Here is a 555,185-nt window from a genome sequence, read left to right as displayed (position 1 = left end):
CCAAACATTATAATTTACTTTTTGGACCAACAAGAGTATAATGTAATGAAAAATATGTTAAAAACATTTTTCTTTTAAATGTAACTTTTACATTTTTATTTCAAAAATATATATAGAAATTTCACCTTACTGTTGCATTTTTATCCGAGTAATTAGTCTGAAATTATAGTACAATTTTTCAATTTGTTGGATTAGTTAATACTCTTGACAAACTTATAGTTTATATCTCATCATTTGACATTTTACAATGTTTGAATGACTTTCGATACTTAGTTCCAAAAAGTTCCACGAGGTAATTAGCTAAACTTTTTGTTGTTGTCTTCTTTAATGTTTCTTCTTTCGAAAAAACCTAAACCATTTTGCCCGTATTACAAAGGTGGACTAAATATACCAAAAGGCAAAAATTATGTTTTTTTTCTCATATTTTCGCGTTATTTTGTAATATTACTTCGGAAATATAATTTGCTTTTCATTTTTAATATAAAATTACGAAAATTTTTATATTTTCATTGCTATATTTAATTATTTAAACGAACTATATTATTATTTTTATTTTTGCTCGCCATATTTTAGCCGCCATTTATTTTTTCTGGGTAATTTTAGTGTATTTCAACTATGAATTCAATTTACCTGCACATAAGAACCCCCAAATTTTGAAACAAATTTTTTCGAAATACTAATTTTGGCCACGAAACCTTGGATGCTGGTCCACTGCGCAGTGCATTGTAGCAGATATTGGTCATCGCTCCCTTCATCCATTCGATAAAAATCATTCCCTTATTGTCATCGACATTGTACCTGCAGACATTTTGGTTCGGAACCGGAATTTTCCAATATAAAGATTCCGAGGCCTCGCTCCAGAAGGCATCCGGATCTTCCAAGGATTTCTTGTGCATTTTCCAGAACTCATCCAGGCTGCTCATCTGGGCATTTCGCTTCTGCTCCTCCGTAGCCTCGTATGCGTAGTTCGTGTCCTGGTAGTTATCGTGCAGTACAAGTCCATTCAACGATCTCTAGGTCCACCATGGAGTAGTAGTCTTGCAAGACGAAACTCAAATTGGTGTCTTTCAAAATCGATTCAGTCAACTGACTCGAGACACCTTCAGAAAATATATCCGACGAAATCATGATTTTTTTCCTTAAACAATGCAGGAAACTACGAAAGTATATCATTTGGGGCGTTGCACACTTTAAGCGTTAATGAGGTAAAATGCAAAGAAACGTAATTCATAAACAACTCGGTGGATACATTTTCCTAAATATGAAGTACGGTTCTGAGATTTTTACTAAAATCAGATTCATTAATTGGAGTTTTATAACGAAATATATTTGACCTTCGGAAGTTGCATCGGTAATTGTCTGCCAAAATTCTATCTTTATGTCATAAATTAAAACGTAGTAAATTTAGCTATTTATTAGCTAACTTTATTCACTTTAAAATATTGAAAAAGAATTCAAGAAAATAATATAAACTAACATAAATAAGTAAATAAAAATTATCCGAAATATCCGTTTATTAGCTATTATTCGCTATTTCCTAAAGAAAAAAAAGTTATTTTCATATATAGAACACTTTATTCACGTTAAAATTTTGAAAAACATATTAAAAAAATTTGAAAGTCGACCCTCGCAGGGTTTCGCACCCGGGCCTCCAGGACTACAAATCTAACTTGCCAACAGCGCTACCGACTGAGCCACGCTTCACACGCCAGCATCGCGAATATTTAGCTTAAAGTACCTTCTCTGGTTAGTCAACAAAACATATTTTGGCTCATTGTTGGCCCACTAATTGGTCTATAAAAATTTCCTTTGGTTCAATAGTTTGTTACATTAAACTCTAATATCGGGCCGAGTTTGAAATTTATTGGTTAATATTATAGGGAGTAACAGAGTGTGATGTGTGCGTGCCTCCTGATACGACTTTTGTCCCTTTTTCAGCCATTATTCGCTCTTTAACAAAGAAAAATAATTCTTTTCATATATAGAACACTTATTCACTTAAAAATATTGAAAAAGAAGTTTAAAAAATACCATAAAATAAATAAATAAAATTAATCCAAAATTTATCAGTTTATTAGCTATTAAAAGCTATTTCATAAAGGAAAAATAGTTATTTCAATATACAGAACACTTGATTCACGTTAAATAGCTGAAAAGTATATTAAAAAACATAATATAAAATAAATAAAAAAATTTAAAGTCGACCCTAGCAGGGTTTCGAACCAAGGACTTTCGGGACTACATATCAACCTTGTTCACAGCGCTAATAACTGCGTCACGCTTCTCATACCAGCCCCGCGAATATTTAGCTTCAATCACCTCCTCCCGGTTAGTCAACAAAATTTATTTTGGCCCATTGTGGGCCCGCTAATTGGTCCATAAAAAATTCCTTTCGTTTAACAAAAAAAGATGCACGATTTTACTCATAGAACACCTTACGCATGACAAACTTTCAAATAGTAAAAATAATTTAAAACAATGGGAAAAACTCAATTTTCCAGGATTTTTCCAGTTTTTACCCATTATTTGAAATTTTCCCATTTTAAAAAAATTATTTCCTACATGTAGAACCCCCTAAAATACAGAAAAACACAATAAATAAAATATAATATAAAAAAGGCGAAAGATAAAAAAAGAAAATTTTTGGAAAAGTTGCCGCAGCAGGGATTTGAATCTGTGACCTCTCAACCCGGCCGTGTGTTACTTGTCCGGTGTCATGACCACCACACCACCCAAACATGTGAAACTTGCCACAATTTGGCTTCAAAAGCCCTCTCATGTTCAGCCATGCAATTGACCTTTGGGGACCCCCCCCCCCTGCTCCACCTAATTCACCTATAAGAATTTCCTCCTTCAGTATTGTTTGGATCATGGACCCCAACTTAGGGTCCGAGTTTCAAAATTATAACTTAACATTACGTTAGTTACGTGAGTTAGACGGCTTCGAAATTCGAACCCAACCACACATTTTTATTTTATTTTTTTATTATCATTCCATTATGTGTTGTTTAACAAAGAAAGATGCACGATTTTGCTCATAGAACACCTTACGCAAGAGAAATTTTCAAATATATTGTAAAAATAATTTGAATAAATGGGAAAAGCCCAATTTTATTGGATTTTTGCAGTTTTCACAAATTATTTGAATCTTTCCCTATTTAAAAAAATATTTCTTACGTGTAGGACCCCCTAAAATACAGAAAAACACAATAAAAAAATAATATAATGCAAAATGAGCGAAAGAAAAAAAAAAAGAAATTTTTCTAAAAAGCTGCCACAGCGGGGATTTGAACCTGCGACCACTCACCCCAACCGTGAGTTACTAATCCAGTGCCTTGACCACCGGACCACTTGAACACGGGAAGCCTGCCACAATTTCACTTCAAAAGCCCTCTGACGGTCAGCCATGCAATTGACCTTTGGGGACCCCCCCCCTTCTCCCCCTAATTCACCTTTAAATATTTCCTCGTACAGTATTGTTTGGACCATGGACCCCTACTTAGGGTCCATGTTTGAAAATTATATCTTAATATTGAAAGGAGTTAGACGCCATCGAAATTCGAACCGCATCCCACTTATTTTTTTTTTTTTTATTATTATTCCATTATGTGTTGTTTAACACAGAAAGATGCACGATTTTACTCATAGAACACCTTACACATGACAAACTGTCAAATATATTGTAAAAATTAATAAAAACAATGGGGAAAAAAACCAATTTTCCTGGATTTTTCCAGTTATCTCCCATTATTTGAAATTTTCCCAATTTAAAAAAATTATTTCCTTCATGTAGAACCCCCTAAAATACAGAAAAACACAATAAAAAATAATATAATGCAAAATAAGCGAAAGAAAAAAAAAGAAGAAAATTTTTGAAAAGTTGCCGCAGCAGTGATGTGAACCTGCGACCTCTCACCCTGCCGTGAGATACTAATCTAGTGTCTTGACCACCAGACCACATGAACACGGGAAGAATGCCACAATTTCACTTCAATAGCCCTCTGACGGCCAGCCATGCAATAGACCTTTGGGGACCCCCCTGCTCCCCCTAATTAACCTATAAAGATTTCCTCGTACAGTAATGTTTGGACCATGGACCCCTACTAAGGGTCCGAGTTTGAAAATTATAACTTAATATGAAAAGGAGTTAGACGCCATCGAAATTCGAACCGCTTCCCACTTTTTATTTTATTTTTTTATTATGATTCCATTATGTGTTGTTTTGCAAAGGAAGATGTACGATTTTACTCATAGAACACGTTACACATGACAAACTTTCAAATATATTGTAAAAATAATTACAAACAATGGAAAAAAAACCAATTTTCCTGGATTTTTCCAGTTTTCACTAATTATTTGAAATTTTCCCAATTTAAAAAAATTAGTTCCTTCATGTAGGACACCCTAAAATACAGAAAAACACAATAAAAAAATAATGTAATGCAAAATAAGCGAAAGAAAAAAAAAGAAAACTTTTGAAAAGTTGCCGCAGCACCGATTCGAACCTGCGACCTCTCACTCTGCCGTGAGATACTAATCCAGTGTCTTGACCACCAGACCACTTGAACACGGGAATCCTGCCACAATTTCATTTCAAAAGACCTCTGACGGTCAAAAATGCAATTGACCTTAGGGGACCCCCCCCCAGCTCTCCCTAATTAACCTATAAATATTTCCTCGTACAGTATTGTTTGGACCATGGACCCCAACTTAGGGTCCGAGTTTGAAAATTATAACATAATATTAAAATGAGTCAGACGCCATCGAAATTCGAACCACATCCCACTTTTAATTTTGTTATTTAATTTTTTTATTATTACTCCTTTATGTGTTGTTTAACAAAGAAAGATGCACGATTTTACTCATAGAACACGGCACACGTGACAAACTTTCAAATATATTGTAAAAATAATTACAAACAAAGGGAAAAAAAACAATTTTCCTGGATTTTTCCAGTTTTCACCCATTATTTGAAATTTTCCCAATTTAAAAAAATAATTTCCTTCATGTAGGACACCCTAAAATACTGAAAAACACAATAAAAAAATAATATAATGCAAAATAAGCGAAAGAAAAAAAAAGAAGAAAATGTTTGAAAAGTTGTCGCAGCAGGGATTTGAACCTGCGCCCTCTCACCCTGCCTTGAGCTACTAATTCAGTGTCTTGACCGACAGACCACTTAAACACGGGAAGCCTGCTACAATTTCACTTCAAAAGCCCTCTGACGGTCAGAAATGCAATTGACCTTTGGGCACTCCCCCAGCTCCCCCTAATTAACCTATAAATATTTCCTCGTACAGTATTGTTTGGACCATGGAACCCTACTTAGGGTCCGAGTTTGAAAGTTATAACTTAATATTAAAAGGAGTTAGACGCCATCGAAATTCGAACCACATCCCACTTTTAATTTTGTTATTTAATTTTTTTATTATTACTCCATTATGTGCTGTTTAACAAAGAAAGATGCACGATTTTACTCATAGAACACGGTACACATCACAAACTTTCAAATATATTGTAAAAATAATTACAAACAAAGGGAAAAAAAACAATTTTCCTGGATTTTTCCAGTTTTCACCCATTATTTGAAATTTTCCCAATTTAAAAAAATAATTTCCTTCATGTAGGACACCCTAAAATACTGAAAAACACAATAAAAAACTAATATAATACAGAATAAGCGAAAGAAAAAAAAAGAAGAAAATTTTAGAAAAGTTGCCGCAGCAGGGCTTTGAACCTGCGTCCTCTCACCCTGCCGTGAGAGACTAATCCAGTGTCCTGACCACCAGACCACTTCAACACGGGAAGCCTGCCACAATTTCACTTCAAAAGCCCTCTAACGGTCAGAAATGCAATTGACCTTAGGGGACCCCCCCCAGCTCCCCCTAATTAACCTATAAATATTTCCTTGTACAGTATTGTTTGGACCATGGACCCCAACTTAGGGTCCGAGTTTGAAAATTATAACATAATATTAAAATGAGTCAGACGCCATCGAAATTCGAACCACATCCCACTTTTAATTTTGTTATTTAATTTTTTTATTATTACTCCATTATGTGTTGTTTAACAAAGAAAGATGCACGATTTTACTCATCGAACAGGTTACACATGACAAACTTTCAAATATATTGTAAAAATAATTACAAACAAAGGGAAAAAAAAACACTTTTCCTGGATTTTTCCAGTTTGCACCCATTATTTGAAATTTTCCCAATTAAAAAAAATAATTTCCTTCATGTAGGACACCCTGAAATACTGAAAAACACAATAAAAAAATAATATAATGCAAAATAAGCGAATGAAAAAAAAAGAAGAAAATTTTTGAAAAGTTGCCGCAGCAGGGATTTGAACCTGCGATCTCTCACCCTGCCGTGAGATACTAATCCAGTGTCTTGACCACCAAACCACTTGAACACGGGAAGCCTGCCACAATTTCACTTCAAAAGCCCTCTGACGGTCAGAAATGCAATTGACCTTTGGGGACTCCCCCAGCTCCCCCTAATTAACCTATAAATATTTCCTCGTACAGTATTGTTTGGACCATGGACCCCTACTAAGGGTCCGAGTTTGAAATTTATAACTTAATATTAAAAGGAGTTAGACGCCTTCGAAAATCGAACCACTTCCCACTTTTTATTTTATTTTTTATTTTTTTATTATTATTCCTTTATGTGTTGTTTAACAAACAAAGATGCACGATTTTACTCATAGAACACGTTACACATGACAAACATTCAAATATATTGTAAAAATAATTACAAACAAAGGGAAAAAAACAATTTTCCTGGACTTTTCCAGTTTTCACCCATTATTTGAAATTTTCCCAATTTAAAAAAATAATTTCCTTCATGTAGGATACCCTAAAATACTGAAAAACACAATAAAAAACTAATATAATGCAGAATAAGCGAAAGAAAAAAAAGAAGAAAATTTTAGATAAGTTGCCGCAGCAGGGATTTGAACCTGCGTCCTCCCACCCTGCCGTGAGACACTAATCCAGTGTCTTGACCACCAGACCACTTGAACACGGGAAGCCTGCCACAATTTCACTTCAAAAGCCCTCTGACGGTCAGAAATGCAATTGACCTTTGGGGACCCCCCAGCTCCCCCTAATTAACCTATAAATATTTCCTCGTACAGTATTGTTTGGACCATGGACCCCAACTTAGGGTCCGAGTTTGAAAATTATAACATAATATTAAAATGAGTCAGACGCCATCGAAATTCGAACCACATCCCACTTTTAATTTTGTTATTTAATTTTTTTATTATTACTCCATTATGTGTTGTTTAACAAAGAAAGATGCACGATTTTACTCATAGAACACGGTACACATGACAAACTTTCAAATATATTGTAAAAATAATTACAAACAAAGGGAAAAAAAACAATTTTCCTGGATTTTTCCAGTTTTCACCCATTATTTGAAATTTTCCCAATTTAAAAAAATAATTTCCTTCATGTAGGACACCCTAAAATACTGAAAAACACAATAAAAAACTAATATAATGCAGAATAAACGAAAGAAAAAAAAAGAAGAAAATTTTAGAAAAGTTGCCGCAGCAGGGCTTTGAACCTGCGTCCTCTCATCCTGCCGTGAGATACTAATCCAGTGTCTTGACCACCAGACCACTTCAACACGGGAAGCCTGCCACAATTTCACTTCAAAAGCCCTCTGACGGTCAGAAATGCAATTGACCTTTGGGGACTCCCCCAGCTCCTTTTAATTAACCTATAAATATTTCCTCGTACAGTATTGTTTGGACCATGGACCCCTATTTAGGGTCCGAGTTTGAAAATTATAACTTAATATTAAAAGGAGTTAGACGCCATCGAAATTCGATCCGCTTCCCACTTTTTATTTTATTTTTTATTTTTTTATTATTATTCCATTATGTGTTGTTTAACAAAGAAAGATGCGCGATTTTACTCATAGAAGAGGTTACACATGACAAAAATTCAAATATATACCGAAAAGTAATTACAAACAAAGGGAAAAAAACAATTTTCCTGGATTTTTCCAGATTTCACCCATTATTTGAAATTTTCCAAATTTAAAAAAATAATTTCCTTCATGTAGGACACCCTAAAATACTGAAAAACACAATAAAAAAATAATATAATGCAAAATAAGCGAAAGAAAAAAAAGAAGAAAATTTTTGAAAAGTTGCCGCAGCAGGGATTTGAACCTGCGACCTCTCACCCTGCCTTGAGCTACTAATTCAGTGTCTTGACCGACAGACCACTTGAACACGGGAAGCCTGCTACAATTTCACTTCAAAAGCCCTCTGACGGTCAGAAATGCAATTGACCTTTGGGCACTCCCCCAGCTCCCCCTAATTAACCTATAAATATTTCCTCGTACAGTATTGTTTGGACCATGGACCCCTATTTAGGGTCCGAGTGTGAAAATTATAACTTAATATTAAAAGGAGTTAGACTCCATCGAAATTCGAACCGCTTCCCACTTTTTATTTTTTTATTATTATTCCATTAGGTGTTGTTTAACAAAGAAAGATGCACGATTTTACTCATAGAACACGTTACACATGACAAACATTCAAATATATTGTAAAAATAATTACAAACAAAGGGAAAAAAACAATTTTCCTGGATTTTTCCAGTTTTCACCCAATATTTGAAATTTTCCCAATTTAAAAAAATAATTTCCTTCATGTAGGACACCCTAAAATACTGAAAAACACAATAAAAAATAATATAATGCAAAATAAGCGAAAGAAAAAAAAGAAGAAAATTTTTGAAAAGTTCCCGCAGCAGGGATTTGAACCTGCGACCTCTCACCCTGCCGTGAGATACTAATCCAGTGTCTTGACCACCAGACCACTTGAACACGGGATGTCTGCCACAATTTCGCTTCAAAAGCCCTCTGACGGTCAGAAATGCAATTGAACTTTGGGGACTCCCCCAGCTCCCCCTAATTAACCTATAAATATTTCCTCGTACAGTATTGTTTGGACCATGGACCCCTACTTAGGGTCCGAGTTTGAAAATTATAACTTAATATTAAAAGGAGTTAGACGCCATCGAAATTCGAACCGCTTCCCACTTTTTATTTTTTTATTATTATTCCATTATGTGTTGTTTAACAAAGAAAGATGCACGATTTTACTCATAGAACACGTTACACATGACAAACATTCAAATATATTGTAAAAATAATTACAAACAAAGGGAAAAAAACAATTTTCCTGGATTTTTCCAGTTTTCCCCCAATATTTGAAATTTTCCCAATTTAAAAAAATAATTTCCTTCATGTAGGACACCCTAAAATACTGAAAAACACAATAAAAAAATAATATAATGCAAAATAAGCGAAAGAAAAAAAAGAAGAAAATTTTTGAAAAGTTCCCGCAGCAGGGATTTGAACCTGCGACCTCTCACGCTGCCGTGAGATACTAATCCAGTGTCTTGACCACCAGACCACTTGAACACGGGATGTCTGCCACAATTTCGCTTCAAAAGCCCTCTGACAGTCAGAAATGCAATTGAACTTTGGGGACTCCCCCAGCTCCCCCTAATTAACCTATAAATATTTCCTCGTACAGTATTGTTTGGATCATGGACCCCTACTTAGGGTCCGAGTTTGAAAATTATAACTTAATATTAAAAGGAGTTAGACGCCATCGAAATTCGAACCACATCCCACTTTTAATTTTGTTATTTTATTTTTTTATTATTATTCCATTATGTGTTGTTTAACAAAGAAAGATGCACGATTTTACTCATAGAATACGGTACACATGACAAACTTTCAAATATATTGTAAAAATAACTACAAACAAAGGGAAAAAAAACAATTTTCCTGAATTTTTAAAGTTTTCATCCATTATTTGAAATTTTCAAAATTTAAAAAAATTATTTCCTTCATGTAGGACACCCTAAAATACAGAAAAACACAATAAAAAAATAATATAATGCAAAATAAGCGAAAGTAAAAAAAAGAAGAAATTTTTTGAAGAGTTGCCGCATCGGGGATTTGAACCTGCGACCTCTCACCCTGCCGTGAGATACTAATACAGTGTCTTGACCGCCAGACAAATTGAACACGGGAAGCCTGCCACAATTCCACTTCAAAAGCCCTCTGACGGTCAGAAATGCAATTGACCTTTGTGGACCCCCCAGCACCCCCTAATTAACCTATAAATATTTCCTCCTACAGTATTGTTTGGACCATGGACCCCTACTTAGGGTCCGAGTTTGCAAATTATAACTTAATATTAAAAGGAGTTAGACGCCATCGAAATTCGAACCGCTTCCTACTTTTTATTTTATTTTTTATTTTTTTATTATTATTACATTATGTGTTGTTTAACAACGAAAGATGCACGATTTTACTCATAGATCACGTTACACATGACAAACATTCAAATATATTATAAAAATAATTACAAACAAAGGGAAGAAAACAATTTTCCTGGATTTTTCCAGTTTTCATCCAATATTTGAAATTTTCCCAATTTAAAAAAATAATTTCCTTCATGTAGGACATCCCAAAATACTGAAAAACACAATAAAAAAATAATATAATGCAAAATAAGCGAAAGAAAAAAAGAGAAGAAAATTTTCGAGAAGTTGCCGCAGCAGGGATTTGAACCTGCGACTTCTCACCCTGCCGTGAGATACTAATCCAGTGTCTTGACCACCAGACCACTTGAACACGGGCAGCCTGCCACAATTTCACTTCAAAAGCCCTCTGACGGTCAGAAATGCAATTAACCTTTGGGGACCCCCCCATCTCCCCCTAATTAACCTATAAATATTTCCTCGTACAGTATTGTTTGGACCATGGACCCCAACTTAGGGTCCGAGTTTGAAAATTATAACATTATATTTAAAGGAGTCAGACGCCATCGAAATTCGAACCACATCCCACTTTTAATTTTGTTATTTAATTTTTTTATTATTATTCCATTATGTATTGTTTAACAAAGAAAGATGCACGATTTTACTCATAGAACACGGTACACATGACAAACTTTCAAATATATTGTAAAAATAATTACAAACAAAGGGAAGAAACCAATTTTCCTGGATTTTTCCAGTTTTCATCCAATATTTGAAATTTTCCCAATTTAAAAAAATAATTTCCTTCATGTAGGACATCCCAAAATACTGAAAAACACAATAAAAAAAATAATATAATGCAAAATAAGCGAAAGAAAAAAAGAGAAGAAAATTTTCGAGAAGTTGCCGCAGCAGGGATTTGAACCTGCGACTTCTCACCCTGCCGTGAGATACTAATCCAGTGTCTTGACCACCAGACCACTTGAACACGGGCAGCCTGCCACAATTTCACTTCAAAAGCCCTCTGACGGTCAGAAATGCAATTAACCTTTGGGGACCCCCCCGATCTCCCCCTAATTAACCTATAAATATTTCCTCGTACAGTATTGTTTGGACCATGGACCCCAACTTAGGGTTCGAGTTTGAAAATTATAACATTATATTTAAAGGAGTCAGACGCCATCGAAATTCGAACCACATCCCACTTTTAATTTTGTTATTTAATTTTTTTATTATTATTCCATTATGTATTGTTTAACAAAGAAAGATGCACGATTTTACTCATAGAACACGGTACACATGACAAACTTTCAAATATATTGTAAAAATAATTACAAACAAAGGGAAGAAAACAATTTTCCTGGATTTTTCCAGTTTTCATCCAATATTTGAAATTTTCCCAATTTAAAAAAATAATTTGCTTCATGTAGGACAACCCAAAATACTGAAAAACACAATAAAAAAATAATATAATGCAAAATAAGCGAAAGAAAAAAAAGAAGAAAATTTTTGAAAAGTTGTCGCAGCAGGGATTTAACCTGCGACCTCTCACCCTGCCTTGAGATACTAATCCAGTGTCTTGCCCGACAGACCACTTGAACACGGGAAGCCTGCCACAATTTCACTTCAAAAGCCCTCTGACGGTCAGAAATGCAATTGACCTTTGGGGACTCCCCCAGCTCCCCCTAATTAACCTATAAATATTTCCTCGTACAGTATTGTTTGGACCATGGACCCCTATTTAGGGTCCGAGTTTGAAAATTATAACTTAATAATAAAAGGAGTTAGACGCCATCGAAATTCGAACTGCTTCCCACTTTTTATATTATTTTTTATTTTTTTATTATTATTCCATTATGTGTTGTTTAACAAAGAAAGATGCACGATTTTACTCATAGAAGAGGTTACACATGACAAACATTCAAATATATACCGAAAAATAATTACAAACAAAGGGAAAAAAACAATTTTCCTGGATTTTTCCAGTTTTCACCCATTATTTGAAATTTTCCCAATTTAAAAAAATAATTTCCTTCATGTAGGACACCCTAAAATACTGAAAAACACAATAAAAAAATAATATAATGCAAAATAAGCGAAAGAAAAGAAAAAGAAGAAAATTTTTGAAAAGTTGCCGCAGCAGGGATTTGAACCTGCGACCTCTCACCCTGCCGTGAGATACTAATACAGTGTCTTGACCACCAGACCACTTGAACACTGGAAGCCTGCCACAATTTCACTTCAAAAGCTCTCTGACGGTCAGAAATGCAATTGACCTTTGGGGACCACCCCCCCAGCTCCCCCTAATTAACCTATAAATATTTCCTCGTACAGTATTGTTTGGACCATGGACCCCTATTTAGGGTCCGAGTTTGAAAATTATAACTTAATATTAAAAGGAGTTAGACGCCATCGAAATTCGAACCGCTTCCCACTTTTTATTTTATTTTTTATTTTTATTATTATTCCATTATGTGTTGTTTAACAAAGAAAGATGCACGATTTTACTCATAGAACACGTTACACATGACAAACATTCAAATATATTGTAAAAATAATTACAAACAAAGGGAAAAAAACAGTTTTTCTGGATTTTTCCAGTTTTCACCCAATATTTAAAATTTTCCCTATTTAAAAAAATAATTTCCTTCATGTAGGACAACCTAAAATACTGAAAAACACAATAAAAAAATAATATAATGCAAAATAAGCGAAAGAAAAAAAAAGAAGAAAATTTTCGAAAAGTTGCTGCAGCAGGGATTTGAACCTGCGACTTCTCACCCTGCCGGGAGATACTAATCCAGTGTCTTGACCACCAGACCACTTGAACACGGGAAGCCTGCCACAATTTCACTTCAAAAGCCCTCTGACGGTCAGAAATGCAATTGACCTTTGGGGACTCCCCCAGCTCCTCCTAATTAACCTATAAATATTTCCTCGTACAGTATTGTTTGGACCATGGACCCCTATTTAGGGTCCGAGTGTGAAAATTATAACTTAATATTAAAAGGAGTTAGACTCCATCGAAATTCGAACCGCTTCCCACTTTTTATTTTTTTATTATTATTCCATTATGTGTTGTTTAACAAAGAAAGATGCACGATTTTACTCATAGAACACGTTACACATGACAAACATTCAAATATATTGTAAAAATAATTTCAAATAGAGGGAAAAAAAACAATTTTCCTGGATTTTTCCAGTTTTCACCCATTATTTGAAATATTCCAAATTTAAAAAAATAATTTCCTTCATGTAGGACTCCCTAAAATACTGAAAAACACAATAAAAAAATAATATAATGCAAAATAAGCGAAAGAAAAAAAAAGAAAATTTTTGAAAAGTTGCCGCAGCAGGGATTCGAACCTGCGACCTCTCACCCTGCCTTGAGATAATAATCCAGTGTCTTGACCACCAGACCACTTGAACACGAGAAGTCTGCCACAATTTCACTTCAAAAGCCCTCTGACGGTCAGAAATGCAATTGACCTTTGGGGACTCCCCCAGCTCCCCCTAATTAAGCTATAAATATTTCCTCCTACAGTATTGTTTGAACCATGGACCCCTACTTAGGGTCCGAGTTTGCAAATTATAACTTAATATTAAAAGGAGTTAGACGCAGTCGAAATTCGAACCGCTTCCCACTTCTTATTTTATTTTTTAATTTTTTATTATTATTCCTTTATGTGTTGATTAACAAAGAAATATGCACGATTTTACTCATAGAACACGTTACACATGACAAACTTTCAAATATATTGTAAAAATAATTTCAAACCGAGGGGAAAAAAAACAATTTTCCTGGATTTTTCCAGTTTTCACCCATTATTTGAAATTTTCCAAATTTAAAAAAATAATTTCCTTCATGTAGGACACCCTAAAATACTGAAAAACACAATAAAAAAATAATATAATGCAAAATAAGCGAAAGAAAAAAAAGGAAGAAAATTTTTGAAAAGTTGCCGCATCAGGGATTTGAAACTGCGACCTCTCACCCTGCCGTGAGATACTAATCCAGTGTCTTGACCGCCAGACCACTTGAACACGGGAAGCCTGCCTCAATTTCACTTCAAAAGCCCTCTGACGGTCAGAAATGCAATTGACCTTTGTGGACCCCCCCAGCTCCCCCTAATTAACCTATAAATATTTACTCCTACAGTATTGTTTGGACCATGGACCCCTACTTAGGGTCAGAGTTTGCAAATTATAACTTAATATTAAAAGGAGTTAGACGTCATCGAAATTCGAACCGCTTCCCCATTTTTTTTTTTTTTTTATTTTTTTTTTTATTATTATTCCATTATGTGTTGTTTAACAAAGAAAGTTGCACGATTTTACTCATAGAACACGTTACACATGACAAACTTTCAAATATATTGTAAAAATAATTACAAACAAAGGGAAAAAAAGCAATTTTCCTGGATTTTTCCAGTTTTCACCCAATATTTGAAATTTTCCCAATTTAAAAAAATAATTTCCTTCATGTAGGACACCCTAAAATACTGAAAAACACAATAAAAAAATAATATAATGCAAAATAAGCGAAAGAAAAAAAAGGAAGAAAATTTTTGAAAAGTTGCCGCATCAGGGATTTGAAACTGCGACCTCTCACCCTGCTGTGAGATACTAATCCAGTGTCTTGACCGCCAGACCACTTGAACACGGGAAGCCTGCCACAATTTCACTTCAAAATCCCTCTGACGGTCAGAAATGCAATTGACCTTTGTGGACCCCTCCAGCTCCCCCTAATTAACCTATAAATATTTACTCCTACAGTATTGTTTGGACCATGGACCCCTACTTAGGGTCCGAGTTTGCAAATTATAACTTAATATTAAAAGGAGTTAGACGTCATCGAAATTCGAACCGCTTCCCCATTTTTTTTTATTTTTTATTTTTTTTTTATTATTATTCCATTATGTGTTGTTTAACAAAGAAAGTTGCACGATTTTACTCATAGAACACGTTACACATGACAAACTTTCAAATATATTGTAAAAATAATTACAAACAAAGGGAAAAAAAACAATTTTCCTGGATTTTTCCAGTTTTCACCCATTATTTGAAATTTTCCCAATTTAAAAAAATAATTTCCTTCATGTAGGACACCCTAATATACTAAAAAACACAATAAAAAAATAATATAATGCAAAATAAGCTTAAGAAAAAAAAAGGAAGAAAATTTTTGAAAAGTTGCCGCATCAGGGATTTGAACCTGCGACCTCTCACCCTGCCGTGAGATACTAATCCAGTGTCTTGACCACCAGACCACTTGAACTCGGGAAGCCTGCCACAATTTCACTTCAAAAGCCCTCTGACGGTCAGAAATGCAATTGACCTTTGGGGACCCCCCCAGCTCCCCCTAATTAACCTATAAATATTTCCTCGCACAGTATTGTTTAGACCATGGACCCCAACTTAGGGTCCGAGTTTGAAAATTATAACTTAATATTAAAAGGAGTTATACGCCATCAAAATTCGAACCACATCCCACTTTTAATTTTGTTATTTTATTTTTTTATTATTATTCCATTATGTGTTGTTTAACAAAGAAAGATGCACGATTTTACTCATAGAACACGGTACACATGACAAACTTTCAAATATATTGTAAAAATAATTACAAACAAAGGGAAAAAAACAATTTTCTTAAATTTTTAAAGTTTTCACCCATTATTTGAAATTTTCCCAATTTAAAAAAATTATTTCCTTTATGTAGGACACCCTAAAATACAGAAAAACACAATAAAAAAATAATATATTGCAAAATAAGCGAAAGTAAAAAAAAGAAGAAAATTTTTGAAAAGTTGCCGCAGCAGGGATTTGAACCTGCGACCTCTCACCTTGCCGCGAGATACTAATCCAGTGTCTTGACCACCAGACCACTTGAACACGGGAAGTCTGCCACATTTTCACTTCAAAAGCCCTCTGACGGTCAGAAACGCAATTGACGTTTGGGGACCCCCCCAGCTCCCCCTAATTAACCTATAAATATTTCCTCGCAAATTTTTGTTTTGATCATGGACCCCAACTTATGGCCCGAGTTTGAAAATTATAACTTAATATTAAAAGGAGTTATACGCCATCAAAATTCGAACCACATCCCACTTTTAATTTTGTTATTTTATTTTTTTATTATTATTCCATTATGTGTTGTTTAACAAAGAAAGATGCACGATTTTACTCATAGAACACGGTACACATGACAAACTTTCAAATATATTGTAAAAATAATTACAAACAAAGGGAAAAAAACAATTTTCTTAAATTTTTAAAGTTTTCACCCATTATTTGAAATTTTCCCAATTTAAAAAAATTATTTCCTTTATGTAGGACACCCTAAAATACAGAAAAACACAATAAAAAAATAATATATTGCAAAATAAGCGAAAGTAAAAAAAAGAAGAAAATTTTTGAAAAGTTGCCGCAGCAGGGATTTGAACCTGCGACCTCTCACCTTGCCGCGAGATACTAATCCAGTGTCTTGACCACCAGACCACTTGAACACGGGAAGTCTGCCACATTTTCACTTCAAAAGCCCTCTGACGGTCAGAAACGCAATTGACGTTTGGGGACCCCCCCAGCTCCCCCTAATTAACCTATAAATATTTCCTCGCAAATTTTTGTTTTGATCATGGACCCCAACTTATGGCCCGAGTTTGAAAATTATAACTTAATATTAAAAGGAGTAAGACGCAGTCGAAATTCGAACCGCTTCCCACTTTTTATTTTATTTTTTATTTTTTTATTATTATTCCATTATGTGTTGTTTAACAAAGAAAGATGCACGATTTTACTCATAGAACACGTTACAAATGACAAACTTTCAAATATATTGTAAAAATAATTTCAAATAGAGGGAAAAAAAACAATTTTCCTGGATTTTTCCAGTTTTCACCCATTATTTGAAATATTCCAAATTTAAAAAAATAATTTCCTTCATGTAGGACTCCCTAAAATACTGAAAAACACAATAAAAAAATAATATAATGCAAAATAAGCGAAAGAAAAAAAAAGAAAATTTTTGAAAAGTTGCCGCAGCAGGGATTCGAACCTGCGACCTCTCACCCTGCCTTGAGATACTAATCCAGTGTCTTGACCACCAGACCACTTGAACACGAGAAGTCTGCCACAATTTCACTTCAAAAGCCCTCTGACGGTCAGAAATGCAATTGACCTTTGGGGACTCCCCCAGCTCCCCCTAATTAAGCTATAAATATTTCCTCCTACAGTATTGTTTGAACCATGGACCCCTACTTAGGGTCCGAGTTTGCAAATTATAACTTAATATTAAAAGGAGTTAGACGCAGTAGAAATTCGAACCGCTTCCCACTTCTTATTTTATTTTTTAATTTTTTATTATTATTCCTTTATGTGTTGATTAACAAAGAAATATGCACGATTTTACTCATAGAACACGTTACACATGACAAACTTTCAAATATATTGTAAAAATAATTTCAAACCGAGGGGAAAAAAAACAATTTTCCTGGATTTTTCCAGTTTTCACCCATTATTTGAAATTTTCCAAATTTAAAAAAATAATTTCCTTCATGTAGGACACCCTAAAATACTGAAAAACACAATAAAAAAATAATATAATGCAAAATAAGCGAAAGAAAAAAAAGGAAGAAAATTTTTGAAAAGTTGCCGCATCAGGGATTTGAAACTGCGACCTCTCACCCTGCCGTGAGATACTAATCCAGTGTCTTGACCGCCAGACCACTTGAACACGGGAAGCCTGCCTCAATTTCACTTCAAAAGCCCTCTGACGGTCAGAAATGCAATTGACCTTTGTGGACCCCCCCAGCTCCCCCTAATTAACCTATAAATATTTACTCCTACAGTATTGTTTGGACCATGGACCCCTACTTAGGGTCAGAGTTTGCAAATTATAACTTAATATTAAAAGGAGTTAGACGTCATCGAAATTCGAACCGCTTCCCCATTTTTTTTTTTTTTTTATTTTTTTTTTTTTATTATTATTCCATTATGTGTTGTTTAACAAAGAAAGTTGCACGATTTTACTCATAGAACACGTTACACATGACAAACTTTCAAATATATTGTAAAAATAATTACAAACAAAGGGAAAAAAAGCAATTTTCCTGGATTTTTCCAGTTTTCACCCAATATTTGAAATTTTCCCAATTTAAAAAAATAATTTCCTTCATGTAGGACACCCTAAAATACTGAAAAACACAATAAAAAAATAATATAATGCAAAATAAGCGAAAGAAAAAAAAGGAAGAAAATTTTTGAAAAGTTGCCGCATCAGGGATTTGAAACTGCGACCTCTCACCCTGCTGTGAGATACTAATCCAGTGTCTTGACCGCCAGACCACTTGAACACGGGAAGCCTGCCACAATTTCACTTCAAAATCCCTCTGACGGTCAGAAATGCAATTGACCTTTGTGGACCCCTCCAGCTCCCCCTAATTAACCTATAAATATTTACTCCTACAGTATTGTTTGGACCATGGACACCTACTTAGGGTCCGAGTTTGCAAATTATAACTTAATATTAAAAGGAGTTAGACGTCATCGAAATTCGAACCGCTTCCCCATTTTTTTTTATTTTTTATTTTTTTTTTATTATTATTCCATTATGTGTTGTTTAACAAAGAAAGTTGCACGATTTTACTCATAGAACACGTTACACATGACAAACTTTCAAATATATTGTAAAAATAATTACAAACAAAGGGAAAAAAAACAATTTTCCTGGATTTTTCCAGTTTTCACCCATTATTTGAAATTTTCCCAATTTAAAAAAATAATTTCCTTCATGTAGGACACCCTAATATACTAAAAAACACAATAAAAAAATAATATAATGCAAAATAAGCTTAAGAAAAAAAAAGGAAGAAAATTTTTGAAAAGTTGCCGCATCAGGGATTTGAACCTGCGACCTCTCACCCTGCCGTGAGATACTAATCCAGTGTCTTGACCACCAGACCACTTGAACACGGGAAGCCTGCCACAATTTCACTTCAAAAGCCCTCTGACGGTCAGAAATGCAATTGACCTTTGGGGACCCCCCCAGCTCCCCCTAATTAACCTATAAATATTTCCTCGCACAGTATTGTTTAGACCATGGACCCCAACTTAGGGTCCGAGTTTGAAAATTATAACTTAATATTAAAAGGAGTTATACGCCATCAAAATTCGAACCACATCCCACTTTTAATTTTGTTATTTTATTTTTTTATTATTATTCCATTATGTGTTGTTTAACAAAGAAAGATGCACGATTTTACTCATAGAACACGGTACACATGACAAACTTTCAAATATATTGTAAAAATAATTACAAACAAAGGGAAAAAAACAATTTTCTTAAATTTTTAAAGTTTTCACCCATTATTTGAAATTTTCCCAATTTAAAAAAATTATTTCCTTTATGTAGGACACCCTAAAATACAGAAAAACACAATAAAAAAATAATATATTGCAAAATAAGCGAAAGTAAAAAAAAGAAGAAAATTTTTGAAAAGTTGCCGCAGCAGGGATTTGAACCTGCGACCTCTCACCTTGCCGCGAGATACTAATCCAGTGTCTTGACCACCAGACCACTTGAACACGGGAAGTCTGCCACATTTTCACTTCAAAAGCCCTCTGACGGTCAGAAACGCAATTGACGTTTGGGGACCCCCCCAGCTCCCCCTAATTAACCTATAAATATTTCCTCGCAAATTTTTGTTTTGATCATGGACCCCAACTTATGGCCCGAGTTTGAAAATTATAACTTAATATTAAAAGGAGTAAGACGCAGTCGAAATTCGAACCGCTTCCCACTTTTTATTTTATTTTTTATTTTTTTATTATTATTCCATTATGTGTTGTTTAACAAAGAAAGATGCACGATTTTACTCATAGAACACGTTACACATGACAAACTTTCAAATATATTGTAAAAATAATTTCAAATAGAGGGAAAAAAAACAATTTTCCTGGATTTTTCCAGTTTTCACCCATTATTTGAAATATTCCAAATTTAAAAAAATAATTTCCTTCATGTAGGACTCCCTAAAATACTGAAAAACACAATAAAAAAATAATATAATGCAAAATAAGCGAAAGAAAAAAAAAAGAAAATTTTTGAAAAGTTGCTGCAGCAGGGATTCGAACCTGCGACCTCTCACCCTGCCTTGAGATACTAATCCAGTGTCTTGACCACCAGACCACTTGAACACGAGAAGTCTGCCACAATTTCACTTCAAAAGCCCTCTGACGGTCAGAAATGCAATTGACCTTTGGGGACTCCCCCAGCTCCCCCTAATTAAGCTATAAATATTTCCTCCTACAGTATTGTTTGAACCATGGACCCCTACTTAGGGTCCGAGTTTGCAAATTATAACTTAATATTAAAAGGAGTTAGACGCAGTCGAAATTCGAACCGCTTCCCACTTCTTATTTTATTTTTTAATTTTTTATTATTATTCCTTTATGTGTTGTTTAACAAAGAAATATGCACGATTTTACTCATAGAACACGTTACACATGACAAACTTTCAAATATATTGTAAAAATAATTTCAAACCGAGGGGAAAAAAAACAATTTTCCTGGATTTTTCCAGTTTTCACCCATTATTTGAAATTTTCCAAATTTAAAAAAATAATTTCCTTCATGTAGGACACCCTAAAATACTGAAAAACACAATAAAAAAATAATATAATGCAAAATAAGCGAAAGAAAAAAAAGGAAGAAAATTTTTGAAAAGTTGCCGCATCAGGGATTTGAAACTGCGACCTCTCACCCTGCCGTGAGATACTAATTCAGTGTCTTGACCGCCAGACCACTTGAACACGGGAAGCCTGCCTCAATTTCACTTCAAAAGCCCTCTGACGGTCAGAAATGCAATTGACCTTTGTGGACCCCCCCAGCTCCCCCTAATTAACCTATAAATATTTACTCCTACAGTATTGTTTGGACCATGGACCCCTACTTAGGGTCAGAGTTTGCAAATTATAACTTAATATTAAAAGGAGTTAGACGTCATCGAAATTCGAACCGCTTCCCCATTTTTTTTTATTTTTTATTTTTTTTTTTTATTATTATTCCATTATGTGTTGTTTAACAAAGAAAGTTGCACGATTTTACTCATAGAACACGTTACACATGACAAACTTTCAAATATATTGTAAAAATAATTACAAACAAAGGGAAAAAAAACAATTTTCCTGGATTTTTCCAGTTTTCACCCATTATTTGAAATTTTCCCAATTTAAAAAAATAATTTCCTTCATGTAGGACACCCTAATATACTAAAAAACACAATAAAAAAATAATATAATGCAAAATAAGCTTAAGAAAAAAAAGGAAGAAAATTTTTGAAAAGTTGCCGCATCAGGGATTTGAACCTGCGACCTCTCACCCTGCCGTGAGATACTAATCCAGTGTCTTGACCACCAGACCACTTGAACACGGGAAGCCTGCCACAATTTCACTTCAAAAGCCCTCTGACGGTCAGAAATGCAATTGACCTTTGGGGACCACCCCAGCTCCCCCTAATTAACCTATAAATATTTCCTCCTACAGTATTGTTTGGACCATGGACATCTACTAAGGGTCCAAGTTTGAAAATTATAACTTAATACTAAAAGCAGTTAGACGCCATCGAATATTGAACCGCTTCCTAATTTTTATTTTATTTTTTATTTTTTTATTATTATTCCATTATGTGTTGTTGAACAAAGAAAGATGCACGATTTTACTCATAGAACACGTTACACATGACAAACTTTCAAATATATTATAAAAATAATTACAAACAAAGAGAAAAAAAACAATTTTCCTGGATTTTTCCAGTTTTCACCCATTATTTGATATTTTCCCAATTTATAAAAATAATTTCCTTCATGTAGAACACCCTAAAGCACTGAAAAACACAATAAAAAAATAATATAATGCAAAATAAGCGAAAGAAAAAAAAAGAAGAAAATTTTTGAAAAGTTCCCGCAGCAGGGATTTGAACCTGCGACCTCTCACCCTGCCGTTAGATACTAATAAAGTGTCTTTACCGCCAGACGAATTGAACACGGGCAGCCTGCCACAACTTCACGTCAAAAGCCCTCTGACGGTCAGAAATGCAATTGACCTTTGTGGACCGCCCCAGCTCCCCCTAATTAACCTATAAATATTTCCTCGTACAGTATTGTTTGGGCCATGGACCCCTACTTAGGGTCCGAGTTTGAAAATTATAACTTAATATTAAAAGGAGTTAGACGCCATCGAAATTCGAACCGCTTCCCACTTTTTATTTCATTTTTTAATTTTTTATTATTATTCCATTATGTGTTGTTTAACAAAGAAAGATGCACGATTTTACTCATAGAACACGTTACACATGACAAACTTTCAAATATATTATAAAAATAATTACAAACAAAGAGAAAAAAAACAATTTTCCTGGATTTTTCCAGTTTTCACCCATTATTTGATATTTTCCCAATTTATAAAAATAATTTCCTTCATGTAGAACACCCTAAAGCACTGAAAAACACAATAAAAAAATAATATAATGCAAAATAAGCGAAAGAAAAAAAAAGAAGAAAATTTTTGAAAAGTTCCCGCAGCAGGGATTTGAACCTGCGACCTCTCACCCTGCCGTTAGATACTAATAAAGTGTCTTTACCGCCAGACGAATTGAACACGGGCAGCCTGCCACAACTTCACGTCAAAAGCCCTCTGACGGTCAGAAATGCAATTGACCTTTGTGGACCGCCCCAGCTCCCCCTAATTAACCTATAAATATTTCCTCCTACAGTATTGTTTGGACCATGGACCCCTACTAAGGGTCCGAGTTTGAAAATTATAAATTAATATTAAAAGGAGTTAGACGCAGTCGAAATTCGAACCGCTTCCCACTTTTTATTTTATTTTTTATTTTTTTATTATTATTCTATTATGTGTTGTTTAACAAAGAAAGATGCACGATTTTACTCATAGAACACGTTACACATGACAAACTTTCAAATATATTATAAAAATAATTACAAACAAAGAGAAAAAAAAACAATTTTCCTGGATTTTTCCAGTTTTCACCCATTATTTGATATTTTCCCAATTTAAAAAAATAATTTCCTTCATGTAGAACACCCTAAAGCACTGAAAAACACAATAAAAAAATAATATAATGCAAAATAAGCGAAAGAAAAAAAAGGAAGAAAATTTTTGAAAAGTTGCCGCATCAGGGATTTGAAACTGCGACCTCTCACCCTGCTGTGAGATACTAATCCAGTGTCTTGACCGCCAGACCACTTGAACACGGGAAGCCTGCCACCATTTCACTTCAAAATCCCTCTGACGGTCAGAAATGCAATTGACCTTTGTGGACCCCTCCAGCTCCCCCTAATTAACCTATAAATATTTACTCCTACAGTATTGTTTGGACCATGGACCCCTACTTAGGGTCCGAGTTTGCAAATTATAACTTAATATTAAAAGGAGTTAGACGTCATCGAAATTCGAACCGCTTCCGCATTTTTTTTTATTTTTTATTTTTTTTTTATTATTATTCCATTATGTGTTGTTTAACAAAGAAAGTTGCACGATTTTACTCATAGAACACGTTACACATGACAAACTTTCAAATATATTGTAAAAATAATTACAAACAAAGGGAAAAAAAACAATTTTCCTGGATTTTTCCAGTTTTCACCCATTATTTGAAATTTTCCCAATTTAAAAAAATAATTTCCTTCATGTAGGACACCCTAATATACTAAAAAACACAATAAAAAAATAATATAATGCAAAATAAGCTTAAGAAAAAAAAAGGAAGAAAATTTTTGAAAAGTTGCCGCATCAGGGATTTGAACCTGCGACCTCTCACCCTGCCGTGAGATACTAATCCAGTGTCTTGACCACCAGACCACTTGAACACGGGGAGCCTGCCACAATTTCGCTTCAAAAGCCCTCTGACGGTCAGAAATGCAATTGACCTTTGGGGACCCCCCCAGCTCCCCCTAATTAACCTATAAATATTTCCTCGCACAGTATTGTTTAGACCATGGACCCCAACTTAGGGTCCGAGTTTGAAAATTATAACTTAATATTAAAAGGAGTTATACGCCATCAAAATTCGAACCACATCCCACTTTTAATTTTGTTATTTTATTTTTTTATTATTATTCCATTATGTGTTGTTTAACAAAGAAAGATGCACGATTTTACTCATAGAACACGGTACACATGACAAACTTTCAAATATATTGTAAAAATAATTACAAACAAAGGGAAAAAAACAATTTTCTTAAATTTTTAAAGTTTTCACCCATTATTTGAAATTTTCCCAATTTAAAAAAATTATTTCCTTTATGTAGGACACCCTAAAATACAGAAAAACACAATAAAAAAATAATATATTGCAAAATAAGCAAAAGTAAAAAAAAGAAGAAAATTTTTGAAAAGTTGCCGCAGCAGGGATTTGAACCTGCGACCTCTCACCCTGCCGCGAGATACTAATCCAGTGTCTTGACCACCAGACCACTTGAACACGGGAAGTCTGCCACATTTTCACTTCAAAAGCCCTCTGACGGTCAGAAACGCAATTGACGTTTGGGGACCCCCCCCAGCTCCCCCTAATTAACCTATAAATATTTCCTCGCAAATTTTTGTTTTGATCATGGACCCCAACTTATGGCCCGAGTTTGAAAATTATAACTTAATATTAAAAGGAGTCAGACGCAGTCGAAATTCGAACCGCTTCCCACTTTTTATTTTATTTTTTATTTTTTTATTATTATTCCATTATGTGTTGTTTAACAAAGAAAGATGCACGATTTTACTCATAGAACACGTTACAAATGACAAACTTTCAAATATATTGTAAAAATAATTTCAAATAGAGGGAAAAAAAACAATTTTCCTGGATTTTTCCAGTTTTCACCCATTATTTGAAATATTCCAAATTTAAAAAAATAATTTCCTTCATGTAGGACTCCCTAAAATACTGAAAAACACAATAAAAAAATAATATAATGCAAAATAAGCGAAAGAAAAAAAAAGAAAATTATTGAAAAGTTGCCGCAGCAGGGATTCGAACCTGCGACCTCTCACCCTGCCTTGAGATACTAATCCAGTGTCTTGACCACCAGACCACTTGAACACGAGAAGTCTGCCACAATTTCACTTCAAAAGCCCTCTGACGGTCAGAAATGCAATTGACCTTTGGGGACTCCCCCAGCTCCCCCTAATTAAGCTATAAATATTTCCTCCTACAGTATTGTTTGAACCATGGACCCCTACTTAGGGTCCGAGTTTGCAAATTATAACTTAATATTAAAAGGAGTTAGACGCAGTCGAAATTCGAACCGCTTCCCACTTCTTATTTTATTTTTTAATTTTTTATTATTATTCCTTTATGTGTTGTTTAACAAAGAAATATGCACGATTTTACTCATAGAACACGTTACACATGACAAACTTTCAAATATATTGTAAAAATAATTTCAAACCGAGGGGAAAAAAAACAATTTTCCTGGATTTTTGCAGTTTTCACCAATTATTTGAAATTTTCCAAATTTAAAAAAATAATTTCCTTCATGTAGGACACCCTAAAATACTGAAAAACACAATAAAAAAATAATATAATGCAAAATAAGCGAAAGAAAAAAAAGGAAGAAAATTTTTGAAAAGTTGCCGCATCAGGGATTTGAAACTGCGACCTCTCACCCTGCCGTGAGATACTAATCCAGTGTCTTGACCGCCAGACCACTTGAACACGGGAAGCCTGCCTCAATTTCACTTCAAAAGCCCTCTGACGGTCAGAAATGCAATTGACCTTTGTGGACCCCCCCAGCTCCCCCTAATTAACCTATAAATATTTACTCCTACAGTATTGTTTGGACCATGGACCCCTACTTAGGGTCAGAGTTTGCAAATTATAACTTAATATTAAAAGGAGTTAGACGTCATCGAAATTCGAACCGCTTCCCCATTTTTTTTTTTTTTATTTTTTTTTTTTATTATTATTCCATTATGTGTTGTTTAACAAAGAAAGTTGCACGATTTTACTCATAGAACACGTTACACATGACAAACTTTCAAATATATTGTAAAAATAATTACAAACAAAGGGAAAAAAAACAATTTTCCTGGATTTTTCCAGTTTTCACCCATTATTTGAAATTTTCCCAATTTAAAAAAATAATTTCCTTCATGTAGGACACCCTAATATACTAAAAAACACAATAAAAAAATAATATAATGCAAAATAAGCTTAAGAAAAAAAAAGGAAGAAAATTTTTGAAAAGTTGCCGCATCAGGGATTTGAACCTGCGACCTCTCACCCTGCCGTGAGATACTAATCCAGTGTCTTGACCACCAGACCACTTGAACACGGGAAGCCTGCCACAATTTCACTTCAAAAGCCCTCTGACGGTCAGAAATGCAATTGACCTTTGGGGACCCCCCAGCTCCCCCTAATTAACCTATAAATATTTCCTCGCACAGTATTGTTTAGACCATGGACCCCAACTTAGGGTCCGAGTTTGAAAATTATAACTTAATATTAAAAGGAGTTATACGCCATCAAAATTCGAACCACATCCCACTTTTAATTTTGTTATTTTATTTTTTTATTATTATTCCATTATGTGTTGTTTAACAAAGAAAGATGCACGATTTTACTCATAGAACACGGTACACATGACAAACTTTCAAATATATTGTAAAAATAATTACAAACAAAGGGAAAAAAACAATTTTCTTAAATTTTTAAAGTTTTCACCCATTATTTGAAATTTTCCCAATTTAAAAAAATTATTTCCTTTATGTAGGACACCCTAAAATACAGAAAAACACAATAAAAAAATAATATATTGCAAAATAAGCGAAAGTAAAAAAAAGAAGAAAATTTTTGAAAAGTTGCCGCAGCAGGGATTTGAACCTGCGACCTCTCACCCTGCCGCGAGATACTAATCCAGTGTCTTGACCACCAGACCACTTGAACACGGGAAGTCTGCCACATTTTCACTTCAAAAGCCCTCTGACGGTCAGAAACGCAATTGACGTTTGGGGACCCCCCCCCAGCTCCCCCTAATTAACCTATAAATATTTCCTCGCAAATTTTTGTTTTGATCATGGACCCCAACTTATGGCCCGAGTTTGAAAATTATAACTTAATATTAAAAGGAGTTTGACGCAGTCGAAATTCGAACCGCTTCCCACTTCTTATTTTATTTTTTAATTTTTTATTATTATTCCTTTATGTGTTGTTTAACAAAGAAATATGCACGATTTTACTCATAGAACACGTTACACATGACAAACTTTCAAATATATTGTAAAAATAATTTCAAACCGAGGGGAAAAAAAACAATTTTCCTGGATTTTTCCAGTTTTCACCCATTATTTGAAATTTTCCAAATTTAAAAAAATAATTTCCTTCATGTAGGACACCCTAAAATACTGAAAAACACAATAAAAAAATAATATAATGCAAAATAAGCGAAAGAAAAAAAAGGAAGAAAATTTTTGAAAAGTTGCCGCATCAGGGATTTGAAACTGCGACCTCTCACCCTGCCGTGAGATACTAATCCAGTGTCTTGACCGCCAGACCACTTGAACACGGGAAGCCTGCCTCAATTTCACTTCAAAAGCCCTCTGACGGTCAGAAATGCAATTGACCTTTGTGGACCCCCCCAGCTCCCCCTAATTAACCTATAAATATTTACTCCTACAGTATTGTTTGGACCATGGACCCCTACTTAGGGTCAGAGTTTGCAAATTATAACTTAATATTAAAAGGAGTTAGACGTCATCGAAATTCGAACCGCTTAACCATTTTTTCTTATTTTTTATTTTTTTTTTTTATTATTATTCCATTATGTGTTGTTTAACAAAGAAAGTTGCACGATTTTACTCATAGAACACGTTACACATGACAAACTTTCAAATATATTGTAAAAATAATTACAAACAAAGGGAAAAAAAACAATTTTCCTGGATTTTTCCAGTTTTCACCCATTATTTGAAATTTTCCCAATTTAAAAAAATAATTTCCTTCATGTAGGACACCCTAATATACTAAAAAACACAATAAAAAAATAATATAATGCAAAATAAGCTTAAGAAAAAAAAAGGAAGAAAATTTTTGAAAAGTTGCCGCATCAGGGATTTGAACCTGCGACCTCTCACCCTGCCGTGAGATACTAATCCAGTGTCTTGACCACCAGACCACTTGAACACGGGAAGCCTGCCACAATTTCACTTCAAAAGCCCTCTGACGGTCAGAAATGCAATTGACCTTTGGGGACCACCCCAGCTCCCCCTAATTAACCTATAAATATTTCCTCCTACAGTATTGTTTGGACCATGGACATCTACTAAGGGTCCAAGTTTGAAAATTATAACTTAATACTAAAAGCAGTTAGACGCCATCGAATATTGAACCGCTTCCTAATTTTTATTTTATTTTTTATTTTTTTATTATTATTCCATTATGTGTTGTTGAACAAAGAAAGATGCACGATTTTACTCTTAGAACACGTTACACATGACAAACTTTCACATATATTGTAAAAATAATTTCAAACAAAGGGTAAAAAAAGCAATTTTCCTGGATTTTTCCAGTTTTCACCCATTATTTGAAATTTTCCAAATTTAAAAAAATAATTTCCTTCATGTAGGACAACCTAAAATACTGAAAAACACAATAAAAAAATAATATAATGCAAAATAAGCGAAAGAAAAAAAAAGGAAGAAAATTTTTGAAAAGTTGCCGCAGCAGGGAATTGAACCTGCGACCTCTCACCCTGTCGTGAGATACTAATCCAGTGTCTTGACCACCAGACCACTTGAACACAGGAAGTCTACCACAATTTCACTTCAAAAGACCTCTGACGGTCAGAAATGCATTTGACCTTTGGGGACTCCCCCAGCTCCCCCTAATTAACCTATAAATATTTCCTCGTACAGTATTGTTTGGGCCATGGACCCCTACTTAGGGTCCGAGTTTGAAAATTATAACTTAATATTAAAAGGAGTTAGACGCCATCGAAATTCGAACCGCTTCCCACTTTTTATTTCATTTTTTAATTTTTTATTATTATTCCATTATGTGTTGTTTAACAAAGAAAGATGCACGATTTTACTCATAGAACACGTTACACATGACAAACTTTCAAATATATTATAAAAATAATTACAAACAAAGAGAAAAAAAACAATTTTCCTGGATTTTTCCAGTTTTCACCCATTATTTGATATTTTCCCAATTTATAAAAATAATTTCCTTCATGTAGAACACCCTAAAGCACTGAAAAACACAATAAAAAAATAATATAATGCAAAATAAGCGAAAGAAAAAAAAAAGAAGAAAATTTTTGAAAAGTTCCCGCAGCAGGGATTTGAACCTGCGACCTCTCACCCTGCCGTTAGATACTAATAAAGTGTCTTTACCGCCAGACGAATTGAACACGGGCAGCCTGCCACAATTTCACGTCAAAAGCCCTCTGACGGTCAGAAATGCAATTGACCTTTGTGGACCGCCCCAGCTCCCCCTAATTAACCTATAAATATTTCCTCCTACAGTATTGTTTGGACCATGGACCCCTACTAAGGGTCCGAGTTTGAAAATTATAAATTAATATTAAAAGGAGTTAGACGCAGTCGAAATTCGAACCGCTTCCCACTTTTTATTTTATTTTTTATTTTTTTATTATTATTCTATTATGTGTTGTTTAACAAAGAAAGATGCACGATTTTACTCATAGAACACGTTACACATGACAAACTTTCAAATATATTATAAAAATAATTACAAACAAAGAGAAAAAAAAACAATTTTCCTGGATTTTTCCAGTTTTCACCCATTATTTGATATTTTCCCAATTTAAAAAAATAATTTCCTTCACGTAGAACACCCTAAAGCACTGAAAAACACAATAAAAAAATAATATAATGCAAAATAAGCGAAAGAAAAAAAAAGAAGAAAATTTTTGAAAAGTTCCCGCAGCAGGGATTTGAACCTGCGACCTCTCACCCTGCCGTGAGATACTAATCCAGTGTCTTTACCGCCAGACGAATTGAACACGGGCAGCCTGCCACAATTTCACGTCAAAAGCCCTCTGACGGTCAGAAATGCAATTGACCTTTGTGGACCCCCCCAGCTCCCCCTAATTAACCTATAAATATTTCCTCCTACAGTATTGTTTGGACCATGGACCCCTACTAAGGGTCCGAGTTTGAAAATTATAACTTAATATTAAAAGGAGTTAGACGCAGTCGAAATTCGAACCGCTTCCCACTTTTTATTTTATTTTATATTTTTTTATTATTATTCTATTATGTGTTGTTTAACAAAGAAAGATGCACGATTTTACTCATAGAACACGTTACACATGACAAACTTTCAAATATATTGTAAAAATAATTTCAAACAGAGGGAAAAAAAAACAATTTTCCTGGATTTTTCCAGTTTTCACCCATTATTTGAAATATTCCAAATTTAAAAAAATAATTTCCTTCGTGTAGGACTCCCTAAAATACTGAAAAACGCAATAAAAAAATAATATAATGCAAAAGAAGCGAAAGAAAAAAAAAGAAAATTTTTGAAAAGTTGCCGCAGCAGGGATTCGAACCTGCGACCTCTCACCCTGCCGTGAGATACTAATCCAGTGTCTTGACCACCAGACCACTTGAACACGAGAAGTCTGCCACAATTTCACTTCAAAAGCCCTCTGACGGTCAGAAATGCAATTGACCTTTGGGGACCCCCCCCCAGCTCCCCCTAATTAACCTATAAATATTTCCTCGCACAGTATTGTTTGGACCATGGACCCCAACTTAGGGTCCGAGTTTGAAAATTATAACTTAATATTAAAAGGAGTTAGACGCCATCGAAATTCGAACCGCTTCCCCATTTTTTTTTTTTATTTTTTTTTTTTATTATTATTCCATTATGTGTTGTTTAACAAAGAAAGATGCACGATTTTACTCATAGAACACGTTACACATGACAAACTTTCAAATATATTGTAAAAATAATTACAAACAAGGGGGAAAAAAACAATTTTCCTGGATTTTTCCAGTTTTCACCCATTATTTGAAATTTTCCCAATTTAAAAAAATAATTTCCTTCATGTAGGACACCCTAAAATACTGAAAAACACAATAAAAAAATAATATAATGCAAAATAAGCGAAAGAAAAAAAAAGAAAATTTTTGAAAAGTTGCCGCAGCAGGGATTCGAACCTGCGACCTCTCACCCTGCCGTGAGATACTAATCCAGTGTCTTGACCACCAGACCACTTGAACACGGGAAGTCTACCACAATTTAACTTCAAAAGACCTCTGACGGTCAGAAATGCATTTGACCTTTGGGGACTCCCCCAGCTACCCCTAACTAACCTATAAATATTTCCTCGTTTAGTATTGTTTGGACCATGGACCCCTACTTAGGGTCCGAGTTTGAAAATTATAACTTAATATTGAAAGGAGTTAGACGCCATCAAAATTCGAACCGCTTCCCACTTTTTATTTTATTTTTTAATTTCTTATTATTATTCCATTATGTGTTGTTTAACAAAGAAAGATGCACGATTTTACTCATAGAACACGGTACACATGACAAACTTTCAAATATATTGTAAAAATAATTACAAAAAAAGGGAAAAAAAACAATTTTCTTGAATTTTTAAAGTTTTCTCCCATTATTTGAAATTTTCCCAATTTAAAAAAATAATTTCCTTCATGTAGGACACCCTAAAATACTGAAAAACACAATAAAAAAATAATATAATGCAAAATAAGCGTAAGAAAAAAATAAGGAAGAAAATTTTTGAAAAGTTGCCGCAGCAGGGATTTGAACCTGAGACCTCTCACCCTGCCGTGAGATACTAATCCAGTGTCTTGACCACCAGACCACTTGAACACGGGAAGTCTACCACAATTTCACTTCAAAAGACCTCTGACGGTCAGAAATGCATTTGATCTTTGGGGACTCCCCCAGCTCCCCCTAATTAACCTATAAATATTTCCTCGTACAGTATTGTTTGGGTCATGGACCCCTACTTAGGGTCCGAGTTTGAAAATTATAACTTAATATTAAAAGGAGTTAGACGCCATCGAAATTCGAGCAGCTTCCCACTTTTTATTTCATTTTTTAATTTTTTATTATTATTCCATTATGTGTTGTTTAACAAAGAAAGATGCACGATTTTACTCATAGAACACGTTACACATGACAAACTTTCAAATATATTATAAAAATAATTACAAACAAAGAGAAAAAAAAACAATTTTCCTGGATTTTTCCAGTTTTCACCCATTATTTGATATTTTCCCAATTTAAAAAAATAATTTCCTTCATGTAGAACACCCTAAAGCACTGAAAAACACAATAAAAAAATAATATAATGCAAAATAAGCGAAAGAAAAAAAAAGAAGAAAATTTTTGAAAAGTTGCCGCAGCAGGGATTTGAACCTGCGACCTCTCACCCTGCCGTTAGACACTAATAAAGTGTCTTTACCGCCAGACGAATTGAACACGGGCAGCCTGCCACAATTTCACTTCAAAAGCCCTCTGACGGTCTGAAATGCAATTGACCTTTGTGGACCCCCCCCAGCTCCCCCTAATTAACCTATAAATATTTCCTCCTACAGTATTGTTTGGACCATGGACCCCTACTAAGGGTCCGAGTTTGAAAATTATAACTTAATATTAAAAGGAGTTAGACGCAGTCGAAATTCGAACCGCTTCCCACTTTTTATTTTATTTTTTATTTTTTTATTATTATTCTATTATGTGTTGTTTAACAAAGAAAGATGCACGATTTTACTCATAGAACACGTTACACATGACAAACTTTCAAATATATTGTAAAAATAATTTCAAACAGAGGGAAAAAAAACAATTTTCCTGGATTTTTCCAGTTTTCACCCATTATTTGAAATATTCCAAATTTAAAAAAATAATTTCCTTCATGTAGGACACCCTAAAATACTGAAAAACACAATAAAAAAATAATATAATGCAAAATAAGCGAAAGAAAAAAAAAGGAAGAAAATTTTTGAAAAGTTGCCGCAGCAGGGAATTGAACCTGCGACCTCTCACCCTGCCGTGAGATACTAATCCAGTGTCTTGTCCACCAGACCACTTGAACACGGGAAGTCTACCACAATTTAACTTCAAAAGACCTCTGACGGTCAGAAATGCATTTGACCTTTGGGGACTCCCCCAGCTCCCCCTAATTAACCTATAAATATTTCCTCGTTCAGTATTGTTTGGACCATGGACCCCTACTTAGGGTCCGAGTTTGAAAATTATAACTTAATATTAAAAGGAGTTAGACGTCATCGAAATTCGAACCGCTTCCCCATTTTTTTTTTTTTATTTTTTTTTTTTATTATTATTCCATTATGTGTTGTTTAACAAAGAAAGTTGCACGATTTTACTCATAGAACACGTTACACATGACAAACTTTCAAATATATTGTAAAAATAATTTCAAACAAAGGGAAAAAAAACAATTTTCCTGGATTTTTCCAGTTTTCACCCATTATTTGAAATATTCCAAATTTAAAAAAATAATTTCCTTCATGTAGGACACCCTAAAATACTGAAAAACACAATAAAAAAATAATATAATGCAAAATAAGCGAAAGAAAAAAAAAGGAAGAAAATTTTTGAAAAGTTGCCGCAGCAGGGAATTGAACCTGCGACCTCTCACCCTGCCGTGAGATACTAATCCAGTGTCTTGTCCACCAGACCACTTGAACACGGGAAGTCTACCACAATTTAACTTCAAAAGACCTCTGACGGTCAGAAATGCATTTGACCTTTGGGGACTCCCCCAGCTCCCCCTAATTAAACTATAAATATTTCCTTGTTCAGTATTGTTTGGACCATGGACTCCTACTTAGGGTCCGAGTTTGAAAATTATAACTTAATATTAAAAGGAGTTAGACGTCATCGAAATTCGAACCGCTTCCCCATTTTTTTTTATTTTTTATTTTTTTTTTATTATTATTCCATTATGTGTTGTTTAACAAAGAAAGTTGCACGATTTTACTCATAGAACACGTTACACATGACAAACTTTCAAATATATTGTAAAAATAATTACAAACAAAGGGAAAAAAAACAATTTTCCTGGATTTTTCCAGTTTTCACCCATTATTTGAAATTTTCCCAATTTAAAAAAATAATTTCCTTCATGTAGGACACCCTAATATACTAAAAAACACAATAAAAAAAATAATATAATGCAAAATAAGCGAAAGAAAAAAAAAGGAAGAAAATTTTTGAAAAGTTGCCGCAGCAGGCAATTTAACCTGCGACCTCTCACCCTGCCGTGAGATACTAATCCAGTGTCTTGTCCACCAGACCACTTGAACACGGGAAGTCTACCACAATTTAACTTCAAAAGACCTCTGACGGTCAGAAATGCATTTGACCTTTGGGGACTCCCCCAGCTCCCCCTAATTAACCTATAAATATTTCCTCGTTCAGTATTGTTTGGACCATGGACCCCTACTTAGGGTCCGAGTTTGAAAATTATAACTTAATATTAAAAGGAGTTAGACGTCATCGAAATTCGAACCGCTTCCCCATTTTTTTTTTTTTATTTTTTTTTTTTATTATTATTCCATTATGTGTTGTTTAACAAAGAAAGTTGCACGATTTTACTCATAGAACACGTTACACATGACAAACTTTCAAATATATTGTAAAAATAATTACAAACAAAGGGAAAAAAAACAATTTTCCTGGATTTTTCCAGTTTTCACCCATTATTTGAAATTTTCCCAATTTAAAAAAATAATTTCCTTCATGTAGGACACCCTAATATACTAAAAAACACAATAAAAAAAATAATATAATGCAAAATAAGCGAAAGAAAAAAAAAGGAAGAAAATTTTTGAAAAGTTGCCGCAGCAGGCAATTTAACCTGCGACCTCTCACCCTGCCGTGAGATACTAATCCAGTGTCTTGTCCACCAGACCACTTGAACACGGGAAGTCTACCACAATTTAACTTCAAAAGACCTCTGACGGTCAGAAATGCATTTGACCTTTGGGGACTCCCCCAGCTCCCCCTAATTAACCTATAAATATTTCCTCGTTCAGTATTGTTTGGACCATGGACCCCTACTTAGGGTCCGAGTTTGAAAATTATAACTTAATATTAAAAGGAGTTAGACGTCATCGAAATTCGAACCGCTTCCCCATTTTTTTTTTTTTATTTTTTTTTTTTATTATTATTCCATTATGTGTTGTTTAACAAAGAAAGTTGCACGATTTTACTCATAGAACACGTTACACATGACAAACTTTCAAATATATTGTAAAAATAATTACAAACAAAGGGAAAAAAAACAATTTTCCTGGATTTTTCCAGTTTTCACCCATTATTTGAAATTTTCCCAATTTAAAAAAATAATTTCCTTCATGTAGGACACCCTAATATACTAAAAAACACAATAAAAAAAATAATATAATGCAAAATAAGCGAAAGAAAAAAAAAGGAAGAAAATTTTTGAAAAGTTGCCGCAGCAGGCAATTTAACCTGCGACCTCTCACCCTGCCGTGAGATACTAATCCAGTGTCTTGTCCACCAGACCACTTGAACACGGGAAGTCTACCACAATTTAACTTCAAAAGACCTCTGACGGTCAGAAATGCATTTGACCTTTGGGGACTCCCCCAGCTCCCCCTAATTAACCTATAAATATTTCCTCGTTCAGTATTGTTTGGACCATGGACCCCTACTTAGGGTCCGAGTTTGAAAATTATAACTTAATATTAAAAGGAGTTAGACGTCATCGAAATTCGAACCGCTTCCCCATTTTTTTTTTTTTATTTTTTTTTTTTATTATTATTCCATTATGTGTTGTTTAACAAAGAAAGTTGCACGATTTTACTCATAGAACACGTTACACATGACAAACTTTCAAATATATTGTAAAAATAATTACAAACAAAGGGAAAAAAAACAATTTTCCTGGATTTTTCCAGTTTTCACCCATTATTTGAAATTTTCCCAATTTAAAAAAATAATTTCCTTCATGTAGGACACCCTAATATACTAAAAAACACAATAAAAAAAATAATATAATGCAAAATAAGCTTAAGAAAAAAAAAGGAAGAAAATTTTTGAAAAGTTGCCGCATCAGGGATTTGAACCTGCGACCTCTCACCCTGCCGTGAGATACTAATCCAGTGTCTTGACCACCAGATCACTTGAACACGGGAAGCCTGCCACAATTTCACTTCAAAAGCCCTCTGACGGTCAGAAATGCAATTGACCTTTGGGGACCCCCCCAGCTCCCCCTAATTAACCTATAAATATTTCCTCCTACAGTATTGTTTGGACCATGGACCCCTACTTAGGGTCCGAGTTTGAAAATTATAACTTAATATTAAAAGGAGTTAGACGCCATCGAATTGAACCGCTTCCTAATTTTTATTTTATTTTTTATTTTTTTATTATTATTCCATTATGTGTTGTTGAACAAAGAAAGATGCACGATTTTACTCTTAGAACACGTTACACATGACAAACTTTCAAATATATTGTAAAAATAATTTCAAACAAAGGGTAAAAAGAGCAATTTTCCTGGATTTTTCCAGTTTTCACCCATTATTTGAAATTTTCCCAATTTAAAAAAATAATTTCCTTCATGTAGGACACCCTAAAATACAGAAAAACAAAATAAAAAAATAATATAATGCAAAATAAGCGAAAGAAAAAAAAAGAAGAAAATTTTCGAAAAGTTGCCGAAACAGGGATTTGAACCTGCGACCTCTCACCCTGCCGTGAGATACTAATCCAGTGTCTTGACCACCAGACCACTTGAACACGGGAAGCCTGCCACAATTTCACTTCAAAAGACCTCTGACGGTCAGAAATGCATTTGACCTTTGGGGACTCCCCCAGCTCCCCCTAATTAACCTATAAATATTTCCTCGTACAGTATTGTTTGGGCCATGGACCCCTACTTAGGGTCCGAGTTTGAAAATTATAACTTAATATTAAAAGGAGTTAGACGCCATCGAAATTCGAACCGCTTCCCACTTTTTATTTCATTTTTTAATTTTTTATTATTATTCCATTATGTGTTGTTTAACAAAGAAAGATGCACGATTTTACTCATAGAACACGGTACACATGACAAACTTTCAAATATATTGTAAAAATAATTACAAACAAAGGGAAAAAAACAATTTTCTTGAATTTTTAAAGTTTTCACCCATTATTTGAAATTTTCCCAATTTAAAAAAATTATTTCCTTTATGTAGGACACCCTAAAATACAGAAAAACACAATAAAAAAATAATATATTGCAAAATAAGCGAAAGTAAAAAAAAGAAGAAATTTTTTGAAAAGTTGCCGAATCAGGGATTTGAACCTGCGACCTCTCACCCTACCGTGAGATACTAATCCAGTGTCTTGACCACCAGACCACTTGAACACGGGAAGCCTGCCACAATTTCACTTCAAAAGCCCTCTGACGGTCAGAAATGCAATTGACCTTTGGGGACCCCCCCAGCTCCCCCTAATTAACCTATAAATATTTCCTCCTACAGTATTGTTTGGACCATGGACCCCTACTAAGGGTCCGAGTTTGAAAATTATAACTTAATACTAAAAGCAGTTAGACGCCATCGAATATTGAACCGCTTCCTAATTTTTATTTTATTTTTTATTTTTTTATTATTATTCCATTATGTGTTGTTGAACAAAGAAAGATGCACGATTTTACTCTTAGAACACGTTACACATGACAAACTTTCAAATATATTGTAAAAATAATTTCAAACCGAGGGAAAAAAAAACAATTTTCCTGGATTTTTCCAGTTTTCACCCATTATTTGAAATTTTCCAAATTTAAAAAAATAATTTCCTTCATGTAGGACACCCTAAAATACTGAAAAACACAATAAAAAAATAATATAATGCAAAATAAGCGAAAGAAAAAAAAGGAAGAAAATTTTTGAAAAGTTGCCGCATCAGGGATTTGAAACTGCGACCTCTCACCCTGCCGTGAGATACTAATCCAGTGTTTTGACCGCCAGACCACTTGAACACGGGAAGCCTGCCACAATTTCACTTCAAAAGCCCTCTGACGGTCAGAAATGCAATTGACCTTTGTGGACCCCCCCAGCTCCCCCTAATTAACCTATAAATATTTACTCCTACAGTATTGTTTGGACCATGGACCCCTACTTAGGGTCCGAGTTTGCAAATTATAACTTAATATTAAAAGGAGTTAGACGTCATCGAAATTCGAACCGCTTCCCCATTTTTTATTTCATTTTTTAATTTTTTATTATTATTCCATTATGTGTTGTTTAACAAAGAAAGATGCACGATTTTACTCATAGAACACGTTACACATGACAAACTTTCAAATATATTATAAAAATAATTACAAACAAAAAGAAAAAAAACAATTTTCCTGGATTTTTCCAGTTTTCACCCATTATTTGATATTTTCCCAATTTAAAAAAATAATTTCCTTCATGTAGAACACCCTAAAGCACTGAAAAACACAATAAAAAATAATATAATGCAAAATAAGCGAAAGAAAAAAAAAGAAGAAAATTTTTGAAAAGTTCCCGCAGCAGGGATTTGAACCTGCGACCTCTCACCCTGCCGTTAGATACTAATAAAGTGTCTTTACCGCCAGACGAATTGAACACGGGCAGCCTGCCACAATTTCACGTCAAAAGCCCTCTGACGGTCAGAAATGCAATTGACCTTTGTGGACCCCCCCAGCTCCCCCTAATTAACCTATAAATATTTCCTCCTACAGTATTGTTTGAACCATGGACCCCTACTAAGGGTCCGAGTTTGAAAATTATAACTTAATATTAAAAGGAGTTAGACGCAGTCGAAATTCGAACCGCTTCCCACTTTTTATTTTATTTTTTATTTTTTTATTATTATTCTATTATGTGTTGTTTAACAAAGAAAGATGCACGATTTTACTCATAGAACACGTTACACATGACAAACTTTCAAATATATTGTAAAAATAATTTCAAACAGAGGGAAAAAAAACAATTTTCCTGGATTTTTCCAGTTTTCACCCATTATTTGAAATATTCCAAATTTAAAAAAATAATTTCCTTCGTGTAGGACTCCCTAAAATACTGAAAAACACAATAAAAAAATAATATAATGCAAAATAAGCGAAAGAAAAAAAAAGAAAATTTTTGAAAAGTTGCCGCAGCAGGGATTCGAACCTGCGACCTCTCACCCTGCCGTGAGATACTAATCCAGTGTCTTGACCACCAGACCACTTGAACACGAGAAGTCTGCCACAATTTCACTTCAAAAGCCCTCTGACGGTCAGAAATGCAATTGACCTTTGGGGACCCCCCCCCCCAGCTCTCCCTAATTAACCTATAAATATTTCCTCGCACAGTATTGTTTGGACCATGGACCCCAACTTAGGGTCCGAGTTTGAAAATTATAACTTAATATTAAAAGGAGTTAGACGCCATCGAAATTCGAACCGCTTCCCCATTTTTTTTATTTTTATTTTTTTTTTTTTATTATTATTCCATTATGTGTTGTTTAACAAAGAAAGATGCACGATTTTACTCATAGAACACGTTACACATGAAAAACTTTCAAATATATTGTAAAAATAATTACAAACAAAGGGGAAAAAAACAATTTTCCTGGATTTTTCCAGTTTTCACCCATTATTTGAAATTTTCCCAATTTAAAAAAATAATTTCCTTCATGTAGGACACCCTAAAATACTGAAAAACACAATAAAAAAATAATATAATGCAAAATAAGCGAAAGAAAATTTTTGAAAAGTTGCCGCAGCAGGGAATTGAACCTGCGACCTCTCACCCTGCCGTGAGATACTAATCCAGTGTCTTGACCACCAGACCACTTGAACACGGGAAGTCTACCACAATTTAACTTCAAAAGACCTCTGACGGTCAGAAATGCATTTGACCTTTGGGGACTCCCCCAGCTCCTCCTAATTAACCTATAAATATTTCCTCGTTCAGTATTGTTTGGACCATGGACCCCTACTTAGGGTCCGAGTTTGAAAATTATAACTTAATATTGAAAGGAGTTAGACGCCATCAAAATTCGAACCGCTTCCCACTTTTTATTTTATTTTTTAATTTCTTATTATTATTCCATTATGTGTTGTTTAACAAAGAAACATGCACGATTTTACTCATAGAACACGGTACACATGACAAACTTTCAAATATATTGTAAAAATAATTACAAAAAAAGGAAAAAAAACAATTTTCTTGAATTTTTAAAGTTTTCTCCCATTATTTGAAATTTTCCCAATTTAAAAAAATAATTTCCTTCATGTAGAACACCCTAAAGCACTGAAAAACACAATAAAAAAATAATATAATGCAAAATAAGCGAAAGAAAAAAAAAGATGAAAATTTTTGAAAAGTTGCCGCAGCAGGGATTTGAACCTGCGACCTCTCACCCTGCCGTTAGATACTAATAAAGTGTCTTTACCGCCAGACGAATTGAACACGGGCAGCCTGCCACAATTTCACTTCAAAAGCCCTCTGACGGTCAGAAATGCAATTGACCTTTGTGGACCCCCCCAGCTCCCCCTAATTAACCTATAAATATTTCCTCCTACAGTAGTATTTGGACCATGGACCCCTACTAAGGGTCCGAGTTTGAAAATTATAACTTAATATTAAAAGGAGTTAGACGCAGTCGAAATTCGAACCGCTTCCCACTTTTTATTTTATTTTTTATTTTTTTATTATTATTCTATTATGTGTTGTTTAACAAAGAAAGATGCACGATTTTACTCATAGAACACGTTACACATGACAAACTTTTAAATATATTGTAAAAATAATTTCAAACAGAGGGAAAAAAAACAATTTTCCTGGATTTTTCCAGTTTTCACCCATTATTTGAAATATTCCAAATTTAAAAAAATAATTTCCTTCGTGTAGGACTCCCTAAAATACTGAAAAACACAATAAAAAAATAATATAATGCAAAATAAGCGAAAGAAAAAAAAAGAAGAAAATTTTTGAAAAGTTGTCGCAGCAGGGATTCGAACCTGCGACCTCTCACCCTGCCGTGAGATACTAATCCAGTGTCTTGACCACCAGACCACTTGAAGACGAGAAGTCTGCCACAATTTCACTTCAAAAGCCCTCTGACGGTCAGAAATGCAATTGACCTTTGGGGACCCCCCCCAGCTCCCCCTAATTAACCTATAAATATTTCCTCGCACAGTATTGTTTGGACCATGGACCCCAACTTAGGGTCCGAGTTTGAAAATTATAACTTAATATTAAAAGGAGTTAGACGCCATCGAAATGCGAACCACTTCCCCATTTTTATTTTTTTATTTTATTTTTTTTATTATTATTCCATTATGTGTTGTTTAACAAAGAAAGATGCACGATTTTACTCATAGAACACGTTACACATGGCAAACTTTCAAATATATTGTAAAAATAATTACAAACAAAGGGGAAAAAAACAATTTTCCTGGATTTTTCCAGTTTTCACCCATTATTTGAAATTTTCCCAATTTAAAAAAATAATTTCCTTCATGTAGGACACCCTAAAATACTGAAAAACACAATAAAAAAATAATATAATGCAAAATAAGCGAAAGAAAAAAAAAGGAAGAAAATTTTTGAAAAGTTGCCGCAGCAGGGAATTGAACCTGCGACCTCTCACCCTGCCGTGAGATACTAATCCAGTGTCTTGACCACCAGACCACTTGAACACGGGAAGTCTACCACAATTTCACTTCAAAAGACCTCTGACGGTCAGAAATGCATTTGACCTTTGGAGACCCCCCCAGTTCCCCCTAATTAACCTATAAATATTTCCTTCTTCAGTATTGTTTGGACCATGGACTCCTACTAAGGGTCCGAGTTTGAAAATTATAACTTAATACTAAAAGGAGTTAGACGCCATCAAAATTCGAACCGCTTCCCACTTTTTATTTTATTTTTTAATTTCTTATTATTATTCCATTATGTGTTGTTTAACAAAGAAAGATGCACGATTTTACTCATAGAACACGGTACACATGACAAACTTTCAAATATATTGTAAAAATAATTACAAAAAAAGGAAAAAAAAAACAATTTTCTTGAATTTTTAAAGTTTTCACCCATTATTTGAAATTTTCCCAATTTAAAAAAATAATTTCCTTCATGTAGGACACCCTAAAATACTGAAAAACACAATAAAAAAATAATATAATGCAAAATAAGCGTAAGAAAAAAATAAGGTAGAAAATTTTTGAAAAGTTGCCGCAGCAGGGATTTGAACCTGCGACCTCTCACCCTGCCGTTAGATACTAATAAAGTGTCTTTACCGCCAGACGAATTGAACACGGGCAGCCTGCCACAATTTCACTTCAAAAGCCCTCTGACGGTCAGAAATGCAATTGACCTTTGTGGACCCCCCCAGCTCCCCCTAATTAACCTATAAATATTTCCTCCTACAGTAGTATTTGGACCATGGACCCCTACTAAGGGTCCGAGTTTGAAAATTATAACTTAATATTAAAAGGAGTTAGACGCAGTCGAAATTCGAACCGCTTCCCACTTTTTATTTTATTTTTTATTTTTTTATTATTATTCTATTATGTGTTGTTTAACAAAGAAAGATGCACGATTTTACTCATAGAACACGTTACACATGACAAACTTTTAAATATATTGTAAAAATAATTTCAAACAGAGGGAAAAAAAACAATTTTCCTGGATTTTTCCAGTTTTCACCCATTATTTGAAATATTCCAAATTTAAAAAAATAATTTCCTTCGTGTAGGACTCCCTAAAATACTGAAAAACACAATAAAAAAATAATATAATGCAAAATAAGCGAAAGAAAAAAAAAGAAGAAAATTTTTGAAAAGTTGTCGCAGCAGGGATTCGAACCTGCGACCTCTCACCCTGCCGTGAGATACTAATCCAGTGTCTTGACCACCAGACCACTTGAAGACGAGAAGTCTGCCACAATTTCACTTCAAAAGCCCTCTGACGGTCAGAAATGCAATTGACCTTTGGGGACCCCCCCCCCAGCTCCCCCTAATTAACCTATAAATATTTCCTCGCACAGTATTGTTTGGACCATGGACCCCAACTTAGGGTCCGAGTTTGAAAATTATAACTTAATATTAAAAGGAGTTAGACGCCATCGAAATTCGAACCACTTCCCCATTTTTATTTTTTTATTTTATTTTTTTTATTATTATTCCATTATGTGTTGTTTAACAAAGAAAGATGCACGATTTTACTCATAGAACACGTTACACATGGCAAACTTTCAAATATATTGTAAAAATAATTACAAACAAAGGGGAAAAAAACAATTTTCCTGGATTTTTCCAGTTTTCACCCATTATTTGAAATTTTCCCAATTTAAAAAAATAATTTCCTTCATGTAGGACACCCTAAAATACTGAAAAACACAATAAAAAAATAATATAATGCAAAATAAGCGAAAGAAAAAAAAAGGAAGAAAATTTTTGAAAAGTTGCCGCAGCAGGGAATTGAACCTGCGACCTCTCACCCTGCCGTGAGATACTAATCCAGTGTCTTGACCACCAGACCACTTGAACACGGGAAGTCTAGCACAATTTCACTTCAAAAGACCTCTGACGGTCAGAAATGCATTTGACCTTTGGAGACCCCCCAGTTCCCCCTAATTAACCTATAAATATTTCCTTCTTCAGTATTGTTTGGACCATGGACTCCTACTAAGGGTCCGAGTTTGAAAATTATAACTTAATACTAAAAGGAGTTAGACGCCATCAAAATTCGAACCGCTTCCCACTTTTTATTTTATTTTTTAATTTCTTATTATTATTCCATTATGTGTTGTTTAACAAAGAAAGATGCACGATTTTACTCATAGAACACGTTACACATGACAAACTTTCAAATATATTGTAAAAATAATTTCAAACAGAGGGAAAAAAAACAATTTTCCTGGATTTTTCCAGTTTTCACCCATTATTTGAAATATTCCAAATTTAAAAAAATAATTTCCTTCATGTAGGACTCCCTAAAATACTGAAAAACACAATAAAAAAATAATATAATGCAAAATAAGCGAAAGAAAAAAAAAGGAAGAAAATTTTTGAAAAGTTGCCGCAGCAGGGAATTGAACCTGCGACCTCTCACCCTGCCGTGAGATACTAATCCAGTGTCTTGACCACCAGACCACTTGAACACGGGAAGTCTACCACAATTTAACTTCAAAAGACCTCTGACGGTCAGAATGCATTTGACCTTTGGGGACTCCCCCAGCTCCCCCTAATTAGCCTATAAATATTTCCTCGTTCAGTATTGTTTGGACCATGGATCCCTACTTAGGGTCCGAGTTTGAAAATTATAACTTAATATTGAAAGGAGTTACACGCCATCAAAATTCGAACCGCTTCCCACTTTTTATTTTATTTTTTAATTTCTTATTATTATTCCATTATGTGTTGTTTAACAAAGAAAGATGCACGATTTTACTCATAGAACACGGTACACATGACAAACTTTCAAATATATTGTAAAAATAATTACAAAAAAAGGGAAAAAAAACAATTTTCTAGAATTTTTAAAGTTTTCACCCATTATTTGAAATTTTCCCAATTTAAAAAAATAATTTCCTTCATGTAGAACACCCTAAAATACTGAAAAACACAATAAAAAAATAATATAATGCAAAATAAGCGTAAGAAAAAAAAAAGGAAGAAAATTTTTGAAAAGTTGCCGCAGCAGGGATTTGAACCTGCGACCTCTCACCCTGCCGTGAGATACTAATCCAGTGTCTTGACCACCAGACCACTTGAACACGGGAAGTCTACCACAATTTCACTTCAAAAGACCTCTGACGGTCAGAAATGCATTTGACCTTTGGAGACCCCCCCAGCTCCCCCTAATTAACCTATAAATATTTCCTTCTACAGTATTGTTTGGACCATGGACCCCTACTAAGGGTCCGAGTTTGAAAATTATAACTTAATACTAAAAGGAGTTAGACGCCATCGAATATCGAACCGCTTCCTAATTTTTATTTTATTTTTTATTATTATTCTATTATGTGTTGTTTAACAAAGAAAGATGCACGATTTTACTCTTAGAACACGTTACACATGACAAACTTTCAAATATATTGTAAAAATAATTTCAAACAAAGGGTAAAAAAAACAATTTTCCTGGATTTTTCCAGTTTTCACCCATTATTTGAAATTTTCCCAATTTAAAAAAATAATTTCCTTCATGTAGGACACACTGAAAAACACAATAAAAAAATAATATAATGCAAAATAAGCGAAAGAAAAAAAAAGGAAGAAAATTTTTGAAAAGTTGCCGCAGCAGGGAATTGAACCTGCGACCTCTCACCCTGCCGTGAGATACTAATCCAGTGTCTTGACCACCAGACCACTTGAACACGGGAAGTCTACCACAATTTCACTTCAAAAGACCTCGGACGGTCAGAAATGCATTTGATCTTTGGGGACTCCCCCAGCTCCCCCTAAATAACCTATAAATATTTCCTCGTACAGTATTGTTTGGACCATGGACCCCTACTTAGGGTCCGAGTTTGAAAATTATAACTTAATATCAAAAGGAGTTAGACGCCATCGAAATTAGAACCGCTTCCCACTTTTTATTTTATTTTTTAATTTTTTATTATTATTCCATTATGTGTTGTTTAACAAAGAAAGATGCACGATTTTACTCATAGAACACGTTACACATGACAAACTTTCAAATATATTGTAAAAATAATTTCAAACAGAGGGAAAAAAACAATTTTCCTGGATTTTTCCAGTTTTCACCCATTATTTGAAATATTCCAAATTTAAAAAAATAATTTCCTTCATGTAGGACTCCCTAAAATACTGAAAAACACAATAAAAAAATAATATAATGCAAAATAAGCGAAAGAAAAAAAAAGAAGAAAATTTTTGAAAAGTTGTCGCAGCAGGGATTCGAACCTGTGACCTCTCACCCTGCCGTGAGATACTAATCCAGTGTCTTGACCACCAGACCACTTGAACACGAGAAGTCTGCCACAATTTCACTTCAAAAGCCCTCTGACGGTCAGAAATGCAATTGACCTTTGGGGACCCCCCCCAGCTCCCCCTAATTAACCTATAAATATTTCCTCGCACAGTATTGTTTGGACCATGGACCCCAACTTAGGGTCCGAGTTTGAAAATTATAACTTAATATTAAAAGGAGTTAGACGCCATCGAAATTCGAACCGCTTCCCCATTTTTATTTTTTTTATTTTTTTTTTATTATTATTCCATTATGTGTTGTTTAACAAAGAAAGATGCACGATTTTACTCATAGAACACGTTACACATGACAAACTTTCAAATATATTGTAAAAATAATTACAAACAAAGGGGAAAAAAACAATTTTCCTGGATTTTTCCAGTTTTCACCCATTATTTGAAATTTTCCCAATTTAAAAAAATAATTTCCTTCATGTAGGACACCCTAAAATAATGAAAAACACAATAAAAAAATAATATAATGCAAAATAAGAGAAAGAAAAAAAAACGAAGAAAATTTTTGAAAAGTTGCCGCAGCAGGGAATTGAACCTGCGACCTCTCACCCTGCCGTGAGATACTAATCCAGTGTCTTGACCACCAGACCACTTGAACACGGGAAGTCTACCACAATTTAACTTCAAAAGACCTCTGACGGTCAGAAATGCATTTGACCTTTGGGGACTCCCCCAGCTCCCCCTAATTAGCCTATAAATATTTCCTCGTTCAGTATTGTTTGGACCATGGATCCCTACTTAGGGTCCGAGTTTGAAAATTATAACTTAATATTGAAAGGAGTTACACGCCATCAAAATTCGAACCGCTTCCCACTTTTTATTTTATTTTTTAATTTCTTATTATTATTCCATTATGTGTTGTTTAACAAAGAAAGATGCACGATTTTACTCATAGAACACGGTACACATGACAAACTTTCAAATATATTGTAAAAATAATTACAAAAAAAGGGAAAAAAAACAATTTTCTTGAATTTTTAAAGTTTTCACCCATTATTTGAAATTTTCCCAATTTAAAAAAATAATTTCCTTCATGTAGAACACCCTAAAATACTGAAAAACACAATAAAAAAATAATATAATGCAAAATAAGCGTAAGAAAAAAATAAGGAAGAAAATTTTTGAAAAGTTGCCGCAGCAGGGATTTGAACCTGCGACCTCTCACCCTGCCGTGAGATACTAATCCAGTGTCTTGACCACCAGACCACTTGAACACGGGAAGTCTACCACAATTTCACTTCAAAAGACCTCTGACGGTCAGAAATGCATTTGACCTTTGGAGACCCCCCCAGCTCCCCCTAATTAACCTATAAATATTTCCTTCGACAGTATTGTTTGGACCATGGACCCCTACTAAGGGTCCGAGTTTGAAAATTATAACTTAATACTAAAAGGAGTTAGACGCCATCGAATATCGAACCGCTTCCTAATTTTTATTTTATTTTTTATTATTATTCTATTATGTGTTGTTTAACAAAGAAAGATGCACGATTTTACTCATAGAACACGTTACACATGACAAACTTTCAAATATATTGTAAAAATAATTACAAACAAAGGGGAAAAAAACAATTTTCCTGGATTTTTCCAGTTTTCACCCATTATTTGAAATTTTCCCAATTTAAAAAAATAATTTCCTTCATGTAGGACACACTGAAAAACACAATAAAAAAATAATATAATGCAAAATAAGCGAAAGAAAAAAAAAGGAAGAAAATTTTTGAAAAGTTGCCGCAGCAGGGAATTGAACCTGCGACCTCTCACCCTGCCGTGAGATACTAATCCAGTGTCTTGACCACCAGACCACTTGAACACGGGAAGTCTACCACAATTTCACTTCAAAAGACCTCTGACGGTCAGAAATGCATTTGACCTTTGGGGACTCCCCCAGCTCCCCCTAAATAACCTATAAATATTTCCTCGTACAGTATTGTTTGGACCATGGACCCCTACTTAGGGTCCGAGTTTGAAAATTATAACTTAATATTAAAAGGAGTTAGACGCCATCGAAATTCGAACCGCTTCCCACTTTTTATTTTATTTTTTAATTTTTTATTATTATTCCATTATGTGTTGTTTAACAAAGAAAGATGCACGATTTTACTCATAGAACACGTTACACATGACAAACTTTCAAATATATTGTAAAAATAATTTCAAACAAAGGGTAAAAAAAACAATTTTTCTGGATTTTTCCAGTTTTCACCCATTATTTGAAATTTTCCCAATTTAAAAAAATAATTTCCTTCATGTAGGACACACTGAAAAACACAATAAAAAAATAATATAATGCAAAATAAGCGAAAGAAAAAAAAAGGAAGAAAATTTTTGAAAAGTTGCCGCAGCAGGGAATTGAACCTGCGACCTCTCACCCTGCCGTGAGATACTAATCCAGTGTCTTGACCACCAGACCACTTGAACACGGGAAGTCTACCACAATTTCACTTCAAAAGACCTCTGACGGTCAGAAATGCATTTGACCTTTGGGGACTCCCCCAGCTCCCCCTAAATAACCTATAAATATTTCCTCGTACAGTATTGTTTGGACCATGGACCCCTACTTAGGGTCCGAGTTTGAAAATTATAACTTAATATTAAAAGGAGTTAGACGCCATCGAAATTCGAACCGCTTCCCACTTTTTATTTTATTTTTTAATTTTTTATTATTATTCCATTATGTGTTGTTTAACAAAGAAAGATGTACGATTTTACTCATAGAACACGTTACACATGACAAACTTTCAAATATATTATAAAAATAATTACAAACAAAGAGAAAAAAAACATTTTTCCTGGATTTTTCCAGTTTTCACCCATTATTTGATATTTTCCCAATTTAAAAAAATAATTTCCTTCATGTAGGACACCCTAAAATACTGAAAAACACAATAAAAAAATTATATAATGCAAAATAAGCGAAAGTAAAAAAAAAGAAAAATTTTTTTGAAAAGTTGCCGCATCAGGGATTTGAACCTGCGACCTCTCACCCTGCCGTTAGATACTAATCCAGTGTCCTGACCGCCAGACGAATTGAACACGGGAAGCCTGCCACAATTTCACTTCAAAAGCCCTCTGACGGTCAGAAATGCAATTGACCTTTGTGGACCCCCCCAGCTCCCCCTAATTAACCTATAAATATTTCCTCCTACAGTATTGTTTGGACCATGGACCCCTACTAAGGGTCCGAGTTTGAAAATTATAACTTAATATTAAAAGGAGTTAGACGCCATCGAATATCGAACCGCTTCCTAATTTTTATTTTATTTTTTATTTTTTTATTATTATTCCATTATGTGTTGTTTAACAAAGAAAGATGCACGATTTTACTCATAGAACACGTTACACATGACAAACTTTCAAATATATTGTAAAAATAATTTCAAACAAAGGGTAAAAAAAACAATTTTTCTGGATTTTTCCAGTTTTCACCCATTATTTGAAATTTTCCCAATTTAAAAAAATAATTTCCTTCATGTAGGACACCCTAAAATACTGAAAAACACAATAAAAAATAATATAATGCAAAATAAGCGAAAGAAAAAAAAAGGAAGAAAATTTTTGAAAAGTTGCCGCAGCAGGGAATTGAACCTGCGACCTCTCACCCTGTCGTGAGATACTAATCCAGTGTCTTGACCACCAGACCACTTGAACACGGGAAGTCTACCACAATTTCACTTCAAAAGACCTCTGACGGTCAGAAATGCATTTGACCTTTGGGGACTCCCCCAGCTCCCCCTAATTAACCTATAAATATTTCCTCGTACGGTATTGTTTGGACCATGGACCCCTACTTAGGGTCCGAGTTTGAAAATTATAACTTAATATTAAAAGGAGTTAGACGCCATCGAATATCGAACCGCTTCCTAATTTTTTTTTTATTTTTTATTTTTTTATTATTATTCCATTATGTGTTGTTTAACAAAGAAAGATGCACGATTTTACTCATAGAACACGTTACACATGACAAACTTTCAAATATATTGTAAAAATAATTACAAACAAAGGGTTAAAAAAACAATTTTCCTGGATTTTTCCAGTTTTCACTAATTATTTGAAATTTTCCCAATTTAAAAAAATAATTTCCTTCATGTAGGACACACTGAAAAACACAATAAAAAAATAATATAATGCAAAATAAGCGAAAGAAAAAAAAAGGAAGAAAATTTTTGAAAAGTTGCCGCAGCAGGGAATTGAACCTGCGACCTCTCACCCTGCCGTGAGATACTAATCCAGTGTCTTGACCACCAGACCACTTGAACACGGGAAGTCTACCACAATTTCACTTCAAAAGACCTCTGACGGTCAGAAATGCATTTGACCTTTGGGGACTCCCCCAGCTCCCCCTAAATAACCTATAAATATTTCCTCGTACAGTATTGTTTGGACCATGGACCCCTACTTAGGGTCCGAGTTTGAAAATTATAACTTAATATTAAAAGGAGTTAGACGCCATCGAAATTCGAACCGCTTCCCACTTTTTATTTTATTTTTTAATTTTTTATTATTATTCCATTATGTGTTGTTTAACAAAGAAAGATGTACGATTTTACTCATAGAACACGTTACACATGACAAACTTTCAAATATATTATAAAAATAATTACAAACAAAGAGAAAAAAAACATTTTTCCTGGATTTTTCCAGTTTTCACCCATTATTTGATATTTTCCCAATTTAAAAAAATAATTTCCTTCATGTAGGACACCCTAAAATACTGAAAAACACAATAAAAAAATTATATAATGCAAAATAAGCGAAAGTAAAAAAAAAGAAAAATTTTTTTGAAAAGTTGCCGCATCAGGGATTTGAACCTGCGACCTCTCACCCTGCCGTTAGATACTAATCCAGTGTCCTGACCGCCAGACGAATTGAACACGGGAAGCCTGCCACAATTTCACTTCAAAAGCCCTCTGACGGTCAGAAATGCAATTGACCTTTGTGGACCCCCCCAGCTCCCCCTAATTAACCTATAAATATTTCCTCCTACAGTATTGTTTGGACCATGGACCCCTACTAAGGGTCCGAGTTTGAAAATTATAACTTAATATTAAAAGGAGTTAGACGCCATCGAATATCGAACCGCTTCCTAATTTTTATTTTATTTTTTATTTTTTTATTATTATTCCATTATGTGTTGTTTAACAAAGAAAGATGCACGATTTTACTCATAGAACACGTTACACATGACAAACTTTCAAATATATTGTAAAAATAATTTCAAACAAAGGGTAAAAAAAACAATTTTTCTGGATTTTTCCAGTTTTCACCCATTATTTGAAATTTTCCCAATTTAAAAAAATAATTTCCTTCATGTAGGACACCCTAAAATACTGAAAAACACAATAAAAAATAATATAATGCAAAATAAGCGAAAGAAAAAAAAAGGAAGAAAATTTTTGAAAAGTTGCCGCAGCAGGGAATTGAACCTGCGACCTCTCACCCTGTCGTGAGATACTAATCCAGTGTCTTGACCACCAGACCACTTGAACACGGGAAGTCTACCACAATTTCACTTCAAAAGACCTCTGACGGTCAGAAATGCATTTGACCTTTGGGGACTCCCCCAGCTCCCCCTAATTAACCTATAAATATTTCCTCGTACGGTATTGTTTGGACCATGGACCCCTACTTAGGGTCCGAGTTTGAAAATTATAACTTAATATTAAAAGGAGTTAGACGCCATCGAATATCGAACCGCTTCCTAATTTTTTTTTTATTTTTTATTTTTTTATTATTATTCCATTATGTGTTGTTTAACAAAGAAAGATGCACGATTTTACTCATAGAACACGTTACACATGACAAACTTTCAAATATATTGTAAAAATAATTACAAACAAAGGGTTAAAAAAACAATTTTCCTGGATTTTTCCAGTTTTCACTAATTATTTGAAATTTTCCCAATTTAAAAAAATAATTTCCTTCATGTAGGACACCCTAAAATACTGAAAAACACAATAAAAAAATAATATAATGCAAAATAAGCGTAAGAAAAAAATAAGGAAGAAAATTTTTGAAAAGTTGCCGCAGCAGGGATTTAAACCTGCGACCTCTCACCCTGCCTTGAGATATTAATGCAGTGTCTTGACCACCAGACCACTTGAGCACCGGAAGCCTGCCACAATTTCACTTCAAAAGCCCTCTGACGGTCAGAAATGCAATTGACCTTTGGGGATCCCCATAGCTCCCCCTAATTAACCTATAAATATTTTACCGTACAGTATTGTTTGGACCATGGACCCCTACTTAGGGTCCGAGTTTGAAAATTATAACTTAATATTAAAAGGAGTTAGACGCCATCGAAATTCGAACCGCTTCCCACTTTTTATTTTATTTTTTATTTTTTTATTATTACTCCATTATGTGTTGTTTTACAAAGAAAGATGCACGATTTTACTCATAGAGCACGTTACACATGACAAACTTTCAAATATATTGTACAAATAATTACAAACAAAGGGGAAAAAAAACAATTTTCCTGGATTTTTCCTGTTTTCACCCATTATTTGAAATTTTCCCAATTTAAAAAAATTATTTCCTTCATGTAGGACACCCTAAAATTCAGAAAAACACAATAAAAAAATAATATAATGCAAAGTAAGCGAAAGAAAAAAAAAACTTTTTTTTGAAAAGTTCCCGCAGCAGGGAATTGAACCTGCGACTTCTCACCCTGCCGCGAGATATTAAACCAGTGTCTTGACCACCAGACCACTTGAACACGGGAAGTCTGCCACAATTTCACTTCAAAAGCCCTCTGACGGTCAGAAATGCAATTGACCTTTGGGTACCCCCCCAGCTCCCCCTAATTAACCTATATATATTTCCTCCTATAGTATTGTTTGGACCATGGACCCCTACTTAGGGTCCGAGTTTGAAAATTTTAACTTAATATTAAAAGGAGTTAGACGCCATCGAAATTCGAACCGCATCCCACTTTTTATTTTATTTTTTATTTTTTTATTATTTTTCCATTATGTGTTGTTTAACAAAGAAAGATGCACGATTTTACTCATAGAGCACGTTACACATGACAAACTTTCAAATATATTGTAAAAATAATTTCAAACAAAGGGAAAAAAAACAATTTTCCTGGATTTTTCCTGTTTTTACCCATTATTTGAAATTTTCCCAATTTAAAAAAATTATTTCCTTCATGTAGGACACCCTAAAATACAGAAAAACACAATAAATAATTAATGTAATGCGTAATATGCGAAAGAAGAAAAAAAAGAAAATTTTTTGAAAAGCTGCCGCATCAGGGATTTGAACCTGCGATATCTCACCCCAGTGCTATAAAAATGCTTTATCATGTAATTAAAACATTTAAATTTAAATGAAATTGAAATATAATGTATAAATAATTAAAATCTATTCTGAATTAAAATATATATTATTAATAATGAAGGTATTTATCAGAAATTAAAATCTAAACTGAAAATTAATAATTAACTACTTAAATACGATATCAAACTAATTTAGCTGTAAATTGAAATAAATTTGGCTCAGAACTAGACCTCATTTTTAATCAGTCTATTATAAATATTAATTTTTGTAGTGTTCAACAGATTATTTTTTTATAATAACAAAAGGATGAAAAATATGTCCGATTGAAAAAGAACTATCAAATTAAAGCTATGTGCCTATGTAGATATAGTCGTAGTCATAGCATCATTTTCGATAAGTTCCTCCTCTGATGTTATACTTACGAGGTGATGTGTGAACAAGCTTAATATTCTAAGAAGTTTTATTGTTGTGATTTGTGCTTAAATGTACTCTTAATAATTTTACCATTCATAACAGTTTTCTGCAACTTATAAATTCTGACAGGTCGTGAGCTTTAAACAAATTTAAGAACAATAATATCGCAACATAAATAAAGGGTAGGGTTTGCCATGATTTGATTGTTATCTCTTATTTGCTATATTATATTATATCCTCAACGACATCGAAAATGACCTGAAAACCCTAAAGATTAAAAATTTCGACGGGAGGTTGTCAGGGATATGAGTCGCTGGCGTTTGTCAGCTGTTGCGGCAGACAAGGCCTGCAAGGGGCTGTCACGCAGACAAGGAAAAAGAAGTGTACAATATCACTGTAGTGTTATTTTTAATGTCGCAATGGTATCATAGCTTGCTAGTAGAGTTTTCCAAATTCATTTGTTGTTTGTTTCGTTCAAATTTAAATTGAAAGAACACTTTATAATGTAATATTGGATGGTGCTTTTCTTGAAATTTTAGGCGTAAAAATCAATCGATATTAGTAACCCGGCATACTTACGACGAATTTTAATCACTAGCGCTATCTGTGCTTAGCTCTGCACGATCAACTATCCACATTTTTCGTATTTTTTTGTCAAAAATATTTCTTCAAATTTCCAAGACCCTTTCTTTTAGAACTATGTTCAATGTAGTTTTTATTTCCATATAGCTTCCTAACTTCAAAGTTTTTAATCTTTTTGAAAATTAAGACAGACATTAACGTAGTTCCTTCTCGTATGACTCTCCATACGCTATTGGCGAATTATTGCCATAGGTAAAGAGTTCTGCTCTAAGCCACCTGTGTCCCGCATTGGACTGATAGTAAAGACACGGTTCCCCAAAGAACACCGAAGTCAAGCAAAACTGGCTGTGGTCAGTTAGCGGGTGGGCACCACTTTCATTAGTCTGAGTAGTGACCGAAGGTGAGTGGTATCGGTCCTCGTAAAACTGTTCTACAGTAAAGTATTCGACTTCGCGCTTTGGTCGTCGGGCTACCAAATCAGGTTTGCAATCCCCTCTGCAGAGGATTAAAATTGCGATGGCATGTCTTCGTATCATCTTCGTGGATGTTTACTTAACCCACTTAAAGCTTGGGGGGGGGGGGGATTTTTACACTAAATAAAAACGAATAGTTTGGGGGGGGGATTTAGACGAGAGAATTTTTTTTAAGTACATAAATAAAAGAAGCATTGTTATATTATGAGCAAGCAAAGTAGCACTATTTCGAACAAGCTAACATGGAAGGAGGAAGTTAGCAAATTTTTTTTTTGGGGGGGGGATGAATGCGCCAAAGAGCTTGGGGAGGATGGGGGCCACTGGATTTTATTATCCTTGGTTTTGTTACTGCTTGATAGGGGTAGTAGCCGGAGAGGACGGGGTTTTTTTTCTTCCGGTTTTGCGCACGGGGTTTTAAATTATTTTTAGCGTGTTGATAGTCATAGGAGAAGGAAGTACGCTAGTTTCTGTTTTAATTTTCAAACAGGTTAAAAAATTTTAGGTTGGGAAATATGGAAGTGAAAACTGCATTAAACATAGTTCTAAAAAAAAACTTCGTGGAAATTTCAACAAATATTTTTACACATTTTAATATTGTACAGTTACATTTATACATTTATTATATTATACATTTTAATATTTATTTATATACAGTTAAACATTTTTTTATAGTATGGAATGGGAAAATATCATAGTACACCCTTGTGCAAATTAATTGAAACAAACTCAATAAATTCAGAAAACTAAGAAAAAATGCTATTTTATTTAAATTTATACAAACTCAAAAATTTTTAGTACATAATATGATCTCCACTACACTTTATTAACATTTGGACACGATTCGGCACGGATTCCACTAATTTTTTACAGTCATTTATAATATTTGTGTCCTTGTACCACACATGAATTAACGCCGTGATTAGCTTCTCCATAGTTGTACAGTCCGTATTTAATAGGCGATTCTTGCATATGGCCCAGAGATTCTCAATTGGGTTGATATCCGGAGAGTTCCCTGGCCATTCCAATGTCTCAATTTGATTCTCAGACATGAATTTCTTGACAATTTTGGACGTATGACAAGGAGCTAAATCCTGTTGAAAAATCCCTGTTCCATCAGGGTATCGTTTCATCAACTCTGGAACAACTTTTTTACCCAGAATAGTAATGTACTGCTCAAAACGCATCATACCGTCAATAGGCTGCAAAGGTCCAACCCCATTGTAACCGAAACAACCCCAAAACATCTTCTTTAAAAAAACACGAAGAAAAAAGTTTGTTTCAATTAATTTGCACAAGGGTGTACATTCCAATACAACTGAGAAGAGGAGAATGAAGGAAGGAGAGTCGAGACATGGAACAGGTCTTCTCAACAGATTGCGTATTCGAGTGTTGCAATAGAAAAGTGTTGCATTTGCTGAAAAGTTTAAAAGGTATTAATTATTTTACTGTTTTGTTTAAAAAAAACTAATTTACTATTAAGAACTATAAAAATTATCATGTAATCATTCAATAATTTTAATATTTTAATTTTTAATTATTTTTCATATATATTTGATCATTTGAAAACTCGTGCTGTAGGCTTGACCTACAAACAGAGTTATATCTTGTCAAAATTTTCAGACGCATTTAATATTTCAAATTGAATTTTTTTTAACATTTCGAATGCATTTCTTTTATGTTTCATTATAATAGAATGAGGAAATTCCGAGTTTAATAAAAAAAATATTTATTCTTTTAAGTGTTTATGGATAAGTTTTGTTTTTGAATTATTTTATTTTCCGTATAAGCAGACATTTCTTAGTTTACGTTTAAGTAATTATTAAAAAAAAAACTAATCCAATAAAACTTTACTGTATATTGAAAATACTTTGATCGTTTGCTTATTAATAACATTCACTTAAAATATAAATAGAGTTGCTTGTAAATAAATGGAGGTTAAGGTATTGCTCTCTATAAAGTTATATCAATATTTTTCCTGGCAAGTTTGAAAAATATTTTTAATTTTATTCATAAATACTATGCATATTTTATTTGTATCTTTAGTTATATTTATTAAGCAAAATTATTTTGCTACCTTTTTACCGGGTCTTAAGACAATACATGTAAAGGATTTATTTCCTATTAATATTTTGCTCTGTATTTAAAAGAATTGCCTCGTAATAACCCTTTAAATCATTCAATACATAAGTCTTGTAGGCCATTCAAGATATGCATATAAAATCATGTTCGGTTTCTTGATCAAAAGTCAAATATAAATAATGTTATACCAGAATTTATATGTTGCAATAATTCAGACTAAATAGTGTTCGACTTCAAGAATTCGACTTCTGCTGAATCAGAGAACGATCAATCTCAAATCCAGTACCCCAGAGGTATTGATTTGTTATGGGAACATGGAGGACTTTGCGACTCGACAGATTTAACGTGCATCAGTCACCATTTACTACACGAGGAGTTTTCGGCCAGCGGGAACATGGGCCCAGCGCCCTACCGACCAGGCTATCCCGGCCCAGAAACTGTGGTAACCGTGTAAATGAAAACAATAACTGGAGAAGGAGATTTAACTTCGAACTGTGCAAGATTTATAAGCAACCTGATGTTATCAAAGACATAAAAGTAAATAGAATGAATTCGAATGAGTGATGACAATACGATAAAAAAAAGATGCTGCTTTTTAAACACACTAGAACGAGAAATCAGGGAAGGCTGCGGTTGAGATGGGCTGACTCGGCGGAGTCTGATTTTCTTACAATTAATGAAAAGAATTGGAGATCAAAGATAAATCGGAAGGTATTAGGAAGGCATTGAGAGCTTTCAGAGGAAGGCATTGGCCCACATTGGGCTGTCCAACTATGTTGATGATGATGATGAATTATAAAAAAAATTAAAAAAACTGAGAGTTATTATTTTGTACGAGATAAAATAAAATAATAAAAAAAGTTATTGAAATATGTTGGAAATTTTTTTTAAAAAAATAAACATTTTTTTCTTACCTGTTTTGTTTTTTAAATAATGTATTTAAATAATTCTTATGCAACATACATTTGCCAAATTATTTTAGTCAAAATTTTTAACCGACAGTTTGAACGTAACAAAAAGAAATTCATAATTTTTGACAAAAAAAGGTGATGAAAAAAAAAAGGAAAGGAGAAGAAAGAAGGGAGAGTTTTGAAAGAATTCATTGAGCCTATCTTTCGATTTTCGGGAACGTGAGAATGTTTTTCTTTCGAACGAAAAGTTTCGAAGAAACTTCCCATCCCTGGAAAAGCGAAGTCTCTTCAGAGACGGGGAGGGGTAACAGGTGCGTCGGGGAAAAAGATGGGCAAGAGCGTTTCCATGGTGACCACACTCAACACAACATCCCTCCCACGTGACTTCATCCCTCACCATGTTTGAGATGCACAGAAAGGATGCTTCATTTTTTTTTTAAATGCCGATCAGCTGCGGAAAGAGTTTTGCGAGGAATGTCCACCCTAAAAAGAATAAAAAGAGGCGTTTTCATTGGTCGATAGTGAGGCGGCGGCCTGTCTGAATAGCAATGCTGGCATAACGATGCGCCAACTGTGGAAGAGGATCTTCAGCATCATTCCTCTCACAGAATGGCTGCTGCACGTGGACGTGAAGCAATGATGTCACAACAACATCGGATATCATTTCCATCAGAGGAATTTTCTCTCAGCCACAATAAATTTTGTTTGGAAATATTCTAGAAAGATTCGCAGTAAGTTTCATTTGTTATCATTTAGAACAGAGATGAGAGAATTTAGTTGGAATATTGTTTACAGTATGAAAATATACTGGGACATTCTGGAACATTTTTAGATGGGTTTCTGGATTTCTTACTTTTACTCGCTGATCAGTCCGTGGCATATCATTGGTGCCATTTTTAATTAAATAGAAAATAAAAATAAAAAATAACACTGATGCAATATTTTGTCAGTGGACGAGAGTTAGTTCGACCTCATTTTAAAAGAATTTAAAAAAATTTAACTGTGCATTTAGTAACACTAGAAAGGCAACATAGTAGCATTGTTTTTTCTTTTGCTGGCAAGAATTATTTTACGATTTAAAAAAATATTAATTAGAAGAATGATATTCATTTGAAGTGAAGAAAAATGGTGGTATTTCATTTCGAGCTGCTGGAAGAACGAAAAGAATTTAAAAAGTTAAAAACAGTGTTTTTATTTTCGAAAAAATCCTTTCGCTGTCAGAATATTTAGACTTTGTACAAATAGCAACGAGCTTAAAAAAGAAAATATTTAAAGCAAAAATAGATGGTAGTTTGCTTTCGCTGCCTTCAGCCGACTTTGATATTTGAGTATATTTTGTAAATTCTGATGTTTCTGAAGAAAATATATTTATCAATCACAATTATTCTGAAAACATGATTAGACCCTAGATTCAGCATTTCTCGAAGAACGAAAACGCTTTTTTTGTACAGACAGAAATCGGTTATTTTGCATATTGAAAAAAATGATGCAATATTTTGAAGTATTTACAAATGCCTAAAGTAAAATAGTTTCTCGTCCGGAAACTTAAAAAATTGAATGTATGAACATTTTGGAAAACATCTACTGATGCAACCTTCAAGCTGAAAAGTATTGTTCTAAGAATACATATTTTTAATTCGCTACATAGATTACATTAGTGATTAGCAAATTGAATATAGAGATACAATTAGTCAAAGAATTTTCTACAAAACTAGGCTTAGATTCATAACGTTCGTTCTTAGTATTTCAAATTCTATGAGAAATATATTACTCACTTTTGAAGTGAATCTATTCATTACAAATAGTTACCAAAGAATCAAATTATATATTGATGATAAGTATTAAAATTGATTCAGCAAATTACTGGTAATAACCACCTTTTGTTGGTGGTTTTGCTGACGAAACTGTTTAGAAATATAGCCAGTTGAAAAAGGGAGCCCAAATCAAAATATTAATGTTTGTTCAAACAAAGATAGCAGACGAAAGTGGTTTCTTTTCAACTAATAACTTGGTGTCAGAAATATTATATTTTAACAAAAAAGTAATTTATGTGTATAGATATATGCATAAAAGAAAGCTAATAGAAAATTACTGCTAAATAGAGAATAATTTGGAAAAATTGGGTGAAATAAAGAGTAGAGTAGGAGTATAATTTAGACAAATTGAGAGAAATAAAGAGTTCAGTAGGAGGATAATTTAGATCAATTGAGAGAAATAAGGAGTCCAATAGGAGGATAATTTAGACAAATTGAGAGAAATAAAGTGTCCAATAGGAGGATAATTTAGATCAATTGAGAGAAATAAAGAGTCCAATAGGAGGATAATTTAGAAAGGGGGCAAAATAGGGAAGAAAATTCGTGTCTAAAGAAAACCTGTTGAGACAGGAAAAGAAAGTGGTTCAAGATGGTAAAGAAACCATTTTGACCTAGCAAAGCCGTTCGTTGCATCCTGAGTGCATTGTTATAGTCTTCACTGATGGACTTATAAAAAATAGAGTGGTCATCCGGAGTGGTCAATCTCAGAAAGAACTCTTTATGAGCAGGAGGAGAAGAGAGGGAGGTTGCTGTCGCGCGTTGCGCTTGCACGAAGACAACACTCGATTTCTGTTGTTGGGGATTGTGATGTTGGGATACATGGCGGGGGGTGCGGCCCTCTTCCAGTGGTTGGAAGAGGAGCAAGAAGTGAAAGATCGACGCAAGTACTGGGAGGTGTACAGGAAGTTCATGGCCAAGTACAACGATACTGTGGACATGGAGGACATAGAAATGCTTCTGTGGGAATACGGAAATGCTTCTGCTGCCGGCATCATACACAAGAGAGCACGATGGGACTATTCGGGAGCTTTCTACTTCGTTGGCACAGTCGTTTCTACAATCGGTGAGTTTAACTAATTTCTTAAACAGAACGAAACACCAAATGACAGTAGAAAAGTAAAGAGACTAACCTGTACAACAGTGGTATAACCAGTAGGGACAGAAAAGCAAGTTTTGGAGGCAAAAGAAGAGGTTTATCATGTTGTTCAAGTTTATTCTTTTGTCTTTTCTAGGTATATCACTTTGCCCGTGTTTGTCTTTTTTACTTTTCTACTGTCATTTGGTATTCACCGTGGAAGGTATAGTGAACCGAAACTATAGTATGCCCACTTCTGTACTTTTATTTTTTCACTTTCTTTTTGTTTCAGTTTTTTTAAAAATTCTCATGATTTTTCAGATATCTCCTATACACAAAAAATAACGGGGAAAATACTTTAAAATAACACTTAATAATCTTGTTTTTACTGACTTTGTTCACGTTTTTTTTTTATTTGGTATAATATAAACGCAAAATGTAAATGCCTTGATTTTGTATAATTTTTATATCAAAGCTTCCGCTAATGCATGAAAAATGTAAAAAAAATTTTTTTCAGTCAAGGGAAAATATTTCTCTTTTCCTCACTTTAATTTGACGATGGCTAAAGAGAACTCAGTCTCATAAGAAATCTAACTGTCCGGCCGAAAGAATTTTAGGATAGTTATAAATAAATTTTATTTGAATCTGTATATTTTTATAACTCCTTCAAAATCAATCGACAGCTACAGAAAAAATTATATTAATGGTGGTTAAGTCCTTGTAGAGGATTTCCCCATTTTCTCCAGGTTTTATAAAGAATTTCTGATGTAAGCAATTTGCAAAATCAATTTAAAGAAGGATAATCAGTTGTAAAAAAGAACACACAATTCCAAATTTTTCAAAAGATGGCCTCAATGATTTTCCCAGAATTTCACAGCATGCATTTTTAAAGAAACATGATCTCAAAAACGACAACAGATGAGTTCAATTGAATAGAAAAGTGAAACAGGTTAACTTTTAATGTCTTTTTCTGTAAACAACGTTTTTCAATCTCGCTTTGCCCAGTTTAGAGCCATTTTTGAGTCAGATCGAGTTTTAGTTGGAGACAACTCTCTCATGTTCCAATTTAGAAAACAATCTGACTCAATATTTATGTATCCACACTTACATAAATACATTATTATTACTTTACGCAAATTCAGTTTTCGGGCCAATCCAAAGTAACAAACAACTCAAATGCGGTTTTTAACTAGAGTATGAATGCGCTTAAAAAATTTATCCCACCATCCTCCATGTACGCGTAAAATGCATATTTTGCTTTTTGGCAACTTAGCGACGAAAAATATTTTAAAATTCTTTTTGCAAGTACATGGCATTTATTCTGCCTTTTCGCATCATATGGTCTTGTATGTTATTATTTTTGTTTTGTACCGTTAATACCGTTTTAGAAAGCGCTATTTTTGTTATTGATATAATCGTGCGAGCTGATGAAAAGACTATATTTTTTCCTTATAATATTCCCTTATTTTATTTAATTTCGAATTTCCTTAAATTTAATAACTTATAAAATATATTTCCCACTTTTTTTAATATTTTTCTTGTTTTCTTTGCAATTATATATTATATTATAAATCTTATATGCTTGTAGTTAATGCGCAGTTCATGAGACTTAGTAAATTACAAATTCCTTACCTTTCTTTGAATATATATGTATACAAAATCATGCAAGAAATAATCAGACACAAATAAATTGCATTTACAGACATGAGGGTGTATGGCTGCATTCCCCCGTTAATCGTCGGTTGTGGTTTTAAATCTGTTCGAAAGGTGACACTAAAAAATGGGCTTTTTCAGTTTTCAACCTATTTTTTAAATGTTAAACGAGGAAATACGTACCCACTTTTCCTTGCATAATCATTATTGAGAGAAGTACCTGAATTCAGGGTCTAGGTGGTATATTCCATGTGTAACTTTTTAGGCGATGTCTTCGTGGTCAGAACTCAAAAAAATAAAGTGAGTTTTAAAATTCTTAATTAATGCAACTTAATTTTAATAACACTATTACAAACTTAAAGCATCCGTGGCATCTTTGTTAGAACAACTGTGGATTTTTTTAAAGTATTTTAAAAAGAGACTAATAAATAAAATATCCCGTGTGAATTACAATATAAGATGAATTCAATACAAATAGATGATATCACTTTAAAAATTTATTTGTATTCATGAGTTTATTCTTTAAAAAATAAACAAAACTCATCAGAGAAGTTTAAAAAAACGCAATCAAATACTATATCAATTTTTCTAAATAGATATATCCCTTTTCGCAAGCACAATATTTTAAGCTGCGTCCATTATTTTAATTATGTATTTTAAGCTGTGTCTATATTTGTAAACACACATTTTAAGCCATACTCGTTTTCGCGAACATGCATTTCGAGCTATGTTTGCTTTTGTAAACATATATTTTGAGCTGTGTTCAGTTTTTGTAAGTAAGCATTTCGAGCCATGTCCATTATTTTAACATGCCTTTTGAAATCCGTTCTATTTCCGCAAGCAAGCATCTCGACCTGTGTCCATTATTTTAAGCCTGCATTTTGATCTGTGTCTATTTTCTTAAACCCGCATTTTGAGCTATGTTCAATTTCGTAAACACGTATTTCGAGTGTGTTCGCCATTTAAAACATACATTTTGAACATGAATTTTGGGCTGTGTTCATTTTGGTAAACAAGCATTTCAGGTCAGGTTTTTTTTCTTTTTCGTGAGCATGGATTTCGAGCTATGTTCATTTTCGTGAGCACCTGTTTCGAGCTATTTCCATTTTCGTAAACATGAATTTTAAGCTGCGTCTATTTTTGTAAGCATGCATTTGAGCTGTGTCCATTTCGTAAACATACACTTTGGGATTTGTCCATTATCGTAAGCACTCATTTCGAGCTGCATCCAGATTTACAAACTCACTGTGACGTAGCTGTGTTTGTTTTCGTCAACACTTTTTAACTGTATTAATTATTTTAGACATGCATTTTGAGCTGTATTCATTTCCGTAAAGACGAATTTCGAGTTATGTCAATTTTTGTAAACATGAATTTCAAGTTGTGTCAATTATTTGTCAATTTGCACGCATTTCTTTATACATCCAGATTTACAGACTCACCGTGACGCACAGTGGGACAAAATCAGAAAAATGCAGCCAAAATTAGAAAATTAACTTCAATGTTCTAAAAATTGATCACCTATAGGTTTTTTGGGTCGCTGATTTCAAATATGCAGTCAAAATTTCAAAAAAACAAAATGACGGATGATTATTGAAAAAATTGTAAATAAATACATAAAAATTATTTACTAGTAGTTTTTGAGATCTTTGATTACAAATTTGTGGTTAATAATTTTAATAAATAAAGTAATGGATGTAAAATCGCAAATATTTATCAAAACAAATTTAAACTAAATAAATTGAATCAAAATATTTAAGATTGTTAATTACAAATTCGATTATCAAATTTAAAAAAAACAATGAATCTATTTTGCTGGATATAAAAAATTTTAAAAATGTTATAGCACGAAGTTTATTTTTAAAATTTTTTCATTAATTTTATCATTTCTATAAAAATGACACGAACTATAAAAATCGATATATCAGCCAAATTTGCAAATATTCGCAGATAATTTTTTTTTAGTTCTTGAGTATATATACCAAACAAATGTACACATTTTTTTTCTTGCCTCGGCAACGTAAGGCTTTTTTTATAGACCACCCTAAAGTTACAATTTCATTGTACAGTGCAGAAATAGGGAAATGGCTCTGGTTTCAATAGTATTTATATAAAATAATGAATTCATATATATCTTGGAAATACATTTATTTATAAATCACGCATAGTTTTAATATTTTTTATTCACTATAAGTATTTATCACATTAATAATATTTAACTGAAAAATTTAATTTTTTTATTTTGACTTTGTTTCCATTTAATTGCTATTTCCATTAATAAACCAAAAAAAAAAAAAATGCACCGTCATATTCCTTGGACATTTTACTACAAAAAACCATATTGAGTTTTTTTTTTCTTTTAACTTTTTTTTTTTAATTTTTGACCACGAAAAATGATTTTTGTTCCACAATGCGACGTAATAGTTTTCGCTAAAGTGACGCATATTATCAATTTCGACATAAAATAACTAAAAAAACAATAACCATATCAATAACATTCTTATATTTGAATTATCTCTAATCGTTTTTCCAGAAATGTGAAATGCATCACAATGTTGCATCAGATAATTTTTTAGTTATTGCCAATGAAAAGCAAACTCAGCAAAATAATTTTTTTAAACAGTGATGAAGGTTTTTATCTTAATATAAAGTTATAACAAAAGGTATGGTACTTCCAAAAGTTAAACATTAAACTTTGTACTGTCTACTCATTCTTTCAGTCACAGAAAATTTTTAAGGTTTTAAAAATTAGGATAAGTTTATCTAGTATATAATTAAAGTGCAAAAGCTATTTTTTTTAACCTCGTGCAAACTTTCACCAAAAAAAACTAACCAAACTGTTAACCACCTTTAGAATACTTCATTTTCATGAAAGATTGGTATCTCTCAATTTCTGGTATTGGGAAATAAAAGCTCCTTGCGAGTGATTGACAAATGAGCTTTTCAATGACAAGGAGGGGATTAGATACGTTGAAAACGATATAAGAATTCTGAAATAAATACCTAAAACGATACTTATGCATTTCTTTTTCAGCAAAAAAGTCAAATAAATGTATAATACATTTGTGTTTTCGAAATAAAACCAGCGAAAATGAATTTTGATAAATATGCCGAATGGCTAAGTAAATTTCGTCGAATTGTGAAAATATTTCAGATGCCACAAAGCCCCTACCATTGGTTACAATTGGTTGAAAAATATGGGTCCTTTTATCATTAGACACTGATCAATCTTAACTTATGGAAATTTTGAAAAATGTAATGAAAAAATTGTTCTCAACTTTATTTTCGGTAGTTTATTTAAATCTAATAAAAAAATCACAAATATTTTGCTGAAAAAATATTGTTTTTATGATCGGTATTTTCAATGAAGTTATAAAAATATAAAATATCTATGAACTCATATAGGATATAATTATCATAAATCCATACATTAATTAAAACTAAATAAAAAAAAATGAAAACAATATTTTTCGTTTTTACTAGTTTTTCATTTTTTGTTTATATTTCTTGATAATTTTATCAGATTTCAAATTAATCTCAACCAGTTTAGGAGAAAATATTTTAGGAATTAAAATAATACGAATTATTTCTTTTAACTGCTTTTAAAATTTTTTAAATGAAGTTAATGGAAAAAAAAGAGGAATTTTTCACCTTCGTATTTTAACATTTGAAACATGGCAAATCTTTTTCTCAAAATATTAAGAACGAAGTTCATGTGAAAATTGTAGTAAAAGAATTTAGTTTAAAAGAGTGTAATTAGTTTTGCTGTAAGTATTTCTGAAACTTACTTATAATTTTGCAAGTAGAAAAAAATAAAAATACTATTCGCCCTAATAAATTCATGTTACTACGATTCTGCATATACTTCTTCAGCGGGTTTGTATTTTTCTAATTGATTCGAGTGGTGCTGCTCTTAATTAAATTAAAGGCTAAACGATGAAACGAACACATTTACCTCGTCTTCTTTTGCTACGAACAATCACCCATTTTTTTAAAACTATGCATCAAGAGTAGGCAACTTTTTTACAACTATAAGCTGGACTGGAAATTTTTAAAAGATGCAAAAAAGAGAAAGTTAAATAGTTTTCGATGTTATCCCACATCTGATATTTGCTTTTTAAACATAGAGGATTAAGAAATAAATAAAGTGATATTCGTTTCGTTTCTTAATTATCTGTATTGATGCCAAAAATAAATTCGATTTCTCAGGAACTATTCGATCGATTTCTTTCAAATTTTGTACTTCCTTCATTAAAATGATGTAAAAATTTGTAGACTTTATGATCCGAAATGGTTTCCACTGTTATTATATAATATAACAAAAAAAAATTAAAAATATTTTTTGCATGACTTAACTTTGTATAAAAGAATTTTATAATTGCGAGTAAATTTTTTTTAATTCACTTAAAAAATTCCCAAGATATGGTGAAATACGCCAAAAGTAAAAAGGCCATGAAATGCTCTCCTGACCAAAATATGGGGACCGCATTTCCCAGATTGCGGCTAACTGATAATTTGACAGTCAAAAATGTAAGGTTATGTTTATCCAGAGAAAGTACGTTTTCGTGTCTGATTCTGTAACTTAAAATATCGTCTGCACTTCCCTATCACCCTTCCGAACCATTAAAATTGAGTTCTTTTACGTGGAAATCTGATCATTAAATTAAAAGTTATTCAGAATGAGTTTTTTTTTTCTTGCGCATTGAACATTTGTAAATCTGTATTGAAACGAAATTATGCTTAAATTGAAGAGCATCGTTGAAAACCTTTGCTAGGGTCAAAATGTACCATTACTGTTGCCCCTTTAAGAAAATAGGCCCCCTTAAAATTCTGGTCACAACGATTCAGCTGCCCTACTTCTAACTCACTTTGAAAGAAGATTTTTAACTTTGAAAGAATAGTGACTTTGAAAGAAGATTTTTAACTTTGAAAGAATAGTGGCTCCAAACAGGAAAAACACGCGCAAAGGATGTCCTTCGTCTTCTTAATCTAAGTATCAATTAAGTTTTTTTAAGTTTCATGGTAGCTGCAGGGGATAGAACTTTCGTATCCCGATGATATTATCCAGGTTCGAAACCTAGCGGTGGCTGCTTGATACGAATTCTGCTTCCGGCTCGGACCGACTGCAGTGCTGACTTAAAATATTCTTAGTGACCGATGGGTCATGGATTAGAATCCACTAGCCGCGGGTGAATTGTGGTTTTTCTTTCCGTGTAACGCTATTTGCGGGTTAATTAAATCAAAAAGTTCTCCATGAGGGCTAATTTCTTCCAATTCCGTGATGGCTCAAGGGATAGAGCGTTCGCCTTCCAATGAGGTAAACCGGGTTCGAATCCCACCAATAACTGGTAAACACGAATCCGCATCCGGGTTGCACCGACCACAGTGCTGACGTGAAATATCCTCAACTTTGGGAGGTTCTCGTGGTCTTCCTCTCCATGTAACACAAAGCCGGGTTAGTTCAATCAAAAAGTCCACCACGAAAGCAAAATTTCTCCCAATACTTGATCCAGGAGTTCCCTTGTCTTCTGGATTGGGTTCAAAATTACAAGGCTACGCAGTTGATCATTAGAAGTCGTAAACCCAAAAGTTGAGACGGCTGTTCAACGGTGGCTACAAAATAAAATAAAATACTTCATCCAACAGTTCCCTTGCCTTCTGGGTTGGGTTTGAAATTACAAGGCTATGGAGTTGAACACTGATCGCCGTAAACTCCGAATATATATATATATATATATATATATATATATATATATATATATATATATATATATATATATATATATATATTCGACCGTTATCTAAAGGAAAGAATACTTTTTTTCCCTTTAATATTTCAGAGATTTTTTTACAGTTTTAAAACTGGAAAATAGTTCTGGGCGATAATTTTCATTACTTATAATAACTTAAACTTCAACAAAATCAGATAAATAGTTTCTGATTTGTTGAAATTTTAAAAAAAAAAATTTTACATTTAAAATTTGAACTCCTCTGAGGAGCTATTCGATCGATTTCTTTCTCATTTTGTATTGTGCTATAAAAAATTACATTCCTATTAATGATTTAAAAATTTGTATTCTTTATAATTCACATCTTTTTCGACTATTATTATATAAAATTATAAAAAATATTAATTAATTATTAAAAAAAATTTTTTTTGCATGGATTTATCTTTGTACGAAAGAATTTTATAATTTTGATTCACTTTTAAACTTCCGAAGGTGTGATTAGAAATGCAAAAAAGTGTGATAAAGAGTTAAAATTTTGATATCCTAACTAATTTATGGAACCTTTAAAAAATACCCTCTCATATTTTGAGATTAAAGATTCGAAAAAAACTTATGTTTATTCCAGAGAAAGTACGTTTTTGTGTCCCCTAATGAAAATTAATTGTGTATTTGACATAATTGGTTTTAGCAAAAGTAAAATCGAAAGAACCATTTAGTGTCCTTTTCTATTTTTACCCACTTCGAATGCTTCGACTCGAGAAAGTTCTTCCAATTTTATTAGATTTGGAATAGGTGTTGCCACACACTTATAAAAATATTACAAAAATTCTTTAGACAGACTTAAAAAAACTTTTTTTTTTTTTTACTTTGGGACCTTTCAAATATTACATTAGTGCGTTTTTGGTAATTTGTGATCTCTTTCAATTTTTGGCGAAAATAAGGAAATGGTTTTCTATACCCCTATGATTATTCCTGATTTTTGGAACAATTATTTTTATTTCCCCTTCTAATGAATACTTTCTTTTTTAATTATTTACAATACGAACTTTGAAATGAAATATTAGGGAAAATTTTATAAATAACTTTTTTATTGTTATTTTAAGGAATTAGCTGAAAAAATTAGTTATGGGCAGCTCTCCCAAAAGCTAATTCTATTGAAGTTATTGGCCGGAATAGCCAGGTTGGCAGGGCCAGGAGTTCGTATCCAGCCTCCCACCCAATCAAGATAATATATAAGTATAAGACAAAAAACAAGACCATATGAAAATGGATTTAATTGATCACCTATTCAGATTTTTGGTGTTTTGGAACATTTCTCAGCTGCGACAAAAATGGGTATCGAGGATAATTGTTTTTAAAAATGGTTTTCAAAATATGATAAGTTTTTCAACATAAAATATATACAAATTGGGTACTTCAAAAAGAAGAAGATCACGTATACCTGCACATGCCACCAATGGCGTAAGCAGATCGTTTATAAGCAAAAAAGCGTGTTAAAGTTGAGTTAAGTTTTTCCCCTTAAGTTGTTGTTGTTGTAGTTCATTTACGTCGCACTAGAGCTGCACAATGGGCTATAGGCGACGGTCTGGGAAATATCCCTGAGGATGATCCGAAGACATGCCATCACAATTTCGATCCTCTGCAGTGGAGATGGCACCCCCGCTTCGGTAGCCCGACGACCTGCACGCGAAGTCGAGCACTTTACGGTAGAACAGTTTAACGAAGAACAATACCGCACACCCTCGGTCCCTATGCAGACTGATCCGAGTGGTCACCCACCCGCACACTGACCGTAGCCAGTGATGCTTGACTTCGGTGATCTGCTGGGAACCGTGTCTTAACGATCAGTCCACTGCGTGACAAGTTAGAATGTTAATTAACATGAAATTAATTATAGTATAGTACATTGAATTTGCTGAAGTATAATTCTTTCTCGTCTACTTCTTTTACTCAATTAAGATTTATCATTTGTATATTTGATTGTAACCGTGATATATTTTTGCTTTGCGTACCAGAAAATTTCGATGCGTAATTAGTTGATTTATATTCTACATGGCTTCGTGCCTGTCCTTGTGTTAAGTAGGAAATATATAGTAAAAAAAAAACAATATTTATGAAATAATCATTGTGAAATAAAATAGAATATGACTATAGAATATGAGACTTGTTCGGCTTGGCTTACTCGAAATAGAATGGAAAAAATTGTTGCTAACGTAAACAAATGCCACGTTTCAACAACCAATCAGCATCGAAATACCTACACTACGTTACTTGTGTTGTTGCTGTTGTTTCTAATGCGACTTGCCACACGGGCAAACCTGCTTGGTGAAACCGAGCAAATTTAAGGCTGAGTGTGCGTTTCTTGTTTTTCAGTGGCGCCATCTATGGCCGAGAATTCGACTTCTGCCACACCATACGTCGCACCCGTTAATAGGGTGAACCCATTCATACATCCATCCATTCATCCACGGATCGCAATTTTGACCTGAATCAGAAAACGATTGATCTCCAATACCGTATCCCCAGAGGTATTGATTTGTTATGGGAACATGGAGGACTTTTGCGACTCGACAGATTTAACGTGCATCAGTCACTTTACTACACGGGGAGTCTTCGGTCGGCGGGTCTCGGACATGGGCCCAGCGCCCTACCGACCAGGCTATCCCGGCCCTCATTACTTGTAAGTATCCCAATGAACCGATAGTGCGTTTGATAAAAAAAAAAGAAACAAATTGGCAATTGGATAGAAATCAAACTGTGCAAGCATTTGTTGTTATTAATAATCTTTGTATTAGCAATTAAAATGCCAGCTACTGAGTTTATTTTGCAGACCTCACCAAATCGAAATGAACTTTAACTGTTATAAATTTCCTTAAATTGAAAGAGTACCCAGATCTATAACAATACATTTTAAAGCAAAAAATAAACTTCAAAGAAATTAATTAGCTTAGTGACGCTGTTGACGACGTAGCAAACGAATATTTGCGTTAAAACGTCAAAATTAACCTTTGCATTCACAGCATACATTTGATAGCCAATCAGCTTTATTTAACTTTTTTCAGTTTGGAAGAAATATTTTTTTTTGTTAAATTTTTTTCGTTTCTTAATATTGTGATCCAGATTTTGAGACAACTGATTTAATTCTTTAGTCAACAGTATACAATCAATACAGTTTATGCCAGCATAACCAGTTGCCGCAGACGCTCGACCTCTCATCTATAAAATTTTTACATTTTTTTTTTCAAATAAAGTTTATGGTATTTTCCTTAAATTAAAAATGAAGCAATGGGACGTCAAGAGCGTGTTCTGTATTTTCGAATTATTTTATTGTTATTTATGAACTCTAAATTTGTATTTACTTCAACTTTCAATCTTACGTTTGGAATTCCACTTTTTTGCTCTTTTTTATTTTGTTTTTGCGTTATACGCATTGTAAATGTTTGATGCCAAATTTAAAAAAAACTCATCAACCAAGTTGTGATCAACCGCGATCACAACTTGGCGAAAATCAAGGGGCACCCTCAAATATAGTCTACACCTGATAAAGATTAGCTGATACTAAAGTCATAGGTCACGTGCGTGAGTATTGGTTGTCTTCTTCTTCTTGGAGTGCAAGTACCCAATTTCGGAGCTTCATTCCACAAAGGAGAAGATGCACACATTCAATAAATACTATTCACATTTAGGGTAAACTATATTTGAGGGTGCCCCTTAATTTTTGCCAAGTTGTGATCGCGGTTGATCACCAATCTGGGAGATGCTGAAACCCAATCGTGATTCTGATTGGTTTAGATTTTAACATGTTTTTAAATGTTCAACGGTATATGTAATTTCAGAGGTCCGTTAGTTCTACGTTGGATACCAGCTGGTAAGGTTACTTTTGCTTCTGGTCAATAAGATCGAAGGTATGTGGGCAGTCATAAAAAGGAACTTTAGAAAAAAATGTCATCGCCAGTCCGGTATCATAAACGCCATTTTCGATTCGTATTTCGCCGAATTTACGGGGCGATGGACGTACACAGATTCTATTCATGATAAATTTAGACAGTATCTAACTGCTATTAGAGAATTCGGTGCATCTAAATCTGAGGATATTCAAGCTTAACGAAGAAGTGAGTTTTTTTTTTTTTTTTCCTTTTCTTTCTGTGCTTGCTCCATTAATTTTTGTTTCGATTCAAAATGCATTTTATTGGGTTTATTAATTTTTGCTCATATCGGGTTCATTGCAGTTTTATAAAGGTTTTGGTCGATGTTTTGTTGAAATTTTCCAATGTTTTATTGAAATATTATATTTTGGTAGCCATTCCTGTTACCAAGGTGTTCCGCGCAAACAGGAATGGCGCCAAACATAAGTCGCCAATTTCGCCAAGGGGCACCCTCAAGTATATTTTTACCATTTATCAGTACAATATATAGATATTACAGTTTAGCTAAGTTTCTCTTCATAATTTAGAATTTTAGTTAACTTTAAGTTATTAAATACAGAACTGTTTCGCTGTTCGAGTATCAGATGGATATATCTGAGTAACACTAGATCAGTTACGCCTGCCTCATTTCTCCAAAAGGAGAAAAAATCATGTACAGTAGGTGTCAAAAATTAAAATTCTCCTCAAATAAAACTTAAAGGACTTCGAATCAAATAATTAAGAAACCTCTACTAGTACGTTTAATAAAAAGGAGAGATTTATTAACTCAACAACAAAATCACAGCATCGCCATTCCAAAAAATAAAAAAAAGAATTATAAATAAATAAATAAATCTTACACTTACTCAAAAACTATTTACATTCCAAAGCTATCACCATGGCAGCCACAAAACTCTACTCGTTGCCATCTACTAATTGACATATAATAAGTAAATTACTTTGCAAAAGAAGAAAAAAGAAAAAAAACGGAGTGCATAAACACAAATCTAATAACGTACGCAGAGATTGATTGATTTGTTCATTTACGTCGCACTAGAGCTGCACAATAGGCAATTGGCGACGGTCTAGGAAACATCCCTGAGGATGATCCGAAGACATGCCATCACAATTTTGATCCTCTGCAGAGGAGATATCACCCCCGCTTCGGTAGCCCGACGACCTGCACGCGAAGTCGAGCACTTTACAGTAGAACAGTTTAACGAGGAACAATACCGCACACCCTCGGTCCCTACGCAGACTGATCTAAGTGGTCACCCACCCGCACACTGACCGCAACCAGTGATGCTTGACTTCGGTGATCTGCTGGGAACCGTGGTTTAACAATCATTCCACTGCAGGACAACGTACACAGAGAAAACTTCAGGAAATTTCTTTCTTTCTTTTTTCTTTTTTTTAGAAAAAAAAACGTTGCGAGAACGTAAAATTTAAATTATTAGGGAGATTTCGCACTTCTGCGTTAGCTTCCGTATGCAACCCGTACGTAAGATTGAAAAAATTGCGCCTGCCCCCGTTTATTTTGGATGCTACATATCTTTACGTCATGTCGGCGTGATTTGCGCTACTAAGGCAAAGCTGCAAGCACGTTGCATATAGATGTTAAATGCTATTTTCGGTTTATACCTACCTTCGAACTAAAAACATGGACATGGAATGCAAATTTGAAAAAATGTTTTTATGAAATTTAGAATTGAATCGTGTGATATTACAACAATTGGTTGATTTAATAAAATAAAAGTAAAAAAAAAAATTGTTTTTCGTTTAACATTATGGCTGTCTAATTGCGCTAGTTCCATAAGAAACTAGAACCTAGTTTTATATACTTGCAGCTTATGCACAGTAAATAAAAATTATTAATTTCCTTCGTTTTTCTTTTCATCATTTTTGTCTTTATTGTGATATACAGGGTGATTCTAAAAAGATGGGCAAAGTTTTAGGAAGTGATAGTACACACCCAAGCAAACAATTATTATCAAAGAATGCATGGTCGAAAAAAAAAACGCAAAGGTGCTGGCGCGTTTGGAAAGTTGTTTGATGCAAACGCCTTATGTATGAGAGTCCCATTGAATCTGCAGAAGAACTTGTCGCCAAGCTTTCGGCCGCTGCAGGGAAAGTTCGTGATATGCCTGGTGTGTTTCAGAATGTCCGCCTATCTTTTTTTCGCCGTTGTACTGCTTGCATAGTCGTTGCCGGCCACTGTTTTGAACACATATTGTAATCACATGCCATTAAATTTGCTTTTATAACTTAACTTCATCGTTCTTTGTGTGTTTTTGCCTAATATAAGAACATAAACTTTGACGCCCCCCCCCCGGTTTTGCGTTTTGTTTTCGACTATGCATTCTTTGATGAAAATTGTTTGCTTGGGTGTGTACTATCACTTCCTAAAATTTTGCCCATCTTTTTAGAATCACCCTGTATATATATATATATAGTTCAAAATGTAGAGAAAACATGGAAAAAAGTACAGAACAATGAAAAAAAATGGGGGGAAGGAGGAAAAAAATAATAAAAATAACAAGAAACTGGGGGGAGAAAACCGAAAAAAAGGAAAAAAATTAATAAAAATCGAGAAAAATTTTTTTTTATTGCATCCGGATTTTTGTCCCTTTTTTTTCGGATTTTTTTCCCCAGTTTCTTGTAATTTTTCTTTTCCCCCCTTTTTTCATTGTTCTGTAATTTTTTCCATGTTTCCATGTTTTTCCATTTTGAACTTATTTTATGAGTTCTACTTACTTGCAGCTTATGCGCAATAAATAAAACTTATTCTTTTTCTTAATTTTCTTTGTGTTTTTTTTTTTTTCATTTTCGTATTTATTTATTACGATATATATAGATATATAGACATATATATATTACACCCGTATTACGAAATCTTCCCAATAACGAATATTTTCAAAACTGATTCCAATTTATTTCGTTTTAGTGAGATTCCAGTGTAGTAGAATCAATTTATGTAACCTATTGGGAATATATCGATTCAAAACTGTTTTTTTTTCTTCCTTCGTTTCATTCGAAAGGAATGTTTGTAGAGATAGGGAAACCATAAATAGGGACGAATGTTTAGATCGGGGTCATGATGATGCCTTTCCCGAATTTTATGCTCACTTCAAAATTGGAAACTGCGGGAGATGTACCCCTCCCCCCCGACCTGGTTGTTGGGGGGACAGAAGCAGACTCAATCGATGTTTCTGGCGGCACAAATGTATTGTCCTTGAGCCTTTTATTCAGTTACAGAACATATTTGTGAAGACGGCAGGTATTGAGCGTGTGTTTTCTTCTAATTACCCTCTCTTCATTGGGTTGCCCACCCCCTCCGTTCCGTCCTGGAAAATTGTCCCGGATGAGACAAACTTTTCGGAACTATTTTCTTTTCACTTCCAATACGAAACAATTTTATGACATTCCATCAGAAACTAAGTCATATGTTTTGGAATTGCTTTTAAATTTAGAAGGGAAAAAAAATCAGACGATAATATAAGGAAAAATTAACGGTCGCGACCTGTTACAGTTTTTAAAAAAAATGGCGATAAATTTTTTTTTTATGAGACTCCAAATTTTCCGGCCGAATATGCATCCTGCAACTCCCTGCTTTATTTATTACACGACAAAATAGTAGCCATAGCAACGTCCACTATTTTTAATGCTAGTTCAAAATTTCAAGCGGACTGAATTTGTTTATTAAAGGTTTCATTCGAACTCAAGTTAATTTCAAAAGAGTTTTTTTTTTTCAATATATGGCCGATAATACTTAAAAGTAATCTAATTAATATAATTTCATCGTTATGATTACGTATTCTGTTGGGAATGAAATTTTTATTTGTTAATTATACGATACGTTATTGGTTCAGGAACTCAAATCCTAAACTATGTGAGTTAAAAATGTTGGATACAGTACTTGAATTTTAAATTTGGGGAAATCGTGAAAATTACTCTTCAATTCTGAAATGAACTCTGTAAAGTTTTCGAGAAATGCTTTAAATGAAGTGCAAGCATTAGTAATATAAATAGTTTAATCATTTTAGCCACTATTAAAATTGTTGTGACAAAAAATTCGCCCTATTCTTAAATAACTAACATATTTTTGAATAATGAGAATGCCGTTTAACAATTTCAGAAAGAAAAATATTCTCTCAGCTTTACGTTAGTTTACAGCTAAGCATATGATATATGGTTAGTAACTGTTGCTCTGTAGAAATAAAATTTGGTTGCGGCTATTTTCATTTATGAATTTAAGATGAAATTTCGATATGTTTGAAAATTTTTGCAATTTTAACTGCTTTTTTGCCGATTTTTTCACATTTTTTTCTTATTTTCTTTACGTTAAATTTTGTAATGTTGCACAGAAAATATTAAACTTAAAAACTTGAAATAACGAATATGTGTAGAAAAATGAGCAAAAGATTTAAAAATTAATATTCATGATTAGTTTGAAGATTATTAACCATTTAACATGAAGTAAAGAATACATTGCGGACGGCTCTACAGTTCACAGAAATGCCATTACAGACTCAAATTTGACGTGCTAAAAAAGCCATTTCCAGTTATGAATTTAACGAAAGTTTTTTTGGAAATCCCAATAGTTCGAAGCTTACAACAATTCTAAGTGCTATTTTCCCGAATTTTTTGATGTTTTTGTTTATTTATTTATTTTTTGCTTTAATTAATGAATCTATTGTTGAAAAAGCATTTATCACCTTTAAAATTTTATAAACTTGGTATAAAAGCAATAAAAAAATAAGAGGATTTAATTGATTGAAAAAGTCTTAAGAGAGATGTTCTATGATAATTAAAATTACTTCTAATTTATTACTTCATATTGTGTGTCTGCATTTCGAAGTTTAAATACTTTCTTTTAAAATACAATTATTTTTCAAATTCTGTTCATTTCGTTATAAGTAACAAAAGTTTCTCACATAAACACATTTTTTCAAACGAAATTACCTTTTCTATCGACTTTCCAAAAAAATAATTGTTAATATTTATTGTTATATAGTGTTTACAATTAAAATTACTTATTATTACTTCATATTGCATCTGAATTTCTCAGTTTAAATATTTTCTTTTCAAATACAAATCATTATTTTGCAAATTCTTTTCATATCGTTACAATTAACAAAATGTTCTCACATAAACACATTTTTTTAAACAAAATGATCTTTTTATAGACTTCCCAAAAAAATCTATTGTTAATATTTATTGTTATAGATTGTTTGCAATTAAAATTACTTTTAGATTAACAATTAAACTTACTTTTGATTTAACAATTAAAATTAATTATCATTTATTACTTTATATTGTCTGTATTTCTAAGTTAAAATATTTCCTTTTCAAATACAATTGATTATTTTGCATTTCGTTATAATATTAACAAAATGTTCTCACATAAACACATTTTTTTAAGCAAAATTATCTTTTCTCTCGACTTTCCAAAAAAATAATTGTTAACATTTATTGTTTTATATTGTTAACAATTAAAATTACTTATTATTTATTACTTCATATTGTATTTGTATTTCTAAGTTGAAATATTTTCTTTTCAAAAACAATTCATTATTTTTCAAATTCTTTTCATTTCGTTACAATTAACAAAATGTTTTCAAATAAACACATTTTTTTTAAGCAATCTTTCTCTCGACTTTCCAAAAGTTCCTTTTTGTTAACAATGAAATTTACTAATTCATATTGTGTCTGCAGCTCTAAGTTTAAATATTTCCTTTTAAAAAATAATTGATTATTTTGAAGATTCTGTTCATTTTGTTGCAATTTACAAAATGTTCTCACATAAGCAGATTTTTTTTAACAAAATGATATTTTCTAACAACTTTCCAAAAAATATATTGTTAACATTTATTATTCTATATTGTAAAAAATTAAAATGACTTTTCATTGAACGATTCAAATTACTTATTTAATACTTCATATTGATCTGTATTTCTAAGCTTAATTATTTTCTTTTCAAATACAATTGATTATTTTTCAAATTATTTCATTTCGTAGAAATTAACAAAATATTCTCACATAAACACATTTTTTTTTCTTAAATTATCTTTTCTCTCGACTTTCCAAAAGAATATACTTTTGATATATATTGTTATATAGTGTTAACAATTAAATTTACTACTTCATAATGTGTATGTATTTCTGAGTTAAAATACTTTTTTTCAAAAAGAATTGATTATTTCTCAAATTCTTGTCATTTCGTTATAATTAACAAAATGTTCTAACGACTTTCCAAAAAACATATTATTAACATTTATTGTTATATGTTGTTTTCAATTAAAATTACTTTTTATTTAACCATTAAAATAACTTCTCATTTATTACTTTCCAATGTGATTGCATTTATAAGTTTAAATATTTTCTGTCAAGTGCAATAGATTATTTTTCAAATTTTATTCATTTCGCTACAGTTAACAAAATGTTCTAGCATAAAAACCTTTTTTCAAACAAATTATCTTTCCTCTCGACTTTCCAAAAAAAAATATTGTTAACATTTATTGTTATGTATTGTTTACAATTAAAATTACTTCTCATTTATTACTTCATATTGTCTCGGTATTTCTAAGTTTAAATACTTTCCTTTAAAAAAGAATTGATTATTTTTCAAATTCTGTTCATTTCGTTATAATTAACAAAATGTTCACCCATAAAACTTTTTTTTTACACAAAATGATCTTTTCTATCGACTTTAAAGAAAATGTTAGCATATGTTAACAATTAAAATTACTTCTCATATATTACATCATATTGCGACTGTATTTCTATTTTTAAATATTTTCTTTTCAAATACAATTGATTATTTTTCAAATTCCGTTCATTTCATTACAATTAACAAATCGTTCTCACATAAACACACTTTTCAAACGAAATGATCTTTTCTATCGACTTTAAAATAAAAAAATGACGAAGCAATACGCTCCTAGTAAGTATAAAAACACATAATTATAGCTGATTCTCAAAATTTTCTTTTGAGAAATACCTTCTGAGCAAGAAAGCTGATGATTTATCTAAAATTTAACTATTTATTTGTCATTTAATAACATAAATAACAAGTTGAAAGTAGAGGTATGAAAGTTTTTATATGCTAATTTCGGGTTTTTGATGTTACAATCTGTTAGTGGCCAAGAAATAAAAAAAAAATGATGTGAGGGTTAAAAACAACACATCAAAAACACATCAAAATCCTATGAGTTTGAAATTTAATGCAATACTTATCAATTAAACGATTTGAAATAAAAAGTGTTTCACGCTTTAAAAAACATTTAATTTGCAGATAAGCGATTTTCGCGTTAGATATTTTCGATAAACGGATCGTTTCGTTTTTAGTAGACTCATAAAAATTTTCATCAGATACGAGACTTTTTATTCTTTATTACTTTAGGGCTCTCTGTCATTTCAGAAAACTAATTACATTTTTCAGTTTATTTCGTGGAGAAAATTCGAAGATGTTTTATCTGAATTCCTCAGAAACAATGCATAATGGAGGGGACACTGTAATAAATTTTAAGAACACCAGTGGGCCACGCATCTCCTAAATAATATAATTTAGTCAAAGAAATTTTTAAGTAAAAGGGAGATAATTTTTAGAGCAGGTTACTAGACTATTTGATTTCTTAAATGTTCGTATTTTGTTTGAACTTGAAATGATATTAAAGTAGAATCAATATGGTTTATGTATTTTTGCGATAACAGATAAAATATGGTGATACTCAGCATAGTGCAGGGCCAAAAACCTTACAAAAACTATCATTTAAATCGTTTAATCCAAAAGATAGAATTTCAATCATTTTATCATTATAATCATTTCAAACTAAATGTGGACTATAACAATAGCATATTTGTATTTTCTCAATGAATTTTTTTCTCAACTATTTTTTCTCTCTCGTCCCGCAGTGGACTGATCGTTAAGACACGGTTCCCAGCAGATCACCAAAGTCAAGCATCACTGGCTGCGGTCAGTGTGCGGGTGGGTGACCGCTTGGATCAGCCTGCGTAGGGACCGAGGGTGTGTGATATTGGTCCTCGTTAAACTGTTCTACCGTAAAGTGCTCGACTTCGCGAGTAGATCGTCGGGCTACCGAAGCGGGGGAGCCATCCCCTCCGCAGAGGATCAAAATTGTGATGGAATGTCTTCGGATCATCCTCAGGGATGTTTCCCAGACCGTCGCCAATAGCCCATTGTGCAGCTCTAGTGCGACGTAAATAAACAACAACAACATTGAATTGTCAAATAAGTGTTCTGAGCAGCGATGGCACAGGGGATGGAGCGTTCGAATTCCAATGAGGTGAACCGGGTTCGAATCCCAGTGATGACTGATCGATAAAAATCCGCATCAGATTTATACCACCAACAGTGCTACCGTGAAATATCCTAAGTGGTAGTAGTCGGATCATGAGTTAGAGTCCCCTTGCAGTCGTGCTAACCATGGAAAGTTTTCGTGGTTTTCCTCACAGTGTAACGCAAATTTGTGTTAGGTCCATTAAAAAGTGAAAGTTTACCAATCCAGGAGTTCTCTTGTCTTCTGGATTGCGTTCGAAATTGGAAGGCTACGGGGTTGAACATTAGTAGTCGTAAACCTAAGAAAATTGGGTCGGCTGTTCGACGATGGTTATAGAATAAAAATTAAGAACGAGTGTTCTGTGACTGCATAATTAATCTATGAAATGTTTTTTATTTTTTTTCTCAATAAAACAGACGCATAACCCTATAATAATAGTTATCACTTCGTCATTTTACGGGGGGGGGGGGCTGTCCGCACTTTTATATTTTCTTTCCAGTTTCAGATCACGCACAATTCAAAATAGCGCTAAAATAGCGAACAAAACAAATGAAAGTGTGGAAAGATTCGGTTTTACGTGGAAGAACAGAAAACCATAGTCATTAAGAAAATTAAAGTGGCTATCTAATGGCTATTCAATAAGCAAACTATTTATCAATTTTGAAATGATTTATTTGGGGGGGGGGTAAAAATCTTTTTTTTAACTATTAAAACGTACTATTTTTAAAATCGTTATAAAGCCATTATGCAATTTGTTTTATTACAAATTACGCATTGTTACCGTAAGTAGTTCGATTACAAACACATGTTTACACTAAGATTTGAAAAACATTATTTAAAAACTATTTATTCCTTTATTTCCAGAATTTCTGTTAAAATCTTATTTCTGGAATATATATTTCAGTACAAAATTTTATTTCTAGATATGATATCTTAGAATTCTTCATCTTCCTTAAACTATAACAATGAAATCAATTCCAGAGGAGAGAAATTAATTTTTGACCAGAATTCTCGGTACTCAAGATTCATTCTCGGAATTCGTTCGTTCTCAGCTTTTTTTTTCCTTTCCTCTCTTATCGAATCAATCGATATGGAAAATGTGAAGGGGGTGGGGGCGGTCTCACCTGCAAGATGGTATGTCATCGGATACCTAAACAGAACGATTATCTGCCCCCGCAGTCCATAATTAGGGATGGCCGCCGATGACGTCAACCCTGCCTGTCATCCATCAAATATTCTTCCTCCTCTTCTTCTCCCTCCTTCTGATAATCGGAAAATAGATCTTTAATTCAGGAATCTCTTTTGCATCATTCCCAAACAATAAATAAGTCACCTCCTCACTTCCTGTGAAAACTATTTAAATATGGCTTCAGAATATGTATTCGGATGCTGTTTTTTAATGAGCAATAATTCCTTCACTCATTAAAAAGAAAGATGTTTACGTCTTATAACGTCTTGGAAAAACTGTGGTACAATTTGGTTGCAAGTTAATACTCTAATAAAGATCAGGTTTCGCATTATCAGCATATATATATATATATATATATATATATATATTATATATATATATATATATATATATATATATATATATTATATATATATATATATATATATATATATATATATAATATATATATATATATATATATATATATATATATATATATATATATATATATATATATATATATATATATATATATATATATATATATATATATATATATATATATATATATATATATATATATATATATATATATATATATATATAAGAAAAATAACATACAGAAAAGACGGAAAAAAACGAAGAAAATTCAGAAGAACAATAAGTTTTATTTACTGAGAATAGACATTTATCATGTGTACCTCCATCGCCCCATAAATTCGGCGAAATACGAATCGAAAATGGCGTCTGTGTTACCGGACTGGCGGTGACAATTTTTTCTAAAGTTCCTTTTTATGACTGCCCACATACCTTCGATCTTATTGGCCAGAAGCATAAGTAACCTTACCAGCCGGTATCCAACGTAGAACTAACGGACCTCTGAAATTACATATACCATTGAACATTTAAAACTAACGCTAAAATCTAAACCAATCGGAATCACGATTGGGTTTCAACATCGCCCAGCTTGGTGATCGACCGCGATCACAACTTGGTGAGAATCAAGGGGCACCCTCAAATATAACTAACTAACTCAGTGGCGCGACAGCCCATTAAGAGGGCCAAGGCCGACTGTGCCCATCTCAGTTTTCTTGACCTTGGGCTCTGGGGTGCAGGAGCATATGTTCCGGTCAGGTGGTCAGCCGAACGCGGAACCCCCAGTGTTAGTTCCCAAGCATGCTTGGTACTCATTTTATCGACCCACTGAAGGGATGAAAGGCTGAGTCGGCCTTGCCCGGCCCAAGGATCGAACCAAGGACCTGTGGCACGACAGCGCGAAGCGCTACCGCTCAGCCACCGGGCGTCACCCTCAAATATAGTGTACCCAAAAAATTAAATTGCTTAATTTAATTTGTCGAATTTCAGTTATACATGTTTTTATTATGCAATTTGCTTTTTGTCTGATAGAGACTAAAATATTTTGTCAGTCAACAGTATTGAAGTTAATTGGGCAATTACTTGCAATGGTATTTGCTTTTGAAATATTACTTAGCATCAACTTATTAATATTACATGTATTAATTTGCTTGCCATATTTTAAAGTTTTTTCATCAGGTTTTAATTGTTTTCAGTTAAAAATTTAAATTACAGGGGGGGAGTGATGAAGCACCATATAGGGAGCGTCCGACATCCTATAAGATCAACAATGATTCGATGCGTGCGTCGGATACGAATATTAATCTCTGGTAAATGCCCTATAGTAATGTGTTAAATAATATTGCTTCCTCGCTTTATGTAAGTTTATATTATTGTTTGTATTGAAATTGCTTTATATAAGTTTATAATGCTGATAATAAGCACCTCTGAGATTTTACAGTCGTATCACATTCTCTCTATTTGATGTTGGTGCAGAAAAATTGCCAAAATGTAATTGCGTAGCAATTATCGGGGGTTGGCGAACGGTAGCGAGCAGGGGGCGGAGCCCTCTAGTTTATATATATAAATGAAGGTTGATACCAACAATATTTCTGTTGGAAAGTCAGGACTAGGTCACCTTTAATCAGAAATGGAGGCCAATAAAATAAAATATAAAAAACAATAATTTCCTGTTTTTGTCTATCTTAAAGTGAAATAATATGTCAAAGGGAAACGGAAGTTTTATATTTATTTATTGGGCTTGAATTGTTTCCAGAAAAGAAGGGGTTAAAGTCATCATTGAAAGTGGTTTTCATAACAAATGCTTAATGGGAGGAAGCTTTCTAAAATATTTTTCGGCCCGATGCCAAGAGATAGATGTAAATCTGATGATTCGTCTTCAAATATATATTTGTTTGTTGTATTAACTATTGATTCATTAATTAGTGGGGGAATGTTTATAATAATTCTTTGGCAACGAGCTGCGAAATTTCACGCTTGAAATGTTTTTTGAATAGAGAGTGAAAAACAAATTAATTAAAAGAATCATTAAGTAGAGATATAATATTTTGGTGGGAAGTGGGATAGGAATTTTAAAAAAAAATTCTACTTTAAGAAATTAGCTCGAATTTTTGTGCATATAAATAGACAAAATTGTAAATACTATGTTTATAAGTACAAATGAACTTGATAGAAAAAAAGAATTCTCAATTGAAGAAATGCATAAAGCCCAAGTGCTTCTTAGTGTTGTTCCAACCCCCGAAAATTGCTACGCAATCTTATATACTTCGCAAACCAAGCTCGCTTCGTTCGCTACTAACTTAGGTACATTGCAAATGCTCCAAATTCTAAGAATTCAATCATTCAAATCAATATAACAACTTTTTTTTAAAAAAAAAATTACATCTTTTTAGCAAATACTAAGTCATTAAAATAAATTTGAATTCAAATAAATGACATGTAATTCGTTAAACCTATTACAAATGTGCTATAGAATAAAATTTTATGATAAAATTTCTAAAACTGATATCTCTTCAAAAAGGTTAAAATTTTGGCTATAAAATTGAAATAAGTGAATTGCAATGGAAAAACCTGCATAAACAAATAAATTCTAGTAAAACAAATAAATTCGTGATATAAATCAAAAATCGTCAAATAAATTCGTAATATATAAATTCGTGAAAAATAGCGCTTTCGACAAAATACTAAAGTAGAGAGAGATCTATCGACAAAGACTACTCATTTCTGCCATATTTAACCGCTGTTTGGGATCGGGGACTGAAATTGCAGTAAATGTAAATATTTGAGGATCCTTGGACAAATGGTTTTGTAGTTCAAAGAGATTTGACGTAGTCGCCAAACAAAAATACTGAATAAACTTAAAAGAGAAGTTAAATAATTTTAAAAAAAAAAGGATAAAAAAATCTATGGTTGGACACAAACACAAATTTTTAATTAAAAACAGAATATTTAACACTTTTTTAATAAACAACAAACAGTTTATAAATACAATAAAAACTTTATTAATTATTTTTAAAAAGATTACAAAATAATTTAAAATCTATCCTTAATAGTCTAATATATATAATTCTTTAACGTGGCTCCCAAATTTTGCCTATATTTCTTTTCCGCCGGTGGCAACGTTTGCTTTGTTTTGTTTACGTTATTTTTTCTCTTACACGGCGAATCGACCAATGATTGCCGCTAAAAATGTCACATGCCAAATTTAGCTTAGGTGGCTCAACATATAGCGCGCTTTTAAAAACGGAAACTGAAATAACCAGAGAGCATTAGCTGCGGCAATCTCATGCTATTAAGCTAGGCAGAAGTGAGTAGTCTTTGTCGATAGATCTCTATTTTAGTATTTTGTCGAAAGCGCTTTTTTTCACGAATTTATATATTACGAATTTATTTGACGATTTTTGATTTATATCACTATAACACATTTCTAATAGGTTTAACGAATTACATGTCATTTACTTGAATTCAAATTTATTTTAATGACTTTGTATTTACTAAAAAGATGTAATTTTTTTTAAAAAAAAGTTTTTTTACGGATTTGAATGATTGTTTTGAATTCTTAGAATTTTGTGCATTTGCAATGTACTTAAGTTAGTAGCGAGCGAACCATATACGCAATCTCATACTATATAGCAATCTTTTACAAATTATATGGTATATGAAACTATATAATTTGTAAAAGATTGCTATATAGTTATATGGTATATAAAAATTATATGGTATATGAGCGAACCATATACCATATAAGATTGCTTAGCAATTTTCGGGGGTTGGTGAGCGTTAGCGAGAAGGTGGCGCAGCCCACTAGTATAAATAAAATTCAAATTAAAGTTCAGGTCTTTGAATATATGTTTTTATTTTTATTTAGCTTGAATTGTGATTCGGATGTTTAATTTGTTAACATAAAGTTACGCCCCATCAATTTCATAGTTGAGACAACATTCTAAGAATCGTCTTTTTTAACTATAAAACTAAACTGTCCTTTTTTAAAATGAAAAAAAAAATATGCTTTAGAAACATTTATACCCTTAACTCCAAATACTAAAGAATGCGTATATGTTCTAATACGAGAGTACCGTATTGATATCGCATTTGTGTGATCTTGAGCCGCTGGAGTCGGAAAGGCTCGCTTCTTACATAATATCATGGACCAAGAAGAAAGCCATCACGATCTTGAAGGGGTTAAATATCTTCAACAAAAACTTTTAAAAATGTTCGGGTTTCACTTATTTAACTAATCTATTTATTTATTTTTATTTCAAGAAATTTTTGTCGAATATCCAGTCACTTAACATTCTCCAAAATATCTTTAAACTTTCTAACCAAGCCTTTTAATGACAAATTCTGTTTAATGTACAATCAACAAAATATTTAACCAAAACGACTTGATTGTAATGTTCTACATCTAGTTAAAAGTAAGAGATAATTTAATTCGGAAGAGAAAAATGATGAAACGAAAGAAGAAAAATCAAGCAAATACCTTTCATTTTCCATAGCAACAGGCTTAATTAATTGTGAGTTAATTATCAAGTTGAATTTGTCGGTGCGAATAAAATGACTGGTTTTCAAAAAAAGTTTAAAAGTCTTACCAAGTTTACACTAATAAAATGAATAGAAAAGTATTTACTTTTAAAGAATCCTGTTGCAGATGTAAAGCATTCATTCCTGCAACAGACCGTTGTGTTTGTCATAAGGATTAACGCTGCATTATTCCATAATCAACGGTATCAACGTAGCTAGCGTTATGCACTGACCGCCTTTACTTCCCAGATAATCCATTGATGAGAGGCTGATTTTTGAATCCTAGTCCTGCGCAATGACAGATTCTTAACCATTAAGCCATCGCGACTCATGTTAAAAATTACTGTAAAAAATTGCGCAGCTAAATATTATAATAATATTATAAATATTATTTTATATAAATATGATAATGATATAGATATGATATAAATATTATAAATATTATTTTATATAAATATGATAATGATATAGATATGATATAAATATTATAAATATTATTTTATATAAATGTATATAATTTTATATAAATATTATAAAAATAAAATTATATGCATTAAAAACCTTTTTCAAGCGAATCAATGAGAATATATTTTTATCGCACCTAAGACGACAAAAAAATGTATATCGACATTCGTGAAGTTTATCGAGAATTAGATTAGAACTTTTGTTGTGCGTGTGGACACGTATTATTTTCATATTTTTTTTTTAGATCACTTGAAATACAAGGTTTTTAAAAACATTCTTTCTTTTAAATTTTTTTATTTCATTGGTGAAATGAGTGTTGCTTTGGGTTTGATTGTGTGAGCACCTTATTTGGACGTCACCACACTTTTCAACTGTGTTCTAAGAGTAATCGAAAATAGTGCACATGCGTCGTCATTGCATGCGTTGCTATGGCAGCCGCTGCTGTTTGATACTTTTTTTAGAATTCTTCTTTTCATTTTTAATTTTGTTATGCATTAAATTGGGGAGTTTTTTTTTTTTTTTTTTTTTTTTTTTTTTGAAATATGGGACCAGAAAGATCACATAATACTTCTTGAATTGTGAATAAAAGAGAATTTCATCCTTTGAACGATATTTTTGTTTTCTCATTGTTTGAATTAGAAATCAAAAATTCTAACTTACAGTTCAATCTGGATCGTTTTCAATACTAGTTCAGGTAAATATCACAAATAAAGAGGATCCCTAACTGATTGACACGATCCCAAAGGTTAGAGTTGAAGCAAGAAAAAAATTAGGCAACAACTATTTTGCCTATGGGTAGCCTGTGATCGCCCTTCGGCGATCAAAATTTTTTGTTATTATATTATTTTAGCTTGCTTCATATAATTTTTTTTTAAAAAATCTTCAGTCATTATGGGTTAATGAACCTAATAAGTTATTTATTTCTTCTTTTCCGTTTTGCTTCTGTTGATTTCAAAAATTAGTCGAAATTTCGATAGACTACGAAATAGCTAAACTTTTGTAGTGGTTAAATCTTACTTTGTCATTAGGGTTTAAATTTAAGTTAAGTAACTTTGAAAAATGATTGAAGTATTGATTAGCGATAAATTCTGGTTGCAGCAATCAGGAAATGATTGAAATTCTCACAAGGCATTTAGAGCTGAAACTTGAGTTTTGTAGCAAGTCTTAATTGATTCGCAATGAAGTTCTATTTAACAATAAAATGGGCATATTTATAGTGACTTCGATTGAAATCAATCACGGTGTGACAGGGTGCTCTTAAAATTTATTCTTTTGAAGAATAAAATGTAGAATGACAGTACTGACGCGCAATATTTATCGTCTGTAATTGCAGCTTTTAATTTAGATTTAAACTAAATGTTTTTGAACATTCCTGAGAGCGGAATTTACGATCTGCAGCATATATGTCCAAATTTTGTCTGCCGTCAGATTCTTATTGTAAAAATTCAGATATTGCATAATTTGAAAGCAGATGGTCATTAAAACTTGTTTCAATGAATTATGATACGGAAATAATAAGTCTGTAATGAATTAAACTATTTAATTTTCATTAGAATAGAATTTTAAAAATGAATATTTTTCCTAATTTGCTTTTTAACAATAAAAATGAAACCTCTAAAAATGCTGGAATGCTCCAAAGCGTTTTTTCAAACGCTTAAAGCTACAGCCCCTGGCCAAATTATTAGACGTTCTATGAGATTCTATGTAAAATCTTAATTATACTATACAACTTTATTGTTTTTACGCGTCTGAAACCAGTTTGCATTTGCTTACATCCGCATTACGTTAACATTGTAATCCAAAAAGTTAAAAATAAATATAAATAGGAAGTATATAAAAAAAATTCCTGGATAAAAACCCATTACATGTATGTTTAAATATGAAAGTATTGCATACCAACTCATGCAAAGCATGCAATAATTAAAACACTACTACTAAACTCAGCGGCGCGACAGCCCTTGAGGGCCAAGGCCTACTGTGCCCGCCCATCTCAGTTTTCTTGACCTTGGGCTCTGGGGTGCAGGAGCGGATGTTCCGGTCAGGTGGCCAGCCGAACGCGGAAGCCCCAGTGTTAGTTCCCAAGCATGCTTGGTACTCATTTATCGACCCACTGAAGGGATGAAAGGCTGAGTCAGCCTTGCCCGGCCCGAGGATCGAACCAGGGACCTGTGGCACGACAGCGCGAAGCGTAACCGCTCAGCCACCGGGCGTCATTAAAACACTACAGTGCGTCTAATAATTTGGTCTAATTATTATACTATACTAATATAATACCTGATATAATATATATTCTATACTTATATAATATAACGTCTAATTTATCCAATCGTCGAATTTATATTAGGGGAGAGTGGTGTCAATTGTAACATTTTTTACTTAACTATTTTTAACTAACAAAAAATCCAATATATTATTAGTATTAATTGACAGACGAATAAAGTAGACTATCCTCTACTAGAAAAAAAATAAATACCTGATTTTAAATATTATTATATTAGTTATTAAAAATTTTTGACAGTCGTGCAGTTGTTACAATTGTCCCTACTTACGGGGTCAATTGTAACAGTTCATAAATTCAACTAAAACATAGTTAATTATACATATTATCATAGTTGTGATATATTTTTTTATTGATCAAAATAGTAGTGATATTTTAGGAGTAAAAATAATAATGAGCAGAGACCTAAAGGGTTAAACTTTTAACTTTAAAGGGTTAAAAATTTTAATTTATGCTGTGAAAGGTGACAAATAAAATAATGCACATGCAACATAATATAAATGATATAGGAAACTATTGGTGGTTCTTAAAGAGTTAAGTAAGGGTTTGTAAACATAAGATTATTTATTTTCAGCTGTTGCAATCGTCCCTTTACTTATTGTTACAATTGTCCCCAAGACGCCATTTCAGCTTCATTTGTTAATAACAATGCTAGTTAATTAGCAAAACTAATCTTTTTTTATTGAAATGTTAATTAAAGTGTCCACTTACATATTCGGTTACTAATTTTTATTTGTTTAAACAAAATTACTTTGTTACAATATAATATTCTAATACCAAAAAAAGTACTTGCGTGGCGTGAAAATATCTTTTGTGATGTAACTCTTTCAAAAGTACATAAAAATGGTTGGCAGCAGGGGTGTAAATGTAGATTTATTAAATACACCTTGTGCGCCACCTAGGAACCAAATCTAGAACCCGACACTCGAAATTTTTGCTCTGTTTCAATCGTACCCTGTTACAATTGACCCCACTCTCCCCTACATATCGTCAAATTTAACCAATTGATACACGAATGTAAACAAGTGCAAGCGTAAAAACAATGCAGTTGTACAGTATCACCTGATAATTAAGATTTCACATAGAATCCTATAGTACGTCTAATAATTTGGCCAGGGACTGAACAGATTTTTTCCAGTCTTTTACATATCACACATATACAGTCTTGTACATATTTCTTTCAGTCCAGTCTTCCTTGCTATCTGTGGCATGCATGGAAACTTGATATAATTGTCTTTTTTTGAAGGCAAAATATAAATAATTAATTGTGGCCGTTTAATTAGTACCTAAAGGTGTGGGTTTTTTTTATTTGTTTAATTTTACTTCAAAAGGGGGTGGAGAGGCATGAACAATGCTTACGTAAAACATTAAAATATTTTTATATTCATTTTTTTTTAAATGCGAAAAGATAGTTGTGTCTTTAGTGACCAGCATTAATTTATTGAGAAAAAAAAATGCATTGATTTCAAAATAATTTTGTACAGCAGCATTTATCTTAGGTAATAAAAATATTCGTAACATATATGCTGCAAGAAATACAATATTATACACACTGACTTTGTTAAAAATATTTTAGATTGTTCAATTTTAATTTTTTAAGCTTAATAATTCTCTAAATCATATTTTATTCATTATTATTACTTTTTTTTTAGTTTTCTTCCATTTTATTTCAGTTTTTGTATATCATATATCATTCCTTATTATTACTTACATATTATTATCATTACATATACCATATTTCATTCACTACTATTTATTTTCTTAGTTTTCTTCTATTTTATTTCAGTTTCTATTGCTGAATTTAGCTTTAATATACTTAAAAAAAAACACGATTACAACAGATACTACAGGCATTTCATCGCAAAAACTGAGGCTTTTTAGTGTATGAGACTAGTAAAAGGTTCGAACAAATATATTTTTAAACAAAATGAAAAACATTATATATTCTAATTATTCTTTTGATCTAAAGATCGGATTTTTACCATCTCAATGATTCAGGAGGAAAACTTTAAATTTAGCTAAATAAACGTTGCAGGCGATATACAAATTATAAAATCATAAGGAAAGATTCCTTCTCTTCAGAAATAAATCTTTTTCACGATCTCTTGAGCACGTTGGATTCATATTTTTGAATCAAATTACAAGGAGAAGACACAATTTGTAGAATCTGGTCCAAACTCGAAAGCGTTATAGCCTCTAAGTGTTAATTTTATTTTTATTTTTATTTTGCAAATACGACCAGACCTCAAGAGCAATTTAAGTGAATCAGAAAATGTCAATCAAAACTATCATTTGTCTAAAAATAATTTTAAACTCGTGTTTATAATTATAATTGAGGCATTGTTGACTTGTAAGGTGAACAAAATTTTATTTCGCCATATTGCAATTGAAAATATAGAATTTTAGAATTAATTGAAAAATTAGAAAGAAACGGAAGAATAGCAGGTGATAAAAACCGTAGCCAACTTTTTAGAGGTGGATGAAGAACTATTTACTGCTTCATATCCTGCGGATTTTAATTCTTTATAAGGCCGTAGGACAACTTGATTCTTTTATTAAATGTCGATGGAACGCTATTGTCCTACATATAGTTTGTGCGACCATTAGCTGATAATTTCAAGAAATAAAAACAGGCCGGGATAGCCTGGTTGGTAGGGCACTGGGCCCATGTGCTAAGAGGTAGTGGGTTCGACTCCCGCCAACAGGAAACTCCTCGTGTAGTAAATGGTGACTGATGCACGCTAAATCTGCCACGTCACAAAGTCCTCCATGTTCCCATAACAAATCATACCTCTGAGGGAAACCGATCCAGGAGTTTCTTTGTCGTCTTGAATTGGTTTAAAATTACAAGGTTGCGGAGTTGAATATTAGTAGTCGTAAACCAAAAAAATTGGTTTGGCTGTTCAACGACGGTTATTAAAAAAAAAAAATAACGACAACAAAAGAGCCGTTATAGCTCAGGGGATAGAGCGTGCGCCTTCCAATGAGGTGAACCGGGTACAAATCCCAGCCATGGCTGGTCGATGCAAATCCGCACCTGGCTTGCACAGACCACAGTGCTGACGTGAAACATCCTCTGTAGTAGACGGATCACGGGTTAGAGTCTCTTTGCCATCAGGCTAACCTTGAAAGTTTCTCTTGGTTTTCCTCTCCATGTAACGGAAATGCAGTTTAGTTTCATCAAAAAGTCCTCCAGAAAGGCAAAATTTCTTCCATTACTTGATCCAGGAGTTCTCTTGTCTTCTGAATTGGGTTCAAAATTACTTGGAGTTGAGCATTGGAAGTCGTAAAACCCAAAAAATTGGGTCGGCTGTTCAACGAATGTTATAAAAAAATGAGAATAACAGCAAAAAAGGAAAGAAAAAAAAGAAAAAAAATGAAGGCCATTGTTTACATAAATGTTAAAGTTAGCAGTAAAAATTAGCAAGAGAAGAGAGGTTATTTTCTCTCGTGCATTCGTTCATTTTTTTTCTGCTGTTGCCAACACAGAGTTTATAAATTCGGCTATTATAATCGCAGTTTTGGGCCAGTTCTCTAAAATAAATAAAATTCTTACCAAATTGAAATGATTTAAAAAGTCATATTTTTTCAAGGTAATAATAATTAGATATTTATTTATTTATAAATCAATTTAAATTCCCAAAATCTTTTAACATAACATTCTTAGAAAAAATGATAGCCCTATAAAAGGTTAAACACACAACGATAACGAAAGTGCCAAAACTACATCAGGCTAAAATGATCGTTAAAAAGAGGTTTTCAAATGGAAGATCCTCAGTTCTATTCTATCTCGAAACGGAAAAGCCACGAAATGCCAAACAATGTCAAATCTCAAATGCAATAAACTTAATTATACAAGTGATTTTAATACATATATAATTTGTATCACTTCATCACACCATTTATATCATCTTTAATCACACTTTTGGAATCATCCCATTTGTAACATTAATTTAAATACCCGCTAAAATCCGTTTAACGAACAACGAATTTTTTCCCAACTGAAACTAATCGATTTCGTTAAAAAAAGGAAGAAAAAATCTCCACTGCATTTACAATTCAGGAAGAGGATGGGAGAAAAAAAAAAGGATAAACCATATTTCACAGATAATAATTCCAGTATTTTGAAATGAGAATAATACCAGTCAAAATAATGAAGGGAAGTAAAAGAAAACGAAAGGAAGGATGGATGAAAGGAAGAGCGTCCTTGAAAAGGGAATTCCATTCTCCGGATGAAAATTCCAGGACGCTCTCTTTCCCGATCTCCTAACACTAGACCACTAATTAAAGCTTCTATAGGAGTGGATTCCAGATTAAAATGATGAGACTCGTTAATCATTCTCTCATACCTCACATCGCCTCACCTGATCATGATACTTTCATCAGGGTTCTTTTTTTTTCTTCTTTTCTTCACCCCCGTTTCGTTATCATCAAATATAATTAAATGAAGTACAATAAATAAACACCTGTTGACATCTAGGAATGAAATGGAAGGGCTATGATCCGTCAAAATTTGACTCAGCCACCATTAAATAATGGTCTTCCCATGAGGAAGGAATCGGTTTGTGACGTCATGATTGTGACATCACAGGTTTAGTACGACAGGAATATAAATACTATCTATCTTTTAGATCACAAATCTCTTTTTTTTTCTGTAAGAAATAATTTTAAAAAGATTGACCCCCTCTCAAAATGTATCGTCTGGTTAGTTTTTTAAACAAAAGTTTCGAATTCAAACTTAATAAATGATTTAAAACAGTCTTTTACCGTCATTTTTTAGAACAGTTTGTTAAAGAAAGAAAAATAAATAAAAATAATAAAAAAAAGGGAAAAAATGTGATCGCTTTATTACAATCACTGGTTACCCATTGGTCAAATGCTTATTTTTCTTTTCTTTATTGACTCAAATAAAAGCCACAACATTTCAAATCATGGGTTGCAAAAACTACCTCAATTGATGTTCGTCTTCGGATTGATTTTCAAATCCTGCCTATGTACGTGTTTCAAGACGTCACAAATCACTTTTCCTTCTTCAGTATACATATTTATATTAAAATCACAGTCAAGACAGTAATTATAAGTTAGTAATAAAAAGAATATAAAAATACTTTAATTTATTACTATGTAAATACATTAAAAATGCCTGCTGCTGAAAATAAAATAAAAAAAAGCAGCAGCGGTCGCCATAGCAACGCATGCAATGACGACACATGCGCACTGTTTACTATTACTCTTGAACACAATTGAAAAGTGAGTGAACGCCATCAAACCCAAAACAACACCCATTTTGCCAATGGGTAACAAAAACGTTTTTTTTTTTTTTTTTTTTTTTTTTTTTAAATACTTTTTGCAAATGAAGAGAGTTTGATTATTTTTCTGGGAATTGAGGTCTCTCCATTTTTCAGACTACGGCTAGCCTGCGCACTTTAAATGTATATGTGCTACGTTGTTAAAATGTGCATTTATTAAGAGAAAACACGTTTCTATGTATAATCGGGTAATTTAAATGACTGTTTCTAATTAATTAGCATATCTGTGAAAAGCTTATTTTTTAAATAAAAAAATCACTTTCTCAATTATTTCTAACTGGCGTATTCTTTCAACACTCATAATACTGCTTCTTAACCATAATAAAAATTCGTATTGAAAACTCTCTTCCGGAGGTACATCTTAATTTTCTTTTAATGTAACGAAACATAAGAGTAAATAAAAAGAAGCACTTTTAAATAATTATAAACGTTCAATTTTATTTCCTAATTTCGAATTTTTTTCGTTCATAATTATGTAATTTTAAAAGATGTAAAAACGTGTATAACTCACAATTCAAGAAATTTTCGATCATTAATAAGTTAATCGTCGAACAATAATAAAAATTTTTTTTGGGTAAACGCGTGAGTTTAGTTAGCAAATAAAGATATCGGCTGCTTATGAATAAACAAACATGTCTCCCTAGGTATGATCTTATAAGGAAATATTTCTAAAATCATGCTGATCAGGATCTCTCAAACTACTGAATATTGAAATGCTGCAAACATTTTGTAAAAATTTTAAGTGACATTCTCATATTATTAAACGTAATATTATTTAAGTAGAGGTATTATTAAACGCTGTCATTGGTTTTAGAGTTATTTTTTGTTAAAGTTGAAGATTTTTCTCATAACCTCGTACTTCAGTTTAATGAAAACTTTTAATAGCAAAAGTATGTGAGTTTATTTATTTATTTATTTATTTTGCGTACGTACTGTTTTAACGTCTGTAGAATAGCTCTTCAATTTCGAATCAGTTTTTGAGTGCTTAGTTTGCTTCTTTCTTCTTTTAAATAGAAATTATCAAAAAATAGTGTTTTTATTATTTTTCACTATTTTAATTGTTTTAACAAATATTTTAGTCGTATGCGTTTTACATTATAAATATTTGTAACATAAACAAAACAAAATGCTGAATACTCACACTATTTACTTTAATATCTATCATGGCTAATGGAAACTTAACTCCAATAGTACTATTACTAATTTTCTTGCCATCAGTGCCTTTTTAAAATTCAGTAAACTACATTATTATTTTCAATTGAACAACCCTTTTTTTCGTTTCTGTTTTTAAAACTAATGAACACATTTGAGATTTAATATAGTCCATAGTCATACATCTTGAGACTGATTAAATTAATGATAAATTTATTAAATAGATGCCCAAAAAAATCGAAATCTAACTTGCTAAATGGGAAAATGAAATCTGTTGCCGAAATCAATACACACAATCTCCTAAATGTATTGTTTTATCATTAGATAGGTGTAAGTGTTATATGATGCATATGCGTTAGTTTCATATGTGCTAGTTAGAGCCACGATGGCTCAGGGGATAGAATGTTCGCCTTCCAAGGCGGTGAACCGGGTTCGAATCCCAGCGATGGCTGATTGATACGAATTCCGCATCCGGCTTGCACTAACCACACTACTGACGTGAAATATCCTCATTGGTAGACGGATCATGGGTAAGAGTTCCTTTGCCGTCAGGCTTACCGTGGGAGGTTCTCGTTTTCTTCCTCTCTATGTAACGCAAATGCGAGTTAGTTCCATCAAGCAGTCCTCCATGAAGACAAAATTTCTCCCATTTCTTGATCCAGGATTTCCTTTATATTCTGGATTGGTTTCTAAGTTACAATGCGGCGGAGTTGAACATTAGTAGTCGTAAACTCAAAAATTGGGTCGTCTGTTCAACGACGGTTATAAAATAAAATAAAATATGTGTTAGCTGCTTATGAGTTATACTGTTTTATTATTCTGTATTTTAATCTTCAAAACAGCACAAGAAAAATAAATGTCCTCTTTTCCTTTTAATAACGGGATTTCTTTCATTATTAATAGCAATTCTTCTATATTCTGGAACTGAAATACATCTCATTTTACAAAACTAACCAAAATGGGTTTTTTTTACGATTTTTTTTCTTCTTTAAAGTATATAGCGAGTCCAAATTCTGCGAGCGATAGCTATAGTGTCGAATAGCTGCCATTTCCCACTCTCCACCCCATTCCCCCATCGGTCAGATTCCAATTTTCTCACAGATAAAGAAGAGACCGATCGCAAATGACTTGTCAAAAGCGGAAAAAACATTTTTTATTTTATCAAAAAATACCCTAACAGAGATATCTTTCCGTGATTGATGGTTGCAATAGATCTTTTGCCAAAATAAAATTTCAAATTGTTTCAGCAAAATAATTTTCCTCCAATAAAGCCTCAAACTTCATTCGAAGACAAAGAACAGAAAATATGCATGAAGAAGCATTGCAAAGTATTTTTCTTTGGCGTTGTCGATGCGAAAGGCGGTCAAAAAGAGGTTGAGAACAAGTAAATTATTTGTTTATTTTTAAGTTTCCACTTACATTAGAGTGCTCAACATAGAATTATTCGTTAAATTATTTATAAACTATCTAAAGTCATTATTTTTTTAGAAGAAGCATTAGAAATAGCTTTTTTTGGTGTTTTAAAAAAAGTAATCAATTTTTTAAAAAAATCTGCTGTTTGAAGAATTAGTTCGTGCCCCACGACGCCTATGGGTTCGATGTTCTAACCCAGTGGTCGGAACTGCATTATTTTTGTAGTTTATTACAACTACAACTACTTTGTTACAAGTGTAGTTAACTACAACTACTTCGTTACAAATGTAGTTAACCACAACTACTCGTTACAAATGTAGCTAACTACAACTACTTCGTTACAAATGTAGTTAACTACTACTACTTTGTTACAAATGTAGTTAACTACAACTACTTTGTTACAAATGTAGTTAACTACAACTACTTCGTTACAAATGTAGTTAACTACAACTACTTTGTTACAAATTTAGTTAACTACAACTACTCTTTTTTAAATGTAGTGACTACAAACTAATATGGAATTCAGTTACTACCTTTATGAGACGAACTTACATTAAATGTAAGGAAATAATTAAGAGATATTTATTCATATTAACAAGGGCCAGTTTGTCATTCCGAAACATTTTTCTTCGAATTTGCTCATTTAACGTTCAACTTTTTATGCCTTTCCAGACAGCGAATATTTAATTTTGGAAAATGGAAATTATTAAATACTTGCAATTTTTTCATTGTTTATTGATCCTTTATTTCCTCTAAGAAACTAAGTACATCGAAAATACGTTCCCTTCCTTTGAAATAACATTAATGTTTCACGAGTGTGCACTCGCATGCGAAAATGTGACCGAAATGTTTAATTATCCATTTTTCATAATGGCTAGGTTTAAACATTACTCGTATATGATTCTATATTTTGTAATTTCTGTTAACGTTCAGCTGACAAAAGTGGCTGCTTCCACCTATTCACTACTGGTATAAAGCAAAAAGACCAGGACTCTCTCTATCTCTTCCTGGTGACAGGCAAACCAACACCTGCTTATCCCGACTGGCCAGTGGACACCTGAAAAGTCTCACATTTTCTGCAAATCAAAAGATCTTTCCTCTTTGCCGTAAATGCCAACAAAACCAGGCATCACCTGAGCACATCTTGAACTGTTTAGGGCTGGGCTGGAACGACATTCATTCCTCTCCCATTCTGGTTTCGGATTTTCTTAATGTCAACGGATTCATTGATCTGGTCTGACCCGTCAGACCAGATGGGAATTAGCAACAACAACAACAACGTTCAGCTGTCGCCACAGGGGCATTTTAATAGCATCCATTGAAGATGTGTATACCCATCCATGAAGATGTGTATAGCACCCGAGAAGATGTGTATACCCATCAAATTTGAAAATTAGTAGCTTTAGAACCATGTTTCTTTACGTTAAAAATAGTTGCCAAAAGTCGCCCAAACTACTGTTTTTTTTTTTTTTTTTTTTTTTTTTTTTTCTTCTGCACTACAAATTACGAAAAAACTACAGAGTAGTTTCACTACTTGGACTTCTGACCACTGTTCTAACCTTATATATGCAAATTAGAGCAGACGATCAAACATACCTCTTTTTTATAGAATTTTTGGCTCTTTAAATAGGCTGCAATCTAGAAAACTTGGTCCAATAATTTACTCCGGCGAGTGGTCAAAAGTTTGGACCTTAATTGCTAATTTTTTTCTCGTAATTCGTTAAATCTTTCGTCATATAGAAAACCTTTAAAGCGAATCGAAATATTTTTGCACACAATTATAAAATTCGTTTATCCTAAGATAATTACATGCAAATTTTCTTAAAATTAGTTATTTTTCATAATTACATTTAATAATAGTAATTTTTAAAGAAAATTGTGAACTATGCAGCTTTAAACGTCATTTTAAGAATGTAATTTTAAGTGACAAAATTGTATAGTTGTATAAATAGATGATATAGTTGTTGTGAAATTAAATTTTACTTATACATCTTTTTAAAAATTTGAATCTTTTCAACCGATTTCGTTCAAATTTTGAACACTACAACATTACATCTGTTAAAATCATGTAAACATTTGTGTACCTTACAATTCAAAATTTTTCAACTGTTATTAAATAAAACAACAGTTAAATATTGTTAAAAAATATTCCTTGCATGGAATATTCTTTAGTTTAACGAATTTTTTTATTAAATGTAAAAAGCTTTTAAATTCGTTTAAAAAGAACACTAGATTGGGTTTAGTACGCAAAAAGTGAACTTAAGTAATCCAAACTTTCGATTTGGAACGACATTCATTCCTCTCCCCTTTTAGTTTCAGACTTCCTAAATGTCAACGGATTTATTAATCTGGTCTCAACAACAACAAACTTTTGCCTTCCGCCCTAAACTTTTGGGCCATATTTTCGAGATTGCAACTAAACCATCATATTTTAAGGGTCAGGAATCCGTCGAAACAAAGGTGTTTTCTGACAGAGAAAGAACTTTTTTGTATCTGATTTCGTAATTCAAAAAATACCGTAAACATTGCTTAATATATTTTATATTAAGCCTTCCTAGCATTAAGATTGGCAGACTTTCGAAATTCTTATTCTAAAACTATGGTAAAGTAACTAGCACCTGTCTGTCCATCCGATTAACAGTAAAGTTTACGGGAAAGAATATTTTTTTCCTTGATGGTTTTGGAACCATTTACTGTAAGTTTGGTTATAAAACCATGAATACAAAACTATACGGTTTTTTTAACTATTTGCAACTAGCATTTTTCAAGAACGTAAAAAAATTTTTTTTATTTAACTAGACATATGAGCTCTGCTTTTTGTAAGGTAATGGGCATTGGAGAGTGCCTGACACTGGAAACTCTTCATGTGTTGAAGAGAATGTAGAAAGTGTAGTTTCAATACTAGGACTCGAAGTCCAGTTCTGCCGGTCATGAGAATGACAGAAAAGCCCGCTTGGCAAACAGGTGCAAAGAACTAAGTAGCTTCATGAGGTGGTTCTAGTGGGTGCTATAAAATTCTAATTGCTTAACCGCATTAGGTGAAAGCAGTTAATAAACAGTTTTTCTCAAACTTAACAGTTTGATTACCATTTTATTTATGATCGTTTGACTTTTTTCATTAAATAAAGTAAAATAACCATTCAATAAATTGTTATTTAACCCTTTTTTTCCGAGAAATTTCTAACAGTATAGAGCAGAACTTTCTGCCTATTCACCGATAGCGTGTGAAGAGTCATAGGAGAAACAATTTCTGTCTTGATATTCAAATAGATTTATAAGTTAGGAAACAATATAGAACTGAAAACTACATTGAACAAAGTTCAAAGGAAAGTGCCGTGGAAATTTTAAAAAAAAATGTCTGTGATAATTAAATACGAGAAATAATAAGAATCGGGAAAATATCGTAGTACATTCCTATGCAATTGAGAAGAGGAGGAGAGGGAAGGGGGAGGGTCAAAACATGGAACTCATCTTCTCCCCAGATGACGTATAGACAGGGTTTGTGATGACGTAGATCATGACGTCGACCATCATCCCCTTCCTCTCCGCGTTCCAAACAGCTTCTTGAAATGAATCCTTAATATGGCGTTTCCCATTAAAAGTTAAGTTTCTCATTAAATTCTTATAACTAAATAGTTCATTTAATTATATTAAGGAGCTAGTTCAGATAGAAATAATCAATTTGATACAATAGATTCATTGATTTTTGAATTAAGGACGGTTACATTCAGAAAAAAAAAAAGGACAGGTTATTAGTTACGAGTTACGAAAGTATGTTTCGACTTTTTACAGAATTACGATTTCTGCGAAACTTTTCATTCCATTCAATAATATTTGATTAAAAGATATAGGCGATACATTATCATACCTTCTTAATACTTTCTGTCATAAACTAAGAAGTGTATTTCATTTATTTTGGAATTGATTCAACGTTTGAAAATTTTTTACATATCTAAAATAAAAAGAAATTTTTAACTCTAAAATTAAAATGAGACGCTTTAGATCTGTATCTAATACAGTAACGTGTAGTTTCAATGCATTTGAAATAAAACTTGCATTGCCTGAAGTATTTCCTTAATGCATGTGCGGATCTGGGGATAGAGCGTTCGCCTTCCAATGAGGTGAACCGGGTTCGAATCCCAGCGATGACTGGTCGATACGAATTCCGTATCCGGCTTGCACCAACAACAGTGCTGGCGTGAAATATCCTCAGTGGTAGACGGATCATGAATTTGAGTCCCCTTGCCGTCGGACTAACCATGGGAGGTTCTCGTGGCCTTCGTCTCCGTTTAACGCAAATGCGGGTTAGTTCCATTAAGAAGGCCTCCACGGAGGCAAATTTCTTCCAATTTGATCCAGGAGTTCCCTTGTCTTCTGCGTTGGGTTCAAAATTACAAGGATACGTAGTTGAACTTTAGTAGTCGTAAACCCGAAAATTGGGTCAGCTGTTCAACGACAATTATAAACTAAAATGTATGTGTGTGTCGAGTTTATTTTAAACGAGCACAACTGTTTTTAAGACATTAATTTAATTTTTCAGGAAAAACTTTATTATTTCCCGAGGTAAAATTAAACCATTGTAATTACTTTTATTTTGATAATTTTGTTTTTTTTTATTATCATAATTATTATATGTTGAAAAATATGATATTAATCTTCCTTTTTTTCTCATGGAAAAAACGTTAAAAAATTTTCACAATAAGAATGTATGAGATTATCCTTGCGTATGAAGTATTCAGGATCCTGAAGACAAATAGAAGAAAAAGTTACATATATTTTTAAGGACACCGTCGCAAAATTTAATTAAGGATTTTATTAAATATGGTGTAAAAGTACATAAGTATAGGGAAAAAATATATATTGACCTTTTTTTTAAATATTTATATCAATTAAATGTTAGAGCTGACGACATAAATCTCACTATTAAAATCATCCAACTTTTTTATATCAAACACAAATTTCCTTTTAACCAGCTTGTTATAGTTATTACTGATAATCGATTGCATTAACGATACATTACTAATCGATACATTTTAACCGGGTACATTAGGCGGAAAACCAGCAGTGTAGAGAATACTGGGGCAATAGAACTAAACTTTAAAGTAATCAGGCTTGTGTTTACCAGGCAAAAACTTATTCCGAGTAAAAAGACCTAGCCTTAAAAAACATCAGTGTAGTGCATACCGGGCAATTGTATATCGAGTAAAGGCACTTAACTTTAAAACACATCGCTGTAGTTTATACCTAGAAATTGAATACCGGGCAGTGGCATTTAAACTCAATAAAATATCAGTGTAGTGTATACTGAGCTTATGTTTATCAGGAAGTGGCACTAAAACTTAAAAACATTAGTGTATGGTATAATGAGCAATGGCACTAACACCCTTTCATTTATCCGATTTTCAAAAATAATTACATTATTTAATTAGATTTCAGTCCCGCAGTGGACTGATCTGATCGTTAAGACACGGATTGGTTCCCAGTAGAACACTGAAGTCAAGTATCACTGGCTATGGTCAGTGTGCGGGTGGGTGACCACTTTGATAAGCCTGCAAAGGGATCGAGAGTGTGAAGTATTGGTCATCGCTAAACTGTACTACCGTGAAATGCTCGAGTTCACGCAAGTCGTCGGGCTACCGAAGCAGGGGAGCCATCCCCTCTACAGAGGATCAAAATTGTGAAGACATGTCTTCGGATCATCCTCAGGGATGTTTCCCAGACCGTCGCCAATCTAATGCGACGTAAACCACCACCATCAACAACAACAAGATTCTAATAATAGCCGTATTCCACACACTAATAATTTCCTAAATCTTTTATAAAGAAAAAAAACAACTTTTTTAAAATAAAAATACACCAACTGCTGAAAAGAAAAAATATTAAATAAAATTGTGCAAAAGCGTTATAAAATTCAATGAATGAATAGAAATTCATCGTAAAATTTTAATTGTATTTCTAGTGTAGAAAAAGAAACACGATTTATTTCCTAATTCTAAAATCGAAAATAAATTTTGTCTTTGTTTGTTGGGTTCGGGGCGGAGATAATGACATAGTGTGTATAGGTAATAAAGAGAACAACTAAGTAGAATTATTTATCGTTATTGGCGGAGAAATGTTCTCCGCCAATTTGGCGATGGAAAACAAACTGACATCTTCACCAGTGGCCTATGATCATACAGGCGTAATCTCAATTTAATACTCTCAACTTGTATTAGTATTCTCAGAATACTCATTAGTACGCATACTCTCAGAATTCGCTAACCTCTAAGAGATATAATTGGATCCATGATTTGGGTATTAAATTAAAAACCAATTACGTTCTTATATATGTTAAAAAGTTCTGAACAAGTCAATCATTAAAAATCCAAATTTGACAAAAAGAAAAAAATCTTTTTTGGAAATCGTTTGAGAATTCTTGAGAAGAAGTTTCTGTAGTATCCATTTTAACCCGTCCAGTACCTTGATAACATAACCGTAATGACCCGATTCTCCCTTCACAGCCCCGGGTATCATGGATAAGACGAGCCTTTCCGACTTCAGCGGCTCATAATCACACGGACATGATTTCAGAAAAATCTTATTTCAATTTTTAAGCAACAGTAGATGTCCGTTGAAATCTTTTACAATTTCGATTTTTTTTAAATCCGAGTTCTTGAGCAGCGATGGCTCAGGGAACAGAGCGTTCGCCTTACAATAAGGCGAGCCGGGTTCGAATCCCAGTCGATACGAATTCCGCATCCGGCTTGCACCGACCACAATGCTGACGTGAAATATCCTAAGTGGTAGACGGATCATGGGTTAGAGTCCCCTTGCCGTCAGGCTAACCGTGAGAGGTTCTCGTAGTCTTCCTCTCCATGCAACGCCAATGCCGGTTAGATCCATCAAAAAGTCTTCCACGCAGGCAAATTTCTCCCGTTACTTGATCCAGGAGTTCCCTTGTCTTCTGGATTGGGTTCAAAATGACAAGGCTACGGAGTTTAACATTAGTAGTCGCGAACCTATTAAATTGTGTCAGCTGTTCTACGACGGTTATATAAAATAAAATCCGTGCTCTTTTTCTTTTTTAATTGTATAAAGAGTATTTTAACACGTAAATAACTGCACGTGTCTTTCGAGACACGTGCAGAGAATTGGCTCTTTTCGAGAGGATTGGGCACGTGGATAATTGGGCTCTGGGTTTCTGTTTACATTCTGACGAAGCCGGAAAAGGACGAAATGTTTTATTGGTTTAGGTGGGTGTGTAGACTTTTCATTGACTGCTTGGGGGTTTGCTTTAATAGCATTTTGCATGATTTGGATCAATTATTTTTCTCCATATCCAGGAGCTAAATTACATCCCCGCTACCCTCACGGGGGGGGCGGGATTACCCATTAGGCCCGACTAGGCCATGGCCTGGGGCTCCCAATGATTAGGGGCCCCCTTAAAATGGATTTTTTGAAAATAAATTTCAAAAAATTACGAAAAATAATGATTTAAAAAAAATTAATTTCAAATATATATCAATAAAATACGATAATTTTTTTCATATAATGTTAATCCTACTTATTTATTACTTATTAAAATTTTATTTATTATTATTTATTTTTATTTTAAGTATGCTTTCTCGAATGAAAAGATATATAAATACTTTTATATTTGAATAAATGAAAAATATACGAGAAAAAAAATTTAATCTAAGGGCCCCCAAAATTTTGAATGGCCTCGGGCCCCGCGTACGCTTAATTCGGCTCTGGGTGGAGCGAGATTTGAGGGTGCACTATCCAAAAAAAAATACACTACTTATAGGGCTGCACAACGTGCGGCCCGCGACATCACCTGAACCTGAAATAAAAATGTAGAGAAAACATGAATAAATTACAGAACAATGAAAAAGGGGAAAACGAAAAAAAAACAATAAAAATAATAATAAAAAAAATTCCGAAGAAAGTAAAAAAATAAAAATCCTGAAAATAAAAGATATAATCTTTTCATCAGCTCACACGATTATATCCGCAAAAAGAAGTGCTCTCTAATAATGTATCAATATAGCCAAAGCAAAATATACCAATACAATAGAGTGAGGAGAACTCAAAAAAATATTTTGCAAAAAATTTACAACAAATAAAATAGAACACAATAAGTAAAAATATCAGGTAAAAACAGAAAATAAAATACTATAAAGAAATAACGGAATACATAAAACATAAAACATAATCCCTAATAACATAAAACGAAATCTATAAAGCGAGTAGCGAATTCAAGTGATCCTACATGAACGGGAAATTTTTTAAGAATGGTTTAAAATATTTTAGTAACAAAATGGCCAGATTACAAAATATGAAAACAGAAGCGCAAATTGAGGTAAAAGCGTAAATAGAGGGGTTCTGTTTTTACCTGATATTTTTACTTATTGTGTTCGATTTTATTTGCTATAAATTTTTTGTAGAATTTTTTTTTAGTACTCCTCACACTATTGTATTGACATATTTTGCTTTGGCTATATTGATACATTATTAGAGAGCACTTCTTTTTGCGGATATATTCGTGTGAGCTGATGAAAAGATTTTATCCTTTATTTTCCAGATCTTTATAAATAAATTTTTCCTTTTTTCAGAATTTTTTTACGGATTTTTTTTAATATTTTTTATTTTTATTATTATTTTTCGTTTTCCTTTACTTGCAGTTTATGCGCAATAAATAAAACTTAAATTTCTTCGTTTTTTTTCCTCTCTCTTCTTTATATATATATATATATATATATATATATATATATATATATATATATATATATATATATATATATATATATATATATATATATATATATTCTGTTTTTACGTGTTATTTTTACTTAATGTTTTCTATTTTATTTGTTGAAATTTTTGTAAAAAAAAATTTTTGAGTGCTCCTCGCACTATTGTATTACTACATTTTACTTTGGCTACATTGATACAATATCAGAAAGCACTCTTTTTTGCGGATATAATCGTGTGGGCTGATGAAAAGATTATATCTTTTATTTTCCGGTTTTTTTTAAAAAATATTCATTCTTTTTTTTTTTAATCAGTTGTTTGTTATTTTTTTTTCATTATTATTTCCCCCCTTTTCCATGTGTCTATTATTTTCCTTTGTCTTATCTTCATTTGAACTAAAAATTATATATATATATATATATATATATATATATATATATATATATATATATATATATATATATATATTGGAAAAAATAAAGGAGCGTGGTATCAGATAACTATAAAAGTATAAATTCGGTGACGTGCACCACACGTGCTGCCACGTAATGTTCCTATTTAATTTAGCTGACACAGTGAATATAAAATAATTAAATATTTAAATGGGTGCAATAAACTATTTTATGTTCAAAAAGAAGCTATAAGTTAGATATTATCACGGATGTTATCTTTAAAAAATGTGAAAAACTGAATCGTTTATAGTAAATTTTAAAACAATGACTAACACTTTAATCAGAACATTCCATATCGTTCTTCGCTCATCCCCATTTAATGAATGAATTAATATTTGAACAAAACTGTATTAACGTCAAGTGTCATCCACTACAAATTTAAAAAAATGTATTTCAAGTTGAGTGGATGAAGTAAAAGTATTTTATTAACGATTGAAAATTTGAACAAGATAATAGAGAGAGTTTGAACTAATAGTAAGAATTGAATAATGTTGCAAAGTGATAAATTGAAATCATTTTTAAGCAAACACTTTTAAGAGTGCGCTACCTTCATAAAAATTAAAAATCATGATATTTTTAATATCAATGCATTGGTCATTAACAATTTTTAACAAATTAAGAATAAGGTCAAAAATATATTTTACCGAAAATGTAATCCTGAATGATCTTCCATGGAAAATCGGTTGCCATTGCCTCCGAGGACAGATTTATCAATATCATTGCATACCTGCAATGATATTGATAAATCTATCCTCGCTCTCAACCAATCACTGAAAAAAGTCCTGACCTGGTTTTAGAAACTTAAAATGAAATTAAATGCTCAGAAGTCGCTATTCACGGTGTTTTCAAAGGATCGAAAACACAGAAACCAATTCAGACCTACCATCATGCTGGATGGTGTTCCCCTTATGGTGTTAGCCAATCCAAAATACCTATGAGTATAACTTGATCCTGAATTGCGGTTTGGTGAACACATCAAGAATTCTGGAAACAAAGCTCTAAAGAGGCTTAAAATCCTAAGGAGCTTGTGTGGCACTAACTGGGGAGCAAACCCTAAAACCCTTCGGACAATCTATACAGCCCTAGTAAGACCACATCTTGAGTATGCCACTCTCATTTGGGCCCATACGTCTGCCACAACACTCCATCACTTGGACAGCATCCAGGCTAGAGCAGCCAAAATCATCTGTGGTGCAATTTCCTCTACGAACAATGAAAAAGTGATACGAGAATGTGGCCTAGCATCACTCAATAACAGAATAAAGTATCAAACCATAAACTTTACTAACAAAATACGAAGTCGTGACTCAGACCACATCTCACGATGAAACCTTTGAAAACTGGTTCAAGAAAACCAGACTTAAAAGATCATCCACTTTACAATTTGATTCCGATATAAGACGAGAGATCGGTCTCGAGCGCAGCACCCTTGACTTCCTGGAAGAGCCTGAACTCTCTAAATGCTCACCCAAGAATACAACTATCGACACCAATCTGGTTGCTCCATGCTTCAAAAAGGAATTAACATCAGTCATCTGTAAAAAGGGTATGCAAATAATCAATGCAATGTCGGAAGGTAGCCTTGTCCGCGCGTATACTAATGGCTCAGCTGACGAAACTATTCAAAACGGCGGTGCAGGCGTACACTTAGTACTACCCAACGACACAACCATGAACCATTCTATGGGCACTGGTTCCATCGCCTCAAATTTCACCAATGCATTGCATGAATACATCTTACTCAACAGCACTGACAAAGCCAATGGGCTAGTCATCTTTTGTGATTTGAAAGCTGCCTTAGAAGCATTGAATAAAGGTCAATCAAGGCTAACCCATGATATCCAGCACCAATTGGAAGAAATTGACAAACTAAACAAGATATGTATTCTACAATGGATGCCCGCGCATGTCGGCATCCCTGGAAACGAAGAGGAAGATGCCAAGGAAGGGAGAAATCTCAATAATGAAAGTATCGTCAAGGGATCTCTTGGCGATGTTAATGCGATCGCAAGGTTCCGACTGAGAGAAAACACCATTAAAAAAGACTCGCAGATTTGTGAAATAAATACAAATAGAGACCTTACCAAAACTATCATCCGCCCTAGAACTGGTCACTATCGAGGTATGAAGATCCTGGGAGATGTCAATAGTAGAACTTACAGTCTCTGCAGTAACTGTGATGATATTCCACTAACACCAAAACATATTTTTGACTGCTCTGCAGTTTTAAGATCCCTGGCTCTGCTTTGGGGAATTCTCCCCCTTTGACATCGCGAGTCTGTACTCCAAAAACATTAAGGAGTTAGCCGGCTGTGCTTTGCCACTCATGGATATCTATAGCTCTTCCCATGGACACGACACCAACCAACCAACCGAAAATGTAAAACAACTTTGAAGAAGAAAAAAAAATTCTCCAGAGGGGAGCTCCAAAATTTTTATAACACAAAGTGGGTGGTGATCCAATGAGAACCCATGTTTTAAATTATTGCATATTTCTTCTTCTTTGTCAGCGCAATAGCCCCTTGCAGACCTTGGCTACCCCAACAGCTGACAAACACCCGCTCCTCTTATCCATGGCAACTCCCTTCCAATTTCTAATCTTTAGGATTTTCAGATCATTTTCGATGTCGTTTAGCCATCTAGTAGGGGGTCTGCCTCTGGGACGTAACCCCTCGGGATTCTTAAAGATGATGGCGCTATTTTCAGAGCTTCTCCATAGATGGCCCAGCCATCTCTGCCTATTACTGCGGATTATTTGTGAAATTTGGGACTGCTTATAGAGTCATTGCATACTTAATGCTAGATTTATTTGTAGACTATATTCATTATTCAAATTTGTAACATTCGGAAGTTGATGGTACAAATGTTTTAAGCGAGAACATTATTCACTAACTGGAAACATTGATGACTCGAAATTGATAGAAATCAAACGACTCTTTAAAATCAATAGAAATGTATTATGGAATTGATCTCGTATTTGTAGTTATCTCACTTTTGTTGTGAATGCTGAATGAAAATATTTTCTTCCCACTGCCCATTGCCTGGTTTACACTTGCACGGAATGCCCTATCACTGGCGTTTTTTAAGATAAAAGGGCCCGTTGCCCAGTATTCCTTGACTGTTGTTTTTTGAGGTTAAAAGCCATTTCCCAGTATTCCCTAAGCTGAAAGTTTTAGTAATTTATTCTAGGAGTGTAATTCATAACCACAGATTAGTGGTGAAAAAAATTTTCTAAATCCGTAATCGAAAATAAATTTTGTCAAAAAAATCCACTTACATAAGGATGCAATTTGGAATTGAAGTACTAGACTAAAACTTCTGTTCCAAAAAAAAAATTCATTATTTTTTTATTTTTTTCGTTGTTGACCTATCAAAACTTTTTTTGCCCTTGTAGTAAGCTGAATTTATTCATATGTGTTTTTCTCCATTATTATATTCGCAAGTAAAAGTAGCAGTAAAAAATATAATTAACATTAAAAATCGAAAATTCTGAAATAATTCTTTATTTTGAAACTTCCTTTTTGTGATTTGTAAAAAAATATATAGAGGAAGAACATTCGATTGCTTATATATATTATTTCTAGTACTTGGCTAACGAAGTTCGAGTGATATTTTTCCAAATATAGTGCGCGTTTCTAGTGGTCTTTTCCTGTTTTGATCAGTCAGTGCATTCCAGCAGGCTTGTCATTTACGTAGTCATATCTACCCCAAACATTCAATACCAATTAAAATCAATTCCAAAACCTCAGTTCTTTAATTGAACTGCTTTTTATTTAAGTTTCTTTAAAAAATATAACTTTTCGAATGTATCTCTTTTTAACTCAAAACATTGATATTGTTGTCAGTGCATTCTTTTTAGCCAGAAAAATCATAGGACAGGTGCCCAAATTGACAGGAAAAAAAATCCAGATTTTTCTCGGTTGTCATCATTAATAAATGTTCTAATAATATGAGATTGATTTTTTAAAAAAAGTGGCATTGCCTCTTTTTATGGCAGTTGTTTTCACGGAACTGACCTTGTTTGTTCCGGTTTCGGGAAACGGGCCAAGTATGGGGCAGGCCTGGAACGGAAGTGGTGCAGGGCCGCCTCCAAAGGAGGAGTTATTAGTTCAGGGCACTTGTTTCGTGACGTCACGCATCACGATCCATCACTACGTTTCTTCACTTTCTATTTAGATTTTAGTTGTTTGAATGTTGAGATTGTTTCATTCATTAAATTTTAAGATCTGCTGAAAAAGGAATCTTCATTTTAACGAAACATAATTGTTGAATTTCCTTAGTAATAATTTTAAAAGAGTATTTATTTCCCGAATTTCTCTGCACTCTTTCACAAAAAAATAAATTGTTCATCTATCTGCATATTTATAATTCAAATTATGAATCACAAGAAAAATTAAATCTTAAATACATTTGAATATTTCAATCATAAAAAATCAGATTTTCAAGCAAAACTAATAATTAAATTTCTTTTTTACTATGGAGAATCAGTTGACCTCAAAATTTGACTTGAAATTAATTACATGTTTTTTTGTTTTTTTATATTTTTCTTCAGCCTAAATTATTTGACACTAAGAGTGTTCAGCTATTTTCTAACTACAGAATTAAAGTATATGAAATTAATTTCAGTATTCAGCAGTACTAGAATTTAATTTATTTTGTTTAAACATTACATAAACTTTATAATCGATTTCCTTTGGGTCAACGATCTGATGGACCTTGTCTGACTTCGTCAGACATTTGGAGGATAAGCCACAACAGCAACATAAATTTTATACATATACTTCAATTTCTTTTGCATCTTTCATTAACAAACATATCATAAAACGTAGTGCGCATGAAATTGTCATCCATGAGAGAAGTTGTAAAGATCTGAATGTTTAAAGTGCTAACTTCTGCTAGGAACAAGGTCCTACAAGGCTAGCACATGAATGATTAAATAAGCATTTAAATTAGATCAAAATTTAAAAGTCTGTAATACTCAACGCTTCCAATAAGTTGTTTTTGGAAGTGTTGAGTATAACAGACTTATTATTAGTCCAACAAGTTATATAAGTAAGGGTTTAAATTAGATCAAATTATGAAAAGTCTCTAATGTTCCAACACTTCCAATAAGTTATTTTTCGAATTGACAGAGCAAAAGAGAAAAGCTCGCCTTTGTAAGGGTTGGGAAAGTAATACATGGATACCTTCAATATAGTTTTTAAAATAGTTCTCTCTCTGTCTATTGTAGTTGCCGGGTACTGAAACGAAGTTTTATTGCTGGAAAAAGATAAAATCCGACTGAACAGGAAATCTTTTGCGGTCTTTTAAAAACGAACATCCCTTTTGTTTCATTCCCCGGGTACTATTTGTTACAGATAAAACCGAAACTTTCACAATCGTCGACTAACAAAGTGATAGCGGAACCCTTTTTGAGGTTGTTTGAAGGTTCTGAAGAGAGCCTATTTATTAATTGGTTTAGTTGGGAAAGTCATGTGAATAATTAAGATACTTTTGTAGTGCGCGATGCCTTGAAAATAATAAAATTTTAATTGACTTTTGAAAATAATTACGCTTTTTCTTTTTTTTTAATAGTTAGTAGCATATTTTCTGTACGTATTCAAAGAAAAATGAATCCAGCGGCAAATAATTAGATTTTGTTTGTGAAAGGATCTCCATAGGTTTAATGATTGGGCTTTCAATTATTAAAAAGGATCTTTTTTGAATACTTACTTAATAATTTTTAATTATATATTATTAGAGCTTATTAGAGCTATATTATTAGAGCTTATATTATTAGAGCATTTTTAATTATATATTATTATTGTTTTATTTCATTTTATAACCGGCTTTGAACAGTCGACCCAATTCAGGGTTTACGACTACCAATGTTCAACTCCGTAGCCTTGTAATTTTAATTCCAATCCAGAAGACAATGGAGCTCTTGGATCAGTACCCCCAGATGTATTAAATCGTTATGTGAACATGAAGGACTTTGTGACCCGACAGATTTAACGTGCGTCAGTCAGCATTTTCAACACGGGGAGTCTTCGGCCGTCGGGGATCGAACCCACGATCCCTTCGACATGGGCCCAGTGCCCTACCAACCCGGCTATCCCGGCCTTCGGTGTATTATTATTAGAGAAATTATATATATTATTCGAAAAATAGAATGCTATATATTATTAGAGATATAGAACATGATATATTATTAGAGAATATTATATATAGTTAGCGAAATAGAGCACTCGCCTCTCAATGAGGCTCAAATCTAAGTGATGGTTGGTCAATACGAGTTCTACTCTTGGAGCATCGACCGCAGTGTTGACGTAATATCATCGGGATAACTGCGGGAGGGTTCCATAGTTTTTCCCTCCATTAATGTGTTTTAGAACCACGAAAGCTATGGTCTGTAATAATGTTTGATTCAGCAGTTTCCTTGTCTTCTGGGATGGGTTCAAAATTATAAGGTTACGTAGTTGAACGTTCATAGTCGTTAACTCAAGAATGGTTCGGCAGTCCTACGTTAGTTATAAAATAAAATAAAATATATTCCTAAAACATTTTTTTTTTAAAATCTAGGTCTCAAAACCTAAGGCATTATGTCATATAGAAATTTTTTTTTTAATATTATATAGAAACGAATCAACTGGTGTGTATTGTCTGCCGGTGTGTATTGTGTGAGGATTGCCTCGGTTTAATTTTTCATTGCATCACTGCAAAAACTGTTGTGTAATATCTCTTCGAATATTCGTTGAACGATCAAAAAAAAATTTGTGAAGTGACACGTTACTTCAGGTTAGCACCAAATCTAACTTTCATATACAATTTAAAAGATGTGATTTAAATCGAAATCATGCGCTCTGTTAATTGTATATCAAAGCTCGATTTCATATGCAATTTAAATAGAAAATGAGAAAATTTTGCACCACGCTCACGCGCATTCGCACCCCACGTGAATTATTCTTACTTCCGAAAACACTGATGTTGGCGAATTTTGGATTTTGTCAGTTGAATCTAGTTCGAATTCGTCTTAATATTCTTTTTTATGCTACACTGTAAAAACTGTGGTGTAATGCTCCTCCTAGTTATGTGTTGAACAACCCAAAATACCTTAACATTAGTTGTTATTAAAGACTCCAAAGGGCAATGTATTTCCTTTGATTTTCATGGAAAAAGCTACAAACAAGTTCAAACATTCCTGTCGTAGACATTCAAATGAATTTCGGGCTTACTACTCTTAATACAGTGGTGTCAGAAATTAAGAGAATTATCAGACCTGGTCGATTATCTCAAAAACTACTGGACTGATTTTAATGAAATTTGATGAGTACATGCATTGATACAATACAATACTAATAACCATTCAACAATTGTAATACACACGCATTATCGTGCGTGACATTCATTGGAGTTGCCACAGCAAATGATAAACTGTCTTAATTCAAGTGTGAAATCATGCTGCAAGGCCTGTATATGTGTAAGAGGGGACCATACCCCTTATTAATCCCTTTTTTTTGTTTATTCTGCAACAGCTGTTTCATACCTTCCGACTCCAACTAGTGTTATGCATGATCATGCGTGTGTATTATAATTGTTGAATAGTTATTTGTTTTGTATTGTATCAAATTTTTACCACGTTTATATCAACTTGCTTTCGTGTATGTCTGTTCAGGTGGAATTTTGTAATCGATTTTAATCTAACTTCCCGACTAGCTACAGACTTTAAATTTGGCGCATAGTTCAGAATTGGATGACAATGCATGAAAATGAAGAGAAAAAGAAAAAAAGTGATACAAAGTAAAGTAAAATTGAAATTAGAGAAAAATTAATATTTTCGCGATTGTCTTTTGTCGTCGATTCGATTATTTCAAATTAGTGTCACATGTCAGTTGAAAAGTTTTGTGTACAGTGAGTGAAGAAATTGAGATTTTGAAAGTGAGTACAGAAAAAAAAATGAAAATAATATTTTTAAAAACCACATTTTTGTTGTGGAGAATAATAATTAAAAAAACAAAAATTTGTAAAACGAAAAACGTGGGGCTCACGAAATACATAACAGTACATATACACATACATATACACATTTTCTTAGTCATACCCATGCATAACCACATACAAATACACATATACATCGAAATTCATATGCATATACACAAACATATTCCACATACACGTCCACATTCAGATGCAATTACATATATACATAGACATATTCTCATGAGCACACATACTGTTACTGTTATGAATTTCATGCTCCCCACGCTTTTCGTTTTTCAAATTTTTGTTTTTTAATTATTATTCTCCACTACAAAAACGTGGCTTGTAAAAATATTATTTTGATTTTGATTTTATTTTATTTAAATTAGTCCAGTAGTTCTAGAGATAATCGGCCAAGTCAGAAAAATTCTCCTAATTTTTTATACCAGTGTGTATAATTTAAATCGATGATATAAAATAAATATTACTTTCGTTATAGCGTTAAGAAGTATATTAAGGTTAAAATAAAATAAAATGTATATTTTTGTCGCTATAGCACTCACTATAAAATACACGTACTAATGTTAAAATAAAAGCAAAAATTTTCTAGTCTTTTTATTGATATTTTAATTACGCATTTAATAGTTTGCGCTATAACGAATTGTCGTTATATCGGAGTTTTACAGTTATTTTACATCGAATTTTATAATGCGTCTAATAATTTGGCCAGAGACTGTAGAAGAGTGTGAACTAATACTTGGAATTGAATAAAAAAAACATTTTCTAGATATTTTAATTGTGTATTTGATAGTAAGCGCTATAACGATATAACGAATTGTCGCTATATCGGAGTTTTACAGTTATTTTACATCGAATCTTATAATGCGTCTAATAATTTGGCCAGAGACTGTAGAAAAGTGTGAACTAATACTTGGAATTGAATAAAAAAGCATATTCTAGATATTTTAATTGTGTATTTGATAGTAAGCGCTATAGCGACATAACGAATTGTCGTTATATCGGAGTTTTACAATTATTTTACATCGAATCTTATAATGCGTCTAATAATCTGGCCAGAGACTGTAGAAGAGTGTGAACTAATATTTGGAATTGAATAAAAAAGCATTTTCCAGATATTTTAATTGTGTATTTGATAGCTATAACGATATGACGAATTGTCGTTGTATCGGAGTTTTACAGTTCATATTTAATTATAATAGTACTCTTGTGTGTCGATTCTTTTTGGTCGAAGAGAATGAATGGGTTGATTATGAAAAACCGGAGCCGCCGTCGAGACTGAAGAAATTTATTGAAAATTCCTGGTTGGTGTGAAGAGGAGTGAGAGATAGGGAGAGTTTGTCCTCATAAATATTTTTCTTGATTGTGTCAGGAATGGGTCAAGGACAGACGATGGAAAAAGGGGAAGAATTCCAGAATCCTTTCCTTTTTTTTCTTCTTCTTCCTTCTTCTCTCTCCTCTATTCTAATTCTAAAAAGCCAGAAGAAGTTTTGACACGCAGAATAAAAAAACCTAGCACAGAAATGTAAGGGTATGATTTTTTAAAAATTTTGAATCGATTGAGCTGTGAAATTGTTTCTGTATCGTTAACCCAGTTTGGAAAACAATGAAACGAAAAACAACGAAATTTATATTCATTTATAAAAAAGAAAGTTTTGCATTGTTTTGAAATAAAACTATTAAAATACAGTAGCTAAACGGGATCACTTTGAGAAACAGTGAATTTCGTAACATTAACCGATTGTTAACAATAAACAAAATTAGGGATCGGGATAGCATGTCCAAAAGGTAGTAGGTTCAATCCGCGCCGGTCGAAGACTCCCTGTGAGGTAAATCGTGACTGATGCACGTTAAATCTGACAAGGTCACAAAGTCCTCCAAGTTCCCATAACAAATCGATATCTCTGGATCTGATCGAGAAGTTCCCTCGTCTTCTAGATTTGGATCAAAATGACAAGGCTACGGAGTTGAACATTGGTAGTCGTAAACCCTGAATTGGGTCGGTTGTTCAACGGTGGTTATAAAATAAAAAAATCGAGCGAAATTAGATAAATTCATAGAATCTGAAAATGAAATAAAAATCTTAAAATAGAAATATTAGATAACTAAAAAAAAATCATCAATGGGACTCCCAATTCTGGGTTTACGACAACGAATGTTGAACTCCGTAGCCTTCTAATTTTGAACCCAATCCAGAAAACAAGGGAACTTCTGGATCAAGCATTGGGAGAAATTTGCCTTCATGGAGAATTTTTTGATGAAACTAACTCGAATTTGTGTTAGATGGAGAGGAAAACCACGAAAACTTCCTGTGGTAAGCCAGAGGGCAAGGAGACTGTAACCCATGATCCGTCTTCCACTGAGGAAATTTTTTACGTCAGCATTGTGATCGGTGCGAGCCAGGTGCGGAATTTGTATCGACGTACAATCGCTGGAATTCGAACCCAGTTCACCTCATTAGAAGGCGAATGCTCTATCTCCTGATCCATCACGGATGTTATAATATGTATTTTATTTTATATTTTATAACCGTCGTTGAACAGCCGACCCAATTTTATGGGTTTACGACTACTAATGTTCAACTCCGTAACCTTGTAATTTTGAACCCAATCCAGAAGACAAGGGAACTTCTGGCTCGAGTATTGGGAGAAATTTTGCCTTCGTAGAGTACTTTTTTGATGGAGCTAACCTGCATTTACGTTAATTGGAGAGGAAGACCACGAGAACCTCCCACGGTTAGTCTGGCTGCAAGGGGACTCTAACCCATGATCCGTCTACCACTGAGGATATTTCACGTCAGCACTGTGGTCGGTGCAAGCCGGATGTGGAATTCGTATCGACTGGGATTCGAACCCTGTTCGCCTCATTGGAAGGCGAACGCTCTATCCCCTGTCTATAATATGTATTAATTCCATTATACTATTCTATTATAATGTCTATCCATAATATGTATTAATTGAAATAAAAATAATAAAAAAAAATAACCGATCTCTTAAAAAGCAATGTTTTTAGAGAAAACATAAATATTCGTTTTTGAATATTATTATTCGCCTTATTGTTATTGATACCAATGCATATAAAATTGTTAAAAAATATTTTTCCAGTGGTAGCAAAGATAAGGTATTAAAATTTTAATGAATTAGAATTAAAAGAACTCTTTTTCCACTGCTACTTATAAATATTTTAAGCAGCAAATTTCACGACCCCCTGAATGGAATATATATGAGAGAAAATTACTTAATAGTGAGAGATATCACGCCAAGTCTTGATAAATGCAGTTCATCTCTATTCTGATGGGATAAACTAAAAAAAAATTTTTGTGGATAATATGATAACGCATAGCCACCGGGGAGGACAACAAATAACAATAAATAAAATTATTATATTCAAAAAGCTTAGTGGAAAAACCAGGTAAGTGACATTTTCAGAGAGGCTGTAATCAGAATACGAAAAAAAGTAGTATCCGAACAATTTTGTTACCAATTTATTAGAAGGCGGGACTAATAATTCATTGTTTTATTTTATTTACCACTGCCTAATTTGAAAATAAAAATCATGCAAGCTCTAAAAACTAATGTGGATTAGTTATGTTAAGATTAAAGTGAAAGCAATAGCGATTCTATTACATTTAACATACTAATATTGAGGTATGTTATTTTCGCTCATTCATAAGTACCTCTAAAAATGACACTTACCTGGTTCTTTCACTAAGCTGTTCATTTGGCATTTGACTTTCATGTTTGTGCATAATCTCGTAGTATTGATTAATTGATTTTTCTATTATTATTCTCCATTGTCGATATTGAACTATCGGAAATCTTAGAATTTTTATTGTAAAATCAAAAGCGGAGAAAAAATAGTATTGCAGGGCATTAAAAATATCAACTTAATTATAGATAGTATTATTATAATTTTATTTCTGATATGATGTTATATTACAGTTATATTACAAGCTTTTATTTCTCTTAAAATATATGTTATTTCCAGAAATAACCTTAATCAAAAGAGTTTTTCAACAGCCTATGAATACTAATCAAAAATATAATAATAACGGAAAATAATATTAAGAAGGTATAATAAATAAATTTCAATAAATGCTCTTAAATAGCAAAAAAATTATATTGCCCAAGGAAGTCATTTTGATTGCTTTTTTAATTTCAATTAGAAAAACAATGATGTGTAAGTTACCGGCAAAGTATGAAACGCCGGTATTGTATAGAATGCCTAGGCATTGCATAGTATGCCGCATGTTTTTAGGCAAAGTATGAAATGTGAGAATTATTACATACTTGCATAGAATGCCTAGGCATTCTATAGAATGCAAAATGCTATTTAGGCAAAGTATGAAATAAACGTCATGATGAGGTTATTATGTAAATGAGGAGCATGTTACTGTGAATGACCGCAATTGTTGGTTGTTGACTTTTATCTTTGAATGTTGACAATCACATAGTCGCTTTGGTGAATGTCCGAAATATTTATTACATTTATTTGATATTTTAATACTTACTGACGATAGATTAGAAGAAACATCAGTGTTTGGAGTATAGGGCAAATGTATACCGGGCAATGGCACTTGACCTTAAAAAAAACATCAGTGTAGGGTATACCGGGCAAATATATGCCGTGCAATGGCACTTTACTTTAAAAGAACATCAGTGCAGGGTAAACCGGGCAAATATAAGCCGGGCAATTGCACTTGACCTTAAAAAAAACATCAGTGTAGAGTATACCGGGCAAATGTATACCGGGCAGTGGCACTTGACATTAAAAAAACATCAGTGTAGGATAAACCGGGCAATGGCACTTAACTAGACCCAGTATGACTAGACCTTTGGTAAATGTCCGAAATATATACTAGGTCTAGTGCCACAGCCCGGTATACATTTGTCCGGTATACCCTACACTGATGTTTTTTAAGGTCAAGTGCCATTGCCCGGTATTTATTCGCCCGTTACTCCAAACACTGATGTTTCTTCCAATCTATCGTCAGTAAGTATTAAAATATCGAATAAATGTAATTATATCCACGAATAAATTAATATCAAATCGGATGACGTTTTGAATTTGTCATTTTTGAATGACATTTTGACGAATCGGAGATGTATTTTATGCTTTGCCGGTTTCTCATTTGGCATTCTATAGAATGCCTGGGCAATGTGTGAAATATAAATCGTTTCATACTTTGCTGACTAATTTTAGGCATTCTATACAAGGCCGGATTTCATACTTTGCCGGTAACATATTTAACGACACAATTTCTTAGAATTTTGTGACTTTTTGTTAAACATATATTTTTTTATTGTTATATTTACTAATAACTTGTTATATAACTGTAAATAATATAAAAAAACGTTGAAAATTGATTTCAAACAAATTTCTTTACACATTAGTTATTCTTTCCAAATCATTTTGACTGCTTTTGGGCAATACGCTAAGTTTCAGTCGCTATGCTCAATATGCTAAGTTCTAGTGTTAACGATCCAATAATCACGTGATTTTTCTGACCAGTAAGAAAGCATTGAGTGATAAGAACGACAATTATCTTTATTATGACGGAGATAAATTACGCAGAAAGGATACGGAAGTAAATATCTCCGAGATTGCAAGAATCTGACTGAAAAAAGAAGAATTAAAAACGTTCCAATTTCCTAGCGAACAAGGAAAAAAAACTAAGCCCTTTTTTTCTTCAAATTTTAGAATTTTACAATTTTTAGAATTTTACAAATTTTTTTTGTTAAATGAACATATAATGAACATAATGACCTCAATAATTGTGAAATAACAAAAAAAAATAGTGATTTCTAGGCAATGGTATTGCTGTTTAATAGTGACAAATTTTGAAACGAAAATTATTAGAATTTTCACGAAATCATGGACATAATAATTTTCGATCGTCAAATCGATTTCCACTTCGACAGAAATATTTTATGAAATGAGCTTAAAGAGTTACAATGAGATTAGAAAATGTCTTTCGTAAGAGTTTATTCCAAGAATCGATCAGAAGGTGGAAGAAATAAAAAATAAAAAAAAGGTAGAATATTCGTTGAAGTCAAGGAATACAATTAGTACGATTTAGATTATTATCGTCGTATTCATAGGACTGTAATTGAAAATAGATAAGGTTTTCATGAATTTTAGAATTAATAATCTCTATTTCAAACAATCAATTTATTTAAGTATTGTTTTCTAAAAATAGAAAAATCTTATATTCAATGAAATAAAGGAATACAATTAATACGATTTATATTATTATCATCACATTCATAAGACTGTAATTGAAAATAGATAAGTTTTTCATGAATTTTAGAATTAATAATCTTTATTTTAAACAATCAATTTATTTATGTATTGCTTTCTATAAATAAAAAAATCGTATATTCATTGAAATAAAGGAATACAATTAGTACGATTTAAATTATTATCATCACATTCATAAGACTGTAATTGAAAATAGATAAGTTTTTCATAAATTTTAGAATTAATAATCTCCATTTTAAACAATCAATTTATTTATGTATTGTTTTCTATAAACAAAAAAATCGTATACTCAATGAAGTAAAGAAATACAATTAGCATGATTATTATCATCGTATTATAAGATTGTTATTGAAAAGACATAAGTTTTTCATAAATTTTAAAATAAATAATCATTATTTTTAACAATCAATTTATTTATTGTTTTTTATACATAAATAAAAAAAATCGAATATCCCTTGAAGTAAAATGAATACAATTTGTACGATTTATATTATTATCATCGTATTTACAACACTGAAATTGAAAAGACTTATGTTTTTCATAAATTTAAAAATAAAACAATCACTATTTTAAACAATCAATTTATTTATGAATTGTTTTCAATAGAAAAAAATCAAATATTCAATGAAGTAAGGGAATACAATTAGTAAGATTTATATTATTATTATCGTATTTATAACACTGTAATTGTAAAAGCGCAAGTTTTTCATAAATTTTAAAATAAACGATCACTATTTTAAGCAATCAATTTATTTATGCATTGTTTCTTTTTTTACATAAATAAAAAAAATCGAATATTCATTAGTAAAAGAAGTAAAGGAATACAATTAGCACGATTATTATCATCGTGTTATAAAATTGTAATTAAAAAGACATAAGTTTTCATAAATTTCAGAATAAATAATCACCATTTCAATTTATTTAAATATTGTGTTTCATTTTTCATGAAAATAAAAAGGACATTTAAATTCTTCCTCACAGAAGGAAACATATTTTTTATTCAACTTGTTATATCAATAACATAATAAGATTTCAAAAACAATAGAAAAATACTCAGACTAAGTTTATAAATAACAATAATAATAAAAAATAGTTCAGTCAAAGAAGCAAATTTGCCTGGAAGACGAATTTTCGACCGGAAATCACTTAAAATAATCAATAATCGCGTAATAAAATTGTTATCTCCCGGTAACGAAGCATTCGGGCGATTCTATTCGATTTTCGTTATTTTTAAACGTTTTCAGGCTTTTATCTATTCGATTTTCGACATTTTTGGGAAATTTTTCAGGTTATTTACCTGTTTGATTCTTGTCATTTTTAAAAGCTCTCAGACTTTTATTTTTTTTCTTTTATTCTCATAATTTTTTTTAAAATAAATTTTCAGACTTTTATCTTTTGGACTGCTGTTTTATTTTTCAGAGGAAATGACTTTCATAGTGTAAAAACGATAACGGCATTAAAAGTGATTCCAAAAATAAAATCCCACATGATTACATGTGACTGAAAAACTATATTTTATCTCACTCTTAATTTTAATTTAATAACCGTTTAACTGCCATCCTAATTTTGAGTTTACGACTACTGATGTTCAACTACATAGCCTTGCAATTTTGAACCCAATACAGAAGACAAGAGTACTCCTGAGTCAAATATTAGGGGAAATTTGCCTTCCTGAAGGACTTTTTGATGGAACTAATCCGCATTTACGTTACATGGAAAGGAAAACCACGATAATCGTTCACGGTAAGCCTCACTGCAAAGGGATGCTAGCCTATGATCCGTTTAACACTGGAGATATTTTACGTCAGGACTGTGAGAGGTGCAAGCCGGATTCGGAGTTCGTATTGACCATCCATCGCTGCGATTCGAACCTGGTTAACCTCATTGGAAGGCGACCGCTCTATCCCCTGAGCCATCACGCCCAGCTGTGACTCTTAATCGGCAAAATATAAAGTAAATTGTTTAAAAGATGATATCAATAATTTTAAAAAATTAATCTTAAATCTAATTTTACGCTCTGCCAAATCATTTAAAATAGTCTGTCATATCAGATTGAGTTTTCCCCCTTGCTTTGAATAGAGAAGCAAATGATGCAGTTGAATTGCCACTAAATACGTGCATTAAATGGCGGTATCAACGGATGCATTTAATACTATATTAGTCGATTCACTGCCTATATTTTACAATCAACGCGAGATCTATTCGTGTTCTGGCAAATGCCGAGAATTTTAAGTAAAGTTAAAATTCCTTTATTTCGACAATTCACAATCTACAGATGAAGTTTTCGCTGCAGGTAAATGTACATATTTAATGTTTAAATAGCAGTAACAAATCCAAAAAAGGAAATAGATCTGTCTTTTTGAAAATTATTTTGATTTAAAATACAGATTTTATTCATCTACAAACTGAATGATGTGCAAGGAAGAAATGTCTATGAATGTTTAAACAACAAGAAGAAAATGAACTGAAATATTCTATGTTAATTTTTATTAGTAATTTTATCAGTATAATTATTTCCTCTTGTAGGGTACACTAGTACCCGTTAATATTATAATACGTGGCCCGTTAATGATATAATACCCGTTATAATAATACGTGGTCCAGTTTAAATATTATCGCTGCTTTATAAAAATAAGATGTAAAAATTATAAGTATAATTTTCGCTTTCTTGCATAGAAATAAATGTCTTTGATGATTTGAGGTTTTTTTTTCTTTTAATATCATACAAAAGTTAAATAAATGGCTAAAAGTAATCAATTTTGAAACCAAATAATGACTTTAAACGAATAATAGGAATTCCATTTTCCTTTTTTTTTTTTTTTTTTTTTTGAAGTATTTTATTTTTCTATCAAATGAACAGTTTCATAAAATACAGAAACAAAGAAAATAAAAATATTGAAAATTTTACAAAATATATTACTCAGCGATTTTGTTTTTAATTGTAACAATTTTTAAAACGTCTCCGCGCTTTTTGGATACATTTTGTAAAATTGTATCCAAAGATCTGAGTTTGTCCATTCAACGGAACTGTCACGTAAAAACCCGAAAATACTTAGATTTCTTTTTTATTTTAAAACAATATTGTTATCTACGTATTGAAGTTTAGTAATAATTATCAATGTGTCCAGTAGCCATTAAGCCATACAAACCACTATAAGTATTAAAATTATTTTCATCACCGTAGAGCGATAAAACTCATCAAAATGCTCCATTACGTGCTGTACTACTTCCTTGCGCACCTCTGCAGCAATACTTTGAATGTTGTATATATATATAGACATACATATGCTATATGTTTGCTCAAAAAAAGGCAAGCTACGTTACCAATAATACCGTTTATGTGTAAAATTTCTACTGCCATTTTAGAAAAGATCAAAAATAAATCTAAATACAGGCGGACTTCTATTTAACGAACTTCCATTTTGAAAATTTCTCTATTTTGCGATTTTTTTCGAGGAATCAAGAACATTTTGGAAATTTCTTCGTAAAATAACTTCCAAATAGCGAAGTGAATTTTCTATTAAACGAACTTTTCTTTGAGATCTTTTTTCCCTATTTCCTAAAATATTTCAGAACATTTCAAACTTGTTAATGCATTTTATGGGGGAAACGACCTTCAATTGATTTTCTCAGCCACTTAACTTTTAGAGAAAGCAGTTAAGTCCTTTTCCGTTTTTGCTTGCATTTCAAACGGGAAATTTAACTTTTATTAGCTGAAAATGTATGTAGCATGATAGTGTAGCACTGGATAATGTTTTGTTCGATACTTAATTTCCATGCAGACTTCTTTCATGGTTAAGCATATTTGTTACTGTGAAACACCGAAATCTGGTGAATGTCAACATTCACGTAGTCGCTTGGTGTATGTCCGAAATATTTGCTAAATACCCCTAATTCTGACTCTCACTGGTGAATGTCAACAATCATATAGTTGCTTTGGTGAATGTCCGAAATATTTGTTATATCCAATTTTATATTAATTTATTCGTTGATATATTTATATTTATTCTATATTTTAATACTTACTGACGATAGATTAGAAGAAACATCAGTGTTTGGAGTATCGGGCAAATATATACCGGGCAATGGCACTTGACCTTGAAAAAGCATCAGTGTAGGGTATACCGGGCAAATGTATACCGGGCAGTGGCACTTAACCTTAAAAAAACATCAGTGTAGGGTTAAAATATCGAATAAATGTAATTATATCCACGAATAAATTCATATCAAATCGAATGTAATAAATATTTCGGACATTCACCAAAGCATATCTGTGATTGTCGACATACACCGGTGAGGGTCCGAATGTACAAGAATGTAATGAAATATTCGATCTTTCACCGACGTATTTGGTGTTTGTCGACATTCACCGGTGAAAGTCAACAACCACCGATTTCGGTCTTTCGCCGTGACGTATTCATAAAATAAATAGCAGATAACAATTTACAATTGCTATTTTAATTATGTCTAGTGTTTATGAATTTAAAACCAGATTTGTGTTGTTTTGTTTAAGTATTTGAAATGGTGATTTTCTATTTAATGAATTTTCCATATAGTGAACTCTTTATTGGGATTCAGTGACTTCGTTAAATAGAGGTCCGACTGCAGTTGCCTCGTAACTAATTTTTTACTTGTATAAAAATACGAAATTATTCTTAAGAAATAGTTTACGTATCCACTTTATTCTCCGCCGCGTTTCGAGTTCTCTGTTTAATTTCTCTGTTCTCTGTTGAAAGAAATCCCATAATTTCTTCTCAAACTATTTCTGTTTTTCAATAACAGAAAACATCTTTTTTTTTAAAAAATAAATCAATAATACCTATTCTTTTTGTCAACTAATTTAGAATATAAAAAAATTAAAATGGTACTTTTTTTAATGAAACCAATTACACAATGTGGGTGATGTATTTTATCTCACTTTTGATAAGAGATTTGATTATTCTCACTTTTGATTATTCTCTCACCTTTTGATAAGAGATATTATATCAAAATATTATTATAAAAATGTAAAATTTAAGCTTAAGTTCATAAATGTTTTTTTTAATTCAACAGGTGTTTTAACGCACCAACCACTTCGGGTGACTTTTTCATTTAGAACTTTGTGGACAATCTCTGAATCCTTTCCAGTAGGCTGCTCCTTTTCGTTCGAATTGTGTATTCGAATGGTTTATACGTTGCACAAAACGGAGTAATTCTCCATTAGCGGTTTTTAAACACGCTTACCAGCTATTTCCATCTTTACTTGGGGTAAATGTAAATTACACACCCCAGTGATCAAAATGCGCGTTTCTGATTGGCATTTTCAATTCAGACTATATCACCAATTTTTCTCTGAAAGTTTGGAAGGTCGTTTGAGTAATAGTTGTCAAAGGTAGTTCTAAACCACTACCCCAAATTTTTTCTAAGACGTTGGTGATATTTTATTCTTTTTGGGAAATTCGCTTTATCTATATGATCGTTTAGTGGAACCAAGGAAAATTGCTATGCTATTATTGACGGCAATGAAGCTTAATTAATGTTTATAATAAGTATTTTATTCTATAGCAGTCGTCGAACAGACAAACCAATTTTGGGCTTATGACTAGGAATGTTCAACTCCGTAGTCTCGTAATTTTGAACGCTACAAAAAAAAACAACAGATCAAATATTGGGAGAAATTTGCTTTCATGTAGGGTTTTTTGATGAAACTAATTTAGTTTGCCTCAGATGGAGCGGAAAACCATAAAAACCTCACAGTGTTAGCCTGGCCGCAAGGAAACTCTATCCCGTAATCCATTTACCACTGAGGATATTTTACGTCAGCATCGTGATAGGTGCAAGCCGAGAGCGGAATTCGTATCGGCCAGTCATTGCTGGGATTCGATCTCGGTTTTTAAACACGTAAATGCAAATTACACACCCTAATTACGTTAGTTCCATCAAAAATTCCTCCACGAAGGCAAATTTTATCCAATACTAGATCCAGGAGTTCCCTTGTCTTCTGGATTAGGTTCAAAACTACTAGGTTACGGAGTTGAACGTTAGTAGTCGTAAACCCAAGAATTGGGTCGTCTGTTCAACGACAGTTAGAAAATAAAATTTGAAAAAAACTTGCATTACTAATACACATCGTAGTATTTTCTCCACAAACTGAATAGTGAGTTCTCAAAACCCTCTCCATCAAGCTACAAAAAGACGATTTAAGTTCCATGCTATTATCTTGAAACTAGCCTATACTTCAACTACTTTCCAGTTAATCGAGTTTAAAATATTATTTGTACCTACAAAATTTTCATTTGTCCATTATCGTGATTAATGACTAGAGGTCGTCCCAGACGGAGCTCTTTAAGCTTAATAGAAAAGCTTTAGTTGTTAAAAACTGCAAGAGCTCTAATTAAACAGCTCTTGACTTTTTATGTAGTTAATTTAACATTAATAAATCCTTTTTAGGAAACAAATATTTATTGATAGTATAGGCGTACTCGTAAGTACGTACATTCAAGTACATTTTGTATCAACGGTCTACAATGTTTTCTTTTCATATTACAAATCAAACGAACACAACCGTTGTTGCCATTCCTAATTTACAATATAAATGCGCCTGCATTCAACCATTCTGACATTTTAACTGACCTCAATTGAACTAAACTTAAAGTACATTACAATGAAATTAACTAGATTAATAATATGAAATAATGATAAAGTAAGGTAAGTTTCTAACAGTTTATGAAATCACTATAGCACTACCCACATTTCGTTTGAGCCGTTGCTTTTTTTTGGGTTCTTCACCGGAATCTTCGTTGAAATTATCATCATCATCATTCTAGCTTCGCCAAGCTTTTAGTTGACTGACATACGCTGTTGTGGAACACAGGCGGCTATCCCCAACTTCTAATTCAGAGATTGTATATGTATCACTAGGAAGTATTTATGTGATATTAACCACAGGTCCTTGATACCGTGATTGAGTTTTCGTCGATTCCCAGGCTCGCACTTGGGGGTGACTACTACGATTTCTCCCTTGTCAAACGATACAGAACCAAATTTCTTTTTACCGTAATATGCTTTAATTTTCTCTTACTCCTTTTCGATTTTTTTCTCTCTCTTGTTTCGAATTGTAGCTTTCCTGGATCATTCCATACTTCACCCTCTTCATCAGCAAACAGTTTCATAACTTCATCATTAAATCTTGTTATATATCCAAGAAGAATTTTAGGTGTTTTTCCAAGAGTTTTGTTCACAAATTTCTTTCTAATTCCTTAATCCTTCTGCCCCAATGCTTTTGATCGTTTTTTTTTCGATCGGCATGACAATGGTAGGCAACGTTCTGTTTTATCTCTTAACCATTCCATTTTCTTGAGAATGGGATGTTAGAATTCAATGTTCGCACGATGCCATTTTCATTGCAAAACCTCTGAAATTCACGTAAAGTGAAACAGGAACCTCTATCGATACGAAGCGATTCGGTATTCTTCAACGAAATTCTTAAATTATTTCAAAACATTCTTGGATGGGATGTCATTCTTAGATGTCTTTTACAGGATAGAGAGGTACAAATCTTACCAATAATGACAAACGATTCCTTATACAGCCTTTTGAAAGTGCAACTTTAATTATAATCATCCTGTAGTATTATATGCGGCTTATACGGTACACCCTGTGTTTAGGGAGCAACACCGTTTGACAATTTGGGAATAATTGCGTACCCTCAACTCGAGAGAAAGCAACTGAAATTGACCTGTTGTGTATAAACAAGACGGCAAGTTGCCGTTGCAGTTACTATGCTTTTTTTTTCTTGTCACGCTAAATTCAATTTTCGGATAAGATTTAATTGAGTACCTGCAAGCAACGTCACACGTGGGAGTCGAACCTAATTGGCTGCTTAATCGCGTTTTCAGCAAAGGTCATGAAATAGCATCCCATCAGCATCGAGATTCACGCGTGACGTTCCTTGAAGGTTACGAATCCCACCCGCAACAAACGGGAACTGTGCTATGAAAATCTAAGCAAATGTATAATACCTATTGTTTCAGGTTTCGGTATGACAACGCCCAAGACGGTGGCAGGTCGGGTGGTGGTCATCTTCTACGGATTCCTGGGATGCTCGGGAGCGATCCTCTTCTTCAATCTCTTTCTGGAGCGAATCATCACTTTTCTTGCTTACCTCCTCCGCCTTCTACACGAGAAAGATCTCAGGAAGAAAGGATTCCTGGACAGGAGGGATTCTACATCCTCCTTTGACTATAATCTAGACGAATGGAAGCCTTCAGTAAGTATTCCTCCTTTATCAAAGAGACCCAATGTAACCAAGTAGTACATCTATATGGCAAAAATATAATTCCAATACATTTTTCGATTACAGTAATCAATTACTAGCAATTATGATTACAAGATAACATAATTTTGATTACAACTGTGATTACCATAATCGATTACAGTAACCAATTGCATGTAAATGTGATTACAACTTGGATTACAGTTGTAATCGTGATTACAATAGTCGATTACTGTAATAAATAACTTGTAATCGTGATTACAATAGTCGATTACTGTAATCGTGATTACAACTTTTGAAAAGTTTGATTACAGCTGTAATCATGATTACATGAAATCATATATTTTGATTACTTGTAATCAGTTTGATTACTTGTCATCAATTGACTTCAGTAATTGGTTATGCAATCACGATTACAATTGTAATCAAAATTATGATTACAAGTAATTTATTACTGTGATAGAGTGTTGTGATCACGATTGCAGTTGTAATCATGATTACAAATAATTAATTACTGTAAATGAAAAATGAAATCGATTACATTTTTGCTCTACTCTGATGTCAACAAACATTATAATTACTTGTAATTACAATTACCTGTAATCGCGATTTCAAGCAATTGATTACATAGCAGTAATTATCTGTTATAAATTACAGTTGTAATCAATTACTGTGATCGACGCCCAACTCTGCTATATGGTCTATCTCAGTGGGACTTCGATAGAAACGTCCCCCTGATCTGTATGGGACCCATGTAGATTACTCACTTCAATATCATGTGGAAAAACCATATGGGGGCACCTGTAAATTTCGCGCATATAGAGCATTTATTGCCCTGACAAATATATATTGATATAAGACCCACGTGGCTCACAATATAACCATGTATTCTATCCAAGCATACCCATATCGCTTACCCATACGGGCTCCTGAAAAATAAAGCCTATGTTTGATATGGGAAATACACAGTTTACCAATATGAAGCTAATTGAGAAGACCATTACGAGACTCTGAATGGGGAAAAATTATTTCTCAATTTTTATATGACCCACATGACTTACTCTAATGGGCCTATCTTTATCTTTAAAGAACAAATGTATTTTTAAAGAGCAAATGTATCTCTAAAGATAATCCGAAATGGGTTCTGAAAAAATGGGTCACTTTTTATACTAATTTCCACAATGTATTATAGTAATTTATAAAATTTATCACGTTAAATTGTAAAGCTGTCACTCAATCAAAATCAAAAATTATGTAGAGAAAACATTTTTCTGATTTTAATTTGAATTGTAAGATTACTTAAATATCAAAATACATCGACAGTTTTTTTCTTTAATTCAATAACGCACATCTAAACATATACAGCGATAAATACCCTATTAATTTCCTCAAAATCTAATAATCTTATGGTATAATTCTGCTTCAAAAAATTGTTTTCCAATTTTTTAAAAGGTTTGCAAATAGTAAGAAGAAATTGGAAATTAGAAACAAAAGAAAATTTGAAATTAAAATACAAATTGAACAACTCTACTGCTAAAGTTTGTAATTGCAAACAAAATAATTTTAACCCCAAAGCTAATGGATTTAAAATTAATTGGTTTGCAATTACAAAGGTCCTTCTGTTGCCTTCTTGAAGAAAAAAAAAATGCTAAAAATTTATTTAAATATGAAGTACCAACAGAATACCATCGCTCGGGGTGAATGGAAAAAAAAATAAGGAAAGAAAAGAATCAATCAATCAGTACTGAGAAACGCAACGAAATCATGCACAAAATTGAAAGACATATATCTACACAGTTGAAGTACTAAGTGGAAGAACCAAGTAAGTGAGATTTTATGGGAATCAGGGAATCAGAGAAAATAACATAAATCGGGTGCATCTATAGTGGCACGTTTAATGTAACTGAATTGCTTTTGTCTTCATTTTAGTTTTAACAAACTAACAAACATTAGTTTTTAGTATGCTTGCATATCAAAATTATTTTTATTTCAAATTAGGCAGTGGTAAATAAAATAAGGTCACGAATTATTAGTTCCGCCTTCTAATAAATTGGTAATAAAACAGTTCGGGTACTACTTTTTCTAACTGGTCGTCGCTTATCTGGTTCTTTCACTCTTCAATTAATAAAGCTAAAATAATTTAAATTTTTTATTTATTACTATTTGTCACCCTTTCTGATTCAAACTTTCTGACGCAGACCACGCGTGCTTCCACGTAATGTTGTTCATTGAATTTATCTGACATAGCGAATATAAAATAATTAAATATTTGCAATAAACTATTTTATTTTACTAGATAGAAATAAGAGTACACAGTTCAACTTATGAAATAAATTTAGATATCCTTAATTGTTTCGTACAACAATTAATATCGGGTTGTTCGGAAAGTAATTTCGTTTTTCCGAAGATTTAATTGTACTTTTTTCGAACTCAACTTCACACTTAAGCCGTATTATCATTATATGTTTTGAGAGCTGATATAGTAAGGCTTGTGTGTAAAAAAGTTCAATTAATTCTACGCAGTAGTTTTTGGTTGGTGCCCTTTTAAATATGGAGAGCAATAAGCAGCATTTTCGTCATATTTTACTTTTTTGCTATAGAAGAAGTAAAAATGCTGTTCATACCAGAAAGAAATTAACCGATGTGTATGGAGAAGATGTGTTGACAGTACGCCAGTGCCAAAATTGGTTTGCAAAATTTCGATCCGGCAATTTTGGTGTCAAAGATGCACCACGTTCTGGAAGGCCGGTGGAAGCTGATAAAGACATGATAAAAGCATTAGTTGATGCAAATCGGCGAGTAACAACACGTGAGATCGGTGAGAGGTTAAATTTATCGAAGTCAACTGTTTATGACCTCTCTAAAAGTCTGGGTTTAACCTCAGAGCTTGATATGTGGGTTCCCATGTTCTCACGGTGAGAAATTTGTGTCGTCGCTTTGACGTCTGCGATTCGCTTCTCAAACACCACGAAAATTATCCATTTTTTAGCGCATCATTACTGGGTTGTCTATAGCAATGTCAAAAGCAAGAAATCGTGGAGCAAAAAAGATGAAACGGTTCAAAGCATTTCGAAAGCCAATATCCATCAAAAAAAGGTGATTCTGTCTGTTTGGTGGGATTTTAAAGGAATAATTTTTTTTAGCTTTTACCTGATAGTACAACAATTATTTCGGAAGTCTACTGTCGTCAGCAAGACAAACTGAATGATGCTCTTCAACAGAAAATATCAGAATTAATCTACAGAAAAGGTATAGTGTTCCACCAAGATAATGCGAGATCCCATAAAAGTTTGGTCACTTGCCACAAGCTTTTACAGCTCTAATGGATTACACTGCTACAGCCACCATATTCTCCAGATCTGACACGTTCGGAATATTAATTGTTCCAGTCCCTGCAAAATTTTTTGAACTGTAAAACATTTACTTCAAATGAAGAGGTCAAAAATCACCTGAATCAGTTTTTTGCCAGCAAAGTCCAAATATTTTATGAGAGTGGAATCATGCTACTACCAGAAAGATGGCAAAAGGTATTGGACAAGAATGGCCAATATAAAATTTAATAAAATATTTATTCATTATACGAAAATTGTCTTTTCTTTTACCCAAAAAAAAACGAAATTACTTTCCGAACAACCCAATATTTATATGAAGTAGCATCACATATTTCTCTACTTTACTCTGCTATTACATTTTTGTGCAGCTAGTAAAATCACAAGACATGATTTTATATACAAACATGGAAGACTTAAAATGTTATCAAAAACAACTTCCACCACCATAAATTAAAGTTTTAACTGTATTTGAAAGTAATATTTAACTTCTCTTATTAATATCGTTCCTTGTATTTATTATGTTTTGACTTTTGATAATAATTCAAAATAAAAGGTTTTTACTTAAAAGCACAATATCTAATCTTTATTTGTACATTAAAAAGTAATCCCAATTTGTCATATTTTACCATACAACTGTTTAATTACCATCTTATAACATTTACTTGCATAATAAAGTTTATGAAAAACCGTGTTCAGTCAAAGTAAGTAATTAAAATATTCGAAGATACATCAATCGAATAAAAAATGAAATTACATTTATCCTTATTCACCGGCTTTTAATAAAGGACAATCTCTTTTGGAGACAGGAAAAAAACTGAAATTGGGAAAAATAAGTGCCTTTCACAAAAAGAATAGCTTAATCAACAAAAAATAATATCTATACATCAGTTATATAGAAAATTTTAAGAAGAATTTATTAAGTTAGTTTTTATTATGCTTGAAAAATTAATTGACACCTTCAAAGCAGTCTTTGTCAGTAATATAAAAGATTCTCAAAAGGGCAACCCTTTTAAATTTATACTGGCTTCACATGAAAAATATGGAACCCGTAGAAGACTTCCCAGGTATGGGTTTTTCCATGAGTTAAAAAAGAAGCATACATTGTTTTTAATCACGTTTTGAATTTGTGTCAAAGTTTATTAGTTTAAGTTGAGCACAGAATTGGCAATATGGGCTGTATCTGGGTTTCTGATGGGGATCAAAACCCACGTGTGTATCATATGGGCCCACATGGATAATTATTAAATCAATTGAAAACTTACGAAAAATATTTAATTCCAAAATATTTTTGTTATTAAAGGCACCTTTAGGAAGAAAATTAATGAAATCTATAATTAAAAGAGGAAAAATGTTGTTACTACAGATAAAATTTGAGAGTGGACTAATCTTTGTGTGTGCATTGCAGGTCTACTGGGTAATGTTGTACCTCTTCTTGGCCACCATAATCATTGCAGTGTCCGCTTCCTTCGTGTACAGTCCCATGGAAGGTTGGTCCTACTTCGAGTGCCTCTATTTTTGCTTCGTCACTTTCTCCACGATAGGCTTCGGTGACCTGGTCACATCTCAAGAAGCTGACTATCCCCACCAGGTCCCCTACAGATTAGCCAACTTCGTGTTCGTCATCTGTGGCTGTTGCTGTATCTACAGTCTGTTCAATGTCACATCTATTGTAATCAAGCAGTTTCTGAACTGGCTCATGAAGAGTCTCGACTTCCAATGCATTCCGAGGAAACCACCCGGGCGACCTCAACTACTGGCAAGGGGAAGACGAAACGCCATCACGCCATACCATCTCAGAACTCAAGTAAGTCAATCATTTGGGAATAAAGGCCTGTTTACACTGTCCAAGTTCTTGAATCCGAGAAATTGGATGATTCGTCGACACTTTTTCGAATGTCACTGATTGGTCGGATGAAAAACCTGCTCATGCGCATTGTTCATATTCAAAATCATGAAATCATACTTACATAAATGCAAAATTACTAAATAAAATCAATTAAAAATACAATAACACAAACCTACCCTAACAGGTTAATTTATTTGGATTAAAATCTATGAAAACGGACAACAAAATGGCATAATCTGATGCCAGCTTTTTGACGTTACAAAACTTCAGAAGCTGATTGGTTAAGGGGGGGGGGGGAAACTTGCCGTGGATTTAATCCTTCTACCGTTGATTCGGCTGTTGGTAAAGTCACCAAACCCAAAGGTGGCTCTTCTTCTAATCTCTACAGAGAACTTTTTACCTTATCTTTTTTTTCTTCTTATGTTTATTGTAAAAGTGCTAATATCCTCGCTCGTATTGGTTTTTAAGACCTATTTAGATTTGTTATCAGAATTAAATTTCAGTCTCTTAAAGATCCTATAAGTTTTGATATTCATTGGGAGCATTTACCACATACCTTGTCATTGCGGCCTTGGCTACATGGAACAAACTAGGCGCGTCGTAAAATTTAAACCTAAGGAACACTATAGATAAGTCTGTTATCAAAAATACAAGAATCATCCGTCAGTTGCTGCACATAGTTGAAATCTTGGGCATAAATTCAAGTTCGACATTGCCAAAATTATTTCCAATGCATTTTGATAAACTCATCTTGATGTTCTGGAATCTTGTTATATTCATATGAATGCTGACTCCCTGGTTAAGGACATTAGTTTCTCACCTCCTCTCCATAACACATGGGAATGCATTTCGCCCTGATTGGCCTCTCTCGAACACTGTGGCTTATCTTGTTTTTGTTTTTTTTTTACATCTTTTTTTCTTTCTTTGCTACTGTGGGGTTTTTTAATTCTGTTTCTCATTTTCATTTTCCCATTTTTCGTTGGAAACTTACTTTTATATTTCAAGTCACTTTTATTCATTCTCATTCACGTGAGGCAAGTCTTGAAAATGAGAAGCTGTTTCTGACTGCTTGATACATACTGACTGTTATTTCAAATTTACATATTTTTGAAGCGAATTAAATTTTAAATTAAGTAAGAGTTATTGTATTGTATTTGATAATTTCAAAAGCCGTTTCTTACAAAATTTAAATACAGTCAGCTATTCTAAAAAGGTTAATGCCTGATATTAATATAATCCAGATTGTAGAGAACTAATAATTTAACTGAATAATAAATATTAAGAATACTGTTTTTTTTCCTTCAAAAGCACTTTACAGATACATAGTAGAAACAACGCGCTTTACAACATTAAAAGAACAGTTAAGTTAAATTCCTAAATATAATTTCGCTCATTCGTTTATTGGCAAGGCAAACTAGAACATGTTATGCTACGTAAATTGTCACGTTAGACAATAAGATTCTTTTACTGTTTGTTCAAAAGAACTATTCAGATGTTTAACTTTACAAAATGACTTTTATTTACAAGAATTTTAAATACGATATACTTATTTTTTCATGAAGCATAAAGAGTTGCCATAAGCGAAAAGTAAAGTAAAACAACAAAAATTAGGTGGAAGTAGTAGTAGTTACAGTCACGTGATAGTAACTATAACATATTACAATCTCTAACATAAATTATTCGTTTGTTTTTTAGGTTGATAGCTCCCCCTGGTTCGCAAAAGTTGTGATTTTTAAACTGCTTATATTTAATGGAACTTTTAATTAGATTTCGCAAATTTACGTTAGCTTCCATACGCTCCAGTACATAGGATTTCAAGTAATTACGCATGCGCACTTCTAGTACGCATGTGTCAATTTTGGTGAAATGCGCATGCACCCGTGAACACATATCAAACTTACGTAAGTAAGAATGATAGATTTTGCAAAAATCCGTAAGTTAAATACGTTAACGTAGTGGAATATTTTTTTTAACTTTAACCACAAAATCAAAACAAGCATTTACAATGAATGTCGACTATGTTTTTAATCTGAGGCATACTTCAAGATACTTTGCTCTGCGTGAAACCGCGGATCTCTGAGCAAAAAAAAAATGTAGTAAATTATAGATTTTGATGATTTATGCGATAAAGAATGCAGCTTTTTATTATTAATAATATTTAAAAAAATATTATTGGACTTCAATCGATAATTTAACTTCTTTTAACTGAATTGTATAGTTAAAATAAATATAATTTATAATTTAGATTTTTAATTTCGGAACAGCGAAAATATGTCTAGTATCTTATGTAATTGTGCAATTAGACATCCATAATGATAAACAAAACACTTGTATTACACCACTGCTTGTAGACACGTTGAAGACTCCGCGTCGAAGCACCAACAAATCCAGCAACTTCATTCACCGTATGACCATGGGCATGGCCAAACACAATTGCCCCTTTTTGCCACTCAATCACATCCTTACACTTATCTATATTTACACATTATTTCCACTTTAAACAAAAATATCTCACTGATAGCTACTTGCTTTTGATCACGTTGAAGCAGTGTGCACGCAATTGAGCACGTCACTTGACCACTGCATCATCTAACGAAATCTAACGATTCATCGGTGCTTTCGAACCAGGGTGACTAATTTTTTGCCCGGTGAGCTTACGTAGCATTTAAAATAAACGCGAGCATGTGCATTTGATTTAATCTTAAGTACGGGTTGCGTACGGAAGCTGACGTGCTAATACTCCCTATTTATAATACTCCCTATATATGCAGTACCGGGCCATATTATTAGACCCACTATAGGATTCTATGTAGAATCTTAATTATCAGGGGACACTATAAAGCTTTATTGTTTTTACGCAGCTGAAACCGGTTTGTACTTGCTTACGTTCGTGTATCAATTGGTTAACATTGTATTGCAATACGTTAAAAATGAATACAAATAGGAAGCATATAGAGAATCTCCCGAATAAAAACCCATATCATTGTATGTTTAAACATAAAAGTATTGCATATAAACTATTGCAAAACATGTCAATGTTAATAAACTACAGTGAGTCTAATAATTGGGTCTAATTATTATAATATACTAATTAGACCAAATATACCTGATATACCTGATATAATAAATATTCTATACTTATATAATATATCCCCCGATTTTATATTATATATCGTCTAATTTAACCCATTGACACACGAACGTAAACAAGTGCAAACCGGTTTCAGTCGCGTAAAAACAATAAAGCTGTATAGTATCACCTGATAATTAAGATATTACATAGAAACTTAGAGTGCGTCTAATAACTTAATCAGTGACTGTAAGTGCGAAATCTACCTATAACTACAGTATTTCTTCCTCTCTAACAGTGATGTTGTTTTTTTGCAGGCCCGCAAAATGGGTACTAAAGACAAAGGTGAGGACAGTAGCGATGCTGATTCAACATACGACAGCGACGGTGAACGGCGCAATTCTGGCGAAATGATATCCATGGCGGACCTGTTGCGTGCCAACAAAGTTTCATTGGCGGTCATGCAGAAGGAATTGCATGAGTCTGCCCAGAGGCATCAAGCTATCCTACTGCCTTCGAGGCTGGCAGCGCAAGAGAACAGTTTCAAGCCAGGAGCTGTTGGACCTTTGGCCATTGTCTCAAAAAAACTTGGGGACGATGACACGTAATTCAAAAAAATGTTGACAAATCTTTCCACAAAAGCCCAAACTATGAGCTCTGTTAAGAGATGTTATTTTATATCTATTCAAATGCTGTTATGTTTATGAAATGAAGTATATTGGATCGATCCATAGAATGAACTAGCCGTCGACTAATTTGCATTTAATTAATTTTCTTGAAAACAACGATTAACCAGTTGAACTTTAACTATTCGAGAATCGATTAACCAGATTGCCATTTCAGAAAAATAAGCTCTTCAGTTGAAATAAGTGTCTTCCTTAACAAAAAAAAAATTTTTTCCGCTTCTTTCTGCCCAAACCACCACTTTTTTTTTGATTAACGCACAAGCGAGGAATAGTACACAATTGCACGAATGTGGGACATATATATATATATATATATATATATATATATATATATATATATATATATAATAAAAACGTAAAGAATTAGAAAAGGAAAAATAAATTAATGAGTAGATAAAAAAATGAAAATAAGGGAAATATTAAGAATTTAAGAAAATAATTAAAAAGCAGTCAAAATTACAAAATAAAAAAAATCAACGAAGCGAAATAATCTTGTCATCTGCTCACACGATTACATCCTCAAAAATAGTGCTTTCTAATACGGTATTTATGTAGCCAAAGCAAAGTATAGCAATACAATAATATAAGGAGCTTTAATGGGGGAAAAACCCATGTGAAAATAATGGTTTGTCTAATGAAAATCACAAAAATTCAAGAAAAATACAAGACACAAATGGGATCAAACAAGAGCATATAAAGTGAGAAGGTAGGGCAAATATCTAATACTTACTTATTAATAACTTCCAAAAATGAGTTAGAAATATTTTCTTAACTGAGTTGCCAGATTTCAAATTATAAAATTAAAGCGTCAATGGAGGGTAGTGGTATATATTTTAAGACACGTTCATATTGAAGTAAATAACCGCATTTGATTTATCTGTCACTTGAAAACTGAAATTCCCCAAGATAATGATATATATATAATAATATAATATATAATAATATAATATATAATAATATAGTATATAATAATATAATATATAATAATATAATATATAATAATATAATTACTTAATAATATAATATAGAATAATATATTATACTAGAAAATTCAAAGTTTTAATTAATTAAAGGTCAAATTTTAAATACAACATTTTAATTCGATGATTTTTATAAAAATACTTAACATTAATTGAATAATATTAGATAAGGTTCTTGGCTAGTTGCAAAAATCTTTTTGATCACGGAATTGCCGCTTTGAATTTACGCATGTCAAAAATAACTAAAATATTTTTAAGTAAAAATATTCTTTCATTAATTTTAATATTTAATTAGCTCAATGATTTCATAAAGAATTTATTTGCATTTGTTGGATATTCATTGTTTTTAATCAAATTTTGAAAAAATATGTCGATTTTTTTTTTTTTGCACAAATAAATGTTTTTACAAGTTTTTTAATTCTATTCGTTTAATAAGAAAATAGTACTTAAATAAATATTTTTAGAAACATTAGAATTCTGTATAATTATTTATTTATGTTTAATTCATTCTATTTATCGTATATGTCAACAAAACAGATATTTTCTTTTTTTAATGCTTAAATCCGATATTTAATATAATATTATAATAATAATTTAATATTATCGTCACGATTAAGAAGTAATATTAATTCCTTAAGGCAAATATTATTTAACAAAATTACGTAATTTCGAAAACTAAAAGACAATCAATCATCAAACAAAAACTAAAAACAAATATAAAATATAATATTTAAAATATAATTTCTTTCATAATAGTATGAAAATTAGTTATCTAGAAATGACAAAAAAATTGGTACATTGTGATACTCTATGTATTTCAATAAGGAAATGTTTCCATCATAAAAAGGATTATTAAAATGTACAGATGAATTAGAATTAGAGAGTAATTAAATTCGCATTTTAGGATATTTTTGTAAACATGCTGCAATAACTTTTTTATTTTAGAAAGTGGAATCCTATTAAAGTATGTTCTTATTTGTGTTTTGTTTTGTGATTTTTTCAAATTTTTCGAATTAGTTTCGTTCCTTTTTGTCTCCCTGTGGTTATCCTCACACTATTGTATTGATAAATGCTGTTTTAGCTATTAATACAGTATTAGAAGGCACTATTTTTACGGATATAATCGTGTGAGATGATGAAAACTCTATATAGTTTTTACTAATTTCGGTTGATTTTTAATTTTTTTAAAAAGATTTTAATATTGTTTTTTGAATCTATATATATATATATATATATATATATATATATATATATATATATATATATATATATATATATATATATATATAAAGAGTAATTTTTATCTTAGGATAATTATTCTTCATTCAGAAATATAGCATTAAATTGTAGCAAAATATGTGTCCTGAGGAAGACTTTTGCTTTTTCCTATTAATAGTTTTCTATTTTATGTTATTTTATTTTTATGTTATTTTATTATTATTATTTGAGCTTATATATACATATATATATATATGCCTTTTCAGAAAGTTTATCTATAATACAGAGTGATTTATTCGAACTATTGTTCAAATATTTGTATGTAAGTAAGGAGCAGGAATCATATAGGATGTTCACGCAAACGCGCAATGGTTCTGGATTTCGTGTTTAAAGCTGGCCAAAATAAACAAAACTTTATTTTAGACTGATAAATTTGCGTCTTTTTTTCGAATAACTGCATTAAAACTTTCTTTTAAACTACTGGTCTCTGTGTCATTAAGCATCGGTCTTTGCGATTCCATCGGTCCCTGGTTTGTGGACGTCTGCATTACATTTACGACAGTGTGTACGATTCTTGTTTGCAGTCATACTCCTAAACGGTAAAGAAAAAAACTAGTTTATTTCAACTCCAAAAAATATGGCCAAATATTTTTCACTAAAATGGTACAGTTAAACGCCATACATAACTCTGGGTTTTCGATTTACAAGTTCGGTTTCAGTTTTCGGTTACCAAGGACAGTTTCTGATGTAATGAAGCACCAAAAATGATATTTTACACTTCCTGGTGTAAAGTAGCTGCCACCATTTTTAGTTTTCAGTAACACTAAAATTTATAATTACAGTAAGATATGATACACATAATGTAAGAATCCAGGATGCATTAACAAAAATGGTACCGTCTGCTTAACTTTTCTTATATATATATATATATATATATATATATATATATATATATATATATATATATATATATATATATATATATATATATATATATATATATATATATATATATATATATATATATATATATATATATATATATATATATATATATATATATATATATATATATATATATATTTAAGGTATTTCTTTACATTGTGATATTTCTTCGAAATAAAGATAAAAATTACTCTTTAAAATGTGTCTTATATCACTGAAAATAAAAATTTGTTTGAGATGAAAGTGAAAAAAAGTAGAAAACAAACTTACTTACTAATATGGAGTGAAAAATAAAAATGTCTTAAAAAATAGACATATTAATCTAGTAGTTAACACAAGATTGCTAAGAAGAAGAAATATATATATATACATGTGCTTATAGCTTATATTGTATAAATAATTGTTAAAAAATATATTTGGCAAAAAAATATGTATCAAATTATATTTCAGGGCTGCCATCTATGAAATGAACACTTTAATAATAGCAATAGGAAAATTTATGCCACAAAACACATAATAGGAAAAAAAGTTAAGAAAAACAATATAAAATGTATTTATAAAAAAACAGCTATATTTTAAAAAAACATTCAAATAGGTAATATTTGTAGGGCTTAACTTACAATCGTAAATTAGGAATAAACCCTTTTTTTGGTTTTAATCCTTTCATAGGGTGACTGTTTGTAAGTCAGAGCCTACATACATGGATAGAAAGCCATTTATAGATTCTTCGGGGGTGGCTGTTCATAAACCAGAGTCCGTTCCATACTTTATTACACTGTACAATTAAAATTAAAAATGAAAGTTATTTAATAAAGGCTACTATTTATTTAGAAGTTGACTTAAGAAATTAATTGATCCAGTATAAAAATTCAAGCATCCTAACTATTCCGTCCAGTGGCTTTAAGAATAGCTTATCATAATTAGTTAATATCTTAAAAATTAATTCAGAGCTAATTCTATAATCAGAAAAAATATTATGTATGTATATAAATTCAGTGTTGTAAGTGATTTATAATTGTTTTAAAGTGAAATGTAAGGAAGGTGGTTGTTTTTTTTAATAACTGCATAAAGTTTTGTAAACCTAGTGTAAATATTTATGGAGATATAAACAATATTAAGGCGAAAAAATTTATTTTTTCGTCTTACATTTTTTTGCTATAACTTCATAAATATTCAATGAAATTAAACATAACTTTTGGAGAAATTTAAGATTAACTGCAAAATTTTTGATTTGAAATTTTAAAAAAAAAATTTTATAAACTGCGTAAGATATGAGTATTTAAGCTAGTTCTTTTATACTTATTTTGACTTACTTTTTATACTTACTTTTTTATTATACTTTCTCACTAAAAAAATTTAAAAAAACTTTTTCATAATTTTCTAAAGAATCGTAGTTGGCAACTAATGATAAAAGTTTTAGTTGTATATCTTACAAATTTAAAAAGATTCAAGTAATTTTCTAAGTAGTTTTTGTAATTTTGAAGAGAAAGCTCAAAGCCATAAGGGGTTATCCATGAATTTCATCTTGTACTATTAAACAAGATTTATTGAAAATGCGACCGGCATTGTGGGGATCGCCCTCACCCCCTTAAAGTATGTTTTCTTTTTCATGTTTTATAAACTGTCAGATTTTATTAAATTTTGTCGAATGATACAAAATAAAATTTGTCATCGTTTTGAGCTTTCTTTTCAAAAACTACTTAGAAAATTGCTTGAAGCTTTTTAAATTTTTAAGACTATCAAATCAGAGTTTTTTTTATTAGTTGCCAAATACGATTCCACAAAGTTATGAAACGATACAAAGTTATGAAAAAAAATTTAAAAATTGTTTCAAATTGTTTCAAATTTCTTTTTGAAATTGTTTCAATGCATGCGCAGTTTAAGAGAACTAACTTTAATACTCATGACTTGCAAAGTTTTTAACCATTTTGTTTAAAATTTTAAATCTACAATTTTGTAATTAATCTTAAATTGCTTCAAAAACTTTTGTTTCATTCCATTGAATATCTATAAAGTTATAACGAAAAAACTTAAAGCGAAAAAAATAATTTTTTATAAAGTTGTCCATATCTCCATATATATTCACTTTAGGCTTACAAAACGTTTTGCAGTTGTTAAAAATAACAACTAAAGTTATCGATGCATTTTACAAGCTTGTTGCTTGATTTTCTAGCATAGAGTATCAAAAATACTAGGTTTTCTTTCGTAATTTATTACAGGTCTCTCAAACCTTTGCAAGCTTTAAATTTTATTGCTTTAAGTATGAAAAATTGCATGAACTAAACATCTCTAAGTTGTAAAAGAGTATATATATCTAAGTTACTAAGTTACTTCTCTAAGTTGCAATCTCATCTAAAGTTACAAAATAATCCTTTAAGTATTTCTTGAAAAATTTCAGAAAATGTCTAAAACAGAAAGTGCGTTTTCCACATTGTTGTGGGATAGTGTATATAGCGAGGATAAAATAGACTTTCACCTTTTTGATGATTCGAAACTTACTCCAAACCAGACGAAAGTAGTTCAGGTGCACCTGAGCTTCGTGTAAGCTTTCTTAATTATTAATGCTTAAATTTAACTATATATTTTGAAGTGTGTATCTACGCTCACTTTAGTCCTTGAATTAAAGCGTTCATTTATAGTTTTTCAACACGAAATTCAGATAGGTATTACATCGCAGTTTTTGCAGCGTAGCGCGTCTACAACCTTATCCTAGGATTGATTCTTGCTTGGTATTTTTTTTCTTTTTTTTTTTGACTTACATGTACACATTTGGACAATATTTCTGAATCACTTTTCCTTTTTTCCTTGAAGGTAAGTTCCATAAACTTATTCAATAAGTAATAAAAAATTATTAAATAGGTTTTCTTTTATTTAACACGTCGGAGTATGCTTTTTTTTCTGTAAAATTATTAGACACGTGTTTTTCTGATTTTTGAAAAAATAAAAAAAATTTCTGGGAGTTTGGGAGGTCAAAACTTAAAATCATTTAGAATTTTGACAAAAGCACATCAATTTACAAGTTCGTGAAACGAGTGAACCACAATGAAGGTTATTTTATGTTCTACTACGTTCACGCTAACTGCACAGACATAAACACTTTAAGTGGACCTTTGCATTGAAGGTTCGATTGTCTTAAAAAAACTGCGATTTTCATACTTTGAAAGTCAAAATCAACTAGCACCAACTCTAAATCACAAAAGTATATACTAATGAGCATACTAATGAGCAATACGTCATAAAAGAAACATACGTACAGTGTAAATTTAGTATGATCTTTTACTTTAAAGTATAGTTCGTTCACCAGGAGTTGGCACTTGGCTCTCCACCTCATTTCCGCGCTTGAAAATGAGACAACCTTTAATGCGCTCCAAAAGCAAACAGTGAATTCTTTTTCCGTCACTTACTTCGCCTATCATCTGCTATTATACCTTTCGTTCTGTAACTAATTAAATGTATTTTAATTTTTAAAAACTGCTGCTTTCCCAGCAAAATGTTTCCAAAAGAACAAACTGTTCACTAAGAAGAGAGAAATATCATCAAATTTATGAAATATTTGATTTTCAAAAAATGCACATAAAGTTTGCGAAAGAAATGTTTTTGTCCTACGATCACCAAATAAAAACCTTGCTCAGGATTGTTCAGATCCTTCTCCCAAAAATTGCGAAATGGTATTGTCGGATACCACGTGATGAAGGCGGAGCCATGTGCCAACTCCTGGTGAACGAACTATAGCAAGAAACCTAAATTTTGCATAAATTTTAAGATCGTTTACTGTCTTGCCAAAACTTGACAAACATGAAATTTGCTGTAAAAGAAGCCTTAAATACAGCAGAAATAAAATCATTTCACAGGGTACTGATTCAGATTTCGTATTACAGTGTTTCCCGAAGTGTGGTACGCGTACCCCCAGGGGTACGGGAACAGTTTAGCGGGGGTTCGCGTTCTTATGTGAAATATCTTGCAACAAACGAAAATTTCAAAAAAATTTATCTAAAAACAAAGCTATCCATGAAAATTTACGATTACGTATTTTTCTATTGGCTATTTTTTATACAGTTAACAGTTAATAATTAGTGGTGTCGACAGTCAGTTGTGATTTTCAACTTTTGTGCAATTTTTTATAGCAAAAAATACATTCATTTTTTTATTAGTGGTGCACAGCGTTACGAAAAATTTAGAAAGGGTACACAAAAGTCATAATTTTGGGCAGCACTGCCTTAAGTAATTAAATTCAGAAATAAGTACGTGAAAGTTGTAAATTGTTCTAAAAAATGTGATTTAGGTTTAATATGAATATCAGAAAATAACATCTTCTTCCTGAGGTGAGAATAGTCTCGATAAAGAGCGATCTAGAATATACTGATAAGGGACAAAGTGTTTTAAAGACTTTTAAGTGAATTTTAAAGGTTTTGCTATCTAGACAATTAATTTATTGTTACGATATATTTTTTATTACGCTGAATGGAATAAAACCTCACCCAAATAGATAGAATTAATAGATCAAAAGTTACAAAAGTTTTTATGGATAAATAGTACAGTACATTGCTAAGCAGGCAAACTAAGTTTTAGATCCTATGGATTTTTTAGGATTCACGAAGATAGGAAAATAAGGTTTATTTCCACTCAGATAAAACCTTTTAATGTAAACTTAAAAAGGTTTGTGATGCAGTTTACGTGTAAACCTTTCTTGAAATGAGATTTGTGACAATCTGATCTATTGTACGCACATTACCCTAATCCAAAACCTTGGACAACAATCTTCTATATAAAAACCTTACATCGAGATTGACTTAGGGTTTTCAAGCGTAAAAAAAACCTTTACTAAAGCTAATCTCAAGGTGAAAATAATCTGAAATCTAGGTAATTATAAGGTTTCTTTTCGCAAAGCCGTGTATGCTGACCTAGAGTTCACCTTGTCACGAAATTGTAATGGACAAAGCAATTTGATCTAGTGTGACGTCAGCTGAAACGTCATAATGACGTCATTTTACCTCGATGACAATACTTTTTAAAAGCTTTAAACATTAATTTTTAATCCTTTTAGGATGAAACGTTTAAAAGTGCAATATTTTTGCTTCATCGAAAAAAGTTTTTTAGTACGAACATTTTCGTGGCAAAAAAAAGAGAATTCTGACCCAAGGTTGCCGTAAGGATGCATGCTTTCTGGGTACTTACTGGTATATATGCACAGAAGTACATAACTTTGTGATTCACTGTTGGTGCTAATATTTCTTGACGATCGAAGTCTGAAAAAGTAATCTTCTTTGGAAGATTTTTGCCTGACCTTTGATCTTCGGTGCAAAGATACAGCTCCTGGCCATATTATATTAGACGCACCATGAGATTCTATGTAAAATCTTAATTATCAGGTGATACTATACAGCTCTTTATTGTTTTTACGTGGCTGAAACCGGTTTGCATTTGTTTACGTTAGTGTATAAATTGCTTGAAATTTTAATACAATACGTTAAAATCAATACAATTAGGAAGTATATAAAAAATCTCCCGAATAAAATCCTATTACATATATGCTTGAATAGAAAAGTATTGCATATAAACTCGTGCAAAACATGCAATGATTAAAACACTACAGTACGTCTAATAATTTGGTCTAATTATTATAATATACTAATATAATACCTGATATAAAAAATATTATATGTTTATGTCATATATCGTCTAATTTAACCAATCGATACACGAATATAAACAAGTGCAAACCGGTTTCAGTCACGTAAACGCAATAAAGCTGTATAGTACCACCTGATAATTAAGATTTCACATAGAATCTTATAGTGCGTCTAATAATTTGGTCTAATTATTATAATATACTAATATAATCCCTGATATAATAAATATTCCATATTTATATAATATATATTCTAATTTATCTAATCGTTAAATTTATATTATATATTGTTTAATTTCCCCAATTGATACACGAACGTAAACAAGTGCAAACCAGTTTCAGTCACGTAAACACAATAAAGCTGTATAGTATCACCTGATAATTAAGATTTCATATGGAATCTTTCAGTGCTTCTAATAATTTGACCAGGGACTATAGGTTGAAAGTATAGATATCGTATAGATTGTTTTTTTGTTTCAAAATTCTAGAGAATTTTCAGTTTTGACCTCCCTTCTCAAAAAAACCTTTATATTTTTCTCACAAAGAATATGTGTCGTATAATTTTACGTAAAGAACACATCCTAAAAATTTCAACAAAATCAAAGTCAAGTGCTTGATATGCCCGAAAAACTAGCTCTAAAAAATACCACAGATAATTATCTCAATTACCTCGGATATGGATAATTCGCGATAATCAAAGCTCAAATAATTAAAGTTCTAACTGTATGTAACTGTAACTGTAAAAGTTCTAATTGATGATGATTACAATCGACAGAGAATGCTTTGAACTATAATATTTATAGAAGAGCATAACTAAAGCTTAAAGAGGATCGTTCTAGTCTTTTTTAGTAGTAGGCAAATTATTTCTAAAAAAAAAAGTAAGAAAAAAAACCAGAAGCAATAAAAATCTATCCAAATCATGGATTTAAAGTCATTGAGAGGTTGACAACACTGTTCCACAAATTGGTCTTCAGGTAGGGTCTTATTTCATTTGGGTTTTCAAATAAAAAGAGAGAGAGCTAGTATACTTCCCTTGCCAATTCTTTTGAAAAAAAATGCAAAATTCAACGTATTTTTTTTCCTTCATTAATAAATACAGGGAACTAAAACAAAACATAATACGCAAGTTATAAGCTGAAATTTTAATTTTCTTACGTGAAAAAAATGTTTAATTTACCATCAGTTTACTATCCCAAATTATCTCGGCCAAATGAAAAAAGTTAAATATTAGTCTTCGTATATATTCACATCTTCGTAATCTGAAAAATCATCTGCATTACTTTCACTTTCGCTCGCAAACGCCATTTTTTTACTCTTTTTTTTTCCTATGTAAATTCATCAACCATCGTATATACAATTGTACAAAACACGCCTGCTGTTCCACAAATAGCAAAACTCCCAAGCAAATATTGGAAAACTTCCATTCACAGCAGAATGTTATTCTGTTTTGCTTGCGACCGAATAAAAACGTGATAAAACAAAACGTGCTGGCGAATTCTGATATGCCCGAGTTTATTCGGTATAATAAATACTTGCAATATATACATACCCGAGTTAACTCGGCATAATCAGGGAAGCGGTTAATTTTATTTCTTGAATCGTATTTTCACTCTGTTTAACGTAAACGAGATACGCCATAGATTTCTGACAACGCATGATTAATTAACATAGTGGACCCGAACATGTGTTAAGTAATTCGGTGGCTTATTTATTATTATCTGATTATACAACCAATATTCATTCACTGATTACCTTCTTACTTTCCACTGAAACCGGTAGTTTTATAAATTTGTGAGAATATTTCCTAACAATGAGCAAGAAGACACTGTTCCGAGCAGATCACTGATGTCAAGAATCGCTGCTGCGGTCATCCAGTGGTTGGGTGACCACTTTGAACCGCCTGCGATGCAGCCGGGTTTGCTGTATTGGTTGGTCCTCATGAAAATGCTTTACCTTAAATTGCTCGAAATCGCGCGCAGGCCATTGAGCTATTGAAGCGGGAGTGCCTTTCCCTCTGCAGAGGATCAAAATTGTGATGGCATGTCTTCGACATGTCCTCAGGGATACTTCCCAGACGGTCAGCTCCAAACAATATTAGAAAACTATTAAGTTCATTGAACACTGAAATTGCGATAGGCAAAAAATAAGCACGTGACGTAAGGAGCCAATCATCACTCGCCGGAAAGTGGCATACTTAACTGGAGAACAGATAGAACCCAGATAGCAAAATAAGGTTTATTTTCACTCAGCAAAAACATTTTAATGTAAACCTATCAAGGTTTGTTATGTGGTTACGTATAAACCATCTAACCTTAAAACAATATCTGTGACAATCTGCTCTATTCTGCGCACATTACCCTAATCCAAAACCTTGGGAAACAACCTTTTTATATAGAAACCTTACATCGAGGTTAACTTATTGTTTTCAATAGTGAAAAAATCCTTTAATAAATCTAGTCTCAAGGTGAAAATAATCTTTCTAGGTAATTATTAGGTTTCTTTCCGCGAAGTCTTCTCTGCTCAGCTAAAAACCACCTGGTAATGAAATTTTAATCGACAATTCCATTTGACCCGATCGTTAGTGTGACGTCAGCTAAAATGTCATTATTGACCTAAGTGACCATTTTATTCTAAGTGATAATACTTTTTTTAAAAAAGCTTTAAAAATAATTTTTAATTCTTTTAGGATGAAAGGTTTTAAACTGCAATATTTTTGCTTCATTGAATCAAAGTTGTTAGTACAAACATTTTCACGACAATAAAAAGAAAATTCAGACGCGAAGTTGCCATAAGGTTATATGCTTTCTTGGAATGATCTCAGTTTAAATGGTTCGTATAGAGAGAACCAGGGATCCATAACCGGCCATCCAGTATAACGAGTAGTCGACCATTATTGTTGATAGTGATGATATGGACTGACTGCTTCTCGAATGGTTGCACAATCTTACTATGACTAGTTTTGTTGATTTCAATGAACAACCACTCACAACTCATCTTATTGACCACGTGGTCAATACAGCAGAGCAATCAAGGGTGTGAAAATAGGAAATTTGTAAATGCATTACTTGAAGGCTCTGGCGTCACGAATAATAAACTTTTTTCGAAACTACTGTAAGTTTGCAGCATGAATTTAGTCACGTCACAGTTTAGACTTTTTAATATTTGATAAGTTATTTCAGTGCTACATGGTGTTAAAACGCGAACTAGAACTGATTAAGAATACAACTGAAATATTAAAGTGCGAACTGGAACATAAATAAAACACAACTCTGTTTGAAAAAACTACCTATACTAACGTTAAAAACTTAACAACTTTTTAATTATCTCAAACATATATAACAGTTCTACCAAATAATAAATATCATACTCAAGAACAAATCAAAACTGATAAAAACATCGGTGGCTTAACTAGATCACTTTAATAAAACAATAACGAAGGCGCAACTAGATCACTCATCGTTTTGTAATTTATTATTATTTTCAAATTCCAGAAAAATAAATGATCTAGTTCATAACTTTTAACACATGACTCGTGAAAATTTACAAGCATTCGGGAACTATATTACTAATGGTTAAAATGTTCGGTAAGAAATATCTCTTAAAATATATTTGATCCTTCTAAAGACCAAATGATTCTTTACGACAAAATGGTACTAATAGTTTAAGATTACAATTTAATATACTTTAAGAGCTTTGAAAAACACTGTTGATTTACAGCTGTGTCCAATCGAATGACCCCCAACCCTAGCACTATCATTCACATTCTGTCCCATTTACTTCCTCTTTTTCCCCCCAATTTTTTTGGTAAATCACTATTTAATTTTTTTAAAGTTTTTTTTAACGAATCTAGCTCAAGATCTGTACTACCAGTCACTGGATCACGTGATAAATCCAAACTAGTATTCAGAAGAACGGAGTCTGGAAAATTCGATTATTTTGAATTTTAAAAAGGAATTAAATAGTTTATTCTAAATTTAAAATGAAATTAGTGTTAGAAATGATATATTCAAAATATAACATAAGGTTAAAAAATAGTTTGATCCCAGATAAATAAGCAGCTCAGCCTGAAGACTATATTTAAATTCAAACTTTTACACGTGTAGGTGACATACATAAGGTGACTTGACTAAAAATTAGCCGATTTCAAAATTAAATAATTCTCTCAGATTTTGAGATAAAAGAAGAAAAAAATAGTATATAGATAATAAAATTTGCAAAGTTTTTGTAGACAATTTTCCAAGTTAGTCATAAAAGTTGCTAACAGATGGCGAAACTGTATACAGGTTTCCTGAGAGTTTTAAAAGTGGTAAAAACAACATATAATCTCGTTCGTTTAATACACGCGTGACTACTGCTATATGTTATTTTTTCAATTAAAATGTGTCCATGTACAAATTTAGTTCTACTAAACCTCTAATTGTTCAAGTAATATCTTAGGAGAGATAACCAAATTTGTTTCAATGTAACTTTACTGCCATTATTGCATTTTTTGGTACCGTGGCAGCCCTGTGTACAGAGCTGTAACATGAGCAAGAGTTGCCAGCTGAGGTACTGAAAGGTGTACAGAACCGTAAAACTAAACTTAAATTATAAAACAAATTATACTCTACGCTAATGTCACAATGCAGAATATCTCTTCAAAGTTTTATACTGCGCTCCACTGTGCATGTTGTTAGCCATCAACAGCGAGCAGGGCCCTCTGTTGGCAAATTTTACAAGTTTTTTTTTTTAAAAAAGTTACGTATGTTTCATTCAAAGAATCATTTCATTTTGAAATCGGATGGTTAGACCAGACAGTTGAAACAGCTGTCTAAGCATATTCTTTGGCAATTAATAATTCAACCGTCCAATATTTTCATTACTATTCTTGATCTAAAAATAAACTCTACAGATTCGCGGGAAAAATTCACTCATTGAACTTAGATAACTGAAGTTCGAACATTTCGAATTTCATTGATTAGAGAATTATATTGGAATTTGTAGCACATCAAAGCAAATATAAGGTGTTCTATAATCAACGCCTTTAATATATGTTTCTAATTTAAAAATAAAGTCATAAGAATATTCCTAACAGAGATCGCAAAGATAACAGTAAAATGCAAGAAAAAACGTTATCAAAATCTGGTGATCACTCCTAAATACAAAGTTATCAATATCTCACGAATTTTTATTGAAATCAATACAGTAAAGCGGGGTGAAAACTACGAAAAGTTTCGTTTCGTTCAAATGATTTTAATCCAGCTTTTACTTGTTATAGTTTTACTGTAACGTTTATCTCAGAGTTTGATAACGGTTTCGTTTTGAAGCATCCTAGTGTGATTTTTATTATTTTTGATTATGATTCTAACTTTATATAAATTAAGTTTACGAAAGACAAAATAAAAACTTTAGAAACATTGTTATTTCTGGCTTGGAATGTGAATTTCCAACTTTAAATTGTTGAAATTGAAATGGTTGTGTATATAGTTTAAAAATGTGCAATTGGAAAAATAAAATAAACCAAAAAAATAAATAAATAAATAATGCAAGATTATTTCTTTGTTATCATTGAATATTGCATTTTGTACACCTTGATAAGGCAACATAAAATAGTATATATTAAGTATAATGTAAAAAAAATTTTTCTAACTTACCTGAACTTAGTGGTTTGGAGAAATAATTTCGTTTAAATTAGTGCTTATACATAACATTTATTTTTTCTTCAAGTGTCATTCTGTCGCATTGGTGGCGGTAATCACAGCAAAGATTTCATGCAGCAAAAGTAAGACGTTAGTGAAATTTTGCATAGCATTTCTTAACTTGCATTAATCTTACCTCATGTTTAAAGCGATTAAAACGAAATACTGCCTTTGAATCTTGTTCTAAAAAAGGAATTAGGTTCAAATCTCAGCGATGGCTAGTCGTTACGAATTCTCCACTCGGCTCACAACGACCACAGTGCTAATGCAAAATAACTAAAATAACCATAGTGGTAAGCGGATCATGGGTTCGAATCCCCATGCTAACTGGCTACTTTTAGGAGGTTTTCGCAATTATTCCTCTCCATGCTACGCAAATGCGAGTTAGTTTCGTTAAACAGTCCTCCACGAAGATCAATGTTTGATCCAGGAGTACAATTTTTTGGTTTGGGTTCTAAACTGCAAAGCTGTGGATTTGAGCCATGATGGCTCAGGGGATTAAGCGTTAGCCATCTAATGAGGTGAGCCGGGTTCAAAACCTAACGATGGCTGGTAGATACGAATTCCGCACCCCACTGACCACATTGCTGACGTAAAATAACCTCAATGGTGGACGAATCATGAGTTAGAATCCCCTTGCTGACAGGCTAACCGTGGGAGGTTTCCGTGATCTTTCTCCACATGCAACGAATGCGGGTTAGTTCCATGTAAAAGTAGTCCTCCACGAAGGTAAATTTCTCCCAATATTTGGTCCAGGAGTTCCCTTGTCTTTTTCATTGGGCTCAAAATTACAAAATGTCGGAGTTTAACATTAGTAATTGTAAACTCAAACTTGGGTCGGCTGTTCAATGACCGTTATAAAGTGAAATAAAAAAAAGCTACGGAGTTGAACATTGGTTGTCGTAAAGCCAAAAAGGATTGGCTTTTCAATACCGGTTATGAAATAAAATTAAAACAAAATTAGGCAAATTTTGCAAAAAAATAAAAGCAAGCGTTTTATTTTCTCCTAATTTAACTCTCTCATCACCACTCACATCACTTTATCTCAATTGACCATCAACCTCATTTTTTCTTAAATTTCTAACATAGTTTATTAAATTAAAATTGTTAACGCGGCATTAAAGTAATTTTTTTTTCATGAGATAAAAACGAAGTCTCTTAGTTTACAAAAATTATATTAATTAGTCACATCTTTCTAAAAAGCAATGCAGTGCAATGTTTTTGACTGTTATCTTTAAACATATTTTTAAGGAAGTCATTCAAAATGTTTAAGTCGAATGGGACAAAGGAAAATGACCCCCAGTCCCAGTAAATCAATGGTAAATAGATATACGGGCAACAAGCTTGATCAAATTTTAATTTTATTAACTGATTCCAAAATGTATTCTTAATATATTTTTTAGCATATTTTAGTCGAACTTCAATCGAGTTACCCATTGTTATTTTTCTTGTTCACTAAAAATTGTTCAATTTAATGCATCCACACGGGTGTTTTCCTTATCCTCTCTATTAAATAGAGGAGTGATATATAATAGTTCATTGTCTCTCGTTTTAGTTTCTAGCTATAAATGCTTACGGATTTCAAGTTTGGGATTATCGAAATCAAGACAGGGCATTGCATTCTTTACAACGAGTCCATAATACTTAGGACATAATACTTGTTATGTTTCGAAGAACGTATCGAAAACGGTATTCAAAAATAGTTACAGTAAATTTAATACGTATAAGTCGAACATTGCTCTTTTTCACATAAAAACAATTGCGACATCTGAAATATTAAATCTTATTGGCTTGTATTTAATATCAAAAAAAGAAAATCACTATTGTAGAAAGACGATTGCTGGTATCGCCTCAATTTTCCTCGAAAAACCTCCCACCAACTCGCGTATACTAAGATAATTCACTTCATGAGGTGAGTCGTATTCGGGGAGTATTTCTTCCCCATTAGAAATTATTTTACTCTTGTTTCCATAGCAACAGACTAAAGAGGCAGAAGTTCTTTTGATAGACTACGGCAAGGAGTTTTCAGATCACATTTGTAATGGCATAACGAAGCTTTGTGCGGAAAAAAACATCATTATTAACTACTTTACATTATTTATTACTACTTACATTATTTATTAACTACTTATTGCAAATAAAAATACATATTGAGTAAAAGTTTAATTAATATTTTGGAAAAAAAGGCAAAACAAAGTTTTTTCGAGCAGTCATTGGATACAAAAAGTTGAAATTATCTTTTAATTAGGCTTCAAATATTATCATATCACACCTATTTATCATGTCACGCCTATTTATTGTGACACCTATTTAAATTTCCTCTGTTAAATTAATATTTTCACCCCTAGCGAACCTTTATAGAATATGTTTTATTTTAACTTCTACAAATAGTGTCATAAAAAACATACGCCTGTACAAAATCTTTTTTTATTTCTTAAAAAATAAAAAATAAAAAAATAAGTGATCCAAGGGTGAAATTTCTTTTAAGCAACATCATCGCTATTCAAAACAAGAAACTAGTAAATTTACAAGCAACAACCTTACTTATCTTATTCATTTGCGTTAAGCTCATTTAAACTACTTTTTCCTTTGACATTTTATTTTATTTTATAGCAGTAGATGAACAGTAGCCCCAATTTAAGGTTTAAGACTACTAATGTTCAACTCTGTATTCTTGTAATTGTTAACCCAATCCAGAAGACGAGGGAACTCCTGGATCAAGTATTGAGAGAAATTCGCGTGGAGGACTTTTCGATTGAACTCACCCGCATTTACGTTTCATGGAGTGGAAAATCAAGAAAAGCTCCCACGGTTAGCCTAACGGCACGAGGACCCTAACCCATGATTCCGTCTGCAGCTGGGGATATTTTACGTCAGAACTATGATCGAAGCGAACCGGATGCAGAGTTAGTATCGACCAGTCATCAATGGGATTCGAACCAGGTTCACCTCATAGGAAGGCGAACGACAAGGCTAATGACAGAATAAATAGTTTAAAAGAAAAGTGTGGATTAGTAGAGGTCAAAAGTAGTCCTTTTTACACATAAAAGTATCATTTGCAACTTTTGAGCATTTATTTCCATTGTCTCGTGCTTATTCGATTTAGCGTGGAAAAAAAATGCATGGGAAGCAGTCTATTTGTCTGGAGAGTGGTATCTAACTCCCTGGCCTGTCCATGCATCGAATGGGACAGGGTAGCCCAAGTAACATTAAATTATTCCCTATTATTTTTTTCTTTTACTGTGGTGTATTTCTCTCGGATTTGTACGACTTCCCATGGGCAACAGGTAAACCGGGAATTCAAAGGAGTCTCCCAAAACAGAATAAATACCTTTTTTTTAATGTTGAAGTTATGTTTAAATACAATTATATTAAAATTATTAGATTAAATTTATTAAATTAAAATTAATAAATTAAGTTAAAATTACTAAAGTTCTTGAATTAAAATTATTAAATCGAAAAATCTTAATTATAAGCAATCAACGCCCCTCCCTCTTAACCACCGCGGTGAAATTATCAAATGTTGACCGGTTCATGGCCATAAAAAGGTTGGGGAGCACTGGGGTCCAGATAATGTCAGCTGTTCAAATAAAGACAAAACTGTATTTTTGTCACAAAACTCTTATAATTTCTCAATTATTACACTTATCATCGTGGGATGGGTCTCCTTAGATTTAGAGTGAAAAACTACACCACATACAATACTTAAAATAAGTTTCACTCCGGCCAATTCTCTATTTGCTAAGCCGTACAATTTTTGCCATTTACTAAGTTGAGAGTACTTTGAAAATTTTTGGATTTTGCTACTTTTTTTGAGCTCTCTTGTGTACTAATGGTATAAAACACAGATGACTACTACTAATTAATCCCGCAATATTAGCTTCGGTTTGAAAATATCATATAAATTTAAAATGCGTCTTTATTTGTGGAAATGATGTAGTTAAAAGTTTTAAAACTCCGTTGTGTACTAACCATAAATTAAATTCACAAAACTAACATGAGATCTCCAAAAAATTTTTAATATCTCCTCTATTGATAACAAAAATTGTACTAAAATGTGTCCAAAAATTTCCTTCTTTATAAATCCAATAACTGTTCTATATTATTTAGAAAATATTGATCATTTATTAACAGTTAAAAATGATGAAATACTATTTCCATTTCTCATTATATATGTTCCATTTCTCATTATACATCTCTTAAATTTTATACCTTTCCTCCATATTGCTTAATGTCTATAAATATAATGTTATATTTATTTAAAGGCCAATAATATGAAGTATCGAAATTGAAATTAGCAATGATAATAAAAAAGAATTATTATAAAAATTTGTTAACAAATGTTTTCAGCAATGGAGTTGAAAAAGTTCATCATTTTCTGAATAGCGCACTTTATGAATCAGATTAGAAAATAATTTTCCGTTACAAGAAAGATATTTCTATTTCATAACCGTTGTTGAACAATCGACCCAATTCTGGGCTTATGACTACAAATGCTTAACTCCGTATCATTGTAATTTTGATCCTAATCCAGAAGACAAGGGAGCTCCTGAATCAGTACCCCCAGAGGTGTTGATTTGTTATGGGAATATGGAGGACTTTGTGACCCGACAGATTTAACGGGCATCAGTCCCCATTTACTACACGGGAAGTCTTCATCAGCCGGGTGTCGAACCCACGATCTCTTCGACATGGGCCCAGTGCCCTACCAACCAGGTAATCTCGGCCCTAAAACAGACATTTGAAAATATTTGCGTGACCACTAAAGTTCGAAAGCCGTTAATATGCACATCTCATCCGCAGACTAACTAGGATGATCCAAAAAAGTGCGGAATTAAGAATTTTCCACAGTTTACCTGTGTAATGAGTGCATGAACGGTTTCCGTACCTTTAAAAATCAAAAATTTGTTTCTTTCATTTTATCAACTAATTTGCTGACTGTATTTATTTGATTTTAACTATTGAAAGCTAAATCCGTTTATTTCTTTTATTGCAATAATGTAATTCTATGTAATGATTCTATCAACTAAAGTGTTGATGGTAGTCACTTGTTTTGTAGAGACCGAAAAATAAGCGTAACGCAGAGCAATTATTTTCTGTGTAACGAGTAATGTGAAAATTATCTAGGTAGTTTGCAGATTACCTAGGTATTTCGAGAAATGAAACAAACACCGTAATAACGAGTAATGTGCAAATTATGTAGGCAGTTTGCATATTACCTAGGTATTTCGAGAAATGAAACAAACACCGTAATAACGAGTAATACGCAAATTATGTAGGCAGTTTGCAAATTACCTAGGTATTTCGAGAAATGAAACAAACACCGTAATAACGAGTAATGTGCAAATTATGTAAACAGTTTTCAGATTACCTAGGTATTTCGAGAAATGAAACAAACACCGTAATAACGAGTAATGTGCAAATTATGTAAACAGTTTGCATATTACCTAGGTATTTCGAGAAATGAAACAAACACCGTAATAACGAGTAATGTGCAAATTATGTAAACAGTTTGCATATTACCTAGGTATTTCGAGAAATGAAACAAACACCGTAATAACGAGTAATGTGCAAATTATGTAAACAGTTTGCATATTACCTAGGTATTTCGAGAAATGAAACAAACACCGTAATAACGAGTAATGTGCAAATTATGTAAACAGTTTGCATATTACCTAGGTATTTCGAGAAATGAAACAAACACCGTAATAACGAGTAATGTGCAAATTATGTAAACAGTTTGCAAATTACCTAGGTATTTCGAGAAATGAAACAAACACCGTAATAACGAGTAATGTGCAAATTATGTAAACAGTTTGCATATTACCTAGGTATTTCGAGAAATGAAACAAACACCGTAATAACGAGTAATGTGCAAATTATGTAAACAGTTTGCATATTACCTAGGTATTTCGAGAAATGAAACAAACACCGTAATAACGAGTAATGTGCAAATTATGTAAACAGTTTGCATATTACCTAGGTATTTCGAGAAATGAAACAAACACCGTAATAACGAGTAATGTGCAAATTATGTAAACAGTTTGCATATTACCTAGGTATTTCGAGAAATGAAACAAACACCGTAATAACGAGTAATGTGCAAATTATGTAAACAGTTTGCATATTACCTAGGTATTTCGAGAAATGAAACAAACACCGTAATAACGAGTAATGTGCAAATTATGTAAACAGTTTGCATATTACCTAGGTATTTCGAGAAATGAAACAAACACCGTAATAACGAGTAATGTGCAAATTATGTAAACAGTTTGCATATTACCTAGGTATTTCGAGAAATGAAACAAACACCGTAATAACGAGTAATGTGCAAATTATGTAAACAGTTTGCATATTACCTAGGTATTTCGAGAAATGAAACAAACACCGTAATAACGAGTAATGTGCAAATTATGTAAACAGTTTGCAAATTACCTAGGTATTTCGAGAAATGAAACAAACACCGTAATAACGAGTAATGTGCAAATTATGTAAACAGTTTGCATATTACCTAGGTATTTCGAGAAATGAAACAAACACCGTAATAACGAGTAATGTGCAAATTATGTAAACAGTTTGCATATTACCTAGGTATTTCGAGAAATGAAACAAACACCGTAATAACGAGTAATGTGCAAATTATGTAAACAGTTTGCATATTACCTAGGTATTTCGAGAAATGAAACAAACACCGTAATAACGAGTAATGTGCAAATTATGTAAACAGTTTGCATATTACCTAGGTATTTCGAGAAATGAAACAAACACCGTAATAACGAGTAATGTGCAAATTATGTAAACAGTTTGCATATTACCTAGGTATTTCGAGAAATGAAACAAACACCGTAATAACGAGTAATGTGCAAATTATGTAAACAGTTTGCATATTACCTAGGTATTTCGAGAAATGAAACAAACACCGTAATAACGAGTAATGTGCAAATTATGTAAACAGTTTGCAAATTACCTAGGTATTTCGAGAAATGAAACAAACACCGTAATAACGAGTAATGTGCAAATTATGTAAACAGTTTGCATATTACCTAGGTATTTCGAGAAATGAAACAAACACCGTAATAACGAGTAATGTGCAAATTATGTAAACAGTTTGCATATTACCTAGGTATTTCGAGAAATGAAACAAACACCGTAATAACGAGTAATGTGCAAATTATGTAAACAGTTTGCATATTACCTAGGTATTTCGAGAAATGAAACAAACACCGTAATAACGAGTAATGTGCAAATTATGTAAACAGTTTGCATATTACCTAGGTATTTCGAGAAATGAAACAAACACCGTAATAACGAGTAATGTGCAAATTATGTAAACAGTTTGCATATTACCTAGGTATTTCGAGAAATGAAACAAACACCGTAATAACGAGTAATGTGCAAATTATGTAAACAGTTTGCATATTACCTAGGTATTTCGAGAAATGAAACAAACACCGTAATAACGAGTAATGTGCAAATTATGTAAACAGTTTGCATATTACCTAGGTATTTCGAGAAATGAAACAAACACCGTAATAACGAGTAATGTGCAAATTATGTAAACAGTTTGCATATTACCTAGGTATTTCGAGAAATGAAACAAACACCGTAATAACGAGTAATGTGCAAATTATGTAAACAGTTTGCATATTACCTAGGTATTTCGAGAAATGAAACAAACACCGTAATAACGAGTAATGTGCAAATTATGTAAACAGTTTGCATATTACCTAGGTATTTCGAGAAATGAAACAAACACCGTAATAACGAGTAATGTGCAAATTATGTAAACAGTTTGCAAATTACCTAGGTATTTCGAGAAATGAAACAAACACCGTAATAACGAGTAATGTGCAAATTATGTAAACAGTTTGCATATTACCTAGGTATTTCGAGAAATGAAACAAACACCGTAATAACGAGTAATGTGCAAATTATGTAAACAGTTTGCATATTACCTAGGTATTTCGAGAAATGAAACAAACACCGTAATAACGAGTAATGTGCAAATTATGTAAACAGTTTGCATATTACCTAGGTATTTCGAGAAATGAAACAAACACCGTAATAACGAGTAATGTGCAAATTATGTAAACAGTTTGCATATTACCTAGGTATTTCGAGAAATGAAACAAACACCGTAATAACGAGTAATGTGCAAATTATGTAAACAGTTTGCATATTACCTAGGTATTTCGAGAAATGAAACAAACACCGTAATAACGAGTAATGTGCAAATTATGTAAACAGTTTGCATATTACCTAGGTATTTCGAGAAATGAAACAAACACCGTAATAACGAGTAATGTGCAAATTATGTAAACAGTTTGCATATTACCTAGGTATTTCGAGAAATGAAACAAACACCGTAATAACGAGTAATGTGCAAATTATGTAAACAGTTTGCATATTACCTAGGTATTTCGAGAAATGAAACAAACACCGTAATAACGAGTAATGTGCAAATTATGTAAACAGTTTGCATATTACCTAGGTATTTCGAGAAATGAAACAAACACCGTAATAACGAGTAATGTGCAAATTATGTAAACAGTTTGCATATTACCTAGGTATTTCGAGAAATGAAACAAACACCGTAATAACGAGTAATGTGCAAATTATGTAAACAGTTTGCATATTACCTAGGTATTTCGAGAAATGAAACAAACACCGTAATAACGAGTAATGTGCAAATTATGTAAACAGTTTGCAAATTACCTAGGTATTTCGAGAAATGAAACAAACACCGTAATAACGAGTAATGTGCAAATTATGTAAACAGTTTGCATATTACCTAGGTATTTCGAGAAATGAAACAAACACCGTAATAACGAGTAATGTGCAAATTATGTAAACAGTTTGCATATTACCTAGGTATTTCGAGAAATGAAACAAACACCGTAATAACGAGTAATGTGCAAATTATGTAAACAGTTTGCATATTACCTAGGTATTTCGAGAAATGAAACAAACACCGTAATAACGAGTAATGTGCAAATTATGTAAACAGTTTGCATATTACCTAGGTATTTCGAGAAATGAAACAAACACCGTAATAACGAGTAATGTGCAAATTATGTAAACAGTTTGCATATTACCTAGGTATTTCGAGAAATGAAACAAACACCGTAATAACGAGTAATGTGCAAATTATGTAAACAGTTTGCATATTACCTAGGTATTTCGAGAAATGAAACAAACACCGTAATAACGAGTAATGTGCAAATTATGTAGGCAGTTAGCAAATTACCTACAGTCCCTGATCAAATTATTGGACGCACTATAAGATTATTTGCAAAATCTTAATTATCAGGTGATAAGATACAGCTTTATCGTCTTTACGCGACTGAAACCTGTTTTCACTTGTTTACGGTCCTGTATCAATTGGTTAACATTGCAATGCAATACGTTAAGAATAAATACAAATAGGAAGTATGTAAAAAAATCTCTTGTATAAAATCCCATTACATGCATGTTGAAATATAAAAGTATTACCTATAAACTCGTGCAAATGATGTCATTTTAATAAAACTACAGTGCTTCTAATAATTTGATCTAATTATTATAATATAGTAACATAATGCTTGATATAATAAATATTCTATATTTATCTAATATATTGTCAAATTTATCCTAGCGTTCTAATTTACATTATATATCTCCTAATTGAACGAATTGATACACGAACGTAAACAAGTGCAAACCGGTTTCCGTCGCATAAAAACAATAAAGCTGTATAGTATCACCTGATAGTTCAGATTTTACATAGAATCTTACAGTGCGTCTAATAATTTTTTCCAGGAACTATAGATATTTCGAGATATGAAACAAACACCGTAGTTAATATCCACTTAATAATATATATATATATAGAATAACTGATAAGGGAAAGAGACAATCAATTTATTATTCCTGATAAGATAATTTCTTTCAAGGAGAAAAACATTAATCGTCTCCTATATTGAAAAACGTCCATCAAATTCAGGAGCTTCATTCTCCTATAAAATTTAAAGGAGCGATAAAAATAACAAAAAAATTATGCGAAGGGGGGTATTCGGAGAGGGGTTTTCTTTATTTACGGTAGACAAATCTTTTTGCGACCTGCGCAGTATCGTTTTATTTGCCCTGACCCCATTCCGGGACGACATTACGCCCAGTGGCGCCGTTTGGAGGTCCGTCCTTCTAATCGTCAATGTCGGTCCCTCCTACCCCCTCACATCTTTGTGTATCGTTTGTTTCATACTGTTTTTTTTTTTTTTTTCCCGCTCATACATTAAATTTCTAACCACCGTCTATTTCGTTTCATGTGATTATTTATGTGCGTATAGGTAGGGGGGAGGGGGAGTGAAATAAATTTTTAGAAATTTTGCTCTGAAAATAAAATTAACCTAATAAATATTGGCTATCAATTATTAAATTTATTTTTCCCCAGTTATGCACACCTCATTCAAAAGCGTAGCTAAACTCTGTAAATCTGGATTTTTTTTAAAAAAGGGAAAATCAATTGAAGCATAATTTATCAAATAAGTCTACATGTGTGCATAATTCACTTATGCAGCAAAAGCATTTATCAATGCAATGAAATCAATTACAAAAAAGTCCAATACTACAGATGTCTCCCTATAACTATTTTTTTATATCGGAATACTTTCAAGACATTTTCAATGGGACAAATCTTCGAGAAGTAACATATTTTCCATATTTATAACTTTTTCTATTTAAAAAGTAAAGTGGAGCATTCCCGTAGGAGGTTAAAGCTTCAAAACCATCGGATCAGTCGTGTATATATATACAAGCTTTTTAAGTTATTTCTGCGGTTTGTCGAGGGAACCAATTTTATGCCCCACTGTGTGTCCCCTAATTTGTTGAATAATATGTGTATATTATCTAACCTAATTTTGAAATTATAGGCCAATATTAAAAGGAAATATGGGGCATTTTAAATATACAGTAAATTATCCAAACTTTTCGAATTTTAACACTTTTATGGTAAACGCTCTTACAAAAAAAATTTAAAGAATATTTTATTTGCTTCGCAATATTGTTAAAATAAGTTTAAAAAAATTTTTTTCTTCAATTTTTTTTTAATTGATTCCGCCCGAGATTCAAACCTCTAAACTATCAATTTGATATTTCAATCTACGTAACTCTACACGTTCACCTGTATACCAGGCTTATAAAAAGCTTTTTAAATAATTTCTGCTGTTTGTTTATTATTTAGCTGGGTATGGTTGCATATTATAATATAATATCTGATCGAGTTTCAAAATTAAAATTAAGGGGAAATATGGGACATTATATATATATTACAAATAAGGAAACATTTTCTAATTTTAACAATTTCAGTATAAAGGCACTTACAAAAAAAAATCATAAGATTTTTCTGAAATATAATTTTTACGTCCGCATCCGGGGTTCGAACCACAGATTATCTGAACTACCTTATTAATGCTTCAAACCACATAACCCTGCACGATACGAAAAATCCGGAATGCAATCACCTCTGGTAGTCTTCTTAATTTTGACTAAGACTGTGAAGACGCAAATCATAGCCACTAAAGTACAAGAAATTGTTGCCAAAGTTTATGAACCACAAAAGGACTCGAATTTAGCTGTCATTATCCATCCTTCTACGTTTTAACGTTCTCATTATAAAGGGAATATTGATTTTTAAAATTAGGCCCCCTAGTGCCCAGAGTTGGCCAAAAATGTAATCGATTACATTTTTTGATTACAGTAATCAATTACTTGTAATCATGATTTCAATTTTCAAAAATTTTGATTACAGCTGTAATCATGATTACAATATTGATTACAGTAATCAATTACTTGTAATCATGATTACAAAGTTTGATTACAGCTGTAATCATGATTACATAGTCGATTACAGTAATCAATTACTTGTAATCATGATTACAATTTTCAAAAAATTTTGATTACAGCTGTAATCATGATTACAATTTTGATTACAGTAATCAATTACTTGTAATCATGATTCCAAGTAATTGCGATTACAAGTAATCACAACAAAAACGATTACAAGTAATTATGATTACAAGTAATCAAAATATATGATTACATGTAATCTAAATACACGATTACAAGACTATTGAATTCTTATAAATGATTATATTTCACAGTAGATAGTAGAATGTATTTTATAGTGATACATTTTGCACATTTTAGCATGTACTGCATTTTGTACATATTTGTATACGTACAAATGAATGTAACTAAAATGTATGTACATATGATTTTATCTAGTGCATATGTACATTTTAGTTTCACACACATGTACATGCACTTATATTGTAGGTATAAAATATATGTACGTATGTATATAGATAATAATTACGTGCAATTATGTGCAAATAATTATGTGCAAACAATGTAGACATGTACATTTATACACAATGAATATATGCATTTTATGCAAATATTTGTGTATGTAAAATGTATATCTATGTTCATGTACGCATGTATATACATGTACTTGTGTTTGTACGAACATACATACAATGTCCCATGCATGCATGTGCAATTTATTTATGAACAGTATAATATATGTATGCATGTACAATATAGGTATATCTGTAGGATGTACAATATATGTATGTATACATGAACATGATATGCATGTCCAGTGTATTTATGTACATATACATAATATGTTCATGCTCAATGCATGTTTCTAAATATGCATAATACATTTGTGTACGATTGTACGTACATTGGGCGTATTTATATTTTACATATATTCATACATACATTCGACATGCATAACGTACGTACATACACACATTTGAGATGCATATGTTGTACAGATGTATATACATATAGCGTACAGATGTATATTCATATAATGTATATATGATGAAAGGAACATATAATGTACATATGTGTGTACATATACAGTACATATTTGCATAAATATATTGGGCATAATTCTTTCGTACAAATTTTACATGTGTACATGCATGCTATCCCTATCTATGCATATGGTGCAATGTATATATGTCCAATGAATGTATCCACACATGTACAATACACGTATGTTCCATGTATGCATATCCATATGTACTATATATGCACGTACAATATGCACGTATATATGCACGTACAATGCATACATACATTACACGTATACATATGTACATTACATTTATGTCTAAATATGTGTACAATGCAATAAATAAAATGCATGTAAGTTAACTTTTATTGACTCAAGCAAGTTAAATCACAAAATCAAACGATATTTAAATTTAGTTTTCAGCTTTAATTGTTCTATGTCATTTTGAAATTCTTTGAATAAAGAGTTATTTTCAGGTATTTTCATGAAATGCTTGACAATACAGATTTATTTTTTTTATAACATAATGCATGATTCATAGAAATTTTTTAAATGGTAAGAAAAACGGTAAATTTTATGTGTGGAATTAATATTTAGAAATTCAAAATAAAATTATCGTTTGCTTTCTAAAAAATATGAGGTCGAGTTTCATATGCCTTAGAATAAATTTTGAAACAAATTTTAATAACTTTACTCATATACATTTTTTTAATGTATGCACAATGTATGTGTATATTGTAATTACATCTATTTAAATGTACGCATGTATTTGTACATTACTTGTAATTATGTACACATGTATACGTTGTATGTACATGCGTACATTGTGCATACAACTATTTTTTTGTACATCCATGCTTTACATGAGCATAAGTATTAACAAAGTATGTAGTTATACAAGTACATACGTAAGTTGTACATAAGTACATACTTTGCGGGCACATATATCGATGTACATATAAATATGCATGTATACCTGTACGCATTTCATTTACGCAACTATGTGCATATATTGCACCTTTAAATAACATTCTTACACATTGTACGTAAATGCGTACAATTTTATATACATACGTACATTGTATATACGTGCTATTATCGTAAATTTATACAGTATATGTACTTGAGTACATAAAAGCATGCAAGAGCATAAACATTATTTTCATATACGTTCATACATACATTGTCTATGTATACAAAGATATAAAACATTGCCTTTTTGTAAAAACTAACATACATGCGTACATGTATCATAAATGCATAATTATATGTACTAAGCATATGCGTATTGCATGAAGTATATTACAATATAATTATGAATATTGTATGTAGAAAAAACGTTTGTGCATACATTGTTTGTATAGGAATCGCAAATAGTACGTTCATGCGTGCGTACATTCTATGTACATAAAAATATGTAAACACATGAATACTTACATAAAAATTTGACTATAGTATACAATCGTAATAACTTGTAATCGTACAGTTTGATTACAAGTAATCACAATTACATGTAATCATGATTACATGTAATCATATATTTTGATTACTTGTAATCATAATTACTCGTAATCGTTTTTGTTTTGATTACTTGTAATCGCGATTACTTGGAATCATGATTACAAGTAATTGATTACTGTAATCAAGATTGTAATCATGATTACAGCTGTAATCAAAATTTTTTGAAAGTTGTAATCACGATTACAAGTAATTGATTACTTGTAATCGTGATTACAAGTAATTGATTACTGTAATCAAAATTGTAATCATGATTACAGCTGTAATCAAAATTTTTTGAAAGTTGTAATCATGATTACAAGTAATTGATTACTTGTAATCGAGATTACAAGTAATTGATTACATAGCTGTAATTATCTGTAATCAATTACAGTTGTAATCGATTACTGTAATCAACGGCCAACTCTGCTAGTGCCCTTACTAATTCGTCTAAAACTTTCGCCTTGGCGTCGTGTTTAGATATGCTATAATAATAAATAGGGGCTATTAAATTACCATTACAATAATTCTGTATTAAAAAGAAGAAATTCTACGACATATTCTACGACCTACCTCCTCGGGTTCGAATTCGCACCCTTGCGATTAGAAGTGAGTATCTTCATATTATACCACGGACTGATTAATGGTATTCAAGATTCTAACACAGTTCCGAGAGTTTACGTAGGACCCATAAAGGGACACAATTGGGCTCCAACTTGGGGCATCTATTTCGTCGATAATTTTGTGGCTTGGTGTGATAGTGTGGCATACCATAGCAATTTATCTGATCAAGTTTCGGAATTATAGGTTTACATAAGGAAAGAATATTTATATTTAGTATTATGTATATTTAGAACATGAGCTATATTCTTCTAAGTTTCCAACCTTTTTTCATAAAGGAAAGATAGACATCGCGATTATGGCCATCTTGTGTTTCAACTAATCCGTATGAAGTTTTAGAGGTATATTGTAATAATAAATGGGGCAAAGTTTAAAAATTAGAGGCTAATATAGAAGTAAAATATGGACCTTCATGGAGATATATACGCAGAAAAAAACATGAAATGTTCGGAAACTTTTCAAACTTTCTCAATATTTTATTCATGAGGGGAATATAGAGAGTGAAAATTTAAAATCTTCTATTAAAATTGTTTTCATTCGATACAACAGACCACACCGAAACTCGCTTTCTTGGGACGAGCAGTTTAGCGCTTCATACCATTCCCAAGGGTCACGGGATCGTGATTATCTGGCTGTCACCGAGAATCGAGCTTCTAAGTCATTTCGTAAATTTGCTTCGGGAGCACCTTATTATGCCCCATGGTGCGGTCACAAATTCGCCTGTAGTTTTTCGACTTGTTGTGGTATTTTAGTATCCTGATGTATCTGATCAAATTTCAAAATAATATTGAAAATGTTATATCTGATCCAATTTCAAAATTATAGAAATGAAGATATGAATATTTAGGAAATGGGTTATTCACTTCTATTATAAAGGTGATATTGACAATGCAAATAGGCCTCATTGTGAATTGTCTATACTTTCGTGCGGAGCCGTGGTGGTTCAGGGAATAGAGCGTTCGCCTTCTAATGAGGCTGATCGGGTTCAAATCCCAGTCGATACGAATTCCGCAAGCGGCTTGCACCGACCACAGTGCTGACATGAAATATCCTCAGTGGTAGACAGATCATGGGCTAGAGTCCCCTTGCCGTCAGGCTAACCGTGGGAGGTTCTCGTTGTCTTCCTGTCCATGTAACGCAAATGCGACTTAGCTCCATCAAAAAGTTCTCTATGAAGGCAAATTTCTCCCAATATTCGATCCAGGAATTTCCCTTGTCTTCTGGATTGGGTTCAAAATTACAATCCTACGGAGTTGAACATTAGTAGTCGTAGACTCATAAAATTGGGTCGACTGTTCAACGACGGTTATAATATAATTATAATTATAATGTTATATAATATACTTTCGTGCGAGTTGTGGTGGTTCAGGTGATAGAGCGTTCGTCTTCCATCGAGGTAGACTGGTTTCAAATTACAGCAATGGCTAGTCTATAAGAATTCCACACCCGGCATGCACAGACCACTGTGCTGACATAAAATATCTTCATTGGTAGACGGATCATGGGTTAGAGTCCCCTTGCCGTCCGGCAAACCATAGGGGGTTTACATAATTTATATATTCATTTTCGCTTAAACTCCATGTAACGCAAATGCGGGTTAGTTTCATCAAGAGGTTCTCCCCGAAGGAAAATCTCCCCCGATACTTGATCCAGGAGACCCTTTGTTTTTTGGATTGAGTTCAAAATCACAAGGATACGGAGTTGAACATTGGTAGTCGTAAAATCGAAATTCGCAGTTGTCGAATTGCTGCGGACAGCGGAAAAATATTTTCGGGAGATAGTCTTTTAAAGTATGTTTTTAGGTTTAATAAATATATATACGATATATATGGTTTTAGCTCACCACTACTTCTAAATAATTCATAGGCTTATGCAATACTTCACTTTGTATCAATAATTTTATGTTGAGTCTTTTAAAAACATGACAACATTAACTTTTCTTCTAAATATTTTGTCGAATCCGGTGCAGTTGGCATCGCTGTAAATTGGGTCGGCTGTTCATTAGCAGTTATTAAAAAGAATATACTTTTGCGGTTTGGTCTCGTGCTTGTATCAAAATAATCAATTCGGTAAAGTTTAAAAATTACACGTGAACAGAACATAATATATTGTCCTTTATGTATATGCAGAGAACATAAGAAATCTTCATCAGTGTATCCGGATGGTTTATTTATAAGAGGAATATTGAGAGCGAAAATTCAAAATATTTTATTAAAATTACCATGCTGTAAAAAAGGAAAAAAAAAGTTTTAAATTTTACTGTCATTAAAATTAATAATTAATTAATTCAAAGACCTCCAAGAAGGCAATTTTCTCCCAATACTTGACCCAGGAGTTCCTTTGTCTTCTGGATTGGGTTCAAAATGACAAGGCCACGGAGTTGAGCATTGGTGGTCGTAAATTCCAAAAATTGGGTCGACTGTTCACTGACGGTTATAAAATAAAATAAAATAAAATAAAATAATAAATAGCCTTCTTATTTGAATACGATATCACTGACTGCACCGAGCTTTTAGGGACTAGCAATTTGGTGCCTCATGCCATATCACGGTACCATGGTCATCTATCTGTTTACCGGGAATGAAGGTTCTATCTAGAAGTCATTTCTGTGGATTTACATGGGGTGCACCCTATTATAACCCATCTCGTAGCCCCTGAAAAACTAAACTAAACTCAGTGGCACGACAGCCCATAGAGGGCCAAAGACTACTGGTGCCCATCTCAGTTTTCTTGACCTTGGGCTCTGGAGTGCAGGAGCAGATGTTTCCGTTAGGTGGTCAGCCGAACTCGGAACCCCAGTGTTTAGTTCTCAAGCATGCTTGGTACTCATTTATCGAACCACTGAAGGGATGAAAGGCTGAGTCAACCTTGCCCGGCCCGAAGATCGAACCCAGGACTTGTGGCACGGGAGAGCGAAGCTCTACCACTCAGCCACCAGGCGTCCTCGTGCCCCGTTATGGGTCCTTAATTTTGTGGCTTGATGTGGTAGTTAAGTTCACTAAAAGGATGCGTCTGACCAAGTTTAAAAATTGTGGGCCAATATTAAGCGAAGATAGGCCATTATGCATAGTGAGAAATTGAGTTGCATACTTCTATTTTAAAGGGAATATTGACATTACAATTAGATCCCAATCATTTAAAGATAATAATAATAAAGTAAAATAAAAACTTTTTTTTATAGTGAGGTTGATTTAATAAAATATTTTAAACTATTGCTCTCAATATTTACCTTACAAAGCGTCGAGGCACAATGAAAAATCTCTTGTGTTCTTTGCTTAGGCATAAAGACCTACACATAGTTTTTATATTAACCTATATTTTTCTAACTTCGCCCCATTTATTATCTCAACGTAAGTAAACAAGAGGTTAAGCTTCAATATTATAGACGAATTAATACGGGCACAAGAGGACCCAATTGTAATGTAACCCTCTTTTTTTCTGCATGCACATGAAAGCCTATATTTTGCATTTGATTTAACTTCTAATTTTCAAACTTTGTCGCAGTTACTTCAATGTTAGTAAACACGAGGCCAAGTCCATACATGGCAGTACTTTTACTTTCGTTACTTGTACCGCCGGAACAAGTAAAAAGTACGTACTTTTACTTGTACTTCGTTACTTTTTAAATTTAGTACTTTTACTTGTACTTTCGTTACTTTTTTAGGGAAAAAGTACAAGTATTTGTAACGGAAATGTCGAATGAAATCGTTACTTTTTTCTGAAGCTCGGTAAGCTTTCTAAAAAAAAAAAAAGAAGAAGAAATTGAAATTTAAAAAAATGCTTATGTTTTTTAAATTTATAAAATTAATGTGCAATATATATGCATTCACACCTAACTTCGTGTTTAAATAACTTGACCTCTCGTGGAGCGCTTATTCAGCGTGGCTAAGCACGTTCTGAGAAATTCTCGCAGCAGACTCAGTGACACCACTTTCGAAATGCAATTATTTTGCAAAATGAATAAAAATATTAATTAGCTAGTTATTTTCATTCATTTTCGAGTTTTATGCATTTAATACATTTCACGTAAAAAATATTGGATTTTGTTATTACGTTTTTCAACTTTTTTTTTTTGAACTCACTAATAATACATTTTTGTCTCAATACATTTTTTACTAAATACATTTTTACCTAGTACATTTTTTACTGAAATTATGTTTATGCCTGACCTTGTCAAACAACACCCAGTCAAATCTCTAAGAACTTCAGAATTATTCGTGCTATTGAAAACTATTATAATTACTATTTTAACTCTTTAAAACTCGAAGGCATTAATTTAGCCGCTGATATACTAAAATTCGTTTACAAATTTTTATTATTCCGTTAGGCAGAAATGTTCAGAAAATGATTTTCTCGCATGACTTCAGCATAAGCCATTGTTACAAATACGAGTGAAACAGTAGATTGTTCTGTTTCAACTTATACTGCACATTCAATAATTTTTTACTAGCACAAAGATCACAAAGCTATCTGAAACCCCGTGTTTGCTTTGTTTATGTTTGCGCTTTTAAAGCGCGTTTCTATAGAGTAAAACAATTTTAAATCAATGATAATTTAAATAAATAGAAATAATAAACTAAAAATTAAAATCAATAGATAAAATTTCGTTTTCGTGTAAATCCATAAAAAGTTTGATATTAAAATCATATTTGATTTTAAAATTATATTATACGATTATATTATAAAATTATATTATAATATTCTTCCGAATTTAAAAATAAATTAATGTCCATAAGTTTCAAAATTAAAAATAATTAAATAAATAACAACAATTTTGCAAAAACATTAAAGAACATAAGAATATTATTCAATAAAATTTTAGGTTTCTTTGAATTTTCGATTTCCTAGAAATGTACTTTTAAATCGTTACTTTTTTTGTTTAGTACTTGTACTTTTACTTGTACTTTTTACTCGTTACTTTTTAAAATAAGAACTTTTTACTTTTTACTCGTTACTTTTTTTAAAAATACTTGTACTTTTACTCGTTACTTTTTAAAAGTAACGTTGCCATATATGGCCAATTCACAAAATATATTACGAAATAGTTTGAGCAAAATGGGGTCGAATTGTAATGTCAATACTTCGTTTTCATTAGAAGTATATAGCTCAATGTTTAAATATACATAATGGCCTATATCTTCTCCAAATATTAACCTACAGCTTTTAAACTTTATCAGATATATTGATTTATTGTACTAAACTGTTACACCCAGCTTCAAAATTACGGATGAACTGAGGGCTGCAAAATGGGGCTTAATAGGGCGTGCCCCATGCGAATCCACGGAAATGATTTAAAAGTTTCCTTCCCAGTAAAGAGCCAGATTAACATGGTCCTGTGGTATTGTATGAAGTACCAAATTGCTAGTCTAAAGAGAACGAGTTCAAATCCCGGGGTGATCTGTGGTACCGATGTGAATGAAAAGGCTGATTATTATTAAATAGGCCTATATTTTGTATTTGATTTAAGCACCCCAATTAGCGTTAATCGAGCTTCCAAGTCAGTTCCGCGCTTTTGCATAGGGCGTACCCTCATATGCCCCATTAATGCCCCTAATTAGTCTACAATTTTGTAGTTTGGAATGATAGTTTATTATTTTATAACGATCTACCAGAATTTCAAAATTATAGGCTAATTATAAGAGAAGATATTGTCCGTTATATATATTTAGAACAGTAACACATATATTCTTCTATTATAATGGAAATATATTGACATAACATTTAGCTCCATTGCCTTCAACTAATTCATTTATAATTTTGCGGCATGGCCTCCTGTTTGCTTGCATTGTAATAATAAATGGGGCAAAATTGGAAAATTAAAGATTAAATCAAATGCAAAATATAGGCCTGTATGTACATAGTATAAAGAACACAAAAAACCTTCACAAATTTTTCTGAATTTTCCCCGAGCTTTCTTCATAAAGGGTAATATTAAGAGCGATAATTAAAAACATTTTATTAAAGTTACCATACTTTTTTTTATAACCGTGGTTGAACAGTCGACTCAATTTTATGGGCTTACGACTACTAATGTTCAACTCCGTAACCTTGTAATTTTGAACCCAATCCAGAAGACCAAGGAAATCCTGGATCGAATATTGGGAGAATTTTCCTTAGAGGAGGACTTTTTGATGGAGCTAACCAGCATTTGCGTTAAATAAGCCGGATGCGGATTAATATCGACCAGTCATTGGTGGGATTCGAACCCGGTTCACCTCATTGGAAGGCGAAAAGCTCTATCCCCTGAGCCATCACGGCTCAAAATTATCATACTGTAAAAAAGGGGCTTAATTCTGTAATAAAAATATATTTAGTGAATAATTTGCCTTTTTATTTACATAAAATATAGCAAACCGCGGAGTTTTGAAGTGCTCTTGGGATTAGCAGCTTGGCGTTTAATACTATATAGTGCACAGTGGACGTTCTCTTTAAGGAGAATCAAGCTTCGAATTCATTTCTGTGGATTTGCAAGGGGGTGCGCTCTATTATGCCCCATTGTGTGACCCTTAATTCGTCTGTAATTTTGCGGCTTGGTGTTGTAGTTTAATACGTTCTAACGCAATTTCTGATAAATTTGAAATTATAGGTTAAAAGTACAGTTTCTCTTTCTTAAGAAAAGGAAAAGTGGTTTTTTCAAAGTATTTCTGCATATCATATATTGATATTATAATATCATAAATATTTATAATTGGATCCAATGTTAAGACGTAGGGCCTTTTTACAATTATAATGGTGCTTGATAAAATGATATGATATGATATGATATGATATGATATGATATGATATGATATGATATGATATGATATGATATGATATGATATGATATGATATGATATGCTTACTATCACTTTTCACTAGTAAATAATATTAAATTAGATGTATGTCTTACTCTATTTATAAATAAAATATACTTTGGACTTGAAAAATATTATATTTTCTTCAGAAAACAAATATACAGATGTCACAGTAATATAATTGCTCGAATGTCAAATTCTTGATCATCAGTTTGCAGTTTTTAATGCGTCACAGCTACATAGTTATTAGAATGTCAAATTCTTGATAAATAATTCGCAGATGTTAAAGAGTCACAACAATGTAATTATTTGAATGTCGAATTTGGGAAAAATAATTCACAGTTGTCAAAGAGTCACTGTTGTGTTTTGTTTGATTGTCACGTTCCACAGGAAATAAGATTTACAACTTTTTAGGTGTTATAATCTTGATTTACTTTCACACAAGTCGTGATTTACTTTCTTTTGAACAATCTCCTGAACAGTCGACCGAAGAAATGAAAGCATCCTTTCTCTTCAGTTTTTTGTTCAGATTGTTCTAGGATGGTTAACTCAATATCACTTCGATTCCAAAAATCTCTTTCATCTCTTAAGAAGGGACCATCACGACTTTTCAATCTAAAATTTAAAAGTAATATTAATATTATTAGAAAGTTCAATAAAGTTTTTTGTTTTTGTTACAACAGCTTAGTTTTGAAATATAAGCTTTTGTATAGAGTAAAAGGCATTTGGGTTCAGATAAATTTTCTAAAGCACAGATTTCAAAAACTCGATTTTTACTCTACAATGATCAAAACCGTTAACTGATTTACGACAATGAGAAATAATTTCGTGATGGATTTATTATGGAGATTTTACTTTTCAGATTTATTCTAACAATATGTTTTTTGAGAATTTTCCTGATTTAAAACTTTTACATCAATCAATTTACTTTAATCGCTTGAAATTAGTTAAAAATATTCAAAATGATTTTTCTGTTAGTTTTTTTAATAAATTTAGCCAAGGTAAAATACATCAATAGTGTGAGGAGTATCAAAAAAAATTTTTCAAAATAATACATTATCAAACAAAAATCTCCAAAAAATCGAGAAAAACACAAAATAAAACAGAAATGGTAACATAAAACGATAAGTAATATCGGTCGCTTACTTATGAACCTCTTGCAATAATGATTTAAACATATTTACGTATATCTATGTTAGAAGATTACAAAATATGAAATTAAAGCGTAAATGGATATTAATGGGATATATTTTAAAGGCACGTTCTTACTGAAGTATAAAATCACATTTGATTTCTCGGTTACCTTGGATTGACCCGCATACTGGACTTGCGCAAGGTATTTATATATTACACTGGATAATTCAAAATTTTGAAGAAATAAAAGGTGAAGTTTAAGTACAAAATTCTTATTCGATGGTATCTTATAAAAATTATTAACATTTATTTTAAAAAAATATTTATTGAATATTAGAGGAGGTTAATTTTTAGTTATAGAATTTTTTAACCGCGGATTTACCCGAATAGGATTTGCACATGTTAAAAATATAATTCTAGATAACAAAAAGGATTTTTCGCATTCATTTTTTTTTTTTTGTTCTAAGACATTGTCTATATTTAAAATGCTTCGAAAAAGCTTAAATACCTGTCGTCTTCAATGCCATATTCGATTGAGTCCTTATCATGTACTACATCCAACTTGTACAATTTTGCAATTTTTTCCTCACTGAATAAGTAAGTTGGATAAGTAAAGATATCTCTAAAAGTAAAAAATAAAAAAAATAAAAAAACATTCAACTTACAAGTTCAATATCGTGTTTTTGCTTAATAAGTTTGTCGTTAAAGAATAAATACATATATCAACATTTAATTAACAATTTAATGTTTTTAAAATATTACTATATGGAAGTATTTATTTTGAATACTTGCTTTAATTATTTATTTAATAAAAAAAAACATGCAAATCGTCGTAAGAGTGATAGTTAAAGTAGCAATGATAAGTAAATTCCAAAATTGTGCCCCTGGATTATCTAAAAATGTTTTACAGTTAAAAAAAGTATGTTTGCCATTTAGTTATTAATCACTTTTGTTTTTTATCTAAAATTTATGAAACAAAGATTTTGCTTTTTATTCAATTTATATTGTTATTTCTGTAATTATTTTATAGAGAATGGTCTATGGAAAAATGACTGATGTTTACAAAGAAAATACATTAAAACAGTGTAAAATAATGAGATCAAATCTACAATTAAAATATTCTGATGTAATTCATTTTAATATTTTTTGTATCAAAATAAATGTCTTTTCTTATGTAGAATTGCTTAGATCTCTTATACCTTAAGCTACTTCATAAAAATTTATTTTTTCACGAATTTTTTTAATCGTTTGCAGAAAATTGTTTTATACGTTTAACTTTGTCCTTCCTTTAGCATTTGTATTTTTAATTATCTAATTTTATATAGCAAATTTTTCTAAAATTAATGTACTTAAATTAAACAATTTAATTTTAAACAAAAAGACATAAATGCTTTTTTTTTAGTTTTCTTTGGCAAAACGAAGAATTTAATTTTTTAAATAATCGAACGTATTCATTCGATTCATGCGTAATAAATTCATTTTAAATCATCTGCACCATTGATTCATAGGCATTAAAAAAACTTAAACTAATCGCCAGATTTTTTTGTCATTTAAATTTTTATGTCAACATCTTATTCTGAAATAGTTACGAAAGTACTATTTAAAATACGGGAAAAAAAAAGACTCAAACACTGAAGCTCGTTTTAACTAAAATATTAAACTACTTTTTAAAAAAATACTTGTTATCATACCTAATAAACTCCTCATCTCCATCATCCTCAACCTCAATCTCAACCTCAATATCATCCTCAACTACATTCATAACTTCCTCATCTTTAACTTCATCACCAACAAACTCCTCTCCATCACTAAAATCATCACTAAAATTGTAAAAAGAATATATTTTCTTAAATATTTTAGAAGTTGATAGATTTTTATTAAAAAAAAAAAAAAAAATTATGTGAGATTCAGTGCTTTAAGTGATCTTTGAATGTGACTTCCAGAATTTCTTTAGGTTTCTAAACCTCAAAATAAAAATGCAAAATAAAAATGAGTTTCTTAAAAACTTATAATCTAAATGTCGTATGTTCTCCTACTAATATGTAAACTGAGGGCTGACCTCAAAAAAAAGCCTTTTAATTTATGCATACTATAATTAAAGTTAAAGAAATCAGACACAAAAACATGCATTCTCTGAATATTTCTTTTTTCAATGGTTTCGAGCTTTTTAACCCTCAAAGTTTGAAAAGTAATTCGCAAAATGTGGTTCTAATAGTACCCTCAATTTTAAAATTCATTTTTGCATAATTCGCTATGCCGTTAGAATTATTGCTGCGAATTATTAATAAAATCGCAGACATGTGTATAAGTCCAAAGGTAAGTTCCAGTACTTTAGTTATATTTCATTCATTTCATTGTATTTAATTGTGTGTAAACATTTGCTTTTTGTGTAAACATTTCAGATACTCGAAAAGGGTACCCTTTTTTGAAAAAACGAAAGAAAATAATGGCAAAAGCTAGAAAATTTTAAGGAAAACTACTTACTCTTCAATCTCATCCAAATCAAAATCATCACCATCGAATTCATCATCAAATTCGCTACCATTCTCATATGCTGAAATATTAATTAAAATAAAATCTGAATAAAACTAAATTTGAAAATAAACCTTTCTTAAACAAGTTTTCAAATAAATGCTTCTTTAATTTAATAATAAAAGAAGATTTAACGTACTATCGCACATACAATCTTTCGCAACTTATATTTAAATTCAATTAAAAAGGTTGAAAAAGATATATACTTTGAAGAAGATATATACTTTTGAAAACGAACATTTAAATAAAATAACTAACTGAATAATTCATGTGATACAATGATGCCATCATAATCAGTCATGTGATACAATGATTGATTATATAACATGCATTCAATCATTGTATCACATTCAAAAATTATGCAAAATACAAAAAAAAAAAAATTATAAGACTGCATCGTTAATTAAACTACGTCACGTATGTTTCTTTAATAGAGAAATAAAACATATAGTTTATAAATGAAAATGTCTGTATTTATCAAACACGTTAATTATTAATAAGAGAAAAAAGGATTACAACCATTATTTTGTACAAAGCATTACATTTTTTTTTTTTTAAATTACTAAACTGGAAAAAAATTTCGTGTATCTTAACACTAAAAATGGTTGCAACTTTTTTACCCCAAGAACCGAAGATAGTCCACGGTGTAATGAAACACTAAAAATGTTCTTTTACACTTCTTGGTGTACAGTAGCCACGACTACTTGTGTTATTCATTGAAACTAAAATTCATAATTACAGTAGGATGCGTTACACATAAGAATAAGTAAAATTTTAGTGACATTACAGTATAAAACAAGAGTCATAAATTTAGGATTTTTTTCCAAAATATTTCTTAAAATAAAATTAGTTTGTGCATCAAACATACACAAAACACAGAAAGAAAAATTATATGAATTCGAGCAAGACCGATGGTGAGAGAAATTAAATATTATATAATTATTTAATTCAATTGGCAGACTTATGAACAACTTGATATGAGAACACATTTAACTTTATTATACAACTGAAAATATACAGCTTTTCATAACTTTTCAGCCTCATGCATTTCATTCAGCATTTCAATATCGAAATCCAACTTTTACCTTCGATTGTTAATAAAAATATATCCATCATTTGGCGATTTCCAAATTTACGCGAAGTTGGGGAGAAATATTTCACAAATGGAGTAAAAGCATCTGAGCTTGGTGTAAACTTTATCATTTATTGGAGTTCAGATTTAGCTACGTACTCTAAGGAGTGTGCAAACACTCATACGGTATTAACTTGAAATAAAACACAATTTTTCATAGTTTTTGAACATCGTATTCGGATAATATTGCACCACATTCTTTCAGCGTGGGTTCAAAGCACTCAAATGGGTATAAATAACATTCTAGCGTAATATTTCATTATTTTTTTATCCGATTTTTTTTTAAATCTCGCCAAGCAAGTTTTTGTAATCTCGCCAAACTAGGTTTCCGGAAGATATTTCGGGGAATTTTAGTAAATAAATTGCTTAAAAAAATGTAAATTATTTAATTGTTAATTGTTTAAATAAATTGTTAATGTAGTTTGAATATATTTTTTTTCTAGAATAATCAAAAAGCAACGTTGATCCCAGTATAATAATTACCAATTTGGTGAGATTTTAAAAAGTCACCAAGAGGTGGTCTATTCTAGGATTTTACCCATAAAATCTATATCATCATCATATTTCTCAATAAAAGTACACAATTGGGTGACTCACTTATTTATTTATTTTCAAGTTCTTGTAGAAAACGGGAAAAATATTTATAAGTGAGATTTTCTCTGTTTTCGAGAAATCGAGAATAATAATATAATAAGAAATATGGATAGAAATAACAGGAAAATAAAAGGTTTTATATTCAGTAAATTAAGCTTCAGGTCACAGTGTCCAATCCAAGCGGCACTCAATTCTATCCTCAAACCTATTTTTTCTCTAAATTTCTTAATTAATACTGCCATGGAGCAAAAAAGTTAAATTGGAATACCCATTTGGTAAAAAGGAAGTTTTATTTAATTATCCATAATGTTTTCTTTTCTGAGTTTGAAACTAAAGTATTACTTATAACAAATGTCTAAAAGTTTTTTTCAATTTTTTTTTTTTTAATGTTCATGAAATTTCCTCAATCTTCCTTAAATTTAGGTTTAATGTTGATCACTGAAGTTTTTATATGGTTTTAGCAAATATTCCAGTTCCATATCAATAAGTAGTTACAACTACAAAAATATTAAAAAGTATGTTTTTACACTTACGATTGGGTCGGGGATACTTTTCCCCTTCCTTTCTCCAATGATTCAAGAGAGCAAAACGATATAAATCGCTTTTATCCATAATTCTCACTTTTTAATTTCACAAAAGACTACCAGCATTTGAGAAATCTCAAACAAGAATGAGTAAAAAAAAAAAAATGTTAATCGGACTAACAGATGCGCCTTTTGCAACAATATTTTGAAATGAACCATTGTTTAAATAATATCTAGCGTAAAATTTTTATGTAACACTCTATTACTTCATTGTTGTAAAAGTTACAATGCTAAGTATTGTTGAAAATATTTTTTAAGAGTTAGTTATTCTAAATCTATTGTAAGAAAAAAATTATATTAATAATGATCGATTTAAGAATTAAGTTTAAAAAAACTTTCTTCCGCACATTTTTATTTATTCAAAGGATACAATTGACATAGAAAAATTATTTTAGCTTTACTTTAAGTACAACATATAAAAACAGAGCGGAGATTATTTAAAAAATCAAATCATTTGATAGAAAATTGACTCTTTAAATTTGAGCCTTCTCAAGGAACTCTTAGTTCCTTCTCAAGGTCCTAGGTAATCTTCTTAGGGCAAATATGGGTTCGACTTCGTCACTGCACTATACTGATCTTAAATAATTTTATTTATTAATTGATTTCATTTATTAATTTATTTTTTTATAAGTTTACTTTATTTATTAGTTTACTTTATCTATCGTTATTTTTATTCAGTGTTGCAAAACAAACTAACTCACTTATTCATTTACTTATTTAGTGGTTTTAAGAAAAAATTTAAATATCAACTTGAGTAAAAAATTTGAAAATCAATGGTAGAGTGGTTAAAGCACTAAGCTGTCATTATGAAATTCTGGGTTCAATCTCCGGCAGCGTTTTGAAATCTACCCAGCTTTAAAACGATGGGTATGAGTTTGACGGTGAAGTAAAGGCAGTCATTGGTGGACGTTTTTACCAAAATTTCGGCGTTAGTCTCAAGATTGTTAAGCTTCAACCTTTTTAACTCCTTATGACCCACAACGGGATGTTGCTGGAATTAATTTGCCTGGTAAAAATTTGAAACCAATGGTCTCCATAGCAACGAAAAATATTAAATGACGCTAATTTAAATAGCACAACAAATATTTTTAAAATAACATACATTTCAATTGTATCTTTTATTTTACATTTAATTAAAATAAAAGCTATATAATACATATATTCTTTCATTGCGTGCGTTGAATTTTTTCAATCAAATGGTCATCATGGTATTAGACATCAAACATGACGAAAACAATATATCTGAATTTGAGTGTAGAAATAATCATTAATTTTTAAACGTAAGAGCAAAACTGAATAAGAAAAGGAGGAAAAAAAACACCCGAAAAAATACTGCGCAATAAGGCTGGTGGAAGAAACTAAAATTTTTACCTACGTCAAAGTCTTAGAACAGAAAAGTATCGTGATGGCTCAGTGGCTAAGGCACTGAGCTGTCATAGCAAAGAACTGGGGTTCGGTTCCGGGGGTGACTGAAATCCCATACTGATCGATAGGAATCAGATCATCTGAAAAGTGTTAGCAATCGTCCCACATTCTACCGACAGCAAGCCGCTTTTCTGTCTTAATGTTTATATAACACGAGATTTCTCATTTTAAATTTTCTCGCCAAGTTTTCTTAATTGTATAATGATATTTTTATGTGATATCGTATGGTGGACGAATTTCAATCTTTTTTTAAAAAAAATTTAGCATCGCGTAACTTAACTTTAATGGCTACAAAAAGACTGCTTTAATGTTTACAATACATTTATTATTTCTATAAATATCATGTGTTATGACATCTTCTTAACATGTGATATCTGATGGGAGAGAACTAGTTCGAGCCTGCCCATTAAAGAAAATCGCATTAACTATTTAATATCAGTGAAATTTTTTATAATCTTTTTAATCTTGCTATATATAGAGCGTTTTATTGTTCTTTTGGATAGAAAAGTGAAGAGTAACAATTATTTTATATTTGAAAACACTTCTATTAGATTTTGAAAAGCGTTCGTCAATGTAAAAAAGAAAAAAATGTATTTGGGGCATCAGAGGACCCCAGCTCCGAATAAAACTTTAAAAAAAGAAGGGGGAAAACGGGATCTGGGGGCCCTTGCCATGTCGGGGCCCGAGCTACAGCTTATTCAGCTTAGACGTAAATCCGGACTTGCATTCATGTGCATAGATCGATGTCCAGCAGGAATATTTCTCAAGATAATGTTATTGAATTCCACCCTTCAAATGTCTCAATTTATCTTGATAATTTGCCATTCCGAATGAAAAATTTACGCCTGCTACTGGTTTGAGTTCTATTTGAAGAATTTCGCAATCAGAATCTCTTAAATTATATTATTCTGGCAACGGATGGATCCAAACAATCAGACAAAATTTGCGTGGGAATATATACCTCCAAAGGGTACACTATCTCAAATCAGCTTACTCCGTATACATTGGTCTTTACTGCCGAACGATTGACCATTTTCTTAGCCCAGCCTTCAAACATTGTGTTACGAGCAACGACCACTATATCTGTTTAATTGACAGCTGCTCGAACCTTGCGTTTTTCACCAAAAGCACCCAAAAATCTCCGAGAATCTCTCTTCGTCTTCTCTTGACCAAATTGCCAAATCAAGTCAGACATTGATATCCCTCTTATTTATTTAGGCTCCTTCCTACAATAGAATAAAATAAAACGAACAAGCAGACCTGCTTGTAAAACAAGCGCTAAACCAAAATTTCATTTCACATCTTTTATCACCTCAAGACCTTAGCCAGGCCTTCCTTAAGGAGCGCTCAGTAATGAACTCAGTGTATGGAAGGATTACAAGTACCTTCCTCTCCTTCCCCTCCCTTGATGGATCTCAAGATCACCGTCCACTAATCAGCTCCCAAAATCTTGATGTTCTAATTGCCAGGCTCAGAACTAAATCTCTTTCAAATAATGCGATCTTACTCAAGTGCAAACTGATACAAAGCTCAAACTGCTCTTATTGCGGTGGTATCGACACAAACGAACACTTCCTTCGATAATGCCCATTATTTCCAGAATGCTCGTAAAGAACTTTACCAATGGGCTATTGGCGACGGTCTGGGAAACATCCCTGAGGATGATTCGAAGACATGCCATCACAATTTTGATCCTCTGCAGAGGGGATGGCATCCCAGCTTCGGTAGCACGCGAAGTCGAGCACTTCACGATAGAACAGTTTAGCGAAAACCAATACAGCACATTCTCGGTCCCTACGCAGACTGATCCAAGTGGTCACCCACCCGCACACTGACGGCAGCCACGATGCTTGGTTTCCAGTCCACTGCGGGACGCTTCATTAATGAAGATAAAGAGCTATAAGCTAATGCAAAGTACCCGTGATATTCTTTTACAATCTACTCTCTACACAGCGATATTTTCAAACAGATAATTTTCTGATAATTTTTCTGTAGATTTCTGAGCTCAAATCTACTCTATATCACAAGATATTAGGAGATAATAAATAATTCTGGTGAGTTTGAAGTGAAGATTTGTTTTAGATATTGTTCGAACAGCGAGATTAAGTTCATTTTACAAATTATCATCTAGGTTTATATTTCAAGAAGGTAAAGTAAGTTGACCAGGTAAGAAGTTTATAAGTTATAGCAACTGTTTTTTAGTGTTATTCTTTTTCAAATGACGATTCTGACATCTTGAAATGATACTAGGTATTCAAATGACGATTCTTTTTTTAGATACAAATAAAAAATCACGTAGTAAATACACGTATACAAAAAATACTACTCAAGGGAGTCTCAAAACAAAATAATCATTTTGTTTGCCAAATGGCTTCTGAATGCACCGGTAACAGTAACGCGAAAGTGTGGGCATTAAAGATCTTGCAGTGCTTAGCAGTAAAGATCTTATGGGCAGTAAAGACCTAGTGTAGAAAACACCATACATATCAAAACTGCTTATAGCAGTATTGTAAATTTAATATTTCTTGCTCTTAATATCTGATATATAGTTTGTAAGACAAACATTTCCTTAGAAACAGTGATTATTCTTTTTCGAATTATATTTATTTTGTTTCTTTCAAATACCTCCTAGTAAACTTCTCACAATATTTTGCTTTTAAATAATCACTTATTTTTGACAAATCAAAAGTAAAGGCTTAAAGTAAATAATTTCTATTGTGTACTTATTAAAAGTTATAACTTATAGCAATTTAATATTATGTATTGTTTAATAGATTGCATAAAAATATTTGGATCTGACAAAATTTCTAGTATATGTTTACTTTAAAATTTAATATATAAATCCAATATAAAATATTAAAGAACAATAAAAAACATTTTAAAATAATATGTAATGGTAATATGTGTAACTTTTAAATGTTGCAGGTGATAATTATGTTGATATATTTATAGTGTACAGCATTAGAAGTATGAAATGCTGTTAAAATAAAAAATATTCTATCATTTCATAAATTTTCACTTATATTCTGAAAAAAATATAAAGATACACTTTTATAAATAACATACTTAACATTTATAATGAATTTTTAATTTTCAGATGGCAACTAGACAAGTTTTGCTACTATCTAACTCAAAGCTACATGGTCAAGACTTTTTTGAATGGTGTTCTGATTTCTTTCCTTCATTCTTATCAAAGTAAGTGCAAATAGATTAGTCGCAAGTATAAAAAATGCTGTAAAGAAATTGAAAAACATCCAAAATACAGGGCTGTATTGTAGCTGATCTGTTAAAATGTCAGAGACCAGTAATTTTAAAGTTAACCTATAATCTAATTACTGATATCTGGAATACTGAAATACAACCTTCTGATTGGTCTTAGATAAGAAGGTGATACAATTTTTTTTTTCTAATTATAGAGGTATCAGTCTGTTATGTACTATTTAAAAAATTTGTCTGAAATCTTATCTAAAACTGTCATGATATATGAATCCTCAAATTTGAAATTATCATTGAGGTTTTCGCATAAGAAAATCTAGGGATGCAAATAGTTATTTGATTGAATACTCAATATTGGACCAAAAATATCAGCCAAAATACAACTTTTTTTTGAAAAAAATAAGTAAATAAAAGCGTTAATTAATAAATTATATACATATATATATATAAAGTTTAGTCATTATGGAAAAATAATCAAAACTTAGCTGTATTATTGGTATAGATAAAGGGAAGAAACACTTCAATAAAATATTTAAGATGATTAAAAATATTTAAAACAAATAATAAACTGACTAACAGCTATCAATAAAAACTATAGTTAAGTTGAAAAAAAAAATAGGAAAAGTATATGATCTTAATTTTAAAACAAAATTTTAATGCTAAAAAACATTTTCCGATAAATAATTATCCAACAGAAATGTTAAAAGAGATAGTGACTATTAGAAACGCTTTTAAAGATGCAAATTACAAAAAAAATAAAATAAACAGAAATCAATCTCAATTTTTGAAAGAGGATTTTAAAGCCAAACACCTCAGTTTTCCTATTACCATATTTTCAAGAAAATTTAAGTTTAAAATCTAATAGAATCTCTTTTAATTGTCACGTCATACTAAATATGACTATGAAAACAAATTTTTTTTATTGGTATATTGTTAATAAGATAAGCGTTTTAAACGATTCTTTTTTCAATTGACTTTTCTTTCATCTTGAAATGAAGATTATTATAATGATTCTTTTTCTTAAACACAAATAATTAATCGGGTAAAAATACGCACATACAAGAAATACTACTCATGATAATCTCAAAACACAAGTAAGTTGTTAGCCAAAATTGCTTCAAAAGAATTGCAAAGAATTCCAGAAGTATAGGCTATCAAGAGCTTGCAGCGCACCCTAGTGTAGAAAACACCATCCATTAACTGTTATATAAACTGATATGACCTTTTAATATTTTGTTGAATTTACTTTTATAAATAACCTTTATTTAATCTAGAAAATATACCTGAGAGCTTTATTAAATCATAATTTAACCAATTATGATTTTGAATTAAAACTATTTTTTTTCTACATGATCAAATAAAGTAATTATTAAGTTAAAAAATAAAATGTACGACTCAATATTGAATGTATTTAAAATTCTGCATAAATTGTTTTTTGATGGCTAATATAATCAAGAAAAGAGTTCTTTGTCAGAGATTAGTTATTTTATCCTGATCATGTATATAGCGGGCAATCAAGTATTATAATGTAAGTTTTGTGCATGATTTAATATCTAATCAAGTGTCCCCTGTGACAAAAAGGAAACTTGTCCTTGGTTTTTGACAGTTTTTGTCAGATTTTTACAGGTTTTGACACTTTTCAGCAGATTTTGGCACTTTTTTGCTGTTATTCCATTTTTGTTATTTATTTTTAGGAACAATGTAAAGAAGCTTTTATTTATTCCGTATGCTGTCAGAGATCATGACGACTACTTAAATAAAGTAGAAGGCCCTTTTATGAAACTAGGTAATGTAATAAAGAGCATGCTTTTTATTTACTAATTTGAACTTTTGATGTATCAGTACTTTTCTTAAAAAATTTTGAATTTTGAAAAACTTTACTCGGCAATCCCTAAAACTTCTTTGTCATTTCATTTTTAATTCGTTTGGTTACTCATTGGGTGTTTATACATTTTAGTCTAACTTTGTCTGGTTCTTTTTTTAAGTTCTAAAAATATACAATTTGCGTAACCCGAATTCTATAAATTTAATTCATTGAATTCCCCTATACATGCATAATTTTAAATATTAGAATGGGGGGTACAACAGTTTTAAGCCCTTTATTTTATTCTGAATTCTTAAAATGTACAAATACTAAAAAAAATAGTGGGAAATATAAAAACATAATTACAAAATCTAAAAATACAAGTACTATATAGGTATATAAAATAAAAGTACAGATAGGTTTAAAAAAATGTAGATTGAAAGCCATGATCATAATTCAACAAGTTATATACCAAATTCTGTAGATATTGTTCTGATTCTTCATTAAAATGCCTCTTTATTAAGCATCCTTAAAACTAAAACAAAAGTATAAATTATTACCTAATGTGCATGTATCAATAAACATAATTAAAACAAAAATCTAGTTCTGTTTGTTTGCTTATTAGTTTTATATTATATTTGTTACTTTATTTGGCGACTTCCAGTATACCATAGAAATTAAAGCAAAAATAGAACATATTAACTAAAAAATAGACAAAATAAGGCATTTAGTATATATATATTCATTCCAGCTATATAAGTAAGTTATAAAAGTATTTAATTTAAATAAACTTAAATCTGAATGGATATAAATCAAATATTTAAATGCGACTAATGGAAAATTATGATTTTAAACTTTAAAATTATGATTAAAACTCCGCATTTGGTCTCCTTTTTTTTTATTTATTAGTCTATTTTAAACATTGAATTAAATTTTGAGAATTTATCTGGATAAGACATTTATTACTAAGATCAGACTTTAAAGACATTTAGACATTAGACATTTATTATTAAGAATTTCAAAAATTATTAGCCAGTAAATTAACCAAATATCAAAAGTATTTGTCAGTTTTCAAAACTCTTTGCCAAATGCAAATCTTAACAATTTTTTTATGATTAATTTTTCCCATTGAAAACTATTTTACGGTAGTTTGTTTCAGGCTTACATTACACAATTCTAATTGGTTATGTGGCTTAAAAATATTGTTTTGTTTAGGAAAATTCATTTTGACAGAATTTTAATTTCTTTCTAGTGGGAAAAAAATCATTCACTAATACTTTTGCCAAAATGGAATTTTATTCCCCAAATTTATGATTTTATCGCATTTGGCAAGGCGGCAAATGCTAAGGAGGGCCCTGAAAGAATCAAGTAATTTAAAGCAGGTCAAACCTGGGGAAAATCACTAAGATATCCTTATAAATATGAGATGATGTATATACAGTCAGACCTCGATATAAGGTCATCCGCATATAAGGTCACTTTTCCAAAGTCCCGACTCACTGAACAGAAATTCTTTGTTACAGATTATCGGATATATGGTCAAGTTTTAAAAATCATTATCGCTTATAAGGTCATTTTTATCTGAGGCTACGAACAAAATCCTATTTAACTTCCTTACAAGGCAATTACCCATCTCGAGTTCTAGGAAAATGTTGCAACCAATGAACAAGCTACAATTTCTGAAATTGTTTCACAAGTTGTGGACAGTGATTACAATGACAGTGATCCTGAGACTGTAGCTGTAACCCAAGTGGAAGCCTTCAATGCAATAAATGTCATATGAAATTTTTTTATAAACCATGAGGGAGCTGAGGAACAATTCGGGAAGTTACAAAATCTAGAAAACATTGTTCAAAAAATGAAACCAAGAACGAGACAGGCCTGCATAAATGATTATTTTAAATAAGGTAAGATGTAATGTATGTATGTACACTTTGAGGAAATTTGTAAACAGCTTTATTTTAAATTAAAAAATTTTCTAAAAATCTAACTTTCTTTAATTCTTGACTAATTCTGTTAATATTTATTGACTTAAATATTTAAATTATAGCCGATCGTTTTCATTTGTATTACCATTTTTAAAAAGTTATAATGTGTACTATTTACGTGCTTAGTTACGAACTGCTAATGAATCGGTTAAAAGGTCACCCCGCTTGTAAGGTCACTTTTTCAATGTCCCTTAGGGTGACCTTATATCGAGGTCCGACTGTATATTCATATTTAATAGAAAATGAATAAGTTAAAATAGTATTTGTTTAATTTGTACTATAATTATAGTTGTTGTAAACTAAGAAATCAATTTTTTTTTAAAATTCCATTTCTATTTTATTAGGGTTTCAAGTTGAAAGCATTCATAACAAACCAGATCCAGGTTTAGCAATCAGTGAATGTGATGGGATCTTTGTTGGTTAGTAAAATTTTGTTTTTACAAAATGAAGCAACAAATTTAAATTTCTTTAGTTAGAAAATGATTAGTTAATTTTTTTGAACAAAAATACGTTGAAGGCTCTTTAATTACAAAAAGAGGAAAGTTGTCAGGATCATACCTCTAACTGAAGAAATGGTGTACTGAGAACCCACTAGAGGATAAATAAGGAAGCTTTTTTCACATGGAGATTCAAGCTAAGAAACATGTTGCTGCTTACTTGCACTAAGTTTTTATTTAAGTTAATTGGTTTTATATATTTTCTGTGTAATTTTTAAACATCTGTGTACGAATATCACAGAAGTTCTGTAAAATACTGAAGAGACTTAATGGGACTTAACTTAAACACTTAACGAGAGTATCAACATGATATTTTAAAAAATCAAATATCGCAAATTACACATCAGGATTTAAGTGATCTAAAAGTCAGATATCACATTCATGCTGTTAAATTATCACACACCGAGATACATATTCATGCATTTTTAAAATTCTATATCGCTATTCATTTTCACACAATTTTCATCAGCATCAAACATCAATTTATGAGATGCAAAGTTGCAATTCATATTTGCATGATTTAAAAATTACACATGATTTTAATTCACATGATTTAAAAATCAAATAGTTTTATGTGTATTCCACGCGTCTTGAAAATTCAACATCGTTGTTTGTAGTCACGCATCTTTAGTATTCAATGTCCAGATTCATATTCATGCAATTTTAAAACAAAACATCGTGATTCCTATTCATGTGATTTCAGCTGCATTATTTAATTATTTTGCAATTTGAAATGCTTTTAAATAAATATATTTAAATTAAATTTTTTATTCTTTATAAAAGAATTTATTTTTTCTCTCTACCCAATCCTAAATTATATAGTTACAATTTAGGAGCAACATGACTCCCGGTGGCTGAGCGGTAACGCTTCGCGCTGTCATGCCACAGGTCCCTGGTTCGATCCTCGGGCCGCGCAAGGTTGACTCAGCCTTTCATCCCTTCAGTGGGTCGATAAATGAGTACCAAGCATGCTTGGGAACTAAACACTGGGGGTTCCGTGTTCGGCTGACCACCTGACTGGAACATCTGCTCCTGCACCCCAGAGCCCAAGTTCAAGAAAACTGAGATGGGCACAGTAGGCCTTGGCCCTCTATGGGCTGTCGCGCAACTGAGTTTAGTTTAGGAGCAACATACCTACTACTAAACAGATCGAATTAAAAGTCATTTATAACAAAAAAATTTCTTTTCGTTGTTTAATATAATAACAAATTGTATGCTCTATTATTTCTTGGTTTATCAAAGTTAATTTAAAAAGATTTTGTCCACCATTACATATAAATAATTTTTAATTTTATATATAATATTTAATATTATATATATAGTATTATATTTATATATATTGTATTTATATATAATATTAAATATTATTTATATAATATTTTATATAATATTATAATATAAATATAATGTTATTAATATTTAAAAACTCAGATTTTTAAAAAATATTAAGTGTTTGCAAAGATTTTAGATCCTTGCAAATGTAAATTCAATTTTTATTTCGCAACATCCACAAATAATTGTAATCAGTAAGAGGAGAGATACTACAGCTAAGATATTAACGTGTGTATTTATATGAAAAAATACTAATCTACTCCAATACCTTCATCTTTTTCTGCTTTGTGGGCAGTGCACAATGCAATCTGAAAACAACTTCCAGAACTTGCATTGTTTTGTAAGCTCATTCGTGTTGTTCACCTGGAAGTTAACTTATAAGTATGCAATGAATAAATTGTTGTAAAAATAACTCATTGATTTCTTTTTGTAGGGAATAAAAAACACTTTATTGTGAGGATCACTTCACAAACATACTATATTTATGTTTTATAAAACACATAACGATCAGAGCCGTAACTACACTGCTTCCGGGCCCCATATAAAGGAACCACATCATATTTTTTTAATAGGAAAGAAAATATGTGAAGATAGAAAGAAAAATTTTCTTTTTATAATTGCATATCTACTTTTACATAAAGGAAAGGGTAAAAAAACTATGAAAAGACTTTTTCCGAGAATTATATCCCTCCCTCAAAAGAACAAAAATGCTTCGCAGTGGGGGGAAAGGCTACAACTGCATGTAGTTGATTGTTAACACATTCTGTATATTGCACTTCTATCTAACGTGGTTGTTTCATCTACTATCTAGTTAGACCGTGTAGCGTGCCAATCGAGAAAGTAGAGTGTGCGGTCCCCCCCCCCCACACACACACACAAATTTAAGTGAGGGGGCAAACAACGCATTTTGCCCTTCCTGAAATTTAAACACTCGCTAAAATAAAGTCAAGTGAAATTGGTAAAATAAATAACCAATTACGACACTTTTTTACTAAAATTTGAACATACTTACCAACAAACTTGCAAATCTGTAACTTACACATTGTATTCATTCAAACTTATAAAAATTAGAGAAAAAAATGCTTTTAAACTCTATCATGCCATAATTATTTTTTAAAAATTAAATGAGAATGTTTTTTAAAAAAAATTTGCAAAGAAATTGAAAATATTTTATTGAAACAATTGATGATTATAATGAAACAACAATATTAAATATTTAAATAACATGTGTTATTGGAACAATATTTTGTAGAATTATAATCTTCTTAGCAAATAACAGATTTGCCTTGAAATTGTTTATATGTAAAACGGAAGTCTCTTGAACTACTTGAAGCCTGATTAAACAATTTTACAATTTATAGGTGGTGGGAATACTTTTTTGTTGTTGAAAACTTTGTATGAAAAGGATTTGATTGAACCCATTAGGACAGCTGTTTTCAAAGTATAGTCAGTCTTCTTAATTTTAAAAATTGTTTTTTATAATATCTTAAGAGTGTCTTTTTAATGAATGATTGTTCAATTGCAGGGATGGGAACTGCTCCTCTTTTTTTTTAAATGATTTTATAAAGTGGTTGAGAGATTTAAAAACTAAGATTCATAGAATTTTAGGTAATTCAGCTGATGCCTAGAAAGACTCCCTTATGTAATTGTGAAACTTATGCTCACTCTGTGGTGTTTTATATGAGCTTTTGAATTGTTTATACGTAATAGTATGCAAAATAATTAAAAATCACGTTTATTGATCCTAAGTATTTTTTTATTAAAACATAAATTTTGCTACCATCCACAAAAATATAGCCCATAAAGTGGAGCAAGTTAATATCCCTGCTGTTGCTATACAAAACATCTGCAGTCAACTAACTGGTTTATCTGCTCCATCTGGATGAGATGAAGTTTTGTACTTATGTTGTCCCATTTTGTCTTGAAGAAAAAACCGGAGAAAAAAAACAGTGCGAGAAATTTATCAACATGACCCATTGGTATGTGAAAAAAATCATGAGTAAATATAGTTTGTCTACAGTAAGAACTCTCCGCCACTGAGTCTGAGTCCGGGTTGACTCATCAATAAGACTGGCAAGAATTTTTTTTTCTCTTTCTCAATTATTGTTGCTCATCCACCCATTCACCCACGCTGATCATATAGCTTGAAGGATCTCATCAATAAGAATCTTTTTTCTTATCTCTTATCGATGAATATTCTTCATCCACTACCAATACTCTTGCAGATGTGAGTTTGAATTTCCATTCAAGCTACATGTCTTTTTTTTTTGTCATGTGATTTTTTTTCTTTTTTGCTTTGTACAATTTTTTCTACCCGTAACACATTTTTTTCCAAATCCCCAAAACAAACAGACATTTAATTCTCAAGTTGTAAATTGGGTTTTGTTTTTACATTCGTAGTTGATATCATACAGTCTGTCGTCAAACATAAACTTGTCTTACTAATATTTTAATAAAAAATATTAGTTTAAAATGAGAAAATATATCATTTTCCCAGCAAATTCATATTGGTCCACTGTTTAGAACATTTTTTGTAAACATTTATTTTTGATTGATTGAGAAACTCTCTCCCAAAGCCCACGAAAAAATAAATTCACTGGATGGCTGCATATTATGGTCATTTAACTTTCAAATATAGATAGATTGTGGCATATTTACCAGAAATTACTGTAATACTTAGGGTTACATTCCAGTGGGTGCCAGTGTTGCAGACAAGATTAACTTTTCGTTGTGGTTGTGTTTTTAAAGAAATCTTTGTACTTTTCCATTACGTCGGCACTACTAAGTTTTGCCGACATTTCCACCTAAAAAACTTTTTAAAAAAATTTTTTTTAGAAATTCTGTTAAATATACTTGTGTCTGGTGACTTTGCATTAGTGACTTTATCTCTTGTGCCAGCAAAAAAGAAAAGGACAATCTTCTTGATGCATGCACACCTGGAAATAAAGTTTGGAGCAAACTGATGAATTACAGAAGATTCTGGGACAAACTGATGAATAACTAAGAGAATTACTTTTTGAAATACAGACTTAAAATAGTATAAGAGGGTAGTTTAAAAATTGTTGAGGATAAAATTTAGTTATTGCATAATATTACTCATTTAGATCAATTTTTACGGTATTAAATGCTTTTTTCAGAGAGGAAGCACCCTGCCCTTTTTATTCTTAGGGAAAACTCTGTAATTATTATTGCGAGTATGTCTCTGATTATTAAATTAAATATTTTATTATTATTATTGTCACTTCGTTTATTTCTGATTCAGCTATATTGTAAAAACGTGTTCTTCAATTTTAGAAAGGTATTCCCTACATCGGCTCTAGTGCTGGTACAAATGTTGCAACAAGAAGTATTAGTACAACCAATGACATGCCCATCTGTTTTCCACCAACTTTGGAAGCATTGAAATTAGTACCATTTAATATTAACCCTCATTACATAGAGGCTGATCCTAACAGCAAACATATGGGGGTGAGTTCCCTTTATTTATTTATTTTTAAACAGATTTTTCTTTGTAAACTATTTTTTCTGTGTAAGAGCATCACATTTTATACCTTGAAATACAATAACTTTTAATTTGTAAATAAAGCATATTTATTTCACTTTAATCCTGCTTTTCCGTTTCTTAGGAGACTAGAGAAGATAGAATAAAAGAATACCTTAATGAACCTGGATCTGCACCTGTTTTGGTAAATTTTTTTTCTTCATTTTTTTTAAAGTATTATCTTAAGTTGAGATGGCTAAGCCACCTCACCACTGCCTATATTCTCCATTCCTATAATCCCCATGGTAGAATCGCAGCAGCACGGCAACATTGTCGCTGAACGTTACAGAGTTCTTGCAGAAAGAATTTCCCTTTAGAAAGTAAAAAGTTTTAGTTTTCTTTTCTGCAAAAATTTACGAACATTTTTTTCCCTCCACAATTACACTCAAAAGATACCTTTTTCATGCATCATAGGGGAAGAAATGTTCCTGATTTTTTTTTTTTTTATTCCTTTTTTGTAAAAATAAAAAAAAATTGGTTTTCTTTTCTTTCACTTATTTTTACGTTTTATTATTATTATTTTATGCGATGATGATTTACGAAATGCAAAAAAAAAAAAGAAATAATTAGTGTGTTTCCCTCTTACAAAATGTGGGAATATCACCCATGATATTAGAATTAAAAAATATTAGATATTCATTTTTAAAAAAAATGCATACAATTTTATTATATCCAAACAGGCTTTTCTTTGTAAATACAACGTTTCTGTTACTTTTAATTTAATTTTATAACATGTATATTAGTTATTATTAAAAGTATCTTACAGAAAGATATTAGTGCTCGAGAGCTTTGTCACTGAAAGCTCAAAAAATTTCTGCTGCTGGGCCTATATTAGATTAATCTTGTTCCTATGTCATTCTCTCATATCTTTTCCTTTGTATGTTTTCAAACTGAACCAAATGAAACCAAAGTTAACCAGATAAAACTTGAAATTATGAAAGTTTTATATATTAAAGGTTAAAAATCAAAATTTGTTCAAGGAGACACATTGGTTTTCATCTTATTTAATATTGCTTTAGAAAAGGTTATCAGAGATTCTAACATAAACCCCAGAATAGGCTAGGATAGCCTGGTCGGTAGGGTGCTGGGCTCATGCCCAAGAGTTTGTGGGTACTCCACCAGCCGAAGACTCCCCCTGTATTAAATGGTGACTGATGCATGTTAAATCTGTTGAGTCGTAAAGTCCTCCATGTTCCCATAACAAATCAAAATCTCTGGGGGTACTGATCCAGGAGTTTCCTTGTCTTCCAGATTGGTTCAAAATTAAAGGCTACTGAGTTGAATATAAGTAGTCGTAAACCCAAAAAATTGGGTCGGCTGTTCAACAGCGGCTATATATGTGTATAAAAAAGGCTTTGATACAAGAAAGCTAATCTCTATTTAAAAAAATTAGCCGAATCTCTGATATTCCAACAAAAAAAATTATCTCCTTTTAATTTTTTTCTTTATCTTATTGTTGGTCTTGTACCATTTTTCTATTAATGCTTGTGTCAGCTGGATATTTTTCGGAGCATGATGTTAAATAGTGCTTAAAGATATTAATTTTATATGTTTGATAGATTGCATAATGTTTGTATTATAAAATAGCACTAATTAACAAATGTGTTTTGAAATCCATACCTAAGACATTAATAGAGGATGGACTCTTTAAAGATGTTTCTTCGATAAGTAAAATTGTGGCTTATTGTAGGGTCTGAAAGAAGGGAGTGCTTTGCTGGTTGAAAATGATAAGGCTACTTTAATGGGTCATCAAGCTGCAAAGCTTTTTCAGAAGTAAGTTTTTTTTTCTATCTATGCATTGCTAACACAATAGACTATAGAACAAGATTACCTTTCTCTCTTCGACCCGAGCCTAAACAGTGAGTTACCCCACACCCCTATTTGAAATAGTTATACCTCATTACCATAGTCACCGCCACGGGTGCAGACAAATGAGTAGGGGAGTACTTACTTTCGACAAACTATTACATATATTGTAGCCCCTTACATTGTTCCCTTTTCTGTAAAAATTTCTAAAGGAAATTTTACTCTTAAGATATCAAAAATAACTTGAAAATGAAACTCGTTTAGGAACGAGATTGAAATTAGCAGTGGCCCTTTGATCTCAAAAATATGACTCAGACCACCCATAAAATAAATTATCAGTGGTTCACAACACCTGCAACCAAAATAAATAAATGGTATGCTGTTTTGTGTCCAAATTACTCAGTCTATTTCATTATAATTTTGAACATTCTGCGCATTGTAGTTTTGTAATTTAACTTTTCTCATAGAAAATATATAATAGAGACATGTAAACAAATCACTGCAAATGCATACAGCAAACTAGTACTGTGTATTGAACTACTTGTAACTAAGTTTTCTTAATTTCTACTCCTGTCAAGGAACAATCTGAACCATCCTTTGCGTGCATACAGTAATAAAAGGAAATGTAATGGATATCTTTCTGCTGTATTGCAATAAAGTAGTACTCGTTGCAACAGTGAGTTAGCTGAGACAAAAATATTAAATAAAACTAGTTCTCCACATCTGGACACATTGAGTTCCAGAGAAATCATGTATGGCATTTCAATTATTGCATACACATTTAACAGGGGAGGGATTTAGTTATTTTTGCTGGCAAGTCTTAATTTGTAGTACAAGAGGTTTGAGTAATGCTATGCTTAGTAGGATATTAAAATCCTAATATGTACAGCATTTTTCTATACGCAGGGTATCTGCACACCTGGAAAGTATCGAATTTCGGTATCGAACAAAATTTGTCATAAAATGTCATGATTTAAACTATTTTTTTAGAAAAAGTCATGGATTTAGGTCGTCCAAAAGTCTAATCTTTAAAATGGAATTCACTCCCTCCCAACAATTTCATGTTGTTCTGAATATCTGAATTTGTAACAAAATCCCCATTCACAGTCATATTTTATTAAAATATAAAATTATTTTATAATGTTCTTTAAAAATTATGGTATTCTCTCAAAAAATGAAAGAAAGAACATCATTTCTAGAACAAATTATCTTTTAAACTTCAGTGATTTCAGAATTTTTGTTATTGTAATTTTTTTTTTTTTTTTAAATTTTTTTTTATCAATTTAAAACTGTAGCCAAACCAGGCATTGGCAAATTTTTTTTATTTCGAAATGAGAACAGAAAAATCAGGAGTATTTCTTTCCTTTCCGATGAGCAAAAAAAGTATCTTTAGAATATAATTCTGCAGATAAAAAGAAAAAGAAATATTTCCTTTCATATTTTTTTCAGCTATTTTATTGCTTCAACTCTTCCTTTACTCTGTTTTTTAAATTTGAAATCTATAAATAGGAAGATGCAGAGTATAACAGTTTTGGTTATACCTATCATTTCAATTAATGTTATTATAATGCTTTTTTTAATTTATTGTTGTGTTTTTGTCGGGAGAAAATAGTAACTTTGTTAAGTCATGAAAAATTCTTGGAATGAGTCATGAATTTGAAAATCTAAAATGTAGCAGATACCCTGTATGTAGTACAAGAAGTATGAGTAATGCTTAGTAGGACATTAAAATCCTAATATGTACAGAATTTTTTTTATGTGGAACCAAAAATTGTGTCTAAAAAAATCTGAAATTAGAAGCAAAAGTTAAATTTGAGGAAAGAAAAAGGTGAAAAAAAAAATTAGAATTGTCAGTAACAGTAATCAATTATAGAGATTCAATTTTAATAATTCTTACATCTATTACAACTATTTGTTGTTAAAATTTTACATTTTAGTGAAAATTCCCTGTTTCCTTCCTCATTCAATGATTTTTATTTTGCTCACGAAATCTAGTATTTGACCTTACAAATAAAATAAAAATCAAAGTTTTCTGAAGAAAAATTTTATGGTATAGACAAAATATGGTCTGGATTTTCAATGAAATTTTTTTCTAAAGTGGAGTGGGAGCCATAATTTAGCTTCAATACCAATTTTATTTACATTTCAAAATTATTTTTAAAAAAATGTTTTTAAAGAAATCATTTCAATAACGAAATACTGAACCAAGTAACAAGTTTTACTAAAAAAATTTAAGACGCCATTCACTAATTTACATTTGTAATGTATGGATTTATTTTTAAGTTTTCTTAGTTTGCTAAAATTTATGTATCTTTATACAGTGTATTCATTACAACAAAAAAAAATGGGAGAGAATTTCTCACCCTTCTCAAAAACAGGGGGAGATTTCAAAAAGTTAAGTAAGATTTCTAAAAATTAAAAAAACACGAATAGACTTGGAAAAAAATTATTTCTTTAATTATAATACATTTTTCACATCTTCTAATTGAATATTTTTGCTGCATCATCATATGGAAAATATTCTATATCTACTTTTTCATCGGCTATTATATTTATTTGGCTGAAAAATATCCTTATTTGTTTCGTTTTGACCGTTTCTACCGACATTTGTTTCATTTTCATTTGTCAGTTATGGAGTAGAAGATGTCGCCTTAACAAGGTATTTGTCCATCTTACATTCATGCACAAAAAATTTAAGCATCTTACATGAAGAAACCTTACCTACGGTGAACACGTGGTTGCAGAGAAATGTGTTCTGAAAGGGATTCCGTGGTTCGGGGGGAGTGCTCTGCTGTTCGCACCGGTTCTGAATAATACTGATAAATAGGGAAGCTAGATAACAAGGACCGATGTTCAAAATAATGAAAGATTAAGGAAGAAAAGTGAAACGGATTTTATTCAAAATAGCAAAAGACAAAATTTTTTCTAAAATTCGTGCATTTTGAAATTGATTAATAGAGTGTGCGAACTTGTTGCGTTAATCGTTTTTTATTGCGAGAAAAGAGAAAAATAGGCAAGATTCTCGCGCTGTAGTGAAAACACTGTTGTAAATTCGTTATGATTAGTAATATTAATCATGTTAATGTTATGTTGAATATATATAACTTTTATTTAAATCTTAAAAAATACACTCTATGACCTTTTTAAATAATAGCTGAATGAATTATAATTTTAAATTGAAAATTTTTGCAATTTATAGAATGAGCCACGCAATATTGATTATATTTAAAATTGGGTATAAATTGTTTTTATGGTGGCTAATATGATCAAGGATAGACTTCTTTGTCAGAAACTTGTTATTTTATCATGATCTTGTAAAGTCTGAAAATTATTTTGCATTTGTTAATATGTGTATGAAGAACTTTCAATCAACAATAAAAAATAAAAATATATTAGTGCGTACATCCTAATTAAAAGTACTTCTTTTTTGTTGAAAAGTTTGGCTATGCGTGCTGTGTTTGAAAGGTCCCTAAATATTATTTAAAATATGGAATGATTCTCAGAAAAACAGGTTAGCAGCGTTGAATGATTAAAGACACGTAAATGTCCATTTTTTGCTCTTCTGTCTTGCTACTTAAATCTGTGACTAGTTATGATTTTTTTAAATCAAAAACTAAGTCTTTGCATTTTATAGAAATAAAGATCCTGTGGAATTCAACTCTGGTGATGATCTTAGTTTTCTGCTCTTACATGATTTTTGAGGTAAGAAAATGACAAAATCAAAATTTTCAGACATGAGGAATGGAGCTTATGAGCCCGCAGCTGCCTTATCCTGATTTGTCATCTTAAACAAAGCAAAATGTATTGTTGGTGTGAAAGAATAAATAATTGCTGGATTGAATAGCTAAAATGTGAAATAAAAAATTGTGTGAAAAGTTATGTACACCATTTAAATAAAAAAATAACAGCACATTTTGAAAGTTACATTTACAAAAAAACTTTTATTTTGCATTTTCTGACAGTGTTTAAAATTTGAGCAGTTTTCTCATAAGTCCATTTGTGTTTACACATTTGAAGGTTTGGAGGGATTTAATAATACTGACTGATATTTATCAAAGAAATCGTATTCTCATAGCAGCCAACTCTACTGGATTTAGCCAGTTTTTCGTGGTCTAATAAAAATTCTTTTGGATTTTGCAGATTTTAGAAAATTCCTTAATTTTGAGTAAGTTTCCTAAAAAAGTCCCTATTAAAATAAAAATTTTGTACAGATTATTGCTATCTTGCTTGAATAGTTAAATAAAGTATTAGTACATAGTACATAATGAAGCAAACCTCATTCATAGAAATCTGTTCAAAAAAAATTTTTCATTCTAAAATTTTCAGATTATTTTTATTTAGAACTCTTTTTTTTTTTTTTTTTTTTTTTTTAATTAATAAAAAAAAATCTTTTAACTATCTATGATGAATAAAATGCCTATTAATATTCGAAATTAGGAGTAAACATTATGCATAACATTTCAAGTATGTTTCAGGTCAATCATAATTGCAAAATATTGCATTTATTCTATTTTAATGACTTTAAAAATACCTCAAATTCCCTATGTGTAAAATATTTAGTGCGTTACACAACAATTATCATGAAATTTATATTATTTCGCAAAATCTACTGGATTTTTTTCCTATTTATGTCGGCATCTATGTATTCTATTAAATGTATGATTTTATGTATCAAAAGTCCCAAATTTTAAGATAATTTTTTCAGAAATATAGCTGTGAATGGTAGCTGTACTAAAATGTGGAAAAATTTTTGCTCGATACTTTTCTCTTTAAATGTTATACCAGGTGTCCCAACATGAACTTTGAGGGAGGTAGGGAACATCGTTAGAAGCCATAATTACATAGAAAAACATGGAAGGAAATATCACCCTCCCATAATAAAAAGTCACTAAGACTACAACGCTGAATATAGGGTAAAATGCTTTATTACACAACAAAATAGTACAATATAGAGTCATAGGATACTGTTATTTTAAAGCTGTAAATTGGGTATTTAAGATAAGACAATTTTACAGCCAAATTTATTATATGTTCTACATGGTGCGTAGTGGTTTTAAAAAGTGCTTAGAGGTACTTATTTTCGGTTTTTGTTTTTAAAAAGCCCTTAAAGATGCGTTTTTCATTGGGTGTTTTTAAAAACTGCTTAATTTTTCCTTTTTGAAAATGAGATTTTCGAAAAGGGAATGTTCATTTTTGCCACGTATTATGTGAAAGCGTGCTTTTCACATTGTTCGAATTCCACATTTTCACATTTGTCTACAAAGCTGGGTTCGGTGAGATTATTGCACTTCTATGTGCAACTCTACTCCATTTTGCAAGATATTCTCAATTTCAGGCTTCATTTTTCATCCTCTGATATTGAAGCAAAAAATCTCTTAATCGATCTATAATGGTTAATATAATCAAGAAAAGAGTTCTTTGTCAAAGACTAGTTATTTTATCAAGATCATATAAAGTCTTTGAAAATTATTTTGTATTTTGTTGATGTATATAGTGCTTACAAATATTTTTGAGTTCTTAAAAAGTACTTAAAAGGTTCTTATTTTTTGCTGTAAGATTTGGCTATGCACCCTGTTCTACTTAACCAGGGGTCTGTCCAGACATTTTGTGAAAGGTTCTTTTTTGTAAAATTGTGGAAAAATTACTCGTAATTTGTGAATATAAAATAAACGCTAAGTCACATTCTTTCAACCAGGGTCCGCTTTTGTGAATTTGTGCAAATAGGGTCCGTTATTACAAAAAAAACTTTTTCAAGGAGTTTTTAAATTGTAAAGACTTACAAGATAATGCTCAACACTGTAAATATATAATTAAAAAAATTAAATTTTAAAAAATAAACAGCAATTGAAGCTACTTAATTAGAGATGCAACATATAAATATTTGCTATTTCGCCTATACTGCTGAACGCAGAATAGTCATTTCGGACGAATTAAGGAAGAAGCGTCTTCAGAAGACAAAATTTAGTTCGTTTTCATCTGTCTTTCTCCCCCCCCCCTTCCTGGAAAGGGTTTATTCAATTAACAAAACAATAATGAAGATAAACAAATTTGTGAAGGGTCCATTTTTATGAAAAGATATTTTGTGAAGGGTCCTCTAACGGACACAAATTTTTTCTAAACGGACTCCTGTTAACAAATGAGCATTAACAACTTGTAGTTTAGTTTGGGGAGAACAAATATTTTTTGAGTGGCAAGCAGCAGGTCAAAATATTTTTTTTGTGGGAGGGGAAATACTTTTTATATTTTTGTTTCTAGTAGGTATTCGTCTTTCTAGCTATGTGCATTATATCTTCCTCTCATAATTTGCATTAGTTGACCCAAAATATCAGTTTTAATAAATTTTTTTTTAATCTATTTTTTAAACCTTTTTTTGGTAGAACTATTATTTTCATCTTTTTATTGCATAGAAGAAAAAAAATGGTGGAGTTTTAAAAAAAGTTTTTAGGCAACATATTTTTCTTTTTTGTAACTGCAGTGTTAGCAAGTTTCCTTTAAAAGATTATATTGAGGGTAAAGCTCTTGCCTAGATTGCACTGGAAAAAAAAGGAACCACCTTAAATAACTTTTGATTTAATCTTTACTTTCTAGGACTTATTCTTAATGGTTCGAAAGAGATGACCTCAAATACACTAATTAATTAGTGCAGTCGATATTTTAAGTTACAAAGCCAGGCACAAGAAATATTTTTTCATTGGAGGAGAAGGAATATAGCATTAGCGACCTGCCGAAAGAGATAAGTTTCTTCGACGGGCAACGCTTCTGTTACGATTGTGATTTTATTTAATGTTAGAGTTGAATTAGGAAACCAGTCGAAGTTGATACACAAGTGGGCGACCTTTGTGCTAAAATACAAACTAAGGTAGACAACGTTAAAGAGCACAAAAATATTATTAAAAACATTCAGCTGTTTCGGATGCTCAAAGGGCAACCTTCATCAGTGCAACAGAAAACAATAAGAGAACAGAGTAAATATATATAGAAAGATGACGTCACAAGAGGGTTTGGAGGGAAATCTATGATAAAACCTAATTAACCCCCCCCCCTTTTTTTTGTTCCTTGCTTCCTATTCGTCGTCTTCCATTCACCCTTCCCTCCTTTGGCCGTTGGTCTAAACCCTCTTGTGACGTCATCTTTCTATATATATTTACTCTGTTCTCTTATTGTTTTCTGTTGCAGATGAAGGTTGCCCTTTGAGCATCCGAAACAGCTGTCTGCTTTTAATAATATTTTTGTGCTCTTTAACGTTGTCTACCTTAGTTTGCAATCGAAGTTGGTTTATAGTTAACCGAGTGTTTTATAACGATTCGTTTTTTTTTTTTTTCCAATGACAATTCTTGCGTTTTGGTGACAGGTCATCAAATATCGATTCTCCTTTTAAACACAAATAATAAATCGTGTAGGAAATGCACGTATGCAAGAAATGCTACTCAAAAGAGTCTCATAATACAATGAACACGTTGTGAGCCGAATGACTTAAAAACACACCAAAAACAGTTACCCGGAAGTATGGCGATCCAGAGCTTGCAGCGCTCCCTAGTGTAGAAAACACTATCGGGCGAAGTTTGATCGCAGTTAAGAGTCAGGGGGATTGTATTCCGGGTTTTTTTATTATCCTTCCGAATCTAAAAATCAGGAGCAGGGCATATGATTTTTTTGGGAATATCGTGGAATTTCGCGTTTCTCAAGACCATTGGTTCTCGGACTTTCCATAATAATAAAAAACTTATAATCCGGCGAAATTTTCACGGAATCTACATTCAAATGGTGGATGCCAATGGGTAGAAATCCGCCAATTGTTTCTTTTGGTTTGGCTGATTTCGACCATTTTGAATAGTTGAAATTGCGCAGGAGTCCGCTAATATCGCGATTCCTATTCACGTGGCTTGAATGTCAAACATCGATTTTTATATTTACGTAATTTAAAAGGTACTCCTTGCTATTCATATTCATGCAATTTTAAACATCGCGATGCTTGCAAGAACTAAGATTTTTCTTCAATTAGTTACTGCAAAGGCGCGATATTCATCATTGGTCGATAATTTAATTTTAAATCTTAATTAAAAAGAAAAAATTATGTTAAATACGAAACGTGTATGGTATACTGATTGATATCTTAGTGTAGGATTTTTGCACATAAAATTTTCAGGGTTTTTCACTCAATGTCACAATCACCCCTGAAATGATGGCTGATTTAGAAAGGTGCAAACTGGTCATCTTCAAATAGCGATCGGACAGGTTCGTTTCAGTTGCTTAAGGAAGTAAGTGAAGAAGTGGACAATTGATTAAAAACAGCAGATAATATCAATTTTTATTTTTAAACTAATTACAAGTGAGATCACACACATACGCACACATGTTTATGCTAAAACGAAAACCGATTTTTGTCCACGCTTTTTAATAATAAATTAACGTCACTCTTCTGCTGGTGCTTCTGGTGTTGTTGTTGTTGTTGCTGGTGCTTCCGATTGCTCATCTCCATCGCCGCCGCTTACTTCTTCACCTTCTGCTGTAGTCTGCAACGAGAGAATGAATACATTCAAACCTATTTCATCTCCCTCCGGTATGAAAACGAGCCTTTCTGGTCCCACTCTAGGAGGAAAACTCTTTTTACGCATTTCATAAGGGGGCTTCAGTTTTTCCTAATGATCGCTCTTCTAATGTATGGAAAAATAGCATTTTATTCCGATAGATGGCGGTTTAATCAAGTTAAAGAGGGGGACCATTCACTCGCATTCGTATTATGCGCAGTAGTCGGAGGGAGCACACTACAAGTAGTGAAACTGCCGTAGTTGCTACTTTTTTTGTAGTGTGACAAATTCAGGCCCAATGCCCACCAAATTTCATGGGCCCCTTACAAAATATTGTGAAGTTAAATTACTGAAGAGTAGTCCTAATAATGAAAAAGAATCGATTGAACTGCGTGATTCAAGAGAAACATTCTAAGAAATTTTAAAAGCAGACAATTGAAGATTATTTTTCTAAGATAAAGTTTAAGTATGAATAAATTAAAACAAAACAATGTTATGTCAAAATATAAATAGTTTGGTGACCACAAACAATTGAAATCAGTGATTTTTGCTAAAAGTCACTGATTAGCTGAATTACTTTTTTATTGTAGGCTGGAATTATTTTTTATTTAGCACTTAAACCAACACCTAGCTACCCCAACTTTCATTAGACTTTTTACTAATTTTTGAGGCCCCACAGTGGGCCTAGCCTATAATCAGGCCCTGAGTGTCCCTCATTCAAATCTAGCAAGTCTACAATATAGGCGCCTATGGTCGACTTTTAAGAATTCCGCAAGTGTTTCAAGTAAATGAAGTATTTATATTATCAAGTACAACCCACTTGTAACTAGTCTTTCATTTTCTTATCAATTTGAACCCAATCCAGAAGACAGGGGAACTCATGGATCAAATATCGGACAAGATTTGCCTTTGTAGAGGACTTTTTTTTGTTGAGGAAACTAACCCCCAATTGCATTACATGAAGAGGAAAACCTTCCTCAGTTAGCCTGGCGGCAAGAGGATTCTAACCCATGATCTATCTACCACGGAGGATATCTTACGTCAGTACTGTGATCATTGCGAGCCGGGAATGATGAAACTATTTTATTTTATATTGTAACCGACCCAATTTTTGGGTTTTCGACTATTAATGTTCAACTCCGTAGCCTTGTAATTTTGAACCAATCCAGAAGACAGAAAAACTCCTAGAATAGTACTCCTAGAGGTATGATTTGTTATGGGAGCATGGAGGACTTTGTGAATCGACAGATTTAACGTGCATCATTCACCATTTACTACACGGGGAATGTGCGGCCGACGGGGATGGAACCCACGCCCTCTTGGACATGTGCCTAGTGTCCTACCAACCAGGCTATCCCGGCCCCTCCTTCAAACTATTGTATTATAAATAAGTACTTTAAAATCAATCTCTTATTTGTCAGGTAAAAATAATCATTTCAATAAAAAATATTTGTTTTAGAGGCAATTGTATCGGTCGTTCTGAGAGACTTTTAATATCTGTTATTTTGTAATGCTAGCATAATTACCCTGTTATAATGAAATATTTGAAGGTAATACTTTTGTTGCATGCCACGAAGTAGTATCGAAGCTTAACTGAAAAACGTGATGTCACATCACTTTAAAATATTAAAACAATGACTGAAATCGTCAACTCACAAAAAACAATTACACCTGGTTTTAAAAACGAATAGAATTATCTTCAAGTATTTTCTTCGCTCTTTATTTTGTACGAATTTATAGTAGGGCTGAAATTCCTTCTTTTTCATTCGTATTATACTTAGAAAAAAATTCACCATTTACTCAAATTTCACTTTTTTTTTTTTTAACAACTATATACTATCAAAAGCTTACATAGAAAACGATTATGTATCCTAGCAATATTATTTAATATAAAAAAAAATTTCAAAAACTTGTACTTTAAGCAATTGAGATTAAGACAGAGACCAAACCGTGATCCGGAAAATCAAGGTCCAGAAATTTCAAGAAATCGTCGATCACATTCCATGCATAAAAAATTTTTTAAATTTTATATAAAAATATTAAACTAGAATTTATACTTGGCATCTCTTTCATTTGTAAATATTTTTTTGATAAGAAAATAAATGTGATTAGAGATAAAAGTAAACTAATACATAATTATTCCTTTAAATTATGCTGCATATAATTTATTTCAAATTTCATGTTTTGAAAATATCAATTATTTAAATTTATAAAGACATCAATTTTTTTGAAATGGGTCATTAATGATTTTACTCAAGAAATTTTTGAGTTGGACTCACAATTAGATAAAATGACAACAACAAAAATCGAATACATAAGTTTATTAAATAATATTAGTTTAAGAAGAATTTATAATATGCAAGAAAAAATGAATTATCGAAACAAATTTATTATTCATATGTTCATAAGATTGCAGCAATTTGTTTTTGAAATAAACAAAAAAAAATTGCATTGAGCGTTTTTGCTTGCTATTATTTTTTACACTTTCAGCGATCAGCTACTTTTCTTAAAAAAATCTTTACTTAGGTTTTTTTATATCTGTTGCCTTGAATGACCTAAGTAGCTTGAAAGATGACTTGCACCGATGAACAATCATATAGTCGCTTTGATGAATATCCATGCGATTTTAAATGAATGCATTGATTGATATTTTAATATGTAATCGATATTTTAATACCCGATTAAGAAAAACACAAGTCAAAATGTATACTAACATTGTAGGTAATACCGGGCAAATGTTATTAACGGCTTCCCTTACCAATTTTTTTGGAGAAAAAAATGCAAAAAATCATCCTATTTTCTTTTTTATTTCATTAAAAAATACAGTAGAAGTCCATTAGTCCGGCATCCAACAGTCCGGAATGCCCGATAGTCCGACATCGCTCCGGAAAATTTTACAAATTTTGGTTTTCTCCAAAAGTGTGTCTTTAAAGCAAATAAAAACGCTCGAGAGCTATTCGGAAGTTTTCAGGGTAGTTCGAGATCATCCGGAAGCGCTCGGCACTAAAGCCATCCTTCTTTTGGACAATTGCAAAGCCCACCCGCCAGTAGATGAGTCAGTTTCTGGAAATATTGTTGCTACTCTGCTCCCACCTAACGTAACATCTTTGATTCAACCCATGGATTATTCAAAATTTTAAATGCTTTTATAGAAGGTCTTTTATTCAAGGCCTGTTAAATGCCGACTGTGACGTGACTGATTTTCAAAAAAAGTTTACAGTAAAAGATGCCGTCTATGCTATTGCACTGTCTTGGAACCAGGTAAAAAATACAACACTCCAAAAATGCCAAAAGTCAAGAAAACAAAAAGACATTCGTGACTTTTTTAAATCTAAGTGAAATATGTTTTACAGTACGTGTACATACATTATATGAGATGTAAAATAAACTTCGTTGTATGTATTTGCTAGTTCAATTATTAACCTAATTGTTCGTATAATTACCGCCCGATAGACCGGAATTTTCGGTAGTCCGGCACCGAGCCGGTCCCGAACTTCTACTGTACAGGGAACAAAAACAACACACAAGCTCTAAGTTAAAATTTTAATTTTTTTATGTGTATAAAATATTTAATTTACTATCCCATATTACCCACCTGGAATTATCAGGGAATTTTTTTATACTGGGAAAATTTGGACAGAAACCTGGAAAAATCAGGGATTTTTTTAAAGAAAAGCTGGAATTTTTTCTTTGATTTCCCTTAATTTTACTAATTTTCTTAATTAAAATTATTTTACCAACTGTTACACCCACTTTTTGACGAAAATTTGTTGCCAAACAGTTGAAATAACATCAACTTAGCAATACTTCACTTGCATCAAAAGTTGAGTCATTATAACCCTGTTAAACTCCCATGGTTTCTTGAAGAATGGAGAACCTTTCCAAAAACACAATCACAATATTTTTATTTTAAATTACCTCAATATAATAATGAAAACATCTTTAATAATGCAGTTAAACCCCGCTATAGTGAAAGAAATGTTCGCTACCGTGCTTTGCTATACACATATAATATTATTTTTTGTGGCTATCATGAACTTTTTTCTGATTGTTCTTCTTCATTTTTTGGTAATTTTGAAATTTCGGCATAAAATACGGATACCGATATTTAAAACCATCTATTGAATGGAATGTAGCCATAAGCATTTTTTCTTGCTTACTTCTTCCCATCCCTAAATTTTTTGTACGAAAAACGAAGAGTTATAAAAAATAAAAGTTAGCACATTTTTTTTGTTACTACTTATTGTTTTTTAATAATTTTTTTTTATCGTACGTTTATTTAAATATTGTGTAATAAGGGGAACAGTTCGGAAAAATTAGTTAAAATTGTTTGCAGTGCGGACATAGTGAACTCCCGGTTATAGTGAACAGAAATTTCGGTCCCTTGAAGGTTCACTATACCGAGGTTTGACTGTAGATTTATTCTGCTATGGATGGGTGATCGTGTAAAGCTAAGGGTGGTGGCGCTAGTGGTAAAATTGCTCTTTCAAGACTTCCGGGTTACTGCTTCCGAAATATTTTTACGCCGCAGATTGAAAAAAAGCGCCATCATATTAATTGCACCATATCTTTTGCAGTATTTCACATGTACCGAGATCTTTCTTTCAGCCTTTAAACTTCAGCATTATCATATTAATATTACAATCATTAGAATATTTTCTACTTAGGCTAAGTTAAAAAGATATTTTTAAAGATATTTTTGGCGACATTTTATTCTAATGTAGCCAAATAAGGGATAAAATACAAAACATGGCAAACATTAAGAATTATTCACAATGAGATATTAACTTTCCAAAATTTTTTTTGGCCTTACGACCTCTGAGAATCAATACATTTCTGAAAGCTCTTATGAATGGTACAATTATGTTTAGATTTGAACCCAAATTACAATAACGAAACTGCATAGAATATTAGGCTTGTTCACACATTGCCTCGTAGTCATAAGATAAGCGGAGGGATACACCGGAAATTTTCTAAATTTCTTCCGGTTTAAGAACGCTTGTTATTGTTTACATTAGACCACCCATCCAAAAACCAGTGATCCGCTCCTTACGTTCATTCAGTTCTGTTCGTATCAGCTCCGTTAAAATCTGATCTTGTTTAGCGCTATAGACTTTATACTAATTACATTCATCTACGCCTCGCTATCGCTCATCGATCCTTCACAATATATGAATCTATATATATATATTTCTCTTACACGGCGACAAAAAAAAAGCCTCATTACAACTCCCCGAATAGCAACGCTAGAAAATCGACCAATGATTGCCGCTAAAAATGTCACATGCCAAATCTAGCTGAGATGGCTCAACATATAGCGCTTTTAAAAACGGAAACTAAAATAACCAGAGAGAGCATTCTCACCAAATGTGATCTCTTCCGAAATTCACCCTATCAGCTGCGGCAATCTCATTCTATTAAGCTAGGTAGAAGTGAGTAGTCTTTGTCGATGGATCTCTATTTTAGTATTTTGTCGAAAGCGCTTTTTTTTCACGAATTTGTATATTACGAATTTATTTGACGATTTTTGATTTATATCACGAATTCATTTGTTTTATTATTGTTGTTAGTTATTCATTGAAAAATGAGTCTCAGTCGCGCTGTTACGCTTTAAGATTTTATACTATAGCACATTTCTAATAGGTTTAACGTCATTATACATGTCATTTATTTGAATTCAAATTTATTTTAATGACTTAGTATTTACTAGAAAAATGTAATTATTTTTTTTAAAAAAAAGTTGTTATATGGATTTGAATGATTGTTTTGAGTTCTTAGAATTTTTTGCATTTGCAATGCACTTAAGTTAGTAGCGAGCTTGGTTTACGAAACAAACCGTATAAGATTGCATAGCAATTTTCGGGGGTTGGCGAGCTGGGGGCGCAGCCCACTAGTGTTATATATTTTTTAATTTTGTGCATTGAAAATTTATTATAATCCCAACGAAAATTTTTTTTTTACTTACCTATGTCTGGCTGTCACAGAGTTTACAGCAATACAGACTCGAATAGTGAGGAACATATAACCGCTTCCCTAATTATCCCGAATTAACTCGGGTATATATATTGCAAATATTTATTATCCCGAGTAAACTCGGGCATAGCAGAATTCGTTTTGTTTTATCACGTTTTTATTCGACCGGAAGCAAAACCAAAAATAATAATAATCTGCTGAGCTTTGAAGCTTGCTAATTTTTGTTTGGGAGTTTCGCTATTGTACGATGGTTGATGAATTTAGATAGAAGAAAGAATTTTTAAAAAAAATGGCGCTCTCGAGCGAAAGTGAAAGTAATGCAGTTGATTTTTCAGATTATAAAGATATGAACATATACAAAGACTAATATTTAACTTTTTACATTTGCCCGAGATAATTTGGGATAGTAAACTGATGGTAAATTAAATATTTTTTACGCATAAAAAAATTAAAATTTCAACTTAAAGGTCTGGTTTCTTAGGACAAGCGCCTTATCTGGGGTCAGCGGAAAGTTGACGTAGAGCTGACGACATAAAAATACTTTTTTGTTAGCTCAGCGTGAGCAGTCGGTCCTACGCAGACATTATCTCTCATTGCGCATGCGTTAATAACGTAAACAAATATTTATTTTGAATTTGTATTGATTTTGTTATTGTCGACCAGTGTTTTAAAGAACAAATAATGACTTTGTCCAAGAAAAAAGACATTATAGCTGAGCTAAATGAAGAGTTGAATGAAGAGTGCTATGTTTAATGAAGAAACTATGTTTAATGTCAAAATCTTGGCTGATTTCAATGTGCTGTTGGATGTTGTCCGCCATTGCTTCCGTGGTTAACGTCACGTGGTAATCCAACTGCAGTTGAGTTGGACGGCAATTGTAGTTCAAGATGAGCGTTTGATGACGTATACTATCAAACTCACAAATGGACCAATCAGAGGTTAGCGCTGATTTCCAGCTGACGGCGTCCTGTCCTAAGAAACCAGGCCTTTTAGTTCTTGTGTGTTATGTTTTATTTTAGTTCCTTGTATTTATTAATAAAATTTAAAAAAATATGTTTTTTTTTTTTCAAAACTGGTAAGGAAAGCGAATAATGAATCTCTGATGAAACAAGATTGATCGAAGTGGAGCAAAACCCTAAATTTATCGGCAACAGACTTCATGGTTGCGAAATTTTTCAGGGAAAAAAAAATCTGTCAAAAATTTAAGACATTTGTGCACTACCTTAGGTTTAATCTTAGCCCGGAAAAAAGTTTCAAACATTTGTGTTCTACTCTAAAGGTTCTAATTTTTGAGAAGATCATCGCAGCGAACCCATGCATTCATTCGCTTATACTTCATCAATTGCACTTTCTACGGCTAGTTATGTGCAAAATAAAAGAAACATTTTAAATAGTAATCGATTACTCGGGTATAACATTCTATAAAAATTTTAATAGTTTTTTAAAACGCGTATTCAATACTATATAGTGTCAATACTATATATTTTAGTAAATATGTGATGCTGGCTGTAAAAAAAAAACTTTAAATTCCTATATTTAATTGAAAAATTCCTCATTGATCCAAATAGCATATAAATACGAAATAAATTTTAAATTAAAATACTTTAATTTTTTTTTTTAGAACTATTTCTTTGTTTTTTTTTTTTTTTACTTGAAATCACTCATAATCCAAATAGGGATAAAGAGTTTTTCTTTTTGTCTCTTAGGAATAGTTTAAAGTGTTCATATAAACAATAAAAAATGTCCGATTTCATATTTTAGGCTTACCCCCAAAGAATTCATAATACACTGATATAACTCATGCAAATCTGTGACATTCACTGTCATTACGTTTATTCCTATTAAATATTAGTAAATGTCAATTTTTTAAATTTTCCCGCCGCTATTGCTTTTGTAATTATTATTTAGTGATCCCCCCCTTGTTCTTTGCTGTAAATGCTTCTTGCATAGAGAGAGAGAAAAAAAAGAATCTAACCCCTGGCGTGTCTCAAGAATGACTAGTTTTCTTTATCAGTTCAAATATTTTTATTCTAATTCTTAAACAGATATGGATTGAAATTATATTCCATTCTTTTATTTTTATTATTTTTTTTATCTGAATAATAGTGAGGTAGAATGTTTGTTGTTCGAAGAGGAGTCACCTAAAATGTGTTGACCTTGGATCGGAATTTTCATCGGAAAACAAGACCAGCTTCAAACTTTGTGAATAAGAATTCTTTAAATTCATTTGTTATTTAGAACAATATTTCTTTTCTTCATCTTAAGGAACTGTGTAAGACATGGTTCTGTTCTTATGACTTCGTCGAATTGTTTTTAATCCAAATATATCTATTTTTTTCCCTTACTGAAAACATCTTTATGCTTGCGAAAATACTTTTTTTTCCAACTAGAAAATTCCATTCTTCGTTAATCTTCATGATACACCGTGGAATGTTTTTAATACATAAGGGCTACCAAGAGCCTGTACTTCATTTCATCAAACTCCGCTTGATCTTCTGCTTTTTTTTTCTCTTTGGCAAGTCTCTGAAAAATTGCAGTTCAATTGTCATCAGGATTAGAATCGAATGATTTACGTGATCAAATGTCCCCAAATAATTTCTTGCACTCTTTCTTGACATGAAAATAATCTAATTCAATACAATCCCCTCTAATAAAAGGTTTAAGGGAGGAAGAATATTTTTGGAACAAACTATTCAGAACGAATTGCTTTAAAAAAAAAAACTATAGAATGTTGTCCTGAGGAGTTCAGAAGAAAATTATTTTAGTTCATTTAGAAGATCTTTTTTTATCAATTAAATATTTTGCTTAAATTAAAATTGGCGTTTGAAAAAGTTTTTCATTTTCTTCTACTTCAATATATTGCATTGCTGTTAAACCTAACGAAATTCTAAAATGTAGTGTTCCTCGAAGGAATTACAAAGTTAAAATAAAAGTTTTTTTATGCCATTCCTTCTTGATTAGTTGGACAAAATATCATGGTTTTAAAAGAGTGCATAGTTGTGCGCAAAAAGCAGCTTGTTTCTAAGGAATAAAGTGCAAATAAAAAGTAAGGATGATCTCGCCATGAACAGCCCATATCCTGGCTGCTGATTTGATTGTTTACTGCCAACTGCAAGATTCTTATAAACAAGTGATCAGACAAAGCATGAATTTGCGACCCATTCCCTGTCCCTCTTCTCAGATTCAACGATATTTTTCCCTTTTCTTAATATTTATCATATTTAATTGTCATGAATAAATTTCCACCAGGCTTTCTTTTAAAACTATGTTCATTGTAATTTTCAGTTCCATATAGTTTCCTAACTCAAAAGTTTTTAATCTATTTGAAAATCAAGAGAGAAACTGACATATTTCCTTCCTCTTATGACTCCGCGCGCTAATGGTGAAAGCGTGCGACTTATTGCCATAGGTAGAAAGTTCTGCTCTAAGCCACTCGACCATATATAGATATAAAAGGATATATATATATATCCTTTTTTTAAATCTACCACATATAAGTACCACATATTTGAAATGTACACGGATGCTTATAGAAAATTATTTTGAAATACGTTACAAAAAAAGCCTTTCAGTTGATTCTGTCCCCAAATTAAGGGGCCATTCACACTGCATCCGATTGCCCTAGATGCACGCGTGCGAATATTTTGGAAATACGTGCACGACGAGCTGCTCGCGCATACACGAATCGCATGCAGTGAAAATGCTCCAGTATGTTGAATTTGAGGACATTTGATAACAGAATATTGCATAACACTACTTACTTCCATCGTGCTGCTATCCTCCGTTGTAGATGCAGACGGATCTGGAGTAGCTGATGGATCTGCTGATACATCTCCTGTTGCGTCCTCATCTGCTGCTATTGTTGAAACTTCCGCATCAGCTGCTGCTACCGCATCTTGAGGCCTTGCCTTTGTAAAACTCAATGCTAGCAGTACCACTAAGACAATGACTAAAGTCCTGCTTGCTAACATATTTCTGAAGGAAAAAAAAAGTAAAAATCTTTTTTAATCGAATACGCTTTATACGTGGCCGCAAAAGTTATAAACGAAGGATTAAAACTGTCCCAGCTGTAACCGAAGCTAAAAATGAGAAGTTAAAAGCGAACTGTTCATACAAGCAAAGTAAGCTTTAGTTTTTTATAGCTTAGTTATAAATCAAACCATAATATATGTAACTTGCCAGCTTTTAATCCTTTCGAGGATGATTTTCACCTGCGGTAGTAAAATTGAATTTAAATTACATTCGCTCTATTTTGAAAAAGCTCATGCGGACTACCACAAAAGTATTACATATTAATATATACAAAGACTACTCACTTCTACCTAGCTTAATAGTATGAGATTGCCGCAGCTGATAGGGTGAATTTCGGAAGAGATCACATTTGGTGAGAATGCTCTCTCTGGTTATTTCAATTTCCGTTTTTAAAAGCGCTATATGTTGAGCCACCTCAGCTAGATTTGGCATGTGCCATTTTTAGCGGCAATCATTGGTCGATTTTCTAGCGTTGTCATTCGGGGAGTTGTAATGAGGCTTTTTTTTGTCGCTGTGTAAGAGAAATATATATATAGATGCTTAATTTTTTTTAAAATAGTGGTGGTCAGAAAGATTATGAATTAAGTTTATAAATGCGAGGAATATATAAAAAGCATACATTTTGCTACCGCTTTAAATATAGAAATAAATTTTTACGCCAAATACGTAAAAGTAGGCAGGTATGAACTTGAATGAAATATGTATAAATCAAACGCTTTGAAAGAAGGGTAGCTCACATATTTTTAGAAGTTTATTTTTTTAAAAGAGTACCATATATAGAGTACAACCATATATAAAGTTGCTTTGATATTCATTGAGCGAGCAAGAGGTGAAGCCTCCTTAGGAATATCTCTGTCTCGAGACATGTAGATACATACATGTATGTAACATAAAAATCTTCAAGTAATCTTTTTATGTTGTTATTATGCAAAGCAAAACGCTTTCTCGCACTTTTAATCTATTTTTAGTTCAAATATACATGAATTATCATTCTGGCGATTATCCCTCTAACTAATCCGTTGGAAAGACTTTTTCCCTGGACCCTCTTAACAGACCAATTACAGTTACTAAGTTTTCCCTTATTCCCTAAAATGAAATATTTTACGGATTGACTTTGCAGGATTTTCCCTAACTTCTATTGAGGAGCACAACGATTTCGTGTACACTTTGATAAACGTTCTATGTGTCTAATAATTAATAAGTAAATTTTGTACCCTCCTTTCCTGCCTAAGACCTGTTCTTTATCCTTCCACTCGGCGACGACGTCATATATATATTATATACACACAACCCATGGTCGGGAAAGTAGCACGACAGGTACAGAAGAAGAGACACTGAGATCATTTGAAATATTTATAGGTCAAAGATATTACATGTGCTGCTGTCGATGATTTGTGAATTTGTCACAAAAGATGTTCAAAGTTTCCACCATTGTTATCAATGTATGCGTTTCACCGACGTGCCATGGATCGCACAAATACATCTGGATTTTGTTGGATATCCACAACAGCACAGGCAATTCTTGCAACCACATACATTTGGAATACACAGGTGTTGCGCAATTAGTATTTTTTGATTCACCTCCCCCCCCCAAAAAAAAGAGATCCGTGCTGTTTAAATCAGGAGAGCGTAGTGGCCAGGAAACCAGTTTACCACACCCATGAACAACAACACCTAGGGGTGAACGATGATTTTTCCGACCATGAGTTGCTATGCAGATCTAAATTCTTGTGATGCCCCTTCCTGTCCTTAAAGTTTGTTCTAATAATTTTGGGACACCCTGCATATACATACATATATATATATATATATATATATATATATATATATATAGTGTGTAGAAATTTGGCTGAGAACTCTACGAGTTATATCCTTTGAGTTGGTTCTTTCTGTGATGTTACCGAAATTCGGTTGCAATTTTAGCGTAAATACTGATACGGAAACATTCTCTCCTGCTAGTATATTCCTATATATTTATAATCAGGAAATAGTCTTCCTATGTCGATAATTTTAAAAAAATTAATCAAAAAAGGTGTTTTAATGGACAAAAAAAATTTTTTTTAAATGATTATTATGAAGTAGACTCCGTATTACGAAATCTTTAATCATAATGTTCAATAACATTTAAAATCTTCTCCAAATGGCGAAGTGGTTGCTCCCTCATTAACAGTTTTTCACCTATTTTGTTTTCCCTTTTTGAAGAAAGTTGCAATTACCAATTAGTTGGAACATTAGAATGAAGAATAACATATGATGCAACTTTCAGTCTTTTTAGAAGTGGGCAAAAAACTATTAATTGCGTTATATTTTACAAATTTGATTTTACTCAGTCTAATTTAGCGATTCCTAATTTTTTTCGGTTATGGTTCTTAAATGATTGAATTTCTTTTTACGCAACAAAATGTTTGTAACCTCTTTATCCATAATTGTCGTCAAATCAAATTTTATGTCAGACAGTCTGGAAGCATTTGTTCTTGCCGTATTATTATTTAATAAAACAGAATTAGTTAATAATTGAATTAAATTAATAAAACCGGCTATTATTAACAATAAGAACAACTAGTAATTATTAGTAATAACAGTGGGGACAGTGTGATTAACTAAGCATAATTAATTTTTTTATTTTATAACCGTCGTTGAACAGCTGGCCCAATTTTTGGGTTTACCTCTACTAATGTCTAACTACGTAGTCTTTCAATTTCGAACCCTATCCAGAAGACAAGGGAACTCCTGGATCAAGCATTGGAAGAAATGTGCCTTCGTGGAGGACTTTTTTTATGGAACTATCCCGTATTTGCGTTGCACGGAGAGGAAGACAACGAGAACCTCTCTCGGTTAGCCTGACTTCAAGGGGACTCTAACCAATGATTAGTCTACAACCGAGGATATTTCACGTCAGTGCAAGCCGGATGTGTAATTCGTATCGTCCAATCTTTGCCCTATTAAGCATAATTTATTGATATTTCGACTCCAACGTAATTCTTATAGTTGCTGTGGTTGATAATAAATCTATAGATATGTAGGTACTTTATTTACGTCTCACTAGAGCTGTACGATGAGCTATTGGCGACGGTCTGGGAAACATCCCTGAGGATGATCCGAAGACTTGCTAATCTCCTGCGGAGGAGATGGCTTCCCTGTTTTGGTAGCCCGACGACCTGCGCGCGAAGTTGAGCACTTTACGGTAGAACAGGTTAACGAGGGCCGATACCTCGCACTCTCGGTCCCTACGCAAGCTGATCAAAGTGGTCACTCCCCCGCTTACTGACAGCAGCCACCAATGATGCTTGACTTCGGTGTTCTACTGGGAACCGTGTCTTTACGATCAGTCCACTGCGGGACTATAGAGAATAGTAGAGTAAAATTAAAGATTCTGACTTATATTTTAATTTTTAAAAAGGTTCAATTTGTTCATGTTCTCTATTGTTATTATTCTCTAAAATGATTGTCTTCAATTTTCAATATTTTATCGATAAAGAAAGTCAAAAAATTTGCGCAAAGTTTGAATTAAATAGAAAAGTAATTAATTTAGCGTTGGCAACCAAAATAGGAAAACAGTTTGTTGCTTTTTAATGGGTTGAACAACATTAAAATTATTGATAAAGACAGATCGTGCATTCTCTTGTTTCGGTGATCAGAATTGGTTAGATTTCTTTCTGATTGGTTTATTTGAAGTCCACATTTATGCCGTACGTAACTTTATCCTATGAACTTCGACATGTTTCCATAAAATAAAAAAAATACAATTTTAAAAAAAAATAAGTGCCTTTTTTAATTTAAATATTACGTAAATTTTAGGAACAACACTGAATAAAATAATTTTTTTAATTAATTTGTTCTATGCAATAATTTTTTAATTTCTATTTGACAGTCATAACTATATTCTTATCACTACGTCTCTATATCGTGTGACATTTACTTACATAACCTCCGTATTTAGAAATTTTCACTACAGTGAAATCCCATTTTTGCGAAATCCAAAACAGCAAAAATTTCACAGTTTGCTAATTCACGAAATGAACTATCCTATTTAACGAATTCGAATAAAAGGAACAATTTCTCTCCTGATCAAATCGTTTCGGTACCTTCATAAGCCTTGTCGAATTTGAAAACTGTAAAGAGGTACTTATTGGTACTAAAAAAACTTTTCGGATACTTTGAATCTGTACTTAATTTTAAGAAGTTTGTAATACCTACTGGTTCGAAGTCATTTGTACAGGAAAAATTAATGTATTTTTCTGATAACAATTAATAAATTCATTGTTTTAATTTATTACTCTAGTGAGATTTTTAAATATTACATCGATATTTTCCTAAATGAGGAGTTACAAATGTATCGAAACAGTATTCATCGTTTTTTAACAAAATATTCCAATTTAGCAAAATAATTTTGTTAAATTCGTAATATCTGTAAAACGAATTTTCGTTATTGCGTAGCGATTGCTTCGGTCCCTTTGATTTCACTAAGCAGGATTCGACTATAGCGAGTTTTTTTATTTATTTTTTTTTATAATTTTTTAACTGGAATTAGTAGATTTGCAAAGAACAGCTAAGATTAATAGATTACAAGCAGACGACATTAAAAAATTGAAGTAAAGAGAATGTCAGATGGTACCAAGCGATATTTTGAAGGAAGGAAAAATTTCGTATTTATATAAAACACGTATTTAACTTTATGTAACAAACCAAATTATTTTTTTTTCTCATTACAAAAAAAAAAAGAATGTTTTTAAATGATAAAATGAGTTTCGTAAAATTTCTATAGCTGATTAATAAAAATGTCGCTTAAGAACTCACTAAGATCTTCAATTTAAGAGGAAAAAGAAACTTTGATTTATTAATTTATAAAAAAAATTTTTACAATAAAATTACAATTCGTAGAGATCACATTTAAATGTAACAAAAATCCATAGAGGGGGAAGAGAAAAAAAGTTTTCTCGGGAAAGAATAAAAAAAAAGGAAACTCACCCTCCTTGTAGTTAGAAGTGCTAATGTTCTGAAAGGTGGAATGCCAATTTATGAAAATGGTGCGATTTTTAATCCGCGTGTTCATTAAAAGGCTACGCTCCTCCCCCTCTTCGTGACAAGAGCATGTGTGATGATATTATCCACGCATCCAATTTTTGCAGCTTTATTTTATTTTTCACCCACTTTCTCGAAGAGAATTTAGAAAGAATTCTTTCCTTTCCAGATACAATCCTTCCTAAGAAGCGCAAATTGTTTTTCATCAGCTTTTGAAGAAATATGCATCGTTTCGTCAATAAATCACTCATTATGTATTAACATAATGGGTACCTCAGTATTCCTTCTTAACCTTGGCCAACAACGGGCTGTTGCGAAAAGGCTCTGTTATATATATATATATATATATATATATATATATATATATATATATATATATATATATATATATATATATATATATATATATATATATATATATATATATATATATATATATATATATATAGTCCCTGGCCCAATTATTGTACGCACTATAAGATTCTATGCAAAATCTTAATTATCAGGTGATACTATACAGCTTCATTGTTTTTACGCGACAGAAACCGGTTTGTACTTGTTTACGTTCGTGTATCAATGGGTTAAATTAGACAATATATACTAGAAATTCGATGATTGAATAAATTTAACGATATGTAATATAAATATAGAATATTTATTATAGCAGGTACTATATTAGTATATTATAATAATTAGACCAAATGATTACACGCACTGTAGTGTTTTTATAATTGCATGTTTTGCACGAGTTTATGTGCAATACTTTTATAGTTAAACATAGATGTAATGGGTTTTTATTCAGGAGATTTTTTATACACTTCCAATTTGCCTTTACTTTTAACGTATTACATTACAATATTAACCAAATGATACACGAAAGTAAACATATAGTGCGTGTAATAATTTGGCCAGGGACTGTGAGTGTGTGTGTATAAATATATATATATATAAAGTTATAGCGAAATATTTATAAATCAGAAAAGTTAATTTCATAACAAAAATAATATTATTAGCATAGTCCCTGGCCAAATTATTACTCACTGTAGTTTTTTAATAATTACATGTTTTGCACGAGTTTACATGCAGTACTTTTGTATTTAAACAAACATGTAATGGGTTTTTATTCAGATTTTTTGTTTCCTATTACCCATAGGCAAAATGGGTCTTGGTTTCGATTTGATGGCGTCCACACACTTTTCAATAGTAAACAGTGCGCATGCGTCGTCATTGCATGCGTTGCTATGGCGACCGCTGCTGTTTTTATTTTCACTAGCAGGCCTTTTTAATGTATTTACATAATAATAATTTAAAATATTTTATATTCTTTTTATTATTAGTGCATAATGACTGACTTGACTGCGATTTCAATATAAATATGAATGCTGAAGAAGGAAAAGTATTTTGTGACGTCTTGAAACCCGTACATAGGCAGAATTTGAAAACCAATTCGACGACAAGCATCAATGGAGACAGTTTTTGCAACTCATGACTTGTAATGTTGTGGCGTTTAACGGAGTCAATCTACTAGAAAGAAAAAGCATTTGACCAATGCGTAACCAGTGATAGTAATAAGGCGGTCACAACTTTTTTATTTGTATTTATTTTTAACGTATTGCGTTACAGTGTTGACCAATTGATACACGAACATAAGCAAGTTCAAACCGGTATCAGTCGCGTTCTCGCGTGCGTGTATCAGTTGCGGACGTGTTTCTGTGGCTTTATGCGCCGTGTTTATTTGCTTCGCAGTTTTATACTACGCAGTTATTTGTTTATTTTGTGTCCAGTGTATAAATAATCAATTGGAATGTTTTCATCATGGGTAAAAAAAGGTGAACTTTCACCAAGTAAAAAAGCTAAACTAAAGGTTTACGTAAATGCTAAAATACTTTCAAACTGCCAAATATCACGAAAACTGAAGGTTTCTGATGCTATCGTACGACGTATAAAGAAGAAAATTGAGTCAGGGTTAGTATTGAGCCCGAAACGTAAGAAAAGATGCGGCAGAATCTCTTAGTGCGTCTAATAATTTGGACAGGGAGTGTAGATATAAAGTTCTAGTGTTTTTATTCGCCAATTTCATGTTTGGAGAGAGTAGTTATCGACAATGTCAACCTTCATCTATGAAAAGGTACCCCTTCATAGATGAAGGTTGACATTGTCGATAGCTACTCCACATTGGGGACCCGGACATGATGTAAACATGCCTACCTTGGCAGAAACTCCCAATTCAATCTGAACACGCCTGCTTCGATGGATGGTCCACATTGAACAGTTGACTTTCTACTTGTGACTGCGACATTATCTACCTCCTCACGCTTTTGTTACTCAGTCTCGATCACACACAACGTACACCGCATTCATTCGACTGCTAATGGCTACCTCGACCATGAACTTAATACAGCTCTCACGATCAGCACTCAAAAAGTACGGTGATCTTAATACAGCTCTCCCGGCTTCTCACAAAACAGCAATGAATCAACTAGTGGTGTTTACCACTACAAAAATACAATTCCACTTCACTAGTATATAAGACATGTTAACTCGATTCTAGATTGGGGTACATTTTCATAGATGAAGGTTGACATGGTCGATAACTGAAAACCTAACTTATAAAAAAAAACTTTTTTTGTCTAAAAAATTACAAGAATTGAGTTCTAGTATGGATAGTAGTAAGATTAGTTCTAGCAAGATAGAGTTTTGTAATTTTTTCTATGTGTAAAAATTACAAAAATGAGTTCCAGTTAGGTAGGTACCAATAGGGAAGACAAGACAATGGGAGTGACCATAGCTCCATTTTGACCATGTTGGAAAAATCCAGCAGCTTACTTTCCAAGCAAAAATTCCAATCCCACCGGGGAATATTTCAGAAAATTTTCAGCCTTACTGTCCATTAAAGGCTGAATCGCAAAAAAAAAAAAAAAAAAAAAAAAAAAAAAAAATTTATAATTAATAAATAAAAAAAATTTCCTTAAGAAAAATAATAACTTGTGACTTCAACTAATTGAATGCTTAAGGTGTATCAATGTGAAGTAACCAGTGTCTTCAGAAAAGTAAACTAGTAGCAAAATTTCAACTTCTTAATCTTAAAAATTATTCTTCTTCTCTACTAAAGATAGCAGAATATTAAATTGAAAAGTAAAACAGTGAGTTTTCAGTTATCTGTTTAGAAGTTTTACTACCAGTTTTTTCAGTTTTCTAAGAATGTTGATCATCTTAGGAATAAGTTCACGGCTTAAAATCGTTTTTTTCTCTTCACGATTTTAAAAATCAATTTTGCATTTTAAAATTTAATTTTAATCAAATTATATTGTTAAATAAGCCGACCGAACTGGGTAGTAGTCAGGGTGCTGATCTCACATCGGAAAGGTCCTGTGCTCGAATCCCAGACATGCCTTCTGCCCTTTCCCCATCCCTCTCCTCTTTTCAGTTGTATAGGAAAATATTACGATACTTTTCCTTTTCTTAATATTTTTCGTATTTAATTGTTAAAAATATTTTTCAAAATTTCCATGACACTTTCTTTTAGAACTATGTTAAATGCAGTTTTCAGTTCCATATAGTTTCCTAACTTATAAGATTTTAATCTATTTGAAAATCAAGACAGGAACTAACGTACTTCCTTCTTCTATGACTCTCCACACGCTAATGGTGAAAGTATACGAAGTGTTGCCATAGTTTGAGAGCTCTGCTCTACGCCACCTGTAGACCATTTTGATCGCCAATACAAATACCACCAGTAAAGCCAATATTTTTAAATTCCTTTAAATACTAACTCGATGACGGAAAAATGGTCCACTTTCAAAATTAATGGCACAAGATGGTCTTTGATCAGGACCACCTTGGAAAAGCATGTGAAGAGTTTCGTCTCAAGATGGTTCACTTTAATGAAAGATATATTTTTTTTTTCCTTAAATCAATTCACTCATTATCATTCGGAGCATTTTGTTTTAAAAGAGTTAAAACAGTTTATTTACGACAAGATTTTTCTGGGAATAAAAAAAAAATTAAAACTATATTTCAGTCGCTATGCTGTAATGAACGGCTCAATGGTTTGACGAAAGATCAGGATTACCTTGGAAAAGCATCTGAAGAGTTTAGTCTCAGGATGCTTCACTTTAATGAAAGAAATTTTTTTTTCTTAAGTCAATTCACTATTTATCAATCTTCATATTTTGTTTTGAAGGCGTGAAAAAAGTTTACTTACTAAATGATTTTTCTGGAAGTTAAAAAAAAACAAACTATATTTCAATCGCTATGTTGTAATGAGTATGTAAAATATCATCACCTCTATAAAATAGTAAACAGGATTTAATGAATTACTCGTTAGAATAGGAGTCACTGTGGTTCGATCTAAAAGGTGTAGAGGCAGTAAAGTGTGAAATCAGTTATGTCATAGAATAACTAGGGATTTCATAAGATAACAAGACATGGCAGTTAAAGTACATAAATTTATTGAATTTTACGATTTAACTAGGTATTCTATAGAATAACAATTACTTGACCATTAAATTATGAAATACGGAACTCGAAATTTCTTTGATCCGGTTCTAGCTGGTTTTAGCCAATTTTAAACCGCTTATAACTGCTTAGCAATGATTTCTGCAATAAGGATAAAACGTATTTTTCGAGAGATTTTAGCTATTTATGATCAATTAATTTATAAAATAACTTTGAAACTGTTCATTTTTCACTTTACAGTCTGTCATAAGTTATTTGATAGAAAAACTTGCTAAAATATGAAATTTTTCATCTATTATATACTTTTAACTGACTTGTCTAGTTATATAACTAGCTTGTTACATAACTAGCTAGTTATATAACTTGCTAGCTTTTAACTGACTTGTCTAGTTATATGAAATACCTAGTTATTCTATGAAATAACTGAATTATGCACTTTAACAGTAACCTTCATATATACAGTCAAACCCCGTTATAGTGAACATGGCTTATAGTGAACTACCGGATATAGTGAACGAAATGTTCGCTCCCGTGCGTTGCTATACACATGCAATATTATTTTTTGTGGATATAGCGAACCAAAAGAAGAGAGGAAGTTGGTTATTGTGAACTTTTTTCTGTCTTCGACTAATTTTTTTTTTTTTCCTTTCATTTTTTGGTAATTTTTAAATTTCCACCTAAAATACATATACCGATTTTTGAAACCATCTTTTGAGTGGAATGTAGCCATAAGCATTTTTTTTCTTGTTTTACTTCTTCAATCTCAGTTTCCCATTCCTAAATTTTTTGTACGCAACACGAAGAGTAACAAAAAATAAAAGTTAAAAATTTTTCTGTTATTACATATTGTTATTTAATCATTTTTGTATTTTTTTTATTGGTCATTTATTTAAATAATTTGTAATAAAAGGGAGCAGTTCAGAAAAATTAGTTAAAATTCTTTGCAGTACGGATATAGTAAACTCCTGGTTATAGTGTACCTAAATTTCGGTCCCTTAAAGGTTCACTATAACGAGGTTTGACTGTATATGTGAAGAAAGTTACCTTAATCAGCTAAAAGTTTGATTGATAAAACGTTGAGGAAAAGTATTAAAATCAATATAAATTTTTCGAGAGATGAATCATGGGTTAAATCATAAGAAAGAGATTTCAATAAAATATTACGAGTTGCTACAATAAAATTTTTGAATTTTGTTATCCCGTCTGAGAGTGTCTTAAATTTTTAATTTTGCAATACCTGCTTTCAAAAAGTAGGTTTCGCAATTTGTGTTTGTTCAGGTTTGTCTTTCGACATTGTTCGGAAACGAGTAATCCTTCTCGATTTCGATCAGAGAGCATGCATTTAGGATCGATGCGTATCTCTGAGTGAACAGCTGTTGCAATTGCATAGCAAGACTTTGTAATAAGTGAGTCATTATTATTTTCCGAAAACTGATCAATCGACACCCACTTAAGGAACTGGGTTAAAATTATCAATTCCAACTGCGACATCTTTTTTTTAAACACTTAACATACCATAACCGATCATATGACCGTTTAAGAACTTTTGCATAAAAAAAGCGCTTACCATCTTATCGTTTTTGCACATTTGACATCATGACTTTTTCTAACAATTATATACAGTTAATATTCTATTATTTTTTTTTAATATTTTGTTTTAAATAATACTTGTCGTATACGTATTTCTACCACAACCGGTCATTTGACCGGGTGAACCGGGTGATTTGACCGGGTGATTTATTGTTTTATAAAAGGTTATCGGAGTAGAAAAGACGATGTAATGCGTGTTCAACGTATTGCATTCGATGAGTTGCACATTTTCTGCAAAGACTGTGGCGTAGTTAGTTCAATCAGAATGACTGTGAATTCGAATTTCAAGAAAGTACCTAAAATTTTAGATTGGAATATTTGTGTAAGAAAAAGTGACAATTATAATTCTCATAATTATAAGAATGATAGAAATAATAATAATTAGAAGAAATATGTTTGCGGAAAATGTGCAATGGAAACACCCTGTATATGTAAAGAATGCACTGAGCATTGAATTAAAAATTCTTATTCTTTGAGTTTGTAATACATAAAAATTGGCAAAATACAATTTTCTTTAATTATAATAAAGTTTTTTTTAGTTTATTTCCTTCCTAACATCCATATTTCATGCATTCAATCAAGAAACATAAAATCTGGTCATTTGATCGGCTACGGTAGAAATAGGTATAGGTTAAGTATTGGTATGCTTAGTGTTAACTGAGCAGATTTCAATTATTTTAGTGACACTCTGATAGAATTTTTTTTTACTTGAGTGTTATGAAGTTTCTTATTTTTTTTTTCTTTTATCGTAACGTTCTCCTCGTTACCGAAATATTTTTACTTTCTTAAAAATCAATTCACAATACGATGAACATCTTACTTCTACAAGCTTCAAAAACAATTTTATTACCAAGTTCCATTTTATCAATTACTATGGAGGATTTTATTTTATTTTATAACCGTCGTTGAACAGTCGACCCAATTTTTGGGTTTACGACTACTAATGTTCAACGCCGTAGTCTTGGAATTTTGAACACAATCCGGAAGACAAGATAACTCCTGGATCAATTATTAGGAGAAATTTACCTTCGTGGAGGACTTTTTTTGTTGGAACTAACCCGCATTTGCGTTACACGGAGAGGAAGAACACGAGAACCTTCCACGGTTAGCCTGACGGCAATGGGAGTCTAACCCATGATCCGTCCAGCACCGAGGATATTTCACGTCAGCACTGTGGTTGGTGCAAGCCGGATGCGGAATTCGTATCGACCAACCATCGCTGCGATTCGAACCAGGTTCACCTCGTTGGAAGGCCAACGTTCGATCCTCTGATCCATCACTGCTCACTATGGATGGTAGACAGTGTAAAGCTAAGCACTGATGGCGCTAGGGGTTAAAATTGGTTGTAAGACTTCCGGGTTACTACTTCCGATTGATTTTTACTCCTAAGCTTGAAAAAGGGCGTCATCCAGTATTATTATACTCGTAGTGTTAACAATATAACGCGTTTTTTAAATTTTAATTTCAACAAAACGAACAACATAAGAATTTGGAAAAACTCCGCTAGCATGCTATACCCTGCACGATTCAACCCAAAAAATAACCAACAGTGATATTTTACACAAATAAGGTATAACACTCAAAACATGGCCAGCAATATTTATATTGTGATATTAATTTTCTTAAATTTGTTTTATACTCAAAACCAGTTAGAATTTGTAAATTACAGAGAATCTTAAGAATGGTAAAATGACCCTCGAATTTAAACATAAATCACATTATCAAAACTTGGTTGGTTCTAATGCCACTTGCCACACGGACAAGCCTGCTTGGTGAAACCGAGCAGATTTAAGGCAGATTGTGCGATTCTTGTTTGTCAGTGGCGCCATCTATGGCCAAGAATTCGACTTCTGCCACATTATGCGTCCACCTGTTTATTAGGCGGACCCAGAGTTGGCCAAAAATGTAATCGATTACATTTTTTGATTACAGTAATCAATTACTTGTAATCATGATTACAATTTTCAAAAATTTTGATTACAGCTGTAATCATGATTACAATATTGATTACAGTAATCAATTACTTGTAATCGTGATTACAAAGTTTGATTACAGCTGTAATCATGATTACATAGTCGATTACAGTAATCAATTACTTGTAATCATGATTACAATTTTCAAAAAATTTTGATTACAGCTGTAATCATGATTACAATTTTGATTACAGTAATCAATTACTTGTAATCATGATTCCAAGTAATTGCGATTACAAGTAATCACAACAAAAACGATTACAAGTAATTATGATTACAAGTAATCAAAATATATGATTACATGTAATTTGATTACATGTAATTTGATTACATGTAATTTGATTACATGTAATTATGATTACATGTAATCTAATTACACGATTACAAGACTATTGTATTCTTATAAATGATTATATTTTACAGTAGATAGTAGAATGTATTTTATAATGATACATTTTGCACGTATTAACATGTACTGCATTTTGTACGTATTTGTATACGTACAAATGAATGTAACTGAAATGTATGTACATATGATTTTATCTAGTGCATATGTTCAGACATTTTAGTATCACACACATGTACATACACTTATATTGTAGGTAAAAAATATATGTACGTATGTATATAGATAATAATTACGTATGTATGTGCAAACAATGTAGGCATGTACATTTATACACAATGAATATATGCATTTTATGCAAATATTTGTGTATGTAAAATGTATATCTATGTTCATGTACGCATGTATATACAAGTACTTGTGTTTGTACGAACATACAGACATTGTCTGTACAATGTATGTCCCATGCATGTATGTGCAATTTATTTATGAACAGTACAATATATGTATGCATGTACAATATAGGTATATCTGTAGGATGTACAATATATGTATGTATACATGTACATGATATGCATGTCCAGTGTATCTATGTACATGTACATAATATGTTCATGCTCAATGTAAGTATCCAAATATGCATAATACATTTGTGAACTATTGTACGTACATTGGGCGTATTTATATTTCACATATATTCATACATGTATTCGACATGCATAACGTACGTACATACACACATTTGAGATGCATATATTGTACAGATGTATATACTTATAGCGTACAGATGTATATACATATAGCGTACAGATGTATATTCATATAATGTACATATGATGAAATAAACATATAATGCACATATGTGTGTACATATACAGTACGTATGTGCATAAATATATTGGGCATAATTCTTTCGTACAAATTTTACATGTGTACATGCATGCTATCCCTATCTATGCATATGGTGCAATGTATATATGTGCAATGAATGTATCCACACATGTACAATACACGTATGTTCCATGTATGCATATCCATATGTACTATATATGCACGTACAATACATGAATGTATGTACATGCATTGTACATGCGTACATACATTGCACGTATACATATGTACATTACATTTATGTCTAAATATGTGTACAATGCAATAAATAAAATGCATGTAAGTTAACTTTTAATGACTCAAGCAATTTAAATGACAAAATCAAACGATATTTAAATTTAGTTTTCAGCTTTAATTGTTCTATATCATTTTGAAATTCTCTGAATAAAAAATTATTTTCAGGTACTTTCATGAAATGTTTGACAATACAGATTTATTTTTTTATAACATAATGGATGATTCATAGAAATGTTTTAAATGGTAAGAAAAACGGTAAATTTTATGTTGGGAATTAATATTTAGAAATTCCAAATAAAATTATCGTTTGCTTTCTAAAAAATATGAGGTCGAGTTTCATATACCTTAGAATAATTTTAAAACAAATTTTAATAACTTTACTCATATAAATTTTTTTAATGTATGCACAATGTATGTGTATATTGTAATTACATATATTTAAATGTACGCACGTATTTGTGCATTACTTGTAATTATGTACATGTATACGTTGTATGCACATGCATACATTGTGCATATAACTATTTTTTTGTACATCCATGCATTACATGCGCATAAGTATTAACAAAGTATGTAGTTATACAAGTACATACGTAAGTTGTACATAAGTACATACTTTGCGTACACATATATCGATGTACATATAAATATGCATGTATACATGTACGCATTTTATTTACGCAACTATGTGCATATATTGTACCTTTAAATAACATTTTTGCATATTGTACGCAAATACGTACAATTTTATACTCAAACGTACATTGTATATACGTGCTATCATCGTAAATTTATACAATATATGCACTTAAGTACATAAAAGCATGCAAACGCATAAACATTATTTTCATATACGTTCATACATACATAGTCTATGTATACAAAGATACAAAACATTGCCTTTTGGTACAAACTAACATAAATGCGTACATGTATCATAAATGCATAATTATATGTACTAAGCATATGCGCATTGCATTAAGTATATTACAATATAATTATGAATATTGTACGTACAAACAACGTTTGTGCATACATTGTATGTATAGGAATCGCAAATTGTACGTTCATGCGTGCGTACATTCTATGTACATAAAAATATGTAAACACATGAATACTTACATAAAAAATTTGACTATAGTATACAATCGTAATAACTTGTAATCGTATAGTCTGATTACAAGTAATCACAATTACATGTAATCAAATTACATGTAATCATGATTACATGTAATCATATATTTTGATTACTTGTAATCATAATTACTTGTAATCGTTTTTGTTGTGATTACTTGTAATCGCAATTACTTGTAATCATGATTACAAGTAATTGATTACTGTAATCAAAATTGTAATCATGATTACAGCTGTAATCAAAATTTTTTGAAAGTTGTAATCACGATTACAAGTAATTGATTACTTGTAATCGTGATTACAAGTAATTGATTACTGTAATCAAAATTGTAATCATGATTACAGCTGTAATCAAAATTTTTTGAAAGTTGTAATCACGATTACAAGTAATTGATTACTTGTAATCGTGATTACAAGTAATTGATTACATAGCTGTAATTATCTGTAATCAATTACAGTTGTAATCGATTACTGTAATCAACGGCCAACTCTGGGCGGACCCATTCATACATCCACATTGACCATGACCTGAATCAGAGAACGATCAATCTCCAATCCAAACTTTCATCAAAACTTTCTTAGAACATTAAGCCTGTTCACACATCGCCTCATAAGCGGAGGGATACATTGGGAGTGTTCTAAATTTCTTCCGGTTTTCCGAAACTTGTTATTGTTTACATTCGGTTAACCATTCATTCCTAGACACAGTTAAAAATGAAATATTGCAGTTCAAAACTAGCAATATCTAGCATTATATCTTAATTTTACTAGGGGATTATATTAAAGGATTAAGTTTTCAATATTCCGCCTCACAAGAAAGAATTTAGTTCCGTAACATCGAACCATATTTATTGGCTATGTCATTCAAAAATATTCTCCCAAAAATTTGCACTAAACGGAAAATTGTTAAAATCCAGTTGCTATTATTATTATTTTTTTTTTTAATAAAGATGTTTTAAATTGAATGTTTATGTAAAAAATTATTTAGTAATTCGGTAAAATTATAATTTCATTTAAAAAAAAAAAATGTCCCTCTCTGTCCCCATTTTTCTTTAAAAAGCATTTTTCCACTTCCAGGAAGTAGATGATTGAGAACAATGGCATGCAATATTTTAATGATTGTGAACAATGTCATGCAATCACTATGTGAGATACATATGTGCAATAAAGCAATATGTGTAATTATTTTTATGGTTTATGTATTTAAGAGATTAAAATAAAAATTTTGTCATCAAAGTGATTAATATTGCGACTTCTACACTGCATCTTTTATTTTTTTTAGAAAAAAAAAAAAAAAAAAAAAAAAAAAAAAAAAAAATATATATATATATATATATATATATATATATATATATATATATATATATATATATATATATATATATATATATATATATATATATATATATATATATATATATTAGTAGACATTAATTCGAAACAATAATTATAATAAAAATACACTGTTATTACTTTTTTTAATTCCTATTATTAGTTCACTCCTTCTCTTGTTCAAATTTTCAATCGTTAATAAAATACTTTTTATTCATCCACTCAAATTCAAATAAATTTTTTTAAACTTCTAGTGAATGACACTTGATGTTAATACAGTTTCTTTTCAAATATTAATTCATTCACTAAATAGAGATAAGCGAAAAACGAAATTGAATTTTCTGGTGGGTTAAGCGTAAGACGTTTTAATTTTACTATAAGTGGATTCAGTTTTCACATATTTTGAAGATAACATCAGTGATAATTTCTAAACTTGCAGCTCTGTTTGAACAATAAACTAGTTTATTGCGCACATTTAAATATTTGTTTATTTTATATTCGTTGTCAGATAAATTCCAATAAAGAACATGACGTGGTAGCACGTGTGTTCCACGTCACCAAATGTATACTTTTATAGTTGTCTGATACCACGCTCATTTTTTTTCTTTTAATTCCTACTGTTAGTTCACACTCTACCTATATATATTTAAATATCTTGTTTAAATTTTCAATCGATAATAAAATACTTTTTATTCATCCATTCAACTTCAAATACGTTTTTTTAAACTTGTGGATGACACTTGATGTTAATAAATTTTTTTCAAATATTAATTCATTAATGTTAGTTTTATATGGGAGAAAATTTTTTAATTATTTAATAAAAAGTAACTAAAATAAAAAAAAAATTCTGACCTAAGTAGGAATTGACGTATATATATTCCGGGCCGTTTTATCCATTAGGCACTGTAGGCAACTGCCTAGGGGCCCCGCCACGTTCAGGGGCCCTGTGCTACAGAGAAAAAAATTGACAATGTTTCTTAAACAGTAAAAATTTAATTCGAAATTTCAATTACGATTGTCTTGCTCTGTAAATTACATCGACGCTATTTTAGTACATTTCTGAACGCATTCCAAATTAGATATTAATATTATGGTAGTTAGTTCATATATAACGCAGTAATATAATCGCAAGCAATTTTATCGCGGTAATTTTAACGCCGACTAATCAGATGACTATACAGCAAGAGCAGCTTTTTTAACACAACACGCTTGAAAAACGCTCAAAATTCTACGTTGTGAATGCACACTTACTGTTCTGGTACCAAGGGCGCCGGCAGCGGGGTGCAAGTGCCCCTCGCTTTTCTTTTAAACAATTATAGCGATGCAGAAAAACAATTTTGTTATTAAAGATTTTTATTAAAAATATTTTTATTCAAAAGCAAATAATTAATACATAACAATTTAAAAATTGTTTCATCAAACAAGAATTATAATCGTCTTGTTTGCCGTCCAAATCTGCTTTAAACTTTCTCAATGAATTCTGAGTCATCTTTGATTCTTTTATTATGCACACTGAGCATGTTCAAACTTGGCAGATATCTAAGCTATATTGTTAAATTTCATTTAATAAAATATAAATAATATTATATTTTCCATTAGTTATTTAGTTTGAGAAAGTTGTATAAAACAAACTGACTTTTCACAACTGTAAAACTTCATCAACACAATAAATACCAAAGTTAAGCGTGCACAAACACGTTAGTATACGAAACTATTGTTTGTAGTTATTGGTGTTTCAAAGTCAGTAGCTATGCCATCGCTATCAATACAGTTTCTCGTGGCAAAATTTGCAAGTACAAGAAATTCGTACTTTTTTTTTAAATATCTTGTTAACAATGAAGAAATGTATCTTGAAAAAAATTAACTGATGAAAGTATATGTAATAGCAAAACAAAATGCAATAACAGAACATTTTAATTTGGGGGGAAGGGGAGGGGGTATTTTGTTAGAGGGTTGCACCCCCTTTAATATTATTCTGCCGGCGCCATTGTCTGGTACCTACCATAGGTATGTATATTCTATGGCCAAGCTACCAAAGAGTATGTAAAAATAAGGTTGGCAGTACTGGTTCTTTCGTCGCAAGACTGGGGAATTCCCCGATCCGCTAAATACATACGTTGTATTGTGTCAAAATCCGACGCTGAAATTAAACAGGCTTGCACAAAGTTTAAGGAACATTATTTTGAGGACATTGAGCCTGAGTTTATAGACAAAATGGTGCAGTATAAATACTTCATCTTACAATTAGAAGACGCCGGAAAGAAAATTGTGCCTGCCGAAGAGTCTTACAAACTGACTATTGGTAACATGGCACAATCAACTTTCCCGAATGTAATGACAGCTTTGCAAATATATAGAAGTCTACTGATTACAAACGCCACTGGTGAACGGAAATTTTCCAAATTGAAATTAATTAAAAACTGTCTTCGTTCAACTATGTCTCAAAACCTTTTAAATTCATTGGCCATAATGGCAATTGAAAATGATGTATTGGAAAAGGTTAACTTTCAGGATGTCTTGAACGATTTTGTAACAAAAAAAGTTAGAAGAGTTAATATTTAAGCTTATTGCATGAATTTTTTTAAATGCATATATTAATTACTTATATTCTTTTCTTTTGATTCAATATTTTTATTGAATAATGTGATAATATACCTATGTAGTAAAAAACAGCGTAATTATGAATAAAGTGTTGTGTTAGCGAAAAAATATATTAGGAAGTTAGAAGACGGTAGGGGGGGCGCGACATGCATAAGCCGGCCCTGGTTCGGGGTAATAAGCAGCGCAGTGGTTGAAAATACAAAGTATCTCATTACGTTTGGACTACTAGAGGATATTTATGGCAACCCGTGCTGAGGCCTGCTCTTTTCTAGGAGGTGTTGATTAGATCCCCCTTTTGCATCGATGACAGCCTGATGCACACGTCTGTGAAGACTTTCCACCTGTTTTTGATAGATGGCCATAGGAATTGACTTCCATAACAGCTGAAGTGAGGATGGCCAATTTGGCTGGCTACGTAATCTGCCCTCTAATTCGTCCCGAAGGTGGGACTCTGAGAAGGCCAGTTCAGTTTATAAACACTCATTTCGTCAAACCACGTCTGTGCAAGCCTCGATGTGTGAATAGAGCAATTATCCTTCTGGAAAAGAAATGGGCCTTCCTCGAAATATTGCCATAGAGTTGGAAGTGATGTATTGTCCACATACATCTCAGAATTCAGTCTTCCAGCCACAGGAACTAGCGGAGCCAGGCCAAACCACGAGAAACACCCCCCCACACACACACTATTATAGGCCAGATAGTGCATTATCCCAATGAAGAAAAACATATTCAACAAGTAGAGGATGATGTTATATTAAAATAAAATCCCTTCATTTTAAGAAAGAAATTAATAGAATTGTAATTTATGGTCCTTTAATTTGGGCATATTTTAAGTTTCTTCTTATGAAGTTCATTGCCTTACCATCACAAGTACTTTACAGACAAATTAAGATTCTTTTTTTAGGTATAAATATTTTTTTAAAAGGAACTATTTTTTATTTTTCATAGATAAGTTACAAAAATCCTTTCTTAATCATTTTATCTGTAATTTTCAATTGTTCTTTATTTTTTTTTCTACTAGCTATTTTTCCTCCATTATTTGTTTTTACATTAAAAATCCGAGGTGCAAAATAATTTGAAGATGCTGCCAGAATAATTTCCCTTTTTAAATAATCATTAGTAAAGAGCACATCTTGGAGGGAAAAAAAAAACTTTTTTTTGTTATTTATAATGAGCATAGTTAACGACAGTTTTTGGAAAAGTTAAGAATTTTTACGAAATTTCCCGCTTTATTAGATCAAAATATCCCAATTCATAGTAGAATTTAATAATAATTCTACTATGTTATTGGGAGGTAAAGAGCACATCTAAACACCTTTTTTGGTGATTTTTAAGAAATTTCCTGATTTTTCGGACCAAAATCTTTTCCAAATCTCAAAATATGCAGGAGTAACGCCTCTTAAAATTACTGTAGTTTTTTTAACTGCAAATATGATTTCATCTTAAATAGCTAGAAATTTAGCACTCAGATCAGGACAAACATTTATAACTGGAACAGGTATTATTTTCTTATGTAGTTCCTAACGCCACATGCCGATTACCAGCAAACCTGCTGGGTGAAACCAAGCGAATTTAAGGTAGAGGGTGCGTTTCCCTTTTTTCACTGATGCCATCTATGGCCAAGAACATACCTTCAGCCACACACACGTCACAGCCCGTTTTAAAAGGGTGTACCCATTAATTCATATACAGATTGTAATTTTGACATGAACCAAAGAACGAGAATTCAGTACCCCCAAACGTATTGTATTGATTCGTTATGGGAACTTAGAGGACTTTGTGACCTGACAGATTTAATGTGCACAAGTAACTATTTACAACATTAGGCTTCAGCCGGCTGGGATCGAACTAACGACCTCCTGGTCCTTTTTATTTTCCTATAATAAAAGGCATTTAATTTAATTTGAGGGAAGATTCCTGTCGGAAGAGTACTTTTAAGATAAGCTCGGTCTGCAATAATATTAGACCCTAATTCCATTTTCACTGAACCCTGTTTTAACTTTAATATTTTCAGACAACATTTAAAAAATTAAACCTTAGTAACCTTGCCTATTTCCCAAGTAATAAAGGTTTCTCTTTGTACACTCACTTTTTTAAAGAATTTCAAAACTTTCTAATAAAAACAGGTAAATGAAATTCATCAAAATATTTATTTTTATTACAAATGAAATAATGCATGTTTTTAGGGCAGATATACAATGAATATTGTTAAAATGGTCAGTTGTAAATTCAATAGCCTAAAAAGTAAAAGCACTGTTCTATTGCCCATCTGACAGTGGAGGAGAAGGCGGTGACAAGGGTGGCGATTCCACTTGGGCAGGAGGTGGCATGGGTGGATTTCCTGCAACATTAGACGATGCAGTGGGTGGTGCCGGAGGAGGCGGAGGAACGAACTTAGGAGGAGCTGGTGGTGGTGCAACATTAACTGTAGTACGCACTGAAGAAATGGGGGGCGGTGGCGGTCCAGAAGGACGCATCATGGGAGGTGGAGGTGGTGGCACAAAATTCATTGCCATAGAAGGCCTAGATGGCATCTGGAACTGAGCCATTGGAGGTGGAGGCATTGATGGAAAATTAGGTGGCATGCCACTGGGCGGTGGCATTCCCATAGATCTTGGAGGTGGCGGCATCATGGAAGGAGGTGGAGGATGCATATCCTGAGGTGGAACATTACTACGTTGAGGTTGGGGAGCAGAGGGTGGAGGAGGCAATTTAATTATTTTTGGTTCAACTTTGAAACTAAACTGCAAGAAAAACTGTTTTGTTTCCTTGTTCCACAAAACCCAAAATTTCCCCTCACTTTTGTCCACTTCTCGACTGGGGACTTTGAACGATATGGTCTCGTAAGGTTCGGCGGCAAATAATAAATATTGCCAGCGACGATCGGGTGGCTCTACCTTCTGCTCGTAAGCGGACATGAAACGATGGCGAGGAGCAATACCTTCACCTATCTCAGGATAATCTATTTGGAATAGCAAACTCTGTTGTCCGGTGTCTCTTTCTCTTTGTTTTGTAACACGGTAACCAGGGCGACCAATCTTAACAAACTTCTTTATGTCGACGCGTGGCTTTGCAGGTGCTGGTTGTTGAGGTGATTCTTTTGCCTCCTTTGCAGCTCGTCTAGCTAGATTAGCCTGGTGTTTCTTCCCTTGAGTATGAGCCAAGTAGGAACCTTCATTGTTATGCAAGGTTAGGCAAAGCTTGCATTCATAAGAACCTGAATAAATAACAATGATTAAATAAAAGAGCTACAAGCCTAAACATGTAATAATTCTTCACTTCAAAATCAACATCATTATTTACAACTGTTTTACAAAAAATTTGGACTTGGTCAAAAACTAAAAGATTTGGAATCAATATAATCAGTTGGATGCATAATTTATTTAAAAAAAATTTCAGAAGCTTTGAAAACAATAGAGAAAAGATAAGCATTAAATGCTTAATTTTCAAAAATACTTACAGAAAACTTGGTAAAAAGTTTTTTCAAAATAATTTTTCATAAATTGCTTCAGCAAGATGTGTGTGAATGCAATATAAATTTCTATCATCCAAAAAATCAATTAATGCTTGGTTTACTTTACGTACTAAATAAACGGATTTTTGAAAAAACCCAACGCACCTGGGTTTTATTGAAAAAACCCGGGGGAAATTGGGCTTTATTTGAAAAAACCCGGGGAAAATTGGGTTTTTTCATTTAGTGCTCATAAATTTTACTGTGAAAATATTTTTATTTATTAAATAGAGTTGTATAAGTAAACACTAAAATTTCATCTGACTTTTACCTGTAATAAAATTAAACTGGAATAAATATTTAATGGTCTTCCATGTTTTTATAATACGATTAACAGAAAGTGAGATTAAAATTACGTTTAATTATAAAGAGTATCAGTTATTTGCCCCTTTTTTCAAATATTTAGATAAATACATGCATTTTTAGATACATTTTAACTTTATAGTTTCAAAAGACAAATTAATCTTAAAATTATAAAAAAAGCATATATAAAAAGTTATAGCTTATTTTTTTAAAATCAGAAAATAAAACTTTAAATTTGTTTATTGTTGTTTAATGTATCACTTAATAGAATTTTTTTTTTGTTTGCTTTCATTATTTTAAACATGATTAAAAGAAACAAAATAAATTGTATCCAAATGAAATCTTAAAAATAATATTTAAAAAATCTTAAAAGTAATATTTTAATTTTTAATTGTGATAAACTTTCTCCAAATAGTTAAAAATTGTCAGCGGATGTTAAGAGTTAACTTAAAAAAAAAGGTCCAATTTTTTCCTTTATTATTATTATCATACAACAGATTCAAAGGGTCTACATTTCTCTCTTAGATGGTGATACACTTTTACGAGTTTTGTAGCTTTATCTATTCCTAATCTATTTCGAAGTTTACTCTGCACCAAACCGAAACTTGAAAAGTGTCTTTCGATAGAGACAGAGGATGCTGGTGCTGAGTTCAAATAAAAAAGAATTGACAGAAATTTTGTGGAAGCTAGGAATTTTATTTATTTATTTATTTACTTATTTTTTTTTTCCCATGATTTTCCACTATTTTTTGCACTCAAGCATCATTGATTTTGGAAAGTATTCAGGATCGGAAATTTTGAATGCCATAACACGTGGCAGAAATTCTGGATGATGCTTAGAAAGACAGTTTTCTGCTAATTGGTCTTGTTGATCATTTAAAAATTGTCCCCTTGTTTCGGGATCCAGGACGCATATGCTAATAAATGATGTGGCTGAACAGCCTGATTGAATCTTTTTACAAAATGTTTATGGGGTTCTAATTCATCACACGATAGTAAGTTAATTCATATTTCAACAGCTTCTGAAATTGAAATGTTTTCTGATTGAAGCTTTTTTAAAGCTTAAGAAACAATTGATATCTGTTTTTCCCAATTGATAGTTTATTGGTAAAGCGCAACATTATTTAATATTTTTGACATATTATTATTAGATTCATTTTGATGTTCAAGAACAATCTCTTCATATTTATGGTAATTATTGGCAAAAGTTTTTACATGCTCATAATATGAATTCCACCTAGTGTCATTGGGTCATCAAGCAGTTTTTTTCATTTGCCCATCCATGTGCTTGATGCACATTTCTAAAATATTTGTTAACTTCAACGATGCGTCCAATGATAGTATTAGGAGCTACTTCTTTTTTAATCAAATTTAAAAAAACCAATTTGTAAAAAAACACCAAGTGGGTTTTTTCAAAGTGGGCCCACTTGGGGAACCCTGGTTATATGTATTTTATATTAAGTTTAAATAACGCAATATCACTACCTATTTGAATCTTCTTTATTAAGTGCATTATGTTTCATAATTTTTTAAATTAGGAATTATAAAATGCAGTAATATAAAAGGAACAAGTTTATTAATCTTTTTGTTTTCACACACATTTATTTACTATATTTATTAAACATATGGATATTACCTATTATAAAATTATAATCTGTAAATATTTATAATCAGTAAAAACTAAAATTTCATCTGACTTGAGTTAAATAAAAAACTGAAATAAATATTTAATGGTCTTACATGTTTTTATAATAAGGTTAATAGAAAGTGAAATTAAAACTACGAATAATTATAAAGAGTATCAGTTACTTGTCCCATTTGTTTTCAAATAATTAACCCTAGGAAAATGATTTCATTTTTAGATAAATAATTTTAAAAAGTTCTCTTATAAAAAGTTTTAGCTTTTTTTTTTTAAAGCCAGAAAATAAAACTGTTTAAATTTGTTAATGTATCACTTGGTAAAAAAAGAAAAAAAAATTTCTTTTCAATTTTTTTAAACATATGAATTAATAATAATAACCTGTTTATTAATATATAAAGCATGCAACTATATTTGAAAAATTGATCTTTTCAGGGTAAATTATTAAAATTTTTATTTGATTTAATATCATTAAAATATTACTTTTTGAAAAAACCCACTTGAAGTTTTCAATAGTAGATACCTATTATAAAATTACATGAAGATTCCAGTTTCTTTTACTTTACTAATATTAAAAACTTAATCATATAAATCATGACATATTTATGCTGCACTATAAATTATATAAAAGTAAATGCAAAACAATAAGTTTTAGTAAAAAAAAAATTATTTTTTTGAAAAAACCCACTTATCGTTCCAAGTGGGTTTTTTCAAGGTGGGCCCGCCCAATAAAACCTGGGCGGGTTTTTTCAAAGTGGGCCCACTTGGCGAACCCTGCTATATCATCACATGTTTATGTCTAACCACTCATTAAATAAGTTATGTTTCTTACAAAGAAATGCTATTATTTAGGGTTGGAGCATTGTGAGCACATTCAGGTATCATTTTGCATACTTTTGTAAGAACATTTAATTTTTTTTTCTTTTGTTAGCATTTTATTAAAATTTGACTCAATTTTACTTAATGTGTTATTTAAGGTATTTGACTGCGTGAAAGTCTGTAATTTCGACGAAAACTTTTAGCTTTTTTTAAATCTATATTCGAACTTTATTTCATTAGCTTTTGAAAACCTTTTAAATTATTTTTCTCAAATTTTTAAAAATTAAGTCATAGTTTTTTCATATGCTGACAGAGAATCAAACTGGCCAAAAATGAAACTATAATATTTTTTGCTGGGCTTAGAGTATTTTAATCTTTTTATTTGGATGAATTATATTTAAGACAAATACATTTTTCAGAAATGAATCTTTAAATATTTTTTTTGTGAGAAAACTCTTATAGAATTTTCACAATCTTTAATGTATTTTTGAAAAACAATAAATTTGAAAAATTATTTTACGCTAACACATATTATAAAAAAGTTTATTTAAGAATTCCTTAAAACACTGTATGTAAATTGTCTATAATGTTAGCTATCTTTTAAACTAAAAGTTTAAGCATGATTTTTTTTTTAAATCAAGTTTTAAGTAAAAAATTCCGAATTAAAATAAATAAATAAAATATTTAGGTATTCATACAGTAGAAATTTTTAAAGAGCAGTTAACGTAACTTGAAAAAAAAATTGCAGTTTTTAATCTCAAAGTTGCCTTTATTCTGAATTTTTTTTTTTTTTTTTTTTTTTTTTGTAAATTTCCATTTGAGGCTGTTTTAAAAAAAAAATTTATAGATTCCAGTCGCAGTCGGATACCTTGAAACAGCAACCAAAGTATTCTAATATATTAATTCTTTTAGATAGCAGGCTTCATAGTAGACCAAAGAAAAATCAAGATATTTTTGAGATAGTAGTAGTATATATAAATCAGGGGTTTCCAACTTACATGAGGTCGGGGGCCGCAATTAAAAACACAAGTCAAATGGTGGGCCGCAACTTTATCAAAATTTTATATAGGACTCTTTTTATGTTTGAAGGAACATTAAATATTACTGCCAGAGTTTTATCAAGTTGTACAAAACAAAAGTATTGAATTACAAATTAAAATAAGAAGAAGATTTTTAAAAATATTTAGAAGCATATTAAAAAATCCTGGCTATAAAATTTACAAATGTTTTTACTTCATCCAAAATGAGTGGTTTGAAAAAGCAAAAATTATAATTTGCTCAACTTAGGTAACACAAACACAAATTTTATCACATAAGAACAATAAAAAATTATTTTTTTAATATCAGATTTACTTTGTTCAAAACAGAAGGTTCTAACAGTTTCTAGAATAATGTATTAAAGAAGCACTGAATAATGCATAATAAAAAACAACGTATAGATTTTTTTTACATTAGTGTTGCAGTAAAAAGAATAATCAATATCAACAAGTAAATGTTCTTCAGAACAATATTTAAGATTTGGAATCAGGTTCAAGACTTCATTAATCAAATGAATTTTAATAATTTTTTGTACACAAAAGTAATTTATTGAATGATCCCTTATTCCACTATTCAAAAATTTTATATGATAACTTTATGATATGATGAAAGAGAGAGAGAGATCAATAATTGGGAAACTAAGAAATTCCAACATACAAGATTTATTGCTGCATTTGCTGAAAATAATAAATAAGCGCATGATCCCTGAATTCATCATCATAAAAAATTATAATGTAAGTACTTTTTCAATATAATATTTAAATTTCCAAAAAGTTTGAAACAATGAACTGTGTCCAGAAAGGCTATAAACGAACCATGTATATGATGATTAATGGACGGTTACTCAGTTTGAAATATCAATTCTTTTTTAATTTTTAATGGTTTTATTAATTAATTAAGATGCTTTTTAAAAAAAAAAAATTCGTCCTAGAAATCTTTCTGGTCTATAGAAAATATTATGTTCTAAATGCACACAAAAAACAATGTCAGGACAAAAAGCTGAAAATCAGGGCAAAATATTTTTTATCAGAACAACTACAAGCCCTGAAATAGTCAAAGATTCCTTATTCAGAAAAAAACAAGAAAAAAATGTAATTCACTTTGAAGAGAATTTGAAATTGAAAATTAACATAAATTAAGCACAATAAGCAAATCAAAATAAAATTCAGTTCATATATTAAATTATTATAATATATTCTTATACAACACTTTATTTCATAAAAATCAAAGATTAGTTTATAATCATTAAAAACAAAGATAACTTTTAAACAAAATGATGCAATCATACCCAAATGGTTTTTCATAAAATAAGGATCTTTGTTCAAATCTATTGTTTCCAAGGCAAGTTGTCTGAGACGCTCCCGCCTATCTCTGTTAGTCTCTGACCATGATGCAACTCCACCAGTGCCGGTCTTCCCTCCGGCTCTATGTTGAAAATCCATTTCTTTCTTCTATTTGTCTGTTAAGAAGTAAATAACACTATCTAAATGTCTTTCACTAGTTACATCACCCAAACATTTAAATCAAATTCTTCCCACAATTTTTAGAAAATTTCCAGCAACTTGATACCCCTCGCTTTTTTTAAAAAAAATTTTTACATCAAATATAAAAATTAATATTTCAAATTACCACATCTGCCAACACGTAAAGGAAAAAATCCAATAGATTTTGCGAAATAATATTAATTTCTCGATAACTATTGCATAATATACTAAATATTTTACAAACAGGGAATTTTAGGAATTTTTATTGTCATCAAAATACAAAAACTTTATTTTACCGACAGCTATAAATGGTCTGTAATATTTTCCATTTATGATTGACATTAAATGAACTTCTCAAATTTAAAATTTCTTAATGTTAACTCATAATTTTGAATAGTAAGACAAGTAATTTATTATCGATAGTTAAAAAGATTTGGATTAATTTAAAAAGGGAGTTCTGAACAAAAATAAACTGAAAATTTCAGAAAAAAAACTTTTTTTCCTGGATATTTCCGTAGAGTGATCTGAGTTGTCAACTACAATAGCCTAGATGCCAAATAGATTTTAAACTTGCAATTTTAAAAAAAAAGAAGAAGAGGTGCTTTCCCGGGGTGGCTACTTATACCTTTTGAGTTTGTCCTTTTCTGAGATGTTTCTTCAAGTTTCATGCGGGCCGCTGCCCAGAAGCAGAAGTTGCTAAGAATTAGCGGAAATCCCATTTTTTTTCTTTTATTTAAAAAATAATGAGGATATTTTACACTAAACAAACCATAAACTAGCCAAAGGACTGTTTAAGAACTTTTACATCGAAAATGTACTTATCATCTTATCGTTTTTGCACATTTGACTACATGACTTTTTCTAACAATTATATACAGTTAATATTCAATTATTATAATTTTTTTGTATTTTGTTTGTTTCGAATAATACTTCTCGTATACCTATTCCTACCACAACCGGTCATTTAACCGGGAGAACAATTTATTGCTTTATAAGGTTATCGGATCAAAAATAACGATGTAATGCGTGCTCAACGTATTGCATTCGATTAGTTGCACATTTCTGCAAAGACTGTAGCATATAACTTTGAATTTAAATTTCAAGAAAGTACCCAAAATTTTAGATTGGCATTTTTATGTTAGAAAAAGTGACAAAAACTAAATGTTTCGGTAAGTAGCTTATATTTTATTTTGATAGCTTTACTTCATTTCTAACTAACTATTAGTTTTTACCCAGAAAAATTTTGAAGCAATCAAGACAGTGTAAGTTCTTAGAAGAAATAATAATTATAGGGATAATTATAGAAATAATAATAATTAGAAGAAATATGTTTGCGGAATATGTACAATGGAAATACCCTGCAAATGTAAAAAATATATTCGTATTCTTTGTGTTTGTTATACATAAAAATTGGTGTATACAATTTTGTTTAATTATAATAAAGTTTTAATTTATTTCCTTCCTAACAGCGATATTTCATACATTCAATCAAGAAACTTTAAGTCTGGTCAAATATGTGTAGATTAAGTGTTGATATGTTGTGGTTCAAATCCATTTTGCGCTTAGGAGATAGTACTTGGCATGACATATCACAATACGGAAATTTCCCCCCAATATTGTATCCAAAATATCAGAATTTGAAAAACCTAAAGAAAGGAGCTGGAAGAACTATTAATCAAATAATGTCAAGATATTTACAAACAAAATTGGGGATGGAATAAAAAATAGTGATAGCTTAATTTGAATGATTTTAATCAAGATATTTTCACAAAAATGATCTCTATTTTTCACAAAAAGGGATCCTAGAAAATATAATCTAAATCGACACCCGAAACATTGCAAGAGCGTAAAATTTTGTACCGGCAAGTTAACATTCAAGTCAGTTATCATGAATGGATCAATTGAAAATATTTTATAAAACATATAACATTAATAGAAAATGAATTACCTCTAAATTCTAATATGAACGTAACACTCGATCACAGGTTTGTTTATATTCCTGCTATGCTAACTTGCGCTAGTGTAGTCCTAGCAAGCTAACATGGCTAATATTTTCTGGAACAGATATTTTTTACCTGTTGTTGAATCATACTTGTTACTTCCAAAGGTGAATTCGTTTCACTTCATTTGCTCAAGGGTCTTAGACGCCCGAAAGTAAGCCAATAGGCTGCCTGAATCTTGAGCAGGTTTGCCACTTTTAGGAATTTTTTCTTCCTTTTTTTTGTCCCGCAATGGACTGACCGTTAAGACACGGTTCTCAGCAAATCACCGAAGTCAAGCCTCACTGGCTGCTGTCAGTGTGCGGGTGGGTGACCACTTGGATCAGTCTGCGTAGAGACCGAGGGTGTGCGGTATTGGTCTTCGCTAAACTGTTCTGCCGTAAAGTGCTCGACTTCGCGTGCAGGCCGTCGGGCTACCGGAGCGGGGGTGCCATCCCCTCTGCAGAGGATCAAAATTGTGATGGTATGTCTTCGGATCATCCTCAGGGATGTTTCCCAGACCGTCGCCAATAGCCCATTGTGCAGCTTTAGTGCGACGTAAATTAACAACAACAATCCTTTTTTTTATTTTTTACAGAATTTGCTAAAAAAGAATAACGGAGGAGGGAAGTTATTCTGTTTGTTATAAATGCACGATTCTTTATTTTTTAATAATGAATTTTTATTTCTAGTAGTCAAGCTGCTTTAAACCTGTATAATTGTGAAACTGTATAATTGTGAAAAATTCACCCATTAATTTTAACATTATCGATTTACTTATGTAGCAACATATTAAAGGTATAATAAAACAATTATTAGTAAATTTTCATATAAATAACGATAAAAAAAATTTTTTTGAATGAAAATAATTGATTTTTGCTACCAGTGATGACGCTCTTCAAAAATGGATAATTTTTTTGACGTTTGAAAAGCAAATCACAAGCGTTAACGCAATTGTACTAATTTCTTTCCGTAATAAAAATGAGAACATATGTCGAGCTTTGAGATTAAACCTTTCGACCCTTTTAAATGGTCATAAACAGATGAATTCGAAAAATTTAATTTCTCAGTGATCCCTCAAGTTGTTATTTTCTGGATTGCATCAATTAACGCCTATATTATGTCTTTGGCGTGGTGCATATTCATGCATCTTAATCGAAATTTTGCAATCCGATGTTAGCGCCGCCAATGCATCTTCTTCATACTCATCGGATAATTTTTTTTCTTGCTTGAACAGTGTTTTTTCCTTCTGATCGATAGTAAAATTTGCCAGAATTTCTGTTTTTCACTTTCCATATTTGTGAAAGGGCACCTACCGAAAACTACCGCACATAATCAATCGAACTTTTTCACAAGCAAGCGTTGCTCTATCAAACTATACAACGATTATGCCGCACAAGTTGGCCGGGGAAAAAATATAATTAATTTCTCTGTTGAGGAAGAAAAAAAACTAATTATTTTCCAACAACCCAAAATACACAATCGCAATACTCGAATACGCCATCTGGGAAGAAGACCGGTTCCATGCCTTGGGCCCTTCTCACTCTCCTCCTGTTTTAAGTTGTATAGGAATGTACTACGATATTTTCCCCTTCCTTAATATTTTTCCTTTCTATTTAATAAAAATATTTTTCTAAAATTTCCGTGATGCTTTTCTTTAGAACTATGCCCAATGTAGTTTTCAGTTCCATATAGTTTTCCAACTTAAAAGATTTTGATCTATATTGAAATCAAGAGAAAAACTAACGTACTTCCTTCTTCTATGACTCTCCACACGCTAAACATTTATGAATTTTAAAAACACTTTTTTTAGACTTTTAAAAAATTTGATTCCTCAGAAACTATTTGATCAATTTTGCATTTTCCCATATAAAACCAAATTCTTTAAAATAATTTAAAAATTTGCATACATTGCATTTTAAGAAATAGTTCGAGCATTATTAAATAAAGTGATAAAACATAATTTTCTTTTCATGGAATTATCCTTGGAATTTAAACTTGTGTGCAAAAAACGCTTGAAAAGTTCTTGATATGTAACGAAATACGCGAAAAATAAAATCAGCATTACCTGGTACAAACTTTCGACTACTTTCTTGATCAAATTGTTGGGACAATATTTCTAGTATAGCGTTTACCCCAGTGTTGGATTCTCGATGGCAAAAACCTGTCGAAAAGCGTAAAAAACTGTCGAAATCTGACAAAAACGTGGAACAAGTTTTTTATTATCGGGGACTTTTTATTAGACGCTAAATCATGCACAATATTTTCATTAAAAATTATGATTTATACTATCTATACATTAAGATTTATATTATAAAATTATGATTTTTATTATAAATTATGAATGAAAAATATTGTCAAAATTATTGAAATTATTAACTAGTTTTTTTAAAAATACAGTACTATTAATACTTTATCATGATTATGTATAACATTATAAATATTCAGTTTCAACTAATAATTATTGCAGTTTCAGTTCAATTCAGTTTCAACTATAACTATTATACATATGAGTAGTTATCTATTATTTATTATTGTTAGTCTAAATTTTGATTTTCATTCCTTTATATATATATAAATGTTTAATACGATTTCGAGATCCACATAGTTTTCAAGCTTTAAATAACAAGACAAGCTTTAAATTCAAGCTTTAAATTCAAGACAGAAAATAAAACACTTCCAACTCCTATGACTATCCGCACGCTACTGCTGAAAGCATGCATAGTATTGCCATAGGTAAAGAGCTCTGTTATGCGCCACCTGTAGCCCATTTCGATCGCCAACAAAAAAAGGTGGCGAATATTCGCCGACTGTTCAGCTTCAGCGCCTCGCCAAACACGTGATTGACGTCGCCAAGTGACGTAATTTTATTTACATCTAGTCTGTCTTTTCGCCGAACGGACTTTCTACTTGGGAAATGTAAACAAAGCAGTTGCTTAAGTTGAATCCTGATAACACACATTTCTTAAATATATGAGAAGCCTGATTCGAATTTTTTTTTGTTTTTATTTACTTGAATCTAGATTGGAGTGATATATTGTTTGGATCTGAAATCGAATTATTCACTAATACGGTCACTAATTCAAATTTCTAATTTGACATGAAACTGGTTATCCTTGATAATTACGATGCAGTTAGTGAATGGGCTGCAAAATATATTCGTAAAAAAATCCGTGAATTTAATCCTTCAGAAAATAAATATTTTGTATTGGGCTTGCCGACAGGTTAGTTGTTGCAAATAAATATTTTCTGTGTTTATTAAAAACCCAGACAGTATTTATTAATTACAATTTGTTTTTATATAAATTTATCTTAGAATACTCTAATGTTTTGTCAAGTGTCTACTGACCTTAATTTTCCAAAGCCAGGTGATTGATACAGAAAAGGGAGAAACACCTCTTCATGGAAAATACTAAGGATTTTGCTATTTTGTACTGTTTCTTAAATTAGCAAAATGCAAAAATTGACAAGTGCATGGAGAGTTAAAATAAAAGAATTCTTTAAAACCAATTGAAAAAAGTTTTTTAATAAATGAATGGGAGCTTTATTGTAAAAAAATAAAATTGTGATTTAAACATAGTGCTTGTTAAATTTTTTTAAATAAAAATACAATGAAGAGAAATTAAGCTTCATTTTTATTGCTGTGGTGCACAGCTTACAAAATAAAAAACGAAATGCCTGAATTATTTTTTACCTTATGATATCTGAATGTCAAGATGTAATTTTAGTGGTTACGAGGGTTGACCTTATTGTTTATTAGTACCTGCAGACGATTCTTGAAGCTATGAAATTAGGTACAAAAACATAAAGTTTTCAAATACGCATACATTTTGTTTGACAGATTCTGAATCCTGACCTGCAAAATGTGACAAAAAGCTAGAATCAGGAAAATATGGTCCTGATAGTTAAGGAGAATAATGGAAAAACTGTTCCTTTTAATGATTATTTAATTTATTGTATATTGTTTTGATTGTAATATTTCAATATATCTGTTTTAAATTATTAATAAACATAATTATTTCATGTATAGATTTATAAAAAAATTAACTAATGTCTTCAACCATTTGCATGTATCCTTTTAAGGCTTTATTAATCGATAAATTAATAAAACAGAAGAAAAAATTTTACTCGAACAATTAAACACCTAAGAATTATATGTCAGATTAAATAATTTAATTGGCTCAACTGAATACTTAGCATAGGTTTAAATTATAACCAAGAGCCATGATGGCTGAGGGGATAGAGCATTTGCCTTCCAATGAGGTGAGCCGGGTTCTAATCCCAGTGATGGCTGGTCGATACGAATTCCTCATCCAGCTTGCACTGACCACTGTGTTGACGTAAAATATTCAATGATAGATGGATCATGGGTTAGAGTCCCCTTGCCGTTGGGCTAACTGTAGGAGGTTTTTGTGGCTTTCCTCTCCATGTAATGCAAATGTGGGTTAGTTCCATCGAAAAGACCTCCACGAAGGCAAATTCCTCCCAATATTTGATCCAGAAATTTGCTTGTCTTCTCTATTGGGTTCAAAATTACAAGGCTAAGAGTTGAATATAAGTAGTCGTAAACCCCAAAAAAATTGGGTCAGCTCTTCAACGACCTTAATAGGTAATAGAAATAATGACCAAATGTTCGGTACATTCCTGGGTAAAGTATGTATATATTTAATTGTTTATATGATTGATTCTATTTTTGTAAATATTTTATTTATTTCAGGTTCAACACCCTTAGGAACTTATAAGAAATTAGTAGAATTTTGTAAAAATGGAAGTGTTTCTTTTCGTTATGTAAAAACATTTAATATGGACGAATATGTTGGTAAGCATTTTATTTTACTTATTTTATATTTGTCTTAAAATTTTGGAACATTAACAAATTTAGCATTTTTGTTTAGAATTTTCTATTTTAAATTATTTTTCCGTAAAACTGCTTAGCAGCAAAATTCATTGGAATAGTAAATTTGCAATTTAAATTTGAATTTTAAACAGCAGGTGTTCACGATTGCATAAAAAGAATTATTTTTATTGAAGCTGCTGTAAGATCTCAAATATTAATACAGATACTTCGAATAATAACTTATATATTGGCATTTAAGAAATAATAAGTTCTCAACTCTGTAAAATTGTTGAGATATTTAATGTTAAGAAATGCGTAGGAAAATTGTCAGGGCTTTGTCGAACTTTTTCTGAGAGGTACTACTTATTTTGTGAAAATTTAGACATAAGTTGTGAAAATTAAAAATTTTATTAAAAAATCAACACAAAAATATGGTAAAAATCTGGATTTATCGTTTCTTATGGGATAGAAAAATAAAATTTTAAGAAAAATTATTTTGTGAAACTACCATTCTTCCTAAAGTTGAATTTGTGAAGGTACCGCTAAATCAGTGCCTAGTGATCACTCCTAGTGATCAAACTATAGAAGCGGTGAGCTCTATTAAAACTAGAAATGACAGCAATGAAGGAATGCATTAGTCAGGGAACGCGAAACTGAGGGAGTGTTAGACCTCTTACATTCTATAAATAAAGGAAAGGAATACAGCCCTTTTTAAGGGGACACGGGACCTTGAAATCATAAAATTTTCAAAAAAAATTTTTTTGTTAAAAATATAAAGATAGTCAGCCTGAATCACGTGTTGTTCAAATTTTTTCGATACGATGATTTTTTATGATTTTATAGCTATTTTTCTGAAAAGTGGGCGTGGCACTTTTGACGTTCCATAAGCTGTCTGTTTGTTTACATTGTAGTTATCAAGCTTATTTTGATTTTTTTTTATGTTCAAATCAATATTTCTATAAAATATTTTTTAATTAGTATAGCATATAAATTAATTAATTAATATAGCATTAATAAATTAATATAGCATTAATAAGTTAATTAATTAGTATAGCATTAGTATATAAATTTTCTAGCATGTTATCGAAATTCTGCAATATGCTTTTCCTATGTCAATGTCAATAATTTTTTTATTTATCTGGTATCAAATATATTATTTGTTTTATTAAAATTATAGAGAATAATGTTTTTAGTGTAATTTTTATGCACACAAAAATAATCTTTTTTCTTTGTTTCAAGGTTACATATGACATATTGATTTGATGCATAACGAACAATATTTTTATGTAAAAATCGTTTGTATTGGTAAAAATTTAGCACTTATTATATTAAGAATACATCGGAAGTTCTTTTTATATTTTAAGCATGATATTATAGCTATTACAGTGAGTTTTAGTTAATTTACACAAAAAAAGTAGTTTTTCTCCGTTAACTTTTTTTGCATAATTTACATCTATAATTTGTCCCTTGTGTCTGAATAATTGAAAATTTTGCCTGAAAATTTTTCATATGCTTCATATGACTGTTATAAAGACAATGTAGCATTGTTTTCACGAAATATTAATTATAAAGTTTTTTATACAACTTTAACTGTAGGAGGAAATGAAAATTTTCGAAAAAAAAGCGTCGGAACTAAAAAAAAATTTTTTTTCTCAAAACCTGTTGAAGTGAAACAATAACTGATGCTAGAGAGTCTTTATATCATCATTATCTATCTATAGAAAAATTTTTTAATTATTTGGATGAAATTTCAGACACAAGGGACAATTTTTGTATTTTTTAAAATTTACATATTTTATTAAATTTTTAAAAAAATTTTGACCAAAATTGTTTTTACTTTGCCTATTTCCTAAAATATGCTAAAAAATAAATAAATTATGTTCATAATAGTAAAATTAAATTAAAAAACAAGTTTTCATAAATTTTCATTTGAAAGGTCCCGTGTCCCCTTAAGATTAAAATTTTTAACTCAATATTTGTGTAATTAAATTAGCAATAAATAAATAGATATATTTTTTTTGCGTATGAATAAATAGATAATTTTTTTTGCATCTGAATAAATAAATATAAATTTTTTTTTGCGTCTGAATAAATAAATAGATAATTTTTTTTGCGGATAGCCTAATGTGATAGAATGACAACTTGAAATAAATACAGTTCATTACAAAAATTTATTTAGAATGGTAATTTAAAAATAAACTTAATTAAAAATCTGTTAGAAAAATAATCAAAAGTAGCATTAAAATAGTGTATTTATTATTATTATTGTTGTTAAAGGCCTCCCAAGAGAACATCCCGAAAGCTATCACTCGTTCATGTGGAATAATTTTTTCAAGCACATTGACATCCATCCGAGGAATGTTAATCTACTAGACGGAAATGCACCAGATCTCAACGCTGAGTGTGAGAATTATGAAAGAAAGATTGAGGAAGCAGGAGGAATTGACCTTTTCATGGGAGGTAAATACTATTTTTTATTTAAATCTCTTTTTGTTGCCTTTTAAACTAAATGCAATTCATGTTCCTGTATATTAATTCAAATATATAACATCTCCAATTTTTTTTATTTTTTGTTATGCAATTCATGGTTAGAAAAATGTTGGCAGACGCTTATTCAAGTAACAAATGGGCTTTGACAGTTTTTTTTATTATAAAACAGAAATTTTTTGAAAAAACGTTCTTTTTTTTTAAAAAAAATTTTTGTTTTGTATTAAATGGAGACATATAAGATTTAAAGGCTAAATCTCCCATCATCATGAAATTTTTTTATGAAATTGTACTAATAGAATTTAAGCAATAAATTTATTATGTTTTCCAAAATACATCAATAATAACTGTATATATATATATATATACGGGGTGTCTCAGTTAAGCGTTTCAGAACTTCTAAGAGGGGTAGGGGGCATCCTGATGATTCGAAATCATATAACAATGTGGGGTCGGAAATGCTTTCCTAAAGCGGTGACAGCGGTGATTTTTTTAATGCATTATTATAGCGATTTTTCACTTACGGTCTCTTTTCTTTATGCTGCTTCTGTGTACATCACCGCTTCAGGAAAGCATTTCCGACCCCACATTGCTATATGATTTCGAGTCTTCAGGATGCCCCCTACCCCTCTTAGAAGTTCTGAAACGCTTAACTGAGACACCCTGTATATATATATATATATATATATATATATATATATATATATATATATATATATATATATATTAACGAATTATTACTACTTTTATTACTTGATATAATTACTATAATTATATCAAGTAATAAAATTTTCACGATATTATGAATTAATTAAAGAGCTCAGTACAAATTTTTGCAACTGATTTGAAAAATTGCCCTCAGTGATTAAAGAAAAAACATTAATTGCAATATATATATATATGTATATAACACCCTCCTTGCATTAAAAAAAGAGCTTTAGTTTTTCCTTGTAATTTTTTAAAAATATTAAAGCATTAAATGCTATTGTTTAAATTGTATTGCAAAGAGCAATTTGAAAAAAATCAAACTGGCGATTAAAAATTTGCAAATTGCTATTAAAAATGCTTGTTTTTACTTTTTTTCTAAATTTGTATAATGTGTGAAATAAAAGAGTGAACAACCTGAATGACTTTTAATTTAGTGATCAGATTTTTTTTTTTTTTCTATTTCAATCTTAATGGTTCTTAGCCTTAAATATGCTAGTTAATTATTGTAGACACAATACTTTAAGTACTGAAGTCAGACATAATAATATGCTTTCTTTAAATATTCATAATTTTTCAGACGGATTTGAATTTCTGAAATTCAAAATATTGCAGTAATCTGGAAAATATGATCCCAATAGTTTAAGCAGGATGCTATAAAAAAGAGCAGTATTTTTAATTTTTTTTTTTAAATTATTGCAATTTATTGAGAGTTGAGGTAATGAACAATCTTATAATTTTTAATTTTGTTCAAATTTGATGTAATTTTAAGTTTAACAATTGGAAAATAACAAAAAAGAAAAACTAAGTGACTGCTAAAAATCAACATTAAATTAATTATAATGGCAATATATATTATTTTTTAAAGTTTGCATTAACCAATCTCATGGTTAAAATTATAAAATTCTGGAATAACTAATTTTAATTTAAAATGGAAATATTTTAAATCACAGAAGATAAAAGAAAACATAACAGAATTGAGGGGAAAAAAAGAACTAAAATTTAGTAATAATATTATAAAAATAATCAATACTTCTCTAACAAGCTCTCATTATTTTATATTATTTAAAAGGAAAATAATTTTATATTATCTAAATTTTTTTCAACTAAAATTATAGCATTTTAAACTCATCATTTGCAGATAAAATACAAGAAAACAAAATGATTATAAAACATTTAAATTGCTGTTTGCAAAGTGAAAATTATTAAAATCATTGCTTAACTGAGGAATGTAATAAATTTTGGATTTTACGTATGTGTTCTGTTTTAAACATATTTCAAATGACATTCTTTTTGTGTGTGTGTGTGTTAGGTATTGGTCCAGATGGTCACATTGCATTTAATGAACCTGGCTCAAGCTTGGCCTCCAGAACAAGGCTAAAAACTCTGGCAGTGGATACAATTGAAGCTAACGCTCGATTTTTTGGCAACGACTTTACGAAGGTTCCGACCGAAGCCCTGACTGTTGGAGTGGCTACTGTAATGGCTGCCAGAGAGGTAATTATTCTTTTTTTATCTCTTGAAACAAAGGAGACATTTTAAGCTTCGTTTTTTTAAAAATGTGTTTTCCTTTAGAAATGAAAAATTATTGAAAAAAAAAAAAGAAACTCCTAGTTTTTTTTAATATAGTATTCAATTAAAAAAATTTTTTTTTTAAAAATGTTTTGCAGACTTATCAGCATCACTTTATTTTTCATTTGTATTCAGGACAGGAAAATATGAGTACAATTTATTTATGCTGAAAGAAAATATTTATACAGCAAAATATATGAAGCAAATTAAAGATGTACCATTTTAGGTTTTTCTTTTTAAGCAGTTATGTGGTATTACTAATTATATTAATCTTATAATATTTGCTATCATAGAATTTTTAAATGATGAATTTAAGAACTATCTACACAGTTGTACGTACAAAAATGTTAAGTGAAATATTCACTTTTTTTTCTCTCGAGATTATCTTAAAAATTGTTTATTGAATTCAAATGTTATTTAATAATTTGCATGTGGGAATTGATGATTTTTTCCAAACACTGTAAGCATTTTCTCTCTAACTATTATGAGCATTTTAATAGGAAAAATTATGCTAGAAAAACTATCAAAACCAATAAAATTTTCCTTTATCACTAGTAAAAAAGCAAATTTGTTTTGGTTTTTCATTTACTCCTTTTGTCTGTTTTATCCAAAAAAAAATATCCTTTTAATGATTTTACAAACTTTTATTTTGAAGGTAATGATTTTGATAACAGGCTCTCACAAGGCCCTAGCCTTATCTAAAGCTATTGAAGAAGGAATCAGCCACATGTGGACCGTTTCTGCTTTCCAAATGCATCCAAAAGCTTTATTCATTTGTGATGAAGATGCAACTCTCGAACTTAGGGTGAAAACTGTCAAGTATTTCAAAGGTCTCTATCGAGTACACGATAAACTCATACAGCTAGACGATGAGTGAGATTTTCTTATTTTTTCACTTATCCTGTACTTTCTTTGAGTTATTAGTCAGTAGAGAATCTTTATAATGCAATTTTATAAACCATACTAACTTAGGAATGTAAACAGTGAAAATCACATTTTGTAACAGTTGCATAGTTGATAAAATTGTTTGCTGTAAGTTCTCTTGATAATTTAAGTTTCTTTAAATACAAAACTAAACATAACTCTTCAAGAGAAAAACATAACTGAGTACAAGGCAAAACATAACTAACTAAATACAAAAACACCCACTTCCTTCTAGCTGAGACACAACAGGAAGTGACACAACTTTCGCATGAAAGTGACACAACTTCCCTCAGCAAAGAGAAAACACTACCAATCTATTTGTTTACATTTTCCAACAATACTTAAGTCCATGGTTTTTGTTTTAAAGTATTTGTATTGAAAAATTATTTCAAGGCATAATACCTATAACTATTTAATGATAAAAAATATATCAATAAAATTTGCAAAGAAAGTAGAAGGAACTTCAAAACTTTAAATATACATGCTCCACAGATTTTCTATGTAACTTCCCTTGGTCACATGGACAGCAACCAGGGGATAGTCCATTTCACGTCATTCATTCAGAAGCATTTGTGTAGTCACCGTTGCAAGCGCATTACAAATGCGTTCCTCATTTGTTTTGAGCATGGGACGCAGATACACCCTTAATCTTCTCTGTTATATCAGAAATCTTCTCTGCATTATGATAACAAAATGATAATTGTTAAATTTTAACACGCAGAATTGTTTCTGCATGGGACTCACCATTTTCTCTAATGAATTGCACGCAGGATTCCGTTTCGCCGTGCCTCCCCTAAAAAAATTTGAAGTTCCACCTACATTCTATGTTAATCTTATCGATAATTTATTTTTAATTAAATAGTTATAGCTGTTTGTAATCTTTATATTAATTTTGAATTACCCGTGTAAGGATTTTGAAGATTCCCTTGTTGTTGAAAAGGAAATTATAGACTAAACCATTGAGACAATCAACTAAAACTTGGAAGAAAATAGCACTTCTGAGTTTTTGCACCTCAACCGGGATTCTATCTTAAGTGTGGGAGTTATAAAGGTGGATTTTTTGTTTTTGGTATTAAATCCAGTTTATTGAACCTACTAAAATTATAATTGGTGCCACATTTTAATTGATTTATCTGGTTCATCATTAATTAGCTGTTTTTTCTAACAAAGTCATAAGACAAGGTTTCAACAATTAGTATTGATCTAATTTAGATGTATATTAAGTTTAATGATACATGAAATAATATATATTACATACAAAATTCTATTTAAGGCAATAATTCCAAGATTTACGTTATAAAGATCTTCTACTGTATTTCGTTAATTTTCTTTTGTTTACAAATTTTACTTATTTCATTTGGTGCTATTCAAAATGTAGTAATTGTTTTATTTTTTATTAATTAACAGGGGAGAAATTAAAGAGTTTTGATAATAAAATATTATTTATTATTCTTTTTTTTAAAGGCTAGTTTACATATCTTACTATGTTAAACTTGTTCTTATATATCTTAAAAAAATTTAAAAAATATTTGGTATTTCTTAGAAGATTTAAAACTATATTGTTTAACATGGTTGGGCATTATCTTGTGTGTGCCATATATTTATTACTTTGTAAGATTATTTTTGTTATTTGTAGGGGTATGCATTCATTGTAATTAATTCCTCTTTCTATTTTGTGCATCCTGGTGTAATATGCAATTTTATTTTTTATTTTGTTGTTTGAAAATATTTCGATTGATATTACTTTACTTCTTCATACTTAACATTTTACTTACTTAACTAAATATGTTCATCATATGTTATCTAACATGTTTTTTTCTTTGATCTTTGCCTGTTTTAGATTGTTAAATATGTTTACATAGTTTTCACAGGGTGATCACGAAAGAGTAAAAATTCTGAGAATCTGAAAAAAATTAGGAAAATATCAGGGAAATTAGGGAATACATGGTTCATAGTGTTTTTAAAAAGTGTTTAATTTTCCCTTTTCATAATTGAGATTTTTTTATCATGTTCATTTTTGCTGCATATTATGAGAAAGTATGGTTTTCACATTGTTCTATTCAATGTTTTTGCAATTAATTTAACGACAGTCCATTTTGGCATACCGTCAGTCCGTAACGTATGTAAGTGCCATTCAGGTAACATGTTTGATGAATTCTTTCGAGTCCGCATGTGTGTCTACTGAGCTGGGTTTGGTGAGATTCTTGCACTCTCATGTGCAACTGTGCGGCACTTTGCAAGATATTCTCAATTTCAAACTTCATTTTTCACCCTCTGAAATGATACCGAAAAATCTCTCTATCTTTTTTATGGTAGCTAATATAATCAAGAAAAGAGTTCTTTGTCAGAAACTAGTTATTTTACCATGATCATGTAAAGTCTTTAAAAATTATTTTGCATTTTGTTAATGTATATAGTGCTTATTATATATTTTTGTAAATATATTTTTGAGTGCTTAAAAAGTACTTTAAAGGTGCTTATTTTTTGTTGAGAGATTTGGCTACGCACCCTGTCATGGAATTTAATTAAAATACTAAAAAAGTCAGAGAAAATGAAATAATTTTAGTTTGAGGTGTCAAAAAGGGCATTTTCTCCCCTGCAAATATTGGCCTTCTATTATTTATTTCCTAAAAAAAATTTTTTAAATTTTAATAACAAGTATAAGTATTTTGTAATATATTTAATGTATAATGATGAAGAATAATTGAAAAAATAATAATAAAATTTATGCCACCTGTTATTAAAATTAGGGAAAATTTGATAAATTCAATCTTGAAAAATCGGGGATTTTTTCTTTGTTTGTGTTTTTGGTCACCCTGTTTTTCACTTCATAATGATATTATTTGGCAATATGTATTTTACTGCCGTGCAATAGGAAAATCAAGGTCAGCGACAAGAAATTCAAAATTGAAATTTTTGTATATTTGGCATTTTTGTTATATATATTTTATTATAATATATTATTATATATTATAGTATATTATAATAATTATATGTTATATTATTATAATATTTTATTATAATAAGCTATTAATTGCAAAAATTGTTTTTCAATAATAAATTTTTGTTTATAATTTTTTTTATTTTTATTTTCCTGAAAATCTATCGTAAAGTACTTACACTGTTTTTTCAATTGCTCGGCAGTATAAATAAGTTAGCATACAAATTTATTTTGCTTGTTTAGCTGTAATTTAATAAGACAATGATGTCTATCTCTTTTTCTTTTTTAAATTTGTTTTAGTAACTGAAATGATTGTTTTTTCTTCTTTTCTTCTATTATGGATAAAGCTTGTTCTTGAGAAAGTATTAAGCAACAAAAATATTACCACAATAGCATTAATTTCATTGAATTAAAAATTCATTTATGGCATAGTAATCAAAAATGTTTTGACAATACATTTTCAGTAATAAAGTGGTATGGAAGTATTTTTGCCACTATTTAATTATTCAGTTGCATGTTTTATTACTTATGATAATTTATACCTTATTAAGGAATTTATATATTGATTTGTAATAAAATGCAATATTGTGCATTGAAAGTAATTCATTTATGATGAAACAATGTGTATTCAGGTAATGTTATTACTTAAAGTAATGCATTTCAAAAATGTATTTTCTATTTGATATAAATATTAAAATTGAAAATTTTACCAATGATTTCATTTTTCTAACACTATGGTAAAAATATAATACTTTGTTAATACCATATAATGACTAGTATTTAATTTTGTGCTTTTTTTTTCAACTTTTTAAATTATTTTTGTTTGGTAGGAAAAAGCAGATGATAGCTTAGAATTACTTAGAATTTTATTTTATGTGGTTGCTTAATCTTTAGCCAGGGCTTCAAATTTTCAAAGTTGGAACTTAAAAACACAGTTTATTTTATTTGTTTGTGAGGGAGAGCCGTATTTTATAAGCTTATATTCATGATTAATATTAATTTTTTATCAGTAAATAGTTATTATAATTATAAACTCAAGAAAGAAAGACATATCTGTAAGTTTTAATTCCTTCTCCAGGTCATCATAGGTATGTGTAAATGGTATAGGTATGTGTAAAATTTTAAGTAAACTAAGAAATATTGAGAAAAAGGAAAACAACCTGGTTAATTTTTTTTTCTAATTTTTCAATTTTAACTGTTTTTTTTTTTTTTTTTGTTTTTTTAACTCAAGAAATTTTCCGGAATTGTGACTTGGGTTTACAATCGCCCCTGTTTAGCTAAAGAGTCAAATTTGTAAACAGGTTCATTATTTTGGAAAGTTATTAGTTAAATCATTAATAATATTCATAAGATGATTTAAAGTTTTATAAAATTTTTGAGTTCTTACATCATGGAGTGAACTAAACAAAAACTTAGGATAAGTAGGGAAATCAGAGGGAACAGGAAAATAGTCAGCGTATTTTATCAATCATAAAAAAATTCAGGAATTTTATTAAAAAAATACCCTAAAAATCTGAGAAAATTAATATGCTTGAATTTAGGTACCCAAAGTCCAATATTTTTTGAAAAAATTGGCCTTGTAATAATGAACGCTTAGTTTCATTTTTAAGGTAAATATAAGTGTTTTGTAACATGTTTATTGTGTGAGGATAAGACGTAACTGAAAAATTAATGATGAAATTTATGCCACTTGTTACAAAAATCAGGATAATTTGATAAAATTAGTGTGGAAACAGAATTTTTCTGAGTATAAGTGCTTGCTGATGCTGAGAAATTAATGGCTGAGTTGCTCTCTTTTTAAATGTTATTCCCCATTTCGGTTATTTATTTGCTTAAACATTGATTCATTTTTCTTTTAATCAATCAGGACTCAAAGTTAACCTTAAAATAAAGAAAGTGTCCTTAATTATTAAAAGCTTCAATAAATGTCCTGAAATTTTTGTTGAAGAATAAATGTTTATCTAAAAAAGAATTGAAGAAGTTTCAAATTCGGAAATTTTGTTGTATGCCCTAAAACAAAGTACATAACAAAATGAACACCTAAGCCTTCAGTGTCAAGTATGGTATTAGTTTGCTTCGATTGTTAGAGACAATTACCATTGACTTGATGGTATAGAGAAATATGTAAAAAGCTCTTATCTCCCTCCATCACAATATCATACTCTACTGATTTTCATAAGATAATCCTCATATTTCGCTACTAAGCATTTTTTTGTATTTATATCTATTTTCTCCCACTTTTTATATATGTACAGTCTTACACTGGTTTAACGAACCCCTATTTATCGAATTTCGAGATTTAACGAATTTTATGAAGTAGATCTATAGGAAACAATGAAGAGCAACTCTTACACAGAAGTCGATGATAATGAATCTCCAGTGAAAACAGTTACTTTTTCTGATGCTTTGCGCGGTTTGGAAATAGTGCAAACTTAGCTAATGCGATACACGAAGGAGTATTTTCTTCGCTTCATGACGTCGAAAAGAAATTTTTAAACTAAGAAATCAAGAAAATAAACAAACATTACTCACGAAATGCATTAAAATTTCAAATTAATCACCGCATAATAATTCGCTGTATTTTAAGTTTCTGAAGAAAAAGTTTAAGATTTCTATTTATTTTGTGTATTTGCTTATTAGAGATGTTGGAATATTCCATAAGGTTAGTCAATTTTTTTCTTATTTTGCTCCGATATTACGAATTATCTCCGATTTAGCGTATAATATTTTCAGTCCTTATGAATTCGTTAAATCGGTGTCCAACTGTAAATATCTGTGTGTGTATATATATATATATATATATATATGTATACACACAATAAAACAAGAACTTTTTGCTGCCTAGTTTTCTTAAAAATGTTTTTTTTTCTTAGCGAACTACTAAAACTATTACTAATTGCATATCTGCGAATCCATGTTTTTACCTACATCCTAGAAATTGCACCCATTATAAAATCAGCATCTTGAAATTTGGAGGCAATTTAGTCCTTAATTTTTATGTTCTGGATTTGCAGCCCTGATCCATATCATTCTAAATTTTGGTTTGGTTAAAAACAGTTGTCTAGGATAAAATGAATATAATTCTTGAAAATTCTCTGTGTGAATGAATTTATTTTTCCACTGCGAAAAGTTTTATATTATGTCTTCTAAGAATTGCATACGTTTTTTAGAAGTCCTATACTTTCTTAACATACTGTATGAGTGCTTCGCACTTACAGCCTGCATACCTCTATTGAAATTATTTTGTTAGAGAATCAGAAGACGCATGCAGCTGTCAGAATATCATGATAATTTTTTTGTGGTGTACCTAGTGATAATTAATGAACAGATGCAATGATAAACGTTTTTATTATACAATGCATAATTTACATAAATATACAGTTTTTATATTTACATTAAAAAAAGTTTGTGTAATAGTTAACACTTGAAAAAGGGAAACTTTTTTTCACCTTAAAAGGCACCAGTTTTAGTAATTTTAACAATATCTACAGTTAATAGCAAGAAAATAACATAAAGTCCTAAAAAAAAGTTCGATTTAGTATTATGGTACTCATAAACCTGGATTCAAATAATTAATTGTAAGTTAAAGGTTATCTTTACCCTAGTTATGGGTGAATTGAAATATAAAACAATAACTTATAAACATAGTGATATTCAGTGGTGTAGTTTTGGGGTTTGGGGGACAAAACCCCTTATTGCTTGATTAATGAACGATTATTCGATGAGTAGGATGTAGTTATAAAAAAAGTTTTCATAATTCATTTTTTGTAATATGAACGTTAAGAATATATATATATATATATATATATATATATATATATATATATTGGTATCAGATTTTACTTTTAAGAAAAGTTTTTACTTATCCTTACTATTTACTAGGTAGCCATTAACCAGACAAAACCTGCAGATCATCATGTGATAAAATGAGTTCTAAGTTTGGAGTAAACTGGCACAAAAAATAAAAATAAAATAGATGGGCCACTGGAAAACAAGAACAATCGCACCCTTTGCCTTAATGCAACTTTTCCAAAAGTTGCAACTAGGATCCTAATTGCAACTGTTTTTTTTTTAATTAAAATAATAATAACAAAATGCTCATGAATTATATTTTCGATTAAAAAAAAAGGGCCAATTGGGTGGCGACATGCAGAAAATTTTTTAATCGCCATCTGTTGGATTTAGTCTTCCTAGTTTAGTTAATTTCGCCCTACAATTTTTGCTATAACCTTCAAAACTTAGCGAATATAAAGGTGCAAGACCGAAAACCAGAAAGACTAGAATTTGTATGGTAGCCATTGAATTTTATTATTCATATTAAAAATATTTTAATAAGACCAATAATATTTTTTGCTTATGCTTTTCATTTGAATAATGATGCATATATGAATCCATACACCAACTGCCTGAAACAAATTAGTGTTCCATGTAGCATGAAGTTGCCATTGTTCTTATTTAAAGAGTTAAACTAAAATTTAAAAAAAAAGCCTTTTTTTCCTCGAAAATACATCACAGTATGACACATGCAGGGAACACAATAAAAGATATGTTTTATAAGGGTAATTAAATATAGGTGCATTTTTATCTTCATGGATAAGCATCACAAATAAAATAAAAACCTACACTATAAGTACAGTTTAAAACTTACAAGAATCACCTTAATACTGTATGGTATACAAAAACAAATTGTTTTCATGACTAGAAATTGATAATTAAAAAAATAACACATTATTTTCTTCCCTTCTGTAGTATATGACCACAGGTCTTTTTGTGTTTTTTTAAAATTTAAACGCTTTATTTTTTTTTAAATCTGAATTACTTGAAAATTGTCTATTATTGGATGGATGCAGAAGTTGTGAAATTCTTTTACAAGATGAGGGGTTCCATTTGTACAGGGAATGACTATGAAGCATTATAAGTGTATCGACAGTTCTTTTGATTTGTAGTGATTGGAATTCCAATAATTGGTAAGTGGAATGCATTTCAGCTCCATCCATAATTTATATTAATACGGATTTTGTTTTATTATTTTTTCAATATTAATTTCAGGGTTACTTCATTTGTTCAAGAACTGCTTGCTTGCTCTTTAATTAATTTGGAATTCCGGTGAATCACAATGTATAGTGATATGCTGCACAAATATTAAAATATTATTGAAAATCAAATAACCTTAATTGTAGCAAAAGGTCTTTAAATGAAATGATACAGTGTAATTGTAAATGATTATCGGATTACTTACATTTCTATATTATGTTCAAATATAATCTGACACACATACAGATCTATACAAGGTGGCCCATAGTGGCTGCTCTTATTATAATCTTTGCAATGTAATAGTTAGGTAAAAATACATTTTAAAGTCTCACCAACAGTTATTGATGTAAGAAAGAGCAAAGGACGGTGAGAAATAATCAAAAACAAATTTATTTGCTATAGGTGACATTGGAATGTGTTCACCATTTGTGAAGAGGAATTCAGTAAGCTTCATCCTTAAATAAAGTTGTTTTAGGTGATTTTAGTCCCTTCTTTGCTCTTCCTGATATTTATAACAGAATCCAAAAAGCTTTCACATTTAAATATTAATTTTCTACCCCTAGTGTTAATTTTTTTTAAATTTTACTTTTTTTTTATCAAACTGAAAAATCTAAACATTCGGTGATCACTAGGAAACGCCACTGAAAAATCTAAACACTCGGCGCTCACTGGTGAACCTAGGATCACTAGGAAGCGCCACATAAAAATCTAAACATTCGGCGATCACTAGTGAACCTAGGATCACTATAGGAAGCGCCACTGAAAAATCTAAACATTCGGCGATCACTAGTGAACCTAGGATCACTAGGAAGCGCCATTGTCCGATAAAAAATAATGTCCATGTTAGATAGACTAAAATATCAAAACCATTTTGAGCAAAGTCAAGAATTATGAATACAAGATTTTAAACAGCACACACATGTATGTTTTAAACATTTAAAGTTATGAATTATGTACAATGACTTTTGGCATCGTGTCATATCGACTACAATAAGTAATATTTACAGATGAATTTTTTTCTAATTCCTATTTCTTCGCTCGTTTCAACATCTTGTGCTTATTTCTTGGCAGTCCACTTGTATGTGTCCTACATACATCAAAATCATTAAATCAAAAAATTAAGAACTTGTTATGCAATTAAAAATTGAAACCATCACCACCAAAACCAAAATTTCTGAACATCTCATGCAGTTTGTTCAGCATGCAATTTCTGAAACAAGGACAAATTATTGACACCAACCTTAACAGAAAGGATTGCTGCTTTTGAGAATTATGTATTAATTCATTTGACAATATTTTATTCAGCAAACTATTTTTATACAGCCTAAATATTAGAACACACCAATATATTTTTTTCTTGTATGATTAGAAATGCAAAAATTTTTTATGCTTTAGTTTCAAAAACTGATAGAATGCATTATTGTAGGGTCAGTCTACTAATCTCAAAAGGCATTTAACGGGCATCTCTAACAAAATTGGCTTGAATTACTTAATTTAGTTTCTACATCGAACAGAAAATAAAATAATTCTTCCAAATTTCCTATAATATTTTACGACACCCGTTAGTTTTATTTTTTTATAATTTAGCTAGACACAGTTTAAAAGACAAAAATCACATTTTTTTTGTGAAACGAAGTATCTCGCTAAACAGAATTGATATAATATTGGTTTTCCTAAATGTTTCCTTACGAATGACTAAAATTATAATATTAAATTAAATTATATATTAATGAAATATGAATTAATATTTAAATTATATATTAATTAAATAACAATGTATTAATTTTTAAGTTATTTATTAATTATATAATATTAATTAAAATTATAATATTAAATTAAATTTTATGTTATAATTAAATATTAATATCTAAATTATATATTAATTATATATTATTTAAAATTATAATATTAAATTAAATTATATGTTATAATGAAATATTAATATCTAAATTATATATTAATTATATATTATTTAAAATTATAATATTAAATTAAATTATATGTTATAATGAAATATTAATTAATATCTAAATTATATATTAATTATATAATATTAATTAAAATTATAATAATCAGAATATTAAATTAAATGTATCCTTACGAATGACTATCTTGTCAAATTATTAAAAAAATATTTTTGATTACATAAATTACAATTTTAACTTAAAAATTAATTTAATTTGAAATAAGCAGAGAAAAATAATTTTTAATGATTTTTACATCAATGGAATTCAGCATGGATCTATCGAAATAGAGATGCCCTCCATCCTATAGCAAATTGATTGCCATTAGCAAACAAATGATGGATTGCTGGTCTAGTTTGGGCATCTCTATTCCCTAAATGCAGTTTCTTTCTTAAATGAGCAATCCCTTTCTGTTTTAAGAAGTTGGCATTCTCTTTATTAACAGAGGTTCAGAAGTTGAATCACCATTCTCATAGTGGGGAATGTCCTCTTTTGTCCTCCACTGATAGAAGTCTGAATCTTCATTGGTTGCTGTCATATTGAGATAAGTCACGTTGGTGACGGGAGGATGTGGTGACAGACTCTCCAGCGGTATCACCGCCGGAGGATCGTCCCCTGGAATCATATTCGTATATTCCTCCATCTTCATGCCCGCCATTTGCAAATAGTCGTTGTTGTTGAGCAAGAGTTCTTCATTCATCATTTGATAAGGTTCGTTTAGTTCCACATAATACTGCAATCATAAAATAGTTCTAGTTATTAAATGCATCTTTACTTTCGTTATTGTTTTGGAAAGATGGTACATATTACATTGATTAGTGTCCACACAAAAAATTTTTTTTTTGATAGTTTCCATTGACATAGTGTGACTCATTTGTTCATGGTATTAACTAGTCTGACGTGTATACATGTCGGTCCAAATCTCAATTGTTGTGCGTATGAGGCGTATGCTTGTGTAAATTGGAAAAAAGAAAAACTGACATTGACTATCAAAATGTGGAACTGCTAAGTATTCTATATTAAGGTTATTTGGATAACCTTAATATAGAATACTTAGCAGTTCCAAATTTAGAGAGCCCCCTCAGCCTGAAACGAATTACATACGTAAGCTGCGATTAGGACGGCGAGCATTGATTAGCAGAGAAATCGCGTTAACAATTAGCTGCACTGGCTCTTTGCTCAACAAGGGAGAGCCTTGGACATTCTTAAATTGAATACAATAATTCGAAGGATTTTATCCAAAATCTCTCTTCCCCTCGCATTATTCTTATAGCGTATCTTATGTGTGTTTTATTATTTTTCGACAATTTTTTAACAAGTACAGCGTGTTTTCAGTTTCACTTTAAATCAATCTTAAATTACGTTTGTTTTCAAAACCTTTTTAGTTGGAAAAATTCCTATTGTTCATGAATGAATTTTTCCTAGCACATTAAATGCCAAAGAAATGGTTTAGTGGTGGCCATGTCAGTTTATGAACTTGAACGCCATACAGGTAATATAGGCTAACGAAAATTTGTGAAAAATTTCTATAGGCTAACGCAAGTGAAAAATTTCTCGCTGATGAAACTTATATGAGTAGCATTGATTTGAACATTGAGCCGTTCGAAACAAAGTCCACCCATCAAGCAGATATATATACACCGAAGAGCCATTACATTATGACCACCCTCCTAATAACATGTAGGACCACCTTTAGTCCTCAAAACTGCTAGCACCCGCTGTGGCATTGATTCCACAAGGTGTTGATAGGTAGTCTGAGGTATCTGGTACCAAGCGCTCACCAACTGGTCCTGCAATTCCCTCACATTGCGAGGGGGTAGCGTGGCAGCACGAATTTGGTTTTCCAAGTAGGACCACAAATGCGCTATTGGATAAAGGTTAGGTGAATTTGGGGACCAAGACATGACTTGAAAGTCACTGGAATGTTCCTCAACGATTTGACCCTTATGACATGGTGCATTATCCTCTTGGTAAACACCATCCCCCGCAGGAAAAACTGTTGCCATGAATGGGTGAACCTGGTCTGAAACTATGTTCAAGTAGCTTACAGACGTCAGGGATTGTTCTATGAGGATTATGGGTCCTAATGTGCCCCATGAAAACATTGTTCCTGGGCGAGAAGCCATGCAAACCTGGGTGAGCCCATTGTTATAGATGGAGGGTGGTCATAATGTAATGGCTCTTCGGTGTATATAACTGTGAAGTTAAAAAAATGCAATCTGTCTTTTATAATTTCTTGGTTTTATATTCTATATACTGTTCTCAGTAGAACACCGAAGTCAAGCATCACTGGCTGATATCAGTAAGCAGATGGGTAACCACTTTGATTAGCCTGCGTAGAGACTGAGGACACGCCGTATCGGTCCTCGTTAAATTATTCCACCTTAAAGTGCTCGACTTCGCGCGGTCGTCAAGCTATCAAAGCAGGAGAGCCATCAAATTGCGATAGCATATCTTCGGATCATCCTCAGGGATGTTTCCCAGACCGTCACCAATAGCCTATTGTGCAGCTCTAGCGCGACGTAAATAATGTACCTACCTACCTTATATTCTATATCGAAATTCCATATTCATTCATGTTGAAGTGAAAGATAAAATCAATGAGTATATTTACTTTTCTAACGCTAGATTCTAGTAATGCTCCAATTTGTTCTGCTAAGTAACCGAACTCCGGTCTTTGATTTGGATCGTCCAACCAACAGTTCTTCATTAGTTGATAACTGATGAAGAAAAATGTTATTTTTTATTAATAATTAGAGGTATATATCTTATTAAAGATTTGAATATTATATTAATGAGATGGATTTCATTGACATACTAAAGTAACTTGAAAATAACGTTAATTTTATTAACGATTGGAATATCTCATTAATTAACGATTAGAATATGTACTAATTAGAAGTACATATCTTATTAAATATTGGAATATTATATTAATGAGATGGATTTCATTGACATACTAAAGTAACTTGAAAATAACGTTAATTTTATTAACGATTGGAATATCTCATTAATTAACGATTAGAATATGTACTAATTAGAGATACATATCTGATTAAAGATTGGAATATTATATTAACACTAGAAAGACGGAAAATTAGTATATACCTATATTGCCTAAAAGCAGTCAAAATGACAGGATTGTGAATGCGCAAATAAATTTGTTTAAAATTAATTTTTAACATTTTTTATATTATTTACAGTTATTTAACAAGTTATTAGTAAATATTAACAATGAAAAAAATTATATGTTTTACAAAAAGTCACAAAATTCTAAGAAATTGTGCCATTATAGACATCATTGTTTTTCTAATTGAAATTAAAAAGCAGTCAAAATGACTTCCTTAGGCAATCTAGTGTTAATGAGATGGATTTCATTGACAATTGGAATACTGTAGTAGGAAAAATAATGGTTATCTTATTAGCGATTGGAATATCTTATTAATTCTTAAAAGAAAAATTCTCATTAATTATTAAAATAATATGAGTTATTTCATTAGCGATTGGATTAAGTATCTGATTTATCTGCTTTTCTGTATTTTTGCAACCAATAAATTCTTTTTTTCGAGGAAAAAAAATGCTCATTAACAATAAAAATAAGTAAATTACTCTACAAAGACTATTGGACGATTTCTTTGAAATGATGCATTTTGTATCAACGAGCTAAAGAACTGGGCCATACCTTCTTACTTAGGGTTATTTTAGCCACTTATTTGTACTAAAGTATGAGTATTTAAACCAACAAAGCAATAACTAAGTATCTAAAAAATCTTAAGGGCGTTCTTTCAGCGTTTCTTTTTTAATTTGAAGCGCGATGATTATTCGATCTAATTTGTCTGAGCTATACGTATAATTTGAAAGACTAAAATTCAAGAACTGAATACTATGCAGGTACTAGATAAAATTAGAAAAAAAAAAGTTTGAAGAGTTCAGCTATGAAATTACTTGTAACCGATCATTGGGTTACTCATTTGATATCTGTTGTTATCTTTAAATGACTTTACCATTTTAAAATGCCTTTTCGGTTTTCAGTACTTACATCTTATCTGGAGCTAAATCAGGCTTTTCCATTCTATACCCATTGTTCAGTTTTTTGAAGAATTCCTCATTGACTTCAACGCCGGGATAAGGATTACCACCAAGGGTGAATATTTCCCACAAAAGAATTCCGAAAGACCATCTGAAAAAATAAACATATCATACTTCATTATTTGATATCAGCTGTTATCATCATTACACGTAATCGTCTATTTTGATTCTTTGTAATCATGATTACAAGTAATTGATTACAGTAATTGGTTATGTAATCGCGATTACAGTTGTAATCAAAATTATGATTGTTTGTTATCATGATTACAAGTAATTGATTACTGTAATTGAGTATTGTAATCACGATTACAGTTGTAATCATGATAAGTAATTGATTACTGTAATTCAGTGTTTCCCAAAGTGTGGTACGCGTACCCCCAGGGGTACGCGAACAGTTTAGCGGGGGTACGCGTTCTTATGCGAAATATCTTGCAACAAAAGAAAATTTCAAAAAAGTTTACTTAAAAACAAAGCTAGTCATGAAAATTTACGATTACATATTTTTCTATATTTTTTGCAGGGTTAACAGTTAATAATAAGTGGCAGCCAGTTGTGATTGTTAACTTTTGCGCAATTTTTTTATAGTAAAAAATACATTCATTTTTTTAGTGGTACACAGCGTTACGAAAAATTTAGAAAGGGTACACAAAAGTCGCAAGTTTGGGAAACACTGCTGTAATTGATTACATTTTTGCTCTACTCTGATGTAATAAAATATTAAGATTACTTGTAATCGCAGTTACCTGTAATCGTGATTACAAGTAATTGATTACATAGCAGTAATTATCTGTAATCAATTACAGTTGTAATCGATTACTATAATCGACGTCTAACTCTGCTGTAAAGTTATGATTTCGATTCCAGCCACAACGTCACCTACAGTTTAAATAGAAAATAATAAAAAAAAAAAAACCTACGTGTCACTTTTAGACGTGAAGACTCTGTCACGAATCGATTCGACAGCCATCCACTTAATGGGCAGCAACCCCTACAAAAAATATTCCATTGTATTGTTTCATTAATTGGCACATTGTTAGTTTTTTAACTTGTCTAATGAAGGGAGATACTTACGCTTGTTTTCTTGATGTAGTTGGAATATTTATAGCAATCTTTCGCCAATCCGAAATCACAAATCTTCACTACATTATCTTTAGCTAGCAAGACATTCCTAGCTGCTAAATCTCTGTGAATCAGCTGTGAATGAATCATTCATTAGTTTTCTTTTATTGACTACTTTGAGTAAGTGTTTTTTATACTCTATGCACATTTTTAGGTCAGATAAAATGCCACTTGTTATTTTTTTATATAAAAGTATAACATTAAATACAACCAGACTAACTTTTTTTCTCACTTCTTGTTCAAATTTTCAATCGTTAATAAAATACTTTTTATTCATCCACTTAAGTTCAAAAACATTTTTTTCAAAATTGTAGTGGATGACACTTGATGTTAACACAGTTATTTTTTTCAATATTAATTCATTCATTAAACAGTCAGTGTTTTCACTACAGCGCGAGAACGCGAGAATCTCGCATATTTTTTTATATTCTCGCAGTAAAAAATGATTACCGCGAGAAATTCGTGCATTCTATAAACCAATTTCAAAATTCGCGAATTTCTCGCATTTTGAAAAAAAATTCTCATTTGCGCCATTTAGAATAAAATCCGTTTCACTTTTCTTCCTGGATCTTTTATTATTTTCAACATCTGCCCCATTATCTAGCTTCCCTATTTACCAGTATTGTTCAGAACCTTTAAGAACAACAGAACACCATCCTTCGGAACCACGGAACCTCTTTCAGAACGCATTTCTCTGCAACCACGTGTTTACCGTAGGTAATAGTTTCCTCATGTAAGATGTTCAAACTTTTTGCTCGTCAATGTAAGATGGACAAATACCTTGTAAAGCCAATATATTCTACTCCGAAACGGACAAATGAAAATGAAACAAATGTGGGTAGAAACGATCAAAACGGAACAAATACGCATTTGAGCAACCTAATGAGAATAGCTGATGAAAAAGTAGATGTAGTACATTTTCCATATGATGATGCAGCAAATTTTTTTTTTTTTTTTTTTTTTAAATTTTTGAAATCTCACCCTGTTTTTGAGAAAGGGTGAGAAATTCTCACCCATTTTTTTCTGAGATGAAAACACTGAACAGGGATGAGTAAAAAACGAACTGGAATTTTCTGATTGCATAAGCGTTAGTCAGTGTTTTAAATTTTATAATAAGTGATTCAGTTTTTTACATATTTTAAAAATAACATCAGTAATAATTTCCAACTTATTGCGCGCATTTAAATATTTAATTACTTTATATTCGCTTTGTCAGATAAATTCAATAAAGAACATGACGTGGTAGCACGTGTGGTCCACGTCACCAAATTTATATTTTTATAGTTGTCTGATATCTCGCGCTTTTTTTTAAAAAAAATTATACTATTAATTTCACACTCTCCCTATATCTATATATATATTTCTCTTACACGGCGACAAAAAGAAACCTCATTACAACTCCCCGAATGGCAACGCTAGAAAATCGACCAATGATTACCACTAAAAATGTCACATGCCAAATCTAGCTGAGATGGCTCAACATATAGCGCTTTTAAAAACGGAAACTGAAATAACCAGAGAGAGCATAAGCTAGGCAGAAGTGAGTAGTCTTTGTCGATAGATCTCTATTTTAGTATTTTGTCGAAAGCGGTTTTTTTTTCACGAATTTAAATATTACGTATTTGTTTGACGATTTTTGATTTATATCACGAATTTATTTGTTTTACTAGAATTATTTGTTTATGCAGGTTTTTCCATTTGCAATTCACTTATTTCAATTTTTAATAGACTTAATTATAGCCAAAATTTTAACCTTTTTAAAGAGGTATCAGTTTTAGAAATTTTATCTTAAGATTTTATACTATAGCACATTTCTAATAGGTTTAACGAATTACATGTCACTTATTAGAATTCAAATTTATTTTAATGACTTAGTATTTACTAAAAAGATGTAATTTTTTTTTTAAAAAAAAGTTATTATATGGATTTGAATGATTGTTTTGAATTCTTAGAATTGTGTGCATTTGCAATGCACCTAAGTTAGTAGCGAGCGAAGCGAGCTTGGTTTGCGGAAAAAAACATATAAGATTGCGTAGCAATTTTCGGGGGATGGCGAGCGTTAGCGAGCAGGGGGCGCAGCCCACTAGTATATTTATATATGTTGTTCAAATTTTCAATTGTTTATAAAATACTTTTTATTTATCCACTCAAGTTCAAATACATTTATTTAAACTTGTGGATGACACTTGATGTTAATAAATTTTTTTCAAATATTAATTCATTCATTAAATTTAATGAATTAATTTTAGTTTCATATGGGAGAAATTTTTTTAAAATTATTTAATTAAAAGTAGCTAGAGTAAAATTGTTCTTTGTTGACCTTAGTAGCAATTTACTTTAAATTTTTTTCTATTTTTATCTCACTTGTTTTCACTTAAAACATTTGAATTGATAATTAATTTTTTAGCGTATTTGAATTTGTTTGAAGTCTTAATGTGGACAATAAAATTTACTTTTTAATGCTTCAGCCATTTTCTGGCGACACCATAATTGTTGACACCTAATTTGCTCCTTCTAAAAATATGAATGACTTACTTTTCTTGAGGCTAGATATTCCATTCCTCTTGCACACTGGAATGCAAAGCATAGAAGATCACAGGTAGTGATGCCTGCCTCCTCGTTCCAGTTGTCTTCGGTTGATGAGGGAAGAGAAAAGGCACTCCGTAAATACCTCTCACTTGTGGTAGTACTTCCGGATGGACTCGTAAAAACGGAAATGCCTGTTCCAGAATCATTTACACCCTGATGATGAGCCAAGTCGGCGTAATTTAGAGATTGTTGCCTACAATTAATTAAACAGATGTAAATTTCTTGTAAGCTAGTTGAGAGAAATTAAATGGTACCAACATTTTTAAAGGCAGTATTTTCACAAAAACTCCCTTAGCATGTTTCCTGAGTGACACTTTTTAGTGGTACTTCCGGAATTTCCACTAGATAACAGCACAATACGCGTGGAAGCATTTTAAATTTTTTTTTTAAACCGGTGTTTAATAGTCGACCCAATTCTGAGTTGACGACTATCGTTTTTCAACTCCGTCGCTCTTTCACTGTGAACCCAACCCAGAAGACTAGAACTTCTAGATCAAGCAGTAGGACAAACTAATCTTCGTGGAAGACTTTTTGATGGAACTAATTAGTATTTGCGTTACATGGAGGGTAAAATCACCCACGATCAGGCCGACGACAAGAGGATTCGTGAACCACTGAAGAGATTTTGTATCAGCACTGGTCAGTCTGAACCGGGAGCAGAATTCGTATCAATAAGCCATCCCTGCTATTCGAACTTGGGTTACCACTTGGGAGGCGAGTGCTTTATATATTCTGAGCCAATGCGACTCACTGAATAAATTTATTGCCTCCATGGAAATTGTAATGTTTTGAGCTCTCCTAAACTGTGAAAAAATTGAACTGCAGTGGCTTAGAGGATAGAGCGTTCGCCTTCCATTGAGCTGAACCTTGATCCGTCTACCACTGAGGATATTTTATGCCGGCACTGTGGTCGGTGCGAGCCGGGTGTGGAATGCGAATCTACTAACTATCGCTGCGATCGAACCCAGGTCACCTCATTGGGAGGAGAGCGTTGATTTGCATGAACACTTAGCAGGGACGAATTCCTTGACATTCTTGAATTGAATCTCCCTGTTCTTTGCTTTTGTAGCAAAAATAGTTCTCTATATATGTTTCAGCTATAAAAAAAATTTGGTAATAAGTTGTTTTTTTTAAAAAAAAATTATGATAGGACGCTCTGCTCTGATTTTGACACGTATATGCTGCTGTAAAAGCCAGAAGTTTGGTAAATCTTATCAGCAAAACATAGGATTTACAAAAGTGGCTTGGTAAAAATGTCTGCTTTAATATGATTGAACTTTTACCAAACTGTAAACGTCATTGCTTGATGGGGGATTAATAAAAAATAAAAAAGAATCACCTATAGGTGGGATTATCCATTCCAATCATGTTGTCTTTGAAGAGGGGTAAAGCAGGCAGAGAGGCATCTAACTGTCTCTGATCTAATTGGTTGAGGTAGGATCCCTTGTGCTTCAGCAAGAAGTGACGAAGATTTCCATAACAGCAGTATTCTACGATCACGTAAAGTTCTCCTAGATCATTAATAAATTATAGTTTTTATGACTTTTATATATATTATCTATAACAAAAACACATTCGCATTAAAGTTGCAAAGCAGGGTAGATATCTGATGAATCATTAACGAAGAACGCGAGGTTAAAAAACCTGATTATTTGCAAGAGGAAGAGGTTTCTTATGGAAACACTATTTTCTCTCGACAACCAAACTGTTTTTATATTTTACTATTTAATCTTTACTATTTATTACTCTTTTAGATGTTCTAAGCGCTTTCGACATGTTTTTAAGAATTCTGGTTCTCTTCAAGATCCCTTTGATCTTTTATTTTGAGCCGGACACTTTTACTGTTTTCTGATCAGGGGCCTTTCCCTTCCATGGAGAACTTTCAGTCACTGATGACCTCTTTTGTGATAGCCGTACACTTTGATGTCCTGCTCCGAAATTTTACATCGGCTTTAACCCTAAAACCCTTTTGGAATTATTATGATTGATTTTAAATTTTATAAATATCATTGTTGATGCTGAACTATCTGTTCTTACTGTGCATGGCCACATTTTGAGTATTTATCAACTTCGTATTTTTCACTTTCCTACATGGTTTGAAATACTTGAGTTATTGTTTGAAGTTTATACGTCATCGATATTGTTAAAATTTTCTAATGTGTATCGATCTGTATCAGTTTTAATTTTATTTTACTGTAATTTTGTAGTGTTTGGTTCTCACGTGGAAACGGGTCGAACCCTTATCCGAAAACTCCTCCTGGGGTAGATAGGTCACTATTAATCTTTTACTATTTAATATAGAAATGGTGATAGATTGGATACACTATCAGAAAACCGGAAAAATTCAAAACAGGAGCTGGACTGAACACCCCAACGTAAACGAAAGAGGAGCACCGTATAAATGACACGGCGCGGCAGAATGATACGGCGCGGCAGAAGGACACGGCACGGCAGAACTATTATGAATGAATTCAAGACAATAAATAAAACATATGAAGAGAAATAAAGCTCTTGTCCACCAACAGGGGGGGGGGATTTGAAGGACAAGATTAAGACCTTATGCTCCTTACGGAGTGAAGTGGTGTAAGAAGAATTTTTTTCCAGCTAACAATATATGTCCTAAAATTTCTGATATATTATCTCATCCGTATCTATTGTCTTTTTAAATGAAATAAAATGTAGGATATAGTTTGTCTAATTCAAGAACTCCCCTAGCCATTTGTCTGGACTCACGGTGGTGACTATGGAAACGAGTTATAACTATTTCAAGTAGGGGTGTCGGTCACTGTTTAGGATAGGTTTTGGCTCGAACTGGGGTAAGAAAGAAAATCTTTTTCTTCGGTCTGTTGTGTGAGTCCTAGAGTGAAGAGAAGCTACCCTCCCTGAAATGCGCTATTCTTGTTTCCATAGCAGCAGATGGACTCATACTGTGTGGCTTGGGGGAGTTCTTACCGTAGACAAACTATAGGTGTTTCGTGAGTAGGATTCATTTTTCAAAAATAATACCATAATATATTAATGAGATAAATGTCAAACCTCACTGCTTTTTAAATCTAAAATAATAGTACATGTGTGTGGGTTCATTAGAATTAAAAAAGAGAACTCACCTTTCCCTATGTTTTTGGTGACTGCTCCCAACAAATTGACAATATTTACATGCTTCCCGATATGAATGAGGATTTTCAACTCAGCTATCAAAGCTTTCCTCTGTTCCATATCAGCACCATCTGTTGACGAATGTTTAAAAAGATTTTTATTATATTGATATCTTCAAATTAGTTAAATAGAATTTTGATTGAACGCGGCAAATCAAAAGAATTTTTACTTTCACCTGTGAATGTCCGAAATATTTGTTATATCCGATTTGATATTAATTTATTCGTTGATATTAATTTATTCGTCGTATTTAATATCTGCCGAGGATAGATTAAAAGTATACAGGATAGTGTCTGGTATACCGGATAACGGCACTTAACTAGACCTGGTATATATTTCTGACATTTACCAAAGCGACTATGTGATTGTCAACATTCACCGGTGGAAGTCAACAACCACTTATTTCTGTCATTCGCAGTAGCAAATATATTTTGTTCTAGTAGGCTAAACTAAACAACTAACACACATTATATATATTAAAATTTTTAAGTTCTTGTTAATTTTAGCTTCAAAAAAAAAATAATCCCAACTAAGTTTATCAAAACATGGATTGAATGTGCATGTTGTCCCCTTTTTCTGGCCTTTCAAATTTTCTTCCATATCATACACAGATATCGAGTTTATTTTTCCTTCTCTGGTTTTGACCACACTACCAGCACTAGATTTAGAACCGTTTTCCTCTTATTGGGAATTATACCCCCCTATCCAGCAAAAATGTTCTCAAATATAATTGATGCACTAAACTTAAAAAAGGTTACCACTGTGTTACTTAAAAAAATAAAATAAATAAACTATAAAGAAGTTCTTAACTCTTTCATCGCGACGAACAAGATAACTCGTCTTCCAGGAATATACGCCTTGCTCTATTATTGTATTAGTTGTTGTTGTTGTTACTTATTCCACTTGGCCCAGAACAAATCTAGACCAAGTCCAGAAGACCGTTCACCGACAGAAAATCATGTACCATCGCCGGACCTTCCAAGATAAAATTCTTCTCTAGCCCCATACAGGACAGCAAATGATCAGGTAGGTGTAGCCTGGTGCACATTGCATTTTAGACAAACAAATGTTAGTCGGTGGGTATGACCACTGATTAGTCTTGTGATAGCTGTCTGCAGTTTCCTATCACCTTTTAGCTCCAGGGCAGTCCCAGGACTATTTTGTTGATACCAATCACGACTAGGTGGAATCCTCCAAGTCCTGTTATTGTCGGCCTTTACTTTTGCATAGATTTCATTGTATGTTAGAGAGCCACTACTATCTATAGGATCATTGGAGCCTTCCTTGACCAGTTCATCGGTTTATTATTATGTTGTATTAGTGAATATGGTTATTAATTGCAATTGAAAGTAGAATAAACAGGTTTCACACGAATTTGCGTTTTGTTTTAATTTTAGTGCTGCCTGGGAATTCTAAACACAGAAGGTGGAACAAAGGCGCCTCGTTGCCACGAAGAAGGTTTTTCTCATAAATAAATGTAACAACTGCTTTTCATATCTCGTATTTTTGAGTATTTACATTTTGTAAAAACTTTATATTTTGATTGAAAAGCTTATTTGGACTAGATTATAATGAAAATAATATTTCTTGGTGAAAAACTTCCATCAGGCACTTTAAGCAAATGTCTCTAAACTGAAGGAAAGTCATAAAAACTATAAAATTTTTTTAAAAAAAACTGTTAATTGAAAAGGAGGCCTTGTTCTTCCGTTCGGCCTTGTTTTAATTTACATTTTCGCTTAATGTGCTTGATTAACTAATTTTATTTTAAGAAATAGTGCATGATTAAGGATTTGTGAATAAGTGTATAATTTTGTAAATCATTTTAATCAGAAAATTTTCAAGGAGATCGCGTAATTCTAACATAATTAAGAGAGAAAATAACGCTTAATGCTTTCTTAAGGAAAACTCGGTTTGGTGACATTTTTTTCAGACTTGGCGATAACTTTGGCGTATTGGCAACCATTTTTGGCGACAAAATTAGAGTTCTGGAAAATTCGAGTCTCGAAGAGATAGGACTAATATTTACGGAATTAGACAAGAAGTATTAGCAGGAAAGTACTGGTAGCGAACTGCAGTCTGTTGGTGACTGCAATAGTGTTCTGATTTGTGAGTCTCTTGTGAACCGTCTGAGGTTTCAAAGCCTGTGATTTGTTGTGTACTAACCGGTTATTCTTGCTGTAATTGAATGCAAAAAATTGCTGAATTTCCTGGAAGATTCTACTGATACATTTTTGGAGTTTTAAGGACTGTTATATTCATCTCCAATTGACGCTAACCTCTGTGCTCGGTACAGTATATATATCTATCTATATATCTATGCATTTTAGAGTTATTAATTCTTTCATTATCGTAAAAAATTGTGTATCATATCTTACTGTAATTAGAAATGTTAGTATTACTGATTATCAAACATGGTAACAGCTATTTCACAACAAGTAGTGCAAAAGAATTTCACTACACCAGGATTTGTTCTTGGTGTTTGGTTTACAGTGCATGAAATAAAATCATATGCTACAGACCTTTCAACATTTTGACTGCAACCGTAGTCGTTGCTTCTCCATCCACTAGTCCTATTGCTTCAGCTTTGACAACACGTCCAAATGCTCCTTGCCCAAGTGTTTTACCTGAAAATCATTCATATAATAATGATTAATTACAAATATCTGTGATAAGTTGATTTTTGCCACCAATTAATGCTGGTTATATGGCGGTTCATTTAAGGATTAATATTTGTGTGCGATCACTGCCCTTCATATATATTTTTTTAATTCATGTCTAAGAATAAGTTAATGATTATTAGTCATGCAAGAGCTGTGGTGGCTCAGGGGATAGAGCATTCATCTTCCAATGAGGTAAACCGGGTTCGAATCCCACACCCGGCTTGCACCGACCACAGTGCTGATGCAAAATATCCTCAGTGGTAGACGGATCATAGGTTAAAATCCCCATGCCGTCAGGCAAACCGTGGGAGGTTTCCCCTTCATGTAACGCAAATGCGAGTTAGTTCCGTCAAAAAATTTTCCACGAAGGCAAATTTCGCACAATACTTGATTCAAGAGTTGCCTTGTCTTCTGGATTGGGTTTAAAATTACAAGGCCACAGAGTTAACATTAGTGATCGTAAACCCAAAAATGGATTGGCTGTTCAACGACGATTATATTAGTCATGCAAGGAAAAACACTAGAAATATCTGACGAAACATTATTAAGGTAGGCGGTAATGAAATCCTCGAAATTAGATTGATTGCCGTGTGAAAAAAATGAAGGTAATATCCTTTCTCTAGCGTCGCTACTCTCTCTAACTCTAATACTCTAACGTTCTATGTTAATGATCAGTCGAATTAAAAATGTTTTTGTTTTCTTTAGTTAAATATTACGTTTACTCAGTGTGTTCTAATAATATATTTAGGGGGGTGATTATGGAACATCCTCATTCAATGTGTAATAAAAGTACTTACATATAACTTGATTTAAAAATGTATGAGAAATATTTGTGCCAATAGTGGGTAAAACAGCTTTTCAAATCGATGTATCTTATTTTATTCGTTGAACAGTCGACCAAAATTTGGGTTTACGACTAATAATGTTCAACTTCGTAGCCTTGTAATTTTGAACCCAATCTAGAAGACAAGGGAACTCCTGCGTTAGGTACTGGGAGAAATTTACCTTCGTGGAGAACGTTTTGATGGAACCAATCCGTATTTGCGTTACATGGAGAGGAAGACCACGAGAACCTCCCAGGGGATCCGCTGAGGATATTTCTCGTCAGCACTGTGGTCGGTGCAAGCCGGATGTGGAATTCATATCAACCAGCCGGAATTCACATCACCTCATTGGAAGGCGAACGCTCTATCCCCTGAGCCATATTGGCTCAAATCGATGTAATCGTGGAATATTGAGATTTGCGAATAATCGTGATAATGATATCTAAAATTTATTTTAAGGATACATTATGAATTCAATAAATATCGACACATGATAAATTTCGATTCCCGATTATTAAAAATATCAACACGCGATAAATATCGTCAATGCATAAATATCGAAAGATATCGGCAGGCGATAAACACCGAAAAAAATTGTCAAAAAATTGCGATAAATGTCGATAATAACGTGATCCAAAAGGTTTTTAGAAAAAAATGTGTGTGTTTTTTCACTTTATTTCTGCAAAAGAAAAAAAAAACATTGCCCAATCTAAGAAATATGTAAAATAGTTATGGAAAATGCAGTAATGTATTGTAAAGTATTGATATTTTTCAACGATATATCATAGTTTTAAAAATTTTAACATCGACCAGGACCAATTCTTACCTAATTTGAGTCTTTCTTTTGGAAATTCACAGTTGTGTTTGTAAGGTAAAAGATCAATCTGATCTTCTAGCGGCAGATTAGGGTTGAAGATATCGATGTAGCCTCTTTCAAAGACATTGTGGCTTATAAAACCCAATTCCTTCTTTTGTTTCTGGTTTTAAAAAAAAAGTAAATATATATTTTCATTAAAAAGAAGAAACAAAAAACATCACTAATTTTTATGTAGAATCAGTATCTTTCTACCTTTTCTTTCATTATCCTTTTCACTAAGCAAGAGACCACGAAGATTAAAATAATGGCGACTACTCCAAAGACTATCAGGGCTGTAATTTCTCCTGTTGTTAAAGCATTTTGGTGGAGAGCATCTCGATTATCTAGAACAATACATTAATCTTTATTGATATTTATTCTCATAAAATTTGTCAAGTAAGCCACCGTCGATAAAAAGAAAAGAAAAAAACGAGTGGTTGTCAGTACAACTAAAATAAATACATCAAACACGTAAAAAAATCTTAAAAAATTACATTATACAAAAAACATAAAATAAAATTTAAGAAAAAAAACGGAAAGTAATCGAAGAAAAAACACGCCATTATTTGCTCACACTGTTTTAGGAACCACGTCATTTAATTGTTAATATTCTTCTAATCAAACTAACATTTAAGAAATCTATAAAAATGTGGTGCGATATTTTGAAAAACTGCTAAATTTTTTTAAAAAAATATTCTACGAAAAAAGCCAAAAATCAGAAGGTCGGTGCAGAATAAATAAAAAAAAAGATTTTGATAACAGCCGTTTATGGAAATAAAGATTAGGTTTCATTTAATTAAAATTCATATATTCTCAATTAGTATAGACTTTCAGAATAACAATTTTGAGAACATTTTCTTTTTATCGCTACAGGGTGCGCTTACCAGAAAAAAGCCCTTAACCCTTTGCGTACGGTATACCATATTTTATCATCACATGTGGTCCACATGATGTACCAGCTGTAAGCAAAAGGTTTTAAGAGAGCATGAAGAGGAACCGCCTCTTGGATATTGCTAAGAAGAAATCCCCAATATTTACGCTTTCGATGGGTTTCAAAAAAAAAAAAAAAAAACTCCGATAAAAAGAATAGAGAACACAAACCAGTAAAAATATCCAAGGTAGCGTTGGCTCTGATTGTACCACCTCTGTTCTGGACTAGGCATTCGTAAAAACCAGCGTCCCGCTCCATGACCTTCCTTATGGTTAACCTCTGATTGTTTTCACTTATGTCCACTCCTCCAGCATCCAACATTTCACCGTCCTTCATCCAGGAGGTGACGGGGGCTGGTACACCGTAACTGTAACAATAAAATTCCTGGAGAGATCCCGGAGCTATTAAGATGGTGATGCCACCTCCCAAGTTAGTTTTATTCAAGATAGGTGGCTGAATTTCTGAAACAAAAAGTTGAAGCAAAATTAACTGGTGTGAATTCATTTACTTATACGCATATCCGTCATCCACCGACTTTAATGCATAATTTTAGAATTTTCGTCAAAAAGGAAATAAATTAATGTATACGTCATGAGCTCATAGAATATGATGGCAATTCGCAAACAGCCGCCGCCATTTAGCAATGAAGCAGGCTATATGCAGGGGCTGATCAAGACAAATTCAGGCCCAAGGCCCACCCAATTCTCCGGGCCCCTTACAAAATATCTTGAAATTAAATTACTGAAGTTTACATAATATTTCGAGTAATTAGTCCTAACAATGAAAAAGAATCTATTGAACTGCATGATTCAAGCGAAAACATTCTAAGAAATGTTGAAAGCAGACAATTGAAGATTATATTTCGAAGATAAAGTTTACGTATTTGTAAATTAAAGCAAAATATAAAACAACGAAACAATGTTATGCTAAAATAGAAATAGTTTGGTGACCACAAACAATTGAAATCATTGATTTTTGCTAAAAGTCACTGATTAGCTGAATTACTTTTTTATTGTAAGCTGTAATTATTTTTTATTTAGTACTTAAACCATCCATTAGACTTTTTATAAATTTTTGAGGCTCCTCAGAAATTGTGGACCCTAGGCCCATGACTATTGGGTTTAGGGCCATAATCAGGCCCTGGTTATATGGAAAATTTTCCAGAGTTTTCGGTTAATATATTGTGTATAATATGTGCAGGGAAGGCACTGGGAATTTCTTTTTACAAATATGAGTAAAAATCCTGAGAAGGGACTACTAAAAAATTCCCCTACAACCGTGTGTTCACTATATTCCAGATTCATTATAGCATTACCTTTAACGTCAATGAGTATGTGTTTGGAATCCGTGGAATTGTTGTTGTTCGCTCCTTTAGCAATGCATTCATATTCCCCACTCATGTTCCGATGAATGGGCTGGAAATGTATCGTGGAAGAGTGAGAATAGGGTGTTGTACTGTTGCTCATGTTCACATCTATGGAAGACATTTATTTATTAGAACACATTTTCAAAGAGGAATGAAATTTTCAAAAAAATAAGGTTAAACATAAATGTCCGAAAAAATGACAATAAAATATTATAAATATAAAGAGAGAACCAATCATCTACATCTACAGAAGCTAACAAATGAATTATAAACATAAAACTTGAATTGCAGAACTTGAAAAAGTAGTTACTGCTAACAAGTTTTAGTAGGCAAAAATAAGAAGTTACGTACGGATAGTGAATTACTTTCTCCCAATACACGATCCAAGAGTTCCCTTGTCTTCTGGATTGGGTTCAAAATTACAAGGCTACGGAGTTGAACATTATTAGTCGTAAACCCAAAAAATTGTTTTTTTCCAAAAAAAATTTACAAGCATTTCAGAAAATCAAAAATGCGCTACCTCACAGGAGCTTCTCACAGTATTACAAATTGTGATCCAGGTGGTTAAATGTTAATAATCCATATAGTTTAAAAAAAAAGATTTAATAAATGTTTTTTATGGAGGATTTCTTATTTAAAATTAAGGCCATGAACTTAAAAAGAGAAGCAAAAAAACGTTTCATAAATACCTTGAATGTTCCATAAAGATTTTGTCTCGCCATTGGAATCCATAGGTCTCCAAATCCATTCCACACCACTGAAGTTGTATGTGTTCACTTTGCAAATCAAATCCACGGTGTCTTTGTCGACAGGCTTCGTTTCTGACAGCTCTATCTCAAATCCTTTATCTGCATCTACAAGAGCAACAATTTGACAGAAATGTTTAGCAATAGATAATTTAATATAAGTTCATTCTTAAATGACACCATCATATTAATAAGACATGAGGATACTCCAAAGCAGGAAGCAAGACGTGTCATCTTTGGTCCTGTTCAAAATTTAAATAAAATTCGTTGACTGTTTTGGTGCTATCACAACGATGAAGCACTTATTAAAACTAAGAGACTGACACTTTTTAAATTTTTTTTCCAGTTGAATTCGGTACTGTTCCAACATTTTTTCTCATTATTTACAGCACTTTGAGATTGAAGTTTCATGAGATCTATTATTTAGAGATATTTTTTTAGAACATACATTTTTTTAATAATACTTTATATTTTTTTAAAAATACTTTATTCAATCCTGCTCACCAAACGTTCTAAACAAGGATATTAAAAAATACCCAACAAATTTTTTTATTGGACAAATTAAGCCAGTTCATTATCCAGCTATAGTGCGAATGTAAAGGTAGTTACCGTGACCTACGCCCGTAGGCCCAATATGCCACATTCACATGAAAACACATGGAAAATTTAGAAGTTAAAATAGCTAAAAAAAATTAAAACAAAACAAGCTAAAAGCAACGATGTAAAAGGAAATTAGAAAACCACAGTGGGATAAAATAGTAATTGAATAAAAGTTATAAGTCCTTGAAAGCTAAAATCCAGTTGAGTATTGATGCTGTTCTCGAAACTGATTTTGACCCGTTAAAATCCTAAATAATAAAATAACCGAAACTAGTTTTTTTCATTCATTGCATTCGCAAAAAAAGTGTGGATAGAAATATAATTACCTGTGACTATAAAAGGAGTAATAACACTGTCTTGACCCATGACGTTACTGGCGACGCACTGGTAGTGTCCAGACTGTACCGCCGTCACCTGTAAGTATGACACCAGTGAAAGACTTTTCACCTGGGTGACATTCTCTCCGTTCGGGAAATTCCCGTTTTGTTCCACGTCTTGCCATCCATACGAATAACTGGAAACAGAACTGCTCCAAGGTTTCCATTTCCACCAGAGTATGGGAGCCGGGTAACCATCAGCATGACATTCCAGCGTGTGGTGGGACCCTACCTTGTAGAGAAACTCCCCATTCCTCACAGATACAATTGGCTTATCTAAAGGAAGATAGGTGACAACAATTATCCTCTCCACGCTATTTCAGCTTCACAGAGCATGTGCGAAAATTTCTCTAACTTTAAGGGGTAGGAACACTTTAGTTCACTGACAGTTTAAAAGTTATGAAAGATTTGCGCATAATAGTTACGTTTTACTTATAACTTTTAAGATGTTAGTAAACTGAAGTCCCACAGGGACACGGTTCCCAGAAGAACATCGAAGTCAAGCATTACTGGCTGAGGTCAGTAAGCGGGTGGGTGACCACTTTGATCAGTCTGCGTAGGGATAGTGGGTGCTCGGTATCGGTTTTCGTTAAACTGTGCTACCGTAAAGTTCTCGACTTCGAACGCAGGTAGCCAAATCAGGAGAGCCATCCTCTCTGCAGAGGATCAAAATTGGGATGACATGTCTTCCGATCATCTTAAAGGATGTTTCCCAGATCGTCGCCAATAGACCATTGTGCAACTCTAGTGTGACGTAAATAAAGTAAATACCTATCTTGTAAACAGAAGTGTTCATATCGATTGATTATAAAATATCGAATCAATTCAGTGCCTCACTTGCCACGGTAGAAATGTTAGGTGCAAGCATAGGTATGAGTTAGAATTTGCTTGCACCTAACACTGCTACCGAGGCAAGTGAAGTTCTTAACTATTTAATAGTTATGGGCTTAGGTGTTATTTTATTCGATTCAGCATACATCGAAAATATTATATCACTTGCGCAGACAGTTCATATTGAACCTCTACTTTGAAATAGCTTTCTCATAACTATTTTTTGCATTCAATTAGCTACGGGCCTCAAACTATTTAAGTTGAATCCTGCGAATTAATATTGTTCTGCAATACTTATGGCTTCTTCTCCAGCTCATTTCTTTCATGGTTTTGGCTAAGGCAGTTAATGACCCAGAAAGTTTAGTAAAATGTCAGCTTTTAACTTATTTTATGTCATTTTTGAAGTCCGGCCAAATATATGTAAACCACACATATGTTGACTTTTTTTAGATACTGCTTATTAGTATGTAATCACCAAATACATACTTTTATGGTTTACAGCTTGCTCAAGTTACTCTGACGGTCAAAATCTAAGAAATTAGCCTAGTTTCTAAAATTTATGTATGACTTTTGACCTTCGATGGAAAAGTCCACTGGAAGTCTAGTTAGAGTGGAAAGTTGGTAGAACACAGAATAATAGTTTTTGCCGCGGTTCATTCATTTCACACTGACTAATGCAGCAAGTAAAAATATATGTATTTTACTTGCAATTCTAGGGGATCTTTAGCTTTGACCCCCCCCTCAAAAAAAATTTTTTTCCCCCGCAATTTTGCATTAAGCCTGAAAATTTAAACAAAATCAAAAATTGACTTTCAACCATGACTAATAACCATAAAGTTTCAAAATTCAAACTAATTGTTGATAACTTCTCCACTGCTTAATCGTGACATAACTGATTTGCCTTTTGATATTTGGAGGAGATTTTTCCAACATCTGAAACTTTAAGGTTAATTCCATGTTTACTTGAACTATTTTTTCTCTAAACTTTTAAGATACCATTAGAGATTCGTGTAACTTGCTCTTATAAGACTATAATTAGAACGAGTCCCGCAGTGGACTGATCGTTAAGACAAAGGTTTCCAGTAGAAACCGAATTCAAGCATCACTGGCTGCAGTCAGCGTGCGGGTGGGTGACCACTTGGATCAGTCTACGAAGGGACCGAGGGTGTGTGGTATGGGTCCTCGTTAAACTGTTCTACCGTAAAAGGCTCGATTTCATTCACAGGTCATCGGGCTACCAAAGTGGGGGTTCCATTCCCTCTGCAGAGGATCATAATTGTGATGGCATGTCTTCGGATCATCCTCAGGGATGTTTCCGGACCGTCGCCAATAGCCCATTGTGCTGCTCTAGCGCGACGTAAATAACAACAACAATAATTAGAACGAACCTTTGACTTCTAGAATGATGGATATGCTGCTGACTACATCTTTAACCTTTCCTACCAGAGTGTAGTTTCCTGCGTCGGAGCGTAGGAGGTGATGAATCTCCAAGACTACCGTTTTCTCCTTCGTCTCTATCCGAAAGTGACTGTTGTCTGGCTGAAGGAGCTGACCATCCTTCAACCAGTAGATTTCGGACACGCTGCTTGGGTATGCATCTACGGTTATGACGAATTTCACGTTCTGGCCTGCTTGGTGCACCACTGGTTCTGACAGATTCATATCAGTTGTGAAGTTCACATGGATTGGTTGTTGTGTTGCTGTAAAATTTAAAATAAACAGTTAGATTAAAAACGTATATAGGGTAGCGGTGAGGATTAATTTTATTTTGTTTTATATAACTGTCGTTGAACAGCAGACCCAATTTGTGGGTTTACGACTACTAAAGTTCAACTCCGTAGCCATGTAATTTTGAACCCAATCCAGAAAACAAGGGAACTCCTGGATCAAGTATTGGGAAAAATTTGCCTTTGTGAAGGACTTTTTGATGGAACTAACCCGTATATGCGTTTCATGGAGAGGAAGACCTCGAGAACCTCTCACGGTTAGCCTGACGGCAAAGAGACTCTAACCCATCACCCGTCTGCAACTGAGGATATTTCACGTCAGCACTGTGATCAGTGCTAGCCGGATGCGGTTTCGTATCCACCAGCCATTGGTGGGATTCGAACTCGGTTCACCTCATTGGAAGGAGTACTTTAGTTTCTGTCTGAAGGAAGCACGTTAGTTTTTGTCTTGATTTTCATATAGATTAAAATCTTTTAAGTTGGGACACTATATGAAAATGAAAACTACATTTAACATAGTTCTGAAAGAAAGCATCATGGAAATTTTAAAAAAATATTTTTATTGTTTAAAAACGAAAAATATTAATTAAAGGAAATAATATAGTAGTGCATTCCTATACAACTGCAAAGAGGAGGAAGGGAAAAGGGCCAAAGGCATGGAATCGGTCTTCTCCCTAGATGGCGTATTCGAGAGTTGCGATCGCTTATAATATAAGAGGATGGATGCACCGGAAGTTTCCTAAATTTCTTCCGGGTTTAGAAAGTTTGTTATTGTTTACATTCAGTCAACCATCCACAAGATTCAATAAAATAGTTACTCACTGCAAAAAAAAAATCGCTTTTTATTTTCATTAAAGAAAAAGAAACGAATTTACTTTCCGAAACAACATGTTTTAGTTTTGTATTTTTGTAACGAATGAAAGAAAGGACTTTACCGTAAACGACAATGTTTGCAGTGGCTTGACCAGTTTTGAAGGAGTGGTCAGTGGCACTGCAGGTGTAAACTCCGCTGTCGTTGAACAAAGCGTTACTCACAGTCAGGTAGGTGGTCACTTCCTGGTGCTTGTAACCTCGGGTTGTTTTCCAGTGAGAATGGGGCCTCGTCACATTGATGCGATCACTCTGTCATAATGAAATTATTATTATTATTTTTTTATCATATTTAAAAAATAATAATTAAAATATCTTAAATCAGTTCTTACAGTTGTCATAATATGCATTCAAGTTTATTGAGAATTTTCTAGATAATAATTAAAAGTTGTTATATAAGTCTTAGAGTTTTCACCGTATGGAGCCAATTTAGATAATTATGATATTATATTGGCGATCGAAAAGGGCTGCACACGGCGCAGAGCAGAACTCTCTACCTATGGCAACACTTCGAAAGCTTTCACCAAAGAAACGGCGCTATATTCACGGTGCTATTTTATACAAATATAGCCAAATAAGGGAACATTCAAAACATGTCAAGCCTTACATTTTATTTATGCTGCGATAGAAATGTTGTTAAATTTGTTTTAGGCTAACGACCTGTTAGGATTTATAAAGTACGTAAAACCGGGGAACACGGAACAGGGGCGGGCAGAGGGAGCTCTAGCCCCCTAACATTTTATAAATAAAGGAATACAGCCCTTCATAAAATTAAAATTTTTTTTACTCAATATTTGTGTAATGAAATTTATAATAAATAAATAGATAACTTTTTCGTGTTTAAAGTAAAAATTTGAATAGACTTTCTAACAAAAAAATGTCACCATTTCAAGCGAGTTTTAACATTTTCTGGGTGAAAACTGTTACTAAATCATTCCTAACTCATCCTCCCGTACTCATACTTTGCTGATCGATAAGGAAACTTACGGTTTCAAGTGTCCCAGCCAACACAACTTAAAAAAAAGTAAAACAATATTAAAAAAATACCGTTATGAAATATTATGTATACTATATATATAAAATATTATATATATATATATATAAAATATTATATATATATATATATATATATATATATATATATATATATATATATATATATATATATATATATATATATATATATATATATATATATATATATATGCATACAGGGAGGGAAAAAGCCCCCCACTCTCGAGATATGTCCGCTGTCTGTGCGTAAAACTCTTATGAATGGTAAAATTAAGTATATATGTGAGCACAATAATAAAACTTCCTAGAATATTAAGCTTATTCGCACATCGCCTCGTAAGCATTACGTAAGCGGACAGATACATCGGAAAATTTCTTAATTTCTTCCGGTTTTTAGAAAGCTCTTGTTATTGTTTACATTTAGTCAATAATTAACCGAAACCGCGTGTAGTTATAGTTTTTCTACAGGAAGAACTCCACCCGCTGCAAAGTCTGAGGCCGTTTGGTGCTATGCAAACAATAATGGCGCATTTCAAGGGAGGGTAGTTTCTCTTCACTCTAGGAGGGCTAACACCGAAGAAAAAAAGAGTCCCTTTCTCTCGCCGAAACCAGTCCTAAACAGTGACCCCACACCCCTACTTGAAATTGTTATACCTCGATACCATAGTCTTTGCACACGGGTCTAGACGAACGGCAAGGGGAGTTCTTACTTTAGACAAAGTATTCGAGACTCACATTCTTGTTTGGGTAATCCCATTCTATGAACAACCTGGTATCTGGTTCAGCATCGACGACGCACTTCAAGACGAATGTCCCGTTGACCAGAGGATGTTGCGCTCCTGAGCTGTCAATGAAAGGCTGGGGATCATTGAAGGTATCAGCTGTAAAAAAAATTTTTCTTGATCACTTTGAAGTACAGTAAATGTAGTAGAAGTTCACAATAGGAGATGCCGTGATACGCATGCAGTAAAAGCTCGATATTTTGAGCATCTTAAGAGAAATTCGCTATTACGACGAATTTCCGATGCCTTGCTAAGATATCCTTGCTAAGATATTAAAGATACAGAAAATGGTATGTTCGTTAAGAGTTGAAAAAGGACTTGCATTGTGCTATTACGACATAAACATTTATGATTTTTTTTAGTCCAATACATTTTTTTAGTCAAATTTATTTTTTCTTCTGTTTAAGTGAACTATTTTTTTTATAACCGTCGTTGAACAGACGACCCAATTTTTGGGTTTACGACTACTAATGTTCACCTCCGTAGCCTTGTAATTTTGAATCCAATACAGACGACAAGGGAACTCTTGGTTCATGTATTGGAAGAAATTTGCTTTCGTAGAGGACTTTTTGATGGAACTAACCCATATTTGCGTTGCATAGAGAGGAAAATCGCGAGAACCTCCCACAGTTAACCTGCAGGCAAGGAGACTCTAACCCATGATCCGTCTACCCCTGAGGATATTTCCCGTCAACGCTGTGGTCGATGCAAGCCGGATACGAAATTCGTATTGACCAATCATTGCAGTGATTCGAACCCGGTTCACCTCATTGGAAGGCGAACTCTCTATCCCCTGAGCCATCGTGGCTCAAGTACGACATTATTTTATATTTTATAACCGTCGTTGAACAGCCGACCCTTTTTTGGGTTTACGACTACTAAAGTTTAGCTCCGTAGCCTTGTAATTTTGAACCAATTCAGAAGACAAGGAGATTCCTGGATCAGAACACCCAGAGGTATGATTTGTTATGAGAACATAGAGCTCTTTGTGATGACCATTTACTACACCAGTGACCATTTACTACACGGGGAGTTTTCGGCCCCTGAGGATTGAACCCACGACCTGTTGTACTCGGGCCCAGTGCTCTACCAGCCAGGCTATCCCGGTCCAGTATAATACTATTCTAATAACAAAGCGTTTAAGAAGAGGGGATTATTTCTTATATAATGACTCAAAAATGTGCAAATCTAACAATATAAGGAATGACATGCACATATAGACATACGCATATAGAAGAGTGTAAGGTTTATCTCCTGGTAGTTGTCCTTTAGGATGGCCCTGCACTGGAAGAAGCCGTTGAAGTAAATGGTTGGATAGTGCAGATGGAATCCTTGTCTTGGATCAAATGTGATATCCGTTCCTGTTTGGACCATCTCACCGACATCCTCTTCGCTCTCCGTCTTCCAGAGGGTCACGTTCACGTCTGGAGAAGTGGGTAGACACGGAATGACGCTCTTTCGATGTTGGAGGAGCGGAATCAGTAAGTGACCCGATATGATGGCAGAATTCTCAAGGAACAAGTGAATAGGATCTGAAAAAAACAAATACTGTTTATTCCCATGCAACATAGATGGCGCTGTAAGCGTAAATTTAATTAATTGCACGACTGAGTGCTGAAGCTGTGCGTGTTAATCGGAAAATAATAAATTGGTCACTAAATAGTGTGCCAAATCCAATCTATGCGAAGCGAAAAATAAACCATTATATTTTTAAGATCATTGTGAAAATAAAGCACTAAACAGGGTTTTTCTACACTTTGACCATGAACGATTCCCAAAAAATCAATTAGACAATCAATAAAATCAATTTGACTTTTCTTACAATTTGCAAAAAAAAAAAAAAAAAACCCTCAGAATATTTTTTTTTATTTTTATTGTTTCAATGCTTAAAAATGAGAAAAATTGTGAAACTTTTGGAGCTCTCTGGAAACAAAATTTGATACTCTAAATCATTCTTACCCATTTTTCTCTTTTGGAGCAACATTTATAATTTACGGGCGTTTGAAAGTGAGCTCAATTTTTTTTTAGGCGAAACGAAAAGTTTTGTCCATTCCCTAGCAGCAAAACAACTTGGATTATCATTGGGCTAATATTCATTTTGGCTCAATAAGGGTTGAAAAGGCCGTTATTTTTCCGATATTGGTCCTACATAGAATTTTCCGATTCACCTGATATTTTACAGCCATTTTACAACCAATATAGGTACTATATAGAATTGTGAGATTCACCCAATATTTTATATACATTATTTAGCTAATATATGTTCTATAATGGCCAAGTTTAGGTCCTAAATAGGCCATTCTATGACGAATATTACAAAATCTAGACATCCTAATATTGGTCCCTCGGTGCATGTTCTTATAGGACTCATATTGAACCAATTTTGAGCCCAACTGGGGACAAGTTAAATTTATTGCTAATGTTTTTGATTACTGAGTTTGGCCAATCAGCTAAATTTAAAATTTAAGTATATCATTCGATGCAGAATTTACTGATCTTTAATTTTGATTTTTTGTTAATTTTTGAGTTTGTAGTCTTCAGATGCTAGGAGACTAAAAATAAGAAAGTGCCAAAAATATAGCAATTTTTTGGCTCTCTAAAGTTTAGCTCATTTCAAAACCAGCCGTAAACTCATTTTATATTCTGATTCGGGATGCTTAAAGTAGAATAAAATCATTTCCAGCTTTCTGGAAATAGTTCAAACCAAAGCCTGATTTGATTTTGCTATATTTTTCTAAGGATAGAAAATGCAATATGCACAAGAATTACAAAGAAATATATATTTATAAGAATTATTATCTGAAAATTTAATATTTTAGCATTTCTTTTAGGAATGTTTTAATAATAATAATGATAATAAAAAATACTTACCATTGATGAAGACATATATTGAGGTAGTATTGTCAACTGCAGATGTGAAATCCGTTGTTCCCTCGTAAAAGCAAATGTAAAAACCTGTATCATTGTAGTCTAAATTTTGAACAGTGATTGTAGATTTGTACTTATTGATAGCTTCTGATGAATTGACTGTTATATTTATGGATATTCGATTCTCATCCTGTAATGACACACATTCTAATAAAAATGGTTATAAATTTTTATATATATTTATACATTTTAACTGATAGTGATTAAAATTGTTTACACCGTCTTAGCCTACTAAGAAGCACCCGCTTGCTTCGCTCACCCGTAATTGCTTCACTTTCATCATTCTTCCTTCCCACTTAAATGTCAATATTTTCACAAAAACAAGGATAATTTTTGTCAATAAAATATAGTTTTACATAGGCTAGAACATTTTGTTAATTGTAAAGAAATATACGATTGCCTGGATTTGAATAATAATGATCTATACTGGCGATTTCACATTTTGACGTATTTTCTTGGTTCGTAATTTTTTAGTTTAATAAGAATGATGTTACTAAAAAAAATTTATTATTATTTTTATTTAAAAAAAAAAAAGAAAATTCCATAACTTCAGGTTTTTGATGAAAAAAACCTAACTACATATCCTGAGTTGCTGAAGGAAAAACTTACGACAGCGAAACAGACATTTAAAAGTAAGGAATAATTACCCTAAGATAAAAATCACTTTTAATAATGCGTATATGCCTCTAAAAAATGCAATTTTAAGTGAGTTTAAGATGAAAGAAAAAAATCAGAAAATAAGCTTACCAGTAAGCTTATTTTCTGCTTTCTGCTGTATAGGACTCATCGTTACTAAGCAATGAAATTATAAATTAGTGAAATTCTGTATATTGCATGTCAAGTTAATTTAGATTGCAATCTTTTATAATTACTATTTACATTTCGCTATTTTCTTTTATCTTCATGTATTTATCTGTGCAATCATTTAAGTTTGAAAGTTTTTGAAAACTTCAAAGCAAACGATAACATATAAATATATTATTTGTAATAACCAACCTAGGATACCTTGAATAATATTATTATTAGAAACGGGTTAATTGTATACTAAACTTCCTAAATAAAACTTTTTTCTTTTTTTCCAATTTTTTATTATTTTGCTTTTTAAATTGTTATCTTGTTCTTTAGCAAATGTTCCATTCGTATAGAATTGTTCGGAGTTATATTCTAAAGGACCCCACGCAAATCATATGGAAATTAATTCTTTTTAAAATTGGCTGAAAATCTAATATGTTGTAGTTCAAAACACTCTGATCAAAAGTTCTCATACTCCAAAAATTTATAGTTTCCGAGCTTCAAACGTAAATAGAAATTTTCACACGGCATTAGCACTAACCGTCTGGAGTTGGTCGGATCGGATTTTGGGCGTATAAGGGCTGATTGTTTTAACAAAAAGATGCTTGTATACATACAAATATATATAGATATGTAACTAGTCCATCAATTATTTGAGTATTATTTATATTTTGTTTGGAAAGTCTATTTACTTCGTTAATAGATTTCTAAATACCATGTAACACTAGTAACCATGTAAACCATGTAACACTATTCCTAAAAACCATGTAACACTCGCAACGTGTACCCAATGCTGTACGAAAGCGCGCTTTTAGCAATTTTGAGTCAATGAGAACTTTTCATCAGAAAACTTTCAGCCTATTTAAATTTTCTTAAGATTTGCGTGAAGTCCTTTCTATCTTAAACAAAACAGAAAAAACATTATATGCAAAAACAAACTGGATTTAAGATTTTTCCGTGGAAAAAAAAAAAACTTCCCAGAAAAAATTTTGATCTCAAAATGCGGATTCGAGTTTAGCACTCTAAAAAATATGTACCAAAAATAGAAACTTCCGCCAATTTTTACCAAGCAAAATCTTCTATAGCTTGGAAAGGATGTCATCATATCACTTAAAAAGTTTTGAGGAAGGAAGCACCATTTCGGAAATGCCATTGTTCAGCTGTTCATATGATACTTAATTTTTTTTAATTGGTTGTTCGACACAGAAGCATATCAAAAGGGGTTGAAACTGAAATCTTGACAGAAAATTTGTTTTCCGCTTCAGTCTGCAGACATATGCGAGGGACACTATAGTCTTCTCATCCATAATGATATTCCGAAGTTTTTATCAGCCAATACCGACTGGGTTTTGAGTTAATTGCAAATCACTGCATGCTGGGCCCATGTCCAAGAGTTCGTGGGTTCGATCCCAGGCCAACCGAAGACTCCCCGTATAGTAGATGGTGAGTGATGCACGTTATATCTGTTGAGTCGCAAAGTCCTCCATGTTCCCAAAACAAATCAACACCTCTGGGGGTACTGATCCGGACTTTCTTTGTCTTCTGGATAGGTTCAAAATTACAAGGTTACGGAGTTGAACATTAGTAGTCGTAAACACAAAATGGGGTCGGTTGTTCAACGACGGATATAAAATCACTGCATGAGAAGACTATTTATTGTTTCATACAGTCAGCACACTATACTCCGCTGCAAGTTAAGAAATTGCGGTAAAGGATTTAAGTAATCATCCGCGACTGCATATAGTTCCGTTTTATTTAGCTATCAAATTATATAATTATGCTTTCAAAGTAACATAAAAGCATTTAATAGTTAAACTCGTCAGACAGAAATTTAATTCGTACTATCTAGTAAAATATACTACGTCATAGAATTAAAGAGATAGGGTTATAGTTTCGTAGTCTTACTGGAATCCTAGATGTGGCGACATATTTTGATAAATAAGGAGAACTTGAAAAAGAAACAACTATATGACGTTGTAAGAGCATTGGATTTCATTGGATCAATAAAAATGGCGCGTTTTACTCTGACATACTCTTAACAAACCAAATGCGTGACAAAGAATTTTTACTTTTGTTTCGCTGTAGAAGAAAATCGTCTGCAAGAAACAATATTTATTATTTTTTTTCATCCTTTAAATGCAAACAGAAATGCGTATACTTGATACTATTTTTTGATATTATTTTTATTAATCCTTATAACTTGCTAATTGATTATTCGATAAGTTTTGTTTTCCTCATTTCGCACAATTTAAGAGAGCATGCAAAAAAAAAAAAAAAAAAAGGCTGTGCAAGAGTTGGCGATGTTGATTTTCGTTCGCGTTGGGAGCTTGGCATCTATTTGGCGTGCACCTAGATGTAAACAAGCTTCTCCATAGACATAATGGTTTTTTCTTAACTTGCAACAGAGTATAACAACAATTAAATCCTTCATAAACTAACATATACTGTCATACCCTGGTTATTGGAGTTTTCCAAGACAATGGATATTTTCCAACACACGTGATGTCCAGTGTTCTATCGACTTCGGATACATTAATGTACTCATCTTCTATGTTCAGCAATGGCGGATGAAAAAAATGTACACTGGTGAAAGCTGGAAATAAAGTAAGATTTTTTCATGATTAGAAACAAGTTCATAACAATCTTTTAACATTTTCAGGTTTTAATGAAGGATCTTAAACTTAATAAAGAACTCAAATAAGTGATTATCGGGTGAAACATTTACTATTTAATACAAAATTAAATCTGTTTTATAAATATTCAGTAAAACAACATGATCCCATCTAGCAAAATTAGGTTTATTTTCACTCAGCAAAAACCTTTTAATGTAAACCTAAATGCGGTTTACGTGTAAACCGCATTACAGAACCTTAAAACGAGATCTGTGACAATGTGCTCATTTTTATTCACATTACCCTAATCCAAAACCTTGAAAAACAACATTCTATATAAAAACCTTAAATAGAGGTTGACTTAGGATTTTCAAGCGTGAAAAAATCTTTTCAAAAAACTTGTATCAAGTTGAAAATAATCTTAAATCTAAGTAATTACAGTCAAACTCCACTATAATGAACACGGTTTATAGTGAACTCCCGGATATAGTGAACGAAATGTTCGGTCCCGTGTCTAGCTATACATGTATAGTTATTTTTTGTGGGTATAGTGAACCAAAAAAGTGAGGAAGTTGGATATTATGAACTTTTTTCAGATTTCGATTGAATTTTTTCCTTCATTTTTTTTGTAATATTTTCGAAATGTCTGCTTCAAAATAAATACTTATACTGATTTTTAAAACCATCTATAGAGCGGAATGTTTTCTTGTTTGCTACTTTTATCTCACTTTCCCATCCTTAAATAAAGGTCAACCATTAGTCCAACCAAAGGTCTTAGCCATTAGTTAAAACTTTTTGAGGACTTGATATAGTAAACTCCCGGTAATAGTGAACAGAAATTTCGGTCCCTTGAAGGTTCACTATAGCGGGGTTTTGATTACTGATTCTGATCAAACCGCTGAACCAAAATTAATGTTTAAGTATATCCTTCGATGCAGAATTTATGGATCTTTAATTTTCGTTTTTAAATTTTACGTATTTTATTTTGTTTTTAAATTTTTTTAGATATTATGCGTCAAAAAATTAAGAAAAAAGAAAAGCTGTAAATTTAGCCGTTTTTTTGGCTATCAAAAGTTTAGCTCACTTCAGAAGTTGTAAGCAAATGAATTTAATTTTTATTCCAACTGGAAGTAAACTAATTTCCAAGGAATTAGTTAGAACCAAAAATTAAATATATGCTATAAAATAATCATTGCTTTCATTTGTATCTTCATCGCGTGCTGTTTTTTGATTGACTACTTCCTCTGCCACTTCCGGGGCTACTCATTATATAATACCCCCATAGTATATATTAAATAAGGAAGGGAGGGGGTACTATGAACCGTTACACAAGGTCAAGAAAACTTTCTTTTCTCGGGGGGGGGGGGGGGAGAGGGGGCAGGAGAAAAATAGCGTGTACATAATCATGAAAAGGAAATAAATAATTCTTCCATGTAATATGAAAAAAGGGAGGCCCTTTTTGAATAAAACTTCACCTTATAAGTGCTATTAAAAGATCAAAAGTAGTAAATTCTCGAAATATATATTGGAGATAATATAGTTGTTTCTACTGAGTTATTGTTGGTGGTACATGGCAATAGCGGCAAATTAATATTGAATTAATTTATTAATATTGAATAAAGAATTAATTCATTAATTAATTCTCAAGAAAAAGTTAATTAATTAATTCGTAAGAAAAAATTCATTAATTTAAAAGAATTATTTATTAATTAATTCTTAAAGAAAAACTAATTAATTAATTCTTATGAAAAAATTAATTAATCTAAAAGAATTAATTTACTAACTAAAAATAAGTTTTGGGGGCACCTCACAGCACGTACTTTTTCTCGCCTACTCATCTTATATCGGCGACAGAGGCACAAAATTCATGTCTATCATGAACTGTTTAAAAAAAAAAAACTTTTTTTTACGGTATAGGTTCTCGTTAAACTGTTGTATTACAATCAACAGTTTAACGAGTTGCTCGACAATTCAAAATTTCAGTTCCCTGCTCCGTTACGATCAATTTTAAGGCTACACGGCACATATGTCTATTTTTATGGGTACTACCTGTTAAACAGATATATATAGCTTTGTGATTCACAATTGGTTAGATATTGACTTTCAATATCTAAGAAAATAGCCGTCTTTGAAGATTTTTGAATGTTTTTCAATGCAAAGGTCTGCTGTAAGTATTTATGTTTGATTTGATTTGAGCTAGATATTATGTAACTAAGTTAACAATTCTGTTTTGAAACTAGATCGATGCATAAATGTCATTGTCTTTAAGGTATGGGAAATTTTTTTCTTCCAATGCCCGCTTGGGAAATGACCTTTGATCATACAGGCCTCTGAAAGGCAGATTTATGGGCCACTCTTTTAAGGGCGCCATATTAGGTGGGCCAACGTTGCTCCCACAGTAAAGGAAGGACAGATAGAACAGGTGAATTAAAGAACATCCATTCTTTGCGAGAGATTCGAACCCAGAACCTTTCTGATGCAAGGCTAGTTCCCTGACCCCTACATTGTATGAGAAAATGTTAGAGTGAGGATTCTTTTCAATTAGTAAAAATAACGACTGATAGAAGCAACCGAAACGACGTAGTCTCTGATTTTTAAATTTGGTGCACTTTTGGTGCTTAAAATATGTATAACAGTTAAATGTTTTTGCAGTTGGAACACTCTGGCTCATTTAGAAAAAGGTGTTTGTGGATTATTCGTGTGTCACCAATGCGCGAGCGGTTTAAAGGCACTTCAAGCTTTCGACTGATGTTTAACTGTTCATAAAGCTGTATATAAAGTTTAATGACGTGCAGTTTGATATAAAGTATTTACGCATTAGTATTAAAGTATTTAAGGAATGACATAAAAAAAGAAAGTATTTATGTCGTAATTGTTATTGCGAGCGTAGCAGAAATAAAATAAATAAATAAAAACGGCCACAGTGAAGTGACTCACTCTTTTCTCAAAAAATATTGCCACCTGTGAATTGATGTATTTTGCTCAAATTTCCAGAAGATTTTCAGTTCGGGAAAGATTTTTAGAGTTTCATCGGAAAAAAATTTTTTTTGCAAAAATAAAAAGTTTAGTGTCTAATAATTTTACATAAAGAACATATTCTGAAAAATTCAAGTAAATCAAAAAATGTCAAGTATCTAAACCTACCTGGTTTTTCCTTTTTTTTTTAAAGAAAAATAAACCTGGCTCTTAAAATTAATAAAAGTCATGACAATATTTACCTGTAAATAATGTATTTAATGGCATTTCATGTATCATTCCTTATTAATATTATTATGTCTCTTATTTACGCGTTTTTCTTTGATTTGAGTTTCATTTATAATTTAAACCTAATACTAAAAGCGTTTTTTATTTATTGCATTATAATTTAAGATTTTTATATTATAATTTTACCTTATTTAATGATTTTCCGTTACTTTTTACAATGATTTAAACCAGAGCTAAAAAAAAAGAGAGAAAAAAGAAACCCTGAATAACTTTTGATCTAATGATCGGATTTTCCTGTTCTCGGAATCAATCTTAATGGTTCGAAGGTTTGACCTCAATTATGCTAATTAACATGGACGGACGATATTCTAAGTTACGAAAGCATCCACAAAAACTTACTTTCTCCGAATAAACATACCTTTTTATTCGACAGATTCGAACTTTTAACCCACAAAATGCAGAGGATAGCCGCAATCACTGGGTCAGGAGAGTGATCCAAAGTTTAGACCCCTTAATGTAAATTTTACTTTTTGGGTATTTTGTCATACGTCGAAATGTTTTTAAGTGAATTAATTTTTTTTACATACAATTATAAAATTCGTTTAACTATAGATAATTCCAAGCAAAAATAACTTTTAGTGAATATTTACTATTTCTTATTGTTTTTTATAATTAGCAACAAAAGAAATTTAACATAAAATAATGAGCATAAAGTTTTTTACATCATTTTAAGAAATGTGACATAGCAAAACACAAAATTTGAGCAAAATCGGTGGAATAGTTCCAGAGAAATTGAATTAATTTTAAAAATAGGAATTTTCCGAAACTCGATTTCTCAGAAACTATTCAACCGATTTCGTTCATAATTTGTACCTTGCCATTTAAAATTGCAGTCTTTAAAATGGCGTGGAAAATTGTATAGCTTACAATTCAAAAGTTTTTCGACTATTATTAAATAAAATAATAAAAAATTATGAATATTTACTAAGAGTTATATTTTGCGTGGAATTAATTACCTTTGCATGAACGAATTTTATGATTGCGCGCAAAATCTTTTTTATTCGTTTAAAAATTTCTCGAGATATGGGGAAATATGTAAAAAGTGAAATTAATATTAAGGGACTCCAAACTTTGGACCGCACTCCTGACTAAATTATTGGGAACCTATTTTCGAGATTTCGGATACACTTTATATTTTGGGGTTCAATAATCATAATCCGTTGAACAAAAAATACAATTTAGTTAGAAAAAGTACATTTTTGTGTCTGTTTTCGTATTTTAAAATATCGTCTGCTCTAGTTAATTAGCATGTTTGAGTTCACCCCTTTGAACTATTAAGACGTGAAAAAGTCCTAAGATGTGAAGAGCTGATCATTAGATTAGAAGTTATTCAATTAAAATGTATCTAGTTCCAAATTATTGGGACTCTATTTCCCAGATTGCTGCTACACCTTATATTTTGGGGTTCAATAATCATAATCCGTCGAACAAAAAATACAATTTAGTTAGAAAAAGTACATTTTTGTGTCTGTTTTCGTATTTTAAAATATCGTCTGCACTAATTAATTAGCATATTTGAGTTCACCCCTTTGAACTATTAAGACGTGAAAAAGTCCTAAGATGTGAAGAGATGATCATTAGATTAGAAGTTATTCAATTAAAATGTATCTAGGTCCAAATTATTGGGACTCTATTTCCCAGATTGCTGCTACACCTTATATTTTGGGGTTCAATAATCATAATCCGTAGAACAAAAGATAGAATTTAGTTAGAAAAAGTACATTTTTGTGTCTATTTTCGTATTTTAAAATATCGTCTGCACTAATTAATTAGGATATTTGAGTTCACCCCTTCGAATCATTAAGACGTGAAAAAGTCCTAAAATGTGAAGATCTGATCATTAGATTAGAAGTTAATCAGTTAAAATATATCTAGGTCCCAATTATTGGTACCATATTTCCCAGATTGCAGCTACACCCCTTTTTTTGGGAGTCGAAATATATGTAGGTTAAAAATTATTTAACGCAACGAAAAAATTAAGTAATGGAAAAAAAAGTACTTAGCAGCAAAAGTTATCGGGTTTTATAGTCGAAAGTTGGATAAGAATATTAAAAATAAAGCTTGCATTTAAAATTGTTTACTTATATTTCAATATAATTGGAAACTAACTATGTTTTGATATATTTTCCTTTTTTTAAGGTGGATGTATCAATCTGTCGTCGTCAAACGATTGTTAGGCAACCGTGGAGGCCGGGTTGTTGAGCGAAGCGAGTAGAGCTCGCTGTGTGTTCAGGTTTGGTGTACGCATATAACTTAGAAGAGAAACACAGCTGTGTAAGTGTAATCCGTTTTCTTTCTAATAATTAGCATTCAAATGCACCGACTGTCGCTCGCACAGCAGTTGTTCACACAAAAGTGAATTACACAAATTGATGAGCAAACCACCGTTCCATCGGGAAGATGGGTGCTGACCAAATAAATACAGGGAAAACAATAATCAGGAAAAACGGTCTGAAAACGCACCATCCGAGAAATCACGTGCAAGGGCCATTCTTCGATATACAATAGCTTGTTTTACTTTAAAAAAGTTCTGTTTATTGCAAGGTCACTGAGTTCTACAAATGATTCATACATCTGAGCAATCACTTTATTTTTACTGCCAGATAATGTTTATAGAAATACTTTTCTTCTATAAAAACATATAAAAATGACAATTTCTCAGTTATTTGTACAAGTAGTTCTTTTTTAATACATTGTTTTAACGGTTTATTTTGTTATACATTATGGTTACTCACAAAAATCATATACTATCGGATCACTGCAAATTCGCTCCAAGGCAATTCTATTGGAACAGACGAAAAATTGAAAATAGTTAGTTGAAAATCATATACCATCAGATAACAACACATTTTCTGATAGGTAATTCTATTGGAACAGACGAAAAATCGGAAATAGTTTAAAATCATATACCATCAGATAACAACACATTTTCTGATAGGTAATTCTATCGGAACAGACGAAAAATTGGAAATAGTTAGTTGAAAATCATATACTATCGGATAATTACAAATTTGCTCGTAAAAAATTCTAATCGGGACAGACGAAAAATTGGAAATAGTTGAAAATCGTATACTATCGGATAATTTCAAATTTGCTCGTAAGAAATTCAAATCGGAACAGACGAAAAATTGGCGATAGTTAGTTAAAAATACAACTATTTCAGGCATAGCTGTATTTAGATTCTAATCATTCATATGAATTTATATTTGAAATTCCTTAAATGATTAAAAAGATCAGAAAAAGAAACAGACAACCAAAAAAAAAAGAAAAAGAAAAAAATGCGGAATTGAAATGAGGAATTGAAATGAGGAATTCAAAAAATATGAAGTCTAGAAAAAAAAGATAAGACGTGAATAAGGACACATAAGTGATTCACATCTTTTTGAGAACACGTATTAGGAGCTATGTCCAGATCATATAAAACTTTTTAAGCATTTTTAAAATTAGATGAACCATTTGAACCATTTAAAACCATTTCCTAAGTTAAGGTAAAATTTCCCAATCACTTCCAAACAATAATTTTTCAAATTTGCACACATTTACAGTTATTTAGATTTAAGAGAAACAATTATTCACCATTGAAATTTCCTTAGTTTACTCAATCAATTATTGATACATTTTTGGATATGAATTTAAAAAGCATTTCTCAAACTACCTTTTTTTAGGATTTATATTTTAGTACAAGGTAAGATAAATCGGATAAACTGACAGATTTTTTGAAGCTATTAGAGCGTTTCTTTTCATAATTAGAAAATAACAAAAATATATATTTTTGTTTATAGTTGAAACGCCAGGGAAAAAAAATGAAACGGACACCCCATCTGCGGCAAAGGTTTAGAGGAGTAGTAATAATAAAATGAACCTCGATTAGTAAAGAGAAATATTTTTTCATAGAAACAACTGAACGAGTTTTTAGCCACCCATAAAAAGGTGTTTTTAGGATGCTTTTTTCATTTTTTTTTCATTTTATGAATACAAACTCTCGGGTTGTGACAATACACTTTTGAAAAGTGGAATGATATCAAATCAACCTAAAAAACATCATTCTACATGGAGAGCAACTTATAACAATCTCGAAAATTTTTAATTTAACAAAAACCTAACGAGAATTCGAAAAATTGTAAATTAAACGTTTTGTAACGGTCTAACACAAGTCCTGTTTTTAATACTGCCCTTAAATATATGTAATTGTTTCACTCACTATAATTCACCCATAGCTCAGTGGTTAAAGAAGTGGAATTCTACGCAAAAAATGTGGGTTTGTTTTCAGTTATTCTAATTATTTCTATATTATGATTTTGTTATTTCTTTCTATACAAGGTGTATGCAAATGGCTTTATACTTTCGATAACTTTGCGCAGACATGCGACTTAGCTTAACGTATTCTTACGTTCCCAGAGTGTTCAAAAATATGCTATGCTTTGTATATATAGCTGGGAAAATCATTCAACTGGGTGATTGATGTCAATCTAACTTATGCCAAACTAACTTTCATCCGCGTGGTTGTGTTGAAGCATTTTAATTCTAGTTCCTAAGTTAAAATATCGGTGTTTATTTTATCAGCTTCAGGAAAATAGAAAAAAAAACGCCTTTGAAGAAGTTATCTATTAAAGAAGCTGAGAAAAAATTTCATAAGATGATCCGCAAGCGCAAGGAATGAAAAACTAAGGCATGATCCCTTGGAGTAAGGAATCCAAATTAAATTTGTTAAGGTTGATGGCCGACGTTTAATTCATCGCCAAAAGACCCTTGCATCCATGGCCAGCAGTAAAACACGGAAACGAAACGGAGTAATTTTCTGGGGAATCATAATGGCAACGCCTCTCTCTATGGAACTGTGAATCAAATAAAAACATTTGAGAATTTCAAATGCTTCCTTATACCTGGTGAATGGATTCTAATCACACCTCCAAAATCGGGACAGTTTGGTTTAAACTTTGAACTGACCTAGTAAATCACGTGACCAGTAGCCAATAGAACACCTTTGGGAATTCATCGGAAGAAAAGTTGGAACACAGAAGCATTCTTCGACCACTAAAGGGTTAAGAACCACGCTAAACAGCCGACCCAGAATTTGGTCGGCTGTTCAACGATTGTTATAAAATAAAATATAAAACTAAAGGGTAATAATACAGACTAGAGGGTATGTAAGGCGGGATTGGCCACATTATGACAAACTTAAACAATATCCCATTTCTAAAATATTAAACACAAATCGTACTAAAACTAAGCTCATCGTAAGACACATTTCTGCTATCTCATAAGCTGGCGAAGCGAGTCTGAATCACGAACTTATTATAAAAAAGTTGCTCCGCAATTTCTGAATCTGGCGAATATCCTCTTGAATTTTTAGAAAATGATTTAAAAACGTAGGAATGTACAACAGTTCCCTAAAGAATGACACACCATTTTTTAAATTAATCATTTGTAACAGCACATATTATGACCTTGTAACAGAACAATTTCTGACCCTGGCGAATATCCTCTTGAGTTTTTAAAAAATGATTTAAAAATGTATGAATATACAATAGTTCCGTAAGGAATGACACACCATTTTTCAAATCAATTATTTGTAGCAGAGCACATTCTGTGGCAGTGATTGCTTAAGTCATCCTCCAGCGAGTCATAACTATAATAAATTCATTTGGCAACATAATTGCATTTCAAAATAAGTACGACAGCTACCGCACACCCCTTCATACGTTTGTGACATTTTAATAATCAGAAAAATCGAATAAATGGTTCCAATAGCGTGTTTAACTCTCTTTACAAGGGTCAAACGTATCCGCGATTCGTGAAAAGTTGAAATCGAGACTATTTTTTTCAAAAAAGAAAGCATTTTTTTTTTTTTTTTTTTTTTGATAGCATGCAGCTGCATATTCAAATAGAATGATCTCAACTGGATATACGCATTACTGGTCACTATTATCGGCCCCACTACTAAGACCATCGTTTTCCTTTCCTCTTAATCCCCCCTCATGTTATTTATTTTTTTTATTTTAGTCCCAAGTTCCGGTTCGGAAGTGTGAACGCTATCGGGTAAGAGCATTATTGTTGAGATTTTCTTAACTTCTTTTTCTTCCTTTTGTTATGAGAAAAAGGAAGATATCATGTGATAAAAAAAAGGTTATGAACAAATCAAGTTCGTGTAATAACTAATTGTTAGTCCTAAGGTCATACTAGGCTAAAAATATGCCAGATAAGGATAACATATAGTATACCCTACATCGGACATCTTGAGTTTTGACACTGCTTCTTGGTACAAATTAGAGCTAGAGCAGGTTAATATCGGAATTTCGATATCTTAATATATCTCGAGTAAATATCGATGTTTCACGATATAACATTATTTTACATTATCCAAATTAAATTTACCAGCCATCACGATGATATCGTGTGCGATAAATAACGGTATTAATAACACACGAAATATTATCGTGGTGGATAATTACTGTATTTTCGATATTTTTCGTTAAGTATGCTTTTTTACGATGTATCGTGATAAATTCTTTTTTAAATATGGTTCTGCAATGTTTGGAAAATATCTACATTTTGCTATAGATTTGGTATATTCGGATATATGAATATTCTGATATACTCGGATATATTATGTATTTCAGATATATTACAAATAATATATTCGAATACATATTTCGAATATATAGATTGGATACATATTATAATCAGATATTATATATCGGATATAATCAGATCGCATATACCAAATCTAATTGGTCATTATATATTGGATATATTATGTAATTATAGAATATATCGGATCTATTCAATATTTCGGATATATTCTGATATTCGGTATACTATATGGAATATATATATATGGGGTATTCGGTATATATGGGTTATATTTTCCAATTCTAGTGGTATAAGGCCATCACAGAAGAGGGACATCTCCCTCAAAATTGATATTATATTCGAAGATTTATTATTGCGATTATTGATTTTAATAAATTAGTAAATTATTCGATTCTTCATCTAACAAATGTGTAAAAAAAGTGTATTACGTCACGAGTCACGTTTCGCCCTCGTTTAATTGTCATGCAACTAAACTCAATAACTGAAACTATGTGGCTTTAAAATGTAAATATCGACGTGATATAAAAAAATAACGATATTTCATGATGAATCGAGTATTTTTTTAAAAATCTAAGTTAACAAATGTACAATGCGTAAAAGAAATGAAACACCGTGAATAACTTTTTATTTAATAATCGGATCTTCACTTATTTAGTTTCATATGACCAAGCACAAAGCTTTATCAAAATCAGCAAAATAGTTCTCGAAAAAACAAATTATAAATGCTCGACTTTTTTTAAAATTTGATAACTCAGAAACAATTTGACAAGTTTCATTAAAATTTGTATGTTTCTAAATAAAATTATTCTTTTAAAATGATGTAAAAATTTGTACACCTTACAATTTAAAATTTTTTCTACTATTATCCTAAATGATAATAATAAATAATAACTAGTTATTAAATATTTTTTTTTCTTCAAAATAACTAAGTTTGGATAAATGAATTTTATATTTGAGTGCAAATTTTTTTAAAATTCTCTCAAAATTTTTCGGGATACGGTGAAATATGTAAAAAATTAAATTAACATTGAGGGATCCAAACTTTGGACAGCTCTGCAGACCAAACTACGTAGATCACATTTTTCAGATTATATTTTGTGATTATATTTTATATTTTGTGGTATTTTGTTATATTTTATATTTGTTATATTTTATATTTAGTTAGAAAAAGTACATTTTTCTGTCTGTTTTCGTAACTTAAAATATCATCCGCAGTAACTAATTAGCACATTTGAGGTAACCCCCTGGAACCATAAAGAGTGAATTTTTTCTTCTTTTGTACACTGTACATTACTTTAGATAATATTTTCGCTCCCCAAATAAAGTTCATCCAAGTACACGATAGTATTGTCATCTGAAAATAGCGGCGATTTCACAGTTTCGATTTTTTGTACGATTCCAATATCGTCATGCGTAAAGGACATCACTGTTTCAAGATCAATTGCTCGCATCTCAGTGCGTTCTTAACAACTTCCGGACGATAAAAGCAGAATCTGGGGGAAAAGGGGATCCTCAAGAGGGGGAGGGGGTAAGTAAAAAATAAGTTTTTATTTCTGATGAGTGTGTTTACGCATCGATAAGTCTTCTTATCTCATTTAGTACGTCACGCAAATTTCGTAAAGAAATTGAATAATAAAACGACGAGTTGTGTGTGTTTGTGTCGTTCTTGTAATCGTTGGACTAGCGTCCTACACAGTGGTTAAAACGAGCCACTATAGTCCCCGATCAAAAAAACAGTCCAAAAAGTTTTATTAGATCTTTCAGAGAGCGTTTGAGAACTGGAAATTTCTCATTGGTTAAGCCATTTCTTTAAATTAAACTGCAGACGATTCAATTTATTCAAATACTTTTAAAATAACATTGATATAGTGCATGCCGGACAGTGGCACTGAACCTTAAAGAAACGGGCAGTGGCACTCAACTAGATCTAGTATATATTTCGGACTTTTACCAAGTAGACTTTTACCGGACTTTTACCGGTCATTCACAGTAACATGTGCAAATAATATAACTAGAATCTGTTGTCTTAACCTATTTTGAAAAATTCTGTTGGTATTCTATTCCCGATTTATAATTTAAACTTTTTTTAAGAAAAGTATGCAGGATTTTGATTTTTTTTAAAATAGAGAACTTTTTTTTTTTGCTCTAAAAATTAAAAATGGCGTATTTTTAATTTAATTTTGAATCATCCTTTTCCAGAAGAACGTGACAATTTGTAAACTGATTTATTAGTTCCCAAGAGACGAGAAGTCTTTTTTTTTTTACATGGGAACACCTTCGTTAATTTTTTTTTTTTTTGAGAGAGAGTTCCGTGTCATTTTCACTCTTAAAATATTGGAAGTGTAAAAAGTAATCAACATTTTGTATGGAAGTTGCGAGGTTTTGTTCCAAAAGTTTGAAAACTCAGAACCATAAACTTTTTGTGTAGTTCCGGTTGATGTTTAAACACTTGTTATGGTATTGTAATCCCCACAACTTCCTTTAACAATACAATCTATTTTGTCAATGAGAAGGAAGGGAGCTAATTGTTAGTTTTCTGTAATTTTTTTCTCCCTTCCCTTTACAATGCGAGGCTTGTTACAAAATAAAAATGCTTAAAAAAAAATCACCTGCAAGACATAAAAAAATCACCTGAAAGCTGCGCGGTAGTTGCACACTGTAGTCAACAAAGTGAAAGAGAGACAGACGAATACATTTAAAAAGTTTTGTTCTAATGATGTGCAGTCCCTAGCCAAATTATTAGACGCACTATAAAATTCTATCTAAAATCTTAATTATCAAGTGATACTATACAGCTTTATTGTTTTTACGCCTCTGAAACCAGTTTGCACTTGTTTACATTCTTGTATCAATTGGCTGTTGGACGGCGATATTCATGACTTTTGTGCACAACAACTTTAATTGGAGACCATTTTGGAAAAACGAACAACTTCTTTAATTTTATTTTTGCTATTTTTATTTACTTATTTATCCATTTTTGCTTTTAGGCTCATATTTTTACTATGCGCTGAGCAATTTGAGATCTTTTAGCAAACAGTCATTAAAATCACTGACTGAAAAATAATTTTTCGAAAAATACATTCTATAATTTAAAGTATCACCTTTTAATGTTTAATTACATTAGGAATTAAATTATTTTGAGTTTAAAGTATGACAAAAAGATTCGCACTACATGAAACTATTTGTTTCTTTAAAATGGAAATTGGTTATATTACGAGAAATCAAATTTTATTATTTTATATATTTTTTATTTTCATTTATTTAATTGCTTAAAAAGTTCTTATTCCTCGAAAACTGTTCAACTGATTTATTTTGGACAATACAGCATTTTGGAATACAAATTTACGCGACGTAATTTTTTGAAGCTTTGAATTAGATTATTCTCTTTAATTATTGCTAAATTAAGAAAAAAAAGAATACTTGTTTATTGTATTTTTTACCACCAACAGGCATTTCCTTGCGAAAAACAATTTAGCGTTTTTTCTAGAAAAGCTTCAACAATTTGAAATGGTTGCACTAAACCTCCACTTTTAAAGAATTTTTTTAAAATATATATTGGAGCCGCGATGGCTCAGGGGATAGAGCGTTCGAACTCCAATGAGGTGAACGGGGTACGAATCCCAGTCGATACGAATCCCCCATCCGGTTTGCACCGACCACAATGCTGACGTAAAATATCCTCAGTGGTCGACGGATCATGGGTTAGATTCCCCTTGCCGTCAGGCTAACCGCGAGAGGTTCTCGTGGTCTTCCTCTCCATGTAACGCAAATACGAGTTATTTCCATCAAAAAGTCTTCCACGAAGGCAAATTTCTCCCAATACTCGATACAGGAGTTCTCTTGTCTTCTGGATTGGGTTCAAAATGACAAGGCTACGGAGTTGAGCATTAGTAGTCGTAAACCCATAAAATTAGGTCGGCTGTTCAACGACAGTTATAAAATAAAATTGAATATATATTGAAGTAATTTTAAAATGCCAAAATTCACCTCTCAAAATTTAAAATACCAAAATTCATCTATTTCTCATGGTTCAAGAAAAAAAAAAGAAGAATGTATATGGAATTTAATTCGCGAAAACTTTTCATTCAATTGTGTAAAAATTTTTAAATTTGAATTTTTTAAAAAAAAGGCTTAGTATGATATATGAATGACTTCATGGATTAAGCGAAGAAAACAAACTCTATTTAAATCCTGGAATGATAACCGTTACGAAAGAGAGAGAGATGCACATAACTAAAAATATCTTTATTTTGAAAAAGAATGCGAGGTTTGTTTGCTACAATAAACGCCCCGGCACCTGCCTCTTAACAAACATGTCTCTAGGTTACTCATTTATAAACATTGTTTTGAATTCCAGGATATCATTCCAAATAAGAACAAAATCTGCGGGGTTCAATCAGTGAATAGTTCTCCGTAACACTAAATACATTTATCACAAATGCTTTTTGGAACAATGCATTGAAAATTCTACATTCCTAGAAAGTTTTTTAATTTTATACGGCATCCATTATATGACTAAAAATTAACAGCCGCCACAGGGCGACTAAATATGCCGATTAAGGAATCGCTTGCAAGGCGCCATTCAATCTCCATTTTTTTTTTTATTTTATTATTATCAAATATTTCCCCATGTGCATTTTATTATATTTTTTAATAATAATAAAATGCATTTTCGGAGTAATCTAAGTAATAAAATGAAGAAGCTTCATTTCAACATGAAGCTAAACGAATTACGAATTTATTATATTATTTTATTATACTTTTATATATTAATAAATGTGCAAACGCTATGAAAAAGCGTTCTATAGCTTCGTTAAATCGCAGTGTTGGAGGTTCCGTGATCGTCACCCTTAATCTATACATTTAGAATTTTTGTCAAAAATGTAGTAAAAGCGTGGGACATCGGAAGACCACGAGAACCTCCTAAGGTTAGCCTGACTCTAACCCATGATCAGTCTACCACTGAGTATATTTTACGTCAGCACTGTGGCCGGTGCAATCCGGATGCGGAATTTTTATCGACCAGCCATTGCTGGGATTCGAACCCGGTTTACTTCATTGGAAGGCGAACGCTCTATTCCTTGAGCCATCGAGGCTCAAGAATCAACTTATATAAAAGTCGGGCAGGTTTGGATACTTGGGATATTTGATTTTGTTGACATTTGAACCATATGTTCCTTATGCAAAACTATTAGATGTGTTATTTATTTTAAAAATTTCTGCCAAAAGAAAATTTTTCTCTCTGTTTTTTAGAGTGATGGTCAAACATGAAGATCCTTTGAAATTTTGAGAAAAATGCATCTATGGCACGGTGGGCCAGCATCCTAGGTTTCGTGGCCAAAATTAATATTTCGATAAAATTTGTTTCAAAATTTGGGGTTTTTATGTGCAGGTAAAGTAAATTCACAGTTGAAATTTTGAAACACACTAAAAATACCCCCAAAAATAAAATGGCGGCTGAAATATGGCGAGCAAAAATAAAAAATAATAATATAGTTCGTTTAAATAATTAAATATAGCAATGAAAATATAATCATTTCCATAATTTAACATTAAAAATGAAAAACAAATTATGTTTCCAGAAGTAATTTTACAAAATAACGCGAACACATGAAAAAAAAACACCATAATTTTTGTTTTTTAGTATATTTAGTCCACCTATGCAATACGGGCTAAATGGGGCAGGTTTTTTCGAAAGAAGAAACATCAACGAAGACAGCATAAAAAGTTTAGCTAATTACCTCGTGGAACTTTTTGGAACTAAGTATCAAAAGTCATTCAAACATTGTAAAATGTCAAATGATAAGACATAAACTGTAAGTTTGTTAAGAGTATTAACTAATCCAACAAATTGAAAAATTGTACTATAATTTCAGACTAATTACTCTGATGAAAATGTAACAGTAAGGTGAAATTCTTGTATATATTTCTGAAATAAAAATTTAAAAGTTACATTAAAAAACATATTTTTCATTACATTGTACTCCCGTCGATCCACAAAGTAAATTATAATGTTTGGAATGATTATGAATACTTAATTTGGCTATATTAAAACTGCCCACACATATTTTAGTTGAAAATTTAATTTTTGACTTTTTGCCAAAGATCATGGTCTTCTGGCCCACAGTGCATGGGGGCAATACTTTTTTCTGAAATAAGTAAACCATGGCAGTGAGCATTATTTATGTTCTACTACTTTCACACTAGCTATTAAGACATTCGGATTTTTGATGTAGTTGAAATTTTAACGGAATCAAAGCTGAAGATCTCAACAGGTCTATTATATATCCGGGCAATACTTTTTTTGAAATGAGTGAGTCATGGCATTGACCGTCATTTTATGTTCCACTACTTTCGCACAAACTATTAAGACATAAATACTGTAAGAAGATCTTTTGTATCAAAGGTCAAAAATCTTAGACTTTGACCATCGAAATCTACTTGAGTTAACAGTGAACCACAAAGGTAAATTTTTTTGCGATTAGATGCTAATGAGCAGTACCTAAACAGATCACCAGAAGTATGGTGCACATTTTATAACTGCCGTTAAACAATCCCAATTTTGGAGGGTTTACGACTATTAATGTTCTACTGCCTTGAAATTTTAGACCCAATCCAGAAGACAAGTGATCTGCTGGATCAAGAAATGGGAGAAATTTGTCTTCTTGGAGGACTTTTTGATGGAACTAATCTTCATTTGCTTTATATAGAAAAAAAATCAGGAATACCTCCCACCGTTATCCTGGCGGTAAGGAGGACTTTAACCCAGGGTTCGTCTACCACTGAGGATATTTTACGTCAGCACTGTGGTCGTTGCGAGCCGGGTACGGAATTCTAATCTACCTGCCGTCGCTGGGATTCGAATCTGGTTCACCTGAATGGAAAGCGAACGCTCTTTCCCCTGAACCACCACGACTCGGTGATGTACATTTGGAGTGATATTAAAATTGACCATACAGTAAAAAATAAAAAAAAACAATTCTGAGATCTATGGTTACTGATCAAAATTTCATGTGAGACCAGCCGCCTCCGGGGACCAGGGGAACCACCTTTTTAAATGAGTAGAATTTCAATCATTTCGTGATTTAAACTCAAATAGTCAAATATGAAGACAATATATAAATATAAACTCATGTTGCTCAAGTAAGAGTGAATTTAATTTTTTGCCTCTTACAAGTTCGTAAGGCTATATAATTATCGTGGTGAATTTTTTACTAAAGTGTTCAGTACAAACATATACAAACGTTTTTTTTGAAAGAAAATGCTCATAACGCTTTTAATAAATAATGTCAGAAATTTGCAGTGGCTATTGTTGCGATGAAATGTATCTACTGCATACCTGCCAACTTTCACTCTTTCCGAGAATGTATTTTCAGAGTGGTTGTAAAGCAATAAACGAAAAACAATCTGACTCAAAAATATGTTTATATTTTGATCCCGTTGAAATTCGCTTGGGTAAGGATTATTATGCTTTCATATATTTATTGTAATTATTTATATGTAGTGGTGGTCAAACTCATTTGTAATTATCATTATAATTCAAAAAGTTAATTGGAATAACCTGAGTATTGCTACCACTTTAAATATGAAAATAAAATCTTCCGGAAAATCCGGAAGAGTTGGCAGGTATGCTACTGCTATTTTGCCGACTTTTGACAACAGCGCCACTTTATAGGAACTAATCTAAGCATTAGTTCGTCTCAGTAGACAGTAGCTGCAATATTTTTAAACCTACATCTGGGGTTTGGCATGATAATTATTCTACCAATCCAAACAAAACTTTGAAGAAAATAAATCACTGTACCGAGTAAATTTATACTGAGCAGCGACACTGAACCTCATTCAATGTTATTTGTATACCTCGCAGTGGTAGTTAACTTAATGCAATATTATTTGTTTATTGGGCTGTGGCATTTAACTATAAAAAAACACCAGTGCAGATCAGGGCATACCAGGCAATGACACTTCAATATATTAAAATTTAAATAGATTTAAATATAATCCAAATAAAATTAAGCGAAATAATTCAAATGTAATTAAATTTTGTTATTAAAATTTTCAGTACAACGTATGCAAACGTAAAAAAATTAAAAAATGCTCAATGGCGCTTTTGATGCATAATATAAGAAATTGGCAGTGGCTATTGCTCCGATTTTTGATCTTCGGTAAATGCTATTTTGCCGACTTTTGACAAGAGCCGTGGTCACTCAGGGAACAGGGTGCTCGCCCTCCCAATGAGGTAACCCGGATTCAAATTCCAGCGATGACTGCTTCATACGAATTCCGCACCCGGCACCATTCAAATTGTGTCAACAGTTTCTTTTTTCTTCCTTTTTTTTGTAAAATCTTCCAAAACATTTGCAGATAAAAGAAACACTGCTAACAATGGAGTTTGTAATGAATTGAAGTGTTTCCATATTTTTGTCAAAAACCATGGACACGATACTCAAGTTTTGACTCGAGAGGTGCGTGAGTAAATAGAACGGCACGTAATGAAGCATATATATATATATATATATATATATATATATATATATATATATATATACAGTCGAACCTCGATTTCACGAATTTTTCGATATCTCGAAGAAAAAAAAATTTCCTATACACTCAATGTTAATAAAAGCTTGATTTCACGAATTTTTTTTTCTAATCCTTCGACAACTTGATTTTTTTTCTCCATAAATAGTGTAGATTTTTTTCTGAAAATAAAAAAATATTCAAAAAAATAAAATAAAAATTTTAATAATAGAAAACCAATTCTCATAATGATAAACTTTTTTAAAAAAATGGACATAACGTCTGTGGCATGGAATGATGGGTCTCTCTCTACGATAATGAATGGCTTCAAGAAGGCTGGGTTCATTAAAGATCACGAAAGTAGTCAAACAATCAATATCGTTAATTCTTCTGAAAACTACACCGAAAATGATTGGGACAGATTGACCGGACTCATGAAGCTTGATGACTTGGAATTTCATAACTTTGTAAACGTAGATGATGCAGTAACAGTGTGTGGTGAGTGGCATGACAATGATATCATCGCTCAAACGAAAGCTTCTTGTGAACTATCAGAAGAAGAGGATGAGGATATCGAAAATTTACCGCCCAATGTTACTAACAAACAAGCACTTTCTGCAGTGGACACTGTAAGGAGATTTATTGAGAGGCAGCCAAATATGTCAGAGGAGACCTTTAAAGCTATAGTCCACTTAGAAAGTGTTATAGACAAACTTTCTTACACATCTCTAAAGCAAACAACAATTGAATCTTTTTTTAAATGAAAGTGTAAAAAGTGTTTTTAGAATGCATATGGAATAGTAAATAAGGTATGTAAAGAGCATTTTTCTTTATTCTACCATCGATAACATGCGATTTTCGATAATACGAATTTTTGGTAACTCGAATTTTTTCTCCTCTCCCTTCAAGTTCGAGATATCGAGGTTTGACTGTATATATATCCTTTTTGTATTTATTTACAACAAAAATAATAAATATAAAAAGGACAAAAAGGTATAACAGAAGAAGAAAATTATTTAAAAAAAATTAATAAAAAATAGGAAAAAAAAGATATAATCTATTCATCAGCTCCCACGATTTTATCCGCAAAAAAGAGTGCTTTCTAATATTGTATCAATATAGCTAAATCAAAATATATCAATACAATACGTGATATTTATTACTTACTGTGATCCATTCTATTTTGTTTCAAAAAAAATTTGAGTGCTCCTCACACTATTGTATTAATATATTTTGCTTTGGCTATTTTTTATATAAGATTAGAAAGCACTGCTTTTTGCGGATATAATCGTGCGAGCTGATAAAGAGATTATACCTTTTTTTTCAGAATTTTTCTTAACTTTTTTGAAATTAATTTTCATCTTTTTTTCATTACTCTGTGATTTTTTCCATGTTTTCTCTACATATATAAACAGTGGTACCGCTGCTCTAGACAAGGGGGAGAATTTTTTTTTTAATCTCAAAACTTAAAAATTTATTTAGGATGAGAGATAAAAAAAAACACTTGAATATATTTGGCGGGCAACGTCATTTAGTAATGTAAATATAAAGTGAGGCAATTTCATTTGTATCAGTTATTTGTCATTTCCTCTTCATTATCTTAACTCAGATAAGAAGAAAAAAAAATTGCGTTATTCTCTAAGGAAATTGTGCAGGTTTTTGTAATTTTCTTCGCTGAACTAAGCAAGCGAATGCAAACAATTATAAAACTCATTTGTTCAAAAATAATTACGTGTAAAGAATATTTTATATTTATTTTTAATTATTTTATTTTTCAAAAAAAAATTACTTCGTAATTATTAAATTTGTAAGGTTTGAAAAATTTTGCATTCTTTTAAAGTATGTAAATTTAATTTTAAAGTTATAAAATGTAACATTCAAACGGAATCGGTAGAACCGCTTCTGAGAAATTAAAATGTGAAAGTATGAATGTTATTAAAAATCAGTTTAAAAAAACAAGAACAAAAGAAAAGAAATTAACATTTTACAATTGTGTACAAAATTCGCGTTACAGTTTTGTTTATAGTTATAGTTAATTATAATAGTTTTCTTATGTAGTTTCAGGCGTGTGGCGAAGCATAGCAATGTTATTAAATTCCTCAAAGGACCTCAAATTTTCGACTACTCTTTTCCCTTAATTTCGATCGCTCTCCTGCAATCATGGGTTCGATTCCCGTTCTTATTAAATAAAATAAGTAGTCCCGCATTGGACTGATCGTAAAAACACCGAAGTGTAGCATTAAAAACAAATCTTGCTCCCCCTGGAAGATTAGGAAATTAAAAATAAAATTTTTGAAATGCATTTTTTCAATTAGTTTTAAATAAATCTAATTTAATCTATGAAAATTCAGAAACTGGAATTCTTAATTAAATATTTGACTTTACTTAAAAATAGAACGGAATATTTGCATTTGAAATTTATTGCTATGTGTAATTAATTTTTTTGTTAATAAGATATTTTAAGAGTAATAATTAACTATGGAGTTCCTTATTTTCGTAAACTAAAAGAATTCAATTGCTACATGATTTTTGCATTGTGGTTTTGTTATAAAACTTAAATGTTTTTTGAAATTGTAAAATTTTTGTCGAAACTATTGGTTTAAAAGGTTTTATAATTAAATCGTTAGAAATGGTTGTAAAGATTTCTTAAGCGCACAAATAAAAATATTTTTCAGAAGAAAACTATTATGCAGGTCTTTAAAAATATTGTAATGAATATTCTCTCTGGCTGCACCTCTTTAGGAAAATTTCTACAGAATATTTTATTTAATAGCAAGCTGAAAATACGCGTTCTTCGCACGGGGTGAAAAAATAAGCATTAACAACTGAATAACATTACAAAATCTTGCACGAAACTGTAAGACCAACACAAATAATAAATAATTCTAATGTTTCTTCTTTTTATTATTTTTAGCCCTTCTCGGTGGCTTTACGTTATTAGTTTAAGCAAGGCACGTATTTAGTAGTTTATCCCATCTAAATAAGGGTGAACTGCATTCAGTATCATTTGGCATAATTCTGTTGCTAGTGACAACTCATGATATTTAAAATTTACCCAGCTTCTTTCTCCTGTACTTTGAATGTCTCTCTATTAAAAATATAATTAAAAAATCAAACACCGAGTTTCGTAATTTGTTTACATTCGCATTCATTTTTAAATTCTTTATTTTGTTATAGTTGTATCGAAGAGTATCTGTATAGATAGTTGAATTAAAAAGCACTTTCTGCAAATTAATGCCGAGAAGAATTTATTTATCTCATCATCACCATAGTTGGCCACACAGCCCAATGTGGGCCAGTGTCTTTCTCTGAAGATTTCTGACTTCCGATTTAATCTAATGTTTATCCAATAATTATTATTTAAAGAAACTATTATTATTTCGTAATAGGTATTTGGTATCAGGAAAAAAATATGTTATAAATAATTACATCTTAAGCTAGTTTTTTTTTTATGTGCAACTTCTTATGCAAATTTATAAGTGCTCTTATAATTTATTTTAATATTGCATGCTTTGCTAATATTTCACAACATTAAATCCACCAGTTTCAATGTAAAAAATAAATGGGATAAAACAATTCCCTTCTCTTATGCAAGAAAATATTATAAGAATATGAATAATTATTTTAATCTTTAAAGTCATTTTCTTATGTGCAACTTCTTATGCAAATTTATAAGTGTTCTTATGATTTATTTTAATATTGCATGCTTTGCTATATTTCACAACATTTAATCCTCCAGTTTTAACATAAAAATTAAATAGGATAAAAACACTTACCTTCTCTTATGCAAGAAAATATTAAAAGAATATGAATAATTTTTTTAGTCTTTAAAGTCATTTTTTCTAATAAAGAAGAAAAAAAATCCAACGATTTAAAATGTAAAATGAAGCACCATTGTTTTGTTGAAAAGTTCACATTTCACAATTATATATTCAGTGCAAAACAAACACCACTGAGTAATGTTCACCTCTCTTTCATTCCCGTTTATCATCATCCATCACTTGCTCAGCTCTGACTAAATGGATGAAAAGGTGTTTGGAAAACACAGCAAACGGAATCGGCTTTACTTCCTTCGGCCTACGTCACTTCCTGTTTTTTAAGAGCACACCTTTTTCGCTTTACACATTATGGATGAGAGAGTGGACCACGAGATGATCCCGTAAAACCCCTTTTTTTCCTGAAATTTTAAATAATGGTGTTAACGAACGACGGGCATTAACGAACGACGAAGGATTTAAAACTTAAAATCTATTACGTTTATTTTTCAATACGAAACTAAAATTTTTTAACCGGTAATAGTTTAATTTTCTGAAATTTGAGTCAGTGACAATCAGTGTGTGTGGGGGAAGGGGGTTGAAAGGACAACACTCAAAAGAATTTAAATGAAAAAGGTATGTATTCGAGGACTTAAGACACTTAAACTTTATTATGTTTGTTTTTATTAAACTAAAATTTATAACGAATAATATTTTAATGATAAACGAAATTTTTTAATAAACTGCTTTCTTGAGTTAAGCCAAATATTTTAAGAATAATAAAATGTGATTTTCTAAAAAATCTAATCATAAAATGTACATTAAGTATTTTGATTTAAGTATTCTTTACAATTGGAAAATATTTAAGAATACTTTTTATTGCAAATAATAAATTTTTTTACCATAGTATAATATTCGCTAGCATTACAACAAAATTTATTTAAATTTTTAAAAATATGTACATATTTCGTTTAAAGATTTTTTTCAAAAATTAAAATACCCGTCACAACTTTCAAATCTTGATTAAATACTTTTAAATTAATATATGAGATAGTGATGATTAGTTACTATATTTGGTCTATCAATTGCATTCCTTGCAGTCTATAACTTAGAAAATATCTTAGAATATTTTTCTTCCACTTGGGGTAGTAAATATTTAAACGATACGTAAATTATAAATTAATTGCATGAAAGAATTAAACTAACTTAACTTATTTTACAGGTAAATAAACGCGCCACATCAAGAAGTAAAGTAATTAAAAACTTAGCTTCTCTCAGAATAAGTTAACTCCTTTAAATCATAAACATTTAAAGGGGAAGTTTTTTAATTTATGAATTTGTCTCAATTAGCTAAATAATAACGTCATTGCATTAAACTCAATTTTTCTAAAATGTAACGCTTAACAGAAGAACTCAAGTAACAATAAATAAATATCTCCCAAGATTTTCAATTGGGTGTCAAATTTTCTTGAATGAAACATGTCTTTTTGGGATAAAAATCAAAGTGTGCTAAGACAAGAAAAAAACATTTCTTTTTAAAAAAAGAGATAAAAATTTCATACAAATTTCATTCTTCTTTAAAAAATTCAATTCAAAAATCATTTATTTCTTGTATTTTGGAGTTTTATTAAAAACGAAATTAGGAAGGAAATTTCGAAGGAAGAGATCTTTCAAATCAAAAGTTGCTATACAATTAATTTTATTTTGTTTTATAATGTTTAAAATAAGTTGAACAATAATGATAATCCAAGAAAAACTTTCTTCAGTAATATTGTTAATAATTTTTTTAAAGTATTTAAGGATATGGTGCCATGTTTAGTTAGGTAAGTATTAAAGTCCCACGTGAGTGTTCCAGATTTGATAGGAATTTTATGAAATTTTGGACAAGTATGGAAATTGTGTATTTTTAATTTTAAACATTTTATATAAAGCTAAAAAATTTTAACGCCAATATTATTATTTAAATTACTAAGCTTGAAATTTTTAACATTTTTAAATTCCTTCCTTAGAAGTTCAACATAGAATTTTTGATAGAAGATAGCATAAATATTGTTAGCTTCATTTATGAACGTAAATAAAAAAAAAAATTTTTTTGTAGTTTGCTTAATTAAATGATAAATTTAAATTATTTTTTTTTAAATATTACTGTTACTTAAATTTTCTTTATTGTTAAAAACAAAGTTTTTAGAGTAATAATAATCATCCCGATTCTGTTAACATGCCCAAAGGTAAAGAGCATCTATTTGATATCTTTAAACAAAAATTATTGAGATTATTATTGAAAGAAAGTATTTTATAATTTTATTAATTGATACATGGTAAACGGGTCTAAATTTTGTGCCTTTTATCATTAAATTTCCTAGTTCTAAGTTTTCTGTAATATTTAAATTACCAGCAATAAAATGCTTTTGATGTTTATCAACAAATTCAAAATATTTCTCTACTTATGATCGTCTCGCCTTGTAATGCCTTATAATTTTGAACCCAATCCAGAAGGCAAGGGAACTCCTCGATCAAGTATTGAGAGAAATCTGCCTTCGCGAAGGATTTTTTTTGTTAGAATCAACCGCATTTACGTTACAGAGAGATAAAAACCATGAAAACCTCCCAAGGTTAGCCTGACTGCAAGGAGACTCTGACGATCCGTCTACGACTAACGTCATCACTGTGGTTGGTGCGAGCCGGGCACGGAATTCGTATAGACCAACCATTGCTGTGATTCGAACTTGGGTCTCCTGATTGGGAGGCGAACGCTTTAATCTCTGTGCCACCAGAACTCCAACCTTATTAATTATAAACTTTGAATTAGCCAGTATATTATTATTATCTTGCCCACATCGAGCCAATCCAAGGTAACTAACAAATCAAACACGCTTCTTAGTAAGAACGCGCTATAAAATGAGCCCTCTCTCTTTTATTTACACTTCTATTTTCATATTTTGTTATCTGGCAAACTTGTTACGAAAATATTTTAAAGCATTTTTGAAAGATGCCGGTAAGTGTAAGTACATTTGAATTCGTTACTCCCTTTATAGATATTACATTTTGAGTTCTATTTTGAGCATTTTGAGTTTTATTTTGAGTATTTTTCTTGCATTTAATTTTCTATTTTTTTTCCTTGATATGTTTTATCTTGTATTTTTTTACTTAATATGTTCTATATTCGTTTTAATTTTTTTGGGTACTCATTGCACTATTGTATTAATATAGCTTGCTTTGGCTATATAATTACAATATTAGAAAGCATTCTATTTAGGAGATATAATCGTGTAAGCTGATAACCTTTTTCTTATTTTGTTTTCGGACTTCTTAATTTTTTTTTTTAATTTTTGAAATTTTTTAATATTTTTTAAAAATATTTATTTTAATAGTTTTTCTTCTTATCTTTTTCACAAAACTCATTATAGAGAATACAAAGACAAACACGATTTATTAATCTAATGCAATAACATTTACTCAGTTTGAAATTTTAAAAAAATATTATTGATTATCAGTAAAAACATCAAACTATCATATATTTCATGTATTAGAACGGAACAGTTCCAAGTTCATAAATTAATAAAAGGTTTTCGCTATTAATAAGGATTTGATGTTATTTTTTTGTTGCATGTAATATATTGAAAAGACAGTCCATTAATAATAATTTAACTTTATGGTTACACAATTACATCTCTTCTGTATTACAGTGGTTTAGCAACGACAAGTGAGCTTTATATAAATAATCAAAGTAGTATAACGGAACATAGCACTTTGCTTTTGTAAGTAAATTGAACGCAAAATATATTTAAATGCTGAGCTATAATAGACCTGAATTTCACAGGCTTTAGAAGCGTTTAAAAAAAATCCAATCATTTATGAAGATCTCATACATTGTTTATAAATGTAGACTAATGTAAAATAATTGTTATTTGCCTGCCCGACTGACTGCAGGGTTAAAACTATTGTAATAGGCAGCTGTCCAAGTTCAACTTACATCCCGCAGTGGACAGATCGTCAAGACACGGTTCCCAGCAGATCATCGAAGTCAGGCATCGCTGGCTGCGGTCAGTGTGCGGGTGGGTGACCACTTGGATCACTCTGCGTTGGGACCGAGGGTTGGCGGTATTGGTCCTCGTTAAATTGTTCTACTGTGAAATGCTAGACTTTGCGAGCAGGTGGTCGGGCTACCGAAGCAAAGGTGCCACCCCCTCTGCAGAGGATCAAAACTGTGATGGCATGTCTTCGGATCATCCTCAGGGATGTTTCCCAGACCGTCACCAATAGCCCATTCTGCAGCTCTAGTGCGACGTAAGTGAACTACAACACCAACAAGCTCAAATTATTGGAAATAAATATTAGTTCGTTACAAAGTTATTCCTCCTCATCTTGTTATTGTACTTTAGATACTGTATTTTGATACAGCAAGTGAGAACCCAGTTAAAATTAGATTCTTTTAAAATAAACTATAGAATGCGTTGTTTCCATCATTCGAATTGTACTGATATATACTAATTACTGACCGATTGCACAATTACAAACCACCTTTATATTATAATTAATTTCTTTAAGTTCGTGCTTCAGATTTGTACTTCATTGTTTTTTTTCTCTAAATGATTATTTCCTCTTTTTTCAGCACATTTTTAATAAAATAGCGTTATTTTAAAAACATTTCATCAAATTTTTTCTTTTTACTTTTGAACCTTTCATATTTTTGTATTCTATGTTTGATTATTATATAGGCAATATATGAAACACAAAAAAAAAAAACACCTCAAAAGTATATATGAATTTCACAGCCGATTCAATAGGCCCGTTGAACCGCACTTTAAAGTAATTAAATATTTATTGGAATGAAATCATATATATATATATATATATATATACACACTCTGTAACAAAAAAATCGACGCACCAAGAAGGAGTTGTCCGATTGAAACGAAAATTGGTGGATAAGAAGACAATGTACAGAATAGTAAATTATTAAATTTTCAGAACAATTGAATAATTTATTGCAGAGTTACAGTAACAAGTTCAATAAGGTGTTGACCCACCTCATGCCTGGATACAAGCTACCACACGGCGTGGCATAGACCGATAAAGCTCCCGGATGGTCTTTTGCGGTATTTCCCGCCAAATTCGATCCAATTGTCGAACGAGGTCATCAACATTCCGTGCCAGATGCAATCGCCTTCCCATCATATCCCAGACATGCTCGATGGGAGAGAGATCTGGTGATCTGTCAGGCCAAGGAAGAGTTTGATAAGCTTGCAGACAGTTCATAGCAACGCGTGCCGTATATGGTCTGGCATTGTCCTGCTGAAAAACCAGCCGAGGGAGTTGCAAAAGGAACGGTAGCAAAACAGGTCTTCGGATGTTGTCGACGTTCCGCTGTGCAGTAAGTGTACCTCTAATGACGACCAAAGGGGTCTGGCACCCCAGACCATAATGCCTTGTTGAGGGCCGGTGTGGCGTGCATTAGTGAACTCAGGATCCCCTCTCTGCCCTGTGCGTCTCCAAACACGTCATCGATGATCGTCAGAACACAGTTGGAAGCGGGATTCGTCGCTAAAGACTATACGCCCCCAGTCGGCATCATTCCAGCCATATCTGTTCAAAACATTCTTGCATACGAAATTTCAAAGCAATCGGATGATTGCTTTTTGGTGCGTCGATTTTTTTGTTATAGAGTGTATATATATATATATATATATATATATATATATATATATATATATATATATATATATATATATATATATATATATATATATATATATATATATATATATATATATATATATATATATATATATATATATTTTTTTTTTTTTTTTTTTTTTTTTTTTTTTTTTGTTAAATATTACTACATAAGGATTAATTTGAACACATAGTATTTGAAAAAAAAGATTAAGGCTCTTAACTCTCCACGACGCATTTTCTATAAATAGAAGAATAACACTAGAGATCTAACACTAGAGATCTTTTTTTTTCCTTTCTTTTTTTGAATTTACACAAATGCTTGATCTTACCTAACTCGGGTAAGGATATTTCAAATCTGAAATTGGTTATGTTCGTAAAGCTACATATTTTTTTTTCTTCTCAAAAATGTAGTAATTTTTTTTTTTTTTTTTTTTTTTTTTTTTTGTCGGGGTGTACAAATTGCTCCTAATTTCTGTAAAACACGCACTTATAATATTGTGATGAACAAACAATGCTTTTCGACTAATTATTGTTTTAAAGTTTATGTTAAATTAAAATGCTTTAAAGTTTATTGATATTAATTAAATTTTACTTATTAAAAGATTTAGCCCACGAGAAAAATTTGATTGAAACATTCCTTATAACAATATTGTATACTAGGAGGCTTCGCCCCCTGCTCGCTGGCGCTCGCCAACCCCCGGAACTGCTTTCGCAGTTCATTTCGGATTGCTTTGCAATCCGATGCTCGCTTTGCTCGCTCATTGGATACGTTCTTAATGTCTAGCTTTTGTATACTCTTTTGAACACTGAAGTTCCGAAAACTTTTCACTGTAGAAAATTCTAAGCCTGTGCATTTCAATATTAATTTGAAATTGAAAACAGTTCGCATATTTTTCTTCATCACACTGTTCTAAATTTCAGTTCTTGAGAAAAGTAATTGTTGTAAGTTTTGTTTTAAAGTCTTTCCCACCAGAGGGCTAAAATCATGTGTTGTAAAATAATATGAAATAGTACTGAACGCCGGATGTAAAGCATCGGCTTTGATGAAGATAATTTTGTGAGAATGTTTTTGATAATTCGGAGAGAATTCACCCGATTAGACATATGATGCTCACTACATGCTCTTGCGCGCCGAAGCCTATCAATTAAAACGTATTAGCATTTTATATAATATAGATTAGCCATATGATGCTCACTATGTGCTCTTGCGCACCGAATCCTATCAATTAAAAATGAAAACTGTTGCCAACACGAGAAAAAAAATATCTTTGGTTTTATTGATACATACGGATGTTGCGATTCAATTGTTTGATCGTCTCCACAGAAAGCAATACTTCGTGATGCGAGAAACTTCATTACTTCTACAATTTTTGAAAACTTCTTTTAAATAATTGATTTGGTTGTTCATCTGATTAGTTGAAACTCTATCTATTAAACATTCTTTTTCTTGACAGGTAAATCATTGTAGCATTTTTGTGCCCAAACATAATTTCATGTTCTAAAGTGCACACATTAGAACGTTACCGATCGTTTAAGCTACTTTTAGAATTAAATGTATTCATAGTAGTTGCTAAAAGGTGGCATCAAAAACTTTATAAAACTTTAAAAGTGGCAAACTTTTTAGCCTTGAAACATACACTGGTGTAAAATAACTATTAGTGTTTTACAATTTTAAGAAAGATCACTAATTTCGTGATTGACAGTTGTTATTTTTTTTATATATAATTTATAACAAATGCATTAAAATCTATACTAAAAACACTTTTAAGATTTTGCCTGACTTAATAGCTTTTGCCAAAATAAAAAAGGAATAAATAAATAAAACAAAAAACATGAAGTAGACACCAATTTAAGAAAACAATTTGAATTAAAATTATCACTTTCTAAAGGAAAACGTATTTTAAGAGTGTAACTTTAAAATTAATCAATCATATTTCATGCCATTTGAGTTCATCATTTCAACAATAATCAATAAATATGCGTAATAAATCTATGTTCACAATCAGAACTTGTGAGACGTAATTGAATAAAAGTGATATAGGTGATACTGTGGGGGCGGAGTTATCGACAATGCCAACCGTCATCTATCAAAAGGTACCTCGTGATAGAATCAAGTTAGCATGCTTTATATACTAGTGAATGAGGTTAAACTTTTGTAGTGGTAGTTACACCACAATACTCCCCCACCAGAATTTTATCAGGGATATAATTCGATGAATAGATCTCACTAGTTGATGTACTTGTGAAAGACCGGGAGAGAGTCTCCGGATTTTTTGAGTGCTGAATGTGAGAGGTGTATTAACATCACAATCGAAGTCGCAGCTCCTGTGTTGCCATTAGCAGTCGAGAGTATGCAGGCGTTGAGAGTGTAGACCAGAGGTTGCCAAAGTGGTCTATATAGACCCCCAGGGGTCTATTTAACATAAGCGGGGGTCGATCAGAACCGGAAGGGTCGATTGGTCGAAGTATTTTTCGAATTCGATTGGTCGAAGTATTTTTCAGATATGTGACAATTAGAAATAAAAGAAGAAGACTTGGAAATATATACAGGTAACCTTCAAAAATTGGGCGACGATTTTAAACTGCGTTTTGTTGATTTGGAAAACATTGACATCCCTGATTGGATTATTGTGCCATTTTCTGCTCAAATTGAAAACGTGGGCATCAACCTGCAAGATGAGCTTGCTGAATTATTATGGGGATTTGAAGCAAGGACGCTTTTTAAAAATTTAACAATAAGCAAATTTTGGACAAATATAAATATAATGCAAAAATATGTACAACTTTACGAAATAGCTCAGCCATTTATGATAGCATTTCCAAGTTCCTATATGGTTGAAGCCGGTTTCAGTCACGTAAATTCAATCTTAACTAAGAACAGAAATAAATTAAATGTGGAGTTTCGAGGGGATTTAAGATTAAAATTGACCAATTTTGAACCCAATATAACGAACCTTGCAAAAAAAAAAAAAAAAAAAAAAAAAAAAAAAAACACCAGACACACCCATGTCATTGATTAAGAAGCAATAAATCCGTAGTTACTTTACTTATTATTTCTACTTACTTCTAATTACTTATTATTTCATAAATATTAAGGTATTAAATTTCAACATTAATATATTTTTCATAAAACTTTTGATACACTATGTACTATTATTTTAATAAATGTTCAAAATCATAAAATAAATGTACAAACACAGTATCTAAAGGAGTTTCATTTTAATTAACAGAAAATTACTTTTATGGGGGTCGATGGAGATTTCGAAAAATTATGTAGGGGTCGACGATCAAAAAAGTTTGGCAACCCCTGGTGTAGACGTTGTGTGAATGTTCGAGACGAGACTGAGAAGCAACAGTGCGAGGAGGTGAATAATGTCGCAGACACAAGCAGCAAGTCAACTGTTCAATGTGGACCATCCATCGAAGTAGGCGTTACTGTGGATGTAGGCGTATTTATATCGAAGTGGGCGTTACTGCCAAGGTAGGCGTGTTCACATCACGTCCGAAGGTCACCAATGTGGGGGCGGAGTTATCGACCATGCCAACCGTCATCTATCAAAAGGTACCTCGTGATAGAATCAAGTTAGCATGCTTTATATACTAGTGAATGATGTTAAACTTTTGTAGTGGTAGTTACGCCACAATACGTTTTGATTCTCATACTCACTAAGCACATGACCAAACTAAGTATTATAGCTGTTCTAGTTCGGAGTATAAAACTCAAAATAGGCAACATAAAACAAGAAGAAGCATGGTGAAGAATTCAAAGAATAACAAACATAAAACATTGTTCCATTGTTGTTGACTGGCATTCAAAAGTCCTCTTGACCAAAACTGTGTCTAGCGTGCAGTTTTTTCTATTCTAATCACCTTTTCTGTTCTTGTTATGCAAGAGCGTATTGTTTCATCATCATGCTACATGTCATGATCGATAAGATGTATGCCTGAACCAATTTTTTCTTTTAATATTTCATCTCAATCACTTTCCCATGCTAACCTTTTATTTTTTAACAAACTAGTTAGGAAAAAAAATATCATTGAGACTGTTGACTTTTCAGGGGCCCTATCGGAACTCGAGGACCTGGGCTCGGGCTCGACTGAATCTATCCTTAAAAAGTCTCTTTGTATTGTAAATATTTGTGTAAATAAATTAATTGTTTTGAAATTTTATTGTATCTATTTATCACCTATGCACCTGTTTTGTTTTAATGTGGTTTGGTTTTTTTTAATCCAAGAGGACAGAAAAGTTTTCAGAGTTAAAAGTTTCCTGGTGGTTTTTTGTTTCATGGGCCTTCTTTTGACGAAAATTTCCCGTTTTGGTTATAGTTTGGAGGTTCTAACGCATCTTGATGATGTAAAAATCTTGTTCAGTGCTCAGTGGGTATAGAAAGAGTTGCAGAAGAGCTCTCTTATCATTTCGAGCTCTTTTCAAAAGCTGTTCTGTTTAAATGTCAAAGAAAGTCATTCTGTTTAAATACTCAGTTTGACGATGTTACTCTAACCTAATTGTTCACATCGAATAGACAAACTGGGTTGCAGTCAGACACTTATGCTGTAACCACCTCCAGAGATTTTGGCTTTTACGGAACTGGGGGTGACTGAATTTGATGCTAAATTGACACTGACTCAAATTATTGATTCCGTCCCATCAATCAATGGTATCAATGTAATGTGTTTCATTTTCAAAACTACAATTTAAAAAAATTAAGTAAAAAATCTTTTTTGACTGTTAAATATGAAAAATATTTAGAAAGAAGGAAATACTGTAGTATATTTTTATATAACTGAGAGGAAGAGAAAAGGGAAAGGGTTTAGACATGGAACCGATCTTCTCCCCAGATGGCGTATTCGAGTGTTGATCTAGACGGCAAACTAGGGTGCGTGAATTGATTGCAGCAAGACTAGCACTTTAGTAAATCCGAAGAGTATTTTGGAATGTGCAGCGCTCTTTAATAAAACTGTTAACTTGAAGAGAAATATTTCTTTAGCATAAGTTTACCTTCTTCATAGTAATTTATAATCTATGCATTACTTGCTTTGTTTATGGAAATCTGTTTCGTAATGTTTTGGTTGTGAAAATTGAAATGAACGTAGCTAGAATTTAAAATTGGTTCAGAATTTGTTGAATATCTAATTTCAAACATTTTCCAAAGAAGAAAAGTCATACAAGCATCCTTGTACCTTGTTATTGAAACTGGTTTAAAAATAAATTTGAAGAGTCATGGCTAGCGATGAAAATAGTAAAGAGACTAAAAGTAAATGCCATTTTTATTAAATAATAAATGTCAGTTTTATGTATGCATAAGGCTCGCTAGAATAACTATATTTCTGCAAATTTCAATCATATTCCTAAGAAATTATTTTAATTTCATTTTAGAAGTATTCAATTAAGTAACATATATTTTGTCTATCAAACTTTGTATTATCTGGATTGCTCATTTACATTTCTGTCGAAGTAAAGAATCCTCCTATACTTATTATTTTCCATTTTTTTTATAATATATTTTTCTGCAATAACGAGACAGCTTTCCATGACTAGTAGAATTTTCTGGTATGTGAACAAATCCATTACTTCACTGCTCTATAAACGGGAGAAAAATTTCAATTTCGTTAATATTTTGATTTATTTAGTGACTAATGTCGAAGCTGCTTATAATGAGCCCTGATTATAATTAACTAAAACACGAAATTTACGAGGAAATGTGCTATACTTGATAAAATATTCAGACTGGTGAAGCATAGCTCTCTTTTTTTTAATTAGCAATCACCCGATTAAACGAGCTTTATTTTTGTGGTTCACGAAATTTCTATCGCTCCGGTACAGCTAATTCCTTCATTAAAGAAATTTCTTTAAAGTATAATTTTCTCTATCATGTCACACCAGCTACAATTGCCAAGGTGCGAAATGGATTTTAAAACAGCTACAGAGGTTTGCCTGGAAGTGCCTATTAGTCATACTCTTCGAGTTGCTCCACTTCTGTGATTTTTTTTATAGTTTGTCACAGGGCCCTCTGCCTGGAAGTTGCCACCACAAAAGCGATTATTCTGCCATTGATCATATTACGAAAATCTTACTGTTCCAACATTCTGAGGACAACTAAAATTTAGTGGGGATATTTCCGTATAGTTATTTGTGGCAGAGTAATCGCCAAGTCTTAACTACTTCCGGTCAGTGTCCTGTAAGAGACTAAAATAACATCACAGATAGAGACCAACTCAAAAGGTAAACATCTGCATATTTTGAAGAAGAAAAAAAATTGTAAGTTTAAAATCTGCTTGGCACCTTGGTAATTGTATTCGGCGCGACAGGTCATGATACAGAAATATCACCAAATAAGTGATAATTTACAAGTTTAGGGAACCGACACTTGAAGTTTTACGGTTAATAATTTAGACCATTGACATTATTTTTACCTACACAAAATTGTGGGGTTAAATAATTTTTCACCCACTTTTCTGATCATTTATATATTCTCTATAATGGAAAAGGTTTTGAACTTAAAATAAGTATAAATGAAATTTATACTATTTCTAATAAAAACATAAATCTGATGACTAGCTCAAAGTTTAGAAATAAGATAAATTGTTCCTCACTTGTAACGTAAATCAAACCTTTTTCCTGGATTAAAAGAAAAGAGACCTTTTTCAAGATTTGACTACTTCATATAGCTTTTTTTGGTACTTTGGAATTATCCTGTCGTCTTGTTAACACTTGGGAAAATGCTTAAATCCTTTGGCGCCATCATAATTAAATGCAATTTCAAAAATAAACATTCTAAACACATTAAATTTATCAAATAATAATAATAAAAAAATATATAAATGTAAAAATACGTATTAAGAAAGTATGATAAAAAGATTCAAATTAAGTAAGAACCTCTCTTTTTTTAATAATTACACATTAAATTATTGATGAATCTAACCATAGATACATACTAAGATAAAAAAAAATTAAGTATCTGCACACACAATCCATAAGTATCAGCAGGCTCATAACATAGTTTTTGAACGACAAAAAACATTGAACTATTTAATTTATTCCTGACCAAAAAAAAAAAAAACAATATATCCATGCACATTAACACTAAGAACAAAGAATTATATAAATAATTAGAAAGAAAAATGAAATTCAAGAACTGCATTCATATTAACATTAAACATACAGTAACCCCTCAAAAACCAGTTATTGTATATTGTAAAGGGTTGCTATGTTTAATGTTAAGTAATTATTATTATATTAAGTAATATTAATAATTTTGCTCCTGTAATTCGTCACCGCAAATCCATATTTAACTTTTCATGTTAAACTTGCACAACAAATGAAATCGCATTAAAAGATTTCCTGCTGCCACCGTAATTGTTTATTTTCGCTGTAAAGCGGTAGTAGGTCGCATACAAGTAAACAACCTCCTTTTATCTTGCATAAATTATAATTAGGCTGTCATATACTTCTTATTTTATTTTTTTCCTTGCATGCGTTTTTTTTTTAATATTGCACAGAATTGAAGAATGTATCTGCTCAAAGTGTGCCCGCGTGCATTTATATTATCTAACTATGCATGTATATTGCTATGAACCATTCCTTAATATCTTTTAAGAGACAAGCAAACAAGTTATTCTTGCGCAGTTGTCGCCACGTTAACTCATTTAAATACGCTAAAGAAAACTAATTTATAAAGTTAGAAGTACAATTCTAGCAGAAAACAACAAAAATTTTAGATATGTGTGTTAGCACGACAGTACTTCATCAGGGGACACACCGCCTGCTAACACACGGGAGCCTTTCTGTTGACAGTGGTGAAACCAAGAACTGTCAGTGCCCGGAGGCCCCATAGTAGAAAAACAAATAAGAAAAAGCAGTTGGAAAAATTGAAGAGTAAATGCAAAGAAAAATTAAGGACAAACAATCACTATTTAAAAGTACACAGAGTAAGTCTTAATAATGATTTAAAAGTGCGCAGACTAAGACCTAATAAAGAGACGCCAACATATAAGAAAAATAAATACAGATAAAGTTGCAGTTAGAATAACCACGTCAAAATAAAATATAGATTGCCAAATCATTAAGAAAACTTTAGAAATAAATCTCAAGTGTTGACCCCTTTTTGAAAATCTTAAAAAATAAAACAAAAAACCTCATAGGCCTCAAATTTCCCCTCATAGGCCTATTTATGCGGGCTTCAATGTCGGCCAAATTATTTGAACATCTTGAAACTATTTTGAATCAAAATATCATAATTACAGTAATTAATAGGAAAATTATTATTCTCTAATGTAATCCTGAAATTCCTGGTAGCTGAAACAAAATCTGTTTTATTATAACAAATAAATTGAAATCTAATAATAAGAAAACTAACTCGCGGTAGTCAAGGATTACAAATTAAATATGATAAAAACTTGTGGTTATTGGCGCATGAGCTACCTTTTGGCGATAATAACGGTTTTTTCAAACAAAATCAACGAGATAATTCCAAAGTGCGAAAATGGTCAAAGGAATTACAATTTCCTCCGCACTTTTTTTTATATTTAAGTGAGTGTAATATTATTTGGACTATGTTGCTAAAGAATGTTTGTTGTTATTTTAGCCTGTTCAGATCAGAACCTAGACAATTCTTCTGTGGTGACACAAAAAGTAGAGGTATCAAAAAACAACATTGAAGAATGTTTTAAAGTTCCTGATACTGGAGGTGGTGGAGAAGATGTTTCATCAGATATGGAACTTGGTTCTGAAAGTTCTTTACAAGGTGCTAAGTTTAAAACAATATTTCATTTCATGAATTCACATTTTATTTGGGCCAACCTTTTTGTTTTCGAATCATTGTAGTTGATCTAAGTAATGCAATTCTATAAATTACAATTCACTATAAACTGCATTAACCTTACAATTTTTAAAGCAAACCAAAATAGAAGAATCTCAGTTTTTAGTTTTAAAGTTTGTGATAGTAAAAAAATTTTTTCCTGTAAGAAACTAATACTTATGTAAATACTTTTGTATTTTAAACTATTTGTATTTAAAATTTATTTTATAATATTGATCTGTGCTTAATATATATTTCCATGTCTATTAGGTAAATTTAGTATCCATATAACAGTTATTTTTACACAATGCAGATCATTTCATCTCAAATCAACCAGAAAAATAAGGATTTAGTACCCATGATCTCAGGTTTTGATGAAACTTGATTTATTCTTTTTATACAATTAAATAAAAACACAAATTTATTTCAGTTTTTCTAAAAGTGTTTTAATTTTACTTGCTGTTTAAGTTGTTGGAATTTTACAATTTCTGTTGATCATGACACTGAAACACTAATTTGCTTTTAGTAGAAAATACATTTTTTTTCCATCAATCAATTTTCATGAAATTTTTTAAATATATACTTCAATTTGTTAAGAATCATGAAAAATGTAATTAAGCAGGTTAGTATTTATTAAACATCGTTAAGAAAAAATTCTAAAATGTATGAACTTCTTTAGTAAAATATAGTTTCTTACTAAGTGGAATATCTTCAATAGGGAAACAGATAAAAAAATTTTTATTCTTGTTTGTGAACAAGAAAATGTGTTCTGTTACATAAGAAAATAAAACTAAAGGCTTTTGTCCCTCTTCCTTAATTCAATATTCTTATTTTTTATTCTTGAAATAAAATTTAAAAAAATTTCCCTATTTTTATTCTTAAAATAAAAGAAAATATTTCTGAGATAGTTAGAAAGTCACTATTTAAGGTGGGATTATTTTGGGATACCTGGTATTATAAGTGATTTTAAAATGAAATCTTTATTATAAAATATGAATAGCACTCAAAATTAACAAAAAATATTTTCCTGAAATTTTTTTTGAAAAGTGCAAATTAAATATTTTTAAGGATTTTTAAAAAGTTTTCTTTTTCTATTTGATATTAAGAAAGTTTGTTAGGTTCTAGAATTTTGTATTTTGAAATAATATTAAGTAATTTTAATATATTTTGTCAGAGCTTTGATTCGTACTTGTAAAAAAATAAGTAAATGATAAAAAAAGATTTAAATAAAAAGAATTCTAATATTTTTTTGTTTTATTTAAAAAAAAATCATAACTTTTGTTAACTCTAGTTTTAGTACACTTTCTATTTTTGTGCTTCTTATAGCTAGACTTATTTGCATATGGTGCATTATTTGCAGGTGGTGCATGTGGTTCTATGGATGAGACACCAGTTGGATCATTTGAAGAGGAGCCTAAAGAACTTGTAGATTTTAAGTTAATATTTAATAAACAGAAATTTGATATTTGTTTCCCTTTGGATGAATCCATACTGGCATTAAAGAAACATTTTGAAACTTTGATAAGTAAGATTTTGTTTTTCATTTAGCTCTTATGTGTGTTTTTTTTCTTCTAAGTCTTTATGTGCCACTGTCATAATTGTTAATTACGTTTTTTAGGTGTTCCTGCCTCTATGCAAAAAGTAATGTATAAAGGTAAGCATTTATTTTTATATTCTATTTGTACTCTTTTACATTTTGTTAATATAAATTTTTGTTATTGTATTGGTATAATTTTGTTTCCATCGAAAAATTATCACTGCATACCATATTATTCAAAGATTACTGAAAAAATTTTTTTTTTAAATTTTTAATTTGCATAATGATTCAGTGCTAATAAGAATTTTAATATATTCTCAAAAAAGAGGAGGAAAACTTTCTAGGCTTCTTTTGTACTTATTTATAAAGTAAGCTTCACACCTCAGTTATGAACGTATGGAAAGAGAAAACATAGTTTGATGCCAGGTTTGACATTTTGTCTGGATGATGCCCATTTCTTCCAGGAAAAACTGCAAGAAACTAAAAATTATCAATATAATTGTTTAAAAGTAAGTATAATAGAAATAGCTGGAATTTAAACAAATTATAGTCCCACAGTGGACTGTTCGTTTGAGACACGGTTCCCAGTACAACACTGAAGCCAAGCATCGCTGTAGTCAGTGTGGGGGTGGGTGACCACTTGGATCAGTCTACGAAGGGACTGAGGGTGTGCGGTATTGGTCCTCATAAAACTGTTCTACCATAAAGGGCTTCACTTTGTGCATAGGTCATCGAGTTACTAAAGTGGAGATGCCATCAGAGGATCAAAATTATGATGGTATGTCTTCAAATCATCCTCAGGAATGTTTCTGAGACCATCGCCAATAGTCCATTGCGTAACTTTAGTGCAACGTAAATAAACTACAACAACAAATTAAAGTAACATCTTACATAACTACTTACTGAATTAATAGGGTGCCCCCACCTAACAATTTCACTCAATCGATAAATTCTTATTGTGATAGTATTTTTCAGAATAAGCAGGAGTAATTTTTCTCGGTAATAATAATACAATGAAGGAACAGTTCCAGATTATGTAGCCTAAGTCCAGATAAGGCTTAGTTAGAACTAAACTACTGGATGTCCCCTATCACAGATATGCTATTACTAGGATATTGATTGCATTATTTCAGTATAGTTATTGTGCAAAAATTTTTTGGAACTGTTAGAAAATGTTTTGTGATACTTGTTATAGAGAAGAATTGTATTAATTAGGGATAAAAAAAATATCACCCAGTAACATATTGTGATTAAATGAGCTTTTAAATAATTTCAATTAGTTCTGTGTATGGGATTTATTAATTTTGAGTGTGTGCTTTTTCACCAGGACTTTGCAAAGATGAAAAACTTTTAAGGGAAGTTGGTGTTACGAAAGGAGCTAAAGTTATGGTTGTTGGTTCTACACTCAATGATATTATTGCTGTAAATACTCCTGCAGATCAAGATGTAAAAGAAGAAAAAGCTTCAGGTATTCTTAATTGCCAACTAACCATTTGGCTTATATTATTTTCTTAACCTTTTGTTCTACTTAATTATATTTATTTGCTGAATTTCCATAAGTAATAAACATTTGAGTTATAAGGCATTGGCTCTGATGATTGTAACGATCTGCTAGAAATAAAATGGTATGGACACAGCAATTTCGGCTGTGTTTTTTATGTAAAGAATTGTAATTGTTGGAATTCAAGATTAGCTTATTTAAAGTAGAGCGAATATTTTAAAATCTTTAGCTCATTAAACAAAAATAAGTAGATATGTTATTATTAAAAAAATCTATTAAGGGGACATGTTTAGGTCCTTTTCTTGGCAAAATGTACCTCCTTTAAATAATTTTTATTGTTTAAATTTTCTATTTTTTTTTTCATTTCAATGAAAGTAATGAGAAAAAAAAATCATTTGTTCAACAATTTTAATTACTTTTTCAGTTTTAAAGAACAAATTTTTTTTTTATATAATATTATAATAATCATTTTTAGTGAACGTAAAGATGAAAGTATTTATGATACATCAAATTATTCTATTGAATAAGTTTTCTCTGTTAAAACATATTTATTAAAAAACTTTGAAATTGATCGTTAACATGTCTCTGAAACTCATTAGCATATCTTAAATTCAGTCATAAGGTAATAATTCTTTGTTAAAAGTAATTTTAAACCAAACTACAAGGCATGTATAGAAAGTAACTTCTGTTTTGGAGAAACTTCGATTAAAGATATTTTCATAACAAAATTTACTTTTACATGAAACAGCATTTTAGAAACTTTTCTACATAGTTACCACCATTGTTCAGACATTTATCATAGCAGAGTACCAATTTGTAAATACCCATTTCTGAGAAAGATGCTGCTATTGCTGAACGTCCAGTGCACATGATTGGGTCTGCTGAAAACATACTATTGCATATAAACGTAACAATGTGTGAGTGCCCCACCTTAATTAACTGAGAGCCTTGCCTCCACGTTACCTATTTCTGAAATTTAATGATAAACCCACATTTCATCTCCAGTTACATTTTGGTTTAGGAATTTATTGCTTTTTTCCTGTATCAGTTAAGCAAGTGCTGCGATGTTGCTTTGTTTTGTGGACACTCGTAAGTATTTTTGGAACCTAACGGAAGTGCAAAGCATCTGTTTTCATAAAAATTTTTCCTTCACTCTTGCTACCAAACCATCATCGAAAACAGTCACTAACTTTGTCATCAACATTAGTGTGTCCATCACTGAATTGTCAAATTCACTTTCTCATCAATCCATCATTCATTACATTTTCCTCCTAAACCTACTAGTTGATAATCAATTTTAGCTAGTTTTAGATTTTTTGAATGCAGAAACAATAGTCTTGAACACGTGAAAAAACACAACAGAATCCAGCTGTGTTAGTGGACAGACAATCAATATCATGCACAGAATTGTCACACTGCTGCAGTGGTGGCGGCAGTTGAATGAAATGGTACTTACTTTCTGCCTCATATAATTAGTTTATCAGACAATATTGACAGTATAACAAAGGTTTATGAGAGGTTGGATTGAGAAAGATTGTATTTTAGGATAGTTAAAAGTATTTATTATAGCATTTATTAACTTCAATATTTTTCTCATTCCTAACAATATGCTATTTTTTTTAGTTGCTGCCAAAGAGCCTCTCTGCAAGCAAAAGGTAATAATTTATTTCATAAATAAGTTTTTTTTTCTTCAAAAGTTTAAACATCAGCCAATCGAATCTAGTCTAGCCAGAAAATACAAGGTGACAGTTTGGTTTTTTAGAAAACAATGTCAATGGCATTTTAATTAGACTAAATTTGCAACTTATATTTATGTATGAGAAATTATTTAAGTAGGCTATATAAATTGCTACTATCTCCAATCATTTATCCAAATGGGCCGGGATAACCTGTATGGGCATTGGGGCCAGTGTCCAAGAGGTCGTAAGTTCGGTCTCTGCTGGCCAAAGACTCCCCATGTACAAAATGGTGGCTAGTGCACATTAAATATGTCAGGGTCACAAAGTCCTCCAAGTACCCATAGCAAATCATTACCTTTGAGGGTACTGAATCAGAGATTGATCGTGCTCTGGTTCAGGTCAAAATTACTATCTGTGGATAAATGAATGGATCCTTCGTATAAAACGCACTGTGACATACGTGTGTGGCAGAGTTTGAATTCTTGTCCATGGTTGGCACCCCTCTAGCCTTATGGCTGGCATACAACAACATTCATCCAAATATTTTTTTTGTTATTATAAATTTTTAATATTCTTTTCTATCCAGAATTCTTTAGTAGTTCATTGCATTAATTTTAAATAATTTTTTTTATTTACTACTAATTTTAAAGTTTAACATTTGTCTATTAAATTTAAAGCTATGCTAAATTCTTCTGTAGCTATTATGCAAATGCAGAGATGTTTGTGCTCCGGAAAAAATCCCGATTTCTGGATTTTTCTCTTACTGCAATCCGGAAATCCAAGGTCCAGAAGTTTCTAGAAATCATTATGCTGCATAAAATATGCTGCATAAAATGTATTTAGAATTTCATGTTTTGAAAATATCAATGATTTAAATTTACTAAGTTTTTGAAATGCGTCATTAATGATTTTACTCAAGAAACTTTCAGGATTTTTGAGTTAGGCTCACAATCACCCCTGCAAATGCCATGTGCCAAATAATTTAATTTTAAAGAATTGTTAAAAAAAAACAATTTTTTATGGTTTTAAAGAAATTTGTGAGAATGATATTTTCTCAAACTAGATCTCAGAAGTACCATACCTTTCTAATTGGGAAAATAGAAAAAAACATGCTATTGTATTTTTATTGAAACACAATAATGTGAATATTGTTCTTTTTACATTCAATGTTTGGGAGTGAAAGGGTAAAGTAGTTAAAATTTATTCAGATACCATCTATTTTTTTAGAAATTTTATCTTTGCTTACAAAAATATCATATGTTTAATTTGCATTTCTAACTATTTCAGATGCATAAAAAAATTATTGATCGAGGAGTTCCCGAAGATACTTTACCTGGCATTAAAAATGTGAAAGTAAGTATTTTACAAATGGAATTTATTGGAATATATATTTAGAATATTATTTTGTGAAGAGGGGGTTACCAAAGAGATCTTGATTAGCATAGCGTGGTTGCCGTAATTTTGAGAAAGTATATATTTTTTTAAAAAATATTTATGTCAACTAATTTTTTCGTAAAAAAATCATTTCAGTTAAAAATATTAATTAGGATAGTATGTCGTAATATTCTTAGAATTGTTGTTTGTTTGTCTGATTTTAATGATATTGAAGGTTTTTTATTTTTGCAAAATAATGAGAGGGACCTGTGTCATTATTTAATTTTCAAAATAGAGTGAAAAATAATAAAATCAATAATGATAATAATAAAAAAAAATAATCAGACTAATTGTGGATTACATATGTGAAACTTTTAAATTATAACTTTCTATAGATGTATGACAAATAATTTTCTATTTAATTAACATTATATAACAATTTCGTTATATGTTTATCAAGATATAAATGTTTTTGTTTATTAAGTAGGTAATTTGTATATATAAATTATAAAAAAAATCAGCCAAGTGTATTTCATAATAGTTGATTTTTATGTTAGTCCTTTTTACCTTAACTAGTTTAGATTAGTCCTTTTATTGCAAATTAAATCATAAAAATAACCGCTTACTTAATGTAAGAGTATGGTAATATTAAATTCCAACTGTATTAAAATTTTATACTCACATATATTTATTTACTTTACATACATGCACAGATAATTTTTTTTTTCAAGCTAGAAGAACTAAAATTTTACTTACTCTATATAAAACTTTTTAAATCTGTTGTTTCGAAAATGTATTCAGAAAATTAATGCTAGATTCCATAAAAATTAAACTTCTCTGAAAATACTTATAAAATTTAACTAAATTAAAATGTAATGTTGTAAAGTATTGCATCCGAAAACTATCATTTGCATTATTTTTAATCTTTTTTAGAACTCTAGTTAAGAATTGATTTGTTCAGACTTTGTTCTATTGTTTACAAGACGAGCTTTTCTTTTGGAACATAATATAAATCCTTCTTTTTATATCTGTTAATTGTTTATTTAAAACAGCTAAACTTGTTTTAGCTTAAACATGTTTATTTGTAGTAATGTTTAAAAAGAATTTCAAATTGCAAAACTTTTAATTTTCTAAAGTTTGTGAGATTTCACCAAAGTATGGAGGTATCCTTGTTTTTTCAGGAGAGTTGGCAGCTAGAAAATAGGCTTCTCATTAAACATTTCTCATTATAATTTTTATTAAAATAATATGGACTGTTACAAAAATTAACAAGTATTTATTTTCTTAACAAATATAATGAAAGAATTATCGCACTGAGAGCGACCATACTCTCATTAGAATTCTAAGCATGAAAAGGGTTATATTAAATGAAGAAGTGATTGAAAACTATGTTGCTAAGTAGTTGGCAAAAGAGATTGAGAAATATTTTGGGCTTTTATGGAAAGAGAGTTTCTTTCTTGGAAGAGTTAATTTGTGCAAAATAAATTCATTAAAAAGCAATTGTGAATCAGCTTTGCCTTAACTTTTTGTATTGGTGTTATTTTTTTTAATGTGTGAATTCAATCTTGATTTGATAAATGAAATGTTTTAGGATAGTCTCCCTCCTCATCCATTGGCTGGCATGTTAAACAAATCAGGGGGTAAAGTACGATTAACATTTAAACTAGAGGTTGATCAAGTCTGGATTGGAACTAAGGGTGAGTTTCTTTTGTATTTTATAGCACGAATGTATAATTTATTTTTCCACAAAGCCTTTTCCTATTAGGGGTGTAACAAATATTCGGCCCTTTTGCCAAATATTCGGCCTAGCCGAATACTGAAGTTATTCGGCCGAATAATGAAGTATATGCTATTATTAATTATGCTGCTATTATTAATTATTTAGTTTTGTGAAAGCCTTATTGTTGGCATCAAGATATTTAAAATATTACAAAAAATACATCAACTTGTTACATTTTTTTAAAATATAGAAAGTTTAAAAAAGCAAATTTGTTAATATTTTTCATTTTTAATTTAAAATTTGAAAATTATTTAATTACAAAATTAAAATTTCAAAAGTGAAACTTTTTAAACAGTTCATAATTTTCTGAGTTTTAATAATTTTACTGACAAAAAAGAAAGTTAAGAATACATTTAACAGTAGTAAGTAATGAGTTCTTATTTTAAATAAAATAGCATATAAATTACAAGTATAACTATAACTAAAATATGCTATTATTAATTATTTAGATTTATAAAAGCCATATTGCCTTGTTATTGGCATCAAGATATTTAAATTATTACATAAAATAAATCAAGTTGTTAAAAAATTTTTAAATATGCAAAGATTAAAAAAGCAATTTTGTTAATATTTATTTAATTTTTAATTTAAAAATTTATTTACAATCAATAGAGAAATTTTTAAAAAGTAAGTATTCGGCCACCAAATATTCGGTATTCAGCCTAAAATTTGGCCCCATCACTATTCGTTACAAAAAAAAAAATTTTTTTTTAGCCATTCTATAAGTTTCTGATCTAGTTTAGCTGTTCTCAGAGTATTGTAATCAGTTGCAGCCATCACATTTGCTGCATTTAGTAACTAATTTTGTCTTCTGCATTATAACTTCTCTGGGGCTAAATAAGAATTGTTGCAGAACATAAAATTTAATTTTGTTCCTTGGCTCTAAGCATTGTTTATCTTGGTATAATGCTTCATTGTATCATTGCATTATATAAATTTAATTAGATAATTTTTCAATGCTGCAGTATAATTCTGTATTTAAAATTTCCAGGCAACTGAGTGATTAATTGAATCTTTTGTGTACTGAGATAGAAAACATGTGATTTAAAAGTGTAAATTTATTATTTACAAAAAAAAAAAAAAAGAGCTCACAATCATTATAAAAACTGCTTCGTTGTTTTTAGAATATAAATAATGAATTTAACTTCTTTTTAGAACGAACTGATAAGATTCCTATGAATTCAATTAAGCATATCATTAGTGAACCCATTGAAGGTCATGAAGAATACCACATAATGGTCTGTATGTTTTTACTCCTTTTTGTACTTGCAAATTTATATTTAAAAACTCTTAAGTATCAACAGCCAATCAAGCATGTTAGAAGAAATATTATATATTTGTCTTAAAATAAGTACAAACTCCATTTCATAACACTAAAAATTGACCCCCTTTTTTTTAATGTGTGTTACATTACCTCTAATTCATATTCTTTAATATAAGTAATATAAAGTCAAAATTTCTTGTTAAAATAATTATTTGGATTATACAATTCCGTTAGAGTAAATTTATGTCAATACGGTATGCATATTTAAGTGATTAGAATTTGTATCTCAATTAACCCCTTAACAATTGGTTAATTTTCAAGAAAACGATCATAAAAGTGCCTATTTTTTTTCTCTCTGAAAATTAATTAGTGCTGACATCTAGTTTAAAATAAACCAACGATCTACAATTACCTTAAAAACATCATGGTACTGCCATCTGGTGTGTAAAATGAAAAATAAAATATTTTCCAGGAAAAAAAAAATGAATTAGTTTTATTCTTATTGGCGCGTTACTACTGAGCACTCCAGCTCGGAAATATCAGGGGAGCGAGAAATAGAGGGTGAAACCTCACCCTGTGGTTGGAAACATGAACTCTGAGATGCATGTGGACATTCTGGACAATGTTGCACTCCCAACTCTATGGCAATATTTCAGGAAGGCCCATTTCTCTTCCAGCAGGATAACTGCTCCACTCACACATCGAGGTATGCACAGACGTGCTTTGACAAAATGCATACCCTCCAACTTATGAGGACTTTGAAAATAATTCTTTCTAGTGGCAGCGAACCAAAGTAGAAATTTTTAAAGCAAATGGATCTCTCATAAAACTTTTATCAGAACTTAAGAATCTAGCCAAATGGCCTGCACTTTTATAAGTAATAGTGGGCAAATTACGCTAAAATTAATTTTTTTTAAATATTAAGACATTAATTTTGCTACCGTCTGAAAAGAAGATTTCTGAAACTACGGAAATTCCGTAGCAGTTGGAGGGTATGAAAATGGGTGTTCAAAAACTGGACTGGCCTTCTCAGAGCCCTTATTCCGTAGAACACCTTTGAGAGGAATTAAGAGTGTAGATTGCGTAGTCAGCCAAATCAACCCTCCTCACTACAAGCACTCACTTCAGCTGTGATGAAGTAAATTCCTATTGAAAACTCATGGAAAGTCTTCCCAGACGTGCGCATGCTGTCATCAATGCAAAAGGGGGATCCACATCATATTAATACGTGCCTCAGGACATACCACTGGGCGTCCGGATAGTGTATTTCTGCATTATATTTTAAAAATGGGTTACTTTAACTTTGCCCTGATTTTTACTCAGTAAACATGAAGGGGGGAGGCAGAAATGTCTTGGACTGTAAGTATAATTTAATTTGTACTGAAACAATTTCAGGGTTGGGGAAAAAATTGGGATACCTTTATTTCTCTAAATGATTGAATTGCATGTTTCCTTTCAGGGAATCCAATTAGGTACAACTGAAGCATCAAGATACTGGCTGTACTGGGTGCCTGCACAGTATGTTGATGCCATCAAAGATGCCATCCTTGGCAAATGGCAATACTTCTGACAATTTAGAATTCTTAACAAATTTTTACAAAAAAACCTAACTTTTTACACTGTGGATTTAGTTTTGAATGTTTTCTCTTTTTCTTTTTGTACAAAAATACCTATTTACAATTACCATGTAAATTGTTAAATAAAAATTATTGAAAAGATTATTGATAAAAGTTATTATTTCACTTATTTATTTTTAAAAAAAAATACTCTGGTTAGCAAAATAACCCTTCAAATTGTATAAGCAATGCAGCCTTGCTTGTCTTATATCTTCTCGCTTTAATAAAACAAATTGCAGAACAACCTTATTAACCATTATTCTAGCAAATTAGATGGTTCTATGCTATAGGATGCAGATATTTTGGTAGTAAAAAAATCTTAAATTAGTGGTAAACTAAACTGGAGTAAGAAATTAAGAGAATTTGCAGACTTGGTCAATGATCTCTAGAACTGATATGTACATACATTGATACAATGCTCAACAATTGTAATATGCATGATCATGCGTAACACTCATTGAAGTCAAAGTATGAAACACCAACAAAAATGGGTTAATAGGGGGTATGGTCCCCTCTTACAGATATACAAGTCTTGCAGTGTGATTTCATGCTTGAAATAAAACAGTTTATTATTTTCTGTGACAATTTCATACCTTCCGACCCCACAGAGTGTCATGCACGATCATGCTTATGTATTACAATTATTAGATGGTTATTTGTTTTGCATTATATCAATGTATGTACATATCAAATTTCATAAAAATCGGTCCAGTAGTTCTAGAGATAATTGACGAAGTTTGCATAATCTCTTATACCAGTGTAATTCATAGTCATTAAGTAACACCATCATAACTGCAACTAAGTACCTAAAAATATGATCATTAGATGAAAAGAATTTTCTTTTTAATTCACTGTACAAGTAGAAAACAAACGAAAAGTAATATTGGTCATTCAAAGTACTTTGACAATTTCAGTCTTGGCACAACATTCATAGATTGGAGTTCTTGGAAAAGTAATTTACAAGCGTAGGGAAGACGGATAGAAGCTATGTGACCAGAGGAGTGGCAGAAATTGCACCTGCAAGGAAAAACAATCTTAGTTTAATTTGCCAAATATGTTAGTAAAATTACCTTAAAAAATGCAATCAATATTGATAATCACTATGGAACTCGCACCGTACTTTGCCAACACAATCTTGACGAAGATTGGGCAAACCGAGCATGCTCTGCAATTTAGACTGAAAGAATACGGGAGATGTGTAGTTGTCAAGAGATTGACAAGTGATTAATTGTCACTTGAAAACTGGGACATTAATTATGAATCGAAGACATCAACTTATCTTGATGCTTTTGAATCTCGTTCAATTTATTTCAACACCAATTCTCGCATCGCGGTTCTGCTCAGCCCGTACACTGCATACAATTCTGTTAAATCTGTAGTAGCAGGTGGCACAATGAAAAAAAAAACGTGATTTATAAGAAATAGGTTTCTTCAATCTTAAGTGGAAGAAACTCTTTATAAAAAATAAATATAAAATATTAAAACAACTACTGTAAACAGTCAATAGTTGCAATGTAGTAAAAAGAATAGTTACTTCCTAAAAAATTGATAAATTATTTTTAATGAATGAATTTCTTAAAAAGTACAAATTACTGTAATTCTTCAATATTTTATGTAATGGAGTACAGGAAAACCTTATTTAATTATTAAACTGTTAAAATTATAATTAATAATTACATTTTCTTAAAACTTCCAAATTAAACCATATACTAAAAATGATATAATTGAATGCTGTTAAGTATTCAACTGACTCTAAATAATATGATATTTAAGCTTTTAAAATTCTGTATGAAGCAAATATAAATAGTTGGAAAATAATTTATTTTTCTTAAAAAGAGTTGGGTGTGAAAAACTTTATATTTCCTGACACTATATTATATTTAATTATTTTAAATGCTATATGTTGCTATAGAAAAATTTACAATAATAATAATAAGTTAAAAAGGAAAAGCGCTAAAACTAAATTTGTCTTAATTTGAACAATTTAGAAAGTTAAAAACACAAATCAAGCAAAAAAAGATTTTTTAAACATACATACATCTTTAGAAATTCTTTTTTCGCTTGATTTGTGTCTTTAACTTTCTAAATTGTTATATATGTAAATAATTTTAACTGATAAAATAACTTTTAAAAGTTTTTGTTAGATATTATAAAACAAGTTCTACTTTTAGTCAGATGCCATCTTTCGAATATAATTCTGCAGAAAAAGAAAACCAAAATCTTCTACTTCCCAAAAGAAAAATCTTTCTGCAAGAACTCCGAGACAATGTCGCTGTGATTCTGGCGTGAGACAAACCGCAATACCCACACTTGGGGGAAAAAAAGTTTAAAAATTATATTTACAAAAACATAAAAGATAAGTTGATTACTACACTTATATTTTATTTTTGCAGAATTTACTTTTGACAATTTAATTAAACATGGTCCACATTTTTTAATTTACAGAAAGATTTTTCAAAAACATTTAGCTAAATTTGAAGTTAAAAATTCATTTCAATTTTTTGTTAACTTCCAATAGTTTTTTCTGCTGCAAGATAAATTTGAAATATCAAGCGATTTTTCGACATCTATAAAGGATAGATTTACATTGAATGATTGAGTAAGTGATGATCATTGATAGGCATTAAAATTTATTTGGAACTCAAACAATTTTCATTGAATTCCCTGCTACATAATTTTAACTCGAATCCTACAATTTCCTGGAGAATTGTAATTCACAGTGGCAGGAGGTGACTAAAATGTATTAAAGCTTTCAAAACTTACTAATAGAAAGTTTGAAAAATATTTTTGATTTTTTTTTTTAAATTACAAAAATCTGTTTTAAAAAGGCAGCAATTTCATTAAAAGATGGTTTTTAGCATAGCTGCCAACTTAGATGAGAAAAAATCTAGTAGATTTTACAAATAATATAAATTTCATGATATGATTTCAGGAGAATTGTTTCATAATGTACTAAATATTATAGTCATCAAAATAGAAAGACTGCAATATTTTTCAGTTATGATTGACATTAAATGAACTTGAAATGTTATGTATCATGTTTATTCATAATTTTGAATGGTAATAGGAATTTAATTCAGCAAATATTCATAAAAAGATTTCTTAATTAATTTGAAAAGGGAGTCTGAATAAAAATAAAATTAACATTTTAGAACAAAAGAAAAATTTTAAACTGATTTTTATAAATGAGGCTCGTTTCATTATGTATTAGTAATACTTATTTAAATATTCAAGCAAGCAATAATAATCTGTTCAAAAATCTCAATAGGGATTTTTTTAGAAAACTTACTCAATTTTAGGGAATTTTCTAAAATGTACAAAAACTAGGAGAATTTTTACCAAACCAGTAGACCATGATAAACTGGCAAAATCCACAGATGCCAACTGCTCCGGACACGCCAAAATAATTTTTAAAAAAAACGGTAAATAACTACAAAGTTAATTTTTTAAATATTTGACTAGTGTTGCTTGCTTTTTAAAAGGTATAGCATGACATAAGTACTATAAAGTGGTGAATTATATAAGCCTACGAATTATTTAGAAATAGTGGTGGATAAAAATCTACTAAATTGAATTTATTAAACCAAGAATCACAATTGATAAACTACCACTTTAAAATGTATATTTGCTGTCTGGAGCAAGTTGGCATCTCTGCAAAATCCAGTAGAGTTGGCAGCTATGGCTTTAGTATTATTCTAGCAGATTTGATTTTAAAAAGCTTTATAATCTATTGATTGCATTGTCAAAAAGGTGAATGAATTGTTCAAATATAAAGCCAGGTAAGAGTGACTCACCAACCAGTATAGCCAAGTAAGCCACATTTACTGCAGACGTCAACGTCGAAGGCATCACTGGACAGCATCAAACGTTCTAAAAGAAGCATACTCGTTCCGTGCCCAATCAAGCAATCTCTTTCCATTTCCCCGAGTCTCAAACCACCATCACGGGCTCTCCCTTCGGTCGGTTGCCTTGTCAGAACTTGTCGTGGTCCTCGGGGACGGGCGTGAATTTTGTCCACCACCATGTGTTTAAGCTTCTGATAGTATATAGGTCCAAAATATATATAGGATATAAGTGGTTCCCCAGTTATTCCTGATGTCATACAATCCTTACCCTGATAGTTAAAACCACATCTGATCAAATCTTCACCAATGTCTAGCACTTTATCACCGCCAAAGGCAGTGCCATATTTTATTTTCCCAGTCATGACACCAGCCTTCCCCGCAAGAAGTTCTATCAGTTTTCCGACAGTCATTCGAGATGGGAATCCGTGCGGGTTCATGATGAGGTCAGGACTGATACCCTGGTCACTAAAGGGCATGTCAACTTGCTCTGCAATGAGGCCAACAACACCTTTTTGTCCATGGCGACTGCTAAATTTGTCACCGACTTCGGGTCGTCTTGTTTGCCTTAAAAGTACTTTAATCAGAGAGGATGATTCACTGTCTGAAGTGATTAGGACTCGTTCAACATGGGATGGCAAGATACCTTTAACCCTATAAATTAAAACGGATTTATAATTTTTAAAGTGTAAAAAAAAATTTCAAAGACAAAGCAAATCAAGCTATTATTTGTATTGTTCAATGTTACAACAGACTATAATTTTAGCAAGACATTATAACAAATTATTGTTTATTATTCATTTCAATTGTTTTATTATTCTCAAAATTTATATAGATTGCAAAGTGAATAAGAGTCAAGTTTTGTTAGATTACCTAAGCATTTAATAAAAAATAATTATTTTCCATAAAGATATATATAAAAATAAAATCCTCTAATAAACATCATCTCTAATATAAAAGAAAACATTGAAATATGAATTTCTTAAACAATCCAGCTTACTTATGATTTGCTGATAAAAATTTTCTCAACTAATTTCATAATTGTATATCAAGCTAGTTCAGAGTCTTAATTGTTGGCTATAGCTAAAGCACTTAAGATGTCCTTTTTATTAGCAATGTTGAAAGATAAAATTTTCAAACAATATGTAAAATTAGCAAAGCAAAAATATAATTTTCTACAACAGTTTAACTTGTGCATTATGTTAACAGGTTCAATGAGGGTATTTTTAATAAATGACTGGTTTAACTTCTACCTTTAAAATAAAAGTCAACTATAACGAGCACATATCTTATATTTAACTAGAAACTTCACATAAGCGCTTGAAGACTTTTTCTCTGACAAAAATAAATAAATAAATAAAAAGTATTAGACTGTTCAAAATAAATTTTAGTCCCTTCATAGGAGTTTAAAAGATCTCCTTTTTGTAAATTTGAAATCTTCAAAAAATATATGCAGATAAGTAATTTTATCTCTTTTTCAGCAGTGTGTTAAGATTTCAGTGAGTGTTAAGAATAGATTTTACTTTCAGTTCCTTACATGCTATTCTACAGAAACTCTTATGAATCAATGATAAACATAAAATTCCTGATTCAATTATATCTATATATAAGTTCAAAATGTACAGAAGACATGGAAAAATTATAGACTAATGAAAAATAATAATAAAAAAACCCGAAAAATAAAAGATATAAACTTTTCATCAGCTACATGATTAAATCCGCAAAAAGTAGTGCTTTCTAATATTGTATAAATATAGAAATTAGGCATAGCCAAAGCAAAAATCAATACATTAGTGTGAGAAGTACTAAAAAAAAATTTACAACAAATAAAATAGAACACATTAAATAAAAATATCACTTAAAAACAGAGAATAAAATATAAAGAAAAAACAGAATAAAACATAAAACGAAATCTGCAAAGCGAGTAGCGAATTCAAATGAACTTACATGAATGGGAAATTTTTCAAGAATGATTTAAAATATTTTCGTAACAAGATTGCCAAAAAGTGTAGTGCGTACAAGAAAAGTATCAATAATATGAAGCATTTTATTTAACCTTCAACTGTTCAGCAATAAATTTCCGTCTAAAACAAGTTTATATAACGTATGGTAAAATAATTTAAATTAGAAAAAATTCCAGCTTTTCTTAGTTTTTTCCACTATAAAAAAAATTCCTTGATAATTTCAGGTTTCCTAGGTGGGTGGCCACCCTGATCATAACAAATGAAGTTCATACATTTTCCCATGTAATGTAAATAAACCATTTTATTCTATTCTATTTATACTATTTTATTCTAGTTCTAAATATTTTTTGTCTATTTTGAGCATTTTAATTTTTATTTCAGTTAATTTTGGGCCAATCGGGATTAACAAGTAAATTGCTTCAGACTTTTTGTTCCAGCCACAAACAAGCTGGACCATATTTCCATTTTATAACAAAGTTGTAGATTGAAAAATATATATATATATATATATATATATACATGTAAATAATAAAAGAGGATGGCATTTTTTAAAAATAATAAGTTCTTATAAATATTAAACACAATGTTCAAACAAACTAATATGTAACGCAAATGATAAAAAAGAAACTTGTTTTTCTGGCAGCACAACAAACGTGATCTAACACAAAAACAGCTGATTAAAATAGGTACTGATAACATGCATACGTTACAGGTACTTCTTTATACTGCTTTTCTGCTAATTTCTCAGCATCATTAGCAATTGTACTAGTGACTGTAGGCATTTCTTTATTGACCACAACTTGTCGATTTTCAATAATTGCACCTGCAAGTCAGATTTTAATATATTATTTACAATATAAACATATTTGCAGATATACTGTGCATAAAATTAAAAAAAAAAAAAAAAAAAAACAGAACACTAAAATAACTTTTTATTTACTGATCACATTTTTATGTTCTAACAGTTCTATCTTAACAGTTAAATATGCTAATTTATTAGTGAAGACAATATTCTAAGGAGTAAATCATACTTTTTCTAAATAAACTTACACTTTTCCTTTGACGGATTCTCAAGATATGAGCAATCAGGAGAATGTTTTGCACATAGAATGACTACAGTTTTACATAGTTTGTTCACAGAATGGTTAAATTGAACATATTGGATCCAAAACGAAGTATCTGATTCATTTAATATCTTTAAAAATTATTTTCAAAGCAGAAAATCCAATCATACAATTAAGTTATGTTCTTTATTTACATCATACTAGAGATGCACACTGGGCGATTGGCAACGGTCTGAGGATGATCAGAAGACATGCCATCGCAATTTTGATCCTCTACAGAAGAGGTGGCTTCTCTGCTTTGGTAGCCCGAAGACCAGAGCGAAGTTGGGCACTTTATGATAGAACACTTTAACGAGAACCGATACAGCACACCCTCGGTCCCTACATAGCCTGATGAAAGTGGTCACCAACCTGCTTACTGATCACAGTCAGTGATGCTTGTTCTACTGGGAACTGGGTCTTTATGATCAGTTCACTGTGGGACATAATCGAATTAAATTAAAACCTGGTAGTTTAAAACTTTTAGATATTTAGGCATAATATTTTAGGCAGCTTTTCACTAAAAATTTTGATAAAATCATGAACCTTTGAAAACTAATCATAGTTAACTTTTTGATGGCAGATAATTTTGAAAAGAACGGTTTGGTGAGCTTTTCTGCGAGCGTGAGGAAGGGAGTTCACCTTCTAGAATCATCCGATTTAGATTAAATTCTCCCAATAAAGTTGTTTTGATACAGTTTGAGATAAATTTTACCTACGGTCTCTTGAAAAAGTTTGATTTCCTTGACAAAATCTTGGATGTAGTTGACAATTTTAGTTGACAATTATTTTGATGCTGTGGCCGACATACTTTTGAGGGTTTCTGCTTTGAGAATTTTGAAATTGTCTTTGTTGAAAATTGTAATGGAGATATCTTGAGGCAATAGACTAAGTTTGACCATGGTCGTTATTTTGCCTAAGAGAGTTTTAAAAAAAATTATTGTACCATGAAGTGACCCTTTTTATTGCAGAAATTACAATGAACAGATGCATTTTCAACATTAGTGCTGCTCATTGTCTCCAATTTATTTGATAATGACAGAAAAAAAACCACCAAAATAAACTCAAATTTGGGAGAGCGCTGAAGTAATATAAATCCAAAATTTGTCTTCAAATAAATTTATAAAAAAAATTGGAGAATTATAATTAAATTGAAATAGAAAAGTCAGAATTTTTCTTAAAATTTGTCAGAAAATTGAAAAGTTATATTCTGAGTCTTAAATGGATTTGAACATGTTACGTATCATTTCACTTATCAGGTTCTCCAATATTTTAATAATGGTATTGCATGTTTCCTTATTTTTTTCTATTTCAATTTAATTATAATTCTCCAAAACTTTTTCTAAATTTACTTGTCGAAAAATTATGAACTTATTCCAAATTTGACTTTACTTTAGCTTTTTTCCCACACTTAGATTTTTATTTAAGAACATAAATGGATTTAACAATATTAAAAATTAAAGAGATACATCTGTTTAATTCATGACATCATCAGGCATTTGAAAAAAATAAAACTGCAAATGCGGAGTCATGATAGCCGAATAAATAAATAAAAATAATGACTTCGAAAAACAATTAAAGAAACAAATTTATGTGCAGCAAATTTATTACCTGACAGTTCAAATGATGCTGTTTCAAGAGTTGAATATTTAATAATGTATAAAAATAATAATAATTTACAGTCAGTAATTTAAATTCATAAAAAGAGGATTGATAATCATACCAACAGGACAAAAAATGTTCAAATTATCTTGGAATAAGGAAATTTTGATAAAAGTATAACTATAAAGTCACAATATTACCTGGATATGCAATACCATCAGAATCCAAGGCCAAATGCTTCCACACAGGTTTTTTAGTTTCAGCATCTACTTTTGGTCCTAGTATACGATCTGCAGTATGTGCATACTTTTTGATTGCACACTTACTAGTTCTGTAAACTAAACATCGTCCAAAACCTGTAAGTTAATTATTGTTTATAAATAAGAGGTAACAGAAGAACAACTCTTAGATATTTATTTATTCTTCAAAAGAAGATAGTTTCTAAAGAGTTTATTTTTCTAACTGACGTGGAAAAATCAGAGTTCTGAAATCATAACTTCATACTCTTTTTATAAGTATTTTCCATAAATTTAGCATGATTCTTGCGTTTATTAGCAAAACTCTTTTGGATTTAATATGTTCTTTTTTGGTATGAAAAAATTATTACTTTTTGAAGTAGTCAATACTTTATTTTACCATTATTTAGATAAGTTATTTTCAAATAATACTACTGAACTACATAGTTTTGTGCTGATTTAGAAGGAAAGGGAACTCCTTGAAAAAAGTATTTATTTCTCGACTTCATTGAAGACTTTGCGTATGAAATTAATACACATTTGCTTAAATAAACAGAAATTTCTTTAATTTTAAATTTACTACTCAAAATATTTTTTAATTAAAAAGGAAACATACAAAAAATCTAAATTAAGGCTTCTGAAAATAAACTAAATTTAGAAGAAATTATTAATAAATGGAATTTATAAAAAAGAAAGAAGATAAGCATATACTGAGATTTTGGATGGAATTAGTAGTGAGATTTAAAAATTATTTGAATTTGTGGTTGCGTGAGATACTTTTAAAGATAATAAACATAATGACATAATAATTTCAATTTTCTGGATTTTAAGAGCTTTATAAAATATAAAATACATACAATGAATCTAATAGAAATGCTTCAATTTTTTAGCATCAAATTTGCTACAAACTATTTGTAGACACATGGTGAGTCAAAATTCAATAAATGAAATAATGTTGAATTTTAAAATATAAATTTATCTTTCATATACTGGAATATGAATACAAATCATTTAATAATTGCTAAAAAGTAAAATAGCATCATAAAGTATAACAAGTGTTAACTGCTGCAAAATTAAGGAGCAAAGTAAATAAAAAATTGCCGAGTTTTAAAACATTACTAAAAGTCAGATAATTTAGAATAAAAACTAAATTTAAAACAGATTTACGTTTTTATCAGATATAATACAGTTGTTTCATACAATCAGAGATGGAACAGCAGCTTAACCATATTGGAGCAGAAAAAATATGCTTTGGAGCAAGTTAATTTTATTTTTTAGCTGAGTGGAGAAAATAATTTTCATAAGTGGAGTAGCATTGCGCTTGTAGATTTGTGCATATTTAAACATGCATTTAAAATAATTAGATAAAAGAAATATAATAATATTCTTTAAAAAATCATATTATACATCAATACAGGATTCAGCCTAAATGGAGTTTGTGGGACGCGTCACGTCTTTTGCTCATTCAATGAAACATTTCTGCACTGCTTTGATCTTAAATATGCGTCACAATATATTTGGGGGGGGATGTTGAATTCTAACTGATTCCATAGTAATTATAGTTAATAATAGTTAGTTAATTATAGTTAGAAATAGTTTTTCTACAGTTATATATTGTTTCTTTTCAAGCCATTCCGTGATATTGAATTCAACATCCCCCCCCCCCCAAATATATTGTGACGCATATTTAAGATCAAAGCAGTGCAGAAATGTTATATGTACATATACGGTTTCTTAAATTCCGATATTTTTAATAAGATGTTACTACTCCATGCAAATTTTGAATAAGAGTTTTTATTTTCTTAAGCATTCAACTTGCAACAATTTTATCATAAATGCACGTCATATGAGGTTTGTTTTTCGGCAACTATATACCTTTTTTAGACTATCGTAATATAGTCCTTCAAACTTCTATAATTTAAAATTTGACATAATTAAGATATGCATATTTTGAATTTTGGTAATCACACACAATTCTTTTTAAACACTCAATTTGTGATATGCATCCTTGATTTAGGTCGTTTTATTATCATTTTTCCGGTCATGTGGTTATTTGTTAATTATTTCCATTTATTCTTTAACAATTAAAAAATATTACTTTCTTTCTTTCAATACTTTATTTTATCAGAATTCATAATTTAATTCGAAAGTTAGCTTTGCTAACGACACAAGTATTCTTTATACCTCAAAGGTAAATTCGAATGAAAACTGTAAATTTTTAGTTGCACTATATTTAAAAGTAAATTTATCAAGTTATACACTGAAAGTTTTTTCATTGACTCTCAGTTTTTCTCAGTGATCAGGTGTATACACACTGTATGAGGTTGAAAACTACATGCTTTTTGAGAAACAAATATTTACCCCTATCCAAGGAAGCTTTGTTTAAAACTATAGCATCTTCAATATCGTATCCACTGTAGCTCATGACTGCAACAGTTGCGTTTTGACCAGCAGGAACATTTTCAAAATTAATTAAATCAAGCGTCTGAAACAAATGTGACAGTATTTAAAACATCCGCTTACATGAGGAATATTCATTTAGTTTAACAAATATAAGAATAGAGAATGAGAATGAGTATTTTTTTTTATAAACAGTTTAAAAAAATATAAAGGCACGGCTCGAAAAACCACCTGTCCGCCCGTCTTCGGCGGTCAAAAATTCCCTGCGGACAGCAAATATTTTGAATCCGACGTCCGAGCGGACGGCCATTTTCCCATTAATATTCGTGATACATTTTCAATTTTTGTTATCTTATAAGAGTCTAGCGCCTCACTTCTAAAATTACCCTCTAATCTAGAAATACAGCAACATACTGCGCTTGGTGGAATTGATGTTTTCTCTGTCTGGGAGTACTGCAGTGGTTGAAAGAGGCTTTTTCAGCAATATGCTTACAAAAAAACACATCACGTACTGGTCTTAAACAAGAAGCGTTAAACGCAATAATGAACATCCACCTAAATGGAAAACCCCTTTCAGATTTCTGTGCAGAAACCTCTGTAAATCATTGGCTTGATTGTGGAACTGGCAAACGTCATATTTGTTTCATTTAAAAAACGAAGTACCCTCGGATAAATTGACATTCCAGATAACTTGACCTTTGTCATTTAAATTATTTCATAAAAGAAATACTAGGTTTTACTATTAGTAACCTAGTATTTGTAATCCTAGTAACTACTAATTCATTGTGTAATTTATATAAATGTTTGTAACAAATAAGAGAAAATTATATTTTTATTTATTTAGAAGCTACGGGTTAGTTTCAAAGGAGGACGGGTTCATTGTTGGACAAGCCGTCCTCGGGGACGGGTAAAATTTCTGACTTTCTTCGAGCTCTGTATAAAGGATTAGGAATGATAAACTAATCAATCTAAACAAATAATGTATTTACTTTTTTTTTATAGTGAGTTCTTCCCCCCTTGCTCACTTACTCTTCCATATTTTAATTTAACCATGAAATAGCAGAATTCAAGGGAAAAATAAAAGAAATCTAATAATTTGTTGAATATCAGCAAATTTTGTACCACTTCTTCTTTTCTCTTGATTTCTGATTCTTTTGATTTGTTCTTTTCTGAGAGTAAGTTGACGAAGAAATTTTTAATGAAATTAAGTAAAGATAGAAGTTATAATAGTCATAACTATTATATTTATCTAACTTTTTACTGATAATAATTTCAAATACCACAGCTAGTAATATTTTGAAGGTTCAATATAATGAATTCTCTTTAATTTAAAATGTATAAATATTCAGAAAACTGATAGACACAGATAAAATTGTATAGCCTAACTTTGCAGGAAAATGCAAGATTATAACAAATTTTGAGTCAGTTTGTGCTGTAATCAGGCTTTGTAGTAGACATTCGATTTTTTTTCTTTTTTTTACCAATTTTTTTTCTTTCTGAAGCACAGCCTGAAATCTAATCAAATATTAACTTAAAAGTTCTTTTAAAAACATTCATTAGCTGCTTGTTTCTATATGAGAACATGCAAAATTATTAAACTAATTAAAATATAGCTAATAAAGAGCTCAAATACACATATATTTTTTTGAAAAATGCTAGAATTAACTGATTTTTTTAACAACTCATAAAATGAATTTTCAAAATGTTATCAAATCAATGCATGAAAAATTGAAAGACAGAGTTTTGATTTTTTTTTAAAAAGAAAAAAAAACAAAAGATTTTTTGTTTTAGGTAATTAGGCCATATGAAAAAACAGACATAAACTTACATGACTCTTAACCATAGGTCGTTGTGGATAAACAAGATTGTACATTAGAGTATCCATCCTGTTCTTCTGATTCCATCCAATAGTACCTACAAAAAGACCAAAGCTCATTAGAAGAGTGTGCCAATTTGCATTAAGAGGGTATTTCAAGCATCAAATTTTATTTTCACGCTTCAAAAATGTTACTGGGGTTCATTAATAGTAATAATAATAAAGATTTTGTTAAAATGTATTATTATTATGAATGAAGATGATCAAAACGAGATCTGGGTGCGTAGCCAGATTCAACAAGAAATAAGCACCTTATAAGTGCTTTTTAAGCACTCAAAAAATATTTTTTATCACTTTCCAATATATATAAATATATATATATATATATATATAATTAGGATCTGCGTAGTAATGAAAATTTATGAACATAAAATCCATGAAAGTCAAAAACTTTACATAATCATAATAATCATGATTTCTCTTAACAGTGCATAACAGTGTGAGCATACATTAGACAACTATTTATAAGTACAATTAACCTGATGCAGTAAATGCACCCTAATCCCCTAATATAAGTAAGTTTTCTTTAAATACAATATATTTTTTTTAATAAAAAGACAGAGATTTAAAAATTGCTTTAAATTTTAATTATATTTTCGATAATTCAAGTTTTCAAAAGTTCGAGTCAGGCTCAGTCCCATCCACCTTGAATTATCGAGACTCCATTGCATTTTAAATTGCTGGAAACAATTTCAATTCATACGCGAAAACCCCAAAGAGAAATAATACTTACCCATTGCTTGTTTACCCATAGCACATTGATATGTGTTTCTTGGAGACTGATTGTGATGAGGATAGGGAATCAAACCAGCACAAACACCTAATATAGTATACGGTTCAATCTCTAAATGAGTGGTTTCTCTGTCAAAAAATAAAAACTTTCATTAAAATGTTATTTCAGAGAACATAAAGGATGATCAAACACACTCTAAAAAATTATTTTATTTCCTAACCGGCGTTGTACAGTCGACCGAATTTTTTGAGTTTACGACTACTATTGTTCAACTCCGTAGTTTGTAATTTTGACCTCAACCCAGAAGACAAGAGAACTTGTGGATCAAGTATTGGGCGAAATTTGCTTTCGTGGAGGACTTATTGACGGAAATAACCAGCATTTGTGTTACATGAAGAGGAAAACCTCCCACAGTTAGCTTGACAGCAAGGAGACTCTAACCCATGATCAGTCTTCCACTGAAGATATTTTACGTCAGCACTGTGGTCGGTGGAAGGGGAGATGCAGAATTCGTATCGACCAGTCATCACTGGGATTCAAAGCTGGTTCAACTCATTGGAATATGAGCGTTCTATCCCCTGAGCCATCACTGCTCTCTAAAGTATACTTGTTTTCGTAGTTCTTATAGCCAGTAATTGTATATAGATCAGCAAGAGAGGGGATGAATTTATTTTAATCCGCATTTGCGTTACATTGAGGGGAAAACTACAAAAACCTTGGGTATTCTTGGATTATACACGGATGAGCTTGCATTATCGTATTCTATGTCTTCAAGTTTGGGAATTAAGGATTTCTGGTAAAATTTGTTACTGGTAAGGATTTATAATCACAATAAATTTTAAAACTTTTTTTTCACCATAAACTACAGCTCTTTTTTTTAATTACATTATATTATTGTAGTGTATTTTACATTTTTTAAATTAGAAAAAGTATTGCAAGTAAGTTTTTTAAAGTTTCTCTTTGTTTTTGAGTAGCATTAAAACTTTGAAAGAAAGTAAATTATACTTACTGTGGTCATACTCAATTGGTTGTATGAAACATGCCATGACAGATGGAGTTCACAATTTAAATAAAAAGTTAGAAAGCAAAATGAATTTTTAAAGATATGCATGTTAGCATAAACAGCAGTTCGTCAAGGGACACCCTGTCTACTAACACACTGGAGCCTTTCTGCAGTCGGTAGTTAAACCAAAAGCTGACTGTGCCCCTATCACAGTCTTACTCTTCACTATTTACCTACAAACCATTTTTGAAGACTTAGAGTTAAATGCGGATTTTGAAACTCTTCAGAAGGAAATGAAATTTTAACAAAATATTAGATGCTATTTACCACAGACCTTCAACAAATTAATTGCCACGAAGTGTATGATACATTGTTTATTAAATCCTATTTATGCTAGAACCAGCACAGTTTTGCAGTGGGTTTTTTAACATTTAATTAACCCATTTGTAAAAATTTCCTCGTTATACATGGGATTTCATTAAATCAGAGCTTGCATTAACCCATTTTAAGCCAAGCATAGAAATTTTTATATTATGAGGTATTATTTTCATTGAAATATGCTTACATTACATTCATAAAAACACAAAAAAATTCTATGTATGAAAAATTACATTTCATTTAAGAAATAAAATGGCGCATAGGGACACCACTCACCAAATCAATGAACAAACCATTTAGTTATACAATTGTTTTTTCATGAACTTTTTGTTATTTTATATTTTTTCATTTATTTCTTTATTTACTGACTTGCAACTTTAATCCATCATAAGAACATATGATAAATCTCAAAAGAAATAATTACAGATTTTCAAAAAATTTCATTTGCCAATAACCATTTTAAGTTTTAAAAAAAACTTGAATAGCTTAAAAATTTCTCGATAGAAAGTGTTTACTCCAACTGAATTATTAATAATTTATGGATGTCTTCAGAACCCTTGACAATAGTAGAAAAATAAAATTAGTGAAAAATATATGTCACAATGTTAATGAAAGAATAGTTTTTGAGCGCACCTTTGGCCGAAAATGGGTTAACCGAATAATTGTACTCGTGTATGGAAGTAGAAATGATAAGAGAAATAAATACTTCTTAATGTCCTTTTCATAGACAGCAATAAGACAATCGTTTTCTTCATTGACATCCAAGAATTCTATGAGACCATCTTTTAAGAAATCGTTAAAAGATCTGATTCCATTTTTGAATTCATCCATGTGTTCATCAGTTACTTTAGGCTTTCTATTTTCTACAATAATATAAGGCCTGCAAAAAGAAATGATGAACGCTTAAATATCATATGGCATATCCTCTCACACAAGAATTAAGTGAAAAAAATGTTATTTATAAGATTCAACAACTTTTGTTTAGGGAGCATAGAGAAGAGCATCGGCAATTATTATTTAGCATTGACAAGAAGACATAATTTTGGCACAATTTTGAAAGCATTGTACTCTTAACATTTGAATTTGTAGACCTTTAATGTTTAACTAGAGCATTTTATAAGGACTAAGCTTGTTCGTTTAAATAAAATATAATTTTTCACCTCAAAATCGCAGTTCTTTTCATCATACAAGCGTAGCTCTACAATTCATGTCTTACTGCTAAAACTTCTGGACCTTAAGTAGGATACTATTTTGTGCTCTGTTCTTTGCACTTAAGAAAGATCTTTGCATTTCACATAAAAGGGTGCAGTTTTTTTAGGAACATTTAAGGTTCTTTATTGAAAGAATTACTCTAAGGAATCGGTTATAGAATGTGCATAATTCTTGCAAAATGAAAAGTTTGCATATTATAATAATATTGAATTAAAATCATCCAAATTTTAATAACTGTGTGTTAAAATTAGTGGCTGGAACTGCTGAAAGATAGATCTACAAAACAATGTCAATTTATATGAAATCGTCTCAAATTAAATGTGTCTAAAATTTATAACTTAATTGCACAATTTGAAATTCCTCAATAGTAATGATATTGCAATCAAAACATTACGATTAATTAAACCGATTAATACTGGTAAAACATAACTGGTAAAACATTAATACTGGTAACTATAAAATAATGTATGAATGAAGGATAAAGTCTATAGATGGCTTTTGATCCATTTATGTAGGCTCTGACCTATAAGGCAGTCACCCTATAAAAGAAGCAAAGCCAGCAAAATGGTTTGTTCCTAATTTGAATTTGTGTGTAAGGTCTTACAAATATTACTAATGTGAATGTTTTATACATTTTTTGAGTGAACTTACAATTCAAATACTATTCTTTATTGATATTCATGAACTTCATTTCCTCTTATGGTTTTTTGTTATTTAAATTTTCCAAATATTATTATGCTTAAAGTGTGTTTTTCCAAAAAGGTTGCAGCACTTTAAATTAATCTGCAATTTTTTACGTATTATTTCATACAATAAAGATAAAAGCATGTGCATTATTTTTTTTAAGCAATTTCGGTCAACTTTTAGATTAGCCAATCTATTCTTAACTCATCTTTTGTCTTATTTTACTTTATAATAAAAGAAAAACTGAAGCAGAATATAATCTTATTTACTATTACAATATTTTTTTATTTTTCAAGGCAAGGTTTTACAAAGAGTAATTTTTACCTTAGAATATTTATTCTTTATTTCAAAATGTCTCTGTCATAAAGGAATGCATCCTGAGGAGAGCCTCTACGTTTATTACATCAAGTTTTTATTGTACTTTGAATACTTTGTTTCAATATATATATATACATGCACAACTACATACATGTTTTAAGTAATTATCCAATTTTTTTTTTGAATTTCATCCACAGAAATAATTAAATATATGCCTTTGGAAGAGAAACAGAACATAAAAGAGAAAGAAAAAGGCTTAAAAATAATACTTTGTAAACTGTAATTACCACACACAAAGAAAAATTTTTCTTTTTTAAAGGAAATTTGCAAATTAAAAATGTAAACAGAAAAAGATTATTAAAAAAGAGCATTGATTTTAATATTTGTAAAATTAGGTAATACTATTTAGAAAATACCACGAATTTTTTTTTATTGAAATGCACAAAGTAATAATATAATAACGCACTGAGGAAGGAAATATCAAGAACCAAATTTCTTTATTTAATAAAATTCTTATAAATAATTGTAATTAAAAAATTAAGTTTCAAATTTTAAAAAAAAACAACGTTCTGAAAATGAATCTTACCTACAGAGTCTTCCACCATCAGTAGCAATATAAACACATCGTTGAGTATGATGAGGAGAAATCGATATAAACTCATGTATGTAACCAGCTCGTCGAAGTTTTCGAAAAGCATAAACTAGTTGCTTGTATTTCTTTTTTACTCCGATTAGATTTCCTGAAATGAAAATTCAGAATCCAAAATTAAAATGTTTCCTTAATAAAATTATGTAACACAGATAAAATTTTACAGATCAAAAAGTTTAGGTTTTGTTTCATAGAAAAGCACATAGCTTCATTTTTAGGACAATATTTTTTAACACCAAGGCAGGTATGCCACGTAAGTTAGCGGTGCACTCAGTCAAAGCACTCAGTCAAATAATGCTAGCAGCGACTGAGCTTTTGACCCTCCCTAAACATCCACACAACACAAGAAGGCAATAAACACAATATATCAGTTAAGAATACATAATAACACTGATTTATAAAACACTTTAATAAAACTTGAAATGCATGAAAAGATGAAAGTTTTATACAGTAATACAAAATCTCTATCACTCCTTTAAGTATCTGCTATCGAGCAACTGAACACACATAGCAACTAGTTGGTTCTAAAAATCTTACGAATTTTTGGGAGATTTTTAAAAAAATTTCTTATCAGGAGAAAGGAATTTTTTTTCTTCTCCAGGTTATCTGCAAAAATTTTCATTTTCCTTGATTTTTTAAACAAAGTTCACATTTCTGGAAAGTTTCAGATTCTCCTGGAGGCATTTGGAATCCTGAAAAATTGCTATTTTGTTCTGATATTAAATTTAATTGTTTGTAAATCAAACAATTTTCCCCATGTAATAGAAATTGTGTCATTTTTATTTATTAAGTATAATTTATAATAGCTATTCAATAATAGTGTTTATTCATATAGAATTCAGACATTTAAATGTACAGGGATGAGATTAGCCAAAAGGCAAAAAAAGATGAATTTCCACGATAGTAAATTTTACGCAAGCGCAACCCTTTAATAATAAATTCCAGACAGTTTAAGGTAATAAATAATGTTTTGACATACAAATGTGTACTAATCTATTATTATATAAATGATTATATTGATACTTAACATTTAGTGAAAATAAAAATTACCAATTGAAAAAATAAAGCTGGAAATTATATTTTTCCTTAGTTCACATACGAGACAATTATTACTTGAAAAACTACCTGGTTTAGCAAATTAAAACTACTGAGATTATACATTAATATTTAATTTCTTTTAATAAATACTGTTATGTGATTTATAGCAAATATATCAGTAATATTACTTTTTAAATTATTTTGGGAAAAAAAAACTTTAACAATGGACCGAATCATTATGTTCATATTATAGTCTAATCTAACTAGAGCCCTCTGAAACATATCAATAACAGTGAAGTAGAAATATATAGTAACTCCTTAACATACAAAAATTGCTATTTTAGTTTGAAAAATTACACAACAATCAGCAACTGTTTAGAAAATTGTTTTTCATTTGATAAGAATTTTGCATTTTATAGCATAAATAACAGCAATTATAAATAAAATTTTGAAGATGAGTTAATTAACTCTTTTTCCAAAACAAAATTTAATTAAACCCCTTTTTAAGTGATTGCTTTTGTTTGCTATATCTTTTATCTTTGCTATATTTAGTCGTTAGTCCATCTTCAAACATCTTGTGACAAATCCTATTTTTTCTTCTTTGCAAGCACAGAATGTAAGTTTTGAATATATTCCCTTCCAGTTTCTCTGATGTTGTAACACTTACATATACTAATAATCGTCATTAGAAAAACAGTCACCTTTATAGTAACTAATTTTTAAAAAAAAATTACTTCTTACAAGAATCGCGATAGTTGATCTTAAAATTGCGTGAATATGAATAACAATTATGGATTTTGAAATCACATGAATATGTAACTAGATATACGATTTTGAAAATGAGAAAATACAAACTGGGATATCGAATATTTAAAACGCGTAAATACAAATCACGATTCATAATTTTTAGATCGCGTAAATACGAATCATGATGCGTAATTTTTAGAGTGCGTGAATGCGATCCCAATGCCTTATTTTAAAATCAGGCATAAATACGAAAATCAATGTTTGATATTATAAACCGCATGAGCAAATCAAGACATTGAATTTTAAACTTGCGTGAATACGAATCGCTACATAGGTTTTTAAAAAGGCGTAAATACTAATCACAATATCGGATTTTTAAATCTCGTGAATAAGAATCGCAACGTACAATATTCAAATCGCGTGAATAAGAATCGCAACGTACAATATTCAAATCGCGTGAATAAGAATCGCAACTCGCAAATATGAAAAGCTATGTTTTATATTAAAATCGTGTGAATAAGAATCGAGATATTAGCAGATTCCAGGCTTGGGACCTCTAAAAGGCTTGTCAGAAGCAGCATCGTTATAACTACGAAAATCGGATCTATCTAAAATTCAGAAAATCTTATCTGCTGCGTGTAAAAGGGGAGAAAATAGCTAAAATAAGTAAAAATGAGAAAGGATTGGTAGCTATGTAGTTTGAATTTTCTGTTTCTCTTTGAAAATCGGTGAAGCGGAAAAAGCGGAATACTTATAAAAAAAGTGAATCTGAATTTTTGATAAAAAAAAAGCTGAAATTCAAGAGATAAAAGTGAAAAAAGCGGAAATCTGCTAAAAAGCGGAAAACTCTCATCCCTGCAATGATCATGTTAAAATAGTAGAAATATTAATTAAACAAAATGTCCTTAACTTGTGTATGCTCATATACAAGGCAAAAAAAGGCATCTTTAAGGAATTATATTAATTTTATAATTAATATTAACTATAAAATTTCAGGGTTGTCACAAACAGAGTTAAGGGCTCAGAAAAAAAAATTTCTAATAATTATGTTACACAGCACATGAAGTGGGGGTATGTTACTCAATTTAATTTCGTTATTGTTACAATTCAATTGTCAATTATTGTAACAAGGTCTTTTCAATATCGGGGTTGCCGTTCAAATCTGGGGAAAACAATTCCCTGTGTTTACTCTATACATAATATACACAATATATTAAGAGGAAAAACACAATCACTGTGCTCTTTTATGGGCTGTATTGGGCTAACTATACTAGTTACAATTGCTGAAAACAGCTGAAAATACTTAAAACAAATAGTGTTATAATAAATGAAGTAGTTTAGTATAGCTGAAATATCATTCGTAAATATCCCAAAGATTACAGTTTGAATGGTTACCATTTGTTAAAAGACAAAAGTAAGAAACAAAATTCACTGTATTTTTCCAGTTTCGAAAGAAAAACTCAAAATTTCCCTTTTAATTTCGGTGATTTTTAAATTCTCTCTACTTTCCAGGTTTTCCCTGTGGAGTGGCAAGTGTTTCACATTTGTAATTCATTCATGTAGTCCCCATTTATGCTGTTATTTTTCCTGGGTTGTTCATAAACTACAAAAATCATGATCTTTTGGTGATGATAGTAAAAAAAGGTACACACCATTAACAAAAACAAGGTAAGTCTGAGGATCATCAAATTCGAATCCGGTACACAAACGAATGTCTTCCACACCAAAGTTATAGGCGAGTTCGATAACAGGATCCTCTTCCAGATCAGTTGTGACGTGAGACATCAATGCTAAATTCTTCACCAAACCACAACCCTACAATTAAAAAAGTTTGAATTATTGGGTCACATTTTGTTTTACAGGGTGCGTAGCCAAATCTTTCAACAAAAAAAACCCCACCTTTTAAGTACTTTTTAAGCACCTAAAAATATTTTAAAGCACTATATACATTAACAAAATGCAAAATAATTTTCAAAGACTTCACAAGATCATGATAAAATTACTAGTTTATGACAAAGAACTCTTTTCTTGATTATATTAGCCATAAAGAGATCGAGCGATTTTGGTGAAAAATGAAGCCTGAATTTAAAATATCTGGCAAAATCAAGCAGAGTTATACATGAGAGTACAAGAATCTCACCATGCCCAGCTCAGTAACTGCACATGCGGACCCACAAGTATTTAATCAAGCATGTAAAATGATTGGCGCTTTCATACACTATGGACTGACGGTATCCTGAAATGTATTGTGTTTGAATGAATTGTGAAAACGTTGAATAGAACAATGTGAAAATCACGCTCTTGCATAACACATGGCGAAAATCGACATAGTAAAGAAAAAGAATTTATTTTCCAAAAGGGAAAAGTAAGTACTATTTAAAAACACCCCAATTAATAAAAGCACCTTTAATGGCTTCTAAAAAACGAAAATAAGCACCTTTAAAAAACGCTGTTTTACATTAAATCAAGACATGTTCAACTTATCTCAATTATGCCCAACTGTATTTTTTTCAACAATTATGCTAATATTATATATATTGACATGATGATTTAAATCACTTGATTTTTTAAAAAAACTCATTGATTTAAATCAACTGATTTATTTTATGTGAGGAAAAAAAAAACATTAAGTTAACTCAAAAATTCTTAAAGCTGAGATTTTAAAACATGACTCCATTAATTATACAGAAAGATATTAAGAAGGTACTATGTGTAAATCATATTTATTGTGTCAAAGTAACATAAAAAATTTTTAAAAAAAGACCAAATTTAGAAAAAAAGTAATGTAAGTGTATAATGTCTGTATATAAAATAACTTGCTATTTTATACACATATTTCCAACATAAAATTTAGTTTCATGTTTATTTAAATACAAATATTTTTAAAGCTTATTACATGTACTGTAATTCCCTGTATTTTCCAGGTTTTTCTCAGTGGAGTGGCAACTTTGAAATCATTCGCTTAAATTTTTTTCTCTAAAATTCAATAGAAACTTCTAATTCAATAGAAAATTAATACAGGGTGCATAGCCAGATTTTTCAACAAAAAATAAGCACCTTAAAAGCACTCAAAAAATATTTTTAATCACTTTCCAAAAAAAAATAATTCATAATTAGGATCTGTGCTGGAATTTAAAAAAATTTCTAACGTTAAAAGTTCTTCATTTATAAACATAAATATAAAATCAGTAAAATTCAAAATCATTTTCAAAAACTTTACATAATCATGATAAAAATAACTAGTTTTTGATAAATATCACAGAGAAAATTGTAAAAAACATGTATTTTTTGTATTTTAAAACGACAATCAACACAGTAAAGAAAAAAAAATTCTTTTTAAAAGATTGAAAATTAAGCACTTTTTGCAAACCTTGAATTAAAAAAGGGTCTTTAAGGGCTTTTAAAAACGTAAATCAAGAATAAGCACCTTTAAGCACTTTTTAAAAATGCTACACACCCTGTAATACTAATTGTTATTTTTCTCTGATTTTTCTTCTTCTTTCAACAGAGAGCCAGGGACTGAAAGGGTGCACCAGGATACATATAGGTGGGAAGAGATAAATCACACAGACACAGATCAATATACTCACTTCGCCTTCTGGAGTGTCACATAAGCAGAGCATACCCCATTGGGAACCCTGCAGAGATCTGGGACCCGAAACTTTTCTTGACTTCTCAAACTGACTCTGCACTCTTGTCATCATTCCTAGTGCAGATATGTAGGAGAGACGAGAGAGTACTTGAGTTACCCCAATGCGCTCCATCCTGAAACGCTTTACAGTCCAGTTACCCTGCAAATAATAATAATGAACTCATAAGCATGCGTCAATAGGACGACTCATTACAGATACAACAAGTTATCCTTACAGTTGCTATAGCATTGACCAAACCATTAGTTATAGTTGTTTGATACATGTATCTGACGGGATCGTCTGGTCCAGCTTTAACTTTAGACATGTTTTTATCCATCTTTGATTTAATCTGCAAAATAACAAAATTTAAATTAAATTTCTATTGGGATTAGCTTAGGCCTAAAGAAACAATTAACATTTTTTATTCAGTGAAGACATTACTGAATTGGTTATAGCATTTGAAAGCATGAAATAGGCAAAAACAAATTTTTTTGGTGTTTGGTACAAACTAATTAGGAGAACTTGATATTTTGTTTGTATCAAATCTATTACATCCATGTGATTTCTGGAATAAAGAATTATCTGAAATTTTTTTCGCAATGTGTAGTTTTTTTATTTTATTTGTTAGTACTTAATTTTTTTTCTTCCTTTTTTTGTACAGAATATAAATAAATAAAAAAAAATTTTATGCATAAGAGTTACAAGAGTTTTTTTTTATCTAATACTTTCTTTCCATATAAACACAGAAAAGAATATTCCTCCCTTTTGCCCTTTGTGAGCCAGCATCACATAAAAAAGAAAAGGATTTTAAAAACCGTGAAATCCACGGCAATAACGGATTCTCCGTTTCGTAAATTCGATTTAAAGTTATTTTTCGCACCACTACACATGAATGATTTGAAAATTCACTTTTTTAAAAATTACTTTGTTTCAGTTCTTATTCATGATTTTAAAATGTTAGCATAACAAGATTCTGAAACCTTTAGTATTTGATTGTCTCTGTAAAACATTTTTCAAAAAAGCGTTATCAGTTCTGTTTTACTTTTTTATTGAAAAATTAAGTTAATTAGAAGTGGGCGATAAATACCTCTATGTTAAACCTCTTAAACAAATCTTCAAAAAGGAGAGCCAGCAATGATCCAGCAAGCTCCAGTCTTTTATTTCCATAGTAGTCTCTATCATCAAGAAGCTCTGAATTCTTCTCAGCCGCAATGATTCGTCGGATCATAATGGCCATGTAGACAGCCTTCATTTTAAAGTTGAATTCCTCTACCTAATTATGAAACAACAATAGATTAACTGCCAAAAATGGGTAAATTACATAGTTTGGTAAACATTGAATGGGCTCAAAATATTTCATTATTATAACACAAACTTACAGGCACATGAGCGAAAATAGTAGTAAGCAGAATTTCAGAAGCTTCTTCGTCGGGCGTCTTTTTCTGTGATGAGCCCCACATTTTACGTTGTCTGAGTTTGCTTCCTATATACCTTAAAGCCTGCAAAATACAACAAATCAGAAACAAAAACTATGTGACTTTAATATCAAGCGCCATAGCCAGGGGAACATACTGTAGTGTCCCAACTAACAGAAACACAATGTAAAACTTGATTTCAAAGCTTAATAAACAACTTCTTAAACAGGGGACAGAAGCCGAACTTCACTTTTAAAAAAAATTAGAAGAAATAGATCATGCTTAACTCTATCACAATCTCAAAATATAGCTGGAGACAATTTTTAATAAAATTTGCTCCAAGCTCTGTTTTGTTAAAATGTGCTTGGTACGTTACATTACTATTCAAACAAAACATAATCAGTTGTCCACCATAGCTTTGCCAGACATCCAGAAATGTCAACTTTTAGCAATTCTTTAATGCGGTAATTGATATAAGCTCCCATAGTAATATTAAAACATAAAATTATGAATTCAATTCCAATTTCAAAGCAAATTATACGTTTTCAGAACTTTTTTTAAATTTTTTTTTTCATTTCCAATTGCAGATTATAGACAGTAACAGCATGCATAAACATCTAATAAAAATAAGAACAGAAACAAAAGATGCTGCAACAGAGTCTATTAATCACAACATGTCTCTAACTTCCCAATAGCGTTCAGTGATATAATTCCTGCAAAGTGCAGAGCAGCGGAGAAGGTGAGTGTCCTCACCAGAACTGCAAAGTGTGCATACCGGGGAAGGAATGATGCCAAATCTAGACAGGTGTTTCCGTAGACAGTCATGCATGGCCGGTGGCCAAGCGGAATTCAGCCACCGCTCTTCGTCTTGGGCCATTTCGCAAATGACTTTGTTTTCGGAACTAATAAACATGTTTTAATATATTTAATTACGTAAAGATTACAAATACAATTTATAAAAGTATTAAAAAAGAAGATTACTTTGAATTTATTTGCCAATTAAATGAATTAGAACAATTCCTGCCAAAAAGAAAAGAGGGCTTGCCTAAAGTTTGTACAACATTTGCATGCTTTAATATATTAATTTATATAAAGATTAACAAATACAATTCATAAAAGTATAAAAAAAGATTACTTTGAATTTATTTGTCAATTAAATAAATTAGAACAATTCTTGCAACAACAACAAAGAAGAGTTTGCCTAAAATTTTTACAACATTTGCTGATTCCATTAACAAATTTTAATTGTTTTAGGAAGTTTTCAAAAATCTGGCCTAAAAGAAATGTCTATGAGATTAAAACTTTATTTCACAAACATAAAAGGAAATGTCTGAAGTAGTATCATGATCATCAGTTTTCAACTTCATTCTCTTGCTGCTACAAGAATCATCAAAATAATAAAAATGTTTGTCATAGCAATGTATTTTTAGAGGCATAGTGAAAAATAAAATATACAAAAATAACATTAAGCTGCCCAAACTTTAGACCAATTTCCAGGCTAACAATTTAGACACCATGTTTTCAATCCCCGTTGTATCTAACTCACCACCAAGTTTAAAACCTCAATCTTTCAACAAAAAAAAAATATGCCTAATAAGATCTTTGGGAATCATGGTTGCTCAGGGAATAGAGTGTTCATCTTCCAATGAGGTGAACCAGGTTCGAATCCCAGTGATGGTATGTGAACGAATTCCGCATTCGGCTTGCACAGACCACAGTGCTGGCGAAAAATATCCTCAGTGGTAGACGAATCTAGGGTAAGAGTCCCCTTGCCATCAGGCTAACTGTGGGAGGTTTTCATGGTTCACTCCATGAAATGCAAATATGGGCCAGTTTCATCAAAAAGTCCTCCACAACACCAAATTTCTCCCAATACTTGATCCAGTCTTCTGGACTGGTTTTAAAATTACAAGGCGACAGAGTTGAACATTAGTAGTCTTAAACCCAAAAAATTGGGTTAACTGTTCAACGACGTTTATAAAATAAGATCTTCAGTAACTTATCATTCAGTCAAAAATTACTGCATAGAACTAACTGCATGCTATTAATTCTTCCCTACATTAATATTTAAATAAGAGAAACCAATTACCTGCTTTTGGGTAAATATTTGAGCTTCTAAACACTCATAGATGGATGAAAATATTTTAGTGCATGTATTCTCATCAGTACCTATGAGCTGTACAATTTCTTGATCACTTTCCAATTCCATTGCTTTAAATATAATAAAAACAGGTATATCCTAGAAATAAAAAATTTTCTTTTCATAAAAGTTTTCTAAATAAAAAAAAAGTAGTTTGTTTCTCAATTTTTCAGTTTAAGATTATTTTTTTCAAGTTCTTCACATCCAAGTAATCGTTCATTTGTTGTTATTAACATATTAATAAAATATGTTTTCAGAAAATTATAACTATTCAAGATTTTATCAAAAAATGAAATAGTTAGAAAACATTGATTTGCAAAATAAAAATAAAAAACTCAGATGACTTAGCACTATGCAATTACGGAAGTTGGTAAGCGGAGCAAGTAAGGGACGGAGCCTCTCAGTGAAATTAAAATGATACTGAAAAACTTTCGACTGCAACAGAAAATGTTGGTAAATAATCATTATAATAATAAAAATTATTATGCATAAATTACTAACTTCAATTACTACTAAGTTAAATAAATACTAATTACAATTATAATCTTAAAAGATAATATTTATGTTTTGTTTTGTTGAAATCATTTAGTTCGAATTGTAACGAATTTTAAAAAAAAGTCATCAAATGGTTTTTTTAAGATACTGCTTACATAAAAATTATAATCATAGCATTTAGTAAAATTATATATAAAATTAATGTAATTATATATAAAATTATATGCAATGTAAAATTATATATAATATTTAGTAAAAATATATACATTATATATAAGGATTTTTTGAAAGATTTAACACTTTTTAATTTAAACATAGCTTTTAGGGGTTTAAAAAAAATCTAAAATTTTGGAAAATTATTGGGGCCCCTTTCCGCGTCACGCGGACACTACACCTATGGATGGGATTACTTAGTTCACCACAACTGAGTAATTACTTAGTTCACCACTATCTCCGTGTTCATTAAAGCGGGATCAGAATGTTATTACAAACAAATGTAACCAAACGGTTATGGTAATTGAGTTTAAAATGAACTCACATCAGTAAAACAGTTGTGTTTGAGATAAAAACGCCCTTTTTTCGTTAATATCACAGTCCTCGTCTTCTTCTCAGTTGTAGAGCTGTAAAAAAGAAGTAATAAAGTCAAGACAAACACGCAATTAAAGAAAGTTCTTAATTTAAAGTATTTTCCAAAACACAGAGCTCATTAACTCATTTTTATGAGTTTATTATTTACTGTTTACAGACGTGCCAACCTAGCAAAATTAACATTCAGGAGTTTCCCTAACAAGAATTCAGGAGATTTCAGGAGGGGTAAAAAAAGGTGCATGGTATGCAACATTTGGCACTTCTAAGGAATTTTAAGTAAAAAATTTATTAAATATAAGAATGCAAGAAATTTTACACACTAATAGAGCAATAATTGTTTAAAAATATTAAATGGAAATAAAATAATTAAACACAGATTTAGCAACACAAAACTATATTAGGTAGATACTCTTTAAATAAATACCATTTCCTTAATAAAACATTATTCAAAAACCCGACACTGTAATAAAAATACACAAAACCTTTTAAAAAATAAACAAATTGAATAAGTATTTTATTTTAAAAAACCAATTCAATACTAATGTCTGTACAATAAAGAACCAATTATCCGGGATGCTCGGGACCTTCGCTATCCCGGATGTCTTAATTTCCCGGTTTCCTGGATCGACAAAAAAGTGTCGTTAATCGATGTTTTATCAAACCCAAATTACAAGGAAAAAATGTAAACACATTTTAAAGTAAGAGAAAAAAGAAAAGCACTCCTAAATCTAAAAAGGAAAAAAATTGTAGAAAAATAAAATTTAAAAGAATAAAAAAATTTGCAAGTTTAGACAAGAAAAACAAGTTTAAAAAATAATTACGATTCCTAAATCAACTAATAAACAAAACCAATGATTAAATAACGCAATATATTTCATGGGGGGGGGGGCGAAAATAAAAGGAAAACCTATTAATCTAAATAAAAACAACACTTGAAAATTATCGAACCGAAACGATAGTTAAAAAACGGCACTAGCATAAATATTAAAACCAAGAACAAGGCAAGATCAACGGACTTTAAAAAAAAAAAAAAAAAAAACTAATGAAAAAATTTGGTAATACAAATAATTTTATTGAGTGCAAAATTTATCATGAAAAAGAAAAAAAAAACGTAGTGGAATCAGAAAAACGAAACTGCAATCTGTTTCATAAAATAATTGTATGCTTAAATTAATAAACAATTCTCCTTTTTTTTTTTTTTTATAAAAACGCGATTTTTAATTAAAGCAGGTGTGATTCCACATCAAGAAAAACTTGGGAATGATACCGCACTTCCAAAGAATCAGAATTTATTCAAAAGAAAAACATTTTATTTTTATTAATCGATGTCAAATAGATAAATATATTTTTCTCTTTCATCTTCTGTTCACTGATTTGCATGTGCAATGCATTTTCCCCACCCCCTCGTAAATCAAACTAGCAAACGAAATCATCATGCCACTCCTTTGAGTTTAACGACCTAAAAGAGAATAAAGATCTAAAATCTTCAAGGTCGCGGAAGAAATGACGTTTCTCTGGGTAAACGGGGAAAAAAATTCTTCCCTTCCTCACATTTTCCTCTACTCAACTTCAAGGATTAGTCCAGTTTCCGCTTTTTTTTTCATATCGTTTTAGTTCAAAATGGCGGGAGAACCGAGCAAATTTTTTTTTCCGGATTATCTGGATACCCGATAAATGGTTCTCTACTGTATGCATGAAAAAAAGAGTTGCAGACTTAGCTCTCCGCAATTAAGTCTTGCTAAAGTCATTGGTACATGATTTGTTGAAATTGATCCATACTTCCGTTTCGACTTAAGACATCCTTGAATTTTTTTTTTTTTTTTAAATATACGAAGACTAAACGAATAATTGATATCACGTTGCTAGTTTACGAGCTTGTTGCCAACCGTGGAAAAATACGCATTAAAAACTATAAAAACAGCAAGATACAATATCAATTCCAACTATCGAGAGTACGAATTTCCCCACTCCTGAACGGACGTCACTCGATAACGACATGTGACGTCATTGCATTCAACTCCACACGAAAGAAGAGGAAGATTTCACCCGCCCCCAGTGTAAGGGAGCGGGTGAAATAGGAGTGTTTTTAGAGGTAACGTTGAAGAGGGGGAAAATAAAGCATGTTCAGCTACGCTTCAGGCAGATGGTAGTTTGATAAGAGGGGATGGAATTCAAGCTGAAAGAAAAACTTACCTTCGCACTCGCGGAAAAATTAGGTAATTTTGAGTTTGGCCGTCGATCGCAGTAAAATTCGGGAGTTTTTCAAATCAATTCCGGGGGGCGGGAGAATAACTCAAAATTCGGGAGACTCCCGCAAAATGCGGAATGAGTTGGCACGTCTGTGTTTATTATACACTCTTCCAGCAGAAAATCAATAATCTTTTCTGATTGTGTAGAACAGAAAGATTATTAAGATATTTTGAAATTTCAGTAGACAAATAAAAATTTCCTAAAATAACTAACTTAAAAAAAAAAAGGATAGAAGTTAATTTGGAAAATGAAAAATATTTCATGTATGAAAAAATAGTTATTTCGAAATTCAAACAGTCACATTATACTAATATTGAATAAATAACTCTAATTACAATTACAATTAATTCTAATTATACCTTAATAATAAAAATAATTCATTTAAATAATAAAAATAATTAATAATAACTATCATTATTTTTAAATGAAAATTAAAGTTAACTCTTTTTTTTTTCTTTTGCATACCAATAAATTTGTTATGATAATTCACTTTCAGGGATCTGTCCAAGCCAAATTTACTACCGTGTAGCGGTACCTTTAAAAATTCAACTTTAGGAAAGAATGGTAGTTTCACAAAATATTTTTTCTTAAAATTTTATTATGTATCTCATAAGAAACGATAAATTCATATTTTTATCATAATTTTGTGTTGATTTTTTAATATAACTTTTAATTTTCACAAATTATGTCTAAATTTTCACAAAATCGGTAACTCTCAGAAAAACCTAGACAGACCACTGACTTTGTAATCTTAGACGTAGAGCCCGAAGACTTTAGAAGTAGTTTAAAAACCTAAAAAATTAGTAAAATTGCCAATAAAAATAGCAAAAAAAAAAATGACTTTAAAAAAATCAATGATCCAATAATGAAATTTTAAAAAAAATGTGTAATTGAACAAGAATTTCAAAATGAAGCCATTTCTTTCCTAAAATTTGATACAATTGCATTAAAACATGGAAAAGTAATTTAAAAGATACTAAGATGAAATTTTCATAACTTCAAAAAAGTTCAACGTAAAAGTAACAAAATACTTTATTTTGTTAAATACCATAGCAGTATCCCAAAGAAATATTCTTAAATATGTTTTACAGAAAATAACCAGTATGGAGGAATATGCTTATTTTAATGCGAAAATGCACTTTTTCTGAAGGAACATACCTTCTTTTTTCAACAAATTCAGAGTTATAACTTCCATATTAACTAAAGGTAATATTTTGACCATATTTTTATCACGTATCTGGATTCGTCTAAAATGAAAGGTTCAGAGGTAAACAATTTACAAATTAGAATATTTTGAAAACAGTAATTTAGCTTCAACAACTGAAGCAAAATAATCAACATAATTTTGCTTTGAAGAGAATTTTTCATGACAATTTTTTTAAATGACAATATTTTTGCAGTTATTTGCTTTGAAGTAAAAATTGCAAATACATTATTATACAGAATATTTTTTTTTTTTTAAAAAATCAGCCTTGCAAAAAAATAGTGTCACACTTTGGCAAATTTTCATTTACTAACATACTTTCTACAAAATTGACATAATTTAAATTTTTTTTGAAGTAAATATTTCCGCATCGGAAGATAAAATTTGACAAAATGTTTGACACCGAGATAATAGAAACAGAAAAATGTTTTCAATACAGAGTGAAAATATATAGAAATTCAAACCTTTAAACATATTTCAAATAAATATAGTCTGCTTTAAAAGTCATTTTGACTAATTAAACAATTTTTTTAATAAATCTTTTGTTCGTTTTATTAATTTTTTTAAATGGTTGCTGCATTACACAAGCAATGTATAGTAAATGTTTGTTATAAAAAGAAACTGTTCAAATAAAATTATTACCTAGTAACATGACAAGTTATTAAACCTTTAGAATCCTTCTCAACTATCATTCGATTTTTAGAGAGCTGCTCGTGCATTAATATCACCTTTTCTGTCCCATTCACAATAAAGTAACCACCTGGATCTAAATGGCATTCATTCAGAGCAATTAGTTCATATTCAGTTTTTCCATAAAGTCTACACTTTGAGCTACGAAGCATAATCGGCATTCTAAGAGCAAAAAAGGATATATATATATATCTATAGCATAATAAATAAATACAAAAAAACATGAAGGAAATTAAGAAAAACAAGGGAAAAATTACAGAACAATGAAAAAATGGGGAAGGGGGAAAAATTATAATAAAAATAAAAAGAAACGGAGGAGGAAAAAAAAAATGTCGAAAAAAGGAAAAAAATAATTTTCCTGATTTTTTAAAAAAAATTTTGTCCTTTTTTTCGGAATTTTGTTTCCCCGGTTTCTTATTATTTTTATTAGAATTATTTTCCCTTTTTTCATTGTTCTGTAATTTTTCCCTTGTTTTCTCTATATTTTGAACTAATATATATATATATATATATATATATATATATATATATATATATATATATATATATATATATATATATATATATATATATATATGGATTAAAAACTAAACATATATCTCTAAATGTGTAAGTAAGTATAGTAAGTGAAAAAATATAAGAAAAAATGTATTGTTTTTTCATCAATTACTTTGCTGTACCAAATTTAACATTCCTACTTGGAGAATAATGATTGTCATTGAGCCTGTGGCAGAATTTTTTCTGACTTTCTGCGACAAACCTAATTAGAACCAATATCTTTCTGCAAGATATTTTAATCGTTATAAATGTATGTGTAATGAATTTATAATAATAGATGAAATTCGTGTTTATAAAATAAGTCTACATGCATAGAATAAAACTGTAATTTCATAATATAAGTTTACATTTCTTAATAAGTTTAAATTGTTTAAGTATAAATTTGTATAATCTTCGATAATAACGAAAAGTTATAAATGTATAGATCTGCAGACAAAAATGCTTACTAGAGCATAAATAAAGATTACCCAGAACCTGTAATAAGATAGAACTTATAGAAATAGCTAAGAATGGACAAAAAGATTAAATTTATAAAACAAGATAACTGAATTTGAAGTATCAGTTTAAAACAGTATGATTTAATGCTTCACTATAGTAGTTATATCAGGTACAAAAACAAATCAGGTGAAAAAATTAATATTGAAGTTGAGTAATCAAAATAATATTGACTATAACCGAATTCTAAAAGCAAAAAAATTAAAGCAATGTTTGTTTCAATTTTTTCTACATCTAATTAATTTTATCTAATTAATTAGATTCGATTAATATTGTACTGACTTATTGAAAGATTTTTTTTTAAAAAAAAAGGAGGTAAATAAAGCTTTTTTCGTGATCAGATTAAGTTCAGAACGAAAAAATTACACAGCGCTTGTGATTTCGCACTGTATTGTGTAAATATATATAGCACTGATTCCACACGAAGTATGCAGAAGCAGTTTCCGACTCAATATGCTCAAGTCTATTCAACATCTCGAAACGAAATAGTCTTTATCGAGTATTGAAACATCGGTATTAGAGCCATATTCATTGGATGCGATTTTTTTCGCATGCGTATGGAAACCTGTTTGAAAGTGACCAGTAAATATTTTTCACCAATCTGGTTTTCATTCGCATGCTAAAAAATCGTCTTTCAGGCTTTATTTCATTTATCGTTAGATTGCGTTTTTTTTTTTTTTTATCGACGATTTAATTCAAAGCATATAGGCATTTTTAGATGTTGCCGACTTCAATCTTATTTCTTTTTCGGAATGCCGCCTTTGTTAAATCAGTTTTCAAATTTTTTTAACTATTGTGGCTTCACAATTGCAACAAATAACCTTTTCGCTAGACATGATTTTTTTAAAAAAAGAATCTTTTTACGCATGAAATTTTCCACATAAGTGCAAAAAATATAAAATGCTCTGTTCTCATAAAAAAACACAAAGCAAATTACTGCGCCAGCGATAAGAGGCCGAAGTTGGCAAATTTCCAAAAATAGCTTAATAAAGGGGAAAAAAATTCTCCCCTTTTTATCCAGTAACTGTTTGTGTTGGAGATTAACGGAGAATTACGAGCGCTTTCTCCTACCGCGGTACGCTAGAAAAAAAATATATTTAAAACAATTCTGTAAGAAAAAAATTTTGCAGAACCATTATTGCTTCTGCAGAAATTTTTTGTTTCTGAAGAAAATGATTTTTTTTGTTGGTAAAACAGCTTCTGTTTCTGCAGAATTTATTTTGAGAACTTTTGTTTGTGGCAAACCAAAAATTTTTATTTCCCAAATAAAAAAAAACTTTCTGCAAGAACTCAATCGCTTTCTGCGACAATGTCGCTGTGTCGCCGTGTTTCTGCCACGGGGGTCATTGACTATAAAAGACAGAACTGCCATATTCATACCTGCCAACATTGGAGAAATAAAATAATGGAGATTTTACTAGCGACATTTTTAGGCTACGAGTAAAGTTTTGACACATCATGCATAATCATGCAAGTCAAAAAGAGAAATATTATAAGCACTTACATATAGCGAAGTAAAAAATATGTATATAAATCTTAATCTAAAGATAGTTTAGAAAATTATTTATAATTACTCAAACTATAAACACTCAACATGCTGCAGTACTGGCAAAAGCACCATCTGATCAGGAATAAGAGAAGTACTTTTGCCATCAGCAAATATTTTAAAGGCAAAATTTTTTGTTAAAAAAATCTCTTCAAACAAGAGAAATTTAAAAATATCATCGTAAAATACAGGAGTCTTCGTTAAAAAACAGAAGACTTGGCATGTATGCATATTTAATTTAATAATAAAACCTAATCCCAAGAAACTGATATTATTCAATTAAAAACTTCATTTGCTTCAAAAATATACAAATTGGAAATAACAATCGATATGTTTCAAGCGTTCAAAACAGGAGCCCATTTTTCAAGAATAGCCAGACCTGAATGAAAAGAAACCAAAATGATTTGTAATAATGTTACAACCTCTCCTTTTTTTTTCAAAATTTTTATTCACATTGGACAAATTTTGAAAATGAGAGCCTGTTTTTGAGCACTTGAAACACGCCAACTTTTAATTCCAATTTCTATTCTTTGAAGCAAAAGAAATTTTTAATCAAATAAGTATTAAAATAGCTTTTTGATTCCTTCCATTTTGAAAGAACTGATGTATGCAAAACAATCTAAACGTTGCTTTTTAGTCGTTTATTTTGCTTTTGAGTTATTGGTGCTAAACAGTAGTAATGAGTCATTTCAATAGGCAACTGTAAAAGACAAGGCAAAAAATAAGGCAACTAACTGTAACAATCGCCAAAAAACGACTAGAAAATTACAATGATTTATGACGACATAACGAATTAAGCATGTGAAAAAGTAATTAGCCCAATTTAAAATTCTTGTGTCATAATAACATATCAAAAATCTTCTTGCTTGAAAACTGAGTGAAAAAGACTAAAAATGGAAAACTACTAAGGAAATGGTCAGAAAATGATGTGAATTAAATATGGAGTAGTCATGAATAAAGCAAATCAAAAAGTGAATACTCAAATTCAAAATTCCAGTGTCAAAATAGCATTGCATTAAAAGTATCGGAATTTGAATGACCATGTAAAAATGACATAAAAAAGAAAAATAGCTAAAATAACTGCCGAGAAAATGATCAGAAATCAACAGGGATAAATGATTGGAATAGTCGAAAATTATTGAAATTTGTGAAAAATCACAGAAAAAAGATGGAAAAATGATCAAAAATCCAGGTCATCAAAAGTTACTAACAATTTTTAATACTGCGCTTCTCTGTAACTAATTGGTTTTTTCCTAGCAAAGCAATTTGCAACTTGCTAGTCGACGAAATTGTGCCTAGTTAATTTTAATTATTTTATTACAGATAAGTCAAAGGTAACACATTTATATCAAAATGTAGTAATGTTCACATTTTGGTGAAATTAAGGGGCAAACATTTACAGAGTTGTTACTAATTTCTATGAGTTCATTTATATGCAGATGATATATTGAGTTAAATAAAGACAAAATTTAAAAAGTAAAACACATTACTTTCCAATATTTACATCTTTTTTAATAGCTCTTCGTTGATTGTGAACAAATTCCACATCGACAGTGATGGGTGCACTGTAGGTTATATCTCGCAAACGGCACTGAAAATAAAATATATCAACAATATTAGGAAATAAAAAATTCAGACAAATAGTATTCACACAGAATATTTTCAATCAAACTATCATATCCTTGGAAAACAATCTTTTGAATGATGTCTAATTTTGACCATAAAAATATGATTGAAACTATTCAAGCTATAGAAATATGATATGATGGATTGAATTTATTTTATTCATAAGTTATTTTTACGAGCAGTGACTGGTAAGTATAACTTGTCACTGCCAGCATGTTTATAAAACACAAAGATGATAAGAAGAGGTATTCAAAACATTCAAGAGATATGCAGACTATATTTTAATATAAGAAGTCAGACACAAAAACATACTTTCTCTGAATAAGCATACCTTTTTTTCGACGGACACATATTTCTGACCTCCAAAACCTAAGGGGTAGCCGCAATCTGTGATGGTTCCAATAGTATGGTCAGGAGAGACCCCCAAAGTTTGGATCACTTAACATTAATTTTATTTTCTGCATATTTCCCTGTATCTCGAGAACTATTTTAGTGAATTGAAAAATTTCAGTAAATATTTTCTATTTTTGATTATCTTAATTAAAAATGGTCAAAAAACTTTTGAATTGTAGGGCGAAATTTTTTCCATCATTTTAAAGGAATTTTACAAGGCAAAATACAAAATTTGAGCAAAATCAGTTGAATAGTCCTGAGAAATCGAATTTTAAATATCTTACTATTTTTAAATTAAATTTCTCAGGAACTAGTCAACAGATATTGGTCAAATTTTGTATTTTGCCATGCAAAATTATCTTCTTTAAAATGATGCATAAAATTGCAGGGTTCATACAGAGATCTGAAGAAGAAATCCAAGGAGTATCCAAGGAGTTCAAAATTTTAAGGACTTATCAAAAATTTAAAAACTTTGTGTAAAAGATAGCTAGACAGTTTTTAATTAAAAAGCAGTTATTATAAGGAACTCGAAAAAATTTATATTTTGCATATTTTTTTTCTAGCCTTTTTGAAATATATTTTGACTTTGTCAAACTTCATCAAGAAAAATAAAGTTATCACTTTTACACATAAACACACTTTCCAGTTTCAAATATTTTAATAAATCTTGTTAAAGAACAGATGTTAAAGATTAACATAAAAACCTACCAATCTTATATTTTTAATTTGAATACATAAGAAAATCTAAGGCATTTTATACAAAAAAAAAAAAAAAAAAATCACAGTAAATTAAGTTTGCTTGTAACATGTAAAATTAAAATTATTTACTGTTATTTTTTTTTTCGTTTAAAGTTATTCTTAAACTATTAGATTTTGGCAGCTAAGTCATATAATTTAGTTTCCCTGCTTGGACAGCAAATTTATCAGCGAACTTAGTAAGTTCATCTATGCAACACAATAATCTAAGGCGTTTCTAAGGACTAACTTGGAAATCTAAGTAGTTCCAAGTACTCCTTGGAGACTTTTTTTATTTCCAAGGAGTTTCTAAGGAGTATAAGGAGTCTGTACGAATGTTGAAATTGTATACCTTACAATTAAAAAGTTTTTCGACCACTGTTAAACGAAATAATAAAAAATAATAAATATTTATTAAAAAATATTTTTTGCATTGCATTATATTTGAATTTTATAATTGAGAGCAAACATTTTTTAACTCGCTTAAAAAGTTCTCAAGATATAGTGAAATGCACAAAAAAGTAACATTAAGGGGTGCAAACCTTAGACTGCTCTCCTGACCAAACTATTGTGACCATATTTTCAAGAGTGGGCATACCCCCTATATTTTTGGGGTCAGATATCCGAATCCGTCAAAACAAATGGTATGTTTATTCAGAGAAAGTGCATTTTGGCGTTAGTCTGATTTCATAACTTTATCGTCTTTATTTATTAGTATATTTAAAGTCACTAGAGTCATTAAGATTGAGTCCTAGAACGTTAACAGTTGATCATTAGATCAAAAGTTATTCAGAATGGACCTTTTTTTTTTACACACTGTACATGTCTTCAAAATTTAAATCCATCGGTTGTCTCGACTAAACATTTCATTTCAAATCTATCCATTTAGTTCGTTACTTACTTGAAAAATAAATTCATCTTTATAAATTAAAGAACCATACTTAGGATGAAAGCAAATGATTATTTGGTGCTTTTTAAATAGTGAATTATAAGCTTACAATTACTTAGCTTTAAGATTCACTAGCATGAAAAATATATAAAAAGTTTAGAAACAAGAAATTTTGACCTGAAATGTGAAATACAACACAGATTTAGTTTTTCTGTAACATCTAAGCATGCCTTTTCCTTTTTAAAAAACTGTAAAAAATTGTTTGGTCAGGAAAAGTGGCTTTTATACATCAAAATCTTAAATTAATATGATAAAGATGTTAATACTCACTTCATGAGGAGTGGTCAAATTCATCATTTGATATCCCTCTTCAATTGTAGGATTTCCAACACTCACAGAAAGGTATCTTAATTAAACAGGAAAAAAAATGATAGAATTATTATTAATATTTCACGATTCTTTTGACCATTAATTAGACCTAGGCAAAAAAAAATTTAAAAGAAATCGGTGGTCATTTCACTCTTTTTTATTCATAGAAAATTAAAGATATTTCATGATTATTGAATGATAACATCAAAAGAAATAGTGGTTTAAGAAGGTTTTTCTTAAGACTCTTGTTATCGATTAACTCGTTTTCAATGGAAGAATGTTTGTCTTGAAAGCAGAAAAATGTCAAACACCTGCTTTCGGAGTGATTTTCTGAGAATTGAAAAAAAAATTCAGGTGCTATATTAGAATGAACAGTTTAACTCAGACGTTCTAATGGGCAATAATATAACATTGCATCAATTAAATGGCAAACGGAACTTCAGGTAGTTGTCATTATAACGGAAGGGGGAGTAGTCGTACTAAAGATATAGCTATACCTAGATATAGCTATACAAACGAAATATACTATATATCTTCTTCTGGATAAACTCAAGCAAGATGATGAAGTGAATTTAAACAAGAGGGCATTATAGAAATTAGATATGACACTATTTCATAGTGTGAAATTATGCCACCTTTAAAATATAGATTTCATCATTTTCACACAAAAAACTTAAGCAATAATAAAAACATACGTAGATTTAATCTAAACATTTCTTAGAATTAAAACGTTTAAAACAACAATCCAAAGCTTATATAGAATCATCACATTGCGAACATATTATTAACATATTTTCAGTCACACGAGACAACACATTTCATCCAAGATCACAATAAAATAATGACTAAATAGGAAAGAAATTAAAAAAATAAATTACTTTATATAATATGATGGGTCCACATCAGAAACAATTTTTTCGTTTGCTTGGACAATTTTTTTGATCTAAAAAGACAAAATTTGTATCAGTAAGTTTCTACTCTACAGGATATTTTGCTCTTATGAACTGGTGCAAAATGTCCTTCATTCTATTAGTTACACACACACACATATATATATAACGTCGTTGCCGAGTGGAAGGATAAAAACATGTCTTAGACAGGGAAGGAGGGAACAAAATTTATTTATTAATTATTAGACAGAGAGCAGTCATAAAAGTGGTCACGAAAAGTTGTGTTTCTTCATTATATGTTAGGAAAAATCTTGCAAAGTAAAACCATAAAATGTTTTAAATTTAGGAAAGAGGGAAATCTTAGTAATTGTAATTGGTTTATCAGATAGGTCAAGCGATTCCCACAGAGAGCAAAGGGGAAAATATCTTGCTTTTAATTAATGCATACTTGAGCCAAAAATAAATTTAAGGGCAGGATGTGAATTTAGAAGAGTGAGAAAGCGTTTTGATTAGAATAATAAAATAAAAGGGACAACTAGCACTTACTAAGACCCTTATAAACTTATAAATTCTCTTCATTCAAGTTTTGCATAATAAAACTTATATGCTCCAAGTGGTATTAGAATCTAATTAAAATTGATTTTTATTTGAATTTTTAAAACATAAATCTTGAATAAGGAATTTGAGAAAAGACTTTTGCACACCAGTGTATATGGGTGATTCTTTTTAAACATGACATTTTGGACCAAAAAATTTCTTCAAATTTAGTCTTCAAAATAATCTATAATTTTTTTTGTATACTTCTTTAGTTACATTTATTAATATCTTACAGACAGCAGTGTAGTTTATTGACATTTGCTCGCGAAAAAAAATAAAATAGAAATTCACCAAATCTTGAATGCCAGGAAAATGACATATTAGCTTAGAAGTTTAAAAAACAGTCATTTTAAGTTAACAGTAAGTAATTCAACTTAAGCCTTTTTGTTATATAGACCATAAATTGCTTAAATTAATTCTTTTTATCCACTGTAGAAAGAATCAAAAAAATTTTTTGTTGCTGCTATGTACAGAATAAAATTGTGTATTATAATCAATAAATAAATAACTTTGATTACATCCAACCATATAACAATCATATATAAACTTGGTATTAGGTTAGTATTTGCTTTTCCTCCTTACAGTATTAGCAGTAAAAAAAAATTCTGGTAACACTTCAATGTCCTGGAATTCATAAGCCAGGAAAATGACAGCCAGGATAATGACAAATTCGCATATAACTTTTACATATTTTATAGCGTATAACTTGACTCTAATTTAATATTTTAGCCTAAGACGTTTACATTCTTCAGAAAATAACAGGATTTCTTAAAATAACTCAGATAAATCTATGTAGTTTATGTTATCAATGATTTCGAGAAGCCAGGAGAGTGACAACACAAAAACCTACTCATCGTGAAAAATTTTTTGAAATAGATTTTGAACCAGAAAATTGGTTCTTTATTCATGCAACAAGACATGTTCAGATAGGAGGGTATCTAATCAATCTATTAACATAAGATATTGATTGCTGGCTCTATCTATTTTGGTTATAAACCACTAAATAAAAGTAGCCAGGAAAATGACACATTTTCTTGGGACAAACAAATTATTGACAGAAAAAAATTTCTTAAATGAAGTCTTTGTAAATAATACCCTCTGCGTATATTCTAGAAATGCTTACACTGGTTGAGATTAAAAAAAATTAGACATTAAAAAATTTATGGGAAGTTTTGAAGCTAGTTATTATTGGAAACATTGTTTGGGACATGCCAGGAAAATGACATTTTGAAGTTCAATTAAATATTTTAACAATACAAAACAGTCAATGCTAGAGCAAAGTCATTTTAAAATGCTAACAGCAATGCAATTTATAATTTTTTTTAAAAAAAAGTTCTTAAAAAAATGATAAAATACATTCTATGATTCAGGGTTGGGTTTTTGACGTCAAAAAGTAGTTTTTGACATGACAAGGGTATAATACTGGTTTAAACCGTCAAAAACCCGTCAAAAATGTCAAAAACTAAAGTTTGCCCAAAAAATATATAAACTTCAAAACTACCAACAGTTGCCATGCATTATATTGAAATTTAATTATACTATAGGTAATCAGCAGGTTTTAAAATATTTTTTAATTAAAATTAAGGTAAAATAACAGATTTAAAATCTCAGAAATTTATACTCAAATGCATGTGCAGAAAAATTTTGCACAAATTTTTTTTAAATATTTATATTTTGAAAAAAAAAATTTTTTTTTTTGATACTTAAGAAAATTAAAAGTTTATTACTATGCATTTTTGACATATAAGGAACATATAACTAATATTTATAAGGAACTTACAAGTTATGTTGTATAAATACAAACTTGATACAAGTGTATGAAAAAATTTTTTAATGTTATACCGAATATCTTTATTATCCAGTATGTTAATTTGAATTTAAAAGTAGTTATATTTGTGAATAATGATAAATATAATTCATATTGTTTATTATATTTATTTATAATTATTACACTTACCTATCATTTTAAAACAATTTTTACCTCTTAATTTTTTTCCCCCACTTGTATTAAGAATACAAATAATGCATATCTTGAAAGCAAGAAGTAATTATTCAACAGCTGAATATTTAGATATTCAACAAAACTATGTATATAGTATTCAGCAAAATGAAATTCACAAGTATTTGGATAAACTAAATTTTCAGCATAGTAAATGAATAGGCTGAATATACTGTAAACCGACACTAATTACTCTTTGTATTTAACAGAAATCACTTAAATTTGTATTGTCTTATGTTAAAAAGATTATTAAGAAGATTTAAGAGAATATTAAAAAGATTTTTCTTTAAAAGATGTCTAATGTACAAAACTGCTAATGTTTATCTTTAAAAATGTCTAATTTTTAGTATAATCTATACTATACACTAAATTTGGTTATAAATAAATTTCTTAATAATATCACTGCAGATTTTCAATAACACATGAAAATGAATACATAATATTACAAAAGATGTGAGCTTTCAAAAGTACAAAATTTTGGTTACTATTCAAAATATAAGTGTTTCTTCAAAATTTTAAATTTATTTTTTCTAGAACATATTTAGAAACACTATCCTTTATAAAAAATATATAAATTTTATGTATTAATTAAATTTCACATATGAATATAGGTTTTTGACATTTTCGACATTTTTGACAGTGAGGTTTTTGACGTGACGGTTTAAACCATGGTTTAAACTGTCAAAAACTGTCACATGTCAAAAACCTACCAACCCTGCTATGATTACATGAAATTAAAATTGCAGCATAACATGGTATCAAGAAGAAAAAGAAGAGCGAATTCCTACGTAGTTGGTGAAACATTTAAATGTCCACCTAAGTATCTTTCAAGCCTACGCACTTCCTCAGAAAGTCTGATGTAAGTTAACTGCCATTTAAATCAAATCAAGAAGTTTGCACTTCATCAGTTCGGTCAGGAAAATATCCCTTCAGGCAGATGAGATGTTGTTCCTTCTTATAAATGTACTGGATGAGCAACGCGTTTCAAGTTGCTGCATGCCTGTACTCGCTGTCATCCACTAAGTCCAGTCGATACAATTATTAATGCAGATTGCATCAGTCAGCTAATTTTTTTTTACCACTTCATGTATAGGTTTTAAATATTTTACAAAAAAAAAAATTATACTATGTAATATTTAGTCCCATCTATTTAGGACTGCAAGACTTATAAAAAACTAAATAATCTCAAAAATTTTAAAATAATTAAACTATTTCAGTTATTCAAACTGATTGTATTTAATTAACTTAAATGATAAGTATTACCTAATTAAATAAGTAAAGTGAAGAACCAAAGAATGAGATAGCATATATATAATGTTATAATAGAACATAATATAATTTGGCAATAGAAAAATAAAATATAGTGGTTGTCATGATTAATTAAACACAAAAAATTTAAATATAATATGTAAACATATTACCCTTTAAAAATTCTCATGACACTCAGTCAAAATTTACATTTCGAGTACACATTTATAATTTTTTTTTTTTTTAATTAAGTGGTCTTCTTAAAAGATTAAAACAAAAATTAAATAATGATCAAACAACTTACCCCAACATTGATAAAATGATCAAATGAATCAATATGTTGTTTAACTAAGCCTTTGGTTTTCAAAAATGCTGCCACTAATTTTCCTTTATCCTTAAAAAAAAAAAAAAAATTTAAACAGAGGATGGTTTTAAAAGAATTATCAGCAATTTTTCTTTATGCAAAAATTAACTAAAATTGCATCATTTCTCAAATGCAGAATTAAAATAAAGTATAAACACTTAAAAGTGAAATAAAATATTCTTAAATTTTATTCTAAGTCTCCTCAAGGTTGCTACAATAAATAGAGAAGTAGATATTTCATTTAAATTAGAAGAATTAAGGAAACTATCTAGTGTAGGTTGTAGGCACAATCCTGACAGATAAATCAGCTTTTTTCTTAATGAAAGAGCAAAAATACTAAACAGCTAATTCTGAAGAGCATAAAAATTTTATTTTCTAAAACTTTTGGACAAGAAATTTGGCAGTAAAAATTGTGATTTCTTTGTTAAAAACAAAATCTTAAACTTGAATGCAAATATAACTACAGCAACTACACATATCCAACAATTTAATAAGTTTGTTTAATGCTTATTATTATTTTTTTATTCTTATTACATTTGTAATTTTAGGAATAAAAAAACATATGCTTATTAAGATATAATTATTATGTTTTAATTAAAAAAATTATTTTTTTTTTCAATTGTTTGATTCACATGGTACGATATAAAAAAAATTAGTTTATTATTTAGATTGAATTTAATTTTTAGCTATTTAACAAAGTACTTAAAATTAGCCGTTTTCAAGCACCATAAACAATTGCAGCAACATTGTTATTAAATATATTACTCTCAGTTGACAAAAATAAGCAAACATTATTATCATTTATTAATTTTGTAAATATATTGTGAAATTTCTAGCTCGGGTTTTTCCACTACTTATTTATTATTATTTTTTTTTCTTTTGAGACTAAAAACAAAAAATAAATAAAAACTTTAAAAGTCAAAGATATGTGTAAACAAAATTTCAACTTGTAATTGCAAATTCAAAAAACAAGGTGTTTTTAAATAGCAAATAACAATAAAATTACTTACTTCAATAGTTTTAATAGGAGCTGCTAATTCGTTAGGAGTTAAATTATCGAAACCCAAGTAATCTGCCATTATTGAAAGAAAACAAATGCACGTTTTTCTTGCTGTTTACAATCGGCAGAGGAGGCAATTGAAAATAGAGATGAAATGAACTTTCCGCATCAGCGCATATTGATATTCTGGTATTATTAACAGTGTTGCGATAAAAAACTATTCATAAAAGATAATGCAGATTTAGGCTCAACCGACAGAAAAATTTTATGCTGGTTTCTTTCGACTAATTTTTATTTTTCGCAACTTTTTATTGTGTACAACTAACAATAATCAAAATTCAGTGCTTTGATAAAAATGTGTTTAGAGCTCGCATGGAAAATTTGATAATGAATAATAAACTAATGACAACGATTTATTTTCTAATTTTTAGATAAGGTTTTTAATAAATTTAACACTTTTCGAAATTTTGAGACTCAATGAGAATCGTTTTAAAAACTTAAATTTTTGTGAACAATACTTAAACGTTGCGCGCGCCACCGTGCTACAATTCGCGATCGCAACACTCGAATACGCCATCTGGGGAGAGACCGGTTTCATGCTTTCAGCCCTTCTCCCTTCCCTCTCCTCCTCTTTTCAGTTGTATAGGAATGTACTACGATATTTTACCTTTTCTTAATATTTTTCCTTTTTATTTAATCAAAATATTTTTTAAAATTTCCATGATACTTTTCTTTAGAACTATGTTTAATGCAGTTTTCAGTTTCATATAGTGTTTCAAGTTGAAAGATTTTAAACTATATGAAAATCAAGAGAGAAACTAACGTACTTCCTTCCTCTATGACTTTCCACACGCTAATGGGGAAAGCATGTGAAGTGTTGCCATAGGAAAAGAGTTCTGCTCTACGCCACCTGCAGCCCATTTCGATCGCCAATTTATATTTTTCTGACGTAATCAACAACATTATGGGTGATGGATTATTTTGGATGTGTAGCAGTGCGCAACAATGCCATTGCCCCGGTGCAAGATGTTATTGTTGACAGGCTTCGCATTTACTGAATTATTTAAAACGGGGTAGTTAATTAATTATATGGTTGATGTCTGATATTACTTAAAATGGATTCTAGGGGAGATGTGTGCGTGGTGTATCGGATGAAGTTGCCTCACTTTGTTATTCCATGAAGGAAAATCGATAAAAGTAGGTCCAACCAAAACAACGTTAAAATAAAAGCAACCTCATTATGCGAATGAGATTAATGGGATTAAAAATAAAATTATATTGCGCATGCGTGTGCTATTCTATAATTTTTAGTTTTTCAAGATGGATGCCGTGATATCGAGTATAGTTCATATGGATAATATAGTAGAAAATAATAACATAATACAGCCGGACAATGCTAAAACTCGACAGGCGACCAGGTATGGGGTGAGACTGTTCCGTGAGTACTGTGTACAGCATGGTGTGGATGCGATCAACAATTTACCTCCGCGTGAAATAGCTGCTATGTTGAAGGGCTTTTATGGGCAAGCTCGTACTAAAGATGGCCAAAGATTTAGTGTTAATTCATTGATTGCAATAAGGTACGCAATTAGTCGGTACTACAGATCGCCCATGGTACACCGAAAAATAGACATTGTGAAAGATAGTGCTTTCAACGATGCCAATGAAACTTTCCGAGCTGTTTTAAAAGATTTAGAGCGAGAATCGCGAAGTTTAACATGTCAAAAAGATTTACAAATGGTGGATATGGACGATCGTAAGAAATTAAGGCACTATTTTGAACACGCTATCAGTACACCGAGGGGACTTCTCCAGAAAGTGTGGTACGATCTGATGTTGAGGGTGGGACGAAGGGGTAGAGAAAGCCAACGCTCCCTGAACAGGACTTCCTTTAGGATCTCCAAAACAACGGACGGCAGGCAATACATTTACCAGGTACATAATTTTACTTTTTTCTCTCATATTTACTTAGATTATAGAAAAAAAAAAACATTAGTATCTAAAGAACGGAAGAATATATTTAGCTGCAAAATAAATAAATATTATTTATAGTCTTGTTAATAAATAAAAAAAGAACTGTTTACAAAATAAATATCATTTTTTAGTAAGTGAAACAATTTTTTTTTTATAATCGATTAAAGGTAAATAAACATTGCAGAAAATAACATTTTTACAAAATTAAATGACTTAAGTTTTGAAAAAAGTAGGGAGCATAATTGGAAAATCGTGTGTTAGTTTAATTAATAAATTTAAGCAATTAAAAAGTGGGAAAAATGAGCACAAAAATCATAAATTAATTTCATTAATAAACAAAAAAATTTTTTACATAAATTAAAATTATTTAATTCTCCAGAAATAAGCAAGTAAACAAAAAAATCCCTGAAAATAGTTAAGCATAAAAGAAATTCAATTTATTTTCATTAATAAGTTCAACAACAAAAAAGTAGAAATAAATAATAATCATTTATTACCTTTATTAATAAACTAAAGAGTTGAAAAATGTTAGCATAAATAAAATAAAAAAATATTTAGCTACAAAATAAATAAAAATTCTTTCTTAGTTTTATTAATAAATAAAATAATTAAGGACTGGAAAAAGGAGTGTTTACAGAAAAAATAAATATCATTTCATGGTTTTATTAGTAAGTGAAACAATTAATGAGTAGAAAAATAGTATTTAAATTATTTTAAAAATTCATTAAGTTTTATTATTAAATAAAACTTCAAAAGGGGAGAGATTTCCTTATTGTGATCTGTTTGCAGCCCCCCCCCCCCTCCTTAAGAAACCGTAGGGGAAAAACATCACAGAAAGAGACCAACTCAAAGGATATAACTCATAGCCACTCCTGGGCAAACCTCCAAGTTTTTTTTTTAAATAGTTTTTTCTGTTTAAAACAGGGCTAAATAAAAACTTTTTTTTTTTTTTTTTTTTTTTTTAAATAAAGCTTAACTAATGAGGATTTTTTTGAGGTTTAAATTTTTTAATATAAAACATGGTATATACTATTAGTATACAATTTTATTACATATAGTATATAATTTTATTACAAAATCTATAACAGCATACAATGTTAATATTAGAAGATTTGTCAAACATAAATTTTATTTTAAAAAGCTTAACAAATTAAATTATTATACTGCTTTATTTCATTTTTAATTAGATGAGGTATAGCCAAAAGTGTTTCTCAACTTCAATTAATTAATTTTATTTTATTTAAACTCAGTTCTAAAGATATTTTAAAATATAGTTTGGGTGATAAGTAAATTCTTTACAACCCAGTAGTTCTTTTTTCATTTTTTACATTTTAGGTGTGCCCATTATCAGCATACAAAGAGTGAGATGGTCTTTAATTATTACTTATCAGTGACACAAAATTTTTAATTTAAAAAGTAACACAGAACCAAAACTTAAACCAACCAAACAATGGAAATCTAAGTCCATGTGAGAAAAATATTGAAAAGAGCCTTTCCATTTTTTAGCTAATATGCTGAATCCGAAATACAATGGAAAAAGCCTTGCTATATTAAAAATATGCATGAGAAAAGAGGCAGAGGATTGGATTTCTAAGAAAAAATGTTGAATGGCTAATTCTAGTTCTGTGTTTCAGAATAAAAGATCAAGTGTGTACCCACTAGAGTTGGGTTTTTGATGTCAAACTAGTTCTTGACATGACTGTCAAAAACCAGTCGAAAAGTGTCAAAAACCTGGGGCAATTTTCCTTTCTTAACATTGGAGACATTTTAATACATACTATAATTGTGGTTATATTATTTATTGTATTTTAAAAATATTGCAAAAATTATTGAAACTATTAATTGGTTTTTTGATTAGTAATCTTAATAATTTAAGACCTATGTAACTATTCGATGTGAAACAATTAAACAAAAGCTTACACTATTGTCATATCAAAAACAAGAGAAAGTAACTCAAAATATTTATTATTAAGAGAAGGAGGAGGATCTTTGCAGAAATGTGCACATTTTGAAACCCATCTCTGAAACGGAAAATACAGAAAGCAGTTTAAAAGACACTTATTTTGTTAGATTAAACAAAAAACTATTATTAAGTAAATGTAGTTATACTTTAGTAAAGTGTACAAGCATTCCTGTCCATGTCTCAAATTAAAAAAAATATTTTTTTTTTAAATAAAACTTAGGTGATTATTATTTACCCCAGAAACAGAGTGATCGTGAATTACCCCAGGTCACCCTAAATTGTTTGCCAATAATTATCTGATCTCAACATATATTTTTTAAAAATTGATTCTCAATATTTATTCTTATTTTAATATTAATTAAAATCAAATTTAAGTGAGCAGAATATATCTGACCAGGTGAACAAGGCTTTGGAGAAAATTCAGCTGCCCTGGGAAAACTTTTGGTCCAAAAAAGTTTTATCCTACAAAATTTTTTGTTGAAAATTTTTCACTTTGCAAAACTTTTTTTTTTTTGTTAAAAAAACGTATGCTAATTTGTCTATTTATTAGTTTGAATTCCTTTAGTTAATAAGTGAGATCTTAAATTTAATTGAGTAAATTATTACTGTTTCAATTTCTATTATTTTTTAACACCTATGCTCATTTATTCAAAAATTTTGTATAATCAAATTAATTTTTTTCCTATACAAAGCATTGCTCTCACGGTCCTTAAAAGTCCTTATAAACTGCTTAATTTTTTTTTTTTTTTTTTTTTTGGAAAATAAGGAGCCCTTAAAAGTACTTAATATTGGTACAAGTTTTTTAAAATTCCTTAATTTTTCAGTATCACTATAGTTGATCGGAAGAATTTTTCAGTACAATTTTTTAAAACAAAAAGTCAATCTTTTATCACTTAGAATTAGACTATTCATCGAGGGTAGAGCATAACAAAAACTATTTCCTAAAATCTTGAAGAATTCAATAAATTGGTATAATATTTCAATGTGTAATAAGTAACTGTAAATTTATAGAAAGCAGTAACGTTTTTTAAAAATTCATGATTGTGCTAAAAGTTAAACTGATCTGTAATAAACAGGGTTTGAAAAATCCCAGCCCACCTAGGTTTTTTTTTTATCAAAAACCAGGGTTGGGGTTTTGGACAGGACACATGGGTAAGACTGTCTTAAACTGGGTAAAACTGTCTTAAACTGGGTAAAACTGTCCTAAACTGTCTTAAAGTGTCTGAAACCTTGAACTTTGGTGAAAGATAAAAGTTCTATAGGTGTAACCATTCTACACATAATAATTACATGTATCAATAAATATTTGATATTTTTTATACAACTTACTATAACTTATTAAAAGAAAATAATATAATATAATAGGAAAAGGTTTATAATTTTTGAAGCTCGTCAATTCATTGAACAACAAAAGTGAATACCTAATCCTTTAATTATAAATTATAAATATACTTTTAATACTGATAAATAATATTTTTGCATAAGGATAAATATGGCAATATTAAAAAATAATAATTTTTCATATTTAAAATACTAAATTTGTTCAAAAATTAACCTTTTATTTTTCACCATATTTTTTGAAAAAATGTTATAATTTCTGCATCTGATGATAAAAAAGACATCTATTTTTAAAAAAATTATTTTTAAATATAAATATATTAGTTTAAAATGAAAATACAAAATAACTGAAAAATGTATAACAATTTTGAAGGGCATAACATCAGTTTCAGTTACTGACACTGGTGATGTATCACCACTATGCTAAAAGAATTGAACATGAATGAAATAAAAGTATTCTTGAATAGTACTATGGATAAATAAGCCTGTTTATGACGAACCAAGCACTTAGTCCGTAATATTTTAACCTGTATGGCAAGGCCAACTTCTTAGACTTAGAGGTTGGGCAGCTCTGACGAGCAGGGCACATCGACCAGAGGTCTATTGTACCCAAACCCTAAAATCATGATTAGCATGAAAGCCCTATGGCTGAAATAAAATTCAGCAAGCACCTTACAGGAACATCTTGCAGTTCCCAGGCATTGACGATATGCTGCCCTAAATGCTCAAATCTTTGAGCAGAATAGACCTCACAATCACAGAGTATGTGTCGTGATGTCTCTTCTTCTAGATGACATCCCCTACAAAGAGAATTGGATTCTATTTCCATAATGTTTAGGTGTCTCCTGAGGATACAGTGACCAGTAAGAAGACCTATGATCTTCCTTATACTGTTTCTATTAAGCTTTAAGAGCTCCTTTTGACATACACTAGGACAGTCTCGATTCAGCTCCTTAGCTTGTCTCTGACCGTCAGCAGCGCGCCACTGCTCATGGGCGATCTTGCCGTAGAGCTTGAATATGGTTGACCTAAATGAGAAGGGAGAAATTCCCAGCGCAGGTTCAGGGCCCCTGAAAATTGCATTAGAGCCAGCCCGTGCTGCTTTGTCAGCTAGCTCATTTCCACCGATACCCATATGTCCTGGTACCCAATGCAGGGATACCTTGTTATGAGCGGACAGGTCACAGAGGACCGAGAAACATTCCCACACTAACAAAGAGGTAAATTTACACCTTGACAGTGATAGGAGAGCAGCCTGACTGTCAGAACAGATGCGGATAGTCATATTTTGAAATCCTTTGTCTAGGCATAACTTGCAGCACAAGATAATGGCATAGACCTCAGCCTGAAAAACGGTGGCATAATTTCCCAGGGGAAAGTGAAGTTTGGTACCATCATTGGAGCAATAAATTCCTGCTCCTGATTTGGCACCAATCTTTGAACCATCAGTGTACCATATCAGGCATTGGCCTTTAAGCCACCGAGGAGAATTAAGCCATTCATCTCTAGTAGGAAAATGGATCTTGAAGGGCTTGTGAAAAGCGTATCTTAGTGACATATAATCACTAGGCATAATAAAAGAGGATAAATCCATCACTTGTGAAACGAGATGTCCCCATGACAAGTGTTTGGAATTCTCTTTCCATAGGCCAAGGTACATAAGACGCTATGCGCCTGCCTGAGCTTCAACTTCAATGCGTAAGTTCAATGGAAGAAGCCCAAGTAAGCTCTCTAGAGCAGCTGTAGAAGTGGTCCTGAGACAGCCTGACAGGGCTACACAGACCATTCTTTGTAGTCTGTTAAGATTAAACCTTGCGGATCTCAATCTAGTCCTTGACCACCAGACGATTGCACCATAAGTGATGATAGGACTAATAATCATTGAGTATATCCGGTAGACTATTTTGGGGGACAGTCCCCATGTTCTACCAATAGCGTTTCTACAAGACCAGAAAATTTTCCTGGCCCTGTTGGTACAGTATTCAAGTTGAAGACCCCAATTTAGTTTGGAGTCAAAATAAACCCCGAGAAACTTGACTTTCTCCGTGAGTTCCAATTTATGGTCCAGGTAGTATACATTACCTAGATCAAGTTGCCTTTTCCGTGTGAAGGCTACATAACTTATCTTGGATGGATTGACAGATAAGCCTGATTCAAAACACCATCTAGCTACTTCTAGGAGTGCATTATGCATGATAACAGAAACAGTTTTTCCATGTTTGCCTCTATCAACAATAACACCGTCATCAGCGTACCCGATACAGGGAATGCCAAGAGCAGTTAACCGAACTAACAGGGAGTCCATTACCATGCACCATAGGATAGGGAGTTGCATGCACTTTCATGCTTGCACCCAATAGAGAGGAACAAACATACCTAGAGGATAGCAAATTCGCTATCCATCTGGTAATTATTGAGTTTATACCTCTGTTCCTAAGTGCATTGATGATACTCTCAACAGGGACTTTATCAAACGCACCTTCAATATCAATGAATACCGCGAGAGCCATCTCCTTATCTACGATAGATTTCTCAAGCAGGTAGGAGAGCTCATATAGAGCGGTGTCTGTAGACTTGCCTGGTTGATAGGCATGCTGTGTGGAGGACAGTGGCCTTTCTATGTGCACAGTGTCTCTGAAGTGTCTGTCAATTAGCTTTTCGATCGCTTTCAACAGACAGGAAGTGAGTCTGATTGGTCTGAATGATTTAGCCTCAAAGTAATTCTCCTTACCTGGTTTTGGTATGAAAATCACCCTGGTATTCCTCCAAGAGAGAGGTATATACCCAAATGCTATGCAGGGTCGAAAAATCCTACTTAGAATAGGGGCCAGTGTATTCACCCCCTGGATAAGCATCATTGGTATGATGTTGTCCATGCCTAGTGACTTGTAGGGCTTAAAAGACTTTATGGCCCATACAACCTTCTCATAGGAGACCACCATTTTGGCAACCTCCCAGTCATTCCTACTACAAGTAGTTGTGGTAATAATATTTAGGTTTTCATTCTCTACAGGATGAGATCCAGGGAAGTGTGCTTCTAGTAATTCTCCAAGAGCCTCTTCCCCTGATTCACCGTATCTTCCGTTTGTAAGACGGATGGCATTTAAACTGCAATTAAAGTCTTTAGTAAGAATTTTTGCAATCTTTGCGGTGGCAGAATTAGTATTAATGCCATCGCAGAAAGTCTGCCATGAGCGACGTTTGGATGCTCTGATTGCCTTGTTATAAGCAGTTAGAGGGTTTCTATAGGACTGCCATTCTCCAGATTTCTTTGCTCTGTTAAATAACTTCCTACATTTTTTACGTAATTTACTAAGCTCAGAAGACTACCAAGGAACTCGCCTTGGGGAGCTAGTAGACGTAACCTGACAAGAAATATGATACGAATCGAGTATGATCTGTTGCACTTGGTCAACAGTCCACTCCACATCATTAACATTATTGTACTTACCAGAGAAGCTCCCAATCTTCCTCTCCAGAGCTGCTCTAAAGGAACCCCACTCAGCTGTTCTGGGGTTCCTCCTTACGACCTTCAGTCCTGAGAGGCCTTTAATAGAAAAAGTAATTAGTTGGTGATCTGAGGCAGTGACTGCCCCAGATACCTTCCAATCATTAATGTAATCTACTGAACTAGAGTTACATAAAGTAAGGTCAATGACTTCTCTTCTGTTACAAGTAACAAAAGTAGGTTCATTGCCTTTATTAAGGACATACAGATTAAAATGTAAAATATGTTCCATGAGTACATCCCCCCGCTGGTTACAATCGCTACTACCCCACACTGTGTGGTGAGCATTTGCATCACAGCCAAAGATGAATCTACAGCTTGAACTACAGTGGGCAATTAGGGCCTTAGTATTGTCAGCTAATGGATCCTTCTCCTCATAGGGGAGATAGGCTGAAACTATGACAAGATCAGAGATTGACTTATTATCATAGAATTTTAGCTTTACTGCAACTAAATCCCTGTTAAGAAATTTAACAAAATTAAGGGCATTTAGATTAGACCTAGCCACTATGCAGTTCCTGGGAAGATCACAATGGGTATCATAAAAGATATTAGAACCTTTAACATTGAGACCCATTATTCTGCCCTTGCGGGTCCAAGGCTCCTGTATAAGAGCAATATCTAGTTCTCCATCATTCAACCTTTTGGCCATAAGGCTTGAGACAGCAATGCTATGATGGAGATTGATTTGACCAACCTTGATTGTAGCCATTGGTTAGCAGCAGGGTTGGCAGGTTTTTGACATGTGACAGTTTTTGACGGTTTAAACCGTCACGCCAAAAACCTCACTGTCGAAAATGTCAAAAACCCATATTCATATGTGAAATTTAATTAATACATAAAATTTATATATTTTTTTATAAAGGATAGTGTTTCTAAATATGTTTTAGAAAAAATAAATTTAAAATTTTGAAGAAGCACTTATATTTTGAATAGTAACCAAAATCTTTTACTTTTGAAAGCTCACATCTTTTGTAATATTATGTATTCATTTTCATGTGTTATTGAAAATCTGCAGTGATATTATTAAGAAATTTATTTATAACCAAATTTAGTGTATAGTATAGATTATACTAAAAATTAGACATTTTTAAAGATAAACATTAGCAGTTTTGTACATTAGACATCTTTTAAAGAAAAATCTTTTTAATATTCTTTTAAATCTTCTTAATAATCTTTTTAACATAAGACAATACAAATTTAAGTGCTTTCTGTTAAATACACAGGGTAGTTAGTGTAGATTTACAGTATATTCAGCCTATTCATTTACTATGCTGAAAATTTAGTTTATTCAAATACTTGTGAATTTCATTTTGCTGAATATTATATAGTTTTGTTGAATATCTAAATATTCAGCTGTTGAATAATTACTTCTTGCTTTCAAGATATGCATTATTTGTATTCTTAATACAAGTGGAGAAAAAAAATTGAGAGAAAAAAATTGTTTTAAAATGATAAGTGTAATAATTATAAATAAATATAATAAACAATATGAATTATATTTATCATTATTCATAAATATAACTACTTTTAAATTCAAATTAACATACTGGATAATAAAGATATTCGGTATAACATTAAAAAAAAATTTTTATACACTTGTATCAAATTTGTATTTATACAACATAACTTGTAAGTTCCTTATAAATATTAGTTATAGGTTCCTTATATGTTAAAAAGGCATAGTAATAAACTTTTAATTTTCTTAAGTATCAAAAAAAAAAAAATTTTTTTTCAAAATATAAATATTTAAACAATTTTTGTGCAAAATTTTTCTGCACATGCATTTGAATATAAATTTCTGAGATTTTAAATCTGTTATTTTACCTTAATTTTAATTAAAAAATATTTTAAAACCTGCTGATTACCTATAGTATAATTAAATTTCAATATAATGCATGGCAACTGTTGGTAGTTTTGAAGTTTATATATTTTCTTGGCGAACTTCAGTTTTTGACATTTTTGACGGGTTTTGGACGGTTTAAACCAGTATTATACCCTTGTCATGTCAAAAACCACTTTTTGACCTCAAAAACCCAACCCTGGTTAGCAGTATGAATGAAACCAGAATGGCTCCTACCTATCCTGGTTTTTTTTGGAAGAAAGATCTTCCTTTATCAGCTCCATTGCTTCATCAATACCAAGCATGGAAGCTGGTGAGTCAGGTTGTAATGTTATGTCTGACCCCGAGTCCAACCCAAGCTCTGAAAAATCAAGAGCCCCAATTGAACTTACCTTGGAATCAGGGGAATTTGCCGGCCAAGGTTCATCCTCCTGTTCCATGTCCTCCTGAACATCAGGTTCTACAGAGAGGTCCGATGTTGTTGGAGCCTCAACTGCTTTTTTCCTGTTAGGATCGTGGATAATTTTAAAGACTCCACGATCCACTCCAGTTAGTGCGCAAAAATTTGCTCTTGCAATTGCTTCAGCGTCTTCAGGCTCCACCTCAAAGATCCATCTAGAGGTGCGAGGTCCCACAGCACTTTGCAGAACCCTCCACCCCATCGACTTCAACCCTGGGTTTAGTCTCTGAAGACGCCATAAAAAGGTGCTCTGTTCAGAGAATTGCTCCTTAGTTTTAAAGGCAACCTTCACGGGCTTGGGTAGCTCGTTTGCCCCTATGACCTTGAGCTTAAAGGTTACCCAAGGCTTTGTTGTTAAAGTAGTCTTTGATCCACCCAACAGTAAACTCATTGAATTGTATTACCAGCGCTCCTCTTTGGAGGTGGTTACTATAAATCTCAGGCAGTCTTTCGCCACCAGGAGTGGCGTCAGTCCGCTCCAAAATTTCCTTCAAGATGTTATTTGCGTTTTCCAGAGAAAGCTTATCCGGAGGAAAATCCTCCAGGACTATAGCAATCTTGGTAGACCCAGTTGCACAGGCAAAAGAGACTCCAAATTGGAGGCCCCTGGTTGGATCCCCCTCTCCAGCTCGGCTATCCCCACTAGGGGGAACCACTCCGCTGGATTGGGCTTATCTCCCAGGAACAACATCCTCCCTGGGCTTCTTTCCAATTTGGGTTGGCGCATTGGGAGAGGGAGTTGCACCAGACGACCTAGGTCTCTTAGCTCCTCCACTCGCCGCAATGGCCCTCATTTTCCTTAACTTCTTCCTCCGGCTCTTGGACAGTCCAATGGTACCAGACCCACTGTCCCCCGAGTGCCTCTGGGGATCAGAGGAAGGGCCTGAACCTTTGGACGCCTCACCAGCATGCAAAGCAGCATTATTAGCACTGGGCTCACCCGAGGGCTTACCATATGCTACTGGAGACTGTATAAGACTTTTCGAACAGGAACCTCTGCCTAATTCCTAAACGCATCCCTTGTTAACCGGCGCGACGGATGATGCCATATCCAAGACTTTTCGTTCACTCATCATGTTGTTTGCCTGCCATTCAGTTACCCAGTGAGGGGTATCCAGGGGGCACCACGTGGAGGCGGCAGGCATTACCCCACAAGGCCAACTTCAGTTACGTACTATTGAATGATAGGACCAATTGAACTTGATTACTGATTATTCTTCCTTTGTTTAAATTGAAGAGTCAAACAATATTAGTAAAACATTATACTTTTAAAAACAAATATTCTCTTCTAGTATATTTAATTATCAATATGTTATTAGTTCTATGTTTATTTTAACTCTTAAATATTGTTCAGATAAAATTGTGACATAATTTGAGTAAAAGGGTTTTGGACAGTTAAAGACAGTTTTGGACATAGGGGTTTTGGACAGTTAAAGACAGTTTTGGACATAGGGGTTTTGGACAGGACGGTTTAAACCAGGGTTTAAATCGTGGATTAATCCATTCTGTCCTAAACCTTGCCAACCCTGTCAAAAATGTTTGGTTTTTTGATGAAAACCTCAAGTTTTTTCAAAAATACTTTACATTTTATTTCCTGAGTAATAAATAATGCATGTGAGTAACAAGAAAGTTAAATATTTGGTAATTATTTATAATTTGCTTTGTTGCAATGTAAAAAAAAAAAAATTAAGTTTTAGATTGTTATTATTTATATTTCTTAAGGATAAGTAGATGGTTATATAAAAAATTTAAATTTACTCTATTAAAAGATCCTTAGATTTTAATAATCATTTTATTCAGTTAGCATTGCAACTTAATATACTGTTTGTTTTTCTTAATTTTAATTTTTATTCAATTTTTGGTTGCTTTTAAATTTGCCAGATTGTTTAGTAACATTATGTAAAGTTTATTCCAAATAACAGATTTGGTTAGAAATAATTTCGTGTAAAGCTCTTCGTAAAAGTAAATATAACACATGTACTGTTTAGTAATAATTTTTAAATTGTTAAGTTACATACCTTTTTCAATATGTTTTTCATAAAAATTTTCAATATTTTTTTACAAAGCATTACCTGATAAGGTGATATTACCAGATTTTTTTATAATGAAAGAATACCACTATCAGTTTTAGACTGTTAATTTTTCTATAAAAATAAAATATCAAATAATAATAATAATAGTGTAGAATAATATTAAGAATGATAGAGGATGATAAAGAAATATTACTAGTAAATATCTATTAAAGATGAAAAAATAAATTATTTATCAGCATTTGTTAATTAAGAAACCTCTTTAATTTTCTGGCCATTGGAATGTGTTGATACCTTTGGAAAATCGTTTTAGACCCTTTTATTTATGTGTTTCATCGAGAGCTAATAAATAACATATTGGTTTGAAAATTATAAATCTTCTCAAACATAATTGTATTTTTATTCCATTAAAATTTTCAGAAAAGGATTTATTGCTATGAATTTTAAAAAAATATTATTTTCATGCATAACTGTAATTAAACTTTTTGGTATTAATTCTTTTAATATAAATGAAACATTTCATTAATAGAAAAAAAAAAGAATTATTTTTGTAACTGAATATTTGGCAAGATTGGATTCAATGAAATCATTAAAAATGGAATACGGATTAGTTTCATAGATGACGTTAACCTTTTATATTCTGAAAATGTTTTTAAAAAAACCAATCCAGATTTGCAAAAATTGACTGCTACTTCTTTGGCCAGCCCTGTTAATTAAAAAATTATATCAGGGCTTACATTATCAGGGGTCTGTCCAGACATTTTGTAAAAGATCCCGTTTTTGTAAAATTGTGAAAAAACTATTAATAATTTGTGAATATAAAATAAGCATTAAGTCAAATAGTGTCCTGTTATTGCAAAAAATTGCAGATAACTTTTTCAAGAAGTTTTCAAATTATAAATAGATACAAGATTCTGCTCAACAATTGCTGCTACTAAATTAAAGAAGCAGCATACACATATTTGGTATTTAACCTATACTGCTCAACACAGAATATTCATTTTGGACGAATAATGGAAACAAAATCACTCACATTTTTAATAATTTCATTTGACATATTTTAAATAATATAACTTAGTAAAGTATCACTTTTATTGTGTTATACATTAAGTAAACTTAAACAATTCTTAAATTCATAATATTTTATTTAAAAAAAACTACCCAAAATTAATTTTTATTTACATAATATTCTGTTAATTAATTTTATGAATGAATATGAATTGATAAATTATTTATTTACAAAAAAAAATATGATTTAATATTAATAAGAATGTGCAAACGATGTATGTAAAAGTAGAACTATTTTCTTGGAATACTAGTACATTTGGAATTTAAACTTAGGGAAACTTAGTTTGTCTTGAACTGTCTCTCCCCCCTCCCCCCGGAAGGGTTTATTCGATTAACAAAAGGATAATGAAGATAAACAAATTTGTGTAGGGTCTGATTTAACAATAAATTATTTTGTGAAGGGTCCGTTTTTATGAAAAGATATTTTGTGAGGGGTCCGTTAACGGACCAAAATTTCTTCTAAACAGACCCCTGATTATAATAAAATTGTTTTTTATTATTTATTTATTTATTGATTTTTATTTTTAAGAAAGGTAAATAATTGCTCTTTCACTGGTTGTATATGTATATTCAATGATAAACAATCATACCTACTATTTTTAAAACCCTTAATTTTACAAAAAAAGTCTTTTTTTATTTTCTTTAAGTCCTTAAAAGTTCTTAATTTTTGCTTTGTTAAAAGAGTTGGAATGCTGTAAAGTTTATTTTCCAAAAATAATTTTTTATTCAGAAAAAAAGCTACTATTTAAAAAAAAAAAAAAAAAAGCTACAATTTTAGGGGATATTTGATTTGAAAAAAAATCTCTTCACTTGGCTCTGAGAATTTTCTGCATTCCTTATATGTACATAAATATTTCCAATATTAGTAAAATAATGTTAACTTTATTAATATATAATTAGTTTACTGATTAATGGACTAATAATTTATAAAAAAATATTAATAAATTAATAATTTTTTCAATCAATCAGTTCAAGGGTTTAACTAAATTACTATTAATATTTAGTAGAGTTATTAAAATAAATTTCCTAGTTACATGATTTTATTATGTTTAGCTTTAGTACCTCTACTCTCTAGACTATACAGCTCAGCATCAACCGAAAGAATAGTTTCAAATTTTTGTCTTTCATACAAAACTGAAAAATGAACTTTAAATACAAAAGGTTTCAATCTTTAATTTTTTTATTTTTTTTATTTTATGAATTGCATGCTTTAGGAAAGGAGGAGTGAAAATGAGAGGAAATGAAAGTTGATTTTACATTTAATCAATATGGTGATTGTTTTTGTATTTTTATTTTCAATAATTTTATAAGTATTTAATATTTTCTGCACCAAAGTTTGACGGTAATTGTCAAAGCAAAAAGATAGTTTAATCCCAAAATAATTCAAGAGCATAATTGGTTGATCACTTATAATTCTATGTGTGTTCATTTATAAATACTTATTTATAATAGCTAATAATTTTCCTTACAACAAAATTTAAAGTTTTTGACACTTCCCAAAAACTATGGCAAAAAGGTTTTTTTGACATGTTGGATAAAATCGTGAATTGTTAAAAACTTGGCAACCCTGCCAAAACTACCTCATCAAGACAGTCAAATACATCTGATTCATCATATGATGAATAGTGTCACCTTTATTTATTGCCTTTATTTCCTTCAAGAGAAAGGCTGCAACATAGGGTAATTCTTTCATTTGTTACCTACAGGTAGATATTTTTAAGGATGTTTCTTTGTCTGATTTAAAATTACAATTGATCATTTGATATAAGAATCAATGTCAAACAGAAATATTATCAATTTAGTGTTGTTTTATCTAGTAATGAATAGATTGTGCTATAACAGTAAAAAATGTTTATTTTATTAGGTTGATGATGAAGAAGCTGGGATAATATTAGAGATTCCTGGTGATCCACTGTGCCCTGTAAAAACACTCAGGTTTTATTTAAGCCGTTTGAATCCAGCCTGCCGAGCCTTATTTCAACGACCCAAAGAACACATATACGAGCAGGACACGTGTTGGTATGTTAATTCTCCCGTTGGTAAGAATATGCTAGCTACTATGATGTCCACTATCTCCAAGTGTGCTAGACTCAGCCGTGTTTATACAAATGTCCGCATCCGAGCCACAACCTATTCACCTGCAGATGGCAAAGGCTGCATCCCTTGTACAGACATGGCTGAGCAACCGAATGAAAGGAATAACGGTGAAGTCGTTGAGAACAATAAGATTGAAATAGTCCCAAAGTCTTTACCTCAGAACTCTCATATTATCAAACAGCTAAATGCCCCCATTGTTCAGGCCGCATCTCTCTTGTCTGTAGCTGTCTCAAAACCTCTGAGTACGGTCACAAATGCAACTGCTCCAAGTGGTTCACTCATCAACAGAGTTTTTCCCATTGCCCTTACAAATGCTCAAAAGAATGAAATACTCAATGGTCAGCTTGTAAATAACAAACCAACAGCGGAGGAAGTATGTATACCTTAAGTATTGTTTATTTTGCTTATTCCATCATCTCTCAAGTGCTATTTAGTTTTTCGATCTTAGTTAGATTAGTTCAGTCATAGAAACGAGCACGCTTTCACACTATTCAAGCTTATTTTACACAGTGTAATTTACAAGATGATACATAAATAACATTTTTGATGTTATATTTCATTATTTTGAACATCATTTTTAAAAAAAAAAAATTATATATAATAATGAAATTTAAATATAGTCAATCACCCCATGGCAGAATCGCAGCGACACGGCAACATTGTCGCAGAAGGTTACAGAGTTCTTGCAGAAAGATTTTTCCTCTAGAGAGTAAAATTTTTGTTTTCTTTTCTGCAAAAATTTTCAAAATTTTTTTCTCTAAAATTATATACATAAAAGATGCTTTTTTCGCGCGCATCGGAGGGGAATGAAATGTTCAAAATTTTTCGATTCCTATTTGAGAAAAATAAAAAAATATTGAAGCAAAAAATTTGTTTTCTTCAGAAATGTTTGAAAGATTTTTTCCTCCACAATTATATTCAATAGATGTCTTTTTTACGCATCAGATCAGAGGGGAAGAAGTACTCATGATTTTTTTAATTCTTATTCGGGAAAAAAAAATTTGCTTTTCTTTTCTTTCACGGATTTTACGATTTTTAATTATTTGTTTGAATGTGATGATGATTTACAAAATGCGAAAAAAGAAATGATTAGTATGTTTTCCACTTACAAAATATAAGAATATAGCCCATGATATTAGAATAAAAAAATATTACATATTCATTTAAAAAAAATACATACAATTTTATTACATCCAAATAGTCTTTTTTTTGTAAATAGAACATTTCTGTTACTTTAAATTTAAAAATTTAATTAATAACATGTATATGAATTATTATGAATAGTTTCTTGCAGAACAATATTAGATTTGTTGCAGAAAGCCCAAAAAAATTTTGCCACAGGGGTCAATCAAACCTAAAGTCATGACATTTGACAGTTTGCAGTGATAGCCCTAAAATTCCGAAATTTATGTGTTTTCAAAAAAAATTTTTAATATTTAGTTTTAACATTTTTATTTTCCAAATATTTATTTTGCGAAGCAGTTTCTGCAATTATTTATTTTGCTAAGTGTTGTGAAATTATTTCTGGTGCATGTAATCAATGTAGGTTTTGCTTAGAGGAGTTTCTAAAATTGTTATTTTCTCCCTTTGGTTGTATTAAATTTTAGTAGTAAAACTTAACAAAATATTTATACTTTTATAGATGATCTGACTGATTAGTATTTTTTATTAAGTCACGGTTCAAATGAGTCACCATATTGATAGCAAGCGAAGTTTTTTTTTAAAAAAAATAATATCCGCAGCAATCTTTAGGGGTTAGCGAGTGTACTAATAATCATGATTTTAACATAGAAAATAAAGCTTTCTTTCACAATGTAACTGGCAAGTTTTCCTCTTAAGGTATTTGAGAGTGAAAAAAAAGGCTTTATTGTAGATTTGAACATAGTGTATTAATGGACTTAGTCGTAAAAACGTTCTAGTATACTACAGTTATACTCTAATAACCAAAATTTAAGGAACTTTACAGTTTAGCTTGTAAAGCAGGTTTGTCCGTAAAATTATACTGTAAATGGATGTTAAATTGCATATTTTTATTACAATATGTGGTACAAGTGAATTGGTTTAATAAAATAAAAAACTATGTCTCGTTCAAATGATTATCCAAAGGTGTAGTTGTTAAGTCTCATTAGATTATAAATTGTACAAAAATATTGATTTTAAATCTGTTTGATCAGCAGCATATAAGTTTATTTTTCGCATTAATTTCAACAAAAAGCATAATTCAGCTTGTTTTTATTTCATTTTCAGCTTATACACGAAAAAACTAATGCTGAACTACACTAGATATCGCTCCAGACCTGCAAATTCAATTGTCTGACGTAAGATTTAATTTTAAGGCTATTACTGATAAAACGAGGAAAACATTTCTTTCTTCAGATTTAATATTTTCAAAATAGTTAATAGTACATTTGGTTAAGACTTTCATAATTGCTATTGAATTTTATTAAATTGCACTGTTCCGTTAAATTTAGATTCCGTAAGGTTAGGGTCATTGATCCGATTTAAAAAGTGTGGTGTTTTTTAAAATTTTACTTTCATATTATTTCAAACGTTCATATAATCAGTGTTTTAAGTTAGTTTTGCTCTGAGAACACTCGATTTTATAAAGTGGTTGGTTTTTTAAGAAAAAATATGTATACACTTAGGGGGGGGAAAACATTTGAAATTTAATTTTTACTAAATTTGCATTTTAATTAAACATATGCAACAATTTTTAGTTTTCAGGAGGTTCTTTAGATATAAATGTATTTACTTGATTAGCAAAATTTTGATATTCAACCTGGCTTTAAAGTTCTTGTAACTATCATCATTTCTTTTTTTTTTTGCGAAGTTTATTTTCAAATATCTTGATGCCAACAATGAGGCTTTCACAAATCTAAATAATTAATAATAGCAGCATAATTAATAATAGCATATACTTCATTATTCGGCTTAATAACTTCAGTATTCGGCTATGCCGAATATTCGTTACATCCCTAGTTATTAACAATAATTACCAAGTAAATCAGTTAAAATGTATCAGAATTTATCACATTTACGGAGTATTATTAATAATTACTGCTGAAGTTTGGTCATTGCAATAATTTTCTATACATTTGGCTAGAAATTCCCAATACGTATGCATAATCATTATTTCCTGCACCATGATGTGTTTCGAATTTTATGTAAGTTATTAAATCTGTATTTGTGGAACAATATTAAAATTTTTGAACTTAAGATTTCAAAAAATCATCAAAATCCATTTTTCACGCAATTCTTCTTTTTTTTCTTTTTCTTTTTTTCCCCCTTCTTTCTTAACTTTACTGACCTGTACAATAACAGATTTATTATAACACATGGGCATATAAAAATTTCTTTAGAGTTGAAGTCTCAATAAATTATGACTAAGTAATCACATTGACAAATTATTAATAACATGGTACGTAGCATTTTTAAAAAGTGCTTAAAGGTACTTATTTTCGTTTTTTAAAAAGCCCTTAAGGATTCTTTTTTCATTGGAGATTTATAAAAAGTGCTTAGTATCCTCTTTTCGAAAATGAGATTTTTTTTCTTTACCATGTGGATTTTCGCTGCATATTATGCAAAAGTGTGGTTTTCACATTGTTCTATTCAACTTTTTCACAATTCAGTCAACCGCAATGCATTTCAGCATGCCGTCGGTCAGTAACGTATGCAATCACCAATCATTTTACCTGTTTGATTAAATATTTGTGAGTCTGCATGTGCATCTACAGAAATGGGTTTGGTGATATTCTATCACTCTCATATGCAACTTTGCTGCATTTTGCAAGATATTCTTAATTTCAGGCTTCATTTTCCACACTCTAAAGTCAAACCAAAAAATCTTTCCTTTTTTTTTTTTTTTTTTTTTGGGTGGCTAATATAAACAAGAAAAAAAGTTCTTAGTCAGAAACTAATTGTTTTATCATTATCTTATAAAGTCGTGGGAAATTATTTTGCCTTTTGTTAATGTATATAATGCTTTTTTATTTATTTATTTTTTTAGTAGTTTTAAGGGGAGTCAGTAGGACACCTGAAATAATGCTGGAACTGACCTTTTTAAATGAGGAAAGAAACTACTTTTTCTAAGAAACTACTTATGATATCGGTTTAAAAATTTGGTGGGATATTTGAGATTATATCATATCAGTTGTATGATATAATGTTTTAGCGTTTACTGGAATACTTTTTGAGTTATGAAAGATTTTTGCTCAAAAATGATGAAAATTTAAAAAAAAAAAAATTAACAGTTCTCAATTCATAATTTTTTTTAAACTTTTGTATTAACAGTATATATATTAACAGTTGTCACAGTTTAAGCATGTATATGTAAATATTCTGTAGAAAAAACTGAAGCAATATCTTGTTTAGATGCTGAGAAAAGGTACATCAAAGAAGGTCAGTTTAGCATTATTGGTATATGCTCTACCGACTCCCCTTAAAAGATGCTTATTTTTCGTTGAAAGATCTGACTACACACCCTGAATAATAACCAATTAATGTGCATAGTTTGTCATATTTACCAACATGGTTAATAATAATAACTTGATTTATTACTTTAACCTATAAAATGTTTTGTTAGATACCTCCTTCATCTTCTCGTAACTGTGATTGGTGTAAAAAGGATTTAAGTTCTGGAGGAATGGTGCTGAAATCAAGTGAGGCTGGAAAAGAGTATTGTTCTACAGAATGTTTGGGAAAATGCTTGGCGAGAGAGCACAAAGATGAGTTGACTCCCCCTGCTGATGCTGAAAAGGAGAATGGTAGTGCTGCTACGCTTGATGCCAACCCTAATCCAAAAATCCAAAAACTACTTACGTTGTGTTCGTCTGCTAATCTACTCATACCTTTTCCTTCCATCTGTAAAGAATATGCAAGTTAGTAATATTATTCTTTTTTTTCTTCTTTAATTTTATCATAAAATTGGTTACCCGGTGGCAGAATTACGTTGACATTGTCGCAGAACGAGTTTCTGCAGAAAGATTTTTCATTTGGGAAGGAACAATTTTTGTTTTCCCTTTCTGAAAAAATTTTCGGAAAATTTTTCTTTTTTCTGCAGAATTTGTTTTCAAAGAAGTCTTTCTTCCACATCAGAGAGGAAAGAAATCTATAATTTTACTATTCTCATTTGAGATTTTAAAAAAATCGGTGCTGACTGGCTTCAGCTAGAATTTCAAAGTATTAGTAAAAAATAAAAAATTCAGAAATCACAATAAAAAATTTTACATACACTTATATATGAGTATCTATCTATTTGTGTGATTCATGATCTTTATTATGGGAGTTACTGCAGAGATTTTTTGATTTTTAATTTATACACAAATTTCAATTTCTTATTGTTTAATTTATGCACGAATTTTAATATGCAATGATTTACAAAATTTGAAAGAGGAAATAATTAGTCTGCGAGAATATCTCCTCTAATATTAGAATTTAAAAAAATATTACTCTTAGAGTTAAAAAAATTTCTGTGAACTTATATACTTTCTTCTGTGAACGCAACGCTTCTGTTATTTTTAATTAGTAATTGTTATAACCAGGGTTGGAGTTTTTGCCAGGACAGTGGCAAAAACCAAATTATCTAAATTGCTGATTAAATACTATTACAAAATACTTGAAACAAATTTAAATCAATCATAAGGAATAATAATTTTGATACATTATATGAAAAAATTATTTTTAACATATTAATATAAGGGTAATAATTTTTAAAAGATTTAAAGTTTTTGATCTCATTTCATTTTGAGTCCTTAAATAAATGTTTTTTTTTACAAATAAATAAATATTATTATTTGTATATTATTATTTATTATAAAAAATTATTATTTGTACAATAATTAACTACACATGTTGATAGATATTTCATGCTTTAAATTATAGTTATATTAATTTAAAATTAGTTCATTTCACTTGAAAAAAGAGAATAATCACAAATTTTCCAATCAATAATGTTTTAAACTACTAAAATGATATATTATTACATTATCATTTAATTATGGAATAATAATTTTGTTAATTTTTTTTGTAATTATTTATATTTATAGTATATATTTCAATTTTAGGAATAATTTTGTATCAAAAATGTGTTTTTATCCTCTCATCTTGGAAAATATAGGTTTTTGCCAATTTGCTTGGCAAAAACCTGTTTTTGCCAGGACGGGTTTCACCGGTATTTACCATGGTTTTTTCCACCTGCGGCAAAATCTTGCCAACCCTGGTTATAACTAGTAAAAGTATCTTAAAGCAAAATATTAGTGCTAGGGAAGTTTGTCGCAGAAAGTCTGAAAAAATTCTGCCATGGTGTTGGTTAAAATTTCAGTATAATTAGAGCAAGTATGTGTTGTACCATTGTATTAGCACTACTTGTGTCTTTTTATAAAGTTACAGTGAAACCTCCAGTGAGGACCACCTCTATTTACGACCACTTTTAGGAGGCGCAGAATTTTTCCCATAGATTTTGTGATGAAGAAAACATTTACAGGGTTGCCACAGGTGACTAAAATGCAACTATTTTTGGCATAAGGCGACTATGGCAACTTTTTTTGCCTGAAAAGGCTAAAAAAGCAACTATTTTCAGGAAAAAGAGACTATTGGGAGACTTTTCTAAACTCCTAGCGACGTTTTTTTTAAATTTTTTTTTATTGAGTGGAAAATCTGCACCCCACAAGATAGTTTCTGAACACACTGAACTTTTTTTTTTCATAAAAAAAAAAAAAAAAAAATTTGAAAATTTTGAATTGCAAATTTGAGTCTTCACTTTTTAATTCGTTCAATCTGCACAGACTCCATTCTAAGTCTATTTCATTTCTCGAGCGCCTTTTCAATAATTATTGCTACGAAATTCCCCACAAAAAAACTTAATACGATATTACGATGCGTGAATTTCGAATTTGAGTAATCACTTTTCATATATATAAACATTTACGCTTATATAAACTTATCATATTTGCCACCTACTTGACTAAATGGATCATGACAATTAAGATCATGTATGACAATTAAGTCATTAACAAAATTTTAGTCATATTTTTGATGAATTTTTGTTTTTATTTAGGCAACTATTTTCCTACTTTTGGCTACTATTTTCATGTTTTAGGCTACTAAAAGCAACTATTTTGTTCATTTTTTTCTGTGGCAACCCTGCATTTAGGAGAAACCATTAAAACATCTCCCAGCGACTGGAAAAGCATCTACACCAAATGCAGGAAAGGTCAAATAAGGAAACATGAAAGAATATCAAAACACATAAGTAGATCAAAATGTTTGTGTGAGGCTCTTATTTAGAGAGCTCTTTTTGACGATACAACCTCATGTTGCAGTCAGAGTGCACTAAAGACAGTGCTATTAGTGATTTACTTTTAGAGTTGAAAGTTAAATTAGAAAGAAAAAAAAAGTTATTTTCGAAAAAACAAGTGTCTCAGATAAACTAACCTCTTCTCACCTTTTGAAGCTAACTAATTTTTATGATATAAAATTAAATGCGAACTTAAAGTAAAAACGTAATTTTTGTTTTTTTAAAATAGCTTAATCATTCATAATTGGTAAATTTGTTTTTATGCATAATTATATCAGTTTAAATCATTTTCATATACTCTAAATTTTATTCATTGATACGTCTTTTCGTGATGCCAACAAAAATGGCATTATCCCACCAAAAGAATGACACTGACTAAAATTAAAACCATTTGTGAAAAATCATGTACCTTTGATAACAATTTTGAATTGAAGTCAATGGAGGTAACCTCTAAGAATGGCCAGCCACCATCAACGACCATTTTACTGTGGAACAGAGAGTGGTCGCTCCCGAGAGGTTTCACTGTATTAAATAAGTTGGCGTCTGCAAACTGAATAAAAAAAAAGAAATATATGTAGTGTACAGGGTTTGCTAAGATAGCCAAGCCCAAAAAAGCCAGTAGATTTTTTCAGGTTGGGCCAAAAAAAGATGGAAAAAAAATGCCCACCAAGTGGATTTTTTTTTTTTTTTTTTTTTTTTTTACATTTATCATTTCCAAAAAATTTTCTTTATAGTTATCAAATAAAGTTTTTCAACGAAATTATCAACTTATTGTTTGATAAATTTAACTTAACTTCTTATCCAAAATTAAATGAAGTAAAATCAGAAATCTAAATTTTTTTGAAAAAGCTTTAATATAAATAAATTAAATATGTGATTTTAAAAAAAAAGTATCAATGATTAAAAATAACATATTATAATATGATACTTATTTAGAAAACAAATTATGAGCAATGTACATTTGTTACCGTGGATGACCGAATTCAAGAGAATGTCGACTTTCATCGGTGAATGTCAATAATCGCATGGTTGCTTTGTTGAATGTCAGAAATATTTGTTAATCTGCTGAGGATAGATTAGAAGAAATATCAGTATTCCAAGTGTCAATTAAATGCATACTGGGCACTTGACCTAAAAAAAATTTATGTAGGGCATAGCGGGCAAATCTATTTTGAGTAGTGGCACTGAACCTTCAGAGTAGAAAATACCGGCAAGTGTGTATCGGGCAATGACTCATAACCAGACCTAGTATACATTTTGGACATTTACCAAAGCGAGACGTTGTGATTGTCAACATTCACCAGTAAAAGTGAACAACCACTAGTTTCAGTGAGTCACAGTAACACATTCAACATACAAACTCTGTTATCCTGATTGGAAGGCGAATGCTCTATCCCCTGAGCCATTACAACTCTCTAAAGTATAATTGTTTTTGTACTTCTTATAGCCAGGATTTGTATATAGATAGATCAGTAAGAGAGAGGATGAATTTATTTTTCTAGCATTATTTTCTTGGGGCTAATGTTTTATTCCGCAGATTAGATTAATTGCAAGGTTATTCAGAAGGTGATTATGATTTTAAATTATCCATGTGCCCAATAATTATCCCACCTATTTGAAACTTTGGGGGTAGTTCTAATGTTTAAAACCGAAGTAAATTTAAATATAAAAAAAATTACACCATTTTTAGGTAAAATAAAAAGCGTAAAAAATTAACAAGTGAGGTAAGAGGTTCCTTCTTGATCATGTTTAATAATCCATTTTTAAAATGACAAGTGTAATGAGTAAGCACTTTATAAAATGTTTTTATTTTAAGAATTGAACAGCAAATTGCAATTGATTAAACGTAGATGGATGTCAGTAATAGTTTCTAGAATTCCTACCCACATTTTAACTGTCTAGAAAATTTCTATTGAAAAAAAAGAAAGAAATTAGGTGATCGTTATTTATCATAAAAATATGATGATCAGGAATTACTCTTTATCATCATCAATGTCTCTACATCGCAAGGTAGGCCTTGACCTTCTCTAGAAGTTTTTTCCAGGCGAACCTTTTTCTTGCTAGCTTTTTTTAGTTTTTAAGACCGAAAGGTCTTTTTCTAGGCCATCTATCCATCTCACAATAGGCCTGCCTCTTTTTTGTGTGCCAACTGGTCTGGCATTCAAAACTCTTTTTGTGGAGCGGTCTTTATCCATTCTGATGACGTCACCTGTCCATTTTATTCTTTGTCGTTTAATGAAGTGATAGAGCTCTAAATTTATTCTTCTACGAGGAATTACTATTAAGTAACCAGGGTGCGTAGCGTTTGTAAAAAGTGCTTAAAGGTGCTTTTTTGGGGATTTCGTTTTTAAAAGCTTTTAAAGGTGCTTTTTTCAGCTGGTGTTTTTAAAAAGTGCTTTTTTTCCCAAATTTTTTTTTTTCTTCAGTGATATCTGGTGGATCCCATGCATTTCACGAAAAATGGGATGTTTGCTACGTAATCATTCACGCGGACATCATGTCGTACCCACGTTATGACTTGCGCATGCGCGCACACTTAAAACCGAAAACCGAGTGCTGCAATTCGGATCGAGAATATCAGATCCTTATGAAATGTTTTTCTTTTTAATTTAATTTTATTCTTGTTTATTTTATTTTACTTCTAACACTTTTTTGACGTAGGGGGTAAGGGTACTTTTGTTCTGAGTTCAGGGTGAAGTTGAATTCACTCGGTGATGTGAGAAAGTACTGATTGTTTTGGTTTACGTCCGTTTCTTTTTGGGTTTTTTTTTAACGCTAAAACTCTTTATAAAAAGTTTTTGTTTTTCAATAATATCATTGATTGAATATGAATTTTTTGAGTGCTTAAAAATTTTTGTAAAGTGCTTGAAAAGTTTTTAAAAAGTGCTTATTTTTGATTCAAAGATTTGGCTACGCACCCTGGTAACACAAATATTAATTTGATTGAAATGTTAAAACTGTCTCTTTTAAGAATCTTAAAAGGTAATGTCTTTGTAGCTCCTGCTGCTGCTCTTCCTGAAAATGAAACAATTACAAATGGTGATGTGAAAGAAGAATCAAGAAGCTCTTCTCCTCTACTTATTGTACCTGATGAAGTAAGCACTCCTCTTTCATTCTCTATCAAGGGTGCCACTCTTCAGTCTTGAGAAAGAATCAATAGACTAAATTTCATGAATTAATATACTATTTTTCTTAAAAATATAGTAAATATTTTCTGTTAAAAATAAAATAATCAAGTAATGATGTCACACCAAAATGAAAAAAATGGGATTGATAAAATAAAAGTCAACATAAAAGTTATGCAAAAGATGAGGGTCTATAAACAACGCTTCATTGCCTGCTTGCTTACACAAAATGTGTACTATTGTTGTGTCTAAATTTGCTTCAGTTTTCATTTTACCCCCAATATTAAGTTAAAATAAGGGTGAAGCAATAGAGATATGAATAGCATCATGAAAAAATTAGTTTATTATTCAGTGATTGGTGTAAAAAGATTTTTAGATTTAGCTGTTATTTTTTATCTTGATAGCTGTAAAAAAAAAAATTAATAAAATAAAAAAGTTTTAAAAAGGAAAATCAAATCCTTGATTTAATGTATGTGCCATTATCATAAAAAGAAACTTTTTTTTCTCTTTTTTTTCTTTCTTCCATATAACATAATGCCGAGTCGAAAATTTACATTAATAACTTATTGGTTGTAATTAATTGCAGCACTTTCAAATTTCTACATTAGTCATTGAAAATTCCCTCATTATAAACCTCATGAGAAACCCTTTGAGATTATTGTACTCTCATGTGAACTCTGCTGCATTTCATGTGCAACTAAATTCATACTGCGAGATATTTTCAATTTCAGGCTTCATTTTTCCACCCTCTGAAATTAAACTGAAAAGCGACCTTTTTATAGTGGCTAATAAATAATCAGGAAAAGATTTCTTTGCCCTGACTAGTTATTTTATCATAATCATGACTGTCTAAAAAAATTGTTTGCATTTTGTTAATGTAGATATAGGGTGCATAGTGTTTTTAAAAAGTGCATAAAGGTGCTTATTTTTTATTTGTTTTTTAAAAGGCTAGAGGTGCTTTTTTTTATTCGGGACTTGTAAAAAGTGCTTAATTTTCTGTCTTTTAAAAGAGATTTTTTCTTTGCCTTGTCGATTGCCATTCTAAATTACAAAATATGCACTAGTTATTTTATCATGATTGTGTAAAGTTTTTTAATTTTATTGATTTTATGTTTATAAATTGCGAACTTTAAATGATAGAAAGAAATAATTTCATTACTCCACAGATCCTAATTATGTTTTTTTTTTGGAAAGTAATTAAAAATATTTTTAATTGCTCAAAAGATGTTTATTTTTTTGGCAAAAAATCTGTATATAGTGCTTAAAAAGTACTTTAAAGTTACTTATTTTTTGTTGAGAGATTTGACTATGCACCCTGACTTCCTATCATAAGCTTTATCCACTGGTTTTATATCATTCACTTGTAAACAAAATGTCTAATTTTAATATTTGTGACTTAGCATACAGGTATCTGCACTGCCAAAAATGTTTTAACACATGAATTCATAATTTATTTTGTGTTGTCTTTTAAATGAAGAAAGAAGGTTATGAATTTTAAAATTTTATGGCGGCATTTCTCATTTGTTTAGGGATGTTGCACCCCGTGACGCCTTGGTTTTTGCTGCTAATATATAAAAATTAGTCTTAACTCATTCTTAACAAAAATAACTTAGCTAGAACAAAATACTCTCAAATATTAAATCTGTAAGATTCTACTAAAAAAATGCCTCACCACTTTATTGTCTTTGCTGTCATTTGCGCTCTACTCAAATTACATTGTTGCATTTCTTTAGTGATTCAGGTGTTTAATCAATCCTAATTTAAATGCTTGATTGTTCCTTTTATCCTAGTTCTGTTTATCAATAGCTATTATGAATGGGAATATTAATAGAAAGAGAAAGAAAATTGATTTAAAATGCCCTTTAAATTTTTGAAAAATAAAGGAATATGGATATATCCGAAGCATGTAAGTAATGAATCTCGAGGATTGGTAGTTTCCAGTCTTGGGGAATTTGAACTTAATATAAGGGATATGTTTTAAAATCGACCATGCCAGCCTTCATCTATCAAAAGGTACCTCAAGATAGAATCAAGTTAACTATATACTACTGAATTAATCTTTAATATTTATAGTGGTAGTTACACCGCATTACTCCCCTTCCAGAGTTTTATCTGTGATAAAATCGATGAATGAATATCACTATTTGATTTATTCTGTTTTTTATTTTTTATTTATTTATATTTTTTTCTCCACTTATATCATTTTGCTCATTTTTTTTTTAGCTATATTTTAAGTTAATCAACTGTTTAATGTGGACCATCTATCAATGTTGGCTAATTCATATCATGTCTGCAGACAAGCTAACATGTCTTATATACTAGTGAATTGGTATTTAATATTTATAGTGGCAGTTACGCCACAAATACTCCCTATTGATGGCTGAATGAAATGTCTTAATCTTAGGTGTATCCAGAAGCTATCTTAGAAACTGTGGACTCAGATCCAGATAATGAAATGGAAAGTGAAGAAGTAGAGGAGCAGCAGCATCATCATCATCAGCCTGTTGTTTTGAAAAAATCGACGCGTGATCAAGAAGTGATGTGCCAGCCTACAATGACCTCCTGTGCCATATCATGTAAACCCATTCTCAAAAACCAAGCCATTCAGACAGGTACTTACTTCATTTATCATTTATTCACAATTTTAACTTGATAGGACATTTTTGAAAAATACAGCAACTATTTTTGGCATGCAGGGACTATAGCAACTTTTTTTTTGCCTGAAAAGGCTAAAAAAAAAAAGGGCAACTATTTTTTAGGAAAAGGAGACTATTGGAAGACTTTTTTGTACTCTTGGAGATGTTTTTTTAGCATGTAGATGTTTGGAGATGTTTAGCATGTAGCTTGGAGATGTTTAGGAAAAGGAGACTATTGGAAGACTTTTTTGTACTCTTGGAGATGTTTTTTTAGCATAAATTGGGTTGGAAACCTGCAGTTTGCTGGAGCTTCTGTACAAACTGAATTTTTTTTCTTAAAAAAAATTTAATCATCACTTTTTAATTTGTTCAATTCTCACAGATTCCATTGGTAATTCTAGTTCGTTTCTTGATCGCCTTTTCAATGGTTATTGCTACTAAATTCTGCATGATTTTAAAAAACCAAATTTTTAATTCGATATTATGATGCTTGAATTTCGAATTTGAGTAAACACTTTTCACATGATTTATATATATATATATATATATATATATATATATATATATATATATATATATATATATATATGAAATATTTTTTAGAAAAAGTATGTTTTTTTTTTATGAAAAGTTTTTTGAATGAATTCTAGAAATTCTGAAAATATAAAAATTATCATGTTTGCCACCAACTTGACTAAATTGATCATGGTATATGACATGGTTGATAACAAATTTTACCGTATGACCAATGGTCTTGCCATGGGGAAATCCTTTGAGCCCTATACTTAGTGACATCTATATGCTTTATTTTGAAAGTGAACTATTCAAAATCTTAACTTTCCCCTTTTATAAAAGATATGTTGATGACAGTTTTGCTTTATTAGATGAAAATAATTGTAATTTAGACCAAGTTCTTAATGTTATGAACAGCATTGATTCTTGCATTCAATTCACCTTTGAATTAGAGACTGAACAAAAACTTCCTTTCTTAGATGTTCTTGTGACTCGGAATGATAATTCATTCCATACTACTGTTTTTCGTAAACCTTTTGCTGTTTCTCTCCCCCCTCATTACAAATCCGCCCACCCTCCCAACCAAAAACTTGCCTCTTTTCGGTCTTTTGTCTACCGTGCTGTTACTATTTGTTCCAATATTGATCTTCTTGATGCAGAATTAAATTACATCAAAGCCATTGCTCGTGACAGAGGTTATTCCCCTATCATTATTGATAATATTTATAAAAACGTAACTAAACAATCACCTACCAATAAACCTTCCAAAGAATATTCTAACAATTTGGTTATTTTACCCTATTTTCCTAAAATAAGTCGGCAAGTTGCTAATATCCTAAAGAAGTTTGATTTTAATATTATTTTCAGTCCCATTAATAAGATAAAGTTTTCTAATCTCAAACAGCCCATTGACAGTCAAAATAACTGGGGTATATACCAAATTAATTGCCAATGCGGCCTTTCATATATTGGCCAAACTAAAACTGGTGCCTTAAAGTGCCGTGTCAAGGAACATGAAGCTTATGTCAAAAAACAAGAATTTAAACGCTCGTCTATTGCCCAACATTGTTGGGACTCTAATCATAATTTTAATTTTTCCTCTTCTAAAGTCATTCAAAATTGTTCTCCAATATTTGATTTAGATTTTTACGAGTCTTATCATATTTTCAAAAATTCCAAACTGTTGGTCAATGACCTATCCAGCGTTCCTTATATTTCTCCTGTTTGGAAATCTATGATTAAACCTAACTAACCCCCCCCCCTTTTTTTTGTTCCTTTGCTTCCTATTCGTCGTCATCCATTCACCCTTCCCTCCTATTGGACGTTGCTCTAAACCCTCTTGTGACGTCGTCTTTCTATATATATTTACCCTGTTTCTTGTATTTCTTCCTGTTGCACTGATGAAGATTGCCCTTTGAGCATCCAAAACAGCTGTCTGCTTTTAATAATATTTTTGTGCTCTTTAACGTTGTTTACCTTAGTTTGTATTTTAGCACAAAGGTCGCCCACTTGTGTATTTATATGACAAGTTACTTAATAAAATTTTGTCATATTTTTAACGAATTTTTGTTCTTATTTAGGCAACTATTTTCATGATTTTGGGCTACTATTTTCATTCTTTAGGGTACTAAAAGCAACTATTGTGTTAATTTTTTTTTTCTGTGGCAAGTATCATTTAAAAGAACTTCTAATCTATTGTTTAAATTTTCGCGTAAAATCATTTTTGCTAAGAGAAAGTATGTATGTGATATCTTTTTTAATCTAAAAAGCGTGGAAACCTGGAAAATATCCAATCTTAGAATTGTCAATAACAGTAATAAGTTATTGAGCTGCGAGTGAAATAATTCTAACATCTATTACAAATATCTTTCGTAAAAATTTCACATTTTAGTGAAGTTCTTCTTCTCCATCCTCATTCAATATAAATTGATTTGATAAAAACTAATTTAGAAGATGCTTAAAATTTCTTTTAACTCGATTATACAAAAATAAAGACATTTATCTTAAAACACTTAAATACCTTTCAGAAATGCTGATTTTACTAGTATAATTTAGTCAGACAAAATTAATAGAGAATCTAAAATACCACACCCAATATTCTGATGATTGGATGTCATATTTTATATGCTTGGAAAAATACTGCAAAGTAGAATAAATATCCTATATCAGATTAGTAGTGTAAATTAAATAAAAAAAATTAAGAACATTTATAATTTTTCTCCACCGTCACAAGGTTGACAGTTGTGTTGCAGCTTTCTACGGCCAGTTCGTCCTCCGCCTCAAAATAATGTACAATAAATGGTCTCATTTCTTAATTTCGTTCAATTATTCACAAAAATGATTTAATTAAGCAAAACATAGTTCAACTGTAAAGTTACTAAAACTTTTTCTGTTTTGTTATGTTACATTTTGGGCTAAAATAACATATTTTCCAATTTCTTTAAAATCAAAAACAATCATTGTAAGATGAGGCATGTTTGTATGACTGTTCTTAGACTAGATTATTTCTATTTTCAGATTTCAGCACCTACTTCTCAGATAGCATATTTGGCAACAGCAGCAGCCTCTTTCCCAAATATGTCCTGAGCAGTTCTTGCTGCAGCAAAGATGAGGATGTCGATACAGCAGATGTTATTGAAGAGTATTCAGTTCTGAATGGTGATTCTTTTGAATGTTTCTCAGATGCTCAAGATACAAGCTCACTTTGGGTAAGTTTCACATGAAATAAGTAATACCTTGTTTTGTAACAGGGTCCGTGGCATTCTTAAAAAGTGCTTATTTTTGATTTGCGTTTTTTAAAAACCCCTAAAGGTGCTGTTTTTTATTCGGGGTTTGTAAAAAGTGCTTAATTTTCTATCTTTTAAGAAGATATTTTTTCTTTGCCGTGTCGATTTGTCGTTCTCAATTACGAAAAGTGCATGATTTTCATAATTTCCTCTGCAATATTTATCAGAAACTAGTTATTTTATCATGATTATGTAAAGTTTTTGAAAATATTTTTGAATTTTATTTTTATAAACTAAGAACTTTAAATGATAGAAAAAAATAATTTTTATTACTGCACAGATCCTAAATATGAGTTGTTGTTTTTTTTGGAAAGGGATTAAAAAGTACTTAAATAAAAATATACTTAAAAGGTGCTAATTTTTTGTTGAAGAATCTGGCTACGCACCCTGTGTAATTAAAATTCTCTTAACAGTGACATATATTTCAGAAAAATGTTTAGTTTTGTTCTTTATATTATTATAAAAGTTAGAAAATGGTTTTTAATTACAAAAATAAAATTTTAAATGCAATAACTTCTGTATTTATAACTTTTACTTACACATAAAAAAAATAATGGATTACACACATCTTTTTCAATTATAGCAAATTAAACAAAATTTTGAAGCTAAATATAATTTAACTAGTGTAATATAATTTAAAAACACAACAATATGATGCAATATTCACACAATTTTTGCAAACATTCAAAATGCCAAAAAATTGTAGCTCATTTTTTTATCTGTATTCATCGACCAATCCTCCATTTGGAAATAATTGTTATTCACTTTGAAAAAGTGTTGAGTTAAGGGTTAAGTGAGAACATTTATTTATTTTTCCTTAGAAATAGTTTTTTTATTTTCAAGCTATATTACGAAGAGTGCTTCAATAGCATAAAATCATAATTTTTAACTCATTACTGATTAAAAAATTATGCATAGTTACTTAAAAATTATAAAGTGTTAAATTGCAATAGTAAGTATAATGGTTCATAAATTGAATGTGTGCAAACTACAATTTTTGACAGATGTCTGTGGAGGAGTGTGACGAGGAGGAGGTTGAAGAATGCATCCCTTCCCCCATCCCTGTCATTAAAGTTGAAGAGCCTTACATACCCGACCCTCTTGCCAGTGCTTACTCTCAACGTGGGCGTACCACCAAGCGTACTACCTGGGATGAAATTGCACAGAGAAGTAAACTTCAAACACTGTGGGGTGTTAAAGTTTTTAGAGGTTTGTATTCACTTTCTATTGACTACATTTCCATTGGCAGCATTCAAAGAAATTAAAAGTTAAGCACAGGTGTGCAGAATATGTTTGGCTGTAAATTTTTATGTAATTAAAGAAGTAAAAGAAATAATAAACTACTAGACTTCCTTACTATTGTCAAATCTTATTGCTAAATTTTACAGTGCCGACGTAAAATATCCTCAGTGGTAGGCATGATCATAGGGTTAGAGTCCCCTTTTGTCAGGCTAACCATGGGTGGTTTTCTTGTTTTTCCTCTGTGTAACTCAAATGCAGGTTAGTTCCATCAAAAAGTCGATCACAGAAGCAAATTTTTCCCACTACTTTATTCAAGAGTTCACTGGTCTTATGAACTGGGTTCAAGATTTACAAGGCTACTACATTAGTAGTCGTAAACCAAAAAAATTGGGTCAACACTGTTTACAAAATAAAAAAATATCTTTGGTATCTTAATAAATTGTCTGCTCAAATTAATTAGCATATTTTGGTTAGCTCTTTAAAACACCACTGTGGTACATGAAAATCTGATCATGAAAACCTGCTGGTTAGTTCCATTGAAAAGTACCTGAAAAATTTCTCCCAGTACTTGATCGAAGAGTTCCCTTGTCTTCTGGATTGGACTCAAAGTTACATTGCTACGCAGTTGAGCATTAGTAAAAACCCAGAAAATTAGGTCAGCTGTTCAACAACAGTTATAAAATAAAGTATAGTATCTGTACAAATAAGGCATAATGTTATGGAACTTGGTAATAGTTTAAAGGAGGTCATGGAATTTATTTTCTGCCAAGAAAAAAAATTCCAAAATTATCCACCAAGGCAAAATGACCCTGAATATATACAATACTGTTAAACAAAATAAGACGAAGACATTCGTTTAAAACGTGTTTAATCATTTTATGAAACGTGTTACAAAGCATGTGTAAGGTAGCTTCCACCATTTTCAGTTAAATCCTATTACTCATTTTCAACTGCAATTTTTAGTATATCTGGTGGAATGATATGGATATGTCTGTATATTGCATCTTTCAATTCCTGCCAAATTGTTTACAACATTATAACTCTCCCAGGTGCAATTGTAAAGTAAACTTGATTCCTACCCTTATTTCGCTTAAGAATATGGCATATAGCATCATTTCCCCACTCCGCTTGAAAATAAATTCCTATGATCTCTTTTAAACTATTACTAGGTTTGATAACATTTGGTCCAGTAGTTTTCCCTTTTATGACCATTTCAAAGTAGAACTCTGTGTTAGTTTTCTATTCTTAAGTTTTGAATAGCTTTTAAAATTTAGATGTATTTAAATTTGTAGAAATTTATTACTAAAGTGTTTTGCTGGTAAGAAAGGCGGAATATCGAAAAATTATTTGTGTCTGGTGTATAGATTGGCAAGAACTTAGACTTAAAAGTTGGGCAGCTCCTAAAAGCGGAGCACATCGACCAGAGGTCTATTGTACCCAAACCCTAAATCAGGATTAACAAGAAAGCCTTACGGCTGAATGAAGTAAACATCTGACAGGAATGACCTGCAGTTCCCAGACCTTAGTGCAGTGTTGCCCTAAATGCCCAAATCTTAGAACAGAATAGACCTCACAATCACTAAATATATGTTGGACAAAGAGAATTATATTCAATACCCATGATGTATAGGTATCCTCTGAGGGTGCAGGGTCCAGTAAGATGACCAATGATCTTCCTCAAACTGTTCCTGTTTATCTTAAGAAACTATTTTTGACGTACATTAGGACAGTCATGATTTAGCTCTTTAGCTTGTCTTTGGCCATCCAAGTTGCGCTATTACTCAAGAGCAATTTTGCCATAGAGCTTGAATATAGATGCCCTGAATGATTTGCGAGAAACTATCAAGGCTGGTTCAGGTTTCCAGAAAATTGCACTAGAGCCAGCCCAGCATGGACTTAAAAATTTATTTTTCATTAGAGGAATTTGTGTGTATTAGATAATTAAATAATTTTGCAAACAGTAAATGTTTTAAGTGAAATTCAATCGTATTTTTTTTTTAATTATGAACTCTTCTCTATTGAAATTCATTCCAATGCAAAACATTATTTTAAAACTTTTCAGAATGGCTTCAGTCAAAAGGAAGTCGTAGAGATTTTGAACACCTCGATGCTGTCAGCCTGGCGGGAATACTGGAGGAATTCTATGAGAACCTGACAAAACCTGATGGGGAGGAATACAGTGTCAGCACCATGCACACAATTCGAGCCAGTATCAGTCGCTACTTAACTCTGCCGCCACAGAGCAAACCTTTTAGTATTATCCGAGACAGAGAGTTCAAACGAGCAAACGAGGCCTTTTATCGCCGTATCCGCCGCTTGCAGAATCCGCGTCAACAACCTGCCTTCCATTATGCAACGGGAAGGACTGCCCTTTGGCAGCCCCACCCTCTTAGCCACCCTTCCCCCCTCACCATACCTTGCAACAGTAATGGTATCATGCTAGTCCAGTTGGGCCCACAATAAAGAGAGTAGCTCATGGTTGAAGTGTGCTTAGCACAGATTCACTTATTATAAAGGTTCATTAGTCCGATGATGGAGAGTTTTAAAAATATAAATTTGTGTCGCCCCCGGTGAAAAAAAGTTATTATCTTAGCAGATGTCTGTTTAAACTTTATTTTTATACTGGAGATCTCATAACTCTGTGTAGAATATTTGTTTTTTATGTGCAAATGGAGACTGTTGCATTAAAACAAAAAAGCCTTTTTTTCTTTGCAAGTCTTTCCTCCAGTTCTTGTATCGTTGAGTCCTGCCTACAGGCAGCTATAGTTATGCATGATTTTAGTGTATGTGTTTTATATTTATTCTAAATATTTGCGTCACAAAATTCAATCGATTTCTCTGTCTGTTTTATGTTTCACTGGTGTTATGTCTGCTGATGCTTTTTAATACTGAAATCATGCCAGTATACTCGAGCAATACAAAGCCTTCTAGAAATTTTTGCCTTTTAATAATAAATCTGATGTGCGTAAAACTATTTTAATAAATTGATGTTCTCTTCTTTTGGTAATAAATACTTACCTGTGCATGCTGTTGTTAAAAGCAATAAGATGAAGTATTTTTAACACAACGAAATTTGATTATTTTCTTTGTCTATTTTTTAAATTGAATAAAAAATAGCTATACAGCATTTGTACGCTGAATTGTTCAGGGATAGTTGTGAAAATACATACCGGTTACGAGATTGAAAAAAAAAAAATTCACATTAAATCTGTGGCTGTGCATTTTTAATTTATGACAGTATTAGTTGCAGTTGAATGTAGTTCATATTTATACTCTACTTTGTTAGAGGGCAAAGAGAGAAAGAGAGAGCTTTTTTTACATCATCAGCTTTAAAATGTTATGTTGATTTATTTTTTGTGTGTCTTTTCTTTCTGAATTAGTTTGTTGTATGTGAAATATTTATTGTTAGTATAGAAATCTAATGCAAAATTATAACTTTTATCAGTTTAATGTTGCTAGTCAAATAATCATGATATATGTGTGATTTCTTTTTATGTTCAATCAAACTTTTAAGTGGAGATATCAAGAGTTGATGAATTTAAAGCAGAAAATGTATGAAATTGGAACAGAAAGAGATAATTTTTTTTTTTCTTGTTGACTGTGGGTGGCTTCTTTCTCAATGAAGGCCTACCTTTTTTTGAAAAAGAACATTTTTTCTAACAAGTTTTCATCTATGTATATATAGTCTTGCAGCAATAATTACTAACCCATCAAGAGGTAAACATTTTGTTTTAAACAAAATATATCTTCGGTGCCTACTTAGCAGATGTTTTAAGTTAGGACTGTCACTCCACAAGGAATTTAAAAGTCACCTAAAATAACCGGGATCATGCAGGGAATTTTGTTTCTTATTTTTGTCTTTTAAAAACTACTGCCCACTCAAAGTGCATTCTATGGGATATTTAAGATTGATTTTCTGCTATACTGAACTATATCATTATTTCTTTTAAGTAGAAAACTAGCATAGCTGGACTAATATATGTCACTTTGAACACCATTTTGAAAACACCAGTGCTGTGCCCAAGATTATTTTGAGCATGAGAGTTAAAAGTGCATATCTTTTGAAAATGGCCCAGGAACAAAATTAATTAGTGAACAGTAGCTAACATTTTAAGCACACTAAGCATTTTCACTGACTATAATGAAGATCAGGCATAAAATAACGTCAATTTCAAATCTGCCACCATACTAGCTATATAACTATATCCATGACTATATAACAATTTACTATAATTGTTGTTTTGTCCTTTTTTTTCTTCTTTTTTTCAAGGAAAAATTTATTAAATGTGCTATATTGTTTAGCTGTAGTTATGTTCAAAATCCTGGGATGAATAATTTTTTGAATTTTATAACTCCATTTGACTTAAATTTTTCATGTGTGTGTTTTTTTTATATCTATAAAAAAATACTATTTGAAATGTATAAAAATATATGAGACTAGTTAGTTGTTTTAATTTTAGTCTTTTTCTGTCATATATTCTTGATATCTCCGTTTAATCTTATAAATGACAGTCATCTCTCAATTGTACATATTTTTTTTATTTTACTGAAAATATTGTTTTGTAGTCAATATTGACAGTTAAGATGCTTTTGACCATTATTATTTTAACTTATAGAAAAGCATTTATTATATTCTTTAATTTAAAAATACTCATAAACTTTTATTATAATGCTCTTGCCTTGAAAGGGAGATTTTGTTGCTAATCTTTCTTTTTCAGTTTGCTCTATTTTAGATAGCTTTAAAACTATTTATTGATTGCTTTAATCCTCCAAGCATTGAGCATTCGCTGGGTAAATATTTCCCATTGAATAACACGAGGGAAACCAGTAAAACTGGCACCTGCGAGTTCGGTAAAAGCCGGGACTGACGCTCAGGGGGTTAAATATTTTCGAAATAATTGTAGAAAAGAAAATGTGATGTTTGTTTGTGTGAAAAAATGCATAACTGATATGTTATCTGAACTACAAACCTCTTAGTGCAATATTGTATGTTTAATGATATGGTTTCAAACAAAATAATCGTATTTCTAAGAATATTTTGTTAGATATATTGTGATTGTAACTGATTTATCTTCTTATACAGTTAGAAAATTTATAATCAAGTGTTTATTGCTAGAAGATTTTTATTTTAGTTGCTGAATTAGTTGTATTAATATATACAGTAGACTCTCCGCAGAGCTTGAATTTTCGCGGATCATTTATTTAATAGAATTTATCATTTTTTTCATTGCGATTTCTATTTACTTAAACTGCCCAAGGCATTTTATTCCTTATAAAATCTGGAAAATCAAGTATAATGTATTGAATTAGATTTTTTAGCATCTTAAATGTACAAGATAGTGTTTAGCAATGCAGCATGTTACAAATATTAATTTTTCATATGTTTTTATGCTGTAATTGCTTGCTATAAAAAACAAAAAAAAATTATTCTTTAATAAATGCAAACCTTTTTTTTTTTCCCCTTAAGTCAAACCTTGCGGAAAAATAGTTAGTGAAAAAGTGTTTTGGACTGAGCTTAAGGCATATTTCTTATTATTGTTTTACATTAACTTATTTTCTATTCATATGCATAGCTGCCAACTCTACTGGATTTACTAGTAGACGACTGGATTTATACTGAAATTCTCCTGGTTTTTGTACATTTTAGAATATTCCATACAATTGAGTATGTTTCCTAAAAAAATCCCTATTGATATAGAATTTATAGACAATTTATTGCTTGCTTGAATATTTTATTAAGTATTACTAATACACATTATAATACTAATAATATTACTAACCAAGTCTTATTTATAATAACCATTTTAAAGCTTTTATTTTTTGTTCTGAAATTTTCAATCCTGTTCTAAAAAAAAATTTTGAACCATCTTTTTTAATCTTTTAACCACCAATAATAAATTACTTGTCTATTACTTTTAAAAATTATGAGTTAGCATTAAAAAAAAAACATTTAAAATTCAAGATCATTTTATGTCGATAATAAATGAAAAATATTGCAGACCATTTATAGTTTATTAATGTCATAAATTTTTGTATTTTGATGACAACAAAAATCTCTAAAATTCCCTATATGTAAATGTTATCACTAAATTTATAATATTTTGTAAAATCTGCTGGATTTTTCCCTATGTATGTTGGCAGGTATGCATATGATATACTACTAAAAATAATAATAAAATTTGCATTTAGCTATCTTAATAAAAATTAGGTTATGTTTTTCTCATAGTGAGGCATCCTTTTAACGTATTTTAAATTGAAACTATTTCACTGATCACGTAATCGAATAAAAGAATGCTCAAAGCACTTTTTCCTCTTTAATATAGAAGCAAATATATAAGTATTTCTCTTCAATAGTTTCAGTGAAAAAGCTAGAAATACTTATTATAAATGAATTGAATTTTCCAAAAATTATAATGATAATTGTTTGCAGAATTTTTCTTTCTAAATTATATTAGCCCCTAAAATCCTATTAATAAGTCCCACAATGCAGAGATGATTGTGTCGCAGCAATTTGCTAGTCGAAAATCTAGGATTCAAAAACTTCAAGAAATCATAGATCACATTTATAAGAATTCATAGGTATAAAAATTCTTGTCTATTTTATTTAAAAATATTCGTACTGGAATATGTACTTGGCATCTCTTTCATTTGTAAATGTTTTTTTCTGGTAGAATAATAAATGTGATTAGAGGTGAAAGTAAACTTATACAGAATTATTCATTTAAATTATGCTGCATATAATTTATTTAGAATTTCGTGTTTTGAAATTAAATTTATAAGGACATTAATTTTTTTTGAAATGCGTCATTACTGATTTTACTCAAGGAATTTTCAGGATTTTTGAGAATCTAACCTTAGAAATCAGTTGGCAGCTATATTACAGTAATATAATATCCTTTTTTTTTTAAATTTAAATTTCATTTATAATTTAGCTATATGAACTACAAAATGTCCTCAATATTAAACTATCATATTGTTTCTTAGGAATTTCACTTTAACCACCTATTAATTATTTTTAAGTGGATTAGAGAAGTGAAATTTTTGAGAGTCTACTGTGTATGTATTTGTTAATGTGTACATATTAACACATTATAGCATTACTTCTATTAAAAGAAGAAGAAAAAAAAGACAGCAAGTAATTATAATATTTTCTTTGGATTAAATTTTTATTTTAAAAAAATCCACCGTGAATGGTTAAAAGATTTTGTAGTGAGTATGATAACTCGATTTCAAGGTACATTTTAAGAAATTTAAAAATTCTATTGATTTGTGTTAAAAATAAGCAATTATTGAAATGTGGCAATATGTTTTTGTTTCAAATTTATAATACTTATTTATTTTGTTAAAATCTAGTTTTTGTTGAATGTGACTTCATTATTTTCTTTTTTTTAAAAAAAATATGTCTTTTGCTTTGTTCCTTTTTATATTAAATTATAACTCAGATCAGTTTTGTTTTACTTTGTTTGTTCTGTTTATTCTTTTCAGCATTTCAGCATTTTGTTTCATTATTAGTTTTTTTTTTTTTGTTTTTTTTTTCTTATCTATTAATTCAAAACATTTTAATTATTAATATTAGATTTATCAAAAATTAATATTATTCCATAGCATGTCTTTTTTGCTTCCTTGCAATATCAAATCTGAAGAACAAAACGTTAATTGTAATAATGCTTAATACTATAGTTATAGTAATAATAATTGCGTATTTAATCATTCCAAAAATCAACTTCAATTCCTTTTCATTTATTAATTTTAGGATGGCTGTTAAATCTGTTGCTTCAAGGCTAAGGTTCTGTGTATTTTTGAAAAGAGAAAAAACTTTATCCCCTGTTTTACATTTAGATTTAAATTTGTGTTTTCACTTTTAAAATAGTTTTTAAATTACTTTGGGATTTACTTGATATTATACTTAAAGTTTACAACAGTGTAAAAGCAAACTATTACTAGACTACTATTCCAATGAATATGCATAGGGGAACAAGTCTAGCTTTCATATAGACATAATGTAGACCGGTGACTCAGGTTGTTGACGGGCCTTGTATATAAAGGAAAAAGCAGCATTTAAGGGTACAGCAGCAAAGAATCTTGAAATGGGCTTGCATCCACCTCTTCCCCTAACCCCTACTGGGGGGGAGAAGAAATGTTTTCCAGGGTTGCCACCTCACAGGGAGAACCTGGAAAATTAAAGGAATTTAAAATAACAGGGAATTTTGTTTCTTATTTTCGTCCCAAAGTGCAATCTATGGGATATTTCCGCTATATTAAGCTAGTTCATTTACTTTAGCATTATTTGTTTTAAGTACAGTTGGACCTCTATTTAACAAAGTCGCTAAATCTCAATATAAAGTTCGTTATATGGAAAATTCGTTAATTACCGAAAAATAGAAAATTACTATTTGAAATACTTAAACAACACAAAACAGGTTTTAAATTCATAAACACTAAATATAATTAAAATAGCAATAGTAAATTCTTATCTGCTATTTATTTGATAAATCTTAAGCTGCATGCATTTTCAACTAATAAAAGCTCATTTTCCTGTATGAAATGCAAACAAAAAGGGAAAGAGATTTTACTGCTTTCTCTAAAAAAATAAGTGGCTGTGAAAATCAATTCAAGGTCATTTCCCCCTTAAAATGCATTAACAAGTTTGAAATGTTGTAAAATATTTCGGGAAGTAGATCTCAAGGAAAAGTTCATAAAGTAAAAAATTCACTTTGCTATCTAGAAGTTATTTTACGAAGAAATTTTCAGATTTGAGTGGCAACCCTGTATTCTCTTTATTTATGGTTGACCTGTGCTGAATTTTTGCATGATTGGTAAACAGTACTAAAATATTTCTATAAGAATTCATTTATATCCATTGTTGATTATATCTGCTAGCACATTTTGAAATAGAAAGAACGAATTAAATGGTGATCGCAGCTTACCCAAAAAAACAACTGTTTCTGATGACATAGATCCTGACTGTCATTTTGCGGGGAACTTAAAATATATGTATTATATATACTCTGCTATATCTGAGAATGTTGCTCTCTTTATAAGTTGTTTTTCTGCTAAAACACCGCTTACTGAGCAGTTCTATAAATGCATAATAGGAGAGCTAGACTTTTTCTCTTTTCTATATTCTTTGAAGTTTTCTTTTTCTCTTACTTATACCAAAAGAAAATAATTTTCTTTTTTAAAAGTAAAAAAATTGGTGTAGTTACCCAAGTTTTCTCTTAGAAAATCATAAAATTTAAATTAATGCATCCTTTTCAATAATTAAAAAAATCAATAATAGTGTGAAAAAAATCATGACTAGTTTTTTTTTTTTTTTTTTAAGTTGTTCAAAATGTTGAACAAGTAAAAAAAAATTTTTTTTAATTTCTTATTTTTAATTCCAGTGATTTCAAAATTCAGTTCCAAAAACAATGCGAAAAATCGTTTGGAAAATACTGAAAAACTACCTAAATTTTGTTAATCTGACAATTGTGTTATTTTTTAAGTTTGTAAACTCACTTTAAATATACAATTTCAAGTACTTAGGATAATAGTTTATATACTAGTATAATATCTACCTTGATCTATTTAGCTTACAAAATTGCACGTCTTCTTCCAAAAAAAGTTTTTTTTTTTTTTTTTTTGCATTTATTTTTCAAAGCTTTTTTATCAAATAACTTGGCAAGTTTGTGACACCAAGACATAGGATTGTAAGATTGTTTGAAAAGACCTCAGTTTTACAGAAAGTTGAAATAATTTCGTGTGCACTAAGTGTTGTAGAACTAACCCATTCTTTTAAGTTTAAATGCAAAAAGTTGAAACACAAAAGTTAGCTTACATTTTGAAAACATTAAAGAAATGTCCTTTTAAAGGCTTTTTTTACTTATTTGTTATGCAAATTTTTTAATATTGAGCTCTAAAATGTAAAATGTAAGTTAAATAGATAAATGTATTAACTGGATTTCTTTAATGTAATGAAAAAGTAAGCAATGTTGCCAATGCTTAAGTGCACTCTATTACACTGAGTAATATTTATGTGCTCAGTTGTTAGATGCTTTTGATTTTAAGTACGCAAACACTTATTACTTTGGGCAATATAAATTACTTTATACGCAATATAAATTACTTTGGGGATTACTCAATCCTTTGAGGTTTATTCCCTAAGTTCTTCCTCATCTTTCAATATTTATTCATTTACTTTAGTGCTAAGATTTTCAAACATATGCTTTGATTCATGATTGCACTTTTTCAACTGTTTTGTTTTAATTATTCGCTTTATCATTTAAACAAATTCTAAGAAATGTTTCACCACTATGTTATAGTTTTATATTATCCAAAACTATTTTTTTTTCAGACGAGAACTGGGTAGTTTTTATGTATAGAAATGACTCAGAAATATTCTTTCCTTAGGCATAAACAGAAACCCAACAAAAAAAATAATTTGTTCGAAAATTACCAGAATTTCAGTATGGTTCTTATAAGTAAAAACTCATTTAGCCAAAATAGAAATACTATCTCTGTTAATTAAATTTTTTTGTATTGCTCTTTCAATTTTTTGAGGTACAAAGTGACGAACTCATTTTTCATATAAAGAGATTTTTCAACTGTGCTTCCAACAACTTAGATTGTGATAATATTTTTCCTTCCTTTAATTATGCTTGTATTGTATCAAGTGTCTGCTAACAAATCAACTTTTCTGTTACGATCGTTCAATCTAAAAGAAGCAAAACCCTTTGAATAGCTTAAGAAATTATTAGCCACAGGAGAACACTTTAGTGGAAATTCTAGAAAGTACCAATTTTGGAAACATTACTAAGGAACAGTTTGATGTAAAAGTGTTTAACTATTACTGTATTTAACCAGTGTTTGCAAGAAGCAACACTATTGAAGGATGTGAGTTTTAGATAGCTAGAAAAACCAGTTCAATCTAAAACCTGTTTCATTTCTGACTTCACATAAAAGATATTTTAACAAGTCCATGCATGAACTTTTTAAAAGTTGATTTTTGTATGTTTTATTTCAACGTAACATTACTATAAATTATTTATATGCTGCCTACCAAAACTGATTGACACTTTCTGTTTTAATTGCTTATTTATATTTGCCAAATTACTAGTATTGCAAAAAACTTTATTGGTTGCAAAACCAAGCCCTACACCCCGAACTGGTTTCGCAATGGACGTCTACCTACCAAGCAGTACAAATACTTACAATTAATATTCATATTAAAAAAACTTTTTTTTAATATGAAATAATAAATAAAAACAAATTTTGAACTACTATGCATACCTATTGATAGAGAATTTTCTATCTGAATATTTTTTTCTTCCCTTTTTTGCTGTCGTAATTCTTTCACAAAAGCAGATAATACCTTGTACCTGCTAATAATTAAATAATCTAAAGTACAAATAATATAAAAGTGTATTTTTATACATACATCTTGCTTATTTTAAATGACATTGTTTCATTTATACAAATTTGTAGTATATTAGTTTCGGCATTCAAGTATGATTCAACTGCCAGAACTTGCGCTAAACTCCATATTTACCTTTACACAATATCAATTCATTAAAGACAAAAACATCGACTAAATTATTGCTGACAATTTTTTGAAAGGGAGAGCTTTATCTATTTTGTAGCAATTGATAAGAGTTTTGTCACAGGTGACTCCAAATTTTCACTTATTTACCTAAAAATTATTACATAGTTTACAACTAAATATTTATATAGTTTTTTGTGCAATTCAAATTTTCTTGTGTATCATTAAAAAAAAATACAATGTTATCTTAATGTTCAAAACAGAATTTTTAAATTTTTGATATAAAGAAATAATGTTGTATACTTTTTATATAAAATTTAAAAAGTAATTATTTTAGAATCTTTTTTTTTTTTATATTATTTTTTCTCCCTTTTTCTCAATTAATTGATGGAATAGTAAAATAGGATATGAAATCTTAATAAATGATTTTCATGAAGAAAATAAAATGAAAATTGTTTTTGTAAGGTAAAGGCAAGTATGGATGCTGACATGAGAAAATCATTTTAAACTTGCATAACTTTTTAAGCAATTTAATTTTGGTAAAATAAAAATGTCAACCTACTTTTAAGGCAACCTACTTTACACCTTGCAGTCAATGCCTTCATTATCATTTTTTAGTACTAATTCTTACACATGTACTAAGGTCGAAATATTTTTAAATATTCATTTTCTAAAAAAAACTGTATATGCATTTTTCTTGTCCATAGAATCAAAATACTTGTCAAGTAATAATTCCTTAATTGTGAAGTGCTTAAAGTTTATTTCTATTTTAGTGAAAATATTTGGTAGAACTTAACATTGTTTACAACTACTCTCATAATATCCTGTTTTTTCATTCACTCGATGAAACAAAAAATTCACTCATTATTTGTTATTATAGGGGGGGGGGGGGCAAAGCTACTTTGCTTTATTTTATGAAACTGTATTTGATAAAATAAGTTATTCTTGCCTTCTGACTGCTTAATACAAAAAACGAGGATTGCTTATTATCGAATGAATATTGATGAATGCAAGAAAAAAATGCCTTTTAAATAAAATAAAAAATCTTGTAGGTTGTTGTGCAGACCCAACTTTTCTATCTGATTTTTGCGAATTTAAGTATCAAATTGTTCAATATTAAGCAAATAATATCATTTTTTTTAAATGCCCACCCGCTAAAAACTAGTTATTACTGTTTTAAGAAGCATTTTTTTCTTTCAAACATTCATAAAAAAATATTTCCTGATGTTTATGCAAAGTGAATCACTAGACTCATATGGTTTTTCTTTAAAAAAAAAAAAAATAGTTTATTTTTCATGCTATAAAATGTTTTAAGTTTTTATTTAATGTAACATACATATTAGAAATTTTAAATGTTTGTAGTTAATGATTTGTCACGTGCCTTCTTTGCACATCACGTGGTGAATATATTGAGTAGAGTAAATATATATATATATACCTCCTTTATATGCACTTTATATAAGCCTGGAAGTACAAGTGAACAAAGCATTGAAGCCTCTTGTGAATACACTTCCATCTGCATAAATTTTTTTGCCAAACAAATGAACTAATTAGTTAATATTTAATCCCTTAGGACCGTGATTCTTCCTTAACGGCCCACAGTATCATATAAACGTAAGTCTTTGATTCAAGATAGTCATGATCACACAGACCTGACAGGGCCCGACTTAGCCTAATTTAGACCCGGGGCAAAAACTTCTTTGGGGCCCCCCTCTGCTTCAGTAATGAAGAACCGAACTTAATGGTGGTATTTAAATTTTTCACCTCATTATAGATATTCAACAAGAAAATTGACTAGAAGCTATAAGTTTCCCTTCCTCCAACGGCCAAACGATGTATCGTTCTGCCCATTTTATTGATTTTCTGTCAATTCTAATCCGTTAATCATGCCAAATGCATTCTTCTGATTGTTAACTTTGTCACCTGGCAGCAAAAAAATTCATATCCTTGCTCACATTAGGGCGGAATTAAGCTAAATTTTCGCAATTAAGCCAATCAGAAGTCCGTATTTTTGTAAACATATCGCATTTTGCAATATGTAAAAATGCAGGCTTTTCATAGGCCAAATTTATCCATCGTTATTGCGAAAATTTAGCCGAATTCCGACCTAGAAAGCCATGGATTTACGAAATATAGATTTTTTGTGTTCATACGATAGATCAATGAAGAAGCTAACATAAAACTGACGGATTTTACACTGCACTAATATTTTGTTTAACAAAAAGTTCACTAAAGAAGGAAACGTAAAATAAACTTTCTATTCGTTTTAGGGACCCCCTCTGATGTGGGGACCGGGGCAACTGCCCCGTATGCCCCTGCCTTAGTCAGGCTCTGTTGATGTCATTAGTACATATATTCTCAGAGTCTACATGGAAGTGCTTCATTTTCATTATGCCGGCCCTAAAGGGAATATTGAAATTCATGTCTATTTTTAAGGCAAATAGAATTCTGCCTTCGTATTAATTCTTTTTCCTTAAGATCTTTTTCTTTTATTTGCATATTCTAAATTTAGAACTATGTTATTAATTTACTCTAGTAGATAAACTAAAAAAGTGAATTAAGTAGTTTTAAATACTAAATGTATTATACCTCAAATATCAAAATAGATAATATTCTCCAATACGGTGTAAAGCTACAAATACCTCATATCATAATAATTATTGAAAACTCGACGTGTTCACTTTTTCCAAAGTTCATGTTTCATACAAGTTATGTGCGTATAGATTCAAGATGTTTTACGTCCCAACGTAACAGTTATTGTTCTAACAGCATATAGAATAACTGATTCCCTCTCATCTCAATTGCTCAAAAATGACATAAAATGAAATTATATTTTTACTACACAGGATCTGTAGGCAGTATTTGATTATTCAGCACTGTGGTGTCATAGACCAATTGTAGATCGAGTTTATAATAGAAATTCAGGAGTCTGCAGTAATAGGAGGAAACTAGTCATTCTGGTTTCTTAAATATTTTTAATTTACATGTCCTTTAGAAGTGCTAATTTAATTCATTATTTTTTCTTACAGACTCAAGTTCTTATGTTACATTTTTGGTTCTTACATTCTCTTTTTTTTTCTTGCAGACCATCAGATTCTTAACGTGTTCCTTTTTATTTTACACTCTCTCAGGTTCTTAAACTGTTACATATTTGGTTCTTCATATATTTTTCTTTCTTACAGACCATCAGGTTCTTCAAGTAATCCTTTATTATTCTTACTCTCAGGTTCTTAATATGTTACATTTTTGGTTCTTAATTTATTTATTTTTTTCCTTTCAAACCATCAGGTTCTTAAAGTGTTTCTTTTTTATTCTTACACACTCTCAGGTTCTTAAAATGTTACATTTTTGGTTCTTCATTTTTTCTTTCTTACAAACCATCAGGATCTTCAAGTTATCCTTTTTTATTCTTACACACTCTCAGGTTCTTAAAATGTTACATTTTTGGTTCTTCATTTTTTCTTTCTTACAAACCATCAGGATCTTCAAGTTATCCTTTTTTATTCTTACACACTCTCAGGTTCTTAAAATGTTACATATTTGCATCCTGCAGAAGAATTATTATCTGTTTTTATAAAAATGTTGATTGTGACAAGGATAAAAGTTTTTTTTTTTTTTTCATCTGCTCTTAGCTATCTCATCCATCATTCAAAACGACTCAATGCAACCCTTTCTAATAGATTTATTCATTTCTGAAATATATATTTATATGTGATATTCTTCAAATAAAAAAAAAATGAAGAAAACATTTGTAGATCATCTTTTAAAATAATGAGCAGAAGGATTGCTAATTTTTTTTTAATGAAATAATTTCATGTTACATAAATACATCCATTGCATTTCTTTTTTTAAGGAGATATTTAAACAAATATCTTTGAAATAAAATAAAATTTAAAAATAATAACCTTTTTTGAAAGTTCACTTAATGAGGCTTCAATGCTTGTTCTGTTTGCTTTTCTTTTTTGATACTTTAATAAATGCATAAATAGTCTATTCATTTGTATTACATATCTAAATTGTATGAATGATAGTTATTTTTCAGATTTAATACTCTCAGGCAGGGGTTTTAGTGAATCTACCTCTCAAAAATTATCAAAGTAAAAAGGAAAAAAATAATAATAATGTTTGTACCATAAGCTGCCAACTCATTTATATGTTGTAGAATATTTGTTTCTGTCCAATTGAATCACTCATTTCAGAAACCTCCAACGGTTATTTAAAATGGAATTTTCGCTTCCAGACAAATTAATAATCAATTAAAACTCTGGCTTAAGTTGGTTCACTCATTAAATTTAAATTCAGACGTAAATCTAAAAACAGGGTAACAATGTAGCCATATTTCCTTAAGTCTCATTTTAAAGTGCCTAATTTTATAAGATCCAGTCACAGCATTATTTGTTAAACAATAATATTTTTCTCCTACCTCATTTCTATTAAATGTTATATATTGTTAATCTACCAAACAGTCTCAATAACTATGAAATGTTGGATTCGTTTTAAAAACTTGAATAATTTAAATCTCTTTCGTCCGTTTATGTGGAAAACTAAAGGATTTTGACTTTTAACAAAAACATAAAGTACATAGTATTAAGTTTCTTACCCTTACTTTAATTTTCTCGACTCAAAAGATAAGTCCTTTTAAAGCCATTTTAACCTGAACCTTTGTCAGGGAATGGAGGACGCTGCTGCCGTCCGATTTTATTTATTTATTTTTTTAAATTATAAAAATTTCAATTTTCAAGAAAAAAGATTTTTTTTATTGAAAATTTGAAAGCTTAATTATTTATTTTATCGTATAGATGAAATAGAAAAGAAGACGGTAGTCTCATTTATCGCATTCAGGAAATTCAAGATAATATAACTTAAAAATAAGATTTAATTAGACATTTTTGGAAGAATATTTAAATGCCTAGTTCCTTTCATTTTTAAGGGAAACTAATGTTGTTTATTTTAAAAAATTAAACTATATAAAATCTGAAAGGAAAAAAAAAGGATTTTTTTTTTTCATTTTTAAAGAGGAAATTCGTAAAAAGAAAAAAAAATTTCAAACATGCCAAATGTTAAAAAGAGAATCCGGGTTTTTAAGTTATTCATTTTCTTAGGGATACTGTAGAAAAATAATATTTATAAGGCCCTGCAAAATCTAGCAACAGTATCATAAAATGTGTTTTTTATATCAAAACTGGTAAAATTATTTTGCGTCTAAATGTGACTCTTATTTCATGTTATTCAAAATCTTTAAAGATTGCTACTGCTTCTTTCAGCATTAAACATGCCAATATTTTTTTTCAATCAAGCTTTAAAATCTTTCCTTTTATGCAAATATCTGGTGTTAATTCCATTAAATCCCCTAAGATTTTGGTTTTTCAAATGAATGATTCAATTGGCATAAATGTTGGAGAATTACAATGATTTTATAAAATGATTATTAAACATGGCAAATTTTATGCAAACTGAAAATTTTAAGGGAGGTTAAGAGTAAAAATTTTTAAAATCACATTTTAAAAGTAGGTTATCTGTACAGCTCTCCTAAATCGACATGTAAAATTAAGCTGTTGCTTATATAGGTCGATTGAAGGATTTATCTTATATCTTCTACAGAAGACTGCTTTTTCAATTTTGTTTGACCTGAAATTGATAATCTGGTTAAAAAGTTAACATGATTCAAATTTACTGTAAATACTAGCATTCAATGTACATTTTTTTTCCATATCAAATTATAATGACTAAAAAGAAAATAGAGTTAAAATAAAACATGCCAATTTCTGTAGAAATAAAATTGGGATTATTAAGCTAGTTATACATCATTTAATTTAAAATCCAATGTCAATACTCTAAAACTCAAGGTTCTAGAAAAGATTTAAAATTGGAAAGAATTTAATTTTTGGAAAAAGAATTAATTAACTAATTCACGTGAAATTTTAATTGAATTTCGATTCTTTAATAGGAGTTTATTTTAATTTGAACCCTCTGTTAAACCTTATAGTTAAAGTAGTTTTAATGTGCTCTCATTATCTGAAAAGAATATCTCATTATTAAATTTACTTTTTTAATTGAAACGCCCTCCTTTAAAATTCATTTTAAGGGATTAGCTATTTTACAGCAATAATATTTAAAATTTGGTATGTTATAATAAATGCGGAAGTTTAGATTAACTATTACAAGAGGGAAAAAATATTTCCTTTTGTATCAAAACTTATCTTTTTTTTTCTGTAAGTTTTAAATTCCATTTTTTTTCCTATCATATTTTAAAGCTATATTACTGTTCTGTCTTTCAAAAAAATATAAAGACAATAATATTTATTAATTAAAACTAATTTTTTACTGACATTACATGGTTTTTTTGAACTACAATGAAAAATATAATCTAAAAGAAAATAAACAGTGTGTGTTTTTCTTATTCCGTTTATAAACATATACACACAAAAAAAAACATCATTCGATTTGCTTTTTAATCTTTTGTAATGGTTGGCAGATATGTTCATGTAAAATTTTCATTTCATGTAGTTAATAGTTTAAAAAAAAAAAGGATTTGTAATTACTATTAGAAAGAATTGCAGTTTCATTTCCATAAGTACAAACTTGTTTTTACTAAATAGTTCAATGTCAATAGCTTTTGTCACTGTGCTTTGTGTAAATGGAGATCTTTTTCTGCGCCATTGCCGTACAAATATTTTGTAGACATTGTGAAATATTCAATGATATTTTTAGAAGCAGAAAGTATTGAGTTGGTTTTTTAAAACAAAACTTTTTGTCTCCACCGGATAATTATTTTGCTAGAAATGAAAATATCATTATACACACTTTTCTCAATTAACCAGGTACGTTCATTTCACAAGACTCAGCTCCTTCTGTTCTTCTCTGACGATTTCTCCCGCCATTTTGAATTTTTTTTCAAAACTGTTTTCATTAATTCTGTTGTTTTATTTATCTTTTCAATAATTCTTACTTTTCACATCAATAAACAGAAAATAACTTGACTTAAAAACATACCTAATTTTAAGATAAAATTAAACTTAATCAAAAAGAAAATAGAATTTTATTCCATAGTGCGAACCCTATATTTAGCTCGAGATAAGATCGTTTTAATTACTTTGGCATAGTTCTCGCAAAAGCACTCTCTTAAGATCCCTATATTAAGAGATTCCTGCATGTTAACCATGCAACGAGTTCCTTATTCATTAGGTAATGTTTTTGTTCGTCTTACTCATTGCCACTTGCAAATTTTAAGATTCTAAATATTTTTGAAAGATTTTTTTTTTTTAAAGCTATTATTCATTTTTCTGAAAATACTGACTGCCTTAAAATTTGGCAACTAGCTTCAATCTTTTTTCAAAGACATTTTTTATTGAAAAAAAAAACATTCAAAATTATTAATTAGTTACTAAATAAAATTTTCTTTCTTTAAGAAAAAGTTAAAAACTGTGTTAATGTTAAGATAAAACGACAGATCAAATCTTTACTTTTTTATTTATGGGAGTAAAGCAATAACTAACGAAAAGTTTCTCTTTTTTTTTTTTTTCTGCTCCCAGCAAAACAATTTGATCAATTATTTCACAACTTTTTAGCTGATTTTACAAGAATTTTTTTTTTTTTTTTTTTTTGCAAAAATGTTTGGAGAAATTGTCTGAAGAATTATTATTTTTGACTGACAATGTGAAATGTTCCTTTTTTTTTTTTTTTAATTTGTCCTTAAATATTAATTTTCTTCCCCATTACGAAACTAAACTATTATTGTGTCACTTTCGTAAATTGTGAAAATGCATTTATCCTGTTATGGCACTAAAAATTTTGTATTTTTTTACGAGTTTTAAGAAGAGTGAAAAATAAATAAATTTTTCTGTGTGTGGGCACAAAATGTACTTTTGTGCGTGCTGTCGAAACACTGGGGGGTAAATATATATAATGTCACACGGTAAACAACCCCAGTGTATAAACATATTTCCGTTTGTTCATTCAAGTAGGCTTATTAGAGAGTGTGTGTCTGATGTGATGATTTAAAATCATTGCAAAATCCTTTGTGTGGATTCGCTGGTTTTCGAGAATAGTGTTGTGAAGTTTTGAATCCATGTTTGAAAAAACAATAAAATTTCCTCTTTTTTTTCTTACGTTGTTGTCTCTTTCATTTTGAATAAATACATGTTTACCTCGGAACGACATCATAAGCGGTTTCTTTTTTTTAATTAATTAGAACATATATATATTACCGAAATCAAGAAAATGTCGACTTTCACTGGTGAATATCAACAGTCACTTAGACACTTTGGTGAATGTCCGAAATATTTCTTATATCTGATTTGATATTAATTTATTCGTTGATATTATTATATTTATGCGATATTTTAATATTTGCTGAGGATAGATTAGAAGAAACAGTATTCGGAGTGCATACTGGGCAGTAGCACTTAACTAGACGTAGTATATATTTCGAGCATTTACCAAAGCGACTATGTGATTGTCAGCATTCACTGGTGGAAGTAAGCAACCACCAATTTCTGTCATTCACAGTAACACACAAATATATATATATATATATATATATATATATATATATATATATATATATATATATATATATATATATATATATATATATATATATATATATATATATATATATATATATATATATATTTTAAAATAGCTGGAAAAAAATAAGATTACAAAGTTCACTATTGTTTTTTTTTTTATTTGTACCTTTTCCCTCTTATAATTATTTTTCTTTTTTACTTAGTTCGACTTTTTGTAATGTGTTCATCAAAGATAAACGGTCACTTTTGAAAAAAGAACGAGATTTTTAAATTAATGACTTAATAATCGTCTGCTTTGAGAAGCTGTGTGGGTATTTTTGTTCCATGCACTAACTCGTGGATGCTGGTAAAAACAGATGTTTGAAAAGGTGCAGTGAATATCGGTCTATTATTTTCAAAAGGGGTTTTTGATTACTAAATGAGACTTCGGTAATCACCCATTTTCTGTAATGTACTCATCCATAAGTTTGGTATTTCAAAACAAGATCGTTTGTTTCATTTAAAATTTGAATTTTAACACTAATAAAGAAAAGTCCTAAAAATATGATCTTTTTTTCCATTTTTAAAAAAATTGCATTGATTCTAAGGTAAGTGAAACATTTTTATTTTAAGATTACGGTAAAATTCTTTATTTAAATTGTATTAATAACATTAACGTCTAGTAATAAAACGTAACTTTTATTTTACAAATTTATAGTTACTTTTCTTAACTAGTCATTATTACCGGTATATTTACTAATTTTATCTGCATAAAACATTAGTTAGTGGATGTTTTGAATTCAGATGTTAAATCAAAGCAAAACAGGGCAATAATAATAATTTCTGATGAATAATCCTCTAACATTCTTTTATTTTCTGAAGAATAATAAGAGAATGAAGGTAATTAAGAAATAAAATCTATCCTAAAAAATATCGCCATGAAAATTATTTATGCTAAATTCTTTAAAATTTAAAGCTTCTACGAGGTAGGTAGGTATTTTATTTACGTCGCCCTAGAGTTGCACAATGGACTATAGGCGACGGCCTGGGAAACATCCTAGAGTATGATCCGAAGCCATGCCATCACAATTTTGATCCTCTGCAGACGAAATCGAGCACTTTACTGTAGAACAGTTTAACGAGGACAGATACCTCGCACCCTCGGTCCCTACGTAGGCTGATCAGAGTGGTCACCCACCCGCTTACTGACCGCCGCCAGTACTGCTTGACTTCGGTTATCTACTGGGAACCGTGTCTTTACGATCAGTTCACTAGGGAACAAGGTTTCTATGAGAGAAAATCGCTACCATACAATCATTTATAAATGGTATAATAATGGAAATAAAATGGTATAATTAACTATGAATATTCATAATTCAATCTAAACCGTCACTAATCTAGCCAAATGAAAAAAATTAAGAAAGGAGGGGAAAATGTATTAGTGTTCCTCGTAATTTCAATTCCGGCTCTTTTTTTTTTTTTTATTGATAACGGTTTTCTTTTTTGGACAATTTTTTTTCCCTTTGGTTGTTTATTTTTAGTCTATTTAAGTTTATATTTATTTATGTAGTTCACACCTTATATGTGAAAGCGTAAGCGTTTAAAATTCTTTGGGAAATACTGTTTTGAGCACGGCTCGAAAATTGAATTGCCCGATATGCCCGTGATATGCATTTTTTATCCTTATATGCATATGCATATCAGGATTAATCAGCTTTTTACGATATCGCTAAATATTTACATATGTAAATATTTAGCGATATCGTAAAAAGCTGATTAATCTCCCCTCAAATTTTTAAAAAATTCTAGAAAGAGGCACCGAAGGGAACGATGATAAATTAAATCTGTTGATACGACCTAAATATTACTGAATTTAATTATCGAAATAAAAATTTATTAAACAATTTTTTACTTCTCTAATAAAGCAAATTGTTTAATAATTTAACTCTTCTGCTCATAAATATCAGTTGTCATCAAAAATAAAGTTTCCCTCGTTTCGATAATATGCGTCCATAATTTCATATAATATGCGACAACTGTGTTTTCAAATCTATTTTTTACTTCAAATCAGGCTCTAATGACTATAGAGCAAGAAATAACGAAACAATTAACGGAACCTGAAGGACTCAAAATGTTGTCCAATTATTTTGCCAAATATTCAAAAAGAATGAGTAGGAGGCGGTGACCCTTAGTTATAAAATAAAAATAAAAATCTTTAATTTAGTGACAGAGAGCCGTGGTGGCTCAGAAGATAGAGCGTTCGCTTTCCAATGAGGTGAGTCGGGTTCGAATCCCAGTGATAGCTGGTCGATACGAATGTCGCACCTAACTCACACCAACCGCAGTGCTGATGTAAAATATCATCAGTGATAGACGGATCATGGGTCAGAGCCCCCTTACCGTTCGACAAACCATGAGATGCTTTCGTGGTTTTCCTCTCCACGTAACGCACATGCGGGTTAGTTCCATCAATATATCCTCCACTAGGGCAAATTTCTCCCAATACTTGATTCAGGAGTTCCCTTGCCTTCTGGATTGGGTTCGAAATTACATGGTTATGGAGTTAAACATTAGCAGTCCTAAACCCTAAATTGGGTCGGCTGTTCAACGATGGTTATAAAGTAAAATTTGGTGATAGAAACGTATGTAATGCGTTCATTCTGAAACAAATTTTGTATTTTTTATTCTATCTTCAAAAAGAACAAACAAAAACTTTTTTTAAAGAAAAAAAAAGAAGTATTTTTATTGCTTCCATCAAAAAATAAAACTTAACAAGGAACAAGTGCAGAGTATCGTTATACATCAATGAAATTTCTCAATCGAGTTTTGAGGGTCCGAAACATCAAGTCTTAATGTTCTGAAAGCATTTCTAAAAATAAAATGAAAGAAATAAATCAAATACACTTCCTGATTATTGATTTTTATTTAATAAAATTGGTCAATAAATATTTTAAACTAATCTAGGAACTCAAATGAAGAACAGAGTAGAGAAACGGTTTTTGAAAGTCCTTTGCACGATCTTTGAAAAATAAAGAGAAACAAAATTTGAACTTTTTAATTTAAGTTGTTCTAAATTTAAAAAAAAAAAATTCAGTTCATTCATTTTAAAGCATGGCAGTTTCAAAGAAGTTAATTTTTCATATAAATCTCCATAAAATTGAAAACAACAAAAAAAATTGCTTGGGTCTGGCACAGTTTACATGAGCAACAGTTTTGAAGTTGATCTGCTGATAAACATAATATACATTAAATCTCGCAATTAATTAACTCCTACAAATTATAATTATCTCTTTTTAAAGTTTAAAAGCGTAATGTATTTAAAAATTGGACATGAAAATTCACTATGAACTGTAGTTTGTACCTTAATATACAGTCGTCATTAGAATTTATTTCTAAATTTTGTTCGATTAAATATTCAAAATTCTGCAAACGCTATGTTTGATTTTTTTTCCGACAGTAAAAAAAATCGTTGCAAGGTAGAAACCAATACATTTGTCAGAATCATTTTAAAGTCTGCATTATTAATTATGATAAATGTTTATTAAAATTGTAATTTTAACCATTATCGTTTTATTCAAAGGCTATTAAAAGTGAAATTTAAATAATAAGAATGGAAAGTAATTTAAAAAAAAAAAATACATTGAATAAAATAAATGTATATTAAATTAATACTTTTATTTAAACAGAAAGATATATTTAAAACAAAAAAGTAAGTGAAGAGAAAATAAAAGTGATCTTAGTCAAACAGATTCTCTATATTGTGTGAAGATTTAGCTTTAAGTGGTGCTCAAATTTTCAAAAGCGCTGACTAGGGCACTTTATACATTTAAGGGTCAAACACGTATCAGGTATTATATGCCATGCTTCATTCCAATCCCCAGTCATGCTCATCCTTAATAAATTTTCATCAATGGAGATTATTTTCATTTAAATTATTAACACTTTTTTTAAAAAAAAAAAAAAAAAAAAACTTCAATAAAAATATTTATGAAAGAAATTTTATGATATGGAAAATGTTTACATACCAAAAGGGGCATCGCAATTTTTAACAGAGATTCCTGAAAATAAAAACTATACATAAATATGCAAAATTTAATGACTCAAAATAATACTTATATGAACAATTTGAATGGTGATATTTTCACATAGATCAACTAAAAAATACATTACATTTTCATCCTTAAAATAATTATAAAATCGTGATTTTTGTTTTCCTTTTTTTTTTTTTTGTTTGAAAGTGAATTTTTATTTCAATTTATATATCTATTTCGAAGATACCTTGAAGAATAAACTGTACATAAGTATGCAAGATTTAATTATACGAAATGATTCTTGTATGAACGATTTAAATGAGGAATTTCGTGAAAAATAAATTACATTTTCATGTTTAAATAATTGTAAAAATTTAATTTTTCTTTTGTTTAAAAACCAATTTATATATATATACATATATCAGAGATTTCTCAAAATAAAATTATGTATAAGCATACAATATGTAACGTTTAATTGTAGAAAATTATACAATTTTATAAATAATAAGAATGATATTTTCACATGGATCAGCTAAAAAAGAAACTATATTTTTTTCCTAAAATAATTTCAAAGTTGTCGTCTTTTTTGTTTTTGCTTTTTTTGTTTTTGTTTAAAGATGATCTTTTATTTTAATCTATCTCTCTTTTCGTTTATCTGCTAATCCTAAATACTAGTTAAAAATGTTAAAAGAAATTTGAAAAAATAAATATTCATTTTGTTTTAATATCTCCCATTTGTAAAATACTTCTGAAAAAAAGTAATTCTTTATTTCTTTTTTTTAGTGTTTTTTTTTCTTCTTTTAAAACACCTGCATTCACATCTATAATATAATTTTTAAAAATCTACTTATTTATTTTTTATTAAATATTTTTTTCTTTCAATATCTTTTTATTTTTTTGTATAATTTTTAAAAGGAAAAATTTGGTATACATTTTAAAAATTTAGCATGTATTTTGAAAATTATATATTTTTATTCTTTCGTATAATTTTTAAATGAAAAAATTTAGCATGTATTTTAAAAAATTATTACCCCTTTTTCTCTCATCTTCTTCTTCACACAATTTTCCGACTGTAAAAGAAAAATAATAAATGTAGGGAAAATCCGGGAAATTTAAAATAAAAAAGTTAAATTTGAAAATATATTATCGAACGCTACATATTATGGAATAAAAATTTAAAAATATATTATGAATATATATTGAATAGTGAATTCGGTGTTTAATAACTAAAAATCTCTAAAAATGTTCTTAAATTGAAAGAAATTTCCTTGTAATTAAACAAGGCATCAGAATTGCATTGGATTACTAAATAGTTTATGATGTTTTCAAATGCAACGTTTTTTTAAGCTATTTTTCTTTTGTTTCCCTGTCTAACGAATTTTTATAAAGTAATTTGGTATCAATTAGTGGTTTAGCGGGTCCGGGTACAAGGTGAAAATTTAAATTTTTCCCCCAGTTACTTTCGAGTATCCGATATTTATTACCCAACCGGTACCCGACTGGGTTTTATAAAATTTTTTGAAAAACAGCATAAAAATCGTGTAATTTTTGTCAAATAAATATTTTGCAAGATAAAGTTCTAAAGAAATTTATTTTGCGTCTATATAAATAAAATTTTTAGATTTATTAAACTTAAAATTTAAAAAAAATAATAACTCCAAAATATATTTGGGATGTTAGCATAAAACTTTGATATCAAGCGGATATAATTAAAAGCATAGTACTAAAGGTTGGATATTTTAATAAAGTGACAAATGAAAAATGCTGTCATCCGAAAAGCTGAGAGCCGTAATGGCTCAGGGGGTTGTAAGCTCACCTTCCATTAATGTGAACCGGGTTCGAATCCCAGCAGTGACTGGTGTATTCGAATACCGCATCCGGCTTGCACCCGACCACAGTGCTGACATAAAATATTCTCAGTGGTAGACGGATCATGAATTAGAGTCCGCTTGCCGTCAGGCTATTCGTGGAAGGTTTTCGTGCTTTTCCTCTCCATGTAACGCAAATGCGGTTAGTTCCTTCAAACAGTCCTTCACGGTGACAAAATGTCTCCCAATACTTGGTCCAGAAGTTCCCTTATCTTCTGGATTGGGTTTTAAATTACAAGGCTATAGAGTATGAACATTGGTAGTCATAAACCCAAAATTGAATCGGCACAGTTCAACCATGGTAATAAAATAAAATAAACCGATAAGCGTAATTTTTTCCGTATTCTAGAAATTTGAACCCCTTTAAAAGAATAAAATAACTCCTGGATCAAATCTGCAAATTTGCTTCCATGGAAAACTTTTTCTATGAAACTAACGCATTATTAGGAGGGGGGGAAAACCACGAAAACTTTCCATGGTTGCCTATTAGCAAGGAAAGTTTAACAGGACTGGTTGGAAGGTGAATTTAAGTTAGCTAACGAGTAAGTAACAGTTCTTTTGGTAAAAATTTAGAGTAAAATTACTGATGAATAGTTTCATTCTTTTTACTATAAACATGAAACAACTTATCTGAAAATATAATAAAATGTTTCGTCGAATTATGGTAATACTTGTTTGTTCTTAAAATAAAATTAAAGTACTTGTACTGATATATTAGCCATCAATTGGGTACTTGCTTTTCCAAAAAGAAGAATACCACACATCCCATGCGCACACATGTGACTAATCTGTATCAGCAAAATGGCGTATTAAAGTTGAGCTAAGTTTCTCTACATAAGTTAGAATGTTAATTAACGATAAGTTAGTTAAATATAAAGCCCTATCGCGCATCGATTTAATTGAAATATAACTCTTTCTCGTCAACTTCTTTGACTTAACTTAGATTTATTATTTGTGTATTTTCTTGTAACCGTGATATATTTTCGTTTTGCGTACCTGGCAACTTCGATGCATGATCAGTTTGTTTATGTTTCACATGGCTTCGTGACTTTCTTTGTGTTAAGTCTCTGTGTGAATATATATTCTAAAAGAAATCTTGAGAAGGAATCTTAGTGGAAGAATTTTGAATGTGTCACTTAAGAGAATAGATGCTTGACGGGCTTGGCTTACTCGAAATAAAATGGAAAGAACAGTTGCTAAGGTTAAAAAAAAACAGTTGCTCACGTTTCAACAACCAATCAGGATCGAGAGAGCCACACTACTTCAGTTGCAGATATCCCATTGTGGATGGCGTTTTCAATAGAAATGTAAACAAAAACAAATCTCGAGCTTATTACCTCCACGACTATTGGTTAGAAGAAGTTACAGCTGCTTACAACAGCTTATTATGCAAGGCGATAATTTTATTTAAGTAATAAATAATACAATTTTTGAGCAAAAATCAGCTGGATTTCATAAAATATTAATAATATTATAAATAATTTTTGTGAATTTGATGTGGATTTAATTATTCATAGATTATAGCAAGGAGACATGGTTGCTGTATTTAGAAAGAACTCGCTTTTTTGGCAGTCCAGTTTTTTCGACTTGTTCATTTCTTTTTTTTTTTTTTTTTTTTTTTTTTTTTTTTTTTTTGCAGGCAGAGCAAAATTTAAAATGTATGTGAAAATTTAGAATCGTAGAAAACATTACCTGTTTCTTTTCAGCTTCGTTAAGATTGCAAAAAAATGTCAAATACTGTGAGTAGTTTTCATTCACTTTTACTCCTGGATTGCAACTCTCAACTGATTCAGAAAACTGAAATAAATTGTATTCGTGTACGTTTTCACAAACAAATTTTTTATTTATTTAAATGCCATTATGAACGAAGACTCCTTTCAGAAATGTAATGTTAATATTATAAATGCAATAATTATCTATTCTAAAATATATCAAAAATTAATGTCTGAAACTGCACAATAATATTTTAAAATTGCACAGTAATATTTTAAAACTTAATGTCTGGAACTGCACAGTAATATTTTAAACCTTAATGTTTGGAATTGCACAGTAATATTTTAAAACTTAATGTCCGGTACTGTGCAATAATATTTTAATAATTAATAACCGGAACTGCACAATAATGTTTTAAAACGTAATGTCTGGAAAAGCGCAATAACAATTTAAAACGTAATGTCTGGAAATGCGCAGTAATATTTTAAATCTTAATGTCTGGAACTGCGCAATAATATTTTAAAGTTTAATGTCTAGAACTGCTCATGATAGCTTTAGGATGAATGAAATAGCACCACCAAAAGTGGCAGCTGTACCGTGCAATCGAAAAATCAAATACAAAAAATTCAAAATTGAGACATATTGCATTTTTGTATGATAAAGCAACTATACTGCAACAATAATAATAATAATTTTTTTCAAAAAAAAATTTTTTTTATTCATTTTTCTGAAATTTGTTTTTTTTAACGATGATACCATTAACATTAGAAAGAAAATAATTGTCAAGCATTTCGAAATCTGTCGTGACTCTCTCTTTTCGTTGCTTTAATTGCACAGCAAAACTGTTGTTTCAAACAGTTTTTTTTTTAATACTATTTTGATCCCTTGCTCATTAAACTCAAGCACCCCCAACCTGATTTTTTCAATTCTTCATTGTGAAACAAAAATTTCTTTCAAACAAAAAATACATTCCATTTTTTTTTCATTTCATTTCATTTATTATATCCATTTTTTTATATCGGTGAAGAGTCATAGTAGTTTCAAATTTCAATAATGATTCCATATTGAAAATTTGTTTTAAATAAATGTTCATTATTGTTTGATCATAAACCATTCTCGACTTTTTGAATGAAAATAATAATTATAAAAAGAAAATAATAATAATGAAACTAATAATAAAATTACTGGTAGAGTTCAGTGCGTTGTAGAAAATCCTTAGCAAGCATAATGAAAAAGTCATCTTTGAACTAATCAGAACTTTTATTAAGCAAGAAAAATCATAACTAAACTTAAACATCATAAAAGAAAAACAAACCTCTCCATAACATGAGGTAACGAATTCAACACATACAGTCATGAAAATCAAAAGAAACAAACTCGAAATCCAATCTTGATTTGTTATACATATATATACAAAATAACAGTTGCATAATGAGGGTACTTATAAACTCAAAATTAATACTATTCAAATTCTGTCGTTAAATTATTTTTGAATGTTCGAACTCCCTCTTTCAGAGGTTTTTCGAACTCGCGTTCTCAGACTCTTACTCGAACCTTGTTCATTGAAATTCATAGTCTGACAAAAATAATAATAATGAAAATAATAATAATAAATCTAAGTAAGAAACCTTTCCAAGATGTCTAAAACTTTAGAAGATTTCTCCGATTATTTGAAATAATAGTTTTCAATATAATTAGTTTATCAGTTTTTATCTACAATTTCACGCAGGGCGTGATGTTACGTAATTTATTTTAACATATCTTTCATTTAATAACTGTAAAAAAATTAATAAATATGAAAAATCACGTAATATTAAATAAATCATTGTTATAAATTGATTTGACACTTTTTTCATGAGAGAAAGTGTTTATTAATATTTTAAGATATTATAATTATAGAAATCCTACACGCTTATGTTGCTTCGTGTTTTGCAGTCCCGCAGTGGACTGATAGCTAAGACGCGGTTCCCAGCAGATCAAGCATCACTGGCTGCGGTCAGTGTGAGGGTGGGTGACCACTTGGATCAGTCTGCGTAGGGACCGAGGGTGCGCGGTATTGGTCCTCGTTAAACTGTTCTACCGTAAAGTGCTCGACTTCGCGTGCAGGTCGTCGGGCTACCGAAGCGGGGGTGGCATCCCCTCTGAAGAGGATCAAAATTGTGATGGCATGTCTTCGGATCATCCTCAGGGATGTTTCCCAGACCGTCGCCAATAGCCCATTGTGCAGCTCTAGTGCGACGTAAATGAACTACAACTACAACTCGTGTTTTGAAATTAAAATAAACTAAACTACTTACACTACTTGGCACTAACTGAAGACATTGCAGCACAGAATTTTTGATTTGTTCATTTTTCGCTGTAATAGAAAACAATGCTTTTTTCAAAAAAATGTATATGTTTGCTTCATAAAAACAAATGACAATAGCAACAAAATAGCAATCATTACAGCTAAGTACTTTTCCTCAATGGATCTTCAAGAAATTTTTGAAAGTTCAGTATTAGTAAGCGTATGAAAAAAAGTAAGTTAAAAATAGAAAAAAGATTTTTAATGGTGAAGAAAGTAATTATTAAAAAATGTTTTCAAAAAATATTTACGAATTTAAAAATTTTTAAATTTTGAACGAAAGATGGGAAAAAAATAAAATAAGAAAAAATATATAATCTTGTTACCAGCTCTCATGATTATATCAGAAAAAAATAGTGCTTTCTAATATTGCATTAATATAGCCGAAGTAAAACCTATCAATACAAAAGTGTGAGGAGCAAAATTTAAACGAAAAATTTAAAAAATTTAAGCGAAAATAGAACTTACTAAGCAAAAAATGTAAAATAAAAATGCAAATTAAAACAATGAATCAAGAATAGAAAATAAAAATTCAAGAACAAACTACATAATGCTCAAAACTGATGCTGAAAATACGGTTGGCTGTTCAACGACTATTACAAAAAAAATTAATAAGATTTCATGTTAATTATAAAATATTCATATTGGTAATAAGGTTGAATTTAGAAAAAATATTAACATTTAATGAAAAAAAAATTTTTTTTTAGCCCTTGGAATTGCCGGAATTGCGTTTGCGCATGGTAAAAATATAAATTAAGTTAACAAAGAGATTTTAATTATAACATACAATTAACTCAACGATTTTATACAGAATTAATTACATTAGTTGGATATCCATTGCTTTTAATTAAATTTTGGAAATCTATGTTATTTTTTGATAGATAAGCATTACTACGAATTCTTTTAGTTCTATTCATTTGGTTAAAAATGTAACTTAAATAAATGTTTTTAGAAGCATTAGAATTCCATGTAATTAGTTTATTTATATTAAATTTAAAATCATTTCTTTTATGGTATAAATCAACAAGGCAGGCATTTTCTTCTTTTTTAATATCCAAATCCACAAAATTAAAATTAATATTATCGTCATGATTACGAATCAAGATTAATTCCTGAGTCGTATTTATTGTTGGCGTACCACCAACTTCGGGCAGCTATTTTTATTTATTTTTCTTCGTACTTCATAAATCATTCTTTTGTATCATTATAATCAACGCAGGGAACCAACGAGATCTCCTTTTCATAAATCGCAGTCCCGCAGTTAACTGATCGTAAAGACACGGTTCCCAGTAGAACACCGAAGTCAAGCATCATTGGCTACGGTCAGTGTGCGGGTGGGAGACCACTTGGATCAGTCTGCGTAGGGACCGAGGGTGTGCGGTATGGGTCCTCGTTAAACTGTTCTACCGTAAAGTGCTCGACCTCACACACAGGTTTTCGGGCTACCAAAGCAGGGAGCCATCCCCTCTGAAGAGGATTTAAATTGCGATGGCATGCCTTCGGATCATCCTCAGGGATGTTTCCCAGACCGCCAGTAGCCCATTGTGCAGCTCTAGTGCGATGTAAAGTACCTACCTCTAAAATCGCGAAGTTCAAAAATTACATGAAATATTTACATAATAGTTTCAAACTACTGTAGTATACCTATTATTATTTATAAAGTCAACGTAGAAAAATAATTATTAAGCTTTTGAGAACTTGAAAAATCAATAACAATAATTATTTCTGATGTAACATCTGATAAAAGAATATAACCAAAAGACTTCTAACCATTTTCCATGAATACTACGATAATTAATAGAATATTGTGAATTCTTCTAACTAAAAATTGACTTCCGACCACTGCAGAGGATAAATCAATCATTATAAGGAATGAACACTAAAATTTAAAACTTACAGCAAATCATCTGCTTTATCGGTGAATCTGCAGCATGAACCACACACGCGCAGCATGTTAACAATAATGTCTTTAAAAAATTCATTTTCCTTCAAAGTAACATTGAAATCGTTCTTTTTATATACCATTTTCGCTGACCTTCAAAAGGATGCTTCAGTTTTGAAAGATTGTCACGACCATCGTGGGTGACCCTTCACAGTTAGATAAAAGCTACCCTTCATGTCCGTTTTTTTGTATGGACGGAAACAAATTGTCATTTAAAGTCTTTTCTTACCTTCATAATGTGATAATTTTCCGCATACATAAATACGTTTTATTTAATTTATTGTATATTCGTCAACTTCAAAGTAAATATTTTGATAAGATTTTTTCCACCTTTTCCGGATTGTGTTATTTTTTTTTTGGAAATTAAATGTAGCGTTGCATCAATCACTGCAGAATAAATATTGCACAGCTGTTCTTTATCGTATTGCCGGCTATACCAAACCATAAAGCAACTTTAGAAAGGAAGATTATACATATTGAAGAAAATATGATGAAATATCTAACACAGTTATGGAAGAAGTATTTTTTAACTGTTATAATTTAAAGCAGTGGTCGGAAAAACTACATTATTTTTGTAGTTTACTATATTTTAACTACTTTCTTACAATTGTAGTTAACTACAACTACTTTTTTAAATGTAGTGACTGCAAACTTCATTGAAATTGTAGTAATTATTTCACTTCTTTAAGGAACCGAACTTTGCTGGAGAAATTAATTTACACCTGTCTAACTTACACTGCAGCAGAAATAAATTTACACCTGTATAACTTACATTGCTACACGACTACTAATGTTCAACTCCGTAGCCTTATAATTTTGAACCAATCCAGAAGACAAGGAAACTCCTGGATCAGTACCCCCAGAGGTATGATTTGTTATGAGAACATGGAGGACTTTGTGACTCGACAGATTTAACGTGCACCAGTCACCATTTACTACCCGGGGAGTCTTCGGCCGACGGGGATCGAACCCACGGCCTCTTGAACGTAGGTCCAGTGCTCTACCAAGCAGGCTATCCCGGCCCATCTATGTTGAAAAATCGTAAGAGCTACCATCGCTATTACGAAGGTTTGTTAAAAAATATACAGAGGGAAAAATTAACATTCGATAATTAGTTCGCGAAATATTAATGTTAAACTTGTGGGAAAAACACCATGTGGGCCACTCTACAACCATGAGGAATGAAATTGCAGAGTTGAAATTTGACATGCTGAAAGGGCAATTCTTGTTTTAAAAAAAAAAAAAATTCTTTTCTTTTTTTGAAAATTTTGATTTGTACGAAAGTTATTGTAGTTTTGAGTGCTTTTTCGCTAATAATTTTTTTATTCGCTTTATATTTTGTTTCACTGCACAAAATCTAAGATATAGAAACTTGGAATCAAGGAATTCGTTGAAGTAAAAAACTAAAATACGATCATTCATTCGAGAATTATCAACTGTTAAACTTAAAGTAAGGGAGAAAAAAAAGCATGTTAGCCAATTTACTGCTTAAAATTGTTTTTTCTTTTTCAATTTTTTTTATAATTTTTAAAAAAATATTAAACACACAAGAGAAAGAAAAAACTGTTTCTAATTTTCACGGTAATATACAAAATAAGATTATCATTGTAGATTGTAAAACAAATAACATTAATTCTCATTTATTACTTCTTATTCTGTCACTTCATTCCTTATTCCGAAGTTTAACCATTTTTTTTTTCAAGTACAGTTGATTTACTTTTCAAATCCAAGCAACGATTCATTTTGTTACGATTAACATATTAACGAAATGATCTTTTACAGGCAAAAATAATTATATATTTTATAAACAATGATATATTTTTTTGAAAAATATGAAATTAAAGGGAAAAGAAAAGAAAAAAGATGAATGGGAGATGAGGATTAACGAGTTGAGCGAGCAGAGCCTCTCAGTCAAGATAAATTTATTTTATTTTATATCCGTCGTTGAATAAGCCAACTCTATTTTTGGGTTTACGACTACTAATGTTCGACTCAGTAGCCTTGTCATTTTAAACACAATCCGGAAGACAATAGAACTCCTGAATCAAGTATTGGGAGAAATTTACCTTAGTGGAGAAATTTTTGATGAAACTAACCCACATTTGTGTTACGTGGCATGGGAAACAACGAAAACCTCCCTCGGTTAGCCTGACGGCAAGCGGACTTTAACCCATGATCCGTCTACCACTGAGGATAATTTAATTCAGTAATTATTTTATTATAATTCAGTAATAGATAATTTAATTCACTGTGGTAGGTGAAAGCCGGATGCGGAATTCGTATCGGAATCGAACCCGGTTTACCTCATCGGAAGGCGGACGCTCTATCCACTAAGCCACACGGTTCCAATATAAATTTATGTTATTAAAACTGATATAGTTATAAAAAGATTAAATGTATGCAAGTACTAACTTCTCTTCCATTTTTTCTCAATGTTTCAACTCGCCTTTTTTCTGTGAAGGTGGAATCATACTATCAAAATTTTTTAAACTTTCTGATGAGCTGGAGCACTCAAATCTCTACTGCAGTTTCAATCGTTTCCTGACTGCTTTAAGCAGAGTTTATTTTCATTTTATCATTAAAATTAATGATTTGTTCATCAAAATTCCGATTAACTAGAGCGCTCAAATCTCCTCTAACACAACAATACAATTTGCAATCGTTAGAAATAAACTGTTTGATAATTACGATTATTTGCAATTAAACATATTTCTCAGTTTGACATTAAAGTTGTATTTTGTGGCTTAAAAAAACTTATAATGCGTAACGAGATTTAAATTAGCTTAGCTATTTAAGAAAATGGACTTAGTATTTGATTCTAATTCCCAAACTACTCGCATGAAAATTGTTTATTTTTTAAAGAAAAAGCTAATTCGTCATGCGACATCGTCCACTTGCCTTAGTACATTTCTTAAAGTTTTTTTTTAAAGTCTTTAAAATTCGGCAATGTTTTTGAAAAGTTATTAAGGACTTTATAATAGTGGTATTAAATCTACGTTTTGCAAATTTAGATTTTTAAATACCACTTTACCGTTCGGATATCACCTAATAGGCTCCCTGAACATGCTTTTATGACCAACAGAACAAATGACAAAAAATATTTTACAATTTTATAAGTAATAAAGAAAATATGTATTTGATTTTAAAAAAACAACTAAATTTATTGAATCCAAAGCTGTTTAGATATATATAAAACTATTTCTAAATAAGTTTGATTACATTATTAGGGTAAAAAATTACGGTGATCTCGAAAATTTGAACTATTTCTTAGTATCCGTTTGGCAACAGTCATCCTGGTTGTCAGGCTGTTATGTTTACGAGAGAAAAAAATAAATGAAAAAAAAAGAAAAATATTTTTAGGAATGAATAATTCCAAAACAATCTGAGGTATATTCGTTGATGACTATTAATTATGCTATTTCATTTAGAGTTAAGCGTCTGGGGTGAGTTCAACCTAATATTTTTTTTTCTTTCGCTTTCATGGTTAGAAATAACTCATAACCTGTATTCTCATAAACAATTTCACTTAGATATTTCACAATAAATTAAAAGTTTATGACGTAAAAAATTTAAAATTAATAATAATATTTTCAGATTTGAATTATATGATGAATTAACTGTTTGGTGTATGCAATTGACAAATTTTTTTTAAATAAAGTAAATACGATATTTTAGGCTCGTTAAACAAGAATGACGTGTCTTAAAAAAGCTCATTTTTGAAAAGAAAACATCAATATTTTAGTTTTTTTTGTTGTCTATACTTAAAAGGCGAGACTTAATTTTTGTTTACGATACTTGCCTCTCTTATTTTCTAGACTCAACAAAAAATTAACCAAGTTCATTTTATTGACATAATATTTTTTAATTTGCAGATCAAATTTAGTTAAAGTTAAAACAGTGAAATAAATGTGTCTAATTATTATGTAAATATGATTGAAGTTTCTAATGACTTTTATAGGTTAGCGTTTTGATTCAAATTTTTATAGCGGGCTGATGGTTTATTTATACACTTTAAAAATGTACCATGTATGTTTTTTTTTATAAAAAAATCATTCAACTTACATATTTTTTTCAAACAAATTAAAATTTATATTTTTGTACCAAATCTGTTTCTTGAAAAGATCAGAGAAAAAACAAAAAAAATAGTTATCGAAAATATTCATCGAAAAATATGAAAAATGTCTTTCAGTTTCTTTAATGACACCAGAAGAAATATTAAATAAATGAATAAAATCTAATGATAAAATGTAACTCTAAATGTCTTTAAAAGTATAGGGACAAATATATAACAATTTGATACGTGAGATATATTTAAAAAAATATTAAAATATTATTTTTGCCTCTTTAAAAATAAAGGAGACTATAACAAAAAATAAATACTGTATATTTCCAAATAAAGAATTTTTGTAAAAATTTTCGAAGCTAAAGTAAGGAGTGGAGTAATCAAACTTTGTAACATCATCAACAAAAAAAAATTGTTCTAACGTTGGCAATAGATAGCAAAATATCGCAAAAAGGTACGTATATAAAAATTTTGAGTAGAATACATAAAATAACAGTTAACACTTACATTACGACAGAAAAGGAAATGACCTTAAGAGATTTCCAATATGTTTATATTTTTGAACAAAGGTAAACTAAGATAGTGAAATAGAATTACCCTCGGAATTGAACTAGAAGTGAAATATAGCAATATACTATGTTTATTCCAGCGTTACAACATTTAAAAAAAAACTTTTTTTTAAAATTATAAGTATCACGTTTTTAAGAAACCGCCGGTTCTTCTATATAAACTGAGACCGAAACACATCCATTGAGTTTAAAGAAGCCGTATTTTTGAAATTCGATTTCTCAGGAACTATTCGACCGATTTCGTTCAAATTTTGTATTTTTGCCACGTAAAATTACATTTTTTAAAAAGGATGTAAGAAATTGAAAACTTTACAATTCAAAATTTTTTTGGACCATTTTTAAATAAAATAATGCATATTTACCTAATTGAGTTACATTTTGCTAGGAATTAAATTTGGATAAACGACTTTTATAATTGAGTGCAAAAAGTCATAAATTCGATGAAAAAGTTCTGGACATATAGCGAAATACGCAAAAAATAAAATTAACACTAAGGGGTCAAAACTTTGGACCGCTCTTTTGAATAAATTAAGGGGACCATATTTCCCAGATTGCGGCTACTCCGTATATTTTAGGGGAAAGAAATCCAAACCCCTCGAAAGAAAGGTATATTTATTTAGAGAAAATACATTTTTGCGTCTGATTTCTTACTTTAAAACATCGGTACCGATTATTTAGCATATTTGAGGTCATCCCCTGTAACCATTAAGATAAAATACTTGAACGTGAAGATCCGATCATTAGATCAAAAGTTATTCAGAGTGGGCCATTTTTGGAGCACAGTACATATGTACAATACATGCTTGTCCAATGTATCCACTAAAAGTTTCCACTATTTAATCAAATAAATGTCCATTCAATTTTCTAGAATTTTTTGCATTCTTCGGTATTCTTTCATGTGCTCATAATCTATGGATAAACCAAGCTTGTCCAGATGCTCTTGGTCCATTACACAGATGCGTCAGTGTTACCAGCTGTATGCCTTCTTTTAAAGATCTCAATACGACGCCAAGGTGTGGACCTGAAAAACAAGGTCTCTGTTGTCCTGTCATACATCCGCATAGTCCTCCTCGTAAGTAAACATCTTTTTATAAATATTTACTTATAATTTTAAGTTAAAAGCACGTGTTACAACTTAGCACGTGTTACATAGTATTGGCAAGGTCAAAATTTTGTATGGTTTTCCTTCGATGGATCAACATAAGTTTTATGGTAACCATCAATAATTCCATCATGAACTATGTTATTTTCTTATGGTAACCAACTCCAACATAAGTGACCATCGCCGCAATGTAGGAATTCGGAATGATTTATGATGGTCCAACATAAGATAGCAACTTGTTGTGATGGTTTGTTCATGTTGAACCATCCGAAATTTCCATCATAGTTTCTTAGAAATCAAATGTTGAAACTATCATGAGCAATTATCATCACGATGTAGGAATTCGGACTGATTTATGATGGTCAAACATTAAAAAAATTGCTTTGATGGTATATTCCTGAGAACCAACAAGAATTCCAATTAAACCACCATGGAAATATATAGTAAGAACCATTATGGACCATCACGGATCATCATAGATTGTGAGACCACCATGAGAGTCAGACTTCTCTTGATGGTTAAACATCATAGTATTAGAGTAGAATCATGGAATGGTGGAAGTTTGTTGGCACATCAAAATAATAATAATAATAATAATATATATATATATATATATATATATACGCTGGAGAGCTTTCAAAAGCTTAAGCTTCTTAATGTTAATTTTTGAGCATCTTCTCATATCTCTTATAGATAACTAAATGATTTTTGCACAAAACTGTAAAACTCATATTTGAATAAAAATAATTTGCGTTTAAAAGTTTCACACTTACTTATCATTTTTCATTCCTTTTAATAATGGTCAAAATAATTTTGAATTATAAGGTATATAAATGTTTACGCCATTATTTACTGCGTAAATTTAAATGAAAAGATAAGCTTGAACAGTATCGGTCAAATACACTGGTTATCATAAATTAAGGAAAAATCACAAAAATAGCGATAACTCTTTCAAAAGTAAGCCAAACCGTGCAAAATTTGCATATGTTGTCCACTAAGAGTAGCTGAGTAAAATTGCAATATGCAAATTAGTGGCGCTGCACTCGGCTTACGTCATCTGCCTGGAGCATAAAAGTCCAAGTTTGAGAGAAAGCACACAAATTTTACTGTGATTGCGACATTGAAAATCTGAGATAGCCAATTCGTAATAATGACCTCTAGGCATCATTTGCCTGAAGAACTACGATGGAGAGCCATCGGGAGACTAGAGGCAGGGCAGAGTCAATCAGAAGTGGCCAGATGGCTAAATGTGAGTCCATCTGTGGTTCATAGACTTTGGAGGCAATTTCAAACCACAGATTCGGCATCTAGGAGGTTCAGTCAAGGACAGCCAACTGTTACGACCAGTGCCGATGACCGATATTTGACATTAAGTGCACGCAGGAATAGAACCGCTACTCCGACACATCTTAGATCCTCTCTTGCTGCAGCCACCGGAAGGTTGGTGTCAACGTCAACTGTGCGCAGAAGGCTCCACGAAGGTGGTCTGTATGCGAGACGACCATCCATTTGCGTGCCGCTCACATCACGCCATAGGAGAGACCGTTTGCAGTGGGCCCGACAACATGTCCACTGGACGTCAGATCAATGGAGGCCTGTTCTCTTTACGGATGAGTCCAGGTTTAGTCTAGAAAGTGACAGTAGACGTTATTTGATATGGAGAGAACCTGGGACCCGTTATCATCCATCAAACATCCGTGAAAGAGATGCATACGGAAGAGGCAGTGTCTGTGTTTGGGGAGGCATATCCTTAGGAGGGCGCACATACCTCCATGTCTTTCCAAGGGGAACCGTGAATGCTCAGGTTTATCGAGACAACATCCTTGATGCTTATGTGCGCCCATATGCCGGGGCAATTGGTGATTGCTTCCTGTTACAGGACGATAATGCAAGACCACACAGAGCTCGCATTGTTGATGATTATCTTCAACAGGAAACAATTACTCGCATGGAGTGGCCAGCTCGATCCCCGGACTTGAATCCTATCGAGCACGTTTGGGATGCTCTAGGGAGGCGTGTATCTGCCATCAATCCGCCCCCTCAGACCCTTGCCACGCTTGTAACTGCTTTACAAGAGCAATGGCTCTCACTTCCTATTGAACTGATAGACCGCATAATTGAAAGCATCACACATCGCTGTTTGTGCTGTATTGCTTCTAGAGGCAATCATATTCCATATTAAAGGTACTTTTTCTATTGCAAACCGATACTTCCAATTTGTTTATTTTATACATGTGCTAATTTCTATACTACTATTAATGTCTGATAATTTCTTTTTATGTTGTTTAATACCTTACTATGTGTTGTATATTGTGGGTAAGTTTCATAAAATTCCATGTGTAATTTCTTGAGTTATCGCGATTTTTGTGAATTTTCCTTAATTTATGATAACCAGTGTAGCTCTTGAGAAATGAAAATTCATAAATATACCTCTTCTTTGGTACATCCGGGTCCAAACTTTCATCTGCTCACAGCTCACATTCTTAAATTATTGTGTGACCTTATTTTCCAGATTGCGGCCAACTACCATGTTTTGAGAGCCAAGAATTCAAATCTGTTGGAAAAAAGAAAGTTTGTTTATTCACGCAAATATACGTTTTTGTGTCTGATTTTGTAACTTGAAATATTTCGACAGCATAAAATAATTAGCATATTTAAGGTTAATTAGTCTCTTGTATCTATATGAATGTATCTCAGTAAAATTTCCAATTAAATAATATCCAAACCAATATAATGTGATTTTCACTAAATAAGTAATACAAAAGAAATTTTTTTTTCTAGGTTGTGGAATTCGGATGTCACCAATAATTTCCCCAAACATTCTTACACGTAAGAGAAAAGAAGATCCGGGTGAAAGAAATGGTAGTAAAGAGAAATTTCAAAAGCGAAAAAAACGTTCTAAAAACGGTGATAGAACTCAAAAACTCATTATAAATAAGATCGTGAGAAACCGAGAATATTTTTCTCCGAAGATAATCGAAGAAAGGAAAAATATAAAGCAAATTTCAGAATCAAATATTAAGAATTTTTCTAATTTGGAATCTGGCAATGATCTTTCCGGCTGGCCACTGGTAAATACCAGTGAATCAAATTATGATAATATGCCGAGAAATGGTTCATATCGAATTTCCAATAAATCGATTGGCGTAATTACTTTCTCAAACGAAGCAAATTCAAAAATGCATCTAAGAGATACACGAAAGGAAGACGAGAATACTGTTTCTTCGGGTGGAAAATATGGAAGTCCTGAGAATCATGCTACAGTGGTTTCACAAAATGGCACTAAAATTGGTAATAGACATTTTAAACTGGAAGTAAACTGCAATGATTACATAAACAGTACGAAGCATCATGAAGAAAGCCGTTTAGCAACTACTGAACCGGATGAATTCCTACTAACTAATGAAACGATAACTACTGAGGAAACAAAAAAGGAAAAAAGAGTTTTCAATCGCCTTAAAAATAATTCACAGTTAAACGAAGATGACGTAAAAATAATAACCGCAATTAAAACGGTGACGTCAAATAGTAAAGACGCAAAAAATTATGAAAGGCCAATAGGTTTCATTGCGTCTGAATCTTTTTGGAATAATTTAAACAGAATTCAATTTGAAACCGAAAATTTCTCGAAATTCCTTTACGAAAAGAACATTGAAAGTAAAACTCAGAAAACCACCTCTAGTAAAAATAAGAAGTTACAATTTCAAAATATAAACCTGACAGACGACATTAAGAAACTGAGTCGCATTAGGCGAGAGTTGCAACAGGAAGCATTTACAGCAATTTCGACGAAGAGCGAAGAAGGTGCGAAAGATTCTGCTATTTCTGTGGTACAAACACATAGCCCAGTCAGCGGAGGTTATATTCGATTGACTGGTGATGGTCCTAAATTTACCTCAACTCCTACTATAAGCAACAAAAAACACTACACGGCTAGAGTTGATATTTTAGAGAAGAATTCTCAGAATGCTTCTAAGTCTGAAACAAAAAATAAAAAGAAAAGCGTGAATAAAATGATGAGATCGCATTCAAAGCGTGAAAAATCCTCAGGAAACAGTTATAAAACTACGGCTACCATTCCAATGATAGAACTAAATAACACTGAGTTCTTAAGTCAGAACACAAAAAGTTCCCAGTTAGTCGATCGAAAAATTAAAGTTTACACAATATCTTCTGAAAATGGTCAAGATGTTTCTGAAAATATAAAATTAAATTCTTCTGAAGCACAGTTGTTAGATATTTCTGGTACAGCGAGAGTAAGTGACGAGAGCTTAGAAGAGAATGAAAAACCGTTAGGACCCAATTATAAAGTTATGGCTCAAACTTCAATCCCATTGGACACTTTACCAGAATTATTCAACGAAACTGACTTTTTAAGTGAAAATATAAAATTTAATCATTCAACCAATTTAAACTTAAAAAATGAAGTTTACAAAATATCTTCTGAAAACGATCATGATGATTCTGAAAATATAACATTAAAATCTTCTGAAGTTCTGTTGTTAGATATTTCTGGTACAACGAGAGTAAATGACGAAAGCTTAGAAGAGGATATGGATGACAAGTTTCGCAATGCGGCTAATTCAGATTCAAAAAGTAAACAGAACAACAAGCAATCCCATTCAAACTATGAAAAACCGTTAGGAAGCAATTATAAAATTGTGGCTCAAACTTCAATTCCATTGGACACTTTACAGGAATCGTTCAACGAAACTGAAATTTTAAGTGAAAATATAAAATTTAATCATTCAACCAATCTAAACTTAAAAAATGAATCATCTGAAATATCATCTGAAAACAGTCATGATAATTCTGAAAATGCAAAATTAAAATCTTCTGAAGCGCTGTCGTTAAATATTTCTGATAAAGCGAGAGAAAATGGCGGAAGCTTAGAAGGGGATATGGATGACAAGTTTCGCAATGCAGCTAATTCAAATTCAAAAAGTAAACAGAACAACAAGCAATCCCATTCAAACTATAAAGACCAGTTAGGAAGCAATTATAAAATTGTGGCTCATACTTCAATTCCATTGGACACTTTACCAGAATCATTCAACGAAACTGAAATTTTAAGTGAAAACATAAAATTTAATCATTCAACCAATCTTAACTTAAAAAATGAATCATCTGAAAACAGTCATGATGATTCTGAAAATGCAAAATTAAAATCTCCTGAAGCGCTGTCGTTAGATATTTCTGGTAAAGCGAGAGTAAATGACGAAAGCTTAGAAGGGGATATGGATGACAAGTTTCGCAATACGGCTAATTCAGATTCAAAAAGTAAACAGAACAACAAGCAATCCCATTCAAACTATGAAAAACCGTTAGGAAGCAATTATAAAATTGTGGCTCAAACTTCAATTCCATTGGACACTTTACCAGAATCATTCAACGAAACTGAAATTTTAAGTGAAAACATGAAATTTAATTATTTAACCAATCTAAACTTAAAAAAGGAATCATCTGAAATATCATCTGAAAACAGTCATGATGATTCTGAAAATACAAAATTAAAATCTTCTGAAGCGCTGTCGTTAGATATTTCTGGTAAAGCGAGAGTGAATGACGAAAGCTCAGAAGATATGGATTATATAGTTTATGATCAAAAAATTTTTAAAAGTGATGGTAAAACTAAAAATTACTCTGACCAGAATCTGTTTGAAGCGACGCAGTTTGAATCAAAATATTTGAAACCCAGAAACAATGAGAGTATTGCTTCAATTTCTGAAGTAACAGGTATACCTGTCCAATTTAGGAAACACCAAATAAACGATAAAATAGCTGATGATATTTCATCTCTACTTCTTACCAGAACTAGACCTAGAAATAAGGAAACATCGTCAGAAGTTGAAAACCATCATTTGGATGAAACGATGGTTCCTTCTACACCTTTGCAAAGTGACACTATTAAGACGACACCAACAGTCTTAGAAACTACAACAGAAGTTCCGACTTTGCCGCCTACTACTGATTCTATCACTGTACCACATTTAAATACTGGAGACACAAAAACAGCGACAGTTGCTTCCTCTGAGGAAGAACTGAAGCAACGAATGCATGCTGATAATACACCCAAAGCCGGATTGGAAACAGCTGAACAACAAGCAGGCCTTAAAACAGGCCCATTTTTAACTAAATCATTTTCTTCAGGTAAGAAGAACTTGACCAGATTGGACACGACTGATGCGGAAGCAAAATTTGAAAATGACACTGATGTTTCATTTCCAAATGACGCATTAGATATGATGATGGAGATCATAACGACTCAAAAGCAGAAAAATTTTAAATTCGAAGACAAATTTATGAGCATTCCTCCTGATCCGGAAGAAACAGTAGTTGCTTCCGGTATGAAGAAACTTTACAGGAAAAGGTTGTTCCGGAAAGGGAAGTATGTCATTTCGCACCTCGGTCAAGAAGCGAAAGTGTTAAGAGCACAAAAAGCTCACACACTCACTAACGAAACTCTTGAACAGGAGAAGGACACAGAGATGAACAGCCATACTTTCAAACCAAATAGGTTTCGTTCGTACCGAACGAAAAATTTGAACTTGAACAACGATTTTTTCCCCAACTACTGCCCTTGCAATGCAGACCAAGGATCATCAACCTATAACACAATACTTAATCCATACTACTCACCTAGGCTCGGACAATCCTCTTTCATACAGGATGATTTGAGTGATTATCGAAGAGCAGAATTCCATACCGATACTTTACATTCGAATCATAAAAGAATTCCCAATTCGTTTCATTTGGAAGGGATCAATTATCTTCCTCATGGAATACACCACCATAATTATATCCCTGAAAAAAACCGTAATTGTATTTGTCCTAAATTGATACCAAATAGCTATCTTATGAATAGGAATTCCCAATTTGACAGGGAATTCGAATCTGGAAACAGATACACAGATATACATCAACCAAATGCTTTGAAATCATATAGGAGTGGAGGTAGATCTTTTATACCAGATCATAATAGTGAAACACTTTCAAGTGCGCAAGGTATATTACCAAACAATCGTATAATTCCCGATTCGTTACAATTGGAAAGACTGGGAAATTATAATATCGAAATGTCTAATGAGATACGTCATAGACTGGTAAAGAATTTGAACGCCTCTAATAATTTTCACCAACCTAATGGAAACGAATCACTGGAAAAATATGAGATCCAGCAAAATACTGTCGAAATCCGCAATGGAAACGCTGAGGATGTTAACATGTTCGATTATCGCTTGCTTGCTGATATTACTACATTCGAAGGTAAAATAAACGGTACCCTGCAAGCCCAAACAGAAGATGATGATGAATCCAAACCAATCAGAGAGAGTAGTCCTGAGTTTACAATTGGAGGGAGATTGGAAACCATTTCTTGGCCTTGGATGGTAAGCATAGAAAAAAAGATTCCACTTTCTGAAATTCTAATCAGATAAAGCAGAGTGTTCCGCAATTACTGATTTTAATACATGTTTTTAGAAACTTTATTAAGTAAAAAACTATTCGGGGTTTCAATTTAATATTATAGCGAGGCTAACATTAGCAAAATCTGATGTGAGAAATGCTAGATTCAAAACTTGTTCCAAAAGTATAATCTGAAGTGAAAGGTAAATTCTAAAGACTCCGTCAAGTTTCCTTCAGCAGTCAAAGTTATACTTTTATCCCTCCTTAATAACGCTGATGTTCTTAATTTCGTTTCCTCAATAGTAATTCCTCATATTCTGACTAGTTTTTCTTTATTATTATTTTCCATCTCTTTAATGTGATTTTTAATTTTTTTTCTCCATATATATATATATATATATATATATATATATATATATATATATATATATATATATATATATATATATATATATATATATATATATATATATATATATATATATATATATATATATATATATATATATATATATATATATATATATATATTATATATATATATATATATATATATAAAGAGAGAGAGAAAGGAAAGGATAACACATTTCCCCACATGGGAGACCTACGAAAGTGATATGAATTCTCCTACATCGATGGACGATCCACATTGAACAGTTGACTTGTTATTTGCGGCTGCGTCATTATCCTCCTAGCGCTGTTGCTTCTCAGTCTCATCTACACACAACGGTATCCTGCACACAATCAACTGCTAATAGAAACACTGGAGAGACCACACGCACAACCGTGAACTTAATACAGTTCTCGCGATAAAAGCTCAAAACTCTATGAACTTAATACAGCTCTCACCCCCAAACGCTCAAAATCCGGTGAACTTAAAACAGCTCTCCCAGCCTTTTGTAAATACAGCAACTAGTTTTATTAGTGCATGGAATTCTATCCCTGATAAAATGCCGGTGAGAGAGTATTGTAACGTAACTACCACCAATTATTAAACATAATTCACTGGTATATTACTCGATTCAATCTTGGGGTACCGAATGAAAGATGATGGTTAACATTGTCGGAAACGGAAGCCTCTCTTTCTCTCTGTATATATATATATATATATATATATATATATATATATATATGATATGCAACATTATTAAACTAAAGTGTTTTTTTTTAAATAACAGGTTGGAATCTATACATATCCATCAATGCGATTCATATGTGGAGGAACATTGATAGATTACGAACATGTCCTGTCAGCAGCTCACTGTTTCTACCAGGAGGAAGATGGGTAGTAAAAGTTTTCTTACTTCGAAATTTAACTTTTTAACTTCAATCACATCGCGAGAAAAATATTTTCAATCTCTTATTGCAGATTTCATACACTGTTTTGTAAAGGTACCAGTTTGAAAAATAAAAATAGACTTTTATTTGATATTTTGAAAAAACTTATGACACCAATGGTGCTAGAGCGACACTCTGGGGGGGTGAGCCTAGTTTACACCGTCATTTTGTTATGGCAATGTCACTTTTAATCAAAGTTCGAGACCGTAATGCTTGAATACGCCATCTGGGGGAGAATGCCGGTTCCATGTCTTGACTCTCTCCCTTTCCCTCCTCTTCTTCGTTTTATCGGAATCTACTACAATATTTTTCCTCGCCTTAATATTTTTCCTATTTAATTGTCACAAATATTTTTTTTAAATTTCCACTACGCTTTTCCTTTTGGAACTATGTTTAATGAAATTTTCTGTTCAATATAGTTTCCTAAGTTGAAAGTTTTTAATCTATTTGAAAATTAAGAGAGAAACTGACATACTTCCTTCTCCTATTGGCGATCGAAATGAGCTACAGGTGGGGTAGAGCAGAACTCTCTACCTGTGGAAACACTTCGCATGCTTTCACCATTAGCGTGTGGAGAGTCATATTAGAAGGAAGTGCGTCAGTTTCTGTCTTGATTTTTCATATAGATTCAAATCTCTTAAGTTGGGAAACTATATGGAACTGAAAACTACATTAAACATAGTTTTAAATGAAAGCACCATGGAAATTTAAAAAAATATTTTTATTAATTAGAAACGAAAAATATTAAGAAAAGGAAAAATATTGTAGTACATTCCTAATACAACTGAAAAGAGGAAAGAAGATGGACCAAAGGCATGGAACCGATTTTCTTACCTGATGGCGTATTCGAGCATTGCGATCGCCTATGACTCTCCACACATTAATGGTGAAAGCATGTAAAGTGTTGTCATAGGTAGAGAGTTGTGCTCTACGCCACCTATAGTCCATTTCGATCGCAAATATAACAACTTGTGTTATCAAATGGGTCGCATTTTTCAGGAAAAACCAAATCGATCATAAAAAAAGAGGGATTTCTTTTGGTGAATTCGAAATTAACATTAACACTCAGATTGTATGAGGTTAAAGTCCTGGATAAGTAGCTTAAGCAGCGACACTCAGCTATTTTAGCGAAAACTGCGACCCTCTTCCTATGTCTGCAATGAAAAAATACGAAGTTATTATTCTTAAATGCCAATTTTTATTTAATAATATTTTTGCATTCTTGAAGACAATTTAAATATTTACTATTTATTCTTTTTTCTTTCCCTGAAATTATATATTTAATTGTTTTCTATTTAGTGAAAATAATATTTTATCTAAAAATTAAAACTTTCTCATTTCGTGTTTTAATATCTGCTGAGACTTTTATATCTACATCATTTTGCGGATACATTACAAAACACTCTAATTTGCGGATATAATCATGTGCCCTGAGAACGAGATTGCATCTTTTTGTTGTCTAGCTTTTTCTTAAAGCTTTTTTTAAAATTATGTATACATGTACATAATTTCATATCTAACATATATGTATAAACACTATGTATGTAGTATTTATATACATAATGTATATAAACACTAATGTGAATTACAAAACAAAATAAAATAGAAATTTTTTTTGATGGGAAGTTCTCTTCAGAACGCATTCTCTTACGATGGTATATAGATCAAATAAAGTGAAGAACATATCTCCATGTGCTTATTGACATCTTGATAAAATAATATAAAATATTTTCGAAACTAAGTTTCCAGTCACAAAATATGAAACTGAAGCGTAATAAAGGGTAATGAACTGTATCTTCTTAGGGAGCGTGCTTACCAAAGTACAGAACCACTTTTAATGTGTCTCTTACCTTGAATTGGTCCGAAATCGAATTTGCGCAAGATAATCATATATGATACCGGATAATTCAAAGTTTAAAATCAATGAAAGGGCATACTTTAAATCGAAAATGAATGAAAATAATTTTTATGTTTCATTAATTTTCTATTCATATTTTTGACCTTTCATTAAATTAATTAATGAAAGGTTGAAAATATATACATGTTCATTACTTCAGTTTTCAATGATTAGAGGAAAGTTTTTTCCCTACTTTGAGGCAAAAAATCGACAAGGAAGAGTATTGACGTTCCCCTGTATCGTAGATTATTTGACTCCCCTAAATTGTTCATCTGTGACCAATCAAACCCTTTAAAATAATCATGTTTTTGTTTCAGTGAATTAGAGAAATACGCCGTGATCATCGGAAAACTGGATAGAGTTAAGAAACACATACCCCTTGAGAATTTTTTTCGTGTTGAAAAGGTGTATGTTCATCAGAAGTTCACGCCTGAATGCTTCTGCCACGACATAGCCCTCCTGCGTTTAAATATGATACTGGGCCCTGAACATGTACCCATATGCTTACCACACAGAGATACAGCTGGACCCGGAGAGAACGGCACTGTCCTAGGATGGGGAGATACGATGTACTCCAAATCTGAAGGTAGTCATGTTTATTCAAAGAAAGTACGTTTTTGTGTTTGATCTCGTAACTTAAAATATCGTCTGCAATAAATAATTAACATACTTGAGCTCATCGCCCCTCAAACCATTAAGATTGAATACTAGAATGTAAACATCCGATCATTAAATCAAAACTTATTCATGGTAGTTCGATTTTCTTTTTTTTCACATTAAAAGTCACATTAAAAATCTTAGATAGGTTAAGTCCCACCTTTTGGTTCTCAATATCAAGAAAGAGAAAAATTTTATTTTCAAAACTCTTGCGTTTAGGTTTTAGAAAAGTTAAATAAAACTGGTTGGCGAGCAAAAGTCTGTTTTAATTATCAATAACTGATTTTAACTTGATTACTCATATATTTTGCTATGCTGTCTTTTAGTTCTGTAAAAGAGCCATTAAACTATTTTTTTTTCTTTTTTTTTGCATTAAAATGAATTTTTCACAGTTTCAGACTTGGTTATTCATTTAAAAAAAAAATTTTTTTTTGTAGTACCAGTTGGCTAAGTCCACTGTTCGCTGACGCTTACCAACCCCGATGATTGTTTTGTAAATATTGTTGTTTCTTGGCACAAACCAGTTGAAAATATTCAACTAAACATGTCTGTACTAAAAAGAATACTTGTTCCACCACATCCCACGTCCAAATATTTCCCTTATTAAGATCTATTAGCGGACATAAATTAATTTTTTGAAATCTAACTATTTATATAACATTTATAATTAAATATATATTACTGTAACAAATTTGGTGTGTTCGCAACTGTAATCTTATACTTTTACTTACTGGATGGTATATTTTAAGTCAAATATTGTTACTGTAATTCATTTACGTCACACTAGAGCTGCACAGTGAGCTATTGGCGCCGTCAGAAAAACATCCCTGAGGACGATTCGTAGACATGCTATCACAATTTTGATCTTCTGCAGAGGGGATGGCACCTCCGCTTCGGTAGCCCAACGACCTGCGAGCGAAGTCGAGCACTTTACGGTAGCACAGTTTAACGAGGATCAATACCGCACACTCTTGGTCCCTATGCAGACTGATCCAAGTGGTCACCCACCCGCATACTGACCGCAGACAGTGATGCTTGACTTCGGTGATCTGCTGGGAAGCGTGTCTTAACGAATTCATGTTAGTATATTAATGTAACTGACACCAATAATTGTAAATTGGTTAATCTGACACTGATTTAAGCAACTTTTATCTTAAAATGTTACGTAGAATTACAATATTCTAATAATAATGATAATCCTCTTAAACTCCTAATTCAGAAAACAAACGAAGTTAAAAACCTAACAGGGGTTAAGCCCCCTAGTAAGAGATAAAATTTTATAAGCAGTGTTACTCGCGCAATATTAGCTCATAGTTGTCTTGATTTATAGCTTTGCCATTTTAAATTTCAAGATACTCGAAATTATACTATAGTTAATCTAATCATACTCGAAAAAGCAAACCAACTGGCCATTGAACGTGGCTAGTAATGAATAAAAAAGCATACAAGTACAGCATTAATTACATTATGGCACTAAAAATACTTTTCGTATCTATCTGGTGATAATTTTCCAGCTAATTTCCAATTTTCCAATTAATTTTCCTAAGGTGATAATTTTCCAGTTGATTGCTTGTGATATGTCCTTGAAGGCGGTATCTCTTCATTGATGACGCATCAGATGCATATAGGATTCTATATAATCACCGCCCTTAAATGTACCTAATGGAAACTTTAACAAAAAAAAAAAAAAAAAGAGTGCGTGCATTAGATCTTCCAAATTAATGGATAATTAACTCCTAGATCAAAAACTTTTTATATATTTATATTTTATAACCGCCTTTGAACAGCCGACGGCAGCTTTACGGCAAGGGAACTCAAACCCATAATCTGTCTACCACTGAGGATATTTTACGTCAGCACTGTGGTCGGTGCGAGCCGGGTGCGGAATTCGTATCGACCAGCTGTCGCTGGGTTTCGATCCCAGTTCACCTCATTGGAAGGCGAAGGTTCTATCCCCTGAGCCAAAACCGCTCTGCATCAAACATTGGGATAAACTAGTCTTCGTGGAAGAATTTTCGATAAATCTAACCCACATTTGTGTTACATAAAGAGGAAAACTTGCCACTGTTGGCCCGATGCAAGGGTAAACTAGACCACGCAATGACTGAGGACATTTTACTTCATCAGCGTGGTTGGTAAGAGTCGAGAGCAGAATTCAAATCGACCAGTCGCTACTGAGATTGACCTGGGTCACATCGAAGGGAAGTGGGCGTTTTGTTCCCTGAGTCAGTTTCCTGTCGAGTGAAAAAAGGCAATTGTAATTGTTGCTTTTCACATGTTCACAATCTTCTCGAGTAATCAATCAAAGTTTTATATTTTCAGTTTCGCCTTTAGATTGGATAATTTCTTAGGTTTACGCTTTTGTTCCTTAGGTTACGCATAGTGTTTTCGCTTTTACCACCTTTAAATACACTGCTGGACAATTGCTAAGGACGGATAACACTATCATCCATAGCAACCACAAAATGAAAGGAAGCAAAATGTGGAAAATTAGAATAAGTGCGGGATATAGTAAGAAGAGGTATGCGTATGCAAATTTTTTTTCCACTTCTGCTCATCACGTGATAGCGCTGATAAGAGCTTTAAAGGTTCTGACGCGTGTGGAGAGTTGTAGTTTCAAGACAAAAATTTACAGGAAAGATTTAGTTGACGAACTTGAAATTTTCGGCAGGTCTTCCCGATATCACTTAGATGATTTTAAGCGTGGCCGAATTATTGGAAAGATCGAAGAAGGGCGAAAAATAACAGATGTTGCCAGGGAGTTCGACATCGCTCTCAGCGTTGTTTCACGGTTGTGGAAATCATTTAAAACTACTGGAATGTGTAGTAGGCGGCACGGGGGAGGTCGTGTTAGAAGTACGACGCCTGCAGAAGACAGATACATCGTCCTATCAGCAAAAAGGACCAGGCGCACCACAGCTCAGCAGGTGGCAAATCAGTTTCCTGCTGCCACAGGAAAGCAGATCTCCCGAAAAACTGTTGCCAGACGTTTGAGGGGTGGAGGACTATATGCCCGCAGACCTGTTGTGTGTGTCCCATTGACCAGACAGCACCGTACTGCCCGTTTGCAATGGTGTCGTGAGCATCACAATTGAACTGAACAGGACTGGACATGCGTACTATTCTCAGATGAGAGTAGGTTCAGTCTGTCATCGGATTGTAGACGCCAACTGATCTGGAGCGAAAGTGGTACTGGTTATCATCCAGAAAATATCCAGGAAGGGACCGATATCCGACATGCAGTGTCATGGTGTGGGCCGGCATCATGATCAATGGCCGCACGTGCCTACATGTGGTTGCGAATGGGACTATTATGCGCCAACGATACATTGATGAAGTTCTACTTCCTCATGTTCGTCTTTTCCGCTGTGCTGTCGGTGATAAATTTGTTTTTATGGACGACAACGCAACATGTCATCGAACACTCGCTGTTCAGGAATGTCTAGGCAGCGAGAGTATTCAACGCCTCGTATGGATACCACGTTCTCCAGATCTAAACCCCATTGAAAATGTTTGGGATGCTTTGGGGAGGCAACTTGCTGGTCGAAACTATCCACCGACAAACAAGAACACCCTCATCCGTACACTGACAGAGGAATGGGATAAATTACCTCAACAGCTGCTGGATAATGTTGTGCAAAGTATGATACGACGTGTAGAATGTTGCATCACACTCCACGGTGGACATATCCCGTACTGACACCTTTCTTCAAGTTACCTGTTGACATTTAGATGCATTGTTCCCTTTTTCCGTACGCAGCATCAAATGAACATTTTATCTCTTTCAGATGTTTCATAGCTTTTGTACTTTCCAGAACAATGAATATTCTTTATTCCAATGTCTGAACAGTGTGACAACTATATTTAATCCTACTGGGTCTAATTTCTCGCTTAATGTTATGCTACATTGCAATTTGTGATCCGTCCTTAGCAATTGTCCAGCAGTGTATATGAGGCCTTTGAAAAGAGTATACTTTCTTGACTTCCTAGTTGACAAGGGTTCTAAAATATATGTAAATGTAGGAAATGACAGAGCCCTCTGCGTGTATAGTATGGTTTCGAGAAAGCAGACCTTAAAATTGTGTCATTTTTTTTAAAGTTTTTAATAGTCATGGAAAACTTTAAAAAATCGTCGTTCCTTTCTTTTCTTCCTTTTTTTTTTATCTAAAGACATTAAAAAAAAAGCTGACGTACTTGTTCTCTTACAGATTCTAGTACGCAAAGACTTCAAAGGTTAGACGACGTCATCCTCTACCCGGGCAATGAATGCAGAAACATTATAAGCAGAATTGCCGGTAAGCCATTACCGCAGGATTTTGGAGATTATTACTTATGTGCAGGTGTTCCTGATGGCTCTAAAGATGCCTGTGTGGTAAATAAGATACTTTTATTCGTCATTTTTGATGAAAGATTAATTGGGTGTTAATTTAAAGGAAGAAAACTCTATCAAGGTTTTGAAGTGTAAAAATATTTGCTGCTATCTTGCTTATTGGTTATATATAATTTAATAACTGCTGTCTCCAAAAAGGGAGGAAAAAATTAACAACGTCCGACATACACCAACACGTTTGGCGTCGTAAAAAAAAAGGGTCATTATAAGGATAATAGCGAGTGAATAAATGTATGAAACGACAAAAGGCTGAAATTTAATGAATCTTCGAATCAAATCGAGCAAATCAGTGAATCCATCCGTGAATGACTAAAATAAAAAAGAAAAAGTGAAGCCAGTAAATAGTCGAATCTTTGAATAGTCAAATCAGTGAATAGTTGAATCAATGAAGTTGACTGTTAGCTTAAGGTATCCGAAACTTAAGGTATCACAATTTAAAAAAAAAAAAAAAAGCAGCCTTGATAAAATTTTTATTTTATTTCTGGTAAGCAGAAGTTCTAAAATTATTATTCTAAAATAAACTTTATTAATTTCACAATATTTTCTTTTCGCAATGAATGCAAAATTTCCTATAAAACTACAAATTTATAATATCACGCTAACAGATCAACAACGAATTGTAATACATAAATTTCACAATATTTTTTTTTCTCGCTCAATAATACTTTCAAATATTCAATGAAGTAGAAATAAATAAATTGATCAATATTGATTTTTCAAAAGAAAAATTCTAAACATTCTTACCTAAAGCTTGATAAAAAAAAGTAAATAAATAATTTCTCAACTTAGCTTTAGTTCATAATATCACAAAGATTATTCGAAATCCACAAATGAAGTTTCAAATATTTCTACAATCATAAACTATTTCAGTAAAATGTGTCAGCTTAAAGAAATTTTCTCAAAATCAACGGTTCGCAAACCGTATTTAATGTATGCAATTGTCCAAAAATATTAAAAGAATTTTTTTTATATAATTAAAAGAGTTAGAAATCATGACACACTTATTTTCAATTTAAAGAGATTTAGAAAGTTAATGCACAAAAGTTCAAATATAGACAATGAAAAAAAAAAGGGGGGGGGAGGGGTTAATCGCAATTTTCCTTGAAATTGCCTATTTTCACACAGTTAAATACCATAGAGACCCCTTTCTCCAAATTCAGATTTTTTTTAATGCAGTTTCTTCTAAATGTCTGAATGAGGGAAATAAAAGTGAATCGGAACAGAAAACGTAAAGTTGCCGACAAAAAATGTAAAATAAAGGTGTAAAAATGAGAAAAAAACCTCGGTGTCCGAGAGTGAAACCGAAAAATAAATAAAGATTAAAAATAAAACTAGAAAAACCGCTATAGCCGACAGAGGCAAAAATCAATGGAAAGTGCATTTCCACGTGCGATAGAGATTTCCAAGACAGAGGCTAAACTCTATCACTTGAGTGGAATAAATCAATCAATTGTAGTAATTTGATTCCAATTTGAACGATTTGTATTACCATCCCAAAGAAAGGCATCGGTTACTATCTGCAACTGATAGATCATAGATGGATTGCCAGGTAAGTGAGATAACGTCAGCTTTGGTATTTCTATGGAGAGGAGGAAATGAGTGGTGATAACACTTTGTTGATTGGCTTAAGCAATAACAGATTAATTTTTTTTGTACTGATTGTTTTCTAACTTTTTTAGGGGGACTCCGGTGGTCCTTTGATGCACGAAGATTATGACGGAATTTGGTCACTCATTGGCGTCGTTTCCTTTGGCTACAAGTGTGGTAATCCTGGGACACCTGGAACATATGCAAGAGTCTCCTACTTTATCCCTTGGATTATGTACCATATAGAACATAAGCCTTAATTCATTCGAAGCTTTCATAGTTGAGGATTCCGGATCTGATTGGAACAAACTGTAACATCAAGATCTTAAAATAAAAAATTTCACAAAATTGTTGAGACATTTTTTCGTGTACAATCGAAAAGAATATAGATTTTTGTTTTAAAACATGCACTTGAAACCTCCTGTTAAGGACACTCCTGCAAAACGGACGCCTTTCAATAAGGACACATTTTTAATTCCCCGGGAAACTTCTATGAATAAACCATTACTTACATTCTCCGCAAAGCGGACACTCCAGAAACCGGACGCGGACAGTCATTTTTTCTCTGAAAACGTTATTTTCTACCACTTCAAACCGGACACTACCTTTTTTTAAATTTGAAAAAAAGAAACTATTTCTGCTTTAAATTGCAAGGGAAAAATGCAACTTTTCACCATTTTTAAAGCATATAAATTTTTTACCTTAATCATAACTAAAAATTTTGTTATGCTATTTCACTGCTAAAGAATTTATTTTTCTCCTGTCTCCTTGCCTTATCTTAGTAAAGAAAGCGGAGAAAATGATACTGCAGTTGTGAAATAATTCGGACTACGGCATCTTTGATCTTTTCATCTGGAGGACACAGGTTATGGGACCCCTCAAGTTGAAATGACGTCGTAAATACTCTCAATGATTCTTCCCCACATAGAATTTCTTTAATTTTCTTATCAATTTGAAGACTATATTTAACACAACTGGTTTAAGTAAAGAGAACAGAAGTGTAATCTTTGAGGTGTTCATATAAATGAAACATTTATTCAGACACTTGATGGATGATCAATTTTGTGAATAATCAACTCCATAGGTCCTCATGACTTACAAGTATTCATTGCCTTTTTTCTTCTATGAACCCTGGGAGGTTTACTTTCAAGAAGGTATTAACCACGTTTCCTATCAAGTGATAGGGTATTTAAACTTAACCCAGAAAATTAACCCAGTTAAATTGAAACCCAGTGAGACCTTAAAGCTCCTATTCGGTATCATATGTCTATCTTGAATATATGTGCTCATAGGTAAATTATGTTCCTTTATCTGTTGCTACATCTAGAATTATGTATTTATATCAGACTTTCTCATATAATCTTTTTTATATATTCTTTTTATTGAAAAAATATTTTTTAAAGTTTAAGCAAATATCCTTGTAGATAGTTATTGTAGATTATTTAACTATTTCTATGTCTTTGAAATTATTCTAAAAACAATTTAAGGTGTTGAACTTCGTTATTTGGGTACCATTCCCGTTAACGGACAACTCTCATAAACGGACAATTTTTTGGTCCCAAGAATGTCCGCTTAAAGGAGGTTTCACAATACCAGTGAAGACTTCATTTGAATCAGAGTTAAAAAAAGGTTGTTGAGGCAATGTTTCGTGTACGATCGAAACTAATATCATTTTTTGTTTTAAAGCACGTAATATCAATAAAAACTTCGTCTAAATCAAAGTTAAAAAAAAGTTAAGAATTCACTTTCATATTCATACGAGTCATTTCCATCCAACTTATTTCGGCTAACAAACAGAATGCACTAAAAATCAAGTAATGGAAGGAAAATTAAATATTCATACTGATTCTTTTTAGTCTACCTTTCCCACAACGGGAAAAAGTGGTTCTGTTTCACAATTTTCAATCAAAGTTTTATTGTGATAATTGAAGAAAACTTCACTTTTCTCTCTTTATCAACTTTTAGCAATCAGTTGATTCAAATTTAAGAAATACCTTGATAGTGGGGAATTTATAACTATACAGTAAACTGCAGAACGCTAAAATTAAAAGATTTTAAAGGTATGAATTTTTCAAAATTCAATTTATCATATTCGACCGATTTCGCTCAAATTTTGTGTTTTGCTATTTAAAATTGCATTGTTCAAAATGATGTAAAAATTTTTATACCCTACAATTAAAATCTTCCCCTACTATTAAATAAAATAGTAACAAATAATAAATATTTACTAAAAGTTATAATTTTCTCGGAATTGTCTTTGGATGAACTAATTTTATAAGTGTGCAAAGATTTTTCAGTTCTCTTAGAATGTTCTTGCGACCTGCTGAAATGCGCAATATATCTTGAAATATTTAGAACAGAAAAATTGAGAAAATAAATTAAAAAAGTACCTTAATTATGCATCTAAATATATTTGCAACTTTATGATTATTCAAAAACAATTTTATGGAAAAGTTTCCGTTCTTTATGTTCGGGTATTTTTATTATTATCTTATATTGAACCCACCCTTATGAAAAAATCGAGGTATAAATGAGGTATAAACAAGGTATAAAGGAGGTTGTTGTTTAAATACGTCGTAAAGGTTGAAAAGGGTGCAAATGAATACCTCAAAATCAACCTCAAATATACCTTAAATATACCTCCAGAGGTATATATGTTTCAGCCTGAAGTATATTTTTTAACACTTGTGGAAGTATTTATTCAACAACCTAAGGTGTGTCATTTTACACTTCAGGTTATTATAAATCAACCACAGGTGTATTTTGTTCGACTTCAGGTAATTATTTTTCAACCTCAGGTATCTAATTTTATGCTTGTAGAGGTAGATATTTTTCAACCTATGGTGTGTCATTTTACACTTCAGCTTATTATAAATCTACCTCAGGTGTATTTTGTTCGACATCAGGTAATTGTTTTTCAACCTCAGGTATATAATTTTATGCTTGTAGAGGTATATATTTATCAACCTGTGGTGTGTCGTTTTACACTTCTGGTTGTTATAAATCAACCTCAAATGTATTTTGTTCTACCTCAGGTAATTATTCTTCAACCTCAGTTATATAATTTTATGCTTGTAGAGGTATATATTTTTCAACCTAAGTGGGCCATTTTACACTTCTGGTTGTTATAAATCAACCTGAAGTGTATTTTCAACAATTGGAGAGGTTATTTTTAATTAGCGTCATGTGTTCCATGTTCTACCTTAAGTTATTATTTCGTAACCTCAAGTATATATTTTTGTATTTTTAGAAGTATTAATTTATCAACCAAAGATGTTTTTTTTAGCACTTACGAAGGTGAGGTGTTATACGGACCACCTAGTTTATTAATTTTTAGACTCACTATATAAAAAATCTAATATATTTATAAAGATATTATATATATTATATGAAGAATAATGTACATTACATTTTTTTCACTAGTAGAGATCATTTATAAACCTGAAATTTTTAATATTAAACCTTCGGCAGTAATTGCTTCTTTTGTTAAGCTATAAAAGAAAGTTTCAAATGCATAATTCTTCTATAATTTTAATAGATTGATTTAAATCATCTTAAAATAACACTTATCCAAATTCTACAGTTAGTAAAAATTATTTATGGGAACTCATACTCGTATTTTTAGAAGATAGTTGTCTAAGGTGCTTGAATTTTTAAAGCTATAAAACTACAAATTTAAATAATTAGTCAGCTGAAATTCAAAGTACTTTTATTTAAAACTAAAATTTCACTTTTTTTACAAACCAACAAAATTATTTTAAATACTGTTTCCGTCTACATGTTGAAACTTGTAATTATTGGAACCTAAAAGGGAAAAAAATATAAATTAGAAAGAAAGTCATATTTACAATAATAGTGGCAGGTCTTAAAAGATTAGAAAGTACTTTTTTTATCATTTAAATTAACTGGATGAAATTAATTTTCCTTTTCAGATAAATATCTTCTGCCATTTCTATTCAATCCTCGTAGCTAAAAAGCATGACATGTATCACAGCCACAAAATAAAATAGACTGAAGACAGTATTACCATTAACAACATTTACAGAAATTCAAATATACAGGGTGTTTATAAAGTCTCGGACCCATTTTGATGTTTAATAACTCATAAAATAATAAAGATAGATTAAAATTAATAACATAAATGGTTAGATAGACTCAAAAACTTTCATGAACCTTGTCAATGAACTTCCACGTGTGCCCCCTTCGTCGCACGGAGAATATCAAGTTGATAGTCAATTTCACGCCAGGTAGCGGCAAGCATGTCGGCATCCACAGAGGCTATTGCGGTTGTAATTCTGGCTTTTAGGCCATCAATGTTCGACACGATCCTCCTGTAAACATTGTCCTTTATAAATCCCCAAAGAAAAAAGTCCAGCGGCGTTATATCAGGTGATCTGGGTGGCCAAGGAATTGGACCTCCTCGCCCAATCCATCTTCCTGTAAAATGGTCATTCAAAGAACTACGAACGATGATACCCCAATGAGGTGGTGCACCATCTTGTTGCAAAAAGACATGTGGCTGAAGCTCTTCTAGTTGTGGAAATACGAAGTTTTCCAACATGTCTAAGTATACGACTGATGAGATTGTCTTTTCTGTAAAAAAGAAAGCTACCTCTCTCGTGAAATTGACTATCGACTTGACATTCTCCGTGCGACGAAGGGGGCACACGTGGAAGCTCATTGACAAGGGTCATGAAACTTTTTGAGTCTATCTAACCATTAATGTTATTAATTTTAATCTATCTTTATTATTTTATGAATTATTAAACATCAAAATGGGTCCGGGACTTTATAAACACCCTGTATAATTCCAATCTTATTATGCAATTTTAACACTTTTTATTTTTCTATACATCTGTAACATTATGGTACTTGTAAGTTTAATAATTTGATTTCCTTCCCTTTCTTTTTTAAAAATCCTTAAACTCAATAAACCTAGTCTATATTTTTCAACTTTTTGTCAGACTTCATGAAACTAGCAGGTTTTTTTTAAATTTTTGACGCTGATTCTGAAAAGGACTTATGTTATTGTCAATCACATCAGAGTTACTTAAAAAATAGTTATTTTAATAATTTTTAATCAATGTAATCAAGAATCTACAATCGTTTAATACATTAAAATTTTAAAGTTATGTACCAATTTTTATTCTTTTTTTACACTCAATCGAATAGAACAAATTACAAGCTGATAAGGAGCATTTATTTTAAAGTCGTGAGTAATTTTATGTGAGGAAAATGTCTAAGAGAGAATGATTTGAAATAATACTTTTAAAATAAGTTGAGTATAATATCTCCTATATAACTTATAATACCGAGCAGAAAAAAACTAATAAATAGTTGTTACAAACACTTGTTTAAATATAAATACACATCCCATAGGATGAAGCTCAAAATAATGCATTATTACTTTCAGCAATAAATGTTTTTATTTGCAATTGATTTTATTCAATTCAGGATTAAAATTGCATACTATACTGACTTATTTGATTGAAATACTTATTGATGAAGTATTTAAGATTTCCGAAATTCACACATTTTTGAAGTAGTGAACCATAAACAGCTGCATGAAAAAGCTCATAACCTTGAAACAAATTGTCATATAAACTTGAAATCGTATTTAATTTCATTCTGCCCAATATTCTAATAAGTAATAACAATCTGCTTAGTAAATAATTAACGTGGGTAAAATGCGAGAAAATAACATGTAGTGAAAATAGCAGTTTTGTGATCAAACATGAAGAAGTGAGCTAGTACAGTTACTAGTTTTCAATTATCAAATATCTAGCAAACTATTGTTATCAACAATTACATAAATTCTGTAGTTTATTAGGAGAGATTACTTTTTCTTTTAGGTATAAATTCAGAACTATATCCTAGGGGAAGGCTGAGCAGTAGCTTGCTTGTCTCTTCTTCTGCGCCGCCGCGCATGTGCTATTTACAGCCTAGGCCATCTCAGTAATATCAGGGAACTGTGGATAAGCTCTGTAAATATGTAATATATATATATATATATATATATATATATATATATATATATATATATATATATATATATATATATATATATATATATATATATATATATATATATATATATATATATATATATATATATATATATATATATATATATATATATAAACTTTGTATATATATAAACAATAATATAAACTTTGCAACAAATATCCAAACGATAAGCATACAGCTATAGTAGAATTTCAAAGCAAAATTGCTATTTTAAAAATCTTTCAATTTTCAATGATTTATTTATAAGAGAAATTGTGAACATTTTTCTCAATTAATCAGCGTGCATACTGCTACGTTAAAACATATACATTTAAGCAAAATAAAAAGAATAGTTCTATTTGACTAAACTACAAACAATAAAATATACTGTGCATTACCTGCTGTAACGATTCACCAGTAATGTTACCCAAAACAGCGACGAGAAATATTTCGATTTTTCTCTCTTATTGCTAAGCCTACACTAATAGCTTCTAAGAATATCCTCCAACTTAAATTATTTAAGATCAGGACGCGTCGTTAAAACAAAAATGATAAAATTTAAGTTTCAAAATTGAAGCATATTTGATTGAAAGTGATTAAACTAAATTAATAAATGTCAAGCACACTTACCGAATTTCGAATAGACTTTCGATAGTCAACACACACGCCATTTGCCGGCTCGCATGGAACTCTGGGAAGTGAGTTAGTTAATATGAAGTGTACTTTAAGCAACCTTAAAGCAAGCTTAGGTATAAATAAAATGACTTCAACACCTCAATAAATACCTCAATCTCTTTAGTTGAAATAAGGTATATTTTTTTATACCTCATAAATACCTCAATATCGTTAGTAGAAAAAAGGAATATTTTTTATACCTCGTAATTACCTCACTCTCGTTAGTTGAAATAAGGTTGATTTTTTTATACCTCATAAATACCTCTTTTGTTGCAAGTGTAAGAGAAACAACCTCGTATACCTTAAAAATCATCTTATCAGTCTGGATGATTTGAAGTGAATTTAAAACAACCTCAAAATAAGCTTAGGTATAAATAAAATGATTTCATATACCTCAATAAATACCTTTTTATCGTTAGTTGAAATAAGGTAAAAATTTTTATACCTCAAAAATACCTCTTTTGTTACAAGTGTAAGAAAATAAACCTGGTTTACCTTAAAAATCTCCTTATCAGTCTGGTTGATTTGAAGTGAATTTTACACAACCTCAAAACAAGCTGAAGTATATATAAATCAACCTCGTACACCTTAATTACAACCTTTACGAGGTATAATTTTTATTGCTGTTTTCTCTGCAACCTTAAATATACCTCAAATATACCTCAAAACAACCTTAATACCTCAAAAATACCTCAAATCAACCTTAAATATACCTTAAATTTTCATAAGGGCAACTCAGAAAGCAAGGGTGCCAAGTCGCAACTTAAAGGCCTGTTTACACGATTCAAGTTCTTGAATCCGAGAAATTGGAGGGATTTCTCTGTCCAAGAAATTGGATGAATCGTCGACACTATCCAAGTTCTTGAATGTCACTGATTCGTCGAAAGAAAAACTTGCGCATGCGCATTGTTCATATTCAACATTATAAAATAATACTCACATAAGATTAAAATTGCTAAATAAATTCAAATAAAATCATAATAACGCAATTAAAGCGTAACAGTTAATTGAATTTATTTGGACTAAAGTATATGAAAACAGACAGGGACCGATCAAGACAAATTCAGGCCCCAGGCCCACAAAATTTGCCGGGCCCCTAACAAAATATTTTGAAATTAAATTTCCGAAGAACATAGTCCTAACAATTTCTTTTATATTTCTTCTTCTCTTCTAGATTCTTTTTGTAGTCCTAACAATTAAAAGAATCTATTGAACTGCATGATTCAAGAGAAACATTCTAAAAAATTTTGAAAGCAGACAATTGAAGATTATTTTTCTAAGATAAAGTTTACACATCTAAATATTAAAGCAAAATATCAAACAACAAAATAATGTTGTATGAAAATTAAAATAGTTTGATCACAAACAATTGAAATCAGTGATTTTTGATAAATGCTGATTAGCTGAATTGTTTCAAAGATTGTAGCTTTCCATCTACAGCTTTACATATTTGTTAAGAATAAGCTTTTAATTCTTTTTGACACTATGAGAGACTTTGCGAATATGCGTTCTCGTTGCATTTGCATTGCAAGCTGTAGGAGAAAGAATTGCACCAATTAAAATTCAGCTGTACTTTCGAATTTGATTAGTGCAATACTTACACGAGTTTGGTTTATCACAATATAAAGAAATTTTGAAATAAAAAATGGCTTTTTAGAGATAAATTGTTTCTTTAGGTATATTTTTTAAAAAAGTAATATTGTTAATTTTTATTAATTTTTGAGCCCCCCCCCCCGAAAAAGTGGGCCCTAGACCCGTGCCTATTGGGCCTAGGCGAAAATCAGGCCCAGGGACCAACAAAGGACCAAAATACGCTTTGTTTACTTACCAGAAAAGGGTACTTAAAGGTTGCGCGTACGACCTTAAAGGGTACTTAAATATTCGCGAGAGCTTCGTGTAAAGCGTAGCGTGTTTGGTAGGGTGCTGCAGACAAGTTAGCCCAGGAGAACCTGGGATCGAAACCCAGCAGCTATTTGAGATTTTTAATTTCTTCATTGTTTATTTTATTTCATATAATTTTTTAAAGTGTTTTAGCGTCAATAACGTTTTCTTATTATAAAAATCATTATTATTTTTCTTTGAAAAACAGCAAATGATTGCAGAAAAGCGAATAAATTACGGATATTTTTTTTAAATTTATTTATTAATTTTTTATTATTATTTTAACAACAAGTCTATCCATATTTTACCGAAAATAAAGTGTTTTTTTACATAAAAATAGGTGTATCTCGGTCTTAAAGCGCGAATAATGACTGAAAAACAGACAAATATCCCTTATGAAAATTTAAGGTATATTTAAGGTTGATTTGAGGTATTTTTGAGGTATTAAGGTTGTTTTGAGGTATATTTGAGGTATATTTAAGGTTGCAGAGAAAACAGAAATAAAAATTATACCTCGTAAAGGTTGTAATTAAGGTGTACGAGGTTGATTTATATATACTTCAGCTTGTTTTGAGGTTGTTTAAAATTCACTTCAAATCATCCAGACTGATAAGGTGATTTTTAAGGTATACCAGGTTTATTTTCTTACATTTGTAACAAAAGAGGTATTTTTGAGGTGTAAATTTTTTTACCTTATTTCAACTAAAAAGAGTGAGATATTTATTGAGGTATATGAAGTCATTTTATTTATACCTAAGCTTATTTTGAGGTTGTTTTAAATTCACTTCAAATCAACCAGACTGATAAGGTGATTTTTAAGGTATATCAAGTTGATTTTCTGATACTTGTAATAAAAGAGGTATTTTTGAGGTATAAAAAAATTGACCTTATTTCAACTAACGAGAGTGAGATATTTATTGAGGTATATGAAGTCCTTTTATTTATACCTAAGCTTATTTTGAGGTTGTTTAAAATTCACTTCATATCAACCAGAATCATGAGGCAGTTTTTAAGGTTCACCAGGTTATTTTTTTTACACTTGTAACAAAAGAGGTATTTACGAGGTATAAAAAATATAATTTTTTTCAACTAAAGAGAGTGAGGTCTTTATTGAGATGTATGAAGTCATTTTATTTATACCTAAGGTTGTTTAAAGTACACTTCATATCAACTAGCTCACTTCCCAGAGTTCCGTGCTAGCCGGCAAATGGCGTGTGTGTTTACAATCGAAAGTTTCTTTAAAATTCGGTAAGTGTGCTTGACATTTATTAATTTAGCTTTGTCACTTTTAATCAAATATGCCTCAACTTTCAAACTTAAATTTCATTATTTTTGTTTTAAAGACGCGTCCTGATCTTACATTATTTAAGTCGGAGGATATTCTTTGAGGCTATTGTTGTAGGCTTAGCGATAAGACAGATCAATCTAAATATTTCTCGTCGCTGTTTAGGGTAACGTTACTGGTGAATCGTTACAGCAGGCTACGCACAGTATATTTTATTGTTTGTAATTTATTCAAATATAACTATTCTTTTTGTTTTGCTTAAATGTATATGTTTTAACGTAGCAGTATGCAAGCTGATTGAGTAAAAGGTTCATAATTTCTCTTATAAATAAATCACTGAAAATTGAAAGTTAACAGTTTCTATATATTGCAGGTAATAAAACAAACAAACAATACTATTGTAAGGAACGAAATGCATATTTGTTGCCTTCAACAAAAATCTAACATACATATTTAACTAATAAAATAAACATATACAATAAAAATTGCAATCAGGGTAAATACATCACACAAAAATTTTAATATTTCTTCAAAAGTTGCATTTTCATAAAAATATATATTTACAAACATGAAGAAAAAAAAACAATCCTGTTTTTCGAAGTAAATATTCATTTTTTTAAATTAATGTTTACTATTAACAGGTGATTCTAAGGTAGGAAACAAGTTTACCATATCAAATCAACAAATTTCATTAAAAAATATATGAGAATTCCTAATAAAATCTGAAATTTTTTTTTAATAAAAATATATGTAATATGAGATAAGATTCAAGCTAATTTTAGTGAACTAATTTTTTAACCCCCCTCACAAATTAATAAAGCAAACTTCATAAATTTTCATAATCTGAAAAATATTTTGTTTTTAAACTCCAGAAATGATAAGAAATTGGAAATTCTAACATTATCGCAGAGAAAGAAAAGAATTTTTCTTATTTTTAAATGTGCAGAGTAAATAAAAATATAACGCTAATAAATAAAGAATTTTGAAAATTAAATTCTAATAACATTAAATTATGTAAGGATCACAGAAAACTATAATATCAATGAAAAAAAATCAGAACCGAATAATTTCGGTAATAATAAGTGATTGATATTAGCAGCGATTACATTATATATAAGCGGGGATTACTGAACTTACATATACATTGCCTCTAGAGAGAAAAAAGTTATTCTAATTCTAGATTGTTCACCACATTAGCAAAATAAATTTTTCCAGTGTCATCGCACTGGATGGAAATACAAACAGAAGATATATTTGTCACAGGAATTAAGTTAAAGTTGCCAGAATTAGTTACTTGTGTAATATGGCTTAGTTCAACATTAAAATTAAGATTAAGAGAACGCATCTTTTCACCAGAAATCATTTCTTCAATAACACCATAATAATTCCAGCAACAGCATATTGAATTCTGACAAGTACAAGTTACTAAAATTTTTACGAAGAAATTACTGCAGCCTAGTTTAAGTTTACTTGCCCTTTTATACATAAGCTTGGTTTAGTTGAGTATCTTAAAAGTATTTGTATGTGTATCACCTATTAAATAATGTCTGAAGTTAGTTAGCAAAAAGGCAACTATAGGTAAAGGAAAACTGGCATCCACTTAAAAAATTCTCATGCAAAATTCAAACTTTTTGTCCGTTTAGTCCACTAAGGCAACGCCCCGCTCTTCCGTGCCACAGGTCCTGGGTTCGATCCTTGGGCCGGGCAAGGTTGACTCAGCCTTTCATCCCTTCAGTGGGTCGATAAATGAGTACCAAGCATGCTTGGGAACTAAACACTGGGGGTTCCGCGTTCGGCTGACCACCTAACCGGAACATCTGCTCCTGCATCCCAGAGCCCAAGGTCAAGAAAACTGAAATGGGCACAGTAGACCTTGGCCCTCTATGGGCTGTCACGCCACTGTGTTTAGTTTTATTTTAGTTTTTAGTCCGCTAAGGCAAAATCTTGAATATTATTCTAGATCAACATGATGCAGTTTAATATTTTGGAATGATTTTCAATTTATTTTTAATAAGACTCGTGAAGACTCGTAAAGAGACTAAAAGAACATGAAAACTTTTCGTATAAATAGTGTGCTCTAATAAAATAGTTTTTATCTTTAATCCACAAAGAATATTGTATAAAACAAATTTACTGAGACAGCTATTCCAAAAAAATAATTTTATTATTTCAATTAAATATTAAAATCATTTTGGTGAACCTATACTTAATCTGCTTATATTGTAGTTAAAAAAAGTTTAAAAGTATTATTGACTCTGGATTTTTGTTGTCAACATTAGTAACTTATCAAAGTTATATAAATATATATTTCAATTTCCTTCAATTTCTTAAAAAAAAATCTCATCTGAAAATTTCCAAATGAAACTTGCTATGCAACTTTTATATAACATGATTTTACTCAACTTGAACATGCAACTTTTACAGAGCTGCTCCGTAAATGGCATCCAGAATTTCAAGGTTTGAATAAGGCTGTCAATAATACGTGCTCTGCAGCTAGGAGGAAGTGGAGACTAGTAACTGGAGAGCCTTCCCCTGGGAGTAACTCTAAATATACACCAAAAAGAAAAAAGACAAGTAAATTATTCTCCTTTGATTCAATGAAATCTTTTCACCTAAAAAATTACTGATAAAGTTTGCATGATCTTTGATTTTTGAAAACATTATTTTATAGCATTATCTTAAATTATTCCCTCAGGCAAGTAAACATATAAACTTAATGTTGCTTTTATTTCGATGGGGCATGAAAAACACAAAACATTGATGTTCTACATTCTTTTATTAAAAGATGATTGATTCTTGATCACATTAAATAAAAGGTTGAAAATGACCTTTTGTTTCTAAAAACCTTACGTGATAGACAATTATTTTCGGAATCAGCAGCATTGAGAATTGGTTTTAGTACAATTTCTTTTGCGAAATTGGACTAAAAATTTAAACAAGCAGGCCAGTGTAATTGAATTTATTCAAAATTTGCTGAGAAAAAAATTTAAATATCAGCATAACAATCCATAATTAAAAATGGTCGGTTGAATTATTGGAAAATTAAGAATTTCAATAAGCGTGTTATTTCTACAGCAGTTTTTATATGCATCTTATAGAAAAATTAGCTTTTTTAAGTGATATGTTTAAACAGTCAAAATAAAGAATTGAAATATACTGGGAGGAGAGTTTTGCAGGTCATTATTATTATTCATCTGCTGTTACTAAAGAAACCATTTATTTATTCAAAATTGAATAGAAATAATAATAAAAGGTGATTTATGCAACGAAATAAGCTTTAAAATATTATTCTAATCTTTTAAAATTTGTCATTATCAATGTAAATATGACTCTCGCTAATTCAAATTTTTTATTTATAGGTTCCAATGCTCCAAATAACGTAAGCACAGCAAACTTGCAGAAGAAGCAGAGTAATTGTCAAGAATTTTGATTTCTTGAACGAAAAATTAATTTTTTTTTGTTAATAAAAGTTTTTATTTGTAAGCTGGCTAAATTATTTAAATTTGCTGTTATTTCGCTTTTACAAAAAATTAGCGCCTTTAACATCTGTTCTATATAAATGAGTTCCCACATTTTTCTGAAACAAATGTATCCTCTTTTCACGATAGTTTAATTGAAATTATTAAAATTACAGAAACATTTGAAATGTTCTTTTAAGGTTTATGAGTCAGCATACTTAACATTATTCAACTCTACATGTTAATTCAAGATTAATAAATTTTATGAACTATTTAATTGCAAATTAGCACAAGGTTCACAAACTATAAATTAAAGGCGTTAAGTGAAAATTCCTATTTTGAATTGTGTGAGGAAGAATACATTCCAATGGGTTGTATTTCAAAATTAAAGGAAGATATATTCTTTGCATTGCATTTTACTTTTCTTCACACAATACATGGAAATCAGTCGAAAATTCTTTCGAAAGAAAGATTCATCCGTATTCCGCCTATGTGTTTAGAAAATAGTTTCTTAGCATCAGGATTAGCAGTGAAAATTAAGACAGACCGTAAAAAGTTAATAAGTAATTACCACCTAATGTGTAACATTAAAAACTCCATCAGAGTGATAAATACCTCTACAAGTGAAAAGATATATATTTTAGGTTAAAAATTAGCAGTCTAAGGAGAAACATTTTAATTATATTTAATTACCAGCATTAGCATAAAAAAATATAACCTGAAGGGAAAAATGGCATATTTTAGTTTGATTAAAAAAATTTCCTTTACAAGCATAAAAACTTATATTTGAGGTGAAAAATAATACACCTTACGTTAGTAAAAAATCACCATTCCAACTATCAAAAATTACACCTGAGGTAGATTTGAAATAACCTGAAGAGTAAAATGACATGCCTCAGGTTGAAAAATATATACCTCTACAAGCATAAAATTAGATACCTGAGGTTGAAAAATAATTACCTGAAGTGGAACAAAATACACCTGAGGTTGATTTATAATAACCTGAAGTGTAAAATGACACACTTTAGGTTGTTGAATAAATACTTCCACAAGTGTAAATAAATATACTTCAAGCTGATAAGTAATAACCTAAGGTTGAAAATGAAACACTTTAAAGTAGTAAATATCTACCTCTCCCAAGATGTAAAATTAAACACCTCAAGTTGAAACATATATACCTCTGGAGGTATATATTAAGGTATATTTGAGGTTGGTTTTGAGGTATTCATTTGCACCCTTTACAACCTCAACGACGTCTTTAAATAACAACCTCCTTTATACCTTTAAAATGTACCTTGTTTATACCTCATTTATACCTCGATTTTTTCATAAGGGATGGTCTCTGAAGGCATGCACACGTTACCCCTCAACTCCCTTTAATATTAACCTATAATATTCAAACTCGGTCAGAAATTAAGGTTCAATGTACCGAAGAATCGTACCAAAGGAAATTTTTATAGGTTTATTAAGGAACCAACAAAGGACCGAAATACGTTTTGTTTACATACCGGAAAAGGGTACTTAAAGCTAAATATTCGCGAGAGCTTCGTGCAAAGCGTGGCGTGGTTGGTAGAATGCTGCGGACAAGTCAGCCCTGGAGAAGCTGTGTTCGAAACCCTAAGGCGACTTGAGAATTTTAATTTTTTTCATTTTTTATTTTATTTCATATTATTTTTTTAACGTGTTATAGCGTCAATGACATTTTCCTATTATAAAAATTATTATTATTTTTCTTTTGAAAAACAGCAAATAAAAGCATAAAAGCGGATAAAGAACGGATAATTTTTTTATTTATTTTTATTATTATTTTAGCAACAAGTCTTTCCATATTTTACCGAAAATAAAGTGTTTTTTATATATAAATAGGTATGTCTCGGACTTAAAGCGCGAATAATGTCTGAAAAACAGACAAATATGGTTTCGGGAGGCATGCACACGTCACCCCCTTAAATCCCTTTAATATTAACCTATAATATTCAAACTCGGTCAGAAATTAAGGTTCAATGTTCCGAAGAATCGTACTAAAGGAAATTTTTAAAGGCTTATTAGGGGACCAACAGAGGACCAAAATACGTTTTGTTTACTATTGCGAAAAAGAGTACTTAAAGCTAAATATTCGCGAGAGCTTCGTGTGAAGCGTTGCGTGGTTGGTAGAATGCTGCGGACAAGTTCCCCATGGCGAACGTAGATTCGAAACCCTCCGGCGATTTGACATTTTTCATTTTTTTCATTTTTTATTTTATTTCGTATTATTTTTTTTACGTGTTTTAGCGTCAATAACGTTTTCTTATCATAAAAATTATTATTATTTTTTTTTGAAAAACAGCAAATAAAAGCATTAAAGCGGATAAATAACGGATAATTTATTTATTTATTTTTATTATTATTTTAACAACAAGTCTTTCCATATTTTACCGAAAATAAAGTGTTTTTTTATATAAAAATAGGTATGTCTCGGTCTTAAAGCCCGAATAATGTCTGAAAAACAGACAACTATGGTTTCTGGAGGCATGCACACGTCACCCCCTTAACTCCCTTTAATATTAACCTATAATATTCAAACTCGGTCAGAAATTAAGGCTCAATGTACCGAAGAATCGTACTAAAGGAAATTTTTATAGGCTTATTAGGGGACCAACAAAGGACCAAAATACGTTTTGTTTACTATTGCGAAAAAGAGTACTTAAAGCTAAATATTCGCGAGAGCTTCGTGTGAAGCGTTGCGTGGTTGGTAGAATGCTGCGGACAAGTTCCCCATGGCGAACGTAGATTCGAAACCCTCCGGCGATTTGACATTTTTCATTTTTTTCATTTTTTATTTTATTTCGTATTATTTTTTTTACGTGTTTTAGCGTCAATAACGTTTTCTTATCATAAAAATTATTATTATTTTTTTTTGAAAAACAGCAAATAAAAGCATTAAAGCGGATAAATAACGGATAATTTATTTATTTATTTTTATTATTATTTTAACAACAAGTCTTTCCATATTTTACCGAAAATAAAGTGTTTTTTTATATAAAAATAGGTATGTCTCGGTCTTAAAGCCCGAATAATGTCTGAAAAACAGACAACTATGGTTTCTGGAGGCATGCACACGTCACCCCCTTAACTCCCTTTAATATTAACCTATAATATTCAAACTCGGTCAGAAATTAAGGTTCAATGTACCGAAGAATCGTACTAAAGGAAATTTTTATAGGCTTATTAGGGGACCAATAAAGGACCAAAATACGTTTTGTTTACTTTTCCGAAAAAGTGTACTTAAAGCTAGATATTCGCGAGTGCTTCGTGTAAAGCTTGGCGTGGTTGGTAGAATGCTGCGGACAAGTTCGCCATGGAGAACCTAGGAACGAAACCCTCCGGCGATTTGAGATTTTTCATTTTTTTCATTTTTTATTTTATTTCATATTATTTTTTTAACGTGTTTTAGCGTCAATAACGTTTTCTTATCATGAAAATTATTATATTTTTTTTTTTTTGAAAAACAGCAAATAAAACCGGATAAATAACGGAGATTTTTGTTTATTTATTCATTTATTTTTATTATTATTTTAACAACAAGTCTTTCCATTTTTTACCGAATATAAAGTGTTTTTTATATAAAAATAGGTATGTCTCGGTCTTAAAGCGCGAATAATGTCTGAAAAACAACCAAATATGGTTTCTGGAGGCATGCACACGTCACCGCCTTAACTCCCTTTAATATTAACCTATAATATTCAAACTCGGTCAGAAATTAAGGCTCAATGTACCGAAGAATCGTACTAAAGGAAATTTGTATAGGCTTATTAGGGGACCAACAAAGGACCAAAATACGTTTTGTTTACTTATCCGAAAAAGTGTACTTAAAGCTAAATATTCGCGAGAGCTTCGTGTGAAGCGTGGCGTGGTTGGTAGAATGCTGCGGACAAGTTCGCCATGGAGAACGTAGATTCGAAACCCTCCGGCGATTGGAGATTTTACATTTTTTTCATTTTTTATTTTATTTCATATTATTTTTTTTACGTGTTTTAGCGTCAATAACGATTTCTTATCATAAAAATTATTATTATTATTTTTTTTTTTTTTGAAAAACAGCAAATAAAAGCATAAAAGCGGATAAATAACGGATAATTTTTTTATTTATTTATTTATTTTTATTATTATTTTAACAACAAGTCTTTCCATATTTTACCGAAAATAAAGTGTTTTTTATATAAAAATAGGTATGTCTCGGTCTTAAAGCGCGAATAATGTCTGAAAAACAGACAAATATGGTTTCAGGAGGCATGCACACGTCACCTCCTTAACTCCCTTTAATATTAACCTATAATATTCAAACTCGGTCAGAAATTAATGTTCAATCTACCGAAGAATCGTACTAAAGGAAATTTTTATAGGCTTATTAGGGGACCAACAAAGGACCAAAATACGTTTTGTTTACTATTGCGAAAAAGAGTACTTAAAGCTAAATATTCGCGAGAGCTTCGTGTGAAGCGTTGCGTGGTTGGTAGAATGCTGCGGACAAGTTCCCCATGGCGAACGTAGATTCGAAACCCTCCGGCGATTTGACATTTTTCATTTTTTTCATTTTTTATTTTATTTCGTATTATTTTTTTTACGTGTTTTAGCGTCAATAACGATTTCTTATCATAAAAATTATTATTATTATTTTTTTTTTTTTTGAAAAACAGCAAATAAAAGCATAAAAGCGGATAAATAACGGATAATTTTTTTATTTATTTATTTATTTTTATTATTATTTTAACAACAAGTCTTTCCATATTTTACCGAAAATAAAGTGTTTTTTATATAAAAATAGGTATGTCTCGGTCTTAAAGCGCGAATAATGTCTGAAAAACAGACAAATATGGTTTCAGGAGGCATGCACACGTCACCTCCTTAACTCCCTTTAATATTAACCTATAATATTCAAACTCGGTCAGAAATTAATGTTCAATCTACCGAAGAATCGTACTAAAGGAAATTTTTATAGGCTTATTAGGGGACCAACAAAGGACCAAAATACGTTTTGTTTACTATTGCGAAAAAGAGTACTTAAAGCTAAATATTCGCGAGAGCTTCGTGTGAAGCGTTGCGTGGTTGGTAGAATGCTGCGGACAAGTTCCCCATGGCGAACGTAGATTCGAAACCCTCCGGCGATTTGACATTTTTCATTTTTTTCATTTTTTATTTTATTTCGTATTATTTTTTTTACGTGTTTTAGCGTCAATAACGTTTTCTTATCATAAAAATTATTATTATTTTTTTTTTGAAAAACAGCAAATAAAAGCATTAAAGCGGATAAATAACGGATAATTTATTTATTTATTTTTATTATTATTTTAACAACAAGTCTTTCCATATTTTACCGAAAATAAAGTGTTTTTTTATATAAAAATAGGTATGTCTCGGTCTTAAAGCCCGAATAATGTCTGAAAAACAGACAACTATGGTTTCTGGAGGCATGCACACGTCACCCCCTTAACTCCCTTTAATATTAACCTATAATATTCAAACTCGGTCAGAAATTAAGGTTCAATGTACCGAAGAATCGTACTAAAGGAAATTTTTATAGGCTTATTAGGGGACCAATAAAGGACCAAAATACGTTTTGTTTACTTTTCCGAAAAAGTGTACTTAAAACTAGATATTCGCGAGTGCTTCGTGTAAAGCTTGGCGTGGTTGGTAGAATGCTGCGGACAAGTTCGCCATGGAGAACCTAGGAACGAAATCCTCCGGCGATTTGAGATTTTTCATTTTTTTCATTTTTTATTTTATTTCATATTATTTTTTTAACGTGTTTTAGCGTCAATAACGTTTTCTTATCATGAAAATTATTATATTTTTTTTTTTTTGAAAAACAGCAAATAAAACCGGATAAATAACGGAGATTTTTGTTTATTTATTCATTTATTTTTATTATTATTTTAACAACAAGTCTTTCCATTTTTTACCGAATATAAAGTGTTTTTTATATAAAAATAGGTATGTCTCGGTCTTAAAGCGCGAATAATGTCTGAAAAACAACCAAATATGGTTTCTGGAGGCATGCACACGTCACCGCCTTAACTCCCTTTAATATTAACCTATAATATTCAAACTCGGTCAGAAATTAAGGCTCAATGTACCGAAGAATCGTACTAAAGGAAATTTGTATAGGCTTATTAGGGGACCAACAAAGGACCAAAATACGTTTTGTTTACTTATCCGAAAAAGTGTACTTAAAGCTAAATATTCGCGAGAGCTTCGTGTGAAGCGTGGCGTGGTTGGTAGAATGCTGCGGACAAGTTCGCCATGGAGAACGTAGATTCGAAACCCTCCGGCGATTGGAGATTTTACATTTTTTTCATTTTTTATTTTATTTCATATTATTTTTTTTACGTGTTTTAGCGTCAATAACGATTTCTTATCATAAAAATTATTATTATTATTTTTTTTTTTTTGAAAAACAGCAAATAAAAGCATAAAAGCGGATAAATAACGGATAATTTTTTTATTTATTTATTTATTTTTATTATTATTTTAACAACAAGTCTTTCCATATTTTACCGAAAATAAAGTGTTTTTTTATATAAAAATAGGTATGTCTCGGTCTTAAAGCGCGAATAATGTCTGAAAAACAGACAAATATGGTTTCAGGAGGCATGCACACGTCACCTCCTTAACTCCCTTTAATATTAACCTATAATATTCAAACTCGGTCAGAAATTAATGTTCAATCTACCGAAGAATCGTACTAAAGGAAATTTTTATAGGCTTATTAGGGGACCAACAAAGGACCAAAATACGTTTTGTTTACTTATCCGAAAAAGTGTACTTAAAGCTAAATATTCGCGAGAGCTTCGTGTGGAGCGTGGCATGGTTGGTAGAATGCTGCCGACAAGTTCGCCATGCCGAACTTAGATTCGAAACCCGAAAGCGATTTGAGGTTTTTCTTTTTTTTTTTTTTCATTTTTTATTTAATTTCATATTTCTTTCTAACGTGTTTTAGCGTCAATAACGTTTTCTTATCATAAAAATTATTATTATTATTTTTTTGAAAAACAGCAAATAAAAGCATAAAATCGGATAAATAACGGATAATTTTTTATTTATTTGTTTATTTTTATTATTATTTTAACAACAAGTCTTTCCATATTTTACCGAAAATAAATTTTTTTTAATATAAAAATAGGTATGTCTCGGTCTTAAAGCGCGAATAATGTCTGAAAAACAGACAAATATGGTTTCTGGAGGCATGCACACCCCTTAACTCCCTTTAATATTAACCTATAATATTCAAACTCGGTCAGAAATTAAGGTTCAATGTACTGAAGAATCGTTCCGAAGGAACTTTTTATAGGTTTATTAGGGGACCGATCAAGACAAATTCAGGCCCATGACCCACAAAATTTTCCGGGCCCCTAACAAAATATTTTGAAATTAAATTTCTAAAGAGCATAGTCCTAACAATTTCTTTTATATTTCTTCTTCTCTTCTAGATTCTTTTTGTAGTCCTAACAATCAAAAGAATCTATTGAACTGCATGATTCAAGAGAAACATTCTAAAAAATTTTGAAAGCAGACAATTGAAGATTATTTTTCTAAGATAAAGTTTAGACATTTAAATATTAAAGCTAGATATCAAACAACAAAATAATGTTGTATGAAAATTAAAATAGTTTGATCACAAACAATTGAAATCAGTGATTTTTGATAAAAGACACTGATTAGCTGAATTGTTTCAAAGATTGTAGCTTTCCATCTACAGCTTTACATATTTGTTAAGAATAAGCTTTTAGTTCTTTTTGACACTATGAGAGACTTTGCGAATTTACATTCTCGTTGCATTTGCATTGCAAGCTGTTGGAGAAAGAATTGCACCAATTAAAATTCAGCTGTACTTTCGAATTTGATTAGTGCAAAGCTTACACGAGTTTGGTTTATCACAATATAAAGAAAATTTGAAATAAAAAATGTTTTTTTTTGTGATAAACTGCTTCTTTCGGTATTTTTTTTAAAAAAGTAATATTGTGATTTTTTACTAATTTTTGAGCCCCCCCCCCCCCGAAAGAGTGGGCCCTAGGGCCGTGCCTATTGGTCCTAGGCGATAATCAGGCCCTGAAAATCGACAACAAAATGACATAACTTGCTGCCTGTTTGTTAACGTCACAAAACCTAAGACGCTGATTGGTTAAGGGAGAAAAAACTTGGATGGAAAGTAGAACATGGTCTACCACAAGGGCGCCGGCAGCGGGGTGCAAGGGGGTGCACTTGCACCCCCCTGACTTTTTTTTAAACAATTAAAGAGATACAGAAAAACAATTTTGTTATAAAAGTTTTTATTAAACATATTTTTATTGAACAAACTTGGCAGACATCTAAGCTATATTTTTAAATTTCCTTTAAAAAATATAAGTAATATTATATTTTCTATTAGTTATTTAGTTTAGCAAAGGTGTATAACTCTAACTGACTTCTCAAAACTGTGAAACTTCATCAACACAATAAATACCAATGTTAAGCGTGCAGAAACACGTTAGTATACGAAATTAGTTATTTGTGTTTCAAAGTCAGTAGCTATGCCAGCGCCATCAGTATAGTTTCTCGTGGCAAAATTTGCAAGCACAAGAAATTCGTACTTCTTTTTAAATATCTTGTTAACAATGAAGAAATGTATCTTGAAAAAATTAACAGATGAAAGTATATGTAATAACAAAACAAAATGTAATAACAGAATATTTGTAATTTGTGTGTGTGTGGGGGGGGGGTAGTTTGTTAGAGGGTTGCACCTCTTTTATATTATTCTGCCGGCGCCCTTGGTCTACTATCGTCCAAGAAATTGGACCAAGTTCTTGGATGATTGTTTACACGGTCCAAGCTCAAAGCAAAACAAGTTTCCATCAATATCAATCCTTAAGACGATCCAATTTCAACAAGTCTAAATCGTCTAATCTTGATCTTGACGAGTCTAAATCGTCTAATCTTGATCTCTAAATCTTGGATCGTCTAAAGAGGCACAATTTCATTGCTGCCGGTCTTGCCATAGGTGTTATTTGTGATTTTTTTTATTACAAATTCTATTTTTCACTAGTCGCTTAATACGATGAAATATCCTTAATTAGCCTTCATTGAAAAAAAACATTTAATACAAAATACTCTCAATTGTTTCTCTAATAATACTATTCCATTCTGTATGCAAATGAATTACGTAAAAGACATTCGAAAGAAATTCTCTTTCTTGCACGTCGCATAAATTTGTTAAAAACTTTTGGAAGTAAAATTAATCGCATAAATTGGAATAATCTAAAATATTATTTGAATAAAAACAAATAATGCTAATTTAATGACAACAAATGAACATTACTGAATATCTTTAGAATAACTGAATATTTAATAGAGAATCTCAAAACAGAAAATAAAATTATTCTTTAGTTTCTTTCAACCCTAAAATTTGTAATTTATCATTTCATTAAAAGTAAGTATTTTTAAAAGGTCAAATGTCAAACAACAGATTCAGAAATAACTAAAATGTTTTTCTTATTCAGGCATTTTTTTAAAACTATGTCTAAGAAAAAATGTTAAAAATTGTGATTTAAAAATGTTTTAATCTTAATCTTAGCAAATTTTATTCCTAAAGTATTACATAATTTTTCAATAAATAAACTGTCTTGTATATTTCGGTATTATAGATATAAGAGTAAAAATATCTGCTTTACTTAGAAAATTAAAAGGGGAACTATTCGTCTTTTCATAAGATGAACCAAAAAATAAAGAATAAAAAAAAAAAGGTTTCTTAACTATGCCTCTAATTTATCAGCAACTTTATAATAATTCAAAAATGACTATATGGAAAAATTTTCAGCTCTTTTATTACCTTTTTATATTGAAGCCAACTAAGAAGACAAGTGGTCCAAGTAATCACACTTTATTTTTTATTTAAATATTTCATTGTGATTTTTTACGCTACAAATTCGTGTTAGTAGCTAAAAACTATGAAAATATTTCTAATAGTTCTAATTAAAGAAATTTTCAATTCCAAAATACTCTCAATTGTTCTTATTCATTTTTTTGTCTTATAATCTACAATTGTGTATGTAAATGAATTATGCAAAAGTCATTCGAAAGAATTTTTTTTTTTTATATGTCGCATAAGTTCGTTAAAAACTTTTTGAAGTAGAATTACTCGCATTCATTAGGATAATCTGAAATATTATTTGAATAAAGCCAAATAATGCTACTCTAATCATAAAAGAATTAATATAACTGAATAGAATAACTTAGCTTATATTTAATAAAGAATCTCAAGACAGAGAAAAAAAACTACGTTTGTTTTCCTTTCTCCCCAAAATTTGTAATTTACCATTTTATTATAAATAAGTATTTTTAAAAGTTCCAATGTATTAAGAAATAACTAAAAAGATTAAGATTCCAACAGAGTAAAAAATAACTTACACAATTCTAACTTAATACAATTTCTAACTAAAAATTTAGAATTGTGATTTTGGAAATTTTTAAATATCAATCTTAAGAAATTTCGCTCCTAAAAAAAATCAAAATTTTTATTTTTCTTTAAGAAAAAATTGCGAAATTTTACTAAAAAACATTTTTTCTTTTTAACTATGACGAATTTTTTTTCTCTAAGTATTTTGAAAAGATTACATGATAGATACAGAGCCGGATTTAAGCTTGGCGAGGCCCTAAGCTACTGAAAATGATGGGGCCCTTTTAAGTTCAATTCTATTTCTATACACCTAAAGTAAACTGTCGTATTTTTTATTGCTGAATATTAACATTATATTGTTAAAAATTTGATAATATTGCTTGATTGTTAAATATATTGATTGTGATGGGACTATAATGTAATGTAGAGCTTTTCTATTATTACACATATTTTTTGAACGAGGAAAAAAACAGAAACTCATTTTAAGAACATCATAAGCACAGAGTAAAGATTTGGTATGTTAGAAGAACCATTATATGTTTAACAGAGCTTTTTTTTCTTGAAATTCTGAATCTATGTTATTTGGAATTTCAAATGATTATTATTTTTTTTTTTTTGCGAATTTTTTTTTTTTTCTAAATTGTTTTTTTTTAAACGTTGCATTTCGCTTTGCTGCTCTATGACTTAGAAACATGAAGGTGTGTCAAAAATAAGCAACATAAGAAAATACAATTTGATTATTAGTATTATTTTTTTTTATAACCGCCGTTGAACAACCGACTTAATTTGAGTTTACGACTACAAATGTTTAACTCCGTATAATATTGAATAATCACCTTATAATTTTGAATTCAATCCAGAAGACAAGAGAATTGGATCAGTACCCAGAGGTATTGATTTGTTGTGAGAACTTAGAGGACTTTGTGACCACGGCATATTTAACATGCACCAGTCACCATTTTATACATGGGTATTCTTCGGTCGGCTGGATTCGAAATCCCACTCTCATAAACACGCCCTTATGAAAAAATCGAGGTATAAATGAGGTATAAACAAGGTATATTTTAAAGGTATAAAGGAGGTTGTTATTTAAAGACGTCGTTGAGGTTGAAAAGGGTGCAAATGAATACCTCAAAACCAACCTCAAATATACCTTAATATATACCTCCAGAGGTATATATGTTTCAACTTGAGGTGTTTAATTTTACATCTGGGGAGAGGTAGATATTTACTACTTTAAAGTGTTTCATTTTCAACCTTAGGTTATTACTTATCAGCTTGAAGTATATTTATTTACACTTGTGGAAGTATTTATTCAACAACCTAAAGTGTGTCATTTTACACTTCAGGTTATTATAAATCAACCTCAGGTGTATTTTGTTCCACTTCAGGTAATTATTTTTCAACCTCAGGTATCTAATTTTATGCTTGTAGAGATATATATTTTTCAACGTATGGTGTGTCATTTTACACTTCAGGTTATTTCAAATCAACCTCAGGTGTATTTTGTTCGACCTTAGGTTATTACTTATCAGCTTGAAATATATTTTTTTACTCTTGTGGAAGTATTTATTCAACAACCTAAGGTGTGTCATTTTACACTTCAGGTTATTATAAATCAACCTCAGGTGTATGTTGTTCGACCTCAGGTAATTATTTTTCAACCTCAGGTATCTAATTTTATGCTTGTAGAGGTATATATTTTTCAACCTGAGGCATGTCATTTTACTCTTCAGGTTATTTCAAATCTACCTCAGGTGTAATTTTTGATAGTTGGAAAGGTGATTTTTTACTAACGTAAGGTGTATTATTTTTCACCTCAAATATAGGTTTTTATGCTTGTAAAGGAAATTTTTTTAATCAAACTAAAATATGCCATTTTTCCCTTCAGGTTATATTTTTTTATGCTAATGCTGGTAATTAAATATAATTAAAATGTTTCTCCTTAGACTGCTAATTTTTAACCTAAAATATATATCTTTTCACTTGTAGAGGTATTTATCACTCTGATGGAGTTTTTAATGTTACACATTAGGTGGTAATTACTTATTAACTTTTTACGGTCTGTCTTAATTTTCACTGCTAATCCTGATGCTAAGAAACTATTTTCTAAACACATAGGCGGAATACGGATGAATCTTTCTTTCGAAAGAATTTTCGACTGATTTCCATGTATTGTGTGAAGAAAAGTAAAATGCAATGCAAAGAATATATCTTCCTTTAATTTTGAAATACAACCCATTGGAATGTATTCTTCCTCACACAATTCAAAATAGGAATTTTCACTTAACGCCTTTAATTTATAGTTTGTGAACCTTGTGCTAATTTGCAATTAAATAGTTCATAAAATTTATTAATCTTGAATTAACATGTAGAGTTGAATAATGTTAAGTATGCTGACTCATAAACCTTAAAAGAACATTTCAAATGTTTCTGTAATTTTAATAATTTCAATTAAACTATCGTGAAAAGAGGATACATTTGTTTCAGAAAAATGTGGGAACTCATTTATATAGAATAGATGTTAAAGGCGCTAATTTTTTGTAAAAGCGAAATAACAGCAAATTTAAATAATTTAGCCAGCTTACAAATAAAAACTTTTATTAACAAAAAAAAATTAATTTTTCGTTCAAGAAATCAAAATTCTTGACAATTACTCTGCTTCTTCTGCAAGTTTGCTGTGCTTACGTTATTTGGAGCATTGGAACCTATAAATAAAAAATTTGAATTAGCGAGAGTCATATTTACATTGATAATGACAAATTTTAAAAGATTAGAATAATATTTTAAAGCTTATTTCGTTGCATAAATCACCTTTTATTATTATTTCTATTCAATTTTGAATAAATAAATGGTTTCTTTAGTAACAGCAGATGAATAATAATAATGACCTGCAAAACTCTCCTCCCAGTATATTTCAATTCTTTATTTTGACTGTTTAAACATATCACTTAAAAAAGCTAATTTTTCTATAAGATGCATATAAAAACTGCTGTAGAAATAACACGCTTATTGAAATTCTTAATTTTCCAATAATTCAACCGACCATTTTTAATTATGGATTGTTATGCTGATATTTAAATTTTTTTCTCAGCAAATTTTGAATAAATTCAATTACACTGGCCTGCTTGTTTAAATTTTTAGTCCAATTTCGCAAAAGAAATTGTACTAAAACCAATTCTCAATGATGCTGATTCCGAAAATAATTGTCTATCACGTAAGGTTTTTAAAGACAAAAGGTCATTTTCAACCTTTTATTTAATGTGATCAAGAATCAATCATCTTTTAATAAAAGAATGTAGAACATCAATGTTTTGTGTTTTTCATGCCCCATCGAAATAAAAGCAACATTAAGTTTATATGTTTACTTGCCTGAGAGAATAATTTAAGATAATGCTATAAAATAATGTTTTCAAAAATCAAAGATCATGCAAACTTTATCAGTAATTTTTTAGGTGAAAAGATTTCATTGAATCAAAGGAGAATAATTTACTTGTCTTTTTTCTTTTTGGTGTATATTTAGAGTTACTCCCAGGGGAAGGCTCTCCAGTTACTAGTCTCCACTTCCTCCTAGCTGCAGAGCACGTATTATTGACAGCCTTATTCAAACCTTGAAATTCTGGATGCCATTTACGGAGCAGCTCTGTAAAAGTTGCATGTTCAAGTTGAGTAAAATCAAGTTATATAAAAGTTGCATAAGCAAGTTTCATTTGGAAATTTTCAGATGAGATTTTTTTTTAAGAAATTGAAGGAAATTGAAATATATATTTATATAACTTTGATAAGTTACTAATGTTGACAACAAAAATCCAGAGTCAATAATACTTTTAAACTTTTTTAACTACAATATAAGCAGATTAAGTATAGGTTCACCAAAATGATTTTAATATTTAATTGAAATAATAAAATTATTTTTTTGGAATAGCTGTCTCAGTAAATTTGTTTTATACAATATTCTTTGTGGATTAAAGATAAAAACTATTTTATTAGAGCACACTATTTATACGAAAAGTTTTCATGTTCTTTTAGTCTCTTTACGAGTCTTCACGAGTCTTATTAAAAATAAATTGAAAATCATTCCAAAATATTAAACTGCATCATGTTGATCTAGAATAATATTCAAGATTTTGCCTTAGCGGACTAAAAACTAAAATAAAACTAAACACAGTGGCGCGACAGCCCATAGAGGGCCAAGGTCTGCTGTGCCCATTTCAGTTTTCTTGACCTTGGGCTCTGGGATGCAGGAGCAGATGTTCCGGTTAGGTGGTCAGCCGAACGCGGAACCCCCAGTGTTTAGTTCTCAAGCATGCTTGGTACTCATTTATCGACCCACTGAAGGAATGAAAGGCTGAGTCAACCTTGCCCGGCCCAAGGATCGAACCCAGGACCTGTGGCACGGAAGAGCGGGGCGTTGCCTTAGTGGACTAAACGGACAAAAAGTTTGAATTTTGCATGAGAATTTTTTAAGTGATTGCAGTTTTCCTTCACCTATAGTTGCCTTTTTGCTAACTAACTTCAGATATTATTTAATAGGTGATACACATACAAATACTTTTAAGATACTCAACTAAACCAAGCTTATGTATAAAAGGGCAAGTAAACTTAAACTAGGCTGCATTAATTTCTTCGTAAAAATTTTAGTAACTTGTACTTGTCAGAATTCAATATGCTGTTGCTGGAATTATTATGGTGTTATTGAAGAAATGATTTCTGGTGAAAAGATGCGTTCTCTTAATCTTAATTTTAATGTTGAACTAAGCCATATTACACAAGTAACTAATTCTGGCAACTTTAACTTAATTCCTGTGACAAATATATCTTCTGTTTGTATTTCCATCCAGTGCGATGACACTGGAAAAATTTATTTTGCTAATGTGGTGAACAATCTAGAATTAGAATAACTTTTTTCTCTCTAGAGGCAATGTATATGTAAGTTCAGTAATCCCCGCTTATATATAATGTAATCGCTGTTAATATCAATCACTTATTATTACCGAAATTATTCGGTTCTGATTTGTTTTCATTGATATTATAGTTTTCTGTGATCCTTACATAATTTAATGTTATTAGAATTTAATTTTCAAAATTCTTTATTTATTAGCGTTATATTTTTATTTACTCTGCACATTTAAAAATAAAAAAAATTCTTTTCTTTCTCTGCGATAATGTTAGAATTTCCAATTTCTCATCATTTCTGGAGTTTAAAAACAAAATATTTTTCAGATTATGAAAATTTATGAAGTTTGCTTTATTAATTTGTGAGGGGGGTTAAAAAATTAGTTCACTAAAATTAGTTTGAATCTTATCTCATATTACATATATTTTTATTAAAAAAATTTCAGATTTTATTAGGAATTCTCATATATTTTTTTATGAAATTTGTTGATTTGATATGGTAAACTTGTTTCCTACCTTAGAATCACCTGTTAATAGTAAACATTAATTTAAAAAAATGAATATTTACTTCGAAAAACAGGATTGTTTTTTTTTCCTCATGTTTGTAAATATATATTTTTATGAAAATGCAACTTTTGAAGAAATATTAAAATTTTTGTGTGATGTATTTACCCTGATTGCAATTTTTATTGTATATGTTTATTTTATTAGTTAAATATGTATGTTAGATTTTTGTTGAAGGCAACAAATATGCATTTCGTTCCTTACAATAGTATTGTTTATTTGTTTTATTACCTGCAATATATAAAAACTGTTAACTTTCAATTTTCAGTGATTTATTTATAAGAGAAATTATGAACCTTTTACTCAATCAGCTTGCATACTGCTACGTTAAAACATATACATTTAAGCAAAACAAAAAGAATAGTTATATTTGAATAAATTACAAACAATAAAATATACTGTGCGTAACCTGCTGTAACGATTCACCAGTAACGTTACCCTAAACAGCGACGAGAAATATTTAGATTGATCTGTCTTATTGCTAAGCCTACAACAATAGCCTCAAAGAATATCCTCCGACTTAAATAATGTAAGATCAGGACGCGTCTTTAAAACAAAAATAATGAAATTTGAAAATTGAGGCATATTTGATTAAAAGTGACAAAGCTAAATTAATAAATGTCAAGCACACTTACCGAATTTTAAAGAAACTTTCGATTGTAAACACACACGCCATTTGCCGGCTAGCACGGAACTCTGGGAAGTGAGCTAGTTGATATGAAGTGTACTTTAAACAACCTTAAAACAACCTTAGGTATAAATAAAATGACTTCATACATCTCAATAAAGACCTCACTCTCTTTAGTTGAAAAAAATTATATTTTTAATACCTCGTAAATACCTCTTTTGTTACAAGTGTAAAAAAAACAACCTGGTGAACCTTAAAAACTGCCTCATGAGTCTGGTTGATATGAAGTGAATTTTAAACAACCTCAAAATAAGCTTAGGTATAAATAAAAGGACTTCATATACCTCAATAAATATCTCACTCTCGTTAGTTGAAATAAGGTCAATTTTTTTATACCTCAAAAATACCTCTTTTATTACAAGTATCAGAAAATCAACTTGATATACCTTAAAAATCACCTTATCAGTCTGGTTGATTTGAAGTGAATTTAAAACAACCTCAAAATAAGCTTAGGTATAAATAAAATGACTCCATATACCTCAATAAATATCTCACTCTTTTTAGTTGAAATAAGGTAAAAAATTTTACACCTCAAAAATACCTCTTTTGTTACAAATGTAAGAAAATAAACCTGGTATACCTTAAAAATCACCTTATCAGTCTGGATGATTTGAAGTGAATTTTAAACAACCTCAAAACAAGCTGAAGTATATATAAATCAACCTCGTACACCTTAATTACAACCTTTACGAGGTATAATTTTTATTTCTGTTTTCTCTGCAACCTTAAATATACCTCAAATATACCTCAAAACAACCTTAATACCTCAAAAATACCTCAAATCAACCTTAAATATACCTTAAATTTTCATAAGGGCGAGTTCAACACCCTGCCAACCAGGCTATCCCGGCCAAATTATTAGTTTATTTTATAATAGTCATTGAACAGCCAACCCGATTTCGAGTTTACGACTACTAATGTTCAATTTATTAGACTTCTAATTTTAAACTCAATTCAGAACACAAGGGAACTCCAGGATCAAGTATTGGAAGAAATTTTCGTCTTGGAGGGGGACGTTTTGATGGAACTGACCAGCATTTAAGTTACATTATGAGGAAAACCACAAAAGCTTTCCACTGTCAGACAACAAGGGGACCTATGATCCGTCTACCACCGGGTGTAGAATAGGCCTGGGCAATATACCGTAATACCGTCATTTACCGGTATTTCTTTGATACCGCGGTAATGATATTCGGAAGTATATTCTTCGGCAATACCGAGTTATTGAACTTCGGTATGCCTGCACCTCTCGGTACTCACCGCTAGCCAATATCTTCGGCCGACCGGCGGCGAGGAAGTGGCGGTATGGTATGGTATCTAGGAGGTATTGGTATGGCACGTGATTGATTTAGGGGTGAAGAACTCAAAGGCTTGCGCGTAATATTTACGATACCTCCTCTCGGCAGCTAGAAATTTCTCCTACAATATATTGTGGTATCATTTGACTTTAAAGCGCATGCGTCATATCCGTGGTATTGGCGATATCGGGTTTCAAACACCCGCGCGTTATATCAACCCTCCATGGTATACTTATTTACTGATTTTGGTTTCATTTTGAGAATAGCGTGCTTCTGATTTTAAAAATATCCGAGATTGTCGAATCTCCTTGTGATGTTTATAATTGTGTTGATATTTATAATTGTTGATGTTTATAATTGTGTTGATGTTTATAACTGTTTTGATGTTTATAATTGTGCTGATGTTTATATTAGTAATTGATGTTTATATTAATAAAATTTTTCTGTTTTAAAATAATGATGCTTTATAATTAGTTGATTCCATGGGATAATTATGCTGCGAGCTAATATAGGATAAGTACCCCATTTTTTTAAATGATGCTCTTTAAACACATTAATTTTTAATTGCAAAATAGTCTTAGCATTTATAATATACATAACAAATTAATTACCGCGGTATATCATAATATCGTGATATGAAGCTCACAATATACCACAATATCGAAATTCTGACATTGCCCAGCCCTAGTGTAGAATTCGTATCGACCAGTCAACACTGATATTAAATAGTCTCTTGATCAAATGAAGGGACAAAATTTGCCTTTTAAACAAATCAAAAAACTTTTCTACCTTTTAAAATTGTTTATTTTTAAATAATTTATTAATACTCAAATTGTTTAAAAGATATGTTCCTTTTCATTGACAACACAGTTTTATATTTTATCTAGCCATTTATTTATATTTTTTAAACTTATTTTTTATTTGTTTTTATTTTATTAAATTAGATGCACAAATTTAAAATAAAAACAAATCTGCCAAAATTTTATAAATTGTTTCAATTTGCAATTTTAAGAAGTTATTTCGACTTTGCTTTAAAAGTTTGAAATCCTTATAAATTAAAAAATTTGGATGCCCTATTAACTTTAAACACATAATAACAACAAAAATCAGGGAGTTAAAAATAGAAACAAGTATGATCAATAAGCAATAAAAGCATAAGCTAACTAAATAAATGAATTTTGTGTACGAAATATCATATTTTACAAATTCAACATAATTCATATTTCGGGGATACATGGAAAATTTGGTCAGACAGGAGGTTTGAACAATATTTTTTACATATATATTTAAACATTTGTTTAGCTGATGATCACTTGATTTCAATGCTCTATCAAGCAATATCACATGTTGCTTCTGTCTATTAGCAGTAAGTAAAATTACCACATCTGTTATCTCAATTTCATCCAAAATAAACCAAATCAAGAATTTTGGCAGATGGGCCTGTCAAAGAGGGAATTAAATGGTGGCCCACCATTTAAATGAATAACGAATGGAGTTCATGGATTCATGCACGATTAATTTGGAAAATAGCAACTTAAAATCAATTACAATAATTAAGTAAATTAAACAATTAAGCTAGTTAAAACATTTAGGATAATTAAAAGGAAAAAAAGCTTTTGTAATAAATTGGAAAACATATATTTTGCAAAAAAGAAAAGTTAAAATTAAACGAGAAGCTCCTTAACGACAATGAGACACAACGGAAATTTCGAAACAGAGTGATCCTAAACAAGATTCTCCCACAGCCCTAGAAATTTTTTGCTCAGAAATCAGACAAAAGGGTGTTTCTGTGGACAAAAGAGCCCACAGCAATTTAAAGAAGCTGAAAACATTTCCCACTGTGTAAATTGAGGCGGCTATTTGACTACTCCATGGAGTACCGCTTTTAAGGATCCATGGACTACTCCCATCACTGGTAGCTACGAAAGCTACAGGATATTTTCATCAGTCAAAAGGCCTTTTTATTGCTCTTCTGGTTAAAAAAGTAACAATTATTTTATACTTGTAAACACTTCTATTAGATTTTGAAAAGCGTTCGCCAATGTAAAAAAAAAAAAAAAAAAATGTATTTTAGGCTTCAGAGGGCTCCAGCTCCGAATAAAATTTTTAAAAAGAAGGAAAAAGTTAGATCTGGGGGCCCTTATTGCCATCTCGGGGCCCCAAGCTACAGCTGATTTAGCTTATACGCTAATCCGGCCCAGGATAGATAAAATAAAATTTGATAGAAATATGGCAATAATTATACTTAACATATATGGCCATAAATGCACATAAATTTGGAACAAAAAATTTTTTCACGTTTTATTTCGAAATAAGTTGTGCAAGAAACTACTTTATTTAATCGATTCATTACATGAAACAATAAATTTTTGAGAGAAAAATTATGTCTATGTTACATATTCATTAAATATCTAGGTAAAACTTTAATAAGAAAATCATAAATATCAGTATAAAAGTTATCTTTAAAATCAGAAATTTAATTTAAAGTCAGCGCTAAACACATCCTATATTTCAGGGCTGTCCAACTGGCAGGCTGCATGCCCCCCCCCCCAACTCCTTATTCAGGCTGATCGGCCTCAGTTTTCCCATTAAAATGCAAGAAAAATGTTTTATAATCCTTCTGTTCCATTGTTTAATAATTCATCTATTAATTGTTATTGTATAAGAGGTTATTCTTCAACTTTTTCAAACTGCGGCCCGCCAGGTATACAGTGACCGCAATTCTGGCCCGTGGGCTCTTTGCAGTTGGACAGCGTTGCTATATTTGAACGTTCGAATCGCTTTCACCAGCAAATTGTTTGAAAGACATCCGACAGTTGGGAGGGAAAATGAAGATAGCAGTACGTTAGCAAAATAAGTTCGAAAGCGCGAGGTTACAGGTTTTCCCCCTTAGTTTTCCCTAACGTGACGTCATTTTTCTATCCTTTCTCGTTCGATGGTTCCGAGATTTCAAAACTCTACTCCCTCGGCTCCCGTAAACAATATTTTTCTGGCGACATTATGTTTTACGATTTGGCATTTTTTAGCTTAAAAAGAAGCTGATTCGCGTTTTGCGCTCGTATCTCTCGAATCGGTTTGTTTTGTTGTGCCATGCATTGATCCGTAGTACCTATGAGATAATACTTTTATTTTCGAAACCTTATTATTTTATTTTTATAACGATGAGTACGGAATATAATAAGTCCATACTTTTGGAATATAGTACCGATCCAGAAGTGTTTCAAGACATGGACAAATTTGAGTTGAATGAGGCGAAAAAGTTCGCTCTATCTGTCAAACTGCAATTTCCGAAATTTTCCAAAGGATTTAGTGCAGCCGATTTCAGTTCATTCATTCAAAATCATGTTGGTGGCGATGAAAACGTTGTCGCCATGGGTCGCCTGTCATTCCCCAACGAATGGCAAATGCAAGTGAAATGTAAAGACATCCGAGAGAAGCTGATTCGACTTGGGCGCACGAAGATTAATTCCAGAACATGTTGGATATCACCTCTTAGCCAGAGTGAAGTTAGAGGATACGTCCATTGGATTCCGAATGCCATTGCTGAGGAATCTATCCGTGGTATTTTAGAGCCTTACGGTGAGGTGATGTTCATGGAGGTGATGCAATTAGATTTGTGGACTAAAGTCGATTGCGACTCTCGATATTTTGCCTTGAATTTAAAACCCGGACAGACTATGGACGATATTCCGCATTTCTTCAAAATCGGTAGCCATCATGGATTGATTACCATCAGGGGTCGGGCTCCTTCTTGTTTCCATTGCAGGACAATCGGACATCGCAAATCAGAATGTCAGAAATACAGAGAGAAACTGAATTCGTATTGCAATAGGAAGCCTGGTTCCGGTGCGAAGAGGACAAAACCACGAGGTCGACGATATCGCCCCATGCCCAATTCAGAGAATCCAAGTGCGTCTGTTGCGTCTAAGAAAAAGAGAAAGAAATCCAAGGCTGCCAAAGCTCAACCAGCTGTTACCAAGGAAGCCAAAGTTGAAAACTCAGCTATAAAAGAAGAGGTAAAAGCTGAAGGAAATTCTACTGAAATGGCTAAGGTAGCCCAAGATTTAGTTGCAAAACTTGAAAGATTAAAAGATTATGGTGATTTGCAAGAACTGTCTACATTGCAGAGCGAGTTGACTAACCTTACTAGCAAATTGAATAATCAGATAGTGGAAATTGAGAAAAAATTAAAAAATACTGTTTTAACCGATAAAGGTGAAGTCAATACTCCCCAAGGAAGTGGAGAACAGCCCACTGAGGAAAAGAAAAAGAAGCGCAAGAAGAAGAAAAAGAAAAATGTATCAGAAGCAGCGAATGAAACTGTACCACCAAATAACTAAATTGTAAAAGAGTTATTTTCTATCTTATTTTTAGCAATGAAAGTTGAAGTTAACAATTGTTAAAAAATTTGGAATTTATAGGTACTTCTGAATTTTATAGTTCATAATTGTTTTAATTTTTCAATCCTAAGCTTCTCGTGATTTTTTTCTCTTTCAGGTCTCACTAAATTTGATACTATCTTCAAAAAATATTGCTAATTATATTATTTTTAGAAAATGCAAACCTAATTTGCAAAGGGAAGCAACAATTTTTCAATTACATCACATTTCTTACATTTTCACATTCGATTTTTATTGATGCGTGTTTTTAAAACTTGCCATTTCTCTTTGCAAATCATCTAATTGCTTAATTTCACTGTAATTGTGTCACAAATATCTGCGCTTTGATTTATTTTGCTAATATTTGCAGATTATAATTAGAATTTGGAATAAAACTGATAGCTGTTGCCCTTGTAAGATTATTCCTTATAGTGAAATAACTTGTTTTAAATTTTGCAATAATCTGCAAATTTAAATAAAAGCTACTGTGATAATAATTTGGAATCCAAAAGTCTTTTTTTTTTTTTCTTCTTTTAAGTTTGAAAAATTTATGTATGTGCTGATTAAAGTTTATTGAATTAAATGTTGTGCAAATACGAAAAACCATTTACTTTTATTTAAATGGTTTGATATAATATGTCTGCTCTCAATAAACTATTTCCAATTTATATTTTCTTTTAAATAAATGTGTAGTATATCTTTGAGTTTTGATTTTCAATTTATTTTTTAAGTTTTTATTTACTGTTTAACTCTATTTATGAGAATGTAGGGACTGTGACAGTTTGCTTTTTAATTTCAAATGCTCGTTATTTTAGAGAAAACTAAAACCTCCAAAAACTAAAATGTATAGTTCAAAAATATGCTGCTTCTGTTGTTTTTTATAAATACTGAAGGAGACAATGTTTGAATTTTGTCTCTAACTGTAATGTTCAACTTTTCAGCATAGGTACTTTATTGCTAAAATCTTAACAAAAAGAGTGGTGTGGTAAATAGATTTTTTTTTTTAAAATTTGTTTCCATCTTCTTTTCATATTTTTTTTAAACATTTGTTATGAGATTTAAAATACCTAATTAAAATGCTGTCATTATTTCTTTAATAACGTCGGAAAGGAAACTTAATTGCACTTTTTGTAAATGGCGACATTAAGTTAGTTCATAGTTTTTAATTCTTGATTTTTTACTCCAAAATTTGTTCCAATGCATTTTAATGTAACTGAAGGAAAATTTAATCATTAATAGACAGCTTTTAGAAGTAGTGCAAGTTCATAATTTGTTGTGACTTTTTTTGTTGTTGTTGCTTATATCAATATATAGGCAATCCAACATATACAATCTCTATCTTATATATATAATAATAAATACAATCTCTTATATCAATATAATAAAATTATTTAAGTGAATAATTATTTATATACACAATGTTAAAAATTAGGCCAAAATTTGTAAACAAAATGTGTTGATTTAAGTCCACTGACTTTTTTTTTTTTAAAAAAATCATTCCTTTAAATCTAATGAATATTTATAATCTTTTGATATTACAATACTTGAATTTCTTACAGAATTTTATAGTTTTAAATTTTATGTAAATGTATCGCTGTAATTTTAAGGGTGTCGTCACGACTCAGATGTGGCGACTAAATTAAATAAACTGGGTACCAAAAAATTACCATTATTCGCCAAGTACTACTCTCCCCCTTCCCTTTTTATGATCGGATACTCCACCCTCATCGCCTTAGTTTCTGGAAATGCAGCTGCTTTGCATAAAACTTTTTATTTTTTATTACATCTGTTTATTTTTTAAATTGTTTAGGAAGTTGTATGGTAATGAATTCTCTATAAGGAATCGTTAAATTAGCTAAATTAAAGCACTACAATATTCAGTCCTAACTTAAAAGTTAGATCTACTTAAATAAAAAGATTTTATTATTATCTGATATGATATTCTCTAATGACTTTTTCTGCCTTTTTTTAATTGACAGTTTGTTTCAAAGATTTGTTATTGATGAGTAAGTAACAAAAAATTAATTACTGATGGAAAAAAAAAATCCCCGAAGAGTAGGCTGATGTTCGATTTTGTTTCTTTGCTAAAAGATGGAAATGGAATAAAAATGCAGTTACAGTATTTGGTCTTTTTTTTCTTCACCCATACCTAATGAAAATAAAGCAGGAAAGGAATGACAAAAATAGTAAATAAACTCCCAAAATTAATGTTTAAAAGAAAAGTTTGAGAGTAAAATTTTAAAAAAATATGTGGCAATGATAAAAAAATAAGATTTATTTGAAGAAATAAAAATCGAAAAAGGCAAATGGGGAAAATAAATCGAATAAGACTGGACAATGAAAGAATTAGCAATCACAATGCTCGACTACGTCACATTTAGAGAAGACCTGCCCCCTTCCCCATCCTCCCTTTTTTTGTATAATTGGGACATACTATGATATTTTCCACTTTCTTAATATTTTTGTATTTAATTATCAAAAATATTTTTAAAATTTCCACTACTCTTAGAGCTATGTTCAATACAGTTTTCAGTTCCATATAGTTTCCTAACTTTAAAGTTTCTAATCTATTTAAATATCAAGACAGAAACTAACGTACTTCCTTATTCTATAAGTCTCCACACGCTAATGAAGAAAGCATCTGAAGTGTGTCCATAGGTAGAGAGTTCTGCTCTACGCCACCTATAGCCTATTTCAATCATCAATACAGCGATAAATAAAGCTGATAGCAGCAGTTGAAGAAATTCTAACTTTAATATTTTATGTTTAATTAAGAGACTTAATTTTTCAGAGTTATTATATTTCATTCTGACACAGAAGTTTATAATTGATAATGAGAAAATTAAATCTAAAATTGAATGACCTATTACAGTTGTCACCACTTAATTGCATATCAGATAATCGAATAACCCGCTTGTACGAATAAAATTTAATGGAACGAAATCATTTTTTATTTAACTAATGTTACATTTTCCCGTTTAAACAGACAAGGGCGATAGTGCTCCGGAAAAAATCCGGATTTTTCGCTAATTGCGATCCGAAAGTTTCCGGAAATCCAAAGTCCAGAAGTTCCAAGAAATCAGCAATCACATTTATTTATAAAAAAATTTTTTTATATTTTATTTAAAAATATTAGAGCTAGAATTTATACTTGGCATATTTTTCATTTGTAAATATTTTTTCTGGTAGAATAATAATTATGATTAGAGATAAAAGTAAACTTACACATAATTATTCATTTAAATTATGCTTCATATAATTCATTTAGAATATCATGTTTTGAAAATTTCAATGATTTAAATTTAGAAAGATATGAATTTTTTGAATGATTTTACTCAAGAAATTTTCAGGATTTTTGAGTTGGGCCCACAATTACCCCTGAGCAGATATTTGTTGTTTTTTTGCCTCCACTTAATTGTATAAAGAAGAGGTACTGAAATGAGAAGAAAAAAAATTTTTTTTCGAGAAAATTTTTTTTTTCACCAGCTAAAAATGAATTTTAGTTTTTCAGTTAACGTAAGGATACAATAGGTGGTCACTTCAATTGGGGCATCCTCTTTATTAATTGGTCTAAACAGGTGTTAAGGGTAAAGTTCAAAAATTAATCAAATCTTGCTGCCAATTATACATAGGGTGTTTAACCAACGCCTCCTAGAAGTAGAAAGACCTCAGCATGGATAAATTTAGTTGTCCGATGTGACAAAGATAACTGCGCAGTAGACGAAAAATAAGAAAGATGTCATTACGTTAGGGGTACTAAGCTGTGCAATGATTGAAAATACAAAATATGTCATTACGTTTGGACTACTAAGGGATATTTATGGTAACCCGTTCTGAGGCCTGTTCTTTCTAGGAGGTGTTGGTTTAACGCCTCGTTGACTTCACTCACACATCATTTAGAATGTAAACAAGGTACAGAGTGATTTTTTTGTGGTCCCCTTCTAGTGCGCTTGATAAGAAAAAATTTCAAAAATCTAACACACTAGTGTACAGTGTCTTTCTATTAAGTAGAATAATCATTGCTTAATCCAGTGAATAACTCTCAGTTGTTTTCAAGTTGAGCATGAACAGGAATGATTTGAGTTAATCGGGGGGGGGGGGGGGCAAGGAATCTTGGAAACAATAAATTTCAAGAAATCCCAAATTAAAATAATGCATTAATTTGGAATTTTTCAAGTTTTGAGAATTAGAAGAAAAAAAAGTAAAAATTCTGAATGCATTTGAAAAGAATACACAAGTCATGAAAGTCTTGGTAGAAATTGAAAGAGAACATCTGATTTTGATAAATTGAAGAATTAAATGGGTATAAAAACAGGCTTCAAATATAAATTTTTTCAGAAGGGATCAAATAATATTTTAGTACCTATATTATTCTTTTCACTAACATTAATTTATTTTAAATGTTACTTTAAAAGACATTTATATTTTATGATACTAACACAGACAGTTATAATTATAATGGTTTATTGATCATAAGACATAGTTTATTTAATCGAAATTATATATGATGCATAAAATTTAGAATTTGAAAATGAATATTGCTCACCCTTTTTAATCGAATAATTCGCTTAATTGCATAGATTTGGCTGGAACAGATGGTATTCCATTAAGAGAGATTGATTGTATGTATTCTTTTTTTTTAAATTTATATTTTTATTAAAATATGTTGTAATAATATATAATTATATAATATAATTTTTTTAAACTAGGAAAATTAAATATTTTTTATAACAAGTATCAAAACATTATTATACTTTTAATACAAAAATTGGACACCAGATAAATTTCCCAGTCTTGCCCTTTAGCTGTGTTAAGTACCAATTTGCAAAATTACATTAAAATTTTGTGTATAATAAATTAAGCACTTTTAAAATATTATTAAAAAAATTTTTTTTTTAGATTTTTATAAATGTATGTAAAAAATGAATTTAAAACTAATGCAGTTTTGAGTTATTAATTTTTTTTACGTACATGTAAACTTTTTTTAAAGAAAATATTTTTGCAAGTTGAAAATCCATTTAGCGCCATGGCAATTACAGTTGGCATGACAGATCACAATACCTAAATACCCTCTTTTTTTTACTTATCTGGAAAAAAAAGTTATTAAATATGGATTTTTTTTTCTAAAATACTTTATGATAATATAAGTTTTACCAATTCTCTTTTTTAAAAACAAACAATTTTTAAATTTACATGTGATTTTAATTAAATATTATAAATATATTTCTGAATCTCCAAGTATATTCATTACTAATAAGAAATTAAAAGTAAGGTAGGCAGCAAAATTAGTTTTGTCTTATCAAAAGTTTGAAAAAAATTAAAATATCAGTGAAATAAATTTTGTAATGTTTAATGTAAGATAATGCTCACAGATAATAATTTTATGAATGATTGATTAAGGAACACATGACTTAATCAGTGATGTTATTTTAAATGCATTGTTAAGATTTATTTTTAATGATTATTTCATTTATATTTATAGAAGTTTACATTTTATAAACTAAGCTTCATAAAGTATTTAAAAATTAAATTTATCAATTAAATAAAATATTTGTCAATTAAATAAAATAAAAATATCAAAAATTAAGCACCTTATCAGTAAATGCTAAGTTTGAAAATGATTTTCACAGGTTGCCCAAATATCAGAAATTTTTTTTTCTGTTAAAAGAAGTTCATATTAATGCAACAATAGTGTAAAGCAAGTTTTTAGTCACAAAAATAAAATCAGGTACATTAATAATAGCTGTTGCCAGGGCTATCTCAGTAGCATGTATTGCATCTAAATAGCATGGAATGTTTTGGACCTCTATAAAACTTCACATACATGAAATAAAGCATTTTTAAGATATGCAATAATTTTAACAAATTTTGATTACCCCAAAAACTCAATGAACATAAAATAAAGCATTTTTAAACTATGCATAATTTTATAAAAATTAAGATTCTAATCAGTTGCAATACTCAAATAATAAAATAATTTTCAGAATCATGGAAGCTATTTAAAATATATTTAAAAAAAACATAAAAGTATAACAAATCAAGAAAAAAAATCAAATGGCATAAAATATTTTGTAAACTTGGCAGTTATTAAAACATCTTTCAATGCACATCAGACAACCAGTTTAAAAGTTGCTGTATCGTAGTGCTGTGTAATTCTAAACTCTTTCAATTATTACTTTATATAACTAATTTTAAATACTTAACAGAGTTGGTGGTGGTCAAGCATTTTTAGTGACATGACTCAACATAAAACTTTCTCAGATTAATTTATTTTACAGGTGTGTATGAATCTTGTAGGTGCAAATTGAGTTGTAAGTAAGAATTAAGTACCTAAAAACTTCATTGGATTGCAGAAAAATAGATGTCTTGCTTTTTTAAGTTTTCCGGCTGATAAACTATTCAAATTATTGGTGTTTGCATGATTATCAATCACTATTTGTAGAAAAGAAAGAAAAGCAAATTACACTCTTTAAACTAAAGAATATATTTTGAAATATATATTTAAGACAGTTTTGTTTATCCCTAGTTTTCTATTAATACAATCTATAAAAAGTAAGATTCTGAAGCCCCCCCCCCCCCATCCTGAGTTTCTAGGGCCCCTGGACACTGTGCCCATGCATAAAGACGGTACTGGCTGTAGCAGAATTGATTCATTTGTGCAATAATCAAAAGGCCTAAATTTAAAAACTAAAATAAGTTTAGCGTAGGTACTAATTGTGTGAAGCTACCTATGAATTCTATTCCATTCAATGCATGCCACACATGTGATACATTCTCATAATATTCATAATTGATACCAGTGCCCTCTGTTGGTGATTCTGAATGAAATCCATTTGTTTGTAAATAGCAATTTAGAATGTCATTTCATTTGCCATCCACTATTTCTAATTTATGTATTGCCTCTATACTGATCAATGACTTCATATTGGTATTTATTAGGGGTAGGAGAAAGGCGGACCGCACTGGTTTTTGATCGTAATTTTGCTTCGAGAATGCAATTAGTTCCTATAACATTTTGATTTCAAAAGATAAAAAATTAGGAATTTTTAGCATTTCCTCTCTGAAAAACTTCCAACCAATTGAAACACTGGTATCTTTGAGTAATATAGCTTATCTAGATAAAATTTTGACGAGGTTAAGGAAAAAAATCATTGATATATACAGAATTTAAAGTAGGACATTTTTATTCAGTTCAGTAAAAAATTTTCTCAGTAAATTAAAGTTTGTAATATAAGTTTTTCATTTCTAAAAAGAACTGCATTAAATTAATATTCTTATGAAAGCAGCCACCACGGCTCTTTATAGAAGGTATTTTTTATAACTGTCGCTGAACAGCCGACCTGATTTTGGATTTACGATGAAAAATGTTTTACTCCGTAGGCTTGTAATTTATTTGGGAAAATTATCATTATGAAGACTAACAACTTAAATCAAAACATTTGGATTATAAAACATCCTATTTTTAGAGAACTATCCTTCTAAGAAATTGGTTTTGAAAAATGAAATAAGCCATTTGTGACGCTCATGGAATTTGTTTAAATTTTTTTGATAATCTCCCCCCCCCCTCGAGGCTCAAAGTAGACGGGCAGCGGCATACTGGGTGACAATCCGGTTTCCTGACGGCCCAGAATGCCCCACTGATGGATGCTAATAAAGGTTGGGAATCCCTAAAATATATAAATACTAAGCATAAAAAAATTGACACACACACTCATTTAATATAAAAAGAAAACTATATTTTTTATTTTCTTATAAATTTTTCTTTTGAGTGGAAATACAATTAACAAGCTTAAAAATATGAAACTTTAAATCTACAAATATAAAATACAAAAATAGTGTACAACTTCTAACATCTTTGAAATAAAAATGCCATCAAAAATAAAAATTGAAGCTCCAAGTGTAATTTTCAATACAAAAAGCACAAATCTACATTTGCTCTCTTTATTTTGTAGAATACAAGTTCATTTCCTACAAAAGAGTAGAATAAGTATTACATTGATATAGAAAAAAAATACTACAATCAGTAGATGTTAAAAATAAGCATGCAAAATATAAAAATTTCATGCAATAAAATGTTGTTGTAAACAGAAGTGTCAACTTAAAAAAAAAAAACTTTACATTTAGAAAAATATAATTTTTTCATTTGAATATGTAATATTTTTTTTAATTCAAATATTATAGTACATATTAGAATTCCCACATCATCGATATTCTCGCATTTTGTAAGGGGAAAACACACTCATTATTTCCTTTTACGCATTTTGTAAATCATCATCACATTAAAAAAAATAATAATAAAATTGCGAAATCTGTAGCAGTAACTACCGAAGGAAAAGATCGAGGGTTACTAATTGCCTGATTACATTTCAAGATTCAGTTGTTATAAATAATATCGTATTGAAAAAATAGGATTTTAAAAACTAGGAGGAAATAAATAGTTATAACTACATAAAAAAAAATAGAAAGAAAATTTCTGAAGGAAAGAAAACCAAAATATTTTTACTTCCCGAAGGAAAAATCTTTCTGCAAGAATTTTATTACTTTCTGAGACGATGTCGCTGCACCCCAACGATTCTTTCATGATGATTGAATGAACATTTTTAATCAGTACATTAGACTTATATTAATGGGACGTATAATGCTTTATCGATTTGAGATTTTACTCTTTTATTTTGTTCGTTTTTCAGTGCTGCATACATGCATAAAGTGCTATGGTTTACTCATCTTTCAACAATACTCAGACATGCTTAAAACTGATTCTAGGACTCAACAGTGATTTTTCTTACACAATTTAGTTCAATTTGTCTACAGAAAAATTTATAATTGGATTTATAAACAATAACTGGAAAACGTAACAGGTAAATATAATATTAAATTTAAAACTAATTTAGATTTCCCCCCTTTTTTCAAAATGAAATGGCACCTTCAGAGAACGTCATTTTTTTTGGCTGTACGATTTGGAAACTTAATAATGCATTTGTTATTTTTTTGTAGATACTGTGCTACAAGCCCCTGCCAATAAAAATTAGCCTTATTATGAAAAAAGATTCAAAAAAGAAAGAATGTCCATAAAAGTTTCCAAAGCACAGAGCAGGGTGAGTGAAATCAACAAACAATTAGCACCTTTTAAGTACTTTTTGAGCACTATATACATTAACAAAATGCAAAATAATAATCAAAGATTTTTCATAATCACGATAAAATAACTAGTTTCCTGACAAAGAACTCTTTTCTTAATTATATTAGACGCCATAAAAAGATCGAGAGATTTTTCGGTTCAATATCAGAGAGTGGAAAATGAAGCCTGAAAATGATACTATCTTGCAAAATGCAGCAGAACTGCACATAAGAGTGCAAGAATCTCACCAACCCAGCACAGTATATGCACCCGCAAATATTTCATCAAACATGTAAAATGATTGTAGCTTTCATACGCTACGGACTGACGGTAGGCCCAAATGCATTGTGTTTGAATGAATTTTGAAAATGTTGAATGAAACAATGTGAAAACCACGCTTTTGTATAAAACGTGGCAAAATTGACATGGTAAAGAAAAAAATTTCATTTTTTAAAGGGAAAATTAAGCACTTTTTAAAAACAGCCAATAAAAAAGCACCTTTAAGGGCTTTTTAAAAACGCTATGCACCATGTCACAGGCATGTGTGTCCCTGGTGAAGACTTAGAAATGAGAATAGAAAAAATTATCTCCAGACCTCACAATTTCAACATGTCTATTTTTTAAGAGTTTTTTTTTAAATTCAATATTTATATTACAGATTCGACGGTTTATATAAAATTATTGACACTGCAATATGCACAAGAAAATTGACATGAGATGAAAGAATGAATTCTTGGTACTTTGCTCCTCTTTTTACAAGTTCAGTAATATTTGCATGAAACCCCAATAAGATATGCTTTTATTTAATGTATTGTTTTGATGGATTTAACAATCACAGATAATATAGAGATTGTCTAAGGTAAGAACTACCCCTGCCACAAAGTCTGAGGACATATGCTGCTATGGAAACAAGAATAGCACATTTCAGGGAGGGTAGCTTTTCTTCACTCTAGGGTTAACACAGTAGATTGAAGAAAAAGATTCCCTTCCTCTCGCTGACCTGAGTCAAAACCAGTCCTAAACAATGACCCCACACCCCTATTTGAAATAGTTATACCTTGTTACCATAGTCACCGCCATGGGTCTAGACAAAAGGCTAGGGGAGTTCTTACCTTAGACAAGTTATATAGAGATGTAACTTGCAATAACAACAAAATACAGGAGTTATAAGTACAGATGCTTTCCCAAAAAGAATTTAAAAATAGTTTTTAATTGTGTCTTACCTTTGCAACAAACAATGGCAGTGTAAATGAGGCTCTGTGAATATCTGATGTATAATACTTCAGTTTGAGTTCTTCAACTTGTTCAGAAGAAAACTTATGAATTGGGTTTCTAAAGTTGGTTTTCTGAAAAAAAGAATATTGCATTTAATTTCTCCATTTTTATTTTCAAGATAAATTAATTCTACATTATAGGTCAAGCGGAATTGAGATTTAACTAACACTCATCTTTAAGATAATTAGTTTGCAAATAGTTAGAAGTTGGTCTGTTCATAAATTTAAACAAAATATAAACAGAGTATCAGCTATATTTCAGATTTTCAAATCCATTACTAATTCCAAAAATTTTTCATGACTTAACAAAGTCACTATTTGCTTTGAAAAAAAAAAAAAAAAACAATTAATTTAAAAAACCATTATAAAAACATTAATTGAAAATGACAGGTACAACCAAAACTGTTATACTTTGCATCTTCCTATTTATAGATTATAAATTTAAAAAAACAGAGTAAAGAAAGAGTTGAAGCAATAAAATAGCTGAAAAAAATACAAAAGCTAATGATGTTGTTTCTTCTTCTTTTCTGCAGAATTATATTCTAGATACTTTTCTTGTTCATCGGAGAAGAAATATTCCTGATTTTTCTGTTCTCATTTCGTAATAAAAAAAATGACTAGCTTGCTTCAGCTAGAATTTTAAACTGGTAAAATAAATAATAATAAAAATTCTGAAATTACAGAAGATAAAAATATAATTTGCTCTAGAAATGTTTTTTCTTTTATTTTTTGAAAGAACACAATAACTTTTAAAGAACATGATAAAAACAATATATATTTTAATAAAATATGACTGTGAGTGGGGATTTTATTACAAATTCAGAAATTTGGAACACCATGAAATGGGGGGGGGGAAGTAAATTCCATCTTAAAAATTCGATTTTTCTGTAACCTAAATCTATGACTTTCCATGATTGCTTTTAAAAATAGTTAAAATCATGACTTTCATAACAAATTTCGTTCAATACCGAAATTCATGACTTTCTAGGTCTGCAGATAACCTGTATATATATATATATATATATATATATATATATATATATATATATATATATATATATATATATATATATATATATATATAATATATATATATATATATATATATATATATATATATATATATATATATATATATATATATATATATATATATACAATAATAGTATGTAACTGGTAAGTTATGCCGTAAGTGAAAAACTTATTAAGAGAAGGTACTAAATCACATTTCACTTAATGTGAGTCAATTAGCCTTAAAATGTGTCTTTATTGTTGCTTTTGCTGTAGATCTGAAAGAGTAACTCTTTGTTTAAGGTATAATTCTCGAAAATATCTTGGGGATCACTGTTTGGATTCAGGCATTATGCGTCATCTTTCTAATAAATAGTTTGCAAGTAATTAGAAGTTGATCAGTTCAAAAATTCAAACAAAAAAAATACTATAATAGTATAAAACTGGTTCAAGATATGCTGTAATCAGGGAAAAAACTCATTTTTTACAGATTACTACAAAACTTCTCAAAAACCATATTTTTTTACTACTAAGATCGCAATCTTGACTATAAAATTGAAGTTATTACAGATAAATTGCAATAGTTGACACCTCTGTATAAAGTACATAGAATTCAAAACAGTGTAATATTTTTCAATGAATATACATCTCAAAACAATGATAGACAAAAAAATAAGCTTTTCCCGACAATAAAATCAAAAAAATTAAAATGGATATTAAAGCAAAATTATTACTGGTGATTTCCCGCAAAGAAGGTAGCCGATTTGCCCTCCTGGATAAGTGGGAACATACGATGTGGCGTAATCAACTACAGGAAAGATCTCTCGACACATTTTTAGCATACTTTTCAATAGAGGAAGATCAAACCAAAATGATTCACCTACAATACAAAAGTTCACAGTTGAGTACAGCTTCAAAAGAAATTTTAAATTAAGAGGACACTATAGAGTGGGAGAAACTTTTCAGGAAAAACTCATGTTTTACTTCTCCTGTGGTATTTTAAAGTTGAGAGAAAAATGAGTTCACATCTACTTTTTTTTAAAAAAAATAGCAATTCACATATTATTAATTTTACTTTTATACATAAATTTAAAATCTACACATCATGTTATTTAAGAGATGCTTTACATATTCTTACTTCCTTATTAGATTATAAAAATTAGTACACTCTTTGTGATATTAATAAGTGATTATTTATATGCCTATATGTTTAGTTAATTTAGTAGCACTAATAAAATTTGATAGAAACTAATACACCCTGGGCAGAATTTTTTCGGGCTTTCAGCGACAAACTTTCCTAGCGCTAATATTTTGGTTTAAGATACTTTTAATTATAAAAATTACTAATTTAAAGTAACAGAAACATTTTGTTTATTGAAAAAAGCGTAGAATAAAAATGTATAAACATTTTTAATTGTAAAAGTAATATTTTTTTAATTCTAATATTATATGTGATATTCTTGCATTTTGTAGGTGGGAAAATGTTCTTATTATTTCCTCTTTTGAATTTTGTAAATCATTACGTAAATTAAAATTCGTAAATAAATGAAACGATAACAAATTAAAATTCGTAAATAAATTAAAAATCGTAAAATCCGTGCAGTAACTCCCAAAATAAACATCACGAATCACGCGAATAGGACTCTTTAAAAAGAGATACTCAAATAAGCGCATGTAAGATATGGTGTTCTTTAAAGGCAAAAAAATGTAAGAAAGAACATCATTTCTAGAGAGAACCTCCTTTTAAACTTTCACAATTTCTGAATTTTTATTTTATATTATTAATTTGAAATTCTAGATGAAGCCAGTCATTGCAGATTGTTTTTAAAATCTCAAATGAGAATAGAAAAATCATGATTATTTCTTTCCTCTCTGATGCACAAGAAAGACATATTTGAAAAAAAAAATTCTGCAGAAAAAAAAACTTTTTTCGAAACATTATGCAGAAAGGAAAGCTAAAATTTTCCCCTTCCCAAATAAATTTTTTTTTCTGCAACGCACTGAAACGATGTCGCCGTAATTCGGCCACGGTAATACAGTTCTTTATCTAACTATAAAATCAGATGTAACTATACTCATTTTAATAAAATACTCAAGAACAGCAGTTATTTTAATTTCTTAATGAAATTCATTAATTTGATTTTTCTTTCCAATTGTTAAATTTTAATTTTAACTTTTTTAAAAATGAAATTGGAAATGAAAATACTTAGAAATAAATACTATTATTTTAGCTAGATTGCAAATATAAAATGTTAAAAAAATATTTTAATTTTTAACATTTCTTTTCAAAAGAGATTTTTTTTAAATTTCTTTCAATGGGATCGAAAGAATCCTATTCCTTTCCAGACAGTGTTTAAAAGTTATTTTCCGGTTTTTTTTCTTTCTCCCAATGTGGAAGAAACTTGCAATCCCAGGTAGTAACATACATGAAAAAGAGTTCTATTGTTTTATATTAAAAGAAAATAATTACCTTGAGAGCAAAGAATTCCATCTTCTTTTAGAGCTTTGTTCAAAGATTCATAATAAGGCTTTTGAAATAGAACCTGAGCTGGACCTACAAATACAATTTTTTTAGAAGTTTTTATTTGTAGTAAAAAATGAAAAAAATTTTCCTTGCACATATTATACACAATATATTAAGAGGAAATACATCTTCACTGCACTCTTGAGAACTATATTAGGATAAAGATGTCAGTTTTAGTTGATGGAAAAACTTGGAGAAATAAGAAACAGCTCAACATAAAGCAAATAATGCTATAATAAATGAAATAATATAATACAGCTGAACTATCATCTTTAAATATCCCATAGATTTGAGAGGTCTGCATTTTTTAAAAGACAAAAATAAGAAATAAAATTCCCTGTTATTTTAGCTGATTTTTCAACTCCCTGTATTTTTGAGGTTTTACCTGTGAAGTGGCGATCTTGAGATTGGACCTTTACAAAAGGTTTTTTAACTATACTATAACAGGGTGCGTAGCCAGATTTTTAACAAAAATTAAGCACTTTTTAAACACTCAAAAAATATTTTTAATCACTTTCCAAAAAAAAAAAAAAAAACATAAGTAGGATATGTGCAGTAAAAAATATTATTTCTTTCCATTGTTTAAAGTCCCTAATTTATAGACATAAAAATCAACGAAATGCAAAAACATTTTCAGAGACTTTACATAATCCTAATAAAATAACTAGTTTCTAATAAATATTGCAACGAAAGTAGTGAAGATCTTGCTTTTTTCCATCTTTAATAATTTTTGACGACAATCGACACAGCAAAGAAAAAAAAAATCTCATTTCAAAAGATAGGAAATTAAGCACTTTTTACAAACCCCCGATGAAAAAACCACTTTTAAAGGCTTTAAAAAAACAAATTACAACTAAGCAGATTTAAGTACTTTTTAAAAACGCTATGCACCCTGTATAAACTTGAGTAAAATTACTCAAAACAATTAGCAGCAATAAAAACTTTTTTTTAAGAAAAAACTCTTGTATTTAATTTTTCTATCATAAACATCAGTACAATATAATTAAAAAAAATTTTTTTCTTCTGGCAACTAAAATTTAGATTCCTAAAATCACATCAGTAATATCCGATAAATGGCGATGAAATTTGTGACAGGATACTTTCACTGGGCACCAGATCACCAAAGTGTCAAACAATAATAAACATTCTATTGCATAGGCTAGTAATTCGAAGCCTATGAGCCATTACAATGAAAGTTTCAGATAACACATTAAAATAGCATTGGTAGATAACATAAAGGTAAAAAATAAAGAAAAATATGAATTTTTTTTCTTCTCATTACTTTATAGTATGTATTTTCCCTAAAGCTATAGAAAAAATATATTGTTAAAAAGGCATTTAATACCTATAGGATCAGAAGAGTCAGTGATAATGACATCAAATTCCCCTGGATGATTCCTCACAAATTCAGCGCCATCACCAACGTAAATTGTGGCTTTTGGACTGTCAAATCCTTTTGCCATAAAAGGTAAAAACTCTTTTGACACTTCTATCACTCTCTGGAATCATATTCAATATATCACTAAACAACTGGTTAAAAGACCAGTTATTCTATGTTGTTGATAAAAATAGATTTGGGAAAAGAGAATAAATGTAAATATCTACCTCATCAATTTCACAAAGAATAACAGATTCAACGCATGGGTGTTTAACTACTTCTCTTATTACTCCACCATCACCACCTCCAATAACTAGGACCTAAAAAGAGAATTAGTTTAAAATGCTACAGAAATTCCATCGCATAGTTTGTCTCTTTTTGTTAACAAAGTTGGAATTTTTTTCACGTTGTTTGGTATTTTTCTCGCCTAATATAGCTTTCAACCTTTATAAATTTTAAATGTTCATGTTTTGGATCAATAAAAAAATAATTTATCAGGCGAAAACAACTGGAATCACAGTTCAAATAAGTTTGTGAATAAAAACTACCAATTATCTATTAAATTGGGAGTACAGAAGAGGGTAAAAGGCAGCTCTCACACACATTTATTAAAAACATAGGAAAAATACTTAAATGCTTGAAAAATTAATCAGGTGGGATTTATATTAAATCTTGTTACTAGACAGAATTATAAATTAAAGCTAAAAATTTTTTTACTGAGAGATAAATATAAGCTTATTTGGGTACTTGCACTTCAAGAAGATCACAAATACCCACACATGTGACTTACGATGTCAGAGCCAGCTGATCGTCTATAAGCAAAATGGCTTGTTATAGTTGAGCTAAGCTTCTCCACATAGGTTAGAACAGGGGTTTCCAACTTACATGAGGCCGGGGGCCACAATTAAAAACATAAATCAAATGGTGGGCCGCAACTTTATCAAAATTTTATGTAGGACTCTTAAATGTTTGAAGGAACATTAAATATTACTGTCAGATTTTTACCAAGTTGTACAAAGCAAAAGTATTGAATTACAAATTAAAATAAGAAGTAGATTTTAACAAGAATTTAATTGCATATTAAAAAATTCGGGCTACAATAACTTTAATGTGCACCCAATGTATTTTACAATTAATGTGCAACAGATATCTAATTGTTAAGATATAAAACTTTAAAAAGGTTGGTATTAAAACTTAGTAGCACACAGAATGTTCAATGACAAAATTGAGGTTTGTCTGTCGCAACCACCAGAGAATAGATATTTTAAATTTAAAATTTACAAATGTGTGTGTAAATATTTTCGTCCAAAAGGAGTGGTTTCAAAAAGTTAAATCGGAGAATTTCTTCGAGAAAATTTCTGATACAAGCAAGCTAAATTACATTCACAAAAAACAAAAAAATGAAATAAAAAAGAGCAGCATACACGATTATTTTTGTATTTGAATAAATATTTTCTTGGATGCAAAACTTGAGAAATAATTTTTTTTGCACTGTTAGTATGGTAAATTTCACACAAAAGAAGAAAATAGGTTTTTATTAACGAGAAAAGTATTTTAAACCCATATAGATTTTTTACGAGAATTGTCCGCAAAAAAATTACAACTAATATATTTTAGTTCGCATCCCATAAAAAAAGGCACCGCAGGTCGCCAGTTGGAAACCACTGGGTTAGAAGGTTAACCACATAGGTTAATTAACGTGAAATTAATTAAATACAGAGCTGTATCACACATCAAATTTGTTGAAATATAATTATTTCTTGTCTATGTCTTTTACTTAACTTAGATTTATTATTTGCTTACATCTTTTATTGTAACCATGATATATTTTTGCTTTGCGTGCCTGGCAACTTCGAAATATAATTAGTTTGTTTATGTTCTACGTCCCTTCGTGCCTGTCTTTGTTAAGTAAGAAATATATAGTAAAAGAATTTAAATCTTTGTGAATACTTGACAGGTTTAACTCACAAAACAGAATGGATAGAACAATGGCGAACATAAACAAATGCCACGTATCAACAACCAATCAGGATCGAGATACCTACAGTACATCATTTGCAGGTATTAGTTTAAAATCTTAATCTGAGAAAATCTTTTGAAATTTTGATTTGACTCCTACCTTTTAATCTCTGAGTTAAAAGTGAAATTACATATTTGTTTAATTTCTTCTTGTAACCTATCATTTAAGCTTTTAAAAAGCATTGCGCCTTAACTTCGAATCCAAATGTAAGCATTTATATTTGTGTTTCTGCAAGAGAAATCCTAATAATAAAACAAATTAAAATATAAAAAAATGATCAACAGTTATAACATTTTAATGCACACCAACATAGTTCCCAGCATATAAAGTGATATCATTTGATGCTATAAGGTTTCTTCTTTTTATAGTGCAAGATGTCACCCTATGTGTTCTAGCTTTGTATCATATAATCACATTTCAGGGAGAGTAGCTTCTCTTTACTCTAGGGCTGACACAGTAGACCACAGAAAAAGATTCCATTCCTCTTGCCGACCAGAGTCAAAACCTGTCCTAAAAAGTTACCCCACACCCCTACTTGAAATAGTTATACCTCATTACCATGGAACAGACGAATGGCTAGGGGACTTCTTACTTTAGACAAACTATAAAAGGTAATTTGTCCTTGTCTGCTCTGCCTTTCGCTAATATAAAGCATCAATTGCCACAAAATTATATAGCTAAAATACATTTAAAATCAGGTTAATCAGTTGGCTATTTCTTTTTATAAACTAAATTATGTCTAAAATTTACCTTTTTAGGATTGGGATGTGAATTCAGAGGTAAAAATGAGATGATTTCTTGATATGAAAATTCATCAGCTTCTGAGCACTGGACAGCATTATCAAGAACAAGAACAACACCAAACCTTTTGCTGAAAGGAAAGGAAATCTTCAAGAAAATGTTATAGAAAGAAAAAAAAAGTTTTCACAATTTTCACTTTAAGAATTACTTCACAATTAATTACTTGTAAACATACTGTTAGATTTATTTTAACAGTTTTTGATTGGGAAAAATGTTTAAGCAAAGCATTACTTTGTAATGAATCAAATTTTCAATGCCTGATTAGTTTAAAACGATCAGTTAGTTCAATATTTGAGTTTTGATCAGCAATTTTATTTTTTTTACATCATAGATACAGGTTTATTCGATATAGAAAATTACTAAACACAGTTAACATACAGTTAAAAATATGAAGAGCCTAAAAAAGCCTAATATTTATAATATTCATTGCATAATATGCCGGAAAAGTGAAAATGACAAAGGAAATTGGGAAAATCAGCTCTTTACAATTATCCCCCGCATTTTGCTAGGCATCAGGCTAATAGTAAATACCTTCTGCATTTTTTTAGTCAGGCTGATATTTTTTAGGCTTATTGCAATCCATTCAAGTGCCTTTAGTCTTATCAGAAAATGCTCAAAGAATTATCCAATCATTCTGAATTTACTATCGACTTAGGCCGGCCGCACACTGAGGAGGCAGGCGGGAAGCGAGAGGAATACGGAAGGTGGGGTAAATTTGTTTCCCATAGTTTTGTACTAGCAAGCGCACATTGAGGGAGTGAAGAGTTTTTTCCCTCCAGGAGGCTTAAAACTCCCACAAACCTCTCAAATAGGTTCGACCCTATTTTCGCCTCCCCTAAAATCTTGCCTCTTCTTCGCGCGATCCTGATCGCGCTTTGATTGACGATCGTGAATTGAATTAACAATATTAGTTATAAATGTAATGTTACCGATTTATTTGTAATAAACAATTTTTCTTAAATTATTTATATTAATTTAATTATTTATATTAATTTCAATATTAATTTAATTATTTTTGTAGTTAAAATATTTTTGTATCTACTTTCTAAAAAAAAAAAAAAAAAAAATTTTTTTTTTGAGGTTATGTGCAAAAAAATTCCAACTACAGTGTTATTCGAATAATAAATTAATAATAGTTTTATATAAGCTTGGAACAAAATCCATTAATGGAAGAGAGTGATAATATTTTTCTCTATATTAAATAATTTCATTAGGGATGTAAAATTCTTGGTAATTTTCTCTTGGATAATATTCTAGAGAATAAAAAATAAATGTTATTTAGCAAATAAAAATATACATTATTTAGCAAATAAAAATAAACTTGTAATATACTGAATAAAAACTTTAAAAAATGCTCATTGAACAAATTTAAGTGCACGAAATTGTTCCTAATTAATATTACGGGCATAAATTATGCTATCAAAAATTATTTTTCAAAGCTGATTAATCACATTATTAAAAAGACGCTCTTTTTCAGCTCTAATTTTTTTTTCTATTTAAAAAGTTATTTTTTAATGAATTTTGATTAAGTTTTTTTAAAATATTTTTAAATGATAGTATTTGGTTAATAATATCTATGAAGACTTTTCTCTTAGTATTGCTAATTATGATGTGAAATTTTCATAGTAAATTAAATTACATAGAATACAAACTTTGAAGAACAATTCTGTGAAAATTGTTCTTAAAAAACTGTTAAGAAATGAGAATTGTTAAGAAATTAGCAATCTGTTTCAATAATAAATGAACCGTTCTTTTTTTTAAAAAAAAGAAAGAAAAGAAAAAGAGAAGATGTTTATTTTCTCATTTTTAAAAGCGATTTTTTTCCTAAAATTGTTCAGAAAATTTTTTTTAAACATTTTAATTTAAATAATGAGAATAGCTCTTCGTTATCTGAGAATGAAAAAAACCCTTTTCTCATGTTAATTTAGACTTTGTTAATATATTTTCTATATCGCTAGACATATATATATATATATATATATATATATATATATATATATATATATATATATATATATATATATATATATATATATATATATATATATATATATAGGCCTTCGTTGAGGAGGCGTACACTTTCTCAATGTGCAGTCATTTTTCAGCTTACCCCCTGAAAACCCGTTTGGTGGGGAGGCGAGATTCAAACTGGGGGTTTTTCACCTCCCTCTCGCTTCCTCAGTGTGCGGCCGGCCTTATTGATGAAATATTCTGTTGTTAGCTGTTAAGACTATTAAAATTTTCATGAAATGAAATGTTTAATAAAATGAACTTAATTTAAATTACTTTAATTCATTTTCATTAAAATAGAATTCCCTAGACTACTTTGCAACAGCAATAAAAATTTATCTTGAATTACAAGTTTTATATCATGTTATTATCTACTATAAATTACCTAGTGAAAACTAAAATATCTTGATATGGTGTCTTCTCACGATGCAAAATCTTATCCACTTCAATAGATATTGCGTTATCACCATGCAATGATCCAGTTTCTGTAAACCATCCTTTCTTGAAAGCGTCCATGCCTAAAATTAAGAAAGAAGTAATAACTTACGATTTATTACAATAAAAGTTTAAAGAAGAAAACCATTTTTTTGGAATAATGTATTCAAATATATTAAAGACATTTATCATGCTAAAAAAAAATGTTTTCTAAAGATCTATTTTTTTTCACTTTTAATAACTTATTTTACGTGGCAGTTTTACATCCAAACTTTAATTTCTGCATTTTAATCATTGTTATCCCAGTTTGAAAACCATTATTACAACAATGGATTAAAAGTTAAAAAACGAACAAACAAACTAGATTGAAATAACCAGGCTAAAAGATTTTTTGCCCTAAATTGGATATTTAACACTAAATATTTAACATCATGAACACAAAACCATTTACTTTTATAAATATATCATTTTCAAAGAAATATTTACTTATATAAAACAATTTTTAAGCCAATGGTAGTAAAAAATTTTCAGATTAGAGAAATTTTGATTTAAAATAATCAAATAGTAAAACTATAAATGAGATTCATAATTAACAGTAGAATATCTCTAAAGAGATATTCTAGATAATCTCTTCTTCTCTAAAGATATATATCTCTAGAAGATAAGCCTTGATTTGCGAGGGTTTGCCTTTTTTAGAATTTTGTGTTATCATTTCACATATCATTAAATTTATCTACAAAACATGGCAACAGATAAATATTAAGGCTCTAGAATAATTTTCGAATATAAATAGATCAAAACATAAAAATTTACGCAATCAAAAACATTAGTACAAGAAAACTAACAAACTTATCAATTTTGATCTGCTTGAGCAATTTTAAAATTAATGCAATTTAAAGAGTTTAAGAACTTTATAGATCTTGTATTGCATTATAAAAAGCCCAAGCTATTAAAAAAAAGACTTATATTTTATAAATTGAACTGATTAATTAATGCACTAATAAAAACAATTATTTTAAGGTAAATATTTTCAAATAGTTTTTAGGTATAATTATAAACACAGTATTATATTATTGTAACTAAGATTTTAGGAGAAATTAAAAATAAAAATGAAAATTAAGTTATTGTTAGCACAAGTAACTGATTTTGATTAGAGAAAAAATATATCACGTTAAAAATTTTATTTCCTATAAATTAAATGTCAATGATAGAAGAATTACACTCAGGTTACATTGCTACGATAAAATCTAATCAGTAGAAAAGCATTATGTAATTTTTAATGACAAAAAAAAAAAAATAATAGTCACAGAAACTATTAACTTATTTATGTTTAATGAGTACTAATAATCTTTTAACATTATTTCTCAAAAATGACAGATCATTTGAAAAATTAACCAGAGAAAAATGGTCAACAATAACATTGTATAATTTAATGTAATATGCTTCAGAAACAAAATTTTAAAATCAGTTACAAAGTTCATCAACAAATGGCAATGTAAACAAAAACTATACAACAATCTTACATGTTGCGTGTTAAAGCAATGCAACATATTGCCTTTGTTAATTCTGCCCTCCCTTTGGTGTTGCAAACGGGGTTGTTTTTAAAAACAATATTTTACAGGCTTATTTATGACTATCAGTAGACAAACTAATAAATTTAAGACCTAATTTTTTTATAACTTTGCTTAGAATAAATAACTTGTTTTAATATGTAGTAAATTACATGTTTCTCTTTGGTCTTTCAAATCTCTTGTCCCTTTTGGGATATCCATTATTAACAGAGCAAATTTTGAAATGAAAAATGTTGGAACAGGGTTGCCAGGGGTTCTAATATTCCCTGACTTTTCCAGGTTAACAGACATATTTTTAAAAAATTCCAGTCTAATATAGCAGTATGTACTGATAGTGCTGTGGTCAAAATATACAGTGAACCACAAAAAATTAGTAATAATAATTTAAACATTACATTGTAGATTTTATTTTACTTCAATTCGGAGTATATTTATTCAATAATACCACAGGAGAAAAAAATGGTAGTAAAGACAAAAGAAAAGAAAGAGAAAAAAAAATCTTTAAAAATAATAACATTTTGAAATTCAATAGCAGACACTTTTGATGAAAAATCATTGATTAATTTTCTATCCATGTTTAATTTAATTTTATACTTCGTACCTGCATGATGCAAAATTGAACAAGAGTGAGATTTTAAAAGAATAAAAGAATGTATCTCGAGTCATGTAAATTAAAAGAAAATGCTATTTTTCTACATATATTTAGAAATACTGAAGAGATGAAATTGTAATAAATAATCCCACTTCATAAATAAATCATAATTATTAAAGATTAACTTGATATACTAATATTAGCATGTAATGCAAATTAAATAAAAAGTAAACTTAATTTATCACAGCTTAAAAAAAAGCAAAAATCAAAAAGAATTATTAAGAATGAGTTGTAAACATAAACAAAAATATAATAAAACAAAAATATATTTAAAAAATATATATGATAAAACAAAAATAAAAGATATTGTCTGATGCATAAAATGTAAGAGGGTGGAAGGCAGGCATTTGATACATGAATGCACAAACTTATATTTCAGGGAGAATGGATTATCATGCGAATAAAATTCCAAATTTGACCGAATCATATATAGGCATGTAATTCATTTGCTTTAATAAATAAGAAATTATTTTGTTACTAATATTTTCACTATATGCTATGTTCCACCACTGGTTTAACAATTTTATACATAATTATTCTAGTAAAACACGATTGGTTAGTGAGTAAGGCACTAAACTGTTCTGAAGAACTGGGATTTGATTGTAAAGTGGTGGTTTGAAGCCCTTTATATTGATAGGTACCAGCTTATCTAGGAAGTAAAGGCGGCTTGTGAGCAATACTAACCACATTGCTGTAAGCAGGGCATTTGTGCCTTAACCTTTGTGAATCCCTAGACCACAATGAACTGTTGTTATTCTTTTATTTTAGTCAATAAATTATGTACCATTTGATACGTAAATTTATATATATTTCCCTACACATGTATAATACATGGTATAAATAAATGACAAATATTAAAAAAAAAAAAATGAGCATATAAGTACTTATTACGAAATTTATTCATATCACTAGATCCGAAAATTTGCATTTTCAGTTAGTAGCAAGGGGCAGGTAGACTGTAATAACTTAGTAGCCCCACTTTTTTCTCAAACCTAATAAGGTGGTGACTGATATCGATAGGTCCTTTTCATTTAATAGCTACTTTTTCCTCAAACCTTTTTCTGCTAGAATTAAATTCTATATTTTTTTAAACAAAAATTCATTTTAGAAATAATCTACAACTTATAAAAAGTTAATTCAATTGAAACAATGCGTGAAAAAAATTAGTTATACATACTGATTTTCAAGTATATTTTTAAAAAATATATGTTGATACAAATTATCTTTAAATGAAATATGTGAATTGTTGAAGAACTTTCCTGCCATGTGAATCTTTCCACCCAATAATGATGGATTCTAAAGGATCAAAATTTTAAAGGGAGACATTGAACATTTTAATAAAAATTCTGTTTTCCAGAGTTTCTTTTGACATTGATGTACTTCTTTAATAATTAAAAATTTTCTTTTAAAAAAAAAGTGATAGGTTGTTAATTTAATTTAAGTTGCCACCTTTTTTTTCTCGTCACGTGGCGAATGGTTATTTTCAAATCTACTAATAACTGTAATCAATAACGAAATTAATTTGATAAAACAATTGAATTGATTTACTGAAAAAAGTATTAACTCATTTGAACAAACAATTATATTTTTCATAAATTATACTAGTTGCATATTTACCATAGAATATATTATAGTTATGATTTATTGGAAATATTCATGCACATATAAGCAAGGGTGCAGAAAATTCTCAGAGCCTAATACAGTACGGAACCCGTTATCCGGAATTCAGAAAACCGGAAAACCAAAAAACCGGAACGAAATTCAATACATTTTCCCGCCATTTAAAAAAAAAAAAAACAATTTCTCATAAACTTTAGGATTTTCCTTTCTTTTTTGAAAGATGTTTACCTTACAATCATTTTGGAAATAATCATTAGTGTATTACTTCAACGTTTTTTCTTCCCTTTAAGATTAATACCAAATATTTTTTTTTTAGTTGGGTTTAACAATTAAAAAAAACGTCTTTTTGTAGCGATTCAGAAAACCGGAAAAATCAGTTATCCGGAATAGCGATAGTCCCGATCGTTCCGGATAATCGGTTCCCTACTGTACTGTGAACTCTTGCTACTACAATATCCGATACAACAATAACTCCCTCTATTACGACAATGTTTTGCGGTCCCGATGAACTTTCATATGAATTAATGTTATACTCCACTCAATATTACAATATTCTCTGAAGCAATAAACCCCTGCAAAACGATTTTTTTTCTAAATTTCAAACTTATTTTCTCCATTTATTCTTGGATTTCAGATAATGAAAAAAAAAATTATTTTATAATATTTTGCCTTTTTTTACTGAGACACACTGCTGACCACCCCAAGAGCGTCCATTCTTAGAATTGCTTCCCTTATCTCTTAAAAAGTAACAGACGTAACATTCCTTTCTGATTTCATTTCCATCATGTTAAAAGCTGATCAAGAGTTACAAATGACCATAAGCATCACGTTAAAGAGAATTTTTTCCGCAGAGGGTGGGTGGAGCACCATTCACACACGAGAATAATTTTCGTACTTTGAACACAGTGCATACTTGACTTAACAGTCAGAAGAATGAATAAACACTTGAAAATATCGAATTATTTTCAATAAAAACGGTTTTCAATATATTTCTGATCTTATTTTGTTTCAATTGTTTTAAATATTTAACAATAATTAACCAATCTGCAAATTAATACAGTCGCACCTCGCTAACTCGAACTTCGATTTCCCGAATTTTTAGATATCTCAAAGAAACAAAAATTCCCTTCAAATTTCCAATACAAATGCTAAAAAAAACTTGATTTCACAAATTTTTTCCTCCAATCCCTCGATAACTTTAATTTTTTTTCTCCATAAATAGTGTAGTTTTTTTTTGAAAATAAAAAAATATTCCAAAAAAATAAAAAAATTTAAGAATAAAAAACCAATTCACATAATGATAAACTTCTTTTAAAAAATGTACATAAAGACATCAGTGGCATGGAATGATGTGTCTTCCTCTACGATAATGAATGGCTTCAAGAGGGCTGGATGCATTAAAGATCACAAAAGTAGTCAAACAATCAATATCGTTAATTCTGCTGAAAACTACACCGAAAATGATTGACAGAACTCATGAAACTTGATGACATGGAATTTCATGACTTTGTAAAATTAGATGATACAGTAACAGTTTGTGGTTAGTGGGATGACAATGATATCATCCCTCAAACGAAAGCTTCTTGTGAACTATCAGAAGAAGAGGATGAGGAAATCGATGATTTACCGCCCAATGTTACTAACAAACAAGCACTTTCTGCAGTGGACACTGTAAGGAGATTTATTGAGAGGCAGCCAAATATGTCAGAGGAGACATTTAAAGCTATAGTCCACTTAGAAAGTGTTATAGACAAACTTTCTTACAGATCTCTAAAGCAAGCAACAATTGAATATTTTTTTTTAAATGAAAGTGTAAAAAGTGTTTTTAGAATAAATATGGAATAGTAAATAAGGTATGTGAAGAGCATTTTTCTTTATTCTAAAATCAATACAGAGGTCTGTCCAGACATTTTGTGAAAGGTCAGTTTTTTGTGAAATTGTGAAAAAATTACTCACATTCTTTCAACCAGGGTCCGCTTCTGTGAATTTGTGCAAATAGAGTCCGTTATTGCAAAAAAACTTTTTCAAGGAATTTTTAAATTGTAAAGACATACAAGATTATCCTTAAAACTGTAAAATTATAATTAAAAAAATTAAATTTTAAAAAATAAACAGCAATTGCAGCTACTAAATTAGCGATGCGGCATATAAATATTTGGTATTTAACCTATACTGCTGAAAGCAGAATATTCATTTCGGACGAATAAAGGAAGATGTGTCTGCCGAAGACAAAATTTAGTTCGTTTACATCTGTCTTTCGCCCCCCCCTTCCTGGAAAGGGTTTATTCGATTAACAAAACAATAATGAAGATAAACAAATTTGTGAAGGGTCCGATTAAAAGATAAATTATTTTGTGAAGGGTCCGTTTTTAAGTTCAAATATTTTGCGAAGGATCCGTTTTTAAGTTAAAATATTTTGTGAAGGGTCCGTTTTTATGAAAAGATATTTTGTGAAGGGTCCGATAACGGACCCAAATTTCTTCTAAACAGACCCCTGCAATAACATGCGATTTTTGATAATTCGAATTTTTGGTATCTCGAATTTTTTCTCCTCTCCCTTCAAGTTCGAGATATTGAGGTTTGACTGTATATACATTTATAGTTAACACATATCAGGGGTCTGTCCAAGCCAAATTTACTACCGTTTAGCGGTACCTTCACAAATTCAACTTAACCCTTTATCTACGGCATTATATTATGAACTACTGAAAAAATTTTCATAAATATATTTTTTTTTAGCTACCATATTGATAACTAAAGAATATACAAGAAATAAAATCTCCCCGGTGCGAAATTTATTTCGTTAGAACTAATTTATTAAGGTGGTACTTAAAAGTACAGTTTTAATTAGTTAGTTTAAAGTAATTATTAGTTTAAAGTTATTGGTACTTATAAGTACCGTCAGTAGATAAAGGGTTAAATGATAAATCCATATTTTTGTGTTGATTTTTTAATATAATTTTCACAAATTATGTCTAAATTTTCACAAAATAGGTACCTCTCAGAAAAACATAGACAGACCTCTGCATATATAACATTAAAATTTTAAAAAAATCATATTGTGTCCCCAAAGCATGTAGGCCCTTCATATAATAATATATCCCTCTACAATAATATATTTATTTAGTTCCAAAAATATTGTTGTAGCAAGATTTTACTGTATTTCCTTGGAACTGATTTTTTTTTTCTAGATTATTTTAATCTTTTAATTTTTTTCTATTGAATAATTTTTTCAAAATACTTTTTGAAAGTAAAGTTCATATATTGCTAAAAAGTTTTGATAACAAAAATAAAGAAAAAATTCATCAGATTTTACACAATTCTTGAATAAATGAGCAAAACTTGTTTGATTATCATGCATTTGTAGAATTCAAATAAACAAAAATCTCTTTTTCACAAGACGCATTCATCGCATGCAAAATTCTAGCTACAACTCACCAAGATGCTAAGACCAGGTTTGGCAACATTTGATAACAGCCTCGCTTAGTTAATATAAAAGCTTGGAAGATTCAATTCACTGGTCTCACTATAAAGTAGGACACATGGATTCAAAAATTTCATTATTTTACTTTTAAAAAAATCTATATTAGGTGAACACTATTTCAAAATCAAAAAAGATCATAAAACTAAAAGAAAAAGTTTTAAAATTGGGATTTTTTTGGAAGTATCTTTTATTTTAAAAAAAATCTAACTTTCAAAGTCATATTTTTAAAAATATAAAAATGGCAAATTTTAATCAAAATCAATACAAACTTTTAAAAATATTGCAAAAAAAAAAAAACCTCAGATTTTTATTAAACTATTCAGAAAGTGAAGTAAATGTGTTAATAGAAAAATTCAAACATTTGAATAAATGAAATTTTTGATAAAATTGATAGTTGATAAAATTCTGATTTGAATATTAGTAGTTTTAGCATAGCATCAGAATGAAAGCTTACCAAATTTACTGAATACTTCTTCAGAGTAATCTTCCTGAAATAAATAAATAAAAATTAATAAAACATACCAGCTTTCTTTTTAAAATACATAGTGAATATATAAGAAAATATACTGAATAAACAAAAATCTAAACATTCCTGCCAATAAAATAATAAAGCAGGTATTCTCAACTATACCTCGAAAAAGTGTGTTAAGCCGGCAAATCGCAGTTGCTACTTTTCTACGAAGCACCACAGAAATGTAACAAGTAGAGAAATCAATCTAGTTGATTTACTTTTAAGGGCAAAAGGTCAAATGATAAACTACTTAAATTATCACAAAAATCTACGTTCCCAGACAGTATATTAACCCCAAAATAAATAATTAATTAGTCATAATGTACTTGCCAGATTGGTCATGTTTAATTAACCTTCAGGTTTACGTTATTCGCTTAAAAATATTTCCAATTGTTTTTTTGTTCAGAAAAAAACACCTTTTAACAAAGTTTCAACACAATTTTTCGTACTGAAAGACATGTGAAGAGGTAATCATCAAATTTGATTAATGGTTTTATATAACTTTGCTCAAGTGTTTACGCATATCTGTGTGCATCTGAGCGACAACAATACAGCATGATGGAAAGTAAACAAATTATATAAAATGAACATTCAAGATTCGAAATATATTAAGTTTGGAAAATGATTTGCAGTTGTCGTTCATTAAAGATTAACTTCACTTGTTTTTTACCAACTTTTCAGTCGAAAAATACGAGTTGATTTTTTCAACTAGAACAAGTTTTCTGGTGTTTTTAATACACAAAAGGTCTCATTGAATCTTTTCAACTTTTGTGTTTCATGTGTTGATATGTAATTAATTGAACTTTTTCGTATTTTACGATCATCAACCGCTCCAAACTTTTTAGTGCAAGTTTTCAATATCATTTAATTAAAAACACCCGTTATTGAATGTAAACAAGAGATTTTGTTAAATTTTATTATTAGTTAGAGATATATAATTCTCGTCTTAGGACAGATCAAGAATTTATTAAAGAGAACCAAGTTTATTAAACAAGCAGTTGTACATAAGAATGAAATGAATATTTTTCTTGATTATCAATCATATTAGCGAGGTAAAACTAAACATTATTAGGTCAAAAATGATTCAATCAATCAAAAATTATACTTTAGCAACATATATTATTGCGACTGGTTTGTATTAAGTCAGTAATATTAATTTTTTTAATTTATTGCAGTCAATGCTTGTAGTTCCAAAAAGATATTCTAATAGATATTATAAGATATTCTAATTTCTTATTCAAATAATTGTGCATTTTTCTTTGCCTTACGCAAAGCGAAAATCGTAAAAAAGTGTAGACCTCTACCAACTTTTTTATGTATTTATTTTCTTAAACGCATAAAAATTAAATGAAATAAAAAAATTATAAAAATAGTAGTTGAATTTCCTTGCGCCCAGCTAACCAAAAAAGAACCTAAGTGAAACCTTTAATTTAATCATTTTATTCGTTTCTGCAAGTTCAAATATTTCTAGAATCGCCTATAAGAGAGACATTTTTTCATTTTTAACCTAATACTATTTTGAGCATTATTCAATGTGGCGCTATAGGTAAGACAATGTGGTGTGGCAGACAAGTAAGAGAATAGGTCAGACAATGTGGTCTATAGCTAAGATACTCAATTGCAATTTGAAGTTTTCTTAAACAGAATATTATTTTAATTATTTGGTTTGGGGAAACATTTTATGAAATATTATTAAAGGATATTCAAGAAAAAATTTAGTTTAAAAATGATCTTTTTTATATTATCAGCGTTAAAACTGTGTTAGTGTTTAAAAATGTTGATTTTAAAGCTCATCTTAAAGATGGTGTTCAGTGTATTGCTTGGCGATAAAAGTTTATTGACTTAAGAGTTTAGTGTTGTTGACAGTTTCGAAAAATTGAGATTTCTAGGTGTATTTCAGTCTTTTTTTAGCCAAACAGCATTGAGACAATTTTAAGATATTTTTAGAATAGATGAAGATTCCAAGGGTAAGTAACCAGTGTTTTCACTACAGCGCGAGAATGCGAGAATCTCGCATATTTTTTTCTTTTCTCGCATTAAAGAATTATTACTGCGAGAAATTTGCTCATTCTATAAATCAATTTCAAAATTCACGAATTTCTCGCATTTTCGAAAAAAGCATTCTCTAAGTAATTATTATAGAATAAAATCCGTTTCACTTTTCTTTCTGGATCTTTTATTATTTTCAACATCTGCCCCATTATCTAGCTTCCCTATTTACCAGTATTGTTCAAAACCTTTCGAACAATAGAACACAACCACAGAACCCCTTTCAGAACACATTTCTCTGCAACAACGTGTTTACCGTAGGTTAGGTTTCTTCATGTAAGACGTTCAAATTTTTTATGTGCTAATGTAAGATGGACAAATACCTTGTAAAGGCAAAATCTTCTATGATGATGCACCAAAAATATTCAATTCTTTAAAAAAGTATTATAATTAAAGAAAAAAATTTTTTTGAGAGTTTTTGTGTTTTTTTAATTTTTAGAAATATCACTTAAGTTTTTGAAATCTCACCCTGTTTTTGAGAAAGGGTGAGAAATTCTCACCCATTTTTTTTCGATGATGAAAACACTGGTAACCTTCAAAAGTTTTAAGTTTGATAGCAAATTTAAACACCTAGAGTCTAGGCTTATATAGAGCAAATAGTTTAACTGAGAGAGTCTGGGCAAGAAATAATTTTTGCTCCCTGCTGACCTCAAAATAATGTACTCAAATTCACAAGAATGTCAATTAGAACTTCAATTCACAATTTTTAAATTTTTTTTCTTTGCCGAAAAAACATTTTTGATCACTTGAATTACAATAAAGTTTTATCTTCGATAATTCTAAGCAACATAATTTTTACAGGCCAACAGATATTACTGATAATCTTTAGTAAAGCATGTATAATCCTTCAAGAGGTGGAGTTCGTGGAGGAGCTGATCAGTTTACGTGGGAGAGTGTAAAAAGTGACAAACATCGAGAAAACTATTTAGGTTTGACTTTTCTGTTTGTTACTTATGCATTATCTCTTATTGTTTGTTATTTATACAATATCTCTTATTGTTTGTTACTTTTGCATTATCTCTTATTGTTTGTTACTTTGCAATATCTCTTAATGTTTGTTATGTTTGCCTTATCTCTTATTATAAAAATATTAATCAAAAGTTTATGGTTTAATGAGTGATGTGATTCTACCTGTATATTTATCCTGGGTTTTAAAATATGAAAAGTTACTTAACATGAATTTCTGCCACCTTCTCAAATTTCATAATCACTTGTAAATTTTTTAATAGCCAATCAATTTATTTTAATATCATAAATATTATTGACACGTTAAATATTTAACTATATTCCGGCAAAATTAATTTGCATAATCAATCCAAAAATATTTTAAAATTTTAATAGTAAATTAAATTATTTCTCTTAGTAAATTAACTGTACAAATTTCTACAACTTCCACTTATATTTTAATGATGTTTTATAGAAATATAAAAAGTATTATTTTTACAAATATACTTTCATAACCATAAGATAATTTTAATTCTATGCATTATCTAAACTTAAACATTTCTTTCAACCATAGAAAATCATGTGTGAACTATTTTATTTACGCACATCTAAATTTGAATTATTTTTGTAACTGTCAAAAAGTATACATAAGTAGAGCTCTATAAATTGTGCTATAGTTTGTCGAAAGTATGAACTCCCCTAACCATTTGTCTGAACCCGTGGCAGTGACTGTGGTAGAGAAGTATAGCTATTTCAAGTAGGGGTGTGGGATCACTGTTTAGGACAGGTTTTGGCTCGGGTCGGGGAGAGAAAGGTAACCTTTTTCTTTGATCTATTGTGTTAGCCCTAGAGTGAAGAGAAGCTACCCTCCCTGAAGTGTGCTATTCTTGCTTCCATAGCAGCAGACTTAGTGGCGAGGGGAGTTCTTACCGTAGACAGACTATAAGTTGCAGAGAGCCTCATGATTTACAATTGTCCACATGAATTTTATTAAAGCAAAATATCTTCAACTTCAATTCTGAGAATCCTTTTAGAAACTTATCCCTGACTATCTTCCTTCTACAATCCCAAGTTTTGTCTGCCAGCACTAAACTGTATATGAAAACTGCACAAATTTTTGGTCCAAATCAAAGGCCTAGCTTAAATATTGGTGATGTCAGTGCGGTCAAAAATATTCCTGGGATGAGTGATCTATCTATAAAACTGTGGTATTCTGCATTCAAAGAATATGTTAAAGAATGTTTTAATATAAACTTTACCACAGGTTATATTTTGTTCAGAAGAAATAGAATAAAATGGATGAAACTAAATAAGACCATTATACATGTTCAGAAGGTCGATCACTGATCTAATGGTTACTGTATTGGACTATGGAGTCAGTGTTTGTGGGTTCGAATCCCACCGTTGGCATGGATGTAACTTTCTCAGGGTGCGTAGCATTTTTAAAAAGTGCTTAAAGGTGCTTGTTTTCGATTTTCGTATTTTTAAAAGACCTTAAAGGTGCTTTTTTCATTGGGTGTTTTTAAAAAGTGCTTAATTTTTCCTTTTTCAAAATGAAATTTTTCCTGTACCATGTGGATTTTTGCTATAAATTATGCAAGAAGACACAGTTCACATTGTTCTATTCAACATTTTCTCAGTTAATTCAACCCCAATCTATTTCGGCGTATTCTCAGTCTGTAGCGTATGAAAACGCCATTAATTTTACATAATTTAAAATTTCATGATTTTTGATAATTGTGAAAAACAATGCAAAAAGTTTTTTTTTGTTGACATGACGGTTAAAACAAGATAAAAACCGCCAATTGTCTAAAACTTTCCAACCCTGCCTAATTATTATATTTTTTTTAAGTGCTTAAAACTATTTTTTGAGTGCTTAAAAGGTGCTTATTTTTTGTTGAATAATTTGGCTATGCACCCTGTTTCTCTCTCTTTATGTTTTATGTCCTTTCTTCTGTGTGAATGTAACCCGCGCTATAAAGGGGTTTTTGGTTGTATGACATGGGCGATGCCACTTCACCATGCCGTGGCTTAACCACAGGTACCCGCTGAGTAAGGACAAGAGAGAGCAATTCTGGCATTTCTGAGGCCAATGAGAAATATACCTGAAAAAGAAAATTAAAAATAAAAAAAAATTTTAAAAAATAAATGTTTAGGAAGTATTAAAAGAATAGATTAAGTTTAAGGAAATTAAATTTAAAAAAATTTATATCTACTTAAAAAAAACTTTTTTTATACAGAATTTTAAAAATCTGTACCTATATTATATTAATTTATTTAAAAAAGAGAGTTTTCATACTTAATATTTGATTAAAAAATTAGTATGTTATTCGTAATTATGAATTGAATATGTGTTTTTGAGTAGTGTATATGTTTAGTATGTGATTCTTTTTATTTAGTATTGTAATTGTAATTTTCAATTATTAAAATTTGATTATGTCATTTTAATAGTTCCTTATATAATTGTTAAATTAAATTTTACTATTCTCATTAACAAAAAATTATGTAAAATTACAGTTATTTTAGTTTCTTTAGAAATTCTTTGAATTTATTTTATTTTTTTCTCTAATTGTTGTTCATCATTTTTCCCTCATAAAAAAAATTAGTTATCAAATAACTTAGAAACTAATACTATCATTTAAACAGGATAGCAATTAAAATACATTTAAAAAACTGTTTTAAGATGTGATATTCTCTTTAAAATAGAGTTTCTTCCACTTTGGTTGGAAGAAGCTAGCCATCCCTTCTCTTCAGATTCAGAGGTAATCTCGGAGAGATTTTCTGAAAATCAAGACTGTTATTTTTACAAAACAAAGTTGGACTGAATGTTTTTGTTTTTATAAAGTATTTATAATCACCGCTGATGCTAACTTTATGGGGTAAATGTAAAATTCTGGCTAATCTTGTTATGTTTCATTAAAAAGATGTGTATATATATTTTTATAATGTACATGTTGCTTAGAGTTTTATTAAATTTTGTAATGCGTAATTAATTTATTTTAACGTCTTTTTTTTTTAAAATTGAATCTTAAAAATCTAGGTTTTGCAGTTATATAGAAGTAAAAAAAATAAGAGGCAATATTACTTTTTATTGTTATCTACTAAGATTTGTTATCGACAATGTCAACCTTCATCTAGGAAAAGGTACCCCCAACATAGAATCGATTTAACATATCTTATATACTAGGGAATTGGAGTTGTATTTTTATAGTGGTAGATACACTACACATACTTTAATGTTTTTTTTTCAGTGGAATAATCTGAATTATAAAAATATTCTAACATGTCTCTTCTTTGCCAGTATATCTACTGTTGGTATTTTAATAAAATTATATGTAGTTCATAGGCAAGTGTATTTCATCTCTTTGTAGGCCATTCCCTTAAAGCCCCTGTCGGTCGTTGGCAAAAGGGTAAAGACTTATCATGGTATGCTAAAGAAAGAAAAGATTCTGAAGCCCAAGATACTATGCACAAGTCTGATATTGCTGCAATTAAAAAAGCCGAAGAAGAAGCCATGTTAATTGCTCTGTAAGTTTATTTATACATCAAATGGGTTTTCTACTTACACTATATTTTTCTTTGATTCTCTAAAGAATTACGATGCTTGAAATTGTGAAGGTGTTTAAAAACCTGTAACCTGTATGATCTAGTAAAAAAAAATTAACATTTCATTATAAGTTTGAGAATTATTAATTGTTGAACTTATAAAAAAATATGCTGCAGCTCATAGGAATGTAACTAAGGAGCCATTTATTTATAAAAGGATATGATTTATTAAGAAAGGGCAATTTTATTATATCATTAACTTAACACAAGTTTTTTTTAGGAATCTTATTTGTTCAAAACGTATTATAATTTTAAGAACTTTTTCCACATTTTTTTTCTTCTTTTTTTTTGCTCTAAATAATGGCTATTTATCAATTGTTGTGAAAAATATTTCTCTCTCTTATCATCCAGCTTGAGTTGCTGTCGAAAGTAACTAATAAATAAATAATAAGAGTGAGAGAAAAAGATTAAATGTTATCATCTCAACATTTATATTGAATTTTTTAAAAATATAAACTAAATTTTAGTGTTCAACAGAGATAAAAACCATTCCCTATTGAACTGATGGAATGACACAAGATTTTCGTTATACATTGTTAATGAGTAAATTTACTTGTGTCACATCTCTTTTCTTAAGTTTAATTTTATTTCAAGTTAGGTGCAAATCACTTGCACACTATAGGCATAGTTATCTTGAATGTGCCCATAGTGTGAAATCACTATAGACACACTCCAAGAAAATCCAAAGGGTTTTCTTGAAGAAATTTTAAAGGAAACTCAACAGTCTCTATGAGTGACTGTCTTCTGCATCTGCAGATCATAAATTATCAGAACAAAATGTCATTGGTACTGGTGAAAAGACAAAGAATGCTGCGTTGCAACGAAGTTTGAAGAGTTATTTTGTTACCAGACTATTAGATTTATTTCAACATTTTATTATAAAAATATAAGTTCATTTTAATTCACTAACAAGCAAGCGAAGAAAAAGCTTTTGCAAAACGAAAAAACAGATAAGTTAGTTTTTTAAAAAGGAAAAAAAATCAAGCCTTGCTTGACTTTAGCGCCCTATAGAGCCGCTTACTAGGCTTATACCTTGGACTGACTTTGTGTGTGGCAGAAGATTTTCCAATGTCGAGGACTCGTATATCCACTGTAGCACTCGTACCATAAGTTTTAATTCAATATCTGATTTTATGTCTGCTCCCGATGATAGTGATCAAAATGATAAAGATGAGTGCAAAATATCAGAGGATAAATCCACAACTAATCAAGAGTTAAAGAGCATAAAACTGAAACATTATTTATTTGCGAATGTAAACCAAAAAGTAAATTTGCAAACAATAGTAAGTATTGGATATTGTTGAAATTGTATCTATAAACAAGTAAAGCTTACGCATTTTTTCTAATAGTTCATCTCGTAACTGTCAATCTTTGAAAAATATGCTCTTTTTTTTTTAACCCAGATTTTAGGTTTTCATGCTTTTAATTTTTTTATCCAGTAGAAAATGTGAAATCTGTGTTCTGCTGCATTTTGATTTTTTCATTCTTGTAAAGAGATTGGTATTTTTAACTAAGGAAACAGTTAGTGGGTTATTCTTAACATTTAGTATTTATTTATTTTTAAATATTTTAAAATATTGTTCTGTATTAATATTTTTTTTTCAATAGGGGCCACAATGTTGTAAAGAAAGAGAGCCAACCTTTATCTAAGGAGGTAAAACTTTTTTGTTGTTGTTGCGATATTATATTTAACTTCAATCATTTTATTCCAGCTCCACATTTCTAAATAATTTGTTCAATTTATTTATAGAATTTCTTTAAATTAATTAATTCTTGATTTATAAATTAAGTTGCTTTTAAGAGTGTACCAGAAGTTCTTATTTTTTTTTTTAGTTTCTGTTTAATCTATGATATTTTTTATGCATTACCTATCCGTATTTTTTTCGAGTAATGTTTTGTTTCATTGTTGCAATTTGGATAATTTTATTGAGTTAAAGTAGTTACTACTTTTTGAGACGATTTTTATTTCTCATCAGCAGCAGATCAGTGGCTTGAGCTCAGGAATAACTAATCTCACATTTCTTGTAGTACCCAACCAGGGAAACTTCCTCTCTAGCAAAGAGTTTTATAATTATTTTTCTTTCTTTTTTCTATTCAAATGCTATTTACATTACTTATTGTAGGAGATGAGAGAAGCTTTGAAAAGGAGTGTTGGAAGCCGGGATGATTATGATATTGACCGTGTTCAAGGTATAGGATCAGGAAGGTGAGTTTAACTTGCTCTCATTTTTAGATACCTTACAGTAAATTTAAATTTTTTTGCAACAAAGAAAACATAATACAGTCAAAACCCCTTTTAGCAAAATCCAAAATAGCAAAAATTTCAATGTACTAATTAAAAATTTGTACAAAAAAAATTACGAATTACATAATTTCTAATAGGTAAGTGATAATAAACCTGTTGTTATTTTTAATTTAATTGTTTTTGTGGGCTTTTAAAACATTAATTTGATATTTTCTACATGCAAAGTACAAATAGATCAAAACTGTAATTAAATGCAATATTTATTATTTTTTTATGTGAAAAATTCGTATGTACCAAAATAATTTTGGTTAATGTTAAAATTCGTAGTATCAGTATAACAAATTTTCGTTATTGCATAATGATTGCTTTGGTCCCTAGGAATTCGCTAAAACAGGATTTGACTGTAGTTCTTATATAAATGTCTAATAACTCTATATGCTTTTCTTACCTTCTTGTTTTCCTATGTAATTAACATGTGCTTCTCAAGCTATCCAGAATTTGCAAAAATGCCAGTGTGATAAGTATTCTCTGTATTCAAACACAGCTATTTATAACCTTTTGTTTTTTTTAATATGTAATGTGTAATATTGTAGATTTGACAATTAATTTAGTGTTATATTGTATGATTAAGTGCTGCTGTAGTTCAAAAAAATTTGATCTAAAATTTCCTCCTGCCTAACAAATTTTAATTGTATATACCTTGGAAAAAAACTGATGCAAAAAATAATAACAAGTTAACAGGTTTTAACCAAGTCGACCATTACATGGTTAACTACATATTTTTTTCTTTTTTTTGTGGTACATATTTTAATGCATAATGTTTTTTATTTACACCTTCACAAAAGTATTAATCAAGTGACAAAACATTTCAATATTTTGTCTCTTGAATTGGTAAGCAAATTTAAAACTAAAAGAAAAGAAAAAAACTCAGATTTTAACCAGAACAAGATCAAATGTTGTTCAAAAATCCATTTTAAAATTGATGATGACCATGGTTTACATAGATATACAATAAAAAACGCTACTTACAATTTAATTGAAATTTATCTTTTAAAGATTAACTCCGTATTTTCTTATGTAAAAAAATGACGTAAGAAAAGCTGCAATATTTTCTAACTTTAAAAATATTAAGTATATACAAAGTGCAGCAATTTATGCATACAGTCGGATTTCAATTTGATGAATTCGCTGAATCCCGATAATAAGTTCGTTATATGGAAAATTCATTAAATAGAAAATCACCTTTTGAAATACTTAAACAACACAAAACAGGGTTTAAAGTCATAAACACTAGACATAATTAAAATAGCAATTGATGCACCTTTATCTTGTAAACTAGTATCTACTATTTATTTTATAAATCTTAACCATAAAAGAAATTTGCATGGAAAGCAAGAATAGAACAAAACATTATCCAGTGTTACACTATCATGCTACATACATTTTCAACTAAAAAAAGCTAAATTTATGTATAAAATTATAGCCAAATTTATGAATTTATTATGAAAGTAATTTTAAACATACATTACCTCATGCGTTCTTAAATTTAATTGTTACTGATAAAATCCGTTAATTTTGCTTTTGAAATGCAAACAAAAGGGGAAAAGGTTTTTACTACTTTCTCTAAAAGTTAAGTGGCTTCGAAAATCAATGCCCCCCATAAAAACGCGTTAACAAGTTTGAAATGGTCTGAAATATTTTGGGAAATAGGGAAAGGGGATCTCAAAGAAAAGTTCGTTAAATAGAAAATTCATTTTGCTATTTGGAAACTATTTTATGAAGAAATTTCCAAAATGTTCTTAGTTCTTCGAAAAATAATTGCAAAATAGAGAAATTTGCAAAATGGACGTTCGTTAAATTGAGGTCTGACTGTATTTGCAAATATATATAAATTGCTGCACTTTGTCTTTTTATTTTTAAGACAGTACAGAATAATGATGCTATTGTTAATTGACATAAAAACTGAATTTATTGTGGCAAGCTTAATTATTTTTTCTTGTAAACCCTTTTCAAAACAAGTTGTGCCCCTCATTATGTACTTTATTTAATTAGAAAGCATATTTTTAGTTTAAGACTTTGATTTATTGTTTCAGAAAAGCCTTATTAGCCGGAGTAAGTTCAAAACCTTCGAATGAAGGAGTTTCATTTGAGACATCAAGAAAAAAAGTTGAAAGTCAACAAGAAAGCTCAGAGCTTAGTAAGAGGTACAGTTGAAACGCCTTTTTTTTAATCATTATTGTAAAAGTTGGTCAATTTTTTACATACATGATAACTATATATTTTAAACACTTTAACCAAACTATATCAATTTAAAACCTTTTTCCCCTTAACTTTCTTTAATGTATTGAATAGAGGAATGCTCTGAATAGATGGCGAATCATCAAATCATTTCATATGGTTGATGCAACCCTATTATCCTTCTATCCTTGTGGCCAAATTTTTTTTAGGCCTTCTGCGACATACCTCTCTAATACTAATATCTTTCTGTGAGATACTTTTAAAAATAACAAATATACGTGCTACTAAATTAAAATAACAAAAGCTCCAACTTAAAAAAAAAAGCTTTTTGGAGCAAATAAAATAATTTTTTAATTAAATATGTAATATATTTTATTCTAATATTATGGGCGATATTCTCACATTTTGTAGGCAAAAACACACCAATTATTTTCTTTTTCACATTTTGTAAATCATCATCACATTAAAAAATAATAATAATAATAATCGTGAAATCCGTAGCAGTTAACTACCAAAAAAAAAGATCAACAGCAAAATCACGCGAATCAGACTTCTCAAAAAAGGGTTACTAAATGCGTGTTTTCATATCGAGATTCAGTTGTAATAAATTATATGGTATGAAAAATATTGGATTTTAAAAACTATGTGAATGTCAATAGTAATAACTGTATAAAAAATTAAAGCAAAAATTTCCGCAGAAGAGAAAACTAAATTTTACTTCATTATTCTTTATTTTTCATTATTCTGAAATGAGATTAGAAAAATCACAAGCATTTTTTTCCACTCCAATGAGCGAGAAAGACATCTTTTGAATATGATTCTGAAGAAAAGAAAACTTCAGAAAATTTCTAGGGAAAAGAAACGTAAATTTTTTACTTCCCAAAAGAAAAATCTTTCTGCAGGAACTCGATAACATTCTGCGACAATGTCACTGTGTCGCCACGATTCTGCCACAGGGTGCATTTGCTCTGATTTTTGCTAGGAGCCTCTGCATGTGTCCATTAAAGATTGCTTAAGGCCTGGTTTCTTAAGACAAGCGCCTTCTCTGGGCGTCAGCAGGAAGTAGACATACTCTGACGCCAACAAAATACTGTTTTGTAAGCTAAAGCGTGAGCCTTCGTTCCAACGTAGACATTACCTTGCATTGTGCATGCGTTAATGACGTAAACAAATATTTATTTTATTAATTGTATTCCTATAGCTTTATGTGTTATTGTCTAGCAGTGCTTTAGAGGGAGAAAAATGACTTTTCAATCTGTAATCACAGATTGTTTTATCAAATTAGGTCATTTTTTGATTTCAGAGATTAATCTCATCTCGAAATCAAAATCATGGCTGATTTCAGTGCTCTGATGGCTGTTGTCCGCCATTGCTTCTGTCGTTAACGTTACATTGTAATTCAACTGCAGTTTATTCATACGACAGTTATCATTAAAGCTAAGCCTTCTACGAGTATGCTGTTTAACTTACAAATTGGCCAATCAGAGGTTAGCGCTCGCTTCAAGCTAACATTTTGCCACGCCGACCTGTCCTAAGAAACCAGTTTTTTTCTTACATTATTTTTCAAAAAAATTTTCATTTTGATCTTATTTATATATCTATCTATATTTTAGAGAAAAAAAGAAGAAGAAATCCAAGAAGCACAAGCGGAATAAACATACTGATTCTGAAGATTATCACAAAAAATCCTCAAAGAAAAAGAAATCTGAACATAAGCATCAGTCTTTCACCAGTGACTCTGAAAGTGATCATCCCAAACAAAAGAGACATAAAAAACGTAAAAGACACGACAGCAGTTCAGACGGCTAAACAACAAATGTTCAGAAGTATTTTTATAATAATATGTTCTTCACAGTTTGAAGTGACTTCATAATCCTTTTTTTAACCCACTGATGGTTCTGCTCATAGAAAGTCGTATTTTAACCTGCCATCTTCTCTGCGTAGCAAAAACCAGGGTATCTGCGCACCTGGAAAGTCATGAGAAATCATGGAAAGTCATGAATTTCGGTATTGAACAAAATTTGTCATGATTTTAACTATTTTATTAAAAAAATCATGGACAGTCATGGATTTAGGTAGCCGAAAAATCTAATTTTTAAAATGAAATTTACCCCCCCCCCCCAATTTCATAGTGTTCTGAATATCTGATTTGTAACTAAATCCCCACTCACAGGCATATTTTATTAAAATTAACAATGTTTTTATTATTTTCTTTAAAAATTATGGTGTTCTTTGAAAAAAATGAAAGAAAAAACCATTTCTAGATTAAATTATCATTTAAGCATTTGTGATTTCAGAATTTTTGTTATTATTTATTTTATCAATTTAAAATTCTAGCTGGAACAAGCCAGTCATAAGCGAATTTTCTTTATTCCGAAATGAGAACAGAAAAATAAGTATTTTTTTCCTTTCTTATGAACAAGAAAAGTATCTTTAGAATATAATTCTGTAGAAAAACAAATATTTGCTTTTGTATTTTTTTCAGCTATTTTATTGCTTTAACTCTTTCTTTACTCTGTTTCTTAAATTTAAAATCTATGAATATGAAGATGCAGAGTATAACAGTTTTGGTTATACCTATCATTTCAATTAATGTTATTAGAATGCTTTTTTAAATTTATTGTTCTGTTTTTGTCGGAGGAAATAGTAACTTTGTTAAGTTATGAAAAATTCTTGGAACTACTCATGAAAAGTCATGAATTTGAAAATCTAAAATGTAGCAGATACCCTGTTTGCACGTAAAAAGTCGAATTTTAACCTGCCATCTTCTCTGTGTAGCGAAACCAGTTTGTAAATTTCATTGGTTAGGGAAATACTGTATTGTGGAGAAACATTCTCCCAATTTTGTCCATTTTCTGAACCTTCAGTGGGTTAAACTAATTATTTTCATCGACAGCTTGTAAAGATTTTTTTTCATCTTATAATCATTAAAAAGAAGTTCAAATAAGTTAGGTATTTTTTTTCCTGCCAAACTAACATCGTCTCATGTCATACAAAAGTGGTGTATTGTGGGAAAAATAAACCTCTCAAAGGATTGCCTGGAAACTTTGATATCTTTAACATAAACTATTTTGTTGAGATTTTTTGATAGACCCTTTCTTATGATTCCATACTCATAAAAATATATTTTTTTATTGAATTAATTATCTATTTTTATCGATATGCATTCTGGGGTCTACAACTCAGGGACGCCACGCCGACTAAAAATT

General features: G+C 30.8%; 15 protein-coding genes, 3 long non-coding RNA genes and 1 pseudogene across 31 annotated transcripts; 10 read left to right on the top strand and 9 right to left on the bottom strand.

The window, feature by feature from the left end:
- The first annotated feature begins 58,678 nt into the window (after positions 1–58,678).
- Positions 58,679–137,909, top strand: LOC107454059 (potassium channel subfamily K member 13). The gene is made up of 4 exons (XM_016071111.4): positions 58,679–60,956; positions 128,675–128,910; positions 133,654–134,052; positions 137,482–137,909. The coding sequence occupies exons 1-4, from the start codon at positions 60,614–60,616 to the stop codon at positions 137,770–137,772; spliced, it is 1,269 nt and encodes a 422-aa protein (XP_015926597.2). The 5' UTR covers positions 58,679–60,613; the 3' UTR covers positions 137,773–137,909.
- A 38,944-nt stretch (positions 137,910–176,853) lies between these two features.
- On the bottom strand, positions 176,854–182,655 carry LOC147816633 (uncharacterized). Its single transcript, XM_087157098.1, has 3 exons — positions 182,569–182,655; positions 177,678–177,781; positions 176,854–177,013 (listed from the first exon to the last, which is right to left on the bottom strand). Exons 1-3 carry the CDS (start codon positions 182,653–182,655, stop codon positions 176,854–176,856), a joined length of 351 nt encoding a protein of 116 aa, XP_087013224.1.
- A 519-nt stretch (positions 182,656–183,174) lies between these two features.
- On the top strand, positions 183,175–199,523 carry LOC107454064 (alpha-aspartyl dipeptidase). Of its 3 annotated transcripts, none has more exons than XM_087149296.1 (9): positions 183,175–183,626; positions 184,558–184,655; positions 186,371–186,462; positions 188,813–188,887; positions 191,659–191,738; positions 193,592–193,765; positions 193,924–193,983; positions 195,529–195,611; positions 199,279–199,523. In XM_087149296.1, exons 2-9 carry the CDS (start codon positions 184,558–184,560, stop codon positions 199,343–199,345), a joined length of 729 nt encoding a protein of 242 aa, XP_087005422.1. In that variant the 5' UTR covers positions 183,175–183,626; the 3' UTR covers positions 199,346–199,523. The 3 variants fall into 3 exon arrangements, with proteins under 3 accessions (XP_087005422.1, XP_087005443.1, XP_087005432.1); XM_087149317.1 differs by having other exon boundaries at positions 183,306–183,514; XM_087149306.1 differs by having other exon boundaries at positions 183,408–183,613.
- Positions 199,524–203,926: 4,403 nt separating this feature from the next.
- Positions 203,927–436,536, bottom strand: LOC147816631 (uncharacterized). Of its 3 annotated transcripts, XM_087149335.1 has the most exons (4): positions 436,523–436,536; positions 219,146–219,160; positions 213,907–214,120; positions 203,927–204,157 (listed from the first exon to the last, which is right to left on the bottom strand). In XM_087149335.1, the coding sequence occupies exons 3-4, from the start codon at positions 214,114–214,116 to the stop codon at positions 204,056–204,058; spliced, it is 312 nt and encodes a 103-aa protein (XP_087005461.1). In that variant the 5' UTR covers positions 214,117–214,120; positions 219,146–219,160; positions 436,523–436,536; the 3' UTR covers positions 203,927–204,055. The 3 variants fall into 3 exon arrangements, with proteins under 3 accessions (XP_087005461.1, XP_087005458.1, XP_087005465.1); XM_087149332.1 differs by lacking the exon at positions 436,523–436,536 and having other exon boundaries at positions 219,146–219,373; XM_087149339.1 differs by lacking the exons at positions 203,927–204,157; positions 436,523–436,536 and adding an exon at positions 210,769–212,668 and having other exon boundaries at positions 219,146–219,285.
- On the bottom strand, positions 235,893–244,711 carry Sf3a2 (splicing factor 3a subunit 2). Its single transcript, XM_016071114.4, has 3 exons — positions 244,504–244,711; positions 242,360–242,530; positions 235,893–236,978 (listed from the first exon to the last, which is right to left on the bottom strand). The coding sequence occupies exons 2-3, from the start codon at positions 242,511–242,513 to the stop codon at positions 236,020–236,022; spliced, it is 1,113 nt and encodes a 370-aa protein (XP_015926600.2). The 5' UTR covers positions 242,514–242,530; positions 244,504–244,711; the 3' UTR covers positions 235,893–236,019.
- Oscillin (glucosamine-6-phosphate isomerase Oscillin) lies at positions 247,389–257,393 on the top strand. Its single transcript, XM_016071113.5, has 5 exons — positions 247,389–247,758; positions 249,252–249,353; positions 251,649–251,831; positions 253,876–254,060; positions 254,791–257,393. Exons 1-5 carry the CDS (start codon positions 247,635–247,637, stop codon positions 255,010–255,012), a joined length of 816 nt encoding a protein of 271 aa, XP_015926599.1. The 5' UTR covers positions 247,389–247,634; the 3' UTR covers positions 255,013–257,393.
- LOC107454058 (vascular endothelial growth factor receptor kdr-like) lies at positions 262,742–318,265 on the bottom strand. Of its 2 annotated transcripts, XM_087149251.1 has the most exons (23): positions 318,022–318,265; positions 295,709–295,848; positions 292,407–292,593; positions 290,762–291,067; positions 289,489–289,634; positions 287,805–287,991; positions 286,531–286,842; positions 284,261–284,587; positions 283,278–283,442; positions 282,538–282,696; positions 281,393–281,683; positions 280,505–280,635; positions 280,262–280,412; positions 278,471–278,575; positions 275,903–276,022; positions 274,135–274,306; positions 272,742–272,988; positions 270,159–270,281; positions 270,005–270,075; positions 269,038–269,178; positions 267,613–267,718; positions 265,464–265,731; positions 262,742–264,121 (listed from the first exon to the last, which is right to left on the bottom strand). In XM_087149251.1, exons 1-23 carry the CDS (start codon positions 318,080–318,082, stop codon positions 264,078–264,080), a joined length of 3,960 nt encoding a protein of 1,319 aa, XP_087005377.1. In that variant the 5' UTR covers positions 318,083–318,265; the 3' UTR covers positions 262,742–264,077. The 2 variants fall into 2 exon arrangements, with proteins under 2 accessions (XP_087005377.1, XP_087005373.1); XM_087149247.1 differs by lacking the exon at positions 262,742–264,121 and having other exon boundaries at positions 265,262–265,731.
- Positions 328,588–343,333, top strand: LOC107438029 (ubiquitin domain-containing protein UBFD1). Its single transcript, XM_016050187.5, has 10 exons — positions 328,588–328,934; positions 332,265–332,423; positions 333,838–334,002; positions 334,096–334,131; positions 335,342–335,482; positions 337,139–337,170; positions 338,482–338,547; positions 340,160–340,265; positions 341,504–341,586; positions 343,072–343,333. Exons 1-10 carry the CDS (start codon positions 328,901–328,903, stop codon positions 343,180–343,182), a joined length of 933 nt encoding a protein of 310 aa, XP_015905673.1. The 5' UTR covers positions 328,588–328,900; the 3' UTR covers positions 343,183–343,333.
- On the bottom strand, positions 344,055–388,678 carry Polr3B (RNA polymerase III subunit RpIII128). Its single transcript, XM_016050188.4, has 22 exons — positions 388,147–388,678; positions 387,077–387,166; positions 382,917–382,981; positions 382,000–382,075; positions 379,517–379,617; positions 375,380–375,589; positions 371,234–371,315; positions 370,150–370,299; positions 368,025–368,144; positions 367,733–367,918; positions 366,881–366,994; positions 366,604–366,804; positions 364,666–364,828; positions 361,166–361,319; positions 359,072–359,245; positions 356,985–357,112; positions 356,204–356,289; positions 354,337–354,460; positions 351,940–352,095; positions 349,740–349,857; positions 347,023–347,724; positions 344,055–344,245 (listed from the first exon to the last, which is right to left on the bottom strand). Exons 1-22 carry the CDS (start codon positions 388,213–388,215, stop codon positions 344,116–344,118), a joined length of 3,399 nt encoding a protein of 1,132 aa, XP_015905674.2. The 5' UTR covers positions 388,216–388,678; the 3' UTR covers positions 344,055–344,115.
- Positions 389,083–427,415, top strand: LOC107438031 (uncharacterized). Its single transcript, XM_071179404.2, has 8 exons — positions 389,083–390,071; positions 404,185–404,790; positions 409,000–409,294; positions 414,709–414,806; positions 417,241–417,448; positions 420,503–420,693; positions 421,776–421,980; positions 424,076–427,415. The coding sequence occupies exons 1-8, from the start codon at positions 389,457–389,459 to the stop codon at positions 424,474–424,476; spliced, it is 2,619 nt and encodes an 872-aa protein (XP_071035505.2). The 5' UTR covers positions 389,083–389,456; the 3' UTR covers positions 424,477–427,415.
- On the top strand, positions 418,214–419,239 carry LOC147816632 (uncharacterized; annotated as a pseudogene).
- Positions 436,537–444,754: 8,218 nt separating the features above from the next.
- Positions 444,755–454,046, bottom strand: LOC122269397 (uncharacterized). Its single transcript, XM_087168333.1, has 6 exons — positions 453,895–454,046; positions 451,951–452,009; positions 449,633–449,737; positions 447,104–447,142; positions 446,067–446,099; positions 444,755–444,910 (listed from the first exon to the last, which is right to left on the bottom strand). The coding sequence occupies exons 1-6, from the start codon at positions 453,977–453,979 to the stop codon at positions 444,884–444,886; spliced, it is 348 nt and encodes a 115-aa protein (XP_087024459.1). The 5' UTR covers positions 453,980–454,046; the 3' UTR covers positions 444,755–444,883.
- Positions 454,047–457,229: 3,183 nt separating this feature from the next.
- LOC107438028 (uncharacterized) lies at positions 457,230–477,279 on the top strand. The gene is made up of 7 exons (XM_071179402.2): positions 457,230–457,382; positions 459,440–459,643; positions 462,455–467,061; positions 468,256–468,362; positions 470,630–470,898; positions 475,178–475,341; positions 477,039–477,279. Exons 1-7 carry the CDS (start codon positions 457,352–457,354, stop codon positions 477,204–477,206), a joined length of 5,550 nt encoding a protein of 1,849 aa, XP_071035503.2. The 5' UTR covers positions 457,230–457,351; the 3' UTR covers positions 477,207–477,279.
- A 3,152-nt stretch (positions 477,280–480,431) lies between these two features.
- LOC147816630 (uncharacterized) lies at positions 480,432–483,640 on the bottom strand. The gene is made up of 3 exons (XR_015435619.1): positions 483,583–483,640; positions 482,787–482,928; positions 480,432–480,750 (listed from the first exon to the last, which is right to left on the bottom strand). It is a non-coding gene; the product is annotated as an uncharacterized LOC147816630 (long non-coding RNA).
- A 2,923-nt stretch (positions 483,641–486,563) lies between these two features.
- On the top strand, positions 486,564–490,276 carry LOC147816629 (uncharacterized). Its single transcript, XR_015428461.1, has 3 exons — positions 486,564–486,756; positions 489,218–489,367; positions 490,153–490,276. It is a non-coding gene; the product is annotated as an uncharacterized LOC147816629 (long non-coding RNA).
- Positions 490,277–503,243: 12,967 nt separating this feature from the next.
- Positions 503,244–506,905, bottom strand: LOC147816628 (uncharacterized). The gene is made up of 3 exons (XR_015428447.1): positions 506,755–506,905; positions 504,153–504,302; positions 503,244–503,367 (listed from the first exon to the last, which is right to left on the bottom strand). It is a non-coding gene; the product is annotated as an uncharacterized LOC147816628 (long non-coding RNA).
- A 4,080-nt stretch (positions 506,906–510,985) lies between these two features.
- Positions 510,986–513,188, top strand: LOC122272156 (uncharacterized). The gene has a single exon (XM_043055435.3). It carries the CDS (start codon positions 511,267–511,269, stop codon positions 512,443–512,445), a length of 1,179 nt encoding a protein of 392 aa, XP_042911369.2. The 5' UTR covers positions 510,986–511,266; the 3' UTR covers positions 512,446–513,188.
- Positions 513,189–520,198: 7,010 nt separating this feature from the next.
- On the bottom strand, positions 520,199–541,363 carry SpdS (Spermidine Synthase). Of its 4 annotated transcripts, none has more exons than XM_087169569.1 (11): positions 541,220–541,322; positions 540,837–540,866; positions 540,337–540,424; positions 533,006–533,138; positions 530,560–530,680; positions 528,017–528,109; positions 527,757–527,910; positions 526,358–526,441; positions 524,622–524,767; positions 522,826–522,948; positions 520,199–520,452 (listed from the first exon to the last, which is right to left on the bottom strand). In XM_087169569.1, the coding sequence occupies exons 4-11, from the start codon at positions 533,134–533,136 to the stop codon at positions 520,426–520,428; spliced, it is 879 nt and encodes a 292-aa protein (XP_087025695.1). In that variant the 5' UTR covers positions 533,137–533,138; positions 540,337–540,424; positions 540,837–540,866; positions 541,220–541,322; the 3' UTR covers positions 520,199–520,425. The 4 variants fall into 4 exon arrangements, with proteins under 4 accessions (XP_087025695.1, XP_087025688.1, XP_087025681.1 ...); XM_087169562.1 differs by lacking the exon at positions 541,220–541,322 and adding an exon at positions 541,014–541,155 and having other exon boundaries at positions 540,837–540,870; XM_087169555.1 differs by lacking the exon at positions 540,337–540,424 and having other exon boundaries at positions 541,220–541,363.
- On the top strand, positions 541,222–554,923 carry LOC107442390 (multiple myeloma tumor-associated protein 2). Of its 6 annotated transcripts, none has more exons than XM_087169594.1 (7): positions 541,222–541,360; positions 543,744–543,871; positions 547,259–547,415; positions 549,102–549,147; positions 549,617–549,699; positions 551,832–551,942; positions 553,590–554,923. In XM_087169594.1, the coding sequence occupies exons 2-7, from the start codon at positions 543,778–543,780 to the stop codon at positions 553,783–553,785; spliced, it is 687 nt and encodes a 228-aa protein (XP_087025720.1). In that variant the 5' UTR covers positions 541,222–541,360; positions 543,744–543,777; the 3' UTR covers positions 553,786–554,923. The 6 variants fall into 6 exon arrangements, with proteins under 6 accessions (XP_087025720.1, XP_087025713.1, XP_087025707.1 ...); XM_087169587.1 differs by lacking the exon at positions 541,222–541,360 and adding an exon at positions 541,504–541,638; XM_087169581.1 differs by lacking the exon at positions 541,222–541,360 and adding an exon at positions 541,553–541,945.
- The last annotated feature ends 262 nt before the right edge of the window (positions 554,924–555,185 follow it).

The sequence above is a fragment of the Parasteatoda tepidariorum genome, chromosome 1, assembly GCF_982258835.1.
Source record: "Parasteatoda tepidariorum strain Cologne lab strain chromosome 1, Ptep-v5.0, whole genome shotgun sequence".
Lineage (NCBI taxonomy): Eukaryota > Metazoa > Arthropoda > Arachnida > Araneae > Theridiidae > Parasteatoda > Parasteatoda tepidariorum.
This window is presented reverse-complemented; position numbering and strand designations above follow the sequence as displayed.

Bases quoted from the DNA above. Each gene is read 5' to 3' on its own strand.
- Polr3B (XM_016050188.4), bottom strand. From the start codon at position 388,215: ATGGCAGATTACTTGGGTTTCGATAATTTAACTCCTAACGAATTAGCA. The intron at 361,320-364,665 runs GTGTGTACCTTT...TTTTCATTTCAG, and splicing joins TTACCTTGTTTTTGTTAATG to GAAATCTAATCGGAGTAAAA. The intron at 349,858-351,939 runs GTAATATTGTGA...TCTGACTTGCAG, and splicing joins TGATGGTATTGCATATCCAG to GTGCAATTATTGAAAATCGA.
- LOC122269397 (XM_087168333.1), bottom strand. From the start codon at position 453,979: ATGAATTTTTTAAAGACATTATTGTTAACATGCTGCGCGTGTGTGGTT. The intron at 449,738-451,950 runs GTAAGTAGTTTA...AATTTATTTCAG, and splicing joins TTCAGTTAGTGCCAAGTAGT to TTTTCTGAATCAGTTGAGAG. The intron at 446,100-447,103 runs GTAATAATTTTT...TTTTATTTTCAG, and splicing joins AGAAGATGAGAGAAAAAGGG to GAATCTCTGTTAAAAATTGC.
- LOC107438028 (XM_071179402.2), top strand. From the start codon at position 457,352: ATGCTATTTCATTTAGAGTTAAGCGTCTGGG. The intron at 467,062-468,255 runs GTAAGCATAGAA...TTTAAATAACAG, and splicing joins CCATTTCTTGGCCTTGGATG to GTTGGAATCTATACATATCC. The intron at 475,342-477,038 runs GTAAATAAGATA...TAACTTTTTTAG, and splicing joins GCTCTAAAGATGCCTGTGTG to GGGGACTCCGGTGGTCCTTT.
- LOC107442390 (XM_087169594.1), top strand. From the start codon at position 543,778: ATGTATAATCCTTCAAGAGGTGGAGTTCGTGGAGGAGCTGATCAGTTT. The intron at 549,148-549,616 runs GTAAAACTTTTT...TACTTATTGTAG, and splicing joins GCCAACCTTTATCTAAGGAG to GAGATGAGAGAAGCTTTGAA. The intron at 549,700-551,831 runs GTGAGTTTAACT...TTATTGTTTCAG, and splicing joins CAAGGTATAGGATCAGGAAG to AAAAGCCTTATTAGCCGGAG.
- Sf3a2 (XM_016071114.4), bottom strand. From the start codon at position 242,513: ATGGATTTTCAACATAGAGCCGGAGGGAAGACCGGCACTGGTGGAGTT. The intron at 236,979-242,359 runs GTATGATTGCAT...TTATTTATTCAG, and splicing joins TTTTATGAAAAACCATTTGG to GTTCTTATGAATGCAAGCTT.
- LOC122272156 (XM_043055435.3), top strand. From the start codon at position 511,267: ATGAGTACGGAATATAATAAGTCCATACTTTTGGAATATAGTACCGAT.
- LOC107454058 (XM_087149247.1), bottom strand. From the start codon at position 318,082: ATGACTTTAAAGACTAAAAAAATTATTCATATTCTTTTAATATTTTCT. The intron at 289,635-290,761 runs GTATGTCTATAT...TTTTTTTTACAG, and splicing joins CCTTACACTCTTCTATATGC to CTGATACCTTCAATGATCCC. The intron at 270,282-272,741 runs GTAAGTCATTCA...ATTCATTCACAG, and splicing joins AATATCTAGCCTCAAGAAAA to CTGATTCACAGAGATTTAGC.
- LOC147816631 (XM_087149335.1), bottom strand. From the start codon at position 214,116: ATGTTAGCAAGCAGGACTTTAGTCATTGTCTTAGTGGTACTGCTAGCA. The intron at 204,158-213,906 runs GTAAGTAGTGTT...CTCTCGTTGCAG, and splicing joins AGGATAGCAGCACGATGGAA to ACTACAGCAGAAGGTGAAGA.
- LOC107454064 (XM_087149296.1), top strand. From the start codon at position 184,558: ATGGCAACTAGACAAGTTTTGCTACTATCTAACTCAAAGCTACATGGT. The intron at 184,656-186,370 runs GTAAGTGCAAAT...ATTTATTTTTAG, and splicing joins TTTCCTTCATTCTTATCAAA to GAACAATGTAAAGAAGCTTT. The intron at 191,739-193,591 runs GTATAGTCAGTC...CTTCAATTTTAG, and splicing joins TTAGGACAGCTGTTTTCAAA to AAAGGTATTCCCTACATCGG.
- SpdS (XM_087169555.1), bottom strand. The intron at 527,911-528,016 runs GTAGATATTTAC...ATATGATTCCAG, and splicing joins TTCTTTGTGAAATTGATGAG to AGAGTGATAGAAGTGTCAAA. The intron at 520,453-522,825 runs GTAAGACACAAT...ACTCTTTTGTAG, and splicing joins TGCCATTGTTTGTTGCAAAG to GAAATGAACTTGTATTCTAC.
- LOC107438029 (XM_016050187.5), top strand. From the start codon at position 328,901: ATGGCTAGCGATGAAAATAGTAAAGAGACTAAAA. The intron at 340,266-341,503 runs GTGAGTTTCTTT...ACTTCTTTTTAG, and splicing joins AGTCTGGATTGGAACTAAGG to AACGAACTGATAAGATTCCT. The intron at 341,587-343,071 runs GTCTGTATGTTT...GTTTCCTTTCAG, and splicing joins ATGAAGAATACCACATAATG to GGAATCCAATTAGGTACAAC.
- LOC107438031 (XM_071179404.2), top strand. From the start codon at position 389,457: ATGGATGCCGTGATATCGAGTATAGTTCATATGGATAATATAGTAGAA. The intron at 409,295-414,708 runs GTTAGTAATATT...ATGTCTTTGTAG, and splicing joins CATCTGTAAAGAATATGCAA to CTCCTGCTGCTGCTCTTCCT. The intron at 414,807-417,240 runs GTAAGCACTCCT...TCTTAATCTTAG, and splicing joins TACTTATTGTACCTGATGAA to GTGTATCCAGAAGCTATCTT.
- Oscillin (XM_016071113.5), top strand. From the start codon at position 247,635: ATGAAACTGGTTATCCTTGATAATTACGATGCAGTTAGTGAATGGGCT. The intron at 247,759-249,251 runs GTTAGTTGTTGC...TATTTATTTCAG, and splicing joins TGTATTGGGCTTGCCGACAG to GTTCAACACCCTTAGGAACT. The intron at 251,832-253,875 runs GTAAATACTATT...TGTGTGTGTTAG, and splicing joins AATTGACCTTTTCATGGGAG to GTATTGGTCCAGATGGTCAC.
- LOC107454059 (XM_016071111.4), top strand. From the start codon at position 60,614: ATGAGCAGGAGGAGAAGAGAGGGAGGTTGCTGTCGCGCGTTGCGCTTG. The intron at 128,911-133,653 runs GTAAGTATTCCT...TGTGCATTGCAG, and splicing joins TAGACGAATGGAAGCCTTCA to GTCTACTGGGTAATGTTGTA. The intron at 134,053-137,481 runs GTAAGTCAATCA...GTTTTTTTGCAG, and splicing joins CATACCATCTCAGAACTCAA to GCCCGCAAAATGGGTACTAA.
- LOC147816633 (XM_087157098.1), bottom strand. From the start codon at position 182,655: ATGTCTGACTTGATTTGGCAATTTGGTCAAGAGAAGACGAAGAGAGAT. The intron at 177,782-182,568 runs GTTCGAGCAGCT...TTTCAAATTTAG, and splicing joins CTTTTGGTGAAAAACGCAAG to TTTTATTCAGATTTTATTTT. The intron at 177,014-177,677 runs GTAAGTAGTTTT...TTACAATTTTAG, and splicing joins GATTTGGATGAGATTGAAGA to TGATGATTTTAGTGATGGAG.